The sequence below is a fragment of the Urocitellus parryii genome, chromosome 14, assembly GCF_045843805.1.
Source record: "Urocitellus parryii isolate mUroPar1 chromosome 14, mUroPar1.hap1, whole genome shotgun sequence".
NCBI lineage: Eukaryota > Metazoa > Chordata > Mammalia > Rodentia > Sciuridae > Urocitellus > Urocitellus parryii.
In genome coordinates, this window is record NC_135544.1 from 55,819,597 (window position 1) to 56,323,794 (window position 504,198).

Here is a 504,198-nt window from a genome sequence, read left to right on the forward strand (position 1 = left end):
CGTAAGCGTGTGGCACGCTTACTGTCCCAATTCCTTCCGTTACACCCCAGCTTACTTCCAACGCTTTTAATATCACAAACATGCTGCAAATGTCCTTTGCTCACAGACTTCATTCTGGCTCAAGTCTCTCATTAATATTGGTAGAGGTTAAAATCTGACCGGTGGGATTTCTCCACCCAAGGGCTTGGCTCTTTCAAGTCCTCTGACCCATGGCCAAGTTGTCCTCAGCCATTCCATACAGCCATGTGTGAGTATTTCTCTGCACTTTCTCTACAATGCTTATTATTCTTCTAAGTTAATCTATTTTAAAAGTTACCTTCTACTTTTCAACCTCATGTTTTTATTAAGCAAGTAATACACACATGTAGAAAATCAGAAAATTCTGGATCTAAGTACACACAAAAAAAATAAAGTCACTGAAAACTACAGCAATGGAAAACCATCATTAACAGTTGGCATACATATTCCCACAGGTTTGACGTATGCACACACTTAAAAATAGGCCAAACTATTTATCCCGTGTCATAACTTGGTTATTTCCATGAACACAATAGTGTAAATTATGTCTGAGTAAATATAATTTTGAGACCATATTATTATATGCCATTTTACTATTGATTTATTTAACCATTATTGGTCAAATAAGCTATTTTCAACCTTTGGTTATTGTAAATAGATCCATTGTAAACATACTTAAAAACTATATATTGAGCTATTTGTGCAGTGTTTTAAAAGTTTTCTTGCTGCTAGTGGAATTATGGTGTCAAAAGTATATATGTTTTTAAGGTTCCTGGTGTTACGCTAAAATTGACATCTACCGAGGAAAGATTAATTCACATCCTCATAGTGTTGAGGAACACCCACTCGCTTATATCCAGCTTAAAAACAGCTTTGTCAATTTGCTAAATGAAGACTGATGGATTCTTCTATTAATATTTACCATGTATTTATTCATCACTGTTTCTTATAATTCTGATTTGGTTGACCATGTCCTTTATCCACTTTTGGACTGAGGTGTTGATCATTTTTGCCATGGTATGTTAGAGCTTTCTATATGATACATATTTCTAATGAATACGTTGTTACATATGTTGCAGGCACTCTTCATTTAGCCCATGCTTTTTAACTTTACTTATGGCACAAAAGTTTCATATTTTATCTAGTCAATTTATTAATTTTCTTATCAACTTTTATCACTTGCAAGTGTCATTAACAACCCAAGATTACAGAAATAGACAACTATTTAAAAAAATTTGCTGTCGGGGCTGGGGATGTGGCTCAAGCGGTAGCGCTCTCGCCTGGCATGCGTGTGGCCCGGGTTCGATCCTCAGCACCACATACAAACAAAGATGTTGTGTCCGCCGATAACTAAAAAATAAATATTAAAATTCTCTAAAAAAAAATTTGCTGTTAACTGTGAATATTTTAAATACATAAAAGGTACAGAAATAATGTAACAGCCCTAATTCAAACAGATAATAATATTTTGTTATACTTACTTCAGTTCTCTTTCCCATCCCCATCCTTTTTTATATTACAAAGACAGACACCCCTACTGACTGATCATTATTTTCTCCTCTCTGTCTCTTCAAAAGTAATGATTACCTTGAGTCAAGTGGGCGTTCCTACCATCTGCAATTTCGTGTGTTTACAGCATGTATTAGCAGTCCACAAACAATACATATTTTTACTTTGTGTTTTCAGACTTTTATAAACTTGGCTTTATGATATATGTAAACTTTTTGCAAGTTTTTTTTTTTTTTGCAAATATCTTGTGTTTTTGAGATTGAGACGGACCCCTAGTTCTTTTTTCTTTTGCCTTATTCTATTCAATTCCATAAAGAAACCCCACTTTATACACCCACTTTCAACTAAGAACCAGTTCTTAAGGACGAGCAGCATGCTGAGGGGCTTCCTTGTGCTGTCCCCTGTATGTGTAGGTGAGAGTTTCTCTGAACAAGGAGATTGTCTGCATCTAGTTTACCTTGTGGACCCCAGGCTAGGGGCATGCTCCTTCGGTGACACTGTGGACTCCCAGCTTGATATCAGAGTGATAGAGCCAATTCATCCCCCACCCCCAGTAGCAATGAGACATCTCTTCTTGCCCTTATTTCCACTAAATCTGACGTGAGACATTCCTTTCTATTAACGGGGTGGGTGGTAAATGGAATCTTTTTGAACTTTTTCTTCCCTGATTACTCATGGACCATATTGATTTTTTCCACTGTGTATGGCCTATGCTTATCTTTTGACCATTGAGTAATTTTTTTTTTCATTTCCAATACTAACTTAAACTGTAAGTTGCCTAGAAATATATGCAACAAAAGATGAGCAAACTTACATGAAGACCCCGGCTTTACTGAAAGACACTTAAGAAGTACTTAAACCAAAGGAGAGAGATGCACTAAGGGTGATCAGGAGGACTCAGCATGAAGCTGCACCTTCTCTCCAAGTCATGAAAACACTGAGTGCATTTTTAGTCAGTATTCCAACCGGTGTTTTCAAGGAACTTTACAAGCTGGCTCTAAAATCCTGCAGATGAGAAAAGGCTCAAAAATAGCAAAGTTATCCACAAAGAGAAAGAGTAAGAGAAGAGTCCCTGTAGAAACCAAGGCTTACTCAAGCTGCAAGGAGAAAGTGAAGTTGGCAGAGGAATGTACAGACCCCGCGGGGAAGGGGTGGGGCACCAGACGCCCTGGCGCTCCTGGAGACACGCAGATGGCCGGCCAAGGACGAGCCTTCAATGAACAACAGAAACCCTACTCTCTCCTCACAGCCATTTCTCCTCGTATCCAAACTGATTGAAGATTTAAGCATCAAAAGCAAAAATTAAAATTGTCAGAAAAAGAATACAGCAAAATATTGTTAGAATAGAGATAAGTATTATTGAAGCAACAAATCAAATACAATGTAATAAAAAAAATTAAAAACACCATTCTTACTGATTAGAGATCCTACCTACTGCACTTTAAATTCCCACCACCCTGGGACCTGTTTCTGGACTACAGGTGTCCACCCCTTGCACAAAACCACACATATCAATTATTACATGTAAAGATACACTTTAACTCCTTTTCAAGACTTTCTTCATTATATTTGGTCATTTATTTTTATACTATAAATTAAGAATAATTTTGACAAGTTAAAAACCTCTATGTTAATTTTTTGCTGGTATTGCATTTGAATTCATATTTTTTTGAGAATTGGCAATATTAATGCCATGACTAGAAAAGGAAGCTATTGAATTTTATATATTTCAGTTCTCTAATTAATTCTAATATTTTTCAGCCATCGACATACTGAAGACTAATATGCCATCTTCAAAGCCTTTCCTCTAAATACGTAGACATTTCATTATTTCTTCTTATCACCCTGGCTGGAAGTTCCACAACAAAGCTAAGTGCTGTCACTGCAGGAGGCACCTCCAACTTCTCCTGAGCTTGGCGGGGGCTGCGGGGAGCTCTTTGCAAGTTCCCTTTTTCTGTGGGTCACGAGAAGCCTTTTCAGGAATGCCACCGAATTCTGATGACTGTCTTCTAAAGCCTCTATCAAAACAGCTGACAATCATTCTTCTGGCTTTTACTTGCTGATGGGACAAATTTCCCAAATGTATTCTTTTTCTTTTCTTTTTTTCTTTTTGCATCTGGGTACCCGATCCAGCTGTGTACCTCGTGCATGTGCAAGTGCTCCACCATTGAGCCACATCCTCAGCCCTTCACACAATGTTTTTAAATGTTGGATTCTCCTTTCACTGTGAAATGAAATGAATCCTAATCTATTGCAGCATGTGAAATACCATGTTTGATGCCCTTTGACCTATTTTATAGAGGAATTTTTGTTTATACATTAGTAAGCTAAATTCACCTGTAATTTGTAGATGACAATTTCTTTCTTTTAAAATTTTTTTTAAAGATTTTATTTTTAGCTGTAGTTGGACACAATACCTTTATTTAATTTATTTTTATGTGGTGCTGAGGATCGAACCCAGTGCCTCACGTGTGCGAGGCAAGCGCTCTTCCAGTGAGCCACAGCCCTAGCCGAGACAATTTATTTCTTGATAAAGATTAGAAATTTATATGAAAAATGTGTGCTTATGATAGAAAAATAATGTCAACATGGGAAATTATATGGAAAGATTCCCATAATCCTAATACTCCAAAGCAACCTCTATTAGTATCTTGGTGTGTTTCTTCTTGGTCTTTTTTGGGAAAGGACTAGTTAATATAGAGCAGAGAATAAAGCAGAGTCTTGGAAGGAGACACTCCGGATCCAAATCCTAACTTAAAAGTCACAAAGCAGGGCACAGTTGGCAGCTTCCTTGATCTCCTCAAGTCTCATTTTCACAGTCATCAAAAGCGAGATGATGATAATAACTACCACACAGGGTCGTCAAGAGGATGAGCAGACCCGAGTGACTGTCCAAGTGCCCGGGCCTCGGGGCCCTTGGTGAGCTGTGATTCTGCTGCACGCGGCTTTTACTTTCCTCTTACCACTCAAGGCTACATCACGCACCTTTTTCATGTCATTGAAACTCCAACACGATTCTTAAAATCTCCCACTGTGCATGCACACGTGTGTGTGTCTTCATCTAACCCTGTGCAAGGGCTTCGCCTACATTTCAGACTTTGCTCAGTCTCAGGAGGAAAACTGCCATGTCCCCATAGCAGGGACTGTTTCAGGATTCCCAGCCAAGGCTGCCAAGTTGCTTTCCAGAAAGGTGGTGACACTGTCGGCATCCAGCACCCCCTCCCCACCCCATGGTGATGGCAGTGTGGTCCTCAACACCCAGAGGAATCCCTGGGACTGTCCAGTTCTTCCCCATGCAAACTCATTGCCCCTAATGACTTCCTCTGAGGCCGGGACCCTGCGGCAGGCTGGGGGCAGGTGCTGGGGCTACTGGGAGCTCACATTTTTGACACGGAAGAAGAGCAAAGGGAAGACAACAGAAAACAAGCAACGTAAATGAGCAGGAATTTTCAATAGTGGCAAAGGCTGTGGCGAGGGTCAGCCAGGAAGATGTGGCAGCCACAGAACCACTGTTCCCATAAGATCTCTCCCTGGGGCGAGAGTAACGAGGCTCTCAATGGCAAGGAGACGGCTTTGCAGCATCTAGAAGGGCAGGAGGCTAGGCCCTAGAGCCAGGAGCAGGAAGCAGCTGGTTCCTGAGGGAGGAGGTGAGGGCAGAGAGACCACAGGGCAAGGAGCTGGGATGTCACTTAAAGTGCCAGGGTGAGCCCCTGGATGACCCAGGCGGGCTTACCTGATCACTGCAGCTGTTATGTGGAGCAGAAATCGGGAGTGAGCTGGAAGCAGGAGATTAGGCAGGAGGCTAGGTGACAAGCCGTGGCTGAGACACTGGTGTTGTCAGCAGAAACGGGGGACGTGGATGGAACAGCGAGATACCAACCTCAGCGTGCAAGACCTGGGGGAGGGGCTGTCTGTGCAGGGCAAGGAAACACCCCTCAATCTCCTGAAGGTTAGGACCTCCCGCTGCCCTAGGGGCTGCTATAGGGTGTCAAGATGCAGAGTCAGAGCCCGTGTCCTGCAGGCCGCTGCCAGACAAACCCTCTGTAAATCTGAACGTTTGGAGCAAACTTAGGAAAGTATGTCCCCTCTAATGTGCGAGCAAGCCAGGGTCTTGCCCTAGCTACTGCCCTAAGTGGAAAGTCTGGGCCTATGGATAAAAATCCCCAGTGCCCACGTGTGGCCACAGCTGCTCCATGTGGCCACCAGCTCCCCTGGCCCTAGGAGAACTGGGTCTGGGCCTGATCCACCCAGTGACCACTGTGTGCCCTGCGCACTCCCCGCCCCCAGCCTCATCTCCCATCTGCAGAGGAAGCTGAGGTTCTGGCATCCGAGTTCTCACTGCCCCAGGCATGGGCCAGCCCCAGTGCCCTCTGACCTTCCTGAGCTTCCCCACCCCAGCAGGCCCAGGATGGCTCCTCTGGATGCAGGGGAAAACGTTCTCTGGCTTTCCAAGGTAACTCTCTGCTCCGAGGGGACCTTTGACTCAGGTCTCACTTGTCATGTCCTTGGGGAAGAGGATCGTTCCACGTAAGGAGCCAAGAACTCTGACCACAGGACCAGGCAGTGCACGGGCAGGCAGTTCCTCCTGGAGAGCTGCTTGGCTGTGCCCACCGGCCTGCAAGCCTTGACTTCTCTGGGGAGGGCACAGGTCTTCAGGAGCTGAAATGGTTCCCTACCCTCCCAGCCTCTTCCTGGTGCTGCTCACTTCCACGTGCCCAAGACAAGCACTGTCCCAAAGGTCACCCAGGGCTAGAATGTCAGTGTGCACAGGGGCTGGGGGGCCAGGACACCTGCAGGAAAGCAGACTGAGAAGGGGCTAGTGAAGCTCAGGGGACCCACTGGGGACTGCAGCAATTTCTGGTGGACATCTCAGACCTGAGGCACCAGAACCGAGCTCCTGGTCCTCCCCCACTGCACTGGTCTCCAGACTGTGACAGTCCTGGCCAATGTCAGCTCCAGCTTCTAGCTGCTCATGCTCTTTCTCCCTAGAGTGGCTCACGACCATCTCTAATTCCTGGTGGTGCCACGTCAACAAGCAGCCAGATCTGGACCAGTCTCCCCGCCTCCCCTGCAGCCATCCCCTTCACCCACTCCAGGCTCCCAAGCGCCCTCCTTCCACTGGCCTCCCTTCTCTTTCCCTGTCCTCCCAGTCTCAACGGCCAGCATCTTGTGATCTTGCAAAAAGTAAGCCACTTCATGTCACTTTTCTACTCAGAGCTCTCCAAGCCCTAATGCCACTCAGTGTCGAAACCAAAGTCTTTTGGGCCAGTTCTCAAAAATTAAATGTGCAATTACCATAGCTTCCAGTGATTCCTCTTCCAGGTTTGTGCCCCAACTGAGCACAGGCAGGGGCTAGAACGATCCTGGTGCGCCTGTGCCCACAGCTGCATTACTCCCAAGAGCCTGAAGCAGGAAGCCACCCTAGTGTCCCTTGATTGGTGAGTGGATACACAAAAGTGGTCTACACACACAGTTGGGAATTACTCCCCGCTTAGGAAGGAGGGGTATTCTGGCACATGCTACAAGTCACAAGACCCTGGAGGACAGATGCCAAGTGAAGTACGTCAGACACAGGGGGACAAACACTGCGTGACTCCACAGCGTCCCTAGAGTAGACAGATTCATGGAGACAGAAGACAGTGGTGGGTGTCAGGGCCTGTGAGGGAGGGGAGTCTGTGCTAATGGTGGGTAGTTCATTAGGTGCTCTCACAACGGCCACCAACTGCGTGGTTTAAACAATACATTGGCAGGGCTAAAGAACGGAAGTTTGGGAGTCTCTTTCTCCCCACCTCCATGGTGTTAGTTCTTGGGGAAATGGGAGACAATGGGACCGTGCAAGACCTCCTGGATGATCTTTCCCTTGAGAGGTCACTAATGAATGTGTCTTGAGCAGGTCAGCCAGCTCCTGCAAGTTTCAGGAGAGCTGCTGCTCTTCTGGGCTAGTCTCTGCACCCCGGGGGCCGTGAGCGCCCTCACTGTGCTGCGTGTTCTGAGGGCATCCACCAGCGAGCGTGGATTTTTGTTCTTTTTATTGTGACCTTGAGTGAGGAAGATGTTGTGCATCTTCGGCACAGGCCACCGCCGGGGACACGTATGCACACACCCAGCTCACGGTGAGAACGGAAGCTTCGCGAGACACTTCTCACTACTCCGCCAAGCCACCTCTCCAGTATTTTCTATTCTATACCATGTCATTTTTAAAAGGCTGTGACAACCCATGAAATTGGTTTGGTGAGCAACTGGAGAGCGGGGACTTCCCATCTGAAACCACTGCTCTGAAGGAGTCAGAGTGGGGGGTAAAAGTGCCCAGGGAGCCTGTGTCCTGCCAACGCCATGTCACTCCAGCACAGCACATGTGATGCCAGGGGAGGTGCCCAGGGGGTGGGTGGATGGCACCTCTAAGGCAGAGTGGTGTTGTAGGTGCTTACGTAATGTTAGGAAGGTCTGGAGATTGATGAGGTCAGTGACTGGCCTAAAAGTTAGAGGGGAAAAGTCAAAGACAAGGCAGGTGCTCAGACCAGGTAACAGTGCAGATTCACCAGATTGGAAGATCAGGGCGTGAGAAACACACAGGGGAGTTAAAGGGAAAGGGGACCCAGCAAGCACTGCCTGCCACTTCTGCCCAGGCTTTCTGCCAGACCCCAGGACGCAGGCGGAAGCCACCATGTCCCCAGGCCGTGGCACTAGCTCTCGGCTCCCTCTAGTCTTCACCCTCCCTGGAGGCAGCCTCTGATGCCCCTGATTTACAACTAGGACCGCAGCCTGACAGGCCAGGTGTGCCAAGTCCTGGCCAGGTGTGGAGGCAGGACGGGTACAACCACAGCCCCTCCTCATTGCCCCCCCTCCGCCGCCTCACCCCTCACTGCCAGGCGGAAGCGCCCTCCCTCACCTGAGCTCACACCTGCTGACAAAATGGGGTTTTCAGGGACTGCAGTGCCCCTGGGGTCTGCGTGGGGTATAGGCAGGGTGGGGGTTGGTGCTGGCCAGGAGTGGGAGGGCTGAGGGTAACCAGTCCCAGTTCCTGGGCGGGTCCTCGCTGGCCGCATTAGAAACAACTGAGATGAACTGCTTCCCGGGCTCCACGTTACCAAAAGTCTGAGTCAGGACCAGAAGCTGTGTTTCTTGCAACTGCCCCACTGTGTCCCCCACAATTCCGACACACAGCCAGGGCTGTACTGAGGTCCCTCCTAGTCCTAGCCCTCCTGCATAGGCACAGTCCCCAGCCACTGTGCCAAGAGGTGGGCAACCAGCCCTGAGAAGGCTCAGGGTGGGGAGAGTGGAAAGCTACAGGGGTCAGGTGGGCACAGAGGCCCACAGTGGCCACCGTGGCCAGGACCAGCCCCTCTGTTCAGGGTGGTTTGCAGGCCCTAACTTTTCTACCCCATCCCTACCCTGCTCCCAGCCCTCAGAGGTCCCCGTGGTTGGGAGACCTGGGGTGACCTGCATTCCACTGAAGACGCCCAGGATGAAAATGTGATTTGCTTTTTTATTGCGTGACTTCTTGCCACATTCAGGAGCTCCTTCCCCTGTGATGACGCCCGCTTTCTGTGAGTGGAGAACTTGGCCCTGCTGGAGGAACCAGGAGAGGTGGAATCGAGCTCTGCCTTTGCTCTGTGCCTGTGCTACACACACTGGAGCTCAAAGAGAGCAGGGCTGGCTGAGAAAACCCAGTACACTTAGGAAGTCAAGGTCACACTGCGCCAGAATCTGTTGTTAATGCAAGACACTGCTCCAAGAGGAAGGGCCTGCAGCATCCATGAACCCAGGGCTGACGTCTCCCACCCTGTGGTTGAACCCTGGGATTTGGCCACTTGAATTTCAAGGTTTTTGAGCTTCTTGAGCCTTAATGAATAACATTTTGGTTTGATAAATGCAGCTTGCCTGCTATGGTTCATGCTTGAGCAGGAAAGAACAGTTAACCAGCCACAGATACTGCTGGGTCTGTCTGACTCTCTGGTGAGACATGCAGAGCTGGTGGGATTGATCTCTTTTAAAAATGCCCAAACATTTCCTTTCATCAAGAGCCACCATTGCCACAATCCTGGCCAAATCTCTTGCTTTAACACATTAGCAATTAGCTTTGGTTAAACAAGGTGAAGTAGAAGGAGCCGTTTCAGTAATGGGGCACTTCCGTGTAGAAGGCACCCATGCAGACTCACAGGGAGAAACACCTACATGCCAACCCAGAGTCCCTCGGCAAGCCCTTCTGCATCTCACAGTGGGGCTCACGTGTTCCCATAGCACAGCTGCCCCTTAGTATGTAGGTGGAGACCTTCAGCCTCCTTCATTCAACCCCACCCTTCCCAGAAACCAGGGGGAGGGGGAAGGAGAGAGGAGAGGTGGGGGAGAAAGAATCCAGTTTAAAAAAAAATATTTGGGGGAATCACAGCCCTCTCACAGATCTATTCCCAGAAAAGACATTTACATGCCACTTTTTAAAAAATGGAGGGTGTAGTTCATATTGTTTTACTATTGTTCACACTTGGTATCTATAAACAATTTTTAAATTTAACTTTATGCACCAAATTTGGCACCCAATTTCAGGACTGATTTCCCGGCAAGCCCCACACTTCATGGACCTCTGATTAAGAACAAATGAGGCCAAAACTTGGGGTTTGTTTCTGTCTGAGTCATTTCTTTTCACAGGCAGGAAAGTCTGCTCTCTGGCCAAAGACCACATCAGCAGCCCTGGCCCACAATATGGTGGCCAGGAAGCCAGAGGAGAGAAGGGGAGGCGCTCGGCCAGCATGGCCCTGGCTCCCGCCGCAGTTCGAAGCCCACCCGCTCGGCTCTGAACGGCGGTGGCCCCACGCCTTCTGGGCGGTTTTGCAGCTGCGTGTTATTGTGTTGGTGGCTGCAGCCCTCTGTGACGGCAAGCACAGTTGAACCAGTGAACACAAGGAAATAGGACGCGGCCTGGAAAGCGGTCATTGTGGAGACCTGGAGCCACAGGGGGGACGTGTGTTACGAGGGAAAAAGAAAGTAGATGCGTCCAGACACAAACTCGGCATCGGCCAAACCAAGCTGAGAACCGCGTGGTAAGGGCGCTCGGCTGGCGGCCCTGTCAGTGGCTTCTATCTGTTCTCAAAGTTTCCTTTGGATTATGTAATTTCTACAGTTTTAAAGTCGGGAGGCAAATGATACATCTGCACGACATTAGCCTGCTCTTCCACACGGCCCTGGCCACCCGGGGAACTCAGGGTCACAGCTCCCTCTTCCCGCGGCTCCCTTGTGACTCTGCTGTGGAGGCAGGCAGGTTGCAGCAGGCCCGGCAAAGCCCCCAGACCCAGATGACCACAAAGCCCAGGGCTGGCCCTGGAGAGAGCGGCAGGCAGAGCCAGCACTCCGGCGTCCACCCTGGAGGAGCCCTCTCAGGCCCCGCTCAGTGTAGCCCCTGCACAGAAACTGGCTCAGGCCACCAGGGTGAGGGGGCTCCATCCAGACCTGTGGGGGCCTCCGGTTCCTGCATTCACACAGGCATAGACTGACGCACGGAGTCAGGTGTAAATGATGTGTTCACGATGTATCTGGGGCGACCAACCTGCTGGGGGAGGCATTAGGTCCCCTGCTGACAAACCCAGGCCTGGTCTAGCTTCCGGCTGGCATCTGCTGGGGCTGGGCATCTACTTTGGTCTTGATGGTGTCCTCATGGGTGCCTGAGGTCAGCTACACCCCCAAGTCCACCTCAAGGAAACTGCCAAGTCTTCCTGTGGCAGAGCCTGAGGGCAGAGAGCAGCTCCAACCTCAGGTAGGAGGCCACTGTGACCCAGTTAGGTCCGGTCAGTGCCTGAGTCACTACTGGGAAGCCTCCAAGGTAAGACAGTGTCTGCTGCCTGCAGCTCTGGCCTTAAGACCCCTGGCCTCCCCTCTGGGCTCCGAATGACCTGCCCCTCAACCCAGCCCCATCTGCAGCTGGTGGAGCCTGAGGAGCCAGCCTCAAATGCCCCCTGGCCTCTGGACACAGGAATGGCTCCCTCCTCTGGTGGCCCTAGGTACACAGCAGGACCTTGGGGACTATGTCCACGGCAATTTGAGTTGGATTGAAATAACTGATGGGCTCCCAGGGCTGACTCTTCAGTGACTTTTATTTTGGTGGCCTCGGGGCCTGGCATGGTGTCTGCCTTTCTGCGTGTCCCAATAAGTAATGGCTAAGAGTGACAGTCTCAGAGCTGGGAGCCACGGAGGTAGAGGGAAGAATGATGGAGGACGGACTTGTGGAGCAAGGGAGCTGGGCTACAGGCCAGGCTCCTGGGTGGACGGGAGTGAGCTCCAGATAGGACTGACCCCACAGTACAGCAGGGGTTTCTCCCCGGGCCTGTTCCTTCAGGCGAGCTTATGCCAGAACTTCCTAGCAGAACAGTTCCTGGCTCTCGACTCCTCAGTCCCTGTGTGTGCACGCGTGGACAGACTGCCTGCAACATCCCAGTCTGGCTCAGCCCCACCTCCCCAGACACACCCTCCATCTTGCTGCAGTGCCCAATGCAGCCCAATGAGGACAGGCAGTAGAGAGGGAAGAGCATGGACTTCCGAGGCACACAGACCTGAGTCTGCACCTTGGCCCTGGTCCTTCCCAACCCCTGGTCCTGGACAGGCTCCTGATCACAGCACGGGCTGCTGTGGACATTGAGCCCATGCACAAGGCATCTGGCACGTTCCTGGGCACCCAAGTCTGCAGCCCTTCTGCATCTGAGCAAATGCATGAAGTGCCGGGCAGACCCACCAGAGGGCCGACCAGAGGGAGGAGCTCTCGTGGCCCTTCGTCTATCCCTTGAGAAGCAGACAGGGAAACAAGCCGGGGAGGAAGTCTCCCAGCCAAGGCGGCCAGGCTAGCACCCAGCTTGGGAATCACAGTCTCAGGGACAAACTAGCCTGGCAGGGGCCAACCCTCTTTGGCCACCCCTCCCAGGGCCCTGGCTCAGGATGCCCCCTCATCCAAGGTCTTACTAACGTCATCTGCACCCCTAGGCCTGGCAGGTCTTTGGCATATGCTCGGCTCTGTGTTGGCACAGACACTTGTACCCCCAAGCCCTCAGCCATCCCCCTGGAAAGCTCTGGTTAGTGATTCCCAAACTCAGGCACTTGGGCCCCCCTGACCTAGGCCTTTGATCTCCACTGGGGCCACCAGGATCCTGTTCCTGTAACACCCTTCAGAGTGTTGGCTTTCCTTGTCTCAAGGCTCCCGCTAGCCCCGGGGCGTGGTGGTGTCCTCACCTCCAGCCAGTGGCCACGGCTGCCCTTCCCAGGTTTGCACTTGGCAGGACCCTTCGGTGCCAGCTGCACCTGCATACACTCATGGTGGCCCCGGCCAGCGCCCCTGAAGATCTAGGATCATTCCCAGGACAGGGTTCGCCACAGGCAGGAAGGTCAGACACTGCCTTTCTTCCTTTAAAATCCTTCCGGGGCTCTCCCTGGTTTGCAGGGGTCCTTCCTCCTTGTCCCCCCGCCACATCCATTCCCGTCACTCCTCCCTCCCAGGCGCCTTCCACGCTCCGGGCTTTGTAAACGCAGTGTACACTTGTATTCTGTGCCACAAGCTCAGAGGGGCTCCCCTGGCCTGTTGGCAGGTAGCACAGGGGTCTGTGTCTCTGAGATGCCTCAGACTGGTCTGTCTTCTCTCCTCTTTGCACTGTGTTCTGTACCACATCTTGACCCATCTGTGGGTGAGGCTTTTCTGTACCTGCCATCACCAGGAAGCAGGAAGTAGAATGCTTTGGGTTGAAAGGCACTGATGGGTTGGAGGGTAGGTCCCCAATGTGGTGAGGTGATAGGTGGTGGCAGCTTTAAGAGGAAGGGCCCAGTAGGAGGTCACTGGGGGTGTGCCCTGGGAAGTGCAGAGCAGAAACCAGCACCATGCTCTGGAGCCTCTAAAACTGGAGTTAAACAAACCTTTTTTTTTCTTTATGAGAACCCAGTCTTGGGAATTTTGTTATAGCAGCAGAAAATGATCTAATATAAAGAAACATACTGGGCATAGGACAGTGAACACCACAGGGGCTGACTTGAGGGAAATGCTGCTGGGTCAGTCTGGATAGAGAGGGCTCAGGGGCCTCACTAAGTCTCAGTTGCAATGGGCAGGAGAGACACAGAGAGCCCTGTGCCCCACGATCGTGTCACAGATGTTTTGAGAATGGGGTTGTCCAGGACCAGAGGCTGGAATGAGACATCCTGGCAGCCCCCCGGGATTCATCGATTATTGCCAAACACCAACTGGGCCTCCCCAGAAACTTTTGACCTGAGACTCATAATCCCCCTGGAACTTGGAGGAGAACTCGCCGCTAACCGGTGTCAGTTTCTACTATTCAGGAGTAATGAAGGTGTTACTGAATATTGTCCTGTCTTTTGTATACCACATTGTGGGCTGAGATTCCCACTGGCCACGCCCAAATCTGCTCTCTGTTCATGGTTACCTGAGCCAACCACATCCTTCCAGAAATAGAAGCACCTTAGGAGTAAATTCAGCCCACACTTCAGCCTCCTGTGAAGCCAGTGTCCCCAACGATTTCCAAGGTTTTGCTTAGTGCCATTGTTCTTGCTAACAGCACGTTCTGTTATTAATTGTTGTTTGAAATAATAAATAGGCCAAACACATGCCCCTGAGTATCCACAGGCTGTGGGACCTCGGGAAGGCAAAAATGAATAAATAAATGATAAAGAAAGAAGGAGATAACTCAGCATTTGAGTTGTCCTCCCCCCTTGGCCTGCAAACAAGGCATGGAAGGGCTCCAAGGCCTTCCCAGGCCTCCTGAAAGACACCCCGCAGTGTGGCAGAGAAGAGGAGGACAGCTCCAGGGCCAGGCTGGACACTGTCTGTGGGACTTGAAGGAAGGCACTTGGCTCTCTGGATATGTGACAGGAACTGGGGTGGAGAACCACAGGCTCCTGGCACAAAGTCTGAAGCCCCCTTTACTCTCCCCCCCCCACTGGGCCCAGTTCCCGAAACAGTCAGTCATGCCTGGCTGTGCTGGGCAGGGGAGGAGCGACGGACGCTAGAAGGCTCACGGGACGTCAGGTCTGGGCCTTCACGTGCACATAGGAGGTCCCAGGGAGACAGGCAGCGTAGGCAAGGAGAGGTTCAGCAAAGTTCTGGGGTACACAGGGAGTCTCCGAGGACAGGACGGCCCAGCATGCTGCGAGAAGTAAAGTCCTGCACCATCCAATCTCTGGAGGACTGGGTGCGAGGCTGGGCACACATGGGTTGGAGTAGAGGAGACTGGACAGAGATGGGCCCCAAGGAAGTGCCAATTGTCCAGTCTAGAGGAGGAAGGACCAAAACTGAAGCCAAGGAACTTTGGAGACAGACTGGAGACGGGAGGGGACAGGTGCTATCACAGCTTTGCCTTCCACAGGGAGCCCCACCTGTGAGGCCAGGTGGGCATCCTCTAGCCTTTGCTAAGACTCCTGCCTCCTCTCCCTCCATGTTTCTTCCCCTGGGGGACAAAGCCTTTGTCCAGGAATGCTGGCATAGTTGGTCGCTCATGGCAGGGGCATAAAAGATGGAGCAGCCATTCTAATTGTTTTACTACGTTTTAATGTTCTCTCTGCTCTCTTATTGAGACCAACTGTACCTGCACAGCAGAAGCACCTCCTCACAGCTCCCTGGCCAGCTAAGCCACCATGGCATGTTGAAGTAGGCCACGGTGGGAGCATTTACACCCCAGGAGTAGGCAAATGCCACCAGGCTGGGGTCAATTTGACTTCTCTAGACTTGTGGTGTCCTATGTCCACACACTGTGAACACCACAAAAAACGGAGGAAGCTCTCTTGGATATGTAAAGTCAATTAATCAGCTTGGTGCCCATGTCAGTAAGCAGGACGGTGGTTCTCACACACCTGTTGCTTCTCTGTAACGTAAATGAAACTATCAGCCAATGCTGGTCAGCGGCAACCACAGCTGGCTTTCCACCTGGCAAAGGTCAGTGGAGCATCCTAAGGGACTCTGTTGACTAGATGGCACTAGATAGGACAAGGAATGCTGTGTCTTGTTGTTATTTGCAAATTTTTGTATTTTTTATATTTGCAGGTTTCATAATGAATGTGTGTGTGTGTGTGTGTTTAGTTCACTTGTTTCCCAGAAAGCGGGTGGCTAAGTCTTCCCAGCACACCCTGCTTCAATCTACAAGGAAACTACCTTGACCAAACAATGTCCCCACCAATGACAAGTGCCAGGGAGCCCATCGGTCAGATGCCACAGGGTGGAATCATTCCTATTCCATGTCACTGAGTAGAGGAAGGAGGGTCAGCTTTTCTCATAAAGACACCCAATTAAAAACATGAAAGTGGGTCATTACTTTGGCATCTATCTCAATGTGCAATATTTTTTAAATTATTTAAATTTTATTCTTAAAATGTGTTTGTGCCACTGAAGTGGCAGGAATAAAAGCAATCTTAAAATAATTTTATATAACTTTTAACAATACAAGGTGGGATGTCTGTAAAAGTAGGCAGTGGGACCTTAAGCTGCCGGTCTTACTGCAAGAGATTCCCAGCTGAACATTTCACCATAGGATTCTTCTGCTTCCATCAGGGGTGGGGAGCGAATTCTCCCAGAGCACCCACACTAGACATCAGCTTTTTCAGAAATGCTGCCTTGTTTATGTTTATTTATTTATTCATTTCCTGGCATTTCCCCAAAAGACATGAGGCCACTTATCAAAACACATCCAGCACCATAACAGAGGAAAACAGACAACAAAATCAGACCCCAGGGCAAATTAGAGCAGAAAACAAGCGTAGGGAGGAGAAGCTGGTGGAGACACACAGAGAATGCCACGCTGCAGACAGTTGATCGTGGTGAGGTGCACATCTTGCCCTGCATGACCTGGAGCCCAAAGCAGAGAGTGGGAAATGGCTGTCTTGAGAAGTCACCGCCATCGCTCCAGAGAGGCATGGATTTTCCAGATGTGCAATCAAAAGAATCCTCCCATGGCTCCTTCCGGGAGAGTCCTGGGAGGATGCTGAGCACCAACAAATGCCACTTCAAGTTTCCCACCTCTGTTTTTATGTATCCTCCAGCATGAGCAGAGGACAACTGTGCACACCAAGAAAGGATGGCCAAGCCTGACCAGGGAATGTGTTTCTCCAAACAGCCCAGGCATTGAGATCCAAATGCACGGCTCATGGACTGGCTTGATACAGGAGCAGGACCCAAAATATCTATCTTTGTATTTTCACAATCATGTTAAATTCATTTCCTCTTTTGAGAAATATCATCAAACCATCCTCCCCTTTTTTTGAGATTTCAAAATAAACAATGTACATTAAAAAATTAAAGAACTTGCCATGTAAAATATCCTTTCTGACTGCAAGGACTCCTCTGGTGATTCTGACAAGGAGAATTGAGTGGGATCTCGAAGGGTGGGATGGTGTTTTCCATCAACTTGCATGTGCCTGAGAATCATGGCTTTGGAGTTCAAGTCTGATAAGCTTGTGATGTGTTATTATTAACAAGTAAAGAAAAACTCAGAGGCTACAGTCAGCTTACCTGAGGAAAGTCAGGCTGCTAGTACCCAGGGAGGCCAAGTCACCTTATGAAGAGATTCAGTGACTTTCCCAGGACACACAGCCAGGGAGTGGCAGGCTGGCCTTGAACTCCAGACCCCGTACCCACACCCACAAGCATGGCTGCTCCCTCTTGCTGCTTTGCTCCTGCCCTTTCCACTCCTCATAGTCCCACCACACTGAGAGAGGACAATGATGTCCTCACTAAATAGCGAACTTGGTGATTCTAAATGTTGCTGGGTTGCCGGGTCCTCCTGGGAAACTGCTGTGAGCCGTAGCACTCTGTGGAAGAGTGCACACCCCCTGCAGCCCCGGGAGCTTGTGGACAGCTCCAGGGCCCTTGGACTCCACTAAAGCACAGGAGTTCTGGGTCTTGAAGGTCAGAACTGACTTGGCCCACTGAGCATGGGCAGCCACAGCCCTGTGGACACTACACACCGGTGTGCGATACATGAACACTCCTGAACTTGAGCCACCCTGACAGCACAGCCTCCCCCAGCCCCGCCCAGCATCTAGATGTCAAGGTCTGCAAGGAGCCAGCCGAGTGGTGGTGGTAAGGCCCCCAGAACTTCCTTGTGTCACACCCTCACCCAAGGGGGACCAGGAGCCACACAGTGGCTTAGGCCTGGACTCCCATCACGTGGCTCTATTTAGGTCACATGTGTGCCTAATTCTGAGGTGGCTGCCTCACACGCCCGCTGCTCCATACCACCCCGCCTCGCAGGAAACCGAACGTGCCTGCTCCTTCTGCAGGGGCCGCTTCCTGCACAGCTCTTCCCACGGCTTAGCTTCACTGGCGCTCAGGATTTTGTCCTTGTGTCTTTCACTCAAGAACAGTTTTACAGGTTACTCCCCCGGGGGCCAGACACTGGGACCCAAAGGGGCACGCGGAGCCTGTCACCCACCCTTAAGGAGCTCAGTTCCAGAGAGGCTGGCAGACCTGCCAGCCAGAACTCTAGTATGTGCCGAGGTACATGAGGACACAGGGATGGCCTGGGGCACTGTGAACGAAGAGGAGGTGTCCACGCTGGTCCTGAGCATTCGAAAGGGGGACTTGCCGGCTGGGGCTGGGGCTCAGTGGTAGAGCACTTGCCTCACATGTGTGAGGCACTGGGTTCGATCCTCAGCACCACATAAAAAATAAAGACATTGTGTCCACTTACAACTAAAAAAAAAAAAAAAAAACCAGAAAGCAAAGAAAAGGGGACTTTCCTCATTGAGAAGGTGGGGACTGCAGGCAGAGAGTAAGCAGGGGCAGGCCGTGCAGGGGCAGATCAAGCAGGACAGGCCAAGCAGGGCAGCTGCCTTCCAGAAGCCACAGGTGTCTGAGGAGTCCCTGAGGATGAGGACAGCCGGCAGTGGGGAGCAGATTGACAAGAGGGCTGTTGGGGCCGGCTGTCATCACCTCTCACAAGTTTTGACTTTCATCTCAGTGTTTTGTGATTTTCATCTCAATGTTGTGATTTCCATCTAAGCCATGTCTTCCTGCAGCTTCTGATTCTTTCTCCTTCCTGGACGGATTCTGAAGCATCTCTAATCTGGCCAGGCATCACTTCCGAGCCGGGCACACCTGCCCTGGGGAGCCTGCAGGGGTGGGCTAGGCTGCTCTGCCTGCCGTTCCCTCTGCACACCTGAACCTTACAAGTGGCCTGTCCCCACAGAGGCAGGGCAGCAGGGTGGGCCCCCCAGGTCCCATAACTCTGTGGGACCTCACTCACCCAGGGAGGGACTTGCCGTCCTACGCTCTCTGCTACGGGCTCACGCTGGCAGAAGCATTTTCCCACACCGAAAACAGCTCCTTGACTGGCCACATCAGGGGTCCCCAGCCCCTGGGGGATGGTGGAGCTAGGGGACGCAGATTCTATCTGGTAGGAGGCGGTGTCTCATGTGGGGGCTTTCGGGGCTCCTTTCCTCCATTCTGGACTCCCACTTCCTTCCTGGAGAGGAGTCAGGTTGGGGAGCCTGGGCCTGCGCTGGCACAGTGAGCCCGGCAGGGCAGACCAGGCTGTGTCCAGCCCCAAGTCCCCCAACAGGAAGGGCTCAAAATGTGTGCTGAGTGAAAACTAAGTGGACAATGAGAAGGACCCCAAAGGGAGGACACGGTGCTCTCCCCTGAGTAAGGTGGGGGTTGGGAGAGAGAATAGCTAAAATGCAGAAGGGCTCCTCCGTTCAGGAGCTCAAAAAGAGGGGGACCTCGGGGCCGTGGATGGCAGGTGTCTAGACCGTTGAGCACTTGGCCACTCTGCACTACAACAGGATGAGTGTGAGTATTTTCTCACTTTTTATTTTATTCATGATTCTAGATTCACAGTTCTAGTTCAGCTTTAGGTTCTAGTTTGGAATTCTAGATTTGTAGAAAAATTGCCAAGATAGAGAGAATCACCCAGGTTCCCGTCTGTTTGCATCGTACCTAGCCATGGTCCATTGATTTGCCAGAACTCAGGCACTGATGTCGGTACAATGGTATTAATGAAAGCCTAGGTTAGGTTCACATCTTACGTATCTTTCCACGGATCACTTTTGTCTTTGGGATTCAACTCAGGATGAAGTTCTGAATTTACATGTGACACCTCGTTAGTTTCTTCTGAGCTGTGATGATTTTCATATTTTTCCCTTTTTTATGACCTTGACACTTCTGAAGGTCAGATATGCTGCACACTGTCCCTCAGTTTGGATTTATCTGAGGTTTTCTCATGATTAAAACTGGGTTACAGGCTTGGGAGAAGAATCGCAAGGTAGAAAAAGTGACTCAGCCCCGGGACTGTGACTTGGTCGCTTGGCCCAGCAGGTGTCTGGAGGGTTCTCCTCTGCACAGCCATGTTCTTCCCCCCCACACTCCAGACCCACTCCGCCCTGAAGGTCGGAGGAGTGAAGCTCCACCAATGAGAGTGTCCACAGCACCTGGGGAATGCTCTGTCACTACGCACCCCCATGGTCACAGTCCTTGATTCCTCATCAGGGTGGAACAAGGAGGGTGAAATCAGGGACCCGTGACAAAGTGGACAGAAGAGCTGTCAACACTCTAGGATAGAAAAAGGTCCCTCAAAATATGCTAGCAACTGCCCTTTCCTTTCCACAGTTGGCCTGTCCTGGCAAAACAGATGTCTTAGCCAAAAGCACCCCCATTAAATCTATTCAGAATACAGAAAAAATGGAGCAACCCCATTCAAAAACAAACAAAACGACAGCAGCCGCTGACCCTGAGTGAGCCAGAGGTTCCCACATTCCTGCCAACCTCGCTCACCTGGGCTCAGCCCTGTCGTTGGCCAAGGGTCCCATCCCACCTCCGTCTCCAGCCACATCCTGTGACACACTGGTGGCCTTTTCCAGCTTGGAGCCCGAGACACAGACTCTACTGTGGGTGGAAGAGCTTTTCTATACAGCAACAGAAATTCCTCCCAAAGAGGAGCAGGCCAAGAGCGGGGCCACCACTTCCTAGCCACAGTGCAGACCCTCTTTCTACCCAGAGCGGTGTCCTCCTGCCCACCCAACTTTAGGGTCCCAGAGCACGGCTGGCACAGGGTAGAGAAACGAGATGGCCAAAACCCGGCAGAGACCTACCTCGTGGCTTCAGTGGCTTCTCACCATAGCTCTTGGGAGCCAGGACCCCTACTGTGGAGTGGCCTTCTGGCTGTGACCAGCAGCCCACCCAGCAGTGGTGGAGGAAAAGCCCGTCCTCAGGTGGAGTCCCCACATCTCCGTCCTGTGCATAGCTCGTGGCTTCCTGCTGGCAGCAGACGGGGGCGTCGCCCCCCACTCTGTGATCCTTCAGCTGCCTTCACAGAGCGAGCTCAGCAGGAGCCCTGACCCTGCAGACCCCAACCCTGCAGCTGGGCACTGCAAAAGCTTCTGCGGGCTCCCAGAAAAGGGTCTTGTGGCCCCTCTGTCCCAGAAAAGCCCGCCAGAAAGGTCTGCGAGCCCCGGCCTTTCCCCAGCCTGGCGCCACGTGGGTCAAAGGGCCCCTCTGCCGCCCCAGTGTTGTCTCAGGGGGTTTTGGTTTAACGGCATGGCTGATGCTTCCCTCACCGAGTCTGGCAGGGTGGGCGAATCGCTGGCAAACTCTACAAGGTGTTTTGCTCTGCTTACAGACAAGAGCTTGGCCTCTGCATGTGCCACCTGTATGAGCTTGGGTTCCGTTTTGCCTTTTAAATGATGCTAATAATAGCCAAGTCACAGGACACTCTGAGCCCTGCATGGTAGAATGCGTGCCCACGGTGGGCATGGAACTGGTGCTCGGCGAAAGTGAATTCCGCATTTTACAGCGCGGTAGCCTGTAGGTGATTCTGATCTCAGAGCTTCTTCAGCTGCACCACTTCCCTTGGCTGTGACAACTCAGAGGGGCAGAGACAGCAGGGCAATGGGGACAGAGTCCCAACCTCAAGTCTAAGACCCTTGAGGGCATGTGGGTCAGTCAGGGCCAGGTCTACACCACAATCCAGTACCTCCGCTTCCTCGTGGACTTCCTTTCCTCACAATTTAGGACTAAGAACAATTCACTGTGAGTTCTTCTGGGGAAGACCTTGTGGTAGATGTCGGCAGCAGCATTAAGCTCTTGGGTTTTAAGGCACTGTGAAAACAATCTGCTTCGTTGGTTTTGTGAGAATAAATGGATTGATGGATAAAAAGTCCCTATTACAAAGGGCTCAGAACAGTGTCCAGAATACCGCGCATGTTCAGCGCATGATAGCTATTGTTAATTTATTATTATATTAACCTCCTGATGCCTAACAGTTGGATCTAAGCATCAAACACAAATTGAAAGAGCTTCAAAGGCTTAAATGATTTAAAAAGTGACTGATTGAAGAGCCGGGCACAGTGGTGCACACCTGTAATCCCAGCAACTTGGGAGGCTAAGGCAAAGGGATCTCAAGTTCAAAGCCAACCTGAGCAATTTAATAAGGCCCTAAACAACTTAGTGAGACCCTGTCTCAAAAAATAAAAAGGACTGGGGATGTGGCTCAGCGGTAAAGCCTCCTTGGGTTCTATCCTCAGCACCAAAACAAACAAACAGCTACTGATTGGAGTGAGATTACTCAACCTTATTATTTCAATTCAATTCACGCACAAACTTTTCTGAACATCTCTCCACTCTGGTAAGCTCACACTGGGGGGAGGTCAGCTATAAATAGACATGGTCCCCTCCCAGGGCCCCAGCCTAAGGGGCTTGGGAATGGCTTCATGTAAACAGAGGATCACAATAGGCATGGCAAGTGGGGCTAGAGAAGCCCCATCAAGGCCCCATATCAGAACAAAGGCGGGAGCCACACCCCATCGGAGATCACAGGAGAGTCCCCCAGGAGGCAGCTCAGAACGTGACTGGTGACAAAGAATCAGGCAAATTGCTTCTCAGAGGCAGGTCCCTGGGCTGAGAATTTTCCTAAACAGAGATCCCGTGTTGCTGCTGGAACTGCCTCTCGTGTTTTATTGGTGGGGCCTGACTCCAGTTTTCAGACAGCTTTATATGCTTGAACCCTAGTATCGAAGAATATAACGGGGAGCAAGAGATCCACTCCCTGAGGAGGAAGCCCATTTTCCTGATGCAGCCCAGTGTTCCAGATGGCAGTGGAAAGGCAAGAGGGGGTTTGCATGGAGGAGGCTTGGGTCTCCTGGCTGTGGGGTTCCTGGGGAAAGTCACTCTCTGCCCACCCCCAGTAGACAGAAGGTGGTGGACATGTGGACGCGCACACACACACACACACACACACACACAAACAGGGCCAAGCAGCCAATCAGAAAAGAACAAGGAAATGACATTGGTCTCGGGTTCCAGGTATCTGAACAGAAGTGAAAGTTAACTGCAGCCATTTTCACCCCCATGGAGTCGCAGAGTCCAGGAGAAGGCAGAGGGAGGGGGGACAGGACTCCAGGGAGTGAGATACAGTGAGATGTGCTGGAGGCAGTGTCCTTGGCTAGACACTTTTCTTAGAGAATTTCAGAGAGGTCCTCTCAGGCCTGGATTGGACAGACCCCAATTCTGAAGTTCCAGTTTCACATTCAGCCGCACTGACTCCCCCATTTATTTTTGCACACTTATGGTGTCTTATGCAAAATTCAGACTTCTCCTTCCATGAGTCTGCACCAGCCTCCTGATACCAAGTCATCTAGGATCAAAATCAAAAGCTGTGGGCAATAGAATATTTGAGTGGAAGAATCATCAAAATAATTCAGTCCAAGATCTACCTCTGGCATGGTGGAGTGAGAAGTTGGGCAACTTCCTTTTGATGAAAACAAATATAAAATTAGATAAAATCGTCAAAAAAAAATTTGGAGAGCACTGGAAAATGACCCAGGGCAGACAACAAATCTAGAAGTCTAATCTTTAGAAAGTGCAATGGTATCAGAACCGCCAGAAGTATGCAGTCTTCCTGCCGGAGGTCCCAGCACTTATCTTGGGTAGGAAAACCACAGGTTTACTAGTGGGAGAGAGGGACTTGGTTTGAAGTCTGTCAGTGAGCACCAACAGCTGTACCAGCTGTAGGTAACAGATTTGATCTGAGATGGGGAGCTGAAAACTTGCAGTTTTGGGGGTTAAGGCTTATGCAATCAGTTCTACACAGGATGTAAAAAACTCCAGCCTTCCTGGCCTACATTATAGCCTTGATTCAGGTTGGACAGAAGGTCAGCCAGAATTGGAATGGAGAGATCCTGAAGTAAGAGGGCTTTCAAGAAAGGGCTGAGATAATAAACTTCCTTTACATTCCTAACCGACTGCCTTAACATGCAAGAGTAGGGCGGTGGGTGGGGGGAGGCCAGTAGAAAGTGAAAGCCAAGTGGGTCTGAGCATTGGCTGCAGATTTGAAGTGTTTCTCCAACCACACAGCATGGGCAGCAGAGGGTGAAGGCTCCCTTTTTCAAGATGTCTGAGCATAACCTCTGTTATGAATAAGAAATACCCTTAGGGAATCAGACTAAAAAGCAAGTAAAATACTAACAACAGACACTACCTGGTGATATTAGTGGCTGAATGTCATGGAGAAGACTAATGCTGCAATTAAAGTCCAGATAAGTTATTAGAATTAAAAATAAAAATAGCTTCTTAAAAAACAAAGCATCATTCAGAATCACTATAATACTCAGTTTTCAAACAGAAATAACAGGACATGCAAAAAAAATTAGGGAAGTGTGGCTAAAAAACAAACAAAATAAAACAAAAGCAGTCAACAGATTCTGACAATCCTTGAGAACATCTGTTATAGTTATGTTCAAGTAATTAAAAGAAAATATGTTTGAAGACTTAAATAAAATTATGTTTACAAGAGTCAATGAATAAAAATATATCAAGAAATCAAAAATTTTAAAAAGAATCATATGGAATTTTTAGAGCTGAAAACTACCAAAACTGAATTGAAAATTCATGAGATAGACTCAACAGCAAGCAAATCTGAGATGCCAAAAGAAAGAAACTGTAAATTTGAAAATAGAGCAGTACAGTTATACATTCCAAAGAACATAGAGATAAAAAAGCAAAGGAAATGAGTAGAGACTCAGAGACTTGTTAAATAATGTAAGCTGTTGAAACAAATGTAATAGAAGCCCCAAAGGGGGAGGAAAGAGAAAAAAGCACGGAAAAAATAGTTGAAAATTCCCTTATGTTAGTGAATATCATTCATATAAACATTAAAGAAACTGCATGAACCCAAAATAAGATAAACACAAAGACATCATAGTCAAAATGCTAAAAACCAAAGAAAGGAGAGAAAGGGGTCACATTCATGTCAACAACCATATGATTGACAACTGACTTCTCATCCAAGACAACAGTGACTGTCAGGTGGTAAGTGATGTATTTAAAGGGATGAAACAACAACAAAAAATTATCAGGTGCAAATTTGCTATCCAGTACATAGATCCTTCAAAATGAATAGTTTACAGATAAACAAAACTCAGAGTATTTGTTTCTATCAGACATTCTACAAGAAAAACTAAAATCTTTCCAGAGAGAAAACCAATGAAACCAAAGATGATATTGACAAATCTTCACCAATCAAGGAAGAGAAGATTCTGTTTTCCTCCCAGAATCCCCAAAAGGTTCAGGGATTAGAAATTAGGGTCATGGGGTGCTGGAAACCCATGTGATAAAAAATGTTACCAGATGGTAACCCAGTTCACAGACAGGAAAGAACAGCAGTGAGAATAGCAAGCACACAGGCAAATTAAAAATATGTAACATAACAGCAAAAATATAAAGTGCAGGGATATATTATCTCTTTTTCTCTTCTTAAAAATTCATGTGAATATTTAAAGCAGAAATTATAACACAATGTTGTAAGTTTTTTATCCATATAAATACAACATCCATAACAGTAATAACACAGAGGAAAATAAGGAATAGAGCTATAATAGTACAGAGTTTTATTTTTCACCAAATATAAATCAGTATTAATTTTAAAGCAGATTTGTTATAAACCGAAGATGCATAATATAATCTCTGGAGCAAACACTGAGGAAAAGAAAATTCAAAGCAATGTTGTTTTAAAAATAAAGGGCTGTGGATGTGGCTTGGTGGTGAAGTGCTTGCCTCAGTGGGTGAAGGTCTTGGGTTTGGCCCCCAGCACTCCAAAGTAAATAACTACATAAACAGAGGAATTTAAATGGTATATCACAAATATTTTTTAATGTAAAAGTATCCAGTAAAGTAAGACTATTGGGACCATCAAAGAACTTGACAAGTAGAAAAACAATAGCACAATAGAAGATGGGAATCCAAACATAAAGACTATGTTAATTATAAATAGATTAAATGTGTCACACAAAAGGAAAATTTTATTAGACTGAAAAAAAAGAGCAAGATTCAACCCTACCCTATGATGACTACAAAAGATTTACTTCAATGTCAAAGACTCAACGAGATGGAACAAGGATAGGAAAATATGCACCATGTAAATAATAAATGCAATAAACAGAGCACTTACATTAATATCAAAGTAGTCTACGATAAGAAATAGCATTGGGAAAAAGAGGGTGGTTTCGTGATAACAAAAGGGCACATGCAGCCAGAGACCGCCAGAATTATTTGTATGTTCCCCTTTTGAAAGCCCTAATGCATGTGGAGCAAAGACACGCAGAATTAGAAGGCAAAGCACATCGTGGAACACTTATTTGAAGATTTTGATACTCCTCATGCAGGAATTGACAAACAAGTGCAAAGCAGAGCAGATGATGTATTTATTTTTTTATTTTTTTAAAAGAGAGAGTGAGAGAGGAGAGAGAGATAATTTTTTTTTTAATATTTATTTTTTAGTTCTCGGCAGACACAACATCTTTGTTGGTATGTGGTGCTGAGGATCAAACCCGGGCCGCACACATGCCAGGCGAGCGCGCTACCGCTTGAGCCACATCCCCAGCCAGATGATGTATTTAAAGGGCAGAAACAACAACAAAAATTATCAGATACAAATTCGCTATTTGCACCTGAAAAAATTGGCGAGCACTTCCAGCCAACCCGACCGAAGACAGAAAAAGCAGCCTCCCAACATCGGGGAGCCAGGGTTTCCAATCCTACCTGGAACAGTTTGGGTAAATCCTGTGGGCCATAAAGCTAGCCTTACTGATCACCGAAGGCATAAAAGTATGCCAAGTGTGTTCTCCAACCATTATGGAATTCAATTAGAAAACAATGTCGGAAACAAATCTAGTCAAATTTTAGATTTATGTAATGTGCACAAAGAGTATACTTCCAAATAACCTCAAGAAAAAAATCAAATGGAAAATTAGGAAATATTTTTACCTGAATCAAAATGAAAGTATATCAAAATTTTATGACAGCAGTGAAAATAGTAGTGACATGAAAATTTATGACTTTAAATGTTAATGTTAGAAAATAATAGAAGCACGCTCTAGGATCAAGGAGAAGGAAAAGCAAATCAAATCCACTGTGAGTGGAAGGATGTTACTCAGAAAGCTCAGAACAGGAATCGATGAAATACAAGTCAAACAAAGAGATAACCAATGAAACCTAAGAAGGTATTGACAAACCTCCAGCTACACCAATAGGAAGAGAAGATTCTGTTTTCCTCACAGAGTCCCCAAAAGGTTCAGGGATTACAAGTCAGGGTCCTGGGGTGCTGGACACCCATGTGATTGGTGAAAGGTTGCCGTTAAGAAGCCGGTAGACCCCACCCCTGGCTCTGCCTGTCCACTCCCTTGACACGTGCCCCTCCTCACTGCCCAGGAGCCTGAAGGCTGTCCCCTGGTAAGTCTCCGTGGAAGGATTCTGAGCACGCTTGAGCACACTCTGGAGCCAAAGGACGAGTGGACGCCTGCCCGCTGAGAGTGGACAGCTGCCAACCCCAGCTTCCTCCCCACTCTCCGTCCACAGCACAGACAGCTAGGCCCAGGCCTCAGAGTGGACACAGGCCAACACCGGGCAGGGAAGGGCGCTCCATGGCAACTCCCAAGTCAAAGCAGCTAGAGTGAGAGCAGTCGACAAGACCTTCGCACGGGCTCAGAATTCCCAAAGAGCTGTTTCTCCTCCCCTACTTCTCTTAACACAACATTCTGAAATATGAACAACTGGCCAACAACAAGTAGATAAGCAGATATTTGAGGGGAAAAATCTAAAAAATATCTTTATAAAGTCATGCAGGGAAAAAATAGGAAAAAGAAAAAAATTATTTTGGAGGACAGAGCCTATGCAGGAGCTTCAAAAAGACTATGATAGTTATTCTTAAAGAGTTAATAGGTAATACTGAATCATAAAAAAATCAAAACAAGATGTCTAAGAAAGAAGATTCAGAGATTTTTTTTTTCAAATTTTTAGGGATCCATAGAAAAAAACGAAAAAGAAGACAAAGTTGAAGAAATCTCAAAAAAATAAAGCAAAAGAAGAAAAGAGAAACAGTTAGAAAAGAAACAAAAGATTTAAAGATCACTCCAGAAGGTCTAAACTTTTAAATAACAAAGTCTTACACAAAGATGGATAAAGAATACAGAAGGGAGGAGATTTTCAAATACTTAAGGAAAATTTCTTAGAGTTGAAAGACATAAGTTTCCAGATTGAAAGGGTCCATTGTTCAGAACAGTGATAAAATCAAAATCAAAGTTATATCAAGGCTCTGTACCATAAAATTCCAGAATAATGAAGTAATAAGAATATCTACAAGCTTCCAGAAATAAAAACAAGTAGCAGAGAGTCAATAACCAAAATACCTTTGAACTTTTCCAGGCAACACCAGAAGTCAGAAAATAACGGAACCATGTTTTCAAAATGCTAAGGGAAAATTGCTTGCAACATGGAGTCCTGTCTTAAGCCAAATGAACCAGGGATGAAAGTAGAATAGAGACATTTTCAGGCAGGTGGGGTCTCAAAACATTGGTTTTGTATCCCCTATCTTAGAAGGTACTCACAAGGTGCATCATCCAAGGGAAGTCATAAGACAAGGAAGAGAAGATCGGGGATCCCGAAAGAGAACAGACATCAGGAGAGAGGCAAGGGGTCCCCGAGAAGCCCAAAGAGAAATCCTAAGGAGTCTCCAAGTGCTGCAGGCCTGGGAGAAACCCACCCACACAGGGGCCGGTCAGGGCTCTGGGAAGTTGATATCACCGTCTCATTATTATTCAAGTTGCCTACTAAGTTTGAGTGTATTGGTAAAAGATTCACACAGTCTGGCAACTAGTCTGGAGGTTGAATTATCTAACAAGCAAATGAAGAACATCAAACCAGTTATATCCGGGAGAAATATAATATTGTCTTCAAAAGAAAATAAGCATAGTATACCATGTGGCTCATGAGTTGTGAGTAGAGTTCATTGCAATCATTATAATACAAACACTGAATATTTTATCTCATCAAATTTATTTTATAGCTATCCTGGGAAGATGGTGAGTTGGAGAGGTGAAAGAGTTCAATTTACATTATAGTAAGAAGTCAGAATTTATGCCTAAAACTAAAAAATAAAGAAGTAGCAATCCAAGCAGGTTATTTGGTGAAACAGGTCAACGTCACCAGTATCAGCTGAACCAGCTAAGAGCCACGGCTCTGGGGAGCAGAGGGGGTAGGGAGTTGGCAAAGCCAAGGGAGCCTTTTTCAGAGGAAGTGAAAACCACATCCAGCTATGACCTTGAAAAATACTAAAATTAAAATTTGAAAATAGAAAGCATCCAGGGAGAAAGGTCGGAGTGACTCACGTTGGGGAGGAGAGCTTCTCTGACCTCTCAGGTGGCATCTGCCAGAGACCAGGGGAGATTCTGGGACTGTGGCCCTGAGGAATGTCTTGATGCAGGTGTAAGAAGAAGCAAGGACATAACTCTCAGCATCCATCCCAAAGTTCACCCAACTGACAGTGTGGGCCCTAACCTTTGGGGATACCAAAAGGAAATGGATTTGCTTTTCAGAAATAGCTCTGTCCAAAGCTGGGAGGGTACAGGGACGACCGTTAGGACACGATACCATCATCCCTGGGCCCCAAAGGAGGTGCCTCCTCCTTTGGGGGAGAGCAGGGAAAGAGCGCAGCAGGGGCTTCCAAGGTCTTGTCAGTGAACAAAGTTTCTGTTACAACCAAGTTGTTCATATGACACACATGAACATGAAACCAGTTTCACCCAAAAGCAGTTTGTCTCACCTTCTCTTCAATTTCATACCCATATCGTCTTTGCTCTTTTGTTCTATTTCATTATTATTCATTTAATTTTCCCAGATGTATTGAGATATAACTAACAGGTAGAGAACTTTAAGTACTTAAGGTATACAACTTGACGTGAGATCCATACATCCATATATATCTCTCATCACTACAACCAAGCTAATTAACAAATCCATCCCCTCACATACTCATAGTTCTCATTTTTCCCCCTCTGTGTGTGTGTGTGTATGTGTGTAAAACACACAATATCTACTGTCTCACCAAATTTCAAGAATACAACAGAATTGTTAATTCTCTTCACATTTCTGTGCATTAATCTCCAGAACTTGATCATCTTTTGTAACTGTTACTTGGACACTTGAACAACACCTTCCCATTTCCCTTTTCCCCCAGCCCCCAGTAACTGCCTTTTTGTTCTCTGCCTTTATAATTTTAAGTATTTTATAACGCGCACGTGTGTGAAATCATGTTGGGTGTGTCTTTCTGTGACTGTCTTCTTCCACTCAGCACAGTGTCCTCCAGGTTCATCTTTGTGTCGCAACTAACAGGATTTTCTTCTTTTAAAAGGTCAACATTCCGTTGTGTGTATATAGGCTTATTTTTCTTTATCCTTTTATCAATCAATAAGCATTGTGTCATGTCCATTTCTTAGCTATTGTGAATCAATGCTGCAACAAACGTGGGAGTTCAGCCGTCTCTGTGATATTCATTTTACTTCCTGTGGATGTTTACCTAGAAGTGGGATTGCTGAATTATAATGTGGTTTGACTCAATAGTTTCTCAAGGATGTGTTATTTGTGATTTTTTCCTCTTTTTTATAAACTATCACTGATTTCTAGTTTTATTCCAGGTGGTCAGAAAATATACTTGGAATGAATTTGCTCTTTTAAGTCTTGTTCTGTGATCTATTCTGGAAACTTTTCCAGGTGCACTGGGCGAGAATGTACATTCAACCGTTCAGTAGAAAGTTCTGCATGTTTGTGAGGTCTACTTTGTTTATCATGTTGCTCAAGTCATCTATTTATCTACTATTTCTATCTGAGTGTTTTACATCTTATTAAAACTAAGATACTGAGGCGTCCTATTATTGTTGTATTGTTGTCAATTTCTCTCTTAGCTCTAGCTGTTTTTTGCTTTATATACTTAGGTACTCTGATGGTAAGTGCATGTATATTATATTTCTTGTATCTTCCTATTGACCCTTTTATTATTATATAAAATATGTTCTTTATTCTTAGAAACAGGTTTTTTTTTCCTTAAAACCTATTTTGTCTGATCCAAGTATAGTTGTCCTTGCCTTCTTTCGTTTACTGTTTTCATGGAATATCTTTTTCTACTCCTTCACTTTCAGCCTACATATATTCTTAAATCTGAAGTGCACAGTATTCTTGGTTGGCAGTGGTTTCTTTCTTTCAATACTTTGAACATATTCCACTCTCCTGGTCTGCAAGGTTTCTGCTGAGAAATATGCCCATGGGGCCGTTGAGGTTCCTTTATATATAATGAGTTGCTTTTCTCTTGCTACTTTCAAATTCTCTTTGTTCCTGACTTCTGGCAATTTGATTATAATGTGTCTTGCTGTTGTCTTCTTTGGGTTGATCCTATTTGGTGTCTTCTGATCTCCATGAATCTAAATGTCCATTTCCCTCCTGAATTATAGGAAGTTTTCAGCCATTTTATTTCTTTAAATAAACTTTATACCCACTTTTTTCTTTCTTCTCCTTTTGGGACTCTGACATGTATATATTGGCTCACTAGATGTTCTCCATAAATCCCCTAAGTTATGCTTACTCCTTTCCATTTTTTTCTCCTCTGACTAGGTAATTTCAAATGACTTGCCTTAGAGTTTGCTGGATCTTTCTTCTGCTTAATCAAGCCTTCTGTAGATGATTTGTATTGAAATTTTTTTTCACCTCATTCTTTGTATTCTTCAACTCCAGAACTTTTTTTTTGGTTCTTTTTAATGATTTCAATCTCTTGTTGAATTTCTAATGTTGCTCAAGTATTGTTTTCCTGACATAGTTGCATTATCTACCTATGTTGTCTTGTAGCTTGATGAGCTCCTTTAAGACAATTACTTTGAATTCTTTGTCAGGCAATTTGTAAATTCCATTACTTTGGGATTGTATATTTATATTGTATATTGTATATTTTGGTACTGTTTTGGCTCCCTAGTTTTTGGGTGTTCCTTGTAGCCTTGGGTTGATGTCTGAACATTCTAAGAACAGTTAGTCTTCCCAATTTTATGGGCTAGCTTTGGTGGAGAAAGACCTTTACCTATGAGTGGGCTTAAGGGTGGTGGCTGGATGAGATATGGGAGGTGCCATGTGCAGGGACACTTATTCCAGGGTGCAATGGTGAATTTGAATTGGGGATTTGATCCCTTTAAGAGATGCCCAAGATTAAGAGGCTTCTGGGTACGGCGAGGAGGGTGTGACAAGAAAGAGGGTGTGTCAAGAAATGATTGGCATGTGGGATAGCCAAATGAAATGGAGACCTTCCCTACTCATGGGCAGCACCATCCAATAGGATGATAGCCTAGATGGAATAAAAGGTGGAAGAACAAGGAAGTAGCAGAGATGCAAGCTTGATTCTTCTTGAAGGGGATTCCCCCAATGGATCTTTATTTATTTATTTATATATGGTGCCAAGGATCGAACCCAGGGTCTCACACATGCCAGGCAAGTGCTCTACCACTGAGCCACAACTGCGGTCCCTTGAACGGGGTTCTTGATGGCTGCTACAGTCATCTGAAGATATCAGGGACTCTTGCTTCTTCACTTTTTCAAAGCAGACTCTGCTAGTGATTCTCCAGGGAGTTTCCAGAAGCCATTGATCTGGGGACTAGGGTATCACCATTGATCCCTCTTGGTCTGGGGCTTCAGCCTCCTGAACAGCACAGCTACTGGTTTCCCCAGCTCTCCAGCCTGCAGATGGCCATTGTGGACTCTCCAGCTCTGGTCTCGTAAGCCAACCTAATAAGTCCCCCTTTTATAATTATACTTCCTATTGATTCTGCTCCTCTAGAGAATGCTGACTAATACACAGGGCATACAGGTACCTGTCCTGGGGACAGGCAGCAACACCAGGTTTGGTGCATGAGCACTAGGTGCTAAGAGCAAAAATGGACAGGCATACGTGGGGCAGCAGCAATAGGGCTGGGACACTGGTATGTGTGTGTGGTGGCGAGTCCAGCCCCAGGAGGGCCCAGAGGCAGCTCTGGGAGTTGTGGAGTGGGGGTTCTGGCTCTAGGGGAGCACAGTGGCTTTAGGCAGATCCTTCAGCTGGGGTCAGCACTGGTTAAGCCTGCATGGCCTGTGGTGCCCATGGCAAGAGCTGCTGGCACCTCTGTGGAGAAAGCTGCTCTCCTTTTCCTATGTCAGGAAGTTTACAGCCAAAGAGGAAGCTCTTGCCCTCGAGTTAGGCCAGCCTGGGATTGGGGTGATCCATGGAAAACGCTTCCTATACTTTCCTACCTTGACTCCCTCGGTGTTTGTGCGCTGCTGGGGCACTGCGACTTCCTGGCTGTTCTCTGCAGCTCGCCAGAGCTATTTCCTCCATGGGTAGTTGTTAAATCTTGTCTTTGTGGGCAAATAAGTGGTAGTCTGCCATCTTGCTGACATCATTCCGTCTCTGTTTCATTTTTATAATGTTAGTTTAACCAACCATGTTGATTTTTACTGTCACTCGGTCATCAAATCCCAAAAAGAAAAAAGTAATGCTGGTATGGAGTTTCTGGAAGGGAGTCTGTGGAGCCTAGGAAGTCCTCGATCCAGCAGGACAAGCCCAGGACTTAACACCATGCAAGATGACGTTGAGATCCAAGCTGTGCAAACTCGCCAGGTTCAAGGTTCTAGTTGGGTTATCTAACTACCCAGACCTTAGTTTCCTCATCTTTAAAAATGGGGATAACAAAATGCAGCTCTTGGGGTTCTTGTATCAGCAGGTCTGTAAAGTGACTGGCCCTCCAAAGGTACTCAGAAAGCACTTGTTGTCTTTTCTTTAAAACACAAGGAGTGACTCCTCACCTGGGAGTCCTTCTGTGTCCCTGGGGTAGCTTAGTGGCCAACAGCTTGGAGTTGCCAGCCCCGCTGGGGTATGTTTCCTTGCCCTGAAGGATATTGATATCTATCTTCCCGGGTGCCGTGAGGATGCAATGAGCTGATATACACAGAAGTTTTAGAAGAATTTCCAACCCAGAGATGGCTGTAGACATTTGCCGTCACCACTGTAATCACCTTGGCAGGACACATGAAATGATGACAGCGAGTGGGGACAGGGTGATAGGTCACCCTGAACGCTGAGCATGACCACACCTGCACTGCCACCCTGGCCCTTTCGCAGCCAGAGGCGGGGCTGTCCTGCTGGTGTCTGTGCCTGTGTGTGGCCCAGCCGTTTGAACTGCATCAAAATTACGAGTCACCTTAGGACTATCTATCTTGCGGCATCGTCAGACTACCCGACCCTGCCACCAAGGAGGAAGCTGGGGTGGCCCGGGTGTGTGGTCCGTCCCCAGCGACGTCATGCCTTCTGTTTGTTTGGCCCTCACCCTTAGCCCATTTACTTCAGGTTTGGATTTGTGGGTAGCAGTTCTAAAACAGGAGGTCTGTTTTCAAATCCAGACTCCCATTTCATTTTGAAAATCCCTCAGGGTTGCAGGGGCTCTTGTGAGGGGAGGCAGGCAGCAGTCACCCCACCCCCACCCAGGTGGAGTCTGGGCACGGTCCCCGGTGCAGCCTGGCTTTCAGTCGCCATTTCTCCCTGAGCTGCACTGTGGCTTGCCTGCTGTCTACAGGCCCATAGAAGGCAAAATCATTTCTGTCCCCATTCTGCTATGACAGTGGGACAATGAATGGCAGAGAGAGAGGCTACCCTTCACCTGGATCTGCTCTGCCTGTCATGTTCTGGATTAATGGGGCCTTTGGGTTTTTGACCTTTTATCTGCTCCAACTTCTTCCTCCTCTTGGAGCTAAGAGCACTACAACCCAAAGAGGGAAAGGGATTCAGAGTGACTCCATAATCCTGAGACCCTGTTCCCTGCCTCAAAGACAAAAGCCAGGTGTCCCAGGAGGGCTCTCTGCACTTGGATGTCGTCTCCCAGCTGGGACCTGAGGGCAAGTTAGTTTTCAAAGTTTCCCTTCTTGGGTAAGTCCCTGCCTGGAGTGCTCAGCCGCTGTCCTGGAGAGAGTAGAAAGAGGGTAGGCTGTGATGGCAGAAAAACTTTGTGTTGCCTCTGTCACTTCCTAAATGTGACCTTGGTCAAGTTACTTCAGTCTTCTGAATTTTTGCACAATCTCTGTTCTCATAGGGTACTGTTTTGGGGGGGAATGTAAATGTTCATACAGAAGTCTGAGACTGTCAGAAGACCTGTTTCCCTGCTCATCCTGAGGAAGGACCATACTCAGGAGTTGAGCCCCTGTTACTAGACCCCCGCATGCCAGTGGTGACTCCCCGAGGGCCCCGTTTGGTCTCTGTGGCAGGCCCTGTGCAAGACTGCCCACTGCTTACTTCCAACCACAGTGGTCGCCAAGCCGAACACCCCACCGCCAGCAAGGCTGCATTTCCCCAGGAACAAATCAAGCTTTGGTGGCAGAATGTAAACTTCAGCTGATCAGGGCGCAGTTGAGCACCTCTCGAAGGGCTCAGATCCACCCAGAGAGAGCCCCAGGGTATGTGCAGCCCTGTTAAGGTCTGTAAATAAGTCAAAAATAACACCTGGTATTTTGCCAGAGAAATGTTAGAGTTCGTAAACAAGTCTGGATGGTGCCTGGCAAAATGTCAGAGGGAGTGGTTTGAAAAGTAACAAAAGCGAGCCATTAAGTTTGGAGATGCCTTATTGGTTGATTGATGTATCTAGTTTATGCTAATTAAGATAAGCTGTGCAAAAGGTATAAATAGCTCTGTTGCCCTACAATAAAGGGCTCCCATTCCTGCTGTATCAACGTGCACAAGTTATTCGTCACCCCCCCCCCCCCCCCCCCCCCCCCCCCCCCCCCCCCCCGGTTATTTTGCTGCAGCTGGACCCCGGCACAGCCCCCCCGCCTGGGCTCCCCAGCCTTGCTCAGGAAGCAGACAGCTGTCTGATTCCAGAAGGACAGCCGTCTGGTCTGAACATGGAGGCAACCTCTTGACTCCTGTCCCCCAAGCAGCAAACCCCACGGGCTCCACCTCCAGGGGGATCTGTTTGCCAGGTCAAGGCTGAGCCTGCCCAGACACTGGCCTTCGGATGGCCCACTCCGTGATTTCCCTTGAGTCACCTGTTTTGTTTTCTTGATGGTACTTATCAGTATCCAAAGGTACCTTGTTCATTGGCTTATTTGATAGTTGCTGCCTCTTTTTGCTTACTAGGATACAAGTTAGATCCACACGATGGAGCCCTGCCACCTCATCCATCACTGTGCCCCCAGTGACCTTGAAGAGTCCTTAACACCTGGAAGGTGAACCATCAAAATTACAGTGATTGAAGCAGCCTCATATCCGGGTCCTGTTGCCCCTGTTTTGCAAGGTTAAGAAAGAAAAAAAGATTTTCTCAAGGTCACAAGACAGCAAGCGGTGACGTCATACCAGACCCAGGCCTCTTGACCTGCGGTCCAGTTCCCTTTCTCTCTGGCGTTTGCCTCTTAGAAAACACTTCCCAGACCTCCATTCCACAGTCCCACTAATGACTGGTTGGGATGAGAGCAGATGTGCTGGGAACTTCAAACCCTGAAGGCTGAGCGGCACAAAACAACCTTTCTCAGTAATTTAAAAAAAGGTCAACAACGTCCACAGCTCGGCCACCAGGGTCACCCCAGCCTGGAGGGGCCCACCCTGGTGAGTCACAGCCTAGTCGGTGGAAGCTATGGCAGGCCCCGTGGCCTGAGAGGATCCTGTTCTTGCCAGGGCAGCAGCAGAAGCTGAAGCTCAGCCAGGGTCTCTCCCTGAGGCACAGGCCAAGGCGGGTGAGCATGACTGAGGAGCAGGGGGAGCCGGGGCTGGGCTGGGCAGGCACAGCGGCTGCAGGACTTGGCATGTGATGAGCTGAGGAAGGGAAGGAGGCTCTGGTTAGGGAAGAACCTCCCAGGACACAGAGATGGGACCCCAGATAGCTCCCAGGACCACTCACAGTGCTTTCCTTTCACTTTGCATTCAGAGCTGACATTGCTACCACAGGCAGGGAGTCAGCAGACAGGAACTAGCAGAATTACGAGGTTGGCAGGATATTATAAAGCTATAACAATTAAAACAGTGTGGTGTCCCAGACTGCCACCTGTGACGCAGCATAGGAAGGCGGGGGGATAAGAGTAGGAAAGGAAGACAGAGGAGGAAGGAGGGCAGCAGACCGAAGCCCCGGGAAGCTTCCCCTCAAGCTAAGGGAGCACTCACTCAGCTCTGGATTTTCTAGATTGCAGGATGAGAGCACACAGCACACTCATTCGCCAGTCTCCAAAGGAGAAGGATAACCCTGCTGCTCTGCAGAAGCCCAGTCCTCCTGAGGCTGAGGTCACTAAAACGTCCACTCAGTGTGGTGGCACAGCTGATGGATCTTCTTGGGTGAGGACACTTATACTGTGGACACAACCCCCCCCCAACACTCGTGACAAAGCTTGGAGGGAGGCTCATTAGTCATTCCCCGCAGCACACATAGGTGCCAAGGGGAAGAAGGACCAAGGCACAGCAGGCAGGAGAATTGGCAGAGAAGGAGCAGTGGAGCGGTGTGAGTGTCAGCCTCCTGTGAAGCGCAACGACAAGGCCCGCGGCATTGACCCAGAGTGGGCCAGGTCAGCAGGAGTAAGCACAGTGACCCACGCGCATAGGAAATAAATAGTATTACGTGTTGGCATTTAAACCCAGAATGGAGAAAAGAGATTCAATAAATGATAACTGAAGCAGTTGGCATCCAAATGAGAAAATAAGTAAATAAATTATATGCTCAACCTCAGCAGCAACCAAAGAAAAGCCACACAGAGATCCATTCTCCCCTGCCACACTCAGAAAAGTGAGCCACCCCCGGACCTGACCTGCTTATCAGGTCACGGGGTCTCCTGGCTCAGATGTAGGTGGGAGTGACAGGGCCACAGCGAGGGACTCTGCCTGCCCCTGGTAAAACGGGAACTGTGCAGGGCCATCACCCACAGTGTCACCTCTAGGAACTTGTGCTGGGAGCAGGATGCCACCTCAGCTGGCTCTGGGAACAGGCAGATGCCCATCAGGAGGCACGGGTCATTAAAATGCACAGATCTATGCCTGTCCACAGCGAGTCCCTATTGGGGAGGAAGGACACAAGCTGTGGGACGACACAGGTGACATTTTACCACTAGGAAAGAATACAAACAGACAAAATGGAGCCGTGTGCTTGATACACCATGGATAAAAGTGAAACAATGAAGTAGGAAAACATACCCCAAGCACATAGCAACAAAAATCTCTGGGGAAAAGAGAAAAGAAGCAGGGGGTGGGTGGGCCTTATCCAAGAAGACCTAGCCGAAAGAGAAGGACTGAGCTCACCTAGAGGGGTCCATTTTTTTTTTTTTTGAGAGGAATTAATTTGCTTAAATCCGCATACTTTAAAAAGCAATGTATATATAGTATGAAAAAGAAAACAGGAGAAAATGTGCTGGAATACTGTAACAGTTCATTATTGGTGATGGTAATATAGATGGCTGTTATTTTCTTTGAAGGGGAGAACACTCTCATTTTTCCTTATGTTTCAAATTTTCCACATCTAAAAAGAAATGGGGGCTGGGGCTGGGGCTCAGTGGCACTTGTGAGGCACTGGATTCAATTCTCAGCACCGCATATAAATAAATCAATAAAATAAATTAAATAGAGGTATTGTGTCCATCCACAACAACAACAAAAAAGCACGTCAAAGGTCCACATGTGCTGAGTGCCGGGTATGACTGGCATGTGCCAGTCTCGGTGGCTGACGGGCAGGTCTGTGGAGACAGCCGACATCCTGAAATTCTCCAGTTAGATCCGTCAGGGTGGAGGATGCCTCTCTTGAAGGCAACCCTGTGGAAGTGTCTAGGAAAACGCATCACCTCTCCTACCAGGCTTCTTTTCCCTTCCAGTAGCCAGGGCTGGTCCCTCGGAAGGAGGGACAGCTTTTACGCAATGCCCTGGTAGGAGGACAGAATTGGGTGGGTAAGAGAAGGATGAGCAGTGCTCGAGCTGGGGTGCCTGTGTGTGGAGTGGGGGTGTCGAGAACAAGCGCAGCCTTGATGGGGTAGACATAGGAGGAGGGGTCCCGGGGCAAGGGGACACAGAACAGGAGTCTAAAAGTACAGAGAAGGGCACCCAGGCACTATGCAGGGCAGAAAGGCTGAGAGGCACGAGGGCGGGGTGGGCCCTGGCCCCTCTTCCTTCCTGCCTGAGGCTGGCTCTTGTCAGCCATTAGCTCCCTGCCACTTGCCCCTCTGGGTGGGGAGAGCGGTTGCTTGGCTCTCTGGGAAGCCACCCTCACCCTTACCTGTCTTGGGAACAGGCTCTGTGGGGAGCACACAGGTGAAGCCCAGAGCTGGGCTAAGGAACTGAGGCCTTTCGGAGTGACCTTGAATCCAAGCTACCTGGCCTCAGAACCCCCAGTTCCCCGCCAGCCTCCTAAGGTGGAAGGACATCCTGCTCTGTCCCTCCCAACACCCATTTCTCTCCCACAGCCTCGAGCCTCACCCCATACTTCAGCCCAAAGGAGTTTTCCCCACAAGGCCACAGGGAGAGCGTTTGGGGCCTGCTCAGGGCCTCTGAGCCAGAGGCTGCCCAAATGTCCACTCTCGCTCAGGCCAGGCTCTCACCCACCGAGGGGTAAGTCAAGTCCAGGACCTGCATGGGTCCTGTGTTCCCTTCCTCTCCCTGGCCCTACTCACAGGTGTTTCCCGAAACTGGGTACAGAGACTCCAGCAGCCTAGGTCTGGGGTGTGTGTGTGTGCGTAGGGCAGGTTGTGGAATTTCCCCAGGTCACTGTGACTACTGAGGAGGAAATACATCTACATGCCTCACTCCTGAGCTCAGGGCCCAAGACCGCAAGAGGATGCCTGGGAGAGATAAGCCCAGGCAGGGCCCTGGCCGTGCTCAGACTGGAGGAGTGTGGGAGGTCAGTCAAGGGCAGTGTCCTGTATGAGCCACCAGGAGGCACCTTGTGAAGGGACCTTCCTTCCTCTAGCCTTCTCTCTCCCTCTGCAGAAACTTGAGTTTACCCCCTGCTGACTTCTAGAGATGGAAGATGGAATAACCCCAGCCCCCTTTGAGCTCCTTAGAAAAGAGGAGCGAGCACGCTGACCCCTGAAGAACAGGGCAGAGACTTGCTCCTGGAGTGGGTTTGGGGGCCAGTGGGGTGGACCCACATCCCACGTGAGTAAGGGAGCCCCACGGAGCTTCTTACTGCTTCCTTCCACAGCTCCTTCCTCTCTGCCTCTTTGCTCCTCAGGTGGCAGAGGACAAAGGCCCAACTTAGCCATCACCCACCCCATCCCCAAATGTCCATCTGGAGTGTCCCTGCATCCCTGGGCCAGCACATGGCCCTCTTGTCCCTTGTTTAACAGAGACTCAGCACAGGGTGTGAGAAAGCACCCTCATTCAGTACCTGTTCACTCCGTGAGCACCATCCAGCCCCAGGCTGGGCACCAGCGACAATCCCAGGAAAGGAAATCAGACTAGCACCATCCCTGACCTCAACAGGACAGAGGGTGGATGAGAGGTGAGCGACCACCAGGTGGTGTTAGAGTGGGGGCCTGCCCTGGGCAGCAGAGCTGAGGGGCAGTAATCCAAGCTGAGAAAGTGGATGTTGGGCCAAGGGGAGAGAAAATAGAACCCATCTATTTTAGGGAAGGTCAGCGAATCTGTGTACTCTAGGACCTGCAGATAGGTACCTCTGACCAGGTTTATGAAGTCAGACCACAGGATTTGTTCTATTGACACTTGGGTGGGTAAGTTTAGTGTGGGTGGGTTTTAAAATGGGGGCAAAATGTCTTATAGAAGGAGAATTGGAAGGAGCATAAGGTTGGAAAGTTTTTTATCTTAACCGTATTTTAATCTTGGCCTCTGCCTGGCTTCTTCTGGGCCCCATCTGATTTCCTTAGACTGTGAGATCCTGCGGGCCCTGCTGGACGTCAGGGCTCGAAGGTCCAGTGCGGTGGGCGAAGTTGTAATGACCATCTGCAGTCACACTGGGGCCTTGATCTCCAACTGCCCACTGGCCGGCTTTTCCTCTTGGAGAACTTCAAAGACAATCCAACGCCCTCCGCACTGTGAGCATGGCCCAGGCTGTGGACGTGCCCCTTGGGAAACTGGTGGGGGTGGGAGAGAATGGGGAGGGTCCTGCAGGGCAGAAGCCAAGCACTGTTTGCAGGGGGAGAGCCCTGGTGAGGCTGTCCTGAGTGGGCCAGGCCGAGCAGGCCCTGGACAGCAGACAGCCCAGGCCTGCGTGGAGCTCGGCCTTTGTGAGGAGACGGAGGAAGAGTCAGGGTATGTCCACTCAGGCTCCTGACTCCAGGTGACAGGCTAGTGAGACAGCACACCTCCTCTGCCCTGGCCTGTCCTTCCTTGTGCTGAACTTCTTCTCCCCACCGCCCTGCCCCCTCCCCTCCTCCTCACAAGCCCCGGCATCATCCCTAACAGCACCTTCAGGAGGGCTGATGTGTTTGTAAAGCATTTGGATCCCATGAAGCTAACTGAGGCGGGCCACAGGTCCTCACCGTGGCGACCATCCCTCTCTGTGTGCACATCCATCTCTGTTGCCCAGTCTGTTCTCTCCCTTTCTGACTCTGGTTCTCTCCGCCCTGGTCGAGCTGTGAATCAGTCCAGGGGCAGCCCTTGGGGTTGGAGTGGCCTGCTGCGTTCCCAGCCAGGAAGTGCTCTGAGTCTGCACAAAACCATGGCTGAACGGCGGGTTGGCCTGTCTGCCGAGCTCCCTCCTGTTTGGCTGGTGTTAGGTTCCAAACAAGGCTACCTCACGCTCCGGAAAAGACAAACCAGGCAGCCAAGCCGTTCAGAGCTCTCCTGGTGTGACTGTGGAGTATCTGTGTGTGAGTGAGGGGCACCAGCGCGTCAGGCACTCATTCTAATCCTCACGACAACCGTTAACGGAAGGTGCCGTCAGCCCTGGTGTGTAGACAGGACACTGAGGCTGGACGGGCTCTGCATGAGGACATCCCCACATACCACAGCTGGGGGATTGGGGCTGGGAAAGGGGCCTGAGTCCCATTTGTTCCCACATTTATAGGGCAGTGGCTGTCAACTGATTGGAAGACAGCAGTCAGAATTAAGGGGGTCAGGGGAGACATCTTGATATCTCTCTCCTCGGGGTGCATTCCTGGAACAGGGCTGAACAGGAGGACCCACAGGTTTCCCCCAGACTCCCTCCTGTGCTCAGCTCCCTGCCCAGCAAACACTCAGTGCCTTCACTATCTGGTCTTGATCCCACCTCTAAAGCCTGTGCTTCTGTCTAGGCTGTCTGGATGATAGAATGATTAAGTTTGAATTTATCCAGTTTCTCTCCCATTCCATGTCTGGGGCCCATTACCCTCAGGGATTGGCTGGTGGAAATGAAATCAACTCTCCCACCAGTACTGACGGGGCTGTTGGCTCTGCTAGGAACAGGGCTCTTGAGCTGGGTGAGCCATCAGGCATCCCTAGCCTGTCTTCCCTAAGGAGTAGAATTCTACTGAGGCCCTCAAATTCTGAGCCCTACCTGCAGGTCCAAGGCCACACTACCTGAGTTTAAAGCAGGGAACAGGATAAACAGGCTCCCCCAGCCCTAGAGCCCTCTCCCCACCTTGTTCCTGAGCGCCCCAAGGCTAGCCCTCCTGTGAGTACCAGAGTAAGCTCTTCTCTCCACCTAGCTCTGTCTCACTGGACCAGATTTGTGATGTCCCCATGAACTTCCAACTTTGCAGTTTCTGATGCTGTCTCCTCCACTGCCCATCATGAAGGATTCTAGGTGGTGGGTGCCAAGGAGCTGGGGTCAGAGGGTGCCAGAGTCGTACTTTTGTTCTAGTGAGGAGGGACCAACCAATGCAGCAAATTGATGTGGCCAAGGTCTAATTAGTAAAGGAGCTGAGATGAGACCCTGGATCTCTTGGTTCGTTCCCAGGGATCCTTCCATCATTCAGGGAGCCAGTCTCCTTGGTAGACCTGATGTATAGAATAACATCAGGAAGGCCGTCCCACACCCATCAGGGTTGTGCACCACCTCCATTAACAGTGACATTCTTTATTTCCTTCAAGTGCTGTACATGCCAGGGAGGCCTCCGTCCAGTTGTCACCAGGCATCTGCTGGTGACTGGAAACACTTTCTCGATGATGATTCTTAGGAGTGCTCACAAGAGGAAAGAGCAAGTCCCAAGAGGCCACAATGCTGCTGAGAGGGAGGACGACAGCGACGGCTCTTGCTTATGTGTGTGTCATTTGCTCCTTGAACAGTAGAATGGGCTGTAATCACGCCTGCCCCTGATATTTGAGAGGCCCACATGCCGTGTGTCTAGATATTTGAATATAAGTCAAGCCAATACCTGTGAAAAAAGGTTTGTTCTTCCCTTCTGCCTTAACAAATGTACCTTTATAACAACCTGGAAGGTAGACTCTGATTTCACCTTGGATTCCTGGGACTTGGAGGGACATGGGGAGCAAGGCCTCAGCCCCTGTCCATGGTCTCTTCTTCCTTTCCCACCCCAGGGACTTGTCCTTTGGTGGAGGGGCTCCCCAGGCTAAGAGTCCAGCCTCCACCCAGCCTCACAGCCTAGGGACAAGGCTGAACAGCCTGGGGTGTGGGCCCTTTGGAATGGAAATTCCTGGGTTCTGGTACCTAGAGCACAGAGCAAAGGGAGAGCGTGGGCTCTGAGTGGCAGGTCCCAACAGCAAGGCTGTCGACAGCCCAGGTCCGGGGCAGACCCTTGGCTCATGCCTCGAGTCCATCCCACCCATGAAGTGACTGCAGACTCAAGAGACTGCTGCACACACGCTAATCACCTTACAGGGCCAGGACTTCATCCCTGGGCTGCCTGCCTGTCACCTGCTGATTCCTGTCACCATCTGCGGTCCCATTGCCACCATCTACCTGACAGATGGGCAATGCTACCAGCCACAGTCCATAAGCTGCTCCCACCACAATTTGGATGGCAATCACCTCGGGGGGAAAAATGGAAGCCATGTCTGTGGGCCTCCTGCCCCAGGCCTCATCATTCAGCTCCCTTGACACCTTGAACCTGACCTAATCCCATGGCCTTGAGGATTGAAACAGTCCCCCGAGTTTGACCCCAGCCCCACAGAAGGCCCTCATGCTCTGCATGAATGGCTTATGTAGAACCCTCCACTGCTCCATCCTGGCTCACCTTCAGGACTCCCCCCACCCTCCCCAGATAATCCCTCTCCTCTCAGCAGGACTCGGATGACATGTGTCACCTCCCTGACCCAGAAGCAAGGGGGAAGCTCAGTTCTCCTACTAGTAAGTTGTGTGCACTGTGCTCCCTGGTGCCTAGCACTGGGTGGCACAGAGTGGCCGCTGAGTGGACATGACAGGTTCCCTACAGGTCAGGAAGCTCGCCCTCATGGCTGAATCAGCACCTTTTGAGAGAGAAGGGCAACAAAGAATTATTGCTGGTAAACACGCCTAATGACAGCCACTTCCTGGTTCCTCTTGAAACCCACACCACTACCCTCCGGAGTGGAAAAGTCCCTTCCAAAGGCAGATGGCAGAAGCAGGTGGACTCTGGCCCAGTCCTAATTTCTCCCTGGAGCGGGGAAGGATGTCACCCCCTCAGTCTCCTCTGGATCCTGGAGTCAAACTAAAATGTCATTCTTCTTCCTCTCAATCCAGCAAATATGGAGCAGATTATGGGGACGGTGAGAGAGGGATGCCAGGAGGCTAGACATGGAGTTTGCCTTGAGTCCCTTGAAAATTCAAGCAGAATAGGAGAGAAGGACTTAGAGTGCTCTGTGCCCTGCTAACAGGGCAGAGATTCTCTCCAGCTGTTTGTTCTGTGGTCCCCTGAGGGAAGGCCAGCCCTGCCCTGTCTCTGACCTCATCTCCCACAATCCTCTCCACTCCCTGATCACTGCACTCCAGCCCAGAGGCACCCTAGCTGCTCTGTGATCATGGCAGGCACGTTTGTTTGCTTGGGGACCTTGAATAGCCTGTTTCTCTCCTAAAATGCCTTTCCCCCCACACCTCAAGATCAACCTCTTCATCATCATATTTTTGCTCAAAAAAACACCTTTTTTAATGAGATCCTCCCTGACCACCCTGCTTTAAAGTGCTGTCTTCCTCCACTCCCACCATTACTTCCAGTCCAAGTCTGCATTTTCGTCTTTCTACAACAATCTTGTTAATTTATCTAGCATGCCTACTGTTCACTGTCCTCCCCCTCCCCTGCTGGGGTACTAGGTCTCAGGGGCAGTGGTCTTTATCTATGTTGTTCCCTAAAGCGTAGACCCGTGTTTATCAAATGGATGAATAAATGAATCTGGAGAAATGCTGAAAGATACGCATTTTAAGTTTAAATTTTAAAACCTTCAAAGTGAAAGGTAGAGTTTATCCTTCTCTCCTCCTTGATGTGACTGGAAATGAGAATGCAATAGGGGGACTTGAGAGGGGTGGCAGGCAGGAGGGAAGCCCCTGAACTTGTGCTGTTCCAGGGTTTGCTTGCTTGCTGCTGAAGGAGCTCCCCTCCCATCAACATGTACAGGCCAGAGAGGACCTCTGGCCTGTGACAGAGGGCTGCAGGTGACATTCCAAAGAAAGTGACCCAAGTGGTTTGTGACCTGTAGTGACCAGGTCAAATCCTTGTCTAGTGGTCTCTTGGCTACTGGTTTCCCAGAGAAGTAAATTCCATCCTCCCATCTCTATGCAGTGGCTCTGTAATCTGAAATCCCCACCCCTTGACACACAAATTCCCCAAAATACTCTAATAATGTTATTGAGCCATTTTCCATGCTGAGGTTTTCATATTGCACCTCTCTGCCATCATGCCTGGTGATTGACGGGGGAACACACAGGTCATCAGTGGGTTTGAATGTAACTTGCAACTTTTTGTGTTTGAATGATTTGCTGTCCATATTCATAAACCCTTGTGCAGAGCTCAGCCCACGCAGAGCCAAGACACAGTGGTAGGTAGGGAGAGGGGTGTGTCTGGAGTTGAAGGTCAAATTAAAGGTCATCCCCCAAGTTATTTTCTAGCACAGCAGGTAAGGGCAAGGGGCATCTCCTATTCAAGCACCTCTGTGAGCCCAGGGAAAAGAAGGCACCTGTGGGTGGTCAAAGGGGAGATGAGATAGAGAATGGAAGGTGTGTGACCCTTTTACCCTCAGGCATCTAGGAAAGGTGCTTCCCAAGGTCTGGGAGAATGAGGCCAACTTCCAGTAATCAGCTCTGAAACTTGAGTCCTGCAGAAGGCAGAGCCTCCCTCTGTCTGCAGCCAGGATCAGTCCTAAGGGCTTGCAAGAAGGGGCATCCCCAGCCGCTGTCAGGTACCTGTGTTAGGTGCATGCAGTTCATGCAGCTGGAGGCTCAGACAGGGCAAGGACTGAGTCTTAAAAGAACAGAAGCGATTGGTGCCACTGAAGGATGAACATGGAGAAAACTGGCTCCATCCAGATCCATCTACCCGGACTACTCCCCTCTGGCTTCTCCTTAACCTCTCTGAGCCTCCGTTTCCTCCTCTGTAAGCCGGTGTTTTCACATCTCTCCTGTTAGTGCTTGCGAGGGTGTGGCGCACGTCAGGCGCTCAGACATAGTGGTTGCTGCTGGGATTAGGAACCCCGGTCATTTGTGGGTGGAGTGCAGGCTCGGGCGTGGGGTTCCCCTGCCCCCTCCACGCAGGCAAACTGCTGACAGTGGCAAAGCCACGTTGCCATGTTTGGGGGGAAACTGCCTTGGTTTCGGGCTTAATGAAAAACTGGATGTTTGGGTTTGGTTTCGTCTGGGGCTTGGCAAGTGCGCGCGGCGGGTCTGCTCTCGCTTGCTGTGGCCGCCCGGGCAGGGTGAACTCGGGGGGCTCTAGGACCTGGCCGCCGCGCTCCGACCGGCGGGCCCGGGGCGGCCGAGCGGGCCGGGGCTTGAATGGGAGGCCGGGGCGTCGCGGCGGGAGGCTCGCGCGGCCGTCGCCAGGCAACCGCCCTGACGCAACGCACCGAAGGCTGCCTTCAAAAAGAATAGTGCCGGGCGATCTTGGGCGCACGGGCGCAGCGAGGCGGGCGCGGAGAGCGCCGGGACCTGGCGACGGCGCCACGGGCCTCGGGCGCCCGCAGGTGGGTTCGCGCTCGGCGACTTTCCCAGGGACGGTGACGGGGCTGTGGCGGCGGCGCGGGCTGGCAGTGGGCTCCACTCCCCCCAGGGCAGGCGGAGGGAGCAGCCGATCCCGCGGCCTGGAAGGGACACGCCCGCAGGAGCGCGGGGTGCGTCCCCACCTGTTCCCGTGGCAGCGAGGAGTGGGCAGCCACCGCTGGACTGCGTCCCATAGCGCCCAGCTCTGCTGGCCCCTTCCGGGGCTAAGATCCTGGTGAGGAGCCCATGGTCTTGAGGGAGGGACCCCACTCAGGGTTGCTCCCAGACGGCTGGTGACCGCGGCTCCCACCCTGTCTCCTCTGTGGACTTCACCGGGGGCGGGATGGAAGTTCCTGGCCCCAAGGATGCAATCCCCCCAGCCCCAGGAAGGGGCCCAGGGCCCTTGGGGAGGGTGCTCTAGGCCTGAGGCCAGGCTAGTTCAAGGGCCTGGGGAACTGAGCAGGTCAGTCCAGAAGGTGGGCACCTAGGGTCACCAGGACAAGGGGCCACAGATTGCATGGGGAGTGGGGGGTCCCTTCAGCCAAGTCAGGAGGATTGCTGCTTCTTGAAGACCCCTTATTGCCTGTTCCAGTCTGGTGTACATGGGTTCTCCTGGAAGACCTAGAAGGTGGGGTGGCTCTAGATTGGTGGGTCCTGGCTGCTGTCTTCTGCCCACAGCAGGTCCTCCAAATCAAGTTTCCATAAACTGCCTGTCAGGTCCCCATCCACTGTGGTTCCAAAGCAGCTTCGGTTGGATGTCTCAGAGACAGTCCCGCCCCGCGCCCCAGGCTCAGTAAGTGCTGGACCAAGCCCTGGGAAAGCCCAGTGGCCCAGCCTGTAGCCTGACCAAGTCTGTAGGACGGGAGCTCCTCCCAGCTGGTCTTAAAGGGGCATGGCAAACAGCCAGGAGCACAAACTGCTGAGAACCTTTGGCCTCCTTGGTCACTTGTCCTCCCAAGTCTCCCTTCTAGGGGACATTGTTATCCCCATTTTGTCAGAGGGAGTCTGAGAAGTTAAGTAACTCGGTGCAGCTCCTGTGGCTGGTGAGAGAGCAGAGAGATTCCTGTGCCTGGCCACCAGGGCTCCTGGAGCAGTGCTAGAAGGAAGGTCACTGTAGGAGACCCAAGGCCTCCGTGGCCCAGAGAGTGGGAAGGAGCCAGTCACAACCAGATGAAATGAGAGCCCTGTGGCTGGCGGTGCTTATAACCTAGCAAGGTCCCCACCATCTAAGGGAACCTTTAGAGCCAGCAAAGCCATTTCTTGTCTGAGGAGCTTAGAAGCCTTTGCCATCAGGCCTGGCCAGCCTCAGAAGTGTCCTCGCTCATGCCCCTTCTCCTTGCTGACCCACAGATGCCCAACTCCCTGCCCACTTGCTCCCGTCCTTCTTGTCCTCTTGATTACATGCATGGATTGTCACTAAATGACCAGTGCCCACTTCCATATCTACCAGCTTGGCCTCCCTCCAAGAGGACTGAAATCAATTATGGCAGTGCCTGTTTGCTGAGAAAAAGACCCACGGTGCCCCAGGCCCTCCCGTGAGGAGGAAAAGCGTTTGCCAGGCTGCTCGCGCACTGGGGCGGGTGTGTGCTCTAGGTAAATCTTGCTGTTGGAAAACCCTGGTGACCCAAGGGGAGCCCCCGGAATTCCCAAGCCCTCTGGGAGCCCAGCAGTGGCTCTTTGCTTGCCTGGGACATCGACCTGCTTGCAAAGGTAGAAGATAAACGGTTATTTGATTGACAGATGGGGGCTGGGGAGTCCTCATGAATGTCCCTTACAAGTAACCGGTGGATGGCATTAAACATGCGAGAACATCCTGGGGTTTGGATGGGGTGAAGACAGGCCCATTCTGAAGCAGACCAGGGAAGGGTGAGATGGCTGAGAACAGGGGCCAGGTGGGGTTGAGAGAAGCGGGATGTGTGGGCAGGGAGGGGGAGACTGCAGGAAAGTGGCCGGTGAGTCTTGCTCATTGACAGGCACCTGTCGATTCTGAGCTGCCTTAGAGGCTGGAGCTGGAGGGAGTGAAGACTGGGATCTCAGATTTCCCTGGTTAGGCCAGTTGCCCTGCCCCCTGAAGGCCAGGTCCTCCCCACCTGACCACTGACACTTCTCTCCTGAGAAGGGAGGAAAGTCCAGGAGAGGGAAGAGAGCAGGAGAGTCAGAGGCTGTGCTGCCCCCAGTCCACCCCTTTCCTGCGGGCACTCCAGACCCTGCTGCTCACCCACAGCAAAGCTCCTCTGAGAGAGCAGTTCACTGGGCAGGAGCCCCGACTCCGGTGGGCATGGGGGGGCTTTCCTCTCGGGGGAGCTCTTTCTGGCATCAGGCCCCCTCATGCCAAAGCCCCTGCCGTGTGGGAGCTCCCTCTAGTTAGCTCTCTCCTGGGCTGAATGGCCTTGACCTGGCCCTCCCTTCCAGAGTTCCCAGGGTACAGTCCAGTGTAGCCTCCTCCCCAGCAGCCTTGGCATAGACCCAAAGGTGTCGGGGTTCAGCTTCTCTCGTGGGCTCATGGGCTGAGCTCCCTACCTCCCCGAGAGTTTCTCCCGTGAGGGCAGGGATTCCTTTCAGGGCATTCGGATCCGATGTGAAAGCGGGCAGTGGATCCCAAGAGCTCCCTTATAGGGCTTGTCCCTGGGACCTGGAGGGCTGGCTCAAGCCAGAGCTCAGTTCTAGGTGGAAAGCAGGCATCAGTAGGCTCAGGCAGTGGCCTCCAAGGTGACCACGGCTCCAGGCATCTTGAAGGTGGGACATTTCCTCATTCCAGGAAGCCAGCAGAGTGGGAATGGCAGTGGAGGGTCAGAGGGCCCTCAGGGTGTTCAGTACCCAGGAATGTTCTGGATGAGGTCTGTACCAGCAAGGCTACTTAGGAACTTGCTTCTGACCCCACCCTACCCAGTCACCAGCAAGTAAAAAAATAACACCAGCCACCTCTGTCCTCTGAGCTTTCAAGTGCTATGCCCCAGGGACACTGAGACAGGTATGAACCAAGCTGAGCCTGTTGGGGAGCCGGCAGAGGCTGGAGACGGACTGTGTTGTCATCCTATGGTTTTGTGTATTTGGGAGCAGCTGCTGGAAACCGGGAAGAGGGTGAAGATGACCCTATTATCAGGTTGGAGAGAAAGCAAGCCATAGAGGGAATTGTGCCACAAGTGCAGGCAGCCTGGAGACATCCATTTGCACACAGGTCCAGCAGGTTCAGACAGCTAGCTAGCTGGTCCTGGGGGTTTGGTGAAGTGCCAGCACTCTGTCTCCCAGTGCCTTGATCACCCCTCCCTGGAGGCCTTACTAGATCCTTCCACCTGCTCCTTCCAGGGTCAAGCTGTCCAGTAATTCATTTGAGCAGTCAACACCTCGAACACCTCTATCTTCAAGAGACAGTCACTTTGCTGATTACCAAATGCCTTGAGCTGCCCAGAGATAAAGATAGCTCGTACCTGCCTGAGTGGGGGCTTCATCTGTGAGGCTACGGGAAGAGGGTCTCAATTTGAATGCCCCTGGGTTTCAGCTCACCCAGGGAAACCACTTAGAACATGTCCCATCAATAACTTTAGGATCAATAATATGCATGGTGCTGAGGACCCTCAGCCAACGGCCCTGCATGGAGGAACAGGGAGGGGTCAGGTCTGCCGAGGGGTGCAACTTGTGCAGCCCTGTGCAGGGGGACAGCAAGACGGTGCTCTGCACACTCTGGAGTGCAGACAGGCATTTGTGAACTTTAGAACTTTGGAAGCCTCTTACCACGTGACAGGCCCAGGAGAGTGCCAGCCAGGCACCGTCCAGAGCAGACGGTGGCAGTCCCATTCCAGGTGTAGCTGTTAACATACCCCTCTCCTCCTGTGGTCCTCCCAGACTGTGAGGTAGGTCCGTTAAGATCCCATTTCAGAGGTGAGCCACCTGAGGCCTATGGGGGTTGATTGACCAAGGTAATGGAACCAGCTGGTGGTGGGTCTGCCCCCAGCTCTGCCCCTTCCCTAGTCTGCTCCATGTCTTTCTGCTGTGTCTGATCCCTTCCACTGAGAACCTGAGGGTCAGTACTGGGGGTGGGAAATGCAGAGAATAGAGGGGTCCCCTTCATAAAAATGCTTGACCAGGCAAGGATGCCCAGGAGCTGACTAAGGCAGCCTGTCCTTGTCCCAGCCAACTGCCACAGTGACTACAGGACTTTTCTAGCCAAAATTCACGGCCACTTCTCACCCCCAGAACTGACCCTCGGGTTCTCAGGCACCTCTCTTCCTGCCTGCCAGAGCAGCCCTTTCCCAGGGCCTTGGAGGGGACACCATAGAGACCGAGTCCCCCACAGCCCTACCTCCCTACAGCAGCCCTCTGCATGCTCCTGTCCTCTAGGGAGGCCGTAAATCAGATGTATGGCTCCCAGGAGTCAGGGCTTCTCTGGGCTGAAAGAAAGCCCAGCTCTTCCTTTCACTGGGCCAAAAAGGACAGGTCTCCACACCCCCAGCCTCTCCACAGGAGGCCTGTGCGTCAGCCCTGAGCACAGGAGCAGAGCCATCAATTATTCAGCATTGACCTAGCACTTTGAATTCACAAAGGTCTTAACAAGTATTTTTATAGATTCTTTCCTCATAATGTCCCAGAGAGACCAAGCAAGGTTTCCCGTTTCCTAGACAATAGAAGCAGGGTTCAGCTTAGAGTCAGAAAATTCGAGTGCAAGCCTAGCCAGCCCCTCCAATGGAGCAGTGTGACCCTGAGCTAGTCTTGATAGTTTCTCTGGTTTGCAGTATCTCTGTGGTCTAGCTCTTGGAAAGTTCCTCTAGCCCAAGCCATGATGCCATGATATGTGGGAGAACAAAATGTGTAAACTTCAGTGTGACTTAAAAATGTCTGTGATTGCTCTTGTTAAACCAGGTATGCAAATGGAAGCTTTGAACTCTGTGCAGAGGTGCAGCCATTAGCACGGGATCCTGCAGGCCAAGCCTCCCTGGGCAAATAACTCCAGGAGAACACGGGTAAGTGTTCTCTGCCCCTGCCCCTGGGTGCCGTTCTGGGACATGTTGGTGACCCCACTGCTGCTGTGGTGTGAGACCCTGAGTCTGCAGGAAGGAGGGAGAGGTCACCGCAGGGAAACCACGGTTCCCAGAGCACAGCATCGCTCCTCAGAGCGGGGTGAGGCTGCAGGCGCTCAAGCAGGGGAGCAGACTCCTCTCTCCCCCACCCAGCAGCAAGGCTGGGACCCCAGGTGGGAGATGCCCAGGGCTGTCCCAACAGGATCATACCCAAAGCTCCCTGCCCCCTCCCCAGCCACCCCAGCCTCCCCAGCCTCAGCCTACCTGGCTCCATGCTGGAGCTGCAGCCTCCTTCAGGAGAAAGGGTGGATTCTCAGGAGGCTTTGCCACAGGGAGGCCTGACCCAGGCAGCAGCCAGCCAGCTTCAGGGGGAGCACCTAGGCTTGTCCTGGCAGGAAAGCACACACTTATGTGGGCATTCTGCCTCCATGCAGACCACTCGTGCCTTGAGCAAGACCCCAGGGGCACTGTCCTGCAGAAGCCTGCTAGCACCCCATGTCACCAACCACCAGCCCACCCGACCCAGACACACACCCTCAAGACAACCACCCCCCCAACTCACACACACACCAGGACAACCACCCCCCACTCACACACACACCAGGACAACCACCCCCCACTCACACACACACCAGGACAACCACCCCCCACTCACACACACACCAGGACAACCACCCCCCACTCACACACACACCAGGACAACCACCCCCCACTCACACACACACCAGGACAACCACCCCCCACTCACACACACCAGGACAACCACCCCCCACTCATACACACCAGGACAACCACCCCTCACTCACACACACCAGGACAACCACCCCTCACTCACACACACCCTCAAGACAACCACCCCCCCACTCACACACACACCAGGACAACCACCCCCCACTCACACACACACCAGGACAAGCACCCCCCACTCACACACACACCAGGACAAGCACCCCCCACTCACACACCAGGACAAGCACCCCCCACTCACACACACACCAGGACAACCACCCCCCACTCACACACACACCAGGACAACCACCCCCCACTCACACACACACCAGGACAACCACCCCCCACTCACACACACCAGGACAACCACCCCCCACTCACACACACACCAGGACAACCACCCCTCACTCACACACACCCTCAAGACAACCACCCCCCCACTCACACACACACCAAGACAACCACCCCCCACTCACACACACACCAGGACAAGCACCCCCCACTCACACACACACCAGGACAACCACCCCCCACTCACACACCAGGACAAGCACCCCCCACTCACACACACACCAGGACAACCACCCCCCACTCACACACACACCAGGACAACCACCCCCCACTCACACACACACCAGGACAACCACCCCCCACTCACACACACCAGGACAACCACCCCCCACTCACACACACACCAGGACAAGCACCCCTCACTCACACACACCCTCAAGACAACCACCCCCCCCACTCACACACACACCAGGACAACCACCCCCCACTCACAAACGCACCAGGACAACCACCCCCCACTCACACACACACCAGGACAACCACCCCCCACTCACACACACACCAGGACAACCACCCCCCACTCACACACACACCAGGACAACCACCCCCCACTCACACACACCCTCAAGACAACCACCCCCCACTCACACACACACCAGGACAACCACCCCCCACTCACACACACCCTCAAGACAGCCACCCCCCACTCACACACACACCAAGACAACCACCCCCCACTCACACACACCCTCAAGACAGCCACACCCCACTCATACACACACCAGGACAACCACCCCCCACTCATACACACACCAGGACAACCACCCCCCACTCACACACACACCAGGACAACCACCCCCCACTCACACACTAGGACAACCACCCCCCACTCACACACACACCAGGACAACCACCCCCCACTCACACACACACCAGGACAACCACCCCCCACTCACACACTAGGACAAGCACCCCCCACTCACACACACACCAGGACAACCACCCCCCACTCACACACTAGGACAAGCACCCCCCACTCACACACACACCAGGACAACCACCCCCCACTCACACACACACCAGGACAAGCACCCCCCACTCACACACACACCAGGACAACCACCCCCCCACTCATACACACCAGGACAAGCACCCCCCACTCACACACACACCAGGACAAGCACCCCCCACTCACACACTAGGACAAGCACCCCCCACTCACATACACACCAGGACAACCACCCCCCACTCACACACACACCAGGACAACCACCCCCCACTCACACACACCAGGACAACCACCCCCCACTCACACACACACCAGGACAACCACCCCCCACTCACACACACACCAGGACAACCACCCCCCACTCACACACACCAGGACAACCACCCCCCACTCACACACACACCAGGACAACCACCCCCCACTCACACACACACCAGGACAACCACCCCCCACTCACACACACACCAGGACAAGCACCCCCCACTCACACACTAGGACAACCACCCCCCACTCACATACATGTCAACACAATGAGCCCCATCACTCACACACACACACACACACACACACACACACACACACAACTGGCGCCAGTCTGGACTCTGCCTGGTCTCTGTCCCCCATCTCAGGGGCTCCTAACACCAGCTCTGACCAAGAGCTGGAATGAAAATGAGCCTGGGAAGGGGAAAGATGGCTGGCATAGGGCCAGACTGGCCATGTCCCTCCTGCCTCCGTCACCATGGCAACTCTGAGGCAGAGGCAACGGGCTCTGGGCAGCTCCGGCTCCTGTCAGCAGCTCTGTGGGACGCGCAGGGCTGTGTGCCGTCCTCTCGGCTGAAGCACATTAGCAGAGCAGAGGCGTCAGTCCCAGACCGACCTGCCGTGGGGCTGAAGGTGGGAGTCAGCCCTGTCCCCACCTGGGGCTCTGCCTGTACCATAAGCATGGGACCAAGACGGAAACGCCCACCTGTCCCAGGCCTGCTCGCCCTCATCACCTGTGGACCCTGGACCTATCACCCCCCTGGGGAAAAGCAGCTGCCTCTTTAGAAAAGGGATGTGGCCAGAGCTGTGTCCCAGCCACCCTGGTCCCTGTCCCCACCCACCTTTCACCCGGGGGGCAGCTCTGTAGTTTTCAGAGAAGGAGCCTAGGCCTGATGGCTGGGGCCAGGGGGCTCTCGGCCTCAGCCCTGAAGGCCTTTTAGTTCTCAGCTTTGAGGCCTGGGAAGCCTTGAGGCCCAGCCTGGGCCAGGCCCCGCCCCAGCCAGCCAGCTCTCCCTCTGTACCCTGCTCCAGCAGGTGCAGTGAGGAGCCACAGCTCCTTGCTTAGCAAGGCTGAATGATGGGGATTGCCTCCACTCCCACCCCGGGCCCCCGCCTGGCTTTAGCTCAGAGCAGTGAGCCGCACAAATGGTGTCCTGGCCTGGCCTGGCGTAAAGGCCAGACCAACACTGAGGATATCCCATCCCCCAGCCCTGCCTTACTGAGAAAAGCCATATCTGCAGGGGCCTAAATCATGGTGTAGCCAGGTCTTCATCCTATAAACTTCCCGGAGGACCAAGTGCCGCTTGCCAGAGGGGCCCAGAGGGTGGTAGCCAGCCCTGACCAGATAGTATGTTCTGGAAAGCAGCCAGCATAGCAGCCCCCAGGACTGTGGATGAGAGTGAGAGGCTCTGGGGCCTTAGGCAGTCACTCAGGCCCTCACCCCAGTTTTCCCAGCTGCAAGGGGACCAGAACACCTGCCCTGCCTTCCCTACCATGCCAGTGTGGTCCACAGTCACAGTCAAGGTAGTCCTTCATGATGAGGGCCACCTTCAGAGGACAGCACAGAGCCAGAACAGAGCTGGCCATCTCCAGGGACCACTGGATCCCAAAGGATGCTTGTGACTTATTAGCACAAGTGGTAGACCGGGGGGAGGGACGTCAGAGCCTCAGGCTCTGTCCTGGCCCCCAGTTCAGCCTTGCTGGATCCTGTCCTCCAAACTTACCTGGTCCCAGCCCTCACCATGCCATGTGCAATCTGAGTATCTCTGAGCCAGCTCCTCCTTGTCTCTGTGCCTTGGTTTACCCATTACATAATAAAGGATCCTAGTACACAGTTTGCAGGGTCCTCCTGTACAGGAGACGCTATTTCCTCAGTGCCTGGTACCTATGGATGCCTATAATACTAGCAGCTTGGCAGTGCTGTGAAAATATTCCTTAGTAGGACATTCACCAGGGCAGAATCTGAATTGCAGTTTGGGAGATAATTGTCATCATGACCAAGGAATCCCAGTGAGACATCCAAGGGGGACGTGGACAGAGCTCTCCCAGCTCTGGCACAGTGGATCCTCATTCCCGAGAGCCACCCCTGCAGTCTCAGAGTTCTGTATGAAGTCAGAATGACAAGAGGTGTAAGTGTGTGAACACCATCCCTGAACTAGTATAAGGTGACATTGTTCTTCTTCCTGTGCTGGTGCTGGGGGACACAACACCATTCATATGTTCCTAATAATGACCCTTTTCCTGGGCAAGGTTCTCAGCCCCCTCACTATGGTTGATGGGAGCTTGGGTCTAAGTTTCCTACGGAAAATCCTCCATTTCCTCCCGGGTAATGGGGCTTCTAATAGGCTTAGTGGACTTCTTTCATGCTACAGAATAGGTACCAGGTGACCCCCGGAGGTTGTGGTTGATTGTGAGAACACCTGGGAAGCAGAGGGCTGCAGGAGCCAGGCTGACTATATAAAGAGCAGAGTAGCCCACAGGAAGCAGAGAACCACAGCAGGGACACTCGTGGGCATGCCCTCTCACGCTGGGACTGTCACTCTGCTGTGGAAGTCCAGGGGGTTGCTCCCCCAAAGAGACTGCCTTCCCAGGCTGGAGGCCCTCAGGCACCCTGACGCTAACCCAGCTCCCAGGCATTTGGCTGCAGCCCAGTTGGGAAGGCTGCATGACCCAGAGCACAGGGACCCGTGGGTGGCACTTCTGAAAGAGGGAGCAGAACGGGTTCAAGTTTATGCAGATGGAATATTGGTAGCCTGTCACTGACCGTCACCTAGGAAACATACCTACTAGGAATGTAGGTGGATTCAGCAAAATTTCATTCAGAGGACAGTGACCCTATGGGTCTCAACTGCAGGTGCCAACCCCCTCGGGACTTGTGGGGATGTGAGAGAAGGAGCCTTTTCGGCTGTCACAATGTTTTCGGACGCTACATACGTGGCCTCTCCAAGGGAGTGGGCTGCTCCCCCGACTCCAGCCCTCAGGCTCCTGAGCACCAGCAATAGAAAGCAGCAGGACTACAAGGCTGTCAGCGCTGGGAGACTGGCAGGAAGCAGACTCACAGGAGCAAGCAGGCAGAACCCGGGCAGCTCCGGGACAGCGGGGAGGCCCTGCAGCAGCACTCCAGCAGGGGCAGCTGGCTCCTTCCCCCACCCAGCACTTATGAATCCCAACCATCCATTCATGGGGCCCCACACAGGCCAAATTCAGACCCTGGGCCTGAGCCTCTGATTGGCTGAGCTTAAGTCACATGCTCGCACCTGGTTGCCAGGGCCTGGGCGGGGGAGGAGGGAGAATCTGGTCCTCTGATCCCAGAGAACAAATGAGAAGGGCGCCTGCCTGCTGTCTTGCACAAAGTGGGGGCTTCCCACAAACAAGAAAGGAGGGAGGCTGGGAACGGCAGACAAACAGGCCGACCAAGGCCAAACACCAACAGAGACCCACACGCCGCACCCTCTCCAGCACCCACTCAGGCCAGGCAGCTGTACCTGTCAGAAGCCCCGCTCCAAGGAGCTCTGCCCAAGAGGAGGCTTGGAAAGCTGTGTAGTCAAAGTCTGGCGGGGTGGCTTCTGACGGACCTGAGGGAGGCCTTCAAACCATCCTGTGTGCTGGCTTCGTGTGCCAGCAGACCCTCTCTGTGTGAGAGCAAGAGGGCTCCAGTACCCAGGCTGGCTGGGAAAGGCCGGCTTCTGGGTGGGTCTGGCAGGAAAACTTCAGAAAGGCTCTCATTGGCCCAGTAGAGTCATGTGACCTCCCCCCCCAGGTGAGAGGGGAGGTCAGGGCCACAGGTACCACAGGGACAGACTCCCCACAGTAAGGGAGAATGCTTTTTCCAGAAGGGAGAAGGAAGGTGCTGGGTAGAAATGTCCTCACAGATGCCAGGTGACAAGTAGGTCCTCTCTGGCTATAGTTCAAAGTCCTGGGATTTGGCACAAGCTAAATCAGGTTCTTCCTGCTTTGTCCCAGGAGCTGGGCCTGCATACCTGTGTCCAGGCACACCTGTGTCCAGGCACTCCTCGGCCGGGGAAGGGAGGTGTGTGTGGCCTTTCATGAGGACAGGTGGTGGAAGTACTGTCACAGAAGCCCGGGGCCCCTCTGCTCCTCTGAGCCCATCCAAGCTGGCTTACTGTGAGCAGCACAGGCTGCAGCAAGAGGCAGAGGCGTGCTCTATGTGCCCGTTCATTCCATGTTTAAAGACAGCAGCATCTCACAAGTGCCAGAGGACCAGGATAAAAGGCCTGGCTTTGCCCTCATGAACTTGAGTCTGGTAGAAGGGACCATCAAGAAAGTGCCTGGTGTAAATGGGAGGGTTTAACAGGGACGGGAAGCCCAGTTCGGGTCAGGGTCTCACATCCCAGCCTCACCACTTACTAGCTCTGAGACCCTGGGCAAGCTACCAAAGCCATCTGCGCCTCAGTCTCTCCACCTGGAACATGAGGATGATGGCAATCTTCACGCATGTGAGCCCTAACTGTGCCTGAACATGTGAAGCTTTCCGAGTGCCTGCTGGTGTGGTTGCTCCAAGTGTTAGCTCATGTGTGATGGTGTCACTGTTTCCCTCACGTGCTCTCGTTGCCGGGCACACACAGCCAGCCCGGGAAAACAGAGGGAAGGAGAAATGCCTGAGGACTGAGGCGGAGGAGGGAAAGAAGGGCTTCTGGGCTGTACAAGTTGCAGGCAGAGGAGAGAACTTGGGGTTCTGTGGGGCAGGAGAGTCAGAGAGGTTAAAAAGACTGTGCACCCTGCCTAAGAAACAAATAGTTCCGGAGAAGCCTCCGTGTGGGGAGAGCAGGCCTGAGCCCGGGGAGCATCAGTCAGCAGCCCCCGTAGCCTTCCCTGCCCAGGAAGCCCATCAGGAAGTGGGTTCCAGGGTTTTCCAGGTGAGCAGGTGAGGTCATAATGAGACAAGGTGTTGGCCGCCTGGCAGGGCTGCACCCACCTGGCTCCTGGGGCAGCTGGGGATTAGCTCACGGCTGGCGAATCCTGCTTCATGGGCCAGGAAGCCTGGAAGCGCATCTGAACCACAGTCATCCCAAGCCCTGGCATGTTGCTGGGGCAGGAAGGCTGTGTATCCCCAAGGCTTGTCCTCGCTGCTGCCCAGTGGCCTGGCTGGTGGGCATGCCTGAGCCTCATGGATTATGGGGTCTCAGGATCTCATCTTGTCTTCCAAGACTCCCGAGCCCCAGATCTAGTGGTGTCCAGTGTCCTCTGCTTTGTGCTCCCTGGGCCTAAGCCCCAGGAGTCAAGAAAGACTTCTGCTGCCCACCAAGCCCAAGAGGTGTCCAGAGCTGCCTCCAATCCCCACCCGATGTCCTTCCCCACTAGTACAGGACATGTCAGCTCAGTGCCCACTAAGTGGTCAGTAGACAACAAACCCTTCTGCTAGCACCTTCCTGGGCCTGTGTGGGTAACATTCCAGCTTAGCTCCTGTGCCCAGCTGGAAGGGAGGGAGGAATCCCCGCTGGGCCTTTTCAGGCACCAGGGTGAGCCCCAAGCAGGTGGGATCCCTGGGACACTGCCCGGTGGCTCTGAAACAGCCTGTGCTGAGCAGGAGCTCTTTGGGTGAGTGTGGCCTTTCTTCTGTGCCCAGCCTTTGCGCGCACACAAGGCACCACCAACTGCAGAGCACAGGCTGGGAAAGATTGAACCCGGGTCTTCCTCCTGTTAGCAGTTGTGCTGGAACCAGGACCAGGCCTGCAGCCCAGCCTCAGTCTCTGGTGTGGAGAGCAGGCTGTTACACCTGGGTCCCTCCAGCACCTGGAGCTGGGGGTGGGAGGGTTGAAAATTGGAGCAGGGCGGGAGGGAGCAGTGTAGGGTGGTGTTCTCGCAGGCTGGGCTCTTTTTCTCCCTTCCAAGGCAAACCTGCTCTTCACCCTTCTAGATCTCCTGGGATCAAAACTGGGGGAGGCAGGGCCAATGGACGGCACCCGTGGGCTTCCGGGAAGGATGTAAAGATGCAGAAATGGGCTCAGGACACCCAGCATTTCAAGGACCGACCAGATGACTGCTCAAGGCAGGGACAGGGGTGATGTGACTGATGTGACACCCATGGTTGCACCATCCTAGTAATATTTTTTAAAGTGTAACTTTGTCTAGGGCTTACTGTACACCAGGGGCATGCTCTATCAACTCTGTAACCCAGTGAAATCCTGGCCATGACCTACAAAGTGGATATTGTTATCCCCTTCATGGGCATGGGACCCGGGGGGCACACAGGGACCCCACTTGGGTTAATGTTCTGTTGTCACCATCCTGAAATTCTTAGGACTTTTTTTTAAAGAAGAGACCCAGCCCTGAGCCCCCCTAATTGTGCAGCTGGTCCTGGTTGAGCCCACTCCTCAGAAGAGGACTCAGAGGCCAGGGATGATCGTGAAGCCAAGCCCATAACACAGAACTGGTGGCTGCCCTTGAGCTCTGACCCCAAAGCCCACATGCTCCAGGGTAGAAAGAGGCTGACCACCATCACACAGCTCATGCCCAGGCCCCCAGCTGGCACCTGCCTGGAGGAGGGCACTTCACCTCTCCTAAGGGCCTCCCATACCCCCTGCGTGAATTGGGTGCTCCCACCTGCCTTTTGGGTTTGGGTGAGACTGGCGTGAGCTGAGGGGCACCCAGGTGCCACACCATGAGGCTCACCCTCAGTGCACTGAAAACCTCTTGTTAAAGTACGCTCCCTACACTATGAAGTCACACAAGGTCTCAGACTCTCAGTGGTTCCCACCCCCAGAGGAGCCCCTTACCTAAGGGGCAAGGACCCAGCCCCTGCAGAGGGAGGGCACAGCTTCCTACTGTGTTATCTCTCACCAGTTCTGTGATATGGGCATGTGGCGTCATGATCATCCCCTGCCTCTGAGTCCTCTTCTGAGGAGTGGGCACCACCAGGACCCAGGTGGGGAGGGCACAGCTCATCAGTCTGTCTGTAGCCTGGACCTTCTCCAGAAAACTCTTCTGGCTCTAATGAGAGCTCCTCTTCTGTGGGAAGGAGGCCCTGTAGGATTCAGCCACCCAGGTGCCCTCAGAAGAGATTCTGGGCCCTCAGCAAACAGGCAGAGGGCAGGCCCCTGGGTGGGGCCCCAGAAAGCAGCTCCCAGCCTTCAGACTTGGAGAGAGCCTGGGGAGGCTGTGTCCTGAGAAAGTGCACAGCGAGCCCCATCCCTGTGTTCTTGGAGCACGCTAAGATTCAGAGAGCACCTGTGACCCTCGTCCTGCCCACCCCCAAGAGCCCAGGAGATTGGCAGAACACCTCATTTTGAGCATAGGAAACTGAGGCTTGGCAGGCCCCATGGGGCCTAGGACCAGAATCTGATCCCAGGGCTGGTGTCTCTAAAGGAGACCAGCAGCTCTCCGTCCTGACTGCACCCTTGTATCTGACCCTCAGATCACCTGGGAGCCTAAGAATGGGTGCTCTCTGAGTCCTGGGCCCACATCAAGAGAATCAGAACTCCTGGAAGTCGATCTGTGTTGCCCAGGTTCCCCAGGGGACTTTCACTTGCCCAGAGCAGCGCAGGAGGTGAAGCTGAGTTCCTCTGCTCTCAGTGGGGGTGGCATGCTCTTCCTCATTCCCCAGGGATGCCCCCCACTCCCGCAGGGGCAGGCTCAGAGTAGGGGAGCGTCCTCTGTCCTCCAGCCAGACCTCCCTGGCAGGCTGGGCTCGTAGGGTGGTCCAGAACAGAAGCTCTGCTGTCTGTCTTCCCGAGCATTTCCTTGTGTCAGGAGGAAATCCATGACCTCCCTGGGCAGCCCAGCCTGCCAGTGGCCTCCCCATCCCAGACCTGCTCCCCTCAGTCCTCATCTCAGCCCGCCCAGTTCCCACACTCCAAGCAGGCATCACGATGATGATTTGCTTTCTTCTTTCGCAGGGATTTTAAAAGCACACACATCAACAAGCGTCTCTCTCCCTTTCCGTCCATTTTCACCCTAGGGTGGTGTGTGCACCAGGCTTCTGGGCATCTTGATTTTTCTTTTAGCCTGATCTTGGACATTGCTCTGCATCAGTTCATTAGTTTTTACACCTGCATGGCCTCAACACAGATTTTGAAAACTAGCCCTGAAAGCCAAGTTCAAGCCACACATCTCCCGCTCGGATAGGCCCGTGTCTACCCTTGCTCATTCCCCAAAGACACAGGCACACCAGAAGGCTGGTGTCTAACTATAACCTACCCACCCTGGCACGATGGGGTCAGAGCCTTGGCTTATATCCCGCACTAGGTCCTGGAGGCCAACTCAGGTGGCAGCTGGAGCCTGGCGGAGGCGGCACTGCTGTGTGGGCACTTTAGGTAAACCTGAGAGCCACCGTCCTGGAAGGCTGAGTCACCAGCTTCCTTCAGCTTCACCGTCCAGCTTCCCCCCTTATTTGCGTCCTCTCTGAGGGGGTGAGGTCAGGCAGTGGTGGAGGAAGCTGAGGGTGGAGGAAGCCGGCCCTGTGCTCAGGGAGGGGTGCCGAGGGCAGCAGCACCTGCACAGTGCAGGCACACCTGAGTCTGCGTGGGGCTCCACTGGCCTGGCAGCTGGCTCTGGGGACCCTCAGGCAGCTGTCACTGAGAGGGGCGACCTGTGCCCTCAGATTCAAGTGACTGGTCTTGTCTCCCTGCGGGAGTTCTGTCTCAGTGCGTGTCATTTAGCCTCTTAAGGATTTGGGGTCCTCCCATGTCAAATGGGGACACAAACTAATCTCCACAGACTTGCTGTGAGGATTAAGTGAGATAACACGGGGGAGGATTGTAGTGCTGCCCAATTTGTTCAGCTTCTCTGCATCAACTTAAAGTGGTCGTCTCACCTCTAGTCCTGGACTAGCAAGTGGAAGCCCTGTCACTGGACCTCTCTGAGCCTCTTTCCCCTCCTGGAGTGTGGACGTGCCTCCACCCAGCAGCTGGGGAGGGGTCAGACTGACAATGTTCTCATTCTTCCTGCAGGGCCCGCACCACCTGCCTTCCCCCGGGGAGGGCGAGCTTCTGGCCCGTCTCTGCTCTGCGCACACCTTCGGGACAGACAGATCTCCTTGGCAAAGGCTGCCCCTAAAGAATCCTGCCAGTGCTTGTCTGTTCCTGCCTTCTGCGAAGCATGGCACCCACAGGCTTCTGGGACGAATCATAGACCTCGAACCCCCGCAGCTGCTCTGAAAGGCCCTCCCTGGGGCTCACCCCACGGTCCCTCAGCTCCGGGTGCCGCCCAGCCTCTGCAATGCCTTCTGGAGGCACAGCCCCAGCTGGATGAGACCCTTCCAGAGCAGGACCCAGCCTCATCGCCCAGCAAGCCTCCCACACAGCCCCTCACCAGCTGCCAGGTCTGGCTGCCAGGGCAGACTGTAGAATGTCTGTGCCCGAGATCCAAGTGGAGGAAGTGGGTGAAGAAGAGGGGCTGGCAGGGGCCGCTGCGCCTCCTGATGACCACCTCCGGAGCCTGAAGGCCCTCACCGAGAAGCTGAGGCTGGAGACCCGCAGGCCCTCCTACCTGGAATGGCAGGCCAGGCTGGAGGAGCAGACGTGGCCCTTCCAGAAGACGGCCACCGAGGAGAGCTTGGAGCAAGGAGAGTGTGGGGGTGGGGAGCCCCTGCTGCCCCCAAGGGAGCCCAGAGAGCACCCCCCGCCTGCCGGGAGCACCAGCCAGGGCGACAGGTCCCCTGGCAAGCTGGAAGGCTTCCAGAGTATCGATGAGGCTATAACCTGGCTCAGGAAGGAACTGGTGAGTGGCTGCCCCCACAGAAGTCCCCAGAAAAGAGAGGATGTCATTCTTTGTCTCTGTGTGTCCCTCTGTTTCTCTCTGTTTCTATCTCCTCTCCCCCATCATGTGCTGGACCTCCCATCTTAATAGACCCACCACTTGCACATCTGTAATCTTCCTATTTGACAAAGGCAGATCTTATTTCTCTGGTTGCATGGGGCTATGTCAATCAGCCATTAATCCTGGACATTGTGGAGGAATCAAGCTGTGTCCATGAGGATCTGAGCCCATGTTAGGGTATCTGTACCCTTCCCCCGACTGGCAGAGCCTCGCTGTCAGGCCTGGACTGCTAAGCGGGTGCCTGGAGCTTACCTGCCCTCTGAAGCCCCCTCCCCTGCCATCTGTCCCAGCTGCCCACACCTCCTATGACCACTCACTTACCAAGACAGTGGTTGCTCTCCCTCCCCGAGTGCTACTGTTGGGTTGCATGGCAGGCTACCTGGGGTGGACTGACTGCAGGAGGGGCCCTGGGTCTGGGGGTTGTCCTGTGCAAGGAACTGCTGTGAGTACTGAGGCCCAGCGTGGAAAGTGCTGTATTGATGATGTGTGGTGTGCAGGAGCTGCCAGGGGATGTGCGCCTGATCATGCATGGGGTAGAGGCTTGGTGAGGAGGCTGAATAGGAGCTTGCCCGGAGGTTGAGGCAGGGACGGTTTCCGGGTGGATTGAGTGCAAGCAAAGGGCCCTTTGCTTAGCCCTTTTCCTGCCCCTGGGCAAAAGAGATTTCCAGTGGGAATCTCACCGTGTGCAGTGAATCTCAGCCTGAGAAACCGGGTGAGGGTGCAGAGCTGGGTGCTGCCTTCCCCCAGGGAAGAATCACCGGTCCCAGCACAGTGGCTTCTCAACATGGCAGGCATGAGTCTAAGCCTCCCCAAGCTCTCAACCCCTGTCCTCCTGTCACTGAGGCCCAGGTAGCACCTGCCAGGTCTGGCCATCTGGCCCCAGGGAGCCAGGAGTCTAGGTCCAGCCACCATCCAGAGCCAGTAGTAATTCCCAGGGCAACAAGGCCTACAGAGGCCCACTCGGTTTGCTTTGCAGAATCCTGAAAACCAGAATCCTGTGGGGCCTGGAATGCGTTATGGACTAAAATACATGAACTGGGGTTTGGGATGGGAAGGGGCTCTGGGACTCAGGTATCGGATGGATCAGGGACTGTTTGGGTCTCAGTCCTTGATGCTGAGAATGCTGCTCAGGACCCAGGGTTCTGTTCCATGTGATTAACCGGTAACTGGAGTGTGCGTGGCTCTTGGCTTTCGTGGAAGATAAGGCACCTGTGGATTCTTGCTCTGTGGCCCCAGGGTGCCTGTGGTGATATAAGAGGCGAGAGGTGGACATGCTGTGCCCCAGGACAGACCCTGAAAGTGTTCTTTGAATTCCTGAGGCTAAGCTGCTTTGATCTGTTTTCATAAAGAAGAACAAAAAATATTCTCATTAATCAAGGATGCAATTGTCGGTTTCAGCTTCTTTTGAGGTTCATTGCTTCTGAAAGCAGAGGCGGTTTCTCTCTAAATACACTCACATTCCTCACGGGCCCCCTCTGGAGCAGGGGGTAGAGAAGGACTCTTCTGTGTGTAAACCAGTGGGGACTTTCCTAGAGCTTGTGCCGTCACCTTCAGACAGAGAGATGTCTTGCAACCCTGACTGTGTTTATAACCACCTGGGGACCTTTGGAGGCTCCCAAAGCCTCAGCCAGACCCCAGACCAACCAAATGAAGTTCCAGGGCATGGTGCCCAGCATCCATAGCTTTCAAAGCTCTCACCTGCTCCCACTGTGCAGCCGGGGCTGAGAACATCAGCTGAGACCCACCGGGCAAGCTATTGTCTCTTGCTAGAACTCTGTAAGCAAAGCGGGGGGAGGTGCCCCACCCAGAGATGCTGGCCAAGAGCACCAAGAGCACCCTTGGGTGGACAGCAGAGCACTCCTTGCCAGGACTAATTTGGTCCCCAGGGACTGAGTAACTGAGGCTTTTAACAGATGATATGACTGGTAAGTGTCAGAGCCAGAGTCAGACTCAGCAATCACCACTGGGAGGGGAACGCTATGGGAGAGGCAGGGGGTGCGGCAGGTGATGCAGCTCAATGGCAGAGGACTGGCTGGGTATGTCCAGAGAGCAGCGACCTTCAAATTCTCCCTGGGTCTCTTTGTAGAATGAAGATTCTGTTTCCCCCTGATTCAGAATTGGCATCTCTAAGGTAACCTATATGGCTGCTCCATGGGCCACATTTTGAGTATCAAGGAATGAAGGGAGGCTTAGACTGGTGCCAGGGAACCTCTGAGGCTCCACACGGGACAAACCTAGGGGTCCCCAAGCTTGAGCTTCAAGTCCTGTCCCTGCTATATCTGCCCCATGTGGCTTAGCACTCAACCAGTGAAGAGGCCGCAGTGAGCGAACTCACAGCATCACAAAGCAAGTGGTCCAGGAGCGCTGGCCAGCAGCAGCCCCGATGCAGATCAGAGGCAGGCGATTCTGACCCAAAATTCTGCCTGCCTCAGAATTCGGCAACAAAGGCAACTTGTAAAACCCTTTGACTGAGGTGGACAGTTCTCATTCGAACATGTCCTCCTGTCTTTAAGCCTCAACCAAAACAAAGCTCCATGCCATTGGTTTTCTGATTCATCCTCTGATCATCATTGAAGGTGCCTTTAAAAATCCACCTATTTTTAACACATCCAAAGAGGCTTGCAGAACCTCTACGGTACTGTACTGAATGTAAGCCCGGAATCAAGTTTTTCCTACCCTATTTGGGCCTCCCATTCGCCTGTATGTGAATTTGACTTCACTCCAGGGATTGAAGCCCTGTGAGTCAGTCGTGTGGGGTTTTTCCTGTATGATGCCAAACACCCCCAACTTAATGAAAGTTTGGGGTTCAGTGAGGGCAGGCCCCTAAACTGTCCCCTGACCATCTGGCATTCCAGGGAGGCTATTGTCAACCAGCACCACTGGGAGCAGGCAGCGCTGGGTCTGGGAGCAACATCTGCCTCCCCTGCTCCTGCAAGGCCAGCTGAGAGGGGCTGCCTGAGCGCCATGGGCTTCCAAGGCTAGGAAGGGCCCGAGGCTCCCCCAGGCTTCCCTCCTGATCTCCCTCCAGGCTTTCACTGCTAGGACACCCTGGGGACCTGCGGGCAGAGTCCACTTCCCTTCCACTTCTGCACGGGGGCTTCGAGGAAGGTGGAGCCCTCGGAGCCTGTTAGGGTGATTTCTCAGCTAAGGCCTGACTTTGGCTCAGAGTGGATTTAGAGACCTTGTGACCACCTGGTTGTGGCAGGTGGGGCAGCAAGGACTCCTCCAAGCTGAGGTCCAACCTCACCATTCCCAGGACAGCCACTCGGGGTCCAGTAAGTGGCCACTGTGCACCGCTATGGTTCCTGGCTGCTCTGGGTGCCGGAGGGTCCCAGCCTCCAGCTTCCCATCTTCTGACTGAGTGGCCTGGTGGGGCGGGGCAGTGCCTGACCCTGGAGCCTCTACCCCAAGCTGAGGGTGGAATTCAGGACCTCTCCCCAAGGCCCCTAACTGGGCTGGGGTCAGCAGCCAGCTCTAGGGCCTGGCCTTGAGTGGCCAACACCCAGCCTGAGGAAGAGGGACCTCCTCTCCGTCTTGTCTCTGAAGTTGTGCTCAGAAGTGCCCTCGCCAACCTGGAGTTGAAGCCCAGGGCAATCAAGCATTCCCCCGGCTCCGCGGGTGCCAAAATCTGAACAAGACATCCCGGCTTCCTCCTGGGCCGTCTTCCAGGCGAGAATCCTTGGGTGTGGACAGACATTTCTCTCAGTTCCACGCAGGCGTTTGATCCCCGAAGACGGAGCTCCTGAGAAGGTGTTTATAGTTGTTAGAAAAAAGGAAAAGAAGTCTGGCGGTGTTAGTCACGGCAGGTCTGCGCGGCAGGAGGCCTGAGACCTGGCCCAGCCGGCGCCCTGCGGTCACAGCTGGGGTGCCCGGGAGCCCTCTCCCAGCACATCCTCTCTTGCCCGTGCTGCCTGCTTGGCAAGCACAGCCCTGCTGTGTCCAGGGCCCACCCCCTGAAGCCAGAATTGTCTGCTGACCGGCCCAGCCAAATGACAGGTCTCACTCGCCGTGAGGTATGGAGGCGAGGAATGTGGTGCCAGCCATGTCCCTCTGTGGTTCCAGTGAACCTTCCCAGGGTTCCCTAGGAAGCCTTAGATGTGTTTGCTGTCCCCACTTTACAGAGGAGAAGAGGGGGCGCAGAAAGATTGTAGGTATGAGGGACAGGGAGGTTAAGCAGATGGAGCCCCAGGCCACCTGGCTCTGCACCCAGACCAGGCCTCTCCGGGTGCTTCGGGCCATTCAAGTCATCGGGGCCTGAGCTGGCAAAAGCCTGCACTTCCCTCCTGATTTCAGAACAGGATACTTGTAAAAGGTCAATGACTCATGATAGCCCTTAGGGGGGCCCCCCTGCCTGTTTCTCCTTGAGTACAAGAGCAACACAGAGCCAGCCCGCAGGGGACAGGCTCCACTAGGGGGAGTCCAGGCACCCTCCGCCCAGACTGTGTGTTCTCAGTGACACCTAGGGCTCTTGGACAGCCACCACAGGAGGGAGACCCCTGCTCATCTGGGCAGATGTGGCTTCCTGGGAGTTATTACAGAATTCACAAACAAGGGCACCAGCAAAGGAAGCATGTGGCGTCCTCAGGGACTCTCCTTCTGGGTGGTGGTGTCATTCTTTCTACTTTTCTGTAGCTCCTGAAAATTCTAAATAGGAATATGGTGGATGCAATCCAGGGGTGAAAGGCTTTAAAAATAAAAGACTGAAGAAAGAAAAGCACCGGCTCCTCTGTGTCCCACCAGTGCAGTGGGTCCACAGCCCTCACCTGTAGGCCACAGGTAAAGCAGCACAGAAACCCAGGCCCTCAATCCCCAGAAGTGCCCTCCGGGCCTGAGAGTGACAAACTGGGCACTGCTGGCCACTGGGGTGACAGGGATCCCCATCACAAGGCCCTGCCCGCACCCCTTCCTCATCCTGGGAAGCCAGGAGAGCTCACCATGGAGCAGCCCCAGGCAATCCTGGGCCTCGGGAGGCAGGTGGGGCCCTTCCTCCAATCCCTCGTTCCCCTTTGATGCTGGGGAGAGGTGGGTCCCGGTGGGGGGACAGGGTCCTGCCTTCATGGAGTCCCCCACCCCCAGGAGGAAACAGCCTTAGGACCTGCACCAGGGCATTTGTTAAGGACTCATCCCGCTGGTCCTCCCTCCCTGGAAGCTCAGGCTACACCTCTGGGTGGTGTTGGGGCTAGTACCCACAAGTGACGCCCCTGCAGCTGGCCCAGTAACTGCTTGAGGGTGGAGTGAAGAATGCCTCAAATGTGTGGCTTTAGGAAAGCGATTTACCTGATCCTCCTGGGCTTTGTCCTTGTAAACCCTACCTAGCAGGGAAGGGACAATGAGGATGAGCAGCCCAAGGGCAGTGACCACGGGGACCCTGAGACTGCAGGTGCTGAGTGGTGGAGGGTCACAGTGTCACATCATTTAATACAGCAATCTTTCCTGGTGGCTGCTGGTGGCCTATTACTCTCCCCATTTTAAATGGGAGAACAGAGGCTGAGAAATGGGCCCAGTAGAACAGGGATTTGAACTCAGACCTGCCCAAGCTCAGAGCCCAAACTACAGAACTAGTTGCTGCCCTGGCAAATGAGCATGAATGCACTTTCTGCTCACTCGGTACATTCTCCCAACTCCTGGGGTTTGGGGTATTTTTATTTTTATTTTTCTAGTTATAGATGGACACCATACCTTTATTTTATTTATTTATTTATTATGTGGTGCTTGGGATCAAACCCAGTGCCTCACGTGTGCTAGGAAAGCACTCTACCACTGAGCCACAGCCCCAACCCAGGTTTGGAGTATTATTCTCCAAAGACTACTTGAGTTTGCCCTCTTTCCAAGAACTCATCTCTCTCTGAAAAGGGGACACTTATTATTCTAATACAAAGTCCAGTTCTGGTGGTTCCTGGGCTCAGAAGGGGCTGTTCAGCCTGAGGTATTATTCTTAGCTGGACAATTTCTTTCTGGCAAATGTTATTTTTAAAAATTGACATATAATACTTGTGCTTATTGATGGGGTGCAGTTGTATAATACATGTATACAGTACATAATGATCAAATCAAAGGAATTAGCATTTCCACCTCCTAGAATATTAGCAAGTCTTTGTGTTCTGAGCACAAACTCTCCTAGTTGTCTTGAAATGTGTAATAAATTGTGGAATACTTTTGTCACTTCTGTGTTACAGGACTCTAGAACTAATCCCCCCTCCCCATCGAACTGTCTCCCTCTATCCCCCCATCTTCCTAGCCTTTAGTGACCCCCATTCTCTTTACTTTTAGGAAATCAATTATTTTAGCCTCCACAAATGAGGGAGAACATGTGGTGTTTGTCTTTCTGGATTATTTCCTTAAAGCCCTGTAATTCCAACCATGTTACCACAGATGACAGGATTTCATCCTTTTTATCATTGAATAATATTCTACTGTGTATATACACCACATTTTTTATCCATTCATCTGTTGTTGGACATTGCAATTGATTCCGTACCTTGGCTACTGTAAATAGTGCTGCAGTAAATATGGGAGTATAGGTATCTCTTTGATATGATTTCTTTTCTTTGAATATATGCCCAGGAGTGGGATTCCTAAACATAGGTGGTAGTTCTATTTCCAGTTTTTGGAAGAACTTCCATCTGCTTTCTATAATGGATATACTAATTTGTAGCTCCACAGAGTGTATGAGTTCTCCAATCTCTGCCCCCTCACCAGCAATTATTATTTGTCTTTCTCATAGCCATTCTAACTGGGGTGAGAGGCTAGCTCATTGAGATTTTGATTGGCACCTCCCTGATAGTGGTGGTGGTGGTGAGCATTTTTTGCATACACATTGTGCATTTGTATGTCTTCTTTTGGGAAGTGTCTGTTCAGGTCCTCCAATGGCCCACAGCAGCCCCCGATCTCCTGCTGTCCCTCTCTGGTGTAGCTTCCAGGCACACATCCCTCCACATCCAAGGTGCAACCTGATGAGATAGGAGGGGGTGACTTTCCCCTTTTGCAGAGGGTCCCACTCCCACTGTACTGGGCCTGGAGGCAGCAGACCTAGGGGCTCTTCAGAATGAATTATCCCACCTTGCACCCTCAATGTAGCATTTCGATCTAGAATGTTCCAAGTGTGAAAAATCAAAGACTATCTAAAGGTAGAATTTCATTCCAGAGTGTTCTCTGCAGTCCTGAAGGGTCTCCTGCTTTCTGCCCCACCCTTTGGTCCCAGCACAGGACCCCCCTCAGCGGGGAGAGACCAAGAGGCCTGGCGCAGACAGAGGAGCTGCCTGGCTGGCTCCTTCCTGTCCCACAGAGCCAGCCCAGGGGATGGGAACAGGCGTGTTAACCTCCTGCCCACAGCCTGGGCCAAGGATGCAGAACACATCACCCAGTGGAAGAGGCATCTCTGCTCCGTGAAACATGCAGAGGACCTCTGAGGTCCTTCATGTCCCCCAGAAATGAACTCACAGACCTGGTTTGGTTTCTAGGAAACTTTGAATTTTTTTTTCTTTTACATTTCTCCCAGAAATTCAAGTCTCATTTTAACCACACCGCCTGCCTTCCTCCTCCTAGCATTAATCCAGAGACCAAACCAAGAGCAAGTAACACTGTCACGGGGGCCTCTAGGTGGAACCCCTGCACGATGCCGATTGTCACAATAGGGCAGGCCTTGACGCAGAGCGGAACAAATCCTGAGACGGGTTGCAAAAACTGTTTGCAAAGTTCAGGAATGAAGTCTCATTACCCAGTCGGGAAGGAAAGGAGTGCTCGGACCCTTCACACACTGAGAAATGGCCTGGGTCTTGTTCCCAGGCTCTTCTCAGCATCAATTAGAGGCTAATTATAGCTCTTAGGCTGGGCCAGTATAGGTACAAACAGCCTTCACCTTGGGGTTCTCGGTCACCAGTTGGTGCCAGCCAGGACTTTCCGAGCAACGCAGCTTGCACCAAACTCCAGCTCCCAGACCCCTCCCGAGGCCCGCAGCCCCTCTCTGCTCCCTGGCTCCTCGGGTTTGGTCACTTTAGCTACTCTGTATAAACGGGACCATCACAGCATCATGTGCTGAGTGACTGGCCTACGTCACTTAGCACAGTGTCTTCAAGTTCACCCCGGTGGCAGGCGGCAGAACTCCCTCCTGTTAAGGCTGAATGTGTCCAGTGCATGGAGGGACCACACTTGCTTATCTCTCCAACAAGGTGGTTGCTTCCACCTTGGGGCAGTTGTGACTAATGCTGCTATGAACCTGGGGTGCTGTGAACGGGGGTGCACACTCCTCCTGGAGTCCCCACCTGCGGATGCCTCACATCTGTACCCCAAGGTGAAGCTGCGGGTCCTACGATAATTCTGTCTGATTGTTTTGAGAGTCTGCCTGCCTTTTCCCGGGTCTTCTGCAGCCTTGGTTTTATCCCTGCTTGCCCCAAGGCAGGCTCAGCTCCTCCTCTCCCCCCTCAGGAGACAGTAGGTGCAAAGAGCCCACCCACCCACACCCACACCCACACCCACGAGGGACGCATCCTGGGGCACTTTCTGCTCTCTGAATTTCATCTCCACCTTCCCCTCTCACCTCCTCACCTCACCTCGCCTGCTTGGGAGTGAGGATGCTCCTCTCCTCTGACAGAGCCCTTTAATGACACTGTTTGTGACTGAATTCCGCCCTGGGCGGGTTCACCTTCCACCTGCAGAAACAGCCAGTGGGGCTGTCCTCGGAGGGCTCCTGTGTGCCTGGTGGAAACCGATGTCTGTGGGTGACCATCGAGCCTAGATCACATTCCAGCCCTGCAGGGGGCCACCTTCCTTTCCTCCACACCTGGGGTACCCACCATCTCCCTACAAAGTGCTGAGAGCCCCTGACCAGTGCCATCTCACCTCCTTTCACCAAGTGCCAAGGTCAGGCTTGCTGGAGAGATCGGTGTACCTCTCAGAGTCCAGCAAGTGCCTCATCCCCAGAGGACAGCAGGCCACCTGGGAGAGGGGAGGGAAGTCACCCTCAGGGGCCAGGACCAGCGGTCAGTCTGTTAAAGGAGAGATTAAGCCTGGGATGCCCTGGCCTGGTCCTGAGTCCGGACCTGCGTTGGGGCACTAGAGAGCTGGCGAGCGCCCGCCTCCTTTGGCCATCGAGGCTCATATTCATGGAGTGTTGAGTTTGTCTCTTACATGCCTCCTTCGAGAGGCAAAGGACAGAGGTTCAGGGAGCATTAGTGGCTTTGCCCAAAGCCACTGAGCCAGCAGGAGAGGGGCTCTCACCCAAGCCATAAAGCCCTGCATCTGCTGCCCCAGGGGGACAGGAGCCCTGGAGGGGCCACTGCACTGCCTGTGACCAGCTCCGGGGACCTGAGTGCCACCGTCCCAGTTTGCTGAAACATAACCTTTCCCCCCTCTCTGCTGCCCCCTGCAGGCGGTGTCTCACAGCTCCTCTCAGACACTTGGCCAACCTGAAATTCTCCAGTGTTAAAGGATATTTCAGAACAAAGATCCAATTCCTGAGGCTAAAATGCGGATCTAAACCACAGGGTTCCTCACTTTCCAAGGAGATCTATCTTCAAATTCCAAAATACTCCTAAGAGAAGCAGGACAAGCCAGGCTCCAGAGGGTGGCGTGAAGGCAGAGGTGTGGACAGTGTGTCTTCAGACAGGTCCGACCTCTGTCTCCATCAGAGAGGGTGCAGACATCGCCCCGCCCAGTCCCCGGCATATTAGGGGCTTCACAGAAAATGAGTAGATGACCAGCCACTTGTGGCAGCCCATCACCCTCAATCTGGTGCTACTCTAAATCGTTAGGATTCCTGACTGGCAAAGAATTTGAGTTGCGATGCCCGAGGGTTGAAAACTGAGCTCGGGAGTGGGACTATGAACATCCATCCCAATTCTTGCTGACCCTCAGGTGAAGTCAAGGCTTTCTCTCTTGATGCTTCTCACCCATGAAATCAGGAAACGAGATCTGTAAGGTACATTGAAAATGAGTCCTCGTCAGGTCACGCATTTTTCTACCCAGTAGCGCCTCGTATTCCCAACTCTCAAAGAGGAAGGTGAGGACATTTGCTTTAATTTGCGTAACCACAAATTAGGAAGGGTCCTTCTAGAGTCTCATTTGGCTTCAAGCACCAGGTGGGGCCACATAGGACCCCAAAAATGCTAAAACAATAACCACTTGCAAGTGTAGGCAGAGTGAATTGTGAGAAGGAGTCAGACCTCAATTCAAGTAGGGGCAGCCTGTGGCCCGTCTTGGTGACACTAAATGGAAAATACTCCTCTAAGCCTGGCGATATCCTGCCCCCTTCTTGCTCTGCCATGTCACAATTGTGAAGCTGAGTGACACACTGAGCCCCTGAGCTTGAACACCCTGGCTCATAAAATTCAGGCTCACGCTGTCCTGCTGGTGCCTCTGGTACCGTGGGGGTCCCACAGTTTCCACATGGAGATGGATTTTGGAATCTGTCAGCTGGGGTCACGTGCGGAGTTATCATCATGTCCCTTCCTCATCAGGAAACACGGAGGCACTCAGATCACTGTAGCCTCCCACAGGGTCACAGACCACTCAGCCAGCTCCACGTCCCACGCTCCAGCTCTCCCTCAGAGGCAGAACTTAGCGGTCAGTCCTTGGGGTCATGGAGTCTGACCGAGTCTGACTGAGTCACTGACCAGCTCCGCTAATGGGGGACTCTGCGACCTGACAGGGATTCTTCTCAGTGCCTCTACTTCCCTACCCACGATGGCGTTTTACTCCATGGGCTGCAGTGAGGAGCCCTGATGTGTGTGAGTACACCCAAAGGGCCAGGACCATGCTTGGTTCACAGAGATAGTCACCTCGTTTCACGTTCAATTCCTTTGAAACTTTATTAAATATTTCAGCATTCAAGGACATTTAAAGGATAATATAGCGCTGCCAGCCCCCCAGCATATGACCTAGAGCCTTTAAATTCCCCCCCCCATTACATTCCTCTTTCCTACCCAGAGGAGCCATGTTCCTGAACTCGGGGTTTGTTATTCTCATCTTTTCTTCATCCTCTTGCTGCATCTGAATATATTGCTAAACAGTGGGAATGAACTGGAAGGGTTTTGGGTCTGGTTTGGTTTGGAACCAGGGATTGAACCCAGGGGCTCTTAACCAATAAGCTACACCCCCAGACTTTTTTTTTTAAACAGGGTCTGGCTAAGTTGCTTAGGGCCTCCCTAAGTTGCTAAGTCTGGCTTTGAACTTGTGATCCTCCTGCCTCAGCCTCCTGAGCCCCTGAGATTACAGGCATGTGCCACGGCACTCAGCTGGAAGTATCTTTAAGCCAGGATTACATGCACCTCTTTCAGAAGAGAAGGATTTAGGTAGTAACTTGCCCAGCACAAAGCTGGGTTGGACAAACACACCCTCCTTTGTCACCTGAGCCCAGAAGCTGCTGATGTTTCTAGATGCACCATTCAATGACCCAAGACATCCATGAGGACTCCTGGTAGGGGAGGGACCAAGTGCCTGAGTGTCAGGCACTGTCTCAGAGGAGGTGTTTGTGCTTGTGAGGGACCCAGGAGCCGCCACCTCCACCGCTCTTGCTGACCCCTCCCTCGTCCCTTCCAGGCGGAGATGCGGCTGCAGGACCAGCAGCTGGCCAGGCAGCTCATGCGCCTGCGAGGCGACATCAACAAGCTCAAGATCGAGCAGACCTGCCGCCTGCACAGGAGGATGCTCAACGATGCCACCTACGAGCTGGAGGAGCGGGATGAGCTGTCCGACCTCTTCTGTGACTCCCCGCTCGCCTCCTCCTTCAGCCTCTCCACGCCGCTCAAGCTCATTGGGGTCACCAAGATGAACATCAACTCCCGGAGGTTCTCTCTCTGCTGAGAAGCCCCAGAGGGGCAGAGGACCCCAGAGGGAGGGAGCTGGGCTGGGCAGTTACCCAGTGGGGTCCCCCAGGCATGCCCCCAGGACCTGGTGGAGGGAGGGTGTTCTTGGGAGGCCCAGCCCTGGACCCCAGTGTCTCCTGGCCCACTCTTATTCAGCACCCTGAGTGTGCAGAAGCTCCGTGGGCAGGGTCCCCGGTGCTCCACCTCAGTCCCCCACTCCTGGGTAGCTGGTGCTATGAACTGAGACCCCCCAAGGGAGCCCCCAAAGCTTGCTACTCTTATAGAAGGCTCTCCCCAGGGGCGATTAGATGTGTTAGAAGCAACCATCTCACACCGTTGCCACCCTCCAAGTCCTGGCTCAAATTCGCCCTTGGTTGGTGACTTAGCAGCCTTGACAGGGACCCAGCAGGAAAGGAAACCAGAAAGAAGAGCAGGACATGGTGCTGGAACGTAGGACCCTTGGCCTGGCAGAAGCCAGTGCCCTGGTGGCACCACCCGGGCTGCTGTCAGTCTTGGGCACCGTGAGGCCAGGTAAATTGTTGCTGAGTGTGTGGGGACGTGTGCTAGGTGTGCACTTGTGTGGCTGGGGTGGGGCCCCCTTGCCTCCCCTAGCCATATGCACCACCAACAGTCGGAGAGCACCTAGGAGGTGGCTGGCGACTGGGCCAGGCAGGTCGGGAACAGGTCACCCATCACCGAGTTCCCCAGAGGATGCACAACAGAGGCCTCCAGGGAGCCCAGAAGCCCCTCCTGGGCCTCCTCTGAGACAGTGTCTGACCTCAGCCGCTCACTTTAATTGAATAGACTGTTACACTAACGTGTTGCCAACTTGTTTATAACTGTTTGGTTCTCGTCCAAACTGGAAGCCAGTTGAGCAGGTCAAGCACAGAGCTTGGGGTTTGGCTTTAAGAGTTTCTTCCACACAGGAAGTGTGAGGGTGGGCAAGCAGGGAGCAGGTTGGTGAAGTCACCTGGTCACCACCACATGCCACAGGGTGTCCCCAGGGGCAGGAGTTTTTATATATTTGATGGCATCTGGCAGAGTCCTTTCGTGAATAAAGGAGCAAAGTGAAGCTGGGGCAGGAGAATGACTGTCCTCGGGTCACACGGCTGTCCGACAGCTGTAGACTATGAAAGTGTGAAATCATTGTGAACATGCTAGAGAGGTCAGCCACCTTGAACCCAAAGATGCTTTGCCAGACCCATAAACTGCCCACCCCTCCACTTCCCAGCCCCCACCCTGTCTTCCTACTTTTTGATCCAGAGTATTTGAGTGGGAGGCAGAGCAGTGCCCGGATGGTGGCCCCTCGGGGTCGCCACTGGTCTCCATCCTTAAGTATCCTGACTCTCCATGTTCCAGGTCCCTTATTCTGCAGGCCACGTCCACGCCCCCACAGTCCACCTGGTAGGAGCTGTGCTTTGGGGGGAATGAAATGGGGAAGAGCAAATGAGGGGCCCCAGGTAGCAAGAAGAGAATGTGGTGTCTTCCTTGTGACTTCAGGGAGACCCAAAGAAGGTAGACGAACGTAGCCAGGATTTGTTGTTGGCCCTAAATACCAAAGGATTGTCTGGCAGGTTTCCTGGAGGCCACACAGCACGGCCAGGTCCTGAGAGGACTTCCCTCCTGCCACCTCCTTCCACACCGGTCCTGCAGGCCACAGGCCATCTGCTGGACATCACCCACCCACCCACCCACTCTGCAGAGAACACACAGGAAAACCCACCCCACATTCAGAAAAATAAAATATACATAACTGGTTTTCTTCTTAGAAATCAGTCATTAGAGTAACTGAAAAAATTGGAGTGAAGGAAAGCGGAGTGACAGAGATGAAGTGGCCAGTGCTCTGTGACCCAGCGGGGCCCCTACCTTTGTTCTCTGGAAGGAAGTTAAGACCCAGACAGATGTTTGGGGATAGTTTAGATGTCTCAGCTACTTTGTTTAGTTCATCCCAAGAGAATTTTATTCTGGGATAGGGGGGGAGGTGGAGGTCTGCGAAGTGCAGGGAAAGACAGCTGTCCCACACCAGTTAGCACCTGCCTTCCACAGTGAGCCCACGACTGACCAATTCCTTCAGCTTTGTGAGTCCCTGCTGTGTGGCAGCCAGGTGGGTCCAGCCTCTGTCCCTGACTTTCTGGCTTACCATGTGTATACAGTGCTGTTTGCAGATTCATCCATGAGCCATCTCTGTGCCCCCCCACCAGGATGTAAAACACCCACCAAGTCTCCACTGTGCTGTCACATGTGGTCATGTCCGATGCCTTCGTAGGCTCAGTAGCCATCACAGAGGCCTAAAGGGCCTGGGCAGGCTTGACCTACCCCTGTAGCAATACCAAGTGCTATTACATAATCGATGGACAATTTTATTTTTATGATTGTTTCTATATTGCTGTTAGAAAAAGTGAAATAAAAAATTTCAAAAGAAGATATCCATGCAAAGAAGAGACATTTGCTTCCTTTTAGCTTGTTCTTGTTACAGCACATGCAGAGCCCTTTTCCTAGTTGAAAGAGATGGGTGGATGGATGGATGGATGGATGGATAGATGGATGATGGATGGATGATGGATGATGGATGATGGATGGATGATGAATGATGGATGGGTGGGTGGGTGGATGGATGATAGATGATGGATGATGGATGGATGACAGATGTATGGATGATGGATGATGGATGGATGACAGATGTATGGATGATGGATGATGGATGGATGACAGATGTATGGATGATGGATGATGGATGGATGATGATGGATGGATAATGGATGGATGGATGATGGACGGGTGGATGGACAGATGATTTGAGTCATCAGATGAAGGTGTAGGAGGGAGGAAAAACTCACCAGTCATTCTCTTCCTCCACTGTGCCTTCCCCCAAGTTAGGTGGCTTGATGGCAGTTACCATCAAATTCCGAAGGGTACGTGGTATGAGTTCAAGATGTGGACTTAAGAAATGCAGTCATTCTTCCTGCATTTGGCCAAAGCCAAAGCAAAGAAAACCCATTATCTCTCCCTTTTCCACAGAAGAACACTGTCAAGCTCTGATGAAGACCTGTGCCTTGAATTTTTTCAGCCATTGACAACAACGTTTAAACCTGAAAATCAGCATGCTTGAGAATTGCCTGAGGTGCTTGCTGCAAACAAATGTTTCTGGGAATGTTCCTGGGAACACAATCCCCATTTTGAAACTCTGGAGTGGGGCCTGGGAATCTGTTTTTGGCAAACACTCCAGGTGGTAAGGCAGGTGGGTCCAGAGACACTTTGGGAAAGCTTCAGAGGACAAAGCAGCTCAAGGGAAGGCATGGTTTAGAACTGGTCCTGGGTCTCAGAAGAGGCCAAGTCAGAGATCAAAGCAGGTCAGTAACCACACTGCAGGGAGAAACACCTGAGAGCAATTGCAACTGTGTAGCAGCCACAGTGATTGCACCACCTGCCCCTCCAGGAGCAGCGGGCACAGTCTCTCTCCTCCAAGAGCATGCAGGTACAAATGGTATGTGGCTTCGGGGTGTGAGAGGGTGTGAGGAGGTGTAGCGTAGCTCTTGGAAATCCACCACTGCATTGGCAGGGGATTCAGAAGAATCTCAGAAATTACTGGCCTTCCCATCGCTGCAGCCAGAGCCACAAGTCCACTTTTCCAACCCAAAGGAAAACTAACATGGCCTACAAACAGGACCAATAACTGGTGCCACAGAGGAGAAAAGGGAACACAGCACATGGAGTGGTGGGGGTGCTCGCCCAGGTGCTACACAGCCAGCCACCGAGGATCATGGGGAAGAGTCCAGAGACTGGGGAAGAGTCCAGAGACAGGTGCAGACCAAACGAAACAGGTGGTCCAGGGGAGTCGGTGCCCAAGGCAGGCTCTCGGCCGTGACCAGCACAGGGAGTAGGGTGTTATTGGGTTGTGCAGCAAGATCTATGTAGTTAGCACTTACTGCCTTATAGAAAGTAGAGGGGGCAGGGCAAAACTGGAGCCTGGAAGAATACAGGGCAGCCACAGAGAAGTGACAAGGGTCTGGCTGGGGGCTTATTTGGGGACATGCTCTGGGTGATAGTTTGATGGTAAAGCCAATGGATACACTGACCACTTGGACATGGCAATAAGGAAATGGAGGAATGAAGGTTGGACTCTGGCCAGCAGCTGTGAGGAGGTGGGGAGTTACTGAGAACCAGTGGGCACCAACAGCTCTGCTTCGAGTTGTGTTTAAATGTAGTATGAGGATTTGTGTCAATGTGACCAAAATACCTGACAAGAACAACCTACAGGAGGAAAAGCTAATTTTGGCTCATGGTACCAGAGGTTTCAGTCCACAGACAGTCTACTCCATTGCTCTGGGCCCTAGGTGAGGCAGAACCTCATGGCAGAAGGGCAGTGGTAGAAGACAGCTAGTCCACTCACGGCAGCAGAGAAACAGAAAGGAAGGGATAAGGGACCACAGGGAAGATGAACTCTTCCAGGGCATGCACCCAGCGACCCACCCCCTCTGCCACTCCCCACCTTGTAAAGCTACCACCCAGTCAGCCCATTCAAAATAGGATGGACTCAGTGCCGAGGCTACGGCTCTTGCAATCCAGTCACTTCACCTCTGAAGACTCCTGTGTTCACAGAAGAGCTCTGGGAAGCCAACTATCACAGATGTCAGTTAGACACCCAAGTTGGGGTTGAGGTGGACACAGGGCCCGGGATCAGGTAAAGACCAACATGGGAGACACACATTTGGGAGTCTAGATCTGGATCAGAGAGCTTGAAAACACTCCATCATTACAAACTCCACTAGGAAGAGGGCCAAAGTACAGAGGAGAAGAGGCTGAACACAGCATCCTGGGGATCCCAACATGATTTCTTTTTATTGGCTACTGACAATTTGTAATTGCATATGTTTATGGGTACAGAGTGATGCTGATACATGAGCACAACGTGCAATCACCAAATCTAGCTAACACATCCACCACCTCAAACACTTGCTGTTGATTTCCCTGCCTAGCTGTGGCTTAGCCTCAGCCAAGGTGTCCCTGCTCCCCATCCATCCCAGAGCCTGGAAATCACCATCCTGCTCTCTGCCCCTAAGAGTTCACCATTCTTAGGTTCCACACACGAGGAAGAAAATGCAGTCTGAGGACTCCATCAATTGAAGATTTGACAGGCAAAAAGAAATGGTTGGAAGAAATAGCTAGGAATTTAGAAGAAAATCCCTGGGAACAGGCCTCAGAGAAGCTTCCCGAAGAAAATATTGCAAGAAGGAGAGGGCCATCCACATCAAATGTGACCCTGAGTAAGACGAGGACCGAGATGGACATTGGCTTCAGCACATGGAGACCACCAAGCACCACAGTGAGGACAGAGGTCCAGCCGCGCAGGTCAGGGAGAACCTGGAGGACAGGAGTAAGTGCAAGTGGCAGAGCGAGGCCTCTGTGTCCAGTCGCTTTGCTCAATAGGGAGGTGAGGAATGAGATGAGCAAGGACACAAAGCCCAGGGGACAGATGTGGGTTTCTTATAGGATGTAAGATAAAGGTGTTGGCACGGAGGACCCACCAACTGTCCCGTGGGGGGAGGGAGACTGACAAGCAGGAGCAAGAAGCTGTGGCAGTGGAGCAGCTGAGGTGACTGTGCAGGGGACGCTGGGCCCAGGGAGGGCAAGGACAGCTCCAACCTAGCAAGAGGGAAGTCTAGGACTGCCCAAGATGTGCAGGTCGGTCAACACCAGGAAGAGAGGGTGAGCCCAAGGCATGGCTCCTGCTTTCTCCATGAAATGGGAGCGTGAATTGGAAGGAGTGGAATATTACAGGTTTGAAGAGAGTCTTTGACATAATGATCTGAAAAGGAGTTGGTCAATTTGTTAGCAAAGTACAGTGAGGTCGTCTGCTGGGGCTGGGGTCACACATGCCATGCGGGTGACTTTTCCCCAGCCACCCTTAGCCGTTCCCACACAGGCGCAGACAGGCGGTCCTCGGGAGAGGGGATCCGTCAGGCCGTAAGACGCAGGATAGAACAGGAAAAGGGAAGTGTCTTTGGAGGAGCCACCACCGTGTTGTCTAAGGCACCAAGCTGAGGAGGGAGGGACAGGGCAGAGAGGACGGGTGGTGGCCATGCTGGAGAGGTGGGTGCGGGCTGGACATCTCAAATCCACTTGGGATGCTGGAGGGAAGGAGCTGAAGGAACAGAGAGGTAATAATCACAGGCGGCGACCGAGCTGGGGAGAGTGGAGGAGACATTTCGGAGGTGATGCAGCCTCTGCATTCAGCGGCCCAACTACGGCCTCATTAGCCGCCAGGCCAGCTGAGTCTGCCTGGGGCACTGGGGACATGGCCAAGAGTATGGCTTCCACAGCCCCCAAGTTCCTACCATCTCTTTGGAAAGAGGGTGTTGAGCTGATTCCCACCGCGGGCTACTCAGCAGGGACAGCAAATCCTCTTTGCTCATTGTCCATGTCTGAGCCCCATATCTGTGGTCCTTCAGCTTGGGAGGGAGGTCAGGGCTGCCACAGAAGAGACCTATGACAGGTGACAAAGACAGCCCAGCAGCACAGACAGGCCTGCGCAGCCCGGGCCCATCAGATGGGAGCTGAGCAGATCGAGGGCTGCAGATGTGGCAGACTCAAAGGGACCAGGAGATAGCTAGGCGGGCTCTGGAGGAAATGGATGCCAGAAGAGAAACCTCAGAGGGGCACAAGGGCTCTGGGAAGTGGCCACCCACGGCGGGAGACAGGTGGGCCATGAGGTTTCCTTCCAGCACCAGGGGAGACTAGGAGGCTCAGGCCACCTCACAGGAGAGCAGGGTGTTGACTGAGCAGGGGCCCCAGATGGCTCCTGGCCTCACCCACTTCTCCACGCAGGGCCTACTGAGCACTAGGGAAGGAGCTCTTGCCAAGGAAGGTGCAGAGTCCCAATGACAAGCAGGACCCCCTGTCTCCCTCCAGAAGTCTCACCTGCCCAGGTGGGTCTAGCCAGGCCCTGAAGGGCTTAGGGAATGCCCCTCCCCACCCACCCTGCACCTGCAGCCTCACTGGGAACAGTGAGCAGGGCTGGGAGAGGCCGCGCTTCCCCACCCTGTCCCCCCAAACAGTCAGCGCTTGGTAGGGGAAAGTGGGAGCTCCCCTCATCTTCCAAGAAGGAGAGGGTCTGATACACGGAAAAGGGAGCTTCCAGTTTGCAGGAAGAGTGAGGATGTGAGTCAGGGAAGTGTCTGTGGGAGGAGGCGATTCCCAGAGCTCATCCTGAAACCGCCTGGATCTCAGGAGTCAGTTTGGGATTCCTGCACGGTCCCCACACAGCTCCCTGGGGGGCCCAGAGGGGAAGGGCGCAGGCCAGCCTTCCATGGGGCACAAAGTACCTGCAGCATCAGCTTCCGGAGCCTGTTCCAGCCATCCCAGCCACCCTGCTCCGCTCTGTCCACCAGGCAAGACACAGCTGAAGGCAGGACTTGAGGTCTTCTAAGCAAAAGAAGTTTCTACCTAAAAATTCCAGCCATTTCTAGCAGTGAGTCTCCTTGAGAAAAACCACCCGGTGCTCCTCCCAGTGATGTGGAGGAAGGGCCAGGATGAGCAGAGGAGGCCCTTCAGGCCTGTTGGAAAAGACCGGTCCCACACCTTGCAAAGAGGGCTGGGAGCCCTGTGGGGGCTGAGAAGCCTTCCAGAAGAGACCCCTGAGCCCCTGCACATGTGAGGCTGTTGAAGCACCCCCAGCTCTTGCAGCAGGGGACCCCAAAGGGGCCATCTGCAGGACACAAATGAATGAGGGGCTGTGATGCTGGAACCTGACCAGAGAGGGTGACATCCTGCACTCCAAGGGGCAAAGTACAGCCACAGTGAGCACCCCAGGGAGAGAGGCCTGCCATGACATGAGCTCAGAATTCACCACACAGAATATTAAAAGGTGCATGACCCCAAGCTGGTGAGGCAAGATATATCCATTAGAGCAATAAATGCCGTCAGTACTGAGGGCTGTAGCAACCAGGGCACAGATTTTTTTTTTCCTATTACAGACAAAAGAAGCAGATCTGAGAACGGAGGCCATTGACCAGGATCACCAAACGTGGCAGCTGAGCTAGGGGGAGCCACGGTCTCTGGACTTCTCATCCAGGCTCTTGCTGCCAACCTGGTGCCTCACAGCCTCCTTGTGGAAGCACAGTAGAGGAGCCCTGGGAAACAGCTGCCTGGGACTTTCCTCCCGGTGCAGACAAATGGATTCTTAGACTGGTACCAGGCAGACATTGAGTTAAGGCAGTCCTAAAGCGCCCCCTGCTGGAGGAACAATGACCCTATTTATGTGTATTTTGTCGGTTTCTCAAATGCCAATAATTGCTACATTCTTGGCATTTGCAATTGTCACTGCTTGCCATGCTCTCTGGAATATTCAAATTTTGAACACTGTTTTCTACTGATTAAAACCCAAAATCTGGCCGGGTGTGGTGGTGCACATCTGTAATCCCAGCACCTCGAGAGGCTGAGGCAAGAGGATCACAAGTTCAAAGCCAGCCTCAGCAATTTAGTGAGGGCCTAAACGACTCAGTGAGACCCTGTCTCTAAATAAAATATAAACAAGGGCTGGGGATGTGGCTCAGTGGTTAAGCTCCCCTGGGTTCAATCCCTAGTACAAAAACAAACAGACAAAAAGAAAACCTAAAATCTGCAGTTGAAGGCCTCTGTCACAACTGAATTAACTTCTGCACCTCTCTTTTAATATCTAGCATGTGCCAACCCTGGGGAGCCAAACACGTAGAACACTGGTTCCATCTGTGCCAACTGAGCTGCAACTCATGTTGGCTCTCTGCTCTGGGGCCAAACCCATAAGGAAGCAATAGCCACTGAGTTTGTTGGAAGGAACCCAACCACCATGTACGAAGACCTAATAAAACAAATGAAAAACATGGCCATCTTTGGCCTGAAAATGGGTGGTAAAGTTTTTAATCTATTGCTTAATTAAGTGCTTTTCTTCTAATTTTTGAAGCCACAGTTCCTAAAGGATGCAACCATTTTTTCCATTACATTAAAAATTGAGATGCCTCGCGGCTTCCTGTCATTTGGTCTCACAGATGGGAAGCCCTGGGCACTCCATATTCCCCCACCCTTCACCAGTGTCAAAACTTGGCTTGGACGTCACCAACCTGAAGCTGGAGTCCTGCCTTCTCACGCTGTCACCCATCCTCCTCAGTCCTCTGGGGCTCAGGTCTGCCTCCACCTTCCTCCCAGGAGTCCAAAACCAAAAGGTCCCGTTCACAAAAGGTAAAATCTCCTGAAGATGTTTCTTGTGGCAGATTTTCCCTAATCCACATGCCTCGATTCGCCTGGTCTTTATGGGCTAGTTTCTCACCTTTAGGAACAGAGGCCTTCAGATTCGCACTCCTGTCTCCAGAAGCCTCCTTTCTAGAAAACAGCCAGCATTCCACACCCGATTCCCATTGCAAACACACCCAGATAAAACTCCCCCCAGCAAGCAAGGCCCACATGATCACTCTCAGAGTCTGTATCCCTTCAACATCACACAGGAGGGGAGGGCCAGGAGAGGTGCCGTGGCACCAGATCCACCAAGTTATGCTCTGTCCTTGTGCATCACAGTGAATCCCACTTCTATGTATAATTACAGTGCACTAATTAAAATAATAACCCTCATAGGGAGACCAGTGGAGAAGAGGAAGGGCGGGGGGGAGGGGAAAAGGAGGCACTGGGGCATGACATGGATCAAATCATGTCATATGCATGCACAAATGTCACAAGGAATCCCGCTATTATGTAGATTAAAATACAATAATAAAGAACATTTTTAAAAAGCTGTCTTGAGCTTAATAAGAGCCCCCAGCTCATTTCCCTTATCCCAGGCCCCCTTGTGTCCAACTGTGTTTCTCCACAATCACTTCTTCCAGCAGATTTACATAAAAATAGGCAGTTTTCTGTGGATCTCTAGGTCTTCTCTTTTTTAATATTTATTTTTTAGTTACAGGTGGACACAATGTCTTTATTTTACTTTTTGTGGTGCTGAGGATCTGAGCCCAGTGCCTCACCACGCCAGGCGAGCGCTGCCCCTGAGCCCAGCCCAGCCCTAGGTCCTCTCTTCAAGGCTCTTGCTGTGCACGTCACTCTGCTGAGCTCTTCTTCCACGTCCCATACATGTTCCTCTTGTCAGCAGTGAACCTCGAGGTGGGTGAGGAAAGGGTAAGGCTTTCTCCTAGTCCCCAGCCCCAACCAGCTCACAGGGGCTGGGAGACCCTGAGACCCCAGGGCGGAGGAAGGGCCCAGGACGAGGCCTAGGCCTAGGGAAGGCTTGTCCTCCGGTCCCCCCCACCTCTGTCCAGTTCTGAGGGCAGCTTCTCTTCACATGATGGGTTCCTGTTCTCCCAGCTTAACAAGTCTGGCAAAAAGAGACTTGGTTTCCTCTGCCGTGCCCTGGCCGGTTCCCAGGAAGGCCTCCGCGGCAGCTTGGAAGCACGGGCTACACGGGGCAGCAGCAGGCAGTCACCTTCTCACGGTTCTGGAGGCTGGACGTCCAAGAACAGGTGTGGGCAGGATGGGTTCCTCTGCGCCCTTGTTCCCTGGCTGGCCAATGATTGTCCTCTGCCTGTGCGTTCATGGTACCTTCCCTCTGTCTGTGTCTGTCTGCCCAAACGTCCCTTCTTATAAGGCTGCTCGTCATATGAGAGCCACCCTCATGACCTCAATTTAACAAGAACCTCTGTGAAAACCGTGTCTCCAAATAAGGTCGCACCTGAGGGCTGCAGGTGGGGACCTCCGCAGGTGAAGGCAGGCACAATTCAACCCATAGCACACCTGCTTCGTCTCCCCCAGATGGCACCGGACACCTCTGTCCCTTGGGGGATTGACAGTAGGATTGGGCACAGGGTGTCCCTATGGCAGAGAATGAGGTTCTGTGAAGATATTCCTTCCCCAAACTGGAGACAAACGTCCCCAAAGACAAGGTGCTGGGGAAGCAAAGAAAACGTGGGCAAACTCCCCTCCTCCTGGGTAAGACTTGACATCTATGGTACAGTGTGACACCAACCGCACAAGCACCAGGCACTCGCCCAGCCCCTGACATATTAGGGTGTGTGTGTGTGTGTGTGTGTGTGTGTGTGTGTGTGTACATGCAGTTCTGGGGTGGGGGGCATTTCAAATCTGATCTTTTTTGCCTTTTCATAGAAGGGTGTTTTTAGGCCCTGAGTGGTAAGTAATGGAGGGGCTGGGGCTGGGGCTCGGTGGTAGAGCCCTTGCCTAGCATGTGTGAGGCACGGGGTTCAGTTCTCCGCACCACAGACAAATAAATGAATAAAATAAAGGTTTAGTAACATCTATTTTAAACATCTTTTTTTTAAAAAAAAAAAAAGAAAGAAAGAAAGAAAAATAATGGAGCTCCAGGACAGGGCAGCCCTGCTCAGGGGTCCCACTGCTCTGGGGGCCCACTGCTCTGGGAGAAAGAGGCCTGTGTGGAAGCCCAATTCTAGCCCAAATATGGAACTTGGGAAGGCCCTGACCCTCTCTGGGACTCAGAGTTTTCAAGTATGCAATGAGTCTTCTAAGATCTCTTCACTACTGTTAAGTAGAAGAAGGGGGGTGCTTAAACTCCCACAAGAACAGAAAACACTCGTAGACTTGTGGTCACTTGTGGTCAGTGCTACTCAACAGCTAACACGTGCAAGTGACCCAAGTGTCCACTGGCAGGTGAGTGGGCATGCAAAATATGGTCTCTACATGCAAGAGGATAAGATCTGACCTTAAAATGAAGCAAATTCTGACACAATTTGCTGATGAACGTACGGACATCATGCTAAGTGGAATACACAGACAGGTACCGTGTGATCTCTCCTATGTGAGGGACATAGAGTAGTCAACCTGACAGAGACAGAAAGTAGCAGGGGTATTGGCCAGGGGCTGGGAGAAGGGGGGATATATAATTATTAATGGACAGAGTTTCAGTTTTGCAAAATGAAAAGAGCCCTTTTAGGTGAGCGGGGCCATTGTCGCACAGTGAATTACTTTACACCGTGGGATGTGTGCTAATAATGTGCAGATGGCAACTTTATGCTACTCTTATTTTGCCACAGTAAAAAATAACGGGGATAATAAAAGTGCAAAGGAATATTAAAATGTTACTTTTGTGCAAAAAAAGGGGAAAGGGTAAATACAACCTAATATTTTATTTGCTCAGGTATGCATTTTGAAAGTTTTGAAAGATGCACAAGAAACTAAAAATAAAGTTTACCCAGGGAGGTGTGGGAACTGGGCAGATGGAGGGCAGGGTGGGCGTGTCACGGTATCCTTTATTACAAGTTCTAATTCTATATAAACAGGTCTCAGAAATTCCCAGCTGCCTATGAAAAGCAGAAAAGTCTCAGTCCAAGGGTTGCATAATGGCTACGTGACACACACACCCCCTTTACCAACTGGGTTTACCTTGACCAGTCACTGACCAGTGACATGCTTTCTATCTTATCTCACTTGGAACCCAGAATAACCCACAAAGCATTTTCCCTTAAGAGAGTGGGGCCAGGGCCACAGAGTTGGCTCAGCAGGGAGCCTTCCCTCTCCCTGGGCTTTCCTCCCCCTCCAGGACTTGCCCTCAGGGTGATCCGCACTGACAAGTGCCCAGACATGTCTGCCGGGCTCCTCTGCTTAACAAGAAGTCAAGGCACCTCCCCCAGGCCTTAGCCGAACCTCTGGCCACTCCTGGCACTGCCGGGCAGATGTGGGGGCTCTGGCGGGACAAGAGCCTTGGGGCACGCCTCCTTCACCCCGTCTCTCTCCTCCTCACTGCCCTACTCAGGAGAGTGAACCCCTAGCCCTGAGCCCTGAGTCCATCCCTTCCCCACCCACCATCCCCACCCCAGTCCTACGCTCCCTGGGGAGCCAGTGAACTTGCCTCCATCTCAACGTCCTTGTAGGTAAAACAGACCCAAGAATACCTACCTCGCAGGACAGAGGCCAAGATGGAAGTGAAGAGTGGGACGTGGGTGGCGCTCCATGGGTGCTTCTGGGTGCTGTAGCCCCTTGAGCTGGTGAGTAGTTAGGCCTTAGCCTTGGCCTTGGCCAACCTCCAGTGTCCTCAGGGCATTGGCTCCAGGACACCCCCAGATACCAAGGTCTGCAGACACTCGCTACCATCTATAAAATGGCATGGTGTTTGCATACCTCCTGTGCAGAGCCCGTGCACACTTTAAATCATCTCCAGATCACTTATAACACCTAGTGCAACGTCGACGCTAGCAAACAGCTGTGATGCCGCAGTGGTCAGGGAATAGCAGGAGAAGCAGCCTGCAGTGTTCAGTGCAGACGCAGGGTTTTCCCTGACACTTGGGGCCATAAGTGGTCACATCTGAAGCTGCAGAACAATGGATACGGGGTGTGGTTCTTGCTAAGCTGTACAGTTTTGATTTGTTAAGTGGTACATTTGAGTTCTATTCAAATTCTATGTGTCTGCTGTATGCATTGTATAGGTTCAAAAAACGACTTTAAAAATGAAACCTATCAAAAATGTGAGGAGCTAAATAAAATGCTTGCCAGGGTGCCCCCAAGATGGCCTCAGTCCCTCCTTTCCTAAGTCCCGGTCATTCTCTGCCACCTCAGATGCCTTTCCTTTCCCAGCTCCTAGAGTGGCTCATGTGAAAGGCCCACCTGGCTGAGAAGTGCCACGTCCCCGCCTCCCACCGACTTCCAGGGCTGCAGCCCTGCCCGCTCCCTCCATGTGCAGGCCCTAGTCAGTCAGCCTCGCCCCGCGCACCAGGGCCTTCTCTGGGTACAAAGCCAGGTGTCAGGTACTGTAAATGATAAGAAGCAGTGTCACCTGGCCCTGCATCAGAGCCACCTGGAAACTTCTAAAAATACCCACTCCTCAGCCCACCCAGAGAATCTGCCAGGAAGGCAGCCCCAGAAGGCAGGTTCTCATCTACCAGCACCTGCCGCGGGCCAGGCACTTCCCATACCCTGGCCAGGTTCATTCTTTCCCCAGTCCTAGGAAGTTGTGGCTGTGGCCGTCCTCATTCTGCAGGTGAGGAAAATGAGGCCCTGGGGGAGGGGTGGAGTGAGGACTTCCCAAGCCACACTTGCCACAAAGAGATGCTCCTCCCTGTCACTAACTGGGTATTGTCAACCTCAATGACAGAGAGACTCTCCAAAGAACAATAATGTTTATCTGGGGGTCAGCAGGGAGCATCACAATGCCCCACACCTGGTGTGTTCAACCAACAGAGTCAAGGGAAACTCTCAAGGCGAGCAAGGAGCTCAGCCAAGCTGTTCTGAACAATCCTGTTGGCCGTAGAGCCAATCACAGGGTGCTCCAGGAGCAGTCCAGTGACCAGAGTGGCGACATCAGAAGTCTGGGGACAGGAGTCCTGGCAGGATCGGCCTTCCTGGGAGGCAGCTGTGGCCCTGGGCAAGATGTTTATCAGGCGCCTGTGGAGCACAAGATCTCCTCCTTCAGGACCTCTGGCTTTATTTTATTTCTGGCTAGGGCTTCACGCAGTAACCCCACTTTGAGGCCCAAGGCTCTTAGCTGACAGAGCCGCATTTTCAGGCTTTCTGGTGCCCGAGGATAGCCTGGGGGCTGGCGGAGTCTAAGGCAGCCACTCCGGCTCTGCATTTCTGGCAAGCTTCTGGGTGATTCCGGGATGCCTAAAACAGGGTCTGCTGAGCCTTGCGCTTTGCTCTGAGTGGCAACGGGGAAAGGGGACAGAGTGCCGTGAGTGCCACCTTGCTGTGGATGCCCAGCTTTGAAGGTGGATCAGCCAAAGGCAGGAGCGCCAGATGGGCCCCTCACCTACCTCCCCCAAGCCTGCCCCAGCCTGGAGGGCTGACCTGGGCCCTCCCAGGAGGTCTCCTCACCTGGAGGTGCTGCCTCCATCCTGCCAGCATCCTAGACACAAGCTCAGCCTCCACGTCTGCAAAGTCAGAGGGGAAGAGGACAAAAAGGGGCACATCCCCTCTCTCCCTCAGGGCTTCTGCCACTTGCCGGTTCCTCAGCTCTGCACCCTTCAGGAGACCTCCAGACACCGCTGACCCTGTCCCTGGGAAGCCAGGCCAAGTCCCTGCTGCAGCCCTTTCCCTCCCAGGGAGCAGCGAGCAGGTCCCTCTGCCAGGACCAGGCCTCGGACTTCCTGGAAACAAAGTGCCCACCATCACACAGCAGCTTCCTCCTCGAGAAGGGGCAGGCAGCCCTGCACATCCTGCCTGCCGTGCGCTTTTTCTTTTTTAATGTAAACTCTCTCCCTCCAGCGGAACCACAGGACACAATGTGTGCTTCCATCCTAAGGAGCTGGGGGCCCTTGAGGCTCCACGTGAGGTATAGCCTCCGGAGTCAGCGTAAGACAGATGTCTCCCCACCTGTGTTACCCTATGGCACGCAGGTGACTGGACACGACGTGGACCTGTTGAAGCACAGGATCCTATGCACCTAAGTCACGAGCTCACCTGCGGTTCCAAGGGCTGAGCACTGTCACGGAGATGCCCTGGGTGGAGACTCTTACCCTCTCCTCTTGGACACTTGTTGCCCACACATTTTACTGATGCCATCTGCCTTTGCAGCAAGGACAGATGGCATTAGCAGAAGACATCAGAATGGCCTGAAGAGACTATGAATGGGCAAACGTCACTGGAGGAAGCCCAGCAGCATTGCGACTTCAAGGCGACCTGGAGGTGGGGCTACTTCTGAGGGTCTCCTCAGAGCACAAGCCCACCCCGAGTCCCTGAGAAGGCACTCTGGCCACAACGTGGCTCTGATGGGAAACCATGGCCTCTCTCCTTCCCCAGCCCCTTTCTCTTTCCCTGGCTCTCTCTCTTCCCCTTCCCCTCCTGTCCATCATGCTGCCCCATCCTTGCTTCCTGACCGGAGGCCCAGGAACGTTCTCTGCATGGATGCAAGCTGCGGCGACATTCTCCAGGCGACGAAGCAGTGGACAGGAGTCTCTGACCCCAGCCCCTGGAAGCCCCTGTTCCTAAGTTGGCCCCACATAGAGCGGGGCCTGCAAATGCCGGGGGTCTCACGGTTCAGTCTCCCCAGGAGCACATTGGTAGGGCAGGCTTTGGGGTGCTTTCTAGCCAGAGGTGGGTGCTGGCAGCTTGTCCGGCCCCCTGGGACACACCTGCTCCTGGCCATCTGAACAGGTGCCACCCATTCAACCTGTTCTTTGGTCTCATTTCCCATGAACAACCAGTGGGGCCTCCCCGGTCTTGTGAAATTCTTTGCACAAAGAATGAGAAGCCAGGCCCGGCTCAGGCCGCATGTCGCTGGTTTCTAGAAGCACAGCGACCCTCGTGGAGTCGAGATTTGAAGAACGGTAGCTCTGGACAGCGACTCCTGAGAGCCAGAGGCAGGAGGCGGACTGGCCCTTGATCCACTGTGGGTCCTTGGGAAGAAAGAAAATAGGGGGAGGCCAAGAGGGCCTGTGGACATGAAGGCCAGGCACCTGCTCACTGTGAGAGGACACGGCAGGTGGCTCCCGGGCAGAGAGGCCGCCAGCTTCCTGGGCCGGGCCCCGTGACTGGAGAGAGGAGAGGCCACATCAGCTCCCAAGGTCAGAGCTCAGACAGGCAGAGCAGTGATCAGCTGAGCAGGGCTGGACCTGTCCAGCACAGCCCTACACTTGGCCTTGTTTGCCTCTGGCGCAGGGACAGCTGGGCTGTGGACCACTGCCTGCCGGGCCCACCTGTTACCTGGGTCGAGTGGAGCAAGGTGATGAACTCCCACCCCACGCTTGAGCTGTCCCCGTTAGATCTTTAGCTTTCAGGGTGGGAGAATCGGATCAAAGCCCTCTCTCCTGAAATGTCATGGGGCATGTGTTCTTAGAAGGGATTAACGTGGTTCTCATGGGATCCAGTCTTGGTCAGGCTCCCTGTATCACCCTGTGAGCTCTTCCTCTCACACGTGCTTCTGCCATTGTGGAGCCATACATCCATGAGGTCCTCACCAGACGTGAGCTAATGCAGGACCCATGCCTTTGAACCTTCTGAAATGTAAGCTAAATAAACCTCTTTTCTCTGTAAAGTATCCAGCCTTGGGTATTTTGGTACAGTAACAAAAAATGGACTAATACAGATTAGTGATATAATATGCCATCTTGCTATCAGACTTACTCTTGGGACTTTTCTTGCTAACTTGATGTAACAGTGGGCATGTGAGAAAACTCTTGTAGGAGAAATTTCCAGAAGCCTCTAGGAGCTGGAAGTCATCTCCAGAGTTGTGGGTATTCTGTAGTCAAAACCCTGCTAGGAACCAGGGCCCTTCATCATAAAATCACAAGAATAAATTTGGCCAGCAACCTGAGTGAGTCTGGAAGCAGATTCTGTCCCCATCAAGCATCCGGATGAGAACTCAGCCCTGGATCACACTTTGGGAGACCCTGAGCAGAGGACCCAGCCAAGCTGTAGCTTGCTCCTAATTCAAAGGAACTATGAGACAATTAATGTGTGTGTTGTTGTAAACACATTAAATCTGATACATGACAAAAGATAACTAGTAAGGCCATGAGCCAGGAAAGTAGCTAAATGGCTCTCTGGCCCCACGACAGAGTGCTCGGGAGTATTCGTGCTGGTAGACAGTGTTGAGAGCCACAGCTGAAGGAGCCCCAGCAAACTTCCAGCTGCCAGCAAACTTCCAGCTGCCAGCTGATGATTGGCTCACAGCGGCCCCATCAACATCTAGCTGATTGGCTCCTCTGTGGTCATGTTCATTGGGCTGTTTCCCTGCCCTTTCAGACCACGGAGCTGCTCATTGGGGGACTTTTTTGGCTCCGTCCACGCGACCCAGCCAGTCGCCCTCAAGAGCAGGAGGATTGTGGGAGGTGGTGAGGCTTGTGGTTGAGGGAGAGGCTTGTGGGAAGCCAGTGGTGGTAGTTGGGCTCTGAAGGTTTTTCCTGAGGAGCTGTTTTGCTTGGCGTGTGTGGTTCAAAAAATAAAGTTCGTTTCTTTTGACAAGTGGCTCCTGAATCGTGCCCAGCCAGACTGCGGCAGACAGAAGCCGGGAGTTTCCAAGACTTGGACAAATGGTCACTCCAACATCCAAACAAACCCCGGTGTTGGCTCTGAAGTTAGTGTTTATAGATCCGGGACCTTGTGCTGCAGGAGGAATCCCTTTTACTGAGTGTGCTCTGCAGATGAACCTTTTCCCAGGACACTTTCTGTGACTCACTGTCTTAGACTCCAGAGGACTCGTCCTCAAAAGAACCCAGGATGGAGACAGCAAGGGTGTGATACTGATGGTTGCAAAGCAGAAACCTTCCCACACACCTTGATATCAGCTTCATCACGGTCAGATTTCAGAACACACCTCCTCTGAGTGAGTCTTCAGAAGCTCTGATAACTTGTGTGAGCTTGAGTTCTGATGACGAAACCCACCTCTGATTCAGCAGGTTTCCACTTTTGAGACATTTCTCATCAAGAAATAACAAATTAGGGCTGGGAATGTGGCTCATGGTAGAACATCATGTTCAAGGCCTGGGTTCCATCCCCAGCACGGGGAGGGAAGGGACGCTGGGAGGGGAGCAGGAAAGAAGGGAAGGAGATTAGCCAAAAGCCATGGTGGGACACGCCTGTAGTCCCAACTCCTTGGAGGCGGAGGCAGAAGGGTGACTTGAGGAGTTTGAGAACAGCTTGGGCAATGTAGTGAGATCCTGAATCAAAAGAAAGAAATGAGTTCAAAGCCAGCCTTAGCAAGTGAGCAAGGCCCTAAGCAACCTAGTGAGACCCTGTCTCAAAATTAAAAATGAAAAGGGCCAGGGATGTGGTTAAGTCCCCCTGGGTTCAATCTACAGTACCGAGAGAAAGGAAGAGAGAGAGAAAGAAAGCTAATAGTTCTGCAACATTTAATGTTTTTACTTTTCCATTCAACTAACATTTATTGTGTGCCAACTGCGGTGCCAGGGGTCAGGAGAGTTTACAGATGACAAAAGGCTCTGGGCTGGGTTGAAGCTCAGTGGTAGAGCACTTGCCTAGCATGTGTGAGGGCCTGGGTTCCATCCTCAGCAACACACACACACACACACATACACACATACACACACACACACACACACACACACACACACAAGGCTTAAGAGAGACTTGCTCTGTCACTTAGGTTGTACAAGTGATGTGGCTGAGGCTGGAATCCAGTCTCCTGGCTGCAGGATTCTTTTGGTTATAACATGAAGGTGCAGCAATATCCCTGGCTCCTTCACTTGAAGGCTAGTCTTAGTCTTAGAAGAAAGTCCCAGCCAGGCACAGTGGCTCAGGCCTGTAACTCAGCAACTCTGGAGGCTGAGGTGGGAGGATCACAAGTGCAAGGGCAACCTATGTAACTTAGCAAGACCCTGTCTCAAAAGGAAATGAAATAAAGGGGCTACGGGTGTCACTCCGTGGTAGAGAGCCCAGGGGTTCAATTCTTGGACTGGAAAAAAAAAAAATCTCCTCTGGCTTGGCTTCAATTCAATCCAACATGCGCTCGTTGAACACCTGACATCACAGTCTGAGATGAGGGCTGGGCTGGATGGTCCACTTGCGGAACCTCTGTATCAAGGCTTTCAAGAATCTCTGAAGATGGCAAGAGGGGGCTGAGATCTCTACACAGGCCTACAGGGCTGCATGCAGGAGGGGAGGCCCCACCTGGGAAGCCCCTGAACCCTGCAGACTGTCATCTTCCACTTGACTTGGTTTGTAGGAGAGCCATCCAAGGAGAGCCAGGACTTCGGGGCAGGACGCATTTCCTGGGCTGGGGAGTGTCAAAGGCCCCTCCTCTCCACCCAGGCCCAGCTGTCCTCTCCTGGGGCCCAGCTCACGGGGAACTTGGTGTGAAAAAGAGCATCAGACTGGGGACGTGGCTCAGTGGTTAAGTGCCCCTGGGTTCCAAAGGAAGGAAGAAAGGGACAGAGGGAGAGAGGCAGGGAGGGAGGAAGGGAGGAAAGAAGGAAAGAAAAAACCCCAAACCATGAGGAGGTTGAAAGGCTGCTTGGCATCAGGCCAAGGCTGCTGCTCCCTTCTCTGCTCCCTGAGCTACTGCCCTTCCCCCCAGTCCTCCTGGGCCCTCTCCCTGGCTGGCTCCTGCTTCTCCAGGCCCACCCCTGAGCCCCCTACACTGGCCCCAGCAGAGTCTCTATGCCCAGCTCCAGGGCGTCTCCTCTCTCTTCCCTGAGCATCCTGCTGCCTGGGAGGATACGATCTGCTCTCCTTAAGCCATTTGTAAGGCTACTGCTTGAAGCCCCCTCCCCTCCTAATTGGACCCTTGAGTTCTGTCCCCCAGATTCTGAGGACAGAGCTGTAAGACTTGGCCTGGTCTCTCTCTCCTTTCCCGAATGTTCTCCTCCCTCTCTAGACCTCCATCTCCCAACACTTCATCCCCTGGCAACCTTCTGCCTGAGGGTATCCCCAATCCACAACTAAATGCTGCAGAAATATTAGCTTTCTTTCTCTCTCTTTCTTTTTCTCTCTCTTCCTTTCTCTCTCACTGGGCCTCCTCAGACCCACCTTTACCTACACACAGTCCCTGCTAGCAACCGCAGCCCCGGCTCTGCCCGGCGCGGGCTGGCTGCCATCACAGGTGAGAGTGGTCTCTGCAGCTTCCCTGAGGTGGAGGCTGGCGTCCTGATTCTTGCAGGGTTCTTCCAAGGCAGCTGTTCCCAAGCCAAGGAGATGGATAGGGCATCCGTATATGGCAAGAGCAAGAGCCGGACGAACTTGTTTAGTAACTGGATCGACTCGGTTCCATGGGGCAGATGCATAGCTGCATGGACGAGAGCTGGCAAGCTGTCCCCGAGGTGGAGCAGACAGATGCACAGTGTCCCGGCTCTGAGTGTGCCCTCTCATGCTGGCCAGCCAGGCTCCCTGAGAGGGAAAGTCAAGTGGAAGGCGTGTGTGAGGCGAGGTCCGTGGTCCTAGCAGAAGGTCTTGCCCTCTGGTTTCCTCTTCCCAGCAGCGATCCTCCAAAACAGATGTGACCGCTCAGCTCTGGACACGGTGGTCTTCCGAACTCGTGTTTTTCCAGAGGAGCTGAGCACACTCCACCGGCAGCAGAGTTCAAGGTCCCTTGGGAGGCAGATGCGCAAAGAAGACCAACCGCTGCGTCTTCTGGGTGGCTCCAGGTCCTCTGAGCAGCGGACCCCAAAGTGGGCTTAGCTGTGTAAGATGCACTTCCAGAGCAGCCTGAAAGGAAAGCAGGGAGCGTCCACTTTGTGGTCTGAAGACGACTCCAAAAAATTGGGAATCCCTGCATTAGAGGAGGGAGAAACAAAAGTTCTTTCCTTGAAAAAAAAGGAAAGCTCAAGCACAGCTGTGTGTCTGTCACCATGAATTCCTGTTTGGCTCCGCCCACCCACTAATTCCTATAACTTGAACCAAAATGCCTTCTATTCCCAGGGCAGAGCCCACCTGGATGCGGGAGGACTGAGCGTCTTCGCAGAACAGCGCGGTGGCTCCACACACAGCCACCTACAGCCACTCACCTCCCCTCACACCTCCCGAAAGCCAGAAAATGAACAGTCACCACAGGACCCCAGGACAGCGCCAAGAGGCAACGATCCGCAAACTCAAAATTTTATTTAATAAAGCTTCTACTTTCTACTCTAGTGGTCAATGTTTTGTCATTTTACAGTATTTAGATGTCGTCTAGGTATCTGGTGATGAGCCACCAATTAACTCGATTGACTACCAGCTTCAGGTTTCACCTCACCTGAAGAGCTTGGAAATGACCTTCTAGCTACTGAAGCCAGATTCACAGAGAGGTAGTCAGTGTAGTTAGGTAAATCGGGTCTAACGTCGAGTAAGATGAATAAAATGGAGGCCATTATAGAGACTGGAGCCCAGGAAAGCAGAGCAGCACTTGGGGAAGTTGAAAGGTTCATGTCCCCAAGACCCAGAGCCCATCCTAAGGAACTGTCAATGGAGCAGCTCCCAGCAAACAGGGAGGTGCTCATCAACAGCCGCCCCAGGCCCTTCCTGCCCAGATTACTCCTCCAGCCCACCTGTCCTCACCTTCTGGGTCTTCCCACCTACATTCCATCACTGCAAGATGGGTCCCCTTCTTCCTCCAGGAGAAGTCTTTTCTGTTGTCCTTAATAAAGCTTCTTCTTTCCACTCTACACTTGCCTGGGCCTGCTTCTCTGGTGTTATACTTCAGCATCCGGGAAGCAAGAACTCGTCACTGGTAAACAGCGGTGACACTACCAAAGTATCATTACTGTTGGAAGAAAAATTTTGTCAGCATGCTGATTGAATTCAGGTGGACACAGATTTCCAGATCTAATAACCTTAAATGTTATGTAACATCAAGTAATAGCTTATTTGTTGAATTAGCCTACATAAATTTAGGAAAGACAAACCAATAAGACATAGGCATATGATATATGTTATACACTGTTAAATAAGAGAAGTGACATGGCTTTTAAGTTAAAATCATGAAACTAGCCTCTTTTTTCAAGGACTATTCTTAATTGTGTGAGCTTGGATTCTAAGATGTTTCTAAATTGGTACTAGAAATTGAATGTCCTTATTTTGTGGGAATTCTGGGGCTATTGGATTTCTATGAGCACTTATTTATCTGTGAAGTCGACAGAACAGAGCTCCACGAATGGCAGGGGTGCAGCAACCCAACGTGTCACCACAATCCTGCGCATTATTGCAGCGGCATACGTCAGGGGATACAAGTCTTGTCTCTGCAACTCCGGCTGTAGGTCAAGAACAAGTTGCAGAAGAAGCACAAGAGTCACAAGGTGACCGTGCACAGGATTTTAAAGGGCTGTTCTTCCTAATGGGCATAAAATTCTTCAATGATTTCAGCTAAAAACAGACGAAAAAAGACAAAGATTCTCTGTCATCTGTCACTCAACAGGAAGCCAAATCCCCTGGATGCTTCCCCAGGGGAGTTGCTTTCCAGCCCCTGGGAACCAGACTTAAAAACACCAGGATCTGCAGAGACGCTGGGGCCAAAACTGAGAAACAGAATCTGTGAAGTTCAAGTTCTCTTGCTGCTGAGATTCCCTCTGGAGACCTGGAAAGGTACGTCCAGTTCAACCAGAAGAGATGTGCTCTTCCCGGACAGACAGCCGAGCTGCAGCTGGACCACGGGCACCTCTGTGGAAGACCTCCAAAACTGCCAGTGGACACTTTTTATTTTTAAGATCAAATCTTTACTCTCGTACAAATATAAAATAAATGAATCTTGTATTTAACTCATCAATTAATGAGGGAGACAGTAAGATGTTCAGTTCATTAAAGAAGATTTAAAAGAGCATGTGCCATCACACACACATCCCACACACACGAGGAGGAATGACAAAGTGAACTTATTAACAGAGGCAGAACTGGACAGGCTTGGTGAAAGGCTCGCTGCATGTCCACCGACGAGGATTACTTGCATTATTTTCAGATATCTTACAGGGTTGCGAAGTTGGGTCTTTCAAATGCTTTTGCTTCATCTGTTGAGATGTTATTAATATAAATTTCATTGGGGGTTGTTCATTGCTAGTGGGTAGAAACACAGTTAATTAGGGCTGGAATGTAGCTCAGTGGTAGCGCGCTTGCCTAGCATGTGTGAAGCCCTGGGTCCAATCACCAGCACCAAAGAAAATAGTGAAATTTAAAATAAATGAAATAAATTAAAAGTAGACCAATACCCAGGAAGACGGAATATACTTACCTTTCCCATTCTTCTAAGAAGGCTGAAGAAAAGTCTCTCTTCCTTTAAGAAGGAAAACACAGGCGAGATGAAGGCAGATGGGCTGAGGATTCCAGGATCAGGAGAAAAGCCCAGGACGGGTTGTCTGCATTTCCTTCTTGCCTCAAGTATCCCAGACCGGATGCCAGAGAAGCCAGCAATCTGGAGTTTTCAACAGGAGCAGAAGGAAAAGAAAAAAACCCCAACAAAAGTCCACTCTCTAGTCAAAAAACCTGGAAGGAAGCTGCCTGCCAAGCAGAAGGTTTGGGAAATACCTGGTCTATGTTACAAATGCCACGGGAAACACTGCCATCCACCTCGGCCACATGCCAGCTCCCACGTGCCAAATGGAACCTAGGCCCCACCCCTGCAAGGCTGGGAGGAGGCCCCCAGTCACCTGCGGGGGGAGGCCAGAGAGGGCCAAGGAGCAGGGGAGGCAGGAGGCTGGCGAGGAGCGATTAAGCAAATGGTCCCAAGTAGCAGGTCAGTGTCACAGCTCCGCTGGACTCCGTGAGTGATGGATTCACATGCCTTGTGAGGATCCAAAGGGTCCGCTGTACCCTTTAGCCAAATTGTAGCATTTTACAAACTACAAGATGATATCACAACCTAGATATTGACAACGACAGGGTCACAGTACGGAAGCCACCCAGCCACCAGCCACCACAAGAATCCCACGCTGCCCCGAGAGCCACAGCCTTTCTGGCCCTTCTCACCCCCTTTTCCTGAACTCTGGCAACCAACCATCTGTTTTCCACTTCTTTAATGTCATTTAAAATATTATATACATGAACGTATGCGGTCTGTGGCCTTCAGGGACTGGCCTCTTGCACTCAGCACAATTGTCCAGAGAGGCACGCAGGCTGTTGTATGCACCCACTTGTTCCTTTCACTGCTGAGTACTATTCCACTGAATGGATGTACTCAGCTGATCCACTCACTGAAGGATATCTGGGTTGTTTCTATTCTGGGGCTATTACAAATAAAACACTATAAATGTGTATGTATAATTTTTTGCGAGGTCATAAGTTTTCATTTCTCCAGGATTAATAGCAGTTGCAAGTCTAGTTTTTTTTTTTAGCAAACTGCCAAGTCGTACTCCCAAGGGGCTGTATTACCTTCCTGCTGGCCTCGTACGCCTGATCCAGTTTCTGTGCATCCTTGTCCACCTGTGAGGTCCTCACCACTGTTGGCTTTAGTCGTTCTCATAGGTGTGTGGTGATACCTCATTGTGGCTTTAATTTGCATTTTCCTAACAGCTAATGATGTTGAATGCCCCTCATGCTTAAGAGCCATCTGTGTATCTTCTGCAGTGAACAACTTTCCAGTCTTTATCCTGCTTCCTAATTGAGTTGTTTGGGGTTTGTACAGTTGCCTTGTTTGTTGGTACCGAGGATTGAACCCACATAGAGAATGTTTACCATTGGCCCACATCCCCAGCCCTTTCTATTTTTCATTTTGAGACAGGATTTCAATAAGTTACTGAGGCTGGCCTTGAACTTGCCATCCTCCTGCCTCAGTCTCCCGAGTCACTGGGATTATAGGTGTGCACCTCCACACCCATCTACACTGTTAAATTTTGAAGGTTCATAATCTTTCATGAATATTAATTTTTGCCAGGTGTGTGGCTTGAAAAGGTTTTCTCCTGATCTACAGCTTATCTTTTTATAATGGTCATTTTCGAAGTGAAAGTTCTTAATTTTGATGAAGCCCAATTGTCTATTTGTCTTCTCAGAGGTTGAACCCATTGCTTAGGTTCTGAAGACTTTCTCCTCAAAGAAGGGAAATAACAAACCCAGTGTTTATGATTTCCTCTTGGGGCTGGGAGAGGTCTAAGGGATATGCTTTTAAATTCTAGTCATTGTAGGTTCCTTGATATTTGCTTGAAAAGGGATAGGAAAGCAGAGCACTTACTAAAACATAAAATAAGGAACAGTATTAACAGTGGCCAAGACTCTCTCCAGGGAAATATGAATTATCTGTACTAAATGGAAAGGTTGAACACTGCTCCATACAGTTACGTGAACCCTCACACGGCCAACAGTTAACACTGATAGGAAAGCTTAGAATCCTTAATAAAACAGAAAGATTCTCAAAGCCAGTCATTTCTCCCCCTCAGATGCCCATCTATTTTAAGACTGAATACATCTGCCTGCTGAGTAGTTCATTTCCAGAAGTTAGTAAACATTGCAAAGTTAGTTTCAAAGCATATGGCAGATATTTAGCAAATGTTTGGGCTTTTTCCTCCCAAAACAATGATGTGACTTAACAAGAAAACTAAGTTTTCAAACTCTCCCACTAGAATATTCCTCCTATTTCACAGGTTGGAAGTCCATACAGGCGGTTGAGGACAGGTGGCCCTAGGAATGGTCCATTCTTCAGCACAGCTCTTTCGTTAATATGCTTCATAATTTACATGTTTATAGACATTTCTCCAACGTGTCCAACTTAATATTTTTAATTAGAAAAAAATCAAGTACAATTTCTTGATTGAAGTCACAGTTTTGGGGTGGGGAGAAGCAGCCCTGCAGAGTCAGCACCTCGTGGCCCGTTACAGAAGGGAACAGAATCAAGACAGGACATGACTGTGTTAGGGTTACACAATTTGCAGCGAAATGACAGCCAGGATTAATTCCTCTCCCAGGTGCATAGATGCATAGATCAAACCTTCTGAAATCAGAGTTTCGTACATGTTTGGAAGACTCGTGGGTCTCTAGCCTGCCAGGTAAGCTTGTGTTCACAGATGCAAGAGTCAGCAGGGAAAGAACAGGACGTTGGTGTCACCTGGCACTTTCAAACCCACTAGGTTACTCAGGGGTTCCTTGGACCTCGGCTCAGAAGAGACCTCTCTTAAGAGAGCTGGGTCGGTGGTCCCGACCCAGGGGGCACCAAGGGAACCGGCTCTGGGCATATGATGGGTGTTCGTGAACAGTAATTAAACACTTTTAAATATGCTGGGGACTTGGGCTTTCTTCCTTTCTCAATCTTCCATTCCCATTCGGAGCATTCATCAACCTGACAGCATGTCCTCTGACTTCATGGAGACTGATGAATTGTGACTCTGCTCTCCCGTCGCCCTGATGATGTCCAGCTTCTCCCTCACCCAATCAGGCTTCCAAATGGGAAGCTTCGACAGGACCACTTCATCTCGTTAATGTGGACACTGACCATGTACATCACAGTCATAATGAAAGGACCCCCCAATAGTAGTCAGTCCACTCCCAAATCAGCTGCTGTCTACTGTAAACATGATTTAAGAAACGCAAGATATTTATTCCATGTAGGTCTTTTCATGGGAAAATGCTCTTTATACCATTGTTTTAAGGTGAGTTCTTTACATGCAATGAATTATTATAGTATAAAAAGGGGGAGGAGACTTGACCCTTAGAGTTCACAGTTACGTGGATGTAAAGGCTCTGTCCCAGAGAGTGTTAGGCTCTTTCAGCCAATAGAAGTTGACCACACCAGAAGTGTTCTTTACAATTTCATTTGTGATAGTAAAAGACTGGAGAGTCCGGAATTAGTAAGTCAATTAAATATGTTCTGGTACAGTCAGTCTACGAAAAGTTTTGCAGCTTTTAAAATAAATGTGGTGGGTCTATTCAAGCTGCTGACCTATGTTATTAAATAAAGTCATGAACACAACATTTGTGCTTTAGGAAAGTAAGGGATTATGCACACAGGGAAATAGGAATTGTCTTTACTGAATGGAAGTGTTGAAAACTGCTTCCTACAGTTAAGTGAACCCTCACATGGCCAAAATTCAATATTGATAGGATAGCTTGAATCCTTAATAAAACAGTCTTCAATCATTCATTTTAAGATTGATTTTATGTAACTATGAATCTTGTCATGGTCACCTCTAGAGAGGGAAATGGAGGGATAAACTAAGCCCCCTCTTTCCTTCCAAGTGTCCCTTCAGATCACTTCCACAGAAAGGCAGCCTTTGCCAGTAAAACACTGCGTCCTCCCCTGCCACCCTGGGACGGAAAGGGGTCTTAGCTTCCGGCTTTAGTCTAGAGGGTGAAGAGCCAGTAAGAATGGTCCCTGGAGACTGCAGCCTTCAATTTCCACTCTTCTTGGCCATCCTGAGGTGCTTCTATAGATTTCCAAAGATGAAAGAAATAACTGGGTCAAAAGGTGGTTCCATTCCCAGATTTCCAAGGAGTCTCCATACTGCTTTCCATATTGGCTGCACCAATTTGCAGTCCAACCAGCATGTGTGAGTGTGCCTTTTCCCCACATCCTCACCCACACTTATTGTTGTTTGTGTTCTTAATAGCTGCCATTCTGACTGGAGTGAGACGATATCTTAGTTTTGATTTGCATTTCTCTAATTGCTAGAGATGATGAACATTTTTCATATATTTGTTGATTATATATCATTTTCTGAGAAGTGTCTGTTCAGGTCCTTGGCCCATTTATTGATTGGGTTATTTGGTTTTTTTGGTGCTTAGCTTTTTGAGTTCTTTATATACCCTAGAGATTAGTGCTCTATCTGATGTGTGAGGGGTAAAGATTTGCTCCTAAGATGTAGTCTCTCTATTCACCTCACAGATCTTTTTTTTTTCTGAGAAGAAACTTTTTATTGATTCTTGATTTTAATGATTTATTGATTCTTGATTTTAATTCTTGTGCTATAGGAGTCTTATTAAGGAAGTTGGGGCCTAATCCCACATGATGGAGATCATTTGACCCAGCTATCCCACTCCTCTGTCTACATCCAAAGGACTTAAAAACAGCATACTACAGGGACACAGCTACATCAAGGTTTATAGCAGCACAATTCACAATAGCTAAACTGTGGAACCAACCTAGATGCCCTTCAGTATATGAATGGGTAAAAAAAATGTGGTATATATACACAACGGAATATTACTCAGCAATAAAAGGGAATAAAATCATTGCATTTGCAGGTAAATGGATGGAGTTAGAGGAGATAATGCTAAGTGAAGTTAGCCAACTCCAAAAAAACAAATGCCGATTGTTTTCTCTGATATAAGGAGGTTGATTCATAGTGGGGTAGGGAGCAGGAGCATGGGAGGATTAGATGAACTCTAGATAGGGCAGAGGGATGGGAGGGAAAGGGAGGGGGCAGGGGGTTAGACGAGGTGATGGAATGTGGTGGTCAGCATTATCCTAAGTACATGTATGAAGACACGAATTAATGTGAATATACTTTGAATACAACCAGAGGTATGAAAAGTTGTGCTCTATATGTGTAATATGAATTGTCAAAAAAGATTAAAGGAAGCCATTCAGAACAAATCCCACAAAGGGCCCCAAGACAAGGTTCTCTGGGGAACTGGGTGGAAATCAGGACCAGAGCCTAAGAGCACAAGTCACCCATCAGCTGCTTCTTCCCTCCTCAGAGGAACAAAAAATTAACTTCTTGTTCTAATAATTGAGAATAAGTTACAAGAACTAAAGAACTACTTTCAACCTATAAACAATAAGAAATAAAGTAGCTTCCAAACACAAGTATCTACACAATGTTCACGGCATTTACCTCCCGTTCAAGGCTAAAAACGGCCAAGGACCTGATGTTGTCCCTCAACGGAAGGGTTAAACAAGATGCCGTCTATCCATACAGTGGAACATTTTTAACAAGGACAATCCAAGTTCTGCCACATGGATGAACCTCAGGAACAGCATGCTTCATCCAGGAAGCCACTCACAGAAGACTGCATTCCAGAGGTGGCAAATCCAGACACGGGTGCAGGGGAGTGGCTGCCTGGGGTGCAAGGGAGGGCATACCTGTGGATTCTTTATGGGATGTTGAAATGTCCTAAAATTATACTGTATTGATGGATGTACAACCATAATTATACTGTATTGATGAACCATAATCTTAAATGAATGAATTTTATGTGAACTATATCCAATAACGCTATTAAAGAAGTTCATAGTCTACACATGTAAACTTACACTAGGTGTTCCAAAAAGCTATATTGATATAACTAATGACTCAAAAAGTTCTCCAGTTAAAGGTCAAATAGACTTTAAACCCAGGAATACCTCCAAAAAACTCACATTAACAATTCAAAATTCCAAATGCATAATAATTGACTTTATTGTCATCAACACATGATCTATATAACACCTTTCAATTCTTCCCGTTATCAAAGTACCCATAATTTTCTGAGGAATGGGGCATTTCACTTCCTGGGGCCTCTTGAGGCAGCCAGAGACTAACTTGCATGTGTCTAGAGGCTTAGAGCCACTCCTCTGCAGGCTCAGTCTGAGGACATGGGAAAGGACATAACGAGAGGGTTCTTTAGAAAATAGCATTGCTCCCACTGCTTAGTCAGCTGGGTAGAGCCCAGACACCTGCACCCTTAGACAAACTCCCCGCGGATGAGACAGGGCCAGCTCAGGAGCTCTAGTCTGGTAGATCCCTCCTTGCTCACTGACAGGAGGGGGTCAGGAATGAGAGGGCTACTCTTCTCTTGCTGCATCTTCATAGATATTCTTGATTTCCCGCAGCTGTACCTCTTGCAGCAGGATAAATTAGAAGTGATAACCTCTGAAGAGTCGGAATGCAGTGATCATGCGGCTCACACATCAAGCTCACACAAAACACAAGTTTTGTGTTCTGGTGGGATGATGCAGAATAGTGAGCGTGTCTTTGAAAGTCTTTAAAATGTGATCTTTGTTCTATGGTCAAGAGAATAATGGAGTCTTAGGGTGATATGTAAATTGGCTTTCAATCAATACAAACATTACATACTTCCACCTTCCCAGAAATGGTCACCTTGTCGCTACCACGCATTCTGTGCACTCTGCCGCGTGAGCATTTGGACCCGTTTAGGCCCCAGAAAAGGTCGAGAAGCCCTCCCTCCAAACCTACATCATCTTAGAAATGCTTAAACTACTTCCACCCTCCACCCAGTAGTTCAAATGAGCTGCCGGAACGTAGTCCAATCAGCCCTTCAACTCTAAAGAGTGCAGGTTCCCTGGGGTCCTGTCTGTCCTCCCCAGGCAGTCAGGACACAAGGGCCCCTTCTCTGAAGCCTCAGTTGGTCTGGGCAACTCTGGTGTCAGAACCGTGGAAGTTCAGCATCTTCGTCACCAACTCTGGAAGATCAATGTCGTGTCTCCACCCCCAGTCCTTCCGGGCATTGCTGTCATCCAAGTTCATGGGCCAGCTATCCGCTAGGGAGAGAGGTTATTCAGACTCTGGATTTGCCGAAGTTCTACAGCGTTTTATGTGAAGGTTGATTGTACAAGGAACAAAAAAAGCAGAACATCTACTATACACACAGTCACCCTCTTGGAAGGTCAGACTAGACAACTACTGTCTGACATTGATTTTCATGTTAAAACTCCTCTCTCTCTCATATATATATATATATATATATATATATATATATATATATACACACACACACACACACACACACACACACATAAATATATATGATATATATCATATATTTTATCACATATATAATATATATTATATCATATATTATATATATATCTATATCTTAAATCAATATATAAAATTATATATATATAATTTTTTTAAACCAAAGATTGAACAGGGACACTCGACCACTGAGTCCCATCCCCAGCCTTTTTTTTTTTTTTTTTTAAATTTTGTTTAGAGACAGGGTCTTGCTGAGTTGCTTAGGGCCGCACTAAGTTGCTGAGGCTTTGAACTTGTGATTCCTCCTGTCTCAGCCTCCAGAGCCACTGGGATTTCAGGCATGCACCACTGTGCCCAGCAAAACCTCACAGTTCTTAAGGGGGGAATCTTATACCCAAGGAGGAAAGTTAAATTAAAAAATGGCGGTTAAAGTATGTGAAAACTTAGGGCTGCTCCCATACTTTCTCAGTTGCTTCCTTTTCCCCCTTGTTTTGCATTTAATCTGTAAGATGCTGCTGAGCCATTCCCTTGGAATGGAATCATTTTACCCACTTAGATCATATTTCAAAAATCAAAGCATCTGCTAACCAGCTCAACAGCAGCTGATTCTGTAGCACGCATCTCGGCCCTGGGGTGAGAGCTGCGGGCTCCTCGGCCTTCCCTGGCTGACGTCCTCAGGACTCATGGTGCATGCCAAAGCTCAATTTTGACTGTGCTGGTTGGCAGTGGTTGACCCACCTATGGCCTGCCGCATAGGGTCCACCTGGTAGGTGATCTGGAACTCCGGCAGGTGCCTGCGGACCTCCTGGGCCAGCTCCCCAGGGGTGAAGCTCATGGCGCTGATGTTGTAGGTCCTCAAGGAGAGAGACTCTGCGGGTGCATTCATGACCTCCAGAGTGGCCCTGAGGCAGTCGCTGATGTACATCATCGGAAGCCTGGTGTTGGCCTTCAGGTTGCACTCAAATTTGCCCCTCCTTGTGGCCTCGTGGAAAATATGGACTGCGTAGTCTGAAAGAGAATCCGTCTGTGGGTTTTTCTTATGTCAAAACCATGCAGGAGCCTCTTGGACCAAGGCAGCAGCTCTGTAATGTTTTAGTCCCAGAACTCTTCAGGCTCTTAAAAATGTGGGACTCCCAGAGATTTGACCCATGCAGGCTCTATCAAGATTTACTGTCTGACACAGGTAAATGAAAATTTTTAGAATGTAAACCAGTAAGTTCTAAAATGATATGAATAACCTATTACATATTGATACGTGTGATACTTTATGGGGAAAAGAACATCATTTTCAAACAAAGAAAGGTTACTGAGAAGAACAATCTGTTGTACATTTTAAGAAACTCTGGAGCTGGGTGCAGTGGCGCACGCCTGTAAATCCCACTGGCTCAGGAGGCTCAGACAGGAGGATTGTGAGTTCAAAACCAGCCTCAGCAAATTAGCGAGGCCCTAAGCAACCTAGCAAGACCCTATCTCTAAATAAAATACAAAAAAGGGCTGGGGTTGTGGCTCAGTGGTTAAGTGCTCCTGAGTTTAATCCCTGGTACAAAGAAGGAAGGAAGGAAGCAAGGAAGGAAAGAAAGAAACAAAACTCTTGGGTTTAGCAGGAGATAGCTGAAGCATCTACCAGCTTCTACATTCAGCCTGTTCTGCTGTAGCACACACCTCTGGGAAACTCTATGGTGGCTTGAGCGGGGGAAGGAAAGTGGCTAATAATGTCCCTGTACTGGTATGGGTAGTGTTGACCCCTGGATTCCTTGAAAGAATCTCAAGGATGCTCAGAGGCCCCTGAGCCATACTTGAAGAGGCTCCACATGAAGGTAGGAGCTTTTCTAAAGTGACCAAAACCAAAGTCACCTTTAAAGTCCCTCAGGTTTTGTCAAATAGCTTTTATACTACACCTCAGGACCACTGAATGGGGAGGATCCCGACATGACGGTTGCTGAATGTCACGCACGCCTGAGTCCAAAATAGCACTACTTAGGCCCTTTTCAAATGTGCAATGTGCAGGGTCCATTCCAGCCAGCTGTTCTCTATTAAGAAACAAGGGCTGTATTCAAGGAAGCTGATGGGGGTCTTCTACATCTCGAGTCACACATCTGTCCTCGAGCAGTGTCTGTTTCACCCCAGCACTGTGGTGACAATGCCAAGCTGACTGCCAGCTCCTGCATTGCCCTGAGCAAGGGCAAGTCAATAGGGTCTGCTGTGCAGAAGAGCACACACCTGGGAGAAGGCAAAGAAGTTGCAGGTGTTCCTTACACACTAGAGACAGGGCCGTTCACCACCAAGGAGACACTTCCCGGCAATAAGTGAGCCTATCTTACACATAAAAGAAATCAGAAACCCTTCTTACCAGTTGTTCCTCCCCCAGGCTCCGAGTCAGCAGAAATGATCCCAGGGTACCGCAGGCAGCGGAAATCTAACCCGTACCGGTAATAATAGTACTATGAAAAAGAGACAGCTGACTCAGAAAAGGATCTTTAAATCAGATAGAACAAAGCCAAACATTTTTTTAAGTTTTTTTCTTTTTCCAAATATCATTCCATACAGCTATATTAAAATATTCCTAAAGAAAATGAAGAGTTTAGAACTTCCTAGAGTCATTCACTCATCTTGAACACTCTTCTGTCTTTATCCCAGAGAATCACCGTCGTGGGGACCCAGCAACTCTGCCAACAACAACCCAGCCTCCAGCAGGGGTCTGCTACCTTTCACTGCCCTGAGCCTGAGGGTTCATCTGCTCATGCAGCCTGGCAAAGAGTGGAGGGGAGGGCAGAGGCCAGAGCATGGCCAGACCCAGCAGCCGAAGGATCAGATGTTGACTCGGATTTACTATAGAGGCCAGGCACCTGGTGCACACCTGTGATCCCAGCAGCTCAGAGGCTGAGGTAGGAGGACCCAGAGTGCAAAGCCAGCCTCAGCAACTTAGTGAGGCCCTAAGCAACTCAGTGAGACTATGTCTCTAAATAAAATACAAAAAGGGCTGGAGGATGTGGCTCAGAGGATGAGCACCCCTAGGTTCAATCCCTACCAAAAAAAGATAAAAGAAAAGAAAAAGATACTATAGCGATATAAAGACAGAGTAGAAAAAAAAAAAAAGCTTGAGGTTTTCCAGAACACAAAGTCATCAGTAATAACTCCGGGCACTGGTCGCCTAAAAGAGTGGTGCTCAGGAACAAGGCTACAGCAAGCAAAGGCTTCGGAGCCACTTACCGGAGCCACTTACCGTTCAGGAAGTGCCAGGCCACAGGGGGTCCTTAGGTGCCGGCCACTTGGCAAACACAGCAGGGAGGTGGGGGTGGGGGAGGGGGAGGGGCTAGCTCCCCAGGACGAAATCCGCAGGTGCTCCCTCGGTCACTCCAGGCAGAGTGGGAAAGGAAACTGAAGGGAACAGACCTGCCGCGGGGCAGCAGCCTCCCAGGGGTGCTTACCTCTCCCATGAGCTCCATGTGCACCTTGGACACCCCGTAGATGGTCCTGGGCCTCTGGGTGCAGAGGTCAGGGGCTGGGTTTCTGGGAGAGGTAGGTCCAAAAACTGCGATGGTGCTGGGCACAAACAAGCGCAGGTGGTACTCGGTCGCGATGTCCAGGACGTGGTGCAGCCCTGAGGGGCAGGGTCATCAGAACCGCAAGAACCTCTCTCGCCGAGGAGTGAGGGGCGGCAGAGCGGACCAGGCGGGCCGGACACTCACCAGTGATGTTCACGGCTCGGGCCAAGGGCACGTTGGCCTCTCCAGCGGCGCTGAGCAAAGCGCTGTAATGGAACAGCCAGGTGATCCGGTGGTTGACCACGATCTCCCGGAGCCGCTTGTAATCCAGGACATCGGCATAAATGAAGGGGCCTACAGAACACAGGCGAGCAGGTGGGGATCTGAGGGGCCAAGCAGCCCACACACCTGGTGAATCCCGCTGGGATCCGCAGGTAATCATAGCTGGTGCTCCTACAAGGAACTAAGCCCCAGGTGTAGTTCACCTTCTCTTAGCCTTGGAGGTAGACACATTTAACCTGTGAGGAACCTGAGGCACAGAGAAGTTCAGCAGCTGCCAGGGGTCAAACAGAAAACAAGTGGAAGGAGTCGGGTCACCACTGGGCATCTGCCACCCCCTCCCTAGGCGTCACTGCTGATGCCAACTCCAGCTCCCTGGTCACCTCATTCTACTTTCAAGCTGCAGATTTCAAAAGAAATAGAGAAGTGGATTTTTAACCATCCACTTGGTACAGAAGAATCCTAAGTCATCAGTTCTAATTACACAGGAGGCAGAGACGATTCTGCTTAAGGCCAACAGGAAGGCCACCCACACCCCCCAGCAGCTTGCTAATCTGCCCAGGACACATAGAAAAAGGCCAACTCTGAACCAGGAAGGACTGACAGACAGGATGGAATGCTTATGAGGCAGTAGACAACTTCACAAGAGGAGCTTGAGTATTTGTGTGTGTGCGTGCCATAGCTTAAGAGCAATTCTACCTTATAACATCCCAATTAATATCTCTAAGTTTTTAAAGTTCTTTTTCCTCATCATAGAACTTGATCTGTTTGTCTACTCTGAGCCAGTAAGTTAACTAAAAATTCAAAAGACAGGAATCCAAGTTTTTATTCCAATGATATCACTCCAAATTATATCAAAAGATATTATTTTGAAACATCAAATGATTTAATAGCTGCTGCTATTCAAGTGGTTAAAAAAAAATTCCAGCAGCATTAGAAATATCAAATACTTTTAAGTGGCACAATGTGTCTCGATAACTTTCTTTGATCCACATACCTGGATAGGGGCTGTCGTGCACACTGATTCCATGAACCACATCTTTAACCACACTTTGAAAATTAAAATAAATATAGCAGCAAGGCTATCGATCACTTACCACGATGTAAGACATAATTGGGGGGCTTCTTTATGTCTGACAAAATCACATTTTCCTCCCCAAATTGTTTCCTAAAGGGAAAATCAAAACACAAGTCAGCAACCTGGAGGATATAACAGCTTCTGCAAAAAAAAAAAAAAAGAAAAAAAATCTTTTAAAACAGAAGCAGCCTCCTTCCTCCTCACCTGGGACACACCTTGCTTCCCTCATGCTCAGGCCCCTTCCCACCCAGCCTCATCTTCTGTTTCTCTTCTCACCCCACTGTCAACGCTATGTCTGTCACCGGGTTCTCCCCAGCATCCCTGTCACTGGACTTCTAAGTCAGAAGCCCAATTCGGGGAAAGTTCCAACGATAGGTCTGGACACTTGTTCCAACCAACAAAATGTGGACTCTGACTGGTGAAGAGCAGGAGAGGACTGGAGTGGGCACAGCTGCAGCAGGAGGACCAGCCCCATCTTCAGGAGCACCGGCCCGGGCTCCCTTCCCGGGTTATAGACAAAGGAACAAAAGAACCGAGCCCAGTCAAGCAGTGCTGGTCAGACTGTGGTCTGGCTGATCGTCGTCTCAGGACTGGTTAGAGGGGCTTGTCAGGGTTAGTGGTAAGAGAGTTGCTGTTCCCTAAAGGGTGGTTTTGACTCACCACAAGATGTTTATCAGTCTTGTTCCTACAATCCAAGGAGACAGATGCAAAATGGAACCGAGATGCTAAGATGTAAAAAATCATCTGCAGGCTCAAGTCAGTGAGTGAAGTGTTTTTAACCTAAGCCGCCTGTAAGTCCTGCTACATCTCTAGAGGGACACAGTTTTGTCCCACTCTCTCCAAATCCCACACGGTTCCTTTCCAGTTTCTAAAAATGCTTCCCTCTGACCCCAAGCAACTAAAAGCCAAATCCATCTGGGACGAGTCCCACTTTGCCTAAGATAGGACAAAGATGGCAAAGGGCCAGTGTGAGCAAGAGTCAAGGGCCTGCCTGGGTCTGTGACATCAGGAGGCAAAGCAAAATGTGATTTAAACAGCAACATAGGTGCCATATCTTAAAAATGGGAAGGACAAGAGGCAGGAGGAGATGGTTAAATGGTGCTAGAGAAAAACTGTACTTAGGAACTCAGGTTTCAAATATCAAGTCTTTAAGGCTCTTACCTTAAAAGGTTAGCAAGCCCCACTCCCAGCTGGCCAAGACCCCCTAGACAAAAAAGGAAAAACAACAGTGAAACTTCAGAAACCTGTGAGTTCAGGGATTCCCAGAATGTCATGAACAAACCGACTGTTTCTCAGCCTGGGAGGATGAGATGAAGTCCTGGGTTCAGCCGATGCCACTCTACTGACTGTGCCACACGGTGCGGCACTCAGAACATGGAATGACGGCCACCCGGCCAGGACAGAGGCCAAGACAGACACAGATGCCCCAGCCAAGGGGGTGTCTCAGCAGAGGAGAGGGGGAGGAGGAGCCAAAGCTCATGTGCTTCAAGTACCAAGGACATTCACCACCAGCCTTGGCACACCTTCCATTCTCACTGAGCTGGGCTAGGAAGGGCAAGGGGGCGGCAGCAAGAAGTCCTTTGAGAAGAGGGCAGACAGAAAAAACACTCAACGGGGAGCCACCAGGAAAGTGAAAACTGGGTGGCATCCGTTTCCTAATTTGCAGACTCAACAAAGGCATGGATAATACGGCATCAGGATCCCACTAGAATGCATCATGATAACGCATCAATAGAAAATGTCGAGGGGGAAAGCCATGGTTAGGGACAGGAAAGCCAGGGAGCTGGGAGCACATCTGGGAGGACTCCGTAAAGATCACAGGGGAGACACCCAAGCAGCAGAAGGGATTTCCTGCCAGCTCCTATTACTATGGCCCCCAAACCCTGGACATGCTTCATGAGGGGGGTGGCAGAGAGTGAGAAAACCACACACACACACACACCCTGTGAGGAAAGTGGGAGGACAGTGATGCAGAGCCAATGGAAGAAACCTGGCAGAGGAGGAGGAAATAAAACCTGTCAATCAAATGAGAGCGGGGCTTGGGCCAGGGGCAGCACGAAGTCTACGGTGAGAAGGTGCAGGATCAGGGCTGGCATATTCAAGGTAGGGCATCTGGTGACAGTGAGGTCAATGGCAGTGAGGTCCCAGGACAGATGCTAACTTACCTGCTGCAGCGCCTTGTTTCCCAAGGCCCCGGGCCTGGTGACAGGATAGCACATCACATGTTCCAAAACCAAAGGCAGCTACGCAGAGCAGCACCAAGAAGGTGAGATTCAAGCCAAGACAGGGAGAAGAGGAAGAGGGAGAAAATCCAACCTGTAATCAGGATCCGCGGAGGGTCTGCTTCAGAGGAGGCGGCAGAGTGGAAGCTGGCATTCTCTGGGATCTGCGAAGAGGAGTTGCCAAGACACCGGACTGGCAGGACAGACATCCAGCAGCTGCGGAGAGGCCTCTGCACTGCTCCACGGGCCACAGCCACATGCCTCAGTATCCTGATGATCTGCATTTGCTTTTCAAATGTGCTGCAGGAAAAGGGAGCAGAGTCCACTAGGTAACCTTTCCTTCTTCCAGCCCCTGGAAAGAGCTCCTTAACTGAAATTAACAATATGATCCTCAGCTAATGAGCACAGCCCTGTTTGGGATTCAGGATTTGCATGAAGAGACTGCTGAGCTGGCCGCAGGAAGCCAGTCCAGGGCCTGCTGTGAGTCAGGCCCCTGCGATAAAGGCATGAAAAGTTGCTCACACAAAGGCCAGATTCCTCACAGTGCTGACAACAGGTCCTACCGCAGAGAGCCACCAGCACCGAGAAGAGCCACAGTTTATCTTCAGCCTGTCCCCGCACCATCTGAGGTGACAAAACAGGCCCCAGACTAAATAATGGTGCCCTGCTAATCTGGTACTGACACTTGGACATTCTCTTTAAAATAAACCAGATGAGAAAAGCAGATGGCGAGAGAAAGAGGCCCCCGCAACCTGCGAGGAGTTCTTGTTGTGCTGCCATCTCTGTAGAAAGGTCTCTTACAAAAAGTCATTTCTCATTGCTGCTAAAATCACTAGCATGTGTCTGATTCAGTCCAGCTCCACCACAGAATCAGTCCTGGCCTTGACAGGTCCGGGTGGTGCCAAGAGGTGTGGCTTGAGACATGGGTCCCCTTTTCCATCCTGACTGGTACACCCAGGAGGCTCACCAGGGTCAACCACAGCCACCGCTTGCCTGCAGGTTCTGACACCAGTCCCCACACTCCCTAAAGGCAAATGGGTGACATGCTGGCATGTGGACCTGCAACCTCCACCTCTGTGCTGCCATCAGCTGTCCCCTCGCCAGGAGGGTGAAGTCCTCGCAGCCAACTCTGGTGTCCCACCCCTCACAAAGTGGTAACTGGGTTAAGATTCCAACCATCTTCTATTTTGCATTATGGAGGGAAAAAAGTAGACCACATCTACTTTATTTCTAGTGTCATCCTTGAGTGTCTCAGTGGCAGAGGATTTCTGGCAGTCCAACCCAGACCAGGTTCCAGTGAGGGGAAAACAAAAGAAGACCAGCTTCCAGGGAGCGCTTTCACACCCCAGGTGAGCCCCTGGGGGGCGTTGTTCTTTAGCACACAGTCTTACTGAAAGTTCTTCCTCCGTCCCCCATGCCAATCCAACAAATGAGGACAGTTTTGAGAAAAAAGAAAAAAGTTTCATGGCTTTGCTAACAAAGAAGAAGCACAGAGGACTCCAGTCTAGGGCTGTGGTCCTGACCCCCAGGAGGAACTGGGCTTTTAAAGAGGTGACTGGAAGGCATGCATCCCAGACTTCAGAGTGAGCTGGTTCTTAGATCTCTGGTGCCACCTGGAAGTCTGATTGCCTTCGTTCCCATGGTGTGTGAGCTCAAGGACAGGGGACTGGAATGGGAAGAAGGGCACTCTCAGTTCCCCCTGGGTGGGGGGTGGGGAGAAGAGAAGGGGGGAAATAAGCCACAGCAGCAAAGTATGAAATGGATAAAAGCATGAAAATGTTACAATGGAAAAAGGTGCTTGGAATCCCAGGGGCTTCTGCTGGGTCCCCAGCTCTACCCAGGGCCCAAGGTCCTTCACCCAGGTCAACTCCTAAATGACCCACACAAGAACCTTTGCTGTGTGCGCGTCTCTAGCTTTACTTTACATTCGAAGCCTGGTGTCAAGGACCAGCCATGTGACAGGAAAGACCAAGACTCTCTCAAACACCCTCAGGGGCCCACTGTGGGAAATCTTCCCTGCAGCCATTGCTGGCACCTGAGACCGGGCAAGAACTCTGATCCTAGAGGGACCCATTTCAGCAAGTTGAAAGGGAGACTGAGGAAGCCCAGAGATGACTGGATTTCCCAGAACATTTGAAACTCAGGGACAATTTCCAACTCCCCAAAGCAAAATAATGAATAGCCACGGTCCAAAGTTGTGTTTGTTTTTGTTTTGTTTCAGTTCAAAAGACTAGAGTCAAGGAAAAGCAAACGTGAGATACCAAATAGGTACCTCTCTGTTAGTCTTCCATTCCCCACAGGGAGAAGTGTGTGCCCCTCCCACCCCAGAAGCTCTTAGCACTATCCCATTTACCCTCAGAGCCCACCTGCCCCCCAGCACCCAGTTCTCACCACAGCTGCACGTGGCTCATTGCAAGGTTCCTTTAACAACCTCCACCTGTGCACAGCATGGCTTTTCCAAGTCCAGATTGTTATCTTGCTATAGACACACTGAATTTAAGTCACATGCCACATAAATAAGTTCCAGTCAACAATGGGTCATACACACGCGATGGTTCAGAAGCCAAGAGTGACATTGCAGTCATCTTTATGGAAGTGAACTGGATATATCATGTCCCCACAGCAACAAAATCACCTAACTTCGCGTTTCCCACGACGGGTCCCCATTCCTCAGCAGTGCATGGTGCTCTTCAGGCAGCAGCTCACGTTCTTTAGTCCTTCACACTCTCAAAAATTAAAGACTTGGAAGGGCAGCAGAATACAACAGACACTACTTTGGCAGTATGTAAAAAAGTGGATGTGGAACCGATGTGAATCTGCAATCTGTATATGGGGTAAAAATGGGAGTTCATCATCTGCTTGAATCAAATGTATGAAATATGATATGTCAAGAGCTTTGTAATGTTTTGAACAACTAATAATAAAAAATATAAAAAAATAAAAACTCCCAAAAAAATAAATAAATAAAGACTTGTGTGGGTTGATCTATCAATATTTACCTTGACAGAAATCAAGACCGAAAAATGCCGCCGGGTGCAGGGTTGCACGCCTGTAATCCTGGCAGCTTGGGAGGCTGAGGCAGGAGGGTGGTAAGTTCAAAGTCACCCTCAGCAACAGTGAGGCCCTGTCTCTAAATAAGATACAAAATTGGGCTGGGGATGTAGCTCATGGCCAAGTGCCCCTGAATTCAATCCCCAGTACCCACCCTCCCAAAAAAGCTTAACTTTTTATTGATTTACTTAAAAATAAATGTTAACATACACATTATGTCATTGGTCCATTCCTCTCACTGACATCTGTCTTAACTGAGGACAGCTGCTTTCCCATCTCTGAGCTTTGATTGAAGCACATAGAGAAAATAGAACACCACAAAGTAGTGGGCAAGGGCCTAATGTTTTCTCGACCTTTGCAGATAATTCTGGACATTCATCATTGATAGGTCTCCAAAACTCAAAGGTTAACTTACTTTCAACCTTTCCTGAAGGTCAGTTGCAATGTGGAAGCTGAAATCTTATCTCCCAATGAACCTTTTGTACCTGGTTATATATGAAAGCCTATCTGCCTATCTCACTTTGAGGATATCTTAGTCCTGCACAACCTTGTAACTTCATGCACTGGTCTCCTGGAAAATCCTAGATCTCTGAGTTAGGCATATCTTCCAAACCAATGTCAACATGCTTCTCTATACCAGAAAGTCACACTGGCTGGTGTCGCCACTGATCCCAATGGGAAATTCCTATGAAGTGGGAAGCTGTCAAGCTCACAAGGTGAGTTGGCAGCAAACACTTCAGCCATCTCCTTGCAGTGACTGGCTCACTTAGTTCCTTCTTAGAATCTATCTGCCAATTACCCAGGTATAGAAAAACCATGTTTGCCATCCACCTTTCAAGCAAAAATGGCATCTATGAAGAAAAGTGGCCAGTTCAGCTCGCACATCAATCCCATGAACACATCACGCTAGGCATCTGTCACACTTAGATGGCAACAGAAGAGCTTTATAGGCACTTCCATTCACCACCCGGCACACCAAACAGACACGCAGTCAGAATCAACACTTAATGAAATTATGTGTTCTTGATGAAACCATACACAGGATTAAGGCAAAGCTGGTAATGAAGGTGACACTTTGGGGTGCTGGGGACCAAATCAGGACCTTGTGCATCCTAAGCACATGTTTTGCCACTGAGCTACACCAAAGAAGTGTTTCCTGTCATGACTGCAAATTCCTCCATTTGCAAGGCAAAAAACACACCTCTCCCTCTGTCACACCACCAACACCATCAGTGTTCATGTTTACAGCTAGATCTTGGTACTTTACCACCGGGAAATGGTGGTGTGGTGATTTCTTTTAGTGCCTTTTCCTCCAATCAGGCTTTCTGTGAGTTTTCCCAGCCAATACAACTTAACAATCTATGCTGTTTGATACTTCAATAGCTTATTTTCTCGTCTGAAAAGCTGGAATGGATAATTTGGGGCTTCACAGCGCTCACCCACCTACAGTTAAGCCATTCAAGTCCTTTTTCTTTAGAGGTCTCTGAATGGGTCTCAAAATGATGCTACCAGCTCCGCAATCCCATTTGGAAGGTAAACTAGAGGTAAAGCAAAGGGTGTTTCCGTCGCTTCTCATTTAGCTTTGCCCATTTCTTTGGGGTAAATTTCTCCCTTCCATGAGTCAGGGAAGGTACCGATTTGTCCGTTTCATTTGTCTGCACTTTTAGGGACACAGATGGTACAGGTGTGAATTGAAAACATTCAATTCCTCTTGTACACCAATAATCTATTGTTCTTAATTATAGAATGTATACATTCATATCCTTGTTTCAGAATAAATTATCATTAAATTCAGAAATAATTTGATACCATTTAAAAATTTAGAAAATCTTCAAACCAAGACTACAAAGTATGTATTTTTTGTTGTTTTCTTCCATGTAGATACAGGAAAACTCTGGGACTTGAAGTCACAGAGATAGGAGTAGATATTGGTGATGACAGCTAATAAACACAGCAGAAACGCTAAGCACAAACTATGTTCATCTCTGAAAACACACATTGGTAACCCCAAAGCTGCCACCTTAGAAGTGTCTAGAAACACAAGACTACACAAGCACACATGTTGTTAGCCATTGAGCAAAAATTCAAGTCACATAGCCTCTGGGAAACTCCACCATATACTTCTGAGAAAGGATGAAAACGTCAAGTCTAAGTTCTTAATATCAAATAAAATTCAAAAATAGTTCTAAAATAGTTTTAATCTCATATCAACCCTAAAGAAGTTCATGGGGGTTCTCAGTGTTCCCCAGATTATACTTTGAGAACATCTATGATTAAGTAAAACTTGTTTTTCCAGCTAGTAATTAAATTTATAGAGAGAAACCATCAAAGAAGATTCTTAATTCCTCCCTCTGAAAGATCAGATGACAGGCTGCAGCCTGTCCCTCCTGAGAACTTGTTTGATTGCACAGGATAAAGGCCAACAGACTCTCCCTCAAGATAATGGGGCAACTTCCCAGGCCTCTCTGGGGTCCACTGCTCCGCTCCCTCCATCTCCAGCAAGCACCAGGGCAGGACCCTGAGACAGCCCTGCCATCAGAGAGGCAGTGATGGATACAGCCGCAGGCTCAGCTGGCTCCGGGGATGATTTGCACCTGGGCACCAGGGTCTCTAATATAGACTGGCTTCCTAGAGAAACAGGCCATGTTGGCTTTAGCTGTGAGCACTGCTGTGGTCCCCAACAGCAACTGATGGGTGTTAGTTCTAAACACCGTGTCTAAGAAGCAGCAGGAAACATCAGACTTGGTCTATATTACAATTAATCAAAAGGTCCCCGTTCTGGCAAAAAAAAAAAAAAAAAAAAATTTTGGTTCTCCCCCCCCCCCCCCCCGCTGAATTCCATGATTGTTTTGGAGATAGATAATTATGGTCCAGGAATATTCAAGTTCTCTTTGATATAGGTCCTTCTCCTGAGGATGCATCTTCAGTTTTCCTCCATATTCTCACTAATATGAAATAATCTCAAAACTCCCAGCTCTAAACATTCTTAGTCATGGAGACCAAATAGTATGAGTGATGCCTGCAGCACTTCAAGTATGACAATAGAAGGTGCCCCCTCCAATGCATGAAGGTGTGGTCGGCATACAGCCTGGAGTCTTATCCAGTCTTTAGAAGAAGGCGACCCAACCGTGCAGCCCGGAGAAGGCTTGTGGCCATGATGCTGAAAGAGATGAGCTGTCACTAAAGGGCAAGGCCCGCTTGCCTGGGTTAGAGAAGTCAGACATCAGAGACACCACTCTCAAGGTGTCTGCAGAGCCTAAGGGAGGAAGGACAGGAAATCAGTGTCTTATGAGTTCAGAATTTCAGTACTGTCACATGAAGGAGCGGCAGGACAGTGTCAGCACTCTTGACACTACTGTCCATGTGCTCAAAGACTCTCCCCGGATTGCAACCACAGTTAAAAACAAATTTAAGAACAATCCAGGGGCTGGGGATGTGGCTCAAGCGGTAGCGCGCTCGCCTGGCATGCGTGCGGCCCGGGTTCGATCCTCAGCACCACATACAAACAAAGATGTTGTGTCCGCCGAGAACTAGAAAATAAATATTAAAATTTTTCTCTCTCTCTCTCTCCCCTCTCTCCTCTCTCACTCTCTCTTTAAAAAAAAAAAAAAAAAAAAGAACAATCCAGCCTCAGGGCTGGGTTGTGACTCAGCAGTAGAGCGCTCATCTAGCTCGTGCAAGGCCCTGGGTTCAGTCCTTAGTACCACATAAATTAAATAAAGATATTGTGTCCAACTACAACTGAAATATAAATATTAAAAAAAACCACAATCCAGCCTCAAGAAGTGGTCTGGATATACGTATAATACTGAGTGTCACCAACCATCTGTGGGCTGTGTGTGGACTCTGTTGCACATAGTAGCCTCCTGAGAGGATAGGTCTGGCACTGGGCACTCCCAGGACCCTTGATGCAGGGGAACTTTTCTCTCAAGCTCTAAGATCCCACACACAGCACCTGAGATGGGTGTGACCTGCCTGTCAATCAACTTGCAAGACGTCACAAAGCAAGACTCTGTCCTTGAAACCTTATCCCTGCCTTGGAAGTACCGAGTTAAATAAACCACCAGAGTCATTTTATCTTTGATTGTTTAAGAACCTGTATGGACTAGATCTATCAGGGAATTTGCTTTTGTAGATATATTTCTGACTGTTTACGTTTTATTATTTGTTAATTATTTGAGATATTGAGATTTAGGGTGCCTATTTAGGGTGGCTTGGATTCCTCTGGGCAGAAGAACCCCCCAATGAGACACTGGCTGTCTTACACTGGAAAACTGAGGAGCTTTAAAAAAAAAATAGGCTCACCAGAGATCAAGGCTCCCCGGAGACACAGCAGACACCTGTCCTCTCCAAATCCAGGGCTCTTGCCCAGGTCCATTCCGGTCCCCATGGTTCTCTCCCTTCACTCTGCAAGCCTACTAAACCTGCTCTCCACTGCCTTCATCTTTCCTTGCAGTCTCTCTGGCTCCTCCAGGAGGGTTTGCTTCCTCTCTGCCTCCATTATCTGCTCCCCAAAGTGATGGCTCCCTGCTCTGCGCTCTTGAAACCACGGAAGGTCAGCCTTGCTCACCCCCAACCGAGACTGTGACCACGCCCACCTTCATTTCCTCTGGTTCTCCCATCAGTATGTTCCTCGGATTCAGCTTTATGGAGCCTTAACCATTACCCGGCACATTTGCGAGCCAGTCTCGTCTTTAAGCCCTTAAATCAAGGTATCCTCTTAATCATAATGACCCAAGTGAAAAATCAGGCACCTCCTAACTGTGGAGAGGTTTTAACCCTCACAGCCAACCCTGAAACTGGGGTCTTTTCCCATTTTTCAGGATCAAGTGACCGGTTCAAGATCAGGGCAGATGGCAGGTCAGCTGAATCCAAACCCTCTTTCCATTCCTCCTCAAGAGAAGAGATACCAAGAGGTACTTAAGAGAACAAAGAAGGAAACTCCCCAGTTCGCCTGGGGGGGGGGGCAGGTCGTCTTCACCCCTCCGCAGGAAAGCAGGGGCCAGCCTGGGTTCAAGACCAGTCGCCACCACTGCCCTGCTGCATGGGCCTGGATCCATGCCCCTGCCCAAACTCTTGTCCTCAGAAAGCGGGTAACAATAGTACCACCACGTGGAGAGTATCTAACAGGAGCAGTCAACTTGTGAAAAGCAAAAGGTTTTGTCAACGTCAGTTTCCACCCGAGTTAGCTTTTCCTTCTTGGTCGAGTCTGGGCTTCACGTGGTGACGGAGGAAAGCCAGGAAAAACCCGGGAAAACCTCCGGAAGCTATTGGAGCTGGAGGGTCTCAGAGGGAGGTGTTGGCTCTGCAGAGCGCGGGTCGCCACCCTCGCGTCCACCCCCGCCGGGGAAGGAGAGAGAGCACGGGGGGCAGCGGCAGCCGGGGAAGCGAGGACCTCAGCCTGGCCCCTCCGAAAGACTGGGCAAAACAGTTTGGTGGGAACAGACATGCCCGCTCCTTTCCCCTGGAGGATGAACCATTCCAAAAAGTGGAAGGAGCAGGTGGAGCGGCCTTCCCGCCCCGCGCCGGAGCCCACCTCTCAGCCCCCAGCCCGGTCCCCGCGCGCGCTGGCGGGAGCGCAGAGACTGCGGCGCGCAGCTGGCGGCCAGTTCCACGGACCCCGGCCAGCCCGGGCCGGGGGGCTCCGCGGTCTGCGAGAAGCCTCACTCCCCGGGACGGCCGCAGCAGGGGACACCTCTTGCACTGACCTTCCGACGCAGCCACCAAAGATGCTGCAAACGCGGCCACCCGACGGAGCAGCACGTGCGCGATCCCAGCACCACCAGCAGCGCGAGCGCCCGCCCGGCGCGGGCCTTTATCCTCTGGCGGCCCCAGCCCGCCCCGCCGCGAGCCAATCCTGGCTCTGCCCCCAGCCCGGGCGCGGCGCCAAGTCACCGGAGGAGGGCGCCGCTCGCCCGGCAAACCCTCCAGCCCGCCGCTCCGGCCCCGATCCCCGCGGCGCGCGTCCGGCGCTCTGGCCCGGGGCTCCCGCTCACACCTGGGAGAGTCTCAGGGACTGCAGGGCCTCGGCAGGGTCCCCACCGGCGTGCACGCGCGTCCTCCCGCGGAGACCCTGCCGGCCCTCGCGTCCGCGCGTGGGCACTGTCTGGTGTGGGCAACTGCGAGAGCTTCACTTGACATCCACACGCCCCTCCAGAGCCCGAGGGCACGAGCTCCTGCCGCGGTTTTGCGGCTTCCTCCGCAGTTGAGAGCGGGGAGGAAGGCCAGGCGCAGAGGGACCGCTGGAAACACCGGGTGGCCCCCAGGGCCACAAACTAGCCAAGTCAGCGTCACTTGGGAGCGTGCTGGTAATGCAGATTCTCCATCCCCACCCCAGCCCTGCTGAGTCAGAGCTCCTGGACCGTGGAACCCAGCGCCTGCAGCCAGGCAGAGGGACTCCGTAGTGAGAAACGGCTCTGGCGCTGGTTCTCAGACTCCACGCCGATTAGAAATCGCCTGAGGAGTTTTTGAACCTCCCGGTGCCTGAGCTGCTTGCCAAACCAGAGGACTCACGGGAAGGAGCCCAGGGGTAAGTATAAAAGTTCCTCAAGTGGTTCCAACGAATGGTCCAGGTTTCCAACCACTAGGGGCTTTAGTCAAGACCTGGTCCCTGACAAAGCAGCCACTCCCCAACCCACTAAATGGGGAAATCCGCACTTTAACAATATTTACAAGTGATGTGCCGGCCATTGGAATATGGGGACAGTTTAGGGTCTCTTCCAATATTCCTGACTAGGTGACAAAGATTGATTTCTCAGGGACTGAAAGGCCTATAGTTTCATTTTCTCTCTTCCTATGACAGTCTGATATGAAATTCTCAGTCCTCTCTCCAGGAGAGGCACTTCCTCTGGAATTCAGTCCTCACTGGGTGTCCATAAGAGGTCAGAGGCTCAGGTCTGAGGGGGCCTGTCCTGCCCAGGGACTTTGCTGTGACAGACTGGTTCTCCAGCCTTCCCTACAAGTCTAGATCTGACCCCATATCCTTTGGCTTATGTCAACAAAGTATAGATTTTCTCCTCATTCCCCTGGGTCAAGGTTTTGGCTTTATCACTAACCCAAATAATAAAAGATAAAATAAATATGCTGTAGTCCATGTTGATGTAAAGAACTAAATGATGAATAAATGAAAAGGAACAACTCGGCATTAACAAGGATGGTGGAATGGGATGGTCATCCTTATACAAAATACATGTGTGAAGATTTGAATTTGTGCCAACATACCTTTTATACAAACAGAGATGAAAAATTGTGGTATATATGTGTATTAATTGTAATGCAAAAAAAAGAGCACATGTATAATGGTATAAGTTGGCATGAACATGTATGAAGATTTGAATTTGGGGGCCAACATACTTTATATACAAAAAGAGATACAAAAATTGTGCTCTATATGTGTAATAAGGATTATAATGCCAAAAAAAAAATAATAAAGAAAAGGAACAACTCTTTTTTGCAGAAAAATTTCAGTGAATAAATGCAGGAGGCATGATCCGTAGACATTTTAACTGTGGGTGAGAGTTTAGGGAGAAGTAGGATATTTAAGCATCTCTCCCAAGATATATGTTTATCGATTACAAGGGAAAACTAGTTTCTAACAGTTTTCTTTACCAATAAACCAGCCTCCAGCATTTTGTTACAGCAACAGAAAGTGCCACTTTCACCACCTTCACTGTGACCAAGTTTTACATCTTGGAAATAAACCATGATGACATTGCACACTGATCCTGCTTTGATCAGGATTGGATCCTCGTTGAAGATTAAACACCAAAGAAACAGGGAGGCAAGAAAACAAGTTTTATTTAAGGGAGAGAAGAGAGAGAGACCTCTGGAGAGGAGAGGGCCCAAAGCTAGTGCCCATGGGAGTGGGGGTGTCTTGCCCCTTTATAGATTTTAGGTTTCCTTTTTTTCTCATGCCTTCATGACCAAAACCAGAAACAGAGCCATCCAGGGGGTGATTGCTTATGCTGGAAAGTGGGACATTCCCCTTCCCCCTCCCCTGGAGGCTTTTAGCCACTGGTAGATAGGGAAGTGGTGTCTACCCATTTCCTTTTCTTTGATAATCAGCTACCTGTCCTTTGCCAGGTCTCAGTATCCCAGGATCTGATGTCCTGACATCACTGTGGTTTTCTTCTGCCCAACACATAAGCCCAATCTTAGGTGAGAGTTTAGGGAGAAGCTGGATATTTAAGGGAAAACATCCCACAGTCCAAATGAGGGAGCATTCTACAAGGTAAGTAATCAGTACTCTTCAAAAGTCTCAAGGTCCTGGGGGCTGGGTCTGTAGCTCAGTGGTAGAGCTGCTTGCCTAGCAAGTACAAGGTCCTGGGTTCAAAGATGAGGAACTTATAGCTTCAAGAACACTGAGGCATAATGACTTAACTGTAGAGTGGAATCCCAGGTTGGATCCTAGGACAGAAACAAGAGCGTTAGTGGAAAAAGCAGTGTCTCAATGATACCTCAGTTTTAAGAACTGTACTGCTGTGGGGCTGGGGATGTGGCTCAAGTGGTAATGTGCTCACCTAGCATGCATGAGGCACTGGGTTCGATTCTCAGCACCACATTAAAAATAAAATAAAGATATTGTATCCACCTAAAAAAACTAAAAAAACCCCCCAAAAATAAATAAAAATAATAATAATAAAGCACTGTACTGCTGTGGTATTTAGATGTTCCTATCAGGGGAATGGGTGGGGGCATAAGGGGATGCTCGGTCCTTCTGTTGTTGCTTTGCTGTGCTGGGGATACACAAAGCTAGGGCCCTGAACACGCTAGGCAGGTGCACCACACTGAGCCCCTCCTCCAGCCCCTCTCTCAGTCCTATTTTTGCAATCCCTTTATAAATCTAAAACAAAAACTTGATCTTAAAATAAAATGATGTTAAAATAAAAACTTGAAAAATATATTACTAAGAAAAATGCATGCAGTAAAATTTTGTTAATAAAAATAACAAAATCTTCCTAACAAAATGTAAATATGTAAATGTTACTTGAGAAAATAGACTTTGGAGAAATAACAAGCACCAAAGGAGATTCACAATGGGAAAAATTGAATTTGTTTTCTAGAAAGGACTTCATTTCCCGTCTTTCATTTTTTACTTTACTGAAATTTATTTGGAACTATTTGCTTTCCATTAAATTTTCTAACAAAGATTTGATTCCTTTCCCAATTGTTTGACTCATTTCATACAATTTCTGAAATAAGCCAATCCCCCATGAACACTGAGGGATGACTATAATTAAGACGAAGTCATTAGGGTAGGACCTAATAGAGTAAGACTGAAGAATAGAAACATTTGGACACAGAAACACCCAGTGGCTCTTCCCACATGAAAATAGCATTGTTCAGAACAATGCTTCTGCAAACTGAGGAGTACCAAAGATAGAGCCAGCAAGTCATCAGAAGCTGGACAGAAGCATTGTCTTGAGTACTGTGGCTTCACTGTAAATCTTGAAGTTGAGTAGGTATAGTCCTGACTTAGTTCTTCATTATTATATTGGCTATAATGGATTTAACTTATTATAAATGTTAGAATGTTTATCAATATCCACAAAATAACTTGAGATTCGTTATTTTTTGCTGTTGAGTCTGAATCAATTTGGGAAAATCTGATATCTTACCAATATTCACTCTTCCTATCCAAGAACATAGACTATCTCCTCATTTATGTAGTTCCTTGATTTCTTTCAGGTTTTTTTAGTTTCCTTCATGAATATTTTGTACACATCTTATTAGATTTATGCTAAAATATTTTATTTGGGGAGTTGTAATGTAAATGATATTGCTGTTAACTTTAAATTTCAATTGTTCATTGCTGGTATATTACCATTTTTTTGTGTATTAACCTTGTGTCCTTGTAACCCTGCTCTAATTGCTTAGTAGTTCCAGTTGTTGTTGATTCTTTCAGACTTTCTACAGAGGCAATCCAATAATCTGTGAACAAAAACAATTTTACTTCTTCCTTCCAATCTGTATACGTTTTACTTTCTGATCTTGATGCTGAAAGGAGTGACAAGAAAGGACAAGTTTGCCTTGTTCCTGATTAGTAGACAAGTTCCTAATTGCCATTAAGTAGCATAGTTTTATGATATTGTTCATCATGTTGAGAAGTTCCACTCTAAGTTTACTGACAGTTTTTATCGTGAAGGGTTGTTGGACTTTATAGAATGTTTTCTTCACTCATTGATACCGTCATATGATTTTCCTTCCTAAGTCTGTTGATATGATGGATTACATTATTAATTTTCAAATATCAAACTTGTATATTGCATATTGAGGTATCTATTTGTTCCCACTCCACCACTCCCTATCTTTTGATTCAAAATTTTAGTCCATTTATATTTAAAGTAATTGCTGATGGTGAAGAACTTCCTTCTGTCATGTTGTTTTCTATACATTTGGTAACTTTCTCATCCTTCATTTTCTCTATTACTACTGTCTTGTTTTTAGTTGATTTTTATACTGACAATTTTTCATTCCCTGCACAATTCCTTTTATTTTCTAATTACAATGAGCATTACATGTGTACCCTAAAGTTATAAGGATCTAATTTGAGTTGATACTTAACTTCAGTAGCACAGAAAAACTCTGTCCTCCACCTTTGCCATTAAATCCCCAAATGCACATTTGGATGCCCAATAATATATATTTTATGCCTTTGTCACTTAATATTTATAATAAAAAATGGAGTTACAAACCAAAATTACAATAATTCTGATATTTATATTTTCCTTTGCATATACCTTAATTAAAGATTACCTTCATACAGGTTCAGGCATCCTTTCTTTATACCTACAGAACTCCCTTTAGCATTTCTATAGGGGAATGTCTACTAGTAACAAGCTCCCTAAGTTTGTTTGTCTTTTAATCTAGGAATATTTAAATTTCTCCCTCATTTTTTAGAGGACAGTTTTGTAATTCACAGTTGACAGATTTTTTTTTCTTCTTCTAACATTTAAAATATATAATGCTATTGCCTTCTAGGTGCCATGAATTCCAATGAGAAATCAGCTGAAAATCTTATTGAGGATCCCTTAGTGATTAGTTGATTTTATTCTTGTCACTTTCAGGATTCTTTCTTTGTGACTTTCAATAGTTTCAGTATAATGGGTCTTGGCATGGAGTCTATTTTGGGTTTATGCTATTGGAGGTCATGAAGCTCTTGGGATTTTTAGATTCATGTCTTTCATCAAATTTGGAAAGCTTTCAGTCCTTTCTTTAAACAATCTTTCTGCCCTCTTTCTGGGATTCCCATTATCTATATATTAGTGTACACTGATGGTGTCCCAAAGGTCCTTAGGTCTATGCACTTTTCATCATCCCTTTTCTTTCTATTCTTCAGATTGTTTGAATTTTCTCCAAGTTTTCTGGTCCTTTCTTCTGCTTGATCAAATATTCTGTTGAACATTTCTAATTAATTTTTCATCTCATTTGCTTTTCAGCTGCAGGATTTATTTGGTTCTTTTCTATAATTGTTTTTGTTGCTATTTTCATTTTATTGGAACATTATTGAGTTTGTTTAGTTCTCTGCCCATGCTTTCCTTAACTATTCAAGCATATGCAAGAAAACTTTTTGTCAAGTGAGTTCAATGTCTGGGCTTCCTGAAGGATAGTTATTTTTTATTTTTGTACCTTTGAATGAGCCATACTTTCCTATTTTTGTGTGTGTGTGTGTGCATGCCTTATTTTTTGTTGAAAATTGGACATTTGACTATTACTATGGTAACTCTGGAAATTAGATTTTTCACCTTTTCCCGTGTTTGTCGGTTTTTTTTTTTTAAGGTTGTGGTTTACTATGTTTACTTTCAAATAATAATTATTATTACTATTGAAGGCTGCAGTAGTCCATGTTTACTTTTCCAAAATATTTTTTGCAAATACTGTATTCCATGTTATATGTGGTCACACAAATCTCTGTTCCTTCAGTTTATGTGCATGTTTCAGATTTCTTTGCATTCTAGGATCTTAAAACACACACACACACACACACACACACTCACACCTCTTCTAATCTTTGTAGCAGTTCTATAGTAGGGTCCTCCTTCAACACTTAACCAGGCTTGCACTATACTTAAAGATCACCCCTAAGCAAAAGCTTAAGGTCTTCTCAGTGCTTTTGTGAGCATGTATTTCCCTGGGTAATGTACATGGCCTTCTAAACTTCCCTGAATATATGAGTTGTTTTGAATGTCTTAATTTGCCAAGGAATTTCCCCTAGCTTTCTCTCTCAGGCCCAAGATAGTCTATTATGTGTCTTGACTATATTTGCCACAGGTCCACAGGTGTTTGCAGGGTTTTTGTTTTTTTCCTTCCAATATTTTTGAGCAATACTGAAAATGCACCTTTCCAATCTGAGTTTTAAGTTAGGAGATTCAGAAATGAGCTATTTGTATCAGTCCTTCAGGTAGTCCTTAGGCAAATTAACAGACATTAGCAATAATTTGTGAATAAAAAATATGCTCTGATCCCTTTGGAACCAGACACCAGGCTGCCACAATGGAAACACTGGCTGGTGCTGCTTCAAGACTATCACTGTGTTAAAGAGGGAGTGGGAGCAAGTACAAGGAAAATGCCAAGAAGCTTTCCTCTCAAGTAGTGTTTTTGATTAAGTATTTGCTTGTTGTTATAAACTTTTGACTATTTTCCAGAGTTCTGACAAACTGGGTTCTAACCATTTCTGCTTGTTTTGTTTTCTGTTGAGACGAGAGGTTGGATCTGCTACTCTTCCATTTTGCTGATGTCACTCACCCCTTTTTTAAATGGGTCTAATATTCTTAAAATGTTTTACTTTTTTTTTCAGAACAGGAAAATAGATGAAAAATATTTTTAAGCTGAAAAGTAAAGTTATATTAAAATATGCAACATCTATTTTTAAATTTTGAAAATTAAAATCATGGTTAAAAAGCACAAAACATACCACCTTAACAATTTTTAAGTGTACTGTTCAGTATTTAGTAATATTCATATTATGGTGCAAAAGATTTCTAGAATGGTTACATCTTGCAAAATTGATGCTGCACATACTGAATAAATTATTCCCCCTCCCTAAAGCCCATGGCAACCACCATTTTGTTATGTCTCTGACTACTTTAGATACCTCATGTAAGTGGAATGATACAGCATTTCCTTTTTGTGACTGGCCTGTTTGAGTATAATATTCTAGAGCTTTATCCATGTGAGAGCACATGATAGAATTTCCTTCCTTTTAAAGACTGAGCAATATTCTATTGTGTGTACATGCCATATTTTCTTTACCCACTGATGGCATTTGTGTTGTCTTTCATCTCTTGGCTATTATTATTTTTTTTTTAAAGAGAGAGTGAGGGGGGGAGAGAGAGAGAGAATTTTTAATATTTATTTATTAGTTCTCGGTGGACACAACATCTTTGTTGGTATGTGGTGCTGAGGATCGAACCCAGGCCGCACGCATGCCAGGCGAGCGCGCTACCGCTTGAGCCACATCCCCAGCCCATCTCTTGGCTATTATGAACGGTGCTACAATAAACATGGTGTGCAATCCTTAAGACTCTGCTTTCAGGTTTTTCAGATATAAACCTAGAAGCGGGATTGCTGAATCCTATGCTATTTTAAAAAATTTTTTAGGAACTACCATACTATTTTCCACAGCTGTTGTACTAGTTTACATTCCTACCACAGGATATGAGATTTCCAATTTCTCTACATTTTCATCAACACTTGTTATCTTAACAGGTTTGTGGTGACATTTCATTGATTCTGACTTACATTGATTAGCGACTTGCAATGATTAGTGATGGTATACTTTCACACTTGTTGATTCACATACATCATCCCTTCATCTCTAGAAACACGTCTTCTCAAGTCCCTTGCCCATTTTAAAATCAGGTCTTGTTGCTGTTGCTCAGTTGTAGAAGAAACATTCTTATAATCTCAATTATAACTCTTTAACAGATACAATTTGTAAATGTTTTCCTACATTTTATACATTGCCTTCTCACTGCTGTTTCTTCGGATGTGCAGGAGTTTCAAATGGTTGACATAGTCATATTTTTTATTTTGCTTCTTGTCCTTTGGTGTCACATCCAAGACACAGTCAAATCCAATTGTAATCACGTTATGCTTAGGGTTAGGATTTAGATTTTCCCATATCCTCTTCTTAGCTTCTCATTCATTTAGATCTTTTCTCCATTCTGAGTCAATTTTCATATGTGGTATAAGGTAAGGCTCCAACTTCATTCTTTTGCATGTGGATAGCCAGTTTTCCCAACATTTGAAGAGACTATCATATTTTCCCATTGTGTGGTCTTGAAATCCTTGTCATAGATCATCTTTGACATCTCTCAACACTGTTCTGTTCCATTAACCCACATATCTGTTTATGAGAATACCACAGTTTTGATTACTGTAACTGTGTTGTATATTAAACTGATTGGTACACCATCCCTTTGTTCTAAAAATCTCTGTCACTTTCTCTCTTGCATATGACACAGAATTTGGTTTGGATTGATAAGCCAACCTGATGACTTTTTCTTTTTTGCTGTACTGAGGACTAAACCTTGTATTCTGCCATTGGGCTACCTCCCCAGCCCTGACAATCTTTAAATAGATGAATCAAACCCATTCACATTTAAACTGCATAATATTGCTAACTCTGTAACTTTCATGAATACAAACAATAATGCTTGCATAGTCTTTAACCTTATTAGAGACATATATAATAAAGATTACTGGAGTAATTCTTTAGACCTCTTCTTCATCAGAGAGCAACACTGCACCCACTCCCAGGCGTTATCTTCAAAAATCTGTGTACATGAGTATTTTTCTAATCTCCCATCCTCCCTCACTGGAACCTGCTAGATTGGCCATGCTGTTCACCGCAGTTGGTGGCCTGAACAGATCCACAGGATTACTATTTCTATCTCAGATGAGGAGATCCTCCTTTTTGGCATGGGCCCTGTTAGCCAAGAAAAAGCTTCAAAGCAAGGAGGTGTGGGGTGGGCATTCAGAGTTGGGTGTAAAACATGGCATTTACAGGATCCAAAGAGAAGGATCATCATGTGTCTATCCTTATAGACTGCTTAAGAAAGGAGGTAGTACTGTTAGAAAAGCACCGTTGTTGTGGTTTTAAAACTTTATTACTGAAACTACTGTGAGCAATGCAGCCAAATTAGCAGGTTCCTGTGAGAGATGAGAGATTAGAAAAATAAAGACTCACATATGCAGATTTTGAGGATAACAGCTGGGATTGGGTGGAAAGCTGCTCTCTGATGGAGAAGCAGGTCTAAATTACGCCAGCAATCTTTGTTATATATCTCTCTAATTAAAGACTATGCAAGCATTATTCTTTATATTCATGAAAGAGAGTTAGCAACATTATGCAATTTATTCCTCAATTACATACTACAGTTGCAATGTGCAATGTTAGGAGTTTTTTGTAGCTCAAGAAAATCCACTGTTATGTGGCACCAAGCATGCCACAGCCATGACGTCATCAGGGACCCCAATTTCAGACACTGCTCTCCTATTCACTGTCACCACTTTCCACACAAAACCTTTAGCTCATACTCTAGGGGCAGGCATTTCTCAAAAATGGTGATATCCTTATCATCTTACTTTGCATGCTACTGAGCACTCTAATGGTGATCTGATTTAAAGTCTTTCTTGGTCAAAGACCCTAAAGACTTTTTTCTTCCTCATACTTAAATCTAATGGTTTTACCAGAATATGTTTTAGAACTGGCCAATGTAGATCCAATTTCACTCAAATTTTTATGTCTGGGAATTCTGTTCCATTGTTATTCTTCATTAGGCACTCCAATTCTTCCTAAGTTAGCACCACTGTTTACTTCATCTTTCACTCTCCTGGCTTTCATGCTCTTCAGTTCCATTTAATGATTTTCAGTTGAAGCTGTTCTCCACTGGGGACTTTTCAATTTCATCTTCATCTTTAAGATGACTTTGTCTTTATCCGTCAACTCTTTGTTTTCCCTCCTCCTCCTCGGTTTATTTCTGTTCTGAATTTTGCAATTTTCATTTGAGAATTTTTTTCTTATTTGATGGTTTTGTTTAAAGGTATTTGGAATATGAGAGTTTTCTTCTGCTTGATGTTTCACTTGTTGGGAAGATATTTATTAGCAGCTGAAATGTTTTGACTCTCATTTTGCTTTATTTTAAATACTTTGTATGATATCAGCTGGTATGTTCAGTTTGGGCTTTGATTAGAAACAATTTCAAACTTGTAAAAAGTTTATCAGTTTTCTTTTCTTCCATAAGCTTGACATTTTTTTCTTTTTCAAGAATGCAGACCACTCATTTTGTACTTACATTTGCCTCTCATAGGTCGTGTTTTTTTCCCTCCAAAAATTATGCTGTGTTCTCAGTTGTTCAGAATTCAGATAATGTCGGTGTGTCTCACTACTGGTAATGTTAGCTTTTGCTTGGATAAGGTGCTCTCCTATTCTGTTCTCTACAAACTTGCAACTGCTAGTTTCCATTCATTGATGGTACTGCTTAAATCAATTATTACCATGATGATTACCAAACAGTGACTTTCTAATTTCATCACTATTTCTACATTTAATAATTGGCAGTTTATGTTAAGGAAAGGTTTCCATTTCCTCTAATTAATTTATTTATATTAATACACACTAAGTCAATACTATATACGATATATACTACTAATTCTTGGGATATACCTGTGAAGTATTTAGAAGGGTAAATAGTAGTAAAACACACACACAAAGAGTGTTGAAGAAATGTTAATATCAACCATTCAATGTAGGTGAACAGTATATGGGAGATCACTGTGTACTATTTTATAACTTTTTTGCAGATTTCAATTATTTCAAAACATGATCAAAAATAGTTATTTTAACTGAAACACTGTCAAGACCCTCACAAATATATCCAAAAATTAAAATCAGCCTACAAATTTAATTTATCAGCTTTCGAACATATACAGATTTTATTACCATTGTCTATAGAAATTTAATACCAGCATCTGCGCAACACTCCTCTCGGGCAGAGGGAGAACACCACAGACAAATATTACAGACTGAGAACAGTGCCACACTGACAAGACTATTTCTTGATTCGGTAAACCAAGCCTGACAAACCAACCAACCAACTCAAGGTGACTGATTCCAGTTCAAGGACATACATGAACTTACTACTTGGTGAACATGACAAATAATATCAAAGTGTTACACAGACTTACAGAAGTTCAGAATTTTCCCCTCAGACTAGAGACAGGTTCACAACATGGAAACCTGTACGTTACAGCACTTTGAGGTTTTATCAAAGCAAACTTTATAAACACATTCGCCATACAGTGCAATTTTATTGTGTAAGACATGAATAATAGTGCACTTAAATCCAAGAGTCACATTCAAATATATCAAGAGTACAATCCAAATACCCGGCTATTGTTAGAAATACATTTTTTTTTAATAAACTAAGTTGTGCAAGTACAATATTTTTAGTGTAGATGGTAATAGATCTATATGGGTTCTAAACCACGGGAATCGGGGTGTATCTGTGAAGAATTTACTTCTCTAAAAAGATGTGCATTTTCAGAGTGAAGCAAATGTCTTGGCCCGACAGACACAGGCAGTGTTGCAAAACTCAATCTTATTACAAATCACAAACACATAAAATCCTTAGATTTGCAGATGGTTGAACAGAATGGCTCTAAAAGTCAGTCAGCTCTCATCAAGACAATGTAGTGTCTACAGTGAGCTATGTTCTCTTCCACTAAAGTAAGCTCAAACTGCTGTTCTCAGTGTGGTTCATGAGTAAGGGCATTAGGTTTCTTAAAAGAGAATTTAGGTAAAGGTTCAGAAATTTTAAAACCTAGGGCTAGAATTTCGGAGGATCTCCTCAGGGACTATCAGTATCATGGAAGAAGATGCTGTGGAGAGTGGATTATAAAGCCTGAGCGTAGGTGGAAGTAGTCTTATTAAAAAAAATAAAAATTATAAATCAAATATAATAAATTTAGCATTTTATATCATCTAAGAATAAATATAAATGGAGAAATCAATCTTTCAATGTTTTTTGTTAGGATGGTGAAAAACATAAAAATACTATCTGGTAATAACTTACAATACCAGCTCTGGAGAGGCAGTTTGTCTTCTTGTTAAACAATGAGAAGTAACTGACTTACATCTTGAGGTGTGGCACAAACCTGTACCAATGTGGCAATGCCATCCTTCCCTGGTGACGGTCAAAGTTTCCAGAACAGGAGGGCAGCTATTCTAAAAATTACCCACTCCCTATCCAGGAAATACTTTTCTAACAAAGAATGTCCACAGTATCCTTGTGTAGTTCTCATTCGGTAAATTGGAAGTGGACAATGTTAAAACCTTTGCCTCTGATTAAGTCTGATTAACTGACCCAGATGACCTTCTCAAGACGTCTGACAAGTACAACAGCTATTCCTGAAGCCAGAAAGCTACCAGAGTTCTGTCTTTAATCAGATCTTTCAAAGGCGGCAAAATGTTTTCACTTTAATAAACTGTTAAATCTTTTCCATGATATTGGCTTTATTTAACATAAGCCAATTACTGACTAAATCAAAGACTAAATAAAATCCCACTAAACTTCATCTTTAAAATGAAAGGCAATGAGATCCTACCTCTAATCAGGCCTCGGAGGTCAAAGCAAAGTTTTTAAATCCTCTATATGGGATTTTCAATGAATCTATCATTATCTTTGCAAGTTTGCTCAAAAATCATTTAAAATTCTACTTTGACAGCCTAATTTTTCTAAGAAATAAAATATATTTATAAGTTGTTTAAAAGCTAATGGATTTTATTATTTTGCTTTTCTTTCCATTTAATGTTAAAACAAAAATTTTAATCAATCCAATTACTAAAAAGTTTCAGGTTTCTTATATAATCAAGTAAATATATTCTTCTGATTTTCAAAAAATCATTAGCTTACATCTCAGGATCCTTGGTGTTACTGAAGAAGGACTGTAGTCCTTTGTATTTCTGAAGATGATCTTTGGGGATCTACTCTATGAAACATTTCCCGCTGTCAACCAACCTCTCTACAGAAGAAGAGCGACGACTAACGTATGTGGACTGATCACCTCACACTTGATTATCTCTGGCTCATACAGGGCATCTGCTTGCTTACTAATTCTGTCACCAATTCTTTTCATTGGAGTTTTTAAAGCCATATTCACCAAAGGCAACTCTCCAGACCTAATGCTTAACAAGTATTTTTTCATGAGCGTATCCATTGTAATTTATTCTCCTCACCCCAGGGCGGTAACTCCATAGTATTGCTAGAAACCCTCTTCAAATTATAGTGATGATGCACTTGTTCTCGACAGGGTTCTTGAGTTTGGGGAAACTGTAATATTTACATTATTAAGTGACCTTTTTGAAAGTGCACTTATAGCAAAATGTATTTTTACAACTTGCAAACAGATCTGAGGTTTGGTTAATCCCTATTTATAAGTTAACTTTAAAATACAAACTTATCCTGTCTCAACAGGAGAAAGAAAAAGAAACTGAAATACTAGGCTATTACTGTCTCTGGCTCACACATCAAGTGTTCATCAGGAAGACAGGTGTAAACTGATGGCTTAAGAGTTTCCCATGACCAAGCCCAACAACAATTCCCTTCCAAGTTGCTACCCATGGAAGCCCTGCAGCTGATCAGCATAAGCAGTGGAAGTTGCTTCTAAAAAATCACTAAGGAAATCTCCAGATGGTTCTCCTTATCAATCCATTAGTTGAAAAGAAAAGGGCTCTTTTTTCATATGTGGCCTTGAGACAAAAATAAGAGAAGACAAAAAGATCAGCTGCACAAACCAACAAAAGGAATTTTGAGGATCCATAAAAAAGTGAGGCTGTTTCTTCTTTTTCGAAACCCAGACATTTCATAGAACACGGAGATATGGGCAGCAAGAACACCTCTAAAGCTCCTTCCCTTAGTCTTTTGTGAAGGTGTCAATGCCCCAGGAATCATGACTACAGTCAAGAAAATAGGCCAAGAATAAAACTGAGCTTAGAGAAGAAGGCAGGCAAACTTACCTAGACCATTTGACTGTTGATTGTTATCCAGCCTTTTGTACAAGTCTGAGAAAGGCGAAAAAGAGGAAGTTTGGGAATTTGAAGACAGAAAGCATCTGCCACTTTCTAAGGCTCCTGAATGTGGCCATAAATTTTGCAAGAGTATATTTTTGAAAGTTGTATTTTTACCTCAATACCTAACTCTGCAGCAGGGTCCAATGCCATGTTACTACTGAAATCATATGCACATATGGTGTAGAAACGTTATTACTCTCCAAATATTCTCTTAAAGGAAAACTAGAACAGATGGTATTGTTACCATGAGCAGTGCCATTAGATAGAAACACATCTGGACAGTACTGAACCACAAACATTCAGAGCTGCGGTTATAACCAAGATGCAGAGCAGGAGCACAGCCACTGCTGTTCTGTAACACTGAGACGCTGCAGAACTGCTTCTGAGGTTTAAACAGAGCTGCATCGTATTAAAAAAATCTCCTCCTTCAGTTAAATCATGTTTGCCTAACACATATTGGGCAAATTAGTGGAGTCAAGATAAACTTTCGAATGGCTCCAGCCAACAAGAAAGTTTTAACAACCATAGTCCCAGTAAATGCTTAAAATACTTAAAAATAAAATAAACGCACACATACACATATAAAACAGTGCAATTAGAACTTCTGACAAGGGCAGTGCATCTCTGGTTTAAGGAAACCATATTTGTAGCTTAATCTTAACAAATTAACCTTATTCTAAATGATGATTTAATTTTATATCCAGTATTTGATACACATTTTATATGCATGGTCAGAGACCTGAAAAACAAATTCAATAGTAACAGTTCTCTCTTAATAACAAATTCCTACTTGAATTCTATATTGCACATACTTTTAGTGTCTGCTCTTCAAATAAATTTAATTCTTCTTAATGCAAAAATCAAATGACCATACCTGTTGCCCTTACAGAAAGAAGGTACCTTGAACAAGTATTCCAATTTTCCTTTCTTGACAATCCAGAATGAGAATGAATTCAAATTTTTTTAGTCTAAAATTGTAAGAGAATGGTCATTTTATGTTGCAAAGATAATGGAAATGGCATATTAAACAAAATTTTTTGTTTATTAACCACTTCAGTTTTAAAAAACATTTCTATACCAAGAGTGCTAAAAAGCTTGACTCTTATTAATCCACCAAATATTCCCTAAAGAGATTTCATCATACCCTCAACTGGTCTGGAGTACTGTTTGGAAACAGGACGAGGAGGAGAGTTTTGGTAAAATGATGTGTGACACAAATGCCATTAAACAGGTCACCGATCCCATGTAAAATGGGACCTCCTTCCTGTTTCCAAAGCAATGTGATCATAGTGGGTGTGGTTTCTACAGTGCTGAGAGAGCATGACATCAGAGGGGTCCCCTGTCCAAAGCCTTAAGTTGAAGGCTATCAAGTACAAGTGAACTGCAGAAAGAGAGGGGAAGAGGAGGACTCGGCCATGAAGGTCCTTAAGATGGTGGGGGTCTTTCAGGGACTCTCCCGCAGTCCATCCTCTGTTTCCAGTTCTGCCAACTGCCTCCTCAGGATGTTGACCTTTGCTTGTAATTCCCTGTTGTACTCAATGATGTTCACCATTTCCTCATATGCTTCATCCACATACTTGGAGGATCGGTTCCAACGTAGGAAAATTCCTATTGAAAATTCCACATGAGTGGAAAAACAGAAGGGAAAAAAATAATGGATCAACACCATGTTAGTGGATAATAGATAATTCCCTATATTATACTGCACATTTTTTTCTTCAACACATATTGTTTTGTTTATTTTTTAACAAGATCTAATTTGGTTTTTGTTGTTGTGGTGGTGGTGGTGGTAGATGAACAGAATACCTTTATTTTATTTTATTTATTTATATGTGGTGCTGAGAATTAAATCCAGTGGCTCACATGTGCTAGGCAAGCTCTGAGCTACAACCCCAGCACATGTTTATTATATTCTAAAACATACAGGCATCTTGAGGTACTGAAAGAATCCAATTAAATATAATAGCTAATAATTCACTATTTTTATGTACATGCTAATTCTTCCGAAAAATTCCACAAAATTCTCAGAGAGCAAAATAGTGTTCTGTGATACATTCAAGAAAAGAAGCTGATAACAATGCCACAAACTTCCCAGTTTCACGATGCAAATCATTTATTTTTACACTCACAGGGTTTACTCTGGCCCGATTTCCTACATGTGTGAAACCTCTTTCACTGGAAAAGTGACAGTGATGGCAAAAGCAGAGCCCACATGGGTTGCTGCCTCAACTTCAGCACAGTGTGTGCTCTTCTCCTCTCATTCCCCCAGTATTTGAGAGGCATAACTGCTTCCCTTCTCAAATAATAATTACCCTTTTACTACAGACTAAAAGGATTTATAGTCCTCAGTATCAGCAGGGTAACTGGTTCTAGACATCCTCTTCCCTTGGATACTAAAATCCTCGGATGCTCAAGTCCCTTATGTAAATGACATAATATGTGCACACCCTTCATGTTTTAAATCTTCTCTAGATTACCTATAATACTTAATACAATGTGAATGCTATGTAAATAGTTGTTATAGGGAATAACAACAAGGAGAGGGCTGGGGATATAGCTCAGTTGGTAGAGTGCTTGCCTTGCATGCACAAGGCCCTGGGTTCAATCCCCAGCACCACCAAAAAAAAAAAACAAGGAGAAACTTTACATGTTCAGTACAGATGCAGTTTTTTTCCAACTATTTTCAACCTATGGTTGGTTACCTCTGTGCATGTGCAACCATAGATAAAGAAAGCCAACGCTTAAAGATTAACTGACCTACACTGTTTCTTCTGTCACACAATTATTCTAAACCTATCATAAGATCTAACCTAATATAGCATTTATTTCTTCCAGCCCTGAGTTGAGGAAGCGCTAAACACATACTGGGACTGTTCTTAATGGAGTAGCAGGAATTCATCCATGTAACAACAAAATTTTCCTTCTACCACTAATCTCTAAATCCCAATGAGGCTTGGTTAAAACTAGTTAAAGAACACTTCAGGACATCCAACTCACAAAGTTGGCTTTTCTCCCCAAAAGCTAGCTTCTTCAGTGATTAAACATGACAGTGGCTTTTAGATAAATTGTCCTAAAGTCTTTAAACAGGAACTAAAGCTGTAATCTTTCACTTAAGGGATCACTTATTCTATTCCTGTGACTGTCCACAAAAAAATAGGCAAAGAAATTCTTTTCCTAGCAGCCAAAAGGCCTTCCCAAAATCAGTGCCTGGAATCCTAGCCTCAGAGAGCTTGGAGACTACATGAAGCCATCTCCCCAACTTCCAACCAGGGACGCCTGGACAGGAGGGATTAGAGGCACATGCTGAGATGGCTGCCCCACAAGGAGAGGACACAGCACTGACATTCAGAAGAGGTAGAAACTGACCAAGAAGGCAAACCATCTAAGACCTTCTGTATAAGGGCAAACAGCTCTCCACATGCAAAGTGCCCTCAAGATACAACACATTAGAATATGGTATAATCACTGACATTTATGGTAATTTAGTCTGATTCACCAAATAGCTGCTATTCTTGTATCTTAAGCTTTATCACTCTTAATATGTACATGAATAAAGATGTGCTTACTGTCTTCAAATGATTACAAAGAAATTAAATGGTATTTTACAGCCTTTGTTTGATGAACAGCTAATATATTTTAGATAGCTTTTGGTAAATTTTTCAGAAAAAGCTTTGCTATTTAAGGGGATGAGCTTCAGTAGCCAGAAAAATTAGTATATGTAAATAACCTACTTTAGAATACATGTAAAAACTGAGCATGGATTATTGTTCTATATGAACAATGAGATGTCTGCAATTCTGCAATGATGGTATTGTGTCTATTTATAGGACATTACTGGAATGAATGAAAACTTAACCATTTGATAGCATTTACAAAGGAACCTACCATAATAACAGCATAAAAAGGAAAACAGCTTATAATTTATTCATATCCAACTACCTACTTAACCTCTGTTATGCAAAAGCAATGCATTTTCCTATCTGGGGAAAACAGAACAAGAAATACATACAGCAGTGTATCATCACTCTCAATTTCTCCAATGGGGACTAGAAAAAATGTGAAAAGATGACTAATCAGAGACCACTTAGTAACAATGACAAACAGGCCTGAAGACCACATCCAGGCACAGCAGCACAAGCTCTTGGGCAGCCAGGAGAGCATCTGGGAGTGGTTAGTCAGCAAAGGGAATGGTTTACCTTCCCACAGCTGGAGACTCTGTGGAGCAACCGAAGGCCAGATGACCAAGTTGTTGGCTTCGAAGAGAGGATTGGCAAACTTACTCAGCTCACTGGGCCGATTGACCCAGGACCAGAGAGACATCGTTTTCTGCTGGAGCTTCAATTTACATCTGATCAAGAAAGAAAATCACCATCAAACAATCACTATGAAATGTTCCTCTTAATAGGACAATTTGTCTGCTCTGTACAATAGAAGGCAAAACACAAGTCCTTTAGTAGAGAAATAAAATACTGTAAAATAAAAATATTTGTCATAAAATTTCATCAGCATTATAACTCTCAACAAAACAAAGTCTGTTTTACAGGCCTCCAAGAAACAGGCAAAAGACAAAACCAGAATCGGGTTATGTTGGGTTCACCGATAAAGCTTAATCCAAAGTACTTTATTATATCTGGGATTCACTGTATATATGTATCTATGTATGTGTATGTACTAGGAAGTACTAGGAATTGAGCCCAGGAACACTTTACTACTGAGCTATACCCCCAGTCCTTTTTAATTTTTCATTTTGAGACTGAGCCTTGTTAAGTTGCTGAAGCTGGCATAAAACTTGTGATCCTCCTCCCTTAGTCTCCAGAGTCTCTGGAATTTACAAGCATGTGCCACGGAATATATTTAAATTTAAAATAGCTAAATATTAAAAAAAAAAACTTCCTACTTTCTTTGTTTCTGAGAAGCCTAGTACATAAAGACACAAAAATTTATACATATTAAAAAGGTGGTTGAATCAAATCTCAAAATGTAAAAATTTTTTAGATAATTATTTAGCTTTTTGGAAAACTAACACATACATAAAACATAAATTGTCAAAGATTTAAAATGAACATGAATCTTGATGTAAAGCAGACTTAATCTACATCCATACCCAATGAACAATCTTTGTAATAATCCTCATATTAAACTCTTTGACACTATCATGGAATAAACTATTTGGAAGGAAAATGGACTGCTACATTTTAGGAAAATGTAAATTTAACAAAGATTGAAAGCCTGTGGTAAACTTGTATTAACCAAAAAGATAATACATTCAATTTTCACAGGATTCACTATTCAAGCTGAAGTTCTATTATAAAGTCAGGTTTGCCCTGAAACCACTTGATTGTTTACAAAGCTGCAAACAAGTTAATTATGTGTGGTTTTTATATGCAATACATGTTTTCCACCTAATCACAAAATCTGTATGGCACTGGACTTTAACTGTTAGTACAGTGTGTCCCACACTATGTTCCCAGGAACCAGGGATGGCAAGGACAAGACATCACTGCCACAGCCCCATGCTTCCTGCCCATGGCTAGCCAATCCCTGAACTTTATTCAGCAGAGCCCAACAGAGCTTCAGAATCCTCCTCACTCAGCACTACCAGAACTCTACAACTGGGGAGCAGAACATGAATCTACCTGGGATTCCTTTGTCAGAGGTTAGTTCTGAGGGATATTAGGTGTAACACCAAACAGAAATTCGTAGTCACCAAACATATTTCCTTAAATGCTGAACTAGTCATATATGTCACTTTGCTGAAGGGTGTTTTAAAGCCTTTAATGATTGTTTATGACTCTGTAAGAAGTCATATGGCTAGAAAGATGCACAATGGAGATTTGAACATAAATCTTCTAATTTCAAATCTTGAACTTTTTCAATTAATGGATACTGGAAAGTATGTAAAGGAGGCGAAGACACTGCAGCACAAATGTACCCAATGTATTCCAAAGCAAAATTTAGAAGTATGCACAATTCTAAAGGCATGAGGTTTCTGACTTTCTTTCTTTTTTTCTCTTTTTTTTGGACAGTCCTGGGGATCAAACCCAGAGCCTTGTGCATGCTAGGCAAGTACTATACCAATGAACTGCATCCTCAACCCTGGTACCCTACTCTTTGAGAAACTCCAAATCTGCTCCTCCTCCCTCTGGTGGCTGTAATGCTCCTGGTTTTCAGTGATACTGCAAATTGGAGCAAAGGAGTTGGTGCTAGGCAAAGTTCAAGTGCCCAAACCCTGCTGTTCTTATCAAGGGTTAGCAGTTTTTCTTGAATGAATGCTTTTCAGATTGTTGCAAGCCTTTATTTAATTTCCAGAATTCTAAATAGTTGATTTTTAAATATTTTTGCAAGTATTTTCATTGTTATTTGGAGGAGTCAATATTCAGAGGCCTTTCTTTTACTCTGTCATTCCAAAAGCCCTGTGCCTTCACTAAGTGCACAATTCTAAATTTTGCTTTAAAGTACATTAGTACATTCACGCTATAGTGTCTTTGCCTCCTTTCCATACTTTACAGTATCCTTTAATTGAAAAAGTTAAGATGAGAAAACCATGATGACAGAGAACTTTCTACAGCACTCATATAGTCCTCATTTTTATTTCTTCTGAAGTCAAAAATCTATGAGAAACTCAAATGTTGAAACATTTGCCAATTCAGCTCTAAATAAAACATGCATTGCTTTGTTCTCCTCAGACTTTTATTTTGCTTTGGTACTGGGGACTGAACCCAGGGGTACTTAACCACTGAGCCACATCCCAAGCCCCTTTTTATTTTTATTTTGAGACAAGGCCTCACCAAGTTGCTGAGGCTGGCCTTGAATTTGTGATTTTCCTGTTTCAGCCTCCCAAGTCACTAGAATTTCAGGCATGTGCCATCATACCTGGCTGTCTGACACTTAAATTAGGAAAGATAGAACAATTCCACTCATTTATTTACATTTACTACTCAACTACATGGTGTTGGCACCCAGCAACAAGGCAAATCCTGCCCCTAGCCAGAGGAAGCCTGGTGACTGTAACCAAAGGAAAGATTACCAGCTATGCACCTCTAAGAACATTTTGATACAAATCTTCTAATAAACTGGAAAACCTAAAGTGCCCAGACTGTGAAGCGAGACTCAGTTGGGACCTGAGGCCAATTTCTAGGTATAACAGGTGGCCAGCTCTGTCAGCAGGAGCAGGAAGACCTATTTCTAGGCCAGACTTTTGGTGACTAGCCAGCTATGTGTCCCTAGACAAGTCACTTAACCTCTCTGAATCTTCTCTTAATCTATAAAGAAAGCCAAGGGACAGAGTAGGATCATATATTAAGGCTTCTTCCAAATGTAAGATATCATAATCCTATATAAAGAAATTAACATTTAAAATGGTTGCCCAAAATGGCTCAAAGTTTTTACTTAATGTATGAACTTACTTTAACCTAACAGAACAAAATCTAGGATATCCTCTCCTCCAGCATGTGATTAGCTCTTAGACTACACGTAACTTAACTGTAGTCTCTACCCTTTTCTGTGTAACATTAACAGACCCCCAAACCTTGTCTCTTTTGGAAAGTGACCAAGCAACTAAAAATGAAATGTCCCTTGTGCACTGTACCCACCTTTCACTTTCATTGTTGCCCAGAAATGTTCCAAACTGTGAGGCATATGCATGCTCAAAGAGCATGATGAGGAAATGCTCATTAAACTCAAAAGAGCAAGGGAACTGACGGAGTATCTGCCAAACACAGTCCAAGAAGAGAAGAAATACAGGCGCCTCCCACTTCTGCTTGCTATTGCAATAAGCTGACTGTGCACAGCGCTGTTGGAACGGGTGACCAGCCTATGGGAAAAGGTGGAAATTTAACTGTCACACCTGATGAGATCACATTACAACACATTCTATCAACATTACTGCACGTAATTCCAATGAATTTTATATTAATTAAAACATCTTAAACCTAGGGTAGCTCCTGCTAGATAATGATTTCTTGGTTCAAAATGAATAATTTTAGCAACTAAGGAAAGGTAGAATTCTAAATCCTTAACAAGGCTGTGTAGTCAAGACATGACCTCAGCAATTGCTACTGTCCTTGGAATATCAAATGAAAAAATAATGAATTTAAGTAACGATAAATTTACAAAATAAACCTAAGTCTATAAAATGTGGAGCAAAGTCAAAGAACATAAGTTCTCAGGTACAAAGCAAGGACAATAATCGCCCTCTATCTGAAAACACTGTATGTTGTGCTGCAAGCTACATAAGCCTCACCACTAAATGGAGACAAACACCAGGACTCTGACAAACCATGTAAGTCTGTATCGGCTCTGATAGTAAGTCTTCAGTTACATGTGGGCAAAGTTAATGTCTTGAAGAAATCTTAATGAATACTGTACATTGATATTAGAGACAAAGCTGTCTTTTTTTTTTAAGAGAGAGGAGAGAGAAAGAAAGAGAGAAATTTTAATATTTATTTTTTAGTTTTTCGGCAGACACAACATCTTTGTTTGTATGTGGTGCTGAGGATCAAACCCAGGCCGCACGCATTCCAGGCGAGCGTGCTACCGCTTGAGCCACATCCCCAGCCTCCAAAGCTGTCCTTAATAACCCTCTTCTCCTCCAAACACGCCAAGAGCCTGCCCAAAGTACCCTGAAGAATAATCGGCCCTCCTGCCCAGAATTCAAGCATTGATTTCATTACAAATCACTCGACTAGATATTTCAGAGTCCTGCTTTGTCTTTGGATCTGTGTACTACTGTATCTGACAGAGAGAATACCATGGAAACTTCCCATGGTTAACCCATCTGGGTACCCATCAAAATGAAAGCATGTGAATTAACCAAGCACATTTATTGGTTTGTCTACTATGCAGCATGAGGGAGGTGGCTGAACTGATATCACCAACCAGGGAAGGCAAATACAATATAGGGAAGGTCGGAATTAAAACAGAGAACAGGGCATTCATCACAAGAGTAACACACAGTACATTTGCAGGCTGGGCATGTAGCTTAGTGGTAGAGCACTTGTCTAAGCAGGCATAAGGCCCTGGGTTCCATGCTCAAAACTTCGAAGAAATATACACATATACATGTAATGCATCTGCATTGTAACTGGAAGAGCCAGAAATTCTTTGCATCTAAGATATGTCCTCGTGAACAACCAATAAAAAAAAAAAAATCCTAAAAAAAAAAATAATAAGATATGTCCTCTTTCAACATATATCTGAGCAATTATTTTCAATCACAATTATTTATCAAATTACAAAGTTAAAATAGATTCTTAAATTAATCTCTGACTTGGAGGATTTCAGCTGATGCCATGAGAACTTTATTTTAATAGTCACTCGACATTATATGACAGCAGTGTACTATGTCCTAGGGATAAACAGATAAATAGGTCATGGTTTCCTGACCTCAAAGAAGTCACTTTTGGGGGATAGTTCAGAAAACAGTACATGAAGGGAAAGAACCAAATTTATCTGTAAATAAGGAGATAGGTCTCAAAGACTTCATGAAAGCAGTGACATTCAAAAGATGGATCTCAAAAGATGAAAAGGATTTCACCTGGTTAAGGAAGAGGGTACGAAGCCACAAGGCAAAGGCAGGAAGTGCTACAATAGTGCCTTCCCTGTTTATCACTATCAAAACTCAGCTTCTAGGAGACTAGGCTGTTTTACATTCTTTGTAATTCCCCCAAATGTAACCAAGTACGGGCTGAGTATTCCTTATTAAAATGTGTGGGATTTCAAATTTTTTCATGTTTTGGAAAATGTGCATATATATAAGGAGATATCTTGGGATAGAACCCAAGCCTAAATACAAAATTCATTTATGTCTCATGTACACCTTTTACCTATGACCTGAAGGTAATTTAGTACCCATTTTTTTAATTATTGTTTTACATGACGGTAGAGTATGTTTTGAAACATTATACATACATGTGATTGTACATGATGTGGAATTACATTGGTAGTGTATTTATATGAGGATAGAAAGATATGTCCAATTCATTCCACTGTCTTTCCTATAACTACCCCTCCTCCTTTCCCTTCATTCCCCTAGTCTTGTCCAATGAACTTCTAATCTTCTCCTCCCTTGTTGTGGGTTAGCATCCACATATTAGAAAGAACATTCTGCCTTTGGTTTTTTGAGTACCCCTATGTTTTGACATAAGTCAAGTGTTAGCACTCAAAAGTTTCAGATTTTGGATTAGTGATGCTCAACCAGCACAGCTAACAAGTCTTTTAAGTGGATGAAATAATAAGTGAGCAATATAGTCAAAAAGACATCTAGAAATTGAGAGGGGTAAAGATCATAAACATTTACTAGGAGGAAGATAGATTAATAGACCCACAGAAAATTAAACACACAATTTAAAAATGTTAACCAATCAAAATTCCACACACGATGTCAGCTACCCCATTTCAGGATGGCAACACCTCATAGATGGCTATTCTCACCTGAAGCCACTCTCTTTCTATAAGGGCCTCGAAACCTCGGACGGTCCGGCTCCGTGGTTCCAAAATGATCTGAGCCAGGGAGGCCGCCTGCAGGGTGGAGTCAGTTCCTTCTGCTCCATGAATCAGAACCGATGCTCCTTCCCTGGTGGAAAACCCAGACACACATGGGACACTCCCGACACTGCCAATGAACTGCTAACAATAAACACTTACTGAGTCGATATTTTAAACTTATGCACTATTCTCTGTCCTACTCTCTATTATTGGATAGACAAAGACATTATCCAGCTCCCTCATGCTAAATAAAGCACTGGATAGATAAAGGGTTTCTAGAGAGAAAAAGGACTATGATGAGTCCCAAATTTCACATGGCCAGATTCCCATTAAATTATAACAAATTTCACAGCACTTTTCAGCTAAATATTCTGTCCCTTTACAAAACTGAAAAGCGGTCCTTTTAGAAGGCTCTTACCTTTCTGCATTTTATAGTTGAGTAAAGCCTTTTCTCATCACACCTATGAACATACATTAAAATTACTTTCTGACTATGATTTCCATCTGCTTCACACCGCCAGCTAACTATAAGGGCACCTTCAAAAAATATAATGGATCAGGGAAATCACATTCTGAGAATCGTGGCAATAGGAAAAAAAAAACAAAAACATTAAAACTGCCAACCTAGAAAGTCGGTGGCAACGGTACCACTGTCCCATGAGACCTACGTGGTGATTGGGATCCCACCGTTCTCAAGAGAAGGGAAGGAAACAACAAAACCAAATTAACTACATCCCTCCTGCCTTTTTCCACCCTTTTTATTGACCAATAATGAAGAAAACTTTGGAGAAAGGAAATTTTTTTCCACGTACATATATACTTTACAGAGTAATAACAAAAGGCAATTTCCTATTATTTTCATTACAAGTCCTTCCCCCACGTTTCTCTGGCCTCTTTAGGACCTTTGTATTAATGGCTGTATAACATTCTATTATGTGATGAAGTATAACTTACTTAATCCTACAGTAAGGAGGTTGTTAATTTGAAAATAACAGACTCCCTGAAGTTCACGCATGGTAGGTCAAGAATCCCATTCTTAGGATAAAATCTAATGACAAGGCTAAAGAGTATGAGCAAACACTTTTAAGGCTTCTAAATATACTGAATGTATATTGTAATTATGTGTGGTTTATTCTAAACAATTCAATTAATTTAAGGTTTATTTTTATATTTTGAGCAATTAATTATAAGAACAAATTTTTATGGAGGTGTAAATAGTAATTTAATACATTTGACAAAAGGGAACACAAACATGGCAAAAAATCAACCTGACCCCTCATGAGAGTTTGGAGATCCCTGCTCATGGAAGGTGGCCAGCCCAAACTGAACACACTTGGACCTAAGGCTGCCTGGTCAGCATCATCTCATTATTGTGGCTGAAAAGGCAGACAATGTGGTAATAAACAGTCATTAAGATTTGTGTTTCAGGGGGCTGGGATTGTAGCTCACTGGTAGAGTGCTTGCCTAGCATGGTAAGGCACTGGGTTCACCTCAGCACCACATATAAATAAATAAAAAATAAAGGTCCGTCAACAACTAAAATATATATTTAAGAAAAAAGATTTGTGTTTCACAAGAAAATAGAGGCTTCTGTACTCACGCTATGAGGAAAAACCTGGTAAACTCAAGTTGAAAAGAAAGAAACCCTTTGATATTAACCTGGCTCATTCTGTATTACTGATTTCTCTAGCACAGAATCTTGATCTTCAATTTATGTATTTTCCTGGCTAAAAGGGCTTCACCTAACCCCAAAAGAACAATGACAACCTGGCAATCCCAACTCTTAGGTGCTGCCACTAACTTACCACAAGATCTTAAGCAACCCACTCCATTATCAATTTTTTTAAATAATGAAAAATTATATACATATTTCCCTAATTTGGAAGCATTAATAAAACAATTAAAGTCTCAAAGAAAAGTGCCACCCAACTGTGTGGTGACAAAACATACCTACCCATGGTTTCAGTGGGAATCCCCTTCTTACAAAGGGCATTCTAAGCTTCTGCAACAATTATACCAATCCTTCTGCCTCTGTTCAATCTTCTGCCTCAAGTCTCAAGGGTTAGCAACCTTCAACTGAGTGAATAGACCTAAATCACTTCACTATAACCAGGCTTTCCCAACTTGAGATCCAGATATAACCACACGCCAAGTGGTTTACAATAAGGTATCTGAGAGTTTAGAAAGAATCATCTCACTGTATCACAGAATAACTCTCCTTTCATCGATATTGCAAAAGTAAAGAGGTAAATTTGGCCCCATGAGAAGAAATAAGAAAATTACTTCCATTTCTCTTTTATAGTGTAATAAAAATAAAATTGGGAAATTGAAAATTTAAGGATTTTATTTAAAAAAAAGGTTTGGTACTTAAAAAACTATGTCACAGAAGACATGTGTATGCACATGGTTCATTCATTCAACAAATATTAATTATCTACTAAAAGCCACACTCTCTGCACATCCCTCCTTGATAACTGAATGTACTGACTCTCTTATACAACAATTTATAAAATCATCCAGATATAAGATATGGAATAGGCACAAACTTCCACAGACACTATGAACACATGTCTGGGTAAAAACAAGTCTAGTTCTCAGTGTGTGCCCCATTCAGGAAGAATAAAATGCAGTTTACCTGTCAATACACTGAGCTGCCAGGCAGGCAGTGGTCAGAATCTCTTTGACATGAGTCAGCCAGTTGGAGGCCTCCAACTTACTGAGCCATCGGTCCATGTTATGCGTTTGGTCATTACAAGCTTCCACAAGTTTGATTAAGCTGTCCTGAAGAATGTGATACCTTTTAAAAGTAAAAGAGTAAGAAAGAAAACATGAAATAGAATGATAAAGGAAGAAGCTAAACTAAAAACTCTGCCTCTGATATATCCTAGGGCAAAAATAATCAAATTATTATGTTGGTATACATTAATGTGAGGATGAAAGGTTAAAATATAAATATTTAAACACAAAGATGCTTCAAATGTCTGTCATGGTAAACCGTCCTGCATCTGAACAGTGAACTCAGTTCACACAGCTGGGTTACCAGATTAGTAGAGAGGGCCAAAGTACTGCATTTGCAATCTACAATCACAATCATATTCCCACTGATAGCACTACACACTGGACACTCAAAATAGAATCATCAGTATGATCCAGCAGTTCCATTTCTGGGATTAACCAGAAGAAATAGAATCAGGATCTCAAAGAGATCTATATCCCCATAGGCTCTACACTATTGGCAACAGTTAAGATATGGAATCAACCTAATATCTATCAACAGATGAATGAGGATAAAGAATTTGTGGTACTATATACGCAATGGAATACTATTCAGCCTTAATGAAGGAGGAAATTCTGTCACTTACAACAACATGGATGAAGCTGGAAGACAACATGCTAACCAAAATAAGACAGAAACAGACAAACACTGCATGGTCTCACTTACAGGTAGAATCTAAAAAAGACAAACTCATAGAAGCAGTGTAGAATAGTAGATCTGAGTATGGGGAGAAAGCAAGGAGGTGGGGAAATGTTTGTCAAAGGATACAAAGTTTCAGTCAGACAACTGTATAGCATGACTGTACAGCATGATGATGATGGTTAATAATAATATACTGTATGCTTGTAAATTACTAAAAAAATAGACCTTAAATGTTTCACCACAGAAAAATAAATACATGAGGTGATGGATATGTAAAGTTTGATGTAATCACTTCATGATGTAGAAGTATATCAAAATAGCATATTGTTGCTGGGCATGGAGGCACACGTCTATAATCCCAGCAGCTCCAGAAACCGAGGCAGGAGGATCGAGAGTTCAAAGCCCACCTCAGCAACTTAGCAAGGCCCTAAGCAACTTAACGAGACCCTGTCTCTAAATAAAATATTTAAAAAGGGCTGGGGATATGGCTCAGTGGTTCAGAGCTCCTGGGTTCAATCCCCTATACAAAAACAAAAACAAAAATAAAACATACTGTATACCACAAATAGATGCAATTTTACTTGTGAAACTTTAATAAAACTGACAAAAAAAGGTCACAATGAGTTGTTCAGTCAATTGCTGACCTAAATTATTATGCAGGTTTAAAATTAATGCAGGTTTCATTTGAGCCCTTGTGATTTTTAAACAGCTAATGACTCATTTGCTCCAGTTAGCTTCCAATCAGAGTCCTCCCCATCTCCAGAACCTTTTACCTCTCAATGGACTTATGGATTCGCCTCCACTGGGGATAATGGGCTTCTTGTTCAAAGCCACCTCCTTTGGCTCTAGCTTGCTGAGCTACATTTAGACTCCGAGTGTCAATGATGTAGCCGCGCTTTCCTGCTCTGAGGGTAGCGTTTATCAGCTTCTCGTCTTCCTTGCACCTTCTCCCATTAGTGCCAGTGAGTGGCTGACCACTTCGCATAATTACCTAGAAGCACAATATGCTGACAATCAATAGGACAGCTTTTAAAGTTTCTGAAAACAGAAAGGAAATAGCTGGATTAAGAGTACTGTCTGGAAAACAATCACAAAGCATTTTGGAGATGATTTGATCAAAAAACAAAGAAATATTTCCATGTACAAACAATAGTAATGACATAAAACAAAGGCTAAACATACTTTAAAACAAAATTTTTCCTATTATCTCAAGATATTTTCACATGGGGCTGGGGATGTGGCTCAAGCGGTAGCGCGCTCGCCTGGCATGCGTGCGGCCCGGGTTCGATCCTCAGCACCACATACCAACAAAGATGTTGTGTTCGCCAGAGAACTGGAAAATAAATATTAAAAATTCTCTCTCTCTCTCTCTCTCTCTCCTCTCTCACTCTCAAAAAAAAAAAAAGATATTTTCACATACTAAATTGTATCATCTCCTCAAGATCTAATATTTCAATTCATTAAATCCATGAATTCAACAACTAACAGACCTGGCCCAGTAACAAAGACAATAGTGGTCTTTGAGCCAATAAACTTTGAGTTTGGAGGGGAGTAAAATACCACAACTCCAAATTAACTGCAGACCTCTGTTAACACAGAAATGGCTCTGAAAAGCTGTCCTTCTGTAAAATGAAGTTGACGTCTGCCTACAGCAGTGACAATCAGAAGCTTTTCTCTCTGATGTCCCCAGGCCTCTTTCTGCCTAGAAGGGATCTTTCCCCTGGAAGAAGAGATGGGGGTCTGAAACCTGGTGCAGACAAAGATGAGCACAGCAGTTATCACCTGGGAGACTGATCTCCCTAACAAGTCAGCCCTGGTTGACTTGGTACACAGCCTGGCTTGCTGTGTACACCTTCCCTAAGAAGCTGAGTCCCTCTCTCTGCTACATTCCACCAGGTTCAGCCACCTTACTGCTCCTTGAGCCTCATACTCCAAAGCTTAGGCACGTGACAAAATCTGTATGTTCTTTTTCCTTTCATCTGTCTATAGTGTGAACTGAAGTTCTCTAAAGAAGACACACCTACACTGAAAATCCTGCAGTGTCTGGCCGACTAGAACATCATGACTGCAGAGGTGAAATGCTGCAGACAGAGTGCCAGGATTATTTTGAACTATCTTTAGTCCCTCTTAATAGCCACTTACTTCCAACCTCTGTATCTTATCTAACATTTTACTGTAATCCCAGTGACTCAGGAGGCTGAGGCAGGAGGATGGCAAGTTCCAGGCCAGCCTCAGCAACTTAGTGAGATCCTGTCTCAAAGTAAATAATAAAGAGGAGTGGGGAGGTAGCTCAGAGGTAAAGCACTTCTGGGTTCAATTTCTAGTACCACAATATAAATAAATAAACAATAGCAAATCTTTAAAATTCTGTTTACACTAAATATCCATTTTTAGACATTTGGCAGGGGGGTGGAAGATAGCTATAATCATCTACTAATTTACTATTGGTTTCAAAGTGAGAAGCAGAGTTTATCAGATGAGAGAAAAAAAGAAGAGAGAAAGTAATTTGTAAACTAATATTTGGAAAATATCCAGCAAGTCCTTGCCTATTAAATTCCTGATTTCCATGGTTTCTTTTATTTGGTACTGGGAAATAAGCCCAAAGGCACTTTACCACAAGCTACATCACCAGTCCCTTTTTATTTTGCTAAGTTGCTGTGGGTCTCACTAAGTTGTGGAGGCTGGTCTCAAACTTGCCATCCTCCTGCCTCAGCCTCTAGAGTTGCTGGGATTACAGAGTGTGCCACAGCACCTAACCTGATTTCCATGTTTTACAAAGTATGAATAATTACGGATCACTCCTCTCTCTTCTGAAAACAAAAACATCTGTTCAAGTCACTTTCCACATGGAAATTTGGTGAGAATGTTGCTGCGAGCATCATATAAACACTAGTTTCCTTTACACTCTGTCCTGAAGACATGTCTATCTTGACTTTTCTAAGGGTGAGCATGATGGAAAGAATTCAATCATAGCCTCGTCAGAGAAACAAACTGCTCCTGGTTTCCTAGAGTTTATGTGAAGGAAGTCCTAGTGAAAGCGACCTGGCCAGTTGCTTCCATGAACACAGAAAAATCAACCTCCCTAGGAAAAGATCCCCAGGCCAAGGCTTTCTGCAGATCAAGCAGCAGTTCTGTACCACTTACCATTCCATTTTTTTTATGATAATAGCTGAGTACTGGAAAGCGCCCTCCATGTCGAAATGTAGCTACCTTCCGAAGAGCTTCATCATCAATGGATTTGGGCACTATGACAATTGGTGGGTAAGAAGGACAGACAGCAAATTCCTTATTGACATAGCTTAGCCTCCATTCACTGGTCTGAAAAACACAAAACATTGCAAAGCTAAGCAAATATCTCAACATTACAAGAGAACATGAAAAAGTTTAAAGGACTTCAGAGGTCAATTTTCACTGATGAAGAAGCAATTTCTTGGGAATTTACTAGAAAGATACCTAGCCTACACTTAAAATACCTCCAGAGCAAAGGTGCTCCACTCATCAGGGCCAGCCTCCTGCACTGCTATGTATTACTAGTTCCTAGAAAGGTCTTGCTTACATTGAACAAAACCTGTTGCTCTATAACTTCCTCTACCGTTTTTACCATGATTTCAGACAACACAGCATAAGTTCTGTATTTCACATGATATCCTCTCAAATATTTACAGACAGTCATTTCCCCCTTAGTCGCCTCTTCTCCAAGTTAAATGTATTAAATACACAATGATCATAAAGGCCAGTAGAACCCCATTCCTCCTTTCTGGGGACCATCCAGTTTACCAATGGTCGTCTTAAAGCACAGCACCACTTAAGACTATAAAATTCCAGAACACTACCTAGCCAGAACTGATGGAACAAAACTACCACCTACATCAAAACCTTTGTTCCTTTCTGCTATTTAGAAAAGGAAGAAAACAAAGATTGGTAACATCTTCCTTAAGAATGATAAAACTCACTACTAGCCAGGCGCAATAGCGCAGGAGGCTGAAGCAGGAAGATCACAAGTTCAAGGACAGCCTTGGCAATCTAGTGAGGGCCTAACCAATTTAGTGAGACCCTGCCTTAAAATTAGAAAACTTTAAAAAAAAAAAAAAAAAGGACTGAAGATGTAGCCCAGTGGTAAAGTACCTCTGGGTTCAATCCCTAATACTAAAACAAAAAAACTAGCTACTTGGACTAGACACTTAAAAGTCAATGAAATAATCTGACTCCGTAGACTAAGGACTCAAAACATACCACATAAAACTATCAAATACCTGTGTACAACCAGAGATATGAAGAATTGTGCTCTATATGTATAATATGAATTGTAATGCATTCTGTTGTCATATGTAACAAATTAGAATAAAAATAATAATAATAATAAATCTATCAAATGCCTTATTTCAAACAGCAGAAATGAAAACTGCTTGAAGACAATAAAAGACTTTTTATAGTAAAAAGAAATTCAAATTTCCCATAATCCAGGTTGGCCTAATATACTAACCATAAACTTCACTGGTAGGAAGATGAAGCTAAAAAGTATGTTTGATGTACTATAACATTCAGCTGATTTTTTCATTTGTTTGTTTGTTTTGTTTTTTGCATTGCTAGGGAATTGAACCCAGGATTTCAGGCAAAAATGGTATTTTAAAAACTTTCACAAAATTCAACACCAATTTTTAATTACTTTGTTTTTCTACTTTTCAAAGAAGGAGAAGGAGAAGGAGAAGGAGGAGAAGGAGAAGGAGGAGAAGGAGAAGGAGTAGTAGCAGTAGTAGTAGTAGTAGCAGTAGTAATTTCTAAAAGATTCATTACCAAAAAAAAAAAAATAGTTACCCATTTCCTGGGCACCTATCCCGATTCCATTTCTCCAAAGTCAATTATTTTCAAGATTATTTTCTATGTGAGTGTTTACCTCCAAATTTCTAAATAGAATGCTGAGGCTTTTATTCCTTGAGTTTCTACTATTACATAATTATTTTCTGACTTCCTACTCTAAAGAATGATATGGTCCTTCATTTGATTTGCAATGCCACTCTGATAATAAAAGTTTTTGAGAGTACAGGGCAGCTCTCTATTCTATGCCACTGGTCTATCTCAATAATTTCCATAGCTTTTAAAATAAGCTTGATGTCTAGTAGGCTGTATTCTCTCTTCCTTCCATTTTTGTCTTTAATAGTAACATGGCTCCTCTTGGTCCTTTGCTCTTCCATGTAACTTTTATCAATTCCATGTACAAATCAATTGGAGTTTCAAAAAGGTGTACTGATTTTATACATCAGTTAAGAGAAATCTCCCTATCTAGGGCATACTATTCTGCTCAGTTAAGCTTTAATTTTTTCCATAAAGCTGTACAATTTTCTCAATAAAAGCCTTATGTAGAGCTGGGGTTCTGGCTCAGCAGTAGAACACTCACCTCGCACATGCGAGGTCCTGGGTTCGATCCTCAGCACCACATAGATAAATAAAATAAAGATATTGTGTTCAACTACAACTAAAAAAAAAAATAAAGCCTTATATATCTTTACTTAGATACATTCCTAGAGACATGACAAAGTATATTGCATTTTAACTGCATCTTTGCTTACAATCTCCTGATCCGTTCATCTTCCTACGCAGACAAACATAATCAGCAAATAATAGCAATTTTGCTTTTTTCATTTTATTCCTTTTCCTTGTATTTTCCCCCTTATCTTATTGACCTGAGTAGGAACAGTAATGGTGGCACATTTGCCTCACTCTTGAACTCAGAGAATGACAAAAAGTGCTTTTTGTATGCTTTTGGGAGTCACCATTAATCATTTTGGTAAGAAGCTTTGGGTTTCTGTTTGTTTTTGTAATGCTGGGGAACAAACTCAGAGCCTCACACATGCTAGGCAAGTGCTTTCCCACTGACACCTACCAGACACCTACCCCCATCTGTGTGTGTGTGACGGGGCTGTCTCAGATTAAACCAAGGACCTTGCACATGCTAAGCACACACTCCACCAATGAACTAAACCCCCAGAACTGTTAAGAGGTTTTATCATGAATACATAGCTATCAAACTTTTTTCTCTTCTATCTAATACCATGTAGGTAGCTTGTCTCTTCCTTCTTGCTAATTGTGTAATATTCGCTTTGCTTTCCTGTTCAGGGACTAGACAACAACATGTCTCAGATTTCTTTTTGATCACCCTATGTGGTGTTTGCTGGGACACCTTAACCTCTTTAGGTTCAATAAAAGTAAAAGTTACTGAGTCTAAAGAATTCTCAATTATTGTCTATTTAAATACTACCTTTCGGGGCTGGGGATGTGGCTCAAGCGGTAGCGCGCTCGCCTGGCATGCGTGCGGCCCGGGTTCGATCCTCAGCACCACATACCAACAAAGATGTTGTGTCCGCCGAGAACTAAAAAATAAATATTAAAAAAAAAAATTCTCTCTCTCTCTCTCTCACTCTCTCTTTAAAAAAAAAAAGAGTGAAAGCATGTGGGGGTCAGCACAGTGGGTCCATTTTATAGAATGAACTCCATATTCCCACAGCTCATGCCTCTCTGTCTCTTTAAAAAAAAAAAAAAATTAAATACTACCTTTCTTTCACTTTCTGTATTATCTGCTTCTGGAACTCTTATGTGATAAATATAAATATTGGATCTTCTTCCTTAACTATGAATGCTCTAACCTCTTTTTTCCCCCAGCTTCCTTGTTTCTCTATTCTGTATTCTGGGTAATTATTTCAAACCTGTTCCAGATTTCTCTTTAGCTCTTTCTAACCAGCTATTTAATCTTTTACATTAAATTATTTTCTCTACTTTTTAATCAACTTTAAGACAAAAGGTGAAAAGTAAGTTATACATCTTGACTGCAAAATTTCATGGGTCTTGACAGCTGGCACACCTGGTAAATATCCAATGCTAAGAAATCACTAATCTATTTTCCATTGTTTTTGAAGTAACACCTAAATCTGTCTCAGTGGTAGAGTGCATGCAAGGCCCTGGGTTCAAGCCCTAGCGCACATACAACACACACACAAACCTTTTACAACCCAAGGTCATAAAGATTTTTTTCCTGTGCCTTCTTCCAGATGTTTTGGCTGTTTTAGATCTACAATATATTTAGGTCTACCACACATTTTGAGTTGTTTGTGGATGGTCTGAGGTACCCATCTAGATTTTCTCATATGGAGATCAAATTATTCCAAAGGTATTGGCTGAAAAAGTTGTCTTTTCCCTATGGAATCACCTTGCTACATTTTGCCAAAAATCAACTGCCCATAAAGGGAAAGGTTTCTTTCTGGACCCTATATTCTGCTCATCTGTTTGTCCTTATGCCAATATCATTCTTTCTTGATTACTGCCATTTTATATGAAGCTCTAAAATCGAGCATTTTAAATACTTTATTTTTTTCAAAGGTGTTTTGGCTATTCTAGTCAATTTGCATTTCAATATAAATTTTAGACTCTCTTTCATTTCTACAAAATCACCTGTTGGAATACTGATAAGGGTCGCATTGAATTTATAGATCAATTTGGACAGAACTGCCACCATAGTGAGCCCAATCCAGCCTGTGCCTGTTTCTGTAAATAAAGTTTTATTGGAATCTGGTACACCTATTCATTAGTGTATTGTCTATTGCTGTTTTCATGCTAAAACAACAGAGTTGAGTAGTTACCACAGAGCACATGATCAGTGAAACCTAAAATATTCACTATCTTGTCCTTCCCCAAGTCAACTACTGATCTTAACCATGTTGTTTTGCAATTAATGAACACAGTATATCTCCTTTTATTTAAATTTCCTACAACTTCTGTCAGCAATGTTTTGCATCTTTCAGTATACAGATCCTGAACCAGGTTAAATTTATTCCTAAGTATTTTATTCATGTTAAGTGTGACTGTTGCCAATGCAACTGATCTTTTTATTTCCTTCTTTTTTGGGGTACCAGGGATTGAACTCAGAGACACTCAACCACTGAGCCACATCCCCAGCCCTATTTTGTATTTTAGAGACAGGGTCTCACTGAATTGCTAAGCACCTCGCTGTTGCTGAAGCTGGCTTTGAACTCGAGATCCTCCAGGCCTCAGCCTCCCAAACCACTGGGATTATGGGGTGCATGTTCTTCTTTTTCTTTATGACATTGTCTTGAACTTCTCCAACTTCTGGACTCAAGTGATCCTTCCACCTCAGCCTCCCAGTGCTGTGATCATAAGTGCACACCCAACTGATCTTATATCAAGCAATTTTGCTAAACTTGCTTATTAATTCTAATTATCTTATTGCTTTCTGCCTTTATTTTTACTCTCTCCCTCTTTCTATTTTTGTCCTCCCTAGCTTCCTAAGTTGGTGTTTAGGTCCATGCTTTTAGACTCATTTTCTTTTCTCATGTGAGAATTATAAGTTGCACACTTATCTCCAAACTCTGCCTTACCTATACTCCACAGATTTTGAGAAATTGCATTCTCATTATTTTTTGTTCACAATATTTTCTAAGTGGTTTCGTATTTGAACCACAGTATAAATATTCTGTGTAATTTAGAAATATTAGGAGATAGATATTCCTAGATATCTTAGTGTTATTGATTTATAATATATTTGAGGTCAAAGATTATAGTCTATGTGATTTCAATCCTAATAAATTTATTTAGATTTCATTAACACCCCAATTTATGGTCTCTCCTGGGAACACACCATGTGCCTCTTGAAGAGTGCATATTCTGGAGAAGTTAAAGCAGCATTCTATAAATATTAAGCAATGTTCTTCAGACCAGATCTTTTATGTCTCTACTTGTCTTGCTGTTGTTATTTTAGCCTAGTTCTATTAATTGACAAGAGGACCATTTTAATAATATCTTATCCTGACTGTAGAATTGCATATTTCTTCAGTTCTGTCAACGTGTGCTAATACATACATACATATGTTAAATATAAAATGACCTTTTTTATTATTATAAATGTGCCTGTCTTAAAGTCTTTTTATTTTTTAATCTGGAATTAGCAGTTACTCGTGCCTTTTTATGCTTATTATTTGTTCAGTACATTTTTTTTCATCCATTTTCAAACTATCTGTTTCTATTCAAAACACATCTCTTATACACAGAACACATCTGGATCTTCTATTTTTCTTTAATTCATTCTCACAATTTCTGCCTTTTAATTGGAGTGCTTGACTCACCAATATTAAAATATGTATTGTTATAGCTGGACTTTAGTTAAGCATTTAATTATTTTGTTTATTCCCTGTTTTTATTGCTGTTTCTTCTTTCTTGCCTTCTTCTGGATTAAATATTTTTTAGAATTCCAGTTTAACTTTTTAAATATATTTCTTTGCATTTTATTAAAGCAATAGCTCCAGGTTACTGGTTTTCAAACAGGGGTGATTTTTGCCCCAAGGGAACATTTGTCCATGTCTGGAATCAACTAGGGAGTGGGAGGGAGAATGCTACTGGCAAATGGTAGTGCCTGTGCCTGGGATGCTGCTAAACATACTCTGAGGCACAGGGAAGCTGCCTGCAACAAGAATTTAAGAGCCCAAACGTCAACACTGCCAAGGTTGACTAATCCTGTTCTCAGGATGACATTATACATCTTAAAGATATCTTAAATATCTTTAACATTTATCTTTAATTAAATATTATAATTTACATCTTTAACTTAAATATGATAACACTTCTATTTATTTATATTTACCTTATATATTTATACTTATAAATAAAATTACATTTACTTAAATATTAGCCTACATTATATAAAATGTAAAACACTTGCCAACTCTTTAGGTTTATGTATCCACTCAGCCATTCCAGACTAAATTCTGACGCTATTGCTTCCAGGTGTAGTCTATCTACACACATGAACAGTACAAAGGCAGTGTTTTAATTTTTGCTTTTGTCTTCTTTTTATTTTAAGCTTACTTTTTCTTACCTTAGTAGTTTCTACAACTGTTTTAAAATCCTTGTGTGATAATTTGAACTTCTGAGTCATCCTGGGGTCAGTAATTGTTGGTCATTTTTTCTCAGGGGGAGTGGGTGACATTATCCTGGTTCAACTTTGGATTGTATCCTAGACATCTGAGATACACTGAGGAAACATACATGCTCCACATAGGCATCGTATGCTATGCCTTTGGAGAATGTTGAAGTTTTGTTTTAGCAGGCAAATAATTTGGTAAGACTTATCTGCAAACTCTAGCACTGTGATGCAAGGCAGCTCAGCTCTGTGGCCAAACTGCCCCCAAGTCAGCCAGAGACTGGAGGCAGTATGCAGGATCAAGGATCCCCTTCTATGGCCAATTCCTGTCCAGAATTCGGCACTCCTCTCCTGCATCTCTGGCTGCCCTAGGCTCCCTCCCTGGCTTTTCCCACCAGAGAGAAAGAGGGCTTTCTACTAGAATGTTAGCTGCTTCACATCAATAATGCCACAACCATGCTACCCTCAGGACAAAGCCCACCCACACATGCAAACACAGGAAACTCATTGTGCCATTCACTTCCTCTAAATATTGACTCCCTTTAAAATATGCTGGTTTTTGTTTACTAACCAGGTAGTTTTGGGTAGATGATTCCACTGTCGTTGATATCTGCAGAAGGGCTTGTGAGATAGGATCTACTCAACCAGAACCAGAAGCAAAACCTAATCATCGCCTTGTGCATATAAAATTTCTAAAGTGCTAGCAGAAGGAATACAGATAAGCTATATGTGTATTTCAGCAAAGAATCTGAAATAATCTTTCTGGATAATTCTTGAATAACAGCATGCTAGAAGTGGAAGAATTCTTGAGATCATTTTGTTCAACACTTTTTCATTCTGCCAACAAGGAAATAAGCTCCTAGCAAGTGTTAAGCCATCAATAATGTATCTGGGATACAACACAAAGTATCTTTACAGCTATGTTTTTATTCTTTCTTTTCAATACCACATCTTTGGGACTAATGGAACTTAAAAAAAAAATTCCTGCATGAGAATATAAAATCCCTTTCCTTTCTCACTTGGCTGCTATACCTTTGCTCTTTAAATTCCATGGTTCCTTATCCCTTTGTCTTGGGCCCCTCAATGCTCACTTATAGAGGGTATCATAAAAGTATGAGGAAGAAGAAAGAAGTAAACTAGCCAGAACAGGGGGGAAAGAACCTAATTTTAGCTACCTGGTCTGACTAACCCATATTAATAAAAGTTAACCCATAGAAACAAATGTGCTAGATGGTTCTTTGGTAGTATCTGAAGCACCCAGTGGATTCAATGGGTTCAATACAATTGTGACGATGGCTCAGAACCTTATTACTAGACATGAAGTTGTTTCTAAGGAGACACGTCCAACAATTAACTCACAATATGCCAGGACTACTTTTATGCACATATTAATGTTTTATCAATGTCATTTTCAAAATTTAAAAATATTTAGAATACATTAACCTTCTGGAAGAAAAGGCTTTTCAGCTGCAGCAGTGAACAAATCATACAAATCTCTGAATGTCAGAGACTGCGATATGAACAACTAATAGAAACATCTTTTAGGCACAGGTAAGACAACTTCACTTGATCTCTCTTCAAAGGAAAGTGATCATTCTCACAAATGAGATAAAATGCTGCGTTGTTTCTAATTACCCATAATTACCAAACATTAACTCACAGCTGAAGAGTAGAGTTCAAACTCTTGCTCAGGAAGGAAGGAATGCCAGCCATCTTCTATCACCTCAAACATGGGCCGGTAGAAGAAAGGATACATCAGAGTGACAGAGTCCAAGGTAGACAATGCCTAGTGACAGAAAGAAAAAAGAAACATGCCATAACTTCAGCACATTCTAACTGAAGAAATGGGAGCAAGCACATGCCTCGCCTAATTATAATTCACACCCATTACAGCTCTCTAACTTTTTACTTATAGACATAGTGATAGTCTTACTGAGCCAATTTCCATGTTTCCAGCATCTAATAAAGCACCTGATATACAACATTCATCCAATACGTATTGTTGAATGAAAAAAAAAAAAGAAAAACTTTGCACACAATGGCACAATTTTCTAGGAGAAAATGAAACTACTCTTCATACAATTTAATAAAGTTTAATAAAAAGACCCAAGAACTTCTAGGGATCAGAGAACAAAGAGTTTTGAGTTATTCAGTGAGGTCTTGGCTAAAATCCAGTTACTAGCTATTTAAACATATGTAAATTATTTATTTGTTTGTTTTGTATGTAAATTATTTATAATGAGTGCCTTATAGTAAGTGCAAACAAAAATGATAAAGCTCAGTGGCCAAAACTCAGTCAAGAGACAGACCACTGGACTCAGGTTCCAAATCTAGCTGTGCAGTAGCAGGTAAGAAGTGGGCAAGTCCATTTATCTCTACACCTCAATTGCTCAACTGTAACAAGGGAGAAATAACAATACCCAGGGGCCCTGTAAGGTTACCGGCAGCATTAAGAGAGATCACATATGCAACAAGCATACATGCAATGCTCCTGGCACATAAGGAAACAAAATGTAATTTTAGTTATCATATGTGAGGAAATTCAATCAATATTCATTTCCTCCATCTTAGAACCAATATGCCAATTAGTGAGGTATTTTCATATCTTTATGCTACAGTGGCCTGGTCTCAAGTTGGGGTAATAACTCTATGGCCCCCAAATGAGACTACATTCATCTGCAGTACTTGAATTTTGGGTAATAAACCAGGAAAACCTGAACAGATGGAGGGACAGACAGATGGAACATCATTCCTCGCCTGGCAGATACATCTTTTTGACAGGGGGTTACAGAAAAAAGCAATACTATGGCTGGGAAAGAAGGGCACCTAATCAATTAGCATAGTTCAAAGGGCAGTAAACTCACTTGGGGGAGGTTATGACAAGTCTCAGAACCCCACAGCTCTCAGAAAGAAGTTACCTCCCTCTAGGTCACAGTAGGGTCTGGCTCACAAAAGGATATGCCCATGATTTCCAATACTACACTGGATATGTAGTTCAGCAGTTTAACAAAAACCATCCCTGTCCAAAGTTATTTATAAACTTTGTCCAAAGGTATTTGTCTTTGGATGCTAACTGCACCAATAGAAGCACAAAAGCACATGCCCACATCTGTCCTAGGTCAGAGCTGCTTTAGTCAGTTCAACTGGTTTTTTTCTTTTCAGTGCTGAGGAAAAAATCCTGGGCCTTGCACATGGCAGCTGCTATTTTAAATGTAAATCAACAACCACTCTGTAGGCAATAAGCATTCACATTTCTACTTGTGATTATGTTTTATGTCACTAGAGATAAGTCTTCTCCTTTAAACAAATTAATGCTAAAAGAACTGAAAACATTTCAATTCTAAAAGGCAGCTGAAACTCAGCAGGAAAAAAGCTTCATCATGCTTCTTTCTACAATTTAGAAAACCGAGTACTTGCCAGTTATTCTTCCAATGGAAGTCTATCTGTGGCAGCAGAATATTTTGGGGTAAGCAGACTCTTCTTGATTATAAAGAACAGGTAGAGGAAGCCTATGCTATTGAGGGACTCACTTATTACCCCTAAATTAAGATGTATGCAGCATGGAGGATCAGGGTTGGATGCCAGGCAAAGGCTGGTGGCCAGGTCTACTGCATGTATTTGCTATGCTATGAAAACATTCAATAGAGCACTCATTTTCAGAGGTCAAATTAGAAAGATAGCTTATTATTTATGACTTTTCAACCCTAAGAGTTTCTACACAATGAGTCAATTTCTAAAGAGTTCTGGGTAATATATACAACCATTTAGGCAACTGATTGGTGTCAGCTGCTATCAAAGCTAAGTGAATGCAATCAATAAGTGGGCAACAAGCTCTGCCCCTTTCTTCACCACTGGCAGCATCTCTAACACCCACCAGCCGGCCATCTCACAGCTCACTAGTCAGAGAGAGAACAATAAAAATGTGGATAGGTCAGTAAAAATCCAACCTCACATTTTCTAACACACACCCCCACCCCCCCACACACATTCATATTCTCTCCCCACCACCACCCACCACCCACCTCCTTTCCCCACCTTCTCTCTCCCTCTCTCTCAACTGAAGAGAGCAGGTGGCATTCCACTGCCCAAATAGTGGAACATAATTTCAACTTAATGCTCTGGAAGTTACAATGCTTTCTCACTCATGTTGAAGAATCTGGCCAAACCAGTGTCATGTTACTTTCAAATGACAACTGTGTAAAACAGTTCACTTCATCTTCTCATTTCCTTAAATATTTAAAGTTTAGCAAATGCACAAAAAAAGGTTACATGCCATTCACTCAGAATGGTAGCTTCTCTATTTCTCTAGTCTTATATCAAAAACAAGCAATGTATCCTACTACTTATAGATTTTTAAGAATTTCTCCCTTTTCTTCCTCTATAATTATCAAGAAAACAATATAAACCCAGAGCTAATTAATAAAATTTAGTGGCAATGATTTGGCCTAAAGTAACTTAAAACTTGAGTGCATACCCAATTTGGTTAGGATGAGGTGAAAATAATATAAGCTCTTCAACTGAAATTTAAATTATTCAAGTAAAATTTCTATTACTTGTGATCTGAACCAATGTTCAATATTCTTTAAGTAAATACAAAGCAAACACATCCTGTTGTAAGCAAACTGATGAAAATGAATGTAAACGGAAAAGTAAAGGGAAATTCATTTACTAAAAAACAAGACTACAACCACAGGTGATAGTGACTTGCTTTAGTCGTGAGGATCTGTTGCAGTGATGTGGACTTATTATACACAACTGAATGGTACCTGTAGACATGTTTAAGACAGTAAATATTATATGGATATTTTTCCCACAAATTCTTACCATTAAACTTCTGTAAATGACAGAAGGCACTCAAATGGTAGCTATATTCACACATATTATACTAAGCACTCCACAAAAATCAACTAATAACATTCTTACAACCTTAAAAGTTAGGAAATATTATTCTCCTTTTACAAAAAAGTAAAAAACTAGTTGTCAGAGAGATTAAAAACTTTGCCCATGGTCATAAGCTACCAAGCAATAAAGTCAAGAATCAAACTGTATTATAACAAGAATCATATTACATTATTAATATTTCTATCCAAAGGTATAGGGTTGTATCTATTACAAAAGATATACTAATATATTAAGAAAAAAATCTGTGTGTAGTTACTTTCCTGGAAGAGAAAAAAGGAAACACTCTCATTAATGGTTCTCAATGTTTGAGGAAGCCCTCAGAAGGCGGGGGAATGGTGTGAGTCAATGGGGGCTTCTACATCCCCCAATACATAGTCACTGTAATGTGACCCAAATCAATTCTAGCTGTTATTTATTTTATTGGCTTAAAATTCCACATATGATGCTATTTGAAAAAAAAAAACCCTTTGGAGCATCAAAAAAAAAGTTGATCAACTGTCTTTGATTCAGAGAAAAATATTAAGATTTAAATAATAAACATGGGGGCTGGGGATGTGGCTCAAGCGGTAGCGCGCTTGCCTGGCATGCATGCGGCCCGGGTTCGATCCTCAGCACCACATACCAACAGAGATGTTGTGTCCGCCGAGAACTAAAAAATGAATGTTGGAGAATTCTCTCTCTCTCTCTCTCTCTCTCTCTCTCTCTCTCTCTCTCTCTCTCTCTCTCTCCCTCTCCCCCCTCTCTCACTCTCTCTTTAAAAAAAAAATAAAATTAAATAAATAAATAAATAAATAATAAACATGAAATGTCAAACAAGACTGTAAAGTTTCTCCCCTACAACTACAACAAGAACCCCTTTACTAAATTCTCTAAATTTTCCCCATTAACTACATACTCGTAGATACTCAAGTAAAACAATATCTATTATTTGACCACTATGAACCCATGGAAATTCTATAAAGTCCCTGGAATGCAATTCCACAGAAATCTAAGCAGTTCATGGAATAAGGGTTACTCATATAAAATGATTAACACTAAAAACTGCTATATGTCAAAACAGTCCCATGACACTCAAGTAAACAATGAGTCAGGATAAGGCTTTTCCTGTCAGTTTTCAGTATCTGAATCACAAAACATGATAAAACAGCTGAATTCAGTCAGAATGTAACTTTTTTCTTTCTACCAGATTTTGCTTCCAAATTACTTACCTCAATGGAACTGGCTATATTTAAACATTCCTCCATTCCAGGAATATCCAACTGAATAATTCGAAAATCTTTACATTTTATGATGATAGTACCCAGAGATCCCACAAATCTGTAAGAAATTACAAATCATACTTAGGAATACATACATTCCTAATTTTAAATATATGATTATTTCTTTGGAAAAAAATGCAATTGCAATCAACAACTTTATCTAAGAATCAAGTTTGCATCACTAAAATGTTAGCCATAAAGTATTTAAAACACATGTACCTAAAATTTTTTCAAATTTGTAAAATAATTCACATTAGGTTAAGTCATTTAATGAAGATTACTTGGAATCTTACTCCAAAGCACAGGAAAAAAGATCTGTAATTAACATGTTAAGCATCTGTAGAGAAATGTTCTGCAGCATAGGAAAATTGTTATTTCAGATTGTATCTACTTCTAAGATTAGAGAAGCTCATTAAATATCTCTTTTCAATATTTAAAACTATGCACTTGTAAGAGAGAAGACCCAAATAAGCAAAATTAGAGATGAAAAAGAAGATATCACTACAGACACTTCTGTAATCCAGAGCATCATTAAGAACTATTTTGAGGACAGGGGTTGTATGTAGCCCAGTGGCAGAGCCTAGCATGTTGTGAGGCACTAGTCGATCCTTAGCACCACATAAAAATAAACAAATAAATAAAAGCATTCTGTCCATCTACAACTACAAAAACATTTTTTAAAAATGTTTTGGGGGGGGCTGGGGATGTGGCTCAAGCGGTAGCGCGCTCGCCTCATATGCGTGCGACCCGGGTTCGATCCTCAGCACCACATACCAACAAAGATGTTGTGTCCGCCGAGAACTAAAAAATAAATATTAAAAATTCTTTAAAAAAAAATGTTTTGGGGGGCTGGGATTGTGGCTCAGCGGTAGAGTGCACACCTAGCACAAGCAAGGCCCTGGGTTCAATCCTCAGCACCACATAAAAATAAATAAAATAAATAAAATAAAGGTATTGCGTCCAACTACAACTAAAATATAAATATTTTTAAAAAGAACAATTTTGAAAATCTATACTCCAATAAACTGGAAAATCTAGAAGATACTGACTAACAATTAGATATATATGACCTGCACATATATTGAATCAGGGAAATATAGAAAACCTAAACAGGCCAATATCAAGTAATGAAATTGAAACAGCAATTAAAAGTCTTCCAACAAAGAAAAGTCTAGAAACATGGATTCTCAGCTGAGTTCTACCAGGTCTTTAAAGAAGAACACCACACTTTCTCAAATTACTCCATGAAATTGAAAGGGAGAGAACACTTCCAAATATATTCTATGAAGCCAATATAACTCTGATGCCAAAACCAGTAAAAGACACATCAAGGAAAGAAAACCCAGATGAATCTATATTCCTGATGAACTCAGATACAGAAATCCTTAGCAAATTATTAGCCGACAGTATTCAGAAACACATCAAGAAGATAATACACCATGAACAAGTGGGTTTCATCCCAGGGATGCAAGGTTGGTTCAACACACACAGATCAATAAATGTAATTCACCACCTAAATAGAATTGAGGACAATAATCATATGATCACCTCAACAGATACAGAAAAGGCCTTTGCTAAAATCCAGCACTCATTCATGTTAAAAATGCTAGACACACTAGGGTGAAACAGAACTTACTTCAACATTATAAAAGCTATGTATGACAAATCCAAAGTCAAAATCATACTGAATGGAGAAAAACTGAAAGAACTGCCTTCAAAATCAGGACCAAGACAACTACTATTCAACATAATTCTCAAAACTCTAACCAGAGCAATCAGACAAGAGAAAGAGATTAAAAGGTTACAAATGACATGATCCTTTATGGAAAAGACTCAAAAAAAACTCCACTATAAGACATCTAGAGCTGATAAATGAATTCAGCAAAGTAGCAGGATATAAGATCAACACTCATAAATCAACAGGCTTCCTATACTCCAACAACAATTATACAAAGAAAGAAATCAGGAAAACACTCCCTTTAAACCTCAAAAAAAAAAAAAAAAACAAAATAAAATACTTAGGAATTAATCTAATCAAGGAGGTAAAAGATCTCTACAATGAAAATAATAGACACTAAAGAAAGACATTTAAGAAGAACTTAGAAGATAAAAAGAACTCCCATGCTCTTGGATAGGCAGAATTAATATTGTCAAAATGGCCCATACTACCAAAAGCAATATATGGATTCAATGCAATCCTCATGAAACACCTCTGACATTCTTCACAGAACTAGAAAAAAAAAAAAGTCCTTAAATTCATTTAAAAGAATAAGAGACTCAAGAATAGCCAAAGCAATTCTAAGAGATAAGAGTAAGGCAGGAGACATGAAGACACCTGATCTCAAGTTATACTACAGAGCTATGGTAACAAAAACAACCTGGTATTAGCACCCAAATAGACATGAAAACCAATGGAATGGAAGACAGAGACAAACCCACATACATGGCAGCCATCTGACACTTAACAAAGAAACCAAAAATACACACTGAAGAGCCTTTTTAACAAATGGTTTGGGAAAACTGGATAGTTATATGTGGAAAAATGAAATTAGACCCCATCTCTCACCAGCACAAAACTCAAATCAAAAGATCAAAAACTGAGGAATTAGATCAAGAAATTTGCAACTGCTAGAAGAAAACACAGAGTCAACACTTCATCATATAGATGCAGGTACCAGCTTCCTCAACAAGACCCCTAAAGCCCAAGATATAAAACCGTAAATCAATAAGTAGGATGTCATCATATTAAAAAGCTGTATTTGTATTATTTATAGAAATAAATTCTAAAAAGTAAAAAATAAAGATGCAATTCCTCAAAAGACACAAACTACCAAGGAACATTCAAGAAGAAATAGTCTGACTAGTTCTGAATCTATTAAAGAAATTGAAATTTCCTTAAAATCCTCCCCACAAAGAAAACTCCAGCCCCAGATGGCTTCACTGATGAATTCAACAAGACGTTTAATGGGAAAACACTTCCAATTCAAGACAAACTCTTCCAGCAAATTGAAGAGAAGGGAATTACTTCTTAAGTTATTCCACAAGACCAGTATTATCCTAATACAAAAAACAGACAGACATTACAAGAAAAGAAAGCTACAAACCAATATCCATCATGAACATAAATGCAAAATTTCTAACCAAAACACTGGTAATCAAATCCTACAACATACAAAGAGGACAAAAAATCACGACTAATTGGGGTTTTTCCCAGGAATGCAATGTTAGTTGAACATTTGAAATCAAGTTATCCATCACATGGACAAACTAAAAAGAGAAAAACCTCATATCTTCTATCTCAACAGATACAGAGAAAGGCGTGACAAAATCTCACATCTGTTCTTGCTTAAAATCAAAACAAACAACAACAACAAAATCTTTCAACAAAATAGAAACAGAAGGTAAAAACAACTTTCTCAGCTTGTTAAGAGCAATTACATTAAAAAAAAAATCTAAGCCTAATAGCCCACTTAATGGTGAAACAATGATTTCTTTCTGCAGTAAGATCAGGAATAACACTGAAAGATTCACTCCAACTTCATCTATCCAACATTGTACTGAAAATTATAGCCAGTGCAGGAAGGCCAGAAGAACAAATAAAAGATACCCATGTTAAAAAAGAAGACAATTGTATTCACAGATGATATGACTGTGTATTTAGAAAATCAAATGGGGGCTGAGATTGTGGCTCAGAGGTAGAGTGTTTGGCTACCACGTATGAGGCACTGGGTTCTATTCTCAGCACCACATATAAATAAATAAAGTCCATTGACAACTAAAAATATATATATTTTTTAAAACAAATCCACATTTCTTGCAAAACATTAGTATTAAAAAAGAAAAGAAAATCCAATGGATTGAAGGTAGAGCTTAGTAAGGTAGAGCACTTGTGTAGCATGCACAAGTTTAATTCCCATCACCATAAAATGAATTTCACAGAAATCCTCTCATTGAAAAACATGTTCAATGAAAGTACAAAAAAATGGTTCACTACTCACAGTTCCCAAGAGGAGGGGGAACAACATGCCACACCACATAAGGCCACACAGTGTGCTCTAGGTCAGTCAGAAAGAAGGAACAAGGAGAAAGCATGGGGCCAGGGTCTTCACAGTGGTTTCCACAGGAAGGAATGTGTAAGGCAGTGGACAAGCTTAGCAAATTTAGGATTGGACAGTATGACTAATTTTGGTGGGCTCTAGGATATAGGGATGGGCCTTCCTCATGTGGTATGTGGCCCTGTCATTATTGACGCCAGGGGGATAGTGGTCCTGACTCACAGGGGAATGAATATACCTGGATGTGGTTGGTTTGCCCATCAAAGGCATCGCGCAGGCAAGTTGTTTGCTATCTCTAGGAATAAGCTAATCCTAGGAGGGACAGTCAATTCCCACATTTACAAGGCCCTAAGATGTTGAAGTATCATGAAATATACAAAATAAGAAGCATGACTAATGCAAACGAACAAATGGAAATTGAAATTAAAATAACAGCACTAGGGTCTGGGGCTATGGCTCAGTAGTAGAGTGCTTGCCTGGCACACGTGAGGCACTGGTTCGATCCTCAGCACCACATAAAAAAATAAAAGTATTGTGTCCACCTACAACTAAAAAAATACACAAAAGTTAATCAATTTAAAAAAATAACAGCACTAGAAGTAATATTAAAATATAAAATATACATAAGAAAAGCTGACCAAAGAATTTAAAGACCTAAGTGAAAACCACAAACTTGGCTGAAAAAATATTAAAAGATTTTAAAAAGTAAATGGAAAAATATATTTTGTTCATAGGTTGCCAGACTCAAGATTTTAAGAAGTCAATTCTACCCAAATTAATCTACTGATTCAACATATTCTAATGCAAATCATTGCAGGCCTTTATGTAGAAATTTAAAAGCTGATTCTAAAAACTAAATGAAAATGCAAATAACATCACACAGCCAACCAACTTTGAATAAGAACAAATGTGTAAAACTTTGAGCTGGTTGGTTAATACTACATAGTTTTAAGACTTAATAGAAACCTACAGTAGCTTATGGTGTGATAATGGCATGAAGAGAAACAAATGGATCAATGAAACAGAAAAAGCGAGTCCAGAAATAAACCCAGTTTTATTTTTTATTTTTTTTTTTTTAATATTTATTTTTCTTAGTATTTGGTGGACACAACATCTTTGTATGTGGTGCTGAGGATCGAACCCGGGCCGCACGCATGCCAGGCGAGCACACTACCGCTTGAGCCACCTCCCCAGCCCTAAACCCAGTTTTAAATGGACAAAGATGCAAAGACAATTTACTGAAGAAAGAGCAGAGTTTCAACAAATTATGCTGGAATGATAAAATGTCCACTAAAACAAAAATGGATTCCATACCATGAACTATACACAAAAAGTAACACAAAATGGAATCTTACACCTCAATGTACTACCTAAAACTATAAAAGTGCTAGAAGAAAACATGGAAGAAAAACCTTAGTGAACTTGGGTTTAGCAAGACACAAAAATCTCAATCTACGCATGAATAAACCCATAAACTAGACTTCTTCAAAACCTGAAATGACTATTCTTTGAAAGACATGTTACACATTTACATAGTGTCCCTGTCCCCCTCCCCCTCTCCCCCCTCCCCCCTCCCTCCCTCCCTCCCTCTCTCTCTCTCTCTCTCTCTCTCTCTCTCTCTCTCTCTCTCTCTCATAAGAAAGCAAACAAGCCAATTACAAATGGGTAAAACATCTGAGCAGACCCTTAGTGAAAAAGGCCCTGGATAGCAATAAATACATGAAAATCAGTTCCATGACATTAATCATAAGAAAGATGCAAACTTAAATCACACTCAGATTCACACTTATCAGAAGAGCTAAAATTTAAAAGACAAACCATATCAAGTGGTGGTGAGGATATGAAGGACCAGAACTCCCATACTGGGCTGGAAGCACTTGGCAGTTTTTTAAAAAGTTAAACATACACCTCTGATCCAACCATTCCACTCTGAAGTAAATCCCCCTCCATAATCAACTTTATGTTCATACAAAGACTTGCATAAAAATGTTCACTGTCCCTTTACTCAATAGTCCCAAAATAGAAACTATTCATCTCCATCAGTAGGTTAACAAATTGTGAACTACAACACAATAGAATACTAGTTAGCAACTACTGTTAGTAAAGAGTACTGTATGATTTATGACTAATACAAACTTCTATAAAAAGGAAATTAACCTGTGGATATCTGAGAAAGGGAGGAAAAAAGGGATTACAAAATGACACCATTTGGTGATGGTTTCCAAAACATGGACACACAGCAAAACAACAAATTTTACAATTTAATTATGTACGCTTTATTGTATATCAACAATACCTCAATAAAGCTGTTTTCAAAATCCCTCTCATTCTGCTTGCACTGGAAATAAAATACACACAATAATCAAATTCTGTTTAAAAAATAGCACTTAAAAGAGAGACATACAGGACTATCCTTTTGTAAATTTCCACATCATCTATTTTTATCAGACCAACTCCTTTTTAAAAATTACTGTTAGTCTGATTGTCTTTATCTAATGTTACAAAGTACAATGGATGGCTGCAGGAGTTAAAAATAATTGTTACTTTTGTAAACAAAAATGCTATGGAGCAGAGCCCCACTGGAGGCTGAAATGGGAAGATCACAAGTTCAAGGCCAGTTTCAGAAATTTAGGGAGGCCCTAAGCAACTTAGCAAGAACCTTTCTCAAAATAAGAAATAGAAAGGGCTACAGATGCAGCTCAATTGCAAACACCCCTGGGTTAAATCCCCAGGACCAAAAAAAAAAAAAAAAAAAGGCTATGAACAATTATTCTTTAGTCATTCATCTAATGTTTCTACCAGTTACTGCTGAAGACTACTGAGTCAAGAAAATTTTTTAAAAGTATAAGAGTTCCCCCAAAATTCCCTCAATTCACATCAATTGTCAAATTCTATCCTATTTTATTATTTTCTCCTATTGTCCTATTCATGCCCTGTATATATGCCTATCATAACACTTTAAATACTTCATTACACTTACTAGTTTATTCTTACCTTATAAGAATTAAACATATAAAATAATTCTTTAAGGTAAAAGTCATGTTTGAATAATTTTTCTATAGCCTCTGCCCCATTGCATTTTTGTTTACAAAAGTAACAATTATTTTTAACTCCTGTAGCCATCCATTATACTTTGTAACATTAGATAAAGCCACTGGTAAAAAGTACCAAAAAGTTTGTGGTCTAGTTAACAATAAAACACCAGGGTCAATATCCTAGTTTTGATATTATATTACATTTATATAAGACGGCCCCATTGGGGGAAGCTGAGCCAAGAACTAACAGACCTGTGTACACTATTTTTGCAACTTCCCTGTGAGCCTGCACTTATTTTAAATAAAATTTTGTCTGTCTTTTGTTTTGGTGCTGGGGATCAAATCTGGAACCTTATGCATGCTAAGCAAATGCTCTACCACAGTTATGTCACCAGCCTAAAGTAAAGTTTCTTCAAATCCTATGAAAATGGCAAAATCTCAAAAAGTACATGGTCTATTAGATAGGTTCACACAGTTGCCAACCTTTTTAGAAAGAAGAGGAAGCTAAGCACAGTGTCTTACATCTGTAATTCCAGCTACTTGGGAGACAGAGGCAGAAAGATGACCCTAGTGCAGGAATTCCAGATCAATCTGAGCAATACAACAAGACCACAACTCAGAAGAAGATAAGGAGGAAGGAATAGGAGGAGGAGGAGGAATAGGAGGAGGAGGAGAAAGGGGGAAGGAAAAAGAAGAGGAGCAACTAGCACTACTGGATTTTAAGTCATCATAAACCCATAGAAGTAAAAAGAGTATGGTAATGAAAAGATTTACAAGCCAACAGATTAGGGGAGAGCGAGCTCAGAAACAGACACACAATATAAGAACTTCATATATGACTGGTGTTAGAAGACAATGTTAAGAACACTGGCTTGCTTAATGGAGAAAAAGCGTTGAGTTCCTATCACATTTGAAATAAAGGCAGAATTCAAATGAAATATAGACCTACAAGTGATGGGTAAAACTAAGAGCCATTATAAAAAAAATGTGAAGAACACTGTGGTAACTTTGAGACAGTGAAGGAGTTCTTAAGACTCATGAAGCACACACCATAAAATAAAAAATTTATGAATTTGCATTAAAATTAAGAACTTTGGTTCAACAAAGGACAGACCAGAAAAGTTAACAGTTGAGTGACAAACTAGGAACAGCTGTCTGCAATGACTAACTGGAGAATCAATAACCACAGAGCATACAAGGAACCCCTACAAACTGTCATTTTGAGAGCAAAGTAGCAATGAGATATGTACCCACTTTATGGTCAATTCCATACTAAGCACAATCTCAGAAAAACTCTTGCACGAGAAAAGGATGGGACATGATATTCATCAGGGTTGTGACATCAAGGAGCTGGAAGTTATGGAAAAGGTCTGAAAAGTAAAATGTCTCAGATACTTTGGAATTCAGTGTTAACATCAGAAACGGTGAAGTAGCTATACATATAGCAGTATGAAGAGATCCTGAAAAAGGATACTGAGTTAAAACATTAAGAAACAGAACAAGATCTCTGGTATAATGCGGATCAAGTAAACTACACACCCATGCACAACAGTGCTAGCTACCTTACAGAACACCTAATATGGCTGCCTACAGGAATTGTGCAGGATGGGAGAAATGGGGGTGAAAATAGGGAGGGAGAATAAAATAAAAAACAAAACCTTTACTGAGTCAATCATGAATATGATGAGTCATCAATCCAATAGGATTATCTCAATTTTCTGCATCAGAAGTCCATAAAAGGAAAAGGCCAACAATGTACAACAAAGTATTCTAGAGACTTACAAAGCATTATTCAAATGTAAGTTGCTACCTGATATCAGAGGGCTTATCTTCTTTTTAAGTGACAAAACTGAGGTTCAGAGAAGTGAAGTATCTTGCCCAAGGACACCTACCTAATATGAGGTAAAACCAAAGGAATCATTCTTAATGACTTTCTCTTTCTCACTCCATTTACAGTTCATCAGCAGGGCATGCAGTGCAACCTTCAAAACACACCCCAAATCTAACTACCTATTCTAAGTCACCATCATCTTTTATCTCAACTACTCAGTCGTCTCCTAACTGGATCTGCTGCTTCCACCTTTGCTCCTCAATAATGCATTTTCTGAGTCAGGGCCTCACTAATTTGCCAAGATTGGCCTTGAACTTGCAATCCTCCTGCCTCAGATCCCACATTGCTGAGATGACAAGCTATTACAGGCACATGCCACCATGCCGGCTATTGATTTATATAATATCTGTTGATTTATGTAATAGTCCATCTCCTCCACTAGAACATAAGCTCCTGTCAGTATCAGTCACCATGGCACCTGCAGAACCCAGATAATGCTCAGCATGTAAAAGATACACAAAAGTAAATATTTCTTGAGAATAACAATTAAACTCTGACCTGGCCATGATCATGCTCTTTCTACTACAGGGAAAGGATCAATATGTCTACAGTTTGTCATTTTCCCATAACAGATTAAAAAGTCCAGCTTTACATACTTCTTCTTTATCACCTGATAAAGCTCAATAAATGCTACTATGGGAAAATAAATGAGTGAAAAGTAACCATAAATAGAAGTCAATCAGAAAAGAGAGTTGATGATCATGGAGACACTACTAATATGACCATTCAGTGGTCAATCTGACTTCTTATGTGCCTACAGGCCAAGCCATGGTTACAAGTTTTGAAGGAAATAATCAGATGTGAGCCCTGGCTTCAAAAAGCTAATATGTATCTAAGTATCAAAATGCAAATATGAATATATGCCTATGAAAAAAGAGATAATTAAGAGATATTGGATTTCAAGGTGAGGGGACCTGCTTTCAATTATGGAATTAACAGAACCTGTGAAGGAGATGGCAGTCAAACTGGTTAAACTGAAACAGATGAAAGCCTATGAACTTCTGAAAGACAAGAACTACAATTCTATTCATCCTGGTGTCTTTAATACCTCACAAAACATTTGGAACCTAATGGCATTTGATAAATGTCTAACAAACTTGGGGAGGGACAAAGTATTCTTCCAAAGGAAAAGGTAATAAAATACAGAGACAAGAGAATGCAGGATTTATATGAGCCACAAAAAGTCCTGAGGACTGGCTACAAAAAGGGGTCATGAAAGAAAATGCAAACAAGGTTCATGAAAAAGAACAGACAAAACAAACAAAAAAAAAAGTGTAAGGAAAGTGGGGTAGGCCTAGAACATGAACTACAGAAAAAGTTGTTGTCATTCATGTATTCAGTGTAAATTGTGTGCCTTCTCCTCGCAGAATACACAGGAACATCAGGAAGATGGGAAATTTAAGTGTAGATGGAAGTATAACTTTGATTTTCAACAATGCTTTGCAAAGATAAAAAGTAGTGCAAAAGAGGGGCTGGGGATGCGGCTCAAGCGGTAGCACGCTCGCCTGGCATGCGTGCGGCCGGGGTTCGATCCTCAGCACCACATACAAACAAAGATGTTGTGTCCGCTGAGAACTAAAAAATAAATATTAAAAATTCTCTCTCTCTCTCTCCTCTCTCTCACTCTCTGTTTAAAAAATAAATAAATAATAAATAAATAAGTAGTGCAAAAGAGAGAGAGAGAGAGAATTAATTAGTTCATACTTTTCCTTAATAGCCAACCTTGCTCTTTACAAAGACTGAACCACCGAGTAAATGCATAGGAGACATTATAATCTCCCGTTATTAAAATGATGACCCAGAAGAAATAAAATATAAACTGAACATTTTAAGGGGGAAATAAAAGAGTTTGTGGCATGTAGTTACTCAATACTTCATATTCAGTTCTTTAAATTTTCCGTAAGAGTGGTGAAGACTGGGGCTGGGGTGGTGGCTCCGTGGTAGAGCGCCTGCCTAGCATGTGTGAGGCACTGGGTTTGATTCTCAGCACCACATATAAATAAAATATTTTTTTAAAAAGTGAAGACTTTAATCTAAACCCTATCCAATCACAATTTCATGAACTGACAGTCGACAACGATCCAAGGAATGTGATGGGGCAAGGAGAAAGAAACTTAAAACACTGAAAATCCATCCAAATGATGCTATGTACCAAAAATGATCATCAGGATGACAGCAACCACGTGATCTCCGGAGACCTTCACCAGGTCCAACAGAAACCAGGTCTCACTGGATGGGGCTTTCGGAACCTAGGCCACTGAGGGCTCGCTGGGCAGGCGGGCCGGCTGGCGGGGCGGCCGGTGCCAGGAAAGCCTCGCCGCGTCTCCTCGGGCGCCCACCGCAGGATCCCGGCTCCGCGGGGACGGGGCGCGAGGGCCACTCACCGCTTGTCGATGGCGTCGATGTTTGAATGGAGGAGCCACAGCTCCTCCGTGTTGTCCTGCCGCGAGGACAGGATGAGGTGGTGGCCCGTCAGACACAGGGTCCCCTCGACCGCCGGATAGAAGGGCCGGTGCAGCACCACGTTGTCCACCCGCGGGGTCTTAATCAGCTCCGCAAACTCCATGTTGCCCCAGCGGCCGGAGCCGGGCGCCCGCCGAGCCCAGGGCCTGGAGGCGGCTGCCCCGCCGCAGGGCTGGAGAGAAGGACCGGCGCAGGGCTGGCCGGCGGGGCGGGGTCCGGGGCGGGGAGGCCGCGCCCCGCCCCAGGAGCGGTGGGCGCGGCGAGGCCTGCGGGCTCCGCGCTGGCCGCGGAAAGCCCGGGCCGCAGCCAGGCCAGGCCCTCCCGCACTTCTCCGTCACCCAGGCCCGGGGCACGGCCACAGGGAGCGCTGCCGCCACCCAGCCACCCAACTTAGCCGCCGCCGGGGCTGAGGACAGAAGGAGAAGGCCGCTTTGGGACCAGCTTCCTAGCGAGTGCCGCTAGGGACTCCTGGCGGAAGCAGCTACTCGTAGCGGGAGCCTACGGCAACTCCGGGCGGAAGTAGCGGAGGTCAGAACTCGGAAGACTTAGGGGTGAGAACCGGAAAAATGGTCCCCACCTAGGTCCGGTAGAAACGCCTCCGGAAACACAGCCAGACCTGAAGATTTGCGTTCCTATGCGGGGAAAGATTTTCTTTGCCTTCCTGCCTTTCCGTCACGTTCCTCGTCCTCTGTGTGCGTTCCTTATGAGAAGAGGCCTGGGAAGATGGGCCTACGACTAGAGGTTCTGTCCCGCTTCCCTCCACGTGCATAGTACCCCCTCAAGGGCTCCTCGGAGCGTTGGGCTGCCGAAGACTGTGACGAAGCCCGTGCATTCGCCGTGAGGGTGTCTAGTGGACGGTCCGGCACCGCCGGGGCCGCGGAGAAGCAGCCGCCGCAGCCCCCGAGCTCCGCGCACGGTGGTGACCGCGAACAAGAAGAGGCATGGAGATAGCTGTGAGAAGGACCTAGGTGTGGGTGCAGACACTCCCTCGCACCCTAGGAGGAAGCTCGGGCCACTTGCCTGAGGCCACCTGGTCATTCTGCGCGGAGCCCCGACTCCCATCTAGAGCTACGAAATGCAAGGCATTGGTCGCCACCCATGGCCTCTCCGCTAGGTGCAATCGAGCTGAACTGCAGCTGGACACCTAAATCATGCCAGCGAATTAAATTATATAATTTATCCTCGCTTGTTCCTCCCCCTTTTAAACCGACATTGTTATTCTAAAATGGAAAGTATATTTTGAGTCCTGGTCTGCTTTTACTCTATAGCCTTTGAAGCCTCACCCTGTGGTCCTAGGAACAGTGAGTTGGCCAAAGTCTCAAAGAGTATTCAAAGATAACATGACCTCATCTGCTTACCCAACACTTGTCCCTGCTTTAGTCCTTCCTAAAATGTCCTCAAAGCTAAGCACTGTATAACACAGTTATTCTTGAGTGTCCAATTTAAATTATTTCTCTAAGAAAGAAAAGAACCAACAGAGAAGGGGTGGTGAAGGAAATTATTTAGGAAGCTATTTTTTAAAAACTTGAATTTTTTATCGTCTTATTTGGACCTTCATAACAATTACCAGTTGTGAAAGGGAGAATTTCTGTCAGAATAAAGAATCAGGGAGCCAGGATTGGTGATGCGAGCAGCTAGAGAGACTGAATCAGGAAGATTGCAAGTTTGAGGCCATTCTCAGCAACTTAGTGAGACCCTGTCTCAAAATAAAGAAGGGCTGGGAATGTGGCTCAGAGGTTAGGTGCCCCTGGGTTCAATCACCGATATAATAAATAAATAAATAATAAAAATCAGGGAAAGTTTTACAGAAAGAGTATCATTTGGAAATAAGAACTTGAAGGATGAGTAAAATTGACTCTTTTGAATATGGGCTTTTAGTTTTCCTGAACATAGCTTATGAAAATAGCATGATGCCTTTAAGTTAAAAAATGTTTCAATATTCTATAAAGCCATAACTCTTTTGTCCATGAGAGAGAATTGTCAATATCTGCTGAGCTGTTACATTAAAACACCAGAAGCTATTAGAAAATTACACCCACCGTCAGTTGAAGCTCAGAGCATGGAAAGCCTTTGAGTGCTGAGGTTAATAGAGGATGAGCAGAGAATGGAGGGCACTTTACCATGTCAACAGCAGATGGCAGTGGACTCAACTGTAATGGAATAGGTCGCATTCTATCAAAATAACACAACCAAACTGTGGTCAAATACTTATCCAAGCTGCCTGGGCACAGGGTCTTGGAAGATTCTGATAACCCAAAAAATAATATGTCACTTATATTTCACATAAAGAACTTAATGCCTTATAATCATCACCATTCTGTGAGATATAATGGTATCGATATATAATCATCAAAAAGTAATTTTATCAAATAATCAACTAACATTTATTAAGCGCCCGTTAGGGTTACTGCAGGGAATGGAAACAATAGATGTGACACGACCTTGTCTTTGAGGAGTTATAGGTAATTTGGAAAGACTAAACTCCCAAGAGATAGGGAACAAAAGAAGTGCAAGCACTTGAAGTGCCGATTTACTCTCCTGGCTTTGTGTTTTCCTGCCAGGTCTTGCATAGTTTGTAGAAACTAAGGCCATTTGAAGGTAGTTTAAAGAAAGGTTGACAATTCCCAAGAGTCACAGAAGTCTGAGGTGGGGAAGACACTGCCTGGGTGTTCCGTTGATGAGCAGCCGGCTTCCGCCTGCTTTGCCGTGTATTGATGGGGGCAACTGTAACACACCTGACAAACTCAGGCCAGGTCTTTCTTGTACCCACTCCTACACCTCACAAGCAATTTGGTCACCAAGTGGTTGATTCTGTCTTCTAATATGTCTTGAATTCTTCCCATTCTCTCCAAGTCCAAGGCCACTAGCTTAGTTCAGGCCACCACCATGTCTCACCTCCAAAACCAAGCAGTGAGACAGAACACTAGGGCACTGCTTCTCTAGTCCAAGGCCCAGGCCCTTGCCAACCCACCCGTTTAAATTAGACTTAATCTGCACAGATTCTGCCTGTTAAGATCCTGAACTGTGGGTATTGGGAGAAGATAGCCTTTCTTAACTAAGCAACACAGGGCTAAAGTGTCATTACCCTCAGCAAAAAGAGGAAAGTTGTAGGGACAAAGATAGGATCCGTGGGTCTGTGTTCAGAGACTGCACTTTCACAGCTGCACTCCAATGTCTGGCTCTTGCATTTCAACCACTGAATCACTTCATTTTGTGACACTAAGCAAAAGAATGGTGTCCTGACACCTCAGAAGGAAGTGGCAAAGTGGAAGGAAGAGGAACATTGGCACCACTACATAAAAACACCCCAAATGCAGTTGCTTAAAACAACATCCTAAACTGGCAGAGAGAACTGGAATGGGAGAGGATGGGAACTGGCCAGACATCTCTGTTTCTCCAGTCCCTCTCGCTCCTGTGGGCCTCTCCCTGTGGTCTCATTGGAAGCTGTTTGACATTCCTGCTGATGTGGCAGCCTCAGGACAGTTAGGTGCGTACATGGCAGAAGAAGGTGTCAAAAGAGTATTCCCCAGAGCAAAGTGGAAGCTGTATTACCTTTCATGACCTAGACTGGGATGTCACATGATGTCCCTTCCACTGTCTTCCATTGATATAAACAGTCTTAAAACCTCCCTCAATTTCAAGAGGACATCTCTCAGAGGAGCAGTGTCTAAGAAGCTGCACTGCAGGCCCATCCAGAGGGGAAACAAGCAGGTGAGAATACAGCTTCCCTGCACACCCTGGGAAGAGGAGCAGGCAGAATGCCGGGAAGTCAGCACACTGTTTCAGCAAAGTGTTTTCTGCTCATGGCCATAATGAAGTAAGAACATGCAATTACATATAATTGGATATAATTAAAATAAAGAGACACGTCTAAAATAAAGGCCTAATTAAGAAGTAGGAAAATTAACTAGGTGGGAATGTCAACAATGCTAATTCAGTGATTACTGTTGGGGTTTATTGTTCTGCCATTGAACCTAAATCAGGATCAGCGTCCAATGAAATGGTAGAGTGACCCCAGTCTGCTCTCAGCTCTCAGTCACACCTCCCTAGCTTCACACGTCTTCTTTCCCACACCATTTAAGTGAAGCTCTGATATAATTCTGAAGGTGACATGTGCGTTTTCCCTCTCCCCTTAAGACTGCCATACCTCTTGCAACTAACCCTCCCTTACTTCCCCTTTGGCTTTTTTCCACTGTCCTTGACTCCCCCCACCCCTTTTCCTGACATGACCACTTTGAGAGGACGGATCTACAAGCACCACCCACAGGTGACTAAGTTATCACAGGAGACAAGACTAAGTTATCCCAGTGGAGGCACCTGGTGGTCCTCACTGCAGTCCAGCGCAGAGAAGCCCAGGCCTTCTGAGCTCCTGAAGTGACACAATGAGGGGGGCACTTCCCCTGGGCGGGGCTCAAGCCCAGACCCTGAGCTCAGATCTGAGCACGAGGGCATCATACATATCCATAGAGCGGGGTATTCTCAAGCAGTGGCCTTGGCCTCCACTAAGTGTTCAATGTCATGGACAACAAAAACAACATTTAAAAAGGCAGGGAGCGCTGGGCATGTGGGGTACACCTGGAGTCCTAGCACTGGGAAGGTGAGAGAATCACTGGAGCCCAGGAGTTCGAGGCCAGCTCAGGCAACTTAAGGGGACGATATTTCAAAAAACAATCCCCCCCAAAAAAAGGCAAAAACAAGGCATGAAACCTGACAACACTTCTGATCTGAAAGAAATGCTACAGGAGACATTTGGGAGGAGTATGAAGAGGGACTGCATACCAGGCGGTTTCCTTGGGTCAGTGCTGATTTCCTTACATAGGGTCATGATAACATGATTATGTAGGAAAATGTCCTTTTTCTCCTGAGTTACCTGTTGAGATATTTGAAGAGGAACTGTCACCACATCTGCCGCTTACTTCTAATTGTTTCTGAAAAAATATGTATACCTGTATTTACTATGTACATGTGTGAGGTATGTACGTATGTGTACACACACATGCACTATATACGCCGTGAAAGAACAAAATACCCGATTATTGACAATTGATGATCCACATAAAGGGTTTAAAATGTTTATTGTACTATTCTTTCAACTTAGTACAACTATTTTTAAGTTAAAAATCTAGAAATCGAAAATCAAAAAAATCTCATACTAAATTTTGACACACTGCCATGTAATGAACGTTAGTGAAAGCTCTTCCCATGGAGTTGTGGGTTAGCATCTCACATGGTCTGGAGCAACCTGGACCCGCAATTCCATTTTATAGGGTCCTGACAGGGAAACCACCTACCCTTTTGAGGATGGTCAGATTCCAAGACATCACCAAAAGACTTGGCAACAATAACTCCTGCTATCAACTTTGTATTTTGTTCTTAAGGGGTTACCTGCAGAAGTTCAACTACAAATTGGTCAATCATTCACTCATAATTTAAAATCTCTGTGATGTTACCTTGTACCCTGAGCTCTTCTGCATCTGAAGTGTTTAGATCCTAATAATTCTGACCACAAGTTCCCTCTCCTCACCCTCGTCCTCGCTGCCTCTGTCCTGCTCAGGGAAGCTTCAAGTCTCCACCCTCCTTATTCTACGCCCCCCTCCCCTGCCCAGGTCCCGTCCACTGGCCAGTCATCCCATTGCACTCTCTCTAGCGCTCTCCTCTCGTCACCTGTACAAGGATGAGGACAGGGCTGTCAAGTCAACTTGAGCTCGTTGACTGGCACTTAATAAGCATCTTATAAATACATCTGTGTGCAATTGAATTTTCCAATCTAAGTTTCAAAGATGTGAAATTACTTAGCTAAATTCACATGACTAGTTAGTGGCTGGTCAGGAAATAAAATCCGTTGTTGTTTTTTCTTTCACATCATTGCTTTTTCTACCTCTAATTCTTCTTTCCCCCATTACTTATTCAATCTGGGTTTTTTGTTGTTTGTTTTGGGATTGATGACATAGATTCTTTGCTTAGCCAAATTTTTTTTGTTTGTTTGTTTGTTTGTTTTGTTTTTGGTACCTTGGATTGAACCCAGGGGTGCTTAACCACTAAGCCACATCCCCAGCCCTGTTTTTTCATGAGGATGATTATGATTATTTAGAGACAGGGTCTCCCTAAGTTGCTTAGGGCCTCACTAAGTTGCTGAGCCTAGCTTTGGTCTTGTGATCCTCCTGCTTCAGCCTCCCAAGCTGCTGGGATTACAGGGGTGCAGCACAACACCCAGCTTTGCTATTTCATTTTTTTTTAAATGGTGCTGGGGACTGAACCCAGGGCCCTGCAGTGTTTGGCAAGTGCTCTACCGCTGAGCTACAGATGGCTTTCAATGCCTGCTCATGAATTGCTTTTTCTTCCTAACTGTCTAATTCCCTTGGGGTTACTATGGCAGTGATAGCAGATTACCGTCTGTAGGCAATAGTTCCTGAACTGTAGGGTGTGAAACATTTGCATTAGAATTTCTTTTTTTTTAAATTTTTTTTAAAGAGAGAGAGAGGGAATTTTAATATTTATTATTATTTTTTTTAGCTTTCGATGGACACAACATCTTTGTTTGTATGTGGTGCTGAGCTTCGAACCCGGGCCGCATGCATGCCAGGCAAGCGCGCTACCGCTTGAGCCACATCCCCAACCCCTCATCAGAATTTCTTGAGGAAGCATGGGGACATTCAGATTCCCAGGCCCTGTCCCCAACCTGCTAAGTCAAGACCTCCAGGAACTAAGCTTGTTCCATAGGTTCCCCAATTGACTCCGAAGCTGCAGGTGCCATCAGACCTTAACACAGTGAGTGCCTGACAGATAGTGCCTGGGGTGGCCTGTGCTAACAGTGCTGCAGACTTTACTGCCGGCCCAGGCTCCTGCAATGCTGTAGAGTTTTCCTACGGCTGTTGTAACAACATATTACAAACTCCTAGCCTAAAATGAGATTCATTTATTCTCTACAATGAAACCAAAGAAAAGATTAATAAAAGTAAATAATTGAATAAAAATTTGACTAAAAATCCAACTCAGATATAACAGAGAAGATTCAAAATATTGAAATCAGAAATAAGAGGGGTCATCACTACTGACTTTACAGAAATAAAAAGAACTATAAAAGAGTATTCTGAATAATTATACCAATAAATAGATGAAAAGGACAGATTCCTAGAAGACATAAACTACTGAAAGTGACTCAAGACCAAATATGTAATATGATAGAATTACAACAAGAGATTAAATTGGTAATAAAAAAAAATTTCCCACAAAAGAAAAATTCAGGTCCAGATAAGATTCTCTTCAATTCTACCAAACATTTACAAAAGGAATCAATGCTAATTCTTCACAACTCTTACAAAAATTAGGAGAGAAGGAGGGCTGGGGATATAGCTCAGTTGGTACAGTGCTTGCCTGGCATGCACAAGGCCCTGGGTTCAATCTCCAGCACCACAAAAAAAAAAAAAAAAAAAAAAAAAAGATTTGGGGCTGGTGTTGTGGCTCAAGTGGTAGAGTGCTCACTTGGCACCTGTGAGGCACTGGGTTCAATCCTTAGCACCACATAAAAATAAAATAAAGATATTGAATCCACCTAAAACAAAAAAAATATTAAAAATACAGGAGAGAATGTTTCCCAACTCATTCTATACCAATATTACTCTAAGACCAAAGACAGTCAAAGATATTGCAAGAAAAGAAAACCACAGAGTGATATCTCTTGTGACCACAGACACAAAAATCCTCAAACAGCCTGGGCATGGGAGCATGAGTTTATAGTCTTAGTTACCTGGGAGGTGGTGGCAGGAGATTTGCAAGTTCAAGGCCAGCCTCAGCTACTTAGCAAGACCCTGTCTCAAAAAGGGCTGGGGCTGTAGCTCAGTGGCAGAGCACTTGCCTAGCAGAGAGGCCCTGAGTTCAATCCCCAGCACCCCCCACCAACACACACACATCCTGCACAAAATAGTAGTAAGACAGATCTAGCAACATATGAAACAAATCACATGCTATAACAAAGTGTTAGGATTTATCCCAGGAGTGCAAGTTGGCTTAATGCCTGGAAATCAGTTATTGTAATAATCATATCAACAAAAATCAGAGCAGCATGATGATTTTAGTAGAATCAGATAAAGCATGTGACAAAACTAAACAAACTATAGAAGGGAACTTCCTCAACCTGATAGAAGGCATCTGTGAAAAACTCAAAGCTCACATGCTTAATGATGAGGGACTGGACAGTTTCCTAAGAGCAGAAATGAGGTAAGAACCACTTGTCCAACAACAACCCCCACCCACACACACACACAAACATAAACACAAATCAAAGAACACAACAACAAAATCAAAAGGATCACATGTCCACTCATATCACTTCTATTCAACGTTGGACTGGTTCCAGTAGAATAATTAGATGATAAAATAAAATGCAGTCAGATTAGAAAGTGTGAAATCATCTCTATTCACACAAAACACATCATTGTGTATAAAAAGTCCTAAGGAGGGCTGGGGATTTAGCTCAGTTGGTAGAGTGCTTGCCTTGCATGTACAAGGTCCTGGGTTCAATCCTCAGCACCACAAAAACAAACAAAAAAGTCCTAAGGAACTCACTAAAACTTGACTAGACTTAATAAACAAGCTCAAAATGTTATAAAATTTATACAGAATTTCAAGGGATGCAAAATAACAAAAACAATGTCAAAAAAGAACCAAGTTGGACAACTCACAATTTCCCAATTTGAAAACTTACAACAAAACAATAGTGATCCAGACAGCGAAGGTAGAAAAATAGATCAGCTGAGAATTGAGATCCCAGAAGCAAACTCTTGCATTAGTGGACAATTGATTTTCAGCCCGAGTGCCAAGACCATCCAGTGGAGAGGAACAGTCTTTCAACAAACGGTACCAGGCCAATTAGACAGCCAGAGTGAACTAATGAAGTTGGACCCCTTTCTCCAGCTTCTCCAAATCAATCTAAGGCCAGAGATAAAGTATAAACTTATTAGGAGAAAACCTAGAGACAAATCTCCATGATCTTGAATTTACTGTTGATTCTTTGATATGACACCCAAAGCAAGAGCAATAAACACAATAATAATTTAAACTAAAATTTAAAACTTTTGAGTTTCAAGGAACAGTGTCAAGAAAGTGAAAAGACAATCTACAGAATGGGAGAAAATATTTGCAAATTATGTATCTGATGAGGGACTTGTATCTACAATATATAAAGAATGTCTACTCTAAAATAAAAAGACAAATAACTCAATTTTTAAAATGTACAAAGAATCTGAATAAATATTTCTCCAAAGAAGATACTGATACAGTCAATAAGTACATGAAGACATTGTTTGTCACTAAGAAAATGTAGACAAAACCCATAATTACTAGAATCGCTATAATCAGAAAGTCAGATAACAAAACTTGGTGAAAATGTGGAGAAATCAGAACCGTCATACAATTCTGGTGGGAATACAAAATGGTGCGTTCACTTTGGGAAACAGGTTGTCCATTCCTCACACACAGAAGCACCATTTGGCAGGTACACCCACTTCTAGGCATAAACCCAAGAGAAATGAAAATGTGTCTGCACAGAAACTTGCACATAAATATTTATAGCAGCTTTATTTACAATAGACAAAAGATGGAAACCCGAAGGTCCACCAACTGATGAATGGACAAAAAAATGTGGTATATCCATTCACAGAAATTTAATTTGGCCACACGTTTAATTTGGAAAGACGTACTGATATGTGCTCCAACATGGATGAAGTTTGGAAACATCATGTTAAGCCAAAGAAGCCAGTGACAAAATACCATATATCATGTGATCCATTTATGTGAAAAGTTGAGAACAGGCAAATCTATGGGACAGAGGCATTTGTGGTTGCTTACAGCTGGGTGTCTTGGGGTCAGGGGAGGATAGCTAAAGTTGACTGTGATGGTGGTTGCACCACTCTTTGAATGTACTTTATTTTTTTATTTTTAATTTTTTAATATTTATTTTCCATTTCTCGGCAGACACAACATCGTTGTTTGTATGTGGTGCTGAGGATCGAACCCGGGCCGCACGCATGCCAGGCGAGCGCGCTACCACTTGAGCCACATCCCCAGCCCCTGAATGTACTTTAAAATACTGAGCTATGCACCTCAAGTCAATGAGTTGTATGGTATATGAACAACAGCTCAACAAAGCTATCACCAAAAGGAGGAGGAGGAGGAGGAGGAGGAAGCAGCAGCAACAGCAGCTACTAAGAGCAAACAGATTAACACAAGGCAACACGTAACCTGTGGGAAGCCACATTTAAAAGAATGTGACCTAAACCAGCTTTGCCATCAGTTAGGACTTCAGGGATGCCAATGTGACCTCCATCAGCCACAGTGGGTACTGGACACCTCTACTGTGCCAGAGAGAATGAGGAACTGAACTTTCAAATCTGGTCACGTTATAGGTTGTTCTGGTTCGAAGAAACAAAATTTTCACCAAAGAAACTCCTGATTTTTATATATCTGTGCATTATGGTAAAGATTCTTGAAACTAGCTAGAAAAATGGAAATAGTTAACCCAAACTTGCCATGGCCTTCACAGGGATAACTTGAAGCGGTGAGTGATACATTTATTTTTGTATAGTTGTAGATGGACACATGCCTTTATTTTGTCTATTTATTTTTTTAATGCAGTGCTGAGGATCAAACCCAGTGCCTCACACATGCCAGGCAAGTGCTCTGCCACTGAGCTACAGCCCCCAACCCATTGGGTGATGCATTTTTAAGAGGCTCTTGAATCTAAGAATGTGAAAATGCCCAAGTCCAATGGTGGCCCCAAGCCACACAGGGAGCTTCTGGTCCACTACAGCCACACCACACCCCCTACCATGCTGCCAGATGGAACTCCCCCAGCCCGGGTCAGTCACTGCAGGCCATCATACTCTGGCCCATGAACTTTCTCCCATGGCTCTTGAGCAGGTGGGTCTCTGGAAACCTCCTTCCCCATGTCAAGTCCACCTTTGGTAAAAGAACACCTGCTACAAAAACACTGGTTCAGAGCAGAGTAGAGTGCTGTTTTTAAACTAATTGAGAATCTTTCAACTTAAAAAAAAAGTTTGTATTAATTTGAGAGACCTCTACCACCACCAGCCAACCCACACGATACCAGATGTGCGGACGATGATATCACTGGTTCAGCTAAAGGCACAGTGCAGGGATGCCAGCAAGAGCAGACAGGCATCCCGTGTCCTGAGGGAACTGGGGAACAGAGCTCAAGGTCTCTCAAGTTCAACACAGCTCCTATTCTGATGGCATTTAGAAGTTCAAAGAACATTAATGAATAACACAAAGAATCTCAAAGATTCTCAAAACACAATGTTTTCAGTGGGTGTCCCTTTAGGAAGAAAACTTTCTGGTCAAGAGAAATAAAGTGTGAAGTTTGTTTGAATGCGCCAAGCTGCAAATTATATACTGTGACCACCTGAATGCAAATTTTACTTTGCTATTTTGTAGTATTGGGGATTGAACCTGATTGATCATTTAAAATAGCAAGGAAATCAGTCTTCTGATGAGACTTTCAAAGACTTCCTTCCTGGTGAAGAAGATTTTCAAATTAGAAGACTTTCAAAAGTTTTATTTAGTTATCAAAGCTCATTCAAAACCTTATACTTTTCAAAAAAACGTGAACGTACTTAACATCTATGACTGTAACCATCTAAAACTGATTAAGATGGTGGTAAGTAAAAAGGTACATAAAACCTTAGTAAAGCAGAACATCAAGAAGAATCCAAACCACGTATAAACAGCCAAGTTATTCATAGAAGAGTAACAAATACTGCTTTTTTTCTAATATGAAATTATTTCTCTCTAAAAAGTTTTTCTATCCGAGAAAAGAAAATGTAACTTTAATTACAGAAATTTCTGTTGAATTAGAAGCACCAAAGAATTCCAAAGAATCATCAGTGGATCAACAATTAGTCACATGATGGCTTTGCCAAAACATTTCTGTATCAAATGTTTAAGTAAAATATAAAGAAAGGGCTTTATAGTAAAAATAAGTACATGAGAATTATATAAAAAAATCCACATTTTAAGTTCATGTCATACTCCTAATGAATTCTTAATTTGGGTTAAAAAGGTAACAATATGTGGCTGGGGTTGTGGCTCAGGGGTAGAACATTTACCTAGCACATGTGAGGCCCTGGGTTTGATCCTCAGCACCACATAAAAATAAATAAAATAAAAATAAAGGTATTGTGTTCATCTACAACTAAAAATAAATAATAATAAAAAAGATAAATATATATCCGCCCCATTATTGTTGATTTGTAATTATTTCTGTATCCTGGATATAATTTACAAATATTTTCTCCCATTCTGTTGGTTGCCTTTTTTTTGGGGGGGGGAACCAGGGATTGAATTCAGGGGCACTCGGCCACTGAGCCACATCCCCATCCCTATTTTGTATTTCATTTAGAGACAGGGTCTCACTGACTTGCTTAGTGCCTTGCAGTTGCTGAGGCTGGCTTTGAACTTGTGATCCTCCTGCCTCAGCCTGTCTATCGGCTGGGATTACAGGTGTGCATCCCTGAGCCCAGCGTGTTGATTGCCTATTTATTCTGTTGAGTGTGTACTTTGATTCACGGAAGTTGTACAGTCTTCATTTGGTCCAGTTCTATTTGTTTCCTTTGTTGACTGGCTTTTGGTGGGATAATCAAGAAATGGTTGCCAACCCATGTTATGAAGACATCATTTTCCCCCGTGTGTTTCAAAGCGTTTTATAAGCTTAGGTCTTATGGCGAGGGCTTTGATCCATCCAGAGTCGACTTTTGTATAGTTATAAGAGTCCAACCTCATTCTTCCACTAGTGGACATCACGTTTTCCCACCACCATTTGCTGAAAGACTGTCCTTCCCCACGGAGTGGTCCTGACATGCCTGTCAACATCACCTGACCAAACACCCGAGTGTTCGTTCCCGGGATCTGCCATCTATTCCATCAGTCTCCTTGTCTGTCTTTGTGCCAGATCCACACTGTTTTTCGATGCTGTGGCTTTGTAGTTAAGTTTTGAAATTAGGAAACATAAAGTCTCCAACTTTGTCTTCTTTTTCAAGATTGTTTTGACTATTTGGGGGCCTCTTGAGATTCCCTATAAAGTTCAGGATGGATTTTTCTATTTCTAAAAAAGGAGCAGAAGAAGAAGAAGGAAACTTTGTTGAGATTTTCATAGAGATTTCATTGAATCTTCCAATTGCCTTGGGTAGCAGTCATACCTTAGCAACCCTAAGTCTTCTAGCTGTTGAAAAGAGGGTGTCTTTCTACTTGTTTGTATCTTCCTGAATTTCCTTCAGTGCGGTTTTATAGTCTTCAGTGCACACATCCTTACCTCCTTGCTAAGTTTACTCCTATGTTATTCTTCCCAATACTGTTATAAATGGGCCTTTTAAATTTCCTCATTTGATGGCTCATTGTTAGTGAACAGAAATGCAATCGACTGTGGGTGTTGTTTTTGTATCCTGCAACTTAACTTTGCTGCATTTATTAGTTCCAACAGGTTTCTTTTTGTTACTGTTGAATCTTTAGGATTTTCTACATTTAAGATCACACAATCTGGTCAGGTACCATGGCACATGCCTGTAATTCCAGCAATTTGGGAGGCTGAGACAGGAGGATCACAAGTTCGAAGCCAGTCTCAGCAATTTCCAAGACCCTGTCTCAAAACAAGAAAGAAAGGGGCTGGGGTGTATGGGCTGGGGTTGTGGAGAAGAGCCCTGAGGGGACAGGGCAGGGGGTGCCATGCTCGCCCAGGTGAGGGATAATGGGGTTTGGAGGAAGGTACTGGTCGTGACCAGGGCAGTGGTGGGATTTATCTGGGTAAAACTCCCAGGAATGCAGAGGAGTCAACGCATTTCCAAGTTCTGTCTGTGCCCGACGGTTGGCAACCTGCAGGGATTGACTGGGAAAAGGCCTCTCGTTCAGTTCCTCAGGGGAGCTGCTGCTGCCAGGTGCACACGGTAGCCCCAAGCTACAGAGAGCCCCAAGCTACATCTCCAGGGGGCCCAGCCTGCTGCCTCCCAGCCCAAGTTCAGAGACCACGTCCCTCGTTGCAGGTGAGCTAGAACCCAGGGATGCACCCAGGGCTGAGGGGAGGACCTGGAGGAGAGCAGAGGATGGGACCTGGGGGATGGGGTTATTGCTCTAGTCTAAGAGGCTGTGCAGGAAGCCAGGCTTATTCAGGGGTGAGAGGGGTCTGAATGTGGAACCCCCTCTGCCTTTACAAAGATGTAGCTGCAGAGTGCTTCACCTTCCCAGGCCTCGGTCCCTCAGGCCTGCAGACACCTCACAGTACCACTGCGGTCCCCAGCACAGGAGTGGTCAAGGCTCTGACCACCTGGCTCTGAACCACAGCCCCGCCTGCCACCGCTGCAACCAAGCCTCACTGTCCTCATCTGCAGAAGGGGGTGGTGACAATAACAGAATCTGCCTTCCACTTAAGACTAGGGGAGGAGGGCAGGAAAGGTGATGGAATGAGAGGGACACCATTACCTTAGGTACATGTATAATCGCACATGTGGTGTGACGCTACATCGTGTACCAACACAGAAATGTGAAATTGTGCTGCAATTGTGTACAATGAGTCAAAATGCATTCTGCTATCATATATACCTAATTAAAATTAATTAATTAATTTTTTAAAGACTAGGGGCTGGGTATGCAGCTCAGTGGTGGAGTGCTTGCCTGGCATGCAAGGGCGGGGGTGGGGGGAGGAAGGCAGACTTGGAGAGAAGGGGAAGTAATAAGTGGTGGGTATGGAGTTCTGGTTTTATGAGGGTAAAAAGAGTTCTGGAGATGGTGGGTGTGATGGTCACAGGACAATGTGAGGATACTTAACCCCACAGAATTGTTCATTTAAAATGGTTAAGATGGTAGGTCTTGTGTGATCTTTGTGTCTTTTACCACAATTAAAACTATCGTTTTGAAAACATTTCAAAATAGACAATTTAAAGGAAGAGGTTTCAATATTAATACTACCAAAATTTAGTAGTGTCACCTGTGAATTAACTTTGCACTTTGCCTATAAAAGTATAATATCACAGTTTTATAATATCATATTTTACTGTTTAAAATTTTAAGCACAAAAGCTTAGTTTTTTTTATCACATAGAATGACAAAAGCAAAATAGGGCTTTGGATTCATGCTCACTGGGTTCTCGGGGTTTATTTTGAATCCACCACTCAAACACAACAGGTGGAGTCAGTTTGCTCCAGGTGCCAACTCCAAGCTCTGGGTTTACACTGGAATGAAAATGTACATGACACTCCACGTGATAGTAATTTTTGTACAACAAGTTTCCTGAATTAACTTTCAGGTAGAATACAATTTCTTATGTAACCAACTGAAGCTTACATATATCTTAAAATGCAATTGTTGGAGCTGGGGATGTGGCTCAAGTGATAGTGCGCTCGCCTGGCATGCGTGGGGCGCTGGGTTCAATGCTCAGCACCATATAAAAATAAAATAAAGATGTTGTGACCGCTGAGAACTAAAAAAAAAAAAAAAAAGAAAAAGAAAAAGAAAAGAAAATGCAATTGTAAAATGCAGAAATTACTCAGAACTGTGAACAAAATGGCACTTTTTAAGGAGCAGTGTTTCACCACTGACATTATTCAGAATGGCTCACACTGGTGATATCCAACTGACTTTAGCCATTTGTATGATTGTGTTTAAATTCTCTACAAATGATGCATCTGGCTGCCTGCTCCAAGGAAGGCCGGCCCGCAGTTCCATCCTCTCCATGACTGTACATTTGAAGCAATGGGCAATTCCACAAAGATGGCTCTCTAAGCACTTGTAAGAATTGTTTTAATTTAAATGAACAGTCTTGAAGTTGAGCATTTTAATTTTAGCTACAGGACTTCTCAGGTATGAAGGGCCCAAAATTGGAAAGTCGGTTACTTCCTTTTTATTAGATATCAATGCTTATGATTTTGAGAGCATGTTTCATAAAGAGTGTTTGGGGCAGGGGGAGGTGTCCTAGTGTCAATGTCCCAGCGCATGAAGCCAGCAATACAGGGAGAAAGGAAAATAACTGCAGCCAAGTTCCAGACTGGTGTTTGGCGCCCTCTGGTGGAAAGTTTGAAAATATACAAATCAGTGGATAAGTCAGCAATAGCTTACACAGTTCCCTAAGTATGAAATGATCTAAGCCCTTTGTGTACGTGACCTCATCTTTACAACTGCCTATAAATTAGGCATATGAGTACAGATTTACTCATTACTAAAATTGTTTCAGATAGCTCAAGTGAATTAACCACAGCTACTCAGCTAGCAAGGGTCAGAGCCAGGATTCAAATTAAGTTTTGCCCAAGCTCCAAGCTTCAGAGCCCAAACTCTTGGAGAGCCCCAGGGCACTCTATCAGAGTCAGAACCTGGGGGCTTAAGAGCCTGGGGACTTAACAGCCTCAAACTACCTTCCAGCACTGTAACGGTTTGCACAATGATGACAGTAAGGTCTAAAAACAGGGGTTCTTTTATGTTCACTTAAAAATTGTGATTTGCTCTCAAAGGAATTACCAGTGTGGTCTGGTTGGTCATATTTTCTTCTTGTGCTTATGTTTCTTTTGCACTTTAACTTTTTCTGGTATTCTGAGGACCATCCAGTGTAGTGGCCCATCAATGTGGGCATCCTGAAACTCTTAGGAGGGAGTTTGGGTTGTCGTGGTGATAAGAGGGCACCCATGATGGTTAATGCAATGAGTACTGATGTTCTGCAGTGCCCAGGACAGGTCACACAAGAGGCAACTGACCTAGGACCCAAGAAACTTTCTGGCATCCTGCCAATCCCTATAACACAAACACATGCTATAACTTGGGTGGGATTTCAAGACCAGAGAGGTAGTTTCTGTGGTATGTCATTGCCTCCAGGTCCCATGTCATGATGGGGACTTGTTTTGAATACACTGATAAATAAGGCCTGGATTATTTACAAGAATATCTTACTGCCTTATTTTCCTCCACAGTCGATAATGTATGTTGGTATCTTATCCAGCTTCAAATGCAGGGATTTTCCTCCCTCTCCTACCTTATGCAAATCAGTCAGCTCTGTTAATAAACACTAAATAAATACTATTACCCCCAGTCCAGCTGTTCCTCTGCTTCCTTAATCTCTGTCCAGCTAGAGAATAGCTCCTGATTTTCTGTTGTTTTTTTTTTTAAATCCAAGACTATTCATTAGAAGTAGTTCCAAGAAACCATTTCCTTACAGCCTGCAGTGAAGTTGTGTTTTAAAACATAGTTTATTACTAGAAAATTTGAGGTTGCAGTGAGGTCAGCAGATCAGGAGGTGGATGCCATTAAAAGATATTTCATTCTCACAGTTCTCAGAGGAAGGGGCACACCATGATATGGGGGTCACACAAGGAGGCAATGGAGTTGGTGTGGAGCATCAGGAGAGGGGGCTGTAGTCTGTAGGAAGAAATGGGAACGTCAGGTGGGCAAGCTCAGGATCAGCTCTGGGGCACAGGAGTTCTCCCCAGTTGTCTGGTCCCTGGCCCTGGGGTGATTAGGGCAAGTGTCTAGTGACCGCAGTGGAAGAGCCCCATCACCAAGGGCTTGGGGTATGGCTGGTTTGCGTTTGAAAAGCATGCTGGGCTCCCGGCCAAGCGTGTGTGCTATTTCCTGAACTGACTGACCCTGCAAAGGGCAGTCCCTGTAGGGTCAGGAGGCCCAGAGGTCAGAGCATCAGAATTCAAAAAAGACAAAGCGTAGACAATGGACTTCCTAAGTATTTACATATTGAATTGCATGTTATTTTATTATCATCTATTTTTACTTCAATTTCCCATTTAAGCTGTAGATGGGGGGTCAGAGGAGTCTTTTTTCTTTTACCTTTGTTTGCATTATTTTATGCTGAAATTATTCCTGTGACCTAAGTTTTTGTTTCTTTAGTTTCTTCTGGGATATCTTTTTCTTCTGTGCAAACTTCTCTTCTGGTTTAGGAACAATTTGTTCCTTTTCAGTGAGGATCATCTCCATGTGGCCGGGGGAATCCTGGATGGGTTAATCCGACCACAGTGAACACTTGTCAACCGGCCAGGTAGCACTTTGTTTTTAAATTCTGTAGTTTCCTTGGCTGGTGCACTGCGAGTACCTCCGGGTTAACTGAGAAGGGAGTGGGAAAGCGAACGTGGCACGTGGTTGGTTTTCCACAGCCTTCTGGAGTGAAGTGAAGGCTTGTTTTGTCTGGTTTTGTGCTGGGGATTCAGCCCAGGGCTTTGGGTGCCTGCTCAGCACATGCTGTACCACTGAGCCACACCTCCAGCCCCTTGATTCCGTCTTTATTTCACATTGTATTAAGTTTGACTTTTTATTCCAATGCTTTAACATCTGGGGCCATCCTGCCCCGCCCAGGGCTGGCCAATCCCTCCATCTAGCAAACCACTTTCTTCCCAGGCAAGCATGCTTTCCAAATGCAGACTAACTAACTCAGAGCCTATACTCCCACCACCCACTGCCTCCATGGTGCTCCCATCCCTGGGCCATAGCCACCTGCACTGAACCCTGGGTAGGTACCTAGGGTCAGGTACTCACAACTAGGAGCATCCTTACACCCTAGAGCCACTGGAGTTACCCAACCAGCCAAGCCCACAGCTGCTCACCCAGCCCCACTAGATGTACTGCCTGGGTGTCTGCATGGCAAACAGCCCCAGAACAGAGCAACGGTGTTTCCCTCCACAGCAAAGGGCGAGTGTGTCTGCCGTTTGATATGGTCAGGTGACATTTTCTTCAGGAGCAAAGTTCAGACAAATTTACTTCTTATTATAAAAGACTTGGCCCTCCAAATTCAAGCTTCCTCACCAGGAAATCTACCCACTGTGTCTGGCAGTACCTGGCCTTGTCTCATTGCCCTGCAAGACCTAAGACTAGGGAGAAAGCTCAAATTCTGATACTTGGCTATTTCTGTAGTTGTAAGTAATGGAGCTGTTTGTCTCTGACCCCAGAGTCTTGTATCTTCAGCCAGCATCCATAAAAGTGTGTCAGGCTAACATGTTAGCTTGCCAGTAGGGTAAAATTCCGTCCCCTCTCCAACCCTTGTCATTCCTAAACCACACCAGTCTCTGGGTCTGCAGGGAAAGGGGCCAGCTCCTGGCTTGCTCCTCCTCTGCCTCTGGTCAGTGAGGATAGACTCCCTGAGGTACTGCTGTGTGTGCACCTCTGGAGGGACAGGCATCAGGAGGAGTCAGAGCCCAGCCGCTGTGTAGAGGAAAAGCTGTTGACAGAGGAGCCACAGGGGCCCATCGTTAGCACAGCCAGGGGAGAAAGGGAACTTCCTTTGGGAAAGCCCCGGCATGGGTCTGCTCAGGCCACCCTTACAAAATGCCATGGATGGGCTTAAACCACAGAAGTCACTCTCCCACACTCCTGGAGGTGGAATTCCACGATCAAGGTGGCGGCAGATTCCGTTCCTTGTGAGGGCCGTCTCCCCGGCTTGCAGATAGCCACGTCCCTGCCTGGTCCTCATGTGGCCTCTCCCTTCCTTGTGCATGGTCAAGCTCTTAGGTCCCTTCTGCCTCCCATAAGAACGCCAGCCCTATCAGATCAGAGCATCACCCTGACTCAACCCTAACTACCTCCCTAAAGATCCTGTGTCCAAAGACAGTCACGTGGGGGCTAGGGTCTCAACACATGAATTTGGGGAGGGACATAATTCAGTCCCTGGCAGCCCCCAGGACACCATGAGGTGATTCAACTACATTCACACTCGTCTTACAAACATGATCCAATACCTTCTACCATCCACCTGGGGAGTAAAGCGAGAGTCAGGCCCCAGGAAGACAAATGGAGAGAAGCACTGGAAAATGTAGAAGCCCTTTGACTTCAGTGGGTTCCCTATGATTTTCTCTGTGTTTTTTTTTTTTTTTTTTTGGCTTGTGAAGTCACCATCTCATGTCACAGTGTCTTCCTACACATAGCTGCTGCTTACTGTGCCTTGGAGAGAGGGGTGGGAAAGAACTGGGTACACAAGCTCCACCTGCATCAAGGTGTGGAGACACAGACCTGTGCTCATTTATTTCACGTCTTTAAATCTTTCTTTTCAGCCAATCTGGGAGAAGACTCAGAGCCCCCTGAGCTGATCCCTCACATCTGAGGTAGCACTGGGCCACAGCTCCTGAGCTGGCTCTAAGGACATCCTCTGTTTCTTCTGGGCTTTCTGGCCAGGTCTGCCCACTTGACCCACCCCCCAACTCCTGCCATTCCCTGCCCCTGTTCTCTCCTGCAAAACCCTCTGCCCCCTCACTTGGCTAATACCACCAAGACTTACCTGGAGCGCCAACTTTTCTAAACTTGAAACTGGTAAATTGAAAATTGAGAATTTGTCCCTGGCACGCTCAGTGACATCTTCTTTCTAGGGGTCTCTGCTTCCTAACAAGCCAGACCTGATGGTTTTCAAGGCACTTAATCATTCAAGTAAGGAACAAATCCCAGGATTCACAACCTCATTAGTTGGAATAGATCATGCTTCTCTTTGGTTCTGTAGCACCCAATGTTTACTTTGGGGTAGCATTATTTAGTGTTTGTTATGTGCCAAGGTGGGCTAAGAATTTAACATGGTCACTCTCATCATATCTCCATAAAGTCATTCTGCTACTGCAGACATGGAAACTGAGGTTTAGAGAGGTTGCAGAACCTGCTAGACACCCAGCTGGAGAGAGCATTGGGGTCTAATTGAGTCCCACTGACTCCAGCACCCTGTCTCTCCATCATGGGGCCCTGCGTCTCTTTCTGCAAAAGTCCCCCAAGACCTTGTCAGCAGGACTGCAGGGCTAGGTAGAGATAGAGCCCGAGAGACACCAGGTAACTGACCAACAGCTACGAGAGGGAGCCTGGAAAGAAGGGAATCCAGGATGCAGGATTACCACCAGGGACCACAGGGCTTGTGAAACAGAGAGTGCAAGAAGCCCCACCCGAATCCCTGGTGAGTGGGATCCTTCTTGTTCAGAGGTGACAAAGTCCCCACACCCTGAGAAAAGATGTCAGCAAAGCAAATGCATAAAGCTCTTGTTGCAAACCTGGGATCTTTTCTCCATGACGGTACATGCGTGCTTTCCCGCATACAGGCAGGACTGTTGGTGCCTCAAAGGGACATCTGTTCAATGCTCTTAAGCACCTGCCAGACAGGAAGCTTTACATGTGCTTCTTAGATAAGTAGATTCTCTCTCTCTCTCTCTCTCTCTCTCTCTCTCATTGCAAATCACTGAGTGACACTAGCTCAGATGGTTCCTGGGCCTGCAGTCTCCTGGCTGGTCACCCTGGAAGCTCCTTCCTAAGGGAAATGGACAACACGGTTACATGGGCTCACTTGTTCACATGTTTTTCAATCTTTCTTTTCAGTTGGAAATGTACCTTCACCTGAGATAACAGGGGGAAAGGCGAGCTGCTGACGGCTCCCGAGTGGCATCAGCACCTGTGCTGTGTTTCCTCCTGCTTCTGGTGCTCCTCACCCCCACCCCGCTCACTTTTTCACTTTTGCATCTTTTTCTGGTCCTCAGGAGGAAGATGTAAAAGGAAACATGGCCTGCATAACCCATCTCTTGCTCACCGCCCTCCTCTCCGTGTTTCCACAGGAGATGGTGGGCAGTCCCGGCTCCCGTACTTCTACTTGCTTCTCCGCCAGTAGGCGCACCCCACTGCTACCTGCACCCTCTCCCCTTCCCCACGGCTTGGCTGTCTGCCCTTAGCCTCTCCCACCAGGTCCACTGCAATTCCTTCACCTTCTCCAAGGGACCTGTGGCCTTCGGGTTGCTCTAGAATCCATTGTCCACACTGCCACCAGAGGTACCCCTCGACAGCTGCACACTGGGTTAGACCAGCCTCCCACCTCATCCTTCCATGACTCCCTCTTACCTGCCGGACACACCACCCTCCATGTCAGGGCGCTCCTCTCTCACCCTTCAGCTCCTCTGCAGTATCCACTTGGCCTCAAGTCTTTCCCCAGATGGACATGGCTCCTCTGTCTCCCCCAAACGCCTTTTCCTCTCTGTCTACCTGGCACACTGCTAGTCACTCCTCAGAACACGACTCTTGCATTACCTGTTCTTGGAAATACCTCAGGCTGCCTGTCTGAGGCTGTTCTCCAAAACTGCCGCATGCCCCTGGGTGTCTCTGAGGTTGGACGCTCCTTGTTTGTTTTGTGGGGCTCGGATGGACCCAGGGCCTTGCACATGCACGGCAGGTGCTCTGCCACTGAGCCACACCACAGCCCACTCCCTGCTTTCTGCCAGTGGAATTGTGGAGTGTGTGTTCATTTGTGTCGGGCTGCTTTTCACCCGACATTGTGCACGTGAGAGTTACCCTTGCTGTGCTGTGTGGCTGGACTCATCCATGCTTATTGTTATATAGTAGTCCTTAAAGTGAAACCACCATTTCTTCTTGTGCCAGTGTTTGACAGCTGTGAAGAGTGCAGTCACAGACTTCCTTACAAATGTCTTTGGGTGAAGATGTGTACATTTGAAGGGAAAGTGTGTGCCCAGGAATGGAAATGCTGGGCCACAGACCCTGCAAGTGCTCAGCTGTGGAGACTGTGGAAGGGCTCTTCAAAGTGGTTGTAGCAATCACCAATCAACAGCGCACTGGAGTTCCCGGTCTTCTTGGTATTTTCTGTCCTTTCATTGTCACTGTTCTGGCTGATGGAGGTTGGTCTCATTCGGCGTTTACTTGCATTTCCCTGATGACACCGTTTCATAGGCTTGTTGCCCATTTGACTGTCTTCTCCTGGAGGAGGCTGTACGTGTCTTTTGACCATCTTTCTGTTGCACACCTTTTCACATAAAAGGAGTTATATCTTCTGGAGAAAAGATTTTGTTAGATATACGTATCACAAATTGCTTCTCCCATTCTATGGGTCATCTTTGATTCCTTTAGTTCTTTTTTTGTTGGTTGGTTGGTTGGTACTGAAGATTTAACCTAGAGGCACTTAACCACTGAGCCACATCCCCTCCCCTTTTTATTTTATTTTTTTTTATTTTGAGACAGAGTCTATTTAAGTTGCTTAGGGGCCTCACTGAGTTGCTGAGGCTGGTCTCCACTTCCAATCCACCTGTCTCAGCTGCCTGAGTTGCTGGTATTACAGACCTTCGCCGCCACATCCAGCTGATTCTTTTAATCCTTAATTTTAATTGTATCTAAAATACTTATATTTAGTATTTCCAAAATTGATCGTTTTCCCCTTTAAGTCTACTGCCTTTTATACACATCTTTTAAAACCTCTTTGCTTCCAGGTAGTGAAAATGTCCTGTCATTTTCTCCCTCTCTGATCTGTATTATTTGGCTCTCCGTGTTTAGATACACAATCTGTCTGAAGTGGTGGTTTAGTTTGGTGTGAAGTAGGATCATGGATTTTTCCCCATATGGAGATCAATTGCTCCAACACCATCCACTGCAAGACCCCCTGCCCCACAGCATTTCAGCACCCCCTTTACTGTATTGTATTTGTTGACCATGTATGTGTGAGCCTGCTTCTGGAATCTGTTGGTCCCATTGGTCTGCTTGTCCGTGCACCAGTTCCACACTGACCTCACTGTTACAGATTTAAACAAGTCTTAATACTGGCAACGTAAATCCTCCAACTTGTCTTGAAACTGCCCCCCCCCAAATCAGGAACAAGGTGAGGCCACTCATGACCATCGCTTCCACTCATATTGTCCTGGTGGCCCCAGGCCACCTAGAAGGGAAGAAGGAAATGCATGAAGAGTGGAAAGAAAGAAAACAACCAGTGTTCACAATGCGATTGCATGATAAATATTTTTAGCAAGGCTGCCAGGCCGAGTCAATACATAAACATCCATTGCATTACTACATACCAAAAATAGCAGAAAGCAAAAATTTCTAAATGCTACCATTTACATTTAAAACCCTCAACATGCAAGCTTCGACCTGGAACACTACAAAATTTTTTCAAGAAATTATAGAAGACACCTAAAAATGGAAAATCACCCACATTAATGGGGAAAGATTCTATGTTCTTGGATAGAAAGAGATAACTTTTATGGACTGGGGTGTAGCTCAGTGGTAGACCACTTGCCTAGCATGCATGAGGCCCTGGGTTCCATCCCCGCACTGCATAAAAAGAGAAAAAAAGAAAGAAAAGAAAAGAGAGATGTAACATTACTTGTAGTTCAATCTGAATCCCAACAAAGTGTGTGTGTGGGAGTGCGCGTCTGTGTGTATGTGCATGTGTGCATGCATCAGAGCACATAAAGCTCTCCAAACAGTGGGTGAAAAATGAGAGCACATCCCTCCCCACAAAAGAAGAAAAAAATAACACAAAAGAGCTGCCTTACGAGAGCATTCTGTAAGAAGGAAAGACTCGGCACCACATCAGGAGGTAGAATGTGCAGGGGTTCTCCAGGAACTGAGTAACTTGAAGTAGCTGGAGCTTAGGTTGAGTGAGGGTGGTGGCTTGAGAGAGGAGGTAGGAAATGTAGATTGACAGCCGAAGGTCAAGGCTCTGAATGTCATGGAAAATGCAAATTCCAGTATGGGCTTTATTTCTAGTTCTTCAGGTGGCCCGTACAGTGTTTTAAAGCAAGGCAACAACATGGGTGCCGATGTTTTCATAATCCTCATGTTCAGGAGGAAGCAGTATTATTATTACCCCTATTTCACAGACAGGGAATCTTAGGCAAAGGGAGGTCAAGTAACTTGCCCAGCCCAAAGATAACTCCTTGAAGGGGAGACATAAAAATGAGACCTCAGCTAGTATGACTATAGAGTCTATGAATGCTTTTTGTTGCTAAGGTACACTGCATCTCAGCATTAAAGCTTCATTAGAGCCAGGTGTGGTGGCGTACACCTGTAATCCCAGCAGCTCAGGAGACTGAAGCATGAGGATAGCAAGTTTGAGTCCAGTGTCAGTATCTTAGAAATACCCTCAGTAACTTAGCAAGATCCTGTTTCAAAACAAAAAAATTAAAAGGATGGGGGGGGGGGTGTAGCTTGGTGGTAAAGGGTTCAATCCCCAGTACCCCCCTGCCAAAAAAAAAAACCCTCACTAGGAAGTTATCTTTGACACCATTGTGTGGGCTGGTCTGAGGCTATGATGGGAGAATGTGGACAGAGAGACTAGTCAGGAGGCAACTGGTGGCAGATTTCTGAAGTACAACAATGGCAACAGGAGTGCAGAGAGATGGACTCAACCAACATCACTGACCAAGATGGCGAACTTGGTCATCCACCAGCTGGGCATGGCTGAGAGCGGAGGAGGGAGAATCAATGGATAAGCCCTGAATAAAGGCTGTAGCTGTTTCCTCACACCGTCCTTTGCTGGGGACAGGACACTTACATAGCATCCTGGGTGCAGAAGCCCTGGCTGAGGACTGGAAAGACCCTGATTTCATGTGACAAAGATGCAAACCCCTGGAGATCCAGGTGCACTATTCCCTGAAGGTCTCCACGTTGTTTCCAACCATGGCTGCAGCCTCTCTGTTCTCTGCTGTGCAGCCTCCATTTCTTCCCATTTTCTTTCTCCCTTATTCGTGCACAACTGTTCTGTGATTCTTGGTGGGGGGGTTGGGGCTAGGCAAGGCTAATCCACACCCTTAGGATTTCATTCTCTAGCACCAAGAGATTCATCCAAGGCGGTTCATCTCTTAGAGAAACACGGGTGCCAGGTGTGATATCTTCACATCTGTCGCTCCATCACAGATCTAAAGGTCTTTCCTGACGTCACATGTTCAGCTACAGAGGCTCCACGGTCCTGCAGAGCCTCCCTTTAACATCTTTGGCTGTGGTCTGTGGTATTCATGGGTTGACTCTATTTTGAAAACATTGATGTGGTGCTCTTAGTCATTTGCATGGGTGGACCATCCCTTGGGGAGCTAGTTGGGTCCTACGCTTCCCTCCTAAGAGTCCTTTCTGCTGGCTCTGGAGTGAGGCTGAGCTCTCTCCCTTTTGACACCTTTAAATGCTCAGCCCCGGTTGCAGATGGTTTGAAGAAGGTGGTTGTCACACCAGGCTGAGGCAGTGCTGGAGTGGGTGGTGGGAATGCTGTTCTAATCTCCACCTCCAGTGCAGCATGCCCATTTCCAGCCCCCGGGGCACCTGGCCCTGTTACACACCTGACCTGATGTGGTGGTGCGTTTTCCCAGGAGCCCTGGGAAACGGGTGCGTCATTATCTCGGGCTCACGGGGGAGGACACTGGCTCAGGAGGACTGGCTTCTCCAGCTTTCCCAACCAGCACCCAGCCTGTGGTTGACTCACTCCTCCTTTATGCACCCCATCTGCTGGGCACTATTCTAGGTGCCAGGAGGCGGCAGAGCCAGGACGTGAGCTCAGAACTTTGAGCCCATGCTCAATGACATCATGTCTCCCTAAAACACTGTGGAGATGGGGCTCTGTGGGATGGGGCAGAGGATGTGGGAAGGGAGGGGGACCCATTCTGTGTGTTCAGGGCCACATCAGGACTTGCCGCCCTCCTGGAAGGAACTCTGGCTGTGCTGCTGAGAACCTAGCGCACCTGCTCGGCGAGTGCTCAGTCGGCCACAGAGGTTCGCTCCAGCCGCCCTCCTCCCAGAGGCCCTTCTCCCTCCTGCCAGGATTACCTCTGCTGGTCTCCATGCCCACCTTGGGCTCCCGCCCTGGCATCCATTCTTATTCTCCTCTGCTCTCCACTCACCCCGCTAAGAGCCACAGCCAAGTAGTATGATGCATGGCATTTTTGGTTGAAAGGTGAAGCCAGCAAGCCATTGAGATGATATGATTATGTTAAGATCTGCATTCACATGGATATTAGACCCTTGCTGTCCACCTCGGCCTGCTGCAGGACTCCTGGAGAGTTCCCATTGGTTGGGGAAGTGCGGTAGGAGGGAATTCCGGAGGAGGGACTTCCTGTTGGAGGGTCCGGGAGAACGCCGCTTGTGTTGATCGGCATATTCCTGGGAGTGTACAGGGCATTGGCGGCAGTTTCAAAAATAAAGTTTGTTCCTGCTTGAGTGGCTCGTGATTTTGTGCCCAGCCAGACTGTGGCACACCCAGCAGAGAAAACATCCCTCTCCCTGCTCAGCCAGCACCCACTGCACTCCTGCAGCACCCATCACCATTGACCTGCCATATCCTCTTTGCCATTGCTCCCCCAGTAGACTTTGAGCTCCCCAAGGACAGGGACGGGCTTGTTAGAGTCCAGAACAATCTTGCAGTGGCGATTCATACATGGGCCTGGATGCTCCCCTTTCTGCCTCATGACTCTCCCTGGGCGCCCTGGAAAATGCATGCTTGGGTTTGGAGGTTGCTTCATGGCTCCAGGTGTTGATGACTCACATGGCCCTAACCACACTTCTGAAGAAGCAGCCTCCAGCCATTCTTGTCCCAGTCTCACCAAGACAGTCACCTCTGAGCACCTGCCTCAGTGTTCACTCCTGTCCATCCCAGGGGATGCCACAGCAGAGGTCCCAGAGTGTGTCCCTCAGCTTCTTAGACAGGTGGCAACATTTCCAAGAGCAAGTGTCTCAGCCTAGTGAGCCCTTTTCATCAGTCCAGGTGAACCTGTTATCCCTCTTGTCCTTTGAGAATGAAAATCTCAGCCAAAGGGGCAGGATAAGTGTGCGTGTGCGCGCACGTACATGCGTGCATATGTGCAAAGAAAGTGAGCACCATATATGTAAAGAAAGCCAACACTTTTTCCTGAGCATTTTAAGCAGCACAATAGCAGCAGGCACTATTTTAAACTCTTGGATAATTTGATCTTAATTATATGGTGTGCAGAGGCACTAATAAGTTTACAAATCTGCCAGCAATACTAAACACTTGTGTCTTAGAAAATGCTACCCTTTTCCCCGCTTATTGTAGGACTGGGAACTTGGGTAATTGTGAACAATTAAGAGGGAGTGACCCAACAGGGACTGAGGACGCCTCCAGAGACACCAGCAGAAGCAGCCAATCTGTTGGGTGGGCGAGGGGCCCCTGAAGGCTGGAGAGCCCCAAACTAGCAGCGTTGATCCATCATGGCTGGATGAGTCGAGAGACCCAAGAAGTTTCTCTTTCCTGCCTCAGCTGGCTGCCAGTGAGGGGTTCGAGGGTCTCCAGAGACAGCCACTGTGCAGCAGGCAGGAGCTTCTGCTGTCAATGCCGGGTACCATGGTGGAGTGGAACTGGCGTGGGCCTGGGATCCGACAGTTTGCACAGCTTGCAGCTTGGCTCTGCCACTCAACAGCTAAGTGCCATTGTGCAAGTTACCGTGGGTGTCCCTTGGCTCTTTGTTGCAGAATGTGGGAATCCCTGTCTCATGGGAGTTGTGTTAGCGTTGGTGAGCATCCATGAAGCCTCCTCGGGGGGTGTCTCCAACACAGTAGGTCTAGAATTCATACCCATGGCCTTCCCTGTCTCTTTTCTTTGCTTTTCAATTATTTCTAATAAAATCATTTGTGATTGGTATATTTCCTGGCTTATAGGTGAGATTTGATTAATATCTGCTCAGGGAAGGAACAAAAGAACAAACGCTATTTCCTTGAGCACAGAGAGGCTAAATAACTTGGCTGAAGTACAGAGCCAAGTGGGAGGCTGGCTTTCCCAATAGGAAGGCCGGGAAGTCTAAATGCAGCACACTCAAGTCAACCTGATGGAACTGATGGGGCTGGGCTCTCTCCTCTGATCTTTGTCCTGAAGTTGCAATAATTTGCCAGAACATTTGCTTTAAAGAGGAAAAAAGAACACCCCAAAAGCTGAGGGAGTGTGAATGTCTGACTACAGGCTTCATTGGATAAAATAGGAGCTTTGCTTCTGTGATATGTGTGTTTAGGCAGATTAAATTCATGTTTGATTACAAACCCCAGGATAAAAGGAAAATAAATATGTTCATGCAGACTAGGGATTCCCAAAGGGAGGAGGAGAAAAAAAATCATCCGTTAATACCCTGGTAGTTGCGGTCCCTAGGAGAGTCCCATGTGGTCCCACCAGGGCATCCTGTGCCGAGACCCTCATGGGGGACTCCAGAACCCCCTGGGATATCCATCCATCCAGCCGTGGCACCCAGCACACTCCTGCTCTGCTGGAATGTTCTGGCCTCTTCAATCCTGCCTTCCCTCACCCAGCAGCCTGCCTGCCTGTGCTCAGCTCCCCCTGGGCCTGGCTGCCCGAGGCCTCCCCCGCCCCTTCTTAACCTGCTGGGAAATACTAATCAATCCTCAAAGCCCAATTGAAACGTGTAAATCCCCTCTAAGTCCCTTCCCAGCTCCTTGGCAGGAGATGATTGTTTCCCCTGCAGTCCCAAAGCCCTAGGTAGTTTTCTTCTTCCATTCACCAAAAACTGCCTTTTATTAAAATGACATTTATTTGTGAATGTGTCTGACTTCCCCTCTGCATCCCAAACACCCTCTGGGTCCCTCAGCTTCATCACTCTGAACACTAAATAAGTGTTCAGAGAATGCTAATTATTGGAAACCCATTGAAATGTCCCAGATCAAGCTCCGATGAAGCAGGTCTGGTACAGTCCTGCAGTGGGGTCTCACGAGCTTTGGGGCTGCTCCCCTTTACATTTCCACTCCCCTGGCAAGGCCACTGCTGCTTACTGGACATTCCATCTGCTTTCACGAATTTCCCTGTCCCTGTGCAATGAGTGACGGGGGCCACATGAGTGCCGGAGCCAGGGAAGGTAAGCACCAGCCACTCTGCTGAGACCACGAAAGGGCCCTCACAAAGCTACACTTTCTTCTTTTGCTGTGATGACTGGGCTGACCAAGGGGTCCAGGTAGCGTGTCCACAGAGGGCTGCATCTCCGTCGATGGAGTGTTTGAATGACCGCATGCAGCAGAGGCATGACGGACACATAGCCAAAGGGAGAACCAAACCCTCCTGTGTTAAGGCACTGGGGTTCTGGTGAGTGACACGTGGGACAGGGATATTAGTACCCTTCATCTGCAGCTGCGACAATCCAGGTGGTACAGTGTATATGGCACTGCCTTACAGGGTGCGGGGTATGTGGCAGGTACTTGAGAAATGCTACTTCCTGTCTTCCTTTCTGTTCTCTCATAGCAAATCCAGGTGTGCAGCCATGGGGCAGTTGTGATGGAAAGTCCAGAAAAGGCCCACCACACGGAGTGTAGCTCTAAGTGGGGCCCAGATGGGTTGTCGTGGTGGACACTCTAGGAGGACTGATGCGGATGCAGAAATGGGGAGCCTAGGGCTGCCCCTAGTTTGATAACCTCACTTCCAGCTTGCTTGCCCTCTCTCACATAGTGGTAGCAATCAATCCCGGCCTTGGTGGGGCCAAGGCTGGGAGAGACAGAGAGGAATTTCTGGATGTCTGCCATGACACCAAGGCAGAGGTCTCAGGGGCTGTGTGCAAGGTCAAAAGTTTGTAAAAAGGGGTGAGGTTCAGGAGGCTGGGAAAAAGAAAAGTGTCACACTTAATCCCATTTGTCCTCTGTGAGTTTCCAAAACCAGACAAAGGAAATCGTATCTGACGCCGGGTCTCACACAGACTGTCCGGGGCCGTCTTTATGTTCCTTTTTTAACTCTGTGCACACTTGGCTGCACAGATTTTAAGAAGGACAAAAGTTGTTTTAATAGTGTTAATGGGGGGTGATGGGCGAATCATAATCTTATAACCAAAATGGTTCACTCATTCTTCTGAGCTGTTGAGAACCCAGGCTCTCTGGTAAGTAGAGAAGAAAAGGACTGGAAATTGCCTACCACCCACCTCCTCCACAGGAGCGCTATTTGCATTAATGAAGGAATGCTTGGGCGCTGTGAGCTCCCTGGAGAGGGGTGGCTTTGCCAGTCCCAAAGATTATTGCGACTTGTTAGGCAGAGCTGAAGGAACAATGGGGGTGGAAGGCTGGCTGCTGCCTGTGGTGCTTTTCTTTTGGGTTTCCCAAGCTGCCTCAGAAGCAGAGCTACTGGGAGAAAGACCCAAGGAGATCGGAGCCCTGTTCTGGATTCCCTCTCCTGAGAGTCTAGATATGGCGCCTTGTTGTGGCTTGGAGGGTCTCAGTTGCTGACTTGTAAGCCTCTTTGAGGGAGGGCACAGAAAGGACTTGCAAATAACGTAAAACCTGTTGGGAAAATAAAACTTAGTAAATACCATTGGAATAATAATATACTGAGGAAGAGCATAAAAATGTTGCATCATCTTCCTTGCAAAACAGCTCAAAATGTTCCCAGGCAAGCCTCTTCATGGTGTGGAGCTCGGCAGAGAACTGCTGGAATGAAGCTGGAGGGTAGAAAAGAATCTCAGTAAGAATAAGAATAGCTCAAATTTGCAAAGCAGTTTCAGACCCACAAAGTCCCTTCCATGAGCCTCTTCTCCTGTGACCCCCGCTGCTGAGCGCAGGTGGGCATGTGAACACCCTGCCTGACCCCACTTCATGGGGAACATGAGGCTCGCTGCAGTGAAGGGACCCAGCTCGAGAGCTAGCAAAGTCTTCCACTTTCGAATCCACTTTTTACTGCACCAGACAAAAACTAGAAACATGCTAGAACAAAGAACAAAACGTGCCAAGACATATATACTCAATGATTTTAAAAAAATGACTTGGGTGTGTGGAGACTGTGCTTTAGGAGAGCTGAGCAGTGGTTTCTAAAGACAGCTTCAGTTTTTTGCTTGAGGACAGCAGAGTATGATTTGAGAGTTGAGGGAGGTGGGTATTTTGTTTTGTTTTTGTTGTTTTTCTTTTTTACTGTGGAAGCATGGAACACAAGGGGCTCTAGAGATAGGCAGAGATTTAGTGTTTGGCTGAGCCAAAGACACTATGGACCCTGGGAGGAAGAGAGGCCTTTTAAACCAGTGGAAAACTTCAAAGCCTGTGATTAGTTTTAATTTGACTCAGGAAGCAATTGGAAGTTTCTGAGAAGGGGTGTGGCAGGGGCAAACCACTTGAGAGCTGATGTGGATGCACCTCAAGCAGAGGCGGAAATGTGTGGCCATTGGGGAACCCTGCAGAGGAAGAAGTGATGGGACTCGGTGACAGGAGGGTCTCCAGGAAGACAGGGCAGCACACTTGCCTTTAGAGCTGCTGTGGTAGGTTAAAGGGTGGGTTCTGACACGGGAATCCAAGGAGGATGAACACTAAGACCCTGAGCCAGAAGAGCTTGGGTCTGAACCCGGCTGGAATGCGCGGTGCTGTGGGATAAGGTGGAGGAATGCAGAGAAAGCTCTAGAAGCTCAGGGGAAAGGACTGCTTCATCCTGCACAGACAAGAGTAGACTCATAAAGACTTACAGATGAGTCATTCTCGATCCTGGCTGCACAGTCCCAACACCCAATTAAATCCAGCACCCAGGAGGGGAGTGACACTTATAAAAAGCTCCTCAGGCAACTCTAATATAACTGGGGCTGAGAATAGCTGTCAGAGATGGAAGGTGACAGGTACCCTGGCCTCTGAAGAAGAAGTAGACATTTTCTAGACAAAAAGAGTAATGGAACTGAACAAAGGGCAGGTTTGGGGAAGGAAGAGCCCAGGGTGGGGACAGCCTTTAGCCACAGCGGGGAGACACCACAAACAGCAACAGTGATGGCCACGATGATGGTAACAGAAGGAAAGAGTGCAGATCAGCCTGAAAGCACTGTGACTCAGAAGAGCCAGGGGATAGACTTGTACTTCCTCACAGCTGTGGAGAGGGAGGGAGGAGGCATAAAAAGAAGCCCAAAGATCTGTAACCTTTGGCTGAACATCTCTGGGCTGCAGCCCCTTGTGCCCATCACCCAGGCACGCACCGCTGAGTAACACTTCAGTCAGCAACGGATGGTGGTCCCTCAAGAGCAACGTGAAACTGAAAAGTTCCTCTCACTTTCCCTGCACCTTTGCTGTGTTTGGCTCTGTTTAGCTGCGCACTTACCATTCTGTTACAACTGCCTACCTCACTCAAGGAGCAAGCGCCCCCTACAGGTCTGTAGCCAGGTGCACCACACAGCCCAGGTGTGCAGCAGGCTACACTACCCAGATTCGTGTAAGCGTACCTGGTTACGTGTGGCCAGTTGCCCAGTGGTGTACTTCTCAGAACATATCCCCGTTGTTAATCAACTGTCGCCATAGGTATCCGTGAGTTGATACGATTGATAGGAAAAGGGATGTTACTTCCCCAGGAGTTGTTTGTTTATTTTAAACAAAATGGAAATTTGTCCGGCTCTACCAAGGTATGGGATCGTGCCACCTCCCCCTGTTGAAGATTAGGAAAAGAAATGATTTCAAGAATATTATCTAACCCAGCCCGCTGGGTGGCACCCGCCTATAATCCCAGTGCACCCAGATGCTGAGGTGGGAGGATCGCTCGAGCCCCTGTGCAAGACTTGGGCAATATAGCAAGACCCTATTTTGAAAAAAAAAATAATTTAAGAAGAGTATCTATCCAAATCGAGAACAAAACCCATCCCACCTCCTCTCTGTGTAAAAGTTTCAAGCTATGTAACTACTTTAAGTGCCAAGGCAGGCATTGGAACAGCAGGTTTAGTACCAGGTAGAACTTTTCCCCTTGGGCTAAGGTGAAGTAGGCCCTTTCCTTCCTTTCCTTTGTCTAGTTCTTGACTTCCTTAAGTGGCCTGAATATTAAATTGAAGTTTATTTTCATTGTTTAGGGTGTTCACTAGATAATGGATGTTATTTCTGCTTTGAAACGAAAAAGTGGATGAATCAAAGTTCACCTTTAGCTCTTTTTAAAAACTTTATGTTCGTGGTTTCTTCTTCTCTGTGAATATCTTGTATTCACAGATACCTGTGAACACCAACCTAAATGCCCCTTCCAGATGGCGGTAACAGTAATGGCAGTAGGAACCCTGAGGACCTGAGGTTTACAGATGCTTGGCTTTATTTTTGGACTCCATGGGTGGATTTCCTTCCTCAATGTGCCCCTTGGGGCTTCACTGAGTACCCACTGTAGACCAGGCCTGGGGCGCAGAGATGACTAAGGCAGTTTCTGAGCCGCACCTGCTCTGCCTGGTAACTTTAAGACAGGATTTTTTTAGGGAACCAGGCTATTTTTTTCTATTTTTTATTATAATGAGACTGGGGCCTGTAAGGGTTAAAGGATCAACAGGAGTGGATCCAAAAAGATCCTTCTGTCCTTGGAGCGGTGCTCAAATTTAAATCCCTACAGGACATGTTTCAATAACACCTGGGTCACCAAGGAGGCCATGGCCGTGATAATTTACACTGCTATGACAAAAAAAAAATTGACATTTCCATTATGTGCTATTGTTTTGAGCTTTGAAAGCATGGACTGAAAAAAGGTGATAAAACCTGGTGAAGCGGTTATTTAATGCAAGGAATCCAAGACTGCAGCCCGGGCTGCATCCTGCTAAAAAGACCAAAACACTTTACTAAAATATTCTCATCAATGTTTTAAAAATGTTTCAGTAAAACATTTTCTTTTAAAATTCTCTTATAATTACAGATGTTTAAAAAGTATTCATTGACTGGGATTTATTCAATTCCACATGATTTGGACTTCTAGTTAAGATTTTTAAGTGTGAGTACTGATAAAAGTGATGATGATTCTATGTTTTCATAACTATCCTAAACTTTGAAGTACCTCAAAAATACTAAATAGGAAAGCACTAAAATCTTCGACTCTAAGGATTCCTTCTGATGAAGGCCAAATTGATATTTTACAACTTAAAATGTGCTCATCATAACCTGCAGACTCACTCTCGAAGTGCATAGAAGAAAAAATAACAAAACTTCTGAGCTATTTATTGAATGGACAGTGAGTAGGTATGTGTTCCCTTTTTATTCATAAATAAATAACTCATGTTATTTATTTCTACATCTATGAACTAAATATTCCTCTTCCAACAAATAGGAGCAATTTCCATAACTTCCTTAATCAAAGTTACTAAAGTGCAATTTCTTAACATACTATTTTATGTTTTCGAAGTTGAAATGTTAATCACAGTGGTACTAAGGATTCCATGCTATTTCCTATGCCAACAGTGACCGATTCTCTAATTGTTCTACCTTGACTGGGGGGTATAGCACCACCTTATATTAGGGTGAGCCTGAATTAAAATCCCATTTTCACCACTCTTTGGCTGTGTGACTTGGGCAAATGAACTTCTCTGCATCCCAGCTTCTTCATGGGCAGAATAAGAATAGTTTCTTATGGTCAGGAGATTGGTCAAAACTGAATAATAGTGAGTGCTAGATTCTTAGCCCAATGCCTAGCACAGAGTGAGTTCTTTACAAGGAGATTGCTCCTTTCTCTGCAGGAGGTAAGCAAATAAATAGACAAACAAAAATCTTAGTTGGGGCACAAATCACATTCAAAGTCTCTTCAAACCAAATCAGATACTTTGAAACGTACTTGCTCTGGGAGCTGGCTCATATCTCCATTCTCTAGAAAGAGTGCAACCATTTTAACTCCTCTCTCCTTTGGAAAATACCATCTAAGTCTTGGGAATTTGAAATAAACATTTCTCAAGTCAGTTTAGCTGCAATTTTAAGTATATTTAGTGAGTTAAAAGTGTATTTTATTATATTTTTTATAACAGTTAATGAAAGATGCTCTTATCATCCTATGGGGATAAATGATAAATTTGTTCACTCTAGACTATTATGGGATTTTTCTGGCCATCATCCCCCTTGTCTTGGGAACCCAAACTTCCAGGGACTTACCCCAAAATATTCTGACTTCACTCACCCTTCTTCTCAACCATCATTGACTGGCCCAAAAGGGGACACCTAGAAGCCAGACTAATGAGTTTTTTCCTCTAGAATTTTTGACCTCATAGCAAAATAGATCAATTAGCATTTCTCTGGCAGCACAAGCAGCAAGATGTGAAGGTGGACACCAAGAGTGGGGATATTTCCCACACCTGGCAAAAGCAGTAGGAATTAATGATGGAGAGAGAGGGAATCTTGGAAGTACCAGGTGCCAGTTGCCACACCCTCCCACCTAGGGTCTGCTTTCCTTTTTTCCTAAGAGAAAGTATTTTGATTGTGGAAGTAGGAGAGGGAAAAAGGAGAGAAACTTCCCCTCTCTCCTTAGGAGAATCCTCTCTGGAGGTAGCTGTTTCGAAGTCACTTGATCTACCCATAACAGAACCTAGCAACACCACAGGTAAGGATCTAAAAGTTCGCACACTACAACTCGCAATCACCTATGCCCTGGGTCTGTCTTAATGATAATCCATAGCTCCTGCTCTTCAACTAATTGGCCCATGCCACTGATGGTTGGGCAAGGATCAGAACAGAGAGGAGAGAGTTTCAGAAGATTTACATTGCACAGTGTTTCAAAATCAAGGTGAGACAAATAGCTAATACTTCTCATGTGCACTGTCTTTGCATTGTGCAAAGACTCTGGATATGCATTTAATTCTCATAACTTACATTTTGAGAGTTGTCATTGTCCTCATTTCATGCTTGAAGAAACTATAGCACAGAGAGGTTCAATAGCTTGTCCAAGGTCACGCAGGGAGTGTGGGAATAGAATCAGGATTCAAATGCAGGCAGCCTGGCTCCAGAATCCTTGTTCTTACTGCCCACAAAACAGGGTTGGTCATTTGTTCGGCTGTTTTTTTATGGCCAGATAGAGAACATGACAATGCTTCTGAGCCCCATTCCATGGCCTCCTTGTGGGGAAAGAAGGTAGTTTTAGGTCTGCATCCATGTCTGCCCTGGTGGCTCAGAAACTAGGATTTGTAGGATCAGCATATTACAGTTTGGATCTGAAGTGTCCTCCAAGGATTCCTGCGTGAAAGGCTCGGTTCCCAGTGTTCAGAGGTGGGGATTTTAAAGTGATTGGGTCATAAGGGTTCTGACCTCATCAATGGTCTGATCCACTGATGGATTTAAAATCTGATGGCATATTGGGAGGTGGTAGAAACTGTCGGAGGTGGGACCTCATTGGAGGAAGTAAGTCATGAGGCATATCCTCAAAGGGTCTATCTTACCCCTGGCCCCTTCCCCCCTGTGCACTCTCTCTCTGCTTCGAGGCTGCTTTGAGCTGAGCAGAGTTCCTCCATCACACTTTTCCACCATGATGTTCTACTTCACCTCAGGCCTAGAGCAGTGGAGCTAGCTGACCTGGACTGAAGTCTCTGAAACCAGGAGTCAAAATAAATCTTTCTTCTTAAGTTGTTATTCTCAGGCATTCCGTCACAGTGGCAAAAAAAAAAAAAAAAAAAAACAACTAATAAGCATCGTTAACTGGGACTCAATGGAACAACTTAGTCTGGGGCATTAGCCAACTCCATTGAAGACATTCTGCAGAATCTAGGGAGAATTTCCTTACACATAATCAACATCTAATACATAACTGATGAATAAACAAATGAGCAGCAAATGGTTATAAAGACTATCTAAATGCATAAATGGGATCTAAAACTTAATAGGCCGTGTCTGGTAGTAAGGATATTGATAATTTTCATGTTATGTGTTTCAAGTTTTTAACCAAGAACAAGCATCTCTTTTCTTAAACCAGAAAAACATTTTTTTTTTTAAAGCAAGGACATTCAATGCAATAAAGATTTTGGTTGGTTTTGTTTCACTTTTATTTTATATCCCAAGATAAAGATTTTTTTTTCGCTTTGTATGTCTTTGGTGTAAAGATTAATGTAGCTATGCTATGAATACTTGCTGTTATGACATTTATTAATAATAAATTACATATTTATAAGACCTATCATTCTTGGTTGAAAAAAAAACCAACCATACCATTACCAGATACTAAATGGGACTCTTAGAACATTGGAATTAGAAAAGGAGCAAGAATTCATGGTATAAGTTTTTTTTTTTTTTAAAGAAAGAGGGAGAGAGAGAGAGAGAGAGAGAGAGAGAGAGAGAGAGAGAGAGAATTTTTTAATATTTATTTTCCAGCTCTCGGCGGACATAATAACATCTTTTGTTTTTTTTGTATGTGGTGCTGAGGACCGAACCCGGGCCGCACGCATGCCAGGCGAGCTCGCTACCGCTTGAGCCACATCCTCAGCCCCCATGGTATAAGTTTTAATCACATGTAGCTGAAGAGTAGTCTGAACTCTTAAGTTTTTCTGCATTTTTTTGTTTCTTTTAATTTAATTCAAATGGGTGCTTCTTCACCCCAGGGAGGTTTGTTGCAGTCTGGAATCAGGAAGAGTCTATTTGGCCTCTGGGCCTTTCTTTTGAAGGGGCTGATTCATTAGGACTGAGGTAGTGAGGGTCTTCTCAAAACCCTGAAGACAAATGTCCCACTTGGATGACAAATGCAAAGACTGGGGCTGTCAGAATAGCAGAGGCCTCTATCGCTACCCTGGGGTACAGGGTGGTGGTGTGATTGGTGAATCCAATCTTGCAGCTTTAGGTACCTGGGACGTGGGACCATGAGCTAGAGGGTCCCAGCCTTGTGGATGCAGCCTGATACCCTGACACTTCTAGAGAGCAGCAGAGAGCAGAGGGCCTGAAGGAGCTGGGCAACCCAACGCCAGAGATGGGACTCTCATCTCTGTGTTGACGACAACCTGATGGTCAGAGGAGTCACCCTCAGCCAGGCTGCTGTGGGCTGTCTCGTGTCCCACCAAATTCAGTTATTGAAGTCCAAGACCCCCGTGCCTCAGAAACGGATTATATTTGGAGACAGAGCCTTTAAAGAGGGATTAGGGTTAAGTAAGGTCAGCAGGGCGGACCCCAATCCAATACCACTAATGTCCTGTAAGAAGAGATTAGAACAGGTACAGTGGCACACACTTTTAATCCCAGTGACTTGGGAGGCTGAAGTTGGAGTATCACAAGTTCAAGGCCAACCTCGACAACTTAGGGAGGACCTAAGCAACTTATTGGGACCCTACCTCAAAATAAAAAATAAAAAGGGCTGGAGAGGGCTGGGGATGTGGCTCAAGTGGTAGCCAACTTGCCTGGCATGCGCAGCGCGCTGGGTTTGATCTCAACACCACATAAAAATAAAATAAACATATTGTGTCCACCTAAAACTAAAAAATAATATTTTTTAAAAAAGGGGGCTGGAGATGTATGTCAGTGGTAAAGTGTCCCTGGTAAAGTCTACCAGCAGTACCAACCCCTCCCCCCAAAAAGGAGATTAGATAATAGATACCTACAGAAGAAACAGGGAGAAGACAGCTCTCTATAACCAAGAAGAGAGACCTCATGAGAAATCAACCCTGCTGCTACCCGGATCTTGGAATTCCTGCCCTAGAACTGTTGGAAAATAAATCTCTGTGATTTGAACCACCCGCCTGTGCTGTTGTTCTGGTAGTTCTCACAAACTGACGCACGGACATTGGCCCTGCTTGAAACCCCAGAGCTGAAGGGGCTGAAGGCTCACCAATCTTGCAGCATTAGGGCTTGGATTAGAAATTCAATTGTTTAATGGAAAATAAGACAGTGCTTTATGTTTTCCACACCTAAACTTGAACTTGAGGATTCAAACTTGTTCCTATGCTACTTTGTTTCATGTTCATTGTGCTGTATTATACTTTTAAGGATACATTTTCATTTCTACTATTTGCCTTTTTCTTCTCTTGTGTCTCTTAGGACTCATTATTTTAGGACCCATCCTGGGATGGTTCAAAATTAACTAATAAATTTCTGTAGGAATTCTTCACAAAGATGTTCCACAACAGAGAGGAGACTTGGAGAAGGAATTAGAAACCAGATCACCTAGTTTGTAGCTGATTTAGCTGACAGGAGGCAGAACAAACCACCAGCAAACAGTGAAAGCAACGGAAAGGGATTTGAGACTTTTGTGATTTTATCAGCAGATGGCAAGTGTAATTTAATGTAGACAAACTAATAATTAATTGGGGAGCAAGGAGGCCAGTCCAGTGATGTGTCTAGGCAGAGAATAATCCTCTAGCACACAGATCAAGAAAAGGATTTAGGGATTATTCTTGAAAAAGCATTAAAACTATCAGTCTAGTACGTAGTTCTGGGAACAAAGGCAAACACGGTATTAGCAAAGAGAAAGCACTGAAAGCTAGAGGTAGCACCTGCTATTGTGAAAAGAACTTGTTTGATCTGGTCAGAAATATTGTCATGTTGGCAACTGTTATGAAAATACTGATAGAAGATAAAACCTGAGAATCACATTTACCTATTTATACCAGGAGATGCAAACACCAGTGTCTTCAATGGGCAAGCAGGGGGGTGAATGCATGAGTGTCCTGGTAAGACTTGGGGGTATGGTGGGAACTGTTCAGAACAGGGGATGCCTAAAGGTTCTCTCTCTCTCTCTCTCTCTCTGTCTCACACACACACACACACACACACACACATACACACACACACACACCTCATCACATCCACCTGCTCAATCCAGCTCTCTGGTCAGCAGCGTAGTCCACAGCTTAGACAGTGTTGGTTGGTGCCTCTCTTACTCAGTCTTGTGTCCCGCCTGCACTACTTCTAGCAGGTGACCTTGCCCAATCAATTTTGGTTCAGTATGGTGAAACGAAGAAGGAGCTCTGCGTTCCACACAGCAAAACATGTGACTGATGAGGGCTAGGCTTGCTGCTCGGTGGCCACCATGTCTAAAAGAGCCCATGCGTGGGCCCCAAATGCTAGTCCATGCTTGACTCAGCCTTCCTGTCCCCACTTTGCTCGTGGGGTGTGAAGTATTCTGTCTCTGTTGTGTGCACTACTGTAGGTTTCATCTGCTCCTCCCACCGCCCTTCCTTTCTCCCTCTCAGGTCTTTCTCCCCTTTGTTTAGCATTCTGGAAAGGAGGTTCTCAGAGGGATTTTCCTGTTCTGCCCAGTCCTCTCATCCTGGTTTGTGTCCCTCTCTGCTCTCGACGTCCCATCATACCTGTGCTATGAAAGAAAGGCAACAAGGCTGGGGTTGACGCTCAGTGGCAGAGCACTTGCCTAGCATGTGTGAGGCACTGTGTTCGATTCTCAGCACCACGTACAAATAAATGAACAAAATAAAGGTCCATCAACATCAAAAAATAAAAAAATAAAAAAAAAAAAGAAAGAAAGAAAGGCAACAGCCGCTTCAGTGAGCAACAGCCTCAGGGAGTGGGATGTGTGGGTGGCAGAGCTTGTGTGTGACTGGCGTTCTGCTCCTTCCATGGCAAAACCTGTTTTTGGTATCCTGATAGTCCTAGAGTAGATGAATAACTAAGAAGTACTTTAGGCTGAACTTAATGTTCACATATTAAATTCTGTGCTATTAGATCTATGCAAAAGGATCCGCAAAACATTTGTATATGCAAATGATAAAGCACAACATGTGAACCCACCTCCCTCTTAGGAACTAGAACACTAAATGCGCTGCTGTGACACCTGCGACTCAGTGCTCCTTGGAGGCCACCCCTGTCTCAGGAGTACCGTGATGAGCATCATCAGGACTGCATAGCCCCACCATGCACCAGGTTTTGCCAGAACATGAAATAAGCCTCTGAGTCGTTTTGTGCATCTGTCACTCCTCCTCTTCCCAGATGCTACCATCATGGTACAGGCCTGAGGAGCTCCTCACAGCCACGACAGTGGCCCCCTCACTTGTTTCTGACTCCAATTTTACCCAAAGTTGAATAGGAGCTGGATGAAGGGGCTGGTCACAGGGCAGCTCTGGGAAGGAGGCAGGGGTTCAGCTCGTAGAGACAAGAAAACACCTGAATCAATTAGAGATGCGGTGCCAGTTAGTTTGGTTTTCAACTAACCCCAAATACCCAGCAAGATTGTGAATCAGTTCTATTTACATAGTACCCAGGTTTAGTATCCTTATCTGAAATGGTTGGGACTGGAAATGTTTGGGATTTGGAAGTTTTTTGGATTTTGAAATAATTTCAAAGACTTTACCTGTTGAATGTCCCTAATATGAAAATTAAAAATCTGAAATGCTCCAAAATCCAAAACTATTTGAGCAAGACAAAGAAATTTTCAGATTTTTGGAGCATTTCAGCTTTTGGATTTTTATAGTAGGGATGCTGAACCTATATTCATGTTCAGTTGCTCTGCAACAACAAATTACTACAAATTAAGCAACCTAAAACAAAACGCACTTACTATCCCAGAGTGTCTGTGGAGGCACAGCCTGCACAGGAGGTCCAGCAGTCACACTGAAGGCTCTGCTGGGGAAGAAGCCACTTCTGAACTCACCATCTTGGCAGAATTCATGTCCATGTGGGTCATGTGGCTGCGATTCCTGCTTTCTGCTGGCTATTGGCTGGAGCTGCTCCCTGGCCCTGGGGTTACCAGCAGTTTTCCTTCCTGCCTGGGCTTCTCCAACACGGCTGCTTGCTACGTCAAGCCTACAAGGAAAGCCTCCAGCTCAGTCTGCTAAGATGACATCTTATTGAATGCAACACAAACCACGAGAGTGACAACCCATCACTCCTGCCACATTTGGGGCACAGGTTCCATCCACACTCAAGGGGAGGGATGTTCACAGAGCTGTGAACCCCAGCAAGTGATCAGGGGTTCATCTTAGTAGTCGGGCTCTTACCTATGCCTTAGGTGGATAAATTTTGTTGGGGCTTCTTCCCAAAGATTGTGTGTGGCTATATTAATGGAAAGTTGGCTTTCTGCTGACATTATAAAACCAAATGATGTGTAGTGCTATTTGGAAGGATGACTTGTTTATTTAATTAGGTGCAGGAATTGAACCCAGAGGTATTTAACCACTGAGCCACATCCCCAGCCCTTTATATATGTAAATATATACTACATATGTAATATATATATATATATATATATATATATATATATATATATATTTGTTAGAGAGTCTCACTGAGTTGCTTAGGGCCTTGCTAAATTGCTAAGGCGGCTTTGAACTCATGATCTTCCTGCCTCAGTGTCCTGAGCTGCTGGGATTACAGGCACGTACCACCATGCTCAGCTAGGAGTGACTTATTATCTAAAATTTTAACCCTAAAATATGCTCCTCTAATGTGTATTAGTTTATAAAATTATGCAATAGAAATTACAAGAGAAAGAGGACTATTAAAAAAGGAACAATTTTGCTAATATTTATTTACAGTTCTGGGGACTGAACCCAGGAGCACTCTACCACAGAGTTACATGCCCAGTCCCTTTTTTTATTTTGAGGCAGGATCTTGCTAAGTTTCCTAGGATAGACTGGAACTTGTGATTCTCCTGTCTCAGCTTCCCGAGTTGTTGGGGTTATTATAGGTACGTGCCACCATACCTGGTTATTTTGCTAATTTTTGAAATGACGATTCTGTTTGGACTAGGGAAAATTAATCCATTCGTGAATAGAATTTTTATGAAAAGAAAATAAGTTCCTCGCTGCCTCTACATTTATTAACGTTGAACCCCCAAATACTGATTATAGAGTCACAACTAATTAGTTGGTCCAGGTCTCACACAGGTTGTCGACTATCACTCCAACTTCTTTACTATCATCAAAGCTCCCTGCCTAAAGCACAATGTTGATTACGTCACTCCTCTGATAAAAGTCATCTATAGGATCAACTTTAAAGTTTTTAACCTGAATATTCGAAAACTAGCACTGTCTCCCTCTCCTTTTATGTGTTCAGTGCTGCAGACACATTGCCATGCTACCAGCCCCACTGCTGTTTCTTGTCTCTGCCTCTGCACGTGGGGTGCCCTGGACTTGGTATGGCCACCCATCCTCTTTGGAAGTTCCAGACAGTTTGCATATAGGCCTCGAGGAGAATGGTGAATACACTTGGTTGGCCACTAGATTTCTTGGGCACAAACATGACACATTGTAAGTCATCAATAAATATTGCTTGAATACAAGTCTTAAGAATCGTCTTATTTAAGAAATCGGATGAAATGACGGTTCCTTATGGCTCTGACTTATATAAAACCATTACATGAATTAAGAGAATATGAACCAATTAAAATGGGTGGTAGAGATTTCATGTGCTTCAGTCCTTTCAGAGGGAGAAGGCGTCATTCTGGGCTGGAGTGGTCAAGGGGATTTTTGATGAAGGAAGCAGGATATAAAATAGGTGTTGAAAGATGAGAGGAAGTTTAAACCCTTGCTGGCATGACATCTTCTTCTTAGTAGGCCTTCATTAAAAGTTATTGATTTGAATTGAAATGGTAGAGAGGTGAAGAAATAATTCATAATGAATTAAAAATAAGTTCATAAGCTCCAGCGCAGGAAGGTGCCGAGTACATGTGGGCAAGGAGGGCATTTTTCTGACCAAGAGTGGAAACTAATATTGCCACACAGGATGGAATGAGATTATGGAAGCTGGTTTTGGTATGATGGATGATAGTGAGCCATTACATATTCTCACAAGAGGATGGTATTTCAGGTTTATTATTCTGATAAAGGTAAACTTCTTGGATGGGAAAGGAAGAGAACACAAGTTGGAGAGATTAGAGAGAGGCCTCAACTTGGATAAAAATAGTTCCTGATATTTTTACAGCTTTTTTTTTTTTCCTGCAGAAAGCACCCGATAAACCTATGAGAGAGGTTCTCACCACAAACCTTGTAGGAAAGTCAGATGAACATTCTAACTTTATACGAGAACTGAGAATACGAATTAATCTACGTTATAGAGCTGGCAAATGTTGGCACTGGAACATAAACCTATTTTTTCCTTGGTTTCTATGATGGTTAATTTTACATATGAACTTGACTGGACTCAAGATGCCCAGAAAAATGTCAAAACATTATTTCTGGTGTTTCTAGAAGAGATTAACATATCAATGGGTCGACTAAGCAAAGAAGATCTGCCCTCACCAAAGCAGGCAGCTACCATCCAATCTCTTGAGGGCGCAAACAGAACACAAGGACAGAAGGGCAAAATCTGCTGTCTTGGAGCTGGGATGCCCATCTTCCCTGCCCTTGGACATTGGTGCCCTTGGCTCTTCAGCCTTCGGACTCAGAGGAGGATTTACATATCATTAGCCCCCAGTTCTCATGACTCAGCTTCAACTAAACCACCAGCTTTCCTGGCTCTCTGGCTTTTAGAGAACAGATTGTGGAACTTCTTGGTGATCATAATTGTCTGAGTCAATTCCTATCATAAAGCTCCTCAGATGTATCTTACGGGTTCTGCCTCTCTGGAGAATTCTGACTAGGACAATTTCTGAGCTCAGTGTTCTTGCCATTAAGAAACAAAGGATGAGATTTCAAACACTGAAAAGGAATAATCTATGCAACTTCGTAAGGCATGTGAATTATAATGGTATGGAAAGAGTCCTATCCTGAATATCAGGAAATTTAAATTCTAGTCCTTGGGCTAAGGCAACTAGTGTGACCTTAAATAGATAATTGTCTTCTATGGTTAGCTCCTTCTTCTTCATTTGTAACAAGGGCATTGTATGTACTAGGTTAAGTTCATTTTTGTATGCTGCTCTTGGAATTTCTGTGTCATTAGATGACCCTGTGAGATGGGCATTGTGGTGGTAAAAAAGCATTGGAGAACAGAGTTGATTTTAGGGCAAAGGGTGATGAGTTCACATTTATATATCCGGAAAAGGTTAAAGGGAGTGGTAGTTAGAAACTGGCCACATCCTAGTCCCTGAAATCTGTGTCACCTTATGTGGTAAAAGAAATGCCGCAGATGTGACTGAGTTAAGGGTTTTGAGTTGGGGAGTTTGTTCATTCAGGATGATCCAGGTGAGTGCTTGTAAAAGAAAGAGGGAAGGGGAGCTCAGAGTTGAAAAGGGAGACATATGACAGAAGCTGAGTGAAGTAACTGCTGGCCTTGAAGATGGAAGGGGACTTGGTGGGGGGTTGTGGGAAGAATCGGGAATCCATCAAAGACAGGGAAATCGATTCCCACTCCCACTCCACCAAAGCCTCCAGAAGGGTAAGATAATAAACTTGTGTTGTTTTAAGCAACTAAGTTTGTGATAATTTGTGATAGCAGCCACAGTGGATAAACACAGGGAGCGACTAGGGAGGGAGGACTAGTACCTAGTTAACACCTGCTGTGTACTAGGCTTTGATCTCACAAATAGCTTGTGAAGGCAAGGAAAATAAGCCTGAAATTCAAAATTATAAATCATGTGAGGTGAATTTTGTTCTTCCCATATTTATACTTGAGGAACAGAGATTTAAATAAGAAAGTACTTTGCCCAAGATACTATAGAAAGTTAATGGCAGAGTTGGCGATTTAAGTTCAAAAAATGCCTCCTGTGATTAAAAAACCAGACCAAACACTTCTTTAAAGAAAAAGGGGAAGAACTAGAGGAAGGCATAACTTAATCATCACCTAAAAAGGTAGGTTCTCCCAGGTCCCCCAATTTGTACCGGCTCCAAAATTGGTGTCTGACATGTATTAGGCACTTACTACCTGCTGATTGAAACAAAGATCCCAGATTGCACTCTTTAATCATTAATTGTTCTGCAAGTTTACCTTCACTTCATGACTTGTTGATAATGCTAGCTGTAGGTGTCTATTTCCTGTCTTCAATTGGAACTGTGATTTACAATAATCATATCACATTTCTTTGTCCCAGTGAAAGTTGAGTGTAGAGTGGGTTTTCAACAAACACTTGCTGAATTTAGTTAGACTTAGTGTCTGTCACATGCTGAAATACTATAACCAGGAGATGTGTCTAAAAGCTGAAGAAGATACCACTGTGGGGGTTCACTTTACTGGGTGTGCTCATGGTGATGGTCAGGATTTAAGGCAGCATTAAGCAGAAGAATATGTACGCTTCACATTTTCTTTGCATTGAAGACTCTATCATTTTGCCAAAAGACCAACTCGGCCAACATCAGATCAAATCTTGTATCCTAAATTGAGGACCAGAGAAAGCATGTGGCTTGAATTGGCATGTCATGTTGTAGGATGAACACAAAGCTTTAATTCTGGAATCATACTTTTCCTGGTAGAACAATCATATGAGAAACTAAGGAACAGAGGTTTACTGTGGAAATGGCTGATTTCCATTTCCTAACTCACGTTCAACCTGGGGGCAAATGCTCCATGCTCATTTTCTGAAATGGCCTGTATGATTTATCTGTTGTTACTTGCTCCTCCTTTTCTTTTGGTTGATGTTGAACAGGTGATTTCACATAAGTGTACATATGATGAAGTTACAATGTACTTTTGGGGGAGTGAACTCGTAAAGCTCATAGGAGACATAGTGGATAAAAACATAAGGAAGCTCCAAAAAGGTTTAAGTCAATTCACAGATGTCAGAGTTAGAACCAATTTTATTTTGCTTGTTTATTTTTCAGTGCTGAGGATCAACCACAGGGCCTCATGCAAGCTAGACAAGCACTTTACCAACTCCAGTCTTAAAAATAGTTCTTAAGAGACAAACACCTTTACAAAATACTCCCCAATGGCGTTACTGCTAGAGAACACAAAGGAATAGCCCCTTAATTCCTACCTATCTCTACATCTCTGCAGGCACATTCATATTACCTGCCCCTCCTTGATATCCACCCCCCAAATTATCTTTCTCCCATTTTGGTCCCAATTTCTCCACACCATTACCACCACCCTATAGGTAATCACTTTTTTCCTCCTTTGGGTAATTTTTCTAAGTCGCTTTACGCAGATACAAGCAAACAGGAATAGACTTTCTTTTCTCCTTTCTTACAGGCATAGCATGCTCTATTATATTCACCTTGCTCTTTTTTTACAACAGAGCATCCTGAAAGTCATTACATATTATTAAAAAAGAAAACTATCTTTTTTTCAGTATCACTACATCATATTCTGCTGTGTGGATACACCATAATTTATTTAACTAGTACCCTTGGGGGTTGTCATTGAGGTCTTTTTTTCCTTCAATTTTTTCTTAGTATTATAACAAAGGCTACACAAATAATATTGTTACATGAACAGCCGTGTATTTCCTGACGTGCACATATTTATTTGTAGGATAACTTCCCATAAGAAGGACTGTTGTTTCAGAGGGTAATTGCATTATAATTTTATTAGACAGTGCCTGGCTCCCCTCTGTAGAGACGGTACTGCTTTGCACCACCAGCAACAATGCATGAGAGTGCTTGCTATTACTTCGATTCTTATCATCAAACACAGACATGCACCTTCTAGGGATAATGGCTTCTATGAGCTTACTCTGCAGCACTCAAGGTGGTCCGATTTCTATAGAAGTCAGTAAGTACAGGGCATGGAATTGATGAGGATGACATCTGCCTACTGTTCAGAAGCTTTACCCAGGATCACAACTTCAGAAAGATGTATGAGGAAGCCCCTTCGACATGCTTTTGTTGAAGCCCATCCTCATATTGGAATTTAAACCTTCTGTCTACTAGATATGTATCAGCACTGATAGGGGCCCTCCTGTGACTAACACAGTAATGCTGGCTTCATTCAGAGATGGCACGACCTGCTTGGGACAGGGCAAGGTAGGTAAGTGGCATGGGCTTTGAAATGACAATCCACAAATACCCTGCCTCCCTAGGGTGTGACTCAGGGTATGTCATTCAGCAGAACTGAGACCTTTAAAATTGGAAACTAACTCCCATGCCTTTTTGGACTACTGTAAGATTAAAAGGAATAATGTTTGAGGGAGCATTTAATACATAATAGCTTTCAAGACTTTTCCCTTTTGCCTTTCTGAAAAGAGCAAAGATTTGGAAAGAAAAACCCTAAAGGCTCCTAAACAGCTAAAATTTGTCACAATTTCCATATGTGAAAGCTATCTTACTATACTAACAGAAGCTCAAAAATGTATTTATTATATGTAATTGTAACAGGCTTTGTTATTTGGCTTCTTAGCCTATATAGGAGTAGAAGTACAATGACCAAAGTTGTTAACTGACTCAACTATAGCAAGCAGAGATTTAAAAAAATGGTTAAGAAAAAACCTACCACCACCCACAAAGATGGTGGGCTTCTAGATAGTCAGAACTCTTAGCATAGGGTGCCTCAAGATCAAGTGGTCAAGAAAAGGTTAACTGGGGATAGGGGTGTGGCTCAGTGGCAGAGCACAGGTACCCAAGATCCTGGGTTCAATCCCCAGAACCTAAATAAATAAAATGTTGACTATCTACCTTTGTGCAGAAAGCAGGTGGGGTGATGAATTTCCTTATATTACTCCTCACCCTTTTAGCTAATGTTTTGAAGTATCTATGTAATACATTAATGGGTTTATTAAGATTCATATCATAAAATATAAAATACATTTTTTGGCATTTGAAAGGTTAAATCTCAGTTATTCAAAAAATTAATCAGTTATCCAATTATTTTTTAAAGAGAGAGAGAGAGAGAGAGAATTTTATTTTTAATATTTATGTTTTTTTAGTTCTCGGCGGACACAACATCTTTGTTGGTATGTGGTGCTGAGGATCGAACCCGGGCCGCACGCACGCCAGGCGAATGCGCTACCAGTTGAGCCACATCCCCAGCCCCAGTTATCCAATTTTTATTGAGTGTCCACTGTGTGTTCAACACTGTGCTAAGTGCTAGGCTTACTTGGAACACTTAATTGCCCCAAAACTCCAGGGGAAAAAATGTGATTCATAGCAGTCCAAATTTATTTAACCTTTCCATGAGACTTCATGATGGCTTTATTATCAATGTAACTGATGTTAATTCTAGAACTTTCTGGGTTTCACAATATGTCCTCTTTCCAAGGAAGATAAAATTGTTAAACACGTAAATATAATGTTGAAATCACTTGGTGGTCTGTGAATCTTATATATCTACTCAAAACTTCAATTGTGATAAACACTTTTGACTCATAATTTCATGCGTCAGCTTTATATAGTGAGTGTAACTTACTTAGCTAATTTCACTAGATTATGTTCTTTCAGAGCACAGAGAAATAGGAATCATAAATATGCCATTACTGGCTGTTTTTGTTTCTCATTTCATAGCCTCACAGCTTAAAGAGAGGAAAATATATTTAAAAGCACAATTAGCTTCACCTATTTCCTAGAAGTATTTAAAAATGCTTTATTTTATTAGAGATACCAAATCTACTAAGAAATTTAAGTAGATATATGTTGGCATTATGCAAGCATAATAATAATAACAAGAGCAATTAGTTTATTTAGTGCCTACTACCTATCAGGTATCATATCGAGAGCTATGAATGAATGCATTGCCACCCAGCAAATAAATCTTTTTTTGAACCAGGGATTGATCAGGGGTACTTGTCCACTGAACCACATCCCAAGCCCTTACCCAGCAAATATTTAAAGAAAGTACTGTTGTTCCCATGATAAAAAGGAGAAAACCAAGATTAAATGAGGTTATGTTGCTCACAGCATTCATTGTTATCATTTTAGTGGAACTGGAATCCAAACTTGATAATTTGTACACTAACACACTTATGCCATTTAAGGTGTTATTCTTCCAAACTCAGAAAAGAAATAGAATCCCATCTGTATGCAGAAATTCTCTTGACCTGTCAGTTCTTGGTTTTACAACCATAGAAATAAGGAAATTAAACCATAGCATGAAATAAGGATACAGTTATGTGATGTGATTCTCAAAGTAGCTTTTGGAATCACTCCCCCCAAACCTCAAAACCAGGGGGTAAAAAATCTCTAAGCATTTTCTCAAAGTCTTTATAGGTTTTATCTTGGCATATATACTCATGAAAAGTTGAGTCTAAAATGCCTTGACACTCTCAAAACTTAAGTAGATACGCTCATGTTAAACATCATGTACATCAAAGTAACTATTAAAGTTATCAAAGGCAACTTTCCTTCTCCAAATCTCAATGTCATACAAATATGATATACTTGGTCCTCTTAACAGTCTAAAGAAAGTTCTTAATACTATTAGATTTTACTGAAAGGAGAAATAGAATTAGAAAAATGTGTTAAAAAATCTTGGGAGATGGATAAAAAAAATCCAGGCATTTTCTTTCTTTTTTATTTTTAATTTAACTTCAAATGCTCATTTCACCTACTTAGTAATAACCACAAATGTGTAGCTTGCCTGTCTAGCTGAAAATATAGTTTCACTGGAAGATCATTGTAATTCAAATCCATTCAGTGCTGCTTCACTTATGTAATTTGTTAGCTAAGTTCAAGTAGTGTACCTGCACCTATCTTAATGATATAGCACATTAATAACATTTTCACTCATTTAAAGCCATGTTTACCAACATAGCCTTAGCACCAAAAAAAAAAAAAAAAAATCCAAATGACAATATTCACACATTCAAGTAGAATGAACAAGTAATTGATACATACAGGTTAAGTTCTGGTTAGTTTTGAATTTTCCAAATTAAGGTCAGAGAATTTTCAAGCCACACACTTAAAAAAAAAAAGTTGATAGAGAAATATATTTTGGTATTGCAGAAAATATACTCAAGGTCACAATATGCCCATTATGTCCTTACTCCAACATGCAAGACACAATCAGGCTGATTTCTACCTGGATTTTGCCTGGAGCTTTCTTAAGGGAATGGTGGAAACTTTATTACAAAAGATGGTGAAGTTGTCAGTGACAAGACAATCAGGGGGTCAACAGAGGTAAAAGGGGAGGAGAGATGTCTAAATAGAAGTGAGAATGAGTAAGTTTTTGTGGGAGTCAGTTAAACTGAGTTATGTACCTTTTAGAGCCCCTCAAAATAAGAAAGGAGTAAGTGTGCAATGTAAAAGAAAAAGGAAAACAGCCAGAGAGGTGAGACACAGCCATTTTGGTGTGGGGGGTGTCTAACTACACAATGAGGTCATCCTATCTCCCGGAAGTGACACGTAATCACCTGCTTTGCACTGGCTCCGCCCCTTCCCTCAGAGGCCCGCCCCTTCGCCAGCAGCTGGGAGGGTGTTAGGGGGCGTTTCTCCAGGAGGAAAGCTGTGAGCTGCGACGCTGAGGAAGGGGACCCCAAAACGTCTGGCACTGCCCCCTCCAGGGATCACTTTGGACCGCCTCACTCGGCCCAGCGGGATTCTGAAACGCCGAGGGGTCAACCTGATGGGTTTCGGGGTCAACGGAAGAGGGGAAGGGGAGCCCTGGCGGGGAGAACCCCCCGGCCCCCCGCCCAGCAGCTGAGGCACTGAAGGGCGGCCATCTTGGCCGGGAGGGTAGGGCCGGGGAGCTGCGGGCGCCGTGCGATTGGGGGGCTCGCCCGGAAGTGACGCCAACCACCCGGAAGCGGAGGGGGTTCCCTGGCCCACTCCCCCCTCGTTCGTTTGCTCCCCCGCTTCCTCCCCGCCCCCCTTCCTCTCCATTCGTTTCCCCCCCTCCCCGGTCCCAGCCTTCTCCCCCCACCCGTCCCTCCCCCCCAACCTCCGGAGCTGGGAAGAGAGTCAAGATGGCGGCGAAATCCGATGGCGGTGGCGTGGGGGTGGGCTTCGCCCAGCTGCACAACCTGGACGAGGCGGTGGGCAGCGGCGGCGAGGAGGACGGGGAGCCCGGGGGAGGCGGCTGCGGCGGCGGCGGCGACGGCAGCGAGCCCGGCGAGAGCAGCTCGCTGCACATCTGCCACTGCTGCAACACCTCCTCGTGCTACTGGGGCTGCCGCTCCGCCTGCCTGCGCTCCCTCCTGGGCAAGAAGCCGCGCCGCAGCGCCGCCGCCGCCGACGGGGGGGACCAGCCGCTGCAGCCGCCCGCGGCCGCCGGCGCCGACCGCCACCCCCCGACGCCCTCGGCCGCGCGTCCGCAGCCGCCGCAGGTGGAGCGGCCGTGGCTCGACTGCCTGTGGATCGTGCTGGCGCTGCTGGTCTTCTTCGGGGACGTGGGCACCGACCTGTGGCTGGCCCTCGACTACTACCGCAAGGGGGACTACGGTTACTTCGGGCTGACCCTCTTCTTCGTGCTGGTGCCGTCGCTGCTGGTGCAGAGCCTGAGCTTCCGCTGGTTCGTGCAGGACTACACGGGCGGCGGGCTGGGCGCCGTGGAGGGGCTCAGCAGCCGGGGCCCCCCCATGATGGGGGCCGGCTACGGCCACGGCGCGGCCCGCGGCGGCCCGGGCGCGGGGGGCTCGGCCACGCCGGGGGCGCAGCGCCTGTGCCGCCTCTCCGTGTGGATCTGGCAGTCGGTCATCCACCTGCTGCAGATGGGGCAGGTGTGGAGGTAAGCTCTGCGGGCGTGGGGGCGGGGGCCGGCGGCGGGCGCTCGGACGGCCGGGGCGGGAGGATGGGTGGCCGCGCACTCCCCGGGCGCCTCGGGACCGTGGTTCGATCCGGATCCTGGCCACGCCTTTTGGCCCAGGGATGCCCAGGTCCCTCTGTCTGCCTGTCTTCATCCCTGGTTCGCACTTGGCGGAGACCCTGCCTCAGCCCTCCCTCCCCTCCTCCTCTGCAGACCTCTGTCTCCTGGTTGTCCCTTTGCACTATATCCCAAGGTAATCAGCCACTGGCGCTCTCTGTCTGCACCCCAACTCGCGTCCTGGTGGTGGGGTGGTGGGGGGGGGACCTGATTTTCCCCAGCCGATTTGCACTCGGTTTGCCCCTTGATGAGACACGTCTCCTCTTATCCCGTTTTCTCTCTGCAGTGGCCAGTGTGGGGCCCTGTGGAAAACCCTTGCTGCTTTTCCTTTTAGAACTCCATTCCACGCTCCCTTCTCCCGCAGTCCCAGCCCCCGTGAATGACTCCAAACCGCTGCCCTCCTTGAAGGAAAAATGACTTTTTTTTTTCTGGTTTAGACATGCCCTTTTCTTAGTGACAGGTAAAAATTGGATGTGTGTGATGGCAGCAAGCGTTTGCTATTAATTCTCACCTCTAGAAATTCAGCTACCCTAGACACATCTTCTGTTTTGGGTGGCCAAGCCAGTGTGTAAGTGATTACTGTTTACACAAGACTCAAGCTCAGCTTTGCGGCCCTTGACTCTTAATCTGAATTCTCCATGTGCCAGGTGAATCCCTCAAAACCCACTTGCAGGTGCTCTTTCTCCCTGGAGCCTTATCTGATTACCTTAGTGGCTACACCGAGTAAAGAATCCCACTGAAACCTTAGTCTGTGCCCTCCAACTTCACATGAGCTTGTATGTACATTCAGGAAACGAATTTTAGTTGAGAGTGTTTGCAAGAGGAAAAAAATCTTACAGAAGACAAATTACATAGGGAAAGGCCCTTCATGTATGTGCTTCTGTGAGAAGGCCTAGACTGCCCCAGCTCCTATATGCCCAGTAGATTGTAGGCCTCAGCATTTCAGGTACCTGAGGTATACTCAGTTTAACACTGAGAAGGTTCATTGTCTTTTGGCTGGTTTGTTCAGATATCAGTTCTGAATCTTAAATAAAAATGTTTCAGAAAGCATGGGATTGAATTAAGTCAAAACATGAGAATGAATGCAAGAACTTTGTCTTACACATTTTATATGCAGATTCAGGATTGGGGAAATGAGGGTGGTTCTTGATATTCTTGGTCTTCCCACAGTTGTTTACTGGTGTTCTTGGTTGAACCAAGATCCATTTTTCTAACTGCATTTGTCCGCAGATAATTTGTTTCCTGTGAAGTTTATAAGAATAGGGGAATAAAATAGAAAAACATGATGATTAACTTTTAGCTGCTGTGAGCATAGCTTGAAGTTAAATGAAAATTTGCAATGTTTTGAATTTGACATTTACCCCCCCCCCCACTTTATTCTGAATCAAAGATTGTGTATGCTATTGATACCTTTTTTCAGTTTCTTGGAGGCTGGTAAGATTCAAACAGTGAATGGGGAGAGAGACAAAAAGTATAGGAAAGGGAGAGACTTTCAAGTACTAGTTGAGTTGAACAACATATATTAATAACTAGGCTTCTACTCAGGTCACCTATCTCCATGGCTTAGACTTCTTATGAATATGAATGGACAATATGAATGTTGATGTTAGGTTAAAATTCCTGAGAGAATCATTTCTAATGTAATCCATTGCGTTTATTAGCAGTAAGCTTTTGGAACATAATGAAGTGGTAGTTCCCCTCCCCTATTCAGCTGAATCTTAATTGTATTTTGGCAAAATAGAAGTCTAGATTTTTGGGACAAACAGAAAAGTATGTTTTAGGTGTAAATTTAGCTTTTGAATTTGTTTAAATGGCGTGGTTTATTTTCTTATTTTTCTGATCGTCATGTAACTTTGAAGGTCTGCAATGAAATTTGAGTGTGTGTGTGGTGCCTGTGATTTTAGTATGTCTAATTTTTTAAAGATTCAAATATAGCTCTAAATATCCATAGGGTTAAGGTGTTGAAGGATATGCTAGTTCAGCCATGCTGTTTCATCCAGCATAGCTGTATTTCAAAAGAATTTTATTTTTTCAGTAGGCTGATTTTGTTGGAAATGCTCCAGGAACAAGGTCTGCTCCTTAATACCTGCTAGACATGTTGCTTGCACCAAAATCATTCATAGGTAAGAGGTTGGGAGAAAGGTTTTTATTCTTTCCTTGTTTTCATCTCTTGGCAAACAGTTGCTTGTCTTTGTGTGTAAACACACATCACCTCAGTTTTTACAGCAGATCTTCTGGGGTTGTAGGTTCCTTAATCATATTTGTGATTTAAATTGCTATTTCATAAGGTCACATGACATAAAGATAAAGGTCCAGGAATTCTATCATTTGATTTGGGCTACATTGCTAAGAAAATATGTCAGTGAAGTTGTACATTGTCAAAACTGATTCTATTAAACCATGAAAAAACTGTCTCTTCACATAATTTTTCTTTCCCTTTCTAAGCTCTAAAATTATTTGAGTTTTGTTTGGACAGAGCACATTGCCTATTTAAGAACATTTAGTCACTCCTGGTATTGAAGCATACACTTCTTTGCGTGTTGTCTTTCTTATAATGATGGTATATACTTGACATTTCTTTTGCCAAGTGATTTTACAGAATGTAAGAAAGTATTTTGATGGGGTGAGAATTGGAGCATGGAAGAATAGTTGTGTGTAATGATTTGATATCATGAGCCTGTTTCTGTGAGCACTGGTGTGTGGACAAGGTCTATATAATGCATGCTTCACTAGCACTAGTTATTAAACATGTAACTTACTGTGTGGCTTTGTGTGCTCTACTTTTCAGGTGATTTTCCTAGGGATAATGGGCATGTGAGTCACTCTGAACAGAAATCTGAGTCACTCCAGGCTGTACTTCAGTACAGTGTGTTGTCATTATTAGAAAGTGAGATCGTATTCGTGGAGGGTTTGAGGCTGGGAACAGTGATTGAGTTTGCATCTTGCTTGTCATATGTAAGTTACTCTAGGCTGTTATCCTTTCTGTGCCTTTGTGTCACCTTTGTGCTTAATGTAGTGGTTGTTCTCTTTGTCAGGGAGCAACAGTTCTTCACCAAATCATTAATCTTACTTAGAGTTTATTTATTTTTATGTGTGTGCTTACATTCTTCTCCTTGATAGAATAGAATAAAATGTACTTAATTCTTTATAGTGGTGCCTATTTTTAAAGTGAGGGTCAGCTGTTCTTTATCTTGGGAGATGGGGTGGGCTATAGGGTGGCTTTTAAGGAAGAAAAAAGAAAAAGGCATTTTACATTTTATTACGGCACCTGAACACTCTAAATCTTTGTTTTAGAGTATTTTTCTGTGTTGAGACTAGGTATAATCAGAACACAGCTCTATAGTCAGTGCCGGATGTGACTGGGCTGCTGCAGATTTTTTTTTCCCTTAATTATTCTGTCCCTATCTCATCTCTGTAAGTAGGGAGCATCTAGTATATTTTGGGTCTTTGTTCATATTGGATATTTTAGAATAGTGGTTCTCATTTCTGGCTGAGACTAGAACCTACTGCGGCTTTTAGAGAAATAGAAGTGCCTGGGCACTGGACCTTCCAGAGAAGATTCCCACCACAAAATGCAAACATCATAGCTTCCAAAATTCCACAGCTGATCAGACGGGCAGCCAGGCTTGAGAAGCATATTGAATTGGGTTTCAAGCTTATTCCATTTGGGGATGGGTATTGGATTTGTGTTCTTAATAAAATATGGTGGAACAACTGGGAAAGGAGTGACTTGGTACTATGGAGTTTGGTCCCCAGACAGTGCCATAGCTAAATACCTTTACCTTGGAAACTGAGTGTCTGGAAGTTTCTTGGGGCTGTCTTAAGGGTTTGCACTTAGGTATTTCAGAGTTTCTGTTTAAGTCCAAATATGAATCTCATCCTAAGAAGATTCCTAAATTTGAAATGGTCTGCAAACAAATTGTAGGCCATTTCTTTGCCTTTTGTGTAATACAAATAGTACTTTTATGATGCTATTGCATGTAAAAGGTATAATAATTCTGTTGAATTTTGAAATGATTCCTTTAATAGGCTTGAGGAAAACATAACTGGGATTACAAGCAGTGTTGGGATAAGTGATTAGTAATGTTCTTGTAGTTCTTAAGATTTTGTGATTAAAGAATGGAAATGCTACATTACAGATAAGGACATTTCATTTGTCTGGAGCCAGGGTACCAGTCATAGTTACATTAGAAGGTTTTTTGTGTGGGTGGGGGGTGGGTGTAGGAAGCTTTATATATCTGCTTATTACTGGGTAGGAATCTCAGTGTTGTAAAATAGTATTTTTAAAATTTTATCTATAAACTTAATGGGATGTAGGGTTAAGAAGATATTGAGCTTTTTTTTTGTGGTGCTGGGGAGTGAACCCAGGGCCTCGTACATGCTAGGCATGTGCTCTACTTCTAATCTACACTTCTGCCCCCTCAGGGAGATTTGTTTGATAAACTTGAGAAAATTGATCTGAGAACTCTAAGTAAAACAAGTAGTCCAAAAATAAAAACAAAAAAAGAGGAAATTGTCTTACCCTATCAGAAAGTAGATTTGTTCTATCAACAATTAGACCAATGTGCTGCTGGCAGGGAAATTAAATAGGTAGTGACAGAGAATAAAGAGTCCAGGAATAAATTGATAGCATTTGTGAGAATTCAGTACATAGTAAAGGTGACATTTGCAATCAGTGTAGGGAAAAAGAATTATTTATCAATGTGGGCAAGAGAGTGCTTGCCCAGCGTATGTGAGTTCCTGGGTTCCATCCCCAGCACTGCAACAAACAAACAAACAAACAAATATTTGAAAATAATTAAAGATGAAATATAAAATGTTAAGCTGTAAAAACACTAGAAGAAAATTTAGGATGATACTTAATCTTTTCATGAATAAGACCCTTTTGATACCATTAAGGACAAAGAAACAGATTTAACCACATAAAGTTGCCTCATCTGATTTATTTCCTTTTTCTCCTCACTTGAAAAATCTAGAAATACATGCTTAGCTTCGAGGATACGAGAGTTAAACTTAGACAAAGGTACTTCTTCTGTCTAAAGAATGTATATTAAAAAGAGAATCTGAAGATTACTTGTTTTTGAGTGAACACTAACAGTAAAAACTGGTGAATTTCAAGGGAACATAGTGGAAAAAATGACCTGCTTTTGAGTAAAGGTGCAACTAGTAATGTGCATAGTATTTTTAGAGTGATCCAGAACCAAAACATCAAAACTGTGTTATAGGAGTCCATCTTCTGACATGTGTCAGAAATCAGAAGTAGTTTATTTCTGCCTTCAACAGTATTTGCTTTGTTTGATTTTTGCCTACTTTATTAATATGTTAATTAGTTAGCCCTATGTACCTGGTAAATTCTGGAATGTTGGGAGGAAAGAAAGAAAGTGCCCCTCAGCGTTGTCATTTTCCAATGGTTGGCTTTACATGTGCTCTCAGCAAATGATGTTCCATTTATGTGATTTCTTCTAGTGAAAAACACTGGCTTTTCGGTTTGACTTTGAAAGAATTGAGGTTTATGGAAAAAATCATAAAAATTTAAAAAGTTCAGTGACATTTGACTAGTTGCCTAAAGATACTTCACTTTTTATTACTATGAGAGATAATTAAACACACACACACTCACACACACATACATACACGTGCACATACGTACACATATGACAGCATGGTATACAGAGAACAGTCACTGGCATTAAGTAAATTTTAGGCCTGGAGTGTAACTCAGTGGTAGAGCACTTGTTATATGTGAGGCCCTGGGTTGGATTTCCAGTATTGCAGAAAAGAAAAACAGGTTTATCACTCTGCAAGTTATAAAACAACAGGTAGTATCAGTTTCCTAATATTATCTTTATCAAATAAGGAGTGAAATTGATTGACATTTTATGTCCCTTTAGTTAATTTTTTTTTTTTTTTTTTTTTTTTTTGCTTTTTTGCAGTGCTGGGGATTGAGCCCAGGGCCTTGTGCATGCTAAGCAGGCACTCTATTCCTGAGCTACATTCCAGCCCTACTAGTTAGTTACATAGATTATTAGTTAATATTCAAATTTACACCATACTAAACTTGCTGAGAAACTTGTTAAGTTGGTTTATCAACTAATTTTGAGTTTAATGCAGCTAAAATTATATATTAAAGTGGTCTTTTTTGCAGTCATTATAAATTTTTATTCTTAAACTAACTTTATTTTTTAAAGCTCTATATTTTAGAGGTTTTTTTTCTTTACCAAGATTAGTTTCTTTTTTGGGATAGAACCTCACAGTCAGCTATTGTAATGTATTCTTTCTATGTGTTTTTAACTTTGAAAAGTTAGTGTTTAAAAATTTTTTTTTTTAGAATGATAGCTGTTATTTTAAGTGCTTTGGTAAATAATTCTGTTAAGTGAGTTTTTTTTTCCCTAAGATTAAGGTGTATTTTCTTTATTGGCTTGAGTTGAATTTTTGGGAAAGATAGGATTTGCTTGGAGGATTCAGCTTTCTATGGTTGTGACAAAATACCTGAGGTAAAGAACTTAGTTTATGGTTTTGTAACCCAAGGTCCTGAGATTGCTGAAGGGTTCTTGTCTCCTGCACTGGAAGATGACAGGGGAAAATTCAGTAGCAGATTTATTAGAAGAAAGCAAGGAAAGCTCCTACGGTGTGGGAGGGATTCCCAAAGAGGGTGCTTCCCATGGCTGTTTAAGGGTTTTTATACTGTTTTGATGAAGGACTAACTTTCCATTGGTTATTTCTTATTTCCATTATGGGATGGTTTAATGTGTTTGTTAACCTGAGTTGTGCTGTACTTGTTCTTAAAAGAATTGCTTGGGTTCAAGACGACAGTTTGGAGTTGACTAGTGTTGGGGTGGGCAGTCAGGGAAGCCGGGCAGCAGCAGCAGGTGTCCAGGTGTGGGCAGGGCCTTCTGTTCAGGCAGTCAGAAGCAACTACTAAAACTTTAGCCTAGGGTTTTAACCCGAGGTGGTGGAATCCTCATTCTCTCAGGTCCCCGTTTTTATTTCCTGCCTCAGTTTCAGAGGTTTTGGTTTATGGGCACTTGACTTCTTTGTTTCTGGGCTGCAGTGAGGCTTCAGAACACCATGAAGAGTGTGTGGTGGAGTGAAGCTGCTCACCTCCTGTGGCCAAGGAAGTAGAGAGGGAGAAAGGGGCTGGGGACACAATATACTTTTCAAGGGCATGCCCTCAATGGCCTGCTTCCTTCAATGAGGCCATTTCCAAAACGGGTTAGTCCATTCATGAGGTCAGAGCCCTCATGGTACGGTCACCTCCCAAAGTACCCTTCCACACACTGCTGCACTGGAGATCAAGCCTTTGACACATGAGCTTTTTTAGCCATACTTCAGATCCAAACCTTAATAATGAGAATTAGTATTTACTACTTTATCTTGAAACATCAAATAACTTTTTGTCTTAAGTGCAACATTGTTTTCTTTTTGCTTTTTAATGGGGGAAAGTGATTTCCTCGTTATCTTGGTCCTGGATTTACAGAGCATAGACTGTTCATCACTCCTTTCTAGCACGAAAGTGGAGGATTCAGCTCATGGGATAGTGGACAAGAAAACCTGAGTTTTCCTCACTGCACTTCTGGAAGGGCATGAAGTTGGTATTCTTGTTGCTATGACCACCTGCTCTTAAGAATCCTAAGTCATAGGTACTGGAGCTTGGATGCTTTTTTCTGTCATCATTTTGGTCCCTCCACCCCCATTTTGTTTTAAACACATCGAACAAGAGAGAGGATAGCAAAGAGGAAGACAACCCCAAGACTATAGCATGGGAAGCCTGCCAGTAATAGAGTCTTCTGGGAAGTGCAGAACACAGGCAGGCAGGCCAGACTTTGTTAAACTTTTTCTTCAAATGGGGCCCAGAAGCTTCTGTGTTTGGAAACCCCAAAGGGCACGCCGTCATGCAGATTCCCAGCCTTACCATAGACTGAAAGAATTAGAGCCCAGGGGAGTTGGTCTAAGGAAAGTCAGGAAATGGATATTTCAGTTGTCTTTATTAAGCAAACATCTAAGCCTGGGGTGGGGGTAGGAGGGAGTGTGGGGAACACCTTCATTCCACAATTCAGTAATTGTTGAAGAAGTAGCTTTTCTACAATTTTTTTTTTTTTTTTGGTACCAGGGATTGAACTCAGGGGTACTCAATCACTGAGCCACATCCCCAGTACTATTTTGTGTTTTATTTGAAGACAGGGTCTCACTGAGTTGTTTGGCGCCTCGCCACTGCTAAGGCTGGTTTTGAACTTGTGATTCTCCTGCCTCAGCCTCCCCAGCCGCTGGGATGATATATGCTACATACAGAAAAGCCTATATATAACATATATCACACTTATGCACTTCTGAATTCTGCACCTTATATTGGAAATGTTTAGAATGAATCCTCATAGTTAGAATACCATTATCTCACCTAAGGCAATTAACAGTAATTTCATAATTATTCTTTAATTCTGTAAAGTCATCTAACAGCTCATATTCAAATTTTCAGTTGTACCCAACAGTGTCTTTTGTATTTCCTCCCTCCCCACCAAACAAGGATTTGATCAAAATTTATGTGTCTTTAACTCTGGAGTGGTTATCTTGCTTTTTTTTTTTTTTCCTCATCACATTGACTTTTGCAGAGCACAGGCTACACGTGTGTGTGTGTGTATATTTATATATATTTTACTGCTAACTTTTATCTTACTAAAAGTCATGACTGCTAGATTACTCCTTATAAAAATATACTTTCCTCTTTGCAATCAGGAAGTACATTTGTACCCCCACCGCACCTGAGGGTTTTACTTTCCTTGGATTCAGTTTTGTGGATGTCTATAATAAAAAATATTAAATGGTGTATTTCAGATATTATGAATTTTAAATAACTTTTAATAAGTTTTAAGTATTAAGTAATTTCTAATACTATTTTATTTTTAAAAAATATTTTTTAGTTGTTGATGGACTTTTATTTATTTATTTTTTTATTTATTTGTGTGTGGTGCTGAGGATCAAACCCAGTGCCTCACTCACGCTAAGCGAGTGCGCTACCGCTGAGCCACTACTCCAGCCCCTCATACTATTTTATTATAGTTTTTTTTATTATTAATCTCTTTGTTGTGCCTAATTTATAAATTAAACTTGTTTGTATATGTATATATACACACACACACACACACACATATAAACAGTGTATATACCTAGGGTTTGGTACTGGTGAAGATTTGAGGTACTCACTGGGGGCGTGGAATTGTGGGTGGAGGAACTACTGAAACTCATGGGGTCAGTCTCCCATTTCCTAAAAAATGATTTTACTTTGTGCTTTAACATCCATTGAGAATTCTTACTTGACTCAGTTATTAAATTGTTGGTAGGGAGGGAGATTTGTGTTTTAAACAAACTCCCCAGTAATTCTAATCTTCTTGAATGCTTGATAGCCACTTGCTGTACTGGAACAAGGCTCTGAGAGTTTAAAAAAAAAAAATCTGTTCTCAAGAAGTGAGTCTGAATGTAGACAGAAGTGGGTTTGGGATGGGTTATCAGTAAGCAGTTAATGAGTTTAAGCTTTCATGTTAGTCTTAGAGGAACAGGTAAATAAATGTTGCATGGCTCATAGTATCCCAGCTCCTAGTTAGGATTGGAGAGGACCTGTATGTGATACCTGCATTAAACTGAGGACATTAAACATAGGAGAAGATGGAATGTGTTAAGAATGTGTGATGGGATTTAAGAGAGGCTGGAGGGAGGAATAGAAGAGTTACTAAGGAGGACAGAAAATAGATAGAAAATTCTGTTTTTACACATACTGCCTCAAATACTTTTCACATGTTTTTTTGTATGCCTTTTAAGATGAAGAATTGGGCTCTGAATACTTAAGCAATTCATGTCATTGGTAACAGGTGGAAGCAAATTTTGAAGCCATATCGTACTGATGGCAAAATAAGTCCAATTTTTCATACCAGGAGGTGCTCCATGAAAGTCCTGGACAGCTGAGCTGCAGGCAAACCCAGTTACTTTCCTTTATTTTTGGGTCTTTGATGTTCTGGCTTGTTGAAAGTAGAGAGATGGTATCCTAAGGCCCTGAGGCCTTTTGGTGTTCAGTTGAGGTTCTTGGAGACCTCTGACTTTTAGTCTAATGTATTAAGGCCCACAGAGATCTGGGTAGTTGATGATAACTGTTTGTAGTTGATGATAACTGCTAATGTGACCCACTCAGTTGAGTAGTTTCATAGGGGCTGTGTCTTCAGCACATATTTTTAGCACTCTGCCCATGTTTTTTTCTCATGGTAGACACACTTTCCAACATGTTTTTTCCATGTTACAGAAGTGGGTATGTAGGGTTGATGTTACCCTTATGACCACCCCCCCACCCCCCGCCCTGCAGCCTTATCTACAGGTGGCACCCATGCTGGTTCTCTATTGACCTGTTGGAAACACTGAGAGCAGCAGTTCTGTCCTCAAGGTTACAAGACACTCATTTCCAAACTGTGGCTGTGCATTGGAAACACCAGGGGAATCAGGTTTGGGACCACTATAAGAGGTAGAGTCCAGGAGTTCTGGGATGGGTTTTTAGGAAGTTTCTCAAGTAGTGCATAAACAGGGATGAGAACCACAATTCTCAAAGTTTGATTTCTACTAATGTTTACAGAAATAGTTCTCAAGGAGAAGGAGTGCACATTAGAATCACTTAGTATTATTTTTGTAAACAAACTATAGGCAGATTAGGTTTGGAGGGATGCATTGTATAAAAAGAGGCTCTGCAGATGAATTTAATAGAAATTATGTATTTAAATATTCTATAATTAGATCTTATATTTAACTGGAATGGATTGGTGGAAAGTATGCATTAATCAAATAATTGCTATTGCCTTTTGCTTTGCCTAAAATTTAGAATCATGTAAAGACATTTATGACTTTTAATCATTGAATTGAATATTCCTTTGTTTCTGAACTTCGTCGAAAGTTTGAAGTACTTTAAGTCATTATTATGAACATGAATGATCACCTTTGGTGCTTAGAAGTGCCTGGTTAGAGATATTTTATTGTGCTGAGAAAATTGATGATTAATTCAGAGTGAATTTCATGTCTCATATTTTCAGAATTGTTATATTTTTAAAAATCTGTGCCAAGAATAGGATTTCTGAACAAGAAACTAGTGAATGCAGTGGGAGAAGTGACCTAATAGATATTAAATGAGTTTCATCAGAGCTGGGAATGCAGGCGCAGAGAAGAATCTGCCTGGTAGATTCACAGGGAGGATGGCTAGAGGAGGGTGAGGGAGAGTTATACATGCTTGACTGATGGTAAGCTCTTAGTACTGTGGGTCACCAAGCACACCTAGAATCTACACACACCAAAATAGCATCCTCTGAGCTTCATCCAGAAATGTACTAGATGTGGCAGTGCTGAGAAAACCCATGAACCTTGTAACCAGAAATCTTTGAGTCAGTGGGTGGCAGAGGTGGGAGCCAGGGTTAATGGGCAAGCACAAGCAGAGTGGGTTGTATGCTCTGCCAGTTTGTGATTCTGGATTGAAATATGTAAAACCCCAAAGTTGGCATTTTGTTTGGTCATAAGGAGTATACTTTCTGGATGGTCATCTACATAGTTGTGAATAGCCTGGTGTATTTAAGATGTTGCCATTTGCCTTCTATAAAGCAGTTTTCCTCAAGGCTTACCCTGAAAGAAAAGACCATGCCTTCCACTTAAAAAATTTATATACTCAAAATTTAATCATCTCAGTGGTTTTGGTTAGACCTAGTGGGTCCTGGTGTGCCTTTGGAGTAGAAGAGAAACTACAAGGAGGATTCATACCTAGCTTTCAGATTAAACAAAAATTGTCAAAATGAAGCAGAATTTGAGCTAGGCACAGTGGCACACACCTGTAATCCCAGCAGCTCTGGAGGCTGAGGCAAGAGGAGGCAAGGCCAGCCTCAGCAACCTAGCAAGACCCTGCCTCAAAATAAATAAAAAGGACTGGGGGTGCAGCTCAGTGGTAGAGTGCCCCTGGGTTCAGTCCCCAGTATGGGGAAAGGAAGGGGAGTTAAAAGCAATTACATGATGAAATTTGGAAAACTTGAGAATTATTATGTCTGTAGCATTTGTGGACTATATGGGGTTTTCAGTGCTAGAGACCCATAATCTTAGGTAGGTTTCAAGATCTAATGAGTTGATGTGTAACTCATGAGGCCTTTATGACTAAGTGAGATGATACTGTCAGGCATGTTAAGTGATTTTGAAGGGGTCCGGCAGATCAGAGTGTGTCATTTTGTTTATTGCTTGACATTTGTAGCTCACTGTCTCAATTTTATTTTTCATTTTGACAGTCTGGGGATTGAGCCTGTGCTCTTGTAAGCAAGTACTCTACCATTAAACTACATCTCTGGCCCTTACTGTCTGAATGGATTTTTTTTTTTGGACTGGGAACTGAACTCAGGGGTGCTTAATCACTGAGTCACATCCCCAGCCCTTTTTGTATTTTATTTTGAGACAAGGTCTCACTCAGTTGCTTAGGCCTTGCCACGTTGCTGAGGCTGGCCTCGAATTTGGGATCCTCCTGCCTCAGCCTCCTGAGTTGCTGGGATTACAGGCGTACACCACCATGCCTGACTTTACTGTCCTGACTTTTGATGCACTCATATCTGCTGTAAAGTTATACTTGTGTTCCTGAGAAACCTCCCATTCTGCAAAATCCTGCACTACATATAACAGTGCTGTGCAGAAAAAGTAGGATTAAGGCCAGATTATTTAATAAACCATGTAATTCGAGCACCAGCAAAAACAATGACAATCCACATAAAAATACTAGCAGGGTTAACTTTTCACCGCCATTTGATTCAGCATCATACCCAGATGATTCTAGGCCTTGTTTTATCGTGGGATAGGTAGTTTCTTGTGGGCAGTAGCTGCTTCTGTATACTAGCTTCACTAGATTTAGAGCTCTGTTCATGGGTATAACCCCCACGAGCACTGGCAGCAACACTGGGTAGTGGGAGCACAGCAGGTAATATGCTCCTCAGCCAGCCACCCACTTCTTATACAGAAGGAAGGGCCTCCCATGAGATTACCAGCATTATTATTATTATTATCATCATCATCATCATCATAATCATCATCATCATTTGTAGTTGTAGATGGACAGCATGCCTTTATTTTATTTGTTTATTTTTATATGGTGCTAAGGATTGAACCCAGTGCCTCATGCATGCTAGGCAAGCGCTCTGCTTAATGGTTGTTTTTTTTGTTGTTGTTGTTATCATTATCTTTTTTTTTGCTAAGTCTAGCTAAGCACAGTGGCACACACCTGTGAAAAATCTTGCCCTTGATGGCTGGGTGGAATTACCTGTGAACCAAGGCTATGTCCCCTAAATTTTGCTGTTGCCGTACCCATTTTGTTGGTCATGTGAAGGAACCATGTAACAGAGCATGCATTGTAGCTTAACTGATGTGCTTTTGAATCAATGATGGTGTCAAGGAGCAGCTCTTGAAAATGTAGGTTCTGTTACTTTGGGAAATTCTAGTTTGAGATATATTCTAGTGTTTCAGGTTAAATGAAATTTGTTACTCTTCTCATGCTTTGTTGGTCTTTAGATACAATTAAGAAGTGAACAGAGGCTATTTTAATTCACTTTAAAATTTCTACTTCTGTAACTAGTCATTGGGTGGAATGTGATAACATCTTAGTGCCTCATCAGCACTTGAACACGCATGCATATAGCAGAAGTGATTTTAAATTTTGGTTCATTTGAAATGGTGGTTATATTGAGGTTTTAAATTAAAATTAATTTGAGCATACAGTAAACAAAAAAGAGCAACAGTAGCCAGTTGTCAAGGAAAAGACTGATGGGTAGAATAAACAGACGACTTTCTGTAATATAAACAATCTGTTTTTATAATTTTTTCTTTTTCTTTGAAAGATGATTGGGAGAACTTCCAAATCAAGTAGAAGTGAAAAGGGAAAGACAGCAGATCTACATGTTTGTTAGTGATTATTACAGTTTGTTTCCTTAATAACTGTTATAACAAAATGTCAGTGGCTTAACCTGTAGAAATGCCTGGTCTACCGTGGGTGGTCCTGGTGCCTGGTGGCTGTGACATCCCTCTGGAACAGTGCCCTCAGCATCCAGTCGGAGAGAGACCATAGAGAGAAGGGTAACTACTTCTTCAACCTTCTAGCTTGATGATACACTGTTTCCACTCACATGCCATGGTCAGCAGCTAGCCAAGGTTCAAGAGTGGCTGGCCGGCTGGCCGGTGCGGTTCCTGCCTGGGCAATAGCTTTACCCATGTAAGTGGGAGCATGCGTTTGGTGGGCAGAGACCAAGTACTTGCTTATACCAAGTACTCTCCAGGCTATGGGGGGCAAATATATTTATACATCCATGTATATATAATGTAAAATTTTGTTATATGTATCATATATAGTAAATAACATGTATGATACATGATATACTGTGTATCATGTAACACATGTCATATGCTTTATGTATTGTGTATGTAAAAATGCTACTGGTTAAAGAGTATTAGAGGCAGTTGCCTTTTAACAGTTTTGTGTTCTGATTTCATTCAGTGGTCAGTAAATATTCTTGATAAAGAAATATTTTAGGATTTGGGGTAACATGAGACTTCTGTTTCATATTTCCTTTAAAAATGTAAAAATGGGGGCTGGGATTGTGGCTCAGTGGTGGAGCGCTCGCCTAGCATGGGCCGGACCCTGGTTGGATCCTTAGCACCACATAAAAATAAAGGCATTGTGTTGTGTCCATCTACACCTAAAATAAGATTTAAAAAAATGTAAAAATAATTTTTAATTTGAGGATCATATGAGGACAACAAAGTGCCCCTGTTTTCATGGGCCTGGCAAAAGATCATTATTCAAATAAGCTTTAAAACATAATAGCTAAGTTTAGTTATTTGAAGTGTGAGCCATTAAATTAAGATACAGTGATACAACTCTTCTAGAGTGTTTTTTAAATTTTGTTTTATTTTTTTAGTGGTGCTGCTGTGGAACTCCTGAGCTTGTGCAGGCCAGGCAAGCGGTCTGAGCTACACTTATAGCCCTGCAAGTAGAGTTCTAAATAATTTTTTTAAAATATATTTTTTAGTTATACATGGGCAAAATATCTTTGTTTATTGTTATGTGGTGCTGAGGATCGAATCCAAAGTCTCTCATGTGAGAGGCGAGTGCTTTACCGCTGAGCCACAACCCCAGCCCCTCTAAATAATTTTTTTTAGATGAAATTTTATTGAGGGTGGGAATGGCCTTCTAGACTAAATAAAAAGTATCATGGCTCTGTCCCCAAGACTCATCAGTGTTTCCAGTCTTAAAGTGTAATCCATTTGGTGTAGGCATTGTTGGGTTGTGATTTGTGACTATAGCTAATGTCATTTGATAAAACTGTGTCACATATATGGTGATGGTGTTGGGTATTTTCCCTCAAGTTCCCTCAAGTGTTTTCCACCTCCAAAAGTGACTGTTTCTCATCTGTTAATTGTATAGATCACAAAAATGTGCAAAATTTACCTAAATTTGGAAATTTTCACTAAAACTTTATAACTGAAACATACTGGATTTTTTTTACATTGTTGTGCTAGTAGCCCTTGAGGATGGATTAAAACCATCTAAAAATTCATGGGGCTGGGGTTGTGGCTCAGCGGTATAGCACTCACCTGGCATGTGCGGGGACCTGGGTTCGATCCTCGGCACCATAAATAAATAAATAAATAAATAAATAAATAAAATAAAGGCATTGTGTCCAACTCCAAATAAAATATTTAAAAAATATTCATAAAGGTGTTAAATGGTTAAATATGTCAAGCATAAAACAATTTAAAGTGTCTTCATCGAAACATGTTAATATGTTTTATAAGTTCTTATAGAAATCCAGAAATACTTAAAAATGCAGACCTACCATTCTTGTGTGGACTTCATGTGTTTTGTGGTGCTAGCATCAAACGCAGGCCCCCTTTCCCCCCCATGCTAGGCAAGCGCTCACCACTCAGCTATATCCCCAGCCCCTAATATGGATGATTTTAACAGCTGCTTTGAAATAACTGTTATATTAATTCCAAGTATTAGTTAGATTACATTTTCTGGCGTTCTTGGCTTTTAAAAATTAGGTTACTACTACATGAAAATAGTAAGTATATGTATTTAGAGGCTATTTAATAATTAGCTGATTACATAGTCCTACCAGTTGAGAATGTGCTGGGGTCTAGGTGAGGATTTTGTTTCTTAAGAAGTCTAAATCTGGGGGCTGGGTTGTGGCTCAGTGGTAGAGCGCTCGCTTAGCATGAGCGAGGCCCTGAATTCAATCCTCAGCACCATATAAAAATAAATAAATAAAACAAAGATATTGTGTCCAACTACAACTAAAAAAAAATAAATATTTAAAAAAAGAAGTCAAATATCTTTGTCCTATGTGGCTAATAAATTAGACCTTCTTATACCATGGTACTTGAGAGATTTAACTAAAAATTATAATAAGAATAAAAACTATATGCTGAAACCTTTAGAACAGACTCTGCATGGTGGTACAGGTCAAATATATGCTATGTGTGAGGTAATTTGAGGTCTAGTTGACCTTTATTAATATAGTTTTAATACTTTCCTCTATACCAGCTTATGTGATGCTGGCTTAGTCTTTCCCTCATATCATTCCACCTGTGGTAGCTAGACCACAAACAAAATTGGTTATGAACATATTCCCATGGCCAACCGATTTAGCTGAAGGCATGGTTCTTCTGTGTGTTAGTCTAGACTTCCCTGGTAACCATTGTGTTACTTAAAAATATTTAAAGGTTGACCACTTCCACAACAGTGTGACCGTTGTCAGGTAAAATTAGTTCTAGTGATAATGCCCCCAGTGATGCCCATAAAGGCAAGTTTACAAAAAAACAAGACCAGTTTTACTAACTCTGCAAACACCCCAGTGAAAAACGTGTGGTATTTTAGTCAGAAGAATGCTCTTCCAAATTCCCTCTTTACTTCCCACCCAGTAACTAAGGCTTAGGTCCCAGGGAACATGGTTTTCCCTCCTGGACCCCAATCCCTATCTCAGGCCAGCCCACGTGGGTGAGTTATCTAACCTGGCTGCTCCTCATTCCTCAGTGTGCTCCTGTGTAAGATGACATTTACTTTACATATGATTAGGGATAGCTTTATATGGAAGAACATGCTACTGCCCCATGGGCTGTTTTGAGAAGTAAGTTAAAACATGTAAAGCCTCAGAGTAGGCTTGATGCATCTAGTAAGTGCTCACTAATTTGTTAGATATCAACTGTCTTCTCCATTTGGCCCATAGTATTGAAAATTGGACCCAGACTTCTAACCCTGTATTTCACTATTTCATTTTAGCTCTGGCATTCATGATACTTTGGTATTACAGTGTTCCCTCAACAAAAGCCCTGTACTATCTTTTTCTATACTTTTGCAAATCTGATTTCATCACCTAGTTCTCAACCAGCAATGATTTTGCCTCTCCCTCACCCCCAGCATATATGGCAGTATTGAGAGACTTTGTGGTTGCCACAGCTGGAGGGGTGCAATTAGCATCCAGTGGGAACAGGCTTAGGATGCTACTAAACATCTGCAGTACCCAGGACAGCCCTGGACCACAAAGAATTACCTGCTCCAAACACCCCTAGTGCCAAGGTTAGGAAATCCTGACCTAGACAGCACTTTTCATTGCTCTTTGTTTAAATTCCAATCATTCTTTTTTTTTTTTAAAGCGAGAGAGAGAATTTTTTTAATATTTATTTTTTAGTTTTTGGTGGACACAACATCTTTGTTTGTATGTGGTGCTGAGGATCGAACCTGGGCCGCATGCATGCCAGGCGAGCACGCTACCACTTGAGCCACATCCCCAGCCCTCCAATCATTCTTTATCTCCTCTTTTAACTATTTTTTTTCTATAAAATCTGGTCCTAGCTTTTTCCAGATAATCACTTTTTTTTTTTGATACCAGAGATTGTACCCAGGGGTGCTTAGCCATTGAGCCAAATGAGACAGGGTCTTGCTAAGTTGCTGAGGGTGGCTTTGAACTTGAGATCTTCCTGCCTTAGCCTCTTGAGCTGCTGGGATTATAGACGTGTGCCACCATGCCCAGCCAGATAATCACTTTTGACTTAGAATTTCCCCAAGCAAAATACTTTTGATACTTGGTATTTTATTTATTTTTATCTTATTCATAATGTTTTTTCTCTTGCTGAACTCCCTTAAGGTTAGGCTCTATTTCTGATACATCTTAATTTCCTGCCAAGTTATTTGTATATAGTAGGGTTCATTATCTGTTGGAATGAATGAATGAACATATGTGGCATTTTAGCATCACATAGTGTTGGCACAGGGCAGCTAAGCCAGGGAATGGATAGATGATGAATGTGAGGAAACCTGGATTGACTTAGAGTGGAAGGTGGGAATTGAAAACCCCCAGGGTTTTGTGGAAGGAGAAAACAGCCATGTCCCGCAAATGGAAGTATAAGTACACACGTATGTGCACGTGCACGTGCACACACTGGGAAAGCTCTGGATCTGATGGTACCTTCAGAATGGGCTTAACTTATACCAAGTACTCTGAAGTAACACAGCCAGTCTGGGGGGTTTACTTGTGACCCTTTTCTCGGGTCTGTTTGGCTCAGATGGTGGTTTTAATCTCTTGCCATTGAAATTTAAGTGAACTGAATGTATGTAGAAGTTCATTTTAATATTTTCTATGAATGTTGTTGAAGTCCAGTATTACTCAATAGAAAATAGTAAGTTAATCAGTTATTTCCATTTTATAAAGGGATATTTGTCAGTGTGAACACCATTTATCCATCTCAGAGTGGATTTTCTTGAGGGAGGTGCTTATACCTGCAGGACCTCAGTATTGAACTTTGTTGTCCTTGTCACTTCCTCTGTGTTTGTGTCCAAATTTCCTTTTTCGTATAAGGAAACCAGTCATATTGGATTAAGGGCCCAGTCTGTTTCATTATGACCTTATCTTAATTTACTATGTCTGCAATCCAAATGTGTCCCTAAGGTCCTGTTCTGAGGGTTTGGGTTGGGGTGGTTAGGATTTCCACATGTCTTTTTGGGAGACACAATTCAGCCTATAATACCCATGTTCTTTTCTTTTTGCATCCCAGTTTGTGAAACTTATATAGTTGACTGAGGGTCAGCCCAACTAAAATACCAAGGCAGCTTGTTTTCTTGAAACTTTGGTGTAAATGAACCTTCAAATAAGGAAAATGTTTATGGACGTGTAGTGTATCCCTGGTTATGAAAGAGGCATATCAACCGCTTCTTGTGGGATAAGCGGGGAGGAGAGTCTGTGGCCAGATGGTGGTGTGTATGGTTACACAACTGCCACGCCTGGCTGTGTATTGAAAGGATTGGACCATGTGGGGCTTCATTATGCATTGCTTTAACTCTGCAGATCATGTGCCTTCTGTTTCCTTAGTGCCATAGGTTTTGGAACAGGTTTTCCTATCTTTAGAATGGGACCTCTGCCTCCTTGGCAGGATTGTTGCAGTTTGGACAAAATAACAGGCCTCATGTGTGCATGGCATCTGTGTGTGTTGGCTCTGTGGGAGTTGCCTGCCTCCCCTGTCTCCTCAGCATTGGTCACACTGGAAGTGGCTGTCAGCAGAGCAGCTGGACTCCACTACTCTTCCAGCAGGAACTTCTTGCTGCCAGGGGTGCCAGACTCTGCCCAGCACTCAACTACTTAAAAATAGTCACCAGGCAGAAGGCCAGAGGAGGTATCTTGCTGGGATCTGCAGGCTGCATGGGGCTTTCTTTCAGAAAGGTCCTCCAGCTTTGCGAGGATGTCCTCATCACTGGGTCTTGCCAGCCCTGTGGTGTAGTGCTGGGCTCAGGGCAGGGGTGTGGCTGGCAGCCAGCGTTTTGCCTTCCTGCCCACGGTGTTGAGAAGTCCTTAGATGTAGTAGTGGAGAGGCTGGGGGGTAGTATCTTAATGTTTAGGAAAGTAATTTGATATAAAATCTGACTTAATACAATTTTTATAAAGCATATAAATTTCGAAAATAAAGGGATAGTTTAATTAAAAAAAATTTTATCAGTATATTTGAAACCATTCTTTCTCCTTCCAAGTGTCATGGTTAAGTTTTCTCTTGGGAACTTTTATTCTTGACTTACTTTAACACAACAGATCTTTATCATATATTTCATGAGACAGGCCACTGATTCTGCAACTTAGGAATGATAATACGCATTTTCCTAATCTTAAAATGACTTTAAGGATCAAAACGAAGTGTTTAGACATACATTAATCATTTGGGTTAGATAATGTTCTAGGTTTATTTCAATTGTGAGATACTTCAATTTTTTTGAAATTGGATAATTTTATAAATGTGCTTTAAAGATGCCAAGTGGAGGGCAATGATAATGGTGTCAGTTTTGGAACATTCAGTACAGAAATTGAGAACCTTGTAAAATAAATTTTACAAGGTCTTTTGTTGACATTCGTAGAATGTCAAACAGAATCTCCTTCTTAGGAGTCAGAGATTGATATTAATTTGTCAGGCTTTAAATGCAAATCAATTTCCCCCTCCTTTCTTTCTTTCTTTTTCTTTTTTGAGAAGGACAAGGTGGCAAACCTATATTCTTGCCCTTGTACATTTACACTGTATTATTAAAAAAAGATAGCTCTTGGGAAGTGCTGTCTGCTTTTGGCAGACAGCTGGACCATGTGTTCTGGAAGGTTTGATGATCACTGGTCTGGTAGGAGAAGGAAGAGTAGTACATGGGAATGAAAAATGAGATGTGAGAGAGAACCAAGTGTGTAGATAATGAGAAGTTTAAAAAACTTTTAAGTGGTTACCATTGGAGGACTGGATGTTGTGAACAAATCTTTGTTATCTCTTTTCCTGTTGTAGAGGTAAGAGGAAGTTCTAAATCACTTTGGAACTTGGGTTAAATATTGTTATTTAGCCGGTGAACCTGGGACCTGAAGGAAGGTTTACGTGTCCTTTTGCTGTCCTTTCTCCTTTGCTTCACTGGATAATGTGGAATGAGATCATGAGGAGACTCTCACTGTACTTGCTTGAGACTTCAGGTGAGAGCTGGCAGTGGAAAAGCCAGCCCTCAGGTCAGGGTCTCTGCCCTATAGAGCATGTGACCTCTGAGCAGATTAACAGGCAACCAGAGGAAGGCACTTTGTGTTCTTTGCAACAGTCACAGCCACTTTGTTCCTTGCCTCAAAGGAAAGAACAGAATGCTTAATTATAATAATCCTCTAATAATTACAATATTTTGCATTCATTTTCTTTTAAAAATCTATTTGAGTAACTACTAGCCTTCAAAAGATGTTGGAAAATAGTATTTAGGCAGCAGCTGGCAGCTCCCAGTGCTGAGCCTGGGTAGTGCTTCTCTCGTAGAAGATTTCATTAGTTGGACATACACTTTGATTTCCTTATTGCTGTGCAAGTCTACTCTCTGGAGCAGCTGCTTTGGAAAGGGATGTATGATAAACATTTTTATACTTGTTTTGAATATGTAGGTTTTGTTGGAGTGCTGCTTGCCATCTGGAGGAGACCGTAGTGAGCGCTTACTCCTAGAGAGGAAGTGTTGCAGTCTCCATGTGTATTCCTCATGCAGTTGAGGTCCCCTCTTCATTCTTCATTCACGGAAGGGCGTAATCAACAGCTGTAGACATTTTGCTTTGTCACAGCGTTAGTTAGCAAGCTATACGGAACATAGAATATAGAAGTCTGCTTTGAACTACTCCCAGTCAGTGGTAGTTTTTATTTTTAAAGTCAGCATTTTTCATAGTTTTTATTGAAACTTAGTATTTCTTAGACAAAGGAAATATATGGTGTAGTCAACAAGTCAAATGAAAATACTGATATGTGTAGAATAAAATGTGAAAGTGCCCTCTTACTTGCACAGAGCACCTGAGGGTGACTTTGACATCAGCAGTATAGGGCCAGGTTCATTCTTTCTCTCTCTTTTTTTTTTTTGTCTTGTATCCCATCCGATAGCTTACTTGCTATCGGATATTGATGTTGGAGTGAAATCCTTTGTTCTGGTGACTGTTGGTTGTGTACATAACATTCTCCGGAGGCAGCAGTGGTGTTAAAGAACTAGTGGAGGTAGGTTGAGTAGAAGCACATTCTGTCCAGGAAGGCTGATTGGAATAACAGCAGCCAACTTGAGGATCTCTGATATACGGATGTGACTTGTTGAATTTATGCAACTGCGAGGGTATTATTGCCCCCACTTCACAGATTGTAAATCGAAGCACAGAAGTTAGCATCTTGCCCAACATTGTGCAGCTTAGTAAGAAATGCTAGTTGGGCTATAGAATTGTGTTCATACTTTATTTGCCAACACAGCTCTGTTCTCTGAAATGTACATTTTACCTTTTGGTCCCCAAGTCAGGTAAATAGAAATTATTAATATGTTAATGACTTAAATAAAAGGTAAGAGACTTTATATGACTGATTAAGTACAAACGACTTGAAATGGCTCCAGTGTTGCCGTACTGCTCACAGGATTTGTCCCCCTTTGAGTTTTGCTTTGTTAAAGTAAATGTTTTCCTGTGAATCTTCTGTAGTGTTGTGTTCTTGCTGTCTTTCTTGGGGGCCATCATACTTTCTGGTGTTTGTTCCTGTTAAGTGGGCAAACATATATGGAGATAACCATGGAGCAAAAGGAGAAGAAAACCTTTGGAATTTAAAATTGGTTTATGTAGAAGCTTTCTTAGTTGTTTGAAAAAGGAAAAAATGTCGGGTGTGGAGCACATGCACCTGATTAAAGCACCAGCAAAACTCTTCATGGCAGTTTTTGTTGCACGGTATCTTCTGTGCAGATTGCTTGTGTGGTTGACCACACTGTAACAGATCCTTTATGAACCCTACCCTGTCCCCCTACCTGACCAGGTAGGTAGCGCTTATGAAAATTAGACTTCAGGAACTCAATAATAATGTGTTACAAATTATTTTCTCAATTTTTTTTCATATTTCTTTTTAAAAATATTTATTTTTTAGTTGTAGGTGGACACAAAACCTTTATTTTTATGTGGTGCTGATGATCCAACCCAGTGCCTCACACATGCTAGATGAGCGCTGTACCACTGAGCCACAACCTCAGCCCCTCTTTTTCATATTTCTAAATTAGAAATTTCTAAACATACTTGGATTCAAGAATTCAGGATTGCTAATCTACATTCTTATGTTAAGTGATAGACTAGAGTATCATTTTATTTATAGTAGCAAAGGTTAACATACAGTGTTACTATGTAAAAGATTTACGTCCAAGAATAAATTTAACCATGATTTAAATTTCAGACATTGTAAAGACTTAAAGAATACCCTTTGTTCCTTTCCCTACCCTTGGGAACCACTAATTTCTAGCCTGTCTTCTGTAGAGCTGCCTGTTGTGGACATTTATATAAACAAAACATATTTCTCTTAGTTTTGTTGGCTAGGCAAGCAAAGAACAAGTTGCTGGCAGGTTTGTGGCTGCTGAGGGCCTATTTTCTAGTTCATAGACAGGTACCTTATTATTCTGTTTTCACATGGGACAAGCTAGTTCCCTTGGGCCTCTTTTATAAGGGCACTAATCCCATTTGTGAGTGCTCTACCCACATAACCTAATCAGATCCCCAAATCCCATCTTGTAATACCATCATCACCTTGAGGATTAGGTTTCAGTTTAGGAATTTGGGCTTAAAACACATTCAGATTGTAGTAAGGGACTTTATGAATCTTTATGAATTTATTTTAATTTTAATTTTTTTTTTTTGAGATGCTAGGGATTGAACCCAGGGCCTTGTACATGTTAGGTAAGCATTGTATTGCTGAGCTATATCCCCAGTCCAGTTTTATTTTAAGACAGGGTCTTACTAAGTTGCTCAGGCTGACCTTGAACTTGTGGTCCTTCTAATTCAGCCTCCGGAAGTTGCTGGGATTACAGGTGTGTGCCATTGTGCACTGCTTTTGATAACATCTTTGTGGTTTTGAAGTTTTCTTCTTTGTAAAAATACATTTCTGAACTGACCCATTACAGTAATAAATCTGGCTTGATTTATATACAACTTTATAGCTAGTTAATTACTGGCAAAAGAGAAGTACAGCTAAAAATTAGTGGATAGTACCTGTTTTAATTTGTTTGCAAATATGGAAAGTTAGAGTCATTTGGCAGAACCTTGAACAGTGACAACTGCACATAACTTTTTCAGAACTATTGCCCTCATACCGTAAGATAGTATAAGACAGTATATTCAGGAGAAGACAAATTCTAGCTCTGCATGAGCTAGAAATGACCATGCTATGATTTCAATGTCCTCTCCAAAACTCAAATTGGAATTTAATTGCCACTGTGATGGTATTTCGAGGTAAGACCTTTAAGAAGTAACTAGATCATGGGGTTTTACTTCCTGAATGGATTAATGTCATTGAGAGTGGGCTCATTATAAATATGACTTCCTGTTATTCTTGTGGTTTCTGTCTTGCATGTGTGTTTTCTTGCTTCTGCCTTCCACCATGTCGTGTTGCCGCAAGAACTCCCTTTTCATATACTGGTGCCATGCTCTTGGACTTCCATCCTTCAGAACCGTGAGCCAAATAAACTTTGATTTTTTTTTTAACTCTCTTAGTATCAAGTATTCTGTTATAGCACCAAAAACTGGAGGAAGAGAGACTATCTGAATAAGAGTTTGAGGGCCTTAGTTCTATGTGCCTTTTGTTGTTTCTTGGCTACTTTGTCCTTGGTGGATCAGACAGGATTGAGATTGGCTGCTAATTTTCAGGAGTATAACCTAAGAGTTAGTGTATTCTGTTTATTCTGAAATCTGAGTTGGCAAAAAACCAAAAATACTTGATAGTAAACTATGATTTCTACTGATTGAAGCTCAGGATGCTGTTGCTCAAGAGTGCATTGCTGACTTTCCAGCAACCTCATTGCCCCCAGTTTGTTTGTCTCTGTGTAAACCTGTAAACCAGAAACATAACTTTGGTCAAAATTCTCATAGAACCTTGGAAGTTAGTGGACCTGCACTCTTGCTTAAAGTAGTTATAGGCAAGGGAAAGGTTGGATTACTCAGTATTGACGTGTGGCTCCAGAGGATTTTCTTGGATTCAAGGAGTATCTGAACCTTGTTGGTACCTCCTGTTCTTTGGTGCACTCATGCATACATTATCTGCCTTGAGCTTCCTATTAGGGAGGTGAAGTGGGAAGGTAGGTGGCTTCTCCTATTAGTAAACAAAGCTTCAGTGCCTTGTTACTTAAGCAGGTGGTGGTGTTGGTCTAGGGAACAGGGCACAGGTGTCCAAAGCTGGTGTTTCACGTCTTGACAAGTGAATACTGAGGAACAGTTATGTGTTTATTTATAGAAGAACAGTGTAGTGAGAAATTTTCGGATGGAAAAGGAAAAGTGGGATTCTAAGAATCAAGGCACCTCATCGTTATGACATCGATGTTTGTGTGTGTGTGTTTAGGTCTGTAAGTGTATGTTCCTATGTATTTACTATATTTTGGCCATATGCCTTTTAAAACGGTTACTTAAAACAAGAACCTCTTAAATGGTCATTTCAGTTTTTCCCTTTTTCCCTTCATATCTTTCATTTTCCCCACAGGAATCCATCAAGGAGAAGACTGAGAATAGTGTGAATGTAGAGGCAGTTACATGGAGGGGAAAGGGCTAACGACAGCATGGAGTGAGTGCTGGGAAAGAGCCTGGACCCCAGGGGTGGAGAAAAAGAGAAGGTCTAGCGAGTACCCAGAGTAATTGACCTCATTCCTAGCATGGCTGCTGTGACACTCAGTTGCAGAGTTTGATACTGCAAAGGATCAGAGAGCCGTGGGCTCTGCTTGAGGCACTTTCAAACCTCACTGCTGTACCAGAATTGAAGCTGACGCCTGTGGGATGATTTGACTTTCTGCTCCTGAATAGACAGACCCAGTAGGGAAGCAGATAGGAAGGAAGCAGTGCTGACCTGGCCTTGTTTGTCCTTCTTTACTGCAGACAGGGGGACTGTAGCCATGACATCAACTTATTTTCACATTGTTATTCTGAATCCCATGCGTGTAATTTACCAAGATAGTGGGGCTGAGAATTGGTTGTCGTTTGCTGTCTGTTTTTTTTTTTTTTTTTTTTTGGTACCAGGGGTGCTTCACTACTAAGGCACACTCAGCCCTTTTTATTTTCTGTTTTGATACAGGGTCTTGTTAAGTTGTTGACAACGTCACTAAGTTGTTGAGGCTGCCTCCCAAGCTTCTGAGATTATAGGTGTGTGCCACCATGTCTGGCTTGATGTCTCTTTATGTACATTTTTGTCTTGCCTGCACTTTCAGCAAATGCTGGGGCAAGGACTACAGAGATTTAGTACAAATTCCAGTTTAGCTGCCTCTAAGTGAAATATAAAAAACAAACAAACAAAACCCCTGAACTACCCAATAATAGAAAAATCAGGATTTTCCCCCTTCCATAGTTGATCGTGTCATTCATTGTACTTTAGATTGTGTTATTGGTGAACCTAAGTCACCATTTGGGAAAGTAAGGCCACTCTGTGGGTACACTCTTAAGATGCCTCTTCTCTTTTCATTAATGTCATACAGCCTACACAGGTGAAGCAACTTTTCCTCCTTCCTAAAAAATCTGATCTTCCTTTTCATCCAGTGCAGGAAGCATACCCTTAAGTTTCTGGAGTGTGTTGTTTCTGCTTGAATGTATAGACCATTTTGAAGACAGCTCCTTACATTGGTATTAATTCCTACCTTAAATCTTCTTTTCCTAGCTTTATCTGGAGCAACCAGAATCTAATCCTTTTGCAGTTGTCCAGCCTTTAATTATTTGAGGACAGTTAGGATGACTTCTTCTAAGCCTTATTTTCTCAGTCTACACACATTTCAGGCTTCCCCATGTTTTTCTCTCCCATGTTTCATGTACTCTGCATGAATATGAATGTGAACATTAGTGAATGTCCAAATTAAATAGAATATCCTGTTAAAATATCATTTGTGGGGCTGAGGTTGTAGAGCTCTTGCCTAGCATGTGTGAGACACTGGGTTCGATCCTCTCCACCACATTCAAATAAATACAGGCACATGTCCATCTGCAATTAAAGGAAAAAAATTTTTTTTTTTTAAATATCATGTGTGATGTTTTTAGCAGGAAAACCAGAGAAACCCTATTCAGCTAGCTTAAACAATAAGGTATTTACTTTTTTTTTTTTTTACTTTAGATATACATGTTTTTTTCATATTTGAACATTCCTGAAATTGAGACGTGGTATGTTTAAGTGAATGGCACATCACTTAGATTGGCAGCATCTCTCCCCTTGATGATTCATAGAATAATGATGCATTTTACATTGATGAATCTTATATTTGATGAAGTGTGGTATTATCTCAAGTCTCATGAGACTCTTAGGTGACGGAGGTCCATGATTACTTATTTTACTAGCTTGGTTAGGTGAGGACCCAGAATGGCAAGATGTGCATTTGCCTTGTCCTTGTGGGGATATGAGATGGTTGCTGCAGTTCTTAGCATCAAATCACCAGTCCTCATCATTGGAAAGCCAGGATTAAGATTCCCTCCTTGTATTCACGTGTAAGAGTAAACAGAACATCCAAAGGTTGCACCTCCCTGCTTAGTGACTTCTAAACCAGTTGTTGATAAGCTGTGGAGTCGTCATTGCTAGTTCAGTTATTTTCTTTCTTTTTTTAAATGTTTATTTTTTAGTTTTTTAAAATGTTTATTTAAAAAAATGTTTATTTTAGTTTTAGGTGGACATAATATCTTTATTTTATTTTTATGTGGTGCTGAGGATCGAACCCAGTGCCTCACGCATGCCAGGTGAGCACGCTACCACTTGAGCCACATCCTGAGCCCCAGTTCAGTGGTTTTCTAACTTGTGTGTACCAGACTGACCTGGAGAAGTTGTTAAAGCTTGGGCTTCACCCCGTGTTTATGCACTGGGGGTTGAGGGTGTGCATTTTGCATAAGTTCTTGGAGGATTCTAACGTGCTGGCTTCAAGGTATGGAGATGGGCCCTGGGTCCCTTAGAGCACATGGTCAACTGATAGGCAAGCAAAATTAGGGTGTGGTGGGCCGTTGTCTATTTTATTGCAGTCTCTAGATCAATGTTCCTCCTAGGTGTTTTACACATTGAAGTGTGGTTATTACCCATGGGTTGTATAGGATGTGTTATTAGCAGTAAACTAAGTTTTGAGAATGACTTACTTAAATCCTATGTAGTAGATGAAGTAGATTGAAGATAATGTTTACTATTCCAATGACATGCTTTCTTGAGGGGGAGAAAAAAACCGTGGTTAGTCTCTGAGGGCCCAGAGAATTGAGTACATGTGTGGTTTTACATAGTGCACATTAGTAATAACTGGCATGTATTAACTCATTTAAATGTCAGATCCACGAGTCTGGTACTGTTAATATCCATACTTCATGAAGAGGGAAACCAAGGCCCAAAGAAGCTAACTAATTTGCTTGGCACTATGCAGCTAATAAGTTGTGTATGTGGGTTTCACAGTTGTGTAGTTTGGCCTCATGACCCATACTTTTTTTAATCAAGTACCCTGCTGGAAGGGGGAAGCCTAAAAAGGTTTGCTTTATTCTTTTGGCTGGTGTGCTGTAGGGTGGGATTAGTGTTCTGGAATGTATATCCTCCCTCCCTAATTCATCCGTACCTATGTTTGTGCAGTTGGTATATATGAACCTAAGTGTAGAAGTTACTGTTAGCTGTGTCTGTGTTGGGTTTTTGTCATCTCTGCATTTTTATAAGCCTGTTTTCCCTGTCTTTGTACACATGCCAGGGACAAATAAAATTGTATAAATAGAATTCAGCACAGAGATCTATGCTTAAACGTTAATTCTTTTTGTTGTTGAAGTTTATGGTGTGGAGGTGAATTTTCTTCAGGAGAGTTTGTGTTGGTCAGGGTCTTAATGGAAGTAGCAAGTTAAATATAGAAGTTTTTGGTTGCTCCAAAATTTGGGGGACATCAAGAGCAACTTAAGGTCAGGCTTTTAGACATGGCACCCAACTAGATTGTAAAGTTGGGCTGCCCATTTCTTGCATTTCTCTGCTTCATACTTCTAGCAGTAGCTGTCCCGAGTGCCTTGCTATGTTCTCTTACTCAGAGTCTTGTGGTGCTGATCCCGTCTGCACATTTAGTCCTCCTATTTCCTTGGCTAATGCTTCTCATCTTACAGGCCTCATTGTAAACTTTACTTTTACAGTTTTACCAGTCTCTCCATGGTGACATTAGAGGCTCTTGCTCTGTGCCTCCATTGCACCCCGTTCTGTCATGGTACCAGCAGTTGGTCAACATGTGTTGACTGTTCTTCCCCTCTTTTGTTTCCTGGTGCTTTGCGCATATGAGCTTGGATGGTTTAGATTTGAAAAGTCAAAAATTTCCTATTGAAGTCTTTGTTATCATGACATAAATGCTAATCATTAGCTTCTAAGTTTAATTATAATTTTGTTACATAATGGAGTTTTGCTTTGGTTTGAGTATAATACCCTTTATAACATATTCATGTGACTTAGTACTATTGGTCTGTTTGCTAGTAATTCTTTGACGTTTGGAAACTGAAAATCTAAGAGTTTTTGTAACTAAATAAAGAGAGACTCTTAAATCTTTTATTTTTGAACAATTTTAGGTCTACAGAAAAGTCATAAAGAGGGCACAGAGTTTTTGTGTACACTTTGCCCAGTTTCCTCTTAACATCTTATGTTATTGTGATATGTTTGTTCAGTCTAAGAAACCAGCATTGCTGCATTACCATTAATCTCAAGACTTTGTCTCTTCTTGCTCCCAAATTAAGTATTTTGATTTACTACTGTGCAGTCACTTTGTAGTATGTTGATGACAGTTTAATAGACACTTAATGGGTGTCTACTGTGTGCCCTATAGTGTGTTTGATTGTGGGGCAGTGATTTGTAACTTGTTCTGGGCCATTTCCTTCTTTGGGGAACTAACTGCTGTAGACTTTTTTCCTCCAGCAGTATTGAGACATACACAATTTTGCATCCAGTTTCAGGGGCTTTCGATCTTTTACATTTTTTGACTTAAATTAAAACAGTGTCTGTCCTCCATAAATTCAGCTCAAAGAGACAGGCAGGTAAGGAAATAGAATGTGATGGGTCGGATCCCCTCAGGGAACTGCGTAAAGTTCCAGGGGAGCCCAATGAAGAGAATAGTTAATTTTATTTCAGTTGTGAGGATAGGGACAGCAGCAGAGGGGAGATATCACTGGAGTTTGGCCTTGAATGAAAGGTTATTAAATCAACAGAAGATTGGAGAACATTCTAAGTAGAGGGAACAAAACTAACAAAAACCTATGCAGAGGTGCTGGGGATGTGGCTCAAGCGGTAGCGCGCTCGCCTGGCATGCGTGCGGCCCGGGTTCGATCCTCAGCACCACATACCAACAAAGATGTTGTGTCCGCCGAGAACTAGAAAATAAATATTAAAAATTCTCTCTCTCTCTCCTCTCTCACTCTCTCTTAAAAAAAAAAAAAAACCCTATGCAGAAATACACAGTGTAGTTTGTAATTGGTGGAGATTCTGAGCTCCTCACAGTAAAAACTGAGGTGGGGGATGGGCTAGATAGAAAATTGGAGAGGAGGGAGAATGCTTGGAATGGAAGACTTGGACAAGTTTGTCATTTCATAAATTTTTAGATGTTTAAATAAATGACTAATAATTTTGTACATAAATCATTTCCATCTTTAGTTTTATGGTTTGATAAATTCCTATTTGCATGAGTTGAGTAGGTGGTAAAGAAATGTAGTCTTCCATTGTGAAGAAGTTTGAGTATGAAGAGGTTTGGGGAGTAAGGGAGCTGGAAGCCATGGAGATCCTGAACTGTTAGAAGAGACTTGGGTGTCTCTTAATGAAAATAAGGCTGCCATGGAGAAGGAAAGCTGGGTGATTAGGGGAAGGTAGAAGGGTTGATCTACCAGAGCAGGTAGGTCTTCCTCTGTGCATCAAGAGAGAGAGAGGGAGGAATGCAGTTTGCACTTGATTGTTGGTGTGTGTGGTTTACATAAGCCCTGGAGGTTACCATATAGGAAGTTCTGCTGTGGCAGAAACTCCCTTTTTCACTATACTCACTTAATTCTTTCTATTGATATATATTAGGCACTTAGCTAAGTTCTGGTGGTAGAAGTAGTAGAAAGTCCATGATCTTGATGAAGGTAGTGAAGGATATAGAATAAATAAACAAAAGGATGTTTGTAATGAAAAACCCTGCAGTTCTTTCCCATGCTTCGAGCAGCAGGCCTTGGCCAGAGCAGTCACCTCCATCTGCATGCTTCCCTTAGAATGCTGGGGACTTTGCTGCGCTCTCTGCAAGCCATCTTATCCTAAATAGTTTTCTTATTTAGAAATCAACTCAACTTTCTGTACTTCGTGCCCCCTTACTTGACAGTTTTCTTAATTTTAACTGTGTCCTATTAAAAGGACTAATTTTTACATTGACATCTTTTCTTTCAACTTAGACCATAGTGTTTACCACTAATTTGTAACCTGATAGGTACTATTTATAAAGGAATTGAACCTCTATGAGGAAAGTTTTTCCTACTTTAAAATTTAGCACATTCAAACATAGGTTTGACCCCTTGCTTAACAAAAGAAAGCTTTTGGTCTTGGTTGTAAAGCCCTTTGGGCATGATATTAATTGACTTTGAAAATTAATTTGAAATGAAACTTCATTGGGCAGCCATTATTTCTGCACTTAGATTCTTTCTTTGCTAAATCCTTAGTGAAGACATATTCTCTTACTCAAAATACTTTAACAAAACAACAAAAACCCCTATACACTAAAGTTGTATTGTTGAAAAACTGTCTAATATTCGAATTATAAACAAACAACTCTCACTTTAAAGAAATATTTCCTTTTGTGTTTTTTTTTTGTAAAGAGGTAGAATTACATAATTGGTAGTAATAATAGACTTTGAAACCTTCAGAGTGAGTACATGTTATTTTTCTTGATTCATTCATTCAACACATCTGTGCAGAGCACTGTAATACAGCAGTAAGAAGCACAGCTGAACTGTTGGAAGAGACTGAAAAGTGCAGTGGCACAAGCCTGTAATCCCAGAGGCTTGGGAGGCTGAGGCAGGAGGATCACGAGTTCAAAGCTAGCATCAGCAAAAGCGAGGCGCTAAGCAACTCAGACCCTGTCTCTAAGTAAAATGCAAAATAGGGCTGAGGATGTGGCTCAGTGGTTGAGTGCCCCAGAGTTCAATCCCCAGTACCAAAAAACAAAACAAACAAACAAACAAAAAACACATACAGAGAGAAAGACACTCTCTTGTTCAAGTATCTAGCCTAGTGGAGAAGGTGCTAGGCAAGAGTGGTCAGTGCTGAAAGGTTGGTGTCAGAAGTGAAGGGGTGTGGGGGTGTCCTCCTTTGTGGGAACCATCAGCAAGAAACTCTCTGGTAAGGTGAGGTCTGTAGTCTGAGGGATGAGTACAATCTGGATAATAGAGAGGCCAAGGGGAGGCAGGGCAGGGAGTCTCAGAGGTTTGACAGAAGCCCTTCTTGATAAAAGATCAGAATTGCATTTTGAGTAAGATCACTCTGACTGTAGTGGTGTGGGGTGGAAAATAGGTAGGTGGGCCCCCAGTTTGAGCAACAGCAGGATGGTTGGTGAGTTTCTGCAGTAGTCCCTGCTTAGTGAGGATGCTGTTAAAGTCCATCCCGAGAGACGGCTGCAGTGGCCCAGGGGAAACCGTGTCTATGCAGTAGTCTATGCTCTTTTAAAGAGGCATAGAACTTTATTTGTGTGCATCTAGTTCTTGACTCCCATTTAGGATATTCCATTAAGGTACAACTATCATGAAAGCTTCATTAAATTATTTTCTCTTGGGAGGGTGTCCTTTATTTTATAAAATTAGATTTTTAAGTATTCAGATTATAAAGTCTTTGGTCATACTGAATCAAGAACAGATTTTTCCTTTTGGTTTTAAACATATCAGATTATCACTTGAATACACGACTGTTAATTAACTAGTAAGGCAGAGAATTCAATCTGCCCAAATGTTAAATAGTGCCATTTAAAAATTGGAAGCCTGAAGCAAGACAGTAAGGCTATGGTGACTGTAACCAAGCCAAGTGGAATCTTTTTGAGTAATAAAATAAGCTGTAAAATGAGCACAGTTCCAGGGAGTAAATAGTGTCAAGACTGGTCAAAGCAGGTGCTAGTGGCTGGGGCTTCAGGATGAAATGTTGGTCCTGGCTATGTGATTGCTGCCTGTATTCAACCCTGATGCAGCTCAGCTAAACACAAGGTGGGATTGCTAGAAAACCTTTTGTATTCCTTGGTGGTTCTTTCCTTTCCAGGAGCAGTAGAAACTTGATATAAGAGATTTAGAAGAGTATGATAGAATTTAGAATTCAAATAGGTCTTTAGACTGCTGAGAAGATTTGGAGAGAAGGATGGGGACTGCAAATGGAAAGCAAGGACAGGGAGGGTACTTTTGTCTTCTTTTAAGGAATGGGAGCGCAGACCTGATGTAAGGCAGAGAGATTACATGTGCTCTGGAAAACTTGTTAATTAATTTGAAAGAAAAATAGAAACACACTTGTCAATATCTTCCCAGAGTTAGCCAAGCTGTGATTTTTGAGGGTGTGGTTCCCAGGATTCCCCTCACTTCCACAGCAACTGCATTTTGCCAGGTGGTGGGGGTTGCGGGGAAGGTCTGATAATTTGCTGAAAGGACTCAGAACTTACTGAAAGTTGTTATACTCATGGTTATGGTTTATTAAAAGAAATTTTGTTGTTAAGGATGTAGCTTGGTGGTAGAGTGCTTGTCTAGCAAGACTGAGGCCCTAGATTCCATCTCTTATATCATAAAAAGTGGAAAGATTTGATACAGATTAGTCAGCCACAGGAAGATTCATGGGGCAGAGACTAGGGAAGTTCCAATGTGAATCATCTTTTCTGTTCCGTGGAGTGAAGCCATGTTGCCCTCCTGGTATTGATATGTGACCCTACACAAGGAATATTGCCAACCAGGAAAGCTCTCCTGTCTCAGCATCCAGTTTTCATTGGGGCTTTGTTACATAGTCTTGACTGATTGCCCAGAGAGTTGAACTCAGTCTCCAGTTATACTGATGACCGTGACCCTAGGCCACCACCCCAATCATGGGATGGTCTTATGGCATGGCCACCCTCCACCTTAAGATTGATGTGACCAGCCCTCCCCAGAGATTTAGTGTGGCCAGCCTCCATTCTAAACAAGTATATTTTTATTAGATGCAGCACAGATTATCTCCCAGAAGTGAAGGGCAAAGGCCAGCTTCTTTACTGGAAGAACGGCTTTGAATTTCATATTGGGACTAATCTTGAAACTCAGGGATAAAGCAGGAGACCAGTTGGGAAGACTGTTTTGTAGCAGTCCTGAGGGAATGTTGGCCTCACCCCTGTGGTATAGTTGAAGGAGTAATAAGAAGTGCTATTTTGAAGGAAAGGGGAGCAGGATTTGTTGATGTGTGAGAGAAGGAGGAAGAGTCCAAGACACTTCTTGAGGCTTTGGCTTGATTACCTGGAAGGATGGAGATCCCATTACTGAGATATTAGAAATCCAGTCGTCCATAGTAAGAATTAAATGGTACTGCCTCTACTACCAGTGGAGGAGAAACCATAAAAACCAGTCCTGTGCTGTGATCAGATATTGCTTCTCATTAAAAGGAAGTCCTTCCTTGTGTTTTAGGTACTTGAAAAAAATTTATTGTACTTTATAGCTTCCATGTCAGGGCTCCAAATGAACAAAATACTAAATATTAAGGATTCCTCTCTGGACTGGTCACATATTTCAGCACTTCTTGCTGTTATATGTGCTGCATGCATGTGTTATTGCATTTCTTCATTTCTAATGGGGGCCTTTGTTTCTTTGAGATCTTTATTGACCCAGAAAATTGATTTATTTGGGTTGGTTGAGAATAGTTATCTAAAGGACTGTAAACGTTGCGCTCAGTTGTTCATGGAGCTGTTCTCTATTGTACTTTGGTTATTTTTATACTGACTCAGTTTCTTATTGATTAAACTGAATGTTGGCAGTTAGTTATAATTCTCTGGATAATATAGAATAATCTAACTGTATTCTGGTTGTCTTTAAAAAATTAGTAATTAAAATCTTTCAAATAGCAAAATTTTGTTAATATTACTCTGTTGATTCTATTATCATTGTCAGAAGAATACCAATCCATTGCATATCCATCCACGTCAGTGCACATTTTGTCATCTGTGAGAGATCTGTCAGCCTGACTTCAGTCATTTTCAAGCCCCAGTGACCCAGTAATATTTTTGCTTAGTTATAGGCAGTAAAAATGGTTTATTTAGAAAAGTTGTTGGGAATTTTGATTGAATGATTATGTGTAAAGGGGTTTGAAAGGAGTAACTGGAAAAGACATTCTGTTCAAAAGCTAGTTGAAGGGCAAATTGTCATTTTTGGCTTTGTGTTACTAACTTAATTCTGTTCTTTTGCTAAACAAAAGCAAACAGATTAGTGAGATAAAGCAGTTAGATGTTATTGAAGGTCAAAGGGGAATGAGTATCTTTGTTCAGAATATATATTACGAAAAAAATCTAGTAGAATTTCTTTAGTTGCAGGAAATTTCATCCTGGTAGGGACACAGTATTCTTTTTTTAAGGTGTAGATGGACACAATACCTTCTTTCTTATTTTTATGTGGTGCTGAGGATCAAACTCAGTGCATCACACGTTAGGCAAGCACTCTGCCACTGAGCCCTAACCCCAGCCCCATGAACACAGTATTCTTTTTTTAAAAAACTCTTTTTTTTCGGGGGGGTGTCACTATTTATTTATTTTTATGTGGTGCTGAAGATTGACTCCAGGGCCTCACGCATGTGAAGCAAGCGCTCTACCACTGAACTACAGCCTCAAGTGTGGGGTGCATTTGCTTCTCCCTTGCTCTCTCGCCTCTGTCCTTCCCAGGATTTATAATGTGAACTAGATTCAAGTCTTAAACAAAAACCCACTAAACATAATATTAGCTTTAAAAATGTGTTCAATTTTGAATGATGTAGATTATCCTAATGGCCAGAAAACATTTCTGAAGATCTTATGTGAATTCTAGCTAGGTGTGGTGGTGCATGCCTATAATACCAGCAGTTTGGGAGGCAGGAGGATTGCAAGTTCAAGGCTAGCTGGGCAACTTAGCGAGACCCTGTCTCAAAATAAAAAAAATAAAAAGGACTGGGGCTGTAGCTCAGTGGTAGAGTACCCTTGAGTTTAATCCCCAGTACCAAACAAACAAACAAACAAAGGTCTTATATGAATTCAGTATACTTAAGCAAAACATTATACATGCCCAATGTAAATTGAGAAAAGAGACTTCTTTGTTTTTATAGTAATTTGTTAATAAGTTTGATTACCATTTTCTCCCCTTTTTCCAATGATCTTGATTCAAGTCACATCCAACCTTCAGTTTAGTGTCTCCTTTTGAACAGAGCATATTCATTCCTTCTCATAAAAGGATCCTGTTTGCTTCTTTATAACCCAGATTGCAATATTAATACAGACTTATTGATCATAATTTCCTTGTCTGATAGGAAACACTAGGAACTTTTAAAGACTGACTTGGCGTTTTTAAAGTTGAGGAAAATGTGAAAAAATGTGAATGGATGTGTTGAGAAAGCTTGAGAAAAACAGAAATAAATACTTATTGGCTGAGAGATTATCAAAAGGATCTTTTAAATTTTTTTGTTTTAATTATACATGACAGTAAAATGTACTTTTGTAGATTATATATAATGGAGTATATAATTTTTCATTCTTCTGGTTGTACATGATGGAGAGTAACAGCAAATGGATCTTAGGGCTTAATTTTGTGACAGGAAAACCTAGGTTGTCTTATCTGACTTCACTTTCATACTGCTCTCTTGTTGATTCTAACAGTGCTTCCTAGTTTGCATGAGCTTTTTAGGGAAATGTCACATTGTATTTACCTGGGTAGAATTATATTAGATTCTTCTCACTGAGCATGCACCAAGGTTAAAATCTCCCATTCTCAACTGATGAAATAGTAAAAACTATAGTTGTCTGGGGTTGTGGCTCAGTGGTAGAGCGCTTGCCTAGCATGTGTGAGGCACTGGGTGTGATCCTCAGCACCATATATAAATAAATGAATAAAATAAAGGTCCATCAACGTCTAAAAAAAAAACTATAGTAAGTTATATTCAAGTTCATTGCTCTTATACAATTATTTTGCAGTCTTTTAGCTACTTTTCCAAAATAAATGTGTAAACATTTTGAAATGTAATGACTTTTTTTTAAATGCCTGTGAAAATGTGGCAGTCTTGTGATTATTATTTTTTTTTTTTAAACAAGATATATTTTTTTTAATGATTATTTTATTTTACATTTTGGCGGACACAACATCTTTGTTGGTATGTGGTGCTGAGGATCGAACCCGGGCCGCACGCATGCCAGGCGAGCGCGCTACTGCTTGAGCCACATCCCCAGCCCCCAAAGTGATTATATTTTTATTAGTATTCATCAACTTGGGTTAAAGTTTAGTAAACATTTAAAGTTGGGAAAGAATGGGCTTGGGTGTAACTTAGTGGTGGAGTTCTTGCCTAGTATGTGTAAGGCTTCCATCCCCAGCCCTGAAAAGAAAAAAAGGAGGGGAGGGAGAAAAATTAGGCAGTTACAAGGTTGCTTACTTTTACCAGTAGAGATTTTAGCTTTTGAGTACTGTGGAACAAAATTATTATTTTCCAAATATCCAGTGAGTGTTTATATCATTAGAGGGAAAAAAAGAGCAACTGGAAGAATATCCTGAAGAGGTTGGTGGCAGGGGCATATTTTATGGGATGCTCACAGAAGAGTCATAGAAAGCAGTCGAGCTTGAGTTCCAGGAGGAATTCTAACATTGTGTTATAAGTTAAGGAAAGCTAACATAACACTTTGTCCATTGAGTACAGTGAAAAGTTGGAATATATATAATGATTGAAGGAGGAAGAAAGAAAAGGGAAGGGAACAAAAAGAAGATTTCAAGGTTGGAAGGAATTTTAAGAGATCATTCTGCCTGGCTCCTTTTTTTCAGAGTCACTGTAAGTCAAAACCCCAGGTGGAGTGGGCTCTTGTGTAATCACATTTACTTTCTCCTTGTTTTCTACAGATGGTTTATACACATTTAAAAAAGTTAAAAAATATGACATTCTTAAAATATTTTCATCTCATTAATTTTAAAAATTTGTTCTAATTAGTTATACATGACAGTAGAATACATTTTGGGACATCACACATAAATGGAGTTTAACTTCTCATTCTTCTGGTTGTCGTCTCGTTATTTTTTTTTCACTTACAGAAATTGTGATACAGTATGATTTCAAATGTAGATGCATTCTTAACATGAAGCAAAAATTCCCCATAATTTTACCTGCACAGAAGTAACCACTGCTAAAAGTTTATTGATTATTCCCTTATATTTTTTGTAGGTACCTTTATAGAAATGGGATTCTGCAATATATGTATTACTTTGAAATTTGATTTCTGACTCAACATCTTGCATGTCTTTGTTTCCTCAAATACTTGTGCTAGTATTTAGTAGAATAAATAGTTCTAGACTCAGAATATATGAGATAAGAAATAATCTAAAATAGGTGCAAATCTGTTTCCTTCAAGGAAACATGGTCTTTTAATCTGATATCTAAAATGTGTATATTAATTTGTAGTACTTAATTGAATTTGAATGTCTTTTCTTTTTATGGCCACTTATTTTGATTTTTTTGTATATGTTTTATTCATGTCTTTTGCCCATATTCCATATCACAGAAGAAAACTTTTAGTTCATATGGTATTTTTTTTTCTCCCTAACTTTGTCTTATGACCTTTTGAGTGGCTGGGTAGTGGTTGATGTGTCTTTAGCCCTTAAATGAAATTTAAGTTATTGTTGTTTACTTTTATTATTTTCCGGGTTTGGTGTCATGTTTCAAAGGTTTCCTTCACAGGTTGACAAAAGAAATTTCACCCGTATTCTTTCTTCTGATACTTTGCTTCATTTTCTGTATTCATTTCTTTGGCCCATATCTGGACTTCGTTTTCGTTTTTTAAGAAGTAAAATGCAGAAATTCACTTCCAGGGCTACAGAAATAGCTTAGCACTGTTTATTACCATGATTCGAATGCCTGTGCTATGGTTTAGATATAGGTGTCCCCTAGGTGCTCGTGTGTGAGACAAGGCGGAGGTGAATCGATTGGATTATGAAAGTTCTAACCTAATCAGTGCCTTAATCCCCTGGTAGGGATTAACTGGGTGGTAACTGTAGGCAGGTAAGGTGTGAGTGTAGGAAGAATGGGCCATTGTGGGTGTACCTTTGGGGTCTGTATTTTGTTCCTGGTAAGTGGAGTCTCTCTCTGCCTCCTGATTGTCATATCTTGAGGTGCTTTTCTTATGCACACCCTCCCACCATGATGTTCTGCCTTACCCCCAGGTCCAGAGCGGTGGAGTTGGCTATGTACTGAGACTTCTAAAATTGTGAGTTCCCATATAAATTTTCCTCCTCCAGAATTGTTCTAATCAGGTCTTCTACTCACAGTGATGGAAAAAGCTATCTAAAATACCATACATATAAGATATACACTTAAGTACTTCACTTTATTTGTACTTGTTTCTGAACTCTTACTCTGTTCTGTTTTTCCTGTCTGCTTGTTCTTAGGCCAGCTTCTTTTCATTAAAATGTTTAAAATAAAAATTTTGTATTGAAGTAGAACATAGATGTAGTAAAGTAGAACACATACATGTAAATACATCTCTTTAACCTGGTAAATTTTTAAATTTATTTTTTATTTTTATTTTTGTGACTCTGGGGATTAAACCCAGGGCCTCATTCATGCTAGGCAAGTGCTGTTTGACTGAGACACACCCCAGCCCTAGCCTGGTGTGTTTGGACAAAGTAATCACTCCCTGGTAACCAGCATCTAGATCAAGAGTCCAGAACCACAGAGTGACCCTTTAGGTACTGACATTAATCCTCCTGCCCTTGTCCAGCTAAGGGTGAACACTGTAGGAGAATTTTACCTGGCTGTGAATTTTGTATGAATGTGATCATACAGACTTTGGTATCTGACTTCTTGAGCTTAGTGTTGTTTATCCATCTTGTTGTAGGCCTTTCTTTCTTGTGTGTGTGCTACTGTGTGAATATATAATTTACTTACCTGTTCTACAACGGAGAGGCATTTGGTTTGTCCTAGGTATGCTGGTTTGTCTGGGTATTAGGAAAAACTCTGACTATACTTGGATTTATCGTTTGGTGAACATATATATATGTACTTCTCTTGGGTCTGGAGTAAAATTACTGTTATGTCCTGCTTTATTTTGATAACTCTTTCATTCACTTTAACAGTTTTATGTTGGTTTATTATTCTGTCCTGTTATTTTCTTTCGTATTTTCTGTTTGGCTTTCTTCTCTCTGCCCCTTATGCATATTGTTTTCTGATCAGCTTTAGTAGATTCCAGCAAACATTTTTTTTTAAAGTAATTGTGTCTATTTACACTAGGAGATTACTTCACATCCTTGCTCTCGTTTTTTCTGTTTCATTTTATTCATTCTGTTGGGCATATAGAATTCCGTGCTATATTAGCATACCCATATGTTTGATTTCATAGTTTTCTGATTTCAGAATTACCTAGTAAGTCCTGATGTTTAGTCATCAAAAGGGGAACTTCTAAGATCGTATTGAAATTTACAAAATAAGTGTGTTGGGATTTTTATTTAGAATTTTGTTGAATTTAATACATTGGTGTGATCTGGTATCTTTGTAATATTGTGCCTTCTGATTGAGAACAAGACTTGCTCTCCTCCATCAGCCCAGTTAATTTAAGGTGCCTTTTGTGTCCCATAGTTATGTGGTTCCTTTATGTAGGTATATTTTTTACTAAGTGGATTTATTATTGTTTTATGCTTTTATAGGATTCTTCCCTTATATCTTCTAATTGGAATGAAATCCTTGGTAAAGTATATTCTTTCATGTGCTGCTACATTCTTTCTGTGGCATATTATTTGAGTATTCATCAGTTTTCATAAATGACATTGATGTGTCTTTTTGTGTTTTTTGTTTTTCTTTTTCAGTGTGTTTACTATTCTTTGTAAAAAGGAATTGGCACGTTTTGTTTTTATCTGCTGATAGGAGCATTTTAGATAGCTTTAGAATGATCTATTCCTTGGCAACATAGAAAGATCATTAGTGAAATCATGTGAACTTAATTTTGAGAAATGTAGTTTTGTGTTTTCTCAGCTCTTCAGTTTCTCAGTTCAGGGAATTAATTATCTTGAAAACTGTATAAATAAAGAATCAAACATTTATCCTGACTTTCCTAAGTATACTGAACAGCCACCTTTTCATATACAATTATCCTATTTAACAAATGAGAACAAAATGACAGACTTAAAATATCATGATCTTGCAACCTGTAATGAATCGTCAGTCTAGGCTTTGAGCATCAATATCTAACATTTTAAGAAGTTGAAAACTGGACCTTAATATGTCTTTTTGGTTAAAAAGAAACACTACAATATATAACTTTGTAGAAGGGATAAAATAGAAATCTGATCAAATATTTGGATTCATCTGCCCATCTGCAAAAAACCCAAGAGGACAGAGGAAGGTGCTGAATTATAGCAACCGAACAGACTGAGAAAACACCTCCAGAGCAAGAGCCTTTAAAAAAAGAAGTCAAAAAAATTTTGGGTAAAACTAAATTATAGTGTTTACAATTTCCATATACAGGAGTAATGAAACTATAAAGAAATGGAAAGAAGTAACTACTAGAAAAATCAGAATAATGATTATTTTTGGAGGGAGGAAAAGGTCAGTGATAGGGATGGAACACCGAACGAGTTTCTGATTTCCTGGTGTGGTCTGGCTGCTGGCTACAAGGGCACTTTATATAATTACCTAATTCACTAAGCCAAGGTATTAGTATGTCATGGTTAAAAAAAAAAAATGCCACTGACTGAGTTTTAAAAACAGACATACTTTCTCACAGTTCTGGAAGCTGGAAGTTTCAAGATCAATAAGAAAGAAAATTACAGACTGTCTAGAATACTATAGTTTCTTTTTGTTATGTGTCCTTTTTATTTATATCCTGATTTTCTATATAATCTTAATTTCTGAAATAATTTTTTTCCTTGTAAGTTTTTCTTGAATTAAAAAAATCTGACCTCTTTCATGCCTTTTATCATGCCAAGGTGTTTTGACTTACTTTGAAATTATGTATTTTTGGTAAGCATTTATTGTGGGAATATTTGCCATTCATCTAACAACTTTGAATGAGGTATGATCTCAGCACTTTTCTCTGCTGGCATTCAAACCCAGGGCCACGTGTGTGCTAGGCAGGCACTCTACCACTGAGCTATTGCTTGGCTCCTGATCTCAATACTTTTCTGTTGCTCATTTTTATGTGAAGTTAGTTTTCATCAACTCTCAGGAGGAGGCTAGGTTGTATAGTTTTTGTTTGACTCTTCTAGAGCTCTTTCTCTCTTCTTTGGTGGTTTTACTTAGGCAGCTTGCCATCTGAGATTTCCTGTTTCCCCTCTCCCATTTCTCTTTGCCTTTTCTGTTTTGTCTTTATTGTTAACTGTTTTACTCCAGTTTGATTCCCCTTGCAGCTTTTTTCTCTTCACTGTGGGGCCCTAGCCTGGAGAGGGAGCCCTAGAAGTTAGTTTCTAAAGTCTGTGGTCCACACCCTCTGGCCTGCATTTCCAAGATCTGAGAAGTAGGCAGACTCCTTCCCAGTGGCAGCTGCTATGCAGAAAATGGTCCACTGTGCTTTCCAGTGAGTACCTGAGGCTGTTCAGAAGCCATCAGACATCTGGTCCTGCCTCCTTCTGCAGGGTTACTAGCAGCACTGCAGTGGCTATTGGTAGTTTCTTTCTACCTTTTTGTATTTTGTAGTCCTGAGAATTGTTGTTATCAATTTATATCAGAAATGATGACTGCAGGGCTGAGGTTGTGGCTCAGTAGTAAAGTGCTAGCCTCGCATGCATGGGGCACTGGGTTTGATCCTCAGCGCCACATAAATAAAGATATTGTGTCCATCTACAACTAAAAATTAAAAAAAAAAAACAACGAATGATGACTTCAAGTGTTTTGATTTTGTTATCTGGTTTTTATATCTCACTTTGAGTAAATTATAATTTTCCGTACAGAAATATTTTGTCCCATTTCATGAGATAGAGTCTACTTTTATAAAATAATATCCCTGACATGGAGGCCAGGAGTGTAAAATTGCCTGTTTAAAGCTTCACAATTTGCTTTTAATATTAAAGGTTAATAGTTCTATTGTGAAATTACCATAGAGTGTGTTAGAGAACTAATTACTAATTAAGTACTTTTTAAAAATCACTAACAAGTAACTGAAAATTGTTCAGAATGTAGCAACTAGCTGAGTATGATATTAGTATGTTATTGAAAAATCTCATCTTGAGGTCAATTTTCATTACCTGTTAATGAAATGTTCCAGATCTGACAGCATAAAGAAAGGCCTTTGACTTTGGAACATTGGTTGTTATATTTTCTATAAGTAAAATTAGCCATTTTGTGAAAATTCAGGAAACTGGGAATCTAGTCATCCTTCCTGCAGTGTCAGTCATCGTCTCCTCGTTTTCATCAGCTTGACAACCTCCTGGATTCTAAGAGTATTCTGATTTTTTAAAAAATTTTGATTTGTTATATATGACAACAGAATGCATTACAATTTGTATTACACATACAGAACACAATTTTTCATATCTCTGGTTGTATACAGAGTAGAGTCACAGGAGTGACTCACATGTACTTAGGGTAATGATGATCATCGCATTCCACCATCACTGAACCCCCCCTACGTCCCCTTCCTTTTCCTCCCTCCCCTTTTCCCCTTTGCCCCATCTAGAGTTCATTTAAGCCTCCCATCCCCCATCCCACACAACATATTATGGATCAGCATCCTTAAATCAGAGAAATCATTTGGCATTTGGTTTTTTGGGACATTGGACATAGATTGGCTAATTTCACTTAGCATTATATTCTCCAGCTTCATCCATTTACCTGCAAATTTGGTGATTTTATTTTCTTTCAATGATGAATAATATTCCATTGTGTATATATACACCACATTATCTTTATCCATTCATCTACTGAAGGGCCTCTGGGTTGGTTCTACAGTTAATCGATTGTGAATTGTGCTGCTATAAACATGTGACTGTTTATAGTCCTTTGGGTATAGCCTGAGGAGTGGGATAGCTGGATCAAATGGTAGTTCCATTCTCAGTTTTCCAAGGATTCTCCATACTGCTTTCCATACTGGTTCATTTGGAACCAATGAACCAATATGGAAAAATTGGTTCCATTTTTTTGCAATTTGCAGTCCTATCAGCAATGTTGTAAGTGTGCCTTTTTCCCCACATCCTTACTACCATTTATTGTTGTTTGTATTCTTGATAGCTGCCATTCTGACTGGAGTGAGATGAAATCTTAGAGTAGTTTTGATTTGCATTTCTCTAACTGCTAAAGATGTTGAATATTTTTTCATGTTAATTGGTGTTTTTTTGTTGTGTTTTTAAAATTGGCTGCCTCCTTAATGGGACTTCTAAAACTCAGGAAAGAGTTAATAAATGGGATGGCATCAAATTTAAAAGCTTCTGTACATTAAAGAAAGCAACTAAGAATGTGAAGAAAGTCTTTGCTAGCTGCTTTTCTGACAAAGGATTAATATCCAGAATACATAAAGAACTCAAAACAAACACCACCAAAAAACCTAATAACTCAATAAACGGACAAATGAATTAAAAGGAAACTTCTCCAATGAAGAAATACAAATGTCTAACAAATACATGAAAAAGTGTTCAACATTTTTAGCAATTAGGGAAATGCTAATCAAGACTACACTGAGATTTTTATATCACTTAGGTTAGAATGGCAGCCTTCAAGAATACAAACAACAGTAAATGCTGAAGAGAATATGAAGAAAAAAGGAGCACTTTAAAACTGTTGGTAAGATTGTAAAGTAGTATAGCCACATGGAAATCAGTAGGGAAGGTTCCTCAGAAGACTAGGAAGGAATGGTGGTCCTGGGATTGTGACACAGTGGTAGAGTGCTTGCTTAGCACATGTAAGGCCCTGGGTTTGATTCTCAGCACCACATAAAAATAAAAGTGTTGTGTCCATCTGCAACTATAAAATATTAAAAAAAAAAGTAGGAATGAAACCACCATATAGTCATGCCACTGCTTAGTATTTATCCTAAAGAATTAAAGTCAACATATTCTAGCAATACATGCATACCTGTGTTTGTAGCAGCATAATTAATTCACCCAGCTAAATTATGGAAGCAGCCTAGGTATCTGTCAGTGGATAGAAGGATAAAGGTGGTATTTATATATGTGTGTGTGTGTGTGTGTGTGTGTGTGTGTGTGTGTGTGTGTGTGAGGGAGGGAGGGAGGGAGGGAGAGAGAGAGAGAGAGAGAGAGAGAGAGAGATAGATCCATTCAGCTGTAAAGAAGAATGAAATTATGTCACTTGCAGGAAAATGGATGGAACTTGAGAATTTTAAGTGAAATAAGCCAGTCTCAGAAAGCAAAGGGTTATATGTTTTCTCTTATATGTGGAAGTTACAAAAAAGAGGAAAAACAGTGGTGGTGGTGGTGGGCATCTCATGAAAATTGAAGGGAGATCAGTAGAGTAGGAGGGAAAGGGATCAGTGAGAGGAGGAGAGGAGGGAAAAGGTGAAATAAATGAGGAATGATTTTGACCAAATTATATTGTTGTGTCATGTGCATGTATGAATATGTGACAACAAATCCCACTGTTACACATAATTATTGCACCAAAGGATAAGAAATACCCCTTCTAGCCCCCCCCCCCCTTCCACTGTCTAGGTCCCACCCAGTAGTGCATTCAGCCATGCATGGATTAATTCACTGATGAGGTCAGAGCCCTCCTGATTGAATCACTTTGGAAAAAGCCAACCTCTGAACACATGAGACCTTGGGGAACATTACAGATCCAAACTATAATGCTTTTCTTCCATTTTAAAAGGAGGCAGGGGTTGCTGACTGCTTCAGGCAGGGCATTACAGAAGATAGACTTACTGGGTTTACTGTGGGTCAAGGGAGAGTTATAACAAGAAAAATAGGATTTTGGACTTAAGTCTTACTTTTTAATAAGTTTGTTAATATATCACTCTCTTCCCAGTTATTTCTTATTTGCCTTAATTAAAGATTCTAGAATTCTGGTGCAGTTCAGAATGACTGAAGTTTAAGGGAAGATGGAAAAGAGAAAAGAGACAAGGGGCATTCAGAGCTAACTTGCTTGCTTATTTCTTCGTTTAACAGATCCTTAAGCAAAATCTCTGCTACTGGTGCTTCATACATACTTTGTTCACATTATGGGGTGGGGTATTTCCAATCAGTGTCTCCCTAGTTCATTTATTCTAAAAGAGCAGGTATTAGAGAGAATTTATTCCTGCTCCCTTTTTTTCCAGTAAACTGGTAGAGCTATTGTAGCAGTATACCCGACCCTCTCATGTGGTGATCTAGCAGAAACGTAGTTTCCGATAAGACTCTGTTCTTAGAGCCTTAAGACTGAGGATGAATACCATCTATGTTTGAGAGATGAATTCCTCCTAATAACTCTTCTGGCCAGAATATGCAGATGAAGAAAGATTTCTGCTTTCCTTGGATCCTTTATACTTTAAATTTTTTTTTCCTTTCTCATGCTTCTCATACTTCTTGTGTATGTACCATGGTTTCAGAAATACCAGAGAAGAAAGTGGGGACTGTCAAGAAAAGAAATAGTCGTTTTTTGGGGGTGGGGGGTCTGGAGTTGTGGCTCAGCGGTAGAGCGCTTGACTTGCACATGCAGCACCCTGGGTTCGATCCTCAGTACCACATAAAATAAACAAACAAACAAATAAATAAAGGTATTGTGTCAACTACAACTAAAAAATATTAAAAAAAAAGAGAAAGAAATAGTCTTTTTTTTTTTTTTTTATTCTTAAACTTCACTCACATTTATGTCTGCTCTAATGTGGTTCTCTACCATGTTTTCCCTCTTCAGTGAGAACATTTTGTGCTGTTCTATTTAAGTGTTAATTTTTTTCTTTTAAAAGAATCCATATGGTTGTTGTAAATTTAGACTATTGCAAACATGTAAAAAGAAAGAAAATGATGAGAGCCCTGACCACACTGTGCAGAGGTGTCCCCTGTGAGTTGTCTTTGCTGCTTTGGACTGCTATAACAAACACATCATAGGCTGGGTGGCTTAAGCAGCAGGAGTTTATTGTTTTTAGTTCTGAAGTCTGAGAAGTCTTAAGATTAAGGTGATGGCCACCTTGGTTCTTAGTGAAGGGCCCATTCCTGGTTGGCAGAGGGACACCACAACCTCTTGCTGTCTTCCTGTGGTGGAGAGTGAGATCACTTCCTCATCTCTACCCAGGACACTCAATTTCCAAGAGACTCTACCTTCATGACCACATTACCTCCCAAAGACCCCTTTTCCTGGTGGCATCACATTAGGATTTAAATGTATGAATTTTGGGGAGGGGGCTTAAGCATTCAGTCATAGGCTAAGAAATAATGCAGGAAATCAGCATTTAAGCCCCATACATAAATCTTTTTTTAATACATATTTTTAGTTGTCCATGTACACAGTACATTCATTTATTTTTTTAATGGTGCAGAGGATTGAACCCAGTGTCTCACATGTGCTAAGCAAGCGTTGTACCACTGAGCTACAACCCCAGCACAACTCATACATAAATATTTTAGTGATCATCTTCCTTTTAACAAAATGACCCTTTCAGTGACTCTCAGATATGTTTTATGGTGGAAGATCAGGGTGCTCTGGGTTTTTTGTGATAAGAAAGAAGAAAATTTATAAGGTGCCATCTATTGTGGCACTTTATAAATATCCCAATTCCATAGATAAAAGAATATATGCCTCAGAATTGTTAAAATACTATAATTTTGAATTATATAAGTAATATACATATCTAGTCTTGAAAATTGTATCAGTCATATTTCTATATAGTTTTTCTATTTTGGGTTTTAAAATGTACTTTTTGATGTTCATCTAATTAAATAGTTACTTCTTGTTGTTAAAAAGTCTAGTGCAAAATTTTTCTGTACATATATTGACATGTAGCATCCATCCATCTATCTATCTATCTATCTATCTATCTATCTATCTATCTATCTATCTATCTGCTGGTATCAGGGATTGAACTCCGGGTCACTCGATCAGGGAGCCACATCCCCAGCCCTATTTTGTATTTTATTTAGAGACAGGGTCTCACTGAGTTGCTTAGTGCCAAGCTGTTGCTGAGGCTGGCTTTGAATTCATGATTTTCTGCCCTCAGCCTCCCAAGCTGCTGGGACCACAGGCATGTACCACTATGCCTGGATAGTTTTTATTTTTTTAAACGAACAAAAATAAAAGTTTGTGGCCAGCATTTTCACTTTAACAGTATAATCAAGGGACCTTTTTCTATTAGTAAATCTCTTTCTATATGATGTTTTCATGGTTGCGTAGCCTTTTATTGTGGTTGGACAAGTTTAATTAGCTAATTTACTATTGGTCATTGAGAGAGAGTGTGTGCTGGTGGGGTGGGATATGACTTCAAATAGCCTTTGTAAAATGTGGCACAAATTTACATTCTCTTAGTAAAAAGAACCATGCAATCCTCCATTTTATTTTATTGGGATTTTTGTTTTCAATCTTCCTTTTTTAAAAAAAAGTATAAAGATATTCCAGGAGCAGGTTTTCTATGTTCCAGTTTCCTAGAAATAGAGCAAATGAAGCCAGCATTTTATTCCACGCATTCATACCACACTCCCTGTGCCTCGGGTACAGAAACCCATGTCAGTCAGAGGGCATAGAATTGTTTTCACTTGTAATAGTGACTGCCAGATTGTCCAGCAGTGTATGAGGCTACACATTTCTCTACAACCTGAGGTTTATTAGTCAGAGGTATTTTCATTCCTGCTAGTGTTGGTCAAAGATACGTAAAACAACAACCTTGTTACACAGGCCCTTTAGGTGTTGGATAGTGTGTGCAAAAGCCACACAGACCAGCAGTGCCACACAGGTTCACCAGTGCTGAGAGAGCTGTGAGAAAGAAAGGTGCTGGGACAGAGAAGTGAGCCCTGGCGGTGGACCGGGAAGGCAGGGCCAAGAGGAAGGCTTGGCTCCTTTGATTGTTGCTTAGAGTTCTCTGGAAGGCCCGAAGCCAGGGCATGGTGATGGAGAACAGCGGCAGCCAGAGCTGAGGCACAGGGCCTGGGGCCTGACGGGTGCTTCAGAGGAAGGAGAAGCCTCAGAAGGGGAAAAGACCAGATTCTCGATGGCCTCATAGGCAAAGTCATGGGGTTGAACTTTGTGCCACAAGGAAGGGGATGTCATTGCTGTTTTTTAAAGTGGAAGGTCACATGACTGGATTAGGCCTGTGATAGAAAGGAGGGTATAGAATGTTAATTTATGTTTTGGGTTCAGGGTGTTTGTAAAAATGTCTTTGGGAATAACATTGGTCTTTTTTAGATCAGGCTGTTGGGGTACAGGAAGGGTTTTAGTCAGTGTGTTCCAGCTCTCCCCTCTTTCCAAAAGAGGAGTTGGCCCTGCCAGCATGCTTTTCCCAGTGAAAGTTGATCTATTCTTAGTTACCCAGTCTGTTGCCTGAGTCTTAGCCTGTGCTGTGTTAGCATGCATTCCTTTCTGAATCTCCCTGGAGAGGTGTGCTGAGAGAAGCAGCATCCTCTCAGCTCAGGGCCTACCTTGAGAAGTCCCACGCATTCAGGGGGACGGATTGGATGGGGTCCTCACAACAGCAGGTACTGTTCACACACTTTGGGCCAAGGATCCTACCAGTTCGTTCTAGCATAAGGAGTAATGATTTATTGCCCCAGTGTGCCAAAAACCTGCCTCTCACAAAGGAGGTACCCTGTGGGAAGTGGCACAATATTTTTATTAATTCGTTGCAATGTGATTGTATCTGGTAATACGTAGCAATGACAGTACTTTGGTTCTGATGACTAAAAGCAATTAAGCTTTTAATAAATGTGCATTTAAATTGCAATTCCTGGTACCCATTTGCACCCTCTCCCTTGTGCATTTGTATTTAAAGCCAATTATATTAATATGTTTGCTTTGCAGCATAACTTCCAGCCCAGTATTAATCCTCACCATGACATTAGATGTCACATGAATTTCTTTTCCTTATTTTTCTTAAAGAGGTTTTGATCTAAAAAATTTGTAAATTTACTTCCAACCATTTTTAACCCACATCTTTTTAAGTCTGATTCAGGGAATACCTTCTGCCCTTGGGGCATTTATTTCAGGCATTTTAATTGGAAGATTGTTTTTTCCTTTTGTACATCTCAAATATTAAAGGTGAAGTGTTACTAATGAAAGTCTTTCAAGGAAAAAGGGTATAGGAAGGGACAAAACTAGTGTGAAGAGAGTAAAGATTGCAGATTTGGTGGTTACCAGGTGTGCTAGTAGTTCCAGTAAGACCATAGTAGTTTTGATTGAGGGAACTAATGCAGACTGCAAGCTACTCCCTGGTGACTGAAGGGCATTCAGTTTGGCTTAGGAGCATCTATGTCTATCATCAGTTCCTTGATTTTACCAAATCAATGTTTTTCAAGGATGGTACTGGCACCAGCAACATTCTCATGGCCCAAGAAAGAATGTGTTATAAATGCAGATTCTCTGGCACAGCTCTTCCTGTAGGATGAGAATCTCCAAGGCCTGGATGCAACAGTGCTGAAGTTTGAGATCCATTGTTTTAAAGCATAGAATGCAGAGAAAAGTGGCTCTTTGGGTCAGTAGCGGGGAAAGTATATATGGCAGATTCCCCACCCCCTTAGCCCTGGTTTGGATTTATGAAATTTCATTTAACCTATAGCCAGCAGTGGTCCAGAATCACTAAATGGAAAAATATAGAAATAAACAATTTGTAAGTTTTAAATTGTGTGTGCCATTCTGAGCAGCATGATGAAATCTTTTATAACATGTTAAATTGTATTTTTTATTTTGTTGTACGTAACTTATAAATTATACTTTATCATGGGTGTGTGTGTGTGTGTGTGTGTGTGTGTGTATACACACACATATATACACAGTATATGTAGGATGTAGGGCTCAGTACTGTCTGTGATTTTAGGCATTACTGGGGCCCTGGAATATACTCCATGGATAATGGAGTATCTAGGGGCTATCAGTTATAAAAGAGAATAGGAAAACTATATTGGCTCCTTCAGGGAGAGAGACATGGTAGGTAGTGAGTCGACAAGGATGAAAGGAAAACCTTTTACTGTGTACCTCTGTTTATCTTGGAAGTTTTATGTTATTAAATCATTAAAAAAATTTTTTTTGCAATGCTTAGATATTGAACCTGGGGCTCATGCATGCCAGGCAAGTGCCCTATCACTGAGCCACACCCCAGCCCCCAAAATAATGTTTAAAAATTGACTACATCATGAAATTTAACTATGCTTCTAAGGGATTTCCCCATTCAACATAATAAATTTAAAAGACAGACTCAAGAAAATGATTTCTATCATATCTTCTGTTTTAATTATCACTGTTTATGGTACGTCTCAATTCCAAAATTCATTCCCACTCTAATCCCCACTCCCACATAGAAATTTAAAGAGGCATAGTCCAGATTATAACCTAAAAGAAACAGGGGACAGTTGAATTATCTGTGTGACAGACCAATGAAGAACAGATTCATTGAGTCAAACCTGAGCATATAAACACTAAATTCAATACAGTGTCAAGTTTTTGGAATTTTTTTTTCATTGAGATTATTGCTCTGAGCAAAGATTACCACAGGAAGACAAAAAGTCCCCTTGAGACAGAGCGTCTAAAACAGAGCACTCAAGTATGTAACTTTTGAAAATTGCCATCAGTAAAACAGTGACTATAGTGATACACCATGAGTATTTTTCCACAGAAATAGAGCACCCCCCCCCCCCGCCAACTCGGCATTCAGTGCAGGAGCATTCTACCCCTGAGCTGCATCTCCAGCCCAAGTCTTTTGAGGTGAAATTCACATAACATAAAATGAACAACGCATGGCATATAGCACATTGAAAATGTTGAGAAACCATCACCTCTGCTAGTTCCAAAATGTTTCATCACCCTGTAAACAAACTCCATATCTGTTGAGCAAATGTTTCCATTTCCCTTTCTTCCCAGCCCCTGACAACCACCAGTTTGTATTCTGTCCTACAGGTTTACCTGTTGTGAAAAGTTCATATAAATGTGACCTTTTGTGTCTGGCCTCTTTGACTTGTTTCCAAGGTCCGCCTATCTGGTAGCATGTGTGAGTGCTTCATTCTTTCACGTCTGAACAACAATCCAGTGTATGGCTATATTGCACTTTGCTCACCTAATCATCCATTGAACGTTTGGACCTCTTGCTCCTCTTGGCTACTAAGAATAATGCTGCTGTGGACAAGCAGCTACATTTACCTCCTGTCACACAACAGTTTTGTCCTTGGTATTGACTCAGTAGTACCAGATAACCACAAAAGCAGTGTTTCTAGCAGCTTTAGTCATAACAGATCTAATGACCCTGTGTTGTCTCAGTGCCCTTGCACTGCCTCTGTGTAGCGCACACATTCTTGTTCTTTACCCTGATCCTGATGAGTCCAAGAAAGGTGAATTGGTACAGGAAAGGAAGCCTGAATTTCCCTTCACAAACCCACCACCCTACCCCATTGCTACTCCAAAGGTGGAAGTGTTATATCTTGACGAGAGTCTTGGTTACATGGTGTCTGTACTCACTGAATTGAAACCCAAGATTTGTTTAATATCATTATTTGCAGATTTTATCACAGTTTAAAAGAGAGAGAAAATTGAGCAAAATGTTATCTTAGTGTTTTAAAAAAAAATTCTGGCTGCCTATTAGACAACTTGGGAGGACAAGGATAGAAGGAAACTAGTTACCAGTACCCAGGGAGTTGGTGAATGGTGACTCGGCCCAGGTTGTAATGCTGGACATCACAAGAGGCCCTCAGACTCTGGGTGCATCTTGAAGGTGGTGCTGATGTAGTGTGCTGATGGATGTGATGGTTGGCTGATGGATTTGGAGCATGTGAGGGAAAAGGATGATGCTAAGGTTTTTCATGGGGTGGGGTTGTTGTCTAATGAGTTAAGAAAGACTGAGAAGCAAGGTTGTAAAGGGTAAGGAATTTGGTTTTGGATATGCAGAGAAACCTCTTTGACATCTACCGCATGAGAAGAGCCCAGCAAAGCTCAGCTGGCCAGTGAGAGAGAAGGAAGACCAGAATTAGTATAGTTTGCCTATTTCCTGTTTTTAATGATAGGAAGAGCTTAGTGAAACGTTTAGAAACTCTTACTTTTACCTAGTTTCTTATTTGTTGAATTTGTTCTGTGTTAATTAGTAGAGCCTCAAGAATTTCAGTGATTACTTTATATTTTCTCCTCCATGAATAAAATACCATTTTATGTGAACACTGAAATAGAAAGCACAGCCTAATTTTACTGTGACCTATGCATGGAAATAGCCATGTCCTTAGTTAACAGCATTGAAGTTTTAGGATCAAATTAAAAATTTTCAACAAATATGTTTCAATAAATATGTTACTCAGTGTTGCACAAGGGATTTCATAGATATGACTAAGGTTTTTGTGATATAATGATTATCTGGAGGGGGCCCAGTGTAGACACAAGGGGCCTTATAAGTGACAGATACCTTCTGACCTCCAGAACTGAAGATAATAGATTTGTGTTGTCTTAAGCCACTAACATTTTGTGCTAATTTGTTAACAGCAAAATACTGAACCTAATAACTAAAGTTTAGAAAAGATAAAACTTGTTGAAGTTCACATAATTAGAAAAGAATGTGGTAGAGTGGGGCCTTGAGCTCCACAGATGTGGCTCCAGGCCTGTCCGGCAGGATAACTTTCAGGCCAGCTGAATTTGGCCAGGCCTGGTGGAATGCCTTAGGTCTCAGGAAGAAGTAGGACTGTCAGCAAGGAAGCTGGTTAGTTGCCTCATGTAATTGAGGCAGTTTTTTAAGTGTTTGCCCAAGTGCCTGTTAGACCCTATTTAGTACTCTGTTGTATTGGGGTCTAATCCTGTTGTAGAATACCTCGATGGCTGTTGAATATATTTTATTTTTTATTAATTTGTTTATTCATTTTTATTTTTATTTTTGGTACTGGTGATTGAACTCAGTTGGACTAACCATGAAGCCATATCCCCAGCCCTTTTTTATATTTTAATTTTGAGACAGGGTCTCACTGTGTTGCTTAGGCTCTCACTAAGTTGCTGAGGCTGGTTTTGAACTTGGGATTTTCCTGCCTCAGCCTCCAGAGCTGCTGTGATTACAGGCATGTGCCACTCTGTTTGGCTGTTGAATGTATTTTAGAGATCTACTTGCTTGACTTCCAAGCCCACTAAAAGATCATTTGATTATAATATGGATTCCTTTTTTAGCATGCTTATGTGGAAAGGATGCCTTGAACAAATGACTCCATTCTCTGGTTCCCTGCAATTGTATATCTCAATTTCCAACAGGGTTTGTCTGGGGGCTGGGAGGAGATGCTCGTTGGCTTGTGGACCTTGGTATTTTTTTTTTTCCTCCAAGTCTCCTCAGCCATTAGAACTTTCACGGAACATTTGTTGAATCTACTTTCCTCTGGTTTTAGTCCATTGGAAGTACTTGAGCCCACAGGTGATTCTGCCCTTCATGGGTTTTGCTGACCCCTGTGAAGAGCAGTTTCTGGATCTTGGAAGCTCAACAAGTGACTGCAGTCTTAGAAGGCCTCCTGCAAGACAAGACGTGTTTTGTTTTTAATGTATGTTTTTAGGAGACAGGGCCCTGCTCTGCAAAAGCTGAGAAATAAATCTGAATGAGCTTTTCTAAGTTTGAATTTCTATCACTGAAAACCAGGAGAATGGCGGAGACATTAGGTTTTAGAACTAAAGAATTTAAAAATTTTAAGACCTGGATAGGTTCGCAAGGTAGGCCAAAATTTTGTAGTGAAGTACAACATAACTAAAAATGCAGAGTTGTGCACTTTTTCCATTTAAAAAAAAAAAAGCCAAAATATAGCTTGTAAAAGGTCAGACTCAACAGATACTTTCAAAAAGGATAAATATATAGTTTCCAACAAGTTTATTGTGAGTCTCTGGAGGGATAGTACCATAGAAGCAACATAATGTTAGGTTGTATACTGGAAATATTAGTGTTGTACTTGATACTAAACATTTAAAAAGGTCCTGGACATTCTCTGTGGGTTGTTGGTAAGCCAAGTGAGCTCAGGGTGGTAAATCATGCAGATACAGAGATGTAGAACTACCGTACACAAAAAGACGATATGTGTGCATGTGTGTGTGATACTGGGGATTTAACCCAGGAGTACTCTACCATTGAGTTATATTTTCAGCCCTTTAAAAAATATTAAATTTGGGCTGGGGATATAACTCAGTGGTAGAGTTGCCTAGCATGTGGGAGGCACTTGGTTCGATCCTCAGCACCACATAAAAATAAATAAATAAAGGCATTGTGTCCATCTATGTAAGTAAATAAGTAAACCAGTGAACAAATAAATAAGAACTTTAAGTTTAAGACAGGGTATTGCTAAGTTACTGAGCCTTGCCTTGAACCTACTATCCTCCTGCCTGAGTAGTTGGACTTGTAGGTCTGGAACTGTACCTGACAGTAAGAGGAATATTTAACAAAATATTATCATTTCATTGTGTCCCTAAAACATCCACTATTAGTAAGACTATAATAAATGCTCCATTTTCCAAAAGGAAAAACCAAATGAAAAAGATTATTTAAGTATCTGCAATAAGGCAGATCAGACATCTATCAATGACACCTTCTTCTTTCCATAATCAATGCATCTGTCACAACTGAAAAGAACATTTATACCAAAACTATTATTTCCCTCTCGTCCTCTCTGGAAATGATAAAGCTAGAGATGGAATATCCAGAGAAAGGAAAATGGGCTCCTTCAGGTGATGAAGTCAAGCTCCAATTCCACCCCTCAATGGAAGCCAAGGTCCTTGGAGAGCAAAGAAGATTATAACTGGAATGATACGTGCATCTAGCTCCTTTCAAGTCTCAAGTATGGATCACTTCATTATTGTTCTTTTAAAATGGTAAAAGCCTGACTCTTCCGGTGACAAAGGCTCTAAGTCATTTGTTCCAGAACTTCCCCAATGTTGGTATCCCAACTCATTAAGTGAAAAAAAAAAGGTTTTTTTTTGGGGGGGGGGTACCAGGAATTGAACCCAAGGATATTTGACCACTGAGCCACATCCTCAGCCCCATTTTATATTTTATTTAGAAACAAGGTCTGAGTTGCTTAGCGCCTCACTTTTGCTGAAGCTGGCTTTGAACTTATGATCCTCCTGCCTCAGCCTCCTGAGCCACTGGGATCACAGGCATGTGCCACCGTGCCCTGCCAAATTTTGATTAACATCTTGAAGGACAAAGATTGCTTCCTTGGAAGACAATCTTTTCCATTTCAGAGTAGCTCTGCTAGAAGTCATAATGGTACTATGTAATTTAGGACAAATCAACAGTATCACAATGCACTAACGACTTCATGAGAAGGCCACTCATTTGTTTTCTACTTTTCAATGATAAGAAATCCCAAAGTTAGGCATTACCAATATAGTCAACATCACCACCCAGAGCCTGGGCTGATCTTTTCACTCTGTCATCAGCTCGTGGTTTAGCAATCCTTACAGTTTCAAGATGGCTTCCATCATTTCAGACATGACAATGTCCAATGAAAGATCATTTCTTCTTGAGTCTTTTTATTGAAGTCAATACTTACTCACAAAAGACCTCTAATACATGTCTGCTATAATATGAATATAGCTTATTCCCAAAAAGACTCATGCTGAGGGAACTCTGAAGTGAGATGTATAAAAATATTCATGGATGTCCATTCATGTCATTTCAGTGGCTCTGAGATCCAGGACAGTAGGGTTTTAGAGATCATCTGGGATGTTAGAATCAGCTCAGGTGGGTCCACAGGCCTTTTGGAAATGAGAAACTCCACTTCTCTAACTGGTGTACCTACACTGATACCATCATCATACCTCTGAAGTACCACTGGTTTTCTTCCCATGTTCTCAGGAGTCTGCTTCTGTTAGGTTGTCCGGAGTGGTGTCCGAGTGCAGTTTAAACATTGCTGCCCAGGCTGGGCACAGTGACAGAAGTCTATCATCCCAGCAACTCCTGTAATCCTAATGACTTGGGAGGTTTAGGCAGCAGGCTCACAAGTTCAAGGCCAGTCTCAGCAATTGAGTGAGGGCCTGAGAAACTTAGACCCTGTCTCAAAGTAAATAAAATTACAGGGGTGGGTACATACCTCGGTGGTAAAGTGCCCCTGGGTTCAGTCCCCAGTACCCCGCCCCCCAAATCCCCAGAAACGAAACAACAAACAAAAGCATTGCCGCATAGGCATGGTCTTCTAGCAAAGGAATATAAATTTGTTTCTCAAATGTTCAACCAATGGCATAATCTAGAACACAGTGTATATTTGTAGCTCCCCAAACCTTATTTTTATCTTGGGTTTGAAGTAGAAATTCTATCTTAATTCTGTGTGCAGCTTCACTTTGACTGAACCACACAGAGGGTCCATTTCATCAATGAAAATAGTGGAAGTCTTGTCTCTCTGGCAAGTTGGAGTAAGTACTTAGAAGTTTTCACTTTCACATAGCCACATAGAAACAAGGTCAGGAGAAGATCTGAACAAAACGTTGAGTTGTTTGCTTCTGTTGCTACAGCTATGACCAAGTAACATTTTTCTGTACTAGATGGCCCAAATAATAGGGATCCTTTCCATGGTGCCCATGTAATGATGAGATTTAATAGCAATTTCACAGCCTCTTTGAGTGCTTATTTGGCTCCTTCAAGAGGGCAGCATCACTCCATTTTCATTTGGTTACTTTATATCAATAACATCTTAAAATGGATTCTGCAGTTTCTTTGTTTCAGGATCACCTGATTCTACTTCCCCATTCCTGTGATTCATCATCAGCTGGACTTGGTTGTCCATGTTTCACTGTTTTCCTGGTTTTCTGTCTATCCTTCAGATGCTTCTTTAATTGTTCTGCTCTATCAAGAAATTCTGTGCACCCTGCCCTGATACTTTGGTTGGCTTTATACAGCTTTGTCTTCTTTTGCTGCTTTGCTTGCAAAATCTGTTGTTTTCTGGAGGCAGGTTCCAATGAACACAGTGGTGGAAACCCAAGGAGGGTTCTTAGAGATAGAGGAAGGTTGAAGAAAGCCAATAGCAGTCATGTCTGATGGCACCCAGTTAAAGCCACAAACCTTAGGAGGTTGGTGTCTCTTTTGTACCAAGCAGTGACTTCTGTTTCAGAACTTATAAAATAGCACTGCGTCACACCAGCTGGGAACCTCCTCCAGACAGACATCAGATTTAAGTCATTCTTACTGGTAGTGTCTTAATGTTGTCTTGTTTTATGTTAGAAATAAGGCAAGGAAGGTTTAAGTTAAAGTTTCATTCCTAATGTGGCCCAGATGTGCAGAGCATGGGAAGCAGGGAATGCTTTCAATGTAGTGTTGTGAAACTTGCTTGGAAACTTCCATATATGTTTTCTTTCTAATAAAGTTTCTTTGGCTTAAGCTCTCAGGAAAATAAATTTAATGTAGGTGATTAAAAACATGGCAGTCTTGGTTGAATATATCACAACATTTCAGAAGTTGGGAGATGAACTCAAAAGTAGACAGATGTGTCATCTGGAATGGTGACATAGCTGGGAATTTTGTAGGCTTCTTTTTTAACTTCCTAGTTTTAAACTTTAACTCTCCCAAGATTCATTCTGTTAGGAAACTTTCTGCTTTCTAACCCCAGACTCCATCTCTTTCCCTGATAATAACCCAGCCTCCCTCCTTCCCTTCTTTCCTTCTTTCTTTCTTTTTAAACAGTGACTAACCCTGAGCAGTTAGTGCATAGGGAAGAATCTGACTTTGGCATCTCTCTCCTGTCTCTCTTTATGTCAGGCATTTGAGATCTGATGTATAGGGATCTTGTCATCTTGCTCTCAGGGAGCCATATTGATCTTTCCTGGGTAGTGACAGACTCCAGAACATCTTCATTATGACCCTGCAACAAAACTTATCAATTCCATTTCCTGCCTTAAGTAAGTGCCCATCTGTTCTGGTAATTAATCTTGTACTCAACCACAGAAATGTGTTTTTAAGATCTTAATGCAGTTATCCTTTCCCCTCCCCTTGATTTAAGAGTATATCCTCCTCCAGCTCCCAGGCGAGTCTGAGGACATAGCTGGACATTGCTGAGCCTGGGTTTCCACAGCCTCTGTGAAGGTCTCCTCTACACTTGTGGATGGCTTGATTCTGCATTTCCATTCTTGCTGTGCGCTCACACAAGGCCCATGCTGCGTTTAACAGGTTCTTGTTGCCATCTTGAGGTTCATAATCATTTTTAAAAGTGCCCTTCATTTTCATCATGCACTAGGCCCTGGAAATTATGTAGTAGCTATCCTTTCAAGAGCTTGTATTCATGGCCTGCTTTCTCTCTTCCTCTTGTGTTCAGCATCCCCTTGGTGGGCTTCCTGTGCTACCCACATATCCCTATGTTTTTAGCTTTTTTCTTTTCATTCATGTTCACCTCAGCCAACCCTAAAGTGTTGTTGCTCAAAGAGTTTAGTTTTTACAATTGCTTGGTCAGTTGAACAGTCGGTGTAGTTTCTTGAGCTTTGACAGAGATTTTTATTCTAATTGTGTTGAGGAGCCTCTGTAATAATTATCTTCAGCTTTTGCCTATGACTCTGTACTTCAAGAAATGAGTGCTTGCTTATAGCCAGTTACGTTCTGTGTTTGATTGAAGTATGGCTGTGTTCACACTGAGCTGGCCTTGAAGCTCTGAGTTATGTGATCTTGAGAGTCCCTCTGAGATTAAGGGTAGAAACTTAGCTACAGCCAGGTCCTGGCTTACTGTTTAGCAGATGGAGGGTTCAGTTTCCATATTGGTAAAATGAATTCTTCATGTAGAATTGTATTGAAGTTTTTTTTCTCCCCCTTGAATGATACAGTTTTATATGTAAATGTCAAGAAATTAGAATCATTCTAGGAGGGAAGATAGAAAATAAATAAGTCAGAGTACAGTCTTTGGTAGTAAATTGTGCTAGCAAGAAAGCTCACACAGGATAAAGAAGGGGCTACAGATTGGTTGGGGTGGAATCAGTGAGCAGAGCTGTTTTTGTTGGGTGTGTCTGGATGGTCCTCCCTGAGGAAGGATCATCTGAGTAGATACTAAGGTGCTAAGCCATGGACAGCATGAGGAAAGAGGAGTCCCAGAAAAGAGAGGAGAGCATCAGTTCTGGTACTTGGTGGTGGAGACAACTGAAACATGAAGAACTGTTGCAGTGCATTTTTTTCCAGGTAGTATCTGCCAATCAACAAAAAGAAGAATAGGTTGTTTTTTTCTTTTTTCTTTTGGTCCTTTTTTGGAGGGTAGCGGTGTTGGTGTTATGTTCTTCATGAGGATTAAACCTTTTAAAAAAGCCAAAGTACAGATATTAATATATATGTATGTATATATATATTTATGTATTCAGGACCTTCAGTGTCTAAGGGAGTTTGGTTCTAGGCGATACCAAAATCCTCAAGTCCCTTGTATAAAATAGTGTAGTATATGCATAAAAATTACCCAATCTTCTGAGTGATTCTTTGAATTATTTGTAGGTTACTTCAAATACCTAGTACAATGTAAATGTTATATAAATAGTTGTTATGTTGACTAGGGAATAATGACAAGAAAATAAGTCTGTTTATGTTCAGTACAATTTTTCTTCAGTGATTTTTGCTCTGCCATTAGTTGAGTCCATGGTTACAGAACCCATGGATACAAAGAGCCCATTTTATAGCGATGTATCTTAAACTCTGCACAGTTTTTAGTCATCATATGTACCAGCTATGATTATGTCTCTTCTTGGATCTACTTTGAGTTTGGTGATGGCATTGTTGAGGAAACTAACAGGCTTCAGATTGTATGTAGAAAATGGTCCTAAAGGTACCGTCATCCAAGTTTAACTTTACAGTAAGAGCATAAGTCTGCAATGAGATGGTTGTTGGCAACTTAAACCAAATTGTCAAGAAAAAATACATATATATTTATACTTCTTTTAAATTTAATAAAGGAGAAAACTTGGACACTGATTATTACAAAAATATTGTAGGTGATACTGGTGCAAGGTAAATACATACATCAGTGTAGCAGAATTGAGGCTTCAAAAATAAACATTTATGGTTAATTGATAGCTTTTATGAACAGTTTTGTTATTGTGCAGGATATTGTGTCCTTCGAATTTGAAATACTTAAATTGTAACATAGAATTAATAAATTTTGTTTATTCCATTGTTAGATAATAGTTCCATACTGTTCCATTTTTGTTGCCTAGCTTTCAAAACCCCTGGGAACATAACAGTACCAGCGCTACATACATAGCGTCAGACTTTAGAAGATGATGCCCATGGGTAGTTGTTTATTTGAGCGGGAACTGTAGAATGCTGACTTAAAACAGTGTTGTTCTAGGAGGTATAGGTGGATGATATTTTAAGAGTTTTCCTGAACTGGGGATGTGGTTCAGTGGTAGGCCTGGGTTGAAGCCCCAGCACTACAAACAAACAAACAAACAAAATCTTTCCCAAAAGTTGTTATTTGACTTTTTAAAGTTCTTACAGATAGTTTGTTAGGCCGTTTTTGTTATTTGGAACTAGTGTTTATTTTTATGCCCATGTTAAGAACATCAAAAAATCTGAGTTTGCTTACTTATGTAGCTGGTATGTGAAGGCTACTTGAATACTCATAGTTGTTTTAGGTTAGTTTTCCATTGGGAGCCTCAGATAGCTTTCCATTATGTTTACATTTTTACTTTTTGTGTCTTTTAAAGTCCTGCATTATTAATATTTTTAGTGTTAAGCTAACTACATAGATAATGTGTATTGAGTACACTTCTTATACCCCAAATTGTTTTCAAGTGCTAGTTGCCTTAAAGATAAGATTATCACCCTGTGCACTGTTGATAGGAATGTAAACTGGCATTATTGTGGAAAACAATAATAGAATGGCCACATGACTCAGCAATTCCACTTCTGGGTATATACCCCTCAAAACTGAAAGCAAAGACCTAAAGAGAAATGTACAACCATGTTCATAACAGCATTATGCATAGAGCCTAAGTTGGGAGCAGCCCAAGTGTCCATTGATGCATGAATGGAATATCACCACAGGGGTGAACTTTGAAGGTATCATGCTAAGTGAAATCAGCCAGTCAGAGATACACTGTATGATTCCATTTTTGAGGTCCTATGTTATTACAGAGACAGAAAGTAGAAAGGAGGTTAACAGAAGCTAAAGGGAAGAGGAATGCATCCAAATTGCAATATGAAAAAAGTTACAGAGATGGATATGGTGATGATATAACATGTTAATGTGCTTAATCCTATTGAACTGTTTGCTTAAAGATGGTTAAGATGATAAAAGCAACAATAACCACAAACCCATATTACTTAGTTGTAATTTTACTTCAGGTGGGAAAGGCAAATAATTGCTACTGAATTGTGGGGTGAGGAGTGAGTGGAGTTGTAGGTGACACAGAAATGACAGAATATTGATAATTGTTAAATAGGGTGAAAATCCATAGTCCTTCATTGTTCTGTTCTATTTGTATATACTTGAAGATTTCCCTAAGGCAAAAATTTAAAAACTACTAATTGGTCAATTCAGTTTAGAAGAGTAAATTTGTCATTGTGGATTTACTGTGGCCATTCACCTTTTCCATAACTGATGGATGTGTCCCTGGAGGAGAGATGTGGACTGGTGCAGAATGGAGCAAGGGTGAGCCTTGGGACGGGAGGATGTTGCTTTCCAGTGTGCAGGCAGGGAAGGAGTACAGCCTCAAGAGGGAAGGGAGCTTCTCTTAGAAAGTCCTCTTGGCTGCCCTCCTTTGTGTTGGGACAGTTACTGATGGAACTAGGAAAATATGAATATGTTCAGTTGGTCATTCATGTTGTTAATTTCTTATGATAGGCCCAAATGGTCATGCTTGTTGCCATGTTGTTGGGGCAAAAAAAAAAAGTCTCAGTTACTGACCATTGTGAGGTTAATGTGAGAAACACTGTGGTGTCCACTTCCTGGAGCATAAGTTTATCATGGGCAATGCTGTATTAAGACTGTGGGATTCTCATCTATGGCCTGGAGACAGGTACTTTTGTTTTCATCGCGGTTGGAATATGCCACCCACTTACAAGCTGTTCTAGTTGTTAGTCTAATAATTTCTTTTAGAGAACGCAGTTCCTTTCGGTTAGCAGGACTGAGGCATCAAAGGCCTGTAAAACATCCTGATTTATTACCAAGAGAACCAGACATAGGAAGGTAGAAGTATTCTGATGTATAGACACTTTGAGCTTCAAATATACAGTCTGATCTTTGAGCCATTTTAAACAGAACATGAAAAGGATAAGAATTTTATCAGTAGCATTTAAATTTTATAACATAGTAATAAAAAAAAAGATGATTTTGCAATTTAGTACAAGAATACGAGAGTACATTTTTATTTGCTTTGTGTAAAAAGCCCTGTGTTTAACTGATGTTTTGGGCTAATTCAGCACCACTCAGATCATCCTGTGGCTACTGGGATTAAAAAGTCTGCCAAGAACTGAAATACCTACCCTTTGTTCTGTGTCCCCACACTTTTGATGATCCCTGTCAGTCTGCTGGCATTTCATTTTGGAGTGGGTTTCTTTTAGTTTTGAGTGGTTTTGAAAGTGTGTTCATATAGTTACTGGTCATCTTTTTCCCCTTGATGAATTATCTGTAGTTGTTGCACATATTTCATTGGTTGTTTGCCTTGTTTTGGCAAATTCTAAAAACTCTTGTCTTTATTAATATTGGCTACAAGTATTTTTCTCAGTTTGTTTTGTTTTTATGTATTTTTTGGTATGGTATTCTACCTTAAAAAAAAAACAATTATATCCTTTTTTGACTTCTAGGTTTAACATCATTGTTAAACTCCTTCCTGTGCTTCAAAAGGTATTTTTGAACATTTTACCCATGTTTTCTTCAAGTATTTTTATTTATTTATGTATGTATGTATTTTACTTTAAATGTGCTGTGTTTGGAACATACTTTGGCTTAAGCAGTAGGGTTGTCTTCCAAATGGCTAGCTATTTGTTTCGATGCCAGTTTCTGAGCCCTCTGTCTTGCTCCCACAGAATCCTTAAATTTGAGGTTTTTCTGACTGGTGAATGTGTTGGGCTTAATGTCGTATACTGATGGCAAGGTGAATGTTGAGTTAGCTTCCCACATAAGATAAGAAAGCTGCTGGCTTCTACTTGGATGAGGAGCCAAGGTAGGACTGTGTCAGCTGCAGCATGGGGCAGGGGCTAGCTCTGCTCATTTTCTGGAGAATGTGGTTGACATTGTATTCAGTGTATGTTGAAATAAGGATTGTTTTTATAGAAATTCCATTCTATTATTTGTCAAATTTAGAAGTAACTCATTAGAATTTCTTGATCTTGTCAGGTGGAAGACTTCATCACACCACTCCTTGTAAAACCCAATGGAGGTTTTGCTTACTGTAACTGAAGGCTATGGGTAGAGATGTGAGCCAAAGGGGGTCTTCCAGACAGCACTGCTTCACCACAGGCTCTACCAGAGTGCAGCTGGGGAAAGCTCTGGAACTGAAACTTGTCTCCTGGAATTGCCACAGTATTTGTCATTGTGGACTGTGGCTCACTTTGAGCAAAACACAAAGTGGTTGGAACATAGTTTAGCTGTGACTGTAGCAGGGATGAGGCTGGTAGGTCTGAGGGGAGATGGGAGCTCTGGGAAGCACTTGGAGCCTCTAGTATGGTGTCAGTATGACCCTAGAAGAACTGTAGCTTAAACCGTAGGCTCTCTGTTGATGAGGATATTGGGGTTTTGGAGTAAGCAAATGTTAAAGTAATGATGATGAACATTTATGGCAACTATTATGCCTACAAACAATAAGTGGTATTGAAGATGTGGGGGAAAGGCACTCTTACATACTGCTGGTGGGACTGCAAACTGGTGCAGCCAATATGGAAAGCAGTATGGAGATTCCTTGGAAAATTGGGAAGGGACCCATCATCAGACCCAGCTATCCCTCTCCTTGGTCTGTACCCAGAGGACTTAAAAACAGCATACTACAGGGACACAGCCACATCAATGTTTATAGCAGCACGATTCACAATAGCTAATAGGAAAATTGTGGAACCAACCTAGATGCCATTTAGTAGATGAATACATAAAAAAATGTGGCATATATGCACATTGGAATTATATTCAGCAATAAAAGAGAATAAAATCATGGCATTTGCAGGTAAATGGATGGAGTTAGAGAAGATAATGTGAAGTGAAGTTAGGCAATCCCCAAAAAACAAATGCCAAATGTTTTCTTTGATATAAGGGAGTTGATTCATAGTGGGATAGGGAGAGAGGGAGCATGGGAGGAATAGACAAACTCTAGATAGGGCAGAGGGGTGGGAGGGGAAGGGAGGAGGCAGGGGATAATTAATGATGGTTGACTGTGATGATCATTATTATCCAAAGTACATGTATGAAGACACAAATTGGTATGACTATACTGTGTATACAACCAGAGATATGAAAAATTGAGCTTTATATATGTACTAAGAATTGTAATGCATTCCAATGTTATGTATAAATAAAAATAAATAAATAAAAAAGCTTAAAGTAGAAAAAGTCCTGTTAAGGCCTACAGAGGTAACGTGCCTGCCCTTTTTACTTCATTACATTTTCTCAAAAATGTACTGCAGACAGAAAGGGCTCAGCGAGCACTTGGTGAGGGAAGAGGAATTGGATGTTTGCTTTAAATAAAACCAGCATAGTTTCAAATTTTCCTTGCTTAAAATTTGAGTATATCGGAGTGTAAAACTTGTAGAATCTCCACAAGAATATCAGTAGGAAATGAACACCTCAAGCTCTGATTTGATTAAAACCATGAGATGATCAGAACCTACATAGGATTCCTCACAGTTCTTCATCATTTAAGATACTTTAGCATAAATTACAGTATATTAATTTAAAGCACAGTTCCTGAGATTTATGACTTCAAAGTTGAAACATATGGCTTTGTAATATTTGTTTAGATACTGAAATTAGTTGGATTCCCTAAAAAAATTCTGGAAGAAAAACTAACTTACAAATGTGTTTATTACATTGAAGATGGGACCAAATTGAATCAGGAGCATAAATTTGATGTTTTATAACAATGTGTTATATCCTGGCAAAATTAAAGAATTTCATTGGTATACATAAACTCAGCAGAGAAATGAATAATAATCAGTGTTTATGAATTATAATTAATGGATATATGTGAATGATATAAAAATCTATAAGATATTTGTCTTCATTTTACTCTACTTAGGGCCAATTCTTTAAGTGTAACTTTGGTAGAAGAATCTTTGAGTTTAAATTAGATTTTTGTTTGAATGGAATATTGTAGTAGTAAGTGATTTTTGAAAGTTCTTGGCTGATTTAACCTTTCAAAATAGCCTGAGGCATTATGTTTGGGATCAAAACTACCAGCATTCTCCAAATAAGGAGTTAACGTTCAGGATTAATAATACGATTTGAAAACATAAACTTGGCACCAAAGAGGTCCATTATCGACAGCATAAAGGTTCAGGGTTCTCAGTGGACTTTACTTTCAGAGTCTACAGACTGTCCTGTTTAGGCTTACAAAGGTAACATGCCTGCCCTTTTGCCTTCCTACCTCTGGTGGAAACAGCTCACCTGGTAGCTGATACGTGAGGCACACAGTTGTATGCGGACACCAGGGCTGCAGTCTTGCAGGCCAGGTTGGAGTCCCCCATCTGTTGTGCTGCATTTGACTTGTAGCACTTATTTCCTATTGGTGAATGAGTGAGTGTCTTTCTTTGGATTATTGCAGAAGCAGGTTAATTATCACACACTTTGGAGCATTGCTATTGGAACTGGAATTCTGAATACACAAAAACATGTTTCTTCAGATCATGTATTTGGTATGGCTCAATGTTGTACTTTCTTGACTTGGTTTGCATCTATAGGAGAAGAGTGAAATTGCTGTTTTAACTTCATTACCTTCATTAGTGATATTGTTATATTTGACTATGAAAAATAAATAAATGTGCCATAATCCCAGGAAGTGAATAAAATACTGCTTTAGCTTTATGGACCCAACTTGAAATTAAATTATCATTATTATTCCCAACAGCCAGCAGGATAAAAGGGACATCTTTCCATTTAAAATAGGACTGTGACTGTGGAATTATGTATATTTTCATTTTTCTGGGATTAAAAAATGGCTTCCAATATTTTATAATTTAGTGTCATGTTAGAAATTTCATTTCATGATCATTTGTTCATTCACATGTATTTTTATTTTTAGCTCTAAGCGAAAGACATGAGGCCTCAGCCTGAAATGAGGTGTGGTTTTGAGGTCATCCGAAGTGTGCGGTCGCCTCGTCCTGAAACCACTCCACACAGAATGGTAATGGCAAAACCTGAAAGAGAGAGAGAGGGGCCTTCACTCTTCTATGTCTGTTCCCTGTCCCACTTCCTTCCTTTCTAAGACTTAACAATCTTTAAAGGTAGGGATAAAGGGCATTAAATAACATACTGACATATCCTAGCTAAACTGGTTCAAAATTTTAATAGTAAAATTAATATCATAAATCCCCATGCTAATTAAACCTTTTGGAGTTGTTTAAACATATTTTTAAGTGAGATTTTGAGCTACTTATATAGCAGAAAAATATTTACCACATGAAAATAATCTGAGTCAGTAGGAATTTATGGATTGAAAAGTTTTTTTCCTTGAAAACCAGTAGGATTTACTCTTAAACAAAAGCTGATCTTGTCTCAATAAAATTTTCAGATTCGAAAATATGGATTCTTGCCATAATGCTCTTTTCCTGTGTAAGAATATTGATGTCTTAAGCATGTGTGTGTGTTTGTTTTTACTTTTCAAATCATAAAGTGATCATTGAGAATATTAGTTATGTCAGTTAACTTTGCTTTAATTATTTTACATATATCCATAACTGTTTTAATTAATGCAGATTTAAAGTGATACCCTTTATAGTTGAAGGTAGTAAACTTTTTTTTTTGTTATGGTAAAACTTACTTGGGGCATGTCTTCTCTTAATTATTAAGTCTATTCTGAATGCCAGTGTTCTGTTAAGTACATTAAGGTAGCAGTGCTTACAAAACCAGCACTAGGTGTAACTTTTGTAGGAGTAGAATTTCAATAAGGTTCTTTGCTCAAATTCAGATTTTATACTGAGCCATTAGTACAGATGGGGGTTCTTTATTTTATTTCATTTCTTGTATTACATGTAACAGCATTGATAGCAAAATAGCATCACAAATTGACTTCTGTTTACTCTAAATTGTGCATTTGTTTAACTAGATGAGATGCTGAGAAAATTAAATTTTGTCCCTGTCTGAAGGGCTATACAGAAGGCAAATTCTAAATTCTGTTCAGACAGTATTTTTATTTCTTAAAAAGTCATGTTTATTTTCATGCTTTCTTCTTAGAGGTTGTCACTATAGTTCTGTACATTCCCTAATTACTCCACAGTATTTTCTTACCCCCTCCCCCCCCAAATCCTAGATGTTGAGTATAAGACTTAAAATTTAGGAAATATGTCCTGTTTCTTCATGTATGTGACTTGCTATAATGATAGGGAGAATTGTTCACATGCACTGAGAAAAAAACTATTGGGTGCTCAGCCACAGAAGCCTGGGTGCTGTTGGGTTACCTAGGAGTGCTCTCAGCTTGTGTTCATGGGCCAGCCTTGCTTTCTTCTAAAGAAGAAAGTTCTTTGTTTTATCATCACTCCTGTAATTATCTACTTCTCCTGGACATATGAACTCTGAACTCTTGGTTTTCTGTAGGGTGGAAGCTGATCTAAGTAGTTTTCTCTTTCTTTTTTTTTTTTTTTTTTTTTGGTATTAGGGATTGAACCTAGGGGCTGTCTGCTACTGAGCTAATACCTGTTTTTATTTTTTATTTTGAGACTCTGTAAGTTGCTCAAGTTGGCCTCAAACTTGCAGTCCTCCAACTTGCAGTCCTCCTGTTTCAGCCTCCTGAGTCACTGGGATTGTACAGTCAGGCCCACCACACCCAGTAGTAGCATGGTCTTTAAGCCTACAGTAGAAGAGTTTTTCATATGATTTATTTTTCTGTATTAATAGTGTCTTAATAAGAAACAATTACTGCTGTCTTTTTGGAAATTCTGATTTTTTTCTATTTACCCAAGGTTTTTTCCTTTTTCATAAAAAGTCTTAACTAGATTGGACCTTTTTGAGGCTAGAATATTGAAGAACATCTTTCTTATTTCAATACTAACCACTGTTATTGGCAAAAAAAAAAAAAAAGTAGTTTCTAACGACATGAATAAGAATGAAATCTATAATTTGATTTAAGTATCTGGATGTCTTTCACCATAATAGCTTTTAAAAGTAAAGATAGAACTAATGCCACTTTAAAGCCTGAAATTGTAAATGTGAAAAATCTTTAACCGAGTAAATACTAGATAAATAATTAGTGTGTATGCATATAGTTTAATATTTGCTGTACATAAACTTACTAATATTAGATTTAAAAGGTTCTAAGTGTAAAATGAGAAAAAGCATTAACATTAAATGTTTCAAAAATTATAAAAGTAAGTACCTTTCTGAGAAAATCTTTTCCTTTGACACTGTTTAATTTTTTTCCCTTTTTTGTTTTTTAGGTTTGCAATTTTTTTTGGTGATGGCATGTTCAGAATCTTGGATCCTTAAGTTGACCATATTGGAAATACTTAGGAACCTTGGAAGTTAATGTTGTTTTTGAATCTATAAATGACTTTCTAGGTGAATTAGTAGATTTAATAAAAGTATATAAAAGAAGTTTGTTCCTGTAAGTTGGCCTGGTGTCTCATACTCTGGAGATAGTGGTCTTTTCTCAGCCTGGGGCGTCATGGGCCTCCTGTTTTCCCAGGCAGTTTATGGCATTCATCACACAACTGTTGGGTTAGCTTGTTTTCTTTTGCATCTGTCTGCATTGCAGCAGGAAGTTACTTAGATCAGAGATAATTACTGATAAAGGATAAAGAAGAGAAAAAAGAAGTGAAATGACTATCCTAAAAGTGGTAATCATAAAATTTAAACCTGAAATTGTCCCAGAATGGTCAAGAATACACAGATCTACCCAAGTTATTCACAGAGACATTTCTGGCAGATGCTGCCAATTTGCAATATTAGCATCGTGTAACGAGGAGGGAAAAGAGCTATGGTTTTTCACCTCCTCCCTTTCACTTGTCAGGTGAATGAATTAGTAGAAAGCAAAGTGGCTGAAAGGTAGGCAATGTGAGTTCAAAGGAAAAAGAAAAACAACTGAATATTCGGGGAGGATTAGTTCCTTTCAGGGACCCATGGAACACATTTCCTGTTTCTAGCTGTGGACCCAGGTGTGGACACGGGTATTCTTGGGGCAGATGGAGAACTGTTGCTGGGTGCCATTCTTGGTGGTTGTCTTTTACCAACTTCTTCTGTTCCTGCTGGGATTAAAGGACTCTGGGAATGTTCTGGAACAGTAACTTTGACAGTCAGGTTTTCTTAAGATTTCTTTTAGAAGGCTTTTAGAAGCTAAAGGGCTTATCCATTACTGTTCCCCTTCCCACCTTTGTTTTGCTTTGTTATAAGGAAAATTGACTGATGTATATTTAATAGAAGGAACATTGAGAACATTAGTTTTTTTAAAAAGCCACGTTACGTTTTAATATAAAACAACTGGCATTTTAAAATCTCTCCATCTGTGATACTTTTGTCTATCGAGGTGTTTCCTCTTAGCCAATTCTAGCCACACTATTGACTGGGCTTCGGCATTTGATATACCCAGAAAGAATTAGCCAGGCTAGAAAATCATGGTCCCCACTGGAATGAATGTTTTAAAAACCTTAAATTCTGAAAACTGTGACTACAGATGAAAAGAGACCCAAGAGGGTGAAAAAATTAAGAGTCTGACAATAAAGAGTGTGGGTAGGGCCGGAGTAGATTTTGTGGAGGTGACCTAGAGTGCACTGGAGGAGGAGGTCATGTGGCGAGGTGGGGCTGGGGTGGCGGGGGCAGGGGCCATCCTCTGTTCTTCAGGTAGCTCCACTAGTGTGCTGCAGTATTGTAAGGATAGTGATATGGAAATAAACAGGTGCATTACCTAACAGTGAGTTTGATTTTGTTTTGGTGTGTTCCAAATGGTGATGTGACTCAAAAGATTAGCTTAACTTCAAGTAAATATCATAAATATTAAAGAAAATGTTTCTAGTTAAGTTCCTGTTGTACAACTTAATAAAATAGACAACTAAGCATAGAGGAGAACGAAGCCATGTAAATTGTTGTGGTTGATGGTTGCTTCCTAGAAACTTAATAAAACATTCAGTTTTATGATTCACATTTTAGTATTCAGATTTTAGGTTGACCTCATTGTGCTATGGGAGTAGTTTAGTTGTCCATGGAAGTCCACAGCCTGCACATTCCCCAGCAGTTCAGAGATCTGGCTCCGTTTGCCCAAGGAGAAACAAAACTCTACTATGTGCGTAGGAAGCTAGAGAAAGTGAGCAGAAGCAATGGCCCTGTGCATTGGAAGTGTTAGACCAGCTCCTCCTGGAAATCTGAAAGCATGGCTCCTGTTTTAGTCAGTCTTTTCTCCTCTGTGACCAAAAGACATGACAAAAACAATTCTAGAGAGGGAAGGATTTATTTGGTAATCACAGTTTCAGAGGTCTCAGTCCATAGATGGCCAGCTGTTAGCCAGAGGTGAGGCAGAACATCAAGGTGGAAGGGCCTGGTGAGGAAGGCAGCTCAGGACATGATAATCAGGATGACTCAGGTCTCACCAGGGACAAAGTATAAACCCCAAAGGCATGCCCCCTGTGACTCCCCTCGGCCAACCACACCCTATCTGCCTACAGTTCCCACCCAGTGAATCCAGTCAGGTGGATCAGTGCCTGATCAGGGTAAGGCTCTCACAACCCAGTCATTCCACCTCTCCATTTCCTGAACTCTGGGGGACACCTCGCATCCTAATCTTGGCTCTTTTCCCTGAGACTGCAGCACAGACATGGCATTTTGTGTGGTTCCTGTCCATGCAGGACATACCTTTGACTGCCTGTCAGGAAGCCCTGATCTGAAAGATTGTCCTCCCTTTACTTCTGCCCTTGCTTCAACTTTGCTCTCCCACTGTCAGTAGTTCTCTGTCACCTTGGAGTGGGATGTCCACCCTGGAAGGTTGTCGATTGCCTCTCCAAACAGCTCCTGCTCTGAGTTGAGAACTTCATAAAGAAATGGACCAGAACTCTCTGCAGAGGCTGCCCCCATTTAGGCATGTTCAAACTAGAGCCCAAGGCTTATACATAGTGATGCCTCTTGCTGGAGAAGGTTTTGTTTCACAGTAAGTGAAATATTGTTTTTAAAATGAGCATGCTTTTTCCCTAAAAATTCTGGTTATTATGAATTCTTTCTCCCTAAGTGTGAATTTTTTCTCATATCTTGGGTGTAAAATGTGTACTTGAAGCTACAATAGTGGCTAGAAATTTGAGATTCATTGTTTTGTGACTTAAATTTGCAGCACATTTTCAGGAAAATAGTCAAGGTTTCCAGATTCCATTTTATTCCTTTCAGATTTTGTGAATGTCTGATTATCTCTGAATTTTATTAATTCATTTATAAGTTTAGGAAAAACTATCTTCAGTTAGAAAAGTATTTCAACACAAAGGTCCATTTGAACAGCTCCACAGTGAAATCGCAGACCATCTGCTTGTTATGTCATTCACGGGACTTTCCTGCAAAATTCAGCTTCACTCAGAAGGTCATCCTTGGAAAACGAAGAAGTCTGAAGAGTCTCTGCTCTTGGGACTAAGTGAACAGAAGGGCGTGTGTCCTCAGGGTAACAGTGCAACATATCCTGGAAGCATCTTGGACGGCATCACTGTTGGTACGTGAGGCAAGACTTGACTTTCATTTACGAATTGGACCTACAAGGTGTAAGCTAATCTGTATAACATAGATTTAATGTACACAAAATACAACCTTCACTCCAAAACATTTCTGTCAGTACAGTCTGTTGTTAATAACCCACACTGGTAGAGGGGAGCCTGGATCAGACAACTTAACTGAAGTCAGACAGCATTTAGGATTTGAAGGTGTTTTTGTAGTTCATTTTAGCATACAGTGTTTGGGATTCTACACATGTCCCTTACAATTTTCTGTCCCCAGAGAGAGGGACCCGAGAGAGGAGCTCAAATTGATCCATGCTTCAGATACCCATTTTACTGGGGAGAAAACATCAAGCACAAGATTCTAAAATTGGGTGGAGTCCTGTGACATTTCTTCTGCTTACACTTTCCAAGTAAATTTATTACATTTACTTCTAGCTCTTCAGAATGATGCCCAGTTTTAGTCACTGCCTTAAGACCATCCAGGTCAGTCTTCCCTCCTGTGGTCAGGTGTTATTCTGCTGAAGATGAGAGCTTTTCAGCTGTTTAATTGTGAGAATGCGCCTACTGCCTTTTATTCTACCTCCTTTCCTATGGGGAGTAGACTTGTTCAAGTCATAGGTGTCTTTGGCCTCTAAGGTTTGCCTGTAATAATTCATGGATTCTAAATGTGGCCTTTTGGTTGTGCTCTTGAGGTGGTCTCCATGGGACAATTGCTCTTCTCTGGGCATGGCTCAGGGTGGTTTCCAGCCTTTCCTTCCAACCACTGCATTCTCCTCAGGCTAGGAGGGGGTCTTAGCATGCCCCAGGGGTGGGAGGATGCAGAGCTACTCTGGAAGCTGGCTAGCTCCTCCCTCCTCCTTCAGTTAAGGAGATAGCTGAAGAAAGCCACCCGTTTACCTCAGGTGCTTTAAAAACACATGTGCAGGGAAGGCCAAAGTTTTAGGCCCACATGAACCCACATTGAATCTGCATTGTCTGTTCAGGTGTGTCTTACTTTAAAACAATTACAAAAATAACAACCCTTTAAAAAAATCGTCACATACCACTGATTAAGATACTGAATTTTTTCTTGTAGTTTTCAGAAACATTGCAGATGTGTTTTGTGTAAGAGAATATATTGTATATAATAATTTTCTGACTCTTGCTCTAATAAAAATTAAGTTGTCTAATTATTCAAAACTTAATAGTTTTATTTTTGAGAAAATTTTAAAGCATGACTATTTTTACTTTTCATTCTCAGAAGCTTGTATGTATGGTGTGCATGCGTCACATAATCAGACTCCATCTCTTTTCTCCAGTGAGAGTCTCTGAACTGTTCTGAGCACTGCATGGTAGGGGGACCCCAAGGCATATCAGGCTTTTCTGTGTGAGTAGCAGAAACTTTGTTCTAATGAAGTAGCTTGTACTTGAGTTTTAATAAGGACCTTTTTTGTTTAAAATATGCACACGAAGTAAAGGAAAGGAAATAGACAAAAACATCTACAAATAAGTCAATCTAAATCAGGGTCCAGAGCTAGTCTCCCTAAAGTTAGCAGTGCTAGTGAGTCAGTAGGCATGGCAGGGATGAGGGTGGGGATGGGGGCTCCCTTCTGGAATCAGCAGCGGCGTGGGCAGTGTGTTCGCTTTGTGCTGTGTGTCTGAAGCCAACGTCAGGAGACCTTGGCTACTGAAAGTTCACCCCATAGCTCTGGCATAATTGGTGGTGGTGGTGGAGGAGTGTCCCTTTACAGTAAAACAGGGACAAGGTAGGGACTTCAGACATTATTTTTGATAGAAAAATTCCTTTGTACTTTATGCCCTTTTCTTAGCTATATGTCCTCATTTTGTAAAATTAAGTTTATAGTCCTGAGTTCTCTAAAGGTACTCTTAAATTATTTTATTGGTCTGTAAAGTCAAAAAGCTGAGCACAACTCTTTTCTTGGAACTATAAATATTAGCATGTTAAAGTCTTGGTTCTCTTCAAGGACCTATTAATTTTTGTTTACCCCATAACCCATACTCATAGGACACTAGTTAGAGAGTCTGAGAACAGTTCGTCGAGACAATTACTTCAGCCCTGCTGTATATTGGGAGTCATGGTTTTAAAAATCTGACATGGTAGCCGTTAAAAGGACAACTAGCACTATTCTGTTTCTGTCAACTCTTGACCAGGGACTTCCTATAAATCTCTCAGATTACCAGTATTTATGCAAACATGCACTACAATACAGACTTCCAGGAAATCACTTATACTACCTTGCTGATAATTTTCTGACCTGCAAAATAGCCATCAACCTATAAAAAAGTTGTACAACAATCAATGACCAAAAATGATGCAGTGGTTATAATTTGTATCAGTTTTATTTCTGCTCATCTATAATACCAAGTTTAAGACTAACTCTAGATATCATTGTCTTGTGTGACTAGACCACTTGTATCACTTAGCTTAAAGAACTGGGCAAAAAGCCTCTGAAGGGAGGAGATGTCAGGGATGAATCTGTGATAGGTTCAAGTGGTGTGGTCACCTTCATCTTCCCCATGGAAAGACATTTTCTAGAAATATTTAAATAATAACCAGTTTTCATATCTTGTCCACTTAGGGCAAGCCAGTGCTTATATGATTTGTCATTGTTCTTATATATGATTTGTCAAGGAGTGAAGACATTGGGTTTTTTTCCTTGGGTTCCTCAAGAGTAGGATTGGTGTCCTTCCTAAGTGCTTGTGGGCAGGACATTGAAAGGAAGTCTGTGGTCCCTAGTCTGGTGTACCTCCCTTTCCTCTGGGATGTTGCTCAGTAGGGACAGCTTGCCCTATTCTTTGTTGTTTCCTTAGAGACTTCTTAGGAGTCCCAACATTGGGTTATTAAACCCTGGACTATGGGTAATTGGGCAGAAGCCTGCTTTCTGTGTTCACTGGAGTTGAGAGCAAGAATGAAATTGCTAAATAAGATGAAATTGGCTGGAGGGTATTTGAGACTCCATGTGCAGGTGACTCCCCATCCTTTCTTATGGGTGGAGGAACATCTGTGGGGGCTTTTGAGTGTCACAATACTAGAAGGCAGAGTTTGTAGTTAAAATTGGATTTGGATGAAATATTTTGAAATTTCTCAATTTTGCAGCAGAGGAAGATGATAAATTGATACATATTGACATAGCCAGAAACGATGATCCTTGTGGAATTTGGGAAGAGGTTCTGCTCTGTCTTGATGACACAGCTATAAGCAGGCATCTCAGTCTTTTCTCCTTCCAATATCTCTGTCTTGTTCCAAAGCAAATTGTATTTTTGGTTAAATGACCTCTGAGGTTTCCCCTAGAAATTGGGTTTTCCTTTAGCTCTTGATTGGTTCTCAGTGGCCTGGTAGGCACCGTGTCAGCTTAGAAATTCATGTCACAGAATGGATTATTATGCAATTTTAAGAGCCCCATTTGTGGAGTCCTCTGGAGCATATTAAAATATTGAAGACATTGTAGGATAGTTTTTCTGCTTTGAGAAATGAGAAAGTACTTAATGACTGGGCCCAGTGTAGGCTTAATGTGCAACTCTGGGCTTGCTTGGGCTGCATCCCCAGTTCCTGTTTGGCCTGATTCAACAGGTCTCTGGCTGAGTGGCAAGACAGAATTTCTGAGCAGTTCAATTTCTTGATGATCTACAAAGTTTAAGGCAGGTATTGGAGCATTGCTTTATTTCCCATACATACATATATATATATTTTTTTTTTAAATAAAAACATTTTTCCAGAATATTACTAAACATTTTCTCCCTTCGATCTCTCAATAACTGTTTTCCCAAAGTACAGATGAATTATTTTTCTTGTAAAGGTGATCTGCTTTGTACAGTTTTCAAATGATGTGGAAAAATAAAAAGAACTAAGTTTACTGCCTCACTACTGTTACTACTCCAGTCCTCACCATTGTACACTGCTTTGCTGTCAGTGGCTTGCGGTGCACATTGTCCATGCTAACAGCATCCTTTCAATGGCTGTGCTGTGTGGATGGAACAACTCCCTATTGCTGGAAATTAAGTGGTTTACAATTTCCGTTATTTGAGTTCTTTCCAGTTTTTGAGTCTTAAAAACTCAGTTTCAGTGACTATCCTTCTGTATAATTTCTACACTCACCCAATTATCTCCTTGGTATAAATTATAGACTCTTCAAAAATTGGGATGTCTATATCTGAGATGCACAATACTGGAATTAGTTCTGTGAGGTGATGTCTTTGAGCATTTTGTGTGTGTGCTCAAATCACCCAAGCAGCAGCTTCTCCCTTCAGGTCTGCATGGTATGTTGCAGGATGGGTGTGGAGGATGGATGGCAGCCTTTCCTGCACCACTTGCCCCAGTACTTGTTGCAGATAAAGGTCGTCTGCAGCCAGGTATTAGGTACTGACTCCAAGACAAACGACCAAGATTTAGAGTCTAAAATGATGAGTGCGAGTCATAGGAAACAGAAAACAGAACTTTCTGGCTTCCTCCCATGAAACTGCTTTGATTCCCAATTCTACTTGTCTAATTAGGCAGATCAAAGAGACACATACTTTGGAGAAGTGGAAGTTCTGGTGCATTTCTCAATCTAGCCAGTCTTAACAGAGGGCCAGATGTAAACGTCAGTTCATTCTCGTTGCATGAGGGAAGATACCTTCTGGAAGGTGTCTGATTGGATCTGCACACTTAGGGTTGCTTGGCGTCTTCTACTCTTGTGTTTGCCCCAGCCAGTCTTGGGTCTTAAGATCTCTGGATGGTTTCTAGACTAAATCGCTGGCCACTGAAAGTGAGTAGAACCCAAAGCCTTGTAAGGACTCCATGTCCCACTGTGGAAGGCTTGGCTTCAGTTGAAGTCATTAATTCTATTCTCCATAAAAATGAGCTCCACTTGAAAACAAGCTATACCCATTCCTCCTCCACCCTCCTCCTCCACCCCCCCCCCACTGCCTTTACATTTGTTGCTCACAAGCCTTGCTCCCTGGTGTCCCTTATACCTCTGAAATGCTGAAACGTCCTCAGAGAAACATTCTCTGACCAACCCATGTGAAGTAGCACCTCTGGCACTATCTCTGTTTCCTTGTAGCTGTCACAACCTGGTCACAACCTGACATACATTTGTCCTCTGCACTAAAATATAAGCTCAGAGAAGGCAGGTTCTTTTTTTAGTTTGTGGCTATTTCCTCAAGAGAAATCCCTGATGTTACTCATTGAGTCTCTGTTACTTGACTACGAATCAAGTCCAATGCCTCCAGCGGAAGAATTGTGAAGAAACTTGAGATTTTAGAGGATTTGGATTTGCAGGAGAGCAGTACCTACCTCTGGCTGAGGAGGGGCTGCCCTGTCCATTAGTGCCAGGCCTCCCTCTCTGTCCTCTGTCTGAAGCCAGGGCCTAAAATTCCCCATTTGGATGTTGACATGTGATGGTGAGGAACATTGTGTAAGCATTTGTAGGGACTGGTCCAGTTGACATTTGTGGAGTAACAGCCACGGTGCTGGGCATTATGTGGGGAACCAGGGTCACAGAAGTTGCCTGGTCAGAGTTGCCAAGCTGATGCCTCCTTGAAGTGAGAATGTAGGGGACAGGATTGCCCAGCTGCAACCCCCAGGCCAGACACAGGAGCTCTGAGGGAGGGAAGCTGTGTTCATTGGGACAGAGTCATGTGGAGCCTGGCTGCTTGTGGGGAGGCATCAGCCTGGGTTGCGCTCCTGATCTTGGGTAGAGGAGGGCAGAGAAAGGAGAAGTGAACCCACCTAAGGGTGCTTGGGAGCTCCCAGAGCTCTGGAAGGAGGAGGGAACTCAGCCCCACTAGTAAGATCTCATGATTCCTCTTTCTACTGTAGACCTCTGTGGTCTCAATTCAGAACCTAATGTTTAAAAGTATATTTGTGGGGAATATTCCAGAAAGTTCCAAGACCCAGAAAGCCTATTGAAAACCAACTTTTAAAACAACAAAATTTGTATTTTTCTTCTTTTTCCCTCCCTTTTGTAAGATGAGAGACAAAAGAAGAGACAGAATAGCTCCTGTTTCTCTAAGAATATGAATAGACTAAAAGGAAACAGGATTCCTAAGGGGATCTCACTTATGCAAGCAATACATTATTCAAAAATAAATTCTTCAAATACTCCAAAGAGGTCCCTTGAACTTTTCTGTAAGGAATGAATATTTAATTGAAAACAGAAGCGTAGTGCAAACATGCATGAGCATGCTATCCTAACCTATGGAGACAGCTTTCCGGCCTAGTTCTGAGGAGATTTGATTTCTGTCCTAGCTGAAATTACCAAAATGTCGTGCTACAGTGTGCTGACACAGAAGGTTCTGAGCAAGAGGCACACACGACATTAGTAGCATCAGGAAAAACCCTGATGACAGTAGGCCCTCACGGTTATGCTGTCCACTGGGTCCTATCGCCTATGCACCAGCTCTTAGAAATCATGCTACAGGGATTGACAGATTCCTCCTGCCCAGTCTTCACATTGTCACCTGGGAATTTAGTTCAGTTGCAGATTCTGATTTGATCATTCCTCCTTTAACCCCCTTGAAGGGAAGCCCCTCTGCTGCTCCACTGGCTGTGTGGCAGTGGTGGCAAGTCCCAGCTTGCCAAGGCCTTGGGCATGCATAGATTTCATGGAAACTTTGAGACTGTTCTGGGAGTTGAGCAGTGCTGGTGTGACCTACTTTTACCCATTACAAAATCAGCGAGGCAGATGGCCAGAGTGTGTGCTAGGATCCAGAGTTCGACTCGTGGAGTGCTTACGTTGAACCAGTTCTGACCTGGTTATTGCATCATGGGGCAGGGGTGAAACTAAAATGGTAGTTTTGGAAACACAAAGGGAAAATACAGAAATATTCTATTATTAGAATTGTGTCTTTTGAGGGTTTAAAAGTAAGAGCTAGTGGGCTAAGGACATGTAAAGTTTGCATGGGAGTTTTAGACTTGCCATTTTTAGGCAACAGGACAAAGCACAAGCTGAGTGTCTTAATCGTGGCAAACTTCAAAGATGGTCTTTGGGGAAAGCTGGTTCCACTTGAGCATAGGCAGCCTTCCCCCTTCCAGATGGAAACAACCTGAGAGCTCCGTAGTGTTGGTGGATGGAGCGCCATGCTGTCAGATGACCCAGAGGACATGCAGATTACCTGCAGGTGGGCTCAGCCTCAGAATTGGCAGATCAGCAAGGTTTTAACGTGAAGTCTGGGTGATGTTCGGTGAGGTCTTGTGCGTATTCTTCAGATGGTATGTGCTGAGAAATAGCTTAATGTTACAAAACAAGGAACCACAAGGAACCAAAGACTGGCTTGGACATGAAGGGTGGTGCTGTGGACTGGTCCCTGGTCCCTGGTCCCTGCTGTCCTGACTTGTGGCTCTTGTGTAGATATTTTCCCTCATTTGTACCTTAGCTTTATCATAGTTTTTAGCATTCAGAAAATTTTGCAATTTCATTTAGACCAAAAATTTAAGCTTTTATTTTGTGCTTGTTTTCTGCTTTTATGTCTAAAAATGTTTTCCCATTCCTGAAATAAAATGACTACTTAAATTTATTTTTAATTGTAGACTTAATTGGAAGACAGTGGAATTACTGTTGGCAGCAAGTGTTTTGAGAAAAAATACACCCCTTAATTAAATTTGGTAGAGTCTTAACCAGATGTGTATATCAGAATCACTTGTCTCTCTGAGCTTTGAAAAATTCCCAATGCCAGGGTCACATCACAGATCCACTGGATTGTTTTGTAGAAATACCTTACACAAGTCTACAGGCTTACAAAGGGTCCAGTTGTAGGTGATTTTTTTTTCTGTTATTGCTTGATTTACACACTAGTTTTTGTTAGTATAGTGGGTATGTTTGTCATAATCGTTACCATTTGTTAACAATGAGAATTAGAGCACTGTTCTCACTTCCGTGTGGGAGAGATTCCAAAACTATGTGCACCCAGGAATGGGAGTGCTCCCTGCAAAATTGTGCTGTTCTCCGAAAGTACCAGTCTCACAGATGGCATCCTTTGATGTGCCTGTGCTTATTTCTGAGTTCTATAGTTGAGTCTCATTTCTGCCTTATGTGCTACTACACTGTAGCAAAAAGCTTTTAAAAAAAAACAACCAAAATTTAGAATATACAGTATTTATTAATGCTTTATATTTGTATAATATTTTGTACCAAAAATCATTGCTCTTTGTTGCAAACAGTAGTGTCTCATGTGAATTGGCATATGGAACTAGTTGATTTTTGCAACTTGGGAAAAGAAAGATAAAAAATTGTCATTTATATCTCTGTACAAATCCAACTGTGTTCATCAGTTAAGACTGAAAGCACATTTCTAGTTTTCTGGCCTGGGGTTTCAGATGTGCTCATTCAAGACTATATAAGGCAGTTTGCCTGTGAACCAGCTGATTCATTTGAGTGTCTGCCTGGTAAGCAGCATTCTTTTCTGAAGGAGCAGCCAGTGGCCTATAACAGGCAAGAAGGAAGTACAGGCAGACCTTGACTTTGGGCATGTAACATAGATGTCCCTGAACCTCAGAAATGATGAAGTTGATGACGACAGTGACAACTGGCCTCCTCTTCAGGCTGTGGGGGAGTTTACATCTGGAGTGTTTTCCTTTTGTCTCCCACCCTGCCGGAGGCAGATGACTTGAGTGGGGTGTTTCAGTGTGAGGAAGGTGGACAGAGAGTTCCTAAAAGAGGTTCTTTTCTGTTTTTTAGGTCCTCTGATCAGTCTGGGAGAGTTGTTATATACACCCCAAACACAAATAATACAAAGATCCTGACTTACAAAGTGCTAAATTTTGTGTCACTAATGAGAAATTTATTACTTATATGAAAATGTAAAATGAGAGAGGCATTGCCTGAAATAGTTATTACAGTATTTTTATATCATTTTCATGTGAAAATTACTTAAACCCAGATTTGAGTGCATTTTTGATAATTTCAAAAAGAAAAGGGCCATGTTGCCCAAAACATAAGTATGGTAGCTGAATGGCTGAGTCTGAGGAAGGGACTGAGCTCTGGCTATGCAAGACACAACCCGCTATAGACTTGGCCATGCAAGATACAACTCAGAGCAGTTTTCCTGGCCATCTTTGTTTGGAGGGCAGTATCCGAGGGTATGACTTGAGCTGAGAGCTGGACTGGAATGCTGAATGGCAGGATATGCCGCGGGATCCACTAACTCAGCATTCCAGGGCCAGCCAGGCTCCCCTCAACCCCAAGCCTGGGGCCTGTTGCTCAAGGTCTCCCTGCCCCTCATTGCCCCCTGCAGGTTGAAGCACTTGCTGGCTGGGTTGTGTGGTCTTTCACACCCCCTTCAGTTCTGGCATTCTATGTTGAAAAGCCTATTTATTGATTATTGTGGACCAGAAAAATCCAGAGAGGTTGAAAGATAGCTGGTTGTGATGGCACACATGATAATCCCACTGACTTGAGAGCCTGAGGCAGGAGGATGGGAAATTCAAGGTTAGCCTCAGCCACTTAGTGAGACCCTGTCTCAAAATCAAAAATAAAAAAGTGCCAGGGAATGTAGCTTAGTAGTATAGTCCCCCTGGGTTCCATGCCCAGATCCCCTCCAGCGGCCAGGAGGTCGTGATAATGGCAGTGCCCTTCTCCAAAAAAAAAAAGAAAAAAGAAAAGAAAAAGAAAAACAGAGTCTGAGCTCCTTTCTGGCTGAGGTTCCTTTGGAAGCAAAGCAAAATAAGGTTCATGATCCACCTTCTTACTGATCTTTGCAGGGCAGCACCATGGCCAGCTCCCATCCGACTGGTTAGGTCATAGTTTCACCCAGTTTGCCCATTGCCCCACTTCAGTGACCCCACATCATGTCATGGCTCCAGAGGATCTGGCCTTTCCAGCCAGAGCCCTTATCTCCACCCCCCCCCAAAAAAAAACCCCACAAAACCTAGAGGAGGGCATCTCAGGTCAGTGGGCTATGATATCAGTTTAATGGCCACAAGACTTCTTAAAGTAAATGAAATAAAATATATCAAAATGCTTCATAGTTAATAAGGATGATAATTATTTAACAAATTATTCACTTTTATATTCGTAGGTTTGTGTGTGTGTGCATGCGCACGCGTGCTTGCACACTTATTGCAGTGAAAAATGTTTCTCATTCTGAGTTGTAATCAGGAAAAAAAAACCATTGGTATGGACTCATAATTCCTTATCTTCAGTCCACATTGCAAAAGCTGAGTTTTTTTAAGCTTGGCACAAAGTCATTTGGCAGCAAAACACAACATATTGTGATTTAAGGTTATTTATAGTCTTTCTTTAGTGTATTTGTATGCTCAGCTGCAGAAAGGAGTGGTACCTTTGACCCCAGTGGGCAACTTGCACCTGATTATTTTTCTAGAGGCAAAGAAACTTTTACTGCAGGGGTTTTGCATAAGAGGTTGTGGATCTGCATGAGGAGTGTAACTGTTGTTTATTAGTTCAGCAAACATTCATTGAACCCTGTGAGCTTGGCACTGTACTGGGTGTCAGATGTAGAAGGAAGAAAAGTTAGTGTGAGATGAACTCTTGGAGAACTCAATCTCAAGGACAGGGTGAACTTGGGACCACCAGAGCTGGGCTTCCACTTCCTATTCTTCCTCTTGGTTAGCTTACCCAGACCCACAGCTGCAGGACTTTCTCTTCACTTGGCTTCTGCATCTCCCCTTTCCAGCTCTCCTTCAGGGCTTCACACCAGACTTCAGCTCAGCATTGAAAGACAAACTCCCAGCTGCCTCCTCCCATATTCCTGCGTCTAGTGTTCCCCTCACCTGGTCTCCGCCTTCTCCTGCCTGGCACTGTCATCCAGTCATTGGAAACTGTTGCTTTCCCCTGGCGGTGGCCTCCTGCCTCTCTCCTTCCCCCTCCTTCAGTGCTCTGTGCTGGTACAGGTGTTCATTATATTCTCCCACACAAAACAGATGGTCTAGAAGGGTGATCAGGGACACAGGGGTGTTGGGGTCATAAAGACCTGGGTTTGAGTTGTGTCTCTTCCCTGTTTTAGCTGAAGGATCTTAGTTTCCCTTCTTGGAAACAGGGTTGGTGATAATTAGTTTGTGTATGAGTTAATTTAGGAATAGAAATGTATCCAGGGCATATGAACACCATAAGCAATGTGAAAAAATAAGTCACATTCTGGGTGCAGATATTTACAGGACCCAGAACTAACAGATTAGTATTTCGAATCTATTAAAGAGCTTCTTTCAAACCAATTTTAAAAATACATTTTTTTAAATGGGCAAAAAATATGAACAGGCAATTTCTGAAGAGGAAATCAGAATATCATTAAGTATGTAAAAAGATATCTGACTTCATTAGCAACTCGGAAAAATCAAATTAAAACAATGACATGCCCGGGGGGTGTAACTCTGTGGTACCATGCTGGCCAGTTTGACCCTCTGCATTTAAAAACAACAACAACAACAATTTACCTGTCATATGGCACAAAGTGTAGCCAGTATGTCAAGCACAGATCATTTGCTTGGCATGTTGCTGGTGGGTGTGTAAACTGGCCCACACTCTGTTTTAAAGCAGTTGGGAATATCCAATAAAGCAGAAGCTGTGTATGCACCGGCCACCCAGCAATTCCATCGCCAGGAATATCCTTCGAAGCATTGTTTTTAGTGGCAAAAGCATTAGAAATAAAAATGTCTCATAAAGGGAGACTAGGTTGATTGTAGATATTCATTTAATGAAATGCAATAGAGTTATTAAATAAATTAAAAGCTTCATTTGTATCATCATGTATAAATCTTGAAAAAAAGCAAACTACAAAAGTGGCTGCCCCAGGAAGGGGCATGGAGAAGCTTCAGTTGCATGTAAAACGATTTATATCTCAAGAAAAAATAAGCTATGAATATGAAATGTTAACATTGGACAGAGCTGGGTGGTGGTTATATAAGTGACCCTCATATCATTGCTTTTACCCTTCTATGTCTGAAATGCTTTATTTCTGGAAAGCAGTTGGTGGCGTACAGTAAGTACTACTTCTGCTCCATTCAGAAGGCTTCTACAATGTCCATTTTCCTGAATTGAGTTCCAGTCCGCCTGTCTGGCAGTCCAGTTCACATCAAATCTAAGCTTCTGGTAAGGAGCTCAGGACCCTCTACTCCCTGACTCCAGGCTCTGCTCCTAGCCTTGCCCTCCCATGCTTCCCTTGAGGAACCTTTATAGGGTGCCAAGTCATGCATGGCCTGTGGGGTTTCTGTGGCTAGAATCTCCTCCTCCCTTTCCTCTGACTATGCAAACATGACCCCCCCCTTTCAGAGCCTATTAAAAGGTTGCCCCATTCTCCTTTCTACCCACCCACCCATTACCTATGTACTCACTCACTCTTGTGTCCACCCATTCACCTATCCGTCCACCCACCTACCCTTCTTTCTGTCCATCTGTCCATCTATTTATTGAGCCTCTTCAAAGCTTAAGGCATATGTAACCTACCCTGATTGGCCCTGCCAGAAAGAATCACAATTTCCACAAAAATCCTTGTATTGATGTAAGCCTCCAACATGGAATTGATCACGCTAAAGTTCGTTCATTTCCTCTTGCTAGACTAAGTACTGAAGGGCAGTTACCATTCCATTCATTTTTAATGAACTGTTCTTTCAGGAGCTCATTAAATATTGTCCAAAACATTGAAATCAATGTTAAGATTAGGGTTTAATCCTCATTTGAAATTGAATACTTGGTGTCTTTAGCTCCTTGATTTTCATAGGCGGGCCACACACTCCCTTTTGTCTCTGATACCTGAAGGATTCCTGATTCTGCCATTCTGCCTCACATTTGCTGAGAATCTAGATGCCCGAGCATCAGGCATGATTTTGTCTCTCTAGGGACTTTGCACCTGGTTGGAGAGCGAAGGGTGTGCCACAGGAGAGTAGCAGCATGACAGAGCATGTGAGGTCTGAGCCAGTGAGTGACCCTGGCCTCTTGACCTGAAGTCATCCTGGGGAGCAGCTTGGTACTTGCCTGACTCTGTTAAGACTGGTTTTGAGAGATTCATTCTTGTTTGAGAGGATGTGGGTCAAAATTATCATTTTATGTCAGATGGGTTTCTGTAAAATCCTTTTCTCTTTTTGGCACAAGTAGATCCTTAACAGCACCTCTCTTATGTATAAGCTGATACGCAGGTACAGATTTGAAGATGTCTTCTGATACGCAGTTTTATGAGGTGTGAGCCTGAAGTAGCTTTCTGACTTTGACACTGAAGGGGATTTTCTTTGTAGTCTTTCAAACAGGTGTGTGTCTGAGTTCTAGAGCTGCTGGCTTTCCCCGCATCTTTTCCCCTCCAGTACACCCTTGGAGCCATTTCCAGCGCCCCGTCATGGGTTGTCTGTTTTAACAGCCTTTCCTTGTTTGGGTTAGCTTCTTGAAAATTTTGGGTTGGAAGGGGTCTGTATAATATGATGCCACTCTTTCCAGGACAGAGGTACTTGACCTCAGCCTTTACCTCTCTCCTGGAGCATTTCTAGCCAGCGAGAGTCATTGGTGATGACTTTTTTGTGTGAAATGGTATGTTCACAAACCTGTGAACATCTGAAGGCAGCAGGTGGGTTGGGCTCGCTACAGGAGGGATGCACATAGTGTTCCAGGAAGACCCTAAATCCCCTGGAAGGTTCAGTCTTCTGGCAGATCTCAGTCTTATGGAGCAGTGAGTTTATTCCAACTTCCTTTGAGCTCTGGCACTGTTGGGGTATTGCCTTCAGGAATGTTGACCATATTCCTTTGGGATCATTGTGAGTGGCATCTCTTAGTCTCCTATGCAGCAAATAATAGCATCCAGTTCTGGCTGGCTGCGTGTGGGGAAGGGGTGGGAAGAATGAGCCCTGAAGGCATAGGGAGAATTTGGGGTCCCACGTACAGGTTGGACTGGAGACCAGGTGACTAGGAGGAGGCAGCAGGTAAAGTCCCTGTAATGAGTTGGTATACTGTGTCCCTGGACCCTCTAGATATCCCGAGACCTGGCCAGTGCCTCTTATTGGCCCAGTGGGAGCCTCATGTTGTCCCCTCTGGATAAAGGACAGAGCAGGAGGGTCTGGGGCTTTCCTCTTCCAGATGTACAGGAAGAGGAAGTGCCCTGCGGGGCTGAGGGCCAGCGATGGGGAGCTGGTTACTGGACAGCCATAAAAGCAGCCGGGATCACAACCGGTGAGGAAATCCTGAAGTCACCATGTTGAATGTTAAGACTTTATCAAACGTAAGCTTCATGCCTGTTTTGGTGCCTGGGGAGGTAAATGTGAGTTAGTAATGGAACCAGCATCAGCAGAGGTCCTGGCTCATAGGGCCCAGGGATCTCATGCCACAGTGAGGCCGGAGCTGGCTTGAAAGGGATGTTTCCAAGGAAAATCCAGTTCCTGCATGACCACAGGCTCCTCCTTTCTATGACACAGCCTCCTGTTCCTGAGCAATTGAGAAGCACAGCAGACATGGTTCAAATTTATGTCAGCATGAGCTTCACAACGCCAAGGGCAGGTGTGTCTGCATTTGGGATATGTGGGCGTGACGGAACCTGGGAGCTGCATGCCACCCAGCCCCTCGGTTCTGCAGCAGGCACCTTGGCTATGGAGCCCCTCCCTCAGCTGGGACTTTCCACTACACCCTCTTGTCACCCTGTTTCCTTCCTACCTGGGCTTCCCTCTCCACCCACCTTGCTCCTTCCTACCCTGGCCGTGTGTTCCTTCTCGGGATCTCCAGGTATTTGATTCAACAACAGAGAGGTCTTCAGGAAGGGAAGGACAGTGACTTGGGTTCTAGAAAGAATCCAGGTCCCCAGTCTTGACAGTTTATGGACCGTGAAGTGAATAGCAGGTGCACTTTTCACCAGCACTGTTATTTAAAGGCCACAATAGTAAAGACATCGGCTGAAAAGCTGCAAGTAACGGATCCACAGCCAGTGCAGAGCTGGGAGCGGGAGCCATTGCTGGATCACTGATGTCCACAGTGCCTGTGGATGAAGTGCCTCACAGGCAGGCCCAACATGCCACTGCAGGAGGACCTGGGGGAGGGCCCCTGCTAACCAGAACGAGGTCCCCTTAGGTGGGACCAGGAGACCACTCCAGTGGGTTCACTGTGCTTGGTCCCAGGGGTGGGGAGGCAGGCCACCCTGGCAGGGGGAGTGTACTTGGAGTTTACCAAGCAGCAGAGGTCATCAGCCTGCTTGTCATACAAATACTGGCATCCGATGTCTGTCTTTCCAGTGCTGCTTTGTCAGGGATCTAGTTTGTTTTAAGTTTGGTTTGCTGATTCTGTTTGGATTATCTTGTCAGCCTCCACTAACTTAGGGACTTGCTCTCTTGGGCCAGCCTTAGCCTTCTAGCTACAGTTAAAAAGAATGAGAAAAGTAGGATCCAACCCACAGCCTCTCTGTAGAGTGGGCCTGATGGCACTTTTCCTTTAGGGACACTGTGAGGAATGCCATCAGGTACCACACAGAGCATCTAGCATGGTACTGACCACTTAAGTTACATCCTGGAGAAGAAGAAAGATGGCCTTTCAGGAAGGACAAGCCTGGCTTTGAATCCCAGCCCTACCATTTGTTATCTGTATAGTTCCAGGCAAGTTGACTTCTCAGAATCTTGGTTTTTGCATCTTAAAAATGGAATTTCTAACAGGTGCAGTTATACATACCTGTAATTCCAGTAGTGTGGGAGGCTGAGGCAGGAGGATCACAGGTTTGAAGCCAGCCTCAGCAACTTAGCAAGGATCTAAACAACTTAGTGAGACCCTGTCTCTTAAGTAAAAAATAAAAAGGACTGGGGATGTGGCTCAGTGGTTAATGCCTTTGGGTTCAATCTCTGGCAACCCCCCACCCCCACCCTGTGCCAAAAAAAAAAAAAAAGATGAGTGGAGGTTATGCTATCTGAAATTATCTAGCACAAAGCTCAGGCCACAGAAGGAGAGTGATAAATGGCAGTAATTATTTTCAAGTCTGTCTTTCCCTTAGGTATTATTGTGTGTGCTGGCATAGTGTGGGTGTTTTTGAAGAGGCACTTGGGCTGGTGATTGGGGGATGGGTGACCATACCATTCTGATCTCACCCACCTCTCCCACTCACCCTCACCCCAGGGATTCTTCTCACTCTGGCAGTGTGGTGGTGCCAGGACTTGGGGCTCTAGATCAGGTGCCTGGATTTTCCTATTTTCCTAATTAAGGGTTTGACACAGGAGAATTCACCTCACGAAGGGACCACTGTAATATCAAAGTAAAAGAAAGAGCAGACGAACCTCATCTTCAAATAGCATTGCCTTTCAGAAAGCAGAGCGCTGAGGAGGGAGAGTGCTCTGGGCATGTTGAAGGATGAAATCATTAGGTGGCTTTTGTACCTTTGGATGCCAGGGAAGATGTTGATGTTGTCTGTATCTTGGTGTCCTTCGAGAGCATTGCACCAGTGAGAAGGGGAAGGAGCGATGGGGACGGAAGTCCGGGGTGGTGGACTGGGTTTGTCTTCTGCCGAGGAGCTGTGGCCTCTGTGTCCAGGTTAGGGCAATACAGACACTTCACCAACTGAGCCCTGAGCACTGTCCAGAAGCCACAGTCAGACCTGAGGAAGCATTGACTCAAAGGCAAGAAACCCCTGGGGTGACCTCTAGGCCCCTGACCTTGGGCAATGGCTTCTCTTGGTTGACCTTGGTCAGGCACATGTGTGGCTCCTGTGTATTCCAAGTGCTGCCCTCTTACTTGTTGCACAGCAGAGGTGCCACCATTGCTTGGCACGTTTGGACGGTATTGGATGCCCCTTGCCCATTGCCCTCCTGCTCCCATTCCTCTTACAGGTAAGCATGACTAACTCCAGAGACCTGTCCTGACCCCACCAGCCAGGGCACCACCAGTTTTCCCACCTTGGATGGTGAGCAGCTTGAGGTCAGGAACTGTATCTTCCCCCACTGTCGCTGCAGGGCCCAGGATCCAGCGAGCTCTGCGTCCATACAGCATCTGTTGAATGGGTGTGGACAAGTCAAGACATTCCCATGGAGTATTTGGAGCCTCCACCCTTTCCTGATGGGCTGGGTAGTTCCCCTCTGTGTGGGCAGCATTGCAGCTGGACCCAGTCTTCTCAAGACTCCCCCTCTGCATCACCCCACTGCTCCCAGTGCTTTCCTGAGGTCTTGGCACCCCATGCTAAGTTCCCTAAGCCCCATCCTTCATCGGCATTCTGTGCTGTCACTCTGCCCTTCTCCAGGCCTTGGTTTTCACCACGGGAAGCATCCTGCAGCCCGCTTCCCTCAGACTGTGCCAGTGCAGAACAATCCATCAGAGGAGCCTCAGGCAAAGAGAACCCTGAGCAGGGAGAGGAAAGCAATGTGAGGGTTCAGACAAAGCTCCTGTCCTTTCTGGGAGAGGATCTTGGGATTGGAGCAGCTAGACCCTTCATTGTAGGGTTCCCAAAGAGTCTTGCAAATAGCCCTGCGAAGTCAGCGTAGTTTTTCTATACGAAGTGCTTGGACACTGCCTGTTCTGCGGAAGGTGTGTGTAGACACTCACTAGCAGTATATGGTATCGTCCCAGGTTGCAGATGAGGAAACAAAGGCTTGTGGAAGCATCAACAGGAACTTATATAGACTCATCCTGCTGGAAAGTGGGACTGATTGTCCATCAGTCCCTGTCCTCTCCTTGTGTGTTAACCCTCTCTATGTGGAGGTTTCTTTCTACCTTGAAATAAATGCCCCATCCCTCCAGCAGAGTGACCACCTCTTGTGCTGTTGAAGTTCCATTGAAAGCCCTCTTAGGAGACTGTAGCAGGCCAGACAGTCTTCTGAGCCTTCCTGCCACCAAGCAGGACCCATACTTTACTTTGTGGGGCAGGCCACACAGCTATGCCCCAGAGATACACTGTTGTTTCATTTCCCTCCATTGTCCCTCAGGGGCTCCAGAAAGCCCAGGGAGACCCTCTAGGTGGAACCACTGGATTGGCATCTTCTGCTCTTAAGCATGGACTTGCTGATATTCTCAGGGCCAGGGTGCTATGCAATCTTAGATCCAGAGATATTTGTCACATTTTCCTGGATACCAATTGCTACCCAAACTCTCATCACCAAGAAGACCTTTAGACTGAAGTCCTAGTGCGATCTTAAGTATAGAAGGCAGGTCTAGACCCCTTCTCCTTCCCCCCTGCTTGTAGATGGTTAAATTGGCCTTACTCAATGGTGTTACTTGTCCCTGGCCGTGAGCAGTGTTGGTCACTATTCTACCTACTATTCCATCCTTTCCATGTGGCTTGTGAATGTAGCATTGATCATATATTTGTTATGTCTGTTATGTAGCCTTACCCAAGATATGGTGGAGGATGCAAAGAAATACAAGCTATGGTCCTTCCCCCTAAGCCCTTACAACCTGGAAACAAAGATAAAGTATGGATGTGTAAAATTACAGCTCAGAGCTGGGTTTGATATGGTCTGCATGTGATCCAGGTTCTAGATAGACTGGGAGTTCAGAAACAAAAGGAGTTGTTGGGCTGGGGAGGTCCAAGAGACTTCCTCTCAGAGGCAGTGGAGTTCCTGGGGGGCTCTGAAATTCCCCTGCCCACTCCTCTCTGCAAACCTGAACCGCAGGTTCTGATTTGAGGGAGTTTCTGTAGTACCTACGTTCTCTTAAGTTAGAAAGTAAGTCAATTTCCATTCTCCTCTATTATCAGGAACTAAGGTGCAAGGTAGTTAAGAGTCAGTGCCCCCTCTAAAGAAGGATAGCATCTCCATATTCATCCACACAGCCTGCTTTGCATGCCTACTCCTAAATCCTCCTGCAGAGGCATTGAATATTTGTTGTGTTTCTTTTATTTATTTAGGAGCCATGGTTTGACCTCTAGACTATCTAACTTAAATAAAAAATGATTTGTGTCAAGCAATACCACAGTGAAAGATGTGACCTTTCATTACTTCCCAGGTTCTCCCTGTCTCAGAGACCCTTCTGGCTTCTGCTCATAATCTTAAGTAGCACTACACGATCATCCTTACCCCAGAGCCATTAAATATCATGAAAAACCTTCCTATTTCCCATGTGGCCATTATTTTGGTTTAAATATAAAAGGCAAAGGAGTTCAATTTAAATCACATTCCAGAAAAAATTTCTAATATGCTACAATTATGATAATGTGTAGCATGTTGATCTTATGTGTAGTTTGGAAATTGGTGCTGGTAATATTGTGTCTCATTAATTAAATGCTAAGACCATATTGAGAAGAAAGATTGCTAATCAGTTAGGAAGCTCTGGGCTCTAGATACAGAAAATGTACTTGGCTGGTGGTGTAGATAAGGAAAGAGTATTTCATTTGCTTGAGAAGTTGCTAGGTAATGTGGTTCTAGGATTTGTTAAATCCATAGTGAAAGGTGTCATCAGAGACCCAGGCTCCTTCCTTCTTTTTGCTCTGCCATCCTCAGAATGCCAGACTGCCTCCCTTTGTGGTGCATCATTACTAACATCATCTTGAGATCTGACAGCGTCTAGAAGGAGGATAGGGTCTCTTCTGTGTCTGTCTGTAAAAGGAGGAAACCTTTTCTCTCAACTCCCCACCTCCCACTATGCCTCATTAGCCAGACTGTGTCACATGACTAAGCTTAGAATGAATCTCTGGAAAGAGGTGGGTTGCTGAGATTGACATGGGCAGATTAAAATTTACCTTAGCTTGAGATCTGACACCTTCTCTTAGGGGAGGAGAACCAAGATCAGAGTTCTGTTGGAAAGAAAGAAGGGAGGAATGGATGTGGCGGGTAACCAATGTGGCAGCCCAGAGTGCTCTTCATGAGACAGTGGGTGAGTACTCCTGAAAGGGTAGCAGGAGCTCAACCCTGAACTCCCGTTCCAGTGTGTTACAGGATTGGGTAAGAAGAGAGGAGGTGAGCTCTCCAGAAAGATGAGAGTGTACAAGAGTTCAGATCCTGAAATGGAGTGGAGTGAGGGGGCCCAGGAGAGAGGGTGGAGAGGGGAGTTTGGGCCCATGGGTTCTGCCTGCCCACACCCCAGCCCTAGAGTGAAGGCAGAGGTCTGTGAGAAGCCATCTTGGCTTTTGAGAAACTAGACACTGAGCCATTCCCGGGCAATCCCTAAAAAGGGCGGGACTGATCCCTGCAGGACAGCACTGACCAGGTGGCCTCTGAGGCCTCTATTCAGTCTTTTCAGAGGATGCTGGTGGCAACCAGGCCACTGCCTCTATTAACTGCAGTCCAAGACTCTGTGCCTACTTTTTATTTGAAGTCTCCATTCACTGAAGAGGCAGCAGAATCTAGCAAAGAGACAGTGTCAGTGGGACGCTGGAAACCTGGATTACATTCCGGCCTCTGCTGGGGAGTGGCTTTGTAGCTGAAGTAAGTCACTTAACCTCACAGCGATTCTTTCTAGTTTGTACAGCTTGACTTATTGTTATTGAAAGCTTTCTATTCCTGACACTTCAGACTTGTCTGGTGTTGCCTTCACGTGGGCTGGGCCAGGTAGAGTGTGTCCAGTAGGTTGTTTTCAATGACTACAATGGTAAACGACCAGAAGAGCACCTCAGTCTTAAAGCTCACCACTGCTGCAGGCTGCTGCTTATTATAAACAATGGTAATTGTCATTGCCTGAGCACCTACTATGTGCCGGGCACATCTGCAGCCAGGGCTTCAGACTGGGTCTCATTAATCCTTTGACTTCCAGGACATCTGCGGGTCAGCCAAGATTCATCTCTGTATTTCCCTGCAGTGCGATTTTCCTGTTTTCAAATAACCGATTTATATATAAGTGACACTTCATGTGCCGGTGGCCAGTGCATTCACAAGAGGCTGAATTAGGGATAGGAATTATTTTTAAGAAATCTTTCTCTTCTAAAAATATCGGTTTCTGATTCTGTTCTTCACATGAGGACTTGTGGGCAACTGGGAGTGTCCCCTAGGGCACCCAGAGCACCTCCCAGGGAGAAGATGCTTATTCTTCAACTAAGAAGCTTTGAATTAGAGGTAGTGATTTTCAGACTCTGAGCGCAAGAATTGTGTGGGAGCCTTGTGAAAATGCAGACTCCTGGGCCCACTTGGAACCTGCCCGTTTGGTTCCATGGCCACCCAGGCCTGGTCAGAAGAGAATGAATGAACTAGGAGCCCAGTCTTAGGCCAGGCACACTTTCTTGGGTCCCATAGTGGGTGATTTCCCTCCGTGGTGTTCCCCATCTTTAGCCATCTCCCATTCCCTGCTCCTGTCCAACATTATTTATTCCTCAGGCTATTTGGTAATCCCATCCATAAAGTGAGGAGAACTAGCTTTCCCAGATGGGTGAGATTGGCATGAGGATTAACACAACCGTTACACACATGCACACACCTTTTATGTCTGACCTCTGACAAACACCTGCTTAGCACTCGGCCAGGCTTCCATAGGGGCCTCTGGGGACTTTAAAAGCAGGACCCTGCTACCCAGCACCTGGCCCTCAGAGCAGAGACACCCCAGGAATACCTGCTGAAGGAGAGAATGAACCTGACTTGTCACCAGAGATCTGGAAACAACCCTGCTCTTGATGACCACCAGGCAGGGAGACCAGCCAAAGGTGAGAGGAGGCAGCTGATGCCAATGTCTTGCTTTGGAGTCTCAGAGGTTGAGCTTAGCCCAAGGATAGACAGACAGAAGAGAGCTTTCTGTGGATGGCATTATTCAACAGATGCTCAGAGCTCTTTCCCAGGAGGAAGCTGGGTTTTCTTAGGAGCTGACCAGTTGCAAATGTGTAGGAAGACAAAAGATGTTCGAGTCCCCCATCCATTGTGTGCATAACCTGTCCCTTTGCTCCCAGCTGGCAGCAGTCCCAGACTGACACAGAAGAGAAACCAGAACCTTTTCTGAGTCTTGGGAAATAGCTGAAGTGTTCTGGCAAGTGCCTCTTTGTAGAAGGGAAAAAATAGATCCCACACGTTAACTCTGAAAGCTGGTGAAGCCTGGTAACTTACTTCAAACAGACTTGAACTGAATAAGGAACATGCCAGGCTAGTGGGTGGAGCTCTAAATTTACACCTTAATCTCATCATTAAGAGCGGATAAGATGTTTCATTAGCGTTAGGTGCTATGTAAATATGAAGCACTTTCTGAATAAATATTTTCCTTTTTTTCCCTTCCAAAATTAGGATAAAGTCTACAGAAAATAGTGCAATTCTTAGACACAGGAGAGCTTTATTTTGAGAGTTTATTTTAAAATGGCAGTATAAATCATATCTAAATTCTGGATCCAGCCTGGAAGCCACATACAATACAGTAGCTCTTATGTGTGCACAAGAAAGGCAAGCTCAATGGAAGCATCATGGCAATGGCCCTGTGCTTACTCAGAGTGTCCACAGCTGGTGCTCAGAACAGATCTCCAACTCCCTTGGTTTGGCAAATATTGATGGTCAAGTCATAGTCTAATGAGGTCACCAAGCACTGTTTGTGGATGAACAGCACCGTGGGAAGTCAGATCTGGAAGGTACCAGGCAATCACTCTGGGCAACCTAGTGTGTATTTATGGAATCTGAAGCTTAGAGGGGAGATGGAACAGAGACAGGGCTAGAAGCAGGACCAAGGGACCCCATTGAGGATCCCTTTCTCCCTGGATTCCTTAATCATTTTTCTTTTGGTGGTATTTATCAGAAAAATGGTATGAAGGGAATTAAAAAATGTAATCTCCCTATCTCCAGGGCTTTATTTATTTATTTATTTATGCATTCTCTTACAAAAATTTAAAATATAGTTCTAATCGTAGTGAGCATACTCTTCTGTGTTCTGCTTCTTGATTAATATAATCAAATCACTTCCTGCCACGGTTGGTTGCATGCTTTTCGGGATCACTGTTATGACAGCTCATCAGAGCTCTCCTTGCTAACAAGCACCGCCTTCTTGTGGACATTTAGGTCGCTTTCACATTTGATGCTTTTACATATAATGCTGCTTGCCTTTTTTCTCATTGAACTAGCAGCTTATCCTCTCTTCACCAAACCATTCCCAGGAGAAACCCCGCCAACCCTGCCCAGCCCAGGTGGAGTTTGGCTTTCTGGCTGGCATGTGGATAGGGAAGCTTGCCACTGAGGCTAGGGATGAATAGCCCAATGGGCAGTGTAGAGAAAGTAATTAAAGCCTGATTCCAAATATAGGTGTCACGGCCTGTCACATCCCACAGAGGACATCGGCATGAGGGCACAGTGATGACTTCTTGGGGCAGGTGGCTCCCTGCTGGCCTTTAGGCTCTGCCATCCCAGAGCCTTCAGGAGAGTGGAAGAATGGTCTGGCAGGCCAGCTCACAGGAAGCTAAGGGGACAGGGCACTCCCTCGATCCTGCACTCACAGTCCTCGAGCTACAAGTGGGCAGTGGGTGGCTGTGCTCATCCTCGGGCGCTGTGCTGGATGAGGACAACTGCACAGCTGCAGAGCACACAGGATACTGAGAAGGAGATCTTGAGAGGTATTATTCTGTAGACACAGCCCCCAAGTTCAGAGGAGTCTCAAAGGACCAGAGTCCCCACGGAAGGAGGGTTCTTAGCAGGTCAGGTCCTGCCCATTGATGTAGAAATGGCTGGCAGAGGTAGCAGGACAGCGGCGAGCCTCAGCCAGGGCATCAGGACAGACACTCCCTCCGCCCAGGCTGGCTTGCTCCCATTGTAGAACGCTGCAAATGCTCACTTTGAGTATGGAAGTGTGGACGCCGGAGGCCTCTGCTAGGACTCCATGTGCTGGCTCTTTAGCTCCTCTTCAGTCCTTGAACACAGGTGTCAGAGTGTCCATGGTGCACAGTCCCCTGTCCCCTACTCAAGAAGATGGTGAAAGGAAAGCCACAGGCTCCTTGTGTCCCAGGCCAGAGCAGCCAGGAAGCAGAGGGCTGGCTTTGGGACCCTTTTGGAACACAGAACCTGTCCTTTACCTTTTCTAGGAGGCAGACTGACACCTCCCAATTCCAGCTCAGATTTTAAGATTTACCAGCCATCCTACCCAAGCCCTTTATGACCTTGACTGGTCCTTGCTCTTGCATCTGTAATGGGGTACAGAGTGACCACCTACTATCTTACTGCCATGCAGACTTTGCAGAATATTCCAGACCCCAGTTATTAACAGGACCTTCTGGAGTGGAATTGGGCTTTGTAGATGCAGGACAGGTGGTTTGCCCACCATTTCTTGCCTCAGAGCTGAAGTCGTTTCCTGGAATTTCCCATACACAGGTCCCTTATCCTGTTGGCAAAGCCTGAAGTGCTCCAGACTTGCTTCTGGTGCCTTCTGCCTGTGTTCCCTTCCAGGCCCAGCAGAGAGGCCAGGCAGAGGCAGCCCCCAGTGGGAACAGCACCGTGAACAGCCATCACCTCTGCCCACTTGGGACCCAGTTCCTCCCCAGGGGGCAAGAACGATTTGCTTTTGTTACCTTTGATAGATGACAGGGCAGCAGCCTAAGTGACCCTGGGGGAAGCAGTGGAATGTCCAGAGCTTCCTGATGACTGTTGCAGAGTAAACCCCTCCTTATTGGTACACCCCGAGCCTTCCCTCTCTCCACTGCGCCCACAGAGATGATTCTTGAGTATAACTCCTTTAATTGTAAGTTTCTCTAACAGCTTGATGGCCAGAACGTGGAGTGGGGAGAAGCCTGGCTAAGGGACATTACCTCCAAGAACTTGTCTGAACCTGCCAGCGTGGGAATTTCCCGACAGGCAACAGCCCTAGGAGAGAAAGCAAGGCAGATGCATTTAAATTTCTCGATTAAAATGAGTTAAATGGCCACATTTTGATGTGTGATCAAATCATATTTGAAATATACTAGGCCAAATATATTTGTGATGAACTGCTGTGCAGATAATGGAAATCATTTCAATAAAATTCTCATCCATGCTAACACCTTAATCAAGGGATAACCTATTTGACATTGGATCACAGATAACTGTGTAATTCTGCCCCTGCAGGAATAGATTTATTCCATTTGAGTGATTAATGCATTAGGAAGCCGAGGTCATGCTAAAGTTAAAATCTGTCTTCTGAATTTCTCTAACATCTTCCGGTTTTCAGTGAGAGCGTGATTTTAATGCTATTCTTAATAATCTGTACTTTTCTCAAAATCTGGACTTACTTTCATCAACACTGTGCTGTTTTGAGGCAGGAATCCCAGGAAGTGTGTGGGGGAGTGTGCTGCCTCTGCTGTTCCCTAGAAGAGCGACAGTTTGCTGTTGGAAGTTTGTGGTTCTGACCCAGCTTCGTCCCAGACGATTACGTGCTGCTCACTTCTTCATGGTTCACTACTGTTTCTGTGTCCCATATGTTTTTTATTGTGTTTTTCTACCTACCTTATTCTGTGACCCTCAGTGTCCTTCTGTGTAAAGGGAAGTGATCATACCCATTTTCCTTTCCAGAGAAGTTGGTAGCTCAAATGGATGGACAGTACTCGGAGCAGCCTGTGTGAACTGCAGACTGTGACTCCAGACATAGTCACTCTGGTGTCATTGTGTTCCAACAAGCTTGTACCCTTTTTGTAGGCAGGGGCTTTCTGCTGCATACCCTGGATAATTTCGTGGCATGAGCCAGTACTCAGCAGAGACTTCCTCGTCAACCCGCTGGACAGAGTGGGTTGTGGAGATGTATCTCAAGACTGGTTGGGGGAGGGGAGTGCCCAGCCTCTCACCATGATGAGCTGGACAGTCTCCAAGCAGTGGCAAGAGTTGACTTTACCTTTCCCAAGTCTTCATTATTACGTTTTGATGTTTTGAGAAAAAGAAATAGATAAGTAGTTAAATTGCTAAAATGAGTCTGATCATCACGTCACAGAATTGGAGAAGATAACCTCTTGATATGTAATCTCTTTTCTCTCCTTCCTCACTCTCTTAAAATCTGTCCATTCCTACTAAGAGACAAATCCCTCCTTGTCTGGGCTGTAGCTTGGACACATTGTATGAGAGTGCTCTCTTGTTGGTTTGCTTGTAAGCCATCTGATGGTGAGTACTCCAATGACTGGAGAGGCTCGGGCAAAAAACAAGAAGTACACAATTAAAATATTCAATTAAAAAAAACCAAGTGGCTGGGCATGGTGGTGCACGCCTATAATCCCAGTGGCTTGGGAGGCTGAGGCAGGAGGATCACAAGTTCAAAGCCAGCCTCAGCAAGAGTGAGGTGCTAAGCAACTCAGTGAGACCCTGTCTCTAAATAAAATACAAAATAGGGCTGGGGGTGTGGCTCAGTGCTTGTGTGCCCGAGTTCAATCCCTGGAACCCTCCCCCAACAAAAAAGCAAGTGGGCATTTTTTGCCTTTTGATGGTGGGCAGAGGTGGTCTCTGCAAACAGTTTAGAGTATTGCCCACTTGTGGGGGACGCTGGTATCCAACAGACACTCTTGTCCAGGGATATTTGGGGGACCTTTTGTAATAATTCATTTTTCGCCTTTATTTATTTACTACAATTATCTGGCCTTTGTAACAAAATTCCAAGAAATGGAAAGTAAATCTACATTCTCTCCTTTCTTCCATGCCCCTGTTCCTGGCTCCAGCAGCTCTGCTTTCAGAAGTGAAAGCTACTAGCAATTGGTGTGGTCCAGACTTCTAAGCTATTTTATGTGGTCACTTAATCAGTCTCACATACAGATACACAGATTTAGTGTGACCACAGTGTGATGATAGGGGACAGCGTCCCCTTTCTCTCCACTGTTCTTGGCATGCCAAGACCTTCCTGTGGATTCTCAAGGCCAGCTGTGAGGCCCTGGAGACCAGCCTTCCTGACCCTGGGGTCAGCCTCCGTGAAGCGCTCCAGAGTCCTGTGGCCCCAGGAAGGCAGTCAGGATGCCCCATCACACCCCGAGGAGCCTCAGTGCACTTTTTGCCACACATCTTCCCTTCCTCAGAACTTGAAGGTTCCATACCCCAAGGTTTCTGGCCCCAAGAAGGGGCCTTCCCTCCCCCAGGGCCAACAGCGGGTGGAATCCTGTGCAGGGACGGGCAGAGCCAGCCTGAATGTGGGTCTGCATCCTGGAGACAGTTTTCTGTGTCGCCTTGGCCCAGTGTCCGGCATTCTCTGGCCCTCATTCTCTCATCTGTAAAATAGTGATGCCATCCCTAGGCTCCCGGTGCTGACACGCTAACAACGCCAGTCAAGTCCCCAGCAGTGTGGTGGGAACTCCACAAGTGTCCACTCTTCTTTCCCTCTGGAACCCTCCTCTACTTTATCCTGCCAGATGAAATTTTAAAAATAGGTCTGTCTTCCCAGTTGACTCAATGAGACTCCATAAATCCTCGAATGAGGTACCAGGAGGGCTGGCAGTGGTTCCTGAGAGCGCACTCAGCACGCTGCCTGGGGCGTGCAGGCTGGCTTGGTACTACTGCACATCTGCCCACCCAGGCCAGCGCAGGGCCCCGCCAGGTGAACGCTGGAGGCTGCTTCCTGCCATAGCTCTCTCCCTGTCATCCCCTGGGGTCCCTGTTCTGAGGAGCACGTGAGGGGTCCCCCTCCTGCAGCAGCAGCGGCAGACTGCATCGCGCTGACACAGATTGGAGCGGTTGCCATGGGGATGGAGACTGTACCCAGATGCATCCTTGGAGCTGTGAGGTAGAATGGGGCTCCTCCCCAGAGAGATGGGGGTTCTGTTTTATAGAGAGGCTCAGAGGAAGGAGCCACAGGCTCCTTCTGTGGCTGTTCCTTGACTCCCGAGGTGCCCTCCTGGAGATTCATGGTCTGTGCCTGTGGGTCCTGCCTGGTGCACCTAGAGCTGCCAATTTCCCCAGGCTGTCCCAGGCTATAGTGTGGATGGAGAGGGACTATTCATGCAGGTCCCCTGTCCCAACACTTGGAGTCATGCATAAGGGAGGTGGCCTTACTGGGATCTCCCGTGTGCTGGGCCTCCAAGCTCGGGGCCATGTCTGACCCTTGTGGCACGCCCAGGAGGAGCCATGAGTCCCGTGCTTCCTGGGTGGTAAAGCAACTTGCCCAAGGCCACCAGGGGAGGAGATGCACGGAGGCCAGCTGGTGCAGTGGTGCAGCTGGAGACAGCTCTGCGCACTCGGGACAGATGAGGGGATCAGACTGTATTGTAAAGGCCTGGACCTGCCAGCCACCTCATGAGAGTTCCAGCAGGGCTGGGCAGCTTCCGCCTCCCTCTGCCCCCCACCAGCGCCCCAGCTTCCAGGCATGGGGCCACGGGATGCTCCAGTGGCTCGAGCTTTGTCCAGGAGCAGCCCGTTGCCTCCTCATTGGACCTGGCGTGCAGCCTGCTGTCGGTCTCTCTGTGGACACAGACCCTGAGCTCCACGGGCTCCCCCGCTTCAGAGCTCATCCCACATCGCATCTCTGCTGTCTCTCCTCCAGCCTGGGATCCGCATGGCTCTGGTGTGGATCACACGGTCAGAGCATATTTGTTGATGGAGTGAAGATCTCCGCTGTTAGACATGCTCTTGAGGACAGGACCTGGGATTCAATAATCACCTCCGTTTCTTTCTCCATCCCCCACACCTGGCAGAGTGCCTGGTACATGGCCAGAGCCCAGGCGGTGATTGATTAGATAAATGGATAAATGAATGAATCATGAGCCTGAAGTCTCCATGAGCTCAGAGTAGGGCAGGGCAGTACTGCAGGGTACATCTTGCTGCCACATCATCATTGTCACCAGACTCAGCAGTTGCCACAGACTGGACAGTGGGAGTGGGGTTTGGGGGTGGGGAGAGGGGACCCTGAGGTAGAGGGATAGGTTTGAGCATAGCTTCTGCTGCTCCATGTGTCCTAGCTCCCTAGTTCCCACTTTCCCAAGAACCACCCAAACCTGCTCCTTTTAAGAGTCTTACTTTGGCTGGGCACAGTGGTGCATGCTTGTAATCCCAGCAGCTTGGGAGGCTGAGGCAGGAGAATTGCAAATTTAAGGCCAGCCTCAGCAACCTAGCAAAATCTTGTCTCAAAATAAAAAATAAAAAGGGCTGGGGATGTGGCTCAATAATTCAATCTCCAGTGTCAAAAAAATAAAGACAAAATGTCTTACCTACCTGCTCAAATGTCTTCAGCAACTAACACTTCCTAGCCATCCACCACATCACCCAAATCTGTGTTCCCACGGTTTCGTTTTTAGTTCTCGTCTTCACACCAGCTGCACAGACTACTGGGTGTTCTTTGTCTGGCTTTTCCCTTGGTGTATTCTAGAATTACTGCCTGGATTCCCATCCCAAAGAGGGGCAGTAGAGTCCTGGGCTCCGCGCCTGGACTAGACCGTCTGCCTCCAGGGCTGTGGCTGCATTCTGGACTTCTGTGCTCTATCCTGCTTCCTCTCAGTCTGCCAAAGGCCCCTGCACAGCTTCTTGGCAAAGTTTTCCACTCCTTAATCTATTTGCACAACCTGTGATTGAACTATGTCCAGTGCAGGTATCAGAATCCAGTGGCATCTTTTAATTTTGTATTATTGATGAAAATTTTTGGTCTGGAAAGAAAAACTGGCCTCGGGATTGATTTTCATCATTTTAATTCATCTTTGATATTGATTGGTTCATATGTTACAGCTGAAGACAATCTGGGCTGTTTCAGTGAACAGGGAATGTTTACCAGAGTGTCTGAGTTCAGGGCACTGTCCTAGGACCCTGTCACCTCAGGGCACATCCCACTGAGCCTTTGACAGCAGTCCTTTAGGTATGATCCCACTCCCCACCCCCCACTGACCCTCCATCTTTTGAGCGTGAATTCTTTGTGGACAAGATGTGTCTCTGAAATAACCTCTATAAATAACTGCACAGAGTGAGCACAGTGCTAGCACCTATGTGACTCTGAAGCACAACTCCAGGGCTCACCGCAGCCCTGAGTTATTGCTTGCCGGGTGGGACTGTGCATGTGATCCTGAATCCCATAGTGCTAGGATTCTGAGGAAGATTCTGGATCTTGGTCACACGAGCTAACCAGCCATTACCCTTCCCAGGAAAATATGGTTAGGAAACTAATTTTGGAATATGTTACCCTCAGGTTCCTTTGGATGTTGGGGCAGCTTTGGCAGGTAGCCCCTAGTACAGTTCAGACAGGCTAACCACAGATGTCCAGCCCTCTGGCCACCTGGGCACACTTGTTGCCTGTTGAGGGTGGCCTGTGCTTTCTCCACCCAGTGTCCAGGAGCACCGTGGGGAACTGAGCTCGCGCCCATGGCTCCACCTGTGTAAGATACATGACCTTGAGCAAGTGCCAATTCTGTCTTAGCCTCTGGACTCCTGTTTGAAATGTGGCCATTGAAAGGAGCCCCGCTGCCTCTCCAGGGATTGGACTAGGTCACAGAAGGCAGGTGAGAAGGCAGTGCTGCCTGTGAAGGTTGTGTGCTACCTCCGAGTCAGCAGCTGACTGGGGCCAGAGTGTCAGCTAGGGACGCAGCCAGCAGAGCTCATTGCCACTGGGGAAGTGCATTCTGGGTTCAAATAATTAATATCAAACTGGCTTTGGACACATTGTATTTAAAACTTGTATGTTTTCTCTGTGTCAGTTATGACAATGTCTGTCTTGTTGTACTAGATTTTAAGCTTTTTATTTAGAGGGTGAGAGGGAGCAGATGCTTGATCTGGTTGAATTCCATGGCCTCATGCATACATTCAGGGGACATGGTGTTGGTAAAGGAAACATGAGTGAAAGAGAGGACATGTGTTGGATCGTTCCCCAGGGGAGATGGGAGTGCTGGGCCACCTTACAGTTCTTTCCTGAGTCCCATCTTGTCCCTGGGCCTCGTATTAGTGTGCTAGGGCTGCAAGTAGCCAGCACAATAGCCTGGGTGGCTTCAATAACATGAATTTATCTTTTTCATAGTTCTGGAAGCTGGAGTCCAAGATTAAGGCATGGACAGGCCTCTGCCATGATTTAGGTATGAGGTGTCTCCCTAAAGCTCATGTATGAGACAGTGCAAGAAGGTTTGGAGGTGCAATGATTGAGTTATGATCGGTGCATTGATCTGCTGATACAGATTAGCTGGGTGCTACTGTAGGTAGGTGGGGTCTGTCTGGAGGAGCCGGGTCACGGGGGGGGGTGCCTTTGGGGTATGTATTTTGTCCCTCATGAGCAGAGCCCTCCCTCTGCTTCCTGGTTGCTATGTCTTGAGCTGCTTTCCTTTGCCATGAAGTTCTGCCTCACTTCAGGCCCAGATGGAGTAGGCAGTCTATGGACTGGGACCTCTGAAACTGTGAACCCCAAATATACTTTTTCTCCCCTATATTGCTCTTGTTAGGTCTTTGGGTCATAGCAGCAAACAAACAAAAATCCCAACTAAAACAGCCTCTCTCCTTGCCTTACGGATGGCTGTCTCTTCACAGTGTCCCTACAAGGTCCTCCCTCTGAGTGTCTCTGTTCTAATCTCCTTTTCTTATACAGACATCAGTCAGCTTATATCAGGGGCCATTTAACCTCATGTTACCTAATTACCTTTTTAAGGGCTTGTCTCCAAATGCAGCCAGGTGCTGAGGCCTGGGGTTGAGACCAACCTGGGTCTTGAGATCCACAGTTCCCCTGAAACCACGCTTGTTCTGTGTCTATAATATTCCTCCGCGCCTCCAGGACACTGCAGATAGGGAGCACACATCTGTGGGAAGGTGGACCTCCCCTCTGAGGACCTATGTGCCTCTTGCAGCATCCTGCAACCAGGGCCCAGCTTTGAGAATGGGCCCGGGTATCCATGAACAAGCCTTCACTTTCCCATGATCCTGCTCCAGGAGTGCAACCAACCTGCCAGGAAGAGGTGGCCACCCACGTGTGTCCCAAAGCCTTGCCCCGTGAGCTAGTGACTGGGGAGCCTGTGCTCCTATAGGACTCCTGGCCTCCTGCTGTCAGGAGCAGGGTGCTGTTCTGTGGAGTCTTTCCCAGGAGGAAGCGTTGGGGGCAGGGGCTATCTGCATGCAGAAGAGAAGCCACACTGCCCCTCGCCAAGTCCCCACAAGTGCGTGGGCAAGAGGTCCCAGGCTGTACTACTCAGGGTTGCTGGAGGCTGCCAATCCCTGCTGAGGCTGCTGAAGAGGGAGGAAGAAGGCACTGTGAGGCAGGGAACAGGAGGACTTCAGCAGATGGCAGGGCACAGAGGGCAAGAACATGCGAGAAATGGCACGAGGAGGGTCAGCACCACGAGCGGCGGTGTCAGGGCCCTAGTGGCAGCTGGCAGGGTCGTTCCTCATGTGGGGACTGTTGTTGACTAAGGGGTATGAAGCTAGCCCAGCCCCCACCACCATGTGCCTAGAAGAGGCTGTTCAGATGCAGCAGTTTTTCCAAATTGACAAACTGCCGTGGAGGCAGGCACTGAGGCAGGCACTGGAAACACAGCAGAAGGAGAACTTGACCCTAGAGCTCGGAGGCCAGGTGCTCAGAATCCATCAAGGAACAGACAAGCAGAAGACAGACGCACAGCCTTGCAGTACCGGGTCAGAAGTGCAGCCATGAGTGTATCACCTAGTAGAGGGCAGCTATGGTGACAAGGGCCCCATGGCTCAGTGGCGCAGGCCCATAGCACATACTCACTTGGGTGGCTCCCCTCCCAGGCGTGCCTCATCTCTGCCATTGCCATGTGCAGCCAGCTGGCAGGTGGGGCACGAGAGAGGGGACAGGCCTGTCCATACACAGTAATCAGCTTTTTATTCAGGAAGAATTTTAGAACAATAGAGTTCACTTATTCCCTGTGTCTTCTTTCCTAACAGTAGCACCCTGCGGTGACGTGGTGTGCTTGTTACCACTGCGAGAACAGCATTGGGCCACCGCTGTTAACTGAACTCTAAACCGTATTTGGACTCGGTGGTTTTCACAGTCATTAGTTCTGGGATCCAATCTGGGATCCATGTCTGCCTCTTAAACATCTTGTCTTGAATGTGGGACCGACGGCATGGACTCTGGTCCCACTCTCTGCACCCAGCCATGTGGCCACTTTCTGCTCTTTGGAAGCTCTGGGAAGCGGGGCCCAGGAAGAAAAGGAAACTGACCGCTGGCAAACTGCCAACCCTGCCTCCATAAGCATGTACAAGAAGAGAAGCACAGGGCGAGCGTGATGGGGGACTGTCACACACCTTCAAAGAAACATCTGCCATCGCGTGGTCTGTAAGACAGTTCTGCTGTGTCGGATGTAGTTAAGAAGCCCAGCAGCCCATCTAGAATGGCAGAGTGTTACTACTCACGAGGACCTCGGGGATCATCCAGTTCCGTGCTTTTGATATTAGAAGAGGACCCTGATGCTCAGAGGGGAGGTGACTGGGTCATGGTCACCCACGGCACTCTGCCCATGGTGGCTGGCCCAGGTGTCTGGAATTCAAGGGAACCCACAGAGGGAGGCAAGTGCAAGGCAGGTCTGTTCTAGAACCTCCAGCTGCCACCCTGGGCTCTTGCCCTTTCCCCTGCTGGGAGAGTCAGAGCCACCTCCTCCGCAGCCAGGATGACTCAGATGCCTGTGTCATACATCCCGTCCCATGCAGACAGACGCCTGTCCCCTCCCCTGCCAGCCTCTGATGTCTCTCCGTGTCTCTCCACGCTGTCTGCACCCCAGGTCGCCACTCACGTGGCCTTCTGCTATCGCCACACAGCCCTCCCCTTGCCCTGGGCTTGGCCTGGGGTCTTGTCCTCTCCTCACAGCACATTCTCTGCGGGAACTTCTGCACACAGCTGTGGAGCCCCATCCTGGGAGGGGAGGTGGCCACTCCCATGTCCCTTGGTACACCATGTCCCTCCTGTCCAGGAGTGTGGGCTCTGGGACCCACAGCTTGCTGACACCTGCAGCTCTGGTGTGCTTCTCAAGCAGGGAGAATCACAGGTTCGAGACCAGCCTCAGCAACTTATCGAGGCTGTAAGCAACTTAGTGAGAACCTTTCTCAAAATACAATTGTTTTTAAAAATGGGGGGGACTGGGGATGTGGCTCAGCAATTAAATGCCCTGGATTCGATCCTGGCACAAATTAAAAAAAAGAAAAGAAAAGAAAAAGCAAGATGAAGCCACATTCCCAAAGTTACAGAAGCTCTAAGTTGGTGGAATCGGGCTGGAATGGAGCGCTGTGTCCCTGTGCAGTCTGGTACTCAGTGACTTATGTTCAAAAACGGGAACAGACAAAGTGTTCATACGAGGACAACAGCATCAGTTTATTCCTGAAGATGCACCAGAAATGGGAGGAAGTGGAGACTAAGGGTGTGTGGAACGAGCAGGTGGCAAGGCCGCCGGGGGAACAGAGGTCAGCAACAGAGGCCGCCCACACCCTGGATGCTGGGAGGAGCCTGCCATGGTAGACGCTGAGGAACAAAGAGGGTCTTTGAGAGACCAGAGCAGCTACCAGTGGCCAAGGAACCCTCTGGGGGTGGGCGAGTGCTTCATGGTGCAAAATGCAAGCAGCAGAGAAAGCCAGGTTGAGGCTGTGAGGGAGGCCACACAGATGTCACTGACCCTAAGGAACGTGGAAGTGAAATGCGGGAATTCAAGGCAGCATTCCCCTCATCACCTCACCCCTTTGCAGCAGAAACTTGAAGAGGTACTTGCCTGGCTCTCTTGGGTCCACATTCAAAGCTCAGTCATGCTGCCATGTTTAGGGGGCACCCACTAAAAACATCTATTTGAGGACAGCTGCTGTAATCATATGGTGGGAGCAACTTGAGTGCTCTGCGGCTGTTGACAGTCTGGGTTCAAGGTCGATTTGCCAGGAAAGGCTCCGAGGGGGAGATGGGACTGGAACTGGGCTTGGAGGGAGAGATGGAATCTGGGTGGAATGGAGGAAGGAGGAAGTCCTTCACAATCAGGAAGGGATGAAAATGTTGCCAAGGGCTATTAACGTATCAAGACTGGGATTTTGGAGGATAACAAATAATAGTTAAGTAAAAATACAAGTGGAATGAAAGGAAAACAGGTGGACGAGGCCATGGGCACCCAAATGCCAGCTGCCTCGGAAGATGGGGGAGGTGCAGCCTGCGGCAGAAGCTGGCAGCATGACGTTGCCATTGGATGGTGATCTTGAGGCTCACATGATTGAACCCTTGGAAAGTTCTTTCTGAAGAATGCAGAAGCTGACAAGACCCATGGGACAGCTTCCTGTCTGAGTTCATAGTAGGACAGCAGTCGTCTCTGTGATGAAAAGGTCAGTACTGTCGTCTCTCATGTGACCCCTCTGCTGGTGCCGGGTGCTCCACAATGGCGGTCAGCCTTTGAAGAGAGGCTTGAAAATATTTCCCCTTCCACACACGCGTCCCCCTTGAGCATGGCTCTTGTCTTCATTTATATGATAATGATTCTTTCTTTACTTTATGCTAAAGACGGGATGTAAAAAAAATTTTTAAAGTATTTCAAAGACTTTACTACCAGAGTAGCAGAGCATCGTCGTGCACTGTGTGCCTTCTGCTGTTAACCACTGAGACCTTCCTTACTCTGTTTTGCTTTTCTCTTTGTCTTTGACTCTAGTTGCACTGAGACATGGGGCTTAATTTATGCTCAGTGACAATAAGTATGTATCCTTAACCTACGATATGTGTGTCCATGAATCTTGTCAGCTCCTTAATTGGTTCATACTCTTTCATGTTATAAGTTATTTTATTATTTATGTGCCTTCTATGGTGAGCTATCACAATTCTTTTTGGAAGTAGAACTATAAATACCTGGAGGAAAAAGGGAATAGCTAGGCAAGTCTTTGAAACCTACAAGGAACCTTGATGGAGGTTAACCCATATTTGTTAAGATGGCAGAAAATGGAATGTTTAAAGAGGTAAAAGATGAGAACCGACAATTCTTGCAGTGTACTTTTGACTAAGCACTTTCTTTCCCCATAAATTATGGAGCTTCTTTGCCATCCCTCGAGGGACAGGGCTGTTCCCTTGGCAGGAGGGAGATCTGGAGGTGCCAGGCGACTCCCCAGCAGGCTCCTCCTCCCCTGCGAGCTGGCTCCACGTAACTAGGCAGAGGTGGGCAGAGGGGAGGGAGGCCTGAGCTCTCCTAGCTGAAAGATTAATGGGGCGGGAGCACGCCTCTGAGGATCAGTGGGGTTGTGGTTGGAGCTCTGGGAAGGAAGGAAACGCGGGAGAGACGAAGGAAACCATTTATTAGAAAAGAAATAGGAACCAGGGCAGAGCAGCAAGTGGCTGGAGAGCTTGAAGAGGCAACACCAGAAGTGAGGCATGGGCAGGGGGGACCCAGAATAGAGCTCAAATGGAAGGACTGGTGGACAGTGCTGTAAAAGCCTGAGGAGCTGGCAGGAAACGGGGCAGGTGGCAGGGGACAGCAGGACACACAGAAAGCTTTTGTCACATCCAGTGGCAAATTCAGAAGATTAAGGGAAATTAGTAGCTCAAGGAAAAAGTTTGAGGGGAAAGACGTGTTCACTCAATCGCTAATTGAAAACTCCTGGGGCCTTCAGTTAAATCCACGTCTGGCAGAACAGCCCTCCCCTGTGGGAGGAGTTGATGGACAGTGGTTTCAGGGTGTTGGAAGCCATGTCCAAGTTGACAGTGGGGAGGGGGCAAGGGAAAGGGAGGGAGAGTTCCAAAATTGTCACTGAGCCAAGTGTAGCAGGAACTCTCAGAATTCCTTGTCTTGGTAGATGTTTCCCACATCAGACCCTCCCGATACCTTCAGAGTGACCCTGACCTGTACACACCCAGCCTGGCTAATGCTGGGTGCAATAAGAGATCAATGACACCACCTCCGAAGGGCTTAAGTTTACCTCCTGTTCACACAGGGCATAAATGTGGGCCACCTTTCATGTGGAAATTCAAGAACCAGGTACTCCATCCTCCATTTTCAGAACACTGGAATTCACTTCTAGCCAGTTTGAGGGGGAAGAGAATGTACTCATGGGAGGATGATAGGGCCAGGCCTGGGAGAGACGCTCACTTTCACTCACTTCCCACTGGCTGGAACTCAATCATATGGGCCCCCATTGCTGAGGAGGCTGGGAAATGCAGTCCTGCCGTGTGCCCCGGTAGACGGGGGAAGGGTTTTGAAGGTATATAGTGGTTTATATCAAAAAAGAATTTGTTTGATAAAATAAATGATCTCAAACTTTTAACAGCACATCATATGGGAGGGTAATAATGCGCATGATGGCAGGATTCTTTGATAAACTACCCCCCCATAGTGCATTTAATCAGCCAATCATCCCTTTTTTTCTGGATTTTATGCTGTACCCAGTGTGGAGAGGAGAGATGGCGTTGAGGACGTAGGTGCCTTCTGGCTGTGTGGAGCTGGAGGTACTGGGCCTGCACGTTTGATTTAGAAGGTCTCATGAGGCTGCTGAGGGAGAGGGGCTGGTAAGTGAAGCGACATACAGATGGAGGCCTCAGCTTAAGAGGAGGTCTGATTCCATTTACACACATTCAGCTTATAGATCATGGGGCACAGTTGCCCCCTGGCCCTCCTCAGAAGCCTGCAGCTCCATAGCCTTCACCAGTGCGTGGACTTCCTGGGTATGTTGGAGTGTGTTGCTCCTGGTGACCAGCTTCCCCCGATGTGCCGCGGGACTGGGCCCTGGCACACAGCTTCTCCTCCTGCCCCGCCTTTGCTTCAGATTGCTCTTATTTGCTGTCTGCTGTCACGTCTGGTGCCTCTCAGCACTCTGGTTCCCCGGCCTGCTCCATGAAATTCCGTGTTTTCACATTATTTTGCCCTGGATGCACTAGCTGCCACTGTCCTGGTTTCACCCTGCTTGCTCTTCAGAGGGAGGAGTGTGGCCAAGGGACATGGCGGGAGCTGAGAGCAGCAGCCACTCCTCCTGGCGTGTCCTGGCCTGACCCCAGCTCACAGACTCCCTTGAAGGGCTCTGGATGCAGTCTCTGCCCCAGGGCCTGCAGCGCTCCTGCCTTCTCTCCCCATCTGCCCGCTTCCCTCCTCCTCTCCATCTTTGGGCCAAGTAGGCTTTAATGGGCTTGCTCAGGCGCAGCCCCTTGCTCCAGGACGAGGGATTGGATTTTGAATTCCCATTCCTTGTCTGGGCATTGTCAGCACCCTGGACAGAGCCACCCAGCCTTTTGTGTGGTGGGGGTGGTGTTTCCATCTCCCTGGTTGGGATTTGGAGTCCTCTTGGGCAGGGCTGTCTTTCAGAGTGTGTGTTGAATGAATGGACAGATTTGTACTGAGGGGGACTCCCCCAGACTCAGGGTGGCTTTGAGGGAGCTGTGCTTCTGCCAAGTGGGATAGTTGGGTGGTTGCTCCTAGTCAAAGTGTCTATTCCCATTTTAATGCTTCAGAATTTTAAAACAGTGCTTTGCCAGTGGGCTTCTATTCTGCCTTAGTTCTAGCCAGAAATCCCCAGCATTCATGGGGCTATGAGATCACAGCACCCCAGCTTTGCCGATTCAGTCTGAACTAGGAAACGGGGCCATTTCCAACCCCTCGCCTTGGCAGACACTGCAGCCAGAACACAGGCTTTGAACCTGGCTCCCAGCCTTGCCTTGGAGATCTTGGGCAGGTTGTTCCTTCTTTCTGGGCTGCTGTCTGTTAAATGAGGATAATATTATCATTGTTCAGGGTAGTAAACAAAGCTGGTATTAGAATCAAAAGAGGTATTTCCCATATAACACCTGTGTTTATTGGAATTATTTTCAACGTCTTTCTTAGTCTAAAATACTTATTCTCTGCTTCTTCCTCAGAGCCCAGTGCAGTGGGTGTCAAACAAGTACTTGTCAGGAGAACTGCCCCAGAAACCCCGAGTTTAGAGCTCGGCACACAGTAACTGGATAGACTGTCAGTAGATCTTACTCATTGTCTTCCTTCCCAGAACAGCAGCTCCTTGGTAGGCAGAAAGTGTTAGCACTTTGCAACCTCTTCCATTCTTTGTATCCAGGAAAATATCCCAACCAACCAATACTCAAGCCCCTGAGTACTGGAGAATCCAGGTCAGGGGTTTCCATGACTGTGCCCTTATGAGCGTACCAGGAGCATGCCTCGATTACTCCACTTACTGCCGGTGGGCACCATCAGGCCACTTCCGGGTTGCAGAGGAAGCCGATGTGGATCCAGGTGTTGTGTAGGAATCCGGGAGGTGCTGGAGGAGCCTGGAGGGAAAGCAGGGCCAAGGCTCTGCCCACTGCCAGGCTGGCTGTTTCAAGCCTGCTCTCAGTAGTCACTGCCCAGAGCCCTGCGGATCCTGAGAGTCCACTCTTTACTTGCAGGCAAAAGCCATCTCCCCCAGACTAGAAATTGCGGTTATTCGCCGTATCTCCACCTGTCACCCCCCCCCCCCCCAGCTCTGACCCACCTGGGCTGGTGGCTGCAGGGGAAATGGCAGTAAAAAGGGCAACATCGGAAGTGCGCTGCCTCAGAATGCTTTTATTCTTCCTGCCTGAATTCGAATCTCCCCCGCCCCCCGAGCTGGGGGCCAGGGAATTGGACTAGAGGACATTCAGTAAAACGCTTGACTCCTTCCATACCGACAGTGAAACCCAGCAGCACCGTTTATTAGGTGCCACTGTATGCATTACCTCCGCCTTCACGTGTTATGGTTTGGACGCTGTGGTTCCGGGGGCTCGGGTGGAGTGGGGTGGGGTAGGATAGGGCCGGAGTGCAGAGGGGCGCCTGGCCTGTCCCTGGCCGCGGCCCCTCCTCCCGCCTGGCACCTGGCGCCTGGAAGAGGAGCCCTGTTTCTCTGGCACGCAGAGCCCGGTTTGTAAACAAACTCTGGAGCGGGCGCCGCCGCCGCCCTCGCAGCAGATGGCTCCGCAGCTGCCGGCCGGGCGGTGCCTCCCTCGGAGCGGACGCGGGCTCCGCCACGACGTAGATCGCCATGACGTAGATCATGGATCGATGCGCCTGGCCTGGGGGCCAGGGGCCAGGGCGCCCGCAACACCGCCTCGGGTGCCTCCCTCCTGCTCCCCCTGGGCTGGAGAGGGCGAGTGCCAGCCTTTGGCCTCTGGGAGGGGCCTCCTGCTTGTGTCCTTCCTTCATTCATCCTGGGAAGTGCGAGGACGAGCTGGGCCCTGCCTCCACATCGTGATGCACACGGGTCCTTGCAGCTCATCTGGGGGCTGCCGTGGCACAGCACCGTCGCGCTGGGAAGCCAACACCCTCTCCTTCTGTGTCCAGGAGCACCCATAGGGTTACCCAGAGCTCCTGCCTCCAACATCTTACCGCCTGGGTAGGACGCCAGGCCCTGACGCCAGCTGGGCACACCTTAAGGTCGGATTTCAGGAAGCTGGGCGGGGGCCTGCCCCTGCTGGGCTGGCTGATTTAGAGGCTCTGAGCCCTTTTACTTCAGTCCCGCCCCCACCAGTTTCCTCTCGGTAAGATGAGCTTGGAGTGACTGGCAGGTCCAAGTTGGTGCAAAATGGTAGCAATGGTTGCTTTTAATAACCACTAGCCTTGTCCTCTGCTGAAGGCATCCCTTAGGACTGGCATGCTGTGCCAGGCCCAGAGTGGGTGGGGCATTCAAAATGTTGCACAGAGGAGAAACAGAGGTGCAGGGGGTGCTGAGGGTCAGGGAGGAACCCCTCAGGGTGGAGGGGGCAGCTGGTACCAGGGAGAAGTCTGGAAGCTTTGGGCCTTAATCTGCCAGGAACATGATCCTGGTGTCTCTTCATTCCAACTGTGCTAGTCTCTGGGGTCTCCCACTTGGCCACAGGGCTCTAGGCTTCTTCTCCGGAGGGCTGGCTGGGCTTCCTTGCCCTCCCCTGCCGAGGAGCTCACCTCACAGTTCGTTGGAGCTTGAGGCTGTTCTAACCCAGGGTCCTGGCCTGAAGTTTTGAAAGACCAGTGTCCTTCTGGGTTTGAGGGTGCCAGTGCTTCTTTTCTTCATTGAGGACAAGTGCTGGGTCTCCTCCACCCACCCCCATTTTTCCATTTGAGTGAAAATCGGGAAGATGATGATAATGATTTTGTCCATAATGACAAGGACTACTCATATTGATAAAAAGACACGTTCATTTGAATAACTCAGGGTTGCTCTGTGGGAAGAGCCCAGGAGTCAGCGAGGATCCAGGCAGTTTCCTTACCTGGAAAATGATCTGACAGTTTCCTTACCTGGAAAATGAGGGTCTTGGGCTGGCTGAGGGTGCAGGGCCTCCCCCTGAGTCTGAGACTCCTAAAGGCACCCTGGACCGTGGCCAGCCAGCTTCTTGTCTTGCCATTCACTGCAGCCCAGGGCATAGTCCTTCACTTCTCTGAGCCCATCCCTTCCCAGAGGTGGGCTGAGGACTGCGGTCAGCTGGGTAGCTGAGCACACCTTGTCTCTGGGGAAGGCCCATGGGCACATCTCCTTGGAGGAGAATTGGCCACAGAGGTCTGGAAGCCCAGGTTTAACAGCCTGCCCTTTGAGCCAGGGCACACCCGCTCCGCAGAGGGGTGTATCCCCATGTCCTTCATCGTCTCTATGCTGGTACTTTGACACCTGGGCTTCTTGGCCCTGGAAAGAGGGGCTGCTTCTCCCAGGGTCAGCCAGTTCCGTCACACTTTTCAAACACCAACCCACATCTCAACCACCTCCTTGGTGGTGCTCTCACACTCTGGGGTGCTGGTCACCTGCAGGGCAGGTACCAGACAGTGAGCTGCAGCCCCCAGCCCCTGAGTGCACTGAAACCATTCCCATCAGCGGTTCTGGGTGTGCAGCCAGTCTCACCTGTTCTTTCCTGCAAAGCCACAATCAAGGCTCCTGCCTACCCTCTCCTCCTCTCCCCCTCCTCCTGGCTTAGCCGGTTCTGCCCCACTTGGCCCTTTGGCTTGGCCTGGCACACCCCGCCCCTCCTTTTGGGAACTTGGAGTAACAAACTTTTCTCTGGAGACCTTCTCCTAGCCTGTTGGCTTCTTTGTTCCCTGCTCTCCATCATGAAATGTGGCCCCCTGCAGTGACTGGAGTGATATTCTGCCTCTTATAGTCAAGTCCTCAGGACCACTTGGTGTCTCCAGTGGCCATCCTAGGCCAGCCTGCTCAGAGGCGGCCTTGCCTGAAAGTCCCTTGGATACAGCGGGTCTATGGAAATGCACGGGCCAGGACAGGTATGCTTGTACCTGTGAGGGTGATGGGATTGAAGGAGCCTCCAGGTATGCTTTCTCCTGTATGACTTTCTGTGTTTCTAAACATCCCATGGTGAGTTACATTTTTCTCAAAATCAGGAAAAACAGGGAATGTCTCTGTTCCCTACTGAAGGGCTCACCCTCCCCATCCCATGTAGCCCATGCTGTGTGCTGTGGACACAGCTTGAACTTGGAGAATGACCTCCTTGCTGTTAAGGAGCCTTCAGTCTTGGAATATTCTAGGATGGGTTAGGGGAATAAAACAAGTTAGGGACAAGGGTGGTCATTTAGAATTAAGGGTAACACATGTGCCACAACATGATGAGATATAAACGAAGGATCTTAAAGCCGGCTTCTCCTGCCTTTGACCAGCAAGCACTCCTTACGCACTTGTTATTTGTATGTTGCGCCGTGAGCTCGGGGCTGACTCAGGTCTGTGCATTGCGTCCCCAGAGTTCCCATTTGATAGTAGAAAGTAGATGTGAATGTCATAAAAAGTTTTAAAAGATGATTAAAAGCTCAAGGACCATCTTGTAGGAGTCAAGGAGAGTTTTGTGGAGGAGATGGCATTTCACAAGTGCACAAAGTGAAGACAGAGGACTGGCAGGGGTAGAGGGTCTGGAGATGGCATTGGGGGGGGTCTCAGAAGCAATGGTGACACTGACAGCCTGGGGGTGGCAGTCAGTCAAGCCTGTGTTCTCATCTGAGTGAAATGAGGATCATAACAGCACCTCCCTTGTGGTGCCGTCATGTGAAGAGGGGGACGCTGGGACACTGTGTAAATGTTATTCATTCATTCATGCAGCATGTGTTTTTTTTTTAGCCTTGACTATGTCCCAGGCCTGTTTCTCAGCCATGAACAAGACACGGAGGGCACATTGTAGTGAGAGACAGAGGATTTGAAAAGTGAATTTTTAGAAAGTGGGTTAGTAACAGGTGTGAAAAAGACAAAGCAGGGCCCATAACCGACATTGTCATTGATTCTTACCTGGCTTGGATGGAGAGCAGGACACAAGAAGGGGAGAAAACCGGCAGGAAGGTGTTTAGGGGAACAGGTGGGAACAGGAGTACGAGGAAAGGATTTCAAGCAGTGGTGTGTCTTGAGCCGTGCTTAGGACGGAAAGGTGGCTGCTCCTCAAGTCAGGTTGGAGGGAGTGAAGCCAGGCAGTGGGGAGACCACGAAAGGAGAAAGGAGGGAAAGGAGGTGTTTGTGCGGGGGATCAGCAGGGGAGGACAAGGCCCAGATCTGGGCTGGCGGCACCCAGGTGGGGTAGAATCTACCTTGGCTGGAGTCTTGGCATAACCAGAGCTAACCTGGACAGGGAGACGTGAGGCAGTGTGTCAAGAGGATGCAGAGACTTTCCTCTTCCTGACGATCACCTGCCTGAGGCTAGGAAGGTGCCTCCCCAGGAAGACACCCAGGGGATTGGCAGACGGGGACAGGTTAATGACTTCCTTCCCATGGAAGGAGGGCCAAGGGTTTCAGAGAGAAGCCTGGTGGCCAGGTGTCACCCACATCACCAGAGTTGTCAGTTGTTGCACCTGTGTGACTGTTTCTATGGCCACTCAGACCTGGAGCTCAGTGGACCAGCCCCCTGTCCTTCCTGTTACTGGGAAGCCGAGTCACATGGTCAGAGGCACATTGTGAGGATAATTCTCTCTGCCATTGCTGTGGGGCAGCTGTGTCTCTAAGTCATGTTTCAAGAGTGTTGGTGTAGAGAGGTTGGGGGCCTCTGGTGTAGAGAGGCTGTGCCCACTCTAGACATGTCCCTGGGAACTTGGAGAACATTTACCTGGAAGTCAGGAGAGCATGTGAGCCCTGGCATTTGGGAGCAACTGGGGAACTCAGTAGTTTAGCAACACAGAGAATGGAAAGGAGTTGGAAAGGAAGGAACTTGTGGGAAATATAAATTACAGCAATGTAAATAAAGAGCTTCCCAGTAAACGCATAAATGAAAAAACAGGCAGGGATCCCCCGGGAATCTTAATCAGGCTCAGCTCTCTCTGCCTTCCTGGGCGGATGAGAGCGGCAGGGTGCTTCCCAAGCCTGCCCCAGCCACCCGCCCCCAGGAGTGGCCTCCAGGTCTGTCTCCATCTACCTGCTCTAAGGAGTCACCTGCAGGTCTGTCCTCATCTACCTGTCACAAGGAGTCACCTCCAGGTCTGTCCCCATCTACCTGCCATAAGGAGTTACCTGCAGGTCTGTCCCCATCTACCTGCTCCAAGGAGTCACCCCCAGGTCAGTCTCCATCTACCTGCTCTAAAGAGTCACCTCTAGGTCTGTGGCCATCCACCTGCCACAAGGAGTCACTTCTGGGACCCCCAGCACTCAGAGCACAACTCAGACTAGGGTAGGGGCTGGAGTCTCCTCTAGGTCTTCTGGTGGGGCATCCAGCAGGGGAGCTCAAGGGAAGGGAGCAGGGCTCTGCAGCAAGCCTCTGCTGCCCTGTGTGGCTTTGCCTGCTGGAGCACAGAGCAGTGGAGGGGACATATGAAGGACCAGTAGGCTGTGTGATCAGAGCGTGATCCGTGGTTCGGCAGGGCTTCAGAGGGCCTGTTTCTGCCCTGTGGCTTCACGTGCTCCCTGTGCAGTGGACTCCAGGACCTGCCATGCTGCCCCTTCCTGGGGAGGTCACTGTAAGGCTGTGCAGGTCTTTCTAGAAAGTGCCCCACTTCCCACCCGCCTCCAAGATGAGGCTTGTGTTCTCAGGGAAAGCCTTTGGTAAACCCAAGAGGCCCCCAGCCATGCAGATCAGTGCAAGTATGAGGACTGTGAGGCAGACCTGGCCTGGGATACGGGCCTGGGAGCAGGGGACCAGTCTGCAGAGGATTCCGTGGAAATCCCACCCTGATGTCTGATCACATTCCACAGCCCTCAGGTGTCCTAGCATCCCCGCCTGCCTACAGCAAGCATCCTGTCCATCCAGCAAGAACCCCTCCTGTGGCGTTTGCCCCTGGTGGTTCTCGTCTGCAGGCCCCACCTGCTCCTGGGCTGTGACTCCCCTGTTCTGGTTGGAGTTGGCCCTGAGCCCGCTCTCTGCCCCACTGCTGCCCTGGTGTGGAGGCCCCCTGCCTACATGGTCCCCTGGGTGAGGACCGTCTCTGTGCTGCACAGTGTCAAGCGCTCTCTCTTTGACCCCCTTCCCACAAACACCCACGCTTTGCCTCTGCTCTGCCATGGCCTCCTGGTGGCCTCCACAGGTGATGCTTAGGGGCACCCTTCTGCAGGGCAGAGATTCGGAGATTCTGCCTTTGCACGACTTAGAAAAGGGTGTTTTCCTTGTAGGAACTGGAGGCCTGCAGAGGCCAGCCCTTCCCCTGGGAGCTCCTGGGGCTCCAGGGGGCCACACCTGGCAGCTCTGCTTTTCCCTCACTCGCCTGCTGAATTGCCCCATGGTTCTGTGCCCTGCGTCCCACCCACCTCCCAGATGAGGCCTCTGTTCCAGGTTGATCCCTCAGGGAGGGCAGGAATGGGGCTTCCTAAAGGCAGGTCCTGCCCAGAGCATGGCTGGGGTAAGGGGCTGTGATACAGGAATGCCTACCTGCTGACAGTTTCACCAGGTGCATCTGTGCAGAAGGGCCCTCCTCCTGCTCTGAAGGAATAGCCAGGAAGCCTAGATCCTCTGTGCCTGCCCACTCGCTCAGATAGGATGCTGCATGTGTGCAACGTGAAAAGCACCCTTTCTTAACAATTGTATACTTGGACAGTGCACTACTTGAACTTTGGCACATGGATGAGTTTGTCTCCCAGGGCCTATAGCCCATGAGCTACCTTTACACTTGAGCCTCCTGGCTTCGGGGATCATCAGTGGAGAGTTAATAGTTAAGACTGACTCACCGTGAACTCTGTCTGCACCTCTGATGCTCCACATTCACTTCCCTGGGGCGGCTTCTCTTGAGCCAATAGGGAAGGCCATGTCCAGAGGAGGGATATGGCTTCTCTCATATCCATCTCCTGAAGCTGCCCACTTCATTAATCACCAGGTACCAACTTTCAGCAACCAACCAGACTGGTTTTGGACTTGGACCCCTTGGTTCCCCACCCAACTTCCCCCTTTATTTCTCATGAAATAGTGTTGTTGCATTGTTAGAAGGAATTTAAAGAAGAAGACTGCATCTTTGAAGCTTGGTGGTTCAATGTCTCTCCATTTTCCTATGTTCCATCCCCACTCACCCTCACACATGTTTGCCCAGCTGAAAACCCAGTGTTCACACACTTCCACACTCATTGGATTCTGGAGAGCAGAAGGACCTAGAGAATAGCTGCCGTCTGTCTTCTTGGGTGGGGCCAGGGACTGGCTCCTTGTCCCCGGGTGAGGGGTGTTTGTCTGAGGAAATGAAAGGGAGAAAATGAAGTGTTGTGGACTGGAGGATATTGTTATTTTTATCCACAGGGCAGCGAAAGTGAATCTTGGTCCCCGTGGGAATTCTCAGGAACAGAAGGCTGGAATCAGATTTGATCAATGAAAGCTGTTCCCAGAGAGAACAAGCCATTGATAAATTCCAGCACTGCCTGGTCAGTCTAGGCGCATCTGTTTCCGGGAGCCAAGCTGGGAAGGAGGGGAAGGGAAGGAAGGGAATGGAGGGGAGGGGAGGGGAGGGGGGGGGAGGAAGGAAGGAGGACGTCCTCAGCCGAGGTCTTCCCCGCTGCTGCCCGCCCCTCCTCTTGCACATGAATCATTTATTGCCTCCTGGTCTGGGAGGGAAGGAGGCGGCTCCCTCCCGCCCAGCTTTCTCCTGAGGATCCAGGAGTGATCTTGCCCATGATTGATGGGTTCACGCAGCTGGCAGGGGAGCAGGGATTGCGGCTGGAGATCTCAGGGCGTTTCTTCACACGGGGACTTCAGAGACTTTAGAAATAAAATAAGCCCTGCCCCTCCATTGTATAAATGGCCGCAGAGAGTGAAGTGTGGAAGAGGAAATGATGTGTTCAAGGTGACATGCAGCCTTAGAAGGGAGTCCCAAGTGCTTCTGTGCATGCAGTGCCTTGGAGGGGCCAGAGAAAGCTAGTGGGCAGTGGTAGGGCCACCCTGCACACGGGCCATGCACCAGGAGGATGTGTGGATGTCAGCCCCTCAGTCCCAGGACCAGGCCTCCCTGCCATGAGGTCTGGATCTCAAGGAGTGGCCTTAAAGGTCCCCTGGAGGGGCTTATGGCCAGAGGGTTCTGTCCACAGAAGTGCCACCTTCTCCTTGAGTTCCCACTGGCAGGCTGCACAGGGTCTCTGAGACCACCCATGCTGCCCAGCCCCTCCTTTTACAAGGTAAGGACACGTGGAAAGACCCAGTGACTGGCAACAGCCAGAATGCAATGAGGACCCATGGTTCAGATCAGCCAGTGGCTGGCCGTGAACTTGAACCCTGTCGTGCAGCACTGGCCCTTTCTGTGTGTGGCATGCTTTCTGCCACATGACCTGGCCCAGCAGAGCTGTCCCACACAGGGGTGCTCTACTGTCTCAGAGCAGAAGGGGGCCCGGATCATGTGGCTGGCCACTACAGCAGCAGCACAGGAGTGGGGAGCAGCCCTGATGCTCCTTTGCTAATATTTGCTTTTTGCAAGTGAGGACTCCTGGGAACAGGATGTTGCTCAAGGTCGCAGAGCAGCTACCAGCCAAAATCCGCGGTCTCCACAGTGAAAGCAATATGATTTCCTGACCAGGAGCCCTGGGAAGGCAATGGATGCCATAATGCCCCTTCTTCAGTGGTAAACTGAGGCCCAGAAAAGAAGAGTGTCTTTTCAGGCACTTTGTGTGGACCCAGCCTTCTGTTGTGGCCTCATGTCTGCTCTGTTTGTCCCTTGGTGATTCTTGGGGGACTTTACATACATAGAAAAAGGCAGTAGAAAACCTGCCTGGTGGATTTGGTGGACGGTTCCATTTTCTTGTTCTCACTGGTTACTAGAATCTTACGGGTCCTTGGCTGCTGGTGCCCCCACTGCCAGCACCTGCGGGCACCTCTGGAGCCACTGAGCGGAGCTTACCCCCGGCCTGTAGCACTGCCCTGCAGAAGGGCTTTGCCTCTGGCTTTCCGGAGAGACTCCTGGTGGGGACGATAGAACTGGCCCCACAGGATTGAGGTCTCCGGAGGGTGCTGGCCCCGTAACCCCTGCAGGTAGGCACCCTGTCTGCCTTGGATAGTGGTCTGAGGTCTGGTTCCACTTCAGGGCATTGATTTCTGCACATAAATGGACTAAAATCAAGCACCAGCCTGAAGCAGCTCAGAATCCTTCTGCCTGGGGTACTCGGAGGAAAGGGGGGACCTATAGTGCTTGGGTTCCTCCCTAAGTGAGAATAAGGAGAGGCCGCAGCCGCTGCCCAGAGGTTTAGGAAGCTGGCCATCTCTCTGGCTGGGAGAGCCCCAGGTGAGACTTTCCAAGAATGAGCGCTTCCGTTCTGGGAGGCCTCTGAGCTCCCGAAGCCAGGGCTGTGTTCTCACCCCAGAGACATTTCTGCCACCAAGGCTGGCCACTTCTGCTGGGTGACCCCACAGGCCTGCCAGGGTGGCAGCCACATGACCTTGTCCTGACTCATCCCTAGCAGATGCCCTGTTGATCTTGTTAAGAAGTTTGCATCCACTGGCAGGTGGAGCAGGCTGGAGGCAAGATGGGATCAGGGCAGTGGGCACGGGCCAGCGAGGGAATGGGGCAGAGGCTCTAGGGCTGCTGACAGTGGCCAGGAGTTGGTCACCAGCAGCTCTTGGGCTCCACAGGACAAGGAACCCAAACAAGGAAGACCAGCCCCGAGGCCTGCTAGAGCCCAGAGCAACCTGGACAGGCGTACTCTCCCGGGCTCCACCTAGGAACCCAGACACTTAGGAGTCGGTCCCAGGAATCTTTATTTTTAATGCATTCTTGGGGTCCTGCAGTCCAGGTCTGGCCCCTAGGGGTTACTGCAGCTGGCTCCACCTCCCTCCAGCAGTGGGGTCAGAGTCACCTCAGAAGCCATGCAGCTCCACAGCTGCGGGTGGCATTGTACCGTAGACCTGCAGATGGCTTCAGTGTGGACCCCGATCCTCATGTGGTGGTTGTAGTGGGCAAGTGCACATTCCACTCGGCACAGGACTCAGGACAGTGGGACTCCAGACCCCACGCGCTCTGTCACATGACCCGGTGTTATGAGGTGGCAGAATTTGTTGTCATTTGAAACAACATCTCTTCCACCCACCGAAGCTTCATTTCCTTGAGAACGGGACCCCTCGCCATGCCTCTTGCTATCTGTCTGACCCCCAGAACTCAGCTGGCTTGTCTCAGGATTTTCCCTGCTTGTTTGTAGTCTCTCAGGAGAGCTCTCCAAATCGTCTTGGTTTTCAGGGACACTCCTGACATCCAGATTCTTTATCACTCCTCTAGCTGCATCTTTCTGGGGAGTAGAGCAGGAGGGGGTGCTAGGGAGGTTAGGCTGTCTCAGCCCCAGTTGAGCTAGGCTTCCTGGTAGGGCCTAGGCACTTATTGGGTTGGTTGTTTTAAACCGCATCTACCTGTACCAGCAGCTGGGGTGGCTCATACCGATAATTCCTGTGGCTCTGGAGGCTGAAGCAGGAGGACTGTGAGTTCAAGGCCAGACAGGGTAACTTAGCAAAGCCCCAGCAATTTAGTGAGACCCTATCTCAAAATAAAAAAATATAAAGGGCTGGGGATGTAGCTTAGTGGTAAATTGCCCCTAGGTTAAATCCTCAGTAACCAAATAAAATAAAATGTATCCACCTGCAAAATGTCCTATGGGTCTTACTCAGGTCTAGGTTCGACAACATTCTGGAACACATCGAGGTTACTCAGGCCTACCCACAGTCCCACCTGCTGCAGGTTGGCGCCTCTGAAACTCAGGGTGAAGTTTGTTGCTGTTGTTTGTGGCGGTGCTGGGAAGGGGGCTCTTTGAGAAGAGGTTAGGGTGTTGAGAGGGATCAGTGCCTTCCTCACCGGACTGGGTTAGTTCTCAAGGACTGGGTTAGTTCTAATTGGACTGGGTTAGTTCTCATGGGACTGGGTTAGTTCTGTGGGTTGTTACAAAAGGAGCTACCCCTGTGTTTTGTCCCTTTTGCACATGCCCCTTGCCCTTGCCTCTAACACCCTGAACTGAAGCTACAGAAGGCCTTTGGGCAGCACCCTGCTCTTAGACTTCCCAGCTTCCATAGCTGTGAGAGAAAATAAACCTCCATCCTATGTAAATTCCTCAGCCTCAGGTAGTCTGTTACAGCAAGAGAAATGAACTAGATTCCGAGCTTCTAGTATTGAAGTGCGTGCTAAGAGATCCCAACAAGGCCTCTGCAAGTCTGAGGCCATTTGATGGGAGGGACACAGGGATGCTGGCGGGTGGGGAGTGGGAGGAAGGCTTCCATGAGGGCGGTCATTTCCTTTATGTGCCAGGGCTTCCTGAGTGATGTGCTCCAAACCTCCTGTTTTTACAGCATGATGAGCAAACAAGTTTGAAAATAAGGGCAAGATGCCACTTGCTAAGTTGTGATGCGACAGCCAAGAAACCAGCCCACTGCACACAGGGGTGCTGGAGAGCTACATGCTGGGTATCCCCAGCTCAACGGGTGACCACCACGGGGACACTGCCTTGACTGAGCAGGAGTGTGAGAGAGGAGGGCACAAAGGCCCCACACAGGGCTGCAGAAGAGGTGGGATGTGCGGGGGCCTTCAGGATCCGTCCGACAGGCCTGTGTTCAGGAACCTTTTTTTGGAAGGCAGTGAGCCCCACTAAGCTTCATGTCCCATCTGTAAAATCGGGACCTTCAACCTCCACCATAAGGCTGTGAAGAGTAAGTTCCTGGGACCACGCAGTAGGAATCGGCGATTCCATGTTGACCGTGGTGACTGATCGTCTGGGTGGTGAGGTGGACGTGATACCAGTCTGTTGTTGAACAGGGTTGAAGCGCCTGGTCGGGGGCACTTAGCACATTCACGCTGTGTGCAGCCACCTCCACCGTCCACCTTGAACCTTTCCCTCCCACCCCAGCCCCCCGCAGCCCCTCTACCCGCCTCTGTGAACTTGACCACTCCAGGTACCTCAGAGAAGGGAAATCATGGGGTATATATTTTTGTGTATGTGACTGACCTTTTCTTAAATGGAAAATTGGCAAATTATATGTTTTTAATATAGCTTTGTATTTTCATTAACGCAAAACAACCACAAAAGTACATCGTGGTGGAATCACTATCCTAATAAAACTCATGTATCCAGGATTAAAAATTGAAAAAAAAAAGAAAAGGCCTTGCACCCGAGGTCCTTAGGAGATCTTTGGTGATCCTCATGAACTCGGCTTCCTCTCCCCAGCTCCACTGAGGTGTTAACACGGTGTTTTGATAGAGGTGTGTCCTGAGAAGTGATTGCCACGGTCAAGCTCATGAACACGGCCCTCCCTTGTGCCTAGCATTTTTCTCCTCTGGTGAGAAGAAATCCCTCAACATATTTCAAGCGCACAGCGTGCCATGATGAGCTAGAGCCACCACGTCCCCACTAGATCTCCAGAACTTACTCCTCCCTCCGCGCGAACCCGCACACCTCGGCCATCCTCTCCCCTCCGCCTCCTCCTCTCTGCGCCGTGAGTTGGCTTCTCAGGGCTCTGTCAGTGAAATCCGCTGATGCTTGTCTGCTGGGCCTCTTCACTTAGCATGATGTCTTCCAGCTTGTCCCAACTGACAGCTGTCCTTCTCTTTCGGATGAATGATGATTCATTACACATTTACCTCTCTCTACCGTGTGTACGTATTTTGTGAGGTTGTGTGGTGTCTGACATTGTGCATGTGCACACATGTGAAACAGGCCTTCTGTATCCCTTCATCCACCTGTGGACACTTAGGTCCATTCTGTACTCGGCTACTGGGAAAAAGCAACTGGTCTATTTCACGTCACATATGTCCTCAAGTGCCACCTCTGTATGGCATGACTTCCTTTTATGACTGAATAGTATTCCATTTTATGCATAAACCACATTTTGTTTCTTCAACCATCCTGGCGTGGACCCTGTTTTCTTCCACATTTTGACTATCGTGAGTTACGACGCTATGAACTTGAGTGCAGTTATTTCTGTCCGTGTTCCCAATTCTGTGGAGCATGTATTTATTCCAAAGTAGCATTCCTGGATTATGTGTCATCTGGGGTGCATTTTTGAGGGACTGCCACACTGTGGCCCATGGTGGCTGCACCAGTTTACATTCCCACCAACAGCTCCCAAGGGCTCTGGTTTCCCATGTTCTTGTCAACACTTGTTATTCTCTGCTTTTTTTTTGGGGGGGGAGGGAGCTTTTTATTTTAATCTTATAGGAGTCATGGTAAATGTTTCTTCTCTTTTCTCTGAGGCATCCCCTAAGCCACACCAGGGTGCAGACGAGGACCCTGGCATGCAGTGAGGATGGGGTGGGGGCAGAGGAAGACGAGCAGGAACAAGGCCTGGTGTGGATTGGCTGCATGGGCTTTGGGGATGATGGCCAGGCCTTGAGCATTTGAGCATTTGCTCGGTGCAGTCCAGAAGACTAAGCTGTCCACCCCCAAATCTTCCCAGTACCCTGGGAGGTCAGGAGTAGGATTCTCTCCATTTTCAAGAAAACGGAGCTTCGGTAGCAGAGAGTTGACCCTGTTCAGCCAGCCAGTCGTCCTCTGTCATCTGTAAATGCAAAACACTGACACTCCTGCTCCCGAGACAGGGCTGCAGGCGGGCTTAGAGCCAGCGGTTCCCACTCAGGGTCTCCTGGGCCCACCATGCTGAATTCCAGAGTCCTGTGAGGACGCCGTGTGTGGGTCTCTTCTGGGCCTACTTGCTAGGGACATCCAGGGCACCTGCCCCCTTCTGAAAAGGCAGGACCAGGAAAGGGCCTGCCAGGCCCCGAGTGTGAGCCAGGAACTGCCAGAGGGTGCTGTGAGGGGCAAGAGGCCCAGCAGTGCCCTGGGAGCCCGTCCCACAGGCCAAGTGGGGAGATCAGTCCCGCGTTTACCTCTGTGGAATTAGAGTGCGATGCTCACCTTGGGGCCTGGAGTGTGGAAAGAGGACTTTGTACACATGTGCATCCACGACACTTGTGTGTGTAGGTGTGTATACATGCGTCTGCACTCCTGTGTGTCTAGGAGATCTTTCACCCAGCTCAGTGGGTAACCATTTTGAATGTCTTATTCTGTCAGCAGTGGGAGGCCCCAGGCCCTTCCTTCCCTGGGCCCGAGGGCAGAGGGCTGGCCCTCTGGGCCCCTCCAGTCCCCAGCCCTGGGCCCCCCTCAACACCTGAACCGACTCACCACCACAACAGTGTCCTGGCTCCTTCCCGTGCCGGTCAGCATCTGCACCGTGGACGCGGTTTTCCGCCTGGGTTCACATCATGCTCCCCTGCTTTCCTGTTTCCCCTTGGTATTCTGTACCAAGCAGTCCCCAGTCTCACCTCTCCTCAAAGATAACTTTCCTGGACTGTACCGTGGACGCAGGAGGCATGTGCACTGCTCCCTTGTGCCCGGACAGCATCAGCTCCCACTGGTGGGGTAGTGACCCAGAGTCTGGGAGGGCCGAGCTCCCTGTGGCCATCAAGGCTGTAGGTGGCCTGGGCTCCCAGCATGGCGGAGGTGCTCAAAGGACACCCACCTGCATCCAGGGGTCTCCTCAGAGACCTGGTTTTGTCTGTTATTCCTTTGAGAAAGAGCAGCTCTGAAGAGCGATTCTGATTTCACAGGAGGCCATTTGCTGGGGCCTAATGTGTGTCCCCCAAGTTCATGTGCTGAAACCCTAACCCCCAGGTGCTGGTAGTAGGAGGCAGGGCCCTTGGGGGTGACTGAGTCACGAGGGTGGAGCCCTCGGGATGGGGTGGGTGGCCCTAGAAGAGGCCTGAGGGAGGGTTCCCAGTGAGAGGGCCTCTCTGGGCACTGGAAGAAGGCCTGACCCTGGCCCTCACCCTTCGTAACTGGGAGAAAGCACTGTCCTTCAGAAGCCATCGGCCGGAGGTGGCTTGTTACAGCAGCCTGAACACTGGGCAGGCCGAGAGCCCAGCAGGAAGACTCCTTTTGGGAAAAGGGAGCGGAACGTGGGTGCCCTGCCGTCTGCTCCCATGCTAGGCCTGTCCTGTCTGAGGACTGCTGGTCCCTGTCCTTCAGACTTCCTCGCCCCCCTAGTCTGGGGCGGTGGAGGGCCAGCCCCGGGAAAGGTGGGTGACATCGAAAGGCGGAGGCCCCAGCAGTGGCGAGAATGATGCGCTGAGCGGCAGTGAGTGGGTCGTGTGTTTAGGGAGTGGGTGGGGTGCTTGTTCTGCAAAGGCTGACACCCCGTTGCTCTTGGGAGCCCTGGCCTGGCCACCTGGGCCTGCTCATTGGGCAGGCTGTTCACGAGGAAGGGCCTGGACACTGCTGATCCATGCCATGGCGCCGGTCCAGGCCCTACTGTCCAGCAGCTGCACTGTCGGGGTCCATGTGCATGTGAGAGTTGTCAGGAGTACTTGTGGACACAGGGTCACCAGCTGGCCTGGCCGGTCACCAGGATAGGACTGCTACTACTGGGCTTCCCTCACTCCCTGGTCTTACTGCTCCTGCTCACCTTGGATGTGTTGGTGTCCACTCTGAGTGTCCTGTTGGCACCAGTGATGAGTCCGTCTGGGCCGACTGTGTTCACCTCTGAAGGGACAGAGGCCCGTCCCTCCTGGTTCTCTTGGGGAGAATCCTTGAAAGACACACACACAGGCGGGTGGTGAGGAGTAAGGGCTGGCCCCAGCCTGGCCACGCTGCTGTAGGGCCCCAGGCTGCAGAGCCGCTGCCAGGGCGCTCACTGGCGGTCACTGTCCCTCTTCGTAGCTGTCCCCGCCCTCAGTCCCTCTCCCATGCTGTGCCTCCTGCCTCTGGGGCTGCGCACCCGCCCTCTTCTCTCCTCAGGCCCACAGTTGGTCCAAGGTGGAGTTTCGGGAGGGGGGGGGCATCTTGGCTCCTGTTGTCTCAGCTGTGTTTTGAGGCAGCTGAGTGTGGGGTGCTCCCTTTTGTAGCACCCTTGGCAGTCACGACCCTACAGGAGTCTGCCTGCCAGCCACCCTTCAGGTCCCACTGGTTCTGACTGGGCCTGGCCCTCCTGAGCCAGTCCTGTGGCCAGGAGCGCGAGCTCTGAGTGGCGGGTCCCAGAAACCCTCCCTCCCTGGTGGGTGGGGGCTCCCCTGGTGGGAGACAAGTGAATGCTCCCAGGTACCAAGGTACAGAAGCCCCCAGGACCCCCGCCAGGCCAGCTGAGCTGGACCAGCCATTTCCCCAGTCCCTGACACAAGAGTGATGCTCACTTAAGGTTTTAAATGACCAGAGTTATTTCTCCGAGTGCCCAAGGCATACTCTTCTCTCTGCCACCACTTCATTAGGGACCCTCCAGAGGACAGATGTTTCCCTCCTCTCTGGCTTAGCCATAGAACACCTTGGTGATTTGGGGCTGGTCACAACCTCACGGTCTGGGTATCTTATCTCTAAGATGACAGGGTTGGCCTAATAGTAATTGTCTACCATTAAAAAGAAAAATCATTTTTTTCAAAGCAAATACTGTGCGAGGTCCCCAAAACCAATATGTACAGGCAATGTGTTTCACACAGATGACTCCGCATGCTAAAACTTAGAATATTCACTTAAGCCGGCAAAGAAGAAAAGCGGGCCCCTTTGACAACAGGCGTTTGAAGTCACAGATTATAGTTGATCGTTTGCCTTGTACTTCAGTCTGGGCATCCAATCGTTTCCTTTTTTGCATGGGTGGAATTCAGAATTAAGAAAATTCTGAGCGATTCAAATAGTTGCTATCGTTGGCAAAGATCAACTTCTAGGCCAACTTCCAGTTGAACTCTTCCCTCTTGGGCCGAACAGATCAGAAACTTGACAGAGGTGTCATCCATTCCTGATCCTGAGTGTGAGCAGGGCTGTGGAACCTGGAGAAGGCTCTGCCGTTACCCAGTGGTGGTCACAGCCTGGGGGATGTGTGTCCACCAGAAGCAAGCCACGCCCACTGAGCTGAGCCCCCCTGGGGCCACAGGAGCATGATGGTGTGCAGGACAGGAGGACGGGCACCTGCTCCGTGCTCACAGAAGATCTTAGGCAGCCAGGGTCATCTTCGGGGAGTCCCAGCTCTAGAGCCAGACTTCCTCTGGTGGCTCAAGATGGCCAAGGTGTCAAAATTATGTGCATACCTTAGAGCCTAAGGGCTATTTCATAAGTGTGGTTAAAAAACTTGGTTGTGTCAACCTAATGAAATTTGCCTTAAACTTCTATTAAACCCCCAGGAGAACTCCCTGAAATCTTAAGAGCAATGTTTCTCGAATTTTAACGTGCATGATATCTAGCATTTTAAACTCTCAAAATTTGGCATGCAGTCCCTGGAGGGTTGTTCAGATGACGATTCCCCACTCCGAGAGGACCTCACTCAGCAGAGCTGGTGGGGCCCGAGAGGTATCATTCCCGACCAGCTCCCGGCGCTGCTGGTGTTGCAGGCAGTAGGATTCAAGTTCAGCAGTTTGGAGCCTCCTTGACCCGAGGTCTCTGTGTGGGTCCTTCTTACTTGAACACATATGCCCAGGACAGGCCCGATTCTTCTTCTGGGTCACACTCCTCTGGTCTGTGACATGAAGGGACAGGGCCAGAAACTTTGTGAGAATTTTCTAAGCTCAGAAATGCTCTTCTCTCTACCCGGTAGGAAGAGACTTGGGCAGGTAACTTCTGCTTAGATTCCTCACCTGCATCCAGGCAGACACATGCGGACGAGCCCTGGCCTTGGCCTGATGAGCCCTGCCTGCAGCCCTCCATGAGCTGAGGCATTTCAGGGCCAGGCTCACCCTGTCCTCAGTTTCCCCTCTGTGCCCTCAGTGTGTGCATTTCCTCCTGCTCGCCACGGGGATGACAGAGCTGACAGTGTTTGTAAGTGACCCACCAATCTCTGTGACTGTGAGGAGCCGTTAGAGTCATTATCTGTGGGTAGAATATGACATTTCAGAAAGACCCTCAAGATGGGTTTTGGAAGTTTAGCTGCAGAGTGGAACCTGCTCTCTGGCCTCTGGCATCCCATCCCCAGGCCACCCTGGGCCTAGTCCCCACTTTGTGTGGATCTGCTGAGCTGCTGCTGTCTCACTCGGATCCTAGTCCCTTGGGGGTCAGATAAGCTTATCTGGGTGCAGATGTTTAACCTTCTCTCTCTCTCCTGGGGGTGCACTTTGCATTTTGATCTTCTGGCCCCTACACGGCAGATGAGGAGCCCAAGCTGCTGCAACGCAGGAAGACGGCTTAAAGCTGCTGCTGATGCTGGCGGTGATGCCGATGGTGCACGCTGGAAATGGCTTACTCCGTCATCGTTGTCATCATCATCATCATCATCAGAGCAGTCACCAGATAGTTTGCATCCATGCTGGCTGGGCATGGGGCTGGCTGTCATACTTTGTCTTTTGAACTCATGGCAGCCCCATAAGGTAAGTATCATCGCTCCTATTTTACACATGAAGACTGAGATTCAGAGAAAGTCAGTAATGGGCCTGTATTAGTCAGCTTTTCCTTACTACAACAAATACCTGAGGCAGGTTACTGCTGAAGAAAAAAAAGGTTTATTAGCTTACAGCATGGGAGGCTGAAAGTCCAAACAGCATCTTGCTGGTTCTGGCGAGGGCACCATGGTAAAAGACTGCAGGGTGTGTGTTAAGAAGTGATCACATTGTCAAACAGGAAGCAAGAGAGCTGGGTGGAACCAGGCCAAAGCATTTATAATAATCCTCTTATGAGAACGAGCTGGGGTCCCCCAGGAAATATCCTAATCCCTTTCAAGGGCATCTCCCAGTTGACTTCAGGGCCTCTCACCAGGCCACTCCTCTTTAGTGTTTTGCAACATCCCCCAGGAGTTGGCACAAGCCTCCAACACATGAACCTCTTGGGAACAAACGCCATCAGCTTGGCCCAAGGTCCTGCCACGACTACGGCTATGAAACCTGGAGTCTTTGGGGCACCAGCTGCTGGTTCCACCTCCCTCACCCACCATCATGGCCACTCAGGGTCGGGCCAGCACCTTAGCTTCAGTCCTCAGAGGAGCCCATTTATTCACTGTTGTGGGGGACAGGAAGGTTGGCTGGATGTGCACGGAGATGGGTGTGTCAGGCTGGGACACTGCCCAGAGCATCCTGTCCCAGTAGATGTCAAATGCTCCTTCCAGCCCTGCCCTGTTGGGAGCAGGATGGAAGAACAGGGTGGGTGGGCTTGGAGGTTTGCAGCTTGGAGTCCTGACTGTCACGTGTAGTATCTTTAAGGGCCCTGAGCTCAGGACAGGGTCCTCTCCCGTTCCATCCACTCGTGGGCTCTTGCCCCGACCTACTAAGACACATCGTTCTCCTCCTGGAGAACCTCCCCAGCTCTCTGTGAGGCCCTTGGGGCCCCCTTCACCATCATCTCTAAACAAATGCAGCTCCCTCCTGATCCCCAGAAGTGCTCAGAGCCTTCCACCTGGGCCTCCCACGTGCTGCTCTCTCTGCTGTCAGGGTCCCCCCGTCCTGTGTCTGTCCAAACTCTGCACATCCCTCAGAGCTCCAGCTGAGGTCCTAGCTCCTCCAGGAAGTCCTCCTGGATCTCTGACCTCCTTCAGGCCTCCGTTTCCTACCGTGCGCCTTCCCACTCAGCCTGCGCCCGTTCCCCTTGACCTGTGTCACCACTGGCCGCGCTTCCTTTCGTCCCCACCCAGACAGGGCGCTCTGCCAGGGCAGCTCCTCTGATCTGTTTTTGATTCTGGACTGTGTCTGCAGACAGTCGTCACTTGACTCCTAACTGTTGAATGATGACATGCCCCCTAGAGTGACAAGGAACTGCTCTTGGCATTGGAGGACCTGGTTCCAGTCCCAGCTCTGCCGTCCCTGCCTGGCCAACCTGCCCCTCTCTGGGCCCATTTCCTCATTTGGACCCCTGTGTGGTTCTCCACCTCTAGTAGTGGTCAGAACCACCCAGGGGCGGGTTAAGGCGTGTCCTCCTGGGCTCTTCCCACACAGATGTCTGTTCTCAGTCTGTTCTCAACTACCCTTCGAGCAGCTCGGGTCCAGGTAAACATAGGGGAGAAGGGGCTGGGAAGTGGTGCCTGTAGGAAGTGAGGTGGGTGTCATCGTCACCATCATCACCATCGCTCCATATTGCCACCTTGACATCTTCATCATCATCATTACCACCACCATCATCTCACGATAATCTTAATCATCATCCAAACCTCCAGAATTATCATAGTCATCGTCATCACCATCACCATCATGATTGTCTTCTTCGTCACCATCTCCACCATCATCACCATCCCATCTGTTGTCACCATTGCCACCCTCATCATCATGTCCACCACCTCCATTTCCACCATCATTGTCACAGCCACTATCAGCCTCTCCACCATCACCTGCATCATCACGTCTACCATCACCATCTCCACCATCACCGTCACATACATCATCACTGTCATGTCTACCATCACTGTCACGTCCACCATCAGCCCCTCCATCATCATCATCACCATCATACCTCCATCATCATGTCTACTACGCCTATCACCAACATCACCGTCTCCACTATCATTGTCACCGTCACATCCACCATCACCGTCGCCACTATCACTGTCACACCCATCGTCACTGTCACATCCACCGTCAGTATCTTCACCGTCATCATCACCATCACGTTCATCAGCACCGTCACATCCACCCACCGTCACCATTTCTACCATCATTGTCACCATCACGTCCATCAGCACCGTCACTACCATCACCATCATTGCCACCATCACCGTCATGTTTGTCAACTAATATTTCTTCATCATCACCATCACTATCATCATAATCATCTTCTCCATCATCATAGCCATTACCATCATTGCCATCCCCCATCATCATCGTCGTCATCATCATCTTCCTCTTCCTGGTCACCATCACCGTCACCATCTCCATCACCATCCATCATCGCAGCCACTGCTGCTCAGTGCTCATAAGGGCCACGACTTGTGCTGATGGCCTTCTGGCCATGACCTCCTTCAGTCTCTCACGAGTCTTGGGAATACGTCTTGAAAGGACAGGCGGCAGGATTTGGAGGGACACGGCTGTGCCTCAGGGCAGACCTGGACTCCAGTCTGTGATGGCCCCACTGCTGAGCCACCTGCTTGTCAGAACGAGCCTGTGGCTTCTGGACAGGTGAACAGGTGCCACCCCAGGACTCCTGGCCCCACGCAGCTCACCCTGCTCACCAGACCAGCCTTGAAGCCCATCTAGGCCAACATTTTTTTCCATGTTCACAAAACAAAGACTTTATTTTCCTTCTCCCCAACCCCTTCGTGCCCAATCTAAACTCCCGTGAAAATAGCGTGCGCAGCTGAGCCTCGGGCCAATGTGTGTCTTTGTGCTCAGCACACACGCTCTATCTTTCACACCACAAACGGCTTTGCTCAGGAAAAATATGTTTTCTCTCTGCAAATCTGCCGTTTTTGGGCAACACATAGAAGGCAAAAGAGACTATTTCACTTTTGCTTCCCCTGGAAAACCCCACCAAGATGTTGTTTTCCTTTGCTTTTTCTGGAGGGGAGATATTTTTTGACAGCTTCCATCGCTAATCTGGCTCTCAGCCCCGCATCCAGTGCCAACTTGTAAAGGAGGCAGAAGAAACGAGATGAGCAAAGGCAGGCTGCTCCCAGAGGGGCACACACCCCAAGGCCGGGCGCTGCCAGGTCCTGCCCCATCAGGAGGCCGCCTCCCGGAGCCCTAAGTGGGCTCAGAAATACAGGAGGCACGGGGGCTGCCCACTGAGGGGTCCCCAGGTGCCCTCCTACTACAAATATCCTTGGAGACGTTCTTATTACAGGCCAGACTGGGCGGCTGCTCTGGGGCTCAGACATAAAGCTCCCCAGCTGCGAGGGGATGAAGCTCTGCGTAGGCATTGCCACGGCACGGAGGGGAGCGCGCAACGTGCTGGCGGGGAGGGGGGAAGCCCTGGTTTCCCCTGTGAGGTTCATTTTAGCCAAAGGAGGGAGGGGAAGTTGGGAGGATGAGGTGGCCCTTCTCTCTGCTGTGCTGGGCTCGGGTGACACCCACTTGCCCTCTCTCCTCTCCTCCCCCACTCAGATACATCCCTTCTGTGGGTGGACAGTGCTCTTCAGGTGCTGGCAGGCAGCTGTCGGTGTCCCCAGCTCATTTCTGACACCTGGCAGTTCTGTCCTCGGGGAGGGAGGGTGGAGGCTGTGGGGCTGTGGGGCACCTTCTGGAGAGGAAGGGCATTGCCCTCCCACTGGACTGGGAGGGTTGGGGAGGGCGCAGCCAACATCCCTGGGGGTCTCCAGAGCAGGGGTGACGTCCAGGTGAGTGAGACTGAGAAACGGCTCCCAGTGGGCAGGCCAGCCCAGGTGTCCCCCAGAGGGCTCCCGTCCTGCCTCTGCTACCCACCAGGAGTGTGACCTGGGACAAGCCACTGATGGTGTGTGAGGCTTGGTGTCCTCCGGGTCATGCCCTGGGTTGCTGTGAGGGTTCGTGAGGCAGCTCACAGGAAGACCTTGGCCTTCTTCCCAGCCCATGTTAAGTGCTTGCTGATAGCTGTCACTGTGACCAAGGAGCACAGGCACATGCTCCTGTCTACTGCCGGCAGGATGCCCCCCGAGATTATGTCTGGACACAAGCATGGCACTCCTAAAAACAAATACAACCCAGAGTGATGAGTTCCTCAAGTAGTGTCTCTGTGCCTGGCTGGTAGAACAGAATGGGATGGTCATTTTTCTTTAAACACGATAACTTAATTTTGTTTATTTACTTTTTTTGTGGTGCTGAGAATTAAACCCAGCGCCTCACACGTGTGAGGCCAGTGCTCTACCACTGAGCCACAACCCCAGCCCGGGATGGTTATTTTGAAAGGTATTTGGCAGTTTGTTGTAAAATTAAACATACAATCACCACAGAATCGAGCGATCCCACTTTTAGATATTTACTCCAGGGAGTTGAACCTTATGTCCACCCGAAAACCTGCACATGGTCCTTGATAGCGGCTTCATTCTTCATTGCCAAAACGTGGACGTGACTGAGACGTCCTTCATTGGGTGAGTGGATCAACACACTGTGGCCGATCCAGACCGTGGGACTACTCAGCCCTGACAGGAGATGTGCTGTCAAGGCATGAAAGGACTCGGGAATCTTAAGTGCATACTCGCTGAAAAGAGCCCGTCAGAGAAGGTTCCGTATTGTGTGGCTCTAGCAGAGTGACATTTTGGACACAGCAGGACTGTGGGGACAGTGGTGGGAGGACCAGTGCTCTAGAGGTTGAGGAGGAAGAGGGATGAACAGGTGGCACACAGGGACTTCAGAGCCGTGAATCTACTCTGAATGACATAAGGGGACGCGGGTCATTGGATGTTTGTCCATACCCCTCAAGAGTGGACCCCAAGGCAAAGGCTGGACACTTGGGGGCAAGTGTGAGTGTAGGTTCATGGGTTACAACAGGCACCACCGCGGGGGGAGACATGGATAATGGGGGGCTGTGCATGTGCGGAGGTGGAGGGCCTTCCCCTGTGGTTGGCTGGGAACCTAAAACTGCTTCAAAAACCAGAATCTATTATTAAAAAAAAACAAAACAAAGTAGCGTGGCTATGCCGAAGCCCAGTCCTCATTTCGGATAACGAGCCCACAGAGCACTCACTCGAGCGCCGACCGTGCCTGACGACAGCCGCACCAGGCATGGGGTGTAGCGGGACGTGCTCTGCACCCAGGACCCCCTAACCCTGTGCATGGTGGCACCACTAACAGGCAGTCCAGCTCAGGGGTGGAGAGCAGCCAGGCAGCACCAGGAAGCAGGGAGCTCCCGGCCCAGCCTCTGAGGCTGAGACTGGGCTCTGAAGGTAGAAGGTACCAGGCAGACAGGATACTTTTAGACGTATGATACGATGATGAGCATCCCTGCTTGCTGACTCCACAGAACTTACTCTCCTGTTCCCACCACACCACGTCAGGGTCATGTGAGCTCCATGTTATAGGTAAGGAGCATGCAAGAGAGCAAATAATGGGCCCAAGGCTACATGGCCATAAACCAGGCTCTCTAAGTCCTCATTTTGTCACAAGACCCTGAGCCACTGACTTCTGATAGTCACTGACTCAGGTGAGTGGAGTGGCCTGGGACAGCTGACTGCTCCTCTCACCTCAGTTAACGTGTCTCTGAAAGGAGACCAATGTCTGCTCTGTAAGACTGTGATGAGAATTCAGTGATGAAAGGGATTCGAAAGTTCTAGATCTGCATCGGCCACTGAGAGTGGAATGTGGACCATAAAGGTGACCACATTTGGGGTTTTAGGTTTTCTAGGAACTATATTTTAAAAAGTAAGAAGTAGGTGAAGTTGATTTTAATTATGTATCTTATATTTAGTAAAAAATAATTTTTTATTCAACGTATAAAAATCATCATTTAAACATGTAATCAATATAAAGTTTATTTGCAAGTTCTCTTAATCTTCTGTACTGATTCTTTGATATCTGGTGTGTATTTAACACTCAGCACAACTCAGCTTCGACCAGCCACATTTCAAGTGACCGCCATACTGGAAAGAACAACTGTGTATAGATAGAGGCAGTTTCTCCTCCTCCTTCTACAAGTGGGGATAGCAACACACCCCAAAGCATCACTCATTACTCATCCCGTCCACGCGGTATCTGGTGTGCATTAGCATTATCAGATCAAGAACTTTATTTCACACCCCATGATGTGTATTCATAATTCATAAATTCACAAACTTGCAATCACAGGCCCACGCCAACACAGGAATTAGTCTTTTGTTCCAAGCAATTTGTGTTTACCTCTCTCGGGTACTTACCAAGCCTGGCGTGCATTCCACTGAGGTGTGTCAATCTGTCTCCCCCCATGTGGCCCCCACTCTAAGCCTCTTGGAGAGAAAGATGTGTCCCCAGCATCTTTCTCTCCCCTGCCACCCCTCCCTGGACCCAAGTGTCTCACTCTCAGCCGGCCCTTGTGGATCTTCAATAGGTATTTTTGAATACACTCCATCAGCCAAAGGCACGGGCTCCTTTAGAAAGGAAGGGTATTATAAAGAACCGGCTCTGAAGTCAGATTATGTAAAAATGTGTTGAAAGGCAGCAGGGACATCAAAGGTAACCACTGAATTGAAGTTTTTGTTCACGTAGACATGAATCTGGCGGAGGTGAGTACAGGTTTCCTACAGATGGGTGTGATTGGGAGATGAGGCAGGAATGGAAGTGTCTGGAAATCTGTCACAGGCATTTGAACTTGTCATGAAATAAATTTTGCTCACCCCTGTGTGACACTCCAATCTGCTCAAAGGCCACATAGACGGGGAGCACCCTGTCCTTCCCCTGCTCACTTCCGAACCCTCTTCCAGGAAGAAGTGACCAGAAGCCCCTCCTGCCACTCCGGTTACTGGGAACCACAGGTTCCCAGGGGCAAGCCCTGTGGCGAGCAGACCTTGACTGGCCGTATAGAGACTGTTGGCTGGCTCAGCCTCAGCTGTACCCCAACCCAGACCATGCCATACCTTGGGGAGGGGGAGGGACGGTCCAGTTCTGGAGGTTCGCAGGTCCACTGCATCCAAGTTTTGCAACTGTCTTTGCAAACATCTGCTCACCTGCCCTGTGTCTTTAAAAGGGGTGGACCTGGGTTCTCCCCTGCAGCCCACCTGGACTGTCTCTTTTAGGCCTCAGGGCCAACAGAGAAGTCACCCTTTGGCAGATGATGGGAAAATGAGGGGCGAGGAGTGTCAGGGAAGCCAGGGGATTTGTCTGCTGGGGCAGAGGTGTGCAAGCACCAGCTTGGGAGTGCATGTAGTCCTCAAGTGACTAGGCATGGGGCAGAGGCCGAGGACAATTGGGTGCTTGGAGGTAGCGGTGTTTGAGTTTGTTCATAACACGGGTTGCAAACGAGCGACTGCTGCTCACCAAGAGCTTACGTGCTATGAAGACTTCACTTTGCTGCACTTTAATCGGGTGGCCTTATTTAAGCCACAACATGGGCACTGCCACGGCCCTTCTCACTGAGAACAGCCTGAGAGTTCAGGTAACTTGCTCCAGGTCACCCAGCAATGCAGGACAGAGATCAGGGTTGCATGGGGGAACAAGAGTTGACACCAGTCATGAAGTGATAAAGGAAGGTGGCACTTGGAGGCGCGCGCGCGCACACACACACACACACACACACACACCTCTTAAGAGGTATGTTGTCAGCAACAAGGCAAAAATCATTTATTAACATTCACTTAAAACTGGAGAATGGGGAAGCTGAGGATGTGGCTCAGCAGTCCCCCGCCAAAAAAAAAAAAAACAAAACTGGAGGGGGAGGGAATCCCTGAACCTATGGAGCAAAGGATGGAAGCTGGGAATTGGCTGTCGCTCCCTGTTATGAGCTCCCAGGAAATGTGGCCTGTCCTCTGTGCGTCTGAAGACAGACAGGGACTCCTGGGTCCATTTGCCCTCTGGGTCCTCCCCACCCAATTCAAGAAACAACTTTTAAGTTCGGCTCCTGCAGAGGTTCCCACCTCCCGGGTTTTGGAGAATGCGCCCCACCTAGCTGGACAAAGTCAATGTGCCCAAGAGCAGAGCCACCCCGGGAGGGTCCATTCTGAGCTGCATTGGGTGGCAGGGGACGTGCAGCCGGGGAGGCACCTTTGTGGGGGAGGAGCCTTGGGAAACTCCCTGGAGAAATCTGCTCTCAGGCACCCGCGGGCGTCTTCGGAGGCGCCTCGGGGTGTGGGGTTCCTCCCATCCCACGGCCATCTGTTGGGGAAGAATTCCCCACCCGACTCCTGCCCAGCACGTGGCCCGGGACCACCCGTGCCAGGTGCGCCCCAGCCACCGATGGCGGAGGGTGCGGGGCTCACTGTGAGCTCAGCCCCGGGAGAGGGCGGGCGGGGACGCCGGGAAGCTCTGCCAGCGCGCGGAGACTGGGGACACCGGGAGGCCCGCCGGCCTCCCCGCCTGCGCGCTTCTCACCGCCGCCCCCGCGATTGAGAAGGCTCCTGTCTCGGGTTTGTGTTCAGCACATCAGAGGCTGAAGCTGAGCCTTTGGTCTGGAGTCTGAGCAAATTGGAGCTGAAATTGCCTCAGCCGGTAATGGGGCGCTTACTGCCAGCCCAGACCTGCGCGGAGGGGCGGGAAGCGGGGAGGTGGCACCTTCACACCCCTGAGGACATAGCGGGACCCAGCCTGCCCATGCCCCTGCCCAGGGCAAGGGTGTTTCCGAGGTCCCTGAGGAATTAAACGTGGGTTACTTAATGTCGGGTAAGGAAGGTAGAAGTGCAAACGGCCAGTCCGTTTTCGTTGGCTGCTGGTGTCTTGGAAAAGCTCAGGCTTCGGGAATAGCCGCTTGACATCTGTGGGACCCTGAGGGGAGCCCCTCGGAGCCGAATAGTGGGTCAGGAGGATTGAGAAGTAGTGGTGAAAGCACACCAGTCCTGGCTCCACGGCCTGCCTTGCCCCCTAGCTGACCATGGGCTGGGAATTTTGGCCACCTTTGTCACATGCAAGGATCTGCAACCTGACTTCTGCCACTTACCAGATGTCCCCATGAGCTCTACCTCCTGGAGAGGACCCTGGGCCCAGTGGGACCACCCGGCCACTTTTGCCCAGGAAAAGAGTTTTGGTTCACTGCAGACAGAGCTGCATATCCAGGTCCACGCTCAAATTGCTGCTGGGCCCAGCAGTGGCCATGGCAATTCAGGGCCTGGGCTTCGCACAGCTCCCTTCGCCCCACGTTGGTGCACTTGGTCCCTGCTCTCTTACATGTGGTGCTCGCACAAGTGACGGGACTGCGCTTCTTTAAGAGAGGGTCTGTTTGGAAACTCTGAAGCTGTGGGGATCCTACATGACTTGGGGCTCCTGTGCACAGCTTTTTCCCCTTTCCCTTTGAGCCGAGGTGTTTTCCGCTTGGAAGGGGCAGAAGGCTAGAAGCCACTATGAATTGTGCTGGGCTCTAAAGAAAGAAAGAACTATCAATTTATGTTTGCGTTATGAATGATTCCATTACTTAAACAAGGCAGAGCCTCTGCCCGTGGGTCTCTGCTAAGAGCATCCTTCATCTGATGGAGCTTAATGGAAGCCGGCAGCATCCGGAAACTCTCAGCAACCCATCACTGTAGCTGCATCCGCGTTCCAGTCCTGGTGCCATAGAAACCCAGCCTCTCCTAAACCACCCAGCTGTAGGAAGATGGAAGTCACCCTTCCTTATAGCCCTTCCTCCCCCACAGCACCTGTCTTCTCTGGGTGACACATACCCTCTGGTCTGGAATCCTGGAAATCTCCATCCCAGGGAGGTAGATGTTTGGATGTGGGTCAGAGCCTGGGGAGTTAGGGCCTAATGCATCCTAAGCCAGGAGCATTTGTCTATCAGGCACCGAGACCCTTTGTAGAAAGGGTGGCCTCCTTGTCTCACACTCACCCTGATGCGGTGGTGCACACTGTGTGCGGCCACTGTGCCAGGTGGTCCATGACACCAACTCTGATCTTCACAATGGCCATAAACGACATTTACAGTACAAAGTTGGCCTGGGAAGACAGCCGACAAATGCCAGTCAAGGGCTTGGGTAGGACTTCGAGGACAGTCCTTTGTTCCCCATGTGCCCTCTGAAGCATGGCTGAACCACCCTGTGGAACTCAGAGGTCTCAGGAGCTTAGCATAGGGCTGACCACCAGCCGGGACTCCATTCTTATCTATCCACCGAGTTCCAGAATGATGACTAGTGGTGACTGGATGGGCGGATGAGTGTCTGCAGGGACAGGGACTGCAGATGGGGCTCCTGCTGCTGGGGTGGAGTGTGCGCTGGTGGCTGTGCCCTGCACTTAGATCACAGGAACTGGGGCCAAGCCCAGCTCCACCCAGAGCACACACCCAGCTCCACCCAGAGCACACACCCAGCTGCACCCAGAGCACACACCCAGCTCCCAGGCCCTTTATCTGAGGTCCTCTCCTGAAGTCCCCAAGGAGTCAGGGCAGTTGCAAGTCCTTCTGAGACAGAGAAGGGTCTCGGGTAGGGAGGAACAAGGCCCACCACCTTGTGCCATCTGCTCCCAGGGGCCTGGACATTCCTTGACAGGCACCTTGCCCTGCCCACCCTAGTTGGGGGCCACTTCCTTGCTCTCCTCTGGTTTCTTGGGGCTGCTGCTCTGGTGTTCATAACCCTCTGTCCCCGCTGCCAGGCATGCCCCAGCTGGGAAGTGAGTGCCGTGGCCACACCTAAGATTTCTCTCTCCTGGGTCCCAGCATATAGGGAAGTCACACACCCTGAGGTCACAGCTTCTGATCCTTACTAGGACCGGGTCCTGCTCCCACCCTCAGCAGGTCGGAGCCTGACTCAGCCTCCACCTCTGCAGACTGGCCTGCTGGCGTGACGGGGCCAAAACCTCAGCTGGCCACACAGCTCTTGGCGACCTCCAGGCAGGAATGGCCGGGCTGGGCCGGGTGGGGCTGGAGCTCACCACACATTCTAGCAGCCTGCGGAGTCTTGCCTCTTTGGATGATGCCAGGGAGCCCTATCTCCACCCCCCGGGGAGAAGGCCCAGCAGCCCTCTCCCTTTGCCCAGCCGCTACTCCGAAGAGCTGGAATGGACATATCCAATCAAGGGGTGGTTCTGAGCGCACAGTGCAGGATTTGGCCCCGTCTCTTTCCCAGAGGAGAGAGGCCTCTGTGGGTGAGGTGGGCTGACTGTCCATCCAGCACCTCCTCATTTATCTTCAGGGGAGTTCTCTGAAACGGAGAGGAGGGACGAACCCATCGGTTCTGGGTGATTCACGTTGTGTGAGCCCAGCGATAGGCCCTCTGACAGCAGAAACGCAGGGACACCTCTGGGATCCCCCATGGATGACGGGCACTGGAGTCGGCACAGTACACGGCAGACCCTGTCCTCCAACAGAAGTCCAGAGACGCAACAAGGAGGAGGAAAGGAGGCAGGGGAGGGACAGGCGGCCGAGGGCTGGAGCTGAGCCTTGGGGTGAAAATGTCTCGAGGGTGTGGCTATGGAGGGAGGGTGGCCAGGTGGAGGCCAGCCCCAGGCCAGCACAGGGGCCAGAGAGACACTCCGTGAAGCAGAAAGTGGCCAGCTGAAGCCATGGCATAGCCAGTAGTTCTTGTAGGGGCCGCAAAGTAGGCTATTAGGGAGAGCATGAAAGAGGTTTAAAAAGGAGGCAGAGGCTGGGTGAGGAGTTTGGATCTTCTTTCTGGACAGTGGGGAGTTACTGATGGTTCGGGCTGGAGGGTAGTGGACCGTGCTTCAGGAAAAATATCCTGGTGGTGGTTATGGTCTGAACCTGAATGTCTCCAAAGGCCCAGGTGCTACAGGCTTGGTGCCACCGGACGGAAGGTGATGGAAATCCTGAAGGGGCAGGGCCAGGTTGTCTGTTCTGGGTCATGGGGAGCATGCCACTGGGACCCCAGAGTCTTCCTCATTCTCACTTTCACACAGCTGTGAGGTGAGTGGGGCTCCTCTGCCATGCACAGGCCCACGCAGCAGCAGGCCAATTGGTCACACACCCAAACTGTGAGCCACCTTTACTTTTCTTTTTGGTACTGGGCATCAAACCCAGGGGTGCTTCACCACTGAGCCACATCCCCAGCCCTTTCTATTTTTTATTTCGAGAGAGAGGGTCTTGATAAGTTGCTTAGGTCTCACTGAGTTGTTGAGGCTGGCCTTGAACTTGAGACATCCCGCCCCAGCCTCCTGAGTCACTGGAATTGCAGGTGTGTGCGCTAGTCCTTCTTTGCTCTTTTCAAGTTGGTCATTTCAGGGTTTGTTGGAGTGATGGAAAGCCACTCCGTGGTGGTGGCGGGCGGGGTGTGTGAAGCTTTGAGAATGGTAGCATTTGACAAATTAGCGCCTGTCTTTCTCAAGTGTATTCTCAGAGGGGACACGTGTCGGGACGGGGGACTCCTGGAGTGAATGGAGTTTCTCTCAGACACAGAGCTCCTGCCTTGGTGTCCCTGCCCCCCCCCCCCCTGCTCTAGGTTAGATCAGCACTCTCTCTCCAAGGCCCACGTGGTGCCTGGCCTGGTGCATGGCATAGTGAGGGGAGGTAGGCCCTTTAGGAGGCACGCCCTATAAGGGGACAGTGGGACCTTGCTCCTTCCTCTTCCCCTCCTTTAACGTCCCTACCAGGAGGTGAGAGGTTTGCTCTGCCATGAGCTTCCCTGGTAGTTTTCTGCCTCATCACGGGGAGGAGCCAGCCAATCACGAGCCTCCAAAGTGGCAAGCCAGAATACACCTTTTAAAGAGAAAAGGTGATGGTCTCAGGCGTTTGTTACAGTAACAGAAAGTAGGCTAACACACCTTCCTCCAGGGCCCTGAAACTTAGAACAGGACACACTGGAGTCCTAATGGTGGAGGCACCTGTCCTCGGGCCTCCCCTCCCCACCACCGCCCCCTTCCCAAAGTTGGGCAGGGGGTGAAGGCCCTGAGGTGCTGCCTGCTGAATGCCTCTGTGGGTGAGCACTGTGCTTGCCATTCATTCCAGGAGCAACCTAGACCTCTAGGTCTCACCAGGAAAGGCAGGGATGAACTGGCTCCTGGGGTCGCCATGGCAACCAGTTACAAGCCTTAGCTGGAGGCAGGGAGGGAGCTGTGAGCAGGGCTGAGTCTCCCTGAGGTTGAGGCTGCTCCTGAGTGGCTGAGGGGTTCCATTCAGAGGGCCCGCTAGCCACAGTGCGACCCTGCGACTTCTGAAGCAGTTTGTGTAGGAGGACTGAGTGGTTCTCGAATTGTCCATGGGGTTGAAAATGTGGCCCAGAGGACTGGGGATCCACCCTGTGTCACCTCATGTGCCTGGGGACAGAAGAGCACAAGAGACAGGAACAGGACTAGCCTAGCTCTCAAGGCTCCTGGAAACCTGACCTCAGGGACCCTCCACACCCTTCACCTCAGGCTCCTATAATCCAGCCTAGCAAACCACTCGCGCATTCCAGGAGAGAGCAGGCCTCCACTTGTTTGGTCAGTGCTGGTGCCTCTGCTTGACTTACCTTCTGGTGACCCCCCAGCCGGTCCTCAAGACCCAGGCAGATGGTCCCCTTTCCGTGTGTTCCATAATACTCCATTCTTCACCTCTCCCAGGGCTCCTGTCCATGGATCAGTATCGTATTATGTGGGTGTCTCTGACGCCCCCAGAATGTCAGTCCCTAGCAAGCAGGCATGTGCCCACCTGGGCTCCAGGTGGCAGGACCCACCTGTGCTGGGCTGCAGCAGGCTCCACAGACGCTGGGTAGCTGAGTGCATGAGCGGATCTGGTGAGCCTGGCAGGGAAGCCCCACAGAGCTGGAGCTGTGCTCCAGCCACCTGCAGCGGCACTCGGGCTTAGTAGCCCAGCTGCTCCTGGGAAAGTTACAGAGGTGCTCAAAGCACTCTGCAGTCTACACAGCTTAAATGTCTGGAACCCAGTGGCTTCATTTCCTGGTACAGTCCTGGCTAGCCTGGGGTCCTGGGTTGTCCTTTTAGGAGGATATGTATGCATATGGGTACATATATCCATCTACTGTATATCTAACCATTATCTATCTGTGAGCTATCCATCATCTGTATCTGTTGTTTATGTCACCTGTCTCTGTCACCTATCAAAATTCATTTTTAAAAACTCTATATAATCTATTGTCTATATCTTTCCAGCCATCATCTATATCATATCAATCTATGCATCCATCTATGATCTATCAATATGTGGACATATCTTTATCATTTATATTCAACTGTCACATCACTATCTGAAGGAAAAGTGACTTGCTCAGGATTTGGCAAGGGTCTGAGAGGCTGTGGAATCGAGGAAGGAACTGGGAAAGAGAGGAAGAGGAGGGGCTTGCAGGCTCTCGGGTCTGGTAGGCTTGGCCCTGGAAGAGATGAGGTATTAGGGAGGCAAACATGCGCTGGCTCAGTGCGGCGATGTGGGGACAGTGGGGACCCAGAGCCTAGCGGGGACGCACACCAGCAGCTCAGCTACCGACTGCAGAGGGCTAAGGTGCGGGGCGGGGGCTCCGGGGGATGATGTCATTCACGGTGGTGACGGCGGGGGTACTGGGAACGCCCCCGCCGAGGGTCCAGTTGGTCGGCAGCCAGCCCGCGGGCGGCGCTCTCGGGGCGCGGATTGGGACGTCCCGGCGTCCACCCGAGCGACCAGGGTGGGAAGGCGCGGGCGAAGGCGTCAGACGCTGAGCTGAGCAGAGAGAAGGGTCTCGGGCTTCGGTGCGCAGGGACCCCGCGCCCACGCGCACCGCTCCGCGCTGACGCCCTCCGCTCCCCGCGCACACTCGCCCGGGGATCGCCAGCCCCCGCGCGTCACGTCACCTGCGCGCGGCGCTGATTCTTTACGTGAACCCGGACGCTCCCCGTCCCCGACGCGGGGTGGAGGGGGCGGAGGCCCAAGGTGTCCAGAGTCGCGGCAGAGCGAGGTTCGAGCCGAGGATCCCGGCTCTCGGCGGAGCTGGCCGCTCTAGCCCACCGCCGGGGCGCAATGCTGACCGCGGGGCCCAAGGGGGCGCTCGGGGAGGCGAGGGGACTTGGGGTGCCAGTGCAGATGTGCGGGTCACAGACCTGTACTGGGCGGGTCTGAGTTGTCGCAGCACCGCCACCTGCGGTGTCTCTGGAACTACAGTTCCGGGAGCGACTCTCAGCGTCCTGCACCTGCGCAGGTGTGGGGCATTCCCCCAGGGCGGGGCTGTGTCTGCTCTAGGCAGAGCTGCACGTCCAGCTGACACTCAGTACCGACCAGGTCCCTTCCCGTTTCCATGTCCCACCCGCTCTCACTCTCTTGGGCCTCCACCCCCGCCCCACGTCAGCTCTACTACCCTCGTGTCCCTTCTGTTATGAACTCAGTGGGTCGAGTCTGAATCAGCCAGTCCTGCAGCCATCCTCAGGCAGGAGAAGCCAGAGACACCTGACTTGGGGCCGCTTCCACCTTCAGACACTCAACCGGGAGACATCTGATTTGCCACACCTCCCTCCATGCCCAACTCTCCTCTCACTAGACACCCTCCCTAAGCCATGGGACTTCAGCAGGTGTGCAATTTCTGAGAGCAAAGAAGCCCCCAGTCCCTTTATAGAATGAACATTCCTCTCTCCCTTTACTTTCCTTAAAGTCTTCAAGAATCCGAACAGAGGAAAAGTAATCTCTTTCCAGATAGTTGGGCATCCCAGCTGTGCTTGGAGGAGAACTCCAGGAGGGGATTGCAAAATGATGCTAAGAAAGTTGAAACTGGAACTAAGGGAATTTGGGTTGTTTTAAAAAACAGGGTACAGCTCAGTGCATTTCTCCAGAATGAGCGCAGTCAGGAAAACAGCACCCAGAAAGAGCTACTCCCAGCAACTTGGAAGTGTCCCCACATGGGTCCTCCCAACCCCAGGTAACCAGTCCTGACTCCTCTCCCAGGTTGGTCTTGCCTGTTCTAGAAGTTGTAGCAACAGAACCATACAGTCTGTTCTTTCGAGTCTGGCTTCTTTGGCTCAGTTATGTTTGTGCAGGTGGCGCCTGTTTTGCGGTGTTGCAGAGGTTGGAGTTTCACCTTCTGAATGAGACATGATTTCTCTCTGAGAGCCGAGGGAAGGCCTGCCAGTCTGGGTGGTCTTGGGTCCATCTCACTGGAGTCCTCCTCACTGTGCCTGGGGGCTTTCCTCTGGGGGCTCTGCTGGGCGGAAGGTTACCCCAGGTCTGTGCTCATTGGTCCACAACCCAGAGACCTGAACTCCTTGCAGATTGCCCTTCCTTTCTCCCAGGAAAGACTGGGCTGAGGCTAAACCTGGAAAAGGCCTGCTGAGGAGGGTGTCCAGGGATCCTGCCCTGTTCCTCAGGCCCCCAGGAGGGACCTTGGAGGAGGGGTGGGGAGCGAGGGGGCAGCCTCCTGGAAGCTTTTGCAGGGCCACTTGTGTAATTAGTGTCCTCGGGGAACCCACAGGGGATTTTCTGGCCTTCCAGGAAAGAATATTTGCAGGCCTACACAGGTAACAGCTCCCCTCTAAATATTTTGCTTTTGTGGTTAGATCCCTGCCTGTTTTTGAAAATGTGGTCGTTTTTTAAAACAAGAATCAATTTTCCCAGAAGGGGAGCAAAGGTCTGCCATGCTCCTTTGGAGCTTTTCTCCCCTCATGCATAATAAAGATTGAGATTAGGTAGGTAGGACAAATGCTTAGGGGCTCTGGAAATATGGATTATGCAAATGAGCTATTTAAGGACCTTTAAAAATGCTGACCGGGCCCAGAGTATTTACTGGCTGTTAGGAAACGTGGATTGTCTAATGGGCATTTGGGGACCTTTAAACACTCCGATTAGGATGGATCTAGAGAGCCTACCAAATCCCTCTGGCCTGTGAGGCCCGTCTGCCCTGTGAGGAAAGGTATGTGGGCCAAGCTGTCTACCCAGGGCCTGGGTGGATTGGGGTCTGTCCCATAGGCCTGGATGCTAGAGGAGCAGAGCAGATGTAGAGGACATGGTGGTCTCACAGGGACCCCTACAAGTCCCTGGGTACAAGTGGCTCGGGTACAGCTGGGCTGGAAGACAGGGCTGGGGACAGGTTGAGACTAGAGGCCAGTTGGTGGCACCAGGACTTCGTGTAGCAAATGCCTGAGAGTTGGGGACCCGTTCTGAAGTCTTGTTTGGTTTTTGTTTGACTTGTTTTGTGAAGCATGGGTAGGAACTGAAGTAAATATGAAGGCACCAGCTTCCATCCTGATTCAGGAGAGGCCGTCCCCTCCTGCCAGCTCTAGGAGCACTGGCTTAAGGGACAGTGTGGTGCCCACCATCAGTGCAGCCTGGGACAGATCTGCACACTGCCATTCAGCAAAACGGGGTGCGCACCCAGGCCCTCTCATAATGATCCTGTGGCAAAAGTTGCTCCCAGGGAGAAAGTCGTCTGGAGCCTTCCTTTGCCAGGCTGACCCCGGCACCCCTCTTAGAGGCAGGTGGGGAACCCCAGGACAGGCAGAGACCGACACAGACAGATCCCTGCTTCCTAGGTCCCTCCGGGGCCTTTGGAGCCATGGGCCTGGAGCATCTGGAGAGCAGCACTCTAAGGCAAGGCTCCAGACCTGCTGGACCCTCCCCTCCTCATCAGTGCAGGCTGCTGGGAAAGCACGTGGTGCTTAAGGTCATTCCCCTCACCCTCTTCCCAGAGACCATTGACAAGTCCCCCAATCTCTCTGAGCCTTGGCACCCTTACTCTGTAAATAGAGGCTCTGATGGAGTCTGTGTCTCAGATTAACCAGGATTCCATACCTGTGTGTAGTAAGGGCTTCCCATTTGTTTGCTTGGGGTGGTGGGGGGTCCAACCTGCTATGTGGCCTTGGAAAATTCACTTGCCCTCTCTGGGCCTCATTTCAACTTCAAGACAAGGGGTCAGGGTGGACTACAGATGAATCTGGACTCTCGGGGCTCTGTTCTGCACCCCAGGAAAGTACCACCTCTTCCTTGTCCCCAAGATGTCAGCAAGGCCTTGAATGAAAGATGTTCTGGAGTGTAGAGCATTATTAGAGTGGAATTGCATTTATTCTAGTCATTGATCAGAAGCTGGTGACATGAGATACAGTGTACTAGTTTGTGTAGTTAACTAGCTGCTAATGTACCTATGGGTGAGCTGCTGGTGTCCCAAGATCAGTCCAGAAGACGGGTGGGGGACAGCAGAGGAGGGGCCCAGGGGTGGGCGGGGAGTGGGCAGGTGGAAGGCGCCTTTTCCCTCCTGGCCCTGAACAGCGCTTCTTCCCCCCTCCCCCCACCGCTGGCAGCTCTCGGGAGACCAAGGCTGTGGCTTGGGGCTGCTGTCAGTGACTGCACGGCTGATGATAATAGTGATGGCCGCAATCACAGCCGCACTAATAACGAGAGGCACAGACGGTTATTGAAGGCCTGCTGCTTGCAGGGGGCCTGGGGAGGCTGTGCATTTCCAAATCCTCGCAGTCGCCCTTCTGAGACAGGTTCTGTGATCATCCCTATCTACAAAGGAGACAGTGGACGCCAGAAGATCGAGGCGCTTGCAGGTGGGGTTCCCCAGCAGCTGAGCTCCAGAAGGGCCTGGGAGTGCGTGACCTTCCCTCAGGTCCTCTAGTCAGAGCCCAGAGAGGGGGCCTGTGGGTCCTGGAGTGCAGCACAGGTGGCTCCCGCAGCGCTGAAGTGGGGGACTCCTCCTGCTTGTGTTCTGGGGGGCTTCGAGGCCCTGCCTGTGCGGCCCAGGTTCCCCTCATCTGGTCCTGGTGGGCCTGAGAAGGACTGAAGGCTCCTGTCACTGGCCTGCCTGACCGTCCTGCCGTCCCCAACACACACACAGTCACACGCACACACACTCACACACACACGCACACATGCACACACACACATGCACTCTCACACGCACTCTCACACACACACACACACACACGCTGAAGCCTCTTGGCCTGCCTGCCTGCCTCCTCAAGCCCACGCTTGGCCCCAGCAGGCCCAGGAGCAGTCCCAGCTCTTGGCCGGGCACTTCCCCGCTTCCAGCCACCCCAGCCTCCTCGGTTCCTTTACCTCTTGCCCTGGCTGCCTCCTGCTCTGGAATGTTCTTCTCCTGCACTCTGCAGGCAGCTCCCGCCCTCCTCCCTATCTCTCCCTCTCTGTCTCCACGGAGGCCTCCTGTGAGTTGGAACCTGCTGGTCCCTGGCCCCAGCCCCCAGCCCCATGCTGTTCTTGAACACTTACTGCCACCTCTGTGGCTTCTTGGTATATTGTCTCTTTCCTTCTCAGACAAGATGCTTCCATAGGAGGGGGTCAGGCAGGCCAGGGACGGAGCCTTGTCATTCTCAGGCCCACTGAGGACCAGATGAAGAGACTCTGGGATCCAGCAGGCAGGCCCCTGAAGCCCCCCAGGGCACAGGTAGGAGTCTGCCCACTTCAGGTCCTTGGCAGGGGTTTGTCCTGTGTTCTCGGCTCTATCCTGAGCATCTGGAACAGGTCTGGCCTGTAGAAGAAACTCTAGATATTGAGTGAAGGGATGAGCGAGTAAGAGAATGCCTGGAGACTCCCAGGGCCACCAGCCTGACACCCACCTCTCCTCCAGCCTCCCCCTGTTACCTGTGACTACGGGCAGGACACCACCTGGCTCTCGTGGCCCCACCTGGGAGTCTTCCTGGTCTCCTGAGACTCCACCGTCCCTCCTCTGGGTTCCTGCTGGGTCTGCTGCTTGCTGCATAGTGGCCCTTGTGCTGCCGCATTGTGGAAAGGGCTCCTTTGAGGGCCACTCTCTCAGCTGGTGGGGTCTCCTGAAGGCAGTGACCGTGGCAGGTGAGGAGGAGTTCAAATCCCAGCTCCCGATGACAGCTCCAGGGCCTGAGGCAAGGCACTAAACTGGCCCAAGCCTCCGTTTTCTCATTTGTGAAAGGGGAATGCAGTTGTGCTTTGCCTGGGTCTCTGGGGTGTGGGGGCCGTGTGACATGCCTCGAGGGTGCTGGGGTGGAAGCCACGTGCAGCTGGAGCCGTGTGAATGGAACAGGCCGATGGCTGCGGACAGACTTGTCTCACTTGTGCCTTGCTGCCGTGGGAGCTTCTGTCCCTCGACTTCCTACAACTGTCTGCCTTAACTTTGAATCAATGTCATGAAAAAAAAGGTGTTTTTTTGTTGTTGTTGTTGTTGTTTTTTTTAAGACTAAATGGCAATCAAGAGGTCCAACAGCAGAATGGAATGCATGAAGCTTGATGTTGAGTCAAAAAATTTTTTTAAGTTACAAAGGACACTTTGAGGGAAACTTGGAAAATTTGATCATAGATGGTTATTTGTTACTATTTAATAAGGATACGTTTTCTTGGTTGGGATAAAAGGGAATGTTTAGTGAATGTCAACTGTGTGCTGGGCATTGTGCCAGGAGGGCATTTCCTGTGCCACATCATCCCCTAGTCACATCACTCTCATGGGAGAGAAATCGAGGCTTAGAGAAGGAAAATAACGTGCCCAAAGTCATGCCACCAACAAGCCTGGCACCAGTTTTACTATTGTTAGTGTCATATTGTTCATCACTTTTTTATTTGAGAGGTTTAGATTCACAGGACGACGGTGGAGGCATCAGGGCTTCTACACGCTCCACGCAGGTTCCCTGCTAGGAGCCCTCGTCTAGTGTGCAGCGTGGGCTGCCGTCAGTGAACCATGTGGACGGCTACGTTATTAATTAAAGTCCAGACTTCATTCAGAATTCCCTAGTTCTCCCTGATGTCCTTGCTTCTGTCCCAAGATGATACATGTGCTCGATTGGCATGTCCTCCCCAGGTTCCTCTAGACTGTGACTGTTTCTCACACTTTCCTGGTTCTTGATGACCTTGACCGTTTTGATGAACACTGGTTAGAATTTTGTTCCAGGCCTGGGACTAGTTTCAAACCCAAATTTGCCTTATTGCAAAGCTCATGCTATTTCCACCAAACTCTTTCTCATTGAGGACACACACACACACACATAGGGGTTGATTTATTTGCTCTGGAGTGATTTGCCAAAGGCCAAGGAGCTCTAGAATAAGACAGGCCACACTATTGACTTTCCAGGAGAGGTCAGTTTGGGGCCTACCTGTTGTCTGTGCTAAGAAGGAGAGGTGCAGACCCCACACAGGACTTTGGACAACAGCTCAGGAACATACTCTTCAGGTCCTGTTCTCTTCAAGTTCCTCATTCAGGTGAGCAGGGCTCCTGGGCCTGAGGAGGCAGGCCCTGGGCCGCCAGGCTGCGTGGACATGGGGCTCACTTTTGCTGGCCTGGGGCCCTACAGCCACATTACCTGGAACGGTGTGAGCAGCCCAGCCATGGTGCCCAGTAGCACCCTGCCCAGATGAATGTCTGCTGTGGACCAGAGCCAGGGAGCCCCGTGGCTGATAAGGGTGGTTAGGTGGGGAGATGCATGAAGCCCGAAAGAGGAATTCAAAGAGAACTTGGCCATGGTTGGTTCTTTGCATGGGCCGCCCACCTGCCCGTGTGCCTGGGGCAGCCTTTGGCCCCTCACTACACCTTGGCGTCAACTGTCCGCAGAGGCTGGGTGGCAGGGTGACATTGTGGAAGGACAGGGCAGGGATTGGGCTTCACCCTACAGGCAGCTGGATGCATTGAGGGTGTTGGGGCAGGACAGGGCATCGTGAGAGTCGCAGGAAGGAGCTGTTGGCCACCGGGCAGCCCCTCCTCAGAAGTTCCGTGGTGCTGCCATCCGCGCCGAGCTGGCAGCACCAGGCTGCCTTACCATGGTGCTCCTGAGCCCTGCACCTCTGCGCTTGAGCTCCGTCTGGGGTGGGCACACCACCTGAGCTCGCCTCTTCCACCTCCAGGGAAGGAGAAGGCTGGGAGGAGAGGGACCTGCTCCTGACACACCTTGCCCGGGCTTGAGGCAGGGTTGACGTGCATCTGGCTGTGAGGAACAGAAAAGGCATGGAACTGTTGTACGTGGGTGACTTGAAGAATGGCCTAGCCACTCAGAAATAGTCGGCTGTTGGATCCCTGCCCGCTGACCCTCCTGGCCTGGCCCAGTGGCCACAAATTGGCTGCCATGGCTTCAAGCATCAGAGCAGCACCCAAGCTGGAAGCAGGGGCCAGGTGTGAACTGAGCCTAGTCTTTAGCAGCTCTTTCCTTCTTTTAAGGAGCAGGGCTCCTCTAGGGTTCCTGGCCAGGTCACTGCCCATTCTGCACTAATCACTAGAAAGGGAGACAGGATCCATGGTCTGGCTTAAACCAAGCATTTGTGCCCTTGGGTCAGGGAAGGAGTCTCCCCTGTGTGGTGCTTAGAACAGGATGGAATTCTATAAACCAGGGACGGAAGGGGATGGCCCCAGAGGTGGTGTGGAGAGCCCCACGTCCAGCTCATGGGAGCCTCCCAGTCCGCTCTGTGAGGTCCTCTTGGACAGAAGCCCCCAAGTTCTGCTTGTAGCATACAGCTGGGGTCTGTGGCCCCTGAGGCTTTGCTCCACTGCCCAGGCCGGGCCTGCTCTGCAGGGCAGCCCCCTGCCCCACCCAGGTGTCCCTGTGCGCTGCCCACCGTGTGCATCCACAGGCACCGTGGGCCGTTCCACTTGGAGGGCTGCTTTTCCATCTCCTGGCAAAGGAACATCCACTCTTGGAAGACAGAAAAGGTCTGTTGGTCATATTGTCACTGCCAGTGGCAGGCACATCATAGGCATCCAGCAGGTGATAAGGAGTGAACAATGAACACTGTGACCCTAGGGACAACACACTGTCCCCTCTGCCCCAGTGGTCCCCAAGCACGTGTCCTCTCCCGGCCACAGGCCACAGTTGACAGCAGCAGGGACAGAATGATGGAGTGGAGGCCTCTTTGGCCATCTCCTGCTCCCTCCCTCCCTGGCGTCTCAGGCTCCTCCAGGCTCCGTCTGGATGTTTCTTCCTCTATGGGAACAGCTTTTATTGTTTCCTTGTATGTCCACCGAAGGAACTTGAAAATCCGATATGAGAGAGACGAAAATAAAAACAGTCCTGCCGCTCAGAAATAGCCACCGTCGGCTCGGGAGTCACGCCTTTGTGTCTGCGTGTTCAGGTGCGCATTTAACAGTAGCCGTAGAGGATGACGGCTGAATGTTTCCTTCATCTCACATCATGGCCTATGTCCACGGTCACATCACCATTTTTATTGTAGTGAAATAGAAATAACATCCACCATTTTGGCCTTTCTAGGTGCCCAGTGCATCAGGTACCCCCACACTGTTGTGCAGCCCTCTCCGCCACCCATTGCCAAGTATTTTCATCTTCACAAGTGGAAACTCTGCACCCAGAACCTCCAGCCCCCTCCCCCACCCCAGCCTTTGCCCCATGTGTATCTACCACATTCTGTCCTGCTTTCCCTCCAGGGATTCGGCTGCTCTTGGCACGTCATAAAGGGGAACCACATGGTATTATCCTTTTGTGACTGGCTTATGGCACTCAGCACATCTTGAAGGTTCATCCAGGTTGCAGAGTTGTCAGGATTTTCTTCTTAAGACTAGGTCTCGTCCTCCGCTCTGCACAGCACATGCTACTGATCCACCCAGCCGCCCTCAGACATGGGGGGTGCTCGTACATTTTGATTATTGCAGATAACACTGCTGTGAAGGTGGGTGGCCAAAGATCTGGCAAATCCCAGCTTCTGAGTCTTTGGGGTGTGTATGCAGAAGAAAAATGGCTGGATCTCACATGTTGTTCTTCACCACTGCGTGTTCCAGGGGGCGGATGTGCAGCAAGTTCATTCAGTCAGTTCCCAGAGCTGGCCTGTAGGAAGTTGGCACTTTTTATATATAACCATGGAATAAGCCTCCTTGTTAATGTATCTTTGCTTCACAGTGAGCTTTTGGCTGCCTTGGCCCAAGGCTCCTGGGGCTCCTCACAACCTGCAGACTTATCCCCCTCTCTGCAGCTGGTGGGTGAGGACCTCACTTTTGGTTCCTGCTGTTGCTCACTGCTCCCTCCCACCCTCCCTCTTGCTCTAGCCCAGGACCTGCTGCTCCCAGATGGCCCAGCATTTCTGCCCACTCCCTGTGTTTGCACCTGCTGCCTCCCCTCCCTGAGTGCATGGCCATTGCTTTTTCCAGCAGAACTCAGTTCTGGAAGGTTCACCTTGACTGTTTTCTCCTCTGTGCACTTCTTGCTCAGCATCACAGGCAGAACCAACCGCAGCCTCTCTGTGCTCCTGAAGCTCCTTTCACGTGTCTGCTAGACTATTTCCTGCATGGCAGCAGGATCACTCCTGGATGGAAGCAGGTTCCATAGTCCAAAAGACCCTAGGCTACCAGGAGGACAAAGGCTGAGCCCAGGGAGGGCTGTGGGCACGGGGTAAAGGCCAGGAGGATACACTTTCCGGACCGTGTGTACAGAGAGGTTTCTTGGAATCACATCCAGTTCCCTTCCCAATCTGAGCATCTTACTTCCATTCCAAGTCTTCACATCCAATTAAAAACAGCCTTCTTCCTTGAGGAGACGAAATAGCAGAATCTCTAGGGTAGAATTCTGATGTTCAAAAACATGTAACATATGTATATCCAAGTACAATTTTATGCTTGGCCAGGAAGAAAGCGACATATTGTGAAATCTTGTTACTTGTTTTTCGCTTGGACATTTCAGCCTGGAGACGGTTTGGCTGCAGGGACATTATGTGATCACTAGAGGGCGCCAGTGAAGCTGCCCTTTGGCTCTTCTCCTAGTGTCTTCTCCAAAGCTTCAGAAAAGCGCCTGGGCCCACCATCCAGAATTCGTGGAAAGAGGAAGGGACCGGGAGTCAGGAGGGCTTGGATCTTACCCCAAGTGTGCTTTGAATAGTCTGGTGCCTCAGGGAGAGTCACTGCGTGCTGTGGGCGGGTCTCCATCTAGAACAGGAGTCTGTGGAGTCCCGGGCTTTCCAGACTCTTCCACGTGGAGTGTGGACGTCGTCCTAACAGGTGGCGCTCTCTGAACTCAGCCCGTGGCTGGAAAGGTCCTGGGAGAGGGTGCCGTCTGGCACCTCCCTGCTCACGTTTCCCGGGGTTCTTTGTTGGCTCATGGAAAGCACAGCCTCCTGCCTGGTCTTGGGGTTCTGGCCTGGAGCTGAGCACCCCGTACCCTTGACCTGCCTGTGCTGACCGAGCTGATATAGAACAGAGCTCACTGCCTTGTGCCTTGAGTCACATCACTGTGTGGCCACATCTGGAGAGAAGCTGTTTCACAAGTCCTAATCTGTTTTGATGACCAGCTGGAGATTTTTTTCCCTCTCGGTTGACTGAATTCTTTTCTCTTAAAACTGGAATCTGGTAACCTCTGATTTCTTTAAAAAAAATTTTGTTCCAGAAATGAAGAGGTGCAAATAAAGAGGAAACTCACACTTATTAATAAGCCCGCTACCTAGAAACCATCTGTCAACATCTTGCCTAATTTCATCTCAGCATTTTCATTCACATTGATGAGAACATATCGTAAATACAATTTGTACCCAGCCTTTGCTCTTAGCATCGTATTATGAGCATTTCCTCCGTCAATACAATTGGATTTGAGCACTCGGGCACCATTTTCCTGGAAGAGATGAATCGAGGCAGTCATTTCCTCAATATCGGACATTAAACTCACCGCCAGTTTCTCAGTGCCACAAATAACTCCATGATCGAATCCCTTCACAAACACAGTCGCTCCTCGTGACCGGGCCCTCCCTGGCTGAAATCAAAGCAAGCGTTAACAGGTGGGAAAGAGCAAGAGAGCCTGGCAGGGGGAAGAAGAATGCTCAGCATTTGTCCTCTCTACAATCCTGGGAAAGGGGTTCCGGGCGTGGGAAGCTGAGCTTGGAGATATTCAGGAGTGTGATCATCACTCAGGGAGTCGGCAACTGTGCCAGGACTTGATCTTGGGCTTGTCCGCCTGCATGGTTGACCGGTTCCCCACCACGGTGCTCCTGGACACGGGAGGAGCAGAATCCATGGGGTCCATCAGGTCCCAGTGGTGAGGCTGCTTGTCTGCCTGCAGAGAGCCAAGGACCTGGAACCTCTGGGGCATGGAGGAAGGGAGCGGCCATTTGGGAGACCTGGGCCATGACGCCTGAGCTCAGGCACAGTGTCCGCCCGCGTTCACAGCCTGCGTTCCTGGAGGCAGAGCCTGGTTCTTACCACCTCGGCTCCTGCCCTTGCCCGCCACTGTGCTGTGCCTTCCTAATCAATCTGAATCAAAAAAATGTCGGCTTCATACTCATGAATTTGAAGTGGAGTCCTCACCAGGCCTGTCAGTGGGCGGGGAGGGAGGGTGAGGAGGAGAGGTGAGTTCTAGGAATCTGGGCTATTTTTAAACACTCCCTCGTTATCCTAGAGCTTGCAGGTCACCAGTGCCAGAGGAGGTCTGCAGACGTGACAGCTGGTGCTAAAACAATTAGGCTCAAAATGACAAGGGCTGTGTGTGTGTGTGCGTGCGCACGGCCACTCTCCTCCGTCCTTCCCTTTCTACTGTGGGGAGGCTTTCCTGGAAACGTCTGCACGGGGCCCGCTGAGTCACGTGGAGGTGGTGGCCTTAGAAGTGGGCCCTGGACCTGCTTTGGGAGGGTGGAGGCCCCACGGCCCCTGCTGCACTCACAGGCCTTACTTCAGGCCAGTGCCCCTCCCTGGCTCAGCCTTCCCTTTAAGAGATTGCAGGTGGGGAGGGCCCAGCAGATCCCCTTCACCCGAGGAGGCATCCTGGGGCTGTGGGCTCCTCCTGCTGCCCAGGAGTCCCCCGCAGGCCCCATCCCGCCTGACAGTCCTCGGGCGAGTCGACAGCACCCTGCTGGTCAACATGGAGTGCTCTGGGGGACACCAGGACAGCTCCGTCCAGCCTCCCATCCCTCATCTCAATCGCTCTGCGGTACCTGGACCCAACCCACCCGGCTATTTTCGTGGCTATTTTCGTGGCCCGGCACTTCCCACTTGTTGCTTCTCCCTGTCCCCAGAGGGGTTCCCTCTGTAGGCCATCGCCTGCGCTCTCCCTGCCCCTGGAGGGTCTCTCCCGTGACCTGCTCATCTCCCACCAGAACTCGGCAGGTGTGCGATTGTTCCCGTGTGGCCACCTCTCCTGCCCCAAGGAGGAGGCAGGTGTTCCTGAGGGCCAGCCAGGCCCCCAGGCCACTCTGAGTTCACCTCCTGCTCTCCTGCGACACGCACGCACACGCAGTGAGTGCACACACAAACACACACACACGCAGTGAGTGCACGCACACAGGCACACTCACCTGGGTTTACACCATCTCCAGGTACAGAAGACAGAAAGCTAAGGGGACGGGGTAGAGTGTCACTTTCTTCTTCAAAGAGGAAAATGGCAAAGGAACCTGTAACTGAGGACATTAGCTTCTGGCTCTCGGTGGCACACAGATGGGGCCCTTCCTCTCACTCAACTTCTGCTGTGCGTGAAGAATGCCATCAACAAACAAATAAAAATACCAGCAGAGAACACAGAAAAGTGACTCAAAGCCATTCCTCTGATTAGCTGGGCATAATGAGAAGATATTGGCCGTGGAGGACAGAAGTCACTGACTGCCAGGGCTGTGACGCCAGCTCGTGGGCAGCTGGGGACTGCCACCAGCCCGCGAGCCCTCACAGTGCCCCTTAGGAGAATGCAAAGGCTCATGGTGGGTCACACAGGGATATGTTGCCCAATTTCTATGAAAATATTATGGACCTGGGAAACAAACGATTAGTAAAGAAAAGTGTTGATTGCCAGGCCTTGCTGCCTCTAAGACCCATCCTCCACCTGCGAGGTTCTGCAGTAGAGCTCCAGAACTCTAGTCCTGAAAAGAGCGTTCCGGAGGGTCCAACTCCACCCCTGTCCTGTGGATAAAGAGACCGAGGCCCAAGGGAGGCGATGGCCGAGGACCCAGGCCAGCGCGGGCAGCAGCCTCCCTGACTCAGCTGCCTTCACTCAGCCTCACCCAAACACCACAGTGACCACCAAGGAGAAGGGACGGCATCGGAGATTCCAAAACCCACTGTGTGCGCTCAGCAGCCTTTCATCACTGCTAACAGAACACCCGACAGAGCAACTTGGAGGAGGACAGGTTTAATTTGGCTCGTGGTTTTCAGAGTCTGAGTCCAGGTCAGCTGACTCCATCGCCCTGGGCCTGAGCCAGGCAGAGAAGTGTGGTGGCAGGGACTGGAGGAAGAGACTGCTCAGCTCCTGGCAGCCAGCCGGGGAGCAGAGAAGGGGAAGAACGAGGGACAAGAGATGATCCCCAGGGACCAGAGACCCCAGTGACCTCTAGCCACGCCCCACCTGCCAACAGTCACCACCCAGAAATCCATTCCAACTATTAATTCATCAGGTGGATTGATCCACTGACCAGTCACAGCTATCATAACCCCATCAGTTGGCCTCCAATTTTCCTGCATTGCCGAACACATGAGCATCTGGGGGGACACCTCATTTTCAGTATCTAGGGAGAAGTAGGAGATTCGCGGTCATTTGAAAGCTCTGCGTCATGAAGTGTCTCGGGCTGGGTTGCTCATGAACAACAGAAATTTCTTTTCACAGTTCTGGAGGCTGGAGGCTCAAGACCAGGGTGCCGGCAGAGCCAGTGTCTGCTGAGGCCTGTGTCCTGGTGCCGTTTGTAAGGGCACGGATCCCACTCCAAGGGCTCCATCCTCATGACCAGTGACCAGAGTCCCACTTCCTCATACTGTCACTTGGGGATGAGGATTTCAGCACGCAGAGGTTGGAGGGACACCTTCAGACCTCCGCAGTGTGATGGGTATGGATGCACAGCCTGTCAAGAGGCCATCGAACGTTGGAAGAATAGACTAATTCTAGTCAGTGGGTCCCTGTCCCAGTGGCTCAGTGTTCGGTTCCCAATGCCACTGCCGTGACCTGGGCACAGGAGGAGTGTGACTGCAGAACTGGCCTTCGGAGAGCACGCTCACAGACACGGTTCCACTTGATCCTCACAGCCCCTCCCCAGCTCACGTGCTCCGCTCTGCCTGCTGCACCCGGCTGTCTGTCCCGGGCTGCACTGGAAGTCATTCTCCAGGGCTCTCAGGCCTGTCTGGGAACGGCTGTGGGTGACAAGAGGAGAGAGACTGGAGCAAAGGCAGATGGAGGTTCTGGGCCCTGCCCTGATGGAGATCCTGGTGAGGGTCTGTTCTCCTCGCTGCTCTTACTCCCAGTGATGGCTCCAAAGGCCGACATCTCTGGAGGAAGAAGCCTGGCCTGGTCAGGGCTCCCTCTGACTTACAAGGAACGTAGGCAGCAGGCGGCGGGCCAGGGCATGTGTTCCCGCAGGGTCTCTCAAAAGGTGGGCAACTTCCTAAAGGGGCCAGAGTTGGGGGACACAGTATTTCAGGGACAATAGGGAACAGCCCTTTCCCTAGACTGCAGGCGTGAGGCTCCACAGCTACACCCGAGGGAGGCAGAGCCCCCTAGGTTATGGGGACCTCGGGGCCTCACCTGTGGAGCGTGTGCAATGGAGAGACTGACCCTGCAACAGAGGGGTGCCCCAAAGCCCCGTATTTGAAGGTGTCTCAGAGGGTGGCTGGAAGGCACCTTCTGGGGCCCCCTCACTGCTCCCTGGAGGAGGCTCCCCTCTCCTCGTCTGCCTCTCCACGGGGAGACTCCTCCTCCTCCACTTATTTTGCCCTTTGCCCTGTGGCAGCTGCCATATTGGCCGCGTTTCTGAGTCCAGTGAGCCTGCAGCATAAGGCCCCCAAATTTAACAGCTCACAGATGTCTCGTTCCTACCCCGCACCTCTTGCCCTCACAAATTGCCGATCCTCTTGGCTGGGCTGCTCTGCCCACGTCTCCGGTGGCACAGGTCTGTGGCCATGCTGCCTGCACCTTGGCAAAGGCAGAGGGTGACTCAGGGTCGAGCTCTTCTCTCAAGGTGGCCTTGGCTGCGGAGTGGCTTGTGGCACAGGGCATGTGACTTCTGTGTGTGCCGCCATCTTCTCCCCACCCTGGGTTGCTGGTGCCTGCAGTTCCTTTTCTGGGCTGAAGGGAGGAGGAGCTTTGGTGGTAAAGAGGGTCTTCCCTGCACCCCTCTCTATCACTGATCAGTTCTGCCAGCTGAGGCAGTTACCAAAGGCCCCGAATCGGCGTCTTCGTGTGTTAAGTGGGTGTGGTTGCCTGACCCCTGGTGTACCCACCGAGTGTGCAGCTAATATGGAAGTCACACAGAGGCCACTGCCAGCCCTGACCATGGATTCTGGTTCCCAAACTTGATTCTTCAGGCAGATGTGATGTGATGGTGGCCACCCTGCAGATGAAGCGGTGACTGCACACCAGGGGGTCTGAAGGTGTGCGACAAGCACAGATGGACTCAGATGGGACTTGATTTCCCCAGGGTGGTGGTTCTTGGGAGCCCCCTGGCCAGGTGGCTGTGAGTGGCCACATGGCATTGTGGGGACTTTGCCGAAGGACCTCGGCTCCCAGCTAGGGTTTCCCGTGGGTTCTGGTGAAGGCGGGAAAGTGAGATATGCAACAGCTCCCGGGCCCTGGGTGGCCCCCACGCTGAGTCTGCAGCTGCAGCTTGCGCCAGCCACGCCCTGGTCGCCAGGGCTGGGCAGACGCTGCAGGCGGGAGGCTCCACAGCTACGCCCGCCCAAGGGAGGCAGAGCCCCAGCCCCCTTGGAAGAGCTGGGCTTTTCATGACTGAAACTCCCACGGAAGCAAGCGTTCCAGGGAGTGAAGAGGAGGAGCCTGGATGATACCATTTGGTTGGGAGTGAAGTGGGCAAGGGCCAGGGCTGCTGGGTGACAAGGGGTGGTCAGAGCTAAATCAGGGGACGGGGAGCAGAGCAGCGGGACGCAGAACACAGCCATGGCCTCTCTCCTACCATGTGCCCCGCCACGCACCTCTCTCCGCACCCCGCATCAGTAGCTGCAGGTCCAGGAACCCTGCCCCTGGCCTGCCCAGCACTGCGGCGGGTCAGCTCTGACCTGCAGGCCCTGAGCTGGCCACCATTCAGCCAGCCACCTGCTTGAGGGAGTCCAGTGAGGGGGGAGGCGTCCAGAGGCGTGGGTGGCTGTTCTTGCCTCCACCCCCCACTAGCTCTTCCCACCCCGAGTCTCTCCCTCCTCCCTTCTCTGACGTCACCTCTCGCCACTGCCCTCACACCCCCATCCCCTGGCTTCCTGGCTGCAGGGCTCGGCTGCGGGTGGTAGGTGCTGATTAAGATGGATGGATTGGTAAGAGGCATTCGATGTGACTTGAATAAGAAGCAGGCAGCTTTGCCTGGACGCGAGGGCACGCGGCCAGCAAGTGGCGTCACTTGGGAGATGGCTTTACTACTGGAGCTTGTCCTCAAAATAGCAAGTGCCCCACTATGTTCCATTTCGGTTGCTATTTATATAAATGTAGATACACACATATGTACATTTAAAAAATAATCCTGCCTCTCTATCCCACCTCCCCACTTCTCTTTCTCCTTGCTGCTGCTAGCAGAGATCAGATGCTGATTTTTTAAAGATCTGCAAAGGATCCTCAGAAAAGGTGACACTCCCTGACCTTCTGAGGTGGTGGCTGCCTCCAGGCAGCAGAGGGGTTATTTTGTGCCTCCTGGCACTTAGTGAGGTCTTGGAGATCCATTTGGGGTGTTCCCAGGGGTCGGGGTGTGCCTCAAGGGCCCCCCCTCCCATCTCCTGTGTAAGAGTCACAGCATCAAGAGTCCTTTTGGAGATGTTCTCTCCAGATGCAGAATTGGCAAGGCCTGCAGGCACTGCTTGGCTAAGAGAATGGGGGAGGTCAGTGCATCTGTTCAAGGTCAACGCCAAGTAGAGGTTCCAGCTCCATGTCCTTTCCCCCTCCATGACAGGAACCAGAGGGTACAGAGTTCCTTTCAACACGTTAGGCTCATTTGAAAGGTTCACAGGCTGCTACTCGTTCAAGGTTGAACCCCAAGTTTCTCACTATCCAAAGAAATAGAGACCTTGTTTAGAGATAGTCCAGTGAGTTGGGGACAGAAACACACCTGCCCTTATATATGGGCAGGGAATTGGGGATGAGTCAGACACAAGCATGCTGTGGCAGTCATAGGGTGGGCTTTCGGGAGAATTTGTTACTTTAATAAATAGACACTAAAATCTGTGTGTGTGTGTGTGTGTGTGTGTGTGTGTGAGAGAGAGAGAGAGAGAGAGAGAGAGAGAGAGAGAGAGAGAGAGAGAGAAGAGGAATTAGTGAATTTATGATTAAATGGTGCTATAGAATTTACCACCCTCTATTAATTTTTTGTAACCTCTTTTAAAAATCATTGACAGCTGAACAGCAACAGGCTGGAAGGTGGTGACATCATCTCCTTGCTATTTATAGAGCTCCATCCCCCAAAGAGTGCAGATCTCGATTTCAGACTGTGGAGGCCTGTGGGTAGGGTTCACGCCCAGCTCTGTGTCCCACTGTACCTGTCACATGGTTGTCTCATGACATCCATTGTTAACCACCTGTTTATAGGCAGGAAATTAAAATGTGGCCGCAGTGTCTAAGTGGAGAGGGGAATTATCTAGTTCTGTTTTCTCACCTTTATTATTTTTTCACTAGGATTTTTCCATTTTGGGTTTCTGGAAGCAAACCCAGAGAACAGCATTTGAACCAATTCCAATCAAACACATGGTCAGGAGTAAAAAGAAAAATGGTGCACCGGATAGGAAAGGAAGTTGAGAGGGGACCAAGATTCATAGTGAAGACAAATTATGGAAAGCAATAATTCTCCAACCCCACTCTAGTGAAATTTGTATTCAAAACCACGACTTAGGTCCCCAGGTTAGCTGCCCACTCGGGTGCATAGGGACCTTTGCCTGAACTTGGGCCGTTCTTTGTGTGGAAGCTTTGCTGTATGCATTTATATTGATTTCAGCTGCTGTTTTGCCACAATTTAAGAGCTATGGCAACCCTGAGGACCCAGGAAAGAGACTCATCTTGTTCTGATCTTATCCAAATTAATCTTGAATTAGAACCTGCTTCTTTGGATAGCCTCTGAATCATAATGATTCCCAGACCAGTCTGTTAGACAGAGGAGCAAGAAAGAACTGGCTAGAATTCAAAGGGGAAGAGAAAAGCAATTTCAGCCAGAGCAAAGCTTGGAACTCTGAGGTCTGAGCTGCAGTGGGTTGTGACCATGGACAGCTACCGTGAGACCCAGAGCAGGGTTTCAGCACCATGGCCAGCAGCTCGCTGACCAGTAGTGTGAGAATGCAGCAAAGCACTGTTGCTGAGCCACCCTGTCAAGTCTCCCAGCCATGGTGGACAGCTACCATGGACAGCTACCGCATGACCGGAGCAGGGTTTCAGGACCATGGCCAGCGGCCGGCCAAGCCAGCATACAGCAAGGCCCTGCAGCAGCTCCACACTCCACAGTGACTACGTTGTCCTGGAGCACTTTGTTGTAGCCACTGCATTGGAGACCACTTGTGAGTCCAACCCTAACCCAACCTCATGTCTGGCTGCATGAAGTCTCTGCTTTAATATCACGTGTCTGCAGTTTTGCAACCTCCCATGAGGCGGGAAGTATCGTGCCCTCCACATCTTGCAAGGAGTATGACTGTCTCCAAGAGAAGGGCCATCTCCAGCAGAACAGTGTGTGGCCTGAGTCCCAGTCTGAGGTTGGCCCTGCAGACCTCTGATTACTCAAACTCAGAAAGGTCAAGCCTGAACCCTGACCCTTCATCTGATTCTCTTACAGGCAGCAGGCAGAGTTCCGCCAAAAGACACCAGGTGTGGGGACCTGGTTTGTCTGGGTCACTTCCTTGCGTGGTGTCTGCAAGTTGACTTCTCATTCATAAGGACACACTTTTTGGGCAATAGTCTGTGACCCAAGCAGGATTTTTGCCTGTGAATTTAGCACGTTGTGTCTTCATGATAATTAAATACTACTTTTTGGGGGCACATGCTATGAATAGGTACTAGATAATTGCTTTCTATGTATTATTTCATTTAATTTTCATTACTCCTGTTCTGTGAGGTACATATGAATATTGACCCAATTTTATGGATAAGCCTGAAATTTGAGGCTTTAGAACTTAATGATACATATTCTGTAGGCGGTGGAGTTGGGAACTGAAGCTTTTGGAATGAGCTCTAATGCAGATGTTGGTGGTCCTGTGTCTCACATGGTTTGGGATCTGGCTGCCGGGCTGTAGTTAACTGTTCTGTCCTATTGCACATCTTTGTGCAGTGACCGTCTGGCTGTCTTGCTTTCTCACGGATAACTGAAGGAGTTATTAGGAGAGCACTAGCCAGACACAGGTCTGTCAGCTGCGGCGGTTCTCACAGTTCATTGCTGTTAGTCCAGGCTAATGAGCCTTGGAGTAACCAAATCACCTGGACATTGGCCCCTGTGGGCATTACCTGATCCCTGCACAACCTCCAGGCAGCTCCCTGCCTGGCCCACTGCCTGCTTCCTGGTCCAGCACAGGCAAGAGGTGGGCCAATACAGGGGTGGTTTGTGACCACAGGATTGAGTCTCACTGCTGGCATCAAGGAGTCCTTTATATGTCGGAAGTCCTCAGCCCTGTGCTGTGACTGTGTCATCAGGAAACACTCCACCTGTTCCTGAATGGAAGGGTGAATCTGCACCTTCAGCCTGAAGAGGGCTCATGGCAGATTCCAGGTGTAGAATTCGGAGAATCGCAGCTCACATTTTTAAAATGGTTTGTTCTGTACAAATAATTGGGAGCAGAAACTCTTTGTTCTTTACTTTTTTTTTTTTTTTTGGTGTCCCAAGTTGGTGCCCATGATCATGACACATTTTATTCCCCGTGGCTCTGAGCTGCTGAGAAGTTCCAGAGCAGGCTTGGGGCGTGCCCCTCCATAAGCAGGATATCATGGAATCTACAGTCCTCTCCTGGCAACTCACTCTGTGCACCTTGCATGGGAAGGCAGAAAAGGGATGGGGGGAGTGTCCCCTCACTTTGATCTTTAGTTACACTTGCATGTCAAGGGGAGGTGTCTTAGCTCCCCTGGTGTCTCTGTGTCCTGTGTATAAGGTCTGTAAGGTCTGGCTGGGGATTTCCAAAGAACAAGAAGTTTCAGTTTGCATAGGAGATGAAGATTCACCAAACAAAAGGACTGAATATCTGAAGAATGACTGAGTTTGTTCTTCTACTTGTTCATTTAACAAAAATTCATTGTGTACCTACTTTGTGCCAGGCACTGGGGAGAGGATAGCAGTAATAATAATAATAATAATAATAATAATAATGTCAAGAATCTGTGCCTCCATGGAACTTCCATTCTAGAGTGCAGTCAGATACTGTGGCAGATAAATGAATAAGGAGACTGGTACACAGAGGAAAGGAACGGAAATCAGAGCAGGGGATGGGGATGTGAGGGCGGTGGGGGTGAGGGCAGGGGATGGGGGTGTGAGGGCGGTGGGGGTGAGGGCAGGGGATGGGGGTGTGAGGGCGGTGGGGGTGAGGGCAGGGGATGGGGGTGTGAGGGCGGTGGGGGTGAGGGCAGAGCCTGAAGTTTGAAGGGACACGCAGGGAAAGCCCCACTTGGGAAGTTGATTTAAATAATGGAGCTTTCAATGGAAAATAATTTAAACCCAGTCCAAAGTAGAGACTGTAGTGCCCATAACCCTGTGTGCCCGAGATGCAGAGCGGGTGTCCTTGAGCAGGGGCCTGGGGGACGTGAAGGCTGAACCTTGCAGATGGTGGAGGCCCCAGGCAGCAGCTTCCCTGGGATGTTGGAGGACACCAAGGAGGCCACCTCCCAGGTGTGGGGAGATGGCAGGGATGGCAGCAGAGAGGATGTCAAAGAGAAAATTGGGGCTCGTCACCTGTGGGGTCCTGGGGCCATAGAAAACCTGCTGGGTTTTGATCTGAGCGAGATTAGAGCCATTGCAGAGTTTTGAGCAGAGAAGGGAAAAGGCGTGACCTGGAGTTTAGCAGGATTCTCTGGCTGGAGGGAAGGGTAAGCCGTGGGGGCCTGGGTGAAGCAGAGACTGGTGGGTACCCACACATGGCCATGACTCAGGGGGACATCAGGACCCTGGGGGTACGTAGCTGCAGAAAGGCTGGGGAGGTGCAGCGGAGGCCTGGACACAGGCTGGAAGCCACAGTTAGTAGTAGGACATTGGACAGGAGGCGGGGAAGAGAGAAGACAAGGCTGACTCTGGGTTTGGGAACTTAAGAGCAGGAAGGACCGGATTCCCGCTGGTCTTAAATCAATGATAATGACACTTATTGAATCCACTGTGGAGGGACTCTTTCGTGAACTGACCCACCACCTGAGAGTCCCGGGTGGGAGCGCCTCTGCAGGACACAGTGGGGTGGCACGCCATGGCTGCAGCGATCACATGTGTGTCTCTAAGTAATACTGCGTAGTTTCTTTAAGGTTAGAAGGTGCCTAAGCATTTCTTTTTAAATTCACATGTAATATTTTATAGATCGCTGTGTATCATGCCCTCGGCTAAGCCGCCGCGTGCTTCATTGAATTCTTGCCACAAACCTACGATATAAAATATTCCCCTACTGGTTTTCTACTCATCTGCTAATTTCACACACTCTTTAGATATTCCATCCACCTGGGACTTTTTCTTGTCCTGTGAAGGAGGCACCCACTGTGCATTTTCCCGAGGCCTGGTGGTCTGTGCCACCGTGGCTCCATGACTACTCCAGTTTCCCCCACTGTGTCTTTAGTGAACCCGTGTGCTTTTTGGTCCATCTCTGCTCTTCCTGATCCCGTCAGTAGATCTGCCTGTACCTGTGTGTCAGGACTGCACTGTTTGACTATTATGTAAGTTTGTAATAGTTTTTTTTTTCTACCATCCAGTATGGTCTCCTTTTATTGCTCTTATTTTTCCAGAAACTTCCTAAATATTCTTACCTGTTTATTTTTTCCATGTGAATTTGAGAACCAGCCTTTCTAGTTGAGCAAAAAACGCATCCGTTTTTTAGTGGGATCACACTAAATTTATGGAAGAAGTCATGGAGAATTTACACCTTTACAGGATTGGGATTTCCCAAGAACATACCTTCCCATTGTTGAAAGCTGTTATTCCAGAGCAAAGTTTTAATGTTTTTTTCCATATGCATTTCTGGCTAAATATATTCCTGTGTGTTTTGTCTTCTGATGATTTCTGCTTATTAATTCTGTACTTAACCTAGTTGCCTTCCTTTATTGTTCTGATCTCATTACCAGCTGATTCTCCGGAGTTTTCACCTGAAAACTATGATAATTTCACCTCCTTCTTTCCAATTTCTATACGTCTTCCTTTCTAGTTGAGTTGACTGATGCTTCAGAGCAGTGCTGAAGTTTTGCATTGGTAATGGACATCTTGGGATACTTCCAGTGTTTCTCAGGCATGAGGTGGCCTTATGAGTTGAGGGGTGTGTGTAGGTGATCATGTGTCCATGTAAGAATCTTATTGTATTTTAAAATAAAAGCAAGAGTTTTAGTTTGATTGATAACGGATGTCAAATTTTATAAAATGCCTTTACAGTATCCATGGAGATGATTGTATGATTTTCTCTTTTGATCCATTAATATGAAACGTTATGGTAATAGATTTCCTAATAAACCCCTGCGCGAGTGGAATACGTGACTCACTCGTCTGAGATGTGTCTTTCTCTTCCTGCGCTGCTGGATTCTGTTTGCTGGTGTTTTATTTAAGAATTTTGCAATAATATTTCTAAGATCAGCCTATGGTTTCATTATGTTTTATCTTTGGGGGCTTTGCTGTCAATGTTATGCTAATTTTATAGAAAGGATCTGTAAGCGTTCCTCTTCCCTGGGTTCTAGAACAGTTTAGACAATTTTGTACTCATCTGTTTCTTAAGGATTGGGTTGAGTTTTTCTATAAAACCAACTGGGCTCATTTCCTTTGGGTGGATTCATCTCTGTGTCAGTTTTTTCCCTCTATGACAGTTGTACTCTTTACCTTTTCTGTCTTTTCCAGAGGTTGCCTTGGGTAGTTTGTGTTTCTCCGTAAGATATTCCATTCCATCCAGGGTCTCCTGTGGTTCTTTAGTGTCGTCCGCGTCTACGCTTGGTGCCTCACCATTTCTTATTTTGTGCCCTTGGGCTCTCTTCCTTGGTGTCTGATTATAACTAACGATTCATTTTTCTCCAGACAAGGAGATCTTGAATTTATTCATCAATTCTACATTTTTAAATGGTTTGGTTAATTTTTTGTCATTGTTTTCTGTCCCTTTACCTTTGTTTTGTGGCATTGTTCTCTCTCGTCATCGCTCTCAGAGCTGGCACTTGCAGAATGTTGTTGTTGTTACTGTTATTATGAAGTTTGGGGGATCAAACCCACGACCTTGTGCGTCCAGGCAAGCACCGCACCGAGCTGCACCCCCAGCCCAGGGGAAGACGATATAAATTGCGAGACATTTTCCTCTGTATATTATTTCAGGTGACGCATTCAGCCTTGTAAGTTAGTTAGTCAGGACCCTTGTGTCACAGGTAAAGGCCACACGTCCAGGAAGAAGTGGAAGTGGGACCCCCTGGGGCCGGCAGACCCCACCCCACCCCATGCCTGCCCAGCCCACCATGCCTCCGGGACCCGAGTCCTGCCCCTTCTGAATGCCTCTGGTGCTTTGGCCAGACTTTATCCTGCTCGGGTGGCCCTTTGGGCACAGCTATAGAGAGGTCAGGGGCTCTGATGCCACCACAGGTCAGCCTCCGAGTCTTTCCTGGACGTGCACCCCGGTCGCTTCCCTAGGTGATGAGTCCGCAGGCCTCCCCTGCTCGGTGGCCAGGGCCAGGGACCTCTCCCCACTTGCCCTCCTGTCCCACCAGCAGAGCCGCTAGGCTCAGGAGTGCCCTCAGAGGGAAGCACGGGGCCGCGCTTTCTCTCTTACAGAATTGGCGACTGAAGCCCTGAAAGTTAACGCGCCTGTCACTTTCGACTGCTTTGTAACATGACATGTGAGATGGAAAAATCAGGACACTCAGGAAGTCTCCCAGATTTCCTTCTTTCTTGTGAAACCCAACACTGCGTTTGCTTTCTTGGAATGCTTTCAGCTGGAGAAACGGAGGGAGAGTGAGGTTCTCACTAGATATTTTTACTCCGCCATCCCATATTAACTCCGCCACCTGCCATTCGCTTTTCTAGCGGAGCTGGTCGGAGAGGCATCAGGCATCATCGTACAAGAGTTAAGCTGACGTGTACAGACTCCCGGGGCGGGTGTGGGGGGTACTGACTGCACTTCCCGCCCCTCAGCCCGTGCTGGCAGAGCCTCACTTGGGAACAGCTTCAGCTTCCCTGGTGACCGCTGCCTCAGGGCACCAGGGTGTGTGGAGACCAGCATGAGCCCTGCTTTCTGTAAGCCACAGCTCTTAGAATGAGGAATCGCTTTCCTCCAAGACACCAGCTCTTTGTAAACAAGTAGCCCTTAGAATAGAAGTACCACTCAAGGGTTTGCCCATCCTGCTCTCCGCTGCGTTTGGAGTTGGGGTGAGGCTTCTCTGTATAATAGGAGGTGCACTTCCAGTGGAGAAAGAAGGGTTGATCTAAGGAAGACTTTAACTATGGAGTGTAAAGAGTTCAACTTAGTTATCAGGAGGACATTGCTGGGGACAAGGTGGTCAACCACTGCACAGGTATGAAGAAAAGCTGGGTTGTCCCTGCCTGGACTCCTTCAGAAGAAATTCTGTTCTAGGTTGTCACTTGGAAAGTGCAATTGATGTTGAATTCTCCAAAATTGAATGTCAATCGCACTTTCCAAGTGATAACATCGTTTCTACATCTCTGGGTCTGTGATTCTATTAATCTCTGGAAGGGCTTTTCGCTGTTAAACTCCTTCCCTCCAATCCCTCTGTGTGGTTCAGTGATCTGGGGATGCCCCTCCCCCTCCATCTGGCCCCTCCCAGGCCTTGCTGGTTCTACGGGATCATCCTTGTGTTCTGTGTTCTATGCCCACCAGCTCAGGCTGCATGGACGTGCCCTGGAATCCTGCCCCGGCTCTGAACTGCAGGGACTGTGGATAGAACCAACCTTGTGTTCCAGGAAAGTCTCTACTCCTCCCACGTGCTGCAAGCCCCCAGCACAAGCACCAGTCAGTGGCAGCCACACTAGCCCTGTGCCTGTGCTCCCCGCCCACTCACCCTGCCCTGGGGCTGGCTGACAGTGGACAAGTTAGCAAGGGCTCTGGGGACAATGGGAGAGGATTTTAAGGTGAAATGTAGGTGCCTGGGGTTTTGCCCTTATGAACTCAGGAGAGAATACTATTGGGTTCTTTTTACCCCCTGCTGCCTGCGGAGTCCCAGTGGCACTTCACAGTGTCCTTGTCTCTAGTTTCTCCAGTCTAGAGGTCATCAGTCATAATTCAGATGACAGAGACAGGAACAAGGACAGAAGTCATAATCCACCCGTCATAATCCATGTGACATGCATGTCATGATGCACTGGTCATGACCCATGAATGGGTCATAGATATCCCCAGTCACACAACACGGATAGGTGCATGACAATGATCACAGCCCGCCAGTCATGATGCGAGTGACATAGATGCGCTCACCAGTCATCGTCCATCTGACACTCTATTGAGTGCTCTGTGCTGAGCAGTCTTGGTGCTGAGGGACAGCACGGAACACAGCAGGTGAGAGTCCACGTCCTTGTGGAGCTAATGGCTGACCACACCGAGCCCCTGGCTGATGTCCGTTGCTAGCTTCCTGTCACGGCCTGGGCTCCTGGCGGCCCTCCTCCATCTGACACTGGGCCAGCCCAGGTCTGCCCCTTCCCCTGCAGCCCGGGCAAGCTGCCCCCGGGCTCCTCACACTCCCATTCCTAGGGCCTCTCCCTGTGTCTGGAAGGGAGCTCTGGCCTCACCCTGCAGCACACAGCCAAGCACCCGCTTCTGCAGTGCTCCCGAGGCTGCTCCTGGTGCCCCTGGCCTGCTCCCTGGGTGTGGTTGGGACTCAGGTGGGGAGCGCCCTGGGGCTGATGTGAACTGGGGTGGGGCATGGCAGACCACAGCAGCAGGCGGGGCTGGGGTGGGTGAACCTCGACAAGCCTCCCACCAGGAGGGAAGCCTTCCACCAGGAGGGACCTCAGCTCGCAAGTCCACTCCTGAGCTCACCGCCCTGCACCTTCTCTCCCAAGACACAGGGCTGAGCTCAGCCCACGCACAAGGGGCCGAAGGGCCAGAGGCCAGGAGCTGCCAAGGGCTTGGTCAGTCCAAGGCAGTGAGTGCTGCCTCGTCCACAAGGCCCCTGCAGACATAGGACTTCCCGTGGTCCCCATGAGAAGGAGGCAGGAGGCAGGTGTGCCCAGCCACCTTCCCGGGAAGGAAACGGCTCAGACGGCTGGGGTGCCCGAGTACAGGGTGTTTTTAAAGGACCCGACTGGAGGGGCATTGGCTCTGATGGGTGGTCTCGCTGCCTTATTCCCTTGGGAGTTGGCCTGGGTTCCTTGAGGACCCAGGGACACGCTGGCCACCTGTAGACAAATGACAAAGGGCCACTGGGGCCCTGGACCTGCTGGTGCCACGCATCTGCCTTTTGTTTCCTGCCAAGGTGGACAATGGTGAGTTGGCTTTTTCTTTTTTTTCTAATTCTTTCAACAAATGCATGTTCAGGCCCCCGGGTCCTGCAGGGTGGGAGGAGCAGAGAGGGGCAGCCTGGGACGTGATACGAGGCTCCCTGGAGCTCCCAGGGGGTGAGCCCAGCCTTTTCCAGCTGGAGGTCCAAGAGGGCTACAGAGAGGAGGTGACGTTGAAGATGGGTCCCTAACATCAAGCAGGACTCTCGGGAACGTTGGACTGTCGGGGAACGAGATGACGAAGCCCTGGGGGGCGGCCATGGCAGCGGGACCATCTGTGCGGGGGGGCCCCTTCTGTGTGGGATCCCGGGGCTCTGTGACTGAGGAGGGAGGGTGGCATCCAGGAGGCCTGGACTGGTTAGGAGGGTGGCCTTGCCCACAGGCCGTGGGAGCCTGCAGGGTTTCTGAGGCAGAAGAGTGACAGGGGACAGGGGACAGGGCCGTGCATCAGGCTCAGAGGAGGCTGGGACGGGGATGGGGGCAGCTGCTGCGCTCGAGGGTGAGCACCTCCATCAAAGCCAAGAGAGTCGGCGGAGAGGAGAGGAGGGCCCAGGACAGCCAGAGTCACCAGCGTCACCACCGAGAGGCACTTGTCTGGGCTCTCTCTCTCTCTCTCTCTCTCTCTGTTTCTCTCTCTCTCCTTAAGAGACTGTAATAAAAAAAGTGATGAAATGTACCTATTTCTTATTAAATCAGCCTTCAAGAAGCCGTCTGCCCTCCCCGTCCTATCCCATGTATAATTTAATTTGTTGGAGATGGAGTGTACTTCACAGGATATATAAATCCGTGGGAATTTATTAAGTCTTGACAAGAGTTATTGAATGTTCTATTAAGTTTTCCAAATTGGCCAGTGTTACATGGCTTAAAAATTATTCATTAATGCATAACATTAAATACCAATAAATTGCATGGTATATTTATGAACTATCTCTGAAAGTCATTAAATATGCATATCAGGCAATAAATCTATGCCCTCCCGTGAGTCTGACTGAATGGTGGCGAGTTCGGGCTAGGTGTGGTGGACGGGGTGGGGCTGGCTGTCCGTGATGTGACCGGGACCTGGGGTGTGCAGGGCTTGGGCCAGTTCCTGTCCATTTCCATCATTCCTGCTCAGGAGTGAGAAGGGGCTCCACCCAGCCGTCCCGCTGATTGTCATGTGTCACTCCGTGAAAACTCCAAAAGCTGCAGCAAGTGAAGGGGGGTGTCTATTCCAAACGCCCGTGTCCTGCGTGATCAGCACGGTCACCGGGGCCACCGCCGGTTGCAGGACTGAGGGTCTTCCGTGCACCTTGGCTTTTCAAAAGTGAGTTCTTCCAATCCTTCGAGAACTTTCAAGGTCCATGTCACGACCTCCAGGCGTTGGGAAGTCACCTTCCCAAGTCACTGTCTCCTGCCAACATCTTCCTCTTCCTGTGACCCTCACCGTCTGCACCCCAGAGCCTGCCTCCATTCCAGGCCCGTAGAGATGGAGGGGCCTTAGCACCCATGTGTTCTCTGAGATGGTGACAATGGTGGCATTCAGTGGGGCATCTCCGGGCCCAGCTGTGGGGACGATGGAGACTGTCTTGCTGATTGGCTGGTGTGGGTGTCACACATTTTGAGTCATATCAAAGGTTGTAATTTAGTCTCATCCCAAATTCCTCCAGTGACAGGCCTGGGCCACAGTTCTGTGTGTGCTGGCGGGAAGCCACCAGTTCCTCTCCTGTCCCCTGTAGCTGTTGGCATGACCAATGCAGCTTTGTCCCAGGTCCTATAGTCCAAGGGGCTTCATAGCAGCAGGGACCAGATTCCCAAGGAAGAAACTGAGGCTCAGACACACCAGCACGTGGCACGGCTGAGACCTGAACCCCACTGTTCTCTCCAAAAATTTGTAAGAATTTGGGACTGGGGCTGGGGCTCTCGGTAGAGCACTCGCCAGCACGGTGGGGCTCTGGGCTCCATCCTCAGCACTATATATATATACCAAATAAAGGTAGACAACTAAAACATTTAAAAATGTACCACAACTCAACTTGCAGTGAAACATAGACAACTTAAAGTTCACCTTTTAGCTGTTCGTGAGCGCAGGTTCTCTGGCATTATACAGTGATGTTTGCATCTGTCCCTGTCCCCTGCAGGCCACCTTGGGCCCTCTGCCTGCCCCTGAGCTCCCCCATGGACCCGGCCTCGGCCCTGAGTCCCCTGCGCTCTCCGAGCTACCCGCCTTGGAAGGCCCCTTATTCTATGGAGGCAGCTCCAGGGAGAGAAACTGGGTTCCACGGGTGATATCTCTCAGCCAGGGGTGAGGGGCAGAGCAGGACCATGGAGAGGGCTTTCCGGGTGTCCTGGTGATCACAGAGTACCTGTCGCCTGTCCCTACCAAAGCCGGGCATGGGGAGGAGGTGAGGACCATTCTCCCCGCAGAAGCAGAGCCCTGCGGCTGAGCTGCGGGGGACGGGCAGGGTGGCAGGGGAGCACCCCACCTGGCCAAGCCGGGGCCTCTACTCTGGCCCCTGTCCTTTGAGAGGAAGCTCAGTAAGAGAGAGCGGCCCTGGGCTGACTGTGGCCGGGCAAGGCCTGGGCTCTCCTCTGCCCTCCACCTGTTCATGGCTCGAGGTCCTCCCAGAGGGCGGGGCTCACGGCGCTCACCGAAGGTGCCCCACTTCATTCTGGTCCAGGCTTGTTTGTCAAAGCTGGACATATGCAGCACAGCACTCTCTTAAGACCAGCAGGTCAGCATCCCCTAGCTTCTACCGAGCCTCAGCTTCCTCCTGCCTCCTGTCCCACCTCCTCGCAGAGCCGCCTGGGACACAATGCATGGGAAACTGAATAGTTAGAAAACTGTTTGAATCTGGCTGAATCATGCACTTACTGTGTGTTCATAAGTAAGTGGCCCAGCCTCCCTGATCCTCAGTTTTGACTGAGGCATCCAAGAGCAAATGAACAGATAAAGAACATGTGGTGTACACGTATGCCATGGAGTACTACTTGGCCATAGAAAGTGAGATCCCTGTTGGATCGGTGGACTGGAGGACTTGTGATGACTAAACTAAGGCAGGGGCAGGAAGACAGATGCTGCATGTTCTCAGATGTGGAGGCTGAGTAAGTGAGTCTCAAAGAAGGGGGCAGAACTGTGGTGGCTAGTGGCTGGGAAGGCTAGCAGGAGGGGACAGCAGGTACCAGAGTCCAGTTAGATGGGAGGAGAGAGTCTAGCTCTTCACAGCACCGTGGGGTAATCGTAGTTCACAACGACCTACTGTGTGTTTTACACAGAGCTAGACGGGAGGGGTTTGGTGCCTCCAAACAGCGCAATGGAACACGTCCGAGGAGATGGAGAGGCTTCCTTCTAGACTTGATCATCACACACTGCACACAGTGTGGCTGCACACGTGCCCCATGGTTGTGATCATCCTTATGTCTCAATGAAAAAGAAAACAGGAATGACAATGACACCCTGGAAAGTGAGACAGCCTTGGTGAAGCACCCAGGCACCATGCTGACCCAGTGAGCCACGGGAAGTACCTGTGGCCTTGTGCCTGGGTGTCCCCCTGCCTGGGTGTCCCCCTGAGGTGGGGAGGAGCCAGGTTTCAGCAGGTGGCAGGGTGGAGGGAGGAACTGTGGGGGTCGGGCTGTGCTCACGGCGGCTGGGCTGGCGCCGAGTGCCCCTCCTTACTGGTTCTGGGCCGGGGAACCGTAACCCTAGGGGACCTGGCCAGTGGCACCTCCTCTCCTGCATGGCTGTTGGGTCACACCTGGTGACATTCGCCTCAGATCCTGGGACATGTATGGCAACCGGTCACAGTTCCTTTAAGTTCTCAAGTTCTACACTTAAACCTCAACTCCAAGGACATTCCCAAGAAGCTGAAGAGCAAAGCTCCTACTGAGCGCCCCAGTGCGTTCAGAGACCAGGGCCGCCCCTCCAGGGGATGAGTCCCTTGCCACCCTGAGCACGACTCTGGGAGGAGCTTTTCCAGAAAAGTCCCCTGTGGTCGCAGACGCTGGCCGCCTCCGAGGAGCGGCTTGCCTCCCTGGGCCCAGCTCTGCTCCCCCAGGGAACCGGGGTCTTCCGTTTTCACCCCCAGTGACCCCTGGAGTGTTTCTCCCACGCAATTCCAGAATGTCTTGAGCCTGCTCATGATTTCAAAACACACGGAAACAGGAAGCATTCAAGAACACAGGATCTTAAAACTCAGAAGGGGTCAGAGAACAGCCGAGCGGGGTTCTCCACGTCTCTGTTGTGGGGAGTGGGAAGCGATGGCAGCCGGTGCTCAGGTGTCTCTGAGGGAGGAGTCTGAGGCACCCACCTAGGAATCTGGGAAACGCCCACAGTCCCCAGCCCAGCAGGGGTGAGGGGGACCTGGCCTCACAGCTCTCTGGACAAGGGGTGGCAGCTGTGCCCAGGGTCAGGGTCCTCTCCCTACGCTGCTCCCCTGACCCTCGGCCTTTCATGGTGCCCACTTTCTAGCTCCCACAAAGCCGTGGGCCTTCCTTTGGATGAGTCCACCTTCTCCTGGCCTTCTGACCAGGGGCACCTGTGTAGGGTGGGCTCCACGCTCACCGAGCCCTGTGGGCTCAGGGGACAGCCTGCCGCTAGTCATTTCGAGGCTCGAATCCATCACCTTTAATACACAGATTCCAGAATGATCCACTGGAGACCACCAGAGACCCACCAGCCCCAGCCCCTCTGGGGAGACTGGAGGGGGTTTTAAAGAAACTTTCAGAGCAAACACTCTGGCAGAGATGAGTGAAGTGCTCCAAAGTGGGCTCCCCCGTGGGCTCTAGGACCCCCCAGGACCCCCGGGGTGCTTGAAAAAACATGCTGATTTCTAGGCTCAGCTCTGACCTAGGAAACGAGACTTCCTAAGGAGAGTTTCGAGAATCAGGAATTGATCGGGAACCCCAAGTATGGGATTCTGGGGCGCTCAATTTGGAGACCCTCTGCTGGAATCTCCTAGGGAAGTTTCTAACAATCTCAGGCATTTTTGCCCATTTCATCTTCCAGGTGGAAAATCCAGAAACCAAACCCCCTTATTTGCTCATTGGTGCTGAGCTGGCTTGGTGCTTCCTCACTGCCGGGGGTGGGGTCGGTGGAGGGCCTGGCTCCAGCTCTGGGGCAGAGGCCCAGGCCGGCTGCTCCTGCTCCTGTCCTCTGCCCTGGTGCTGGCCGCCTGGGCTGGCTCCTGCAGCTGGCCCCGGGAGCCTCCTCCGTGACTTGCAGGCAGCCCCAGCCTTTCCAGCTCCCACCTCCTGCCTGAGTCCCACAGAATGGCAGACCAAAGGGGTCAAGGGGGTGCAGCTCAGTTGGTAGAGAGCTTCCCTGGCATGCACAAGGCCCTGGGTTTAATCCCCAGCACCGCCAAAAAGGGGGGTGGGGGGTGGGGTGGGTCAAGGCAGTAAACAGGGCTTGGCAACGGCCTGGGGCCCTCTGGGAGGTCTGGGGATTCTCCAACAGCAGCTTGTCAAGCCCTCCCTACGAGAGGTCTCGGGTGTCATCTCGTGGAATCCCACAACCACCGTGGGAGGGGCACGTTGTCCGAGTTTCCACAGTAAAACTGTTTTACAGATGGGTAAACTGAGCCTCAGATGCTCTGTTCAAGCCGGCACCACTAGTAGGAATGGGCAGGGGTATCTCTAGATCAACTGATCTCACACTTTATTGTGGCGTCGCACATGCGGATTCAGTAGATATGCAGGCCCGAGAGTCTGCATTTCCCACAGCCCCTGGGTGGTGTTGCTGCTGGCGGTCCCAAGGCCACACTTGGAGTATCGAGGCTCCAGATCGGGAGTCTCATCATGGCTGCAAATAGCCCTCACCTGGGAGCCTTGGAAAGGGGGGCCATCTCTCCCCAGAGACTGGAGCTGCCCTGGCCTTGGGAGCACGCCGCAGGGCGGCTGAGACCCATGCTGCTTCTCACGCATCAGGGAGCTCCAGGGCTCCCCAAGGGCCTGTGCAAACCCCGATTTCTGGACCCCTGTCCCGGAGGTTGTTCTGGAGGTCTGAGGGCAGGACCTGAGAGGTCTCGTCCTTAGTTAATTTCTGGGTGATGCATCCGCCGGCTCTACAGGGACCGTGCGTTGAGTGGAGAGCTACAGCAGTGGCCTAAGCCTGGTCCTCGGACCACAGCGTCCGCCTCGGGTGGGAGCTAGAATGCAAGCTCCTGAGACCCCCCAGGGAATTGGAAACAGGGGCAGGGCCCAGCAATCTCTCTGTCAACCCCCATCCTACCCAAGTAATTTGGGGGCACCTGAAGTTCGAGAACCATCCAGACCTTTTGGCATTTGCACCTGAAAAGCGTCCCAGCTCCGTCTCCCCAGCCTGGGCTGAGAGGTGAGCCCGGGGCCCTGGAGGACCCCAGGTGCTGGGGATGCTGAAGACCATACTTCAGTTCCCGGGGAACCAGGTGGCCCAGGGCTGGTGTGTGAGAAGGGACAGTGTAGAAGTCGGAAGTGCCTTGTCTGGGCCAGATGCACCTCAAGCGTCTCCTCGGCATGGACATCTGTTCAGGTTTCTCACGTTGGAGTTGGGTGTGGAGTAAGAGTTAACTCGTCAGACAGCCGTCTGTTGCCTGGGTAACACCTGCAGCTGCTGGGGGGGGGGGTGCTTCCAGGCACAGGCCCTCCCCAGGCCTCAAATGAGAGGTTTGCTGTCTTGGTTTTCCTTCTGGAAACCGTAGCCTGGAACTGCTCCTGCAGGCCCCCTGTGCCTGGGGACGTCATCTTGAGTGACCGGGAGTGTCCTTACAGCCTGCCTGTGTGCGCAGCCGTCCCGGGTGTGCCAGGCCTGCGCTGGGTGCTGGGCCCTCCTTTCTGCCCTCAGAGCTCCTTCCTCTCCACGGAGAGCAGGTCGAGGCGTGTGCCTGGCCCGGAGCGGCCCCACAGGGTTGTGCCCTGGGCAGAATGCAAGATTGTGCTGCGGGGGGTATTCTAGACCTGGAAAGAAAGGCTGAGAGAGGCCAGTGTCCACAGGCCCAGGGGCCCCCCAACTAGGAGGTCAGAGCTTGCGGACAGTGTGTGTGTCCTGGGCCTTGAGGGTGTGGTGTCCTACATGGACAGATGAGAGCCCAACAGGCAGGCGTGTGGCCCTGGGCCAGCTCCAGGCACTGGGTCCACACACAGCAAAGCCCTGCTCTCCTGGCGGCCGTCCTAGGTGGGCACACGGGTCCCAGGCTGAAATCCAAGGGCGCTGGCATCTGCTGCTGTGATGGTAGGAGACGGGGAAGCAGGCAGGGAGCAGGAGCTGCAGGCGGCTCCCTCCACAGGTGCCTGGGAAAGGCTGCAGGGACACAGCGGCGTCATAACAGGGGCCCGAAGGGAAGAGCCCTGGCCTCTGGGGACAGCATGCAGAATGCACAGGGCCCCGCTGTGGCCAGAGCCAAGTGGGAGGGGCCAGGCAGGGGGGAGCATCTCCCTGTCTAGACTGTAGGGGCCCAGGGCAGGGGCAGGGGGACCAGGGAGGATGCTCAGGGTGGAAGGACGGTCACAGGGAGTTCTGTCAGGGCCGGGACTGAGACCGTGTGGTTTCAAAAGTGACTGAACCAGAGGATTGGCATAAGGTGGGGCCAGGGGGTGGGAGGCGGGTGGGAGAGGCGTTGAACTGAACCCGAATCCCGCTTCCAAATTCCCAAGGCAAAAAACATCAGAAATACACAAAAATGCGCCTGGCCTCTCCTCAAGGCGGCCCTCCCTGGGCCGGGCCTGGGGCAGCTCCCAGAGCCCAGAGCCCTCCCTCTGGGCCACCGCCGCGCTCCCAGCATGGGAGGACGTCGCCCAGAGCTGGTTCTGGAACAACTTGCACCGAGAGCTGGTTGTGGAACAAATCCTACCGTGCGACTTAACAACCCGCTATTGTGGGGTATTATGCGCCAGAAGAAAGCACTGAGCCACTTAGGTCTGCGTTTTCTTACTCCTTAGAAAAGGTTGAAAACACGTCCCCTGCGCCTCCTCCGCACTCCTGCGCCTTCAGAGTCCTGCTTGGACCTGGCTGTCCCACGGCACCTCGAGGACAGCGAGGACAGCGCGCAGGAAGACCCCACCTCTGGGGAGGTGCTGACTGTCCGCCACCCGAAAGGTGGTGGGTGAGCCTCACGTTTCTTCTGGGTGAACCCTAAATGCCCCATTCTGCTGCCAGGGGAAGGGTGATTCCTGGGGCCTCCACGTGGTTAGAGGCTGCAGCCTCACACACCGCCCTCTTTCATGCTGCTGGTGTGGCCCTGGGAAGACGGGATCCCTGCTGCCCGGCACAAGGACAGGGAGCTATGGTCACTGCAGTGACAGGGGCTCCATGTGGAGAGCCTCTTAATTGGTAAACTGGACCTTGCTGCTCGGCGGCCTCCCCTGCGTCCACGGGAAGGAAAGCCTCCTGTCTTCTGGTGCTGGGGTGGTCGGCTTCCACCGGCTCCAAACCGTGACTTCAGGGGGTGTCACTGGCTGGCCCCGCTCGCCCTGTGCCCCAGCCTCTGCCTGGGTTCCTATCCCATCCCCTGCGTGGTGGCTCCTCCTGGTACACTTCTCAAGACAGCGTCCCCGGCCTCCGAGATCCCTCCCTGGCCAGGCCGACTGGCCGACCTCCCTCCCCTGCCCAGGTCCCTGGTCTCTTCGGGACAGTGCCCTGTTGACTTGTCCTTTGAAGTCTTCCTGCCGCGTGGCAGGAACACAACACCCTGACACAATATTTGTTGAGGGACTCAGTGGGTGGGGAAGTGAGGGGTGGACGGTCACCCAGCCTTTGGGGACTTGAGACCCTGGCCTTGGGTGTCTGTGATCTTGAGCAAACCTTTGAAGTCTCGGAGCCCAGCAGGCCAGCTCTACAGGACAGGCTGACCCAGAGTGAAGGCCCTGAGTGTGCGTCCTCTTGCTCTCTGGTGGACGAGGCGTCATTCCAGGTGGAAGGCCAGGCCTCGGCTCTGACTTGAGCCATGGCGTCCTTCCCTCCTCTCCTGGAGCTCACGCATCCTGCTCTCAGAAGCTGGGCAGCCCTTGGCCACGGGCAGTGCCTGCAGTGGGCCTGGTGTTTGTGGATCAGTGGTTTGAGGGTTCCCTGGACAACCCAGGACTGGACCTGAGCCTGTTTACCTGAGGCAGGCCGCGGCGGGAGGGTCTGTGGAGGATTCAAACACAGCCTGGCCTGGAGCAAGTCGGGACGGAGAGTCCCGGACAAGTGGCTGGCCAGGGCAGGCAGCCGGCAGGCACGCACCTTCCAGAGAGTGCGGGCTCAGGGTTGGCCCCACGGAGTGAGTGCCACCTGAGACCCTGCACCTTGGTGTCCTGTGCTGCCCCTGCTTCCATCTCTGGTCACAGAGACATGTTTTGAGGGACCGTGGAGAGTCATCTCCCACTCACTCTTGGAGCCCTTCCGGAGCATTCCTGGCATAGGGACAAGAGGAGCAGGCCCAGGGAACCGTCCACTCCCTGAGTGGTCAGTCCTCCGTCCCTTCTCGACGACCAAATGCTATGGGATGGTTTGTGTCCCCAGATTCCTATGTTGGTGGCATGAAGTGGTTGGGACTTTGGGAGGTGACGAGATGGTGACACAGAGGCCCCATGATGGGGCCAGGTGTTTCTAAGAAGGGCAGAGGTGCCGGAGACCTTGCTCTCTCTGCTCATCATGTGAGGACAGAGGGAGCAGGCACCATCTGCAAGTCGGAGGAGAGCCCTCAGGGCCACCGTGACCCTGGACACCAGGCTCCCTGGTTGAGGGCAAGCCGTCCATTATTTAAGCAGCTCTCACTGTGGTGCTTGGTGGAATAGCTGCGGCTGACTGGGGTACTGGGCAATGCCCGCCCTGGACGCCTGCCCTCCCCACACCTCTGTGCAGCAGGCGGAGGGGACCCGGGGCTCTCCCGCCCTGTGGTCTCCAGGCCAGGTCCAGCTGCAGAGGGGAGAGGAGAGGCAGGACGGGGCCTGTGACCAGGCACGCAGGCAAAGCTGTGAGTGGTCATCATCTGTGAGCTCTTGTCCAGGGACCTGCGGAGCAAGCCAGTGCCCAAGGAAAGGTGGTCACAACCCACAGGGTGACCACAGGCGCCCTGAAGCCCGTCCCCCAGCGGGGCCTGTCCAGCTTAGTGTCTTGTCACTGAGATGCAGACATCGCATTTGCACAAAGAGGCGAGTCCTGGCCTTTGTCCCTTCCCAACACCCCAGGTCAGTCTACTCTTGTCCCCTGAGCCCCTGGACCCCGCCCCCTCCTCACAGAGGGACAGCCATTCCTCTCCCGAGGGCAAGGGAGGGAGGGAATCTTCTGGTCCAGAGATGAGAGGTGCAGGTGCTGAAGGCACTGCCCGCCACAGCCGGCCCTGGCCGAGGCTGGGCCCTGGGCCTGCTTCTTCCTCTGGAGGGACCGCGGGCTTGGGGCATCCACATGTCCCCCCAGCTTCTGTGCCTTCACCCCTGACGGATGCCACATGCCACTTCCCAGGTGAGGAAGGCCCCCTAACTGCCCGCCCCGATGAGGCCGTCCAGACCTCTAGATGACCCGGGCCCTTACCACTCAGCCCAGGCCCTCGGAGCAGGGCGCCACCCACCAGCCAGCCTGCCAGCCCATGGCCACTTTTCATTTAACCAAACAAAGCAAGCGACAACCAAGAGGAGTGTCCAAATCGCATCATGACCCCCTGCCAGTGCCAGAGAGCAGCAGGGGCCCAGGCCCGGGCTCTGTCCTGTTTCCCGGGCTCCTCACAGATGGCTCTCACAGAACACTCCTTTTCCAGATGGCTCGGCCACAGTCCAAACGGAACTGGAACCTCATGGAAGGCCTTGAAGAGCCCATGTGGAGCCTATTTTGAGATTTAGGGATTAGGTAAACAGCAATATGGGCCATTTAGATTTACTAGTCTGACACAAAGAGGGAAATGGAGGGCCAGAGAGGGCAAGTGACTTACCCAAGGCCACGCAGCTCACAGCTGAGCTAACATACTTTCCAAATCACCCTAGGTTTCTTGTTTTTGTTTCAGTTCAGTAAATTTTAGCAAACATTTTTTTTTTTGAACATTTTGGTTCAGTTTAAAAAGCGAGTAATATTGGGATCATTTTTAGATCCGGCATGCCTATTGGCTTCTAATTTAGTTCAAGCTCCTGATTCTGAACTTCGTGAATATCCCTGGTCTCTAACGTAGCTTGTTCTGAGGTCAGAGAGAGAGACCACCCTGGATGGGGTGATGAGCCTCACCCGTGCTGGGACAGAGCGGAGCCAGGTGGGATGCAGCAGGCTATACCGAGAGCGCCTGTGCCTGCAGGCGGGCTGGCGCCTTGAGGCAGGTGGACTCCGTCTGTCCTGCAGTCTCCCTCACTTCTTCTTCCCCGGAGACTGTGCCTGCAGGATCCCAGGGCTGGCCGTCTGTCTCGTTGGCCTGGGTAAGAAGCCGGGACACTGTGTCCCTCAGCCACTGGGAACCTGTTGCTGCCAAGGGGCGGGGTGGGGAGGGGCAGACACTCAAGCTTGGCTCCTTGAGGCTCCCTCTGGCTCTGGGGACCCCAGGGAGTGGAATGATCTGCAGGAAGGGAAAGGTCCTTCTTTCCAGTGGGGATGCAGGTGAGAGAGGTCTCACCCCGTGCATGAAGCTGAAGGCACAGTGATCTCCGATTCTGGTCCAGTCCCCTCTCCTCAGTGCAGAGGTGGATTCCCCGCCTCCCACTGAAAGCCACCAGCTCCATGTCCCCTGTCCTGGGCACGGCCTGAGCTTCTCTTGGAAAGGTGGGGACGCTCCCGTCCTCTTGGGAAGCCCCAGGTGGCTGCAGACCCCTGATTCCTGGAGCTGCCCGGGCGCCGTGCCTGGCTCTCTGCTGGCCGAGGTGGGAAAAGGGGCCTCTCAGTGAGTCTGAGCACCGTGCGTGGAGTGTCCCTCTCCACGGGCCAAGCTGCCCCATGGGTGGGTCCTCCACCCTCTCCAGCCTGGGGGGGGCGCTCAGCCTGCTGGGGAGCCCCTCCAAGAGCGCAGGCAGAGAGGGGCTCGGCGTGAGGTGGCTCCTGGCTTGCAGGCTGAACTCAGGGTCTTCCCACTGCGTGACGGTGTGAACGTGTGGGAATTGGGTAGAAACTGTGCTTTCAATGTTCGAGTCTTTTCCTGGGTCAGTGACACACAGTCTGGTCCTCTTTTCACCATGCTGGGCAGTGACAGGGAGCAGAAGCTTCCAGACAGCTTCATGGTCACCAGGAGAAACAGCCAACGCTGTGCTGCTGGGTGGGGAATTTTGGGGGGGTGGGGGCTGGTGGAGCAGATGCGTTTTTGACTGAATGATATTTCCCACTTAAAATGGGTTTACTGGGACCTTGCAAGCACCTGCACTCACCTGGAGGTCAGCCCAGCCCATGCAAGAGGGGCAAGTGCCCAGCTCTGCTTTCTGCCTCCTCCCGGGCAACACCTGGCCCCAGCAGAGGCCCACAGGGAAGGCCGCAGGTGAGCACGGAAAGTGCCAGTGGGGAGGCAGGAGGGCGGGGAGTCCCAGGGTCAGGTGCGCCCCTCTAGGTCCTCTGACTTCTCCCTCTAAGTAAAGAGGCCAGACCCCTGCCCATTCTCTGTAATTCCGTGTGAAGCGAAGGGGAGTGGGCCACCTCGCTCATCTATGCCAAGGGAATGATGACAGTGGTCTGGTGGTGGGAATGGGGGCCCCCAGGGCCCTGAGGTCAGGAGCCCCTCTGCCACACGCCTCCTCCTGGCCAGGTGGCTATCAGGCCCTGGCTGCACACGGTGACCATTTGCTGAGTGAATAATCGGACGCCTCCTTTCTCTGATCCTCCTAGGAACAGAGGCCACAGATGGGGAGGCTCAAACAACAGGAATGTGGTCCTCACAATTCTAGGGGCAGAAGTCCAAGGTCAAGGTGTGGGGTCAGCAGCAGCTCCCTTTGAGACACTTCCTCAGCTCGCAGAAGGCCACCTCCTCACCGTGTCCCTGCTCTGTGTGCGCGTGTGGAGAAGGGGACCTCTGGGCAGCTGCTTCTTAGGGTCGGGACACATCCTGTGGTCCGAGGCCCCCTTAGAGTTTCACTTGACCTTCATTAGCTCCTCGAGGGTCCCTCTCCAGACAGCCATACAGAGGCTGTGGACCACTTCCACAGAGGAATTGGGGGGTGGCAGAGACACAATTGGGTGCACCATGGTCATGTCCTTTGGTCTGTGTGTGTCGGTCCTTTCTCCCCTTTTTATGAGGAAAGCAGTCGTATCGGGTGACAGTCAGTCCAGCCATCACCTCCTTGACGCCATGTCTCCAAGTCCTCTCTCTCTGAGGCCCTGGAGGTGAGGACTTCAGCGTGTGGTTTTGTGGAGGGTGAGGAACTGGACGCGTTCGGCCAGGACAGTGCTCGGCAGGCGTTTCTGGGCGTGAGGTCCCGTGTGCAGATGATGTGACGTCCAGGGAGACCGAGTGGGTGGAGCTGGGGACAGTGAACAGGGCCTGGGAACCAGGTCACTTGGCTGTGGGTGGTCTGGGAGCCTCCAAGACGCCACAGAAGTCTCTTTGGGTAACTGCAGTGAGACCTGACCCCGGGCCCCAGGGTCCTCACTGTGGGATGGGCACGATGACCTTGACCTCAAGGAACAACACCCTCCCCACGCAAACCAGCTCAAAATGGATCATAGACCTCACTGGAAAAGCTCAAGTTAGGAACTCTAGGAAGAAAACCTCAGAGTGAATCTTCAAGGCTCGGATGAGGCACAGCCTTCTTAGATAGCACTCCAAACGCACAAGGGGCAAAGAGAAATAGATGAGTTAGACTTCATCAAGATCGAACACTTCTGTGTTTCAACAGCCACCATCAAGAGAATCCACAGAATGACAGGAGATATTCGCAAATTATGTGTTGAATTAGGCACCTTATGTCCAGAATAGAGAACTCTTACTTGATAACAGACAAATCAATCAATCAATCAATGGACAAAAGATTTGAAGAGACATTTCTCCAAATATACATTTCAATGAATACAGATATACATTTGTGCAAAATATACAAATGGCCAATCGGCACCTGGCGAGATGCTTAACGCCATCAGTCATTAGGGAAATGCAGATCAAAACCACAGTGAGACTCCACCCTGCACCAACAGAATGGCTTCAATAAGAAGACAGTCAACGGTGAGGGTGGGCGGGGACGTGGAGAACGGGGATGTAGTAGATGTTGGTGGAGTGGAACAGCACAGCCACTGTGGGGAACCTGGCAGTCCCTCAAAAACTCAGACCGCTGAACCCGGCAGTTCCTCTATTAGGATAAATGAATGAGAAGTGAAAACAGGCGTCCCTGCACAAATTTGCATGTGAATGATCATAGCAGCGTTGTTGTGATGGACAAAAACTGGAAACAATCGGCTGTCAACCGGGAATGAATGGACAAAATGTGGTGTATACATATAATACAAAGTGATTCAGAAACAGGAAGGAAGGAGTCCTGATCCGTCAGGGCTGAGCTGTGGAAACCCTCTGCTGAGCCAAAGCCACGTGGCCTGAGGTTCCATTTGTATGACCTGTCCAGAATGAGCTGACTCCTGGGGACAGGAAGTAGATGAGGGCTCACCAGGGGCCATGCTAACGGGCTCGGGAGTTCTTTTGGGCAAATGTTCTGGGATTGGATTGTGGTGACAGTGCACAACTCTGAATGCTCCAAAAACTACGGGATGTGACACCTTCAGAGGGTGACTTAATAGAGCCGTTATACAAAGGAGGGGAGGGATAGATTCCAATCACTCGGGTTTGTTCCACACCGGTAAAATGAGATGAATAGTTACAAATGCACAGAATTATTGCTAGATCCAAATATAACAATGTAAGGGAATAACAGTTCAGAGTGTCACAAACATGCAAAAACTATGAGCGCTCTGATTTATTGATTTGTAATTGTATCAGTGCCATGTGGAGCTCGTGGGCTGTGTGCGTGCAGAGCTCGTGTGTTCCACGGCAGACCTACAGTCCCCTTTCTGCCCCGCTGCCTGATCACTTCCAACCAGAAGTGCCCGCGGGGAGCCCTGCGGCTGATCTCGCCTGCCTTCTTGGTGGCTTCTCTGAGGCAGCCCTGAGTGGGTGGTGCTGAGAACTGGGGTGGTAAGGGGCCTTGGAAAAACCTGGGGAATGGATCAGAGGAGGCCATGCAGCAGACCCTGTGCAGTGCCCACGGGGAGGGACATCTTTATCACCGGTCCTTCTCTTCCCTAGTCTCAGAATTACCCTGTCACCTCCTAGCCACCTGGCCCCTCTGCAGGAGCCTCTTCCCGACATGAAGGTCTAAGGACTGTTCCTTGCTCCTGACCCCTCCTGGGCTCAGGCTCCCCTTATCCAGCTCAGGCCACCCCACCAAGGCCACCACGTGAGGACTAGGATGGGTCCCCATCTCACACTTGCTGCGCTGTGGCCCACTGGGGAAAGTCACTGAGGTCCAGAGGGGACACTGAGCCGAGCAGCAGGAGACGCTTTCTCTGGTGGGGCTTGCCAGCACCAGGAGAGCAGACTCTGGTCCCAGCTGTCCTTCCGTCACCAGTGGGCACGGAACGGGATCAGGGTGGTTAGGTTGTCCCGAGCAGCCTTCTGCCTGGCAGGTGAGGACATTGAGGCCCAGCGAAGGCCCAGGGAAGCCCCAGGACTTTCACAAGAGGGCCAGACCTGGGCAGAGAGGCTCAGGGGGGAACAGGCCTGTGTCATAACCCTGCTGTCACTTGAGGTCAAAGGCATGTTCCTGCAGCCAAGCCCTCTGTCTCCCCGCTGCCTGCCGTCTGCCTGTCCTTCTTGCTGTTCTTCCCCACGTCCTGGGCTGTCGGCCGCTGAGCCTCTGCCTTGGTCAGCCCCTTGCTGCCCGGGGACTGGGCCGCCCACGCCTCCCTCCATCTCACTCCCAACCTGACATTCCATAGTCATCTGCTCCTTTGTTCAGTGCCTGCCTCTGCCTGGACCCTGATTCCAAGGGCTGGGACTGTGAAACCTAGCGGGGCTGCTGTGGTCTCCAGACAGTCAAGGGACCGGCCCAGGTAGTGGCCCTGGGAGGCTGATGGGTGCTGACCCCACTGGAGAAGCAGAGCAGGTGGCTGGGCTCGGGGCTCACGGTCAGTCCTGATGTGAATCCCAGCACGCTGTCCTTGCTGTGTGACTGTCTCTGGTCCACAGTAAATCACCATCCCTGGACCTCAGGTCTCTTAAGTGTAGCTGCCCGAGGGGGCAGCTGCAAGGGCCACAGGATGGCATGTGAGAAGCTTCTAGCAAGCTGCCTGCCTCGGAAAACGTTCAACCGTCCCCGTGGGTGACCTTGTGAGGGGAGGTTCGGCCAGCAAGCTCGCGTTGGCGTGCCTGCCCACTCTGTCGTGGGCCCTTGCCATCTCAAATTCTTTTCAGAATGTGCTGAGGTATGAGTGGATGAATTATTAAGCACTCTCCGTCTGGGAAGAGACCGGGCTTCCTTCTGCTCTTGTTACTGGTGTTTAGACTCAGACTGTGGTGGGGACAGGTGCTTCCTTCATGTGTACCCACAAGACAAGGGAATGTCTGACAGCCCCACTTTATGGATGAGGTGTTGGAGGCCCAGTGGGTGTGATTCTGCCATCCCGGCCCTGTCCACAGGAATGACAAAGGACACCCAGATTCATGGTCCCTGTAGAGCCTCACCTTGGGTTGCTGGTGCCCCTTCCAGGGGCCTGGGAGCCCTGGGGAGATGAGGCCCTGACCTTGGGCCGACAGGGAGGGTCCCCACCCCCGTGCCGGCTTCAGTGCCCTAGGGGAGGCTGGGGGCCGAGAGCACCAAGGAGCCCCTGTGCGACCGGCTGACCAGGCTGGAAGGGCCTGCGCAGTGAGGGCTGCCGGATCCCACCCTCCCCTGCTCAGAGTTGGTCCTCCCTCCCAGCTTTCCCCCTGGTCCCAGCCACCCCCCCCACCCCTCGTCCTTCCTGCCTCCATGTCTACATTTGTCCACTCCTGGGCACAAAGGGATGGGAGGCAGGGCACCGGGAAGCTCCCAGGGACAGCCTCTCAAGCCTCGCAGGAAGAGACAGGAGGGGCGTGTGGGAGCTGTGAGCTGGCCTGTGAGCCTGACACCAGGTGGACCTGGCTGGGCCGGGGGCTGCGGCACGTGGAGTTGGCCCAGCTCCTGTGAGATGCTCCTGTTCCCCATCACCTGGGTTAGGAGCTGGGGCCAGCTCCTGCGCTTCAGCTTGTGCTCTGCGCTGCCCTGGGCACTGCCCCCTCCGTTGGCAGGAGAGCAAAGACCAGCTGAAGGTGGGACCCAAAAGGGTGGTGAGGAAAGTCCCCTGCAGGTGAGTCAGAGGGAGGTCAGAAGGCCAGGAGAGCGCACGGACAGACAGAGGACGCTGTAAAGTGGGCGAGCCTCGGTCCCTGCACTATTGTATATAAAGTGTATGATCTTAGGCTTCCTACTCCCCTCTGCCAGGGGGAGTTGGGGAACTCAGTGCTGCTGCTGGGATCAGGACTGGCAGGGTGGCTCTGGAAGGTCCCCATCACCTGTACCCCTGTGCTTCTGTCTCCCTAGGAGCCTGGCAGGTGACTGAAGCCCAGATGCCACTTCCCTCTGCAGCCTAGGTAGGGCCAGCCAGCCACATGCTGGAGCCAGGGTCCACCCCAGCCCACACTGAGGGTTGCCCCTCCTCTTGACACCTGGTCTGTGACACTGCTGTCACCCAAGAGGAGAAGGGGAGGAGCTGGGTCCCCAAGATTGCCCCCCTCTCTGCAGGCCGTGGAGCAGTGAACCCAGAACCCAAGAACCCTACTCGGGAATCCAGCCCAGGGAAGGGACTTGGAAATGATTGCTCAGCTAGGTGGGGGTGCCCACCTGTAACTCCAGCGACTCTAGAGACTGAGGCAGGGTTACAAGTTTGAGGCCGGCCTCAGGAATTTATCGAGGCCCTAAGCGGCTTAGTGAGACCCGGTTCCAACATAAAAAACAAGAAGGGCTGGGGTTGTAGCTCAGTGGTAAGGCACCCTGAAGGTTTTGGTTGGGAGGGACCCTGTGTTTTAAAAAGGGCTAAGGATGTAGCTCAGTGGTAAAGTGCCTCTTGGTTCTACCCCCAGTACAAAAATGAAAGGAAGAAAGAGAGATGATTGATCATTCTGCTCAGCTCACAAACGATCACTTGGCTCTTTAAAAAAATTATGAATTAGAACTTTATGGTTACACAGAGTAGCAGGGTTCATCCCAGCAAACTCACACAGTGTGGAGGTTGATTTCAGCTCATGATCTCCCCCTTCCCCTGCCCTTCCCCTCGTCCTCCCTCCCCCCTCCCTTCCCTACTATACTTGACTTCCTTTATTTGATTGGTTCTTTTTATTACCCAATCCTTCCTGCCCGCTTTCCTTTATTGTACTTTGGCTTCTGCATATGAGAGAAAACAATCGACCTTTGAGTTTCTGAGTTTGACCTGCTTCTCTTAGCAAGATATTATCCATTTCCATCCATTTACTGGGAAGGCCATAATTTTATTCCTTTATATGGCTGAGTAGCACTCCAGTGTGTGTGTGTGTGTGTGTGTGTGTGTGTGTGTGTGTACGTGTCTATCACAGTTTCTTAATCCAGTCATCTATTGATGGGCATGTGGGTTGATTCCATAATTTTGCTATTGTGAATCGTGCTGTTATAAACAATGAGGTGGCTGTCTCACTGTAGTAGGCTGATTTTACATCTTCTGAGGGAATACCAAGGAGTGGGAGAGCTGGGTCATATGGTGGTTCCATTCTTAGTGTTTTGAGGATCTCCATTCTGATTTCCAGGGAGGCTGTACTAGTCTGCAGTCCCGCCAACCACGGACACGCATCCGTTCTCCCCACAACCTCCTCAGCATTTTATTTCTTGTTTTCTTGATTATTGCCATCCTGACTGGAATGAGAGGAAATCTTGCTGCAGTTTTGATTTGCATTTCCCTGATTACTAGAGATGTTGAACATTTTAAAAAATATATTTGTTGACTATTTGTGTTTCTTCCTTTGAAAAGTTTCTGTTTCGTTCTTTTGCCCGTTTATTGATTGGGTTATTTGTGTGAGTTTTTCGTTGTTAATTTGTTGTTTTGGTGTAAAGTGTTTTGAGTTCTTTATATGATGGAGTGTTGACCCTACGTTTTCTTCTATCAGTAGCAAAGTTTCTGGTCTAATTCCTAAGTCTTTGATCTATTTCAATTTGAGTTTGGGGCAGGGTGAGAGATGGGGGGTCTGATTTTATTTTTCTAATATAACTGTCCAGTTTTCCCAGCACCATGTGTTAAAACAGCTGTCTTTTCTCCAGGGTATACTTTTGGCACTTTGTCCAGTATCAGATGGCTGTAGGTATGTGGATTGGTCTCTGTGTCTTCTGTTCTGTTTCACTGGTCTTCATGTCTTGATGATGCCAATACCCTGTTTTGTTACTACAGCTCTGTAGTATGATTTCAGATCAGGTATGTGATGCTCCCTGATTCACGTTTCTTGCTTAGTATTGCTTTGGTTATGTTGGGTCACTTATCCTTCAAAATGAATTTAAGAATTGTTTTTTTCTAATCCTGCAAAGAATGTCACTGGTATTTTGTTGGGGATTGCATTGAATTTGTGCATTGCTTTTGATCGTATGGCCATTTTGACAATATTGATTCTGCCTATCCAAGAACATGGGAGGTCTTTCCATCTTCTAAGGTCTTCTTTACTGCCTTTCTTCAGTGTTCCATGATTTTCATTGTAGAGCTCTTTTACTTCCTCGATTAGTTTAGTTCTCGAATATTTAATTTCTTGAAGTTATTGTGAATGGGCTGGTTTTCCTGATTTTTTCATCAGCTGAATCCCTGTGCGAGTTCAGGAAAGCTATTGATGTATGAGTGTCGACCTGGTATCCTGCTACTTTGCTAAACTAATTTATAAGCTGCAGAAGTCTCTGGTGGAGGGTTTTTTTTGGGGGGGGGGTTGTCTTCTACATATAGGAACATATCATTGCCAAACAGTTTAACTTCTTTTCCTATTTGTATAACTTTGATTTCTTTTTCTGGCTTGATTGCTCTGGCTAATATTTTCAAGACTATATGCAATAGTAGTGGCGAGAGTGAACAGCCTTGTCTGTTCCTGATTCTAGAGAAAATGCTTTTAGTTTTTCTTCATTTGGTGAGATGTTGATTCTGGGTTTGTCATAATTGGCCTTTACGATATTGAATTAAGTTCTTCGGATCCCTAGCTTCTCTAGAATTTTCAACATCAATGGGTGTTGGATTTTATCAAAGGTTAGTTTTGTCAATGGTTTGTAATCTTATTTATCTTTTCAAAGAACCAACTCTTTACTGCACTGACCCTGTGTGTTATTTTCTTATTCTCAATTTCATTGATTTTGCCTCTCATCTTAATTATTTCCTGTCTTCTGCTGGTTTGGGGATTACTTTGTTCTTCTTTTTCTAAGTCCTTGAGGTGGAGCATAAGCTTATTTATTAGGATCTCTCTAATTTTTTAATGTAGACACTTAGTGTGATAAATTTTCCTCTTAGAACTGCTTTTATATTGTCCCAGAAATTTGATGTTATATCTCTGTTTTCATTTGTTTCTAAGAATTTCTTGGTTTCCATTCCCATTTCTTCTTTGTCAGTTTTCATTGTTTATGTGGTTTCTATTATTTTTCTTTCTGTTGATTTCTAGCTTCATTCCATTATGATAAGATGGGATTATTACCGATTTTTTAATTTGCTAAGATTTGCTTTGTGGTCTAAAATATGATTTATTTTAGAAAAGGTTCCATGCACAGCTGAGAAGAAGGTAAATTCAGTTGTTTTGGGGTGAAATGTTCTGTCTATGTCCATTAGATTTATAGTGTTGTGTAGGTTGGAGATATCTCTGTTGATCTTATGTTTGGATGACCTGTCTGTTGATGATAGGAGCACATTGAAACCACCCAGTACTATTGTATGGGATGTATGTAGGACTTAAAGTCATGTGGTATTTTTTCCTTGTAATTGGGTACATTGACATTTGGGGAATTAATGTTTGCTCTTATGATATATTCTTGTGGGAGTGTTCCCTTTACTAGGATGTAGTACCCTTCTTTGTCTCTTTTGATTAATTTTTCTTGAAGTCTGCTTTGCCACAGATGAGATAGCAATCCTGCTTGTTTTCTTGGACCATTTGCATGGAGTACCTTTTGCCATACTTATACCTTTAGCTTGTGGATGTCTTTGCCTATAAGATAAGTCTCTGGTAAACAGCATTTTGTGGATCTTGTTAAGATCCATCCTGCTAATCTGTATCTTTTAATTGAGGACTAGAGACCATTAAAATTCAATGTTAGTGTGGTTATGTGTTTGTGGATTCCTGCTATTTTTTTTTTTTTTTGCTGTATTTTATCCTACTTTGATTCTCACTTAATGGATTATTCTTCTATTGGACTTCCTCTCTATTTGGAAACTTTGAAAATTGTTTTTTAGTTCCTCTATGTTCTGTTTATCTTTGAGTATTCTTTGCAGTGCTGGTTTGATGCTCATGAATTCCTTTAGCTTATTCTTGTCACTGAAAGTTTTTATTTTCTCCTCTAATTCAATACTGAACTTGGCTAGGTATAGTAACCTTGGCTGGCAGTTGTTTGCCTTTGGAGCTTGGAATATCTCACTCCAGAACTTCATTGATTTTAGGGTCTGAGCTGAGAAATCAGAAGTAAGGCTTATTGGTTTGCCTCTAGATGTGACCTGGTATTTTTCTCTTGTTGCTTTTAATATCCTTTCCTGATTTTCTATGTCAGACATTTTGATTATGATACGCCTTGTGTGCTTCTCATTTGAATAGGTCCTGTAAGCATCCTGTATTTGGATATGTATTTTATTTCTGATATGGAAAACGTTTTCTGTAAGTATCTCATTGAAAATGTTTTTTATGCCTTGAGTTTGTATCTTCATGTTCTCTTTTATCCCAATGATTCTCAGGTTTGGTCTTTTACATTTGTATGTTCTGGTCATGTTCTATATATTTTTTCCCTTTATTGCCTTCTATGTACTCAAAATCATATAGTCTGTCTTCGAGGGCTGAGTTCTGTCTTCAAGGGCTGAGGTTATATTTGCTACACAATCTAATCTGCTAGTGATACCTTCAATTGAGTTCTTAATTTGATTGATTGTGTCTTTCATTTCTAGGAGTTCTACTTGGTTTCTTTTCTCTATTTCTTTATTTAAGTGGTCTCTCATCTCCTGTAATTGCTCTCTTTATTTCTTCTTTAGATCTTCTTTTAGTTCATTGAACAAATTAATAATAATTTTTTATAATCTTTCTCTAGGTCTTTGTCCACCCTGCTTTTACTGGGATACTTTGTTGGGTGATCGTGGCTCTTGGCAGCAGATGTGTTTGCCTGTTTTTTCATGTTTTCAGAGGCCTTGGGTTTGTGCATCTTTTGAGGTGGATTCCCCCTCTTTTTTTTTTAGCATGTCCATTTGAACATGTTACATATTTATTTGTTCTGGGGCTTCTCTCTGTTGTTCATACATGTGCAGATGTCAAAGGGTGGGACTTGCGTTCCCCCTCTGATCATTCCTCCTTGGGTCGTTGTTGTTGGTTTGGGATTTTGTCTTTTTACTTCTTTGAGTTGGAATAATGTCGAGAAATGTTTGGTTCAGCAGCAGAGTCTCTTCCCTGAAAACTTTTAGTGTCCCTGTAGATTTCTAGAACTTTACAGAATGAGGGGTGAAATAAACAATGGTAACAACTATTGCAAACAGCAGACCACACACAGTGTTAAAGTAGATTTTCACCCATTAGGAGAAATGGTGGGTTCAGCATTTGTAAACAGTGAGAACAATAATTATGAACTAGATCTGGCTTTACAGCAAACAGTGTCAAGTATATCATCCACAGCAGTAATAATTGTATTAGCATCAATGGTGGCAGCAGGAGTTATATAGGCCAATTAGTTCTGAGAATGATAAAAATACAAGTATTTAGGGGAAATGGAAATATGTTAGGAATTTAGAAAAGACTTTACAATTTCAAAAAGTGAACAGAGAATGCAGAAGAGATGTGGCAAATGGAGATTATACAGAAGGAGAGGAAAAAATAGAAGAATCGAAGTATTGAGAAAGAGGGAAGGAGAACAGTAAAATTTAGCCATTAGCAGGAGAAGATACGAGATAAGCAAGAGAAACCAAAGATATAAACAAAGGAAAATAATACAAAACCAAATCATAATATATAATCAAAAAAACCTGAACCCTCAAAAGACAATCCTAGTAAAAAATAATCACACTTCAAAATGCTAAAAATAAGAGAAAAAGAAACAATACAGTGTATGTATGTATGTTCCTGAACAAGTCAGCACAGCCAGAATTCACATGCATACACACCCTCTCACACGCATGTGCGTGCATGCGCAAACACATAAAGAATTAAAAAATAAAATAAAAATTTAAAAATTAGGGGCTGGGGATGTGGCTCAAGTGGTAGCGCACTCGCCTGGCATGCGTGCGGCCCGGGTTCGATCCTCAGCACCACATACCAACAAAGATATTGTGTCTGCCGATAACAAAAAAAAAAAAAAAATTTAAAAATTAAAAATAAATAAAAAGTTTTTGAAATCCAAAATCTTAGTCAACAATAAAGGACACTTCTCCACCGAGGTGCTCTATATTTGACTGGAATGGGTGGTCCTACTGCCGATGTCCAATAGTCTGTTTTCCCCATTTTCTTGAGTTATGTACTGATAGTTATGTACAGGAACACTGTTCCTGTGTTGCTCTCTGAGCTGCCAGTTGGAGTGCCTTAAGATTCAAGCAATTTGATATAAGACGGTGTCCCTTCTCACCCCATGAGTAGGATGGGGTAGGTGGCACCGTCAGTTGGTGTTTTGTCCTTTCGGACCAGTCCAGTGCACTCCCAGGGCGCTGCTTCTGTGCGCTCTGTGAGGGGCGGTCCAGCAGGTGGTGCTGAGGTCTTAGCAGGTCTCGGGGCCTTTGCTGGGGGGACTGCTTTGGAGAGACTGGATTGACCTGCCCCAGGGATAGATATAGCTGATCTCTCCTGCACGTCAAGTATATCATCCACCTGTCAAGTAGACTCCTGGTTCTCAGGAGTCTCCTGAGAAATACAAACATGGGGCAGGGGTGCCAATCCCCCACCACAGCTGCCCAGCAGCACAGCCTTCCCAGGAGTCCCTGAGGGTCTTCACCCCTTCCAGCTCAGACTCCCGCCCCCTGCAGCTGGTCAGGTGAGCTGCCTGATGCGATAGAAGCAGGTGGGCTCCCCTCACCCCTCCCAACCCTGGTCCCACTGGGTGGTCTACTCCACACCTGTTCCACCTCTGGTCCATCAAGCCCAGCCCAGATCCCTCACTAAGCACCTGCCTGGAAATCGTGGCTGTATGTTTTGGGTCCTGCAGTCACGGTGGGGGTGCTCCACCCCAGCTCCCTGTGGCCAGTTGAGCTACAGAGCGCACTTTTCAAGCACCAGTGCACAGTGCAGCATTGATCAGCTGTTTGGGCAGCATTTCATCTCAGGTTTCTCTGCACCAAGGCTGTGATCCCTTGGGCTGGGACTGGGGCTCAGCAGTAGAGCACTCACCTAACATGTGCAAGGTGCCGGGTTCGAGCCTCAGCACCCAATAAAAATAAATAAATAAATAAATAAATAAAATGAAGGTATTGTGTCCAACTACACCTAAAAATATTTTTAAAAATAAAAATTAAAAAGACTGTGAGCCCCCTCCCTCTGCCTGTGGTGAGCCCGCACGCCCCCCGCCACTTGGGCTCCATTGTATTCTTTTTTGTTCATTGTGCCCAAATTTCCAAGTCCCTCGGCCACTCTGCATGTCTGATATTAAAATCTGATGAAGTCCGGTTTTCACCCACCTTGCTGAGAAGCCGCACCCTGCCGTTTGGCTCCACCCGTGGTGCAGCTGGGATGCCGCTTCCTGCTCCACCGTCTCGCCCTCTTCACCACTCGGCTCCCTGGTTGCACACCGAGGCTGGGGTTGAGTTTGGGGTGTGATTTCTCCAGGCCCTAGAACCAGCCCCGTAGTCCCCGGGACTCGGTTTCCTGAGGTAGCCAAACGTGGCAGGAAAGTCTGAGGCCAGGTTCCCTGGGTAGCCACGTGGATTCCTGAGCCCATTTCCCACTTGGGGAGGGTTTCCCGGGACTGGGTTCCCAGCGCAGGGCCAGGACTGCATTCCAGGAGCCACAGCGTGGAGATGCCGGAGGAGAGCAGTGTGAGGCGTGCTCAGTGGAGACCGCAGCCCTGGCCACCTGTCCCCTGGACACTTTGGGGAGTTGTTTAGGGAGATCAGGCTGCCAGGGTGGCACCAGGGCATGGTGAGCACCTGATGATGTTGGCTCTGGGATATGGCATGTCACCGGCCACCCTGGCTCCGCTGTGCAACCTGGGGGCACTGCCACCCTCTGTTCCTACGTCCCTCTTGGTTCCTACTGAGACTCCAGGAACAACACATGACAGTGTCTGGCCACCCAGAAGGGGTGGGGTGTTGAGGGAGGAGGCCTGGGTCCAGCTGAGCCCACTCCCGGGTGGCATCGGGCCCCTCGCAGGCAGGAAGGCAGCCTCCGGGGTGGGGTGGCGAGTGGGGGCTGTTGGAGGGTCTGCCGAGCCCTGCGGGGTGGCTGGGAGGCAGACCAGGGCCTGAGAGTTCCCCTGAGCTCTCTGCTCATGTCACTGAGAGGGAGACAAAGGATGAAGACCTTCCCCAGGGCCATGCAGTCAGGACAGAGGTAGCCAAACGTGGCAGGAAAGTCTGAGGCCAGGTTCCAACCGCTCCCTGGGTAGCCACGTGGATTCCTGAGCCCATTTCCCACTTGGGGAGGGTTTCCAGGGCTAAATCCTAAACACATCGTGTTGAAGCCGTGATCACATCTTCTACGGAGGCAGACATAACTGAGGGACAAGGAGGCTGCAGGAGGCAGCAGAAGGAGGTAACAGGCCTCAGTGTGACTGCCCTGGGTCCAAATCCCAATGCTCTAATTCTCTTGCTGTGCAACTTTGGACAAGTTTCCAAGCCTCTCTGAACTTAGTTTCCCCATCCATAATGGGAAAGATGGCTTTCCTCAAGGGGTTATTGTGAGGAACGAGATGTTGGTGGTACTTGGCATTCAAATGGCAGCCACTGTAATATCCCAAGCTGTCTTCTCAGTGGGGAGGGTGGCCACACTGCAGTCACCTCCTCTGCTAATCCCCCTGACACCCCAGACTTGGCTTTGAGGGGCATTACCCACCCACACCCAGGCGTGGCAGCCACTGTGACCTGGAAGGGTCCCTGGGAAGTCCTGCCCTCTGCTCTGGGGCTCCTGCAGGTTCTCCCCACCCCAGAGGGAGGGCAGGGACTCTCCTGAGCCAAGGGAGCGCCCGCCACCCTGGCAGTGGACGGGTGAGCAGACCGGATTTCTCGGCCTCAAAACCGGGAGGAGATACAGGAACAACTCAGACCCTTAGTTGAGGGAAGGTGGTATTTCCAGCACCACTGTCCCTCAGTGCCCTGGGGGGGTTCCAGGTGCCCAGATCCCCGGATGCTCAGATCCTCTCTGTAAAATGGGGTTCTTTGTGCAGAACCTGAGCACCTCCCCGCTGTACTTTAAGTCATCTCCAAGTGACTCACAGTTCCTAACGCACCTGGTCGCCATGTAAATAGTTGTCAACTGTGTTGTTTAGGGAAGAATGACAAGAAAAAGAGTCTGTGTGTGTTCAGCACAGATGCGACTTAAAATGTAGGTTTGATATTGATCAGTGGAATCTGCAGACATGGAGCCCAGGGACCAGAACAGGCGGGTTTGGAGGGCTGGGCTTGGGCGAGAACCTGTGAGGCCCCAGGTGGCCGCTCCGAGCTGTCTGTCTGTCTTCTTCTTCTTCTTTGAGCCTTGCTGGGCAGAGCTTCCATCCTCTCTCACCAGGATCATGGAGGCCCCTCCGTCCCTCCCTTTTCTGAAGCTGCTCTCCTCAGGCCGGTCCTGCCTGCCCCACTCCATGCAGTCTCCCTGGTGGCCCCGCCATCCTCCGACTCCCCCCAGCCTCTCCAGTCCCCATGTCCACCCTACGCTGTATACGAACCCACAAGGGCCTCCCTGCCGTTCCTGGGAACTTGTCCCCACTCTCCTCTCAGACTGCCCCTTCCTCCTGGGTCCACCTCGCTGGGGGCAGCCCTGCCCACTGGGACAAGAGCACCACCCTGGGCCCTGTCGTCCTTCCCTCCCGCTCCCTGGGGCCTGGGGCTTATTCTTCCCCAGCACCAGCCCTTGGCCCAGGCTCCTCACTTGCGGTCCCTGGCCCGTGTCTCCTGGCTTCAGCTGCCTTCTGCCGCAGCAGGCTGGGATTGCTACTGTGGACATCCGGCCCTCGCCTCCCTGTCCTCCTGGACGGGCCCTCCACAGGCCCTTCCTGTGCAGCCTCCCTCCTCTCCCTGCCCACACAAATCTGTCAGGCTCCTTCCCGTTCTGTGGCCATCTGCTCGGAACCCCGTCTCCTGTCGCTGCTGGGGAAACGTGCTCCTCCTTCAACACTCCACTTGATGCCCCCGTTACAAACACTCCTCGTGCCTGGCCGTGGACGCGGGAGGCCCCACCTTCCACTCCGTGCCCAGCTCCACATGGGTCCTGCCTTCTCTGGTCTGAAGAGGATGAGGGCAGGGATTTTGTCTGGGTCCCCTGAGCCTCTCACAGTGTGTGGCATGCAGTAGGCGCTCAGTCATGTCTGTTGGATGCCTGAATCTGATTGGGAGGGTCACTGCAGTGATGCTGAGGAGTGTCTGAAAGGGGCACATTTAAGGCAAATTGAAGGCAGCCTCGTCCACAGGGAGAATGAGCCACCCTGAGAAGCACCTTCAGTGTCTCGGACAAGTTCATGAATGACAGATGTGTCATGGGATGGGAGAGGACACCTGCACCCGGGGCTAGAACAAAGGTAAAACCACATCCTCCTGCTGGTGCCCACAGTTCCTTGGGGCCCCCGTACTGGGTGGCTCTACCATGTGCTCATGTTTTGATGTTAGTTACATATTTGATGTCCCTGGCAATGTTCAGGGCACTTGACTTTGGCCCAGTGAGCCCCTCTTGAAGATGTGGGGTGCTCTGAACAGCTCACAGGGCCCGGCTCCCCATCCGTGGGAGCAGCTGGACGGCTGCGGAGACCTCGCAGCAGGGTGCAGTGGGGAGCACAGCAGGGACTTCAGCCCTGGTTTAGGTCAAGGTGGAGCCGCCCTCCCCACGGTGCCACCCACCGCAGGGTCACAGCTCCAGGCACAGGAGCACCCTCAATGGGCACGTCCTGTGGGTGGCAGAGCACATCTGGCTGGACAGGAAATCAGTGCAGCGCTGTTCCACCAGGACAGAGGGCTGGGCCAGAAGTCCGTGAGCGGAGGGCAAAGGCAAGAGGGGGCCGGGAGGAAGAGGAAAGCACCCCACAAGCTGCTCTGGGCCACCCCAGAGACTTGGGGATGCAGAGGTGTGGCAGAACCTGGAAAAGTGGGAGCTTCCTTATCCCAGCTCTGGGAACTTGGGGTGTGAATGTCTGAACTTTCCAGAGCCTAAGGATTTCACTAACAGGCTGCCCAACTTGTGTATTCACTTGTGCATACATCTAGTGCCTATTAGGTGCCAGGAGTGTGCCTCATACCGGATACACCAAGATAAGTAGACCCCAAACCTGGTCTCTGTCCAAAGACGTTTCTCCAAAACGTGAGTCTGCCGAGGCATCTGGGTGTTTCTCATCAAGTAGTTTTGCAGTGTCTTGGAGAAGGGGACAGTAGTGGGTCCTGCTGTGAGTGTTAGACTGCAGAGCAGGTGGGAAGAGAGTGGGGAAGGGGGCGGGTGGGCTGTGTTCGGGGACTGCTCTCCTGAGCCCTGGGTGTTAGGGAAGTCTGGCCCCGGCCAGGGCGCAGGCCACCCACGGTGGAGACTGACATTCAGAAAGATCATGTGGCACTGTCTGTTGGAATCATTGCCTGAAGCTGCCAGGCACCTTCCCCTGCCCCTTCTCCGGGCCCCTGGAAGAAATGCCATTTCAAGCCTGCTCTGTCATACGCGTGCCCTGAGCTGCCACCGTTGTTCAGCTGATGTCAGGACTCAGGAGAGAAGGGCTAAAAATAGCTCTGATAGCTGTGCTGCTCCCAGGGGCTGCGTGGCAGCCGATCCCCTCCACCTTCCCTCCTGGCTGAAGCTGTGCATATTTGGGGTCATGTAAAGAGCTCTCCAGTGCCAGCCACGCTATGGAAGATTCCAGAATCCATTCTCATACTGGCAGAGAGCTTGGAACCCTTAGTTGGGGCTGCATGGGTGCACTATTCCTGGCTGTGTGGGCTTGGTGGGTCTCTTGAGCCACCCAGACTTTGCGTTTGGGGTGGTTTTGAGGGAGCTGGAAGGAGGGGCCCATGTGTGGGTGCTGGCTCCGCCGTTCAGTGTGTTAGATTGCAGAGCCAAGAGGGCCCTTGGAAGGCCTCCAGCTCTGGCCCTGCCCTCTGTGAGCTGGAGTATGTAGCAGCCCCAGGATTTTGGCTTCTATTTTTTCAAACTGTCTGGGATGGGCAGAAAATCTGTCTCCCCCTAGTGGGCTCTGAAGCGCCCTCTCCCGTTCCACACCAATCCCTCCTGCTTTGGCTGAGCTCCTGCCTCAGCTGGCTGCCTACCTCTGGGGACCTGTGTGGCCTGCATTTGAAGCTGGGGTTGCAAACAGCTCGTGGCCAAAGGAAACCAGCTTTCCACCAGAGCTGGGCCAGGTCACGGTAGCACACCTCAGCTGCACATCTACCAGTGGGACAGCCATCTGGGGCATGTGACCCCCATCCTGGGAGCCAAGTCTAGTTGGGAGGCATCTGATTTTTAAGTGGCTTTGGCACTGGATAGAGGTACGGAGAGAGGGCAAAGAGAGCCCTGATCTCAGAGGGGAGAGGTGGGAAACTGGCACATGGTCCAGGCAGAGGCTCACACCTGCTTTCTAGCGTAAACACACCACTTAGATCAGGGGCATCATCTTGGGGTCAGTTGGCCTGGGCGTGCATCTTGGTGGCTACTGCCCTGGGCAGTGACTTGCTTCAGTTTCTGTGTTGAAGGCATTCTGAGGTGTGGGGAGGGTTACGTGAGGGAGTGTGGGTAGAGCACGTCACCTGCTGGGCCAGTCAACGGGGACTACTATTATACCCAGTCTGAGCATCACAAGGGTGACAGCCCTGGGTAGTGGGTAAGGCCTGTGGAGGGGGCTCCACCTGCTCAGGAAGGGTCTCCAGGCAGAGACCAAGACACAGTGAGGGCGCACCCCGCAAGGTTGGGGGTGGAGAGCTGCCAGCATGGCCAGGGGACAGCGGGTGTGGGAGAGAGGTGAGGTCGCGAGGCCCCGGGGGCCACTCAGTGACTAGAATGAGGCTCGCCTCAGTTTCCACATCTGTAAGATGGGAGTGGGAAGAGCACAGACAGGGAGGTTCCTACCCAAGCCACGTAGCTGGGGGCCTGGAACCTCCTGGACCTATTGCCTCCTGCACATGGCCGCCTGCCCTTCCCACCCTGGGTGGTCCCACTGGGCAGAACATGGGCAGGCAGCTCCGCGACCCTGGTGGGAGGCAGCTGAGGGTGCATTCCTACAGCACCTCTGCTGCTACAGCAAGCCAGGGTCCCCAACCCAGCCTGGCACAGGAGAGCAGAGGTGGGACCCCATGGGGAGGGCAGGGGCAGGACTTAGCAGATGGAGTTCTGGGTGAGCCCTCAGGAGGGGCTTTTGTGGCTGCTAAGAGCTCTGTCCTCAGTATCAAGGACAGTCCGTCATCACATCTGGGTCCCCTGGACCCTCACTTCCCATTTGGTAGTTAGGTGGCCCTCGCTCTTCTCTCTGAGGGGTCCACAGCCACCAAGGGTTCTGGTGGCTGGACAGGGGCTTGGCTTTCTTCTCTCTGTCTGCCTGCCCTCCCTGTGGACATAATGGTGACAACAAATGGCCAGAAGCAGGGAATCCTGGGGGGACAGGGAAGGACAGACAAACCTCCCTCCCCTCAGCACTCCAGGTTGGCTGTGGATGTAGGGCCATGGCTGTGACGGCGTTTGCAGGTGTCTGTGCAGATGGAGATCCAAGACACGTATTTGTAGCGTGAGTGTGTCTGTGTGTGTGTGTGTGTGTGCGTGTGTGTGTGGCACAGCAGGGCAGGGGTGAGCACATGGGTGGGTGTAGACAGTCCTTGTGTGCAGAGTGTGCGGTGTGCACAGGGTGTCTGGGTGGAGTGCAGGTGGCTGCCAGTGGCCGGGTGCCGGAGGGTGGGTGTGACAGAGGATGAGGGTTGACATGTCTGGGTGGACCTGGAGGCGTGGCTACTGGAATTTAAATGTGACAAAAGTAGAAGGCATTTTTGAAATAGCAAGGAGGCTACAGGCCAACAGCTGCTGTCAACTTCAGAGAAAGCCCTGTCCTGCCTGGGGTCAGCTTTCCCTGTCCTTCTGGGAAGGGCCATGAAGAGGTCGGAGCTCAGCCCCTGGGCCTGGCTGTGGACGGCGGAGCAGCCTGGGGTGGGCTGTCAGGGCCTGCGGGGTGCTGTGGCTTGGGCCTCGGTGGCCTCCTTGGTAAACCCTGGGCTTGCGGGGGATGCCAAGAAGGCTCTGCTGGCTGGGGTGGTCTCAGGCTGTCAGCCAAGATGGAGAGCCTCCCCCCCCCACCCCCGCTTGCAGGAAGTCCCCGCAGCTCAGGGAGAAATGCAGCTGTGTGGCCCTGCAGGCTGACCTCTGAGGACAGAAGGCTGGGGCTGAGGCCAGCTGGCCCTGCCACCAAGGTCAGCAGGGCATCTGCTGCTATGTGTTGGACACTGTGGAGGCTGGGCACAGCCAGGCTAGGACCTGGCCCTGGGAGAGTGAGATCCTAACCAGGCTCACACAGATCCCTGTCAATGACTGAACTCATGGGTCCCAAAAGCCAGTAGGGTGACCTCTGCTGGTTTCCAACCCTCAGTGGCCCCGTGTGTGGAGCGGGTAGGGATGCCTCAGAGGCCTGCCATGCGCTGTGTGCTCCTACCTGGTGACTGCTGGCCTCGGTTGTGACTGCATGGCCCTGGGTGTACACCCTCTCCTCTTCCTGCCCCTGCACCAACCCACCAGGCCAGTTCTGCAGACGGGGACTTCTGGAGCACCCAGAGGCAGGGCTGGGGCTGTGGTGGGGGGGTGGTGTGGGGATGGAGGGTCACGTAAAGGCAGGTCAGAAAGACCTGGGCACAGGTGGAATTCAGGGCCTGCCGTGGTCTCTGCTCAGTTATCCCCACAGATTTCTAATGGTTTCTTTGGGCTGCATGACCCCGTGGCTGGCCCTGAGCTCTGGAGACTGGCAGGCACACCCTGGATGTCGGAAGGTGGGCCTGGGTCGGTCAGTAGCTTCCATCAGAGTCCAGCCTGGCCTTCTAGCTCCTGCCACCTGAAGCCCCTCTCCCCTGAGGTTCCTCCCTCCCTGCCGCTCTTTCTTTCTCTTTCCCCCTTCCCTTCCTTCCTCCTGGGGTGAGCCACTACCCGAGAGTCATTCCCCCCTGACCCCAGGGAGTCATGTCCTCAGGGTGCAGTCCCCAGGGCCAGGCCCCAGGAGACTTGGGTCAGGAAGGGGAGAAGCAGGAAGGGCCGGGGGACGGGGAGCCACCCTTCTTGTGGGCTCTTTGCCCTGCCTTCTTGTCTGTCTGGCTGGGTGCTGTGCCCTGGGTGCAGGATGCTGAATCCTTGGCACCAGCTGGTTCTGAAAGGAGGTTCCTTTTGGGCCATTCCATCTGGGGTCTGAGGGCTTGTACCTGCAAGAGGTTTGCAGAGGGAGCTGGGGTTGTGGCTCAGCGGTAGAGCATTCGCATGTGAGGCCCTGGGTTCAATCCCCAGCACCACACAAAAATAAATAAATAGATAGATAAATAAAGAAAATGTATTAAAAAGAAAAAGAAGTCTGCTTCAGAAACAGGTCCTGAGGTAAGGTGGGAAAAACAGGTCCTGAAGGTATTCAAAGACAGGTGGACTCGTGGCCCTACTGAAACTTGAGCTTTGGGGTTCTGTACTTAATTCTGCACTTGTCCTTCTATATTCCTTTTCTTTTCAAATTGAGGCAGGGTCTCATCATGTTGTCCAGGCTGGCCTCAAACTACTGGGCTTGAGCCATCCTCCTGCCGCAGCCTCTCCAGCATCTTATGTGTGTTCTCATACTCTTTAAAATATTTTTAAATTAGGTTTTTTGGTAAAATTTTAAAAAAGAACATTTATGTAAAGTAACCTTGACTTTTCTGTGTGTCTGGAAAGGTCTTGGAGTTTCAATGCACATATAGAATCACACAGCCACCACCATAGTTGTCTCACTGATGGTTTCCTTGCCATAGAACACCCCTTTTAAAGTAAAGCACCCCCCAGCTCCAACCCATGCAGCTACTAATTCTCTCTCTCCACGTCTCCAGATGTCAGGCAGGTGAAGTTGCTCAGTACAGAACTGTTCACACAGCCTTCTCCTTCTGCGTGACGCCTTGTGACGCATGCAGGTTGTCGTGTGCATTGCTGCTCTGTGCATTCTTATTCCTGAGTTGCAGCCCACAGTATAGATGTGCCACAGTTGGTTTATCCATTCCCTGTTGAGGAATAGTTGGCAATTATGAATGGAATTGCTAAAACATTTGTGCACACATTTTTGTGTAGACGTAAGTTATTGTTTCTAGATAACATATGTTTCTAGATAATTTCTATTCAACCCAGAAATTGGGTTGCTGCATCATATAAGAGTATCTTTATAAGAGGCTATAAGAACTATTTATTTTACAGAGAGGCTGTACCATTTGCATTCCTACCTATAATATATGATCATTCCTGTATTCTCTCCAGCGCTGGACATTGTCAGTTTAAAAATATTTTAGATCAATGAGGTATGAAGGACTACCTTATTGTGTTTTTTAAATTGTGATTTTAATGTGTTTTGCTATTTTACAATGTTGAGTTTTTTTTCCCCTCTGTGCCTACTTACCATTCAACATCTTCTTTGGTGAAATGTCTATTCTAATCGTTGGCCCATTTCTAAAAATTGGGTTGATTGTTTCTTGCAGATGGAGTTTGAGAGTTCTCTGTGTATTCTGGGCACAAGTTCTGTGTCATATGTGATTTGTAAATGTCTTCTCTTAGTTTACATCTTGTCTTTTCATTCTCTTAGCAATGTCATTCACAGAGCAGAAGATTTTTATTTTGATGGTTTAGTTAATCTATTTTTCTTTTATGGGTCATGCTTTTGCTGCCATATATAAGAACTCTTCACCTCATGCAAGGTCACCAAGATTTTCTCCTTGAAGTCCCACAGTTTTACATTGTAGTCTAGGCTGTATTTTAAGTTAACTGTTGCACATGGATGACTAATTCTTACCACACCAATGGGAAGCCTTTCTTCATTGAATTGTCTTTGCATCTTTGTAAAAAAATCAGTTGGCCATATTTGGGTGGTCTGTTTGTGGACTCTGTTGTGTCCCACTGACCCATGCTTCTCTCTCTTTGCCAATACTGCACCATCAGAATTACTGCAGCTTTATAGTAAGTCTTAAAGTCAGATACAGTGAGTCCTTCAAATGTATTCTTCTTTTTCATAATTGTTTTGTCAATCCTAGTTCCTTTGCCTTTCCATATAAATTTAAGCATCTGCTTGTATGTATCTGCAAAAATTCTGCTGGAATTTTTATTGGAATTACTTTAATCTATAGATCAATTTCAGAACAACTGTCATCTTAATAGTGTATCTTCCTATCCATGAACATGGTATGTCTCTACCATTTAGGTTTTCTTTTATTAGCATTTTGTAGCTTTAGCATGCATTTATTGCATGTTTTATTAGATTCATATCTAAGAATTTCATCTTTGGGAGAAAATTTAAATAGTATATTTTTAAAATCTAAATTTTCTTTTTTTTTTTAAAGAGAGAGTGAGAGAGGAGAGAGAGAGATAGAGAGAGAGAATTTTTAATATTTATTTTTTAGTTCTCAGCGGACACAACATCTTTGTTGGTATGTGGTGCTGAGGATCGAACCCGGGCCGCACGCATGCCAGGCGAGCGCGCTACCGCTTGAGCCACATCCCAGCCCTAAAATCTAAATTTTCAAATGTGCAATCATAGTTTATAAAAAAATACAATTGATTTTTATTTGCTGAACTTGCATTATATGATACTGATAAATTCACTAATAAGTTCTACATGTTTTTTGTAGGTGCCTGAGGATTTTCAATCTAGGCAATCGTGTCATTTACAAATAGGGACAGTTCTAATTTTTTCCTTTGCATTCTGTCTATATTTTCTGTCTATATTTCTTTTTCTTGATTTTTTGCACTGGCTCAGTCTTCCAGTATGATGGTGAATACGAGTGGTAAAAGTCGATATCATAGCCTTGTTCCTGACCTTAAGACAAAAGCGTTCACTCTTTTATTATTCAGTATATTATCTGTGGGTTTTTGTAAATGTCCCATATCTACATCCGGCTAAGGAAATTTCCTGCAATATGTAGTTTGATGAGAGTTTTTCTTGTGTGTGGATGTTGAATTCTATCAGCTGCTTTTTTTTTCTGCATCAATTGGTGTGATCTGTAATTTTTATCATTCATATCATAGATGACATTGATTGATTTTTTTGAACATTGAGCCAGCGTTTCATCTCTGAGATTAATTCCATTGGCTCTGCTGTGGCATATTTCTATGTGTTATTGGATTTGATTTGCTAATATTTTATTGAAGATTTATACATCTTTGTTTTGGTATTGTTTCTAGGGTTTTTTTTGTTTGTTTTTGTTTTTGTTTTTGTTTTTGTTTTGGTACCAGGTTTGTCTGTCTTTCATATCTGAGTAATGCTGTGCTCATAAAATCTCCCTTTTTGTTTTCTAGGAAAGAGTGCGTAGAGTAGTGCTGGTTGCACCCTAAGGTCTTGGTAGAGAGTACTATTTTTCTTCAAGTGGTTCTGTAAGCTTCAGGTCCAGCAAAACCTGGACTTGGCCCTGTTTGGGGGACTTTGAGGGTTTGTTGTTTTCCATAATCAGAGGTTTCAATATGCCACGCTGAGCAGCCAGGGACTGTGGGTATAGATAGGTGAAACTCTTTAGCCTCCTGAGCCTGGTAGAAATCACTAATCTTCCATCCTGGTCAGTCTGAGGCAGACCCTAGCTAACTCCCAGTGGAGCAACACAGTCTAGGAAAGGCCTCTGACTTGCCTGAACCAGGACTGGCTGTGTGACCTTCAGGACATCACTCAGCTCTCTGAGCCTTAGATGAGCCATCAGAAAAAAGATAAGTGCTGATGTAAAAATGAAAATGTGCTTGGGGAACTAGAGAGTACCCCTCGAGGCAGGATTAAGGAGCTTCAAACAGGTCCACAGCTTATAAAGTTAGGGGAGGAAATGGGCAGAGTGGGCGGAGGAGGAGACAAGAGGAGAGCAGGGAGCAGCACGTGCTGTCACCTGCACAGCGACCTCTGTCCCCACCTGTCCCTGCCTGTCCCCCACAGGCATGTGGACCTCTGAGGGCTCAAGATGGCATATGTCCAGTTGTCCAACATGTCCCGAGCCCTGGTCTGGATGAGGTGTTTCACAGACGAGGAAAATTAGGGCTTGGTGATGTCCCCCAAGATGACAGCACGTGGCAGAACAGGACGGGAGCCCCGTGTTTGGGGCAAACTCTGCTCCTCTGTCATGAGGGTTGTAGGTAGGACAAAGTTCAGAAGGCAAGAGCCAAACGGTCGTCCTGAGGGGTGTGTGGGCTGGAGGCAGGGCCAATGGCCTTGAAGCCAGATGGCTGGGCATGAAGCGCTGGTTGGCCACTCGCATGGCTGGTAAATTGAGGAACACATCTCGCCTAGTGCTTCAGTTCACTGAGATGAGGTGAGCGTTGTACCTCCTCATGGAGCGTTGCAGGAATAGGGTCCGCGCCATTAATTCATTCATATCGACTCATTCATGCAAAACGCTCAGAATAGTGCTCAGCTCAGGAGAGGTATGCAAACACCAGGTGTTGTTATTTGTGAAGGTGTGGACTGTATTTGGGGTTCTGGGGAGCCATCACTTGAAGGAGGAAGCTGTGAGATGTTGGCAAAGCTTAGAGAGCCTCCAGCCTGCCCCAACCTCAGGAAGTGACTTGCTCAAGGTCACACAATCCTACAGGCCACAGCCCCGTCCAGCCCATGGCCCATCTGCATTTCCACCAGCACCTCATGATCCAGTGCTTCTGGGGGAGAGGTGGTGTGTCAGGAGGGCACATAAGAGGTGGGGGCAAATGCAGGAGGAAGGCTGGGTGTTGATCTCTCCTGAGCTTCCTACCTGGGGGAGGTGAGCATTCTGGAACATGCCAGGGAAGGGGACAACAGGGAGTTTGGAGGTGTGGCAGCCAGTGTTCCTCCTGCGGGCTCTGGGCTTTCCCCTGGGGACCCAGCACATCTGGGCACACATGGGTGCTGCAGCCTCACCCATGGCCCCTGCATCCTGCTCTGTCGCAGAGGAGACGCAGGCCTTTAGGTATGAGGTCACCGGTGTGGAGCATCCTTTCTGCGATGCTTAGGGTCTGGCGCCACCGTGTGGCCACGGGCCAAATCCGTCTGCACAGGAGTTGGAGGCCCAGCAAGAGGCAGCAGGAGGGCAGCCTCAGGTCTCCCAGACTAGCACTGAGTTTACTGGTGGGAAATGGGATGGAGGGAGCAGAGAGGACAGGCACAGGGGCTCAGAGGAGAGGTGCAGTGTCCCCAGCTTCCAGGCTGCTGGTTTCTTGGAAGCTCTTTAGACCACGAGGGAAGCTGGCCTTGGGGAAGTTCAGAGGAGGAGGAATCCCAGCCCTTTTGAGGATGGCAGCTGCCAGGACACAAGGGGCGGGAGCTTCGCATGGGCTCTGCAGGGACCAGCAAGGCCAGGGAGTCAGAGACCCTTGGCTCTTCCCCATGGTCCTCAAGTGACTGAGACGGGGCGGATACTCTCTGGCATGGGGGGCCCCACCTGAAAAGTGGAGGTGGCACTGGGTTAGTGATCAGACCTAATTCCAGAGAGTGTCCAGCACTCCCCGTTGTCTGCTGGGGACCAAGGACTGAAGGATAGAAGAGCAGAGTGCAGGGGAGGGGGTGCAGGCACCTGCCCTGGGCGTTCCTGAGCTGACTCCAACTTGGTGCTCCCCTGGGCGCAGGTTGCTGCACTGCAGGGGGTGGCACTGCCAAACTTGATTCCGGTGTGATTGTGGCGTCCTCTGTGCCTGGCATCTGTTTGTAACCAGCTCAGGGTGCAATTCTGGCTTTGCCCTCCCGCTGGCTTCTCCCACACCTGGGTGCTCTCATGGGGGAGAGCCCAGCTTCTCCTGGCAGGTCTTCCAGGCCAATCAGCACATTCTGTTCACTGTGTTCCTTTCCTCCACCTTGTGGGGCAGCAGGGCATGTGGCTAGGGAGAAGTTGAGGACGGAGAGCAGAGCCGTTCTCTGGTAAGGACAGATCCAGGGAACCTGAGTGCTGGCATTATTGGGGCCCAGGTGGATGGGCTTGGTTCTGCCACATGATCATTCCTTCAGCAGCTGGGCCACTTGCAAAGGTAGGAGACAGAGTGAGTGGTCAGAGCGTACCCCAAGGTAGTGTGCACTTGTGGTCAGGCCCCTGATGTGAGTCTATGGCCGTGGCACATGGGTACAGCTGAATTTTGGATCAGGGACCCGTTCTGATTGGTGACACCAATGGAGCACCAGGGCTCCATCGGACACTTGACCGTTCTGCACGTGGCTGCGGAGCCTCTGGGTTTGAGGCCCCGTCTCAGTGCCTAGCCAGTGAATCCTTGTCCCCTGCTGCCCTGCCTTCTCAAGCTGCCCCCACATCTGGCCACTCTGCCCTTCTTGTCTGGCTCTCCATCCCCTCCAAAGCTAATGATGATGATAGCTCCCTAGAGGGTCCTCCCAGCCCCCACTGTCCCCAGCATCTCCCCAGTAGGCCTGGCCTCAGGCCCCAAACCTTCATCCCTGTCCTCTCTCCTTCCTCCTCCAATTTCCTCTCCTCCTCTGTCTCTCTCCTCTGTTTCTCTCTTTCTCTGTGTGTGTCTCTGACCCCTCCAGCCACCCCTTGGTGACCCTGCAGCTTTACAGATCAAGTGTCAGACTCCCTCTCCTTCCTGGGCCTCCCCCGTCTCCCTGATGGTATGAATTCACAGGCAGGGGCCCAGGCAGAGGGACCACTCATGGGAAGTGCCACAGCCAGCAGGTGACAACACCTGGAACAGAACGAGGATTCTGTGTTGGCTTCGCCTCCAGCCTTAGTTTCCCACTTGTGAAGTGGCACCGAGCAGACCTGCCCCAAGAGGCATGCTGGGACTCCACAGGCTGCCACCCCTGTGTGCCTGGCCCTTCCCCAGGTCCCTCCTAATGGAGGGCACCGCAGTGCACCTTGCTTTAATGTTCAGTAGATCAGCATCCATTCACTCCAGGGGTGTAACCAGAGAGATGAGGTGCGTCTCTCCAGGATAGCCACCAGAATCTCCCCCAAAGGCCTCAGGAGTCCAGAGAGAATGCCACAGCACTGTCCCAGACGTTTGGGGGGAGGGAGGCTCACGTGGCCAGTACTTTCTTTTCTTTATTTCTGGCCAGCACATTTTGGGGGGTCACACCTCTGAGTCAGTGGGCACATGTCCCGGGGTATCCTTGAGGGAGGCTAAAGAAAGGTCAGAGGTGAGGCTGGAGAGGTGGCAGTGTGCTGGGCCACGAGGACAGCTCTGGATCACTCCAAGTCCCATGGGGAGCTGTGGAGGGTCAGCGGAAGAGGAGCGGGGGCCACACGTGGGCTCTTCAAGGAGCACTTTGGCTGCGGCGGGAAGAGGGGCGGTTATGGGCGGGAGAGGGCGGTGTAGACCAGCGACAATGCAGACCAGGCCGGTGGTGATGGTGGGGACAGGGAGGGTCGTCTTGTAGCCCCAAGTGAGCACTTGGAAATACTGAGGACAGCTGGGCCTCCACAGGTGCCGGCCATGTGCTCCGGGTCTGACACCGGCACGGCCCTCTGGGAGGCTCCGGAATGTGGGCAGAACGTCTCCCGGGGAAGCCAGGTTCTCTCCCACTGGCTGTGGCACTATTCCTTGCTTAATCCTAACGGGGCCCACAAAGCTGAACTTCCTGATGCTTTTGGACAGGCCTCTGAGGCCTACACCCCTGACCCTGACCCTGCCTCAGAGGCCATTAGTGGGTTTTGATGGGACCTTAAATTGTCCTCTTGCCTGACTGGGGCTTGCAGACACAGTTCCAGAAAGTTCAGGTAAAAGTGAGGCTTACCCAAGGTGGGTACCCACCTGCTCATCTCTAATGGGGCACACACTCTATGAGGCTCCCTCATTACAGAGGGTGAGTTAGGAGGGAGTCAGAAGACTGGTTCAAGGGCCCACAGCACGCAGGGCTGACCTGCAAGCACTCCACCTGGACCTGCTTCCTTTGCCCTTTGCTCCTCCCTGTGGAGCCTGGGTGTCATCCTGACGGAGGGGTCAGCGGATCTGCGACTGACCAGGGATGAAGGCTCCTTTGCGGGCTCCCTGATGTGGGGGGACATATGGGCTGTGAGGGTAACTTGCCATTCTTACTAGCCCTCCAGCTACGGGAGCATGGACTTTCAGGGCTCCAACTTTCCTATCTGCCATATCAACTCACCTCCTAGGTATGGCCAGTCAGTGAGTGGCACTTAGTGGAATGTCACAAAGGCTAATTCCCACCCTCTCTAGAGTGCAGCAGAGTGTCAACTCTATTGGAATGCTTCCCTTATGATACCCAACCCGAGGAAGTCCACCTGCGTTCTGGGCTCACTAAGATGCTTAAGTGGTAGGCCCTGGAAGATCATCTGGCTCCACTCTCCCATTTTCCAGATGAGCTCACAGAGGCCAGGACGGGAAGGACTCGCCTAGGGCTCCAGATGGCAGATTTTTCTGATCTGCCCCGAACACTATGTCCTTGGTCTGAGAGACCTCAGAACCCCATCCAAGTCTCCGGGACCTTCTGCGCCCACGTGGGTGGGGGTGCGGCCGGCACAGGCAGGGATGGCCGGGTCCTTCTGCAGCGCCCACCCCACCCACGCCTCTGTGTTCTGTCCTGTGTCTCCCGGCAGGTATATCCGCACCATGTACCTGGGGATTCAGAGCCAGCGGCAGAAGGAACACCAGCGACGCTTCTACTGGGCTATGATGTACGAATATGCAGATGTCAACATGCTGCGCCTCCTGGAGACCTTCCTGGAGAGCGCCCCCCAACTGGTGCTACAGCTCTGCATAATGATCCAGAAGAACAGCGCCGAGACGCTGCCCTGTGAGTGCCCACCCTGGCGGCGCCCCGCCCAGGCCCCGCCCCCCAAACGCTAGGCCCCGCCCCCACCCCTGCTGGGTCCCCTCCTGGGAGCTCTGGGAGGGCCTGGCACCTCCGAGGGCGCTGGGAGTCCCAGCTCTGGGTCCTCAGGACACCGAGCCCTGGGCAATGTTGACGTCGCCTACACAGCACAGAGGTTTCCCCTACCGTGTGCGGGCTCTGGGCCTCCCCAAGACACTGTTGAGTGAGCAGTGCAGACCTGGGTCTCCAGAGTGCCCCGGGGCAGTAGGAGCCAGTCAGGCCCCCAGCAGAGCCAAGAGCCCTAGGTCTCCCAGCCAGGCAGGATGGCCCCTTCCCTCTGGCGCTGGCTTGAGCCCGGGTTGCTGTGAGATGCAGGAGCTCAGGCCTAGAGAGAGCACAGGACTGAGGCAGAGTGGAATGTCAGGGCTCACTCGTGGTTGCAGACGCTGTAATTAGTGGTGCTCTTGCTTCACGCTTAAGTAGAGTCCCACTTGTCAATCAAGGCTAAAGCGGCTATGCTCCAATTAAAGCAGGTGGCAGAGCCACACACCTGCCTATGGCCCCGCCTGCCCAAACCCTCTGGCCCTTGGGGCCCCATGTTCTTCAAGGAGCCTCAGAAGCTCTGCAGCAGGCACCGTGGTTTCTGCAGCAGCAGGAAATTTCGAAGGCATCCTTGGCTGCCAGAGAAGCTCTTGCAAGGTCAGACTGCGGTGGTCAAGGCTCTGTAGTCACACCACAAAACCGATGGCCAGCCCAGCCTCCAAGTGCCACTGTCACACCTCAGAATGTATGCCAGGGGACAGTAGCTTCAGTAGAGAACAGGATCTAGATGAAAGGAGGCCAGAAATGATGGCTTGTTGGAGGAGGTGGGATATTTGGTCTGGGAAGACTTGGGCGACCTGAATTCCAACGTTGGAAGGGTGGCCGTGGGGAAGAGAGTCGTCCTGAAGGTCAGGTGAGGGTCATTCCATCTAGCGATGGGAGGACTTTCTCAGGGAGTGGTCGGTTCTCTCGTGTTCAAGCAGCAGGTTGCTGAAGAGACTCAGCCCGGAGCTCCTGGCTCCAGAGGCTCACGTGAGCGTGTGCATGCTGAGCTCAGCAAGGCAGCAGTGGGTGGGGGTCGCCCCCCTGGGCGGCTCTCTCTGGTCGATGGCCTGTTCTCCTGGGATCTCACCTTCAGCCCAGCAGGCCTCCTACAGTGTCTGGCTCCCTGTTGGTGGTGGTGGTGCTTTTGTTGTGGACGTACTTCCTGAGTGGACTGCAGCCTCTATTGGTGAGATCTCTGGCTGATGGTGGGCCTTGTGATGGCTGCTGACTTCTCGACACTGTTGGTGCTGTAGGTGTTTAGAAAGGTCAATGGTGCTACCAGTGCCACTTTACTCTCCAAGTTCGCCATTGGTCTTGCTCCGTGCCAAGCTCCCCCACCATGGCCCTCTCTCCACCCTCTTGTCCTCACTGATGGCTGGGTTAATAGTACAATATTCAGCCTGCAAGATGGATTTGTATCCAGTTTCCCCACAAATGGAGACTCAAGTGAAATAATCATGATGATAATAACGATATTATGCTGGAGCTGTTTGGACATTTCTGGGCTGTCTTCCTTAAATCTAATACCTTAAAAGTTTAAATAAAGATAAAATAGACTTAAGAGAGCATTAGCATCTGACATCACATTTACGCTGGTTTGGAAGGCAGACTTGGAAGGCAGCCTGGTGCGTGGGAAAGGCAGGCAGAGTGCCGGTATCGTGCAGCTCTACCGCGGGGCAAGTGCCTTCCTGACTGCTTCCTCGTCTGTAAGTGGGGGGTAATAGCTGCTTCGGGGGCTGTTGTGAAGAGCAGATGAGCCCACACAAACCTGCACAGTGCATCACTTGACATGTTTTGGGTGCCTGATGCGGTCAGCCCTTCCACCAGGTATATTAAGCCAGGTGTCATATGAGCAGAGGAACCACAGAATGGGCAGGCATGGTACCCACCCTTGTGCATCTTCCATTTTCTCTGGGGAGACAAAAACAATCAGAGATTGTGGGGATCCAGAGTGTAGGGAGGTGAAACAATGGGCAGATGGGAGGTTTCTCTGGAGGGGACACCAACAAGTTGTGGGAGTTCTGACTGGGCATGTTGGGTTGGAGGGGCCCTACAGGAGAGTGGTCTGGGGATGGACGGAGACTCGATAGCTCCATCACCGTGCCTCAGGCCTAGGCTTTTCTGATGGGCTGCATGGACATTGGGCGGTGGTTGGGATGGAGCTAGTCTGCCTTTTTGGTGAAGCCCACTCTGAGGAGCCATGCTACTTACTGGGCTCTGACGGCTACTTCCTCTATCCCCAGTACCGCTGTGTGTCAGGTACCGCCACGAGTCAGATATGCTGGGAATGCATTGCACAGACACCTCTGCCTTTAGATCTTATTGACAGACGAGTACAGAGGTGAGGGTAACTGTTTCTGGGGTCAGCACAGAGAAGGTGACATTTGACCTGGATGGATGAGTAGGAGCTGGCTTGGAGGGGAAGGTTGAGCAGTGAAACTGAAAATGTCAAGGGACTTTAGTGGCTCTGAGAGCCTAGGGTGCTTCAGGGAGTATGGGAGACAGTGGTGGTGCTGGTGGTGCCAACTAAGCTAGTTAGTATTTTGGGGGAGCAAAACTGCATGCCAAAGACTAGCCTCAGAGGATTACGTAGATTAACTAACCCGTTAATATCCCGTAGGTAGACATGCTTTATCATTCCCATTCTGTGGATGATGAAATGAAGGTCCAGAGAGGTTAGGTACCCTGCACATGGCCACAAGTTTGTCAGTGCAGACTGGGTTTTTACCAAGGAACCTCGGCTCCCAAGCCTGTGCCCACAAGCAAGAAAGCTGTGCTGAGTCTTGAAGAGTCAGACTTGTGTGGATTCTGAGGGAGCCCGTCACTGATAAAGGGAAGAAAAGACTGACCTGCGCCACGGCCAAGCTGAGAACAGATGTGCACCCATTGGCACCTGTGTACACAGGTGTGCGAGCCCCAGATGCCATCCCACTGGCTGGGCCAGAGGCTGCTGCCGCCGCCTCTTACCCTGTGAGTCGCCGCCAAGAGTTGGTACTGTGAAAATGCCCTCTGTCTTCGAGAGCGTCCTGTTTGAGCCACCTCTTCCAGGGGCTCAGGGGAAGCTTTGCTGTAGAGCTGAGCTTGGCCTGACCAGGAAGTGAAGGAGTGGGCCTGAGAGTCAGCTCCCCAGGACCCCACCAATGACACAAGCCACATCCTTTGGCCTGGCCATTTCTTGAGGATCATTTCTACTGCCCCAGACAAAGACTGGTGGATAACCAACTCTGAAAAAATGTCAGAAAAGTGGTGATACTCATGCACTCACCATGAAGACGACCCAAGACTCTTGGGAGATAATAGAAGTCCAGCCTCTTCTAAGGCTGCCTGTCCACCTGCCTCCCTACACATGAACTCAGACTGTTCGTGCTGGGAGTGGGATTCCAGAAATTTATGTAGTCCAACACTTACTTTATAGAAAAGGAAGCGGAAGTCCGGAGAGTCCAAGGGTCTTAACCAAGGTGACTCACCAGCTAGTGGGTGGGTTGGTATTGAAATCCAGTGCCCCATGTTTCCAGTATAGCGCACATTCCTTGGGTCTTCTTAGAGTCCTCTGGCTCTGAGGGGCCAGGGCCCCTGAGAAGCCTCAGAGAAAACTCCAGAATCCTCAGACCTCTGAGCCATATGTGCCCCTCAACCCTCTAATTGAGCTAGGTGGAAATCCTGGTAGTCCTTGGGTGGGATGAGGGCTTGGGCTGGGGCTGTGATTTGAAGACAGAGTGGCCTGGTAACCCTGGACAGGATCAACTGGTGCAGCGTAGATCAGCCCTGCTCAAGGGGCTGCATCAGGGACCTGCTTCCTCTCGGGGCAGGGGTTCTCAGAGGTGATCAACGCAGACTTCCACTTGCTCTCTCTCTCTCTTTTTTTAAAGAGAGACAGAGAAAGAATTTTTTAATATTTATTTTTTAGTTTTCAGCGGACACAACATCTTTTGTTTTTTTGTATGTGGTGCTGGGGATCGAACCCGGGCCGCACGCATGCCAGGCGAGCGCGCTACCGCTTGAGCCACATCCCCAGCCCCTCCACTTGCTCTCTTGAGTGACAGTCTGTCACATGACACTTTGCAGGATTTCTGGGGCCCTGTGAGTGGTGGTGGAGAGCCGCCACTGTAGAGCATGGATCCCACTCCTTTTGTTTGACAAATGGGAGGCTGAAGCTCACAGAGGGAAGGAAGTCACCCAGGGATCCCGGCAAGGAGGGTGGACCTTGCTTCTTCTTCAGGCTCTTCTGCTTCTGGCCACCTGGGACCTGCATTTGAGGTAGCATGGCGGGTGCAGGCCATGGTCAAGTGCCGCGCCTTGCCCACGGAGCTCCCTGCCCCACACCTTCCTTCAGTAGCCACAGAGACCCAGGACCAAATTCCCATCAAAACCGTGTGTCTTTATGACGACAGAGAAGTGTGAGGAAATGTCAAACCTTCCGTCTAAACCTTGACTTTCCTTTAGCAAATGTGGAGCCTGAAGAGACAATTAGGGGTCTTTCTTTCTGTCTCTTTGGTGTCAACCTCTCCACTCCCTCCCTCTTTCTTAACTTCACATCAGGCTTCTTTTACATCAAAAGCCCTTCCAGTGACTTGTACCTGAGTCTCGTCTGCTTCTTTTGCAAGAACTCTGACTGACGCCTCCGAGCCACGCAGAAGCAGTGTGCATTCCCTTTTTCCTGCTCCCATTGAGCTAAAATGCCTGGGCCTTTCTCTTCAGCTGCCTGTGCATCCTTCTTCCTCCAGGAAGATCGGGAGCTTCCCACAGGGAGCCTCAGCTTCCACTGCTCTGCTCCCTGCCCAGGCATCCCCTTGGCAGAAGGGCAAAGCTGCCCAGGGCTGCAGGTGGAGGCGGGGCTAGGGGCCTGCTTGTGGAAGTGGGGTCCATGCAGCAGACCCCATCCTTCCTCTGCCCACAGGGGAGGACACTGGGTCTCTTCTCTTGGTTCTCCTTTTTTCCTTCTTACGTGAGGAAAGCTGTTGTCTCTCTCCAGTCCTACTCATATGGACGTTGGCTGTCATTCTATCTTGGACACATTGTCTTAGTCCATTCTGTGGCTGTAATGAAATACCCAAGACAGGGTAATTTATAAAGAATAGAAGTCTGTGTGGCTCACAGTTCTGGAATCTGAGAAGTCCAGCAGCGTGGTGCTGGCATGTGGAAGGGCCTTCTTGTGTCATCATGATGTGGTGGAAGGCTCTGGAAGGCAAGATGGGGCAAGTGTGCTAGCTCAGGTCTCTGCTCCTCTTCTGATAAAGCTACCCGTGCCATGGTAGGGCCCTATTCCATGACTTCATTTCACCCTGATTGCTGCCCAAAGGCTCATCTCCAAATATCATTAAATATAATTTTGAGGATTAATACACAAGCCTTTAGGGGGGCCCTTTCAAACCATTTCACTTACCCCTCAGGATCTCGGTTAAAATGGGGAGAGACTACCCCCCAGAAAGCCATAGTGACTTGGTGGCGGGAGCTGAAGGTCCTGGGTCTGTGGCCCACACCAGAGCTTGACCTTTCCACTCTGTTTCCTCTACACCAAGTTAGTTACTGAAGCAACCGACCTGCTGCTCAAACAGCTTTGGATAACGACCTTGTCTAGAAATATAAGGAGTCTCTGGGCCCCTACCCCCACCCCAGTGCCCAGCGCTGCTGCCCCTTAGGACCCCACTTGAGGGGGGCATTGCTCTGGGATTCGTCTTGCACTCACCTGGGGTGGGCCAGTTCCAGGAAGTGCTCTGGGCTCTCAGGCTACAGGGTACCTGGCTCTGCCCACTTTTGACCTCAGCCCACTGCACTTCTCTGATGTGGCCACAGGGAGATAAATAAAGGAAAGGATGTCCAGTTCCCTGTTGGCCTCTTCTCCTGGTGGGCCTGCAACGTCACCCATCACAAAATGAAAGAGGCACAGGGAAGACACAGGTGTGGCGCTCTTGTCTCCCCGAGGACGACCCCCCACTCTCCTGTTTCTCCTTTGGCAGTGGTACCAGGAGGAACCGGCTTGGCATCTACCCAGAGCCCCCTGGCCAGGCACCTCCAGCGCACAGCCCTTCCTAGGTCCACATCTTCTGGTTCAAAGTCACACTTAAAACATTATGCTGTTAAATGGAATTTGCAGTGATTTTAAACACAGACCTGAGCCCTATCACTGCCTCACTTCAGCCTGAATCAGGCCCAGGTTGCCCTGACAACTGGGAAGAGGGAGGGTCTTCACACAGCAGAAAAAACACAAGGAAGGCCAACTAAGTTGATCTCATTAGCATTAATACGGTTGAAACAGTGACTGGTCATTTGGAAGTGACTGTGCATGAGTCACTGGAACAGAGGGATGGGGTGCAGGCGTCCTGGGCCAGCCCAGGTGACCGAGGTGGCTCCCTAGGGGACGGCTCAGAGGGCACAGGTTCAGAAGCCCCAGGCAGTGACTGACCCCTTATCCCTTTACTTAGGAACTACTTATCAGTCACCCGTTAAGTGCCCAGCATGGCAGTAGGAGCTGGGGACAGATACAGCAAGAAGCAAGACTGGCAAACCCCTGTCCCCTGGAGAGTAAGCTTCTTGGGGAAAAAAGTGACAAACAAAGCCAATATTTTGTTCTGTGTGTAGAGAAGGACCCGCCCTAGGAGAGCAGTGAGGCCAGGGAGGAGAGGCCCAGGCAGTGCGCAGTCTCAGTGGGTGGCCAGGGAGGCCTCAGGAGGTCACCTTGGAGCCAGGGTGTGCGGGAGGAGGGGAGCCACCATGGAAGAGAAGAGGGAACAGCTGAGGCCTTGGGCCAAGGGAGCCCAGGGTTGGAGGTAGGGAGGAGTGGGCTAGCCGGCACCAGGGTCCTAGGGGGTGGGCAGAGCCCTCTTCTGCACGGCTCAGCCCTCGCCTGGCGGCACAGAGCTGCTCCCTGTGGGTCTTCCCCTCCTGTCCTGCACAGGGGTGCCCCTGGCTAAGGAGCTCCCACCCTAAGTCCTCTGAGCTGAGCTGGCACGGCAGGCCGTCCCAGGCAGACTCTCGACTCTCATCTCCTCTGGGCCTCGGCAGCAGGAGCGAGGGCAGCAGCGACTCCCAGACCGCTCTCAGCCCTGGCCAGCCACGTGGCCAAGGGAGAGGAAGTGGGGAAGTCTCTGTGAGACGTGGGCAGTGGCTTTCCTTATCAGGCTGGAATCCACACTCGGAGGAGCTTCCAGCTCCAGGAAGGACAGCAGCCCTGAAGCTCCTATTTATACTCTGTGCACATTCTCCATATATCCACCATCTCTATATGCATGCACATGTATAATATGTGTATATATAGAGTGTGTGTACCAGAGATGTGCCTACGTGTTCTATATTCAGAACACGTTGCGTACTCAAAGTCTACATTTTTACCCGTGGTTAACAAACAGTAAACTGGGCGCAGCAGCCCCCTCACCCAAGACCATACAGCTAGACCCAAGGTCTCTTGGAGCAGAGTCCTTGTCCCTTGCAAGACACCTCGCTGCCCTGTTCCAATACTGTCTCTTCTGGGAGCAATGGGGCATCGGCCTGGCTGGCCGTTGGCTCCTCGTGACACCAGAGTTAGCAGAACTCTGCAGGCTGGGCAGACGGCCTCCCTCAGAGTGCGCTCCAGACCAACAGGAGCCAGGCTCCTGGGAGCCTTGTGCGGCACCAGCTGAGCAGCTGACATTTGTTCTAGAGTCTCTGAGGCTTACCTCCATCCAGCTGGCTGTGAAGATGGTATTTTGATATCTCTGACAGCATCTTCAAGGAAGAAACAAGTGGAGCGGGGCCTGGAGTTAGCCTTCCCCTTGTTGCGTCCTTCACAGGCTGGTGTTTGACCTTGAAGCTCCTGGAGGGGAGGGTTGCTACCATACCGCATGGCCACAGGAGCTGTCCTGCACATTGCAGGTGGTTCTGAGCCTCCACCCCCAGGTCCCAACAGTACTGGCACCAAGTCATGAGAACCCAAGTCTCTACAAAGTCGTCTCTGTCGGGAATGACCACCCTGCTGTTCAGTGGGGGATGGTGGGGACTGCTGGCTGTCCACCTCGAGCCCCGGGACCTATTCAGATCCCTTTGTATGCCAAAGGGACTTTGCAGACAGGCTGAAGTGCAGGATTTGAAATGGGCAGACCATTCTGAAGGAGGCAGGAGTCAGAGGCACAGAAAGCAACGTGACAATGAAAACTGCACTGCTGGCTTTGCTGGAGGGGAAAGGGACCAGGAGCTGAGGAGCGCGGGTGGTGGGCGGCAGAGCTGGAGCAGCAGGGCAGGCTCTCCCAGGCCCCCAGGGGCACCTGGCCCTGCCCACCCACTTCAGACTCTGGCTGCCAGAACGGGCTGATGATACATTTGGTTGGTTTTGGCCAATTAACTTGTGATCATTTGTTCCAGCACCTGTAGAAAAGGAACAGAGTGGGGAAGGCGGATTAAACTGAAGCCACTGTTGCAGCCACTGTGCCGCGCTGGCCTGAGGCGCTCCCAGGACAGGCAGCAGAGATGGGTGCAGCTCCAGCTTCCTATGGCCAGGGCACCAATGGCTTCCCTGCCGGGTTTGCACTTGTGGTGTTGCTGGAAAGGGTATCTGGGAGGCATCGGCTCAAGAATTACTTGTTGAGTGACCGCAGGCACAGAGCTCACGGGAACGGATACGACAGCTTCTCTACCCTCAAGAATAAATGTTGGTTCTACCTAAAGGGAAGCCACACAGGAGGGAAGGCCACAGGCCACAGAAAGCATGGCTGTGGAGAAGCAGCCATCGAGGGCCCCCAGGAGGAGGCGATGGCTGGGCTGAGCCGGGGCCATGAGCAGGTAGAGGGACCAGCCTGGGCGGGGACAAGCGTGGTACACATGGCATCATTTACAGCCACGCAGGTGGGCACCACACTTTGCTCTGTGTCAGGTGCTGAGCCTGGCCCTGCATGGACATCTCCTCTCCAGTCCTTCCAGCAGCCTCATGAGGGTTTTCAGTTCTTGTCACCTCTTTCCAGGTGAGGGGCAGGCATCATCAGCCTGTGTGGTGTGGCGGGAAGTTGGCCGCTGTGGCTGGCTCTGGAGCATGGTGCTCTCCTGTCTCTGGGAGCAGCTGGATCTCACTGGTCCTCAGCATGTAGAAACCTGAATCTTCATTTCCCTGTTTTGTGAGTGAGGACAGGGAGATATTACTTTCTCTCTGATTAATGAAGAAATCTGGGTTTGGGATTCAGGCAGGTCTGCATTCAAAGCCTACTTCTGCAACTTTCTGACTACCTGATATGAAAAAGTTCCTCAGCCTGTGAGCCTCAATCTCTTCATCTTAAAATTGGCCTCAGATTGCAGAAAAGAATAATTGAGTTAATACATGTCAAGCATCTAGCTTGGAGTCTGGGCCAGAGCAGCTGTTCAGTAGAGGGAAGTATTAATGTTATTGAAAACCTATTGGAAATTAGCAGATGGCATGATATGCCATAGATGGAAAAGAGGTAGTTCGTAAAAACCATGGTAAGACTTCATGCCCTTTACCAGAACTGCCCTGTAGTGGCCGATTGGAATTCTGTCTGGCTGGGACCTTCTTTCTTATGTTAAAGAGCTTTTCCTTCAGCCAGGGAGTGTGTAGCCCCTCTGATTTCAGTTTTCCTGAGACACCCCAGTCCTCCCTCCTGGGCTGCTTTGCTTAGCCATGGTTTTCCCAGCCTCCCAGCCAAGCAGACACGTGGGTGTGCCCGCTTCCTATTTACTGTGCTTGTACCTGAGGTGCATGGTTAGAAGGCAGACTGCGCACCTTGTTGCTTTCACAAGTGCCTCAAAGAGTATGACCTCTAGCCAGAGAGCCACCGACAGAGGCCTCGCCAGTTTGCCTGCCCCTGGGCTGTGGGAATGTGGAGCCTGGCACGTCTGATCTGCCTAGATGCTCACCAAGCTTTCCAAGAAGGCTTGTTGATCTGGCCAGTGGTATGCTGGGAAATGTGGAACAACCAGCCCTGGGCAGGACTAGGTGACCCTGATTAGTGTGTTTGCCAATTTCCATGGTGGAAATATTCCCACCAAGCTCCAGCGTGACATCCGCCAGCCTGTACAATCTCTGACATTTCAATCATGGCGGATCCTGACTCTGGACAGGAGTCATCCCAGGCTCCAGGGTCAGCTCCCTTGTTTACCAGCTGTGTGACCTTGGCCATATGCTCAGCACCTCTGAGGCTGGCTCGGGAAGACCAGGATGCTTGTTCCCTGTAGAGGAAAGTGCCTTTAGAATCGTTCCTGGCCGAGCGCCTGGGAGGAGGCCAGGAAGGAGCCAGCCCTTGTGCTTGGAGAGGTGGTGGGCACAGTTGACACATCTTTTTCTGGGAACATTTCCAAGAGGACACCAGGCTCCTTAAAATTGTAGGAAGATCAAGGGATTTGATGGATGGAGAGGGACGATAGCCACCAAAAGGAACTCAGTGTAGAATACTGGGAGCATTGCAGGGAGCTGGCCGAGCAGACGGTGCAGCGCTCTCCAGTGTCACTAGCAGGGTGGCAGTGGGGTGAGTGGTGGAACGCAGATGGGCAAGTGGCCAGCTAAGCACGGGTCTCGCTGTGGGGAATCTCTAGGGCTCCCATGCCAGAGCTGGGGGGGCATGCCTCGCAGGACGGCCGCTGCAGCATCTGAGTGGCTTCATTTCGGCTCTGCTTTCCCCGTCTGTTAGCAGGGATAATAACCCAGCAGGAGAGAGCTTCCACCAAGAGCTCAGGCTGCAGTCAGAGTCGCAGGAAGAGAAGTGAGGGACCGCTAGTCGTGAGGAACAGAGGAGGATGGAGGGGACTCCAACCCCGAGTGTCACAGGAGTCCAGAAGAGAGACCCCAACCCGTCCTCCAGCCCTCCGCAGGCCCCTCTCAGGGCTGGTCGACCGCCTCCAGGAGAGCTCACAGCTGAGGTGGGAATCAGGAGTAACAGCGAGGCAGGGTGAAGAGAGCTAGGGCCTGCCTAGGAGGGTGGGGGCAGGACAGAGGGGCTGACGTCACAGAGGAGGCGGCCAAGGGTCCTGTGCTTCATGCTGATGGGAAGCAGTGGGGAGAAGGACCGGGGTGAGGGTCCTGGCTCGGCTGCTATTCCCCACGGTCCCTGTTCTGTGCTTGGCTGGTTCAGTTCCTTTAAACGTTTCTGCAACATGTGATTTGCGGTGGTGGTGGGCGCAGAGGGTGGAGTAGGGCAGCTAGCGGCAAGCCTGACCTTGCACATCCAGCTCTGCAAACCCAGCCCCAGAGCTGCCCCTGGACTCCCTCAGAGCCAGCTCACTGGCCATCTTCAGTGCTCCAGTTGCCCGTGGCTCACAGAGTGTCCCTTCTACCAGATGCCAAGTTCTCACAGGAAGCTCTGGTCACCTCTTTCCTCCTGACCCTCTCTGGAGGAGCCTCAGGGCTCCCATTTGCTGATGGGTGGGGGCAGGTAGCTGGGCCATCCTGGATGGCAGCCTGGCCCTGTCCTGATCTTGCCAGATCTGCCTTCCCACCTTGCCCTGATGGCCTGGTACCCTGCCGCCCCTGACCCTCCTCTGCCTGGCACGTCCTGGCCCTTCCTCCTCATCTGCTGCAGCTGGGTTTGAGTCCCATCGTCCCACCATCACGGTGCTTCTCCCTACTCCTCCAGGGGCAAAGGTGCAACTACTAGGGACCTGTAAAGGTGGCATTGAGACCACCATGTTGGACCTTCCTGATGACTGTCTCTTGCTCCACTTGGGGGGCCACAGGGTCACTACATTTATGGAACCTGAGGCCTGAAGCCCTTCTCTCTAAGCCTTCCAAGGGTACTTGTCCCCCAGGAGGTGCCAGCTTAACAATTCGCCAGTTGACTTGTTGGACTTGGTCAGCTTGGTGGGCAAGCCGTAAGCCCTAGCTGCTGGTCTGCACCAGGAGAGGGTCAGCTGTGATGGTCACTGTGCAGAGCTTGTCACCTCCTAACTTGATGCCTGGAACAGTTTTCTGTCTGGTCCTGGAAATGCACAAGTGGTGGCACTGTGAGTGGCAGGCCCCAGGCATTTCACCTGGACCTCGGCAGCCGTCCTGGGGGACTGGGTGGTATGGGGGAGAATGCAGGGACTTTGGGGTTGACCTTGAGCAAGACAGAAATCTTCTGGGTGAGCCATTGCAGAGGAAGAAGCTGTCCTTCCTCCCGTGTAACGGAGCACACTGCGGGCCTGAGAGGACTCGTCATTTAATGGCGGGAAAGTGATCACAGCCGTTCAGTGGAAGTTCCTCTTTTTTGTGGTTTTCGTGTTACTCTACTGAGGAAGCCCTGGTAGAACTCAAATTTGGATTTTAGCTCAATAATCAAGAGCTCTCAACAGATTTCCCCGGCTGCTACTCTTCCTGGCCACTCCTGTGAGACTCAGATCCCTGGGGGCTTTCTTCCTCACCCTCACCTGGCCAGTCACGAAGCACTGGGGCCTGTTAGTACCGTGGTCACTCTCAAGGCCACCAGAGTGGGACTGTAACTTTAAATCCTGCTTCTCTCTCTTGGTAGGTGTATGATTTTGAAATTTTTAAATTTAAGAATTTTAAATTCAGGAGCTTTTAAAAATTTAAGAATTCTTTTCTTAATTATCTTTATGTAGAAAATGAAATTAAATAGAGAACTACTTCAGTTTCCCAGAGCCACCGCCAGAAAGTACCCCGACCCGGTGCTGGGCCCACAGACATCCGTTCTGGAGGCTGAAGACCGGGTCAGGGGGTCGGGGGGCTGGTTTCTCCTGAGGTTTTCCTCCCCCCGCCCGTGTGGCCTTCGCTGTGTCCTCCCGTGCCCTGCGCCTACGTGACCTTGGTGCCTCTGTGTGTCCCAACTCCCTCTTCTAAGGGCACCAGGAAGATCGGCTCAGGGCCCCTGTGTGACCTCGTTTTACCTCAACTACTGTGTAAAGACCCCACCTGCACGTGCCGAGGTCCTGGGGCACCGCACCTCAGCACAGACATCTGGGGCCGATGCAGTTTGGCCCGTCACCCGTTCATCTTCCGCAGGGTGCTTCTAGACAAGACCCTGGGGTGACTACTCAGGGGGTCGGGCCTGGGCTCTCTGGGACAGCGGGGCACCCACGGGGGGTTTCAGAGCACAGAGCCCACCTGCTGCCCCTCCATCCTCATGCAGCTCTGCCCCAATGAGTCCCCCGGGTGGCCGGCTACCCAGGCACCCTCCTGTGGTGGCCTCCAGGGAGGACTTGCTCTTGTGGTCCTGTTTGGGTGAGGCCACAGGTCTTGCCCAGGGAAAAGATGCAGAAGTGGCCAAGCCACGGATGTTTGGTCCAGCGACCAAACAGCACGTGATAAGTTCTTTGGGGTGGGCAGAAGACAGGGCAGTTTGACCCCCACATCCCTGCTTCTTGAGCCCCAGAGGCAAAGCCACTCTCCGGCGAGCCTCCAATGAGTGAGAAACCTAATTTCTGAAGGGGACCTCGGGCAGCTCTGGTTTTCTGGTCTCCTGCCTGGGATGGACAGTTAGAATGGAAAGTTCTTTGGTGCAGTGGTGAATTAGGAAGCGGCTGGGGTGAGGGTTTGGGCCACCCGCAGCCAACCCCCTCCTTACATGATGCCTGCTGCCGGCAGAGAGGGGCAGGCTCTGTGTGGGCATGAACCCCCTGGAGCCCCAACTGCTCACCCAAACCCCAGACTCGGCTTCCTGTGGAGTGAGCGGGTGTGTGGCTTGGGAAGCTCCCTTGGGTACATTGTGGGGCGACTACTAATGTTACCTGGTCAGGAACAGGTGAGGCAGAGGCTGGGCAGGGGCTGGCCCCAGGGCTCCGCATCCCAGTCTTCCCTGTGCTGCTTCCTAAGCCCTCTCGTAATTTAGCAGTGGGGAATTACAACATTCGGGAACCGTTTGTGTCAGTACTCTGCAGAGGAGAACAGAAGCCTCCACCAGAAGCCAGCTGGGGCGGGAATGGGCTCGGTGACCCACACGTAAAGACCCGGAGCAGTCTTCAAGGCCATGGTGACGGAGCCAGCCTGGCAAGGGTGACCTGGAAGGCGGGAGGTGAAAAGAATCGTCTTTGGCTCTGCTACTGGTGATCCGTGAACATTTGAGTTCCTATCTGTGTATGTTTGGCACAAATGGGGCTAATGTCAACACACAGGGAACAGCGAAGGCTGAGGGCTGCCCCCCTCTAGTACCCTACCCTATTGAAAAGCACGCTCAGAACTGGACCTCATTAGACCTGCTCTGGCACAGCTGGGTTTTCTTGTTTTATGAGTTCAGCACTCATGTTTCCCTGAGTGGAAAGCGATAGGGACAATAATAGATTTTGCTTTATTTGAAGGAAGCCCAAATCGTGCCTTCTTCTCGTTCCACTTCCGTGGGGTGGCAGCTCCTACCAGATGCATTACTATTAACATCAAAAAATGAGCTTGGCCTGACAGCGGTGGGGACACAGGACGTTTTAGAGGAACTTCCTGAGAGTTTTCCAGCACGGGGACAAGGCTGGTGCAGGCTACCAAGATGTGACTGTGTGTGCCCTGCTCCAGAAACCCACAACCTAAATCGGGGGTGCCCAGGAGGACCTGTCCCGCTCTCTGTCCCAACCTGACAGCATGACCACAGCTGGGCTCCAAAAGCTCAGCCCAGGAGCCATGCATGGCCTCTGAGATGCAGCTGAAAGGCCCTGTGTGCACCATGAGCAAGGAGGGACATGTAAGTGTCACGTTCAGAACTTTCCAGAGAAGCAGGGGGAAGCACCATCACAGCTCCTAAGGTATATTCCAGATAGGTTTTTGTGGAAAAACTGGCATGATTTCTCATCTCTGCTGTTTGTTTGGAATCTTGGTTGTTATTACAAAAGCCACACATGCTTATTGTAACTGCTGACTGCCCGGGTGTTTGCCATACCTGTGCCAACATGCTGGGTTGCACCGCAGTGTTCTGCAAGCTCAGACCCTGAGCACCCATGTGAGATGAGGGAAGGAGGGGGCTTCTATGATGGGGCTGTTCAGTGGCAGGACTTTGATTCTTCTTTGAGTTTTGCAGTTTGGATCATTGAAGGGAGGTGGGCAGGGACCCAGGGAAAGAGCAGGATGAGGAGGATCTGCAGCAGCTTAACTGGCCTCTGGGTGTACAAGGCTCCTGGATTCGTTCTTTTGGCTTAAGAAAAAAAAAATGTTCGGGTATCTTATTTTAGCCTGGAAGAATGTCACGGGGAGTCATGCTCTGGGGTGGGGTAGGTAAAAAATTTGGTAAGGAGATTGTTGCCAATGGGTGGACATTCAGCTCTCCGACTGCATTTTGTTCTGAAATTTTAGGCAAAAGGAGGTACTAGGTGGACTGAGTGGAGCTGGACAGGAGGAGTCAGGGGGTGACAGAATCTGGCTTGAGAGGAGATTATTTGATGATACTGTGCTAATGACCGCTTGTTTACGGTGAATCTGAGAGTCCAGCAGCCACGGTCGGTTTTCCATTTGACTTAGTTGCAAATATCAAGGAGGCAGAGTAAGAAGTAAAACTTTGCAGGCAGCCAGAGTACCCCTTGGAGTGAGGCCCGTTCCACCTCTCTGAATCTTTGTCCCCTGGGAGAAGTGCAGGAAGCACAGAGACCTTGGGAATCTCCCCACCAGCGAGGGCAGAGGCTGCCCTGAAGTAGGAGGTGCAGCACAGTTGATGTGCAGAGGCCAAGACAGACCAGAAGGAAGGGCAGAGGGGGCTGCTGAGCGGCGTCCTTGACCAGGGTGGCCCTAGGTAGTAGATGGGGAGAAGCCAAGTGGACGGAGTTTCAGGAAGGGGCTTTGTGGAACCTGGAGTTGGGAGAGGAAAGGGCTCAAGGGTGAGTTCAGGTTGGCAGAGGAGAGCACTTGAGGAGCTGGGGCCAGGGAGTTGGCTGTTGGTCTCCACAGTTGGCCCTCTCTTCTGTGGACCCCTCCAAGAGCACAGGCTGCTGGGGACAGATTCGCCAGTGCTGGCTGCATGTTCACACGCCACGGGGTCCCCTAAGATAGAACACAGGCAGGCAAGCCCGTCCACGGCAGGTATGGCCAAGCGCTCCAGCCTCAGCTTCACAGCTGAGCAGTGGAGCTCCTGAAATTCCAAGCTGGGCTGTGGAGACTCAAGGTCGACCCCAGGCTGTCAGCGTAGGGAGCAGCGGGGGCTCCAAGTCCGGTTCCTGACTCTGTGTTTCTTTCTCCCTCCTCCTTTAGATCACGGTGTGTGTGGGCGTCTCCTCTGCCGGCAGCCCCGCTGTGCCCCACGGTTGATGTCGAGGTTTTGACTGTGTGGGTTTGTGTCTTTCCGGCAGGTGTCTCCTCTGTGACCTCCCTGATGTCCCTGGCTTGGGTGCTAGCCTCCTATCACAAGCTGCTGCGGGACTCCAGGGACGACAAGAAGAGCATGAGCTACAGAGGGGCCCTCGTCCACCTCTTCTGGCGCCTCTTCACCATCTCATCCCGAGTTATCTCTTTTGCCCTCTTTGCTTCCATCTTCCAGCTCTACTTCGGGATCTTCGTGGTGGTGCACTGGTGCGCCATGGCCTTCTGGATCATCCATGGCGGGACAGACTTCTGCATGTCCAAGTGGGAGGAGATCCTCTTCAACATGGTGGTAGGGATTGTGTACATTTTCTGCTGGTTTAACGTCAAGGAAGGGCGGACTCGATATCGAATGTTTGCATATTATACGATAGTCTTGACCGAGAATGCTGCCTTGACGTTCCTTTGGTATTTTTACAGAAACCCGGAGACCACTGACTCCTACGCGGTGCCAGCACTGTGTTGTGTCTTTGTGAGTTTTGTGGCTGGGATCGCACTGATGCTCTTATACTATGGCGTGCTGCATCCCATGGGGCCACGGGCTAAGGTCTTTGCCAGCTCCTGTTGTGCCGAGCTGCTCTGGGGCATCCCTTTGCCCCCCGATGTTGAGCCCATGGCACCTCAGACCCCTGGGTACCGGGGGACCCAGGTCACGCCCACCAGAGCCGTGACGGAACAACAGGAGGATCTCACGGCTGACACTTGCTTGCCCGTTTTCCAAGTGAGACCCATGGGGCCCGCTACCCCGTCGGGGCGTCCTTACCACCCAGAAGGGCCCCTCATTAAGATTGACATGCCAAGAAAGAGGTACCCAGCTTGGGATGCTCACTTTGTGGACAGGAGGCTGAGAAGGACTATTAACATCCTACAGTATGTCACCCCCACGGCAGTAGGCATTCGCTATCGGGACGGGCCACTCCTCTATGAGTTGCTACAGTACGAGTCTTCACTCTAAGGGCACCTTGACCCAAGTTGAGAAGGGGACCTTAAGTTTGGTCTGCGGTCAATGCCGCCTGCAAGAAATATAACCCTCCCTTCCCCCAACACACAGAACCACCACACACCACCACCACCACCACCACCACCACCACCACCACCACCAGAGAATTAAGTCACGTCCCCTTCAGATAAGCTTTCTTTCCAGTCGCCGTATGTATACAAAGATATTCTCTATGTTTTGTAAGTAAAAACAAAAAGAAAACCTTTCTTTTGTTTTTTACACATAAGAAACAGTATTGAAAAATCCCACACTATGATTCCTGGGGTGGAGGAGGAGGCGTGGCCTCTGCTCCAAAAGAAAAAAAAAGTTTTATACCTTACACCAAGTGTAGATCATTTCCGGGATTGGTGCTGATTGAAAGAACAAAACAAAACAAAACAAAAAAAACCACAAACAAACAAACAAATAAACAACCTTCAACTGCCTTATGCCCTTAGGTGCTGAGTTTCATTAAGTACTGTCACGTTTTCTCACGCAAAACTCTCTGGTGACTTTTGCACCAGGAGAGGAGAAATTCAACAATCAAATGAAACAAATCTACAAACGAAACAAACAAACAAACAAATCCAACAATACAAAGCAATCATTCTTCCTATCTATCTGATTATTTGTATTGAGGAAAACAAATTTACCAAAAGCAAAGGCATAGAAACCCCTCCCTCCGTTCGGTTTCTCCCGCTACTCTCCCGTCCCTGCCGCACTTCACTGAGCCTTCTAGAAGCCCAAGAGCCGTTTGGGTCTCAAATGGCTAGAAAAGCTGCTTGAAGGCTGACTATGTGCCATTTTAGCATTCACCTAGCAAGATGCATTTGTTTCCCGGTGAGAAGCAAAACAGAACAAAACAAAAAGTCACCCTACTAACGTAGTAAGGTCAAGAAATTCTAAAGCAAATCAGAGGAGACTTCCATATACGCCATCAAAAACAACCAGTAATAATAAAACTCAGCATAGTAGCAAAAAGAACGACATCAACTTAAAGGCACAATACTTAACCCGTGACTGGCGACACTGATCTCTCCCATCACTCTAAGGCTGAGAACGGTGCGCGTTCACCCCATGCGACAATGTGTAAGGCCTCTTCTGTTTCCATTCTGTGGGAAGCCTTAAACGGATCTGGAAAGAATTGTTCATTTTTCATTTGTGCTTTTTTCTTTTTCTATTCTTTTTTGTTTTTAAACATAACACAAAGAGGAAAACTAGAACATATATATATGTGTGTGTGTATATATATGCATATATATATATATACATACATACATAAAAAATCAAATTGTAATAACTGACCCATTTCAAAGACTGTTTGGTGCTTCTGTCATTGTGGTTGGCTGAAAATCATTCAGCTCACCTGGTGCATCTGGGTTGCATGGGAAATTTGTGTGTTTTGTGTGTGTGTGTGTGTGTGTGTGTGTGCCCATAGCACGTGTGTGTGTGTGTGTGTGTATGTGTGTGTGTGTGTGTCCCTGTTGCAAGGTCTTGCCAGAAATACGCAAAGCTAATGTGAAGCAGATGCTGTTGTGACTTTGGAGGGCAGCTCCAGGGGCCAGGGCTGGGTGGCAGGAGGCTGCCTGTGTGGAGGCCCCTCTAGCTGCAAAGGCTGGTGTGCGAGGTCGTGTTATTTGGGTGAGAATTTAAATCAACTATTGATTTTCTCATTGTATTGAGTTGATTTCTGAAGGTGTTGCAAGTATGTTCAACCATTTGTACAATTTTTATTTTTGAACTGTTATTCCTTTAAGGACTATTTCTGTTCTGGGGCATCATTTCAAATACCATTGTATCTCTACTTGGGCACAAAAAAAAAAAAGGAAAAGAAAAATATCTTCACAAAAAAGATATATATAAGTATATACATGTGTATGTGTATATATATTTGTGTGTATATGCACACATACACACAATATTTTAAGTAAATACTGTTAGTCTTTGTTGTGTGTAATTGCATTTTTAAAAAAATCCAGATATAACTGGTTAGGGTGCAAGACCTCACATTGAACTATACTTAAGAGAAGTTCAAAACTGAGGAATTTTTTTTTTTGTTTGTGGAGTTGTCTTTTTAAAATTATGATTAAAAGAGGCTTCTCATTCTCACCCTCCGTGTTTATCTAAATTGTATGTACATATATATGCATATACATATATATATATGTATGGATTTATCAATTGTGAAACCAAATGCCCCCTCCTTGGTTGGCCCCGCCTCCGTCTCATGTATTATCTCTTAACTTTGCAGCGTGTCCTCACGCCTCCCTAACACAGTGTCCCCCGGGGTCCTCCCTGGTCCCCACTCTAGGAAGCAAGACAGACGGCACACTCAGGCTGTGGTGAAGACCGGCCGGGCCCGCGGCCGCCTCTGCTTGGGTGCCTGGCCCTGGCAGAGGTGATGTCCTTCTGGGCTGTCCTTGTCATTCTGCTCACTGCTGAGGCCCACTGCGTACTCTGCTGAGGCTGGAAGGTGAGGCCATTGGCGAGGCTCATTCCCTTTGGCTGGCTGGGTCCCGGCTCTTGTCTGCCCCAGGTCTGGGGCTCTGTGCACCCTGGAGCAGGTCGCTGGGGCTGTCCTCACACACCTCCTGGGACCTCTGCCACTTCAGCTTGTCTGTCTAGTCTTAGATACATTTCCTCTTTATTTCCCCGTCATAGGTCTGATTTGCCACCTCTTCTGCCACTCCGCGTTTAGCACACTTGTGTGTATGTGTGTGTGTGTGTGTGTGCGCGTGTTTATGTTTACACGAAACTTAGAAAGGAAACTGGGGATGTCGCCCTGGAGCACCCAAAATTGGGAGGACAGCTTCCAGCTCAGGGAAGCATTAGGCCCTGGGACCAAGGAGGAGGCCACAGACATTTCACATTTCCTTGACTTCAGCCTCTGTTGGACGGGGCTCTGTGAGTCTCCCTGCCATGGCATTCCCAGGCCCTCTCCGGAAACTTCCATCATGCCAATACTTCCCCCATGATGCAATTAAAGATGTGCATCTGTGGGCCACAGCGGGGAAGCCAGTTGTGCTGAGACAGGAAAAGGAAGAGAAGTGAGCCGAGAGTGGGGAACGGAGGGAGCAAGGGAAGCAGAGACCATGACCAGCGCGAGTTTTCCTCTGTCTCCACGTTATCTTCCCCAAGTCCCTGCCTTTCCAGGCCCAGGAAAACGGCTTCCTGCTTGATCCACGCATCGACTCCCCGGGATCTCCTCCTGCCCAGCACCCTTCCCCTTCAGAGGGCGGCTGGCTCTTGGCCCTGAGCCTCCTGCAGGAATGCATACCAATTCTGTGCTTTGAGCCCACCCAGAAGACAGTCTCCCTACTGGGGTGACTTAGGTCCTGAAAGCCCAGATCCTTAAGAGAGCCCTGCACCCCATGAGATATGGTGGCCTTGTCCCCTAGAAATCTGCTTTTAGTGTGCCACTTGCCTGGGTCCGTGATGACCTCCTTTTTATGGGCTGACAAGGTCCAGCCCATTCTGCCCCAGCTGCCTCCCATTGGGTCCCCCACAGTGTTTTTAAGATGAAATCTCTGACCCATTTCTTTCCCAAGACCCCCTGATGACAAATAATCAACTCTTAACCTTAGCTCTGGTATGAAATAAGCCTGTTGGTACCAGGAACTATAAAAAAAAATATGCTCTATCTTTTCTGTCCTTATTGCCCCCATTAAATATGCCCACAAACACCCATATTCATCCCTTGAACTGTATAGAATATTTGGCCTTCTGTCCTAAGAAAGAAGGTCCTGTCACCCCATCGTTCGTGCTAGCTCCGCCTCCCTGCCCAGCTGGGTCTGCCTCCTCCCGGGGCCTCTGCATGAAAGAAGCCTCAACTTGCTTAGATAACTTTGGTGTGATATTCCCTGAGCTCATTGTCACAGCCTGTGACATCCCAAGCAGAAGCTTCGTGTCTTGCAATGAGGGGCGTGAAGAGAGTCTAGGTCCACCAGATCGGCCCAGCCTTCCTCACTTGCCCCAGAGTTTCTCTTCTCAGACATTCCTTTGCTCTGTCTCTCCAGAAGGTGTCTCCTTGCACTTCAGGTTCAGACTTGTCCCAAAAAGACAGGAACCAGGGAGCCTGTGGGGAACATGCACACCCTAAGCAGATGGGGATCCAGAACAGGACAGGTCCCACCTCTCTTGATTTACATATGCCACTGCTGGGACCTGGCCTCTGTCGGGGAAGACAGCATTTTCTGGTGGCCTGGAGATCCCGACACCCCAGCTCCCCATGCACAAAGTCACCCAGTTCTCAGTAATCCCTGTGGCCCCTCAACAGCCACCCAAGTCCCATGATGGCTAAAAACAGATCCTGTTTGACCATGAGGGTGATTCTACTGGCTGAGTGGCATCTCATGCCACAGGCACAAGCCTGATTCCTGAAGAGAAAAGTTCCAGGTTTTTAAAAACGTCAAATTTTATCATGTTCTCTATTCTTCCTCCAGTTTCACGACTCCCGTCACCGCGAGGTCATAGGAACCCAGGAAAGGTGTCCGACGCCAACCTCCTCTGGAGTAGCTCCAGATAGCTGAGGTTCTTCTTCCTCACACACATCTACGGTCCCCTCACGTCGTGATGTGCTGATTGACAGTGCTTCCCCTCCCTGTGCAACTCCTCCCACAGACGACTTAATGCTTCCAGACTTGAGCAAAGTGTTCTCTATCCTTTGCCTGGGGACAGAGGACGTGAGTGTGCAGGCTCAGGGCCTCTAGCATGGAGGAAAGGGTGTCCAATGCTAAAAGAGCGAGGCTAGGGTGTATCCCGTGGCTTCTACACCCTCCTGTTCCTGGCTTTCTTTGATGGGAGAGTAAGTTAGCTCTCATATGAACCAGAGAGTGGCACTTTTTTTTGTCTTTCTTTCTTTCTTTCTTTCTTTCTTTCTTTCTTTCTTTCTTTCTTTCTTTCTTTTTTTTGGCCAAACTAGAGAAAAAAAATATATATATATATAAAACAGTGCCAGATTTGCTTTGGGGGGATAGGGATATAAGTTTGGAGGGTGTCAAGGGAAGAGAGCCCATTGCCCTTTCACCGAGATCTGAATGACATTCCCCGTGTGGACAAGGAAACTTCCGGGAGGTCTAGAGGTGCTCCAGGGAGCCTTGGAAAAGACCATGCACAGGTAAAGGGGGAGGAGATGGGGGGACCCCTGGGGAGCTGGGCCAGCTTCGCAGGGAGCCGTTCCACAGCCCTGGTTCTCCAGCATTTCCAGGTGAAGGACCCTGCAGCACAGGCCTCCTGTAGGGAGTGAGCATCCTCCCAGGTCAGACAGACTCCACGGGAGCTTCCTCTGGATCTAAGTCCGTGTTCTTTTCTCTTTGCCCCACACTGGCCACTGTCATAGACGCAACATTCCACTCTCATCTAAGTTCAGTCTCCAGAGCACAGAAATAGCAATGGCCAGCCAATCACAGGTAATAATCCCCTAAGCTTGCAAGAGGAGGGTCCCTGATTATGCTAAATGAATGTGTGCCTGTCCCAACTTCAAAACAGTATAAATGACAAAAAGCAACTCTGCCCTCGCAGAGACTCTCCCTAGGCCCCTCCCTGGGAAAAGGAGATGCTTCCTTTCACTCCTGCAGTCGTACCGCACAGCCTCGCTCTCGCGCATCCTTAGCTGTCCTAAAGGATTCATTTCTTGCTCAGAACGCTGCATCTAGTGCTATTGGCCAAATACCAAAAGACACTGCCTTGGTCCAGTCACAGCTTCTCCCCTGCCCGCCTGGTTCTGTCTGCCTTACTTGACCCCCCAGGCACCATCTGCTTCTTCTTGCTCCCTGTGCCTTTCCTGCGGTGGCTGGCAGCTCTGTTCTGGAGCCAAACATTGCGAGTGCTATTAATGGAAGCTCCTGAGGGCAGCAGACGGACCACAGTAGGAGTTCCCCCTTCTCCAGGCCAACACCTTGTGTCAAGGGCTAAGAATAGACCACAGCGGACACGAGCAGGCAGGACCCAGGGACAGCTGCCCCGGGCCGCCCCATCACATGCAATGCGCAGACCCAAGTAGGAAACACTGCTTTTGCAAATCCTCAAGGGGGATCCCAAGACCCCACATGAAACTGAAGTCAGTCAGCAATTCAGTGCTCTGAAGAGTCATCCTCAAACCACCAGAGCAGTGGTATTTATTGTTTCCCTTTGGTAGAGTTCCAGCTGGGAACTGGGTGACCATCCGTCTATAAGCGACCTTTGGCCATCTGTCATGGTGGATGCAGACAGGCATTATGGGTGAACTCCAGTCCATCTGCAGCCCAGCTGTGGGGTCCTCAGGCTCAAGTGGGCCTGGAGACTTTAGCTCCACAGCTCCTAGGCGCTCTTCTTAGACCCAGAAGGATCAGGAAATGCCACAGGCTGATTCAGGGGCCCCACTGTGATCACGGACAACTCACTTCACCTCTCGGTGCCTTGGTTTCTCCATCTGCAAAGTGGAGGGAAAGCAGGCTGACCTCTGCTTTCTCTCCTGCTCAGGGATGCTGCGAGGATTCAATGTTGCCTGTAGCAAAGGTGCTGTATCAGGAAGAGTGGCGACCTCGTTCCTCAGGGAGTGAGGAGGAGAGGGGTTTCCAGGTACACTGGCACCCAGAAGCCCACAGATGAGCGGGAAGGACGTGTGGACAGGGAGTCTCACATCCCTGTAGTCCTTAGAAACTTCACAGCACTGTGAACCTAGTACAGCGATGCCAGTCAGGTGACCCCTACTCACCTGGCTCAAGCCGGCCACTTGTAATTCTTAAACCAAATCTCCTAATGTTAGTTTTTCCTAAAGGACCAGATAATACATGGGAGTGTCAAGGTGAAAACTGATATTCCTTGAGCTTTGGGCAGACAAGAGAAGGGGTGAAGGGGTGCCTGGAGATTGTTTCTAAGCGGTTGGAGGCTCTCCTGGAGGTATCTCTCACCTTTGCTCTAAACCTTGAGGCTCACCTCACCCAATGGACTCACCTTCTCATCCCCTCTCTGCAGAGTACCGAAAACAAAACTTTGCTTTTTAAACAATCATTCCATCCACCAAAACGTGGGTCCCCGTGCGGTTCCTCATCACTCCCTGGTGTGCTGTTGAGTGCCGCCTTCGGGCGGAGGTCCAGAGTCAAGCGGGGCTGGGGAATATCACAAGTTTTTCTTTTTCAAATTCAGGGTATTTTTTTTCCTCATAATTTGCAGTTGGATTTCATTTTCTTTCCTTTTTTACTATGGTTTGACTGTTATCATTTCAACTACCAAGATACACTTTGAGCAAGAAAACAGACTCATCCTGAGAACCTCTGTGTTCTTCTGAGGATTAACAGAGTGAGGGCAGGTGGGAGGTACAGAGGACACTGGCACCCACGGGTGCCAGCAGTGACACTGATTTTCTATTGACACTGAAAACCTTGGAAAATAAAACTGTAGAAGCCCTGGCCAGGTATATTCGGATCTAGAAATTCTCACCAAAAAGAAAAGTCACGTCCTCAAACTGTCCCACAGGAATAGAGCACCACAGGGCAGGTCTCAGTTGTTGCTGCCAAATCCTCCTGCCCTCGCCTGGGGAGCCCTGGCCAGAACTCTTCTCCCACCTGCTCTGACCCCGATCCACAAGGTTAATGTCGTCGTGACCAGGTCCAGGGACCCCGGCATGGCTTGAGATTCAGTAATGACCTTCCATTTGATTTTGTGTCTGATTGTTCTGTGGCTCGCCAAATCCTGCTGGGGTTGTTCATTTCCACAAGGTATTTCTGGTGGTCCACAAGACCTGAGACTCAGTTCTGCTCTCACCAGCACCCCCTTGTGACTGGTGAACCGACTGCACTGCATTTGTGATGGGCACTTTAATGATGGACATGTGGAGCCACGTGTGCCTCAGTAGATGGCAGGAAGAGTGACAAGGGACAGGAAGCTTCCATAGGAGGGAGCATGTGGAAGAAAACATTAGCCACCAGCTAGTCAGTCCTTCCTCACTCTCTGGGGCAGAGATAGCAAAAGCATATTCTTTTCAAACAGAGGAAATTGATTTTACAGAGTGACATACATAATAAGCATTTTTTAAAACAAAAATTTCAGAGGAAGCAGCTAAAGAAAGGAGGAGGCACAGTCTTATGAACAGATCATGTCTTTGAAAGTTAAAAAAAAAAAAATCCAGGTCTACCCTGCTGCAGACCTGCCAAAATCAAGTCACTCTGGGGCCAATTTCTCTTTCTGTGAAATGAGAAGAATATTGCTTACCTACCTCACAGGGGTGTTGTGAGGATAAAGTAATTAATATCTGGTAGAGTGTTTTGAGAGCAAAAGTGTTATGGTCATCAAGTTTACTTCCTATTTAAAATTCTTTTGAACTTTAATTGAGCACCATGCTCGGTGCAGCGGAGGCACAGGAGTTAATCCCTCCACATTCTTTGAATTAAGGATACTTTAAAGAGATAGCAAGAGGGCAGAATAGCAGAGTCGTCTCCGTGAGGCATGAAAGGTATTCTTTCTGTCCCAGAAAGACTACTCTCCTTTCCGTCCCAAGTACTGGGGCAAGAAGGAAGGGTTTTAAATCCTTTAACTTCCATCAGCGAAGAATGCTCTTCTCAGAAGCAAATACTGCGGGACAGTGAAGGCAAATGGCAGAGAGCGCTCCCTGTGACCAGCACGTAGGGTCGTTATTCCTCCTGAGCTCCGCCGCAGCCTGGCCACAGCCTTCATCATCCCTCTCGGACCCTGAGAACGATTTGCTTCTGCCTCCTGCACAGCGGGTACTTTGCAGTTTGATGGTTTCCTTGGAAAGTCTGGTACACTGTTTGCTGGAAAGTCTTGGCTTCCAAAGACAAGGGTCTTTACTGGGAAACAAATCAGAACACACGACTGGTTTTTGTCTGTTTGTTTTTGGTGGGAGGAGTTTTCAATTTCTTAGCTGCCTCACATAAAACTCAGCCTTTTTACATTTCTCATTTGTTTTTCCATACGCAGAAAGTTTTTTGCTTCCCAAACATTCAACAAAGCAAATCTGGATTCTAAAATATTTGAAAATATAGCACATCTCAGATTTGCTGGAGAGTGCTGTGCCTGGCATTCATTAGTTTCTGCAAAGAGCCAAACCATCCCCTGAGCTGAGGAGGTGGGGACTCCAGGCCCAAATCAAAGCTTCCTAGAGGTACTGCCCAAGCTTTGGGAGCGCCCTTTCAGTGTCACAGGCTGCCCCTGAGTCCTCAGAAATCCTCCCATCATGAAAGAACCTCCTCAGAATCCAGCATGGGCTTCCTTGGTGTAGCAGAACCAGAGTTAAACCACTTGTTATTTTGAAAATCATTTTACGGTGCCTGCCTTAAGGACAGAAGAGAATTCCTTCAGAGGGAAGAAGGGACAAAGAGAAAGGGAAGGTTAATTGATTTTAAAAATAGGCCCTTTTGTTGCAAGAAGAGACAAGAGACTCAGAGGTCCAACTTCCTCTGTCCTACATTAGGACTAGGGAGGTCCAGGGTGAGTTTCCTCAGGCCCTCAAGCTAGTGCTGAGACCTCCTGTCCTTTGCCTTTCAACCTCAGGCCCAAGGAAGGGGTGGCTTCTGCTCGGTGCTGCTGACTTACCCCAGACCTCATGAGTATCCCCGCGCTTCTCTGCCCTTCTCTAGCCTGCAGTGACCACAGCTCCCAACCCTGTGTTGATTTGTTGGTTGTAAAAGGCTGTCCTCTGAGCAGCCATCCTCCTGTGCACAGGCTTCATTCAGACCAGGCCTGTTTGCTCCACCACGACCCTGTAGCCTTCCGCTTGCCTTGATACCACTACTGCTGCATGCTTCTGCCAAATACATCATGTCACCCGAGGAGCCATTGCCATCGGCCCCGTCTGCCAAAGTCCAGCACAGGTGCTGTTTCTTCCTTTCTTTACATCTTTAAAAGGCGTGCCCCTGGGTCCTGGCAAAGATCTTTCAGAGAGGAAGGTAGGAAAGCAGGACAGATGGTGTGACTTACGTAGCCAGGTCACTCACCAATGACCCATGAAGCTCACATGGACCACCAAGTGAAAACACAAAGTTTCATGACTCCTGGGCTATTTCCTCAAAGTAGCAACCACACATCCCCTCCACCTCCCTGGCCTGTGGCATCTGCTTCTTGTTGATGGCTTCAGTTGAACTTGTTTGAAATTATATTGGTTATGAAATGCCCGAGATGGGGAAGAGAGGAAAAATGTGCATGCTGAGAACCTCGTAAGTTAGGAGGTGATCTAAGATGATGAAATTGGCACAAATGGTGCAGAATTGAGGAAGGCATGACCATATAACTGTATTCTAAGCTTATTGATCATGTCAAGGTACATAAACATGCTAATCCTGGACATATATATATGCATATGTGTGTACACATAAGTATATATATATATGTGTGTGTGTGTGTGTGTGTGTGTGTGTATGTATTTCTTCAAGGACTTTAAAAGCTTGATGAGAAAGAATGTTCTGATATTTAGGGCTCCTGCCGGACTTGGAATAGACCTGGCCTAGATGGATTATTTTTTCTCCCAGACACAAGGTCATGAGGAAACCCCTGGGCTATTAAATGTCTTTATTTCCTCAGTCTGTGACAGAAAGCCAATGGCAGGGTTAACTGGCATTTAAGAGACTCTCTCCAGTTGCTCTAATATCCTCAGCAGGCTCACAGACCAACAAGGGAGCCCTAGGAAACAGCTTTCTAAACAATTCCCTGTTTTCTGGAATTCCCATCACCAAGGAGCCCTGGCCCTTAGCAGGGCAGCAATAGAGGAGATAAAGGAGACACACAAAGCATCAGGATTTTGTTTTTATGGCTTCAAGCTGGACTGGTGTTAGATATTCTTTGGCTGCCAGAGTCTTGGGCTACTGACCTGTGTGTCCTACACCATTAGAATCTGCAGCTGAGACTGAAGTTAGCCCATGAAGCCCGATAAGAACTTGGGGACAGTGACTCCTTGCCTAAATGCAAAACCCCCTGGCAACTCTGATCAATGGGAGACATTTCTGAGCAATTGCTCCATGGGAGGCAGAAATGATTTTCAGCAGGGCCACACATTTCCCCATTGCAAGGGCAACAAATCTGAGGTTTCACAAGCACAGATACATGTGGCATGAATTAGCCCCTAGCGTCCCCTCCTGCCCTGGTGACAGAATCAGCATGATGGAGATGATGGGACATTTGGTTGAAAGAACTGTTCTTCAGGAAGGAACAGAATGTTCCAGTGACCAGAGGGAAAAGATGTTCATGCAGCAGAGTGTTTGGAGCCCTGAGTCTTTTCTTGAGCCAAATCGCATTCCAGGGCGGTCATGGCAGTGATGTGGTCCCTGTTGGAGGAGCACTGGATTTGGCTGATGCTTGCTAAGATTGCCACCCACCACCAAAGTCCTGGTGTTGGTATGAGAAGACCACGGGGTCTGTCCCACATCCCTAGCAACCTTTCCAGCCTAGATTCCCAGGAGCAGCTTCTGGGGCCCTCCTCTAACCTGTCACTTGTGCAGTTCCTGTCTCCTGACACCTGCTGTGTGGCCATGCAGCCGGCCAGAACCAGCCATCACGCTCATTACTGTCTTCCCTGGCCTGGTCCCAGCTGTCCTGCAGTAGCCAAGCATCCCATGGGCAGCAAAGTGACTCTCTGCTTTCACCATCTAATACTTTCCAAGCTGGGGAACATTCTTAGGTCCCTTTGTTCCCAGCCCAACCCCAGACCCAACAGAATGGATAATGTTCCCATGGTTTTCTCTTGCATGGGCTCTTTGGTGGCGAAGACTGTTTTCAGGAAACCTACTTTCCTGTTGGGTTGCAGAAAAGTAGCTTCTTGGAGCACTTATGAGAAGACAAGAGGGTAGCCCTGGGGACAGAGAGCAGCCCCACCCTCCTTACAGCTTTATTCTTTTACTATTAAAAAAACACACAACATATTTGTTACAGAAAGAGGGAGAGAGAAAGAGAGAGAGAGAGAGAGAGAGAGAGAGAGAGAGAGAGAGAGAGAGAGAGAAGGAATGGAAGAAGGAGGAGACAGGAGAGAGGATAAAAAGGAAATGAGCTTCCTGGGGTATCTCTGGGACCCCTGGTGCCCTCAGGGTGCCTCTGTGGTTTGCTCTTCAAAGCAAATGCATTTCCTTCCAGCAGCTGAGTTCCCCAGCATTTTCTAGTTCCCTTCTGCCTAGTCCTGGAGCCTCCCTGCTCCACCCTGCATCGTGTTCTGGCCTCTCTTGAGCCCACTGCTGTAGCTTCAGGGAACGTAGCCTGCGAGGCTCAGAAGAGAAGAGCCCCATCTCTGCTCAGAACCACGGTTGCTGGGGAGGGCACCTTGACTACTCTCCCACCAGTCCTCCTTTTCCGTTTTAACCTAATAAGGCTGCTGCTGTAGCTGACTCTTCAGAGCAAAACCAGTTGAACTTCTCAGGTAATGCAAAGCCTTGAATGCATATAATTTGTAATTTTCCCTAAAGGGCTGGCCCAGCTCTGCAGCTGCTCCTTCCCACTCTGAGCTTTGTCTGTTCTGAGAAAAGGGGTTGTAGGTATGTTCCTGGGTTTCCAAGAAGTAGGGTCATGAGCACCATTAATTTTGAGATTCATGTATTTGCCGATACCACCCCCCCCACACACACACACACATTAGTAATCAAGCATGAATCCTTAAAGGCAAGGTTCTAGAACTTGGCCATACCAAACCAACAGCAGGTGTCCTGTCCCCACCTTTGGAATTTCCAAGAGGCAGGCAATTTTTTGAAGAACCAACTCACCCTGTGTCCAGTCAGGAATTTTCCTTCTTCTCTTTTCCTGCGAGTTTCTGTTGGTCATCGTTGCTTCTTACATCTCGAGAAGAGCTGTGTGGGTAGAATATAGCTTCCCAAGCTCAGACCAGGCCTTCCTTTACTATTTGGTTTTCTGATATTAAAAATTAACTCACATCAGACTCCAGGCGAAGGACAGAGTCTATCAGCTGAGCCTCCCAAACACTCAGGTCCATGGCTGTTACCCAGTCTGGAGATGGTCTGTGGGGAAGCAGCTTAGTCCATGGTGCAGGGGCGACCTAGGCAGTAACCTTGCTCCTCGCCACACAGGAATGGCACAGGTGCTGCTGTGTGCCACCTTGAGGGGGCAAGGAGATCCCTAAGAAAGGGATGAGGAAGGTGAGATAGGCTACATGATTAATGCACCCCTTTGGAGGGAAAAAGAAACCCGGAGTCTTCTTACATGATTTAACGAAGTACCTATTATCTGACAAACATAGTCCTTGATCATGGACAAAGCAAAATGGGAAGAAAAAAAATCAAATGATGACTCCGTAGGTCTAAAGACTGAAAAGGAAATCCCCACATGTCTTAATGGCATAGTTTAAAGCCTCCCCATGGGAAATCATTAAATCTGAGCTCTATGATCTTGGGTCATTATCAATTTTCTTGTTTCCAAACGTCTCTTTCAGTTCTAAATACTCTGGGCATTGCAACTAAGATAGGAACGGAAAGTGCTCTAACGCAAGGGAGAGTGTGATGATCACACAGAGGCACAAGCAAATGCTGCGGGGCCCAGAGCAGACACTTGCCCTTGAAAATAAGGGGAGACGGGAGGAGGCAGCACTGAGCTCAGCTGTGGTTTTTTTCCCATCTCCTGGGTGCCACAGACACCCTCCCCTGGCCTCCCTCAGGGCGCAGTACTGAGAGCGAATGGAGCTCTGGTGACCAGAAGCAGCAGCAGAGGCAGCTCAGAGCTGTGCTTTCCCTTTGAGGCTCTACCTGCTGTGATCAGGAATACCTGGAACCCAGGTCAGAAGAGAGGAAGGGGCTTGAGGCCAGCAGCACACATCCTGCCAGGAGGAAGCTCTAGAAACTCCTGGAAGGAGGAAATGGGAGGGACAGTTTTGTAAAGCCACAGGCAGAGGAGCCCTGGCACACCAGAACTGTTAGTGCAGGAGGCCCCTGGTAGTGAAGAGCATCAGAAGGGCCTGGAGAAAGGGATGAGGGGGTCTGGGTCTGGGGCTCAGCAGGAGAGCGCTCGCCTAGCACGCGTGAGGCCCTGGGTTGGATCCTCAGCACCACATAAAAATAAATAAATAAAAATAAAGGTACTGTGTCCAACTACAACTAAAAAATAAATATTTAAAAAAAGGGTGGGGATGAGGCACAGGTGGCTTTTCCTGTCTCATGAAGGTACGAGAGGAGGTAGGTCCCTTGCAACGGGAGGACTCTTCTGGCAGGAGCCTTATGTTTGTCCCTGCTGTCCATGCCCTGGAATTAGGCTTGGGTAAATATTTCAGAATGTTGGAAAGGGATAGGAATCGTTCATTTTCCTTCCATTAACAGGAACATCACTTTTGGTATAGACAAGCATCTGCATGTGAAAACCAAGAAAGCAAGAGCCTCAGCTCTAGGAGCCAGAAGGGAGAGCAAGAATTCCATTAAATAAATGCACTGCAGAGTCTGTGGTGTCAAACTCCTGCTGTTCCCAGCTTCTGGGAAGAGATGCTCCTGTGCAGGGAGCCATCTTGATATTGGTCCCGGGCATGTCTTGTCTTGTCACCATGGGCTTGGACAGTGGAAAGCAAGTCCTAGGATCCTGTGGGTCACACCAGCAGGGCCGGTAGATTTCCTTTTCCTAACCCAAATGCGGATCCAGGCCAGGACAGTGACCGGAGAGAACTCTGCACTCCCCACCCACCCACCCACCCAGACCTTCCTGCAGCCACACAGGCTCCCATTGCCCTACGCAGTGTGGTTCCCTACCCAGAGCGAGAGACACAGGAAGGGATATTTCAAGCCCGGCAAGTATGCTCAGAATCATTAAAATTTAATCTACTCCACAATCCTGTCATGGTTTGCCAGCAGCACACACAATTCTTGGTGCTCCAGGGGCCCAATGACTGTCATTTTCTTGGCCAAATTCTGAGGATGGAGTAATGTTAGATAGTCCAAGTCAACATGCATGGTTCTCAGCTCTGTGGACAGACATGGACCTCTGTCCCTCCTCATTAATCTAGACCTGGTGCTATTTGTGGCAAATTGTGCCTCTAGATGCAGTTTCCCTCATTCCCCCTGCCCCATGCATTACAACCAAGTAATTATGTTAGGAAAGCAGATTTCCATGTAGGTCTTTTCCCAGCACAAGATTTTTGTTCTGTTTTTTTAGAAGGGCTTGGTTTCTGGTGTCTAAGACCCTTGTTTCTTTTTAGAAACTGGAATATTTTTCCTTTTCTATAAGCCAAAAAGAAAATTGCATGAAAAGATCAACATCTGGCTCTTTCTTCCCTCTCTCCCTGTTGAGCTGGAATAGACAGATGTCCATGGGCTGAGAGCTTCTGAATCAATGGCTCCAGGGGCCTTGCCAAGGATGAAAGACTTCTGTCCCCCACCATGGCGAGGTCAGGGCGGTGACGCAGACAATTTCACATCTCGAAACCCTGTGGTGCCTTTTCCTGTGGTGCTTTTTGTCGTGTTGACTCCACCAGGGCAGCCACTTGCAGCAAACAGCAGTGCCAGTACTTCTCCTCGGCGTCACGTGCCAGTGCGGTAAAAGACTTTAATGTATACACATATAAATAGATATAGATATATCGCCATAGTTATATAATTATATAATTGAGGTTCTGATGCAGCTGTGATGGGAGAGGATCATTCCTCTGAAAATATGGAAAGCCACTCGACTGAACCGATGCCTCTCCCGAGGGTCCTGATGTTGGAGAAGGGCACTCCCAGATGAGATGGCTTATTTTCCTGTGACGAGTCTTCTTCTTCCCTGTGAAAGTTGCTGTCTCCATAACACGGAACGTTTGGTAAGGGAGCAAAGAGCAGCTTCTTTTGAACTTCCTTTGGTGCTGATATTTTTTTAAAATCTCTCTGTTCATTTTGCTTTCCCACCAGTGGCCAATAAGCTGCTTTTCCAAAATCTCGACTCACCATCCCAAGGTGGCAAGGGACAGTTTGGGAGTAAGAGACTGACTTTGTGACCTAACAGAGACAGATTTCTCTGTGACCTGTGTCATTCTCGCAGCCTCAGTTTCCCCATCAAAAATGGGTGTCGTACTATTTCCTTACCTCATGAGGAAGGGTGACTTCAAAGGACTAATTGGTGGCGCTGAATCGTTAAATCATTAATTTGGAGACAGCAACTTGATTTGTTTTCAGATTTTGTTTGTATGTTGCTAAGATTTTAATCTTGGGGTTTAGCTTTGTTTCTCTCTCCTTCTCCATCTCTGTTCTATGTCCTCCCTTTGGGCAATACTTTTGAATATTGTTAATGGTCGAGATTCACATAGAGCGTTGGGTAGTGCAAATTTCTCCCAAGGAAACAACATCGCTAATACTGTATAAGGTGCTAGAATCAAACCTCATTTTATATACTTTGGTTCTTAGAGAAAAACAAAACATGCAGAATTATTTCTGTGAAGCCTTACTATAGATTGTTATAGCCAATTGTTTATCCAAAAAGTGAGAGAGAATAGAATATAAAGATAAGATGCAGAGATTCTGTGTAAAATGTAACTAAAAGATCTTTGCTATTTCCTATATTAATGTAAACTACCACATATATACATATATATATTACATATATATGTGCTTAAGGCAGAAAGAATGGGAAAATGTACAGTGTGCTCATCTTTATTTTAATTTTCACTTGGTTCACAACTTTGAGTGTGTGTGTGCAAGAGAGCTTTATAGTGGGGATTGGATGAGAGATGCCTGGTGCAATAGAGGAAATTATTCATACTTCCGATTTATTCTACATGTTATGAGAAGTAGGCCGAACAAGAGGAAAGGGAAATAAATTAAAATGTAGATGTGCTTTTAAATGTTCTAAGCATTGATGTTACACTTTGGTGTTGTTTCTTTCTCGTTTGAAGGTTTCTCCACAGCACTGTCAAAATGCCTCTGCCTATAGGATGATAACAAATAATGATGACCTCGAGAAAGTTTAAAAAAAAATGTTGTTTTTTTTCCTCCCATCTCTTAAAAACTAGTGGCCCTTCCCTACCAAAATGCGGAGCCTTTTCACAGAAGTTCAATAAGAAAATCGAACCATTTCTGGTGCTTTCTTTCATGCCCTCATCCCCCCACCCCCACCTTTAGTTGCTACTGAAAGCAAGAATCAGAGATGACTTTGGACAAGAAGTGGGGCGAGGATGCAGGAAACGTGTGTTGGTGAATCCAAACTTCGCTGGAACGAGCGGCAAGGGGTCCTCTCAAAGGATGGCTGTGCGCTTTAGTGCTAGCACCTGTGTGTGTGTGTGTGTGTGTGTGTGTGTGTGTGTGTGTACTGTATATGTTTCAGTGTAGGAAATGTCTGGTGGACAGAGAACAAAATACTGCCAACAGAAATGAACAGAAAAAAAATATATCAAATGCTATTTTATCAGATGATGCACTTGTTCACCTTGACGAGAAGCCACTGTTTCACAACTATGCAATCTTCCAGATTCTCTCCCCTCCCTCCTTCACCTCAGATCTCCCCACTCTTTTCCACGTCGCTCACAGATTTTTCCTTTGTCCAAGAACCACAATACCCAATCCCTGGTTCAAGGTGAGCATGCTACAGCGATTCTTTTCCCAAATTTAAGAGCTAGCAACAACAAAAGTTTCCCTTTCTTTCATTTGAAACGATTCGATGTGGCCCCGTTTGGTTCTGTAAGTGAACTAGTATGTATATTGTATGTTTAAGTTACATGTTTACAACTTGTTTTCATTCCTCTGCTTGGTTTGAAATATTTATTTTCTTTATAGAGTCTACTTTTTCTAGTATATGTTTTGGGGATGTATTGACTTAAGGCAAGAAAAAAAAATTTGGCTTAAGTGGAACAATGAGCATGTGACCTCTGGGGTGGGGGTGGGATGGCGAGCACCTGCATCCCGGCCCTGAATGAAAGCCTGGCAGGGAGCGGGTGTACTCTGGGAAGGACCTGACCTATTTGGTATTTTTCTTTACTTATTTGTGGTCATCTCTATGGAGTAACCTGTCCCCAGAGGGTCAGCTAGGATCTTCCGCCTTATCTTTCGGCCTACAGCACCCTTCCTTCCCAGCTACTCTCCTAGTCTATGCACCACACCCAGTGCCAAGTCCCACTTTCCTGCCCTTGCTAATACCCTCCCCCACACCCCGCCAGCCAGCCATGGCACCTTGCCCTCGTGGGGTGAGTGTCTCTGCTTGCATTCTGAGATGTAGGTAAAAGGGGAATCTTCCAGAGGCTGATGTGGAAAGTGCTCAGGAGCCAGCCCTCAGACCACACCCATCGGGAGGCATACTGGGAACATGACCCTTAGCTGTGGCGAGTGCAGTGGATTCTAGCACATTCACAAACGACCACGAGGCCAATTCACCCGAATTGGCACGCCTTCTCCAGTTTTTAAAAAAGCAGTTTCAGGGAAGAAGAGAGGACCGGGGTGACACAAAGCACAACTAGGCAGGGGGAGCCCTGCATACAGAAGGCAGCTTCTTGACTTTTTTGGTTGAGTCTGCACAAGTCTGAGTTTTGCTCATGGTTTACAAATCTTGCACAAGGTGGCCAAGCCATCCAAGACAGTTTTTAAAAGATAAATTCAGACACTGCCTAACTGCTCTAGCACAACTCGCCCCCATGGCATGGCGGGCGGGGCTTGGAGGGGGTTCTTTGGGGATGAAGAAGGAGGCGGGTCCTCTGGTGAGCGCACAGGGTCTCCTCCCCCTGTCGCCCGCGGTTCTCTTCGCTACTCAGGGGATCTAAACAAAGTGCTGTTCCTTTGCTTTGTCCTGCCCGCACACCATACCCACCCCAGGAGTTTCTCACCCCTGCTTTTTTCTCCTGAAAAGGGGGTCCTCTTTATCTTGTGAGGTAGTTTTCTGGAGACTTCTAGGTCTGTTGTGAGGTGCAGCCCTTACGTAAGCAGCCCCAGCTGTCTTTCCCAGAAGCCAATGCATCTGAGGCTGAGAAATTTCTGCCAGGGTCAGTTCTAGGCCACATGAAATTTCCCAAGCCCCCGTTGGGGGGTCTCACAGAACGGGCCAAGGTCCTGCCCTGTGACTCCCCTCATCTCTGGCCTCTGAGACACAAAGTGTCCAGGTCTTCCAAGAGGCAAAGGATTGGAGGCTAAACATAGAAGGGCAACAGTGCAGTTTAGGGTGGTGGCCACCTGCTGCTCTGGAAGGGATGTCTGCTCTGGCTGGGCAGAGTCAAGCAGTCACCCCGGATCTAGATCTGCCCGACAGCTCCTTGGTAGCACAGACGGGCGGGTGTTGCGGAGGAAGCTTCCCATCTTGTGGCTGCGTCCTGTTGCACAACTGGGCTGACCCCCTAGGTGGGCTCTGGCCATCCCTCGGCAGCTGAGACCCTGCAGGGCCCCCAGGAGCACAGTTCCAAACGCCAGGGAAGTCAGGTGCGGTCCAGAGCCCACCCCAGCTGGCTGCTCCTGGGGAAGAAATCCAGTCAGGCATGCTGTGCCTCCTCTTGGGGTAGCAGGGGACAGTTTCTGCACGGAGAGACGTACTCAGAATTACGGCAGGCCCAGGAATGTCAGGTGTCCACATAAGCCAGGTGGGACCTGGGCAGTGACGTCAGCCAACTGCAGCTGTGCCCTTGTGGAAACAGGAGAGCTCAGATTCTGCTGACGCTGAGGGAGTGGCAGTGAAGCATGCGGTTCTGTGTCAGTGTCCTCACACAGATTACTCCCCCGATCCTGTGAGGCGAGAAAGCCCCACGCATCTTACAGTGAGGAAACTGAGGCTCAAGGAGTGCCCCTGACGTGCACCGGGTGAGTCAGGGACACAGCTGGAGGTCAGAACTGGAGACTCGGTTCCTTCCACCTCAGGGTCCTCTCCCTTCCGAGGTCTCTCCTCTTCACCCCTCTCCCAATGGCTCACCAATGCCAGGTGGCTCCTGATGACCCACATGGACTGCTTGAGACAGACACCAGAAAGCCTGCGTGTCCTGCCTATCAGGGTGGCTGCAGAAGCTACAAAGAGCAGGGAGGCTTAGTGATAATTCATGAAGTAGGGCATCCCTGGGAGAAGGGTGCCTGTCTTCCACCCAGAACTCCAAGCCTGGCTTCCTCTGCACCCCTCCAGGGCGCCCTCTCTAGTCGGAGAACTCCCAGGCCTCCTCCTTGTTTTCCGTGATCTCAAGAGATGACTTGCAGATGAGCGGACTGTTTTTCTAAGGATTCAGGACAAGAGAGATAGTTGGAATTAGAGCAAATTAAGGAAGTTGAGCTTCTCTGGGCCAGTTTTAAGTGGGTTTTGAAGATGTTGGCTGCGGCGTGGCCTCAGGAATGACCCAGCCAGAAGCTCCCTGTGCTGGGCTGAGGACATCCTGAGGTTGGGATGAGCACCGGGGGCTCGTGTCTGCTCTGCCCCCACACTCCTGGGCTCGTCCCTGGCCTTCCTGGAGTCTATTTCCCCATTTCTCAAAGGCAGGGGTGAGCCTGGTGACCTCTGGGATGGATCCAAACCAGAAAGGTAGAAAACAGTGAGATGAGCAAAAGCACTTATGAAAAGCCTTGAGCGCTGACTTGATGTATTTGAACTTGGGGAGATAAACCACCTTCAGTTGCTAACCAGAGAAGGCAATGAGGGCATCAAAACAGGTGGCTTAAGAAAGGGATGCTCACAGCTCATGAACTGGTGATCACAGGAGGAGACAGTACAGATGAGGAGAGGAGAGTGCAGGAGGGGAGGGGAGGGAGATTGGCTGAGGGGATTGATGAGACCGACCTGTGCTTCCTCCACCATCCCCTCAGGCTTTACAAGTTTGTTACAGCAGTGATATCATTTTCTTGCCTACCGGGCACACACATGCCCACGCACACCCACAATCCTAATCCTGCCCTGGACAAGCTGTTATCCATGGGGGGAACCCCTCTGAGCTGGGCCTTTTCAGCGACGGAGCACACTGGATTGCAGGGCGTGGAGCAGGCTCACCTCATCCACAGGCCCTCCCCTTCTCACATGCAGCCTTGAAGTCAGGCATCTCCCTCAGTGCTGGCCACCCACTGCCCACTGCAGTCCTGGCTGAGTTCTTTTGCTTGGTGTCTCCCAGGGCTCAGAGACCCTAGGAAATGCCCTGGCCTTGCCTTGTCCAGCATCTCCTGAAGGCAACAGTAGGAGTCACTAACTCGCCCATCTTTCCTCCTAAAATTAATAGCTCTAGACAGACACACCCAACCTCCAATCTCCTGCCCAGCCAGTGGCCCGGCCTCACAGTGACCTCCTCAGCTGTTCCCCAGACTCTGACTTTAGTTCCTTTCCCCCGGGGGCTGGATATTTTATGTTCAAAGTTCAACTCTGAGTCTTCCCTTGGGAGGGATCCAGGAAGGCGGAAAGTGGCCCTGGGTGCTACCCGAGCAGGGACAGGTATTCGTGGGGTACTCATGGGTGACCAAAGCCCTGAGAATGCCATGGATACCTTCCCTTCCACCCAAACTGCTCCTCTTGTTGCATTCTCCAAACACAATAGATGATGCCCTCCTCTCCATGGGCCAGGTGCTGTACCCTGGCAGAGGGTCTCCCGGGGCGCTCACAGCCCTGCTGGGGGACCAAAGCACATGTGCATGGGCAACCCAGTCAGCACGGACTTCCTGGAGAACAGGGTGATCCCACCCAGCAGAGACCAACTTCACACCTGGGGCGGGGGGCGCCCTGCTTGTGCCTGGTGGTTCTCAGCCAGGGATGATGCCCTCTCCCATCTTCCCCTAACGAACCAGGCAATCCACTGCGACCCCTAGTGTTCCCCTGGTCAAAGGTTGACCTGGCCTGCAGCTGCTCCCAGCTGATTCTAAGTAGAGCAAATCTCACCAAAAGCAGGGTGGTATCATGAGTGAAAATAGCTATTAAACCATCCAAGAAAACTTGATTCCATTTGAGTCCTGTAGATGGATCTGAGCCCTGCTCTCTGCATTTTTCTCTAGGGTCTCTAGAGCCTTCTAGTCACTTCGGACAGAGCCAGCAGCTACTCCTTGGCTCTCTGGTTGGAGCCACAGATGTCCACTGAGCTGACCCTTCCTTGGTTGGCTATTCCATGCTCTGTTCCTCTAGCCGCTACCCCAGCAGCCAAGGGCCCTCCTCTCCTGCTCCCTCTCCTCATCCCACCCTGCCACCTTCAGGACCCCAGGAATCTTCCTGTCATCTACGACACAGAGAACAGGGAGGGACCACCACCTGATGGTGGCATCCAACAGTGACAATGCACTTAGAGTTAGAAATGAAGATGGAAGATGGCCTTCTTCATGGCCACCTGTTAAGCTCTTCTTGGGAATGATGGTTAGTGGAGATACTAAGGGGGAAAGGACTGTCCCAGGGTTCCCAACGGGTAGGTGCCCCTTACTCTAACCATTCTGAGAGAAGCTGATCCCACAGAGGAAAAGCTCGCCAGAGACTTCACAGCCATGTGGATTTCTAGCCGGGTGTTCCCAGGCCCTGAGGCCAGTGGTCTTGGTCTCTGTAGCTTCTGTGGTGAGGGCTGCCATAGGGAAAAGGACGAAACCTTGGCTTTACCATCAGCACCTGGCCGCCGAGCCTGCCAGGCGCTCTGTCCCACCCCATGAGAACGCCTTGAACAGCCCTACGGGACCGGTTACTCCTGATTAGATAAGAGAAAATTCCTTTTTTTTTTAATCCTGGATACAAAAGCAAAATTATTTTTTTTCTCATTTTCACCAGGGTTTTCAATTGAATACATCTGAAACCCTGACTTTAAAAGAAAAAAAAATTTCACTTTGAAGCAGGTATTTTTGATGGGGCTTATTTTTGGATTTGAGATCCCTGGGCTTCTTGCCCCATGAATTACCGCTTGCTGCTGTGTTGGAAATGCAGACATTGGTGACCACAGTATTAAGCCAAATTTAAAATCTTTAGTCTCCTCCATCTGTAAGTGTTATGTATCTACCTCATTATGATTTTTTTGGTTTCCTGTGCTTTCGTGTTGTGTACAATGTCAGAGGTGAAATGTAGATAAAAATATATATATATAAAAATATATATTTTTTGCTTTGCAATAAAGTTCAAAGCTATAACACAGAATATTCATGAAATGTCATAGCCTTTTATTGTGCTCTATTCTTAGTTGTGAACTGTCCTCGGGAGCCCTTCCGCCTATTCACTAGAGTCAATATTGTTACGTTTGTCATTTTTGATGAATTATCCTAATTATTTTAACTGTACTTTTTGGATACATGAATAAGACACTAGGATTCTTGAACAACTCTTGGTTTCAAAGGTGCTTTATTTCTGTGGACTCAAGTGATCAGAGGGAAGTGTCTCTGCAGACTTGAATTTCCAGATAAAATGACCCATATCAACGTCGTTGCGCTTTGGGTACAGAAGGAAAGGTTTGTGCTTAGGGGGAAAAAGGAAACATTTGTTTGGCTTTAACTTTCTGCAGCTTTTGACATTTACTTATGTCCAACTTCAGTTCCTTGGCATGAAATCCGGGACTCATGGCCTTCCTAGTATTCTTGACTAATTTGGCTGTTTTCGACTTTTTGAATTTGCCATTTTCTCTAGGTTGATTTTGTGTATTGTGCTATTTGGTGGTGAACTATGCTGTGCCCAGCCCCCACCTCTTCTCTAAACCTTCTGGAACTCTCTTTCATACCATGCATTAAGAGGGACGGTGCTCTGGAAATATTTGTAGTCTACAAGCCAGCGACGCCATAAAGACTCAAGTTTTTCAGAAGAGTCCTGACCAATTACAGGACTGGCTCATGGGATCTTGCAGAGAAGGTGGACTGTCTACAGTTGATTCTCCTTATCTAGAAGTTTGGACAGAATTCCTTTCCTTTAGCTAAGCACACTTAGGTCGTGAGCCCTCCGTAATGTGTATGGTTCAATAATCCTTGTTTTTCTGTGTCTTTGGCCAAAAATATGTAAGGCTTTTCTCAACTTCACTTAATATGTTTTAAATGGGATAAAGAAAGGTCTGTAAGTGAGAGTAAAATATCCTTAAAAATGACCCTTCTGTAGAACTCTCTAGGTGTTTTATTATTTCTGAGCTCCAAGGAGTTATGGCAAATAGTAATTGAAAGGAGGAGAATCATTTCCACAAGTGGATCCTCTTCCCATAAAGCACATACGATGCTACAGAAAGTGAGAACACGAGATTCAACTCATAACACGTTGTTTTTTCTTCTTTAAATCATACAGAATTGCTGATGTGCATTGATAATTGACATTTTAACTTGTAATTTGGAGGGTTTTCTCTGTTCTTTAACAATGCTGAACTGGCATTTAAAACAACTCTGGCTTGGTTCTACTTTTCCTGTTCTTCCTAATTCTCTCTTTTTATGGTAAAATGGTCTGTCGAAGAATTTAAATGCAGATAAAATGTATACAGAAGGTGGAACACACTGGTGTTGATTTGGAGGGAAAATATAATGATAAATATATATTTATATGTATGTATACATATGTGTAAGTAGGTGGGTGGGAATATATGATATATTCACACACACATGGCATACACACACACACGGGCATGATGACAATATGCTTCCAAAGCTGGTTTTTGATTCTAAGGGATTTGCTACCTCACTGAGCTTCCCAAGATTTCAAGATTTCCTTTGAAATCATTAAATATTTGAGAAATGTCTGCTAAAGATTATTTTTTTCCACTTCCATTTTTTTTTTTTTTTAACTAGAAAGCACAATTCTTACTAGTCCCTTCTCTTTTGGTGACATAGCTATGGTGGATTTGGAGGAGCCTATTCTTAGGTGTTTTTTTTTTTTTTTTTTTTGGTTAGGTTCTTTCCTGTACCTCTCCTTCCATCCTGTGCAGTGTCAAGAGAAAGTCATTGGCAGACACACCCGCACCTGCCCTTCCTGACTCCGCCTCTCCATGTGTCTCCCGTGCCCACAGGCCTGTCCATCACTCACTCGTGGAAGACATTGTTCCCCCCCCTTGCTCCTCAGGGAGGGCTTGCTGGCTGTTCTGAGTTTGAACACTGGGCCGCCTCCATTCTTGCAGCACCTTCCTGTGGCCACACCCATTGTACCCAGGTCACAGATGATAGGAATGCCAGGCTTAGGGGCAGAGGATCTTTCTCCATCTGTGGCAGAGACCTTTAAAGCCACACACTGGTGACTCAAAGCATAAGAGGTAACCTATTTCTTTTAGAGGAGGGGTCCGAATGTTCACCTGAGGTGAATGCATGGACAGGACTTCTGACCCAGATGAGCCAGTTTCCATCCCTGCATTGACGTGTGCCCCTTGTGGGCAAAGCTCCCTGGATTGGAGGGAAGCCCTGCCTGGTAGAGCAGCCTGGGAGAGCGGGAAGGAAGGTGAGCTTTTTTCTCTCTAAGGAAGGATTGCCTTCTCCCCCTGCCTTTTCCATCAGACCCGTCTCTGCAGGTCAGGTTGGCCCTTGGGCTTGACCCCTGTCGTTGGGTTGTTGAGCGAGTTTCCTGCACTGCTGAGAATGCTGAGTGTTTCTCTGTGTTGCTTGTCTGGGTGCCTCTTTGCCCCTAGATGGGGAGAAGGCATCCTGGGAAGCTGTCCTTCTGGATGAAGATGCTTTGGGTGCTCTTTTAAGTTCCAGTTTGAAATCTACTTCTGATGCTCCAGCTGATTTTGGGGTGCACTGCTTTTGGACAAGAATAACTTCTAGGCCTGAGGAACTTGGATCACTGGAACAGAGGCAGCAGGTGTGTTTCAATGGCATGTGGCCACGGGTGCCAAGATCTCTTTTACCTGAAATCAAAGTGTTGCACAACCAGGTAGAGACTTTTTGCACGTGGACTTCCCTGGCCACTGGGTCTGCCGGGCACTGACTTTCCTTGCACAAGGACAAGGTGACAGATAACAAATCAATTTTACCTTCTAGGAACTTCCCTGCCAGACAGTATCAGTCAATTGACTACCAAGTATTTATTGAACACTTGCTATGCCAAGCACAGGGCTAGGACCCTGGAGGGTCTAAAGGGGGAAACAAACTTCAAGGAATGTAATAGAAGAGATAAGAAATATGTTTAAGTAACCATAATACAATGAAAAATAGCACCCACAGAGTGGGAAGAGGTGCACTGGGCATTCCAAAACAAGAAGATACTTCCAAGCAGTGTACAAGAGAAGGCCTCAAAAATCCTGGCATCGGGTCAGGGTGGAAGGATTGGTGGGCTGCACAGAGGAGGATGCATAGGTCAGCCATGCCCACAGGCCTGTTCATCACTCACTCATGGAAGACATTGTTCACTTTCTGATGAGAAAGCAAGACCGTTCCCAGCAGTGCATGTCCGTGCCATACTGTGTCTTTCACTGTCTGTTCATGTTCACTCGACCTTTGGAAAGAACACTCCTTTAGCTGCTGCTGTGTTGACTCTGAGTTGGAACATGATTCAGGAAATGGCTCCCCTGGTGGATAACCACATTCCCTCTTCAAAGGCTTCAAGAACGACCCCAAGAGCTGGGCTTGCAGGTGCTCATGTGTCCAGTGCGCATGCTGTGGTGCTCACATGTGTCCAGTGTGCATCCCATGGTGCTCATATATGCATGCCGTGGCTCAAAGTTCAGTGCACTGTGGCCTTGGTGTGTCTGAAACCTATCCCTCTGGTCCTCCACGCTTGGTAGAGGCCAGGAGGAATGAGGCCCCAAGTGAGGTCTTGCTTGTGAGGGGACGTCAGAAGACTGGAAGGTTTGAATCGGTCATTCTACATTTGCTTTATGGGACCACTGAGTTGCTAAGGTCAAAGGGAAGGCATCTGAACAGTCAATGAAATTCCTAATGCCCACGCCTCCCAGGAGACAGAGAAGAGCCAGCTTCTGTTTCCTAGTAAGGTTTCAGTTCAACCCTGGCCAGCCGAGCATTCCGGAACATTTGAGATCACTGCAGCCTGCCAGAACCAGTCCAGCCATGCAGACCATGATCAGCCCTGGGCCCCCACTGTAGCAGTCACAGCAGTGGTAACAGTGGTCACAGTATCTCCTAATAAGGGACTGGGTCCTTGCAATTTGGAGTAAGACCCATTTTTCCTATAATTTGTGCAATGGTTCTGGGCCTTTCCAGATACCACAAGAATCGAGAAGAGGGGGCTGAAAAAGATTTTTTTCTGACCCTTTCTTCAATGGCCCCCAATTTCCTCACCCTGGCATATAGTTTCTGTTACAGTTTGTTCAACATGATTTCATGTTCTGAAGATTAGAAAGATGCAAAAACAAAGGATTCAGAAATCGGATGGGAGATGTGAAGGCACAAAGAATCAGGGCAGCAGGAAAACCTCCCATACAGACCTGTTCTTGGCATTGGTCTTTGCCATTCAATGTAACCTTGCCTCTGATTGGACCTCAGATCCCAGCACACTGAAGTGGAGATGCAGGGAATGGCAGTTCTGAACCTTAGCCCTTATTCTATTATTATTATTATTATTTTATTTAGAGACAGGGTCTCACTGAGCTGCTTAGTGCCTCCCTAGATTGCTGAGGCTGGCTGCGATCTTCCTGCCTCAGCCTCCCGAGCCACTGGGATTACAAGGCTTGCGCCACTGCACCTGGCTCTTGGACTTTAGCACTTATTAACAGAACAAACAGCCTCAGAATTCCCTGAGTTCTCTTAGTCTGGCTCCTTATAGTCATTCTCTCTTTAACCTTTAGAAAATAATATTATTGTCAACTACGGCCCAGGACCTTTCCAGCGAGAGTAGGATGGGGCCCGTCTCTGGCCCTAGAGCGGATTGATCAACCCTGTCAGCCCAGCACCCGTTCTAAAAAGGTGGACTTCTACGTTGCACAAGTCATTTTTAACTCCAAGCTTCAAGAGTTTAAGTTTTGATAATTCCCTGTACCACCTGCCAGCTGGGGCTCCGGTGAGCCTGACTGCCCGTGTGCATCCACTGAGGGTGACACGCAGACTCTCCCTGGCCCCCATGTACCTTGCACACCTTATCTTCTGCCAAGCCTGTGTTGCAAACTGTCACTCATCTCATACTCACCTCTTATTGACAGAGCCTCTGCTTCATGCCGATTTGTTAAGTGTTTTTCTATTTTCTTAGTTCACCTAAGTTATTCCCTGCAGCAACCCTATTCTCTGCAGGGATATAATGTACAGCTTTGTTTTACAGATGAGGAAAATGAGCCTTAGGTGACTGAATGGCCTTCCCATCTTCCCTCCATTAGTAAGAGACAAAGCCACTTGGTATGCCCCAGCGTCTGGACCGAGAGCCCTTGCCTCCTCCACCACACCCCAGACCACACTCTCTCTGCTTCTTTGTGACAGCCTCTTACCTTTCTTTTCTTCCCATGATCGAGTTGAACTTGGAGGTTTGTTGTGGTACATCTTACCTGGGCTTGCAGCAGCTGAGGGTGGCTTTACCTATGAAGAAACAAGTCACCTTGAGATGGCTGAGAGTAGAGCATTAGCTGAGTCTGACATGTGGAAAAGAAAGCCTTTCCCTTATTTCGAAGAATCTTCTGTGAAAAATTGCTTAGCATAGATCTTTTGCAAACCTATATTTGAAGCCAATTGGTATTCTTCTGATTATCTCAGGAGGTTTCTTTGGCCTTTGGCAGGATTGCTCCATATGGTAGAGAAGTGGTGTATGGAGCGTGTGGCACCATTATCTTTTGAAGCCCAAGCTGCTAAAAAGAAATTGAGCAGTAAAGCTCTGGACTTAACCAGATTTGCTGCTTCCAGATTGGCCATTCTGAGGACCTGGGCTCTTACCGTGCTTCAGAAAGCTCGCCAAGACCTTGGCTTTGTCTGATGCTAACACTGGCAGCCATCTCCCCTGAGGTTCATGGAAGAGCTTTCTTCTCTTGGGAGCCAAGGGTCCCTGAGCTCCTGCACAGCTGATTCTTTCTATTAAGCAGTCGTCTGACTTCCTCATCATTCACCTGCAGAGATCCCAGGCACCTGACTAGAACTTGCAGCCAAGTAGTGCCGAGTTTTGGGGAGCTCCTGCACTGAAGGGCGAGGCCAGAAGTGATGGGGTTTGAGGGAAAGGAAGAAAGACAGCACCACTGGGCTCAAAGACAGAGGAGATGACATGGGATATGATGAAGGGCAACTGATGGTCCTCGTGTGGCCATCTGAAGTTAGGACATTAGGGACAGTTGATAAAGAAACAATGTCCACAAGGTATCCCCTCATCTTCCCCTCCTTTCCTTAAAAGTAGCCCCCATGGTGCAACAATATGTGGTCTCTATGGACCACCATTTATAGAGGATGCTTCTTGCAAGATCATCGAAAGCCCTTCTCCCAGCAGTGCTCTCTTGGGGAAAATGGCTTAGCCAGAGATAAGAGGCAAAGAGAAGGGAGGGTGAGATAAGATTCCTCTTTCCCCAAGACAGACTGCTCTAGAGAGTGGGATGTGTCCCCCACAATCTCGTTAGCCTCGACCTGGAGGCTGAAGAATTGGCCTCTTTACCATATCACCTCCAGGAGAAATGAAAGACCCAAAACCCAACGTGGCTAGACCATCGCAGCTGTCAGTCTAGCCATTAAGTCCCGACCCCTGTGGATTTAGAGATTGAGTGAAGCAGTATGCTAAGAATAGGTTTATGGATTAAAGAGAACAAAGAAAAAGGATATTCTCTTAGGAACAGACAAGAGAGACACAATAACCCAATACAAGGTTCAACACAGGCCTGGTATCGGTCACTTTACCTTCAAAGGTTCCCTCTGAGATAAGCAGCCCTATGCCAATCCAATGTTGCCCCTTTAGACCAATGAAATATTGTCATCAATTCCTCCTTAGAATTCCTCTCCTCCAAGCAGGATCTCGACTCTCTACATACATCCAAGCACAGCAGCTGGTGATGGAATTCACCACTGGGCTAACATACAGCCCAGCAGTTTCCTCTTCTGAAGATGACAATGACACTCCCTAAGGTCCCTTCTCATCCTAGAATTCATTCTCAAAACACCCACTCATCCAGCAAATGAGAAAGGAATTTATTTCCTCCCATCCCATCCCCATGTGTCTGAGCATAGGAGCCCAGGCACAGCCTCCTTAAGTCAGTGGTAAGTATCTCCTACATCAATCCAACTATGCTTTTCTCTTGATTTGAAAAAAAAAAGTGAAGTCAACTGCTCACCGCCCTAATAAAAATACTCAAAACTGCTATCTTGAAGATTAAAAACACTTTGCTTTCTCCATTCCCCAGTTTGTGGTCGACATCAAGCAGTTTAAAGTGTTGGGTGAAGTCCAGCGCATTAACTTGTCATAGGAGAGGAATGGGCCACATTGGTTCTGCAAAGATTATTGACCAAACACAACCAAGCAAAAAATAATCCCATAAACCCCCCACCACGGTCCTTCACAAGTCCGCCTGGAGCTGATGACTGATCACCATCTCACCAAGAACGGACTTTGGATACAGAAAATTACCGAGCCCCCTTCAGGGGAAGGTGCCGTGCTTTGAGTGAGTGAATGGGGCTCTCTGCTGGGCCCGTGGTGTGCTTTCCCGCCCCCCTGTCCTCCAACTGTGGATAAAGTGACGTCCTGTCCAACATGCAGATGAGAAGATGATCTGCCCAAGGTCACATACCACTGAGAAGCAAGAACCCCATGCCCCAGCCGGTGATGTGCAAAGCCCTTCTCTTGAGAGATGGAAAAGCATAGGCCACCTCCCCCTCACCACTGTGCAGACAGTGTCTCTTCTCCAAACCCTATTCCTGGGAGTCACTTTCAACTAAAGGAAGCTCCACAACTTGAAGAAAATGATACAAAATAATCCAACACACCTAGAGTGGGACGTCCCGCCTTGTCCTGGGGAACCTTCCAGACTCAAAGCATTTCTTTAGCCATTAATTAAGCACTCCTTATCCTCCCAAACCCTAATTTTGTTCTGTCCCTTTGTCTATGGAAATACATCTGTGATCACAAATCCTTAAATTTTGTTTCAACAGCAGACACCAGATAAGAAGTACACCTTTCAAAGGGATGGATCTAATGAGGCAGAACTCTAGGATTTGTCAGAAGAGTCCGGGTGGGCATATATAGAGGCTGTTCAGGCCAACCTGCTGGTGAAAATCCTCCATCCAAGGGGAGAACTGTGGTCAGCAGCCCCTGTAGATCTCCCCTGGCTTGGGCGGACCAAACATTTGGTAGCACTCAGAGCAATGATCAGTGGACCAGGTTGTGGGTAGGAGCTAAAGCAGCACAGACTATGTCTTCAGCTAAAATAGCCATCAGAGCATGCTGAACGCTGGGCAAGCTTAGCAAGGAAGGGGATGCAGGCGCCTAGGAAGGTAAGACCTCTTCTGGTCAGAGCAGAGTTCGTGAGAACTGCTCAGACAGCCAGGACAGCTTGCAGGTTCTGCCTGATCCTGTAACTCCTGGGACAAACTACAGTGCACATGATGTAGGAAGTATGGCTGTCCACCTCCACCTGGGGGTCTGGGACTCAGAGCAGTGGGGACACTGGTGGGCACTGAGGCTGCAGGGTCTCAGGGAGCTTTCTTTCCTTCTTGAGGAATGTAGCAAAGCTTTTAGAGGAAGCTCAAATTTCCTCCCATGACTAGGTCTTAAAAAATTATTGAGTGCTTCCTGAGCTCACAACGCCACTCCACGTTGTTTTTTAAAGGTCAATTCCTCCTGTGGTAGAGGAGGTTGCATTTCTTTCCTTTCTCGGGTTGTAGGCTTGAGTAAAGCGTTTGCTCACCTGCACACACAGTACCCAGGTCACTGGTAGGGAGCAAGTCAAACCACCAGCCACCACTTCCCCGGGGACATGCCCGAGGGTGCAGCCCCCTCCCACATAGGACTGGCCAGTCCCCCACCCTAATTAACAGCCTCTTGCTGCTTTTAAAATGCAGCAAACCTGGGAAGAGCTCACCGGACACTGTTAGAAGAGACTTAGGGGGGCTAGAAAGAGGCTGGTCAGATGGGTCAAGAGTGGTTTTTCTTGGGTGTGGGTCCAGGAGGAGGCCAGAGAGGGGTTGCATGAGGAGGCCAAGCACACCAGCTGGTTTCTGGGGCCTTTGGCCTGCTGTCTGTGCCCAAGGTACCGAGTGTCTGTCCCCTCCTCTTGGTCCCTGAGGCTCTGCAGCGCGTCCCCACCCACTAGCCCATCCCAGACTAGCACTACAAATCCCTAGAAGTAGCTCTTCAGCAGCACCTGGATTCTCCTTTTGTCCCACCCATGAACACAGAGACAGTCGCCTGTTTTCATTTCCTGTAGCCACTTGTTCTCTTTCAGCCTCTCCCCAAGGCCCATTCTCAGATGCCCTTTGGGGCTCTACTTGTCTTCCCCTTTCTTCTTTTCAGAACACGAGACTCTGAGAGGCAAGACGGCCTTGGCAAGGACCATCCACTGGCCAGCCAGGGGCTCCTCATCCCAGCTCTGATTTTGTTGTGTTTTCCTTTTTGGGGGGCGGTTCCTGACGGTGCAGTGGGCCTGACCCCATTATGTTTTTCTTCCATCTGCTGTGATGCCACTCTCTCCCCCAACAGCCTGGCAAGGGGAGCTGCAGGGCCAAGCAGCCTTGCCCTGGAGGCTCGTGCTAAAGCATTCTTAAAAAACAAAACGCAGTGAGGCAAGCTCAGTGAGGCGGGAACTCCCTTTGGATCCTCAGACCATCAGCCCGGTTTTCTAGTTATTTTCTTGTTGGAATTTTAATACCATCTATTTATTTTCTTTCTTTCTTTTTTTTTTTTTTTAATGCGGGAGAGCCTCACGCTGGTGACTTGGGCAAACAACTCCCTTCTTTTGTTAGTGTTTGCAGGGGCAGAGGCCTGGTGAACTTCTCTGTTAAGCTGTCCATTATGGTGTGGGGTTGATTTCCGACTGGTGCACTCTCGCTTATCAGGGACCTCTGATTCTAGGAGAACAAAATCAGCGACTTACTCTAGTTACTGTAAGCAGACACATAACTTTTACTGTAATTTGAAAAACCTTGCACTGTAATGGTTTAAAAAAAAAAAGCAAATCTTATTGAAACTGATTTTGTATTTTTGATTACATCTGAATTTTCACGTTTTTGTATCTGACCGTGACCACGGTAGTGCTTCCATAGCTTGTGTTCAAGGTCTTGTTTTCTTTCCAGGTTGAACTCTTAAGATTGTGTTGACACCAGAAGTTTAAGGGGCAGGACTGGGCCCTGCTAGCAGATCTTGTCATGGGGGTGTTTCCCGGCCAGGTCGCTGGCTGGCAATGGGAACTCTTGCCTAGAGGGAGCAAGGTGACCTCGAATTCCATTGCGTGACAGATCACATCTCCAACTAATTTAAGGCCAACGGTTTTGGCCAAACCTTTGCCAAGGACTCTCTCAACTGAGCTGCCCCCCGCCCCTGCATTGTCCAGCTTCCTAGGTAAGGGAGGACATTTGTGAAAACAAACTTGTGAAATTAATTTGTGATTATGATTTTTTCTTTTTTGCGGAAACGTGCTGGGAAACTGACAGCATGATGTTATTGCTCTTTCTGCTTTTCCAAACCAATACACCTGTTGTGCTCCTTGGTTTCTTAGTGAAGAAAATTCTAGAAACAGACCGAAATATGAACTCTTTTCCTCCTGTATTTCTGATTAGCAGTTCTCCCTATGTACTCCTAACTGTTGAAGTGTTTTCCTTCTTAGCATCGCTCCTCATATTTTACTTTATTTTTTTACTGAACAACAACAAGAATAACAACAAACCCACAAAGGAACAAATAATCGCTTTCTCTTTTTCTCTCTTTCTCTCTTTGATGTGTAATGTTGTGTTGTCCAGATTCTGTATAAAAATATGTATATGATGTATCTGATATTTGGCAGCCAGTGGCTGTTACTTTAACCAATATAATTAACAAAAAAAATGCATAATGTTGGTGTTTGATTTTTTTTAACAACAAAAAAAAACAACCTAGTTAAGATGTTTGTGTATTTTTGCATGGTTAAAATGTACTTAGTGCATTGAGAAATGTTGTGGAGGTACTCAGTGAAAAGGCCGGTTTACTTTTTGATTCTAATGGTGATTGGTTGTTGACCAGACTCTTCCCAATAACGTCTGTCTTCTTTGATTTAGCATAACTCTATTTATGACTGTTTCAGTACTCAAGATTCAACATAGCGTGTATCTCTCTATCTCTATTGTATTTACTGTTCCTTAAAACCAGGTTGTGTACGTTCGCTCCATCTGGCACAGGCGTCTCCATTGCTGATTTCTGTTGAACTGTCTCATCTGATTGCTGTACAGTCCAGATCTGAAGCACCTCCGCCCCACGGACAGGGCTGTCACCTCTCCTTCCCGAGGTCTAGTCCCTGAGCAGTACTGGGGCTTTTCCCTTGTCACGGAACAACCTTTTGTTGTTGGTGGTGGTCCCCCCCCCCCCCCGCCATCCTAGTTACATAAAGGAGAAGAAAAAGACAGGAAGGTAAGCAGGAATCTACAGATTATTTATATTTTATACGTATTAGTACACTTAATGTGTTATAGGCAGGCAGACAGACTTTAAATGTGAATTCAGGAGAAAGGCAATAGAAGATGTTCAAGGATTCAGGAAGCGGGATCCCAGACTTTTCTGCCAGGAGTGTCACCAGATCCATACAAAGACTGCATAAAAATCAGTGGTTTCTTTGTGCCTCAGTTTCATCGTGTGTAAGATTAGGGAGGGCAGTGTCTGGAGACAGGCAGCTACATTTTCTTCCATCTTCAGAGTGCTTTAAGTAAAGGCAATGTTAAGGACCAAGGGATGGAGCTGCTATGTGCTGTGTGCTCAGAGGAGCCCCTGTCCTCCTCTGAATATCAGAACCTGCTCAGGGCAGAGACCTGTCCAAAGACACATGATGACCAGGGATGCACAGTTGCTTCTTCAGCTAGGTGGCGCCTAGTTGGTAGGCATTGTCTCCAGTCCATGTACTCGAGTCCCTGCCCCTGCATCTGATCTTTTCTCTAGCTGAGGCAGAATCCATGTGCTTGCTTTCCCCCTGTGTACTGTCAGAGTTTGCAGTTCTATATTTTCCCATCCTGAACTCTGATAGATTGCCCCTCCCCTCCCCCCAGTGCTAGGAACCAACATGTACAGTTGGGATTAGAAGCAGCCAGGTAGACATTTCCAGGATCTGTGTTTCTCAGACACAGGGCTTCTGGCAGAACAGTGCACCTCCCAGCAAATGGGTCATTCCCTCTTCAAGCTGGGGTTAAGCCAGTCCTCTGAGGTCCTTGGACTTACTGGCTCTGCAGCAAACGGTCCACCTGAGGGCCACCAGTGGAGATGAGTGCTTGGATGTCATTGCCTTTCTCCCTCTACAAGGTTAAGAGCCCAGAGCTCAAACACTTCACAAGAACCTTCTTTTGAGCATTCACTCCTGGTGACTTACGTGACTGAGTACTGATCACGTTTCTGCCTGGTGCTGGTGGACATCTTTCAAAACACGCTGAGATTTTCATGAGGTTTGACAGCACTTCCTACTTTCTTTAGAGTCAAGGTTGACTGAAAGGGACGGGGTTCCTTTCCTGTTGGCTCTTCCATGCTAAAATTCAGAGGGCACTGTTGGAATGAGCTGACATTGGTCAGGAGTCTCAGGGAACCTGTCAGGAAGTTTGATTGCCACTCCCCCTAAGCAGAATGAGCGCTCTTGGATGCAAGGCTGTCCTGTGTCCCTTATATTCTTCAACTTATGTACAAACAGGCAGGACAGATGAACACAAAACCTCGCTGCCTACACAAATATACAAACCCAAGGCCACTGGCTCCTGAGCTCTGCTGGCTCCCCAGACGGTGTCTGTAAACCCAGCCAAGCAATCAAGCATATTTGCCATTGTTAAGTGTTGCTGAGACTCACTGGAGGAGGGGTAAAGATCACTGCCTGCTTTTCAGTATGGTAAGAGCAGAGCTGAAGAAGTCATGACACTGATTTAAGAATGTAAGTCCAACCACAAGATCCTGATCCCTGCAGAAAGACAACTGGTTCCTAATACCATCTCTACAGTGATTCCCTGGGTGACTCTGGACCCTATCTAGGATTAAGCTTGATACTCTCTAAGAGGGCTTGTTTAGTATTGTGGATAACTTAGAACATATATTTAAACACATAGTAGAGTAGAATTATACAAGGAAGTCCTATGGATCCATCAATTGACTCTAACAGTGACCACTAACTCATGGCCAATCTGGTTTTGTCACATCCCCATAGCTTGATTTTTATTACTGATTTATTATTATAGCTCTTAGAATCCTGGTTAAAATGTTGCCCATTTTTCTTAGGACCAAAATTAGATTACTTCCACCAGAGAAAGGCCAGGCAGGGAGCTGGTCCCCAGACAGGCTGGCCATCTCGACTGACATTTTTCCTTGCACACACCTCGTCCCTGTGAATGTCCCGCTAAGGTGGTCCTGAGTAGTTAGAGTGAAATGTCTCCATGCTGCTGCATCCACAGCCCTGGGTGTCTCATGGAGAGATCCTTTCTAGCCTGCTGTCTCATGCTGGAGGATGGAGGGGGTTTCCATCTGGCTTACCAAAGTCTACAAAGTCACATGTAGGAGAAGGTCATTGTACACTTTGGCAGCAATGGCCCAAGAGCCAGTTCTTCAGCTGCAGTTAAATCATCCAGCCTCTTGCCAAAAGTTAGCTCAGAACAACAGACAGCTCTCGGATCTCCCCTTCCCACAGCATTCCAAAGTAACTGTCCATCATCTTCACTGCAGAGCACGAGGAAGGGCCTAGTTCTTCTGTCGGTCCTGTGCTGTCTTTTGCCCATTTCCCTGTGAGTGATTCAGACCAAAGGCGCTCCTTTCCCTTCCTAGAGACCGCCCAGGACTTGCTTCCCCTGGTCCCTAGCTGTCCTTTCATCTGCTGGGGGGAGGCATTCCTGAATCCTGAAAGGCTTGTCCTCTTCTCCAGCTGAGCATGGGCCAGGCAAGCATCCAGCCTGGCTCTCTGGACAAAGGAGTTGAAGGCCACAGGGATGGGCCCCATGATCTCTAGCAAAGGTCTTGACCTAATTTCTGCATGACTCCTGGTGCTTCCATCTTCCAGTCCAGCCAGCTGAGGGTGACTGCAGGGAAGAGATTCTGGAGAGAGGAAACTCGGATTAAGTTGCCCCAAGTCAGGGTTGAGCCTTCTTTCCATGGAGCCTTCCAAAGGGCAAGCCCTCTGCTACTGTGTACTGTAAACTCAGCGCTTCAGGAGCTGAGGCCTCCTGTGCTTGGGGAGGGGAGCCGAGGACAAAGGAACCCCTTCTCCCCTGTTGTTTACCTTCCATCTGGCTGAACCTAGCTGCCCTTAACTTCTAGTTTGCTAATGTCCTTACTGCCTTAATGACCACCTAAAAAGCAGTCAGAACCAGGAGAGAAGCCCCTCTGGCAGCATCCAGTGGGAGCCTGGCCGTCTCCCCAGGGCTGTGCAAGAAAAGGGTCCAAGCCCTGTCTCCAAAGCCCACAGTTTGCCTCTTGTTGACAGAGCAGTGTTCCCAGGCTGAGGAAAACCCCAGGGCTGCTCAGGTGGTGAGACCCTCGGGCCCATTGTGACCATGGACAACCAGACTCCATCCTTCCGTCTCCACTGCTTCAGATCTGGACTCCGCCCTCTCCTCCACCTCACCTCTCGCCCAGAGACCCTCCACCCCCATCATGCTCAGTGCTGTTCCTGAAGACCATCTAGACTTTTTTGTTCTCTGGAACATTCTACTCACCTTCAGCTGCAGCATATCCTTCAGCCTCTCCACCAAGCTCTTTAAGCGAAAGGCAGTTGCTATCTTCCCTTGGACAATAATGAATGTATCTATTGTAAGTGCAGACCATGTAGAGAAGCGGCTGGGTTAAGAAAAAGAGGGTTTTTGTAAAGCCTGTTTATTTTTTTAGGTCAGTTTCGAGCATTTCTATTTTACCACCCTTCACATGGTTTTGGGGAACCCAAATTGTATCAAGGTCTCATGCCAAAACAAGCCAACGGTTGTTTTCTTTACCTTTTTCCTCCATGCACCATGATTTCAATGATTGTTTCGGTGTCATTTTAAATGTTTTCTTGTGACATGTGCTGACGATAAAAGTCATCTTGACAAAAAAAAAAAGATTTATACATGAATCAGAAAGTATTTATTTCAATTTTGTACCTTTCCATTTTAATACATTATAATGTATTGACTCAACTGAGATAATATAAACAGTTCATTTTAATAACATGTGTGTGTGTGCCTTTTCCTTTGTGCACAGTGGGGGGAGGGGCAAATACACCGAGGGTGGAGAACTGGGTGCTAACTGGCATCAGGTGACCTCTGGCTGGGCCCAAGGCTTCTTGCACCTGGAAGTTGGTCACAGCTGGCCCTGGGAGAGGAGGAGATGGTAAAGGGGAGTGAGGAGGTAAGTGGGTGGGTCTCTAGGCATCACCTTCTTGCTACAGTGCATGCACACAGGGTCCCCACCCAGGAAGGACATACCATGCCAGCCAGGGAACTGCTTATTCACAAGACGCAACGCAGGCAGGCACTCAGAGGGGAGAGAGAGCTCCGGGAGGGGAAGCCAAGATGTGAAGAAGCTAGAGAGAAAGACTCAGCACTAAAAACGGGGGTCTGAGGGTGGGAGCAGAAAACCTCTGGGCCGTGTTTTCTGGATGTAGCAGCTTTCCCAGCAGTGCCTAATGACAGAAAATCCTGCAAATGAATCCCTGGAGCGAGCTGCCTTCAGACCAAGCTCCAGGGACATCCAGCAAGAAAGGTCTTTATGTTCCTTAAGCTTGTTTCCTCTTGCCGTGTTAGGAGAAATGCAAAACTGAACACAGTCATACTCACTTGGACGTCTGTCAGCGGTGGGTGGAAGGTGGGGGCAGGGTGGGCAGCTGGGAGGGCGAAGGAGGTCCTTCAGTCTGACCGTTTTCAAAGTGCGCATGATAAACAGGGGAACTCACCAGTCACGGATGTGGTTCTGAACTGTTCTCTGTACGCTTGAACATGTCTCATTCTCCAACGGTGCCGTCCAGGAGAAAGGGGAAACTACTCGGAAGGAATTCACACTGGCATAAGCACATGCTCTTCTGTGAAAGGATACCTCAATATGGGACTCCTTTGGCAGCAGAGAACTTTTATTCGATGGAGGTGTCCAGGACTCTGGAAGAAGAAGTGGTACATTTGACCCATCTCTCTCAATGTCCATTCTCCCCATATGCTTCCCCCACAGAATTTTTAAATTATAACTTTTTGCACCTGCCCTGCTTCCCACATCCCTTCTGGGGCAAGTTTGTCTGCACCAGGAGGAACACACAGTGCACCTGCCTTCACGTCCTGAGTCCCCTATCCATCTCCAGTCTCTTCTTTCAGGAACAGATGACCCTGTTAGGAGACTGATTACTTGCTCATTTTCAGTCCTGATCCAGTTCTTTAGGAATGAATCAATTGCCAGTTATATAAAATAAATGGCTCTTCAATCCTATGAAGGGGAAATTTTGGGGACATATCCCCAGGAAAGAAACAGAAAGCCCTCTTGGGTCTACTTTTTCCCCAAACTCTTTTTCGAAAACTCTTATTAAGCTGATGGGTGCAACAGCTCAGTCCTTTACAGAAGATGCAGGAGACTACTACTGATCACCCTAAACGAAAAATCCTTCCTGCAGTGAGTAAGCCCATTCACTAAATGTCTCCATCAAAGGCAGTTCTAGAAGGCCCTCCTCTGAACCTTGGCTCTTAGGGAGTAAGGGCCTAGAATTTCTGATTCTTGCCCTGAGCCAAGTGTCACTGGTCTTGGCCAGTCTGGATGCCTCCACAAAATACCTTTGACTGTGTTATAAACAGGAATTTATTTCTCACAGTTCTGGGGGCTTGGAGTCCAAGATCAAATTGCTGCCAGATGTGGGTTCTGGTGAGGGCTTCCTGGTTCAGGGACAGAGATGCTGCTGTGCCGTCCCATGGTGGAGCAGAGGGAGAAAGCAAGCTGCTTTCACAAGGGCTCCACTCTCATGCCTCCTCCCCTCCTCTCCCAAGGCCCCAACTCCTAATAACATCAACCTGGGTTTAGGATGTCAGTGCATAAATTTAGAAGGGGACATGAGCATTTGGCAGATGGCAGGCTTCTTGTCTCTTCTGTGACACATAAAGTGCAGCTTGGACTTCCTTGTCCCCAACAGTTGGAGTTGGGGAGGGAGGACTGTGACGGATTCCTGGATGAACCGCTGTCATGTTTGACTTATTCTCTCTCTCTCTCTCTCTCTCTCTCTCTCTCACACACACACACACACACACACACACACACACACACACACACACACACCACTCTCAGGAAGCCCCTAGCCCAGTCATCTAATCAAGCACCCCAGAGAAGGCCTGTTCGGACACCCTCTTCTGACGTCAAGAAAAGCAGAAGCTGAGCCTTTCCTTCCTCAGTGCTGCCTTCTCTCTCTTCCTGAATCATTTTGTTTTTGAGGTGCGACGGCTTTACTTCTTCTTTGCGATATGAACAGGCACCTTGACCCAGCAGCTCGGTGCCAACACGGCAGCAAGTCTTTCTCCCTGGGAGCAGCACCAAGTGGCGTCCCCTGGCTCAGTCAAGTTCAGGCTGCACAGGGGGGTCTGGACCTTCAGCCAGCACTAAGAGTGAAAGGCAGGTGGTGTAGTCCTCTTACCTGGGAATTGGTCAGGAGTTCTGCTGAGACCAGGAGTTGAGATTTTAACATCACAACATTTTCACATGACGTGAGCCGAAGTTCACACTGAGGCTCCTGTGATCTTTGTTCTCTAACGAGCATCCAGGGAGGACTTGTGAGGCCACCTGGAAGCCCCTTTGTTCCCCTCACTGCCTGCACTTGTTTCAGCTCTGGACAGGCACAGCTGAGGACATGCTTGCCCAGGGCCTCCTGTGCTGAGGCTCAGCACTCCTCTGGGCTTTGGGATACAGACAAGGATGCTGGCCAGGGAAAAGGGATGATGGAAGAGATTTGGATTATAGCCAAAGTGCTCTGGTGGTGGCTCCCAGGCACACTGCTGCGCCTGCTCCCTCTTCTTTGACATTTACAGCTCACAGTCAAGCACACAGTTCTCTGGGCCAGGAGCCACCAGCCTCTCTGTCTTATAGGCCGGGAAGTGACATCTCATAGAGGCCAGTCCACCTCTTTGCCTGGTGAGTGGCACAGTGGAACAGCCTGGTTCCCAGGGCTATCGGGCCCAGACCTGTACTGGGTCCCTACTGCTGCGAGTCAACTCCATCAGACCCCTGGCTTCACCCTCCCAGCATGCCCCCTCCTAGAAGCCAAAAGGGACTCTCTGGCTACAGTGGGGTCTACACAGAACCCTGTTGGGTTCAGTTAAGGGTGGAGATGCCAGCCTTGGAACAGGATGCTAGGAAGAGCAGCCCTGAGGTAGCAAGGGCCTGGGCAGTGCTGAGGCAGGCCCACAACCACAAAGGGTGGAGCAAGCTGAGGTCCAGAGGCAGAAGCCCTCCTGGGAGGCATATGGAGGCCAGGGTGGCTGAAATCATGACCCTGACAGGGCCCTGAGGAGAGCCGGTAAGAACTTGGCCATGCCTAGAGAAGAAACCACAGAAAGGGAAAGCAGGGAGGACACAGGAAAGGCAGACCACGCACTGAAGGTGCTGGGCAGACAAAGGCTGGTGAGGCAGGTGAGGGCACGCGACTGGGAACACCTTCCATGAGCCAGCAACGCGACATCTGCAGGCCATACAGAGAGTTAAGGCGGTCCTGCCCTTGGGAGCAAAACTGTATGTTTTTTTTGTCAGCTGGATGTCATTTCCCATGGGTCTGCATCTACATATTTTGAAAATGTTGACAAGCTGCTGTCACTGGAGTCTGGGACCGCTTTCCAGCATGCCTCAGATTTCGTGAGTAAGAGGGAGTTAACTTTCCAGGCAAGACACTGACATCTGTCCATCCCAGAGACAGATCACACTTTCCAAGGGAGCACACATTTTCACATATTAATAGGTAAAATAAATATATTTAAATTATTCTGACATAGTAAAGAGGCAGGTATTGTTATTAATTAAAAGTTCTGACAATATAGAAATGCATGTTGTAAAAATTCTTTACTCTGCTGAAAAGACCAGTATTAACAGTCTAGAATGGTATCTCCACATGGTATCTTTTCCATACAAACTGGTATGCATATACTAACTCTGTTTGTATGTATGTGAAGATTATTATACATGCCTCCTTTAAAAAAATGGGTACCTACAATTTTCCAAGTTTTATTTACTTAACAATATTTCTCGTGATAAAGTTTTTTTAAAGGGGCTATAAATAAACTAACCCTATAAATCATAAATATCCTATGTTACTTATTGGGATTTTCGTAAAGTAGTCCCTAGTGCTCTGTAATTGTGCTCCAAAATCACAGACTCCTCCTTACCACCCTGGCAATCAACAAAATCCCGCAGCTAGTGACTTAACAGTGTTATGATTCTGAAGAGTTCTATCTACATCTAAATATAACCCTCGAGACTTTCTCTCATCTATTATTCTACTGAAATCAACAGTGGACAGATCAAGAGAGTGGCCCTGGTGAACAGGTAAACAACACAGAACTGTGTGTACTCAGATACAGGAAAGCCATCCTCTGAGCCTTTATCCATGACAAGTACTGTCCTAAACATACATATCTCTTCATTCAGCCAGCAATGTGTGATTCTTATCTTGGTCAGTGTTGCTATAACAAAATGCTATAGACTGGATGAACAGTCTTATAAACATCAGAAATGTATTACAGTGCTGGAGGTGGGGAAATCTAAGATCAAGGTGCTGGCTGATTCTGTGTCTGGCGAGGGCCCACTTCCTGGTTCACATAGCCAGCTTCTTGCTGCATCCTCACATGGCAGTAGCAGGGGGAGCTCTCTGAGGTTTCTTTTATAAGGGCACTAATTCCTCATGGAGGCACTACCCTATGACCTAATTACCTCCAAATACCCTCATATTGGGGGTTGGTTTTTAACTGACAAATTTGGGAAAAGTCACAAACATTCAATCTATAGCATGTATATAACTTTGAGGCAGGTACCATTTATCATGTGGATGAAAACAAGATAGAGGAAATTTAGTAATGTTCCTAGGATCGAGAGCTGGTAGGTAGCAGAGGAAGATGGATGTGCGACGTGGATAATAGGAGTGGAGGGGATTAGGCCCCCAAGCAGTGGCCATATGTACCATTAGAGTGCTCTAAAGGCATGGATGAGTTGTCTCTGGGAATCCTCACAGCAATGCCCTGGAACAGCAGACCAGAGGCGACACAACCATAGGTGTCACAGCAAGATCTGAACACTTAGCTTGGTAGCTCATGTGTCAATTACCACACTAAGGAAATCCACTGTGGGGAGACCACAGCAGCAGAGCTCCACGGCTGTGGACTGCTTACCCAGCAAGCAGCAGACT

The 504,198-nt window shown here is 47.2% G+C and overlaps 4 protein-coding genes, 1 non-coding gene and 1 pseudogene across 6 annotated transcripts; 3 read left to right on the forward strand and 3 right to left on the reverse strand.

The window, feature by feature from the left end:
• The first annotated feature begins 63,453 nt into the window (after nucleotides 1–63,453).
• On the forward strand, nucleotides 63,454–75,803 carry Fam167a (family with sequence similarity 167 member A). The gene is made up of 2 exons (XM_026398837.2): nucleotides 63,454–63,825; nucleotides 75,460–75,803. Exons 1-2 carry the CDS (start codon nucleotides 63,454–63,456, stop codon nucleotides 75,721–75,723), a joined length of 636 nt encoding a protein of 211 aa, XP_026254622.1. The 3' UTR covers nucleotides 75,724–75,803.
• A 30,527-nt stretch (nucleotides 75,804–106,330) lies between these two features.
• On the reverse strand, nucleotides 106,331–123,781 carry LOC113189867 (L-threonine 3-dehydrogenase, mitochondrial-like). Its single transcript, XM_026398899.2, has 10 exons — nucleotides 123,777–123,781; nucleotides 122,339–122,800; nucleotides 113,846–114,051; nucleotides 112,691–112,733; nucleotides 111,549–111,619; nucleotides 110,377–110,526; nucleotides 110,116–110,288; nucleotides 109,038–109,128; nucleotides 107,426–107,695; nucleotides 106,331–106,470 (listed from the first exon to the last, which is right to left on the reverse strand). Exons 1-10 carry the CDS (start codon nucleotides 123,779–123,781, stop codon nucleotides 106,331–106,333), a joined length of 1,611 nt encoding a protein of 536 aa, XP_026254684.2.
• Nucleotides 123,782–133,633: 9,852 nt separating this feature from the next.
• Nucleotides 133,634–179,500, reverse strand: Mtmr9 (myotubularin related protein 9). The gene is made up of 10 exons (XM_026398862.2): nucleotides 178,231–179,500; nucleotides 166,815–166,923; nucleotides 162,365–162,490; nucleotides 153,924–154,097; nucleotides 151,553–151,770; nucleotides 149,997–150,158; nucleotides 147,308–147,449; nucleotides 144,469–144,689; nucleotides 141,073–141,224; nucleotides 133,634–138,484 (listed from the first exon to the last, which is right to left on the reverse strand). Exons 1-10 carry the CDS (start codon nucleotides 178,410–178,412, stop codon nucleotides 138,321–138,323), a joined length of 1,650 nt encoding a protein of 549 aa, XP_026254647.2. The 5' UTR covers nucleotides 178,413–179,500; the 3' UTR covers nucleotides 133,634–138,320.
• Trnaa-ugc (transfer RNA alanine (anticodon UGC)) lies at nucleotides 139,424–139,496 on the forward strand. The gene has a single exon. It is a non-coding gene; the product is annotated as a tRNA-Ala (tRNA).
• Nucleotides 179,501–230,318: 50,818 nt separating the features above from the next.
• Xkr6 (XK related 6) lies at nucleotides 230,319–461,069 on the forward strand. 2 transcript variants are annotated; one of them, XM_026398874.2, is made up of 3 exons: nucleotides 230,319–231,079; nucleotides 443,639–443,835; nucleotides 460,105–461,069. In XM_026398874.2, exons 1-3 carry the CDS (start codon nucleotides 230,319–230,321, stop codon nucleotides 461,067–461,069), a joined length of 1,923 nt encoding a protein of 640 aa, XP_026254659.1. The 2 variants fall into 2 exon arrangements, 1 of the variants encoding a protein (XP_026254659.1); XR_003301705.1 differs by lacking the exons at nucleotides 443,639–443,835; nucleotides 460,105–461,069 and adding exons at nucleotides 298,613–298,714; nucleotides 300,963–301,033 and having other exon boundaries at nucleotides 231,007–231,079.
• On the reverse strand, nucleotides 288,137–298,058 carry LOC113189846 (vacuolar protein sorting-associated protein 4B pseudogene; annotated as a pseudogene).
• Nucleotides 461,070–504,198: the final 43,129 nt, after the last annotated feature.

What these genes read in the sequence shown, in the direction of transcription:
- Fam167a (XM_026398837.2), top strand. Translation starts at nt 63,454, where the DNA reads ATGTCTGTGCCCGAGATCCAAGTGGAGGAAGTGGGTGAAGAAGAGGGG. An exon ending in CCTGGCTCAGGAAGGAACTG is followed by an intron (nt 63,826 to 75,459) that starts GTGAGTGGCTGC and finishes CGTCCCTTCCAG; the next exon opens with GCGGAGATGCGGCTGCAGGA.
- LOC113189867 (XM_026398899.2), bottom strand. An exon ending in ACCGGGCTGGGGGCTGAGAG is followed by an intron (nt 114,052 to 122,338) that starts GTGGGCTCCGGC and finishes CTTTTCCTGCAG; the next exon opens with CACATTTGAAAAGCAAATGC. An exon ending in CAATTATGTCTTACATCGTG is followed by an intron (nt 110,527 to 111,548) that starts GTAAGTGATCGA and finishes TGTGTTCTGTAG; the next exon opens with GCCCCTTCATTTATGCCGAT.
- Mtmr9 (XM_026398862.2), bottom strand. Translation starts at nt 178,412, where the DNA reads ATGGAGTTTGCGGAGCTGATTAAGACCCCGCGGGTGGACAACGTGGTG. An exon ending in TTGAACTCTACTCTTCAGCT is followed by an intron (nt 154,098 to 162,364) that starts GTGAGTTAATGT and finishes TGTGTTTTTCAG; the next exon opens with ACCAGTGAATGGAGGCTAAG. An exon ending in GGCAACAATGAAAGTGAAAG is followed by an intron (nt 141,225 to 144,468) that starts GTGGGTACAGTG and finishes TTTCTTGATCAG; the next exon opens with ATGTAAATTGAAGCTCCAGC.
- Xkr6 (XM_026398874.2), top strand. Translation starts at nt 230,319, where the DNA reads ATGGCGGCGAAATCCGATGGCGGTGGCGTGGGGGTGGGCTTCGCCCAG. An exon ending in CAGATGGGGCAGGTGTGGAG is followed by an intron (nt 231,080 to 443,638) that starts GTAAGCTCTGCG and finishes GTCTCCCGGCAG; the next exon opens with GTATATCCGCACCATGTACC. An exon ending in CAGCGCCGAGACGCTGCCCT is followed by an intron (nt 443,836 to 460,104) that starts GTGAGTGCCCAC and finishes TCTTTCCGGCAG; the next exon opens with GTGTCTCCTCTGTGACCTCC.